Source organism: Drosophila kikkawai, chromosome 3R, assembly GCF_030179895.1.
Source record: "Drosophila kikkawai strain 14028-0561.14 chromosome 3R, DkikHiC1v2, whole genome shotgun sequence".
Classification (NCBI taxonomy): domain Eukaryota; kingdom Metazoa; phylum Arthropoda; class Insecta; order Diptera; family Drosophilidae; genus Drosophila; species Drosophila kikkawai.
Window position 1 is genome coordinate 7,732,934 of NC_091731.1, and position 496,587 is coordinate 8,229,520.

The following is a 496,587-nucleotide window of genomic DNA, read 5'->3' on the forward strand; positions in this document are numbered from 1 at the left end:
AGCTATGTCCGTCTGTCTGTCCATCTGTCCGTCCGTCTGTCCGTTTCTACCCAAACTAGACCCTCAGAGCACCCTCTTCTATATACTCTCACTGCTATATACATATTTCGGAACGGGCCGGCTGCCATACAAATGTTCGATAAATTTTTTAGAAAAAAATTATATCTTGGCTGTTTTTCAACATTTTTGCATAATTTTTGAGATATGGCCATTTTATATTATTTAGAATTTCGTTTTTAATGTTATGAAAATCGGACGACTATATCTTATAGCTGCCATAGGAACGATCGGAAAATTAATAGAAAAAAATTTAACCTTCGTTGTTTGTCAACGTTTTTCGTCTACTCTGAGATATAAGCTTATTTTATTATTTAAGAATTTTGTTACAAATTTCATAAAAATCGGACAACTATATCATATAACTGCCATTGGAGCGATCGGTAGATGTAGAGAAAATGTAAAACTGGGAATGTAAAACTGTAACTGTCAAACTTTAAACATAATAAGTATAGGTAAAATTTAATGAAACTCTGTTTTGTAAGTGTTTTCAGCATTTAAATCTATAATATAAACATCAAAACCAATCTGCAAGGGTATACAAACTTCGGCGTGCCTTCTTGTTCTTCCTTGGTTTCTTTTTCTCTGACGACGGCATGCTTAGGAGGTGCCTTATGACAAATTTCAGCTAAATAATGTAGCACAAATGCCTTTAAGGATTGTAATTTTGAATATCTATCGAATTACATTATAAGTTCCATTGTATTTATAGCAAGGAAAAACTATTCAAATTAAAAATAAAAATTATAAAAGAACCACATTAAACAGATAACAATATTATATTTAATACTGAATACATATGTACATATGTACATATGTACATGCATATTTTATGTATGTTGGTTCGTTTATTGTCCAGTACTTCGTCAGGCTTTAACAAATTCAAATTTACTAGCTCTAACATTGAGCCATTTTCAAATTTGTTCCACATAAATATTTTTCAAGAATGGAACAAGAGGAACTGCTGGCTAATTTAATCAATCACGTCAATCACAAGTCAAGCCATAATAAAGGTAATCTCATTGAGTTGCAGGAACCCGTTAATGCTTAGCCATCGCTCTAGCGGAATATTAAAAAGACGGGAGGGAATTGAGGGAAAGCCACAGTCCCCAATCCTATAAAAAGGGCCCACAACAAACGATAGCTACCAGTCTGCTTAAGGAAAAGCCCAGAATGGGACTCAGGAGCTGTTCGCACTTCGCCTCGCTGGTGATTCCACTCTGGGTGTTGGCTCTGTACTTCTTGTTCGTAGTGCCGGAAGCAGCACAAGCAACCAGTCTTGATATCGGAAAGGAAGAAAGGCGGGTGCAAGACCTGGAGTCAAAAATAGGGGCTGAAGCGGGACAGTCCGGCGGTAACATTGTGGGACTTTCGCTTTCCGGGCTCGGTAACTCACACAACAGAGTGGGCTTTGGAAACAGAGTGCCACTGTTTTCCCGTCCTCTGATACCTATCGAACTGGACCTGCTGCTGGACAATGATGACGATCGGACGAAAGCGAAGCGCTTCGATGACTACGGCCATATGAGGTTCGGCAAGCGCGGAGGTGACGACCAGTTTGATGACTACGGTCACATGCGATTCGGTCGGTAATTCAATTTAAACGATTTGGTGACGAGCGGCCAACCTGAGTGATGTGCTTTTGTAAATAGCTTTTATGCGAATATACCATAATTTAATGCTACAACCATAGAACATAATAAACTAGCGCATTTCAAACAGAGCCTTTTATTTAAAGCCTGTACTCCCTACCTATAAAGGGTGCGGTGTCTATTATGAATACCACGCAAATGATGTCACGATTTCTACCGTTAACTGGGAAAAACATTGGTCGGCCATAATTACCTTCCTTCAGGTGAAAATGCCGCGCATTCCTATTCCCTACAATATTAAATCCATAATATCACTTGGAAGTCATTCGTTAAGTTCATTAATAAATATGTTTATTTTGAATTCATGGAGGCCATTCTACCGCAGCCGTTTTAGCTTCCCAATTTATTTACTTTAAGTACTTCTTTGCAGCTGGTACCCTTAGTCACTTGGTACAATATTGTGTATCAGTATCCTTTATTCTGAAACACCATTCTTAAATGTAGAATATAAAATAAATAAATTCAAGTCGGCAGATCTACAATATTTATATTTTTCCTTGTGCAACACATTAGAATAAACAACGCGTAGGGAAATGTGATTTAATTTAATCTTTAAGCTAACATTTAAAACGTTTTGATTTTTTTACGTATTTTTAGTTAACTTTGAGTTTGTTTTTAAGTTAGTTTAGTTCTAATATATTTGTACCGTTAGTATATATTAAAATTTTAATATAGATGCTTCGGCCAGTTGTTTCAGTCAAGTGATGTGTAGTAATGATTAAAGATTTTTAAATTCATCCAGTCTTTGCGAAATTCCATAAGCGTTTAATGCGGTTGTAATCGACCTCCGCAGATGTTTAGTAGAAATAAAAGTTTTTTATTTCAACATTTTAGAACCTCGTCAAATACACAAAAAAAAATGGCGTAGGTTGAATAAACAATTTGTTTTTGTTGAGTTACCTATTGTCAATGCATTTTGTTGTTGGATTTTTGACTGTACGAAACTGCTGTGACAGTCAATTACAGTAACCCTTACGTTGACTTTGGGGACTGTAAATTACTGTCAGGTGCAGTAAAGATATTGTACGTTTTACGTATAAAGTTTTAGGTATTGTATGTATTCACGTTCCCGACATTTGTGTTTGAATTGGCTCAGTAGCCCAGCCGGTAAGCGGACGTTCTGTCGGATCTGAGACATTCGTTCAAATCCCGAGACAATTTATATACTAAGTTAACCAATTTTAATAACCATTTATAGATCTATAATTACTGATTTAAATGCGAAATTCTTTCACAACAAAGTTTAAGAAAAACCAAAACTTAATTTAATTAATTAAGTATTAACTAAGGTCGGTCTAGTAAGGATTACATTTTGGTTTAGTTTATTTTAAAAATAAATTCTTACAGTTTTTGTTCAATAAATCTGTAAAATACTGTATTTCTTACGTCCTTATACTGTACTTCACAGTAATATCAACCCAAGACTTTGTTTTGGGGCACTTTGACTGCAAAATGGTTTGGATTTACTGCTGGAACTGTTTCAGTGTATATTGGAGTATTCTTGGCTTGGTGTAAGTCGCCATGCGGGCTCGTTTGATAAGACTATTGCTCGGCATTCTGACGTATCAACTGCGAAGACCGCAGTACTGAATTTTGTTGAGAGATAACGAAATATATGGCATATTATTCCTATATTATTATTTATTATAACCCATTAATTTATAATACATTTTGCAAAAGCACACAAATTTAAGTCTTCAAGCAGACCGTAGAAATTAAAAGAATATAAATCAGTCGTTTATTATTCCTAGAAAGCACTCTTACTCAGCAAAAATTCATTTAAGAACGTATTTTAGTTTCGAAATTGAAATGCTTTTTGTAGCAGTTGTGGTTGTAAACCCGGAATGTAGACGCTAGTTTCCCATTTCAGTCATGAGAGGACGGTCGTACGTGCTGCTACTGCTGGGCGTTTTGGTATTGCCTGGAGCCCTCTGCGATGGGGAGGATCGGGAGTATGAAAGAGATTTAATGATGAAAAAACCGGTAGGCAATGTTTGGAGCGAACCAAAAGAAGTAGCGATCGGCGAGTCGTTCTTCATATACTGCAATACCACAAACTTTGAAATCCAGCCTGGAGATCTCACACTAAAATTAGACTCTGGCGACGTTGCCCACGACATGGTGCCTGTGAATAATTCTACAGTCAGGTATAGAGAGGAATTTTTAAGGAACGATATGAATAAGTGTTACACTTGCTTTTTGAAGGAAGCAAAAATCGAACGCCATTGTATCACTACTACGTTCCTAAACGTATCGAACTTTGAGTGCATGTTATTGGTCTTCTCAATGTCAATGTCATGTAAATTTTATATAACTGAGTTCGACATATCGGCCGAATACACCATTACCGATAGCGGTCAACAACCAGTCAAGTGCTGGCCATCACTTCGGGACCATAAATGGATGATGAAGTGTGAGATTGCAATTGATTATAAAAAGGAGACGTACGCCTTTACCCTTTTAAAGAAATTGAAAGCAAGGAAACTAATTCAGCACTTGCAATTAAGGCGACATGAAATAATGGAACCGGAGTGGGAATCCATGGGAAACCGGACTTGTTTGCCAGCCCCTAAGGTCTTTAAGACTAAAGAGTGCCGAATACATCTGGTGCCACAGTCGGCACAGATCGGTCGGCACGATTTAACGTTGATCGACGAGCCCGCATTGTCAGGCCAACTTTTTTGTTTCGATTCGCCACGTCATGCCCACCAAAAATTCGAAGTGCATCTGCGGTGCAGCCTAAGCAATCCACCAGGGGCCCAGTCGACAGAGTTTGTCCAGTACGACTATTTAACTCCACCAGCTAAGCCCGATCGTCCGCCGGAGCTACTGCCCAACGGGTTCTTTCACGACTTTGAAAATAAGAAGCTTTTCGTCTATTGGCGGCGTCTGGATGAACTGGAATTAAACGGACCTAACTTCACATACTCAGGACAGGCCAACAGCGCGTATGATATTCCTAACACGAGTTCCTTATAATTACAATCCCATCAGAGTATATTTTTATTAACTTTCAGCCAGCAGGCACATCTCCTGGACAACAACTCCGCTTATTTTGTTAACTGGGATCCAAAGCTACCAAACACCGTTTTCGTTTGGAGCGAAAATTCAAAGGGACAATCGGAATACACCAGTACCCTCAATATTCCAGTTCTGACCAATTCCTCATCTCATCAACCGCAGGAACTCTCGTACCAAGTCGATACATTTACCATCTTCTGGCAGCCACCAAAAAATCGGGACAACCTCATTGGGTACACCGTTTTTTGGTGTCCCATGTCCAATAAAAATCTTGAGTTTTGCGACGACCGCGAGCCTATTAAGTTCCAGACACTGAGAGGATCAACAGTTAATCAATTTAATTTTAATAGGACGATGATAATGTACCGCAAAGCAGTGGCGGCTAACTACAATGATAATCGGAGTGGTGGCATGCAGTGGATCGGTGTCGCGCCGTTTAGAAACAAGGAGCCTGAAAAAAAGGTTACAAATTGGTTTTTTATTATTTCCATTACAATGTGTTTTTTCTTTGGAATCCTTTCTGCTTTAGCCATCTTAAAGAAACGGCGAAACATTTCGTGAGTCGCAGCAGAACAATTCGTACACTCGGGAAAATAAATAAAAACATTCAAATGTTTAAAATTACAAAATCGTGACTACATGACATTTGTTTCAAGGCCATAATAAACATTATAATCGAACTCGTATCCTTAAGATCATAGTTGGAGGGTTAAATAATTAATTATTTTAATTATACGGAACTTACATATGTCCTAAGCAATAAAGGAGGCAATAAAACACGGAAGCTTTCGGAGTATGTTTATTGTAAGAAAAGTAAGTTGGTACTGAAAAGACATAACTTAAACCCAGCTTGGGAGAACGGATTGGACGTTCTATGGACTGTAGAGAAAGAGCGTTCGGGATATTTTGAGGCTATAAGCGGGATCACACTGCTTCTTGAAAATAAGCACCCCTTAGCGCAAACAATTTGGTTGTGTTAAAATTCCACAAAACATTATTCTTAAGCTTTCCACCATATAGAAATGCTGGAATCAAGTAATGTCAAATTTCATAAACTAACCTTTTACATATTATATTTATAGTTTACACTTACAGTGTTACATTCAGCTTAAAATTTATTCTACATACCAATCGTCTATTATTTACTCGTCCGATCTGGCCAGTTCCAAATAATGAGAATAGTTAGAAAACTATCTGCAAATTTTCAAAAAGATCCAAAACAGAGACTAAAAAACATTAAACGTCTTTTTTCAGATTTTAATTTTTACATTTTTAGAAAAAAAAAATATTTAACATATCGGAGTGAATCGAAAATTATTAAGATTAACATGAAATTATCTTCTATTTGAACCTAAATGATGTAAATAAAACTGAAAATTGCTATTTTTTAAGAGGGTGTGACGACAAATCAAATTTCCTGAAAATGGAATTTTTCTTCAAAACTGTATTAAATTTTGTTGTGATAATTTCTGTTGGGTTTTTAGGTTCAAATAGAAGAGAAACGTATAAGAAACACAACAAATTTCCATAGCCGGGAAACTAAAAGCTCGAGGCACTGCGCCAAATATTCTCTAGGTCCGACATTTTCAAACTTATTTTATATAACACTTATTGTTATTATCTCCGATTCTCTTTTTAACTATCTCCAAAAATTTACGATGATTGCTTGACTAAGTTGCCTAAGTTTTGACCGTTTACATATATGTACTATAACCCCCTTAAAGTAGTTTTCGTTGTATGTTCTGAACTTATCTTTGCCATTTTTTATCCGTTCAACCTCGTTATGATTTTTCAAAAAAAATTTTACTTATAATTCAAAAGTCTTTCAGCTTGCAATTGAATCACTAAGGACAAATTATAAAAACCTACCCTACCTAACTACCTAATAGAGACAGAAAAAAATTACATGGGCAATTTTCTGATATCGACCGCACTGATTTCGCGAAATGAGATGAAAAATTTTAAAGCGGTCAATTTTAATGTATTATGCATAGATTGATCTTAGTAATGTTTAACTTAAAAATATTAAGACTTTTTTTAAATTGAATTTTAATCCCTGTCGCATTTTTTCCACCGTACTTTTTATGTAGTTTTTATACTTTTTAAGTAAACTGGAAATAAAAATATTTATTTACAGGGTGACAATAAATAACCCGGACAAATTTTGAAGCAATCGATTATAAATGTGTTATGATGCAGCCCTTAAATAAATGCATTTATAGATAGCTTGTACTTTTCTGAAACAAATATATTTACATATTTGTGATTTCCATCAAGTGGATATTTGTTTCGGGATGTTTAACAATCGTTGTGCAATTTTAAAATGTTTCAATAAGGAAATCGCCAATGCGACATTGTTCGTTTGCTTGGCATACCAAAACAAACGGTCTCTGACGCTATCCGGCGGTTTAATGAGCTTGGTCATGAAGGTGACCGTCCCGGACGAGGCAGACCATGCACCGCTAAAACTTCCAGAATTCGCCAGATCGTGAAAAAGCGGATCACTCGGAATTGCAGAGTCTCGATCAGAAAAATAGCCCGTGAAATCGGAATGAATCGAGAAAGTGTATGGTTGATTGCAAAAAATGAACTTAATCTCAAGCCCTACAAGCTCCAAAAAGTGCACCTTCTTATGGATGACAATAAGCGCGTGAGACTTCAAAGATGCCGTCAGCTAAAGCGTCGAGCCGCAGGTCAAAAATGGGAGCGTATTCTCTTCACGGACGAGAAGATATTCACCATCCAACAGGCGCACAATCACCAAAATGACAGAACCTGGTCGGCTGAAGCTCCAGGTATCTCTGCAATAATCGAGCGCCGTCAATGTGAGCAGTCTTTAATGGTTTGGGGAGGAATATGCGCCACTTGCAAAACTCCCCTTGTTTTCATCGATCAAGGGGTCAAAATCAATCAGGAAGTGTACCGCCGGGACATTTTGGAAACTGTTGTGCTTCCTTGGGCCCAGCAGCACTTCGCTGATACGGAGTGGACGTTTCAACATGATTCAGCGCCAGCCCATAGAGCCAAATTGACTCAGGACTGGTGCAAAGCCAATTTTCCGGACTTTATCATATCCAGTGAATGGCAACCTTACTCGCCGGATCTTAATCCAATGAACTACAGTGTGTGGTCTATTTTGAAGTCCAGGGCATGTGCTAAATGCCACATAAGTTTGGTGGCGCTGAAGCAATCATTGCTCCAAGAATGGGATCGATTATCGGAAGAAGACCTGCGGCCCATTGCGCTAAATTTCCAGAAACGTTTAGGGCTCTGCATCGCAGCCCAATGATGCCACTTCGAAACCGGTTAAATATATGTTAACACAATACCTATTTAATAGTTGTGTATCTGAATTTCTTCTCAAATACAGTTCCTTAAAAAGTTATGATCAAAATTGTTTGTCCGGGTTATTTATTGTCACCCTGTATTTTTCAAGTGATGATAGAAAGCAAAACTAAAAACATAATGCCCCTGACTTAAAATATATTATTAAAACAAAACAGGCCCTTGTTTTTCTACCAAAATAATGAAAAATCAAATATTCCGAAATTTACTTTAGAATATGCTTAATTCTTTTAAATTTGGTCAATAGGAGCATATTTTAATGGAACTATGTTAAAGAAAATCATTTTAGAGCACTTTGAATTATTTGGTGGCGGTTGCTGTTTCTAGAAAGTGACGCATATATGTATATGTTAAAACGCCAAACTTTTGCTAGCTATAATAGGCTCCTACAGATAAATAAAATTGATTGATCGCTCCTATGCCAGCTACATAAACATATGATATAATACTTTAATCTTGATAAAATCTCAAGCATTATTTTTATAGTACATTTTACATTTTGCATTACATTTGCATTCTTTACAGTTTTACAATTTTCCTTTATATTTTATTTTAGAAATTCTATAATCGTCAAAATGGACTGAGTAGATAAAAATATTTGTAAAACCAAAAACAAAATACAATTTTGTTTTATTAATTTCCTGATCATTATGATCATATTATGATATAGATGTTCGATTTTTATAAAATTAATAATTGTTAAATGACTATACATTTAACAAAAAAGTTCATACGCTGGACTTCTGCAACATATATGTTACATTTGTGCTGACAGATCCAATGGGTATCGCTCAACAAGTTCCTAGCAATATTTGTCATTGTTTAGATGTGTCGCCTGATCGTAGCAACATTTGGTCTTCCATCTGTCTTTAAAAATTGAACTCTATCCATTCTTAATGAACCAATGCAAACTTCAAGGGCATCTCAAAGAAAAAATGCTCAAAATTATATCAAAATCTTCTAAACCGGAACGACTAAGAAGATAATAGAAATGTTAAAAAAGTCTTAAAAGTCTCAATTCTGTCATCTGATCCAACAGTAAAATACAAAGAAGTAGGTTTCACCCTCCCCCAAATAAATGTTGGCAACACGAATGATTAATCCAGACTGTTTAATAAGAGAGATCGTACTATTGACGTTGTTTTTTTTTAATACTCGATAGGTAGTTAGCTGTTCAGGGTCTTTATCGAACAATTTCACCACACCTAGTCGATACGCCGCTGGAAGCAGAAAATTATTTTCAGTAATCAAAGTTATTCCGGAGTGGTAACGTGTATTCGAAAAAGCACTGACTCAAATTAGTCAATAAACCCCACTTCAATTGATAAGATTTCAGTTGAATTGTTACAAATAAAAACATAAATGCGTATAAAATGTTAACAGCCAATCACTCAGTATGGCAATAAATTGGTTCAGATTGATCTGTCTACTTGGTGTCTTCTATAGTACTATCCACCATAACGACGCGAAAACGGTACTTATTCAAGAGCTAACTAAATGGACGTTGAGAAGTGAAAACTCCTGTAAGTGTCCCTAAAAAAATGTACATAAATAGGAATTTTCAATTTGATTTTGTTGATTCATCTTTGCCTCCAGAGCAGCGTCATCAGAAATATATATACAGAGTGAGTCGAGATAAGATAAGGGAATCTTTGTCTAATTCGACTTTGTGATAACGCTTGTATTTGGTCTAATTAATTGCCTATATATGTGTACTTCTGGCTTTAAACGATCTGATTTGAAACCTATTTATGTGCCTATTACTTTATCTTCCCGACTAACATCAGCACTGGAAACAAGCGTACCCCGAATGCCATCTGGAGTATATACGGCGCTTAAGGATTTCTATGGAGACTTGCTAGATCCCGGAAATGATGTAGCTCTTCGCTGGATAGCCAACCAGTCGTGGATATTCAGCACAAAATTTGACAGTGGGTATAAACAACACCGAACCACTTTACGTGATATTACTGACCCCAAAGTGCAGGTGCCGAAATGGGTCACGAAATGGTGAACCTGACACTCCACGGAATCGACACTGTATCCCAAGTGCGCGTCAACGGGCAACTACTTGGCGAGACTGACAACATGTTCGTCCGCTACTCGTTTGCCATCGGCCACCTGCTCTTACCTAGTCCAAATCAAAACATTTTGGAGGTTGAGATTTTATCGCCCATACAGGAGGCAAGTCGGCGCTTCCGAGAGCTAGAAAAAGAGGGAGTTTTTACGGGACCACCCAGCTGCCCAAGGGCACGTGGAGACGTCGAGTGCCATCGGAATTATCTACGCAAAATGCAAATGAGCTTTGGCGGCGAGTGGAACCCTGTAGCGCTCTCCTCGGGTATATGGAAGCCTGTTGCAGTCGAGTACTATACAGTGGCTGTGCTACGCGACGTCGATGTGGCCATCAAGAGGAACAAAACTTACTGGACGTTGGATTGCCGCGCCTTTCTTGATACTACTGCATCAAAGGATTTCTATGTGGACCTTAAGGCTTATGCCAGGTAAACTTAAATGGTTCACTTTTTTTATGAACAAAGTATTTTTTTATTTATTTTAGTGATCTGTTAGATAAACCATTTGTTTTGGAAAACCAACTTGTTTCGTTTACGTCTCCCGTGCTAGAGTTCCAAATATCTATACCAGAAGTACAAATATTCACCTCTTGTCGAAAATTCGGCTAATACGCACTTTCCCTAGGACCGAGTTACTATGTGGTGGCCCAACGGCTACGGCAAGCAGATGCTCTACCCAATACTTTTTAAAGTGAAATGCTACACCAGCGACGCTGTCCCCAACCTGAGCTCACGAACAGAGTCGCAGAAGATATTGAAGGTTGGGTTTCGCACCTTAGAGCTGGTAGAGAACACAGATCGTAAGTGACTAAATATGTTTTAATTAAAAGTCTTTAATGACTATAAGGCTCAAAGATGGCATTGGTATACTTGACACAATTGCACTCGCGTATTTTATTTTATTTATTTTTATATTTTTCTTTACTACACGTTCAATTAGAAAGTGGCAGGACATTCTTTTTCCGGGTGAACGGTCACCCGATCTTCACGAAAGGTGCGAATTACATACCTGCTCATACACTTCCGGAGTTGTCAGCAGAGACGGAGTCAGGTAACGGAGCATGTGAATAACAAGACAATTTGATAAATACTCCTCTGTTCTAGTCGAATATTTGCTGAAAGCTGCACACCAGGCCAACATGAACATGATTCGCGTTTGGGGAGGAGGTCTCTACGAGTCAGAGAATTTCTACAACTTGGCTGATTTCTACGGGCTGCTAGTGTGGCAAGACATGGCGTTTTCCCGAGCAGCATACCCCTTAGAAAAGGACTTCGTGGCCTCCGTCTGTCTGGAGACTGCGCAAAACGCTCAGCGTCTGTCATATCATCCAAGCCTCGCACTAATCGCGGCCAATAACGAGATTGAGCTTTTCCTTGTAACGAACAAATCAGACTTTGGGGAAGGCGCCAACCGCATTGAGAACGATTATAATGCGCTATTTGACACCATAATGGGGGAACTGAGCATCATATCTCGTAATGATTTCAGTCCTCGTCCTGGTCCAATGATTTCCACACCCTCGCTGGGGGTCGCACCATACGCTGATGATATGCCTACGAATCCTCAAGATCCAAACTATGGTGATGGTAAGTCTCATAGTGCGGTGCACTGCAAATTGTTCTAATTAACTAAGGTACATATAGGTATGTATATAGGGGAACAATGTCCATATAAATTAGCATTCTACAAGTATTTTAATATGACAGAAGGAAGCAATGCAAACCATATTTATTCTGAATAGGCAGACAAAAATAATCTCTGCGATGAGGATCATTGAAATTTTTGAATTGAATTATTCCTCTGCCAAGATTCCAGTTAAGTGAATACTGTGTAAACAGTTTTAGAAGTTAGCTTCCATTTTGGTTTTAAGTCACTTTATCGGGCCAGCAATCAGACGGTAATGTCTTTTAAGTTGGCTTGAATATTAACCAAACTCAATTATTACATTGCAGTGCATTTATGGGTAGACGACAAGGATGGTTTCAGCCCTGAGACTTATCCGCACGCTCGATTTGTTTCTGAATTTGGTTACGCAAGCCTTCCAATGCTCTCAACATGGCAGCGTGCGCTGGGAGGTGGTTCAAACGTCAGTAACGAGGAGATTGCTTCCCTCATCCGAAGCCGGCAGCATGACATAAAGGGATTCATTCCGATGCTTCAGCAAATCTCGTATCAACTGCCGTTCACTCCTCAGAACTGGGACGAGAACATTGAAAAGTTCATATATTTCAGCCAGGTGGCACAAGCCATGGCGACCAAGACAGCGATCGAACTGTTTCGCAGCCTACGCACTGGAAACCAGACAATGGGCGCCCTAATCTGGCAGCTTAACGACGTTTGGGTGGCTCCGACATGGTCGTGCATCGACTTTTACGGAAACTTTAAACTGATTTACTACTGGGCCAAGGAGTTTCTGGCCTCAAAATGCGTTATTGCCTTGTATGACGCTAGCTCAAATAACCTTAATATCACGCTAACCAGGGAGGATTATGCGGACCATTTGGACTCCCAGTTTTACAATGTACTGATAAACACCTACCTATGGACTGACCTGATTGCTAAGAAAACAATTGCCCGTGCTTTTGGTTTGGTAAGGACGGGAAAGCCCTTAAGCCTACGACTTTATTGACAGTATTTTAAATAATACCCAGGGATCAAATCAGCTTGAAGTGCGCCCCATACCTCTTGAACTGTTGCTGTACGAAAACCACTCAAAAGAGGAAATATTCTTAGAAATAGTTTTGGAGGATAAAGATAAGGAGACCGTGGCTAGAAACTATTACTATCCGGTGCCTATGAAAAATATCAGTGGAATAAAAGACCCGGAACTTACAGTAAGTATTCCACATTTTCTTCAGTATTGTCATCAAATACCTATTCAATACTTTTTCGAACAGGTGCAAGTCGCAGGTCAAGATTGCAACAACGCACAATCTCCGTATACCAACAGTTTCAGTTTGCTAGTCACTGTACGGTTTCCGGCTTTACTTGTATATCTTGAATTAGTACATCCGGATTACATCACAAAACGCCATACGTTTTCCATAAATGGCTTTACTCAGACGGAACCAAGAAAAACGGTCTACTTGCTGTTTGAAGATGACTCGGAATGCCTTACGCTAACTAGTGATGACATAAAGGTTCAAACTATCAACCAATATTTATTACAAAATAATTAATATTGTATTCAAATTTCAAAGTATTATATAATTTGAATGGCTCAAACAGCATTCTTATCCGAAGTTGCTTGCAGAATCACTGTCAACGATGTATCGATGTTTCAGATTCCTAGAACTACTATTATTATATTAAAAGGTTAAAACTAAAAAATTGTTGTTTCTCCACTTGATGAGAAATTAGCTAGTTAACCGGGAAATCAAATAAAAAAAAAACATTTTTGAACGATTTTATTACCTGGGAAGCTTTTTTAAACCTCTAACTACCGTCCAAGCAGAAGCATAACAAAAATTAAGCTTTCTTCGAAGTAAAAAAAAAACAAGAAAGGAAGCTAACTTCGGCACGCCGAATTTTGTATACCCTTGCAGATTGGTTTCGATGTTTATATTATAGATTTAAATGCTGAAAACACTCACAAAACAGAGTTTCATTACATTTTACCTATACTTATTATGTTTACAGTTTGACAGTTACAGTTTTACATTCCCAGTTTTACATTTTCTCTACACCTACCGATCGGTTTATATGGCAGCTATATAGTAGAGCTGGGAAAAAATCGATGTCAACATCGATTAAATCGATTCTTTCTTTTCGGTCGATGCATCGATTCGGTTTAGAAAGAATCGATTAATCGACAAGGTCCATGCTTTGCTCTTCTGTGCGTTTCAGCTAGCTCAACAGAAGCAGAGCGAGTATTTAGTAAGGCTGGATGTATTATAACCGATAAACGTGCGGCTTTAAAACCCAAAACTTTAAATAAGCTCGTTTTTGCCAACAAAAACCACTGGCTAGTCGAATTTTGATATTTTTATAATTTGAAAATATTTTTGGTTTTTTGTGATCTCATTTAATTTAATTTAATTTTTCTGGAAATATCCAGTAAATAATTGATTTTGATTTTTTGTTTTTATATTTATTTTGCTTCTTATTTTATGAACCTTTATTTTAAATATTTTTGTTTAAAATAAGTTACTATATTTAAAATAAAGGCTTTGAATAATTTTATTTAAAATAAAGAAACAAAATATTTTTATTAAAACAAAAAATCAATTAATCACTGGTTATGGCCAGAAAAATTAATTTGATTTATTATGAATACATTTTGGGTTTATTGTTTAAGAATGATTATGTAAATAAATTTAAGTTCTGGTTTTTTCTGAATTTATTTGAAGTAAAAAATAAAAAAGTTTTGTTTTCGATTTAATCGATTTAATCGATTTTATTTTCTAAAAAATCGAAAAAAATCGATTCGCTGAGAATCGATTTTTTCCCAGCTCTACTATATAGTTGTCCGATTTTTATAAAATTTATACCATAATTCTAGAATAATAAAAAAAGCGTATATCTCAGAGTAGATAAACATACGTTGAAAAAAAACGAAACTATAATTTTTTTTCCTATTTATTTCTCGACCGTTCCTATGGCAGCTATATCATATAGTCGTCCGATTTTCATAAAATTTTTACCAAAATTCTGAAATAATATAAAATGGCCATATCTAAAAAATGGTGCAAAAATGTTGAACAACAGCAAAGTTATAATTTTTTTTCTACAAATATATCGAACATTTGTATGGCAGCTATATGATATAGACGCCCGATCCGGCCCGTTCCGACATATATAGCAGTGAGAGCATATAGAAGACTATATGCAAAGTTTCATTCAGATAGCTTTAAAACTGAGGGACTAGTTTGCGTAGAAACAGACAGACAGACAGACAGACAGACAGACAGACGGACAGACGGACAGACGGACAGACGGACAGACAGACAGACGGACATGGCTAGATCGACTCGGCTGTTGATGCTGATCAAGAATATATATACTTTATAGGGTCGGAAACGTCTCATTCACTGCGTTGCAAACTTCTGACTGAAATTATAATACCCTACAAGGGTATAAAAATTTACAGGAGAATTAAAATACAAGAAAGGAAGCTAACTTCAGCACGCCGAAGTTTGTATACCCTTGCAGCTTGCAATTTGATCATTAAGAATCAATCCATTCTGGCCAAACTAATAAAAAATAGTATATATAAAAGTTGTATATTTATACATAGCATATAATATTAATAATAATAATAATAATTTAGTGGCTGATCAAGAATATATATACATACTTCATAGGGTCAGAAATGTCTCCTTCAGTGCGTTGCAAACTTCAGACAAAAATTGGAATGCCCTGCAAGGGTAAAATAAAACAATTTGAAAATAGTAAAAAAACGATAACTCAGAAATATAACAAAATGCTCACAGTACTTTCGTTTTAACTTTTTTAATTTTGTCAGTTTTTCTCTTATTTATATCCGCATCGTTACAATAGCAGATATTTATGTGACTCGTATAACCTTCCAATCTGGCCCGTTCTAATTTTTTATATATTAAGTGCAATAGAAACAAGCCAATCTAAAAACTTTTACTCATATAGCTCTAAAACTGAGATACTAGTTTGTGTTAAAAAAATAAAAGACTATTTTTTTTTTACATATTTAACATAAGTATAATTTTTATAACCTTACTGGGTAATATTATAGTCAGAGGTGTGGAAATTATGAAAGGAGTCTTTTCCGACCCTATAAAGTATACACTGATACAAAAAATCTCGAAAGGATATTTTCAGGTTTTATTCAAGAACGCCATATTCTTCAGAAAAGAGCTTAAATTAATACCAAATATTCTGAAAAGAATACCAGTAATCATAAAGCAATACCAAAAACTATTAATATCAAGAATTAAAAACCTTATTTTAAGATTTTTGTTATTTTTAATGTTACAAAAAAGTGTGGATACTATGTTGTCTCATTTTTTCTTACACGAATAAGAAAATCATATTGCCGACTCGCTCTTACGACCATTGTTTAAAATCTATTTTACTCTCAGAGAGGGAGATACATTTTTTTTTTTTTTTTGCTCTTTCCCGACATTAGAGTTTGATTTGCCTCAGTGCACTGAATAATATTACAAATATTCTTCAATAATGCTGATATGACACAGCCGCATTAATTAGAGACTTCATTAAAGATTTGACAGCGCTATAGCGTTTTACACAAGTGCGAGCAAGACGACTATATGGCGCTCTAATGCATTAGAATAATGCATTAGCTACTTCATTGGAGCGCTAATCGATAGATCTACATATTATATACTAGATACTCGATAACAAAATACGGGTTTAATGAAGAAAATTGTAATTGAAAAATGTATTAGCCAGCTCATTGACAGTATGGTCTCACAATGAGATATTTATTTTTATATAATTTCGCTGGTTTTTTTAACTGAAAAAATATTAGAAAATTAGGAAAAATAATATGTTTTGCGGTGGCAAGGTTCTTGCGCTGTAAATTTAATTTAAATTTTTTTTTTGGTAATAATTAAAAAAATTTTAAGCATCATAGGTTAAAAACATAAATTTAAAGGATTCTGCATTTATTTATGCAAGAATACTTCGACGAGGAATTCAGAAATTCATAGTAATACGCCGCGAATGGCGGCCGTTTTTTTGTTTACCTTTTACGGACGATGTGACCGTGGTCGTATTACCAAAATAATCCAAGCAAAATTCAAGCCAAATTACACAAAATTACACATATAGTGGTCTCTTTCAAGGTTCTAATGAAGTAGCTAATTAATGAAAACTGCATTAGTGTATCATATGGGCATAAGGAACAAAAATTTTAAAAGAAGACCAAAATATGCTTGAGCTACTTTCGTAATACTGGCATGACACTGCCGCATTAATTAGAGACTTCATTAAAGATTTGACAGCGCTATAGAGTTTTACACAAGTGCGAGCAAGACGACTATATGGCGCTCTAATGCATTAGAATAATGCATTAGCTACTTCATTGGCGCGATAATCGATAGATCTACATATTATATACTAGATACTCGATAACAAAATACGGGTTTAATGAAGAAAATTGTAATTGAAAAATGTATTAGCCAGTTCATTGACAGTATGGTCTCACAATGAGAATTTTATTTTTATATCATTTCGCTTGTTTTTTGAACTGAAAATATATTAGAAAATTGGCAAAAATAATATGTTTTGCGGTAGCAAGGTTCTTGCGCTGTAAAATTAATTAAAATTATTTTTTTTGTAATAATTTTAAAAAATTTAAGCATTATAGGTTAAAAACACAAATTTAAAGGATTCTGCAATTATTTATGCAAGAATACTTCGACGAGGAATTCAGAAATTCATAATAATACGTCGCGAATGGCGGCCGTTTTTTTTGTTTACCTTTTACCGTCGGTGTGACCGTAGTCGTATTACCAAAATAATCCAAGCAAAATCCAACCAAAATCCAACCAAAATGACAATATAGTTGACTCTTTCAAGGTTCTAATGAAGTAGCTAATTAATGAAAACTGCATTACAGTATCATACGGGCATAACCAAATGGTCACGATTTTATGACAAAAATTCTTGTTTTTTATATCAGTTTATATATTCTTGATCAGTATCAACAGACAAGTCGATCTAGCCTAAAAAAAACTTTGCTGGTTTTCAATACATCTACTTTGTGTAACGAGCAGTTCGGCTACGGAACAAGCTTATAGCTTTTAGATATGGCTGACGCCGAAGTTTGTATACCCTTGCAGTTTGCAATTGGAAAATTAAGAATCGATCTATTTTCATGTCAAATAAAAAGGAAAACTAACTGGAGATTTATAAAGTAAATTTATTTATACATAATTTGGATTTGATTCAATTTCAAAAAAAGTTTTTTTTAATCGTACAAAAAACTATATGTTATGTTTAAAATATCTTTTATAATATAAATTATAAATAAGCATATATGCTAAACAAAATCAAAGTAATAATAGCTTTCATGCATTAACCTTTAAAAAATATACTAATGTATAGTATTAAGTCTCAGTTTTAAATTCACAGCTTTACACTATTATTTACATATATTGTGGCTATATGATGTAGTCGTCCGATTTTCATAAAATTAAAAACAAAATTCTAAAAAAATAAAAAATCGCAAGGTACAGTGTTAAAAAAAAACAGAATTTTGGTCATAAATCATGATCATTCGGTTACGAAAGTAGCGCAAGCATATTAAGATCTTCTTTGGAGGTTTTTTGTTTTTATTGAAGAATTTCTTAATTCTTAATTCTTAATACCAAACATTATTATATTAAAAATTGTTGTGAAAGAATTTTTTTAAATCTGTAAATAAGATTTAATTATTTAATTTAATTATTATTATATAAAGCTCCTTCCAATTCTTTATCCCCTGTTGGGATTCGAACCATCCATGTCTCAAAATTCACAGACCGTCCGCTTACCAACTGGTCCACTGAGGCAAATCAAACTCTAACGTCGGGGACGCCATAGAAACGATCGGGAAATTAAAAGAAAACAAGAAAGGAAGCTATACCGTTGCAGATAGCTATCGGATCATTAAGAATCGAGCCTTTCTTGTTAAATAATTAAAAAACGAATAAAAGAAAATATATACAAGACTGTAGTTCATAATTTTATTAAAGCTCACGTACTACGAATTGCAATTAGAAATATATTGTTAGTTCTAATATGTTTGTAAAAATATGTGAACACATTCGACTTAGTTATTAAAAATGTATTTCCGACTCTTTAGGTATTGCGAAGTCGAGGCAATCTCTAGGGTTAAAAACAGCTGATGCACTGAGCGTAGCGTGACACTGAAATGAAATTTATTATCGGGTTTCATTCCAGCTCTCACTCTTCTCTGCCTCTCTCACATTCTCCCACTCTCACTTGGCGTGGGACGCCACGAACAATAATTCCCCAACAGAGATCGTCGCGTCGCATTTGCTATTTGCCGCTGTTTGTTTAGTCGTTGGAGGAACTCCTCGCCTAGTGTGACGCTCTGGTGTCCGATTATACATTTAGGCTGTTGAGTGGGGCCCACCGTCAACTTTAAAATAGCTTCAGTAAATTTGATTGACCACAAATATCCATATGACGGCTGGGGACAACTGCAGAGTGTTCGGAGGAGGCGCCTACTGCCCTCTTCTGGTTGGACTTCTGTGGGGATCCCTTGCTTGCAGCGTCCTAGGGGACGCGGTGGAAGTTATAGAGCTGGGAAACAATTGGATGATAACTAATCAAAACGGCTGTGAGTAATAGAATAACTAAAATCACTCTTAGCGGAACGCTTTTGGTCAGCATAATTGCCCGAAAATTGGTTGTCTAATCGTTCAACTGAGCGCACTAATACAGCCCGCAAGCCATAAATTAAATTATATGCGATTAGTAAAAAATACTATCAGCATTTTCAGCACTTTTAACTTTCGGTTTGTTTACTTAATATAAGGGGCTATCGGGGCGGATTTTATTGCGGACGAAGAGGACTGTTTCAATTATTATCTTTCTTCACAGCCCTGAGTAGAGACGACCAAACCCTTCCCTCCGGTATATATAGCGCCTTCGGACCCCAAGTTTTACACTCCTATAATGACATTGACCTGCGTTGGCTGGCCTACGACAATTGGACCTACTCGAATCGTTTTCAATGTAAGTTCGTTCCAATTTATTCTATTGAATTTACTTAGAAAATAAATCCAATTTTCAAGAACAATTATCAATCTTAAGATTAATGCATATTAGAATGAGTTTTAAGAAATACAAAAACTAAAAGCTATTAATTTCGATTTCAAGAACATATGTATGAATAAATATTTATAACCTTAAACCCAGCCTTATATAGTATACATTATATTTTTGATCTAGCCATTCCCATATGTAAGTCGAATAATGTTTCAATTTTAATTTAAAAAACCAATATTTTTACATACTAATAAATGTTATATACATATAATAAACTGATAGTTTTTTCTTTTGATCCAATATTCAAACCAAATAAACATAGGTAGTTTACCATTTTCGGGTGATTTTTCTTTAAAATATATTCGATTAAAAGCTGCCTTAAAATCTTAATCTTAAAAGTTAATATATTCCCTTAGAATGTCCAGTTCCAATTTCTGAGTTTTATATAGTACTACATGTAACCATTCGATCCATTCTGGTCAAATTAAAAGAAACAAAAAATAAAAGGGAATATATAAAATTTGTATATTTATGCATAGCGTTTAATAATTTGGGTTTTACAAAATTAAAGAAAGAAAGTTTAATCATTTAATAAAAAACAATATTTTAGATTATTAAAAAAATGACCATATCTTAAAAATTTTGAAAATATGTTAAACAAGAAAGGAAGCTAACTTCGGCACGCCGAAGTTTGTATACCCTTGCAGATATTATTTCATTACATTTTACCTATACTTATTACGTTTACAGTTTGACAGTTACAGTTTTACATTCACACATTTACATTTTCTCTACATCTACCGATCGCTCCTATGGCAGCTATATGATATAGTTGTCCGATTTTCATGAAATTTATACCAAAATTCTAGAATAATAAAATAAGCTTATATCTCAGAGTAGATGAAAATACGTTGAAAAACAACGATGTTATACTTTGTTTTCTATTAATTTCCCGATCGTTTCTATGGCAGCTATACGATATAGTCGTCCGATTTTCATAAAATTTTTACCAAAACTCAAAAATAATATAAAATGGCCATATTTAAAAAATGGTGCAAAAATTTAAAAAAACAGCAGAGTTATAATTTTTTTTCTAAAAATTTTTTGAACATTTGTATGGCAGCTATATGATATAGTCGTCCGATCCGGCCCGTTCCGACATATATAGCAGTGAGAGTATATAGAAGACTATATGCAAAGTTTCATTCAGATAGCTTTAAAACTGAGGGACTAGTTTGCGTAGAAACGGACAGACGGACGGACAGACGGACGGACAGACGGACAGACGGACATGGCTATATCGACTCGGCTGTTGATGCTGATCAAGAATATATATATTTTATAGGGTCGGAAACGTCTCCTTCACTGCGTTGCAAACTTCTGACTGAAATTATAATACCCTGCAAGGGTATAAAAATAGCCAAGATATAATTTTTTTTTTAATTTGTCGATCATTTGTATGGCAGCTATATGATATAGTACGATCCAGCCCTTTCTGACATACATACATATATAGCAATGAGAGTATTCAGAAGACTATATGGAAAGTTTTCTTCAGATAGCTTTAAAACTAAGGGACTAGTTTGCGTAGACACGGACTGACGAACATATCTAGATCGACTCGGCTTTTGATGCTGATCAGGAATATATATACTTTGTAGGGTCGGAAATCTTTCCTTCACTGGGTTGCAAACTTCTGACTGAAATTATAACACCCTTCAAGAGTATAAAATACCTTTTATTATGTCCATTAGTGTGTAGGTCGGTTTTTAGATCTCAAAAAAAAATATTCAGCAAAGTAATTTTAAGCTTTGCATATTTTTTTAAAAACTGCTTCTATATCTTGATATTAACCCTTCGAGACACTATAGGTCCTTGCTAACCTTTTGGTATATAACACATGATCCATCGAAAATCGATTTCTCGAGATTTTACCCACAAAAACTTTTTTTTATCATATATGTACATAAGCTCAAATAGTAAAAAAAAAGAAAGTTAGGTAAAATAAGTACATAAAAAATATAATGGAATCATGCTGTCAATGGTCGAATTTTATTTGTTCAATTTTAAATTTAATAAAAATAAAAGAGATACTCATATTAAAAGCACAAAAACAATATAAAAGAGACAAATAAATAAAACAATAAAGGAAGCTCTCTTCGGTATATGTATATGCATATATGTATATATAAATAATTAAAAACAAATTAATATAAACTATGAAAAATATTTACAGTTACAGTTCGCTGTTTTGTCTTCTTTATAATATAGAAATTTTTTATTATTTTAGAATTTTGGTTTGGTTTTTTTTAATGAAAATTGGACAACTATATCATGAAGCTGCCATAGATTAAAAAAAAAATTTTATTTTAATTAGCCACCAAATGTAGCAATTCTGGCTTGAGATCAGTTTTTTCACATGTACGGAAAAACGGACATGACTAAATTGACTAGCTAGGTGATGCTGATCAAGCATATATATATATACCGACCAATAAGGAATACCGGGTATAAAAACACGTTTTCGATGACTAAAAAAACGAGAGGAATTATTTTTTTAAGTAAATTAAAATTATATTTCTTCCGAAATACAAAACTACTTCTTTAAGAAGTAATATATATGTAAGTGATAATTGCACCTTCAACTCCAAAAACTTCTAAACAAAACAAAGCACGGTCATATTAGAATGGTATTAGGCGCCTAGCTAAAAAATGGCAAGCCTTTAAGTTAAGTAAGTTAAGTAGCATTGTTGTAGCAGCATGCCCAATTAGAAACTTATTAACAAATAAGATGTATTTTATGTTTCGTAAGCTAAACCAAGATACGAATGTCTAGTGTACTGACAGACGGTCAATGCAAAAGCACATCCTCTTAATATTATTTAATTTTACTCTGTACTTGTCCCGCAAAGTCGACGTCCATCACTACAAACGAGGACATATAAATCTAACGTTTCATGGCATTGACACGGTGTCGGAGATACGTCTGAATCATCAGCTCCTGGGCCGCACGGATAACATGTTCGTGCGCTACTCATATGACGTCAGCACTCTCCTACAGACAGAAAACTTGCTGGAGGTGGTGATTCTCTCGCCTGTATTGGCGGCCCTCTCAAGGGCCCAAGCTCTGGACAAGGATGGCAAGAGTGTGCCGCCGGAATGCCCTAACAAGCGCTATCACGGTGAGTGCCATATGAATATGTTGCGGAAGATGCAGGCGAGCTTCTCCTGGGACTGGGGTCCCGCAGTCCCCTCTGCTGGGATCTGGAAGAACGTAGAGCTTGAGATCTACGAGGTGGCCGTTATCCGCGACGTTGACGTGGACGTCAGGCGCAACGACTCGCACTGGAACATGCACATTCGCTGCTATCTAGACGCGGTGGGCAAGGAGAACTTCTACGGAAGACTTATTCTATATGCAGTGTAAGTGACCTTGATCTCGTTGGAGAAACTAGCTTACTGAGGGCCATTACGAGTTGCAGCGAGCTATTGGAGCGTCCGGTGGTGGTGGAGACTTATGTATCGAAATCGATTAGCTTCTTGGCGCCGGTAATTGAGTTCGATCAAGCTGTGCCCATTGTGAGTACCGGCTACTAATTGAGCGCTGATGGGTGTACGTGTGTTTTAAGTGCTACTTATGCTTCGCAGGAGAAAGTCGTGACCTGGTGGCCCAATGGCTACGGCGAGCAGAAACTTTATCCGCTTCATTTCACACTCAAGACCTGGATAGGCGCTGATGGACCCGAGATCCGCTCGAAGACCAAGTCTCACAAGTCTGTCGGCGTTGGTTTCCGCACTCTAGAATTGGTTGAGGTACCTGCCCCAGACGGTTTGGGAAATACCTTCCTTTTCCGTGTCAACGGCATCGAAATTTTTATGAAGGGAAGCAATTATATACCATCCGACATTCTGCCAGAATTACAGGGAAATGAACAAAGTAAGTCCCAAGTGATCATATATATGTTATTTAGTAATATTACCACAGATACATACATTGTCGATTTTTACAAATCAATTTAATAAAAGGCGTAAAAAGAATCTTTCACATCAATATCGGTTAAGTGTAAATATACATATCATGTACACGGTGGTCTTCTTTGTGGAATTCATTAGAATGAAAACCAAAACTGTTTACAAATTTGTATTAGGTGCTCCAAGTTATCTCAATTTATATTTTTTCCAAAGTTATACATATTTGAATTGATCACTCTTGCTTCAGTCTATTCCAGCAACATTTCTTTCTTTTGCGTTTTTCTCCTAGTTTTTTTTTTTTTGTATCGGTACGTAACAGAACACTTACTTGTTGACTTGAATTTCGCTGTAAAGTAGAAACTTGGGCTAAAAAGCTCCATATTTTGCTGAAATCAAATTTACAATAATATTAACAATCCGAAACCACTGAACCATATTTCATAAATTGACGGAGCACTACCAAGCTTACTTTAAGCAACTACTGAAAAATTTGAACTTGATTTCGCGTATTTATCATTATTATCTTGAGCAATTTATCACTAACTAACCCGAACTTATAAATGTACATTTTCGTTGTTATAAAGTTGGTCATTTACTAAGGTCGGCCAAGGAAGCCAACATGAACATGCTGAGAGTGTGGGGAGGAGGGGTCTACGAGTCGGACTACTTTTACCAGCTCGCCGACAGCCTCGGCATCCTTATCTGGCAGGATATGATGTTTGCATGCGCCATGTACCCGGTGAGCGACGACTTTCTGTCCTCAGTGCGTGAAGAAGTTCGTCAGAATGCCAAGCGTCTGTCGCATCACCCCAGCGTTGCCATTTTTGTGACCAACAACGAGAACGAAGCCGCGTTGGTACAGAATTGGTATGGAACGTTTAGTGATAGAGAACGATTCGAAAGCGAGTACCGAGAGCTTTACCTGGCCAATGTCATTCACGAACTGAAAATAGTTTCCCATGGCTCTCGGCCCCAGCCACTGGTTTCATCTCCGTCCAATGGAAAGGCGAGTGAGCAGGATAACTACATTTCTAGAGACCCACAGGACAACCACAACGGCGATGGTAATTTGCAGCACAAAAACCGGATTATCACTAAAATGGCTTGTTCCCCCAGTACACTTCTACGACTACTTAAAGGATGCTTGGAATCCAGAGATTTATCCACGCCCTCGGTTTGCTAGTGAATACGGTTTTCAGAGCTTTCCCGGAGCCTATGCCTGGCAGCGCAGCAAGAACGACGACGACGCCCTCCTTCCTCTCTTAAACCACCGGCAACACCATCCACTGGGAAATATTCCCGTGATTACTCTGGTCGAGAGACACCTTCCGCTTCCCATGCCAGAGGACGAGAACTATCCCAACGCCCTGATCTATTTTAGCCAAATTGCCCAGGCGATGGCTACCAAGACCGAAACGGAACTGTACCGAAGCCTTCGGGACACCCCACACAATACAATGGGCGCCCTTTACTGGCAACTAAATGATGTATGGGTGGCGCCATCTTGGTCCAGCATTGATGTCTACGGTAACTGGAAGGTGAGTCCCATAACAGATTAGTCAGTTATCTAGATTATAAAAACTGTTTCTCCTAGCTTCTTCAATACTGGGCCCGTGACTTCCTCGCCCCCATCGCTATCGTTGCCCTCTACGACCGGCCAACCAACTCGCTGAACATCTCACTGATTTGCGACCAGCTGCAGCCAAACACCCGCGGTTTGATGGTCACAGCCAATGTCCATCTCTGGTCCCAGCTGCTTCCGCGCAATTCAACCAGCTGGGTAGTTACCCTGCGGCCGAATGGTGTTCAGTACGACAAGGTCATTCCCATCACGGAACTGCTTAATGGGGATTTTACCATATACAACGCCTTTTTGGAGTTTCAGCTGCGCCGAGGCCAGGAGGTAATCTCCAGAACTTACTTCTTTCCCGCCAGCATTGCCGCAGCGATCGGCATTGAAGACCCCGGATTGGAGGTAAGTGCGATATTTCTTAGCAAAGCAGAGCTAATCACTATTCACTTCTGTAGTACGAGATCGCCTCCAGGACCTGTCTAACTACTGGCAACGTAATCCGGAATAGTATCAGCATCAGCATCCAGGTGAAGCGACCGGCAGTGTTCGTGTATCTGGAACTATTGAAACCATACCGCTACACTCTGTCCGAAAACGGATTCATGCAGACAACGCCGATGCACGTCGTCTATCTGACCTTCGACGCCACATCGTGCGCCCGATTGCTGCGCAAATCGGACCTTCGAGTGTTAACTGTAAATGATTTTATGAAATAGACTTCTGTACTTTCCTTGACAACTTTAATGCGAACTTCTATAAATAGCTTAACAAAAACAAACCAATAAATATATCAGTTAACCGTTTAGCACCCAATACCCGGAAAACCAGATACGCTGAAACACATCCACCATCCGCATCTATCTATCGAAGCTGGGCATTTGCACGCGAGGAGGCCTGTAGCCCTCGGGATATGGCACCAGCTGATTGTTTAAGACGCGTGCGTTGCGCCAGGTCTTCACTTTGTCCTCAGCGGTATCCGGCACGCGAACGCCTTCGATTACCGTCACGGCCGGTCCATCGACGACGCTGTGCGTGCTCTGACCAATGGGGTTGCGCTGGGGTCTTCCGTACCCGCCAAACGGGACTGACTGCCGATGGTCTGCGACTGAGGGCGTCTGTACGGCCGTGCTGGCCGCCACAACCACGGAGTGAGGCATGTAGGTCACGTACTTGGACTGTTGCGGCAGAGCCTTGTAGTTGTGCTTGGTGATTATATTCTGTGGCCGGTAATTCTGAGTGCCACTGCTGGCATAGGCGCGTGTCCCTCTGTCGCTCGTGAAGTACTCGTGGGCGTCGCTGGCTGCGTACTCCATGTCGCTCGGGAAGCTAACTGCAGATCCGGAAGCCAGGCCCGGCACCCCTGGCAAAGTATCCCCGAACTGCCACTGAGAATCCGGCGAAAACGAAAAGTTCTTCCGAGGGCTGTGCTGCGTAAACTGAGTGTATGTCGGCTGCCAGGACACTTCCGAAACGAGCTGCCGGCCCCGGCGGGAGCCGCCCTGCACCGCCTGATACTCTGCCACCTTACTCTGAGCCTTAGACAGCTGCAGCTGGATGAGCTTCGCCTGACGTTGCTCAGCATCCGCTTTGCGCTGCCGGTAAGATTCCATCTGCTGGCCCAGTTCGCTCTGCTTTAGCAACGCCGGGCTGTGCTCAAAGATCAGCTGGCGACCGCTGGCGTTGCTCTTGGGCGGAATGAGAGGCCGCTTGACATCTGAGCTGCGCACAAAGAAGGAACCAGCCGCCTCCTCGGCACGGGCCTTGCGGCTGTTTTTGCCGACTAGGATCTCCACGTCGTCGCCCTTGCTGGACTTGACGTTCACCACCCGCACCTTTGAGGGATCTAGATCGCGTCCGAATCGCAGTTCGGTCCGAATCAGGGCGGGCTTTCCGGTCGCTTTCGGCCGCCAGGCGTCGCCAGACTCGGACAGACAGTTAGCACAACATGCGATGAGCACGATCAGGACGTACCAGGTCAAGCAATTGGTCATCGCCATAGTTAATGGGCTGTGCGCGCTGAAAATGAAGAATAATTTAGTTAATTTTACTTTATTGACTTATAAGAAGTGGACTTAAAGTGGAAAATTAAAAATATTTTGTCCGTTTCTACTAGAAACTAATTAACATAAAACAAAAAAAGAAGAAGATCGTCGGCTAGGCGATTATTTGTCATATAAATATATATTTTAAATTCTTTACTTTATTTCTGGTCACGATGATAAGTTAATTTAATTAAAAGTTGGTTTTTATCTTTATTTTTATGTATTTGCTCAAATAAAAATAATTTGAAAACTGAAAAAAAAATTGTTTAATTGTGTCGGTATTTTTGTATATGGGCATTTCCAAAATGTCGCACGCGACAATCGTACGCATTCAAATCAAAAAAAGTACATTTCATTTTTTTATAAATGTTAACTTATCGCTCTTGCCTCGGACTATAATTGGTGCAAATGTTGATTTTGAGTGTTTGCTCAATTTTAAGAAAATTTTAAAAAACTTAAGGATTCGCACGCGACAAAAATAGAAGTCACTTTCGCGGCGAGCTTTTTATACCCTTGCAGGGTATTATAATTTCGGTCAGAAGTTTGCAACGCAGTGAAGGAGACGTTTCCGACCCTATAAAGTATATATATTCTTGATCAGCATCAACAGCCGAGTCGATCTAGCCATGTCCGTCTGTCCGTCCGTCTGTCCGTCCGTCTGTCCGTCCGTCTGTCCGTCCGTCTGTCCGTCCGTCTGTCCGTCCGTTTGTCCGTCCGTCTGTCCGTCTCTACGCAAACTAGTCCCTCAGTTTTAAAGTTATCTGAATGAAACTTTGCATGTAGTCTTTTATATACTCTCACTGCTATATATGTCGGAACGGGCCGGATCGGACGACTATATCATATAGCTGCCATACAAATGTTCGATACATTTTTAGAAAAAAAATTATAACTTGGCTGTTTTTCAATATTATTGCATCATTTTTGAGATAAAGCCATTTTATATTATTCCAGAATTTTGGTAAAAATTTTATGAAAATCGGACCACTATAGCTGCCATAGGAACGATCGGGAAATTAATCGAAAAAAAATTATAACTTCATTGTTTTTCAACGTATTTTAATCTACTTTGGTACATGAGCTTCTGGTATTATTTCAGAATTATATATATAATATAAATTTTATAAAAATCGGACGGCTATATCTTATAGCTGCCATAGGAACGATGGGGAAAGTAATAGAAAATATTATAACTTCGTTGTTTTTCAACGTATTTTCATCTACTTTGAGACTTGAGCTTTTAGTATTATTTCAGAATTTTGGTAACCATATTATGAAAATCGGACAACTATATCATATAGTTGCCATAAAAGCGATCCGTAGATGTAGAGAAAATGTAAAGCTGGGAATGTAAAACTGTAACTGTCAAACTGTAAACATAATAAGTATAGATAAAATGTTTTGAAACTCAGTTTAGTGTCTGTTTTTGCATTGTAATTTATAATATAAATAAGAAAACCAATCTGCAAGGGTATACAAACTTCGGCGTACCGAAGTTAGCTACCTTTCTTGTTATCATCATACTTTGCATATAATTTTTACTATTATAAGTAAATTGGAAGAGCATATATCCATTTTATTTCGACTTTTTGCATTCTTCTAGTGATGTTAGTAAACAACAGTCAAAGCATAATGCCTCGGTTTGGATGTAATTATCAAAAGAAAACAAACCCATTTTTATGATGTTTTTCATCAAAATAATGAAAAATCGTGTTTGCGCAAATATGCATTCCAATATTTCGAAGTTTGTTTTAGTAAAGTATAAAGCCCTTCAAATTTAATCAATTGGCCTTTTCCTAATGTTACTATGTTGGAAAAAAACATTTTAGAGAAGTTTAAGTTTTTTGGCCGCGGTGGACCTTTCTGTGGAATTGCCCATATTTAACCCTGAGTAGTTTTGGTTTGTCCTTGCATTTTCGCAAACGCAGCTCGACGCAGTCGATGAAAGTTAATTTTGATCCAGAAAAGATCCACGTAACTTATACACAGAAAAAATGGTAGAACGAAAAAATCAAGAATATTTTTCTTGATTTTTTCGATGTGGTGGATTAAAATTTTTAAGTACGATTCGGGGTTAGACAGTCGAGTTAATCCCGTTTCGGGATTAAATGACAAATTAAGCCTAAAAATTCTTGAATCAATCGCGTTTCGGGATTAAAATGACAAAATGAGCGTAAGAATTCTTGAATTAATCTCATTTTGGGATTATAGAGGCATAATAAGCCCAAACATTCTTGAATTAAGCCTAAATATTCTTAAAAATTTGGTGAGAGCAGCAAATCTATTTTTAGCTCAGAGAGAGAGATAACATTTTTGCTCTTTCCTTGAAACTGTATGTATTCGCGTTCCCGACATTAGCTTTTGATTTGACTCAGTGGCCCAGTTGGTAAGCGGACGGTCTGTGATTTCTGAGACATGGGTTCGAATCCCGACCGGGAACTAGGAAAAGTAAGTTTAAGTGGCTTTTAATAAGATTTATACATTAATATAATTAATTTAATAACCATTTGTAGCTTTATAATTACAGATTTAAATAAAAACTTCTCTTTCACTTCTCACTAAGAACTTTAGAGGGATTAAATCAAGGGTTTTTGGGATTAAAATAATTAAGAATTTCGGGGACTAAATCGGGAAAAAAAAATTTTTTTTTTTTTAATTAAATTTAAATTTAAATTTTTAAATTAAAATTTAAGAATGTTTGAGATTAAATTAAGAAAAATTGGGATTGAAATTTTTAAGGTTAGCGGGATTGAATCAAGAATTTTCGAGATTGAAAAAATTAAGTATGTTCGTTCTTATATTAAGAAAATCCGACCTTAGCTCGAAATCATGCCCACTTGGGATTGATTTTGGCGACTTTATCCCGGTATTTTTTTTCTGTGTAGACATAGTGTAGTCGGTGACTTTCATCGGCTTCAGAAGTTAAAGACTATTTTAGGCAGAAAAATGTGAAAAAATGGACACCTTGAAGGTTTCGATTTACCTGTTCAAGCCCAAACCAAAGTGTCCTTTTTTTAGGTTCATTAACAGTTTATGAATGTATCTATCATTTAAAGTAAGAACCATGACCATTGGTTTTATGGTTCTTGGGAAATATGGTATTTCCTGTAAGTCGACACATTTTACCCATTTTTTTTTTTGTATGATACAAAGAATGAAAGAAAGTTCAACTTTGAATGCTCATATCTTCTACAAAAAAAATTAAAAATTGAGAAATTTTCGAATAAGCATGCTTAAAATCGTTTTTGCCAATATGATTTTTTCGATTTTTGCAACGCTAATTGTTAGACAGGCGCTACTATGCGTCAATGAGACTATAACTAAAAAACTTTTCGTCCATTTTAATGCAAACCTAATACATGTACATATATATTAATCGTCGAATTTCAGATAATTTACAGCCCATGCATTCGTTGTTTGGATTTTGTGTTGGACGACAGTAACCAAAACGATGTTTGAAAATTTTGTACTGCGGAGTAACCCACTGGTGTGTAATACAAATAAGTTCATTTGGTCAGATACACCGACATTGCCCAAACAAATTTTTAAAATTCTGCCTATCAAGAATGAATTAGTCTCTGATATCAGATGTTTAATGCGAAAAGACGGAAATGGAATAGTCGGCTCCAGTTGGTGAATTGAACAATATAGTACATGTACATTTGAATATAATTTATGGAGATGCCCCCTTGTGTTTGAATTACCCTCGGGTGGCAGTAACTTATAAGACCCTTGTACCTACCGGAGTACTGGGTATAAAAATACCTCATCCTAGAAACCAAAGTTCCACAAGCTAAATTGTAGGAAGAAGTAACACAGTATATTAAAACCATATATTATCAAGTCAAAAGTCTCGAACTATAAAATTGTTGTAATTGCTTAGTTAGAGCCGATTAAAGAGGGATAGGGATAGAGGACGCGTACAATATCTATACAAAACTATATCCAATGGAACTAAGTTGCTACATTTCGATTTCCGACGATTTTTTAGAGTCGGAAACTCAGGTTTGTAATATGCACAAACACAACATAGCAAAACTGTGAATATTAACTGCGTTATCTTATTAGCTTTATTTGATATAAATATATATAGGTATTATATTTTCGTTATAGTACTGGCTTTGTGTCGTTGAAATGCCAATGGTAGCGTCAATGTCGACAACCGTAAAAAGTAGCCATAATTTCCTCATACCAAGGCGGTAAATGAAAGTTTAATTTTTTAATAGATGTTTCGCTTTCTGAGTTTGGTGCACCTAGCAAAAACACGCAAGTGCAATAAATGCTACACTGGAAGCAGTGAAGCAACCGTATTCTGCTCTTAAGCTGCCTGACAATAATTCAATTAAGAGCGGCATGAAAATCCGACAAGATATTAAGCCAGATTAAATTTGTAATTTGGTGCTTATTATCTCGCAAAAGATCAATTGTCTGAGCATTTCTTAACGGCATTCGGCTAAAGAGGGTTACATTTAGTGTCCGTTTCAGTCTGAAAATGATAGGAAAAACTCAAACTTCATTTTTTTTGTTTTCAACATAAACCGATGTTTCTATTCTGAGATATGAACTCTTTTAATTTTTTAAAATAATGGAATCTATTAAATAACTATAACATTCGGCACTCGCAATATACATAGATTCCAATAATTGTCAAGCATTCTTTAAACTTCAAATATTTACAATTTACAAATATTTACATTTATCTCATTCCGTTTGGAGGGGATTTGTTTAAAATAGAAATATTTAAAATATATTTTAAAGTTTATTACATTTGTTCATATATGTATGTATTTTTAAACATACCTACATATATGTCGGAGATTACCCTGAAATGTCAGTTGTAATTACTATTTGTAAGTCTCCAAGTGTATCGAATATGGAAATAAAGGAAGAGTAAAATAAGTAACAACGAGAGAATAGGAAGAGAACTTATTAAGAAAGAGCGTGGTGGGGAAAAAGAGAGTATTCCCTACCGAGTGTGGCGCAATGACGAGTAGAGAAGGACGAGAAAGTAGAGAAAGGGAAAAGTGCAAGTCAGTTCGAGCGAGACTGTGAAGGAAAGCGGACGAACTACTTAGTCATTGCGACTCACTGCGCTTAGAAAAGAAAAGGAAACTACCATGGCCGATAACATTGACCCCCCATCCCTGACATCAGAAGTGGGATCACCACCCCTACAAGACAACCCGGATAATGGCTGGCGCACACTTCTGGAAGCGCAAAGCAAAGTGATTGCAGAACTTTTGAAAGCTGCACAGTCCACGTCGACGCCTGGCGCACGTGCCTTTTCTGCAGTGCTACCATCTTTCGACCCTGAAGCTGCCGACGCAGACGCAGCAGCATGGTGCAAAACGGCGAACCTGATTTTATCTGAACATCCGCAAGAAGGTGCATCCTTGGTAATGACGCTCAGCAAGTCGCTTCACGGTAGCGCATCGCAGTGGCTGTCGCAAATTTGCTACCCTGGGATGAGCTGGACACAATTTAAGGAATTGTTCATGGAACGCTACGAAGGCAACGAGACGCCTGCAGCATTGTTGCTAGACATGCTGAAGGGAAGCCCAAATCCTGAAGAATGCCTCTCCGTGTACTCCAGCCGGTTGGTTACATCACTCTTGACCAAGTGGAAAGGAATGACGCACGAAGAAATTGCTGTATCGTTGGTCCTAGCTCATACATCCCAAATTGATTCCAGACTGCAGAGATTAGTGTTTACAACAAATCTAAAAACACGTGCGGAGCTACAACAACAACTGAAAGCTCATACGTTCGCAAAAAAATCTGAATACTCTGGAGTGGAGCAAGGCCCGGAAAAGAAGAGGTTCAAGACGCAAACGCCGATAAAATGCCATAGTTGTGGAAAACTTGGACACAAAGCAATGGAGTGCCGCAAGAGAAAAGCAGAGGAAAGAAATGAGACGAGAACAGCCCTTAGCAACAGCAGACAAGCCGTGAGATGTTATAGGTGTGGCAACATTGGTCACATTGCATCAGTGTGTACTAAGGGGACAGCAACAGCGAATATAAACATCGAGAAGAGAGTGGACATGTGTGCGGTACTTCAGCCTAAGGAAACTGCAATACAATCTGGTGAGCGGTTTCCATTTTTCTTCGATTCGGGTTCCGAATGCTCGTTGGTGAAAGAAAGCATCAGCGAGAACCTTGCCGGAAAGAGATTCCATAATCTGGTAGTGTTGAGAGGCATAGGTGACAATGTTGTCAAAAGCAATAAGCAAATTCTGTCCACCGTACAAATTTCAGGATTTAAATTTGAATTGTTGTTTCACGTAGTTGATGAAAATTGCCTTAAATATGACATGATATTTGGACAAGATATTTTTCAACGTGGTTTTGGAGTTACTTTACAAAGTAACAAATTCGATATTTATAGAACTCAAACTGTAAATAAATAAAACATAAATAAAACGGTTCAGAGACGATGTATCGCTTTAGTGAGAACGAGAAGCTAATAGTAAGGGAGAAAATTCAGCAAATGTTGGAAGCAAAATTAATAAGACCTAGTTGTTCTCCTTTCGCTTGCCCAATGTTAATGGTTACAAAAAAACTATAAATAAAAAAAAAAAAAAGGATGGTAGTGAGAGATTGTGCATTGATTATAAAGAACTACACACAAATACAGTATCTGATAGATGTCCCTTGCCATTGATTTCAGATTCGATAGAAAGAACTGCGTTTGTGACCACGGAGGGTCAATATGAATCTTTAGCAGTGCAGCTTGAACTGAAGAATGCGTCTCCTATATTTATGATGAAATTGTTAAAGCATTTGGGGTTTAGCATAATTGTTTGCGATGGTTTGCATGGATGACGTGTTGGTCATGGCAGGCTCGGAAGATTAGGCTTCCCGAGGACTGAAAATTGTATTATATGTTGACTGTACCAGGGTTTTCATTTAACGTTGCCAAATATGGGTTTCTCGAACCTACTACGCAGTGTCTGGGCTATGAGCTACGCGGTAGAGAAATCAGACCCAATTCCTAGAAAATTCTTACGTTAAAAATTTGTCCTTTCAATCGGTGTAATTAGGCGTAAGACCATTTATTGAATTGGCGTCTTATTTTTAAAAATTTTTGTCTCGATTTTCTCAAATTGGGAAACCGATTCATTAACTTCAAGTACTTTTACGTGAAATTACGATTTTCAGAAATTACAACGAACGTCTTTTAGTGCTATTACAAGTGAGCCTGTAATCGTTATTTAGTTGACAGGTGTAAGCTCTTGTGGATATGTTTCAATACTAATAATTAATTAATTAATGGAGACCCTTATGTTGGTGCAGTATATTGGTAGAACTATGTGTCTTGTGGAGTCCAAGTAGCTTTCATATGAATTGGAAACATTGGTTGGCGTACTATTATTCTAACATTTTTGGCATTATTTGCTCAGATGAGAGTTCGTAGTCTATACTGACTGCAAATGTAATCATTGCGGAAATAATTGAAATTAAGTGCATCATCGGTGGCCATACTTAAAATCGTATGATTTTAAAATATAGTATGTGGATTTATTTTTGTGTCCAGAATTCACGTGACTGATTTCAGGATTTATTGATATAGTTTATAAACAACTAAAGATAATTGAAATTAAATTGAGTTACAAAGAGGGGTTTTAAAAAAAAATACAGAGAGGTGTGAGGTAGTGTTGTCTGCCAGTAGTGTCCCTTAAATTTTGTTGGTTGATTATTAATCAAAGTTATAAATCCGTTATGTATTTGGGTTAAAAAAAAAAAAAAAAAAATAGACTCAGCAAGATTTATCAATGTTGTTGGAAATGACTAAGTTTAAAGATTGTTGAAAGTTGTATAATGTGTAAAGCTCTAAAGTAGTCATCTGGCTGGATACCAGGACCGCAGAGGTGATGGCAAGATGCTCTTGGCGGGGTGCAACTTGCGGCGAACTGCACAGTTAGTAGTGCAATCAATGCAAGTCCTTAAGAGATGCCAATCGGACCCATCCTCTGGGCTTGATACCACCACATGACAGAGAAAAGTATAGACAAAGAAAAGTTTAAAGTTGTGTTATGCTGAGCTGTCGGTAAAATGGTGCAAAAGGAAGAGCACTAAGATTAAAGGCAAGATGAATTTAAAATGGAAGAGCTGTTAAGAATGAGAAAGGAAAGAAAAAAAAAGGATAAAGGAATGAAGATGGAAAATTAAGATGAAGAACGGCACCAAACAGAGCTGGATCCGAAGAGGACCCTTTGTCATTATAGAAAAGCTTGATGGTGGCCGATATGTTTTGAGATATTTGTCGAGTAAGCGAAATTTTAAGTAGTTGCCTGCGATGCCTGTTGAGGTAGATGCAGATGAATGCGAGAGATCGCCGACTGAGGCACTCGTAGGTACCATAAAATCAAAGCAAGAGATCTGTATTTTAAGATGGTTGAGGTAGTGCCATACACAGGGACTAAATTTGAATGATTGTGTGAAGCGTCGCTAAGGTGCGGCAAGAGTCCGGTACTGTGGTATGTGTGTGTGGTAGCCAGACGATTGAACTTGAGCAGAAGAGAGCGTGCACTCTAATTGATGTGTTAAGGAATAGCCTGCTAAGTTAATGTCTGATGGATATCCAAACTGTTGGGTTTGTGCGGAAGAGAGCATGTACTCTATGGTCGTGAAAGATTATCCCGCCAAACTAACATTTGAAGACACTGGAAGTGTAAGCGAGAGATCGCCGATTGAGGCACTCGTTGGTGGAATATAAGGCTATGAGGGTCCAGAGAGACCGTGACGCAAAAGGTGCGTGTGAGCGTTGCAAAGTGTGCAGCAAGAGCCTGGCAAGAGTTTGGTACAGTGGTAGCCAGACGATTGAACTTGAGCGGAAGAGAGCGTGTACTCTAAACGGTGTGTTAAGGAATATCCTGCTAAGTTAATGTCTGATGGAATGCAAAATTGATATCCAAACTGTTGGGTTTGTGCGGAAGAGAGCGTGTACTCTATTGTCGTAAAAGATTATCCCGCCAAACCAACGTTTGAAGACACTAGCAGTGTAAGCTAATTGATATTGAAGAGTTATGTAGAGCAGTATGAGTAAAGAAGCTAAGTGATGATTATTGCGAAGTTATGGCAATGAAGGTTGAGGCCAATTTTATGTAGAACTAAGCAACACGAGGTCGTGTTATAGTCAGGAAGGCCGTGTCGGAGATTACCCTGAAATGTCAGTTGTAATTACTATTTGTAAGTCTCCAAGTGTATCGAATATGGAAATAAAGGAAGAGTAAAATAAGTAACAACGAGAGAATAGGAAGAGAACTTATTAAGAAAGAGCGTGGTGGGGAAAAAGAGAGTATTCCCTACCGAGTGTGGCGCAATGACGAGTAGAGAAGGACGAGAAAGTAGAGAAAGGGAAAAGTGCAAGTCAGTTCGAGCGAGACTGTGAAGGAAAGCGGACGAACTACTTAGTCATTGCGACTCACTGCGCTTAGAAAAGAAAAGGAAACTACCATGGCCGATAACATTGACCCCCCATCCCTGACATATATGTACATATAGTAAATGTAAGTATACAAGATCAGTGCAATAGCAATTAGTTTATGGGTAATATCTTGAGAAACAGGAGACATGAGTTGAATCTATTTTTAATTTATCGGGATTCTCGTGTACTTTAAAATGAAAAACAGGTCTTTATTGGATATACATACATATATAGCAACACGAATAGTATACGCGTATATCAAATTTTGAATGAATAAGGTTTTTATTGTTATTGTAGACCTTCAGCGCCTTTGGCCTAAATCACATCCCATCGCCCGCAGCAAATGATTAGAAACACATAAAAGAACTATAATCTTTAATTCAGTTCACTAAGTTCCTGAATCTTTGCTATTCCTTTTGACCATAATTATGCCATGGTCCCCAGTGCGCTGTTTTTAGTTAATTTTGTTTTATAATGTAACAAAAAAAGAGGCTGCGCATAATCATTTAATTAAAAAAAAAATTTTATTTTTGAAGTCGATTACACGAAAATGCACAGAGATATCCCGACAGGCTATGCATTTTTTAAGTTTTATAATTTTTTATAGGAGCTATCGTTATTTTTATGCCCGGTACCAACCGAGAACAAACACATGTATGTACATAAAGGCCAAGGAGGCATTTTCGACTCCATGAATTATATAATTTTTTAATAAGCATCACGAGAGGAATCTATTTAGCCATGTCATCTGTACTTCTGTCCAAGTGAAACAAAAGTTTTGCATTCCGAGTTTGGTGACAACAATTACATCGGTTGCATGCTGAATGTTTGTTTGAAAATCTTGCCATGTCCACGTCCGCCCTCACGAACCATGAAAGCCCGGATACGAGTTATTAAACAATAAAATTTCTGTGACATCATTTATTCTCGTTTTGTTAACATTTGTTACTAAATTCATTTTACCAATATTTCCTTGGATGTTGGGTATCTCACAACTATCAAACTTATCTGCAGCTTTTGTACTTCTTCTTTCTTGATTTGGCATAATGTCGAGTTTACGACTTGACGCCGATCTTCAAAAATATTGCATTTTCTAAATGTAATAAATAAAACACTTCTGCATTACACGACACGAAATTTTCGACCACATACATTACATTACTCTTGATTCACCAGTTTCAACTTTAGTTGATGGATGAAAATATATCAACTGATAAATCACTTTTCAAGGTTAGGTGCGGGCAAGTTATTACTCAACAGCCGTGGCCACAGTGAAAACAAGCCAATGCCCACTAATGAGTGAAAATTGGCCAACGAAATGGGAATAAGAAACAATTAAGTAAATTGTAAATTGCAATTTCAATGTAAATGCTCGCTGCAAAGTTCACGGCTCAGCCGGGTCTGTTATGGGGACTTCGACCGGGACAACCAATGGAGGTCTGGGTGACTAACCACTAGGTTGCTCGCCGACCCAAATCGCTCCGCTCCGATCCGGCAAGACTTTCACTTTTAACTCGACTCGGCCGACTGCTTCAAGTCGCGTCTGTTACCCGATGAGTTGGGTGTCCGAATCTTTTCCGGTGCACTGATATAAACAGATTTTTCTGAATTTAAGAATCACGAAAATTGGTACCATCTGATTTTTAAAAGTAGTCTTGATTTGTTTTGTGATTAATGCTATAAAATAATTTGAGATTTAGGGAGTTATACATCAAACAACTTTGGTCTCTTCAATTTCTGTGTTATACTATTAACCATACATTTTCAGATTGCAATACATCTTAAGTTAGAGTTTTGTTGTGTTGAATTAAAACTTAAAGATGTACTGATTAATGTAAAAAGGTCGCTACCAAACTAAGGTATATTATTTATATAGTACACATTATGCACATACATTTATATATCCTACTACTAGGAAACATTACGCAAAACACAGAAAAATGAAAATATGATTCCTCCCTTGGATATAAAATATAGTTTTGAGTCGATAATGTTTTATAGCTGCCAAAGTAATGGTTTGAATAAAGGGCAAAGTACAGGTGCACTTTCTTAGTTATCTTCCTTATTGTACAATAAAGGTTGCAACGCTATGAAGGACTAATGTTCAAGGCTATAAACTATCAGCATCAAAAGCCGTGCCGAGCGAGTCATGTCCGACTGTCCGTTTTAATGTTCTATAGTAGTATATAGAGTATATATTAATAGTAATTGTCAAACAATCTTCGAACTCCAAATATTTACAAGAATAAAATTATTCTCCATATAGAAATATTTAAGCTTTTTATTCCGCAAGTTTTACTTTATTAAGATGCAATATTTAAAGGTTCACGGAATGTCTTGTAGTGTAAGAGACTTGTATTTAAAATGGATGATCGGTACGAAACTGTTTCATCTATTGTTAACAACATTTTGGAAAACACATTTTTGCTAAAATCGAACTCAAAGCTTTGCTACACAATAAGGCGGGCATGGTAGCCGGGTACTTTAACCTGATATTACTTCCAAAACACTAGGAATTTTACCTTCAAATTAGAAGTGCATATTCTAATAATAATAACGAATGACTGAATGACGAAATATCGGTGATGGTTCAAAGAAATGTGGTCAAAGTATCACTTCTCACTACTATGCAATTTAAATCCTCTAGAAATCCCAATAGGTTTCAAAGAGTAAGTGAGACTCACTTTGTAAACATGAGAAAAAATAAGGTTACAACTCGATGTTCCACGTTGCTGATGATACATTTTGACAAATAACATCACAATTATGCACATATAATTACTAATATGTAACTACCAAATCACATAAGAAGACGTAAAACCAAGTGTTGTATAAGTGAGTTTATAATTTAAATAAAAACATATTCTGCCTAACAAATTTTCAAATTTCAGTCAACCAAAAACATTTAGAAATACAGTTTTTTAAAATAAAGTTCAAACATAATATTTTTTTAGCAATTAAAAACTCTGTACTTATAACTACATTTAATTGACAAAATATTTCCAAATTACTGTTTGTATGAAACAAAAAAAAGTGTGCAAGTTCTTTAAATTTTTGGGATTGTCTGGAAACCCCTTAAATGCTTCAAGATGACCTTTGTCCAAAATAGAAAAAGATGAAAGGAAAAAGGAAATAAGTGTTTGTAGTTTATGTCATTTTAGGTGTTTTGTTTGAAATTTAAATATTTAAAATAAAAAGTTTATTGCATTTGTTCTATGTCTCTATATACAGTAAATGTAAAACTATTAACTATTCTAGATATATACATAGCAATTAGTATACTAATTTTAATAGGTGATATCTAAAAAAATGGGAGACTAATGGTCTTAAAAATTTGTTATCGACCAGTAATTTCAAAAAAATTTAAATGAAAATTTTATTTTCAATGAAAAAAAAAAAATACGAATACCATTTAAATACTACATATACACTGTATATGCATATCTGTATTTCAGTGTAAAATTGTTATCCTAATTTTCGAACAATTCATAATAATTTATTGAAAATTCCGAAATACCCTAATCAAATATTTTTCATCATAAATCATTTGAGTATGTAAACGGCTATATTTTACCCTTCCCGAAAACTGGTCTATTGTCATGAAAATGTGTTGTGAAACCCAAAGCATTAGAAGTTTTTTTTAAATCTTAGTCAAGTTTATTTATCCTGTTTATATAAGTATATTTCTTCCGATATGTACATATATCTTTGTCTAGATATTTTGTGTCTGCATTAGGAGTAGCCAAATTTAAACAAAACCTTAATCTGTAAGCAACCAAAAAGAAGAGCTTTACAAAATATATTCTATGCTTGTTGCATACAATCTTGGTAATCTCTATGTTTTTATACTTTTGTCGTAGGTCTAAGATATTTATCAATTGGCGTTATGTTTCTACACCGACTCATCGATTATGGCACACAGTTCGGCGCGTCTGTCTTTTACGTCGTTACTTTTACGTCACATTCACGCGAGTCAGCGGTTTTTAGGCCCCTGACCGCCAGCAGCTGCATCAACAATGCGCACGCTTCAATGTCACGACGGATGGTCTGCCATCAGTTGCGTCTTTTCGGCAATTTCGGTCATTGGACATTACATCATCGCAATAGTGGGGCGATAACGATGGCGACGACTGATGTGGAGGGATGAACGAGCGGCATTTTTCGGTCAAAGCCCTTGTTATGGCTGCAAGTAGCATGTAACCGCGGCGATTTGAGATCTTTGTGTTGATATGCAACCAACAATTAGTTTTCTTAAGAGGAATTAAAATTAAATGACCGTGAGTCTTCGCTCCGGCGGATCTTCTGTCGCTAGCATTCGAATCGGCCATAGACTGGCGATGCACTTTCAATGAGGGCTTGCCATGTTGCAACCGAGGTGCCAGTCAGGTCCGGCGTAGAATCTATGATAACTCTGAACCGAACGCAGATCTCTCCGAACCGGCCAGGGAGTGGGCAGTGGGCATTAATGCTCAGCGTCAATCAAGGTGGACGTGCAATGCAACACTTCATGCATTGTAAGGAGATCAAAAAACCGAGGCTGACATTGATAGTCAGGCCGAAGCCGGGCAATTGAAGTCTTGCTGGCTTTGCTTATTGTAATCGGCAATTGTTAAAGTGGTGCAGTGGTTGTTGCCACCGCCATGCGCTGTATGCTAATGCGACGCCGCCTGACGTTGCTGTCGTCTCCGCTGCCGCCTCGCCGCTGTATTAATTTCACTTTTACTTTTTATGATTAACATTTCCCACCCAAAACTGGGAAACTTTACATGACTTTGGCCCGTTGTTCACTTATCCACATTCGTACTTTCTGCACAGCCTCGCGCAATGAAATGTGAAATCTCAAAGATCGTAAACTCTGAAGACACCACCGCCGTGAAGACCGCCACTCGCCGAGGTGCTCAGCGGGCCTTAGCATTCGAATTATGGTTTTTGTTTTGGTCTTCTGTGCCAGCATCTTTTAATTACACGTGTTAGTCACCGAACTCTGCCAGCTGGCCCTTCCCGCGGGCCTGGGTGTCGCAATTGAAAGTGAAACTCTTCTTGCTTTCAACTCTGAGTAAAGGGTCGTGGGCCTTACTGGCCCCTCTTCCTCTTTCCTTCACCGTCCCAACTTCCTCGTGCCTACCCCACGCACTGTCCAAAGTGTGAAACGCTGTCATCGTCTGCATGAGTGCGCTGTAAGAGAAGTGAGTGCCGACTTTCTCAAGTCTTGCGCTATCAAAGATGAGCTGAACTAGTTGCACTTGGGATAGGTCGGCAACTTTGACGGAACACAGGTTGGAGGCGATATTGCGAGACTTGTCCCAAGAAAAGCCATGATAAATGAGTCTTCCGGGGCTCTCCTTGAAAAGGCGTTCAAACAGTTTTTAGAGTTTGTACTTTACTTTCGCTTAGTTTGACTGGAATCGCCATTGGGCGTACTAAGGGTGCTAGCTATTCACAAGGTTCGATCCTAAGCCACTTTTGCCACTTTGCTGCTGCGACTTGAACTCACTTTTCCTTTCCAGATAGGTCGATATGAATATACAGGGCGTAGTCCAACGATCCTGCTGATCCGACGGTGGTGGATTAGATGTCGGCGACTTTGTTTGGGTACTTCTGCTTCCTCGCAATCGCGGCGACTCTACTGAAAGCTGTGACAGATCGCTGCGCGAACCGAAATCCAACTGACGGTGAATGAAAAACTTTTGCTTAAAAGTAAAAAAGCAGCCAGCTGGAAAACGGCAGAAAAAAGTAAAATTATTATGTATACATGTGTTTGGAGGCCGACGGCGCAGCAGACGAAGCGGCAGCAGCAGAGCGGAGGTAACGAACGCAACCAGCAATACTTCAGCTCCAGACGGCAGTCGCACTCAGTCGATGGCTGGGATAGCCAGAGACTCGGGGGAGCGGAGCGGGGCGCGGACAACGCGCCGCAGCAATGCCAAAGACAAAAAGAGGCAAAGCCAAATTGCTCTCAAAACAGCAACATTGGCTGAATCTGAGACAGAGACGCGGCGGTAAACAAAGCCGAAGCGAACTGAAAAAGAGGCATCGCAAATGAGCGGACAATTGCGCAATGTGCCGCTGGCGGCTCAGAGTCAACAATAAAAGCAGCAACTTGGAGCGCAGCTACAAAGCTTACACCTCCCCTACACCTTCGAGCGTTTCGTCATTACCTTGCCCAGGTCTTTTTTGGCGCTCTCTGAGCGTCTTGTCAATCAAACTAGGCATGTTCATTTCCGACTGTGGAATTAAGGGAACTCTACTTTGTGAGAGATGGGTGCTGGATTCTCGTTGGAAATTGTCTGCTGGGGTATGATAAGGATGGACGCTTACTAATCAAACAATGCATCCTGCTTGAATGTGTTGTTATTTAACAGAATTTGTCGGAAGTAATATTCGATCCCTTATAACCCAGTGGCAACAATAGCTGAAGTCGAGCACACTTGATCGTGTATATGTGTATAAACTAACTAAATCAATTTGCATAAAATTTATAGGCGGAAATTTGAAATAGTATAAAACAATTATATTATTATATCAGCGAAATTTGTATCTATGATAATATATGGGATATTTCCTTAAGGCTCTACTTCTAGCTTAAAATATAATAGCCTGAAATGGCATTCAAAATGTTACCTGTGTTTTTAGTTTCCGAGTTCTGGAAAGGTGTCACACTCAAAAGACTCTGATAAATCTGTCCTTGAACTTTCTGAATATGGCTAAGACTGAGTCAAAACTGTCCAACACATATTAAGAGCTTCAAGAAAGAGGCAGAATTTCTTTACAAACAATATTGCGCAGGGACTCAATAGTACAAAATCAGTTGAAATTGACAGTTAGTGCCGCGGAGTTCTGGCTCCCTCTTTAAAAGGTGGCTAAGGCTTTTAATTTTAGTCTCTCCTAATGGTCAAATATGTATCTCGGCAACGCTCGCTTTAAAGTAGCTGAGCATTTCATCTTAACTTTTTACCAAAACGTATATATACGAAACTAAATCATTCCCGTAAGTTAATCGTACATGTATCCGAGCTTTTTGCACACCACAACCATTAGGGGCGCATAGGTCAAAGGGTCGGCGTCGCCACTCCCTTGACGCTCGCTGGCAGCTTCAGATGAACGCCGCCGATAGCTGGCAGAAAGTTAATTGCCAAGTTCGGGCTGGTTAACGAAAGTGGCCTGGAGTACTTAAGCAAGTACACATATGTAGGTACAAAAGTAGGTGTGCTGAGATGTGCTACATCTTATTGCGTGGCAAGCTTTAGCCAGTATTATTGCCGATTTTGCTATTTTCTCGGGGCCCCGTACGTCGGGACTGACTGGTGGGGGTGAAATAAAAAGCTTTTTATTAACAGAAATTTCACTTTTTCACTTAAAGAGTAATAGAATGAAGAAATGAATGTGTGGACCGTGATGAAAAATATTAAGCGAGCGCGGGAAATATACCATTCAGTTGGAATAAAACCCGAAGTTACTCCTCGGAACCAGCTTATCATTGGGCAGATTCCCTTGCTTGTTTTCTGCTTTCAATTCCCGCTGGTCAAGCTCCACCTCCGAGTGCTGGGAATCATTCTGCAGATCGTCGTCGCGCACAAAGTACACTCCATTGGCTCCGAATCGGACGCAGTTCAATTTGTACTCAAAGAATTGGTTGACCAGCACCTTGAAAACCACCGAGAGGCATACTTGAACATTGCCCTCGCCAATAGTCCGGATTTCATAAAGCCGTAGACAACTGAACAGCGGTAAAGGCAGCAGCAGCGGGACGCAGTAATCAGGTGGATTGCGGGCCGAGAACCCGAGGTTTGCCACTGTGCGCTGGTTCAGCTGAACGCTGAGATGCAAGCCCACGTCCATCCGACTGTACTCCACGATGGCGCAAATCCGTTGGTTGAACACCTCTCCGAAGCCGAGTACTACGCCCAAGCAGCAGCGGCAGGCAAACTCTGCGCAGGAGCACGGCTGCCACAGCTGGGGCAACTCCACAATGTTGCCATTCACGGGTGGGCGCCTGCCGCTCCGCAAAAGAGCCGAGTAACGCAGTGGCTCCAGCGGTTGTCCACTGAAGGGGTTGTATATCAGGAGTCGGGGAACTCCTGGAGCTGCATCCGATGCCTTCGTGGGGGGCAATGGCACAGACTGAGGACTTGGGTAGTATAGCTGAGCGTTCGTATTAAATGGCCTTAGGGCTGCCAGCAGACATATTAGTCTGGGAAAGTCTCGCAGCTGCCGTCGCATGACTGCTCAAGTTAGTTTCAGGTCCAGTTGGTGTTCTGTTAATAAAGGCACGGGGATTCCCAGGTGCGTGTTCTCGGCCGCAATTGTGAAAACAGAGTGTCTATTTGCATCCAGCGGAACTTTTCCAAATGCTCTGTTTACTATCACCGACCAGCCAAATGGCTCGGAAAATGTTTATTGACTTACATTACCTAGTTTTAGCTGACTGCGGTAAATGCATACCTGAAAATTGTGTCAATGCTAGATCGGTGCTATCGATACAGGTGAGCAGTTTGGAGGAGCCTTCATTCGCTTTGCTAGCTAATAGACACCCAGATAAGCTAGAACATAATTTGCATATTCATACAGAGGAGCTTATTAGGAGGCAACGGAAATTTGCACGCTTGAACATTACTCACGTGGGGGGTTTGTTTGTGACGGAGGAGTACACTAAATATGGTACATACTTGCATATGTATGTACATTTGTATAAAGAGTATATACAAACAAAATACTTTGACATAATGTGGAAAAATACGCGAATGACAACACAAGGGGCAAAGACTTATCCAGCATTTTAAATATTGTATGCTGGTTGGAGCAAGTGTTGGCGAATTTTTTTAAAATGCTGATTTGGATAAATGGATGCAAAAGAGCTTAAAATTAAAAATATTAATAAAAAGATATTATTGGTTTTCGGTTTATTACTTATGCTAGTGATATTATTGGTTCACTACCAATTATGCAAAATTGTATATATCGTTTAAAATGTATAACATAACATTTCTTATTAAAACCTAGTACAGAAATTTGACGGGGGAAAAGCCTAAACTGGCAGTAAAGTAAAGAGTACCTTGAAAAGTATATTTTCATTAGGCTATACGTTTATTGCTTCCTCCCTCCATCACTGCATTATACCTACCGATATTATTCAGAAAAAAAACAGAAGTCAACCTTCCTAGTTCTTTGACACTGAGTTCACCCAACTAAGCAGAAATCAACACACAAATAAGGTAAGGTACACAGTCAAGGCCTACAATACACCTATAATCCGAGTACCGTATAAACAATATCATTAAAATTATATAAAGATATCATTAAAATTTAAAATTTTCAAAAAGGTGTTTAAATATTTATATGAAAACCTTTTTTTTTCAGCATTCAATAACACATTAACAAATCCTTAAAATATTCATGTTTTTCATGCCACAGCTTAGTTCGTGCGAGAGCTTTAGGTAAAAGTAAATAAATTGTGTTTCCTGACTAGCTGTTTTGGAATCTTAATACTCAGCTGTTGATGTTGATCAAAAATATATATATTTTAAGGATCATAAATGATTCCTTCACTGCGTAATTACTTTTAATCCGATGACATCGGCTTTAAAACAGGCAGCTTTTGTAGATATACTGGCAGAGAAAGAGTATAACTTATAACTTAAAACGATTATAGAGTCAGAGTATAACTTAAAGGGTCAAGTCAATTGATAGGCAGAAAGTGCACCTACATATGCAGCTGAAATGTGTCAGGAAATTACATGACTTTTTGTAATAGGTTATTTTCATAGCCTGCTGAACCCCATAAAGTCGATTTAGCTATGTATATACATATGTCCGTTTGTCCGTCCGTATGAAGAAAAAAATGAAGAAACTATATCTAGAGCTACCTAAAATAATTTAACTAGTTTTTGATAATATTACTATTAAACGTCACAAAAAAATGTTAGCAATCACATCACAAGAGAACGGCTGGGCCAATTTGGCTCAATTTTTTTTCAGTTGTTTGTAATTGCCAGAAGGTTATAGCATAAGAAAATTTTGGGAAAACCTTCTGGAAAAGTCCCAGCGGCTCAACAGATGTACACACTGTTGTATGTAAAATTCTGAAACACCCTACAGAGATCATAGCTGCGTTGAGATTGTGTATCAATGAAATCGGTAAAAAAAATATTGAAACAAATAAATCGAGTTAACGAAGCATTACCAAATTGAGCTTAAACAATTGGATATAATGCCTGCTGTTAGACGATCAAGACTTGGACTGCGTTCAAGCAATGCAATAAGTAGTCCGAATTTCCGTAATAGTCGGACGCAAGAGGAACGTACAGAAATAATTGAAAGAGAAGAACGGCCACCAGCGACAACGTTGACAAATTTCTTTTCGACATGCGAAAGCAATCCGTTCGCAAGGGCTTTTCTCTATTCTGAGATGCCACATGGAACACTGCATCGAAGAAGTTTCAAAGCCGGAAGAGAGGTGATGCTGTTGCTGGCATCGCTGATGTCTATTCGACTGATGCGCTCGGACGAATATAAACAGTTCATCTACGTCAAGACGAATGCTTCTATCATCGCTTGCTTTTGGTGAACATTAGAGGCCCTACATCCTTCGAGTCGCTGCGTATGTGGATGGTGCGCTGTGCGCCACTTTTCGGGAGGCTTGCCAACGTTTGAACTTGCTCGAAAAGATACTCATTTGGACTCAACGCTCCCCGATGCCACTGTTTCTGAGTCAATGAATCAAATCCATACATTATTCGCAATAATCATAGCTACGTGTCATCCGTCGAACCCGACCACATTGTGGGACAAATACAAGGATCAAATGGTGGACGATATTTTCAACAGAGTACGCAGGACAACTTCTAATGTGCATGCTCATTTGCGGCAGTCTACTATCGACATTATAAATTCCAGCGCCAAATCGTTCAGTGCACGATACTTTTATTCGCGAATTTCAATGGGAGCAAAACTACAATCAGGATAACCTGGCCGAAAGAGTTCGAACAAATGTGCGGCTGTTGAATGCCGAGCAGAAGAAAGTGTACGATTCGATAATGAAGGTTGTTGACGATGAAACGGGAGCCTTATACTTAATCGATGCTACTGGTGGGACAGGCAAGACATTTGTCATTTCGTTGATTCTGGTAACGATTCGATTAAGATCTCAAATTGCGTTGGCTGTTGCATAATCTGGCATTGCTGCCAGCTGAACAACGTGATTCAAGCGACGATCATCAAGGGCAAATTTAAAGGAGAGGAAGTTCTTATCCCACGAATTCCGATTATTACAACAGATCTTCCATTCCAATTCAAGAGGATTCAGCTCCCAGTTCGATTGGCATTTGCGATGACAATCAATAAATCGCAAGGGCAATCGTTGAAAGTCTGCGGGATAAATCTGGAATATCAATGTTTTTCACATGGGCAGTTATAGGTAGCCTTTTCGCTTGTGGGAAAGTCGTCATCATTATTTATTTTTGCACCGGAAACCAAAACAAATAATATTGTTTATCACATCGCTCTCCACCGATTTCGAGTCAAAAAAATTTCACAACAAATTTAAATTACCATTATTCTATTATTACTCTGGGGTTATATGAAGTCGTGAAATTGGGGCGAGACAAAGTTTGCCGGGTCCTCTAGTTTATTTATAAATCTTAACAAATCAAGTTTTTTTCATACCTCATAATATTTGTCTACATTTAAAAACTAAAAACAGCTTCACAAACTCTCCAATAAATAAAAAAAAACTATTTTATAAGTTCACAAATTTTGGCTGAACAAAATAATAGGTGTAGGACGATTAATTTTCAAATCATATCGATTTTTCAATAAATTTGGTCCTGTTTCAGTTTTATATCAATAACCGGTATATCCGCCATTATTTTTTAGGACTTTCTCCATTCGTCTTGGCATGGACAATATTAACTTGCGACAAGTTTCAACTGGGATGTTGTACCAAGTTTTTTGGGCAATATCCCAAAGTTAAGCGATATTTTGGCAAAAAGTCCTTCCAACTTCTCTTTTAAGTTCACCCCAGCGATTCTCAATGGGATCCGGGGGCCACTCAAAAACATCCACATTTTGCTCCCGGAACCAATCCTTTACAACTCGCAATGAGTGTTTCGGGTCATTATCCTGTGAACTTCCATAAAAGTGGCATATTATCCTCGGCATATGGTAGCATCACCGTCTCCAATAAGGTCTTATGATCTAATGCAAATTTTTTCCTCATCTGTAATTTTGCCGTCCGGCGCAAAGGAACCCTTTGGGCAATCCTACCTGGTAGGTTTGATGTTGCCAATCGTCGCCGGACGGTTCGTGAGGAAATAGTATTCCCAATTTCCTTTGCAATTGTCCTGGATGACATGCATGGATCGCGTTTAACCAATTGAACGATGCGATTATCGGTCGTTGATGACGATTTTCTGGGTTCTCCCCGAGTTTCTACTCTGTTTTCCGGCATTTCTAACAAAGTTTTGAGACCGTTTCATTAATGTGGCAATGCATTTGTAGGTTTTTCCTTCATCTCGAAGTCGTCGGACGAGTCTTCTTAATTTCTTAATATCTTACCTTTTGCAACTAAATTCTATTTTTAATTAATTACAAATAAATGTTGTGTGTCATACACCTACAGTGACCCCATCGCATAATCGGACAAGTACCTTCTTATTATAAATGTGCTCAAAAACTATCAAAAATGTTCGAAATGGATCGGTTCCTTCTGTTTTTATTCAAGATTAACATTCTTATTATCAAATAACATACAAAAAAATAACATATTTCCAGGAAAACTCTTAATTTATAAACTAAAACATAATTATTCCATTATTTGACGCTCAACGTATAATCGGACAAAGAAAAATATGAATGAAAAAAATCGGAAAAGGATACATTTAATATTTGGTTGCGAATCCTTTGTTCTCTAGAACAGCTTGCAAGCGCCTAGGAATGGATTTCACAAATTTTTGGCACACTTGCGGCTCAATGCAGTTCCATGCTTCCAACAAAGCTTCCTTGAAGCCATTTATAGTGTTAAATTTCTCCTGGTACACTCTTCTAGCCAATTCTTCCCAGAGATGTTCAATTACGTTAAGGTTGGGGCTTTGCGCTGGCGTTTCGACCACTTTGGGACAATTATTGATCAACCAAAGCTTTGCAACACCCGATGTGTGCTTAGGATCGTTGTCCCGGTAAAAAAGCAAAGTTTTTGCGATACCCAATTTATGAGCACTTTGCTTTACATTTTCTTTTAAAACATTTAGGTAACCAACTTATCCATAATGCCATCTATGAAATGCAATTGGCCCACTCCAGCACTGGACATGCAGCCCCAAAACCATCACAGAACCTCCTCCATGCTTTACTGTGGCTCTTGCGATTTTGGGTTCAAATTCGGTATTTGGTTTACGCCAAACAAACTTCTTTCCATCGGATCCATGTAAATTAAATTTATTCTCATCAGTAAATAGAACCTTTAATTAATTAATAAAAATCAACAACAACTTTTTCGGAGTTCATTAACTATTATATTACCGTCTTCCAAAAATCCTCTGTTTTCATCCAATATTCTTTTGCATATTTAATGCGTTTTTATACCCTTGCAGGGTATTATAATTTCAGTCAGAAGTTTGCAACGCAGTGAAGAAGACGTTTCCGACCCTATAAAGTATATATATTCTTGATCAGCATCAACAGCCGAGTCCAGCCATGTCCGTCTGTCCATCTATCCGTCTGTCTGTTTCTACGCAAACTAGTCCCTCAGTTTTAAAGCTATCTGAATGAAACTTTGCATATAGTCTTCTATATACCCTCACTGCTATATATGCCGGAACGGGCCGGATCGGACGACTATATCATATAGCTGCCATACAAATGTTCGATAAATTTTTAGAAAAAAAATTATAACTTTGCTGTTTTACAACATTTTTGCACCATTTTTCAAACATTGCCATTTTATATTGTTTCTGAATTTTGGTAAAAATTTTATGAAAATCGGACGACTATATGATATAGCTGCCATAGGAACGATCGGGAAATTAATAGGAAAAAAATTATAGCTTCGTTGTTTTTCAACCAATTTTTATCTACTCAAAGATATATGCTTTTTTTATTATTCTAGAATTTTGGTATAAATTTCATAAAAATCGGGCCATATAGCTGCCATAGAAGCGATCGGTTTATGTATAAAATATGTAAAGCTGGGAATGTAAAACTGCAACTGTCAAACTGTAAACATAATAAGTATAGGTAAAATGTAATGAAACTCTGTTTTCTTGTTTTCTTGTTTTGTTCTTGGGGCTAATAAAGGGCTTCTTCCTCGCAACTCGTCCGAAGTAATCAAATTTATGTAAAGTATTACGCACAGTATTGAGACACACATCTTTACCAGTTCGGTTTTGTAAAGAAATATTAAGTTCTTTAGCAGTTTTGAAGGGATCTTGTTTAATTTCTTTTAAAACCGACCGCTCTTCTCGGTCATTTAAGATTCTGTTTTGGCTTTCCCTGCTTTTATTGGCAAATCTAAATTCATCACGGAACCTCTTAATAATGTCGTGGACGGTAGATTTGCTTTTCCCAACTAATTCTGAGATTTCTCTTACTGTTTTTCCTTTAAAATTTAGCTTAACATCCAACTGTCGAAGTTCCATAGAGGATTACTTTCCATTTGGAGCCATTTTACACTTTTTAATAGCAAAATTATGTTTTTTGCTCCCAATCTCTATTATTAACCAAACGCAATGCAAAAAACACAAAGCTTGCAGCGAATTCCAGGTAAAATATCGATTTTTTGTGTTCATCTTGGGATTGTCCGATTATACGTTGAGCGTCAAATAATGGAATATTTATGTTTTAGTTCATAAATTAAGAGTTTTCCTGGAAATGTTATTTTTTTGTATATTATTGAATAACAAGAATGTTAATCTTGAATAAAAACAGAAGGAACCGATCCATTTCGTACGTTTTTGATAGTTTTTGAGCACATTTATAAAAAGTCACTGTATTTCATTGATCTATCTATCTCTATCTACTCTGAGATATGAGTTTTTGTTATTGTTACCGCCATAAAATAGATACCGAATCTTTAGCTGGGCGATAAAAGGTGTGACCATTGAGTTTCTAAGAATTGAAGGTATTTTTCCTGGAAATGTATCTGGCCACTTGAGAAAGCACCGGCCTGGGATAAAATACAAAGTTTTTTAAAGCTGCGCATTTTTTTGTAAAACTTAATGAAATAAATAAAGTGACTGCTATATAAATTTGTCGAACATCTAATAACTCTACGCCAATCATCCGTGCTCTCAACATTTCTTTAAAAAACTTTATAAACGCTAAAACTTAGCCGCAATTACAAGTGACGCCAACCAATTGTGAAATTCATTTTGAGACGCCCGCATACATACATATAAGCCAACATACATACCATATACGTGTATAAGGGCTAGGTAGATACATATGTATAGGAACTCGATGAAATAGATCACGCCAGGTACACACAGTAAAACGAACTACTGAAAATGGCTCCGGAAAGAGATATAACGCTATGCAAATCTTGCAATAAGAGCCGCCTAACAAATGGTGTCCAAAATTGGGTGCAGTGCGACGCTTGCAAGGAATGGTACCACTTCGCATGCGCTGGAGTAGACGACTCTATTGCACGTGTACGATGGACGTGCAACTTGTGCATACATGTCGACGGCTCTTCCTCAACATCGACGCGCGCCGCTATACAGCCAAACGAATCGGAAAACGCCGCACCAAACAAAGATGCCGCCATATTGTTAATGGAACCCAATTCGAATAAGCCGGCGGAGACATCATTTACTCAAACTTCAAACAACTTAATGATGGCGATGCTGGAAGAAACGCGTGAATCTGAAAGAAAATATATCGAGCAGAAATACGCAATACTGGCACAGCAGCAGGGGATGCAGGAAAGGCCCATCCAATTATTTGGACCAACTTCATCTCAACTAGCAGCAAGGCAAATTCTACCAGCGGACCTGCCGACTTTCAATGGCAACCCAGCAGACTGGCCAATCTTCATAAGCATGTACGAGAACAGCAGCTCGGTAGCCGGATTTTCGGACGCAGAAAATATGCTTCGGCTCCAGAAGTCTCTCAAAGGAAAGGCTTATGAATTGGTACGAGATAAGCTGTTACTGCCGGCACTGGTCCCAGAGGTAATCAACACCCTAAAAACCTTCTTTGGGCGACCGGAGCAGATCCTTGACCGTCTGATCGATAAAATTCGTAAAATAACTGTACACAAAGACAAACTAGAGTCCCTTATAGACTTTGCAATGGCGGTCCGCAACGCGTGCGCCACGATGGAGGCTTGCAACCTGTACGCACATCTTGACAACCCAATGCTTCTGCGTGAACTTGTTGACAAGTTGCCCACTCAACATAAATTAAGTTGGGCCTTGCATCCGCGCAGTCCTTCCATCCCTGTTGTTAAGTCATTTAGCGACTGGATATATCATCTAGCAGAAGCCGCCTCCACAGTCATGCCTGGACAAAACTCATGGAGCGTGAACACTCATACACAAGCATTTGCCGGAGAAAAGCACCAAGCAATGAGTGACTCCGAAGACGATCAGCAACAAGACGCCAAACCAAACCCCGCATGCGTCATGTGCAACTCTACCGAACATTACGCCGCCCAATGCGAGAAGTTTCTAAAATTGACAGTTCCGGAGAGACAGCGTAGAATCAGCGATGCCAAAGCTTGCTACAGATGCCTGAAGACTCACCGACGTAAATGCTTCTCCAAACGTGATTGCGGTGTTGATAATTGCCAATCGAAGCACCACCCTCTTCTCCATAGAGACGCACCTAGGCCCGAACTCGTCAGTGCTCATCATAAGGAAGCAGACTTCGAAGAACAATACTTTCGAATTTTGCCAGTGACTCTGTATGGAAACGGAGTAAGGATCAACACGTATGCGTTCCTGGATGAGGGCTCATCTGTGACATTAATCGACGAAGGAATTCTAAAACACCTCAAAGTTTGCACATCACCCGAACCACTCTGTTTGCAGTGGACCAGCAACACCACCCGTACAGAGGAAACGTCTTTCAAGGCCCGAATTCAAATATCGGAGATGGGGAGTGGAAGAAAATTGTGGCTTAACAACGTACACTCAGTCAAGCACCTCGCGCTACCAAAGCAAACTGTCGATGTAAATAAACTCGTCGGCAGATATAATCACTTACACGGATTGCCAATAAAATCATATTATAATGCTGAACCGATGCTACTAATTGGCGCTAACAACTGGACCTTGGCTGTTCCTCGCAAAATTCGTGAGGGAAGACGCAACGAGCCCATCGCCTCAAAGTGTACTCTCGGATGGAGTATTCAAGGCACAAGCAACGCCAACAGAAATTATTCCTTCCATCACTGCGTTTGCAACTGGAACGACATCGAAAAGGCAGTAAGAGAAAGCTTCAACGCAGATCCTATCGCACCGCGAGAGCTCTTCTCCAAAGACGACGAAAAGGCTAAAGGAATTCTGGAGGAAACATGCAAGAAAGTAAACGGTAGATATCAAATTGGCTTGCTCTGGCGAGACAAGAATTTAATTCTCCCAGAGAGCTACTCAACCGCACTTAAACGCCTCGAATGCCTAAGACAGAAAATTAACAAAAATCCAGAACTATTTGACCAAATTCAAAATCAGATTGACAACTTAGTCGTAAAAAACTACGCGATCGAACTGCAACCCGCAGATATAGCTGAGGACACAAACCGTGTATGGTACCTCCCTATATTTATCGCACTAAATCCAAACAAGCCAAATAAAATAAGACTAGTTTGGGACGCAGCTGCAAAGAGCCACGGCAAATCCCTCAATGACTTTATGCTAAATGGACCGGATTATTTAAACTCGCTAACCGAAGTCCTAATGGCATTCAGAGTGGGCCGTATAGGCGTGTGCGCGGACATCGCTGAGATGTTCCACCAAATTATCATCCAGCAGAGCGACATGCATGTTCAACGATTTTTGTGGCTTCATAAGAATAATAAAACTCCACGTATATTCGTCATGCGTGCAATGACATTTGGTATCTGCTGCGCGCCCTGCATTGCTCATTATGTACGTGACAAAAACGCGCAGGAGTTCAAAGATCAGTGTCCCCGAGCTTTCGAGTCTATAACAGAGGCTCATTATGTGGACGATCTCATAGACAGCTACACCGACGACTCTGAGGCGATCGCAGTAACCACAAAAGTCCGTGACATCCATGCTGAGGGAGGCTTCACTATTAGAAATTGGATCTCAAACTCTACCGCCATCCTAAAGCATTTTGGAGAGCGCCAAATAGACGAGCAGAACCCCAAAGAGCTTGGAGACCCCGAGAAGGTTCTCGGTATGTATTGGGAACCCTCGAACGACGTTTTTAAGTATACTTTCAGATTTGCGAGACTTAAAAGAGACGTACTAAACGGAGAAACTGTACCAACAAAACGTGAAGCCCTACAGGTTCTGATGTCCATTTTCGATCCTTTGGGCCTGCTATCATGTTACACAATCGGTCTTAAAATGCTACTGCAGAAAGTATGGCGTGCAGGCATAGACTGGGACGAGGAATTACCCGACACTTTACTCGGATCATGGCGACAATGGAAAACTGTCCTTCTTCAAGCTGCTAAATTGGAATTTCCTCGCTTCTACTCAACTCTGCTACCGAATGCTGACCAGATTGATTTGCACACATTTGTAGATGCGAGCGAGTACGCCTACGCAGCAGTTGCGTATCTTCGTATCAAGCAGGGAGACGATATCGACACAGTCCTAGTAGCAGCTAAATGTAAGGTTGCCCCGCTAAAGCCAGTTTCAATACCACGCATGGAACTCCTGGCAGCAGTAATGGGAGTGAACTTAGCCAAAAAAGTTATTAATATTAGAAGGCTCAACATTAACTCAAGCACATACTGGTCAGACTCAAAAACAGTACTGCAGTGGCTGGATATGGACCCTCGAAAATTTCAAGCCTTTGTCATGCATAGAGTTGGGGAGATAATAGATCACACAAGTCGAGCTCAATGGCGCTGGATTCCGACCAAGGAAAATGTTGCAGACTCAGCCACAAAGTTTATCAAATCTCCTAACGCTAATCGCTGGTTAAAAGGTCCCCAGTTCCTAGCCAAGCCAGAAAACGAATGGCCAGAACAAGACATTACTCTCGAAAGTGGCGAACCGACGGAGCTACGTAAGCATGTCTTCATTATAAACCAACTAAAGCATTTTGATTTTGCAGAGGAATACTTTTCTGACTGGAGACGCCTGTATAGAGCCGTGGCAACCTTTATGCTATACATTAAAAGAATACGCGCTAAATGTCTTGGAAATCCACTGCCAAAAACTTTAGACCCCGAAATCATAAGCAAAGCGAAGTCGTGGATATATAAACAGGCACAATCTAGGACATACTATGCCGAAATCACTGCTCTCAAAAATAACACGGCCGTGAACAAATCAAGTCCTTTGATTGCTCTGAATGTCTACTTGGATGAGGAAGGCGTGCTACGTGTTCAGGGAAGAAAATATAACATAAATCCTGACGATGCTGTCGTTCTGCCAAAGAGGTCTCGAATTGCATCTTTGATCACGAAAGATTTCCATGAAAAATCACATCACATAATGCACGAATCGACAATAAATATCATAAGAAACGACTTCTACATACCTCGTCTACGAGTGCTGTATAAAACAGTTCGGAAGGCCTGTCAAAAATGCAAAATCGCCACATCCAGGCCCGAAGTACCTCAAATGGCTGCAATACCAGCCGCACGACTAGCCTCCTTCGAGAGACCCTTTACATACACAGGAGTTGACTACTTTGGTCCCATACTAGTTAACGTCGGCAGACACAAGGAAAAACGATGGGGAGTCCTCTTTACATGCCTGACACTGAGAGCCGTACATATAGAAGTGGCCTATAAACTTGATGTAAGCTCGTGTATAATGTGTCTTCGAAATTTCATGACACGTCGCGGGACTCCAAAAGAAATCTTCTCCGACAACGGAACCAACTTTAAAGCAACTGAGAAGATGGTGAAAGAAGAACTCAAAAAGATTGACTTTGACGAAATCACTATAAAGTATGAGGCGATTAAATGGCACTTCAACCCACCAGCGGCACCGCATATGGGAGGTGCTTGGGAGCGACTCGTCAGATCAGTTAAGACTGTTTTGAAATCAATCTGCCCAACTAGTAACTTCAATGACGAGACCCTTCGAACAGCTCTTATGGAAGCAGAAAACGTCATCAATTCTAGACCACTAACCTTTGTCTCTTTAGATTCAGGCGACGACGAAGCGCTCACCCCAAATCATTTACTTCTGGGATCGACGAGCGGCTATAAGCGCATGGCAGACGACAACACCGATCTAAGGCTGCGTTGGCAACAGACTCAACTATTCGCGGACAAGTTCTGGAGCCGCTGGGTGAAGGAATTCACCCCAGACTTGACCAGACGTAGCAAGTGGTTCACCAAACGTCCCCCAATAGCTATCGGCGACATTGTTATAGTAGTCGACGATCAACTTCCAAGGAACATGTGGCCCAAAGGACGCATCACTGAAGTAGTGACGGCCAAAGATGGCCAAGTTCGACGAGCTACAATTTGGACTCCGAAAGGAATCATGGTCCGCCCAGTGGCCAAGATTGCTATCCTAGACGTCGGCCTAAAAGACGGTGAAGATCCGAAGGACGTTCACGGGGGGGGGAATGTTACCGCCATAAAATAGATACCGAATCTTTAGCTGGGCGATAAAAGGTGTGACCATTGAGTTTCTAAGAATTGAAGGTATTTTTCCTGGAAATGTATCTGGCCACTTGAGAAAGCACCGGCCTGGGATAAAATACAAAGTTTTTTAAAGCTGCGCATTTTTTTGTAAAACTTAATGAAATAAATAAAGTGACTGCTATATAAATTTGTCGAACATCTAATAACTCTACGCCAATCATCCGTGCTCTCAACAGTTATTATTTCACAATTTTGGTTTAAATTTTATGAAAATCGGACAACTATATCATATAGCTGCCATACAAGCGATCGGTAAATATAGAGAAAATATAAAGCTGGGAATGTAAAACTGTAACTGTCAAACTGTAAACATAATAAGTATATTGTTGGGAAATACCAGATAGTGATGGTATAAATTGCGATTAATTTGAAACGATATATACAAGTATTTAAGTGTGGCATCGTATGGCTAAAAATACATTTACACACTAAATGTATTTATGTTTTAAAAATGGTTAAATAATAAATAATAATTTTTGTTTGAAAATGAACTATTTACACAATAGCTATTTTAAAATTTTGCCTGTTATTTACATATGAAGAAAATAACTTCATAGATCCAGAGTAAATTTTCAGCACTGCACAACGTTTGTACGCATATAGCAATTTATCGATTTCGGCAACTGAAAACAGCTGTTCCCATACAATCTGCCTATATAATATTTTCAGTCATTTAGCGACCCCGAGCATGGTATAATTATATAAGGTAGTCCCGCGAGTCCAAATCGATCGGGTATAGGGGCTTACTTTGACAGCATACATTATACATTATTTTCTTGTACTCGTCAGACTGTTCCTGATTTTCCGATATTTTCCAACCGGCTTAAGAAACTAACAAGAAACATTAAACAGATCTATCAATTTTTGGGGCTATGCATTATATAGTCATCTTGCTCGCACTAGTGTAAAAACTATGGAACTTTCAAATCTTTAAAGCAATCTCAAATTAATGCGGTAGTATCATTAGTACTTTCATTAATGCGGCAGTTTTATAATACTATTAGCAGTTCCAGTCTTGCGACTGAGATTTGGTTGAAAATTTATTGCTGACTTTTTTGTGTCATTCCTTTTACGTCTGAAAATATCGGCTAACTATCGTAATACATCGCCGATACTGTCATTAATTCAGTCGTCAAGGGAATACCCAGAGCATAAATAAGATTATATATAAGGACATAAATTGCTTTCGAACTGGGTTTTATTTAAAACTTTTACACAAACTATTGGTATGACTGTAGTATATTCAAAAAATTCAGACGGTATAAAATGTATATTCCTTGGAGTCAGACGGTATATTTTATCGTTATCGAAGTACGTGGTCACACTAGTCTCAGCGCAGCTGAAATGTACAAGTTGTGTTAAAAAGCATCAAAAAATTCAAAACAGAGCAGTTCCTGGCAATTTGTACGGCACCACATTCTGTTTGCATCAGCGTTGGCCCCACTAGCAGAATGGGCGAGTTCTTTAAATCGCTCAATCTCAATTATTTCTCCTCAAGTGAGGGCAGCCCAGCTGCCAACGGGTCAGCAGGCGGTGGGGCAGGAGGAGGAGGAGGAGCCATCGGTGGCAGGCTGGACAACGACTACGTGGGACAGAGCCTGGAAGTTGGTGGTCATAAGCTCCGCACCAAGTGTGTCATCGCCGAAGGTAAACTGCTTGGTTAAAATCATGGGAATGCAGGTTCTCGGGCAGGCCAGCAGCGATTATAGCAAAAATCAATGGAAAAACAAATCAACATTTCTTGGAAAGAACGCATTCTGCGTTTTTTTTTTTAATTCATTGCCCAAGATGATGGGCAAGTGGGATAAAATGTGGGTTTTCTTTTTGTCACTGCAAATGGTTGTCACTTCCCTAACCACTACTTGCTTACATTTTCATGAGTCATGTGATCGCATTTTCTACTGGCACGTCCTTTTCTAAGAGTGACTGAAGCTGAATCAAAAAGACCATTTTGGGAAGACTGGTTAACTCCCCTCATTTGTTTGGACCCTCAGCGAAACACTCCACTGTGCTATGAATACTCATTAAAGCAGCCCCTTATCAGCGCCGCGTTATCAATTTCCTCTCCTTCTTCCATCCACCAGGCGGATACGCCTTTGTGTACGTTGCCCAAGATGTGCAAACTGGCACTGAGTACGCCCTCAAGCGTCTGATCGGCGCTGACCAGCAGGCTTGCAACGCCATCATTAATGAGATCGGAATACACAAGCAGCTTTCGGGCCACGGGAACATTGTTACTTTTGTGGGGTCCAGCTACACCGCCCCGTCGCCACAGCAGGGTGCCCAGTACCTCCTTCTTACGGAACTGTGTAAAGGTAAGCCGCAGGAAAGGGTAGCTGAAAATGTTTTAAAGTACATTTGAGCTACATTTATAGGCGGCTCCCTGATAGACTGCTTCAGTGCTGAAAACCCAGCCTTTGATCCGCCTTTGGTATTGAGAATATTCTACCAAATGGCGCGAGCTGTGGCCTACTTGCACGCTCAAGCTCCACCGATCGCCCATAGAGACATAAAGGTTCGTATTTCATCCACTTATTACCGGCGTAGTAAACCAAACTAATCCTTCTGATCGTTGTAGATTGAGAACTTCCTTATTGGAAACGATAATCAGATCAAATTATGTGACTTCGGCTCTGCTACCAAGGAGGTGCTCGCGCCGACATTCGAGTGGAGCGCGCATCAGCGGAACATGCTGGAGGACCAACTGAACACTGTAACGACGCCCATGTACAGGGCTCCGGAAATGCTAGACACCTGGTCGAACAACCCAATAGGCCCCAAAACTGACGTCTGGGCTCTGGGCTGCATCCTTTACTATCTCTGCTACCGCAGGCATCCTTTCGAAGATGGTGGGAAACTCCGCATCATTAACGCCAATTACATTATTCCACCTGACGCACGATATCAGTGCTTTCGCGAAATCATCACGGGTTGTTTTAAAGTGAATCCCGCCGATCGTTTGGACATTGCAATGGTGCTTGAGCGGCTCGCATCTATCGCTGAAACAAATAATTGGTCCCTTAAAGGAACTCTGAACTTAAAAGGCATTCCCATCGAGTCGTCTCCAGCTGAGAGTCCCGTTCGAAAGGCCGCCGTACAATCAGAATTTTATCCTGAGGCCTTCGCTGCCGCGCCCCAAATAGCGCCTACCTCTAGTTCAACGCCATCCTCCAGCAACGGACACGGTAGTTTACTGTCTTCTCTGCGTGGTGGTGCAGGAACGCTGTTTAAGAACATAAAAGACACTTCCACCAAAGTAATGCAAACTGTGCAACAATCGATCGCCCGCAATGATCTTGACATCAGCTACATTACCTCACGGATCCTGGTGATGCCATGCCCGTCCGACGGCTTTGAGTCCGCCTACAAGACCAACAACATTGACGACGTCCGCCTGTCTTTAGAGGGTCGCTTTTCCCCACAGAAGATAAGCATTTACAACTTTGGCCAGCGCTCAGTGCCACGATTGCCACCACCCGTGCGTACAGTTGAAGCGGGCTATGTGTTTGGTTGCCCGCAGGCTCACGCGCCAAATCTACAGGTATGAGAACAAGATTTTGGCCTTAAATAAATATTTATTATTAAGTCGTTACTTAAGTTTCATCATTATGAATTGTGTTCAGTATACTAAAAAACAGGGATCATACTTAGCTATGATTTTAGAAAACCATAGACCCAAACCTCGTCTGAAGAGTGCAAAGAAAACACAAAATATCATTCCGAAGTACTTTTTCAGACTACAAAATTGTGGCCAGTTCTTCAAAATTGCAGGTCCATTCTAAATACATATTAGCCAAATGTATAGTTAATAAGTAGGAATGCTACAGTGGGTGAGATCGACTGAGAGATACCATGGGTACCGGGTACCAGGCTGAATGAGGTTTCTCCGACCACAGGGAGAAAATGTTCCCCTTTCAGCTATTTTACAATGTCCGCCTTTCCGCGTAAACATTATCTCAGCTTTTAAGAACGATTCTTGACATAGTCTTATTTCTGTTCTCATTATATATTAAATACGTATTCTACATCATATAGATAGCTCTAACATATATAAAATATTCTGTTTCATATGCCAAATATAAAATATAAAAATTCTTTTAAAGTTAATTTTAATTTTAAAATGTTCAGCCCATTGCTTACTAAAACAACAGGGATGAGCTTTAGAACCTTTGTATTATGAACATTTTATTTTGATTTAAAATATTTTGTTACAGTGTTAAAAAAAATATATTAGAATTTTGGTCATAAAATCTTGAAAATCTGGTAACGAAAGTAGCGCAAGCATATTTTGGTCTTCTTTTAAGATTTTTGGTCTTTATTGAAGAATTGTTGTATCCTAACGCCAGATTCAAAAGTGTCATAAAATAAACCGAAACATACTTGATTTAATTTCTACTTTGGTTAAACAAAAACATTTTTTTTATTCCAATTCTAACGAGACCGGCCTTAGTTAATACTAAATATTCAATAAAAGACATTACTAAATCAAACATTATTCAATTAAAGATTGTTGTGAACGAATTAATATATAATTATAGAGCTACAAATGATTATTAACTCATTTAAATTAGTATATAGATCATCTTAAAAGCTACTTACATTTCTTGATCTCCGGCCGAGAATTCACAGCCGACCGCTTACCAACTGGTCCACTGAGGCAGATCAAACACTAACGTCAGGAACGTAAATACATACAATTCCAAGGAAAAAAGAAAAGACAAGATAAAAATAGAGTTTGAAATTTAACGAATGCATAAAATCTTAAAACATTATTTTTTTAACAAATTTAAGTTTCGGGGGCGGGTCTACCATTTGCCCATATGGCAATTCAAATTTACGCGTTCTGTTATAATAAGATCAAAGGAGGAGCTTATTGCAATCATATTATCCTGCTTTTTTCGTTAGGGCCTGTTTACCGTGTCAGCGGACATGTACAACTTCCTCACTGCCGACGCAAAATCGGTAGTCATCATCCAGACTGGAGACTCGGGTGGGTGCACTGCCGCCACTGTTGTAAGTGCACTGCTGATGTATGCAGACTTGCTTCAAGAGCCAGAAGACGCTGTTCAGGTTTTCGCCGTCAAGCGCCACACCATAAATATGCGGCCCTCCGAATTCCGTTACCTGTACTACTTCGGCGATATATTGCGACCCACTCCGCTCCTGCCGCACTACAAGAACACTAATCTGGTAGCACTAAGCTGTCAACCTGTGCCCAGGATGACAAAGGCTCGCGATGGCTGTCGTACCTACCTGGAGGTGTACTGTAATGAGAAGATGTTGCTCAGCACATTGCAAGACTACGAAAACTTGCGGTAATATCGGAACAAATTGTGTTTTATCTCTTTTTACCATGCCAACCGAACCTTGCAGCTTACACCAGGCCGGCCAGGGAAAACTAGTGCTACCTATTAACCTGACTGTGTGCGGGGACGTGACAATAGTATTATACCACGCCCGTAAGGGAATGGTCCGTCCACAGGGCCTGAAGATCTGTCAGTTCCAAATAAACACTGGATTTATTCCCGAGCCGGAAACGTTGATCACCTTCAACAGCAATGATCTCGACGACTTGCCGGATCCGGAGCAGGTGCCGTCCAACTTTTGTGTGTCGCTCTCGTTGGCCGTAACAGATTTGGAATCGCCTCCCAGCCACAAGCCACCATGGGTGCCAGCCAAGTCCAAGAGGTCGCCGAGCAATCTTTTTAGCTCGGACCTGGAATTCGCCGAAATGCTTGATAACTTCGGTAAGTGCCTCTTGGGTAGCCTCTGGACAACTTACTAATTGGTCTTTTTCCAGTAACAAAGCCAAGTACACGAACATCGCCCCCTCCTCCCATAAGGAAACCTGAGGGCGCCAGTTCTCTGCTCGTTTTGCCCGATGTCACAGAGACCTCCCATGATCCTCCGATGGCTACTCCCGAGCCCTCCCCACCCATTGATCTGCTCAATCTCAATCAGCAGCCCAGCGATGCACCAGCAGCGAACCCCCTAGGAAGCGCTATGCCCAGCACTGATGCCAGCTTTGACTTGTTAGGGGCCTTTGGCGACGATAACTCCACCGGTATAGGCTCGGCATCAATTCCAGATGTCCTTCCGGCAGCGCCCTTGCTGCCGCAGCATCAAGCAAAAATCAACTCTGACCTGTTTGACCTCTTCGGATCGGCAGATCACAGCGCTGCCACCAGCCTTAAGCCCACTCCTGGAGCACCTCTTCCACCATACGGGGGATCCTTGCCAAGTTTTGTACCGCAGCCAATGACCAGAAATGAATCTTCACCGATTCAACCACCCACGGCACCCGCCGATCCCTTTGCTGACATTGCGAATCTGGCCTCCGGACTTAACATAAACTTCCCCCGCAACACGCTAAGTGGAAAGTCCCAGCCTAGCAGTAGCCCCCAACAGACGCTGCATCCAAGTCCGACACACAGACCCTCCCATTCCACAACCCCGCTGCAGCAGCAAGCACAAGGTGCATTTATCAAAACCCCTCCACAACCACCGCAGGCGCAACCTGGCCAAGGCCGTCCAGACTACAGTAGGGCTCACTTCGATTCGCCGAAGCCTGCGCAGCCAGCGGGCTTCAGCGGAAACAAGAGCACCGACATATTCGCAGACATTCTAGGGCAACAAGGCTACTCTTTTGGCAGTAAAATGAACCAAGGTCCGCGGTCCATTAACGAAATGCGCAAGGAGGAGTTAGTCAAAGACATGGATCCAAAGAAAGTGCTCATTATGGAATGGGTAAGAAGTGCTAGTGCTCTGAAAAATGCATTGTCATTAAAATCTTTGCATTTTGCAGACCGACGGCAAAAAGAACAACATCCGGGCGCTTCTCTGCTCTATGCACACGGTGCTGTGGGATAATGCCAAGTGGCAGCGTTGTGAGATGTCCACCATGGTAACCCCAGCTGAGGTGAAGAAAGCTTATCGTCGTGCCTGCCTCGCCGTTCACCCAGACAAGGTTTGTGCAATGTCAAAGCTATTCGGTAATCGGTTTAACGTACTCCCTTCTCATAGCATAATGGAACCGAAAACGAGGAGATCGCCAAACTTATTTTCATGGAACTAAACAATGCCTGGACAGATTTCGAAAACGATGCCACGCAGCAAAACATGTTCAATGCGTAAAACGCGTCCCACTTCTATATTATAAATTATGGCAATTAGTTGTAATTACCAACTACTCGTAGTTAAAACTACTGTTATTCGAAAACCCAAGCCTTTGAAGTTAGAGTAATGGATTATGCCACTAAAGGAGTACACAGTTCGACCCTTTGAAATTCCGAGAATCCTAAGGACAACATACTTAATTTTGTACCTTCAAAGCCTATTTTATTTTTAGCACAAAATTGAAAGAGAAGATAGATCGCAATCCCCTCAGACATTCACAAATGTGTCACTGATCTGGGCTGATCGTGCAGTGTGACGACGCATCGCATAGGTTTACTATCTCACCTTCACTTATAGCCAATATGTGATTAGCTACATGTTAACTGAAACTATAGTTAAAAGTAAAATACAAGTTTATGTACGCAACTGTTCCGACTATACAGTGTAAAACATGTACTGTACATAATAGTATATAAATATCGGTTATTTATAAAAACGAAACTCCGTTAAAGTATTACCGATGGTCTTTATGTATAGAAATAAATTCTTTATATATGCCGCTGTTAGTGCCCCGTCTTCTTATTGTTCCTTCTTAGCGCGCTTGCCTGCCACGAAGACTTCCAGAATATTGCGATCGCTTCCAGTGTAGATGAACTTCTCCAATAGCTCGTCAACGTTCAATGGCCGCGCTGGCCTATCAACGACGCTTACATCAATCAGCAAGGCATCGAACTCCTTGCCCACGACAAAGTTTCCAGTCAGGTGGTCAAGAGAGAGCGCCTTGGCACCTCCCAAAGTCGCCAGGTAAAGAGCCTGCTTGTACTTTAGCTGAACGTAGGTGGGATCGGGAGTTTTAGCCTCCCCGGAACCGCGAATATTTTGCTTCTTGAAAAAGTCCAGGTGCTTTGAAACATCCAACGAACGCAGCAAGGCGTCCTGAATCGATACCGAGTTTCCACCCGACACGTCGGTGCCAAGGCCGACGGTCACGCCAGCATTAATCAGCCGCTGGACATCACAGAGACCCGAGCTCAGCATCGTGTTTGAAGCGGGACAATGTGCCACAGAGGTGCCACGAGTTTTCAGAAGTTCAACCTCATCATCCTCCAGATGCACGCCATGTGCCATCACCGTCTACAAGAAAATGAGACAACTAAGCGGGAAGCTTTGAAGGACAATGAAAGGCTCACCTTGTTGGTTAGCAATCCAGCTTCGTCATAGGCCCCAGCATAACTTGTCTTGAAGATGTCCTTTACGACCTCAATCTCGGCCAGATTCTCACTGATGTGGCTTTGTATATGAAGGTCGAATCGCTTCGCAATGTCGCCCAGCTCTTTAAGGAGTTCCTTGCTGCAACTGAGGGCGAACCTGGGCGTGATCGTGGGCAACACAAGCGGACTACCCAGCTTTTTTATCTCTTCCACAAAACTTATTGTCGCGCAGATTGAATGCTCCGTCTCCTCCCTAGCAAAACGACAAGTTGGACTTACTCCATTTTGGAGACATATTCGTCACCCTCAATACTCACACGTAGTAGTCGGGACTGTTGCAATTGGAACAGACCTTGCCGATTAGAGCCCGTTGGCCTTGACGAACTGCCTCCCTCGCCAATATCAGCGTCGATTCCAGATTGTTTGTTGCAAAATAGGAAGCCAGAGTGGTTCCACTGCGTAGCGTTGCTGACTAGGAGTATTACAATATCATCAATAAAAGTTCTGGATGGTCGACCGCAGTTTTGATTGCTCGGAAGACGATCACGGCGAGCGACGTGATGTGTACGTTCATATGTATATATGCACATACACATACATATGTGCATTTATATAGGCAGCTAAATTGATAAGAAATACGGGCCCCCTCCTAATTTCCGATTTCGGCTTAGTACTTACGACAACGTTCTCGTAGACCTGCTGGGCGTATTTCTGGTCGGAGAACTTTGCCTCCAGCGGGAATGTGTACGTGTTGAGCCAGTCCAGAAGTGGCATGTCGAGTCCCAGGCCGATTTGCGCATATTGGGGTGCATGTATATGACAGTCCACAAATCCTGGCATCAGAAACTGATAGTCGGAAAGGGTCACCTCGGTCAGATCCGTCTTCTTGCCCGGGTTTCTGGAAATCCACTCCTGATAGTCTTTACCAACACCAATGATCTGCGGGAAATATACATAAGTACTAGTCAATAATTTTCATATAGCTTTTCACGTGCGTACCTTTCCGCTGCTGTCCACCGCAAGGAACCCATTTTCGAAGGACTCGAACTCTCCAAAAGACTTTGTGTGAACAATCGTACCAAGGTAGGCAGTTGTCATGGCTGGAAAAGGTTCTACTTATCTGATCGTTTTCGGGCAGACTGGGATGATAATGAAGCTGCTCAACAAGTATTTAAATAGTCGCCAAGACACCCGCGTATCACTGGGAATGGCGAACATTTTTTAGTCAACGTACAAGATGACACTTTCTAGAAAATACACCGAAAATGTTGCTGTATGAATCATTAATTATAATTATATTTAGTCAAGTTTAACATTTTTATTGTTAAATAAAATGTATATATTTCCAACAACAAAACTAATTTATAAACATTTTGTTATTTATCATAGATGTGAAGAAGCATCGATTATAGCCGACATCGATGTTTTTTAGACGTTAACAAATAATCATCGATAAGCCGCCAAAGATGTTTTCAAAACATTCCACATTTCTTTTACTATTTGCTCTACAATGAAAATAAAACAATATTGCCATTGGATCATTATGAATCGATGGAACACATTTTAACATACAGATTCGAACACATTCGAAATTCTTTTGGTTGTAATTTCTATAGTTGTTGACCAATTTACCTGAAATAGTTTTTTTCAGGGTTTGCATTTACTACTCCATAGCAGCAAATCTCATAAAAATATTGCTATGCTTGCTACAGCTCTCACTTTGACGAGAGCCATAGCAGAAGAACGGCAAAGTCTGCTCGTAGTTTTGTCGTTTAAAAACTATAGCTCTCGTCAAAGTGAGATCGGTAGCAATAGCAAATCGAAATACTACGGGAGTAGCGTAGGTTTTCAAACGCTGGTTTATATTGCGTAGGTTGGTTCATGAAACAAGGATGAACCCAAATGAGTAGAAACATGTAAATTGTCACACGTTTTATTTACGTCAGAAGTATTTACACAGGGCAAATAATTAATGATTCTTGGAAAATTCTTTAATGATTGCTATGGTTTCCTTTTTCTGAATTTTAAAGAAGATTTCGGCTGCCTAATTAAAAAAAAAAAAGATTAAAATTCTGAACATTATCGAATTATTTGCTAAAGTTCGAAATAAACTCGTGAAAAAGGTTACGTTAATCCGGACGGCCCTCGTAGGCCACACATAGGCCAATATGGCCCAAAGCTATCCGGTGAAATTCCTAGATGGACCTAGAGACCAATTATGCTGGTTTCGAGATCCTTGAAGATCAAGGTGTTTTTCGCAAAGGCAAGGAGTTCGCTTGGCTTCCTCCTGGACTCATCTTTTAGCGATGCCAGATATAGAGATATACATACATACTATACGCTCATATCCCAAAAATGAAAACCGAAATTCTGAAATAATAAAAACTGAAGTATGTTGACAAACATCGAAGGTGTAATATTTTTTGTACAAATTTGTGGACCATTTCTATGGCAGCTATAAGATAAAGTAGTCCGATCCGGCCCGTTTCGTTCCGTATATATGTAGCAGTGAGAGTATTCAGAAGACTATATGCAAAGTTTCATTCGGATAGCTTTAAATCAGAGGGACTAGTTTGCGTAAAAGCGGTCATTTTAATTTTATGAAAATCGAACGACTATTGGAACGATCGGGAAAAATAATAGAAAATATAACTTCGTTGTTTTTCAACGTATTTTTCATCTACTTTGAGATATGAGCTTTTGGTATTATTTCAGAATTTTTGTATAAATTTTATAAAAATCTGACAACTATATCATATAGCTGCCATAGAAGCGATCGGTAAATGTAGAGAAAATTTAAAGCTAGGAATGTAAAACTGTAACTGTCAAACTGTAAACATGATAAGTATACAGGTAAAATGTTATGTTGTGTGTGTTTTCAGCATTTTATTTATGCTTTGTATAAATATACAACTTTTAAATATTGTGTTAGTACTAGCCTTTATTCGAGGCTGACCCGATGGGATCGGCGAAGGAGTACATATGCAGGTATGGCCACTGATTCCGCCATGTTCTTTCCTGCACTGGACTGGGCTCATAGAGCCCATATCCAATAATTCAAGTTCCTTGTGAAGATACTCCAGATTCCAGCTGGGAGCTGTCCAAGGGACAGGCTGTAAACGTTGACGTCTTCAGTTTAAATGGAGCCGGTTGTCAGCAATTTTTGACCGCATTTAATTGCTCTTATGAAATGCCCAAGAAAGTTTTAAGAAATAAATCAAATTCAATATAATAAATCTTTTAGCATCTGCAAGAGTTTTGCCTTCTCCGATCAGTTCTTAAAGCTTCATTTAAGGAAAAAACTCGAAATATTGAATAAATTAGGGGCTAAAGAGAGGATAAAAAATCGAAGTAGAAAAAAGGTAAGGTGAATCATTCAAAAAACAAGAAAGGAAAAACACCGAAATTGGTGTACCCTTGCAGTTTTCAATTGGATCATTAAGAATTGATCCAAAACTAACAGGTGATACATAAACGATATACATAAGTATATGCACATATACATAGTACATAATTATTTGATTTTGATTAAATATCAAAAAAAATTTTTTTAATCGTTTAAAAAACAATATTTGAGCTTTAAAAAATGTAATCTTATTTAAATTATAAATATTCTGAACAAAAGTAAAGTAATATCAACTTTATTTATATTTACCAATAAAAATATTTACAGTTTTTTCTCTGCATCTACCGACTATTCCCATGGTAACTAGTAGTCGTCAGATTTTCATAAAATTAAAACCGAAATTCTTAAGTAATATAAAATGGTATTGCCTCGGAGTAAATGAAAGTATTTTGAAAAGCAGAAGAGTTATTTATATATAGTTATATAGTTCCGATTTTCCAAATGAATCAAAATTTAAATGTCTCAGGGTAGATAAAAATGTGTTGAAAAAACAGCGAATTTATATTTTTTCTTTACCAATATTCCGATTGTTCTTATGATATAGTCGTCCGATCCGTCCCGTTCCACCGTATCCAGCAGTGAGAATAGTCAGTAAACTATCTGTAGTTTCACTCAGATAACTCCAAAACGGAGGGACTAGTTTACGTTTAGACGGGCATGGCTAGATCAACTCGGCTGTTGATGCCGATCAAGACTATATACTGACTGATATTATAATACCCTGTGATTTATATAAGATTGGTAATATTTTAGCCAAGTTTTTAGTGGGTGGTTTAAATTTTACCCAGTTACCCGCTGTAGTGAACGATGGTTTGGAATTGAAGGATAACTATATACTCTTGCAACTATTTATTCAAAATTATTTTCGCGCAACATTCCCTAACCATTTAATATACAATCATTTAATAGTAGTTTTGTCACAAAGATATATGCGAACATTTATTGATGTTTGATTGGTATTTATAAAAAATATTTTCGCACAGTTAAGAAGAACCTAATCTATTTCTTCACAGCCCCCATTCGGCTGGCGTCCTGGCTCGGATAGGGTATTTGACCAGGTGGCGGTGGAATCGAGTCTAGACTCACACCGGAGGTAGACGTGACTGTAGAGTTAGCGTTGCTGTAGGGTGCAGCGTAGGTGGGCTGGCCGTACATTTGGTATGCCGATGCCGGAACCAAGTTCGATGGTAGCTGGTGAAGTTTCATGCCGGCTGGCATGACGTTAATTTGCTCCTGGCGCAAATTAAAGTAATCGTTCGGCTTGGCGCTGGGTGGCGGAATGCCGGTCACATCGAAGCGTCTGTCTGTCTTAGCCGCTGTACCCTGTTTCGCCTGGGAATGCGCCCACTTAATGCTCACCTTGCGGCCGTGAATGACCAGCTTGTTAAAGGTGCGCTCAGCGGCCAGTTCTGCAGCGCCGCGTTTAGTGTACTGTACGAAAGCACACTGCTGGCGGGGCACTAGCGCAATGGAACGGATCTCTCCGAATTGGTAAAACTGGTCCCGTAGCTCCGGCTCCGTAATCTCCTCGGGAAGATTGCCAACATACAGTGTGGTGATATTGCGGTCCTCTGGAGGCTCAAGGGTAGGAAGAGAAGCCGCTCGCTTCATGATCTTCTCGGCCACTGGGTCATTGCGGCCATAGTAGCGGTCCTTGATATTCTGCTCACACAGAGGATCGTCGGGTTCGTTTGGCTTGTCATGGCGGTAGGGGCACTCCTCCCCGCGTTTGCACTCCCCCTTGACCCAGAAAGAGCAAATGTGCGGCCTGTTCCGCTTGTAGTAAGGAGCTGTACGTGCCAGCTTGGACAGCATTTCGTTTGCAGCCAGGGAGCGCCCGACTGCTCCGGCTGCCTCAGTGCCATCGCCATCCTGCAGCTGGGCGTCAATGTTCTGTATGTAGTACTCCTTGTTAACGTCACTTTGTGGCATGTTGTCTGCCACCTTCAGGGCCGCGTCGCGAACCTGGATGGGCAGGCCGTACTCAAGGTCCAAAAGACAAGTCTGGCAAACATTCTTAAGGCGCGCACATGTCTGGCAAATCTCAGTCTTTTTAAAGCGCATCCGTGCTCCTGGGCACCACCGAAATATTGTAAATGGGCGCGTGCAGATCTTACATTCCTTGCCAAATCGCTCCTTTATCATACGCACGTACGGATTGTCGCCAAGACAAGTCTGACATAGGATTGGAAACTCGGCATCCTCCCAATTCTGCCGATTGTAGGTGTTCGTGGTCTTGGACATAGACATGGCGATGCCTTTTATTTACTTTAAAAAGACTAAATTCCAAACTGTTTTTTTTTCTGCTGTCAATGGCGTTGATTAGAGATGGAAGAACAGCTGCTTTTTTCGATTACCTTCTGCGTGTAACTATCGATATTTTTCGCTCCAAAGGCCACGTTTCTACTTGAAACATTTTTAATTTCTGCATTCGTGCAAAATTATAGGATTTACACTCCCGGGCGAAACATTTTAGAGTTTAGCCACAGTTCTGCTAATTAAATTGCTCAACAAAAAACAATTTCTGGAATAATGTAATGTAATAAATGCCGAGATCACAAGATTGATCGTTTATATACTAGATAATTTACCATAGTGAAATTGACAGGAGTTTTGGGGCGCAGTTAGGAAAGTACGTCAGGGCCGGGAAAATAAGGAAGCCGTAGGGCATTAATTATACAATGGGATAGTTTCAGAGCTCGTTTATCTCTTGTCGGTCTGGCTAATATTCTGGGATTGACGACTAAAGTGGTGAAAATATGTCCGATAGTTAGCCGAAAAGGAAACGACCCAAAAAAGGGAGCCGCTAAATTTGTGAAACGACCATACTATGACAAGAACATAATGTATACTATTTCAATCTGTCATTATATATATCGCACTACAATTTGTATGGGAACAGTTGTCTTCAGTTGCCGATATATTCACAGGGAGTTCGAAATCGACGAATTGTCGGCTGTCGAAATAATATGACCGCATTTTTCCCTCCCAATAATGGCACAGAACTCGTTTTAAAAGCGGTCACACTTAATAGAAATAAATAAAGAATAAACTGTTTTTTATCGAGTATTTGCTTTTCCGGAATCACCGGCTCCCGTGGCCCACATCAAGATGCACCAGGCCTACAGTGTGCACTCCATCCTTAAGCAGGGCGTTCAGATAGAGTCCATAGCGGCGTATGGTAAGAGGGGCTGAGTTGAGGAATTACACGGCTGAATCACTCATCGGGCGGACTGCGTTCCAGGTAACCATGTCATCCTGGGCACCCGAAGTGGCCAGCTAATCATGTACTCGGTTGACGAAGTGGCTGGCGTGGACATGCGCATGTTCAACAAGAACTTCAGCCGGAAGCCCATCACCCAGATGGAGGTGACTGTCGAGGAGAATCTGCTCTTCGTGCTCACCGACAGCCTGGTGCAGGTTTGCGACATCAGTCGCATCGAGAGCAACTTCGCCTTTATGCACAGTGCCAAGGAGACAAAGGGCTGCACCCTCTTCGCCATGGATGTGGACTCGCAAAAGTCGACCACTGGCGAGGTTGCTACTTTTATTCGTGTGTGCTGCGCCATCAAGCGGCGTCTGGTGTTCTTCTTTTGGAAAAAGGACAAGCTGGACTCGCTGGAGCTGAGCATTGAGCTGAGCGATGTGCCCCGCTCCCTGTGCTGGGCAGGACATGCCGTCTGCGTAGGCTACAAAGACGAATATGTGGTGTACGACGTAAGCTATCAACCTTCAAAATGGTAGTCAGGTGTTCTCCATTTTCCGTTGTGCAGATATCCTGCAAGACCCCAAAGAAGCACGATCTCTTCCTCACTTCCTCGAGCATCAGCAGAGATCCGTGTATCTGCCTGATACGGAACAATATGCTTGGCATTTCCAAAGACAGCTACCTAGTGGTCGTCGATCCCAGCCAGTATAAAGATAACAAGGATGGCAGCGCCAGTTCCTTTGAGAATGTGCGACCGGGGGGCATGGAGAACAAGAATTCGCTCACTCCATTACTTTGGTCAAGTCCCCTGCTTGATCTGGGTAAAAATTCGAAGCTTCTGCCAGCATTTTATATTCATATTGGAATCAATTACAGTCTGGGATGATCCGTATGCCGTTGGTCGTGTCAACACTGCCATCGAGGTTCGCAGTCTCGTGGGCAAGGACACTTTGGTTCAAAGCATTCCCGAGCTGCAAAAGACGCGCTTCCTGGTGCACGCCGACAAGGGAACCATATTTGCCGCCGCCACCTCAGAGCTGTGGTGTCTCCGCCTGGTTGAAATCCCCACTCAGCGTCAACAGCTGCTGCAGCAAAAGAAATTTCAATTGGCCATTGAGCTGACAGTGAGTCCAGGTCGAAAAAATGTCCGAAAAACGTCTATTCTTTCAATCTTTTTAGCAAATCTCAGACGAGCCTGCGGAGGACCGGGCCCAGACTATTCAACAGATTCACATGCTTTACGCCAAAGAGCTCTTTACCAACAAGGAATTCTCGTCGGCCATGACAGAGTTCGAAAAGGCTGCCATCGATCCCTACGATGTTATCCGACTGTTTCCCAATTTGGTGCCCGAACCAAAGCCTGGCACGGAAGACATCGCCGTTCCATCAAGCACTCCGCCGCTGGAGGATGGCGATTTGGAGAACGCCTACTTGGCGCTAATCGAGTTCCTGGCTTTGGCCCGCCAACGGGAAGTGGTGAAACTACGCGACGCCAAGAGCAGTTCAAAGTCTCTGTTAGAAATAATCGATACCACGTTGCTCAAGTGTTACCTGCAGACGAACGATTCACTGGTGGCGCCACTCCTTCGCCTCAACCAGTGCCATTTGGAGGAATCGGAAAAGACACTGAAGAAGCACAACAAGATTTCTGAGCTGATCATTCTCTATCAAATGAAGGGCAAGCACAAGGATGCCCTTAAACTACTCCGAGAGCAGGCGGCCATTGAGGGATCGGTGCTGCAAGGACGAAAGCGAACGATCCGATATCTGCAGGAGCTCGGCGCCAATCACCTGCCACTCATTTTCGAGTTTGCCGACTGGGTGCTGCAGGAGCATCCCGAAGAGGGTCTTTGTATTTTCACCGACGAACTTCTAGATGACGAGGAGGAGGAGCAGTCCCTTCCGCCGGCCAAGGTCCTGGATTTTCTAATCAGCAAACACAAGTCACTAGTTATTCCGTACCTGGAACACCTTATTAACGAGCGACACAACACGACCACTCTGCTGCATAACGTGCTCCTTAAGCAGTACCGCGAACGGGTGCAATCCCTCCTGGCACAGCAGGACTCCTGTAGTGAGGAGGGCGAGCCGTCTGACCTAAAGACAACGCGTGCCAAGCTTTACAGAATGCTGGAGGAATCCAACTCTTATTCGCCAGATCGCATGCTAGAGGAATTCCCAACCAACATGCTGCTGGAGGAGCGCGCTCTCATCCTGGGTCGCCTGAAGAAGCACGATAAGGTGCTAGCCATCTATATACAAGTGCTGGGCGATGTGGCCAAAGCGACGGAATATGCAGAAGCCAACTGCAACGACGATGAGAACATATTCCACACGCTCATCAAGTGCATTCTAATTCCCCCCGCACAGCCGCTCTACGAGGGCGTAGCCTTGCATCCAGACTTTGTTCAGGTCAATCGGAAGGTGGCCCTGGACTTGCTGGAAGCATACGCTACCAAAATAGATCCCTTCGAGATTTTTGAGGTAATGCTTCACTCCACTTCTTATCTATCTGGTAATCATCAATTGCACCTCCCCATTTACGTGTAGCACCTTCCCGATGACATGCCCATGCCGCAGTTGGAGAAGTATCTGGATAAGTCGATACGTAAAAAGCTGGCCGACAAGCACCAGATGCAGATGATGTGCGGCCTGCTGGAGGCAGAAGCCAATCGGTTAGAGGTCGCGTTACAGGCACAGCGTAACATAAGCTTCGAATTAAACGAGTTCAGTGTGTGCCCCGAGTGTAAAAAGCGCTTTCCCAGCCAATCAGCCTTCGTGCGCTACCCGAATGGGCAGATAGTGCACCTTTCCTGCCACGATCGCAGTGCGAGGGCGGCGGCTCAGCAATGATCTGGATTACGCTTTATCTGATAGGTAATTGAAGTAAAAATACCAGAAGCCGACGTAACTGTGTACAACGCATGGATACAGTTAATAATTATTTGCAAGAAATAATAATATACACTATTCGATATAACGAAGAGAGATAATCTTGCTTTTTAGTTTCACATTTGCGAAAAGTGTTTTGATGAAAGGTTGATAGAGTCACAGATAAACCATATTTTACATATTTATTTTGGCGATATTTACAGAAAATGTTGGCTTTGCACTGGAATATTATCTTAAGCTTCTTCGCTGCCATCCATGAGGCTGTCGCCGTCAAGGGAATCGTTGCAAATGGATAGATCGGACTCCGACTGAGCCCGACTTATCGGCGGCATGGCGCCGGACAGCGACAGCGATTGCTTGCTGTCCTCGTTATCCTCCTCCTCTTGCAAGCTCCTCGGCGAGGCTGTACTGCCGGCTGTAAGATCCGCGGAAGCCGAGTGCGCCGCTGGATTCGTTGTACAGCCGGACACCTGATTTCCCAAGATCGCGGTACCTGGTAGCTGTGTTTGCCGAATTAACGCCAGTCGCTGCTGGGTGAGCTCCAGGTGGTGCTTGCGCCATTTGATCCGCCGGTTTTGGAACCACACCTTTACCTGGGCCTCCGTCAGCTTGAGTGTGTGCGCCAGATAGAGCCGCTCCGGCCCGACCATGTACTGCTGCCGCTCGAACTCCGCTTCCAGGCACTCGAGCTGCTCGGGTGTGAAAATAGTGCGGACACGCTTGTTCTTCAGTGCGCTTTTCTTATGGGAGTCTGCAATTATGGATTATAACATTGTAACAGTCAAGATATTGAAGTTGTTATATCCTGGAAAGGGGTACTATTATTATAGGTAGCAGTCGGCAATGCAGTAGGTGTGTCTGTTCTTTCTACTCAAAGTAGTCCTTCAATTGTACACCTATTTAAATGAAACGTTCCAGATTGTATTCTATTCCGGCCCTACTCAGACCCACGATATAATTATAGAAGGTAGTCCCGCCGGGGCCAAATGGTTCGGGTTTAGGGCTTATTATGACAGCTCATGCTTATTCATTGAGCCATTTCACTCAAATTTTCAACTTTATTTTCCCTACGGGACTACCTTGTATAATTGTATCATGATACAAATGTTCGAAAGCATTTATCGCATCAGTATTACATTGATTTTAGTTTTAAGAAAAAGGCTTGCAGATTCGGGTAGGGGTATTATAATCTCCAGTGCTACGCTAGTTTTTGTATGGTCTTGTTACAGTTCTCACTACTATATATGACGGATTGGAGGACTATGTGTGTATATCATAAAGCTGCCATAGGAACAATCGAAACATTTTGAGAAAAAAAAAAAACTCGCTGTCATAGACATAGCCATTTAGTATTATTTCAGAACTTCGTTTTGAATTTTATGAAAATCGGACGACTGTATCATTTAGTTACCATAGGATCAATACATTTAGGGAAAAGCTGTAAATATTTGTATTGGTAAATAAAAGGAAAGTTGATATTACAATGTTTTTTTATGGCATACATTTAATTTACATTAAATATTTCAAATTTGAAATATTGTTTTTAATTTGATTGAAAGATAATTTCTTTTAAATTGTACCAAAACAAAATTATTTTTTAATTAACGCACTTTTAAAAACAGAATTGAAATGTTATCAAAATATTGTTTATGCGGTACACGACTTTAAATATTTTTTGTACGTATTCGTTAACTAAATTTACTTAAATGTTAAAAATTAGGTAAATGTTGTCTGCAAACTTCCCCTCAATAAGTTTAATTTGGGTAATGGATGTTGGTGATATTCTATCTTACCCGACTTAAGCTTCTCCCTCTGAAAGCTGAGCGACGCCTGCTGCTGGGCGTGGTGTTGCTGGTGGAGCTGCTGCAGGCTCTGCAATGCGGAAGGAGCTGATCCTACAGCGGCAGCTACGGCAGCGAATCCCGCCTGCTGGGGATGCGAGTGCGAATGCTGTCCGGCATGCAGGTAGCGGCCACTGCCGGCGCTGTTATCACAATTAAAGTTGTTTATATTCTGGCCGCTGGTGTTATTGTGGTTGCTGCTGCTATTGTTGCCATTGTTGTTGTTGTCGTGAAGTGACAAATTGATGGCGTTGTTGTAGTCCTTGCGTTGGCTCTGCAGACCTAAAATGGCGGCAATAGTGAAGGACTTGCCCACGTCGAGGGAGGAATGCGCCGCTGCTGCCTCAATGAGCTGCGCGTGCGACGTCGCAGTGGCGGCCGCCGCCAACTGTTCCCGGTGGTTGATGTTGATGTTGCTAGTGTGGCTATTGTTGCTATTGCTGGTGTTGCTGTTGCTGCTGTGACTACTGCTGTTGCTTCCAGTCGTCGTCGGTGGGTGTGGATGGCTGTCCTGCTGCTGGACTTGCTGATGATGATGATGCTGCTGCAGATGATGTTGTTGCAAATTATGATGCTGCTGATGGTGCTCCATTTGGTATGAACTCTGACCCGCCGAAACTGCGGCTGCCGCCGCTGCAGCTGCTGCCAGCGCTGCTGTGGGCAGCGCATGGTGCGGTTGACCATGTGCAGGGATTCCCCCCACACCCACGCCCATCCCCCCGCCGCTGGCTTGCGTGTTATGCAATGCCAGGAAGTGCGACAAAGGATTTGCGTGATATTTGGAAGGATTCTGCAGCATGGTTAGGTATTTGACGCTGTCTCCAAGTCTGTCTTTGTCACCTCGGTTCGTGTCTTCCTGCAAATGGGAGAAATGCTTGGGTATTAATTGTTGCTTCGAGACTGCTTCGCTGCTGTTGGCAGACCAGGTGTCAACGACACCGAGATTAAATTCACACAATTAAGTGAAATGCGATCCGAAGACTGCGCTGGTGGTTGCTCTTCCATGAACCTCTCGGTCAGCAAAGTGGCCTGAGATAGGACAATGGATTACAGCAGGTTAAGGCCTGCCCCAAACTCTTGGTGCTTGCTTTCCCTAATACACGAAAAAGAAAACTGATTTAAAAAGTTAAACCTTTTTAACCGAAAATCTGAAGATAAAGTTTTTAAATGAAATTGAATTTAAAAGTGACAAGAGGCATACTTGGACTCTCGTTCTTGACTTATATTTATACTGTTTTTATACCCTTGCAGGGTATTATAATTTCAGTCAGAAGTTTGCAACGCAGTGAAGGAGACCTTTCCGACCCTATAAAGTATATATATTCTTGATCAGCATCAACAGCCGGGTCGATCCATGTCCTTCTGTCCGTCTGTCCGTTTCTACGCAAACTAGTCCCTCAGTTTTAAAACTATCTGAATGAAACTTTACATATAATCTTCTATATACATACTTTCACTGCTATATATGTTGGAACGGATCGAACGACTATATCATATAACTGCCATACAAATGTTCGATAAATTTAAAAAAAAAAATTATAACTTGGCTGATTTTCAATACTTTTGCACCATTTTTGAGATATGGCCAATTTATATTATTTCAGAATATTGGTTTTAATTTTATGAAAATCGAACGACTATATCTTATAGCTGCCATAGGAACGATCGGTAGATGCAGAGAAAATGAAATGCTGGGAATATAAAACTGTAACTGTCAAACTGTAAACATAATAAGTATAAAATGTAATGAAACTCTGTTTTGTGTGTGTTTTCAGCATTTAAATCTATAATATAAACATCAAAACCAATCTGCAAGGGTATACAAACTTCGGTGTGCCGAAGTTAGCTTCCTTTCTTGTTATTTTTTCAGATCAAAATCGAAAGAAAATAAGAGGTCTATTGAAGAGGCATACAACAGATTAAATTAGTTTAATGACACTATAGATGCAAGTAGTACATAAGCTTACAGCTTTGGAAAAACAGCATAATAGTTTTTCCAGCCTTTTGTATACTTTTTTGGTCCAGTGTACCCATCCATTTGCTTAATTGTATGCTCTACCAGTATCGCTCGCAGCTCCTAGTTGCACGTTGCACCCTCCTCTGTCTACGGCAATGCGATAGCCTAATTGAGACTTTGTCACAGTTAGCTGCTTCATTATTGTGCCCGTTGCAATTGCAGTTGTTGTTGCCCCCCAGGTGCGTGAAATCCCGACAATCGGCTCCCTGCTCGTCCCATTGTTTGTGCTGCTCACTAAACATGTGACTGTCTCAAGCTGCATTTAAGCAGACTTAACTTAATACATACATATCTGAAGCCGACATCGTATTCCAGCCAAATGAGCTTCATTAGGGAAATGCAAATTGGGGGTAACAGGTGCATTTCGCACTTGGAATTCCCAAAAACAATCCATTGCGGTAGGTGCCAAATATTTCCAGAATGGCATGATGCTTCTGAGGCTTTTACAATGTTATAAGTGGGTAATATGTAGCTAATTATCGTTGTCATAATTTGTATACCGTTGCAGGGTATTATAATTTAGTTAGAAGTTTGCAACGCAGTAGTGGAGTAATTTCCGACCCCAGGATGTACATAAATACATATGTATGTATGTCGGTATTTAAATATCGAATAACTTTATCATTAGTGAACCAATTAACTTGAGTATACCAGTGTAGAAAAGCTCACTTCAGCAGAATTTTAATCATGGATAGCTTTACTCCAAAAAACGCGCTGAAATAGTGACGCTTTACATTGAAAATAGTCGTTCAGTTGTGTTGACTCAAAAAACTTAAAAAAATGCTACTATGATCGGACCCATGTTTCCAAATTTTACACCTCCGGACTTCTTTTTGTGGGGATATTTGTAAAGCAAAGTTTACGCCAGCAAACCTCAAACCATTGACGAGATCATGGCTAATAATCGTGCAGAAATCATCGCAATACCACTTGAGATGCTAGAAAAATTAATAGAAGTGCAGCAAAAAGGGCACATTTTGTATGTCCTATAAATTCGGCCACTTGATTGATATTGTTTTCAAAACTAAGTCTGTAGAAATTCTAAAGAACCAAATTAAATAATCTTGAAAATCGGTTGTTGTATGTACATATGTACGTCTGTCCACTTCAATGCAAACTTGTTTCTCAGTTTTAGAATTTCCTGAATGCAAATTTTTCTTATTAGTATATATGTAAGTCCTGACGGGCCTAATCATAATATATCATACAGCTGTCATTAGAACAATTGGGAAATTAAAAGAAAAAAATATACAAACTATGCTGCTATATTTGCATAAAAACTGAAACTATAAATGCTCGGTAATTGTATAGATAATGAAAATGCGAAACTGTAAACATTAGGTGTATAGGTAAATATAATAATGGTGGGCAGAACTCCGTATAATAACACATATAAACCCTGAGGTATATTCAAAAATTTATTTTTAATTTTGCCACAACCTACTTACAATATCATTGATGCTATCGGTCAAATTATTTAAGAACCTAGGGTAATCAGCAAAAGTTGGAAGTTTTACACATGTATGTATACTTTTTTGATACATATATGTAAGTATGTACATATCGACGCATTTTCGCGAAAGTATCGTATGTCGCTTTTTTTCGAAATTGAGATTTTAATGCAAAATTGTTGGGCACCTAATGTCTCACTACCCTGTGAAATATTATAACTGAAACCCCTATAGTTCCGATAAAAATTAAGTTTCAATTTTGTCTTTTCTATAGTGCTTCCTAAGAGATTAAAGCACAAAAAAGCTTCTCCTGTAAAATGGGATTTTACGACATACGATACTTTCGCGAAAATGCGTCGATATGTCCTGGCTTTTTCGTTTGACTGAAATGAATAGATTCTCATTTGAATCATTCTAACACTGAATGAATTATACCTACTTTATTTGAGTAAATTTTTTAACTTTTTTCGTTTTTATTGGCATTCGTAATTGCATTCGTTTTTAGTATTATAACTATAGATCAACTACATAACAAAAACTGTAAAACACCTCTGGATAATGGTAATTAATGAACGGAAATAAAGAAAATGTGTTAACTCTTAAATAAACAAACTCGTATTTAAACGAAAAAGAAAACATTTTACCACGTTATAACTCATATATCAATAATATGCTTTATTTCACTGTACAGATACTTTACAATTTCAACCAGGGGACAATAATAATAGTTTTATTGTATTTCATTACAGGTCTTTTTTAATTTGCCGACGGTTCTTCGGAGTGGACTTAAAAAACACAACTTTGGTTCACTCTTCTTCCCACTCTCGGTGGCACCAACCTTATCTAGCAGCACAATTCTACGGGCATAGATATGTGTCCCACCTTTTTTCTTTTAAAGGTAATCCAAAAATATATTTCTTTTCACTTTTTGTCAGGATTTTAGCTTGCACTTTCGGCCAAAATGGTCGACCGTAAATTCAGCACTTCCGGCGGCTCGTCAAAAAGTGTTGCCTACAGTTCGGCTGTAGTGGAAATCACCGTGAAAATCGGAGCGGAGGGAAAATTGCCGCTGCCGGCGACGCATGCAAACGCGAACGTGTTGCAAACTCAACTGAACTCAAAAGTTCGTGGCCGTAAAATTTTTACAATATTGGCAGCAGCCGCCGCCGACTGCGACGCCAGCGTCGACAGCGCTGCATTGGGCTGAGAGTGAACGCGTGCGTATGTTTGTGTGTGCTTTGATTTTTCCCGCCGCTCATCCTTTTGCGATTTTTGGTCCCAACTGAAGAGCAGCAGTCAGAGGGCAAGGGCAGACTCACAGGACACAATTTCAGCGTCCACCTCATAGTCATCATCATCGGCATTCAGGAGCCACCACCAGGCAAGTTACATAAAATAAAATCAGCCACCAAGGCAAGTAAGCAAACAAACCACCACCCATTTCACCCACCTATCAGAGCAGCCTTTCTCCCCAGCCCAGCCCACACCCACATCGAGTGTATGAAAAGTTATTGAAATTATGAAATAAATGGATAATTGCCTGGCTGTCATACCGCATGGCTTCGAAAAAAAGGGGGCGGTGCCAAACAATATTGCGCTGCTGGCTGGAGTAATAATTATTTGTGATTAAGGGGAAAGGGATCTTTTCGGGCATTATTAATGAAGAAATAAGTTTCAATATGTACGAGAATGTTAAAAATTGGATATAATGAGTTGGAAAATGGAAAAGATCCGCTGGTAATCGGGTTATTCATCTTGTTTTTTCATATCCATAGGTTTCCTAAAATATGACTGTGTGGATTTCTTTGACTAATATCAATAAGAGCGATCATAAAATTTCTTTGGCAATAAATTAGTATTTAAAATATACGTTTTTGTTAAGCTTCCTAACAATAAATCTTTACTTCTTCATTTAACACGACTTTTACCTAGTATTAACTCTCAATTTTGTTTCCTGGCATTTTATAGTTATTGGGAAATTTTTCTTGAGTTCATTATTGAAATTTATTGTTGTAAATATCCCCTGTTTCGAGTGCTATCTTAACCGAAATCGGCTTAATAAGTTAGCAGTGTAAACTATTGCTGGCGTATTCAAACACCAACCAAGCCCAACTCCAATTAGCCAACCCCATGGTCAAACCACTAACCCAGACTCAAATTTAGCGTTTGATAAACTACACGGAATTCCAACGATCATTACGGGCCAACAGAAATAAAGGATGGCAGGAACAGAAGAAGAACGGGCCCCAATTAGCGGTCGTCAAAGTAAATCCAGGCAATAGAAACGCCAATCGAGGAAAATGCGCCCTCGAAAGAAACTACAGGAATGCTCTCAACACTGACCGTGCACGGAAAAAATATTTACTTTGTAAAAAAATTATAAAACATCTGAAAACTTTCAATCCGCTCTGTATCTTAATTAGAGTAAAATTTGGTTAGCTTATGAGCTAAGTATTATAATACTTAGCAGAAGATAGCTGCCTGATATACTCGTCTAATCACAAAATTATATTTATTTTGTACATAAATAATTACGTGTTGAGTGTCTAACTTAACTTAACAATGGACTTATGCGCCTCACATAATCAGCAATTATAACTTTAAATGAAAATCATGTATATATTATATTAAAATATATTAATATATAAAAAGCTAATACTAAATAATATCAATAATAGTAAAATAAATTGTGAGCCAATTGAAATAAATGTTTTACATTAAAAGTTATTTATTTTTTTGCACACATGTCATTTTTATATAATTTCAGAATTAATTAACTTGAGGTCCATCGAAGGTGGTTCTTGGTCAATAATGAACATTTATTTAAACCTGGGCGACATATGTAAGTTCGCTTTTATTAGGCCTCAAAAAGTGCCGAAACAAGGAGTTTATTATAATGCTTTGATCCCATTTTTCTCTAATTTGGTAGGTTATGGAATATTTCATATATTAGATGATATTTTGGTGTTTTTTTCTCGTACGCATTGAAACGCGACCTGAAACCGGCATACAAAATCGATATACATAAGTTTATATTAAAAGGTCGCCCTTCGTCGTTAGGTAACACCTGTTACAGATCTTAGAAACTATAATTTAAATTAAATGAAGTCGACTGTTCGTAAATTAAAAATAGCGTACATAATATATGATAATTTAAGTTAATCTGATTACAAAAATGAGAGGATTAAATAATTAAGTTGTCCCCTCCATTTTCGTCTTGCTCGCATACGAGCTCCAATTCGACACAGATGGTTAGTCGATTATCGAACCGGGGTTTATATCTTTATACATAATGCTCTGAATTTGTATTTTTGAGCACGTCTTAATCCTTTCAAAGAGTTTTGTAACTAATGTGTATCCAATTTTCTCTTCTGCGTCTTGCACCTGTTGAATTTGAAAAATGATTAATTATTTATTAAGCAATGGTGAAGGCCAAGATTCCTAACGTTTCGGTGGCTTAATAAGAATGTAAAGTATTAAAGTAACAGAACTATAAAAATAGTGTAAACATAAGGAATTTTCTCAATGTACGCGTTTCCCCCCGCAGAGGCTCCATTCGCCCACGAAAATCCCACGAGAGACAAATTCAAAAATCAAAGACAGGAATTTGCAGCCGAACGAGAGGAGGAAGAGGGGTCCGCGCGGAGACGGGCTTAGGCGAGAGGAGAGCAGATCCTTTCGGGGTGCTTCGGCGTCACGTTTGTCGTTTCAATCATCATTAGTGCTAATGTACCCACAAGAATTGGGTACACTTGCCGCTGGCGTCGACGTCGACATCGCTGTTGCTGTTGACGCCAACGCAATGGCGGCCGCAGCAGAGCGAGAGATGGCAAGGCAGAGCGAGCGAGTAAGAGAGATGGGGCCATGAAGGAAGCCAGCAAAAATCCCCTGCCTGCGTATACATGCTTTTTACATATGTGTATGTGTATGTATGTACATATTTTATTTTTCATTTATTTACCACAATTTTAATATTTTTTGCATAACGAGTTGAGCTGCAAATAATAAAAACAAAACACGGAAGCACCCACAGTCCAACACACATACATATGTACATACATTGTGATGTCGTACCGTGCGCATGCTCCCAAGTCAGTGGGGTGGGACATGGGGTGCGAGAGTAGAGAGTTGAAAGGCCCCTCTGCGGGCGACGCCATTGTTGCTGTGCCTGGCCTTTTGATAAACTTCGACGATGTTGTTGCTCTGCGGATGAGAGATAAAATGAGAGGCGAGGCTTCGGCGTAATGATGATGATGTCCCTTCTTGGCCTGGTGGGTCGGTGTGGGGACGGCGGCAGAGGATACAAGAGCGTTGCCATAACCATAACATTTATTTATTTTATTAAATAAAAAAACCAGCCCTCCACAAAAATTTTAATGTTGTCTAATAAATAAAACACAAACAAGCGGCGAAAAAACTTTTTTCATTATGAATTATTACGGCGAAAGTGGAGGGAGGCAGAAAAGGAGCGGGAAGTGAGGAGGAAGGAAAACTCGGCAAGCTGCCAAATGAAATTACCGTTGTTCCAGACACAGGGCTGCATTGCGGGTTCCATTACTGTCCATCTAGGAGTATTTTCAGATATGTTAACTAATAACAAAAAAAGACACTCGGGAATTCTAGCATGACAAAGATTTAAAATTTTTTGTATTATACCCTTGCAAAATTTTCCAACAGTCGAATCGATTTAGTCTTGTCCTTACCATTTATACGCAATCTAGTCTAGTTTTTTTTTCGCTATCTGAATAAATCAGGAAAGTATACTAAATAAATTATTGTTAAAGGCTATAAATAAATCGGTATATATTTGTTACTGTTTTACTATCCACTCAAATATTAACATTTTGATGTATATATAAATATTTTTCATTTTGCAGCAATTTTAAATTATATTTGAAGCAACTCAGTTTCGTTTCGTTAACTTTTTAAGAGGTTACGTCTAGTTCGGAGGCCTAAAAAAATAGGTTTAAAAATATTCCCCGAAAATGTTTGAACTAATAATGGCGACCGACTTTCTAAACACACTTTTGCGAAATAAAAAAATATAAAAGTGATTGATTTAATTTTAATTTTTAATCGTTCAATTTTATTTTCAATTGAGACTTGACTTTTGAAAGCTTGACACAAATAAAAAAATCGACAAAAAATAATAATAAGTTAACATTGTAGCTGAAGGACGGGTATGTTTTTCTTCATATTTATCTTACTTCATGTTATACTTCTCATTTAATGAAAATATTTTTAATATTATGGAGCCGTCCAACGTTGGGCCACACATACATAAGAACATACATATCGACATACAGGAGGAGTGCTAGCAGAAAGAGAGCGCTCGGCTGCCTCCTTCGCCTTATCCTAGCAGAGCTTAATTTTATTAGCCTTCCTCGGGGCCACCCCTTCACCACGCTTAAAATGGCGGCATTCATTTTCCGGGCAGAGCATCATCATGAGGTTTGCCCGTCCCTTTGCCCTAGCCACTGGCCTTGCTTACAGTAAAATGGACTCAAAAATGTAAGAGAAGCAAAACATTTGCGGCATGTTTTTAATAATGTTGTTTATAATGTTGATTTTTCCTCAATTTCCTGTTTTTTTTTTCGTGTTTCTCCATCCGCTCTCGTTTGTTTCTTTTTGATGTATTTTCACAGAATTTCTTTTATGGGTCGAAATAAACGAAATGTAATCTCCTTTTTATGGACATGCAGTGGGAAAAACTTTTTTCTGTTCAACGCCAATCGGATGTAGCTCTGTTGAATTTTGAAAACCTCTCGTATCGCTTATTCAAAGCCAATTCAAAAACTAATTACAAAATCAAAACTTATAATGGACGGCAAATTAGAAATTTTTCGATTGCCCTCAAAAGCAGGCAACAAACGGCGGGCACCGGCAAATCAGGTAAAAGGGGGCGCCATTTTGGGATTTTAATTAAATCCCGTTATTACGGTGGCTCTTTTGCCGCATTTGCTGCCACTTGGAGCACTTGAGTGTGCATGCAACTCGCTCTGGGCCATATTCAAAATGAGTTTTTGGTCCTGGTTTGGTTTGGTCCAGCTTTGGTTTTACCCAAAATCCGCCACTCGGCGCTGATAGCGAACCACTCGAAACAAATATTTTCGCTCCCTCGCGCATTATTCTCGGTACGCCGAAAAAAAATTTCATTTTTCTATTTAAATATTCATCTAGCTAGCAAAAATAATAATGCAAAACCTAAACACCGCTTTTTTGGCGGCTGTCATTCGTTTAATTGCAAATTTATTTGGTCCAAGTTTGAAGCGCTAATAACTGTGTTTTTAATTGCATATTGTTGGGCGAAAAGGTTGGATGAATGTTGGATTTTAATTAAAATCTGAGAACGGCCAACATGGCAATGCAAACCACTGCGGTATTATGAGTGCTTCATGGCTCATGTTCATATGCAATGAATTGTGATGTCACATAGCTCAGAGAAAAACATAAACAAATAGGTAAGCTACAATCAAGTGTGCTAAGCTGTGACATACCCGATATCATGATACAATTATACAAGATAGTCCCGTCGGAAAAATAAGCCCTAGTTTGGCTTATCAATGCGTGTGAGATAGGTATAGCCTTAAAGTTGGAGTGAAATGACTCAATGACGGGACTACCATGTATAATCTATCATGCCCGATATGATCAGGGCTCAGCTACACATTTGTCGTGGGAACACCGCAGAGTCATAAAAAAATAGACTGGTGAGAAGGATTCCTATATATCGGCGAAAAATTTTATCGGTATAAAACGATTTAAAAATGTTTAAGAAAACAACGGCTGGTAGACAGGTTAGTCAAAATAACCAAAACATCTATTGTTGGTTACATCTATTGTTGGTTACCCATGACCATTAACTATTTTGGAAATCTATACAAGAGTGATTGGATTTTCCAGCAGGACAACATTTTAATGCTTCAATAGTGCTTCACAAAGTGAAATGGGCCCATTTTCGATTAACCTGCAACTAAACTCAAAGAAGATCTCTTAGAAAAAATATAATAACATATATATTAAGGGTTATTAAATTATTTGCCAGTTGAATAGAATAAATTATCTCAGAAAGCTATTTAGCGAAGTAAAGGTTAAAGGACTCAATATGCTATGCATAAAGATTTACAATACAAATTATGGATATTGTAATATTTATATTTTTTTGTTTTTTAATGTGTTTGCATGACCCACATTAAAAAAACAAAAAATTAAAAATTTCAAAATATAAAAAAAAAAACAAAATATTAATTTTACAAAATCTTAAAGTTAAGTAAATATATCAATTTAGTTAAGGGGGACGGACATCTGAGTAACTGAAAAAAAACGGATTTTCTGGAATTTTTTGGCCAAATGAAAAAGCCAATCGAAAATTTGTAAAGTAGGTTTTATAATATTAGATGCGAAGTACGAAATAAATTTTTTTTTCGAATAAATCGAAAACAAAACGGCGGCTGTTCATCATTTCTTCGTAGGCCCTTTTTTGTTGAAGGGGGTCCGTGGCCGGACAGCTAACGTCCTTAATTTTTGATCTAGAGCAAAAAATCAAGTTTGGTTAGTTTCTATACATCAACAGCTATCGAAACACGTAGGATTTTTGCGATATGTTGTTTTTTTGCAAAATGGTGAGTGATTGAAAAAAGTTAAAATTTTCACGATTAAAAAACGTCACACAATTGTTGATAAAAAAGTAAGTAGTAAAGGTATTTTGAGTATACTGTCTAAATTTCAGATCGATCGGTTAAGATATGTTCGAGTAATTTTTCCGGCCGTCTCAAAAAAAGTGGTTTTGAGAAAAACGAAAAATGCCTAAAAAAATAAGAACATATTCTATATTTAAATTGTTATTTATATTCTATATTTAAATTAATAATTGACAATAATTTTGCTTTTCATACATACATGAATGTATGTATGTATCTATGTACACAGTACATCCATAAAATCAAACATACATATGAACATACATAAATAGATAGAAAATAACGGATATTGTTGCCAAATTTAAGCTCAAGTGGGCATGATTTCGGGACAATGCCGGAATTGCTTAATTGTAGTACGAACACACTTAATTCTTTTTAATCCCAAAAATTCTTGATTAAATCTCAAGTGGGCTTTAAAAAATTTATAAATATTTGTCTTATTCCTAAGTAGAGCGACTTTAAATTCGTTATACTATTAAATTAAGACTCTGTTTTTCCTAAACTTGTGAAAGATTTTTTTATCTGTAATTATAGAAGGTATACATTTTTATTAAATCACACTAAATTAGTAAACGATTCTTATTAAAACCAAATAACATTTCTTGAATACCGGCTAGGATTAATACCCATGTCTCAGAATTATCAGACCGTCCGCTTACCAACTGGGTCACTGAGGCGAATCTAACACTAATGTCGAGAACGTGAATACATACAATTTCAATGAGATAAAAATAATATGTATCTCTCTCTGATCTAAAAATATATATTTTAAGAACTTTCAGACTTGAATCAAGAATATTTGGGATTATTTTTCACCTTTTAAGAATTTTTTAAGCTTTAAGAATTTTCATACTTGAATCAAAAATATTTTGGATTATTTTGTCGCCTTTATCCTGAAACGGGATTAAATCGACAATTTAACCCCGAATCGTACTTAAAAATTTTAAGGCACCGCATCAATAAAATTAAGCCAAATAAGTTTGATTTTTTCAAGAAACTTGTATTAAACATCATTAAGAGTATGTGAATTCTTAAGCATAATTTTTGTATTATTTTGGAAGAATTCGCCATGGTTTCACGAAAAATTGACCATCAAAACAAGAAGAGAAAAAATTGAAACGAAGAAAATCCGGGAAAATTAATTAAAATCAGGAATTTAACCCAAACTTATTATTTTTATGGCGGATTGTCTTGATTTCATTATGCTTTGCCTTAAATTCATGGACGCTTTTTTAGTTCTAGAACAATTTTCTTAGTTTATGGGCGATCCTTCATAAATTTAGAAAACCGTTTTATGAGTTTACAAATTTCTAATTAAAATTCATGCGATTTTCTCTTAATCTTGAGGAAGCTTTCACCGGTTTTCCACTTACACCATGCCATGCTGGCAATTCCGTCACACTTTCCTGTACGTTTACCGCCATGTGATGGGATCCAGATGCCCGTATAAATAGGGGGAGCATAAAAGTCCACACCAACAAAGGACACGCACAATAACCGCCCAAGGAAGCATGGAAAAATCATCCCCTTCCGAGGGAGACTCGCGGCGTCCCTGTCTAACTTTCTGCCGGGAGTTCGGATTGCTCATAAAGCGTTGGAAATTATGGAAATTAATTGAAATTCCAAGGATGCCACTTGCTCTTTTGCCAAAACCAACAAATTACCATCATTATGTGTGTGCTCCTTCTCCCTCCCTCTTCCGTGCTCTTGTTCTCGATTACTCGCCGACTTCCGTTAAACTTCGCCAAAATCAAACGATGCTTAATTTCAGGCGCTGCGGTTGACCAACATGTGTGTGTGTGTTTGTGTGTGTGTGCATTTGCCTTGGTATTTAGTTAAGCTTATTAATTATCGCAACCGGTGTTTAATATGCACAATGAAAACAAAATGGAATATTATGCCAGCAGTTTTGATTGACTGCAAGCGCACTTTACTTTCCCATGGTTTAAACATACATATGTACATATACATATATGTATGTATGTATGCACATACATTTTCACAGCATCCCCATCCCCTCACCCCCACTACCCACACAACCACCCTCTCTCTCGTGCAGCAATCACAAAAAAAGTCGTATTAAAAATCATTCGCTTGTGAAGATCAAAAGCATTCTTTTTCACCGAAATGCCATGAAGAATGATGTTTCGTGGGAGTAGGAGTGAGATGGGTGGATGGATTTCCTGTAAGTGAGCCACTCTCTATCTCCGTTGTTGTTGCTGCCCCTGCTTCTCTCAAGTATTCAACCAAAAATGCATGGCAAACACACACACCACTGCACCTACATACAGTCTACCTACCTATGTATGTAGATATAAGGAGGGCGGGACGCGGAGAAGTAGAATGTACACAGAAACATATTTTATTTATTTTTATTTATGATTTTTCCAACGCTGAGAGCTAACACAATAATATCACATACATAAATACATATGTATGTTATGTACACTAAATACAATTTTTAGATAACCCTCTCTAAGCCAAATACTTATTTAATTAGTTTCAATCCCGGCAGTACCACCTGTTATCAGTGATTCATCAACCTCCAGATCGCTGTTGTTGATGAAACGTCCCTTGCAGTTTGCAATTGGATCATTAAGAATCGATCCACTCTGGTCAAATTAATAGAAACAAACAAAACAAAATATATAAAAGTTGGAAATTTATACATACAAACATATGTATGTATCTACATAGCATATATTAATTTGGTTTTGATAAAATTAAAAAAAAAAAAAAAAAATGTTTTAACTATATTTTAGATTTAAATATCTTAAATAATAAAGATTATAAATTTAAATGCTGAAAAACACACAAAACAAAGTTTCATAAAATAAAAACCAATATTTTGAAATAAAAAACGAACGATCGGTAGATGTAGGCAAAAATTTGAAGCTGCAGCTTTCATTCACATGTGAATGTAAATCTGTAAATGTTCGTATAATTGAAAGTTGATATTACATTGTCTGGTTCAGCATATATATTTATAATTTTAAATATATTAAATATTTCAAATTTGAAATATTGTATACGAAAAAGCCTAAAGCAATTTTTTAATGTTTTCTTTCACTTTTGTCAGCTACAATGTACCTCTTTCTCCTAGCCCCTTCAAAATGTCTTTATACCAGAAGCTTTTAAAGTTTTTGGTACAGTTACGTTTTATAATCATTTAATTGGTCTATTAACGTATAAATTAAAATGGACATATAAAAAGAGGTACATTTGTCTTTTATTTTGCTACATTAAGATGGCTTTTGTTTTTCATGTACGCAGTACATACATACATATATTCTTAAACAATAGGAAAAAGTTAATTTCCTGTATTTTTCTGAGTGTAAAGGAGAGACTATGTTTTCTTTTATGTGTGTGTGTGTGCCGGTTCGCTTATTTATTTATGGTTTTTTCGCATTCAGCCACCACCAACAACAAGGATTTCAGCCTTATCCTCATACATCTATAGACAGACACACGTATAAATATTGTGCGGCCCTGTGCACATTTATTAAATATTATTGCTCTTATTTTGCGCTTTACTTGACTTTTTTTTATTGCCCATCAATATGGCAAGTGGGCGGATAACGATGCTTTCTCCCTTTAGCTCTTTCCTGCTGTTGTGTGTACGTGTAATTGGTGCCTGATGCTGGTTTCTTGCTTGTTGTTATTGCTCTGGTTTTCGTGGTGGATGGGACTGCCCTTGTACGTTTATTAATTTTAATGGCTGCCACCAAATGAATAACGGTTAATCAATAAGTGCCACCATTTTGTCGAAATGAGAGCGAAGAAATAAAAACAAGTAACAGCTCGAAAAATGTTCACAGGCTGAAATCATTATAGTCTGAACTATAACTTATACATTTTTTGGATTATCCACTCCACTAAGCTCATATTTTTGCAAGTTTTTATAAATCAACAATAACTAAATCATTTGATATCTATCAGTGACATTTATTTTGTGAATCTAATTCTGTTTTACAAATTTCGTTATCTCTCTTCGTCTCTCTGTTTTTATGCATTGCTCTACCGCTGATTGCTGCGTTGACTAAGTGTTGTTGTTGGCTCAACTGCACCGCATACGTATTGCGCTTAGATTAAGGCAAATTTGATTCAATAATCCGAATTAAGGTATATATGTATGTATATTGCAAATATATTTTACAAGCCTTGTTGACTAATTTTTTACGAACAAAATGTTGGTATTTATTTAATTAACAAAAACGTTTAAAATAATAAGAAATACAACAAATGGTGCACAGCATTTTTTGAAATATGAAATATATGGAATTTTGTGCCCTGGTCCCGAATCCGTAAAAACTCATTTAAAGTTCTTCTGACGAAAATGATATGGGCATTTTCACAAAAGTGCCAAAAAGATTCAATTTCTCACAAATCTTTCTTTGTAATGTATTTACAGTATAATGTGTTCTAATTGATCAAATGTGACAGAATCTTCCATATTCTAAGACAGATATCGAAATCTTCGAATGCAATGTAGCGCAAACTCGATTTTTCATTATTTTAATGTAAAACATCATAATGCTTGATTTTTTGATAGTTACTTCTAAATCAGAGGAATTATGCATTCTCTTTTCCTTTCTAACATTACTCAGCGAATGCAAAGAACAAACCGAAAAGAAAAATGTTGATTTTTAATGTCGCTTCCTTCCATGTTCCATTGCGAATCTAGCTTATTAAACAAAAAAAAATGTCAAGTGATTTTTATAAAAACATAACATAACATATATAACAGTTTAAAATTAGTTACATTAAAATATACCTGCTGGATCCCCAGAAATTTGCGATTGAATTAGTCGACCTCAAAAACCACTTCCGGAATCACTTGAATAATTCAATTATCTTAAAAATGAAAATTATCAAAAAACCCATATTTGCGCAAATGAGAGATAATAAAAAGCTATGTACATTTACATAAAAAAATAGTTTTCGTTCTACATTTTTCTTAATTTTAATGCTTTTGAAAGTTCCGTGCGCGATTTTGGAAATGCTCGTATTTTATTTTCGAATTTATTTTTTTGGTAATCTTATTAGTGTACCCTTGCAGGGAATTCTAATTTTAGCCAGAAGCATCAACGCAGTGAAAGACTGGTTTTGAACCCTATAAAGAATATATATTTGTTTAGCACCAACAGCCGTTTAGCACAAACTAAACTCTCAGTTTAGCAACTATCTGAATGAAACTTTGTCTTCTCACTACTATCACTATCACGTCGAAACGGATCGAGGGAATATATTATGTAGCTGCCATCAGAACAATCTGAATATTTTATGAAAGGAGTTATAACTCCGCAGTTTTTCAAGTTATTTTCATCTTTTTAAAAACAAGGTCATTTTGGATTATTTCAGCATTTCTGTTTTCATTTTTTGAAAATCGGACAAATAAACCATATATGTATGTACATATGTATATATGTACATACAACAAAGAACATTAGATGTAGAGAAAAATGTAATGCTGTGAATGTAAAACTGGAAATGTAAATTATACTTTGTTTTGATTCAGCATATACATTTGTTATGTTTCGAACCTAAAATTTAATAATATATTTAGAAATAATGTTTTGAAATTTGATCAAAACCAAATACTGTTTTTAAAAAATTAATTTTTTTTTTTAAAAGGTAAAGACTTACTGCAACTTATTATGGAATATAAATGAATGTGAAATGAAAACAGTCTTATTATAGATTATAACCACTTAGTTTTGTTGTTTATATAACCGCCTGTTGTAAGATATCCAATTCATCATGGCATTTCGAGTGCAGATTTCTGCTTGAATTTACTAACGTAGCCGACTGACTGTCGCGTACTGTAAACCGCCCGAATATCTCGGCTATTTGTGTTAAACAAGAATATATACATATGTATATATATAATATAGGGTCTCCTTGAATGCGTTGCAAATTTCTTCCCGAAAGTTGGCTTCTATTTCTGTGTTTCTAACGAGTTAATCCTCAATTTTCTCTCCTTCATTATCTTAATTTTGATGTATTCCTTTTCATATTCATGCCAATATCAATATTCACCAAATACAGGTCCAACGATCGGCCATAAATCAGAAGGCAATTATTGCCATTTCCCATCCGCTTATTTAGCCGCAGCCTCGGAGTATCTGCACCTGCACCCGAAGCCGAACAATCGCATTTTCCACAGTTCCCATGGACTGTAATCGCATTTCGGCATTGTCGCAACTTGCGGCGCAAACAAACCACCCCGACGCTTTGGGTCCGGATTCTCCGGCTTAAACCCATCATCATCATCAAGTGGCGCAAATTACAGATCAAACATGCAGCCAGCGGAGGGTGGGATGAAAGGACGACAGGAGGAGGGTTCTCCTCGTTGTTTTGGGTGCCCATTTGTCAAGAAGGTTGACAACATTACCCTGGAAATTAAATAGCGTAATAAAAGGGTGACTTAATTTGTTTTTTTTTGGTCGGAGCGGCGGACGCCGCCACTTGCCGCACGGGAGGAGATGAGCTGTGAACACGTGTTTGCTTTCCAATAAAATATACTTCTCTATATATTTAAGCAGCGATGCCAGTCTTTTACAGTCTGCGTCCAGCCAGGATATTGAAATTTCTGGCATTGTCAACCCAGAGCGACAGTTAAAACGACAATTACAAGCATCTAATAACGGGAGAACGCGAGTTAGAGACTCGAAACCCGGAGACCAGAATCTAGAATCCGGCCGGGGAGCTTAGATTTAAGTAGCTGATAATTCCCAAGTTGACGCGTGACGGCCAAATCCCCGGTATTTTATTAACAATTCGAACAATAAAAGTCAGCATTTAATCACTGGCTAACAGATCTGAATCTTAAAAGGGTGAGCAATAAAATGTACTTGTAATGAAATGTCTATTAGGAGATTGCAAAATATTGTGAAAATTTTTAATTTGATATATGTAAACCAAGCAAGAAAGGAAGCTAATTTCGGAAAGTCGAGCTTATCTCCCTAAAATATCTGAGAGATTATCAAGTATATTTAATTTTTTCTTTTCTACTCTAAATCTTAATAATGCTTACATTTGTTAAGCCAATTCATTTACAAATTCACGATGGAATACATAACTGAGTGCTGAGGTATTTCAAAAATGTTGTAATTCACAAATTATTTAAAATTATCATAGAAATGTGTTGAAAAACAACAAAGCGGTGGTACTGCAAAAATTTGATAATAGGCACTTTGGTTATTACTCAATTAAGTTCTTTTATCTCTATATTTAGTCTTTCCTGTCAAACTGGAACGAAAAAAGTACATACTTTTTAAATCCTTTCTGGTTTTTAAAGAATGCGCGCCTAAGGTCTTCGGGATGGGCGCTGGGTATTCCACGAGTTAATCCTGTAGCTTTCTAATTTTTTGGTTATCGTATGAAATTGAATCTTGATCTTCTGGGAAGGATATCAGTTAAGCTGAATAAATGTTAGTTTTCAAATATTCAAACATCAAAGTATAACCTAACAAAGCCAGGTTAAAGGCTGCACTTTAGAAGGGTTAACTTTTGATGACGATATCGGACTCCGACCAGACCTAAAACTAAAGTACATTTCGTCCATATTATTAAAGTAGGAGCAGGAATTCTGATTTTGGAGTTCCCAGCGGAAATGCATTAAATCAGTGCAATATAACTTTTTATTTTACCACACATATAAGGTGCATCTATCTAATAGTCCTCGAAAAGCTGACAAAAATTGCAGCTTATAAATTTATCTGATTACGATACAATAATAATTTCGCTAACGTTCGAAAAGAAGATAAAATGGACCAATTTAAGAAATGTTCGTGGCACTTAGGAAACCCCGAAATTATCCGCAGTCGGAACGCCCTAAAATCCGCTCCGAAAAGTGTGCTCTTAATTCGCCCAAGATGCTCCCAACGAGCACACACTAATAAGTTAATCAAACTAATTGCTGTAGTTGGGAGGCAGACGGTAGAGACGGGCACTTGCCACAATCCGGGAAGCAAGGAGGAAAATATTTCTGTTGCCGGTTGGCGGCTATAAATTCCGTGCACGCCCCCCTCCACCACAACCCTTTCTACGACCGAGCACAAAGTATGCCGTAATCCATGAAAAGGGTTGATGCCTCCATTTCCCGTGTTTCTCATTGCCTGCTCTGGCATTCCGGAGAAGCTGCTACTGCTGCTGTGACATGAACATGTTAATTGCCCCCGCCACAGGAGGTTGCCAGGTTCAAATCCGATTCATGCGTTGGACAAAGTGAGACTTGTAACAATGTTCTTAAAAATTGACGCACGTTCCTCTTCATTCGCTTTTTAATTAAAAGTGCAAAACGAGTTGGGGAACGTTATGGTTATGACCATTGACCAATGGCCAGTTCAGCTTTGTTAAGCTTTCTAAATTGGCTAAAGAGCTCGGAGTCGAACTTTGTGCGGTACTGGCGGTGACTTGGCAACAATCGCCGCACGAATGCAAGGGGGATAGGAAATCAAACCTGGAAGGATGTGTGTTGTTACATACAAGAAGAGCCTTTATTCATTAGTCAACTTTTATCCAAAAGAGTGAAAAACTTAAGAGAATAAAAACAAACAGAAAGTGTCGTGGGGAACAAACTGATACAAGTGCATAATTCCATGCAACCCCAAATACAGAAGGATTTTTTTCTTACTTCTTACATACAAGCTTAAAATTAATTATCTTAATTTTATCGTTTATTACCAAAGACTGTTTTGGTTCTATGTTTTGTTAATGAAACAAATTTATAAATTAACACATGCCAATGGATTGACAATTGGTGCCTCAAAATTGTGGAATTGCAATTGAAATATGGTATGCTAGAAAAGATGTTACTCCTGCAATTTACACACATTCAAACAATTTTTAAATTAACCTTAAATTCAATGCGATTTCTGTGGCACTCCCGTATACTTTCAATACGGTCGGATATAGTTAGCGGTGTAAACTTAGCTTAATATTTACTTGTACCTTACCTATGAAAAACATAATTTTAAAAATAGCTTAGTTTTATTTTTTATGGCGGAGTATTTCTTATTACTTCATTGCCATAGTAGGCAGTCAGAGCCACCATACGCGTGTCCAGAAAATTGTGCTCCACCTCACACTGCTGTCCAGCTCCACTTAGGGCAACCACCTGGGTCATGTTGGAGTTACGGGGCAGAAAGAATCCAACGTTATCGGAAAGGAGACGGGCCCGTTTCATCAGTTCATTGGCGCCCACGGGCAGCAGGCTTCGCTCAATATCGAAGTTTGCCTGCTTTTGGTAACCGGGTCCACCCCATGGGGGGCTCAAGAAGACAACATTTGGGCGAATTCTGGAGCTAACTGCAAACTGCAGGAAGTCGGCATGGATGAATTCAATCTTATGGGCCACGCCATAAATGCCAGCATTGTGCTTTGCCATGGCCAACTTTTCTGCGTCGATGTCCACAGCAATGACGCGCCCACAGGTGTTGGCAAACTGAATGGCGTTGCCTCCGCACCCACAAAAAGCATCCACGATCAGATCGCAGGACAGCCGACGAGCCGTCTGCTTGGCAATCTTCTCGGGTGTCACCGAAAACCAGCTCTCACGGTCCAACCTTATGCCCTGGTCAAAGCGAGAGAACAAGGAAAAGCGCTTGAGCCAATACTTGACCATTTGGCCTTTCCCCTCGTTCTGCATAAAGTCCGGCATCATTTCGTTAGCCCAGATTTTCTTTTTCTTCGGCTTCTGCCTCTTTGAGACCAAGCCACTCTGAACTCCATGCAGCGCGAGGCTTTTATCACGTTCCATGATCAGAATTTCTTGACAGCAGTCACTGCAGTCGCTACTGGAAGATTCGTGTAATTTATTTCTCGGTTTGTGCTGCTTCGGATATTTTTGGGGGCCAAAATTGGTCGGCAATCCCAATACCTTTAATTGCTCGTATTCGTCTAAAACGAGATCGTCTTCAGTAGATGGCAGAAAAGGCTCGTCGTCACCGTCGACCTCTTGTTGTTTTTTCTGTTTACGCTTCTTGGACTTACTCACCCTTTCAGTGATGTTTAGATCGATAAAATCCTGTTCAACTTGCTCTAGGCTTGTCCCGAAGGACTTTACCAATTCGTTTTGGTAATTCTCGAACGCACAATTTAATATACGCCAGAACTTGGCACTTAATTCTGTAGTATGCTTTTCCCACAGTTCCTGCCAAAATGTTTGTTCCTCCGGCGTTACGACGTTGATAAGACTTTTGTATTCGGGGAAACGCTTGTGCCACTTCAGCTCGAGCAGATCGTGTCCCTCGCGCTGCCAAAAGTTTTGCCAGGCAGCCTGTAGAATTGCCTCCCAATCACAGCTGGTACAATCAGAATGGTCGCCAAAGAACTGGATAAATGAGTAGAACTGCGGGTTAGAACGCGACGTGGTCAGGTAGTGTATGTTCATCTCTCATGTACTAGACTCCTAATCTCCAGGCGGTGACTCAACAACTCATCCGTTGCATCGATCTTCTGAGCGAACCACACAGCGATTGCCGGCTTGTGGGTGAGTTTCAGGTCACTGAGAAGCTTTTGCTGAGCAAGTGAATCTTGGCCAAGGCTGGCTAACTGCTCGTGAATGCCCCGCGCGGTCAATGTGGGACTTTTGGGCCGCAAGACATTGCACAGAACCACTTCACCGCGTAAAATGCAGTAGCACCCGTTGCTCACTCGCTGCTTGGTGGCCTTGTCGTAGGTAAGGCCCAGCAGAAGCAGGGATAGCGCGCCCTCAGGCAGGCAGCAGTCCCTGAAAATTATGGATTGTAGTAGATAAAGGACATGATTAATGAGGACTTACTGTGGCAGGCTTCGCACACATACGTTCTCCAGCCGAAAGTGCTCCGCCACCCGCAGTCGACCAATTACTGAGCACTGGCCGTAATGCAGCTTTCGGTAGTCCGATTCCAGGACTAGTTCCTCTACCAGCAAAGTCTTGAAGTAATGACAGTATTCAGGGATATTTTGGGCACCGCCTGATTGCTCCTCGCTCATTACAAGATAGCAACAATCGAACGAATTTGCGGTAAATCAAAAGACGGAAATAGACATGCACAAAACACAGTGTGACCATCAATACAAAAAAAAAACCGGCAACAGCTGTACAAAATCGATGGTTCACCACCACCAATGGAAACGATAAATATTTTTCAGCGTTTATAGCCGAACATTCAGGGTATTCCCTTGACGACTGAATGGTTGCGTTCAGCAAAACAACATGATCACTGATAGATTTTTTTTTTTCTATCGCGTATGCTTACTGATCATGGTGCAAGATTTTACCCATCATGATCAGCAAAAAAGGAGCGTAAAAGTAGTATTAAAACAATAATGTACAGAAAATGTAATCTAGGCGTTCAGAGAGCAGGGTAAAAAATAAATACAAATTTTAAAAATGGGACAATTATATTGTATGTATTTGCAAGGAAGAGGGAGTGACCCGAGGGAAGTAGTAAACATATAAATAACGATGCCGCAGGCCATCAAGAATCAAATGGCTCATTTATCGCTTTTCCGATCTCGTAAATCTTGATGTATCCCTCAATACACAGTCTTCCACTCGCCGCATATGTGTGGAACGGTTGAAATTTAAGAAAAAAAATTAAACTCGTGTTCCCACAGAGCTGCGTTAAAGTGCATCCGCATCCAATAACAGCTGATCGATCAGCTGTTCGGATGCAGATGAACTTTGACGCAGCTCTGTGGGAACACGAGTTTCGCATCTGCGAAAAATCCCAACCGTTCCTCACAGATGCTCTGTGTGGGAAGACCGTATAATATACAGGCCTGCTCCGGTAATCGTAAAATTTTTTCGATTTCGTTTTGGGCGAAAACGAACCGTTTTCGTTTTTAGCTGCTCCGGTTTTCGGCAAATTTCTGCTATCGGATGTTTCGTTTTCTGATCGCTTCTCACTGCTCAAGCAGCTAACTTGTGTTGTTGGTAATAAGCAAACAACCTAAAGTACTGCCTATTCAGGCCTGCTCCGGTAATCGAAAACGGCAAGAATTTTTCGTTTTCGTTTTTGAAAACGAGAAATTGGTGCTCCGGTAATCGAAATCGAAAGATTTTTTCGATTTGAAAAACGGGCACCTTTTTCTGGCCGGAATGAAAAGTAAATGGCTTTTTCTATATGAAATCAGACCTTATTTACAAAAGGAAAAAAATAGTTTACTCAGTGGTCTATTGATGTTTATTCCACAACACCATAAGATCATTCTGGCAGGTAGTTATTTTATAAAAAATTTATTTCTGACCCCTCCTCAGATTTGACAACAAAATTTTTGCCATGTTCAACCAGTTTTCTCGTTTTGGCGATAGGTCGATAAGTTCACCGCAAAAAGTTATCGCCAAGGTTGCCATATTGTTGGTGGAACGAAACAGCCAGTTAAAAATACTTATAAAATATAAATGAATACATTAATAACTTTAAAGGACCGCCAAAATGGTTGTTTATAAATAATGCTATTTAATTGTATTACTTAAATGGTCCAAAATAACCGAATAATTACTTGAGACCACCGGAATTAAAACTGTGAAAAGTGTGGCAGCATCTTAGGTGCATGGATTTGCTTAATTCTACCATTTTTTGCCTTTTTCTGGCTTAGAAAAAGGGCAATTGTAAATATAATAGGCAGTACTTTACGTTGTTTGCTTATTACCAACAACACAAGTTAGCTGCTTGAGCAGTGAGAAACGATGAGAAAACGAAACATCCGATAGCAGAAATTTGCCGAAAACCGGAGCAGCTAAAAACGAAAACGGTTCGTTTTCGCCCAAAACGAAATCGAAAAAATTTTACGATTACCGGAGCAGGCCTGATTATATTTACAATTGCCCTTTTTCTAAGCCAGAAAAAGGCAAAAAATGGTAGAATTAAGCAAATCCAGGCACCTAAGATGCTGCCACACTTTTCACAGTTTTAATTCCGGTGGTCTCAAATAATTATTTGGTTAATTTGGACCATGTAAGTAATCACATTAAATAGTATTAATTATAAACAACCATTTTGGCGGTCCTTTAAAGTTATTAATGTATTCATTTATATTTTATAAGTATTTTTAACTGGCTGTTTCGTTCCACCAACAATATGGCAACCTTGGCGATAACTTTTTGCGGTGAACTTATCGACCTATCGCCAAAACGAGAAAACTGGTTGAACATGGCAAAAATTTTGTTGTCAAATCTGAGGAGGGGTCAGAAATAAATTTTTTATAAAATAACTACCTGCCAGAATGATCTTATGGTGTTGTGGAATAAACATCAATAGACCACTGAGTAAACTATTTTTTTCCTTTTGTAAATAAGGTCTGATTTCATATAGAAAAAGCCATTTACTTTTCATTCCGGCCAGAAAAAGGTGCCCGTTTTTCAAATCGAAAAAATCTTTCGATTTCGATTACCGGAGCACCAATTTCTCGTTTTCAAAAACGAAAACGAAAAAATCTTGCCGTTTTCGATTACCGGAGCAGGCCTGATAATAAACTTTTTAAATTTAAATGCTTAAAAACACACAAAACAAAGATTCGTTACATTTTACCGGTACTTATTATATTTAGAGTTTGACAGTACCTGTTTAACAATCGCAGATCGATTTTTATAAAATTAAAACTGAAATGAAAAGTGAGAGTATTTAAAAGACTATCCGCAAAATTTATTCGGATTCGGATTTCCCTGACCTGTTCTAGTGTTCACTTCGAAAAATTTTTACGGATTCGTATTTCCCTCTGTTAAGACTCTCTCTCAATCCACAAACTGAACGAAATTGTATGCGAAGGGAATTTTTTCTAAACCCTCGGCAACTCTACTTTCGAGCATTTTGCCACCAGAACAGCTGATTGCAATTACAAATATTTCAAAATGTTTATTTCCTGTCTTAATGCTTATTCCTTAGATTTTATTATTTAAATTAGTGCTTCATTACTATCTATGAGTTGGAGACTACAGCGGGCCAAAATTTGATCAGCCCCTTTTAGCAAATCTTAGACAAGGGAATCTCTTTTGTTGAAAGCAACCAGCTGATTTTGTTTGGGAATTTAAGGGAAATTAAAAAAAATTTCTTAAATCAACAAGGGAAATTCGCTTATGTTAAAGGGAAATCCGCAAATGTTATCAAATTCACTTCCGAGTGGAAACTAGAACAGGCCTGTATATGCAAAGTTTCATTCAGATAACTGTAAAACTGAGGGACTAGTTTGCGTTGAAACGGACAGACGGACATGGCTAGATCGACTCGGCTGTTGATGCTGACCAGGAATATGTGCGGTAGTTTACAGAATTAAGATTAGTGTGACCAATTAGGAAATATCAAAAATATATTTTTTAAAATATCGATAGTCGATATATCAGATTACAAAAATATCGATGTTCGATATATTGATATTTTCACATCCCTACTCCCCGCATTAGCTGGCTTCGGTCAAAAACCGGCATTGCACGTACATTTTTTAATTAAAACTTGATTTATTTTATTAAAAAAGGTTGCAATCATGTCGTTTATGAACCCCGTGGATATGGTGGATGAAGACGCAGCCGACCTGCAGTTCCCCAAAGGTAACAACCAACCCACAATTAACTGCTTTTCAAACATACAAGTGAAACTGCCTGAAGACTTTTGGCTTAGAGCGCACAATACAAGCGGCGCAGTCGCCTCCTCCACCAGATTACCACATTGAATTGCCTCTTTGCAGTTGAGCCTTTAGGTAAACAAGTCCAGCGATACGCACTTGCCCGCCAGGACGCCAAAACTAAGACTACCACGGTGGTATACAACGTACAGTCGTTGCACAAACAACTGGAACAGCTGGAGGAAATGGCGTGGAACACGAATAGTATAGTTCCGGTGCCAGGTCCCAACGATTTCGTCCGCTGTGCCGCATGCCGTTGCAACCTCTCTGAGCCCTACATAAAGTGCTCCGAGTGTCTGCACACATTGCTGTGCCTGCAGTGCTTCGCGCACGGCAGGGAGATATCGATGCATCGCAATAATCACGCATATATCATAGTCCGCGACAGCATTCAGGTGTTTGCCCAGGAGCCCCATTGGACGGCCCGAGACGAGCGCATCCTGCTGCAAACGTTGAGGGTCCAAGGCTACGCAAACTGGGAGGCGGTCTCGCATTCCCTCGACCAGCGACATGCGCCCCTAGAAGTGCGTCGCCACTACCACGACTGCTATTTTGGCGGAATCTTTGAGCGCCTGTTAAAGCTTCAGCACGCGAGGCACAGCTACACCCCTGAGCGAATGCCGTATGTGTTTAAGATGCGCAGTTTGGATCCTCCACGCCACGACGACATTGCCGCCATTCAGTTTAAGCTGAATGCCGGGTACCGCTGCGCACGTGGAGACTTCGATACGCCCTATGACGCCTCTGCCGAGAGCCTTCTCTCTATCATGGTAAATCAGCGGTCCTGCGAAGATGACCAAGAAGCGGAGGGGAACGAAGTGGAGCGGGAGATAACCGAGGAATTGCAGCTGGGACTGGTGCGGGCTTATAACAATAGATTAAGGTAATGAACTCGTTATTTCACTATAAAACTAAAATAATCGGGGGGAAAATGAACTATGAACTAATGTCCAACCATATCCCAACAGAGAGCGCCAACGTCGGTATAGGATCATGCGTCAGCACGGCTTAATCATGCCCAATCGAACGGTTAGCTGGATTTCCAAGTACATACACGCGTTCAGCAACGACACCACCTGCATGCGTTTCCTAGGATTCATGCAGATCTGCGAGCCCGTAGAATTTGACTTGCTGGTGGAGTCCCTACGGCACTATCGCGAACTCAAAACTCGCCTGTTTAATTTGTACGAATGGCGGCAGCAGGGCGTCAGTACTCTTGCCGGAGCGGCGCTCTTTAAACGCCTATGCAAGCAACGCCAGCAAGCTCAGCGGGATTACGTCCGCCAGAAGCATCAGACGGATGGCTTCGACTGGCAGCATTTGGTGCAGTACTACGAATACAATCGAAATGGGGAACCGTTACCACTCGGAATTAGCTCCAAACTGTATGCCTTGAGCTCCCGCCGCAAAGCCAGTCCCATTGAGATCGGAGGTATGTATACGACAAAGTATCCTAATTGAGACCTCTCTAAAGATGTTTTCCTTTTGTTTCTTCCCACAGATCTGCCCGGTTACTCAAAATTGAATGCTGGCGAGCGAAAGCTGTGCAGTGTGGCTCGTTTGGTGCCACAATCCTATCTGGACTACAAGAACCAACTGGTTTCGGAGCAGGCCAAGCTCGGTCATTTGCGGCTGGCCGATGCGCGGCGTCTAATTAAGATCGATGTGAACAAGACGAGACAGATTTATGATTTCCTGCTGGAAAACGGCCACATCAGCAGGCCGCAGTCCTTTGGCTAACCCTTAGTTTTTTCTTCCATGTTTCACTTGTAAATTTTTTGCCTACATTTCCACATCAATTTCCGCTAAAAAACACTTGTTCGCTTGTTGTCCTGTTTCAGAGTTCGAGACTGCCGAGACGCTGTTGATATCGGAGGTTCACATGTTGCTCGATCATCGGAAACGACAGAACGAGTCCGCTGACGAGGAGCAAGAGTTTTCAGAAGTCTTTATGAAAACCTACGCCTACACGGACAGCTTCCGAAAGTTTAAGAACAAGGAGACCATAATGTCTGTGCGCAGGTAGGTCCTATCCTGGAATTCATTTTAATTCCCATTCTGAACATCAATGTTTCTTCTTCAGCTTACTTATGCAAAAGAAGCTGCACAAATTCGAGCTTGCCGCCTTGGGTAATCTGTGTCCCGAAGCTCCGGAGGAGGCTAAGGCGTTGATTCCCTCGCTAGAGGGTCGTTTCGAGGACGAGGAGCTGCGCCAAATACTGGATGATATCGGCACTAAACGCAGTTTGCAATACTAAACACTATATATATTAGGAATACCGTGTTTTTGATAATGAATAAAATCGATTTAATGTTTACTAGTATGGATACGGATCAAGAATCTGTACGTATGTATGTAAGTATTTGCAAAGGGAGAACAAACTTTCGCTACTCCAAAGTTTAAATTTTGCTTTTGCGGAAATTCTATGTCTAGTATATTAATTACTTAGAGCTGTTTTGAATGAAAGGTTTGTACTGCTAAATTAAAGATCCAATAGTTTAAAATAATTAAAGCTTATATAGAAGACTATAAAATGTATATCCCTGTCATGCGACTCAGATTTTGATTGAACATTTAGCGGCTCACTATTTTGGGTCGTTCCCTGTGAGAGAGGTAGAGAAACATAGATGAAAACATCTATGCATAGATGTTTAAAGAAACATCCATATTGCTTTGTGACTTATCGATGATTTTGATACATCAATAAAATATATTTATAAGCTACATAAATATTTGTATTTAAAAGGTTTTAGATATTAACTGATGGTATAGGCAACCTCGTGGATGTAGGCTGTGGGGAACTTTCTAAAACGTAAGTAGTCATACATAAGTATGTATAAGTAATACAGATTACAACTTTTAGGCTCTTACCTCTTGCAAATTCTAGGAACTGGGGAAAGGTCCGAGTTACGGCAACGAAAAGAAAGCAGGAGATTTTGAACGTATGCTAGAATTTAAATTAGTTTCTGATGCTGTTATGAAAAAAACAATTTAATATTTCTTTAAGCAAAAAATAACGTCGACGATACATGGATGTTTCATAACCTCTATTTCCTATCGTACAGGGAACTTCCTGAATGTTAAAAATACGAGTCAATCTGACCCTTTTCTTTAATTTAGTTGAAGGCAAATTTCGTCGATTATAGTACTAGATTTAAAATTTTGCATTTAGGATCCTATAAAGCTTGTCATATACATCAAATTTGCGTAAGTTATGTTCCAATGTTATTTTCGGAGGTCAATGGAATACAAACTACAGTTTTCCGGGCAAATTTGTTTCATTCATCGCCAAAAACATCGATTAGGTACTTATCGATATTTTGCGCATTGTTGTCTCAAAAAATTGTAATAATAAACCCGAAATATGAACAAGGATAATTCCAGCATGAATATGGACCCAAAACTGGCTCTGCGCCTGCTAGCCGAAGGCGCCGTTTTGGCCGTCGCCGGCGTTCCTGAGGGCACCGAATTCGGCATCGATTTGTGCGCCTACACCATCGGTCCGGACTTTCGAGGCGTCAAGATGATACCGCCCGGCGTCCACTATGTGTGGTGTGCCTCCCGTGGTCCCTATGGCGATGCAGCTCCACGGGTAGGCTTCGTTCATTTCTTTCACGCCAATGAGATCGTGGTGCGCGAATGGGACAACGAATTAGAGGAGCTCCGACCCCGCAAGATCGCCGCGCCAGAGCTGGAGCGCGAGCGGATCCGCAAGAATCTAGCGCAGCTGGAGCGTGTGCTCGCACCCTACGATTACCGCTATGTGGCGCAGTGGAAGGAGCTAACGGGCAGCGTGACAGAGCCCTGCGTGGAGCGATGTAGACCCGCCGAGGGCATCATTCGCACCAATATCGAACTGCAGTCATGTCCAGATGCAGAACGTCCCCGAGGCGGAGCGGGTGCGAGCAGCACTGGAAGGCGGAACACGGCCGCTCGATTATTGCTGGACGAGAGCGAGCTCTTGCCGGATCTGAAGCCCGTAGAGGGAACTGCGCCCCGCTTCAGTGACTTGCCCCTACGTGTTCCACAAAACGCCCTACCCGCCGACGTTTCTCGCCACGCCATGGACTGCATAGCTGCGGTGGATGAGCTGCTCACCAGCTTCGACTCCGCCGACGGTCTGATAGAGGAACTGCAACTGGCCTATGCCTTTTTCCTGGTCGGCTACTCCGTGGAGTCGCTCGCTCATTGGCGCAAGCTCCTCGGTCTGCTTGCGCACTCTGAAACGGCGGTAAGCAGACACAAACTCACGTATATGAAGTACAGCGAAGTGTTGGCCCACCAACTGCCACACCTGCCCGAGGAGCTAATGGTGCCCGGTCCTCACAATAGCGTTTTCAAGGATGTTCGAGAATTGCTGGTGAATCTGCATTCGGGTGGCCTAAGCGTAAGCGCCGAACGGCTGACGAAGCGGCTGGAAAAGAAGCTGGGCTGGTATTTCGAGGGTCTGCTGGACGAGAATCCCGAAGATCAGCCCGTAATCATCGATCTGGAAGCGGACAGCTAGGGAATGTGCGCTGAGCCAATGCTAACTTGTAACTCGTATATATTTATACAATAATAAATTAGAGTGTAACTGAAACAGTTTCTTTTAGCGTAATGAGTGCTGGGTGCGCAGATAAGTCCAGAGATCCCTGGCCGTCCGGATGCTGACCATGAACTGACACAATTTAGTTTCGATTAGACAAAGAATCAAGAACTTGGCACGCTTGTCCTTAAGCAGAGACTACAAAGAGGAAACGAAGTAGTTGGGCACCATGAAGAGTATGTACATGGCTGCAACAGAGTGTATTCACTTACCTCCTCGTTGTTCTCTGGACCATTCTCCACCACCGACCAGAGTTCCTCGGACTCCAGATATGCCCGCACCGTCATCGACCAGGCCTTGTAGTTGTCCAAACCTTTAAGCTTCTCAATTTGCAGCTGCAGTGCCATTTCCGAGACTCTCGAGCAACGTTTTGCAACTAAACCCTGGTTCGGCTCTGCATTGCCTCTTACAATTTCTTTCTCGACTGATTTTCAAATATAGATATGTCTAAGCATTTGTGTAAGGCTTTTCATAGTGCGCATCTGCTTGGGGAAAGACAATAGACCGACCACTAGACCCACTTTTTGTGGTTGCTTCTGGCCAATGCGAAAGTGTGCTGGCAAAATGACATTGAGCTTAAGTGGACACCTTTAGTTGACGCAGAAGTGCCGTTAGTCGTGATTGTGGTTTCGCTCAGTATTTTGTATTGGTAACTATCAAAAGAAACTGCATTTATTTTTACCTTAAAGCACAGCATAGGGGTGCTGTTGCATTAAATACGTTAAATGGTGGTATTTACTTATTTTGGTTTCGAAATTGTTTTTTTTTTTCGTTGCATACTTTTTGAGAGATTTAACTAGGCAATAATTAAAGGACATTACTATCTTTTCTTGGAATTTATCCCATCAGTTCAGTCTCACTGAAATCAAAATCAATGTCTTGAAACGCAACTAAGTAATAAGCATTACTCCATAAATATATGTAAGTAGACATGTGCATAAAACGGGATTCACTGTTTGATGATCATATAAAAGAGATTATAAATTTATAACTATTATGAAATCAAATCAATGAAAGTATGCATAAAAGCCTTCTGTGATTCAGTTTTATTGTCCATTTATATATAGTAAACTAATCAGTGGAATTGAAGTATCTATGATTGAAAAGTGTATAAATTTCCCTCTATTCCATATCTTTCGCTATTTTTGGCTTCCCTCCTCTACCGACCCCACCCGAAACTCAATTAATAATAAATTGAGATTCCCAATTGTTTGTTTTTGTTTTTTATGATTTTTATTTGAAATGAATACGAATGTCAGTTTTTTGCTGCTGTTTCCTTTTTTTTTTTTTGTTTTTTGTATTGCTGTTGTTGTTCTGTTCAAGAATGTTGCGCGGTTGTCGTTGCGGTTATTGTTGCTGCTGCTGATTTATGCTTTATTAACTTTCAGCACGGGTCTCTTCAGCGCCTGCGAATTGTTCCTCGTCTGTCATCTTGTTTACTCGCCTCCTTTATCGAAAAGAGGAGCACACGAAGGCAGGATGTGTTAAAGAAACTCGTGCAGAAATGTTCCCTTTTTGTTGTCATTCGTTAACACGCTAAATGAAAGGTGTTCGTTCTGCTATTGGGGTATTTCGTCGGTTCTTAGACTTTAAGCTAAATTAAATATTTCTCGTCTGTGTTGCGCGCCTTCAGTTCAGTTTCTGTCATTGGTGGAAAATGGGGGGGGGGAGAGAATTTTCTGTTTTATATGCCGAATTGAGGACTTTTTAAATTCGGGGATTTTCGGGTTGAAAAATTTGAAATCTCTACAAATTACATAAGTGGTAGGCATAGAAAATATACAAGTATATATGTATACAATATATATAAATTTATATATATATGTACTGTTGATTTTTTTCTTTATCGTTTTCGTTTTTCTTGTATTTTAGCAACTACAAATACTTTTCTATTATTATTAATATGTTTCTCTTGTTGCGCAATGTTAAGAGATGATGTGAAAAAATGTTTGCGATTGCGAATGGAAAACGTAAAACGAAACTCACTTATCGAAAGACTACAAGTTAACGAAAATACCGTTCGATTTGAAATTTAATTATGTCAAAAGATAGATGTGTGCGATGAGAGCAAGGAGACGGTGAGATAAATAAAAGATCTCTCGTTTGTGTGTCCGGTAGCGTTGGCTTCGATGAGGGCAAGAATGTGAGTGAGTGTGTTTGTGTTAGTCTTTGAACAATACACTTACATACATACAAATTTAAGCTTAAGAATTCGTTTTGAATTGTCGCTTAACTAACATTCCCTTTTCTCACTTTAAATAGTTTTTGTTTAGCTTTATTTCGGCCTTTCATTCTGTTTGTTTATTTCGGTTCCTGGTTTACTCGTTTTTATTCGTATTAAATTTAAATGAATTGCTGTATTTTTCCTTCCATTTTCGACTTTACGCTTTTGTTACCTTTATTTTGCGCTTATTAATTTTGTTTTCGTTATGTTTTATTTCTTTGTTTTCGTTTTTTATTATTGGCTTAAAATTAAAGTTGTATTTTAAGTGTTGCTGTTGTGTGACTTTTTCTGTTATTAGTTTAAAAATGAATGCATGCCAACTGGATGAAAATTTGCATTTTACTCGTGATTGTTTCTCAATTGTTTTGTTTGTTTTGCTTTTTGTGGTTTAAATGAAATTTATTTGTTATTTGTTGTTTGCTTCTCATAATTAAATATAATATTTATTTAAATATAATATAATGCTTGATTTCTCGAATGCAAAATTTTTAATTGTAGTAGAGTTTTTTTCGCTGTGTTCTTCTGGCCTACGAAGACGGAGGAGACAATGAAACAGACATGCGACTACTTATTTTCTCGCAGTGATCTTCCTTATACTGTCGCAGCAACTGCCACGCCCACCAAAATGACGCCCCAATTTTCGAAACATTTGGTTTTTGTGGTTTTTTCTTTCTTTTTCTGTGAGTTTTTGTGCTGTTTCGTTTTCCACTCTTGTTTATTGTTAAATGTTGTTGAATAATTGTTGGCTGCTGTTGCTGTTTCTTGTTTGTGTTTGATGATCCTGCCGCGTCTGCTACTACTGTTGTCTTGTATTGATTGCGGATGATGATGCCGTGTTGGTTCCAGTTTTTTGTTGCTGTTGTTTTGCTGTCGTGTTGTTGTTGTATGCATATATATTATATGGTATTATATTTACTTTAGAAGGTATATAATGTGTTTTTTCAATGGAAGGGCGGGGGGTTACTTAAATTACGACACATCCTGATCCTCAACATCCTGAATTTCTGCTTTGGGCTCGCCATCACCTGCGTTGGGGTCTACTTCTTAGTATAATAGTAATCATTTAGAACTTAATAGATTTAGACTGTGTTATAGATAACTTACCTTCTGCCTGCATATCGGACGTCCATAATGTGAGATTGTCCCGCAGCAGCTGCATGATGAGTGTCGAGTCTTTGTAGCTCTCTTCGCTCAGCGTATCCAACTCTGCAATGGCATCGTCGAAAGCGGCTTTCGCCAATCGGCAAGCGCGATCCGGCGAGTTGAGGATCTCATAGTAGAACACCTGTACGGCAGAGATTTGGGCCAAAGATAAGAAAAAATCCAAATCTAAGTCAATCCCCACTCACCGAGAAGTTCAATGCCAATCCCAAGCGAATGGGGTGTGTTGGTGGCAGATCGTTCATGGCAATATCACTGGCCGCCTTGTAGGCAATCAGCGAATTCTCCGCCGCGTCCTTGCGATCCGAACCGGTGGCAAACTCGGCCAGATAGCGGTGATAGTCGCCCTTCATCTTATAGTAGAATACTTTGCTTTCGCCGGATGTGGCGCATGGAATGAGGTGCTTCTCCAGCACATTCAGTATATCCGAGCAGATGTCGCGCAGCTCCTTCTCCACTTGGCCTCGATAAGTTTTGATCATTTCCAGCTTCTCCTCGGCTCCCTTATTTTCCTCCTTCTGTTCAATTGAAGTTATAATGCGCCACGATGCGCGTCGTGCTCCAATCACATTCTTGTACGCCACCGACAGCAGGTTGCGCTCTTCGACAGTTAGCTCGACATCCATTGAGGCGACCTTCTTCATGGCCTCCACCATTTCTGCAGACGGCATACAGAAGAGTACGGAATAGGTAGTAAGTACAAATTTAGAATGTTAGTAAAAGCTATTAAACAAAAACGAATTGCTGACGCTTCCCAAGGAACAACGAAAAGATCTATTCCGCTAAAATGAATAATCAAATGTTATGCTCAGAAGTCCAAACGCTTTTTAGCGAACATTACAATATCTTTAAAAAAAATATACAATTTTTTATTTTACTGAATTAAAAAGACATAATTATATAGGCTGCAATTTAATTTTCAATTTATTTATTGGTAGATATAATTATGTACATTTAATCAATTTTTAGTAATTGTCGCCTGGATTACCCTCAGATCTAATTAAGGACTAGCCTTTGTATATTCCCATTTTCTTATCGGTGCGACACGCCCAATCCATGATAATATATGTGTATAATTCATGCAGCCGCCGCGTAACTTCTTCATATGGTCTGGGCGTTGCGTTTTATACGCCCGATTTAACCGATTCTGTCATTACGCCGCGGATACTCCCCCCACCGCCTACCACCCACACCCAACAACAATCAGCCGGTGCTCCGATAACGGTGCCCGGCAGTGTTGCACACATTTTTTATACTAACTGGCATCATCAGCCTAAAAAAGCGCGTCATGAATCACATGCACAGATGCAAAGCAACTACTTGGTGTGTACATTGTGTTGATAACAGACAATACACAACAAATCACAGCTAAACGAGAAAGGAAGTTAGGAAAGTAAAGGCCATTGGATCATTACGAATCGATTCATTTTGGTCCAACTAATAGAAATACTAACAGGAGACATATAAGACATGTATATGAATCAGGGATCGTAAAAAATGATTATTTGTATTTTTCAAATATAAAAATCAATTTATTTTTTCTATTTTCTTCACAAATAATCATTAGATTTGAGTAAAAATATACAATTTTCACATTTTTTTTACCTGTAAATTACGGATGATGGAAATATGGGAATAAGAAAGTTTGAAAAAAGCAATAAAATTTATGAATCTGAGGGCATTTTATTTAAGCAAAAAAAAAAAAATTATCATATATAATTTTTTATAATTTTTATTTTTATCAAAAATATTTTTATTTTAAATATTTTGTTGTACTCAAATCAGGCCAGGTCCTTACCCGTTCCGACATAAATAGTAGTGAGAATAGTCGGAAGACTATCTGCTGAGTTTTATTCAGATAGCTTCTAAACTGAGGGACTAGTTTGCGTTGAAACGGATATACGGGGACATGGCTAAACAGATATGTATACTTAATAGGGTCCGAAAAAGACTCCTTTACTGCGTTGCAAAGATCTGACTGTAATTATAATACCCTGCAAGGGTATACAAATATTGTAATTGCAGCGTTCCTCATAATTTTTGCAGGTTTCCATTTGGCTCGTCCGCTTGCTTGCTCGCAATTGAGCCCAGTCAGCTGCTGACGTATTTCGCGCACAAACACACTGTATAATCCTATATATGAGCATCAAAGCGTCATGATTCATTCGTGCGTATATTTTGGGGTTGAAATAACTAATATACTATAATTAATTAAATATATTCTGAACAAAAACAAATACCTTTCATTACATCTAATTTTATATACTATATTTACAGTTTTACAGTTACAGTCTTAGATTCACATCTAGATCGTCTCGGCTATTGATGCTGATCAAGAATATATATATTTTATAGGGTCGGGAATGACTACTTCACTGCGTTGCAAAACTTCTGACTAAAATCACTATACCCTGCAAGGGTATAAGAAAAAATAAGGGGGATCAGCAGAAGGCGAAGGATGTAAGTTGTTCAATGTGGGGATATTTTGAACCCCACCAAGAACCAGCTTTAAGTATAGGACGTGTTGCTTACAATTAGGTACTTCCACTACCAAATATAAGACATGCGCGCAAGTCGAATCTCCAAATATTATACCGAAAATCGATATGGCCACGACACAATATAACAAATCAACGAACTCGAGACGTTCAAACGGCTCGCAAAGCAGTGGTCAATAAATTCAAAGATGTAGTAATATTTTTATAGTAAATATTAAAAAATTGTCAGTATTTCAGACTCGATAGTAATGAATATTTATTTTCCAATAATAATAATTGTTAAATGGGTGCTAAGGTATTTATTTATTTTTCCGTAATTTTTTTTTTATTTTAACGGCTCAATATCTTAAGAATATTGTGTCTAAGTTTTACATCGATCATAGCTAAATCGACGAAGTTATGCAGAGTTGAACGAAGGTCGTTTGGTGATCAATGTAAGAGCATCAAAAAGTTTAAATCGTCCAAAATCGGGGTTTTGACTTCAGACTAATAAAAATGCAAGAAAGAAATGTAAAAATAAGAACGCCACGGTAGTACCTCGGGACACTTAACTAATGAATTATAGTTTTTTAATATCTGATCTATTTGTGGGCAGTTAGGATGTACCCCGAAAACCAACATTTTTTGAGGGGACTCGAGAGATTCTCTATTACTCGTAGAGCTGTCATTATTTTTTATACAAAAATTTAGAACAAATTGTTCAAATGTTGTGTTATTATATGGTTTTTTAATTCATTAAGTTAACTTTAGTTGTTTCGTCACAAAATTTTTATGAAAAGAGGGTAGTTTTGCACCAAAGTAAATATTTATTATAAATCCCTTTTAAGCATTAAGTCAATGCATATAAGGTGAAAAAACGTTATTGTGTCTTTTCTAATTAAAACTATTATTTCTATTAACAGTGATTTTGGCAGGTAGTTGCGTAAATATAGTTTCATAATATTCGGGCTTTCGCTCGAATAATTTGGAAAACAATATCTTTACTGATATTTCCCTGAAGATTGCTACAGAAGATTGATTGATAGAAGATTGAACCGCCAAAGCCTACCCAAACTACCCACAAAAAAAAAAAACAAACAAAAAAAGTCACGCAAGCTACAATAAAAGATTTAGGCGAAATAGGGACTAAAAGGTTATGAATGTAGCAAGAGTTGCACACTGCCTCCCCAATTCGTCGCCCACCCTTATCAAAACCGCTTGGGAGTGTGTGTATGGGTGTGTCTTGCGTTTGTATGCGTGACGTAAGGGCAGCACTGAAAAAACATGCGCACATACCGTTACAGTAGGAAAAATGTGTAATTATACAAAGGGAAAACTAACAACAGAGAATGGCCATTTAAATACGCCAGCAATTTGAATACAGAATAAGAGAAACAAACAAAACACACCTATCCTATCTATCGCCCCCAATTTTCCAGTGCTCATCTATCAACCTTATGTACGCTCTTTTTTTCGCATATTGACGACATTGACGGGAACGAACATCAACGGAAAAAAGCAGTGCACGACCTCGAAAAAAAATCTAGATAGAACGCGGCGAGTGAGAGGGAGAAAGAGACGCAGAGGAGGCGGAGGAGCAGTGCGGTGCGGGAGCAGCACCTGAGAAAGCACACTTAAAGGCTGACGTTAATGTGTATATAAAAGGGAGGGGGCTCTGACAGGGGGCGAGGCAAGTTCAGATTGGGGCGCAGACATAGCCGGCTGGCGGCATTAGCCTGCTAGTGTGTGCGTGTGCTCTCCCCCGATCACACTGGTATAGGTGCTCCAGCATTGAGCGCCGCAACAGTCCAAGTGCGACAAGGCCAACGCCAAGTGCTCCATGCATACACACATACACAGAGGCAACGCCAGGCAGGCGAAAATAAGAAGACAAACATGTGATACAGACACGAATATCCCAGTATGCGTCTGTGTGCGAGCCGTGGCTGCTAATAGTTGATTGACTTCTTTGCGGCTAGAACAGCAGCAAAAACGGCAACGTCGAAGAAGAGACGCCGCCCGTTAATGTTGTCAGTTTTGCAGACAATTATCCATAGTATTGTTGCAATTACAGCCGCCTAATATATGGCAAAAAAAGCACTCATTGTTTGTTAACTTTTCCAGGCACTGTGCCGCCGCGACGCCGACACTCTAGTTATCTCGTTTTAACGCATGCAGCGGCAATCAGAAATTGTTAAGCGCGCGCTTTTTGCAAACGCCGAAATTCGCTGCCAACCGTTGATCAGTTCCCCTTCCGGCTCTTTCCGCTTTGCATTTCGAGGCATTTTTTTAATTAATTGGAGTATTTTTAATTAAAAATAAGCAGCAACAATAAAAGCTCCCGGCGTACACTCATCCGCATACACACAGGCACACATACATACATGCGCGTGAGCATGAGTAATGCGAGAGCAACAGAATTTTTTTTTTTGCACTGACAGAGTTGCCAACTGGCTGGAGAGCCCAAAGTTAAGAAAAATATTAAAACTAGCCGCAACTAATTTGCATAAATAACCAATTACGAAAAAGCCAGAAAGAAAGAGGAGAGAGAACAGGGAGGCCGGCGACAACTCTGAGACACAATCGATTCATTCATCGATTTTTCGCAACGCCGTCGCCGCTGCTGCGCATGAAAAGCACATTTCGTCGGACAAAAAAGAAAGAAATAAAGGGGGGAAGGGTCACAGAGAGGGCGGCCTTACATTCCAACCCCATTGATTTTGGGTGTGGAGCTGCAGAATACCACAAACTTTAATATAGTTAATCCACAAAACTACGCCGATTCCTTCTAGAAATTTACGCCTTGACAACACCTAATAGAGGAAACGCTACAGCTACAAACAGCCCTTAGCAACATGGAGGAAAAGGAAAATGTTGGCCGCGCAGCCCTCGCTCGCAACGCTAAATACACAAAATTTTATTTTACCCCTGCCCCCGACCGGTAATACTATTCCAGAAAAAACTATTTGGCCCACCTTGCTGTAAATTATAATACGCAATTAGGTTTCTTTCTCTTTTCGCGAAAACCACGCGAATTTTTGCCGGTAAAAATCAGGTTTTACATTTTTTTCTTCTCTCTGTCCGCCACCGTCATCGTCTGTCTTCTGCCATTCGCTCTGCTTCTTCATCGCTCTGCTCTCGGCGTTCGTTTTCGCAGAAATACTACTCATCGACGGCGACGCTGCGTCGCTTCTACTTCTGCCGCTGCACCTACACAAGCAAATATTGAAAATTTCCATCTTTTTCTCAATTTTCCATTAGCGACTTTTCGTCGGCCATCAATTGGCGAAGTTTTGACGCAAAAGCAGACATTTTGGGGCGATTTTTTCAGCGACCACGCGACGACGCAACGGATCTGAGCGGACCCCTCCCCAAACGTTGGCGCTCCTCTGACGAAAAAATTTTCCCTACTCAATTTTCAACATTTTTTTTCGTCTACTCACCGTCGTACCGCTCGGCCTGTTCGGCCAACTTGGCCTTGTACACATTGTTCTCGCGCTCAGTCATTGTGTTGTTGAAGCCTTTTCGGTTAAATTAATCCACAGAAAAAATTATTTAAATGCTCCCGGTACGTGCGGCGTCGATTTTGCTTGCTGCTTCCTGCCTTTTGCCTTTGATTCGTCGCCTTCTTTTTCTCTACTTCTCCTAGAGCTGGGCAAAACCCGCCCGAAATTATCGATATATCGAGTATTTGGTTTAACCACTATCGTTTTTTGTTGTTTTAGTTTCGATAGCAAGCGAGTGCATTAAATTTTAATTTAAATTTAAAATTAAATGTATGCTGTTTACAAGCTTCAATACATACAACACAATACATTTCCAAGGGAAATTGTGAACATAAATTTGTATATCTTAAAGGCGTCTTACTATCCACTTTATCGTTAGCTATCAATTAATTTATAGGGCACTCTTAAATTTGTTTTCTTTATGGAATAATGGAATAGAAAAGTTTCAAAGTTACAGGTATTATTCATTAAATATCTTGTTATTTACCGCGTAAAAAAACTAAATTTCGATAATATCGACAATTTTTTTTTCCAGCATAGGCCGTTAAAGTGTGACCAGTTGCTGTGTAGAAGGAAATCCGCTCTTTCGAAAGAATTTTTTACATTAAGCCGGCGGGCACATTATCACCTATTTACATTTATTACTGAACTGCGGATTTTATTTTGAAAACTTTACTAACAAAAATATAGAGTAACACAGGGGAGCCTAGCACCTTATCGAGTTTATATTAGTGTGTATGTTGCGGTTATTAATGCTGCGGCCAAACCAAACGTCCACGTGATAAAAACTAAAAAAACACATAATGGAAAAAATGTTAGTAAAGTAAGGTGCCAGCTTAGTAGCAGGTGCCAAAATGAGTCTCAACCTGGGTGGATGGATCCACAGCTTCACTGTGGCGGACGCTCAGGAGCATAAGGGCGGCTACACCATCTACAAGATTACGTCGATTGTGAGTTTAATGGGAGATTTGAGGAAGTAGAACGGACTCACCTGCAAAGTCTTGGTCTTTCACAGGTTTTCCCGCGATCGGTGCCGCAAGCCCTTACCTGTCTGGTTGTGTGGAAGCGTTTCCACGACGTCAAGCGACTACACCGTGAGTTGAGCCGGCGACACAAGAGCCTCCAGTTGCCGGGTAAGTTGCCCGTTCCCACGGACAGCAGCTACTTTAAGCGCTTCGATGCAGTTGTGATTCAACGCCGCAAGGAGTATATACTGACGCTGCTCGACTTTGCCGCCCTGCATCCGGCGTTGTACAAGTGCGCCATTTTTACGCAGTTCTTCCAGGAGACGCCCTCTCCTAATGGCTCGCCGCTTAAGAAGCTTTATGTAGAACGATCCTTGCGGCTGGAGACGGCGGGCGCAGACAGCAGTTGCAGCGGAGGATTAGGCAGTAGTGTCGATTCTAGGAGTAGAGGGGGAGCAATTGCGGACATCTGCGATAAACTCGATTTGCCCTACGACCCACATGACGCAGGCGGCATTACGCCTCTGGATCCTCGCTGCGATAAGGAGCAGCCGTCGCCGGCCGACTACGGTGAGCCGGATGAAAAAGAAACTAAAACCGACGCGGAATCCAAGCTGGTTGAGGAGGCATCGACGAAGCGGGATTATTTACGTCTTCTCACGCCCATGGCCTCGATCGAAAGCGAAGACAGCGACTACATTTACGAGGCGGCTCTGGAATTTAGCCACGCCGTCCAAGCGGAGGTCAATTTAAACTACGTCGAAGCCTACGAGCGGTACAAACACGGCGTGGATCTCCTTCTCAAAGGGGCCAAACAGGATGCGAACGAGGAGCGAAGGTTTATTGCCAAAGCGAAGATAGCCAAATATTTAGCGCGGGCGGAAGAGATTCATGCCAACTTCCTAGGCAGCAACTGTCCCATAAAAAAGCTGGAGTTCCAGCTCTCGCTAGACATGACGGACGGCGAGAATGTGACTCAGCTGGAATGCCCTTGGAACCAATTGGCAAGATACAAGGTATTGCATATACTCGAGGAGCGCGTGATGCAGGTGCAGTGTGTGACGAAGCCACAGCAACCGGCAACCATTATGAAGGGCATCGAAAAGCCGGCCAGTAACTCGCTAACCCAGAGCATCTTTCTGCCCCAAGAAGTGCCTTATATGGTTAAACTGCTTGCGTATTTCCAGTCGGATCAGAAGATCTTTCTACTGCTAAGACAGGCAGAGGGCGGTAGGCTCTACGATTACCTGCAGAGCTACACGCCCACAAGCAGCAAATGTGTCGATTACGCGGAGCTCTTTCCGGCGGAGCAAGAGGAAAGGCAGGAACCCCTTACTGCGGAAAGCGATGTCAGCGATCTGGTGCGTAGCTCTCAGCAATTGCTCAAATCCGTCTCCAATACACTGAGCAACCTCCAAGCTGGCCTTGTCACGCATAGAAAACGGGGGGCGTACTTGGACGGTGTAGCCCGAAACAAGCCCATTCCGGAGCAGTGTCTACGACAATGGGCTTGCGAGCTTGCAATCGCTATCCACAGTTTGCATGGAAAAGGTGTAATACTGCGGGATCTGCACATGGCCAACATATTGCTGGGCGACAAGGGCCAACTGCTGCTCACATATTTCTATCAGAACGAGGGAATCAGCTCGGATGACAACTATGTGCACAAGGCTTTAAGTTTGGAGGCGTTAGCGAATCACTTCGTAGCCCCAGAGCGACCATTGACCTTTCGCTCCGACTGGTGGAGTTATGGCGTCGTGCTCTATCAACTCCTACTGGGGGTGGTGAGTGGATACGATTTTGAGGAGTCTTGAAGAATCTTGTTTTAATATATTATTTTATTTGTAGCCTTACAAGACGACACACCCCGGCCAACTAGAGCTCTATGGTTGTGTGCAGTATCCCACAGAACCTTTAGAGATATCCGATCATGCGACAGACCTGCTGGAACAGCTGCTGCAACTAACTCCTGAGTTGCGGTTGGATTACGAGCAAATACGAGAGCATCCCTTCTTTAAGGGCATAAATTGGCAACAGGTTGGGGAGGAGGGAACTAATCCTACGTAATGGCTTTTTCTTTGACTTGAGTTTTTTTGTTTTCAGAATGAATGCAGAATTACATACATCAATTGAGGACGATACACTATTATATTGTCCTTTCCAAAACAGAAAACCATTTTTTTCTGAGTTAATTTTCGAAATATTTAAAACAAGAATCTGAACTTTCTGTATTTTCTTAGATCACCCCGTATTTCATAGTTTTTGTGATAACAAAGTCGTCAAGGGAATTGTCCCAAGCGTAGCTGCTTTTTATGTTTGTTTTTATACCCTTGCAGGGTATTATAATTTCAGTCAGAAGTTTGCAACGCAGTGAAGGAGACATTTCCGACCCTATAAAGTATATATATTCTTGATCAGAATCAACAGACGAGTCGATCTGGCCATGTCCGTCTGTCCGTCTGTCCGTCTGTCCGTCCGTCTGTCCGTCCGTCTGTCCGTCCGTCTGTCCGTCCGTCTGTCCGTCCGTCTGTCCGTCCGTCTGTCCGTTTCTACGCAAACTAGTCCCTCTGTTTTAATGCTATTCGAATGAAACTTTGCATATAGTCTTCTATATACTCTCACTGCTATATATGTCGGAACGGGCCGGATCGGACGACTATATCATATAGCTGCCATACAAATGTTCGATAAATTTTTAGAAATTATAACTTGGCTGTTTTTCAACATTTTTGCACCATTTTATGGCATTTTTGTATTATTTCAGAATTTCGATAAAAATTTCATGAAAATCGGACGACTATATCATATAGCTGCCATAGGAACGATCGGGAAATTAATAGGAAAATAATTATAACTTTATTGTTTTTCAACGAATTTTAATCTACTCTGAGATATAAGCTTATTTTATTATTCTAGAATTTTGGTATAAATTTCATAAAAATCGGACAACTATATCATATACATAGCTGCCATAGAAGCGATCGGTAGATGTAGAGAAAATGTAAAGCTGGGAATGTAAAACTGTAACCGTCAAAATGTAAACATAATAAGTATAGGTAAAATGTAATGAAATAATATCTGCAAGGGTATACAAACTTCGGCGTGCCGAAGTTAGCTTCCTTTCTTGTTTTTTTTTTTGTTTTTGTTTTGTTTTGTATATTGTTTTGTTCATTACGCTCGATTGTTATTGGTAAAAAATACAATTTATTAGATGTCTATTATATACACTTCCAAAATGACCTAGAGAGTATTCATTGCTTAAAAATATAATTATAATTTTAAACTAGCTTTAAACGTAGGTAAACAAACACTTTCAATCCAATATACAAATGGTGGTGAGGATAAATTAGTTTGTAATATTTCTTTGTGAAGCCAAAGGGAGCTAAATATACAATGTAGAAAATAACCAATTTATTGTCTAAATACACAACAGTATATGGGAGGCTTAGATTAGCATTGGGTTAACTCTATAACTAAGTTTTTATTTGTGAACGGCGGAGGACCTTAGCTGGCAAGCCAGTACCTGATCGTCTCACCGATTAATAAGGCACATTTGGAATGCATTTTGGTGGCTTGGGCTCGCCCATTTGGCTGGTTGGGGAGCCCGTGAACCTTTTTAACTAATTTATACTTAGGCTGAAACAAAAACCTCGTTAAGTTTTGGCAAGACTTGTTGATTCTGTTGTTGTTGCAACATGCATAACTAAACCTAAAAGGAACCCATAACATTATGAAAGACTGTCTGTGGAACCGGACAATAAGAGAATCACCACAAATGCCGTTGAAGAGAGGGAATTCAGTCGAAGATGTAAGTAGTTGGCATTCCACGATTTGAACTAAAATCTGGATCAGATCCCACCTCCTCAATTTGGCAGATGATGTTATCTACAGAAATCAACAATAATATTTCTAAAGTATTTTGTAACCTCTCACTTTTTGAGTAGTATTGGTGGTGTAACCCCCTAATTCTTGGCGTATGACTATATTTCTGGAGCCGCCCAGATTTAGCCCTGGGAAATCCAGATTGAAATGCTGCACACTCCACGCTCCCGTTTAAAATGGCCTCCGGAAATGGCGGACGCCTGGCGTGGGGGGCGTGGCCCAGCGGCGATGAGGCTGGTGCTGCTGCTGGTGACGCCGGTGTGTGAGCATTTCCCTTAGTGCAAAAAAGGCGGCAGGACGTAGCTCTGTGCCTGTTGCTGCTCCTCGCTCTTGATCACAACCTGCAAGCCGCCGCTGTCGTTGTCATCACTGCTGGTTCCGCCTGCCCCGCTGCCGCCGCCTCCTGTCCCTCCCGCGGCAGCCGCCGAGGTCACATAGTGCTGCGGTTGGGCCTCTACCAGGTGACAGCTGGCTCCGGGACTCAGCTCCAGGCCCGCTCCGCTTTGGTGGCACTGCAGGTGGACGTACTTGGCTTCTTCGCCACTTAGATATTTACTGCCGTTAAGTTGCTGCTGAGCCTGCTGTTGATGCTGTTGGTGGGCATGGACGGTAACCAAAGTGCCATCGGGCAATTGCTGCTGCTGGGCGGTCTGTAGCTCGGCCGGCTGGTAGCTTCCGCCATTGGCCACCGCCTCCTCTGCATTGCCACCCACGGAACCGGAGGTGGCGCTCATCTCCATGCGTGTGGGACTGCCGTATTCATAGTGCCGCATCGGGAAAAGTTGGCTCTCGTGAACGTAGGCGCCATACTGGCCGGAGTAGGTGCCATACGGACTGGCCGCCGGCGAAAGCAGGCTGAACTGGGGAGTTAGCTCGTAAGGTGTCTGGTAACTGGTCCAGCTGTCCATGCTGCCCGGTGGCGTCACCGTTGTCGTCTGAGGATAGCTTGTGAACGGCGGCGCGAGCGTCCCGGGATTGAGTGTCGCCGTTGGCGGCGTGCTCGTCTTGATGTAGCCCGTTTTTCGTGGCGGCTCGTGCTTGCGCCACTTGGCCCTTCGATTCTGAAACCACACCTGTACACGGGACTCGCTTAGGTTCAGTTTGATGGCCAGTTCCTCGCGCGCGAACACATCCGGGTAGGGGGCACGTTCAAAGGCCCGTTCCAGTTCCTCCAACTGGTAAGCAGTAAATGTGGTTCTGAAATATAAAATTAAATAAAAAAACAAATATGATTAGCTAAAAGGTTTGGTTTTCCCACAAATGTATACCCTAGCAGAGTATTTAAATGTTGCAAATCTTATGGAAATCACAATTAAATATGTTGTAATAATTCGCAGAATATATGTTGTTAAAATTATTGAATGGTATTAAAGATGTCTCATTTCAATTGATTCATTTATTAATGCTGATTTTATTGTAAAATCAATATTAAGAGAAGCAAGGTGTCTTAATACGATTAAATCAACCCGATTATATCAAAATCATTCGCTAGTTTAACTAAAAATGAACAGTTCCTGCATTTGAAAATGTAATCTACAGAACATATTTATCAATAATGATCAACCCTCCAGATTGTGTGTCTTACACCAAGTGACTTTATCCATTTCCTTACTAGTAATTACTCATACGCCCCGTGGCTTCGTACCATAAATAAATGATATTATTGCCTTGGTGCACATAACTTCATTGATTTCCCGTCGTTAAATTAATTGGCAGTAAGAAGCCATTGCGATTGCTCACCTCGTTTTCTTCTTCTTGATGCCATTGGGATCGCCCTTCTTCTTGCCACCGCTGCCGTCTTTTTTGGGGGTAGCTGTCGTCACGCCGCCCGCTGTTCCAGCCGCCCCCTGGCCACCATTGGTGGGGGCCGAGGAGGTGCTGCCGCCATTAGGTGTCCCACCACCAACACCACCGTTGAGTACCGCCACTGAGCTGTCGGGAGGACTGACTCCAGCACCAACCACCGTCTCCATTTGTCCGCACATCTCGTCTTGCTTTTTGAGCTTGCCCGCCGTGGCTCCGCTGTTGATCATGACTGGCGAGGAGTCCTGCAGCAGGCCGTCGCTGCCATCCAGGTGATCCAAATGGTGCGGACTGCCACCGTACAGGTGCTGCAGTTGCTGCTGCTGCGGCTCATAGTGATCCTTGGGCGATGTAGAGTAATCCATCTTGCCATTCAGCGGATGGTAGTCCAGAATGCCTACCAGCTGCTGCTGCTGCTGGGTGGCTTGCTTGTGGAGCAGGATGCCATTGTGGCTGGGCGGTGGTGTAACTGCATAGTGCTGATGGTGGTGCGGCTGCTGGTGATTCTGGTGCTGCTCCACGAGCTTTTGTGAAGCCGTGATATACTCATACTTTTGGCTTGGCGAATAGCAGCCCATCTTGTTCACAAAGTCCAGCTTGGGCACGTAGCTGGGTGATCCTCCGCCACCCGTTCCTGCTGCTCCTCCTCCACCTCCATTTGGCAGGATTGTGTTGCAGTCCGGCAGTCGTTGCTGCTGCTGCGGGTGCTGTTGTTGCTGGCTGCATAGCTCGTGGACACTGCCCAACATAGCGGGATGCATGGACGTCGTCGTGGGCAGCAGTGGCTTGGCGCCCAAAGGATTCAACGGACCGCCGCCAAACTCCCCGAAGATGGGATCGTCGAAGCTATCGTGCTCCATTCTAGCTGTAGATGCACAATTTACACTAGCACCACGCACCGTACACAAATGTTAGCTTTGATTTGATTATAATTTTAATTAATTATTCGCTTTGCTTTCGCTTCACTTTGCAACTTTAAATGGTTTAGGTTTGTCTTCTCGTTTTTCAAATCAGTTAATTGTCTTTCACGAAAACATGTTCTCGTGCTGTTCTTGTTTTATTAATTAATTATTTTTTCGATTTTGGGATTTTCAATTTACACTTCTTGGCAACTTGCTGCTCTCCGTCCGAATCCCTGGGCTTAATTGACGCGGCAACTGGCGATGATTGCCCTTTTATACCGGCGCAGGCGGCAGCACAGCAGCAGCACCGGCAGCGACCAATCGCTGTCCACCAATGGCGGCTGTAGCAGTGGCGCAAGCGGGATGGCGCGTTGCCTCTAGCTGGATTGTGCGTTTCATGCTGGCGCGTGTGAATCGTTTGCCTCGCGGGATTTCGGGGTGTGGTTTCCCTCTGTTACCCTCACTGGGTCTAGCTGCCTGCCACCAGTTTCTGGTTACGTCCTCGGATCCGGAATGCTTGCTACCAGCAGAAGATTCCGCGTTTCTCTGGGAACGACTGAAGAAAGCGTCCGAGTTTAGGGTCCTGGGAGCACGTGCACGTCGTACAAGTTCACGGATTTTCAGAAGACGATTTTGAATAAGGTTTCTCTTGAGATTGATGCCCGTTATTAGTGCAGATTCGAGCAAAAATTATAAAAATTATTAAGTGTAAGACCCATTTATCATACCCTTTTAATGCGTATTATGCTTTTAGTCAGTTTGCAACGCAGTGAAGGAAACTTATGTTCAGGTAGGTACTTACATATGTATCGGAGGTCTGACTATCCTTTGCTATCATTTGATGTCTATCACGGGCCATGTCTTACCAATCAGAATCGAATGATTTTTGCCTGTACCATACATACATATATGTAGATTTTTAATGTTTAGCTTGCCAGTGGCCATGTGTATACAGTTTGCCTTGTCCAAAAGGAAATAGCCAGTCAGTGGCTATGTATCCCGATGTCTGGGAACCCATATTAAGCAAATAGAGAGCTAGTTAGCCATCTCTTGAAGAGACCTGCAGTTTATCGAGACAGCTTGGCTGTCATTATTAATATGTATTGATTTGTCTGGTCTTAATGGCAAATTCTTAAGGCAGGGAGTTACAGTATGTCGGGACAGATCGTACCAAAATATCTTGAAACTACCATACAAACAATTTTCGGGCAATTTTTTAGGGAAAAAGGTGTAGCCTCCCAGACACGTTTACAATAATCCAAATGGAAGGTTTAGTGCATAGGGAACGAGGTAAGCCCCAAGCCCCCAAAAGAGCAGAGGTCAAATTGTAGCCAACCAAATGTATTTATCTTTCGACCAAGGGCTTGTGTGAACAGGTTTTTGGGTACGTCATAAAAATATATAATATAAAATAAAAAAAGTAATCTATCAAAATTAATTTTCAAATTTAAAAATAAAAGGTATTTGTCAATTTTAAATTTGTCCCTTTGACAGCCCCAGTTTAAAATGTATCTCAATTTCACTTATATTTAAGCTCTGCTTCGTAAAGGGCTATACCGATCATGTTCACGGTATCATCGGCAAAAAACTCACCTACATCTTCACACATGTTGGGCTAACAATTATCCTTTGACTTTTTACCAACGCCCCGAGGAGTAATGTGGTTCCAACCCTCTGAATGGCTAGCTTGGCACGCTTGCGACCGTCTTCTGCCACTTCTGTCTGCTGTTCCCACAGCGCGTGTCACCCTCCCAAAGACTGGCTTGTTCCAGGAGATGCGTGTGACCTTTTGGCCAAATGCTGGTACTTTGATCGCTGCGAGCCCGAGACCTCGACTTAGTCGGGGTCTAAGTTATGCCTCAATTGGGTAAAGGCAACGATTTCATGGGACATTTGAATGGGGAGGTGGGTAGGATGCGAAATCATGTGGGTTAAGGAAGTCAAGGAACCCTCTTGGAAAAGGGAACAAATACACATTATATAGAATGTATATTTAGATATTGAGATTGGTGGATGTTGAAAGTTGCATTAATATTATTAATATAAAATTTCCTATTTATTTTCCGATTGTTCTTCTGACAGTGACAACAATACTATATCTTAATGTAATAATTAATAAACAAATAAAGTCGTTATTTAAAATCCATAAAAAATTACAATGTATAAAAAGCAGGGCACGTAATTATTATAAGTAAAAAAATAAAAATCAACGATTAATGATTACCTATCTATCGATTTTAATATATTTCACTTGCCATTAATAATTATAATTTTATATTTACTTCATCGCTCAAAGAATAATAATTATTATTTTGAGCGAAAAAAGTCCGATCAAAAAATAATGATCATTTTTTGAGCGATATTTTTTCGCTCAGAATTTCGCTCAATGTGCAATAACTTCTTTCTAAGAGTTTTCTTTGAACATTTTCTTACATGATTCTATGAATCAAAAACAGACGAACCCAAAAATCACATTTTTAAATTAAAAAAAAAAATGTATACTTTTTTTTTTTTTTAATTTATAGTTTTATAATAAACTTTTTTAAATTTTTTATTATAATTTCTTATGAAACAATTGAAAAATTTTTAGAAAAAAAAAATTATAACTTTGCTTATTTAAACTTATTTTCATCCTTTTTGAGATATTTTGTACTAGTTTAGAATTTGAGTTTTAATTTTACGAAAATCAGACGACTATATCATATAGTTGCAATAGGAACGATAAGGAAAATAATACAAAAAATGATAACTTCGCTGTTTTCAACCCATTTTCTTATTTGAGATACAGTTACAGTTTTACTTTCACCACTATACATCTGCCAATTGATCCTATGCTAACTATGTTCATATATGATATAGTTTATAGATATTCATAAAATTAAAAGCGAAATTCAGAAATAATACAAAATGACCAGTATTACTTCAGAACAGGATCGATCGGCAGTTATAGAGAAAAAAAGTAAAGCTTTGATTGCAAAACGGTTTTTGTAAATCTGTAAATATGAAAATATGGGCATTTCTATTCTGTCGAATTGTTCGTATTCAAAGTAAAAAAAATGTGTGTTACATTTTTCGATTTTTTTATATATGTTAACTTAAAGCTTTTGCCTGGGTCTATAATTGTTGCAAGTGTTTAATTTAAACATTCAAGAAATTTAAACGCAAATTTAGTAATTCGAACGTGACAGATACGGAATTCATTCGTTAATGTTAATTTCTTGTGCTTTTAATTTCAATCAGAAATATGACCAATAGAAATCGATATTTAATTAAGATAGTAAACAAAAAAAGAAGCTAACTTCGGCTAAGTGAAATATGTGTGTATGTATACCCTTGCAGTTTGCAATTGGATTTTACGAATCGATTCCTTTTGCAATCGGGATATATACAATACAATATATGCATATTTATACATAGCATATAAACTTGTTTTTATCAAATATAAAAATATGTTTTTAAATAGTATAGAATAGGTATACTTTAGATTTAAAATTTAAATAAGTACAAAACAAAACATTTTTCCTAAGATTACCGATCGTTCCTATTAAAAAGATGACAATTAGTTCATAAACAACGAAATTATAATTTTTTTCTTAAAATTTACCGATCGCACAGTAGCGCCTCTCGAACAATTAGCGTTGCAAAAATCAAAAAAGTCATGTTCGCAAAAACAATTTTAACCATACTTATTCGACAGAAAATTTCCCAAGCATTCAGAATCTGCAATAAAATCAATTTTAAGTTTTTTTTTGTAGAAGATATGAGCATTCAAAGTTGAACTTTCTTTTGTTTTTTGCATCATACCAAAAAAAATGGGTAAAATGGTAGACTTTCAGGTAATATTACACAAAAACCATAAAACCAATGGTCATGGTTTTTACTTTAAATTATAGATACATTCATAAACTGTTAATTAACCCAAAAAAACGGCACTTTGGTTTGGGCTTGTACAGGTAAATCGCTACCTGCCAGGTGTCCATTTTTTTCACCTTTTTCTGCCTAAAGTAGTCTATAACGTCTGAAGCCGATGAAAGCCATCGACTACACTATGTCTACAAGTTACGTGGATCTTTCCTGGACCAGAATTAACTTTCATCGGCTGCGTCGAGCTGCGTCTGCGAAAATGCAACTACATAAACCAAAGCTACTCATGGTGAAATATACCAAAATACCGACACAATTTCATACATTCCAAGAAATATATTAACTGTAGCGCGTGGCGGTTACACTGTGAAAAATTTCAGCTTTCAATTTATTTTTATTTGAGCAAATACATAAAAATAAACATAAAAAATTGAAAAAAAAATATTTTTAAAAAATTGTTTTCATTGAAAAAAAAAATTATTTTTTCACTTTGATACCTTTTAAAATGGCGTATTTGTGGGCGTGGTACTTTATGCTGTACATATATACATTTTACACCAATTACCTTTCCAATGCCGTTTAAATTATTCGATTATCTTATTTGGTTCAAAAGATATGCTTTTTGCAACGCTAAATGAGAAAAGGAGCTACTGTGGATCGTTTCTATTGCATCTATGTATTTGATATAGGCACCCGATCCGACCCGTTCCGGCTTATGTACATATACATATAGCAGTAAGAGTAGTCAAAACCAGGCACCGTAATCATTATAAGTTATATTATACAAATTAAATGGTAATGTTTATGTTTAAAATTTGTTATTTTATTTTTAAAGATAATCATTAGATATAAGTAAAAAAATAAAATATTTTCAATCAAAAAAAGGATTTGCTGAAATTGATGGCTATAGTGCAAAGCCAATTTCCTCGACCTCTAATATTATGGAGTATTGGGAGGAAAAGAAATTTCGGTACCCAAACCTCTACCATATCAGCTGGCCAAGGTGGTGCACTCGGTTCCTGCAACACAAGTGAGCTTTGAAAGGGCGTTTTCGGCTCTCAAAATGATGCTTACGGACCAAAGATGTAACATCGCGGACGAGTCATTAACAAAATTACTTTTTGTAAAACTGAATAATCATTAAACAAACATGTCAACAGAATTAGTTTTTTTTTTATACGTAGATGGAAACTTTTTGTTTTCGAATTGGCAAGGTACAGACGAAGATTTTTCAGAATTAGTAGTGTTTTCGGTTCGTTAATTATATATGTACTTTATAGGGTCGGAAATGTATCCTTTACTAAGTCGCAAACATCTGACTAAAATTATAATACCCTGCATGGGTATAAAAAAGACAATATAACGAAAAACATAAAACACTTTCTCTAAAAAAAACATGTACAACTTTTAAGAAAACTCTTGAGTTGGTAATCTTGAGTTTGTAATCTTTAAAAATTTGCTAGTAAAAACTAAAAAATCTCTTTACAGAAAAAAAACTTGTAATAAAGTATAGTAAACTATTTATAGAACAATAAAAAGCACTTAGATTAGAAACAATTAAAATATAAATATATAGTGTGCTTCAAACACCAAACCCGCATTGATCTTGACCTGTGGAAATGTCCGAGAAACTTCGGCTTCCCAGGAACCCACGAAGGATCAACAATTTTCCCATATTCACCGTAAGCGAATAGAAGAAAAAACCCATCGAATTCCAAGCGGAAACTACAGAAAAATCCCCCTCTCATACGCAGACAGGAGTACGGAACAATTCGATACTTTCCGGCTTTGCAGGTTCCGAAATGCGGGCAAACAGAATCGGAATCGAGAGTTCAACGGAATGGGCGCGGGACACGCGATCATCGCAGAGATGAAAACAAATAATACACATACACCCCATACTGTGGGTATTGGGTCGCAACCCAGAAGGAAGGGATGGTTATCTGAGGGCCAGGAGTCGAGGGTTGAGGTGCTAGGCCTCTCGTTGCGTGTGAATAATCAGACAATATTTTGCATTGGCGAAGGCGCCAATTATGTGGGCTAAGTATGGATAAAGCGGGGAAGAAATAGCAAGAAACAGTCTGGGAGATAGCATCTTGGGCCGGATCAAAAGTCAATTGCCACGATCCTTGAACTTAGGGAGGCATATTTTGATAAAGGTAATAAGGAGGGGATGAATTCGTAATGAGGTTGAAGATTAGTCATCTTAAGATATTGTATCAATAAAAGAGTTCTGAGCTGCGGGCAAGACTTGGGTGCAAATGGGGGCCAAAGAATTTATTGTACCAGATAGGTTTTCCAGATTTTTAAATTTCTTAAAAATGTGCTAAAACATTTTTTAACAACAAATGGCTGGTATCAATTAATTGTATCTTGTATATATTATAAAAAAGAATATTACAAATTCCCAAAAGGTATAAAACAAACATTTGGCCATGCCTACAAATCGCAACCATGGTATGTATATTTAAGGGGGGGGGTAAGGTATTTAATTTTTTTTTTCGTAAATTTTTTTTTATTTTTTATTTTGAAAGTTCAATATCTTAAGAACATTGTGACCAAGTTTTACATCGATCATAGTAAAATTGACGAAGTTATGCGGAGTTGAACGAAGGTCGGTTGGTGTTCAATGCATGAGAATCACAAAGTTTAAAGCGCTCTCCTGAAAAATGCCATTTTGAAAATCGGTGTACACGATAACTCAAAATCTACTAAACCAATCGGTTTGAAATTTGGAACATAACTTCTTTAGATAATTCTACAGGTATTCACGTCGAGCTTTTTTTAATTTTTAATTTTCTTATATTTTTTATTTAAGAAATTAACTTAATTTCTTAGTCAAAAATCGGGGTTTTGACTTCAAATTTTGATAAAAAATAGGGAAAAAATTTTAAAAATAAAAACGCTTCGTGAATACCTCGGGACACTTATCCTTTAACGAATGAGGTATAATTTTTGTAGATCGGATGATTCTGTGGACTGTTAGGATGTACACCGCAAACCAACTTTTTTTGGAGGCGACTCGGGAGATTCCCTATAACTCCTTTACCTCTAAATATTTTTCAATACAAAATTGATCAAAAACTGTCCAAATGTTGTGTTATTATATGGTGTTTAATTTGTTAAGCTAACTTCAGCCGTTTCGCCACAACATTTTATTGAAAAGTGGGCATTTTTGCACCGAATTAACCTTACCCCCCCCCCCCCTTAAGTGAATAACGGTGTAACGAATAATAAGCATATTAAACAGCGTCTACATTTGTCCTATTAGGGGGTTTAAGTTTTTCATAAAATCGATTCGGCAATGAAAATTATACACGTACGTGTATCTTTTAATTTTATTCAAAAAGCGGGGTATCGAATAGTCGGTCACACTGTAAATTTCATACTTGTTTACCCAAAAGTTTATTTTTCTAAACAAAGTTTGGTTTGAGTTCCTATTCATTTGTCTATTAAGTGGTTTTGATTCACTTTAATATTTATCATACTACTCACATAAAGAGGAAAGATATATTTATTTTTGTGTGTATTCATCTCATTGACTAATGTCAAAAACTACTTGGCCAATTTCAAAAATGTTTCACCATTGGAAATCTATATTTATCCTGAGTAACATAGGCATATGTATAGTGTGGCTATAATGATCCTTATTAAAATTTCAATAACTTCGTTTAAGGCGCCGTATCAAAATTTCTAAAACATGTCACTAATATGAAGCAAAGTTTCTAAATATTCCAAAAGTTACTCCCAAGCAAAGTTAGTAAAAATACTATGTATTGGAGAATCCACTTTTGAAAATTCGTCTCGCAAATCTGACAGCGTATGCGTCAAAATCGAAATGTCATATATTTTTAAAGTGAAAATAGCCGTAAATATGCATATTCTATTTCAAATCATTATGGATAGAGTCGCTTTAATGGATAATATATGGTACAGTTGTCGTTACCAGGCAAAGTTGAATATTTTGTTTGATTAAAATATACACATTTACTACATATGTACATATGTACAAGCAGACGGCCGGAAAGTCAGGCAAGATACACCGACTGGGGCAGACAGATACTCAAACCCATCAGCACCATCTTCATAATCATCATTGTTGTCGTCTCACCGATATGACAGCCCATCACGGGTAGGAGTCTCATCAGTAACATCACTAAAACACAGAGAAAATGGTTTTATTTTGTTTTATTAATAAAAGTACAATTTAAAAGCACTTGATATGTGTATGACTTGGGATCATATTTTTTTCGGACTCTATGTATGTATATAGAGTTTATGAGATGCAAGCTGCTTGGGTAAAACCTTTAACCTTTACAACATCAATAGGAAATACAAGATATTATTGGTCCTTATTATATTAAAGTCTTTTTAGGTAGAATTTAAATGCATTCTTTTGACATTAATAGCTTTCGATTGATTTATGTATAAGAACATACCTAAAAAAAAATTAAATGTAAATATTTAAGTAAATCAATCAATTATGGCTAAATTATATATGGAGGTAATGAATTTAACTATCGATAACATCAATCTGAAATATATACACAAATTGTATCTTATAACAACATACGATCGATAATGATCCGGCTTTCTTTCTGTGAAATTACAACAGCTAAATAAGCGACATTCCCTCATTGTCGCTGGCATCGGCATTATCACATATTACGGAGACCACGACGACTTTTGTTAAGCATTTCTATATAAATATGTATGTATATGTGTCAACGATTCCCTGCGCTATATATGTACATACATACATAAGTACCAGAATACGGTCCATTCGCACAACGAAATTCCAATATGGCGGGCTCAAGCTCAGCTCACACACACGCACGCACGACACGGACATGGACACCCGTGTCAGAGTCCAGAGCACGGCTCACCCATACAGACGCGTCCAATTAAGCTTCGTTAAGATCAATTTAAATCCCGCATAAAATATCAAATAGTTTTCGTATTTTAGTTCAACTTTTGCCTCGGCTGTCGCTATTCGTTCTCACTCTCTCAGCGTTCAGAAAAAAACAACAGAATAAAAGACGAAGAGGAAAACCTCGACACATGACTACACTGAGCAAATAATTGCAAAACTAACAAGGCGAAGTACTTAATTCGTAAGAAGCGTTGCTTACTTATCGGCAACTCCTTAAAGCTAACATATCGGTGACCTATTTTTTTACTTTAAGCTAGATTAATTATCATATTTAAGCGAACTTTTGAGTGTTCATCTTCTGGTTTCATGTGCATTTATTTCCAAGTGTACATTTCGAAATCTACTGCCCACGAGACAAAGTCTGCAAGCTGTAACCGTAAACGTTCCCGGACGCGGACTTTCCCCTAGCTATTCCACTGCCTGACCTGACGAAGATGTATAGTTTTTTCCCCATTTTCGTTAATTCTTCATGGCACTTGGGGACCGCACTCTCTAGTTACTGTGCTTGTTCTCTCGTCATCATCCGAACCCGCTTCTTCATGATATATCCCCACGTTGTAGGGACGGATGTGAGGCGTTCTGACATCTGACCCGGCAATGATCACAAACGTTGACTCAAATTGCTTTATGCACTTTTGCTTTTGGCTGCCTTATGAATTTGCCATAATTTACATGAGATTTTTTGGTCGTGACTGTACTTCTAGAGCGCATGAATGATTTAGAATTTAAAATAATATTTTGTTTTTATTTTTCTTTAAAACTTGATGATGGGCTGTATAGAATAATAAAAATAATCGTTTTAATTTTAAGAAACCTAACTGCTATAAAACCATTATACACATACAAAGGATTTTGAAAGCTTCATAGCAATTTAATATACATATAATAATTGTATATTTATAAATAGCATATAATAATTTGGTTTTGATAAAATTTAAAAAAAAGGTTTAATCGTATAATAAAACAACTATATTATGATTTAAATATTAAATATAATAAACTTTATAAATTTAAATGCTGAAAAACACACAAAACAACGTTTTATTACATTTTACCTATACAAACATATGTATGTATGTACATATTAGATTTACAGTTCGACAGTTACAGTTTACACTCGCAGCTTTACATTTTTCTGTACATCTACCGATCGTTTATATAGTAGCTATTTGAAAAACAGCCAAGTTAATTTTTTTTCTAAAAAGTTATCTATAATTTCATATAATATAATATAATATAGTGTATGATATAGTCGTCATATCCGGCAGTGAGTGTATTCAGAAGACTATATGCAAAGTTTCATTCAGATAGCTTTAAAACTGAGGAACTAGTTTGCGTTAACACGGAAAGGCTGCTAGAAGGACAGGCGGAATGCCGGACATTGCACTTTGTGGCATTTAATCATTTTTTAAAAGTTCTTTAATTAAAAAAAAAAATAGTGGGATTGTATTAACAAAACATCGAACTGTTATGCCTCATACATAAATGTTAATACTTAACAGCATATGTTAGCAACAGAGCTGTAAAGTCAGCTATTGCATTCGAAAGCACGTCTGTTAAGTTTGCAATTTTTACGAAGTGATCTTTGAAATTAAACTATTCGTGTAAGACACAATTTGCAAAGGAAAAAACTAATGGACACTGATTTTACAGGCTTTAACTATATGTTAAAAGTATTAATTGTTTAAATTGAGCGTGTTTATACTGACATTTTGTCATTTTATAAATGCACCTTAAGCTGAATTTTGAGAAACAAATTTCAACTTTGGGAAGAGTTTTAAAATAGAAGTTCGCATTAGTTTTCAATGCGTCCAAGTGTATGTTGTAGCGTTGTCAATTCTGAGCAAAAAGCAGTTAGTCTTATCGTGCACTTTTCCGCACTATTGGTGCAATTCGAATTTTTCTTAGATAACCTTACTGTTTTCAACGCCAATTTGGTGGCTGTTTGTATAGAAAAACACGGATTTCCGGTATTTTGGTTATTTTAGTTCTTAGGGAAAACGTTATCCGATTTAGTTCAAAATTGCTATATCGCATTAAAAGAGCAACAAATTTCAGCTTCTTAAATTTCATTAATTTATCTTAAGTTTTACCCGATCGTTTCTATGGGAGCTATAGGATATAGTTTCCTGATCCAAACGATTTTTATACTATATGTGCCTAGGGACAAATAATGATGATTGGTAAAGTTTCATGTCGATATCTACAAAACTGACCGAGTTATTAATTAATGCCACAAAAACTAGTCAAAAACCCCATAGTGCATTGCTAGATCGACGGGTCGCAAAGGTCTCCTTCACTGCGTTGCAAACTTCAGACTGAAATTATATTACCCTGCAAGGGTATAAAAACATATGTGAATTTAATTTATAATGTGCTGGCTTAGCTTTTCGTTCTTATTTATTACATGTTCGTTTTTTACTTTCATTTTTGTCTTAAAATTTTTGTACCAACAATATACTAATAAGAAATGTAAAGAGAGGTAAGCAAGGTAAGAGTCGTTTATTTTATTAGATTCGTGCACGTATTATTTTATATACCGTTCGCGAAGTGCATTAATGAAATGCAGTCGGTCTTAACGTTTGTAAATTAACTTTTAAATAGTCTGAAAAAGATATTTTGATCTCGCAATACTAATACTTATGTATGTATATGGACACAGTATCCATATTTCCACGGACTCAAAGAAAATGTTCAATGTTGCTTACGATGAAAATTACAACAACAAAATTGTCAGTTCGTAATTACTATATTATTTCCATGAAAAGAAAATATGTTCCTTATTATTTTTCATTGTACACAATTATAGGTATTGGAGTTATGTAATAAGATAAAATTAAAAATTATTCTAATAAAAAAAAACTATTTTATTGTGATTTGAGAGTTTTTCTTCTAAATTATTTTGCAAACTTTCCACAATTTTCAAGGTGAAGTCAAGCAAGACTTCCTTTTTATGTGCCGTTTGCGAAGAGGTGTTTCTTAAAAATAATTTCAAAGTCCGCAGTACTTTCTTTTTATAATGCAAATATTACTGGTAAAATGCATTAATCGTGAAAAAAAAACATTTAAAAATATGCTAGTCATATCTTTTTGCTCTTTATGTCGTATGAATGTGTACCGTTCGCCATCTTCAAAATGGCATTTTTTTTTTTTTAATTTTTCAAATAATGTTAAACTAAATTAGTGTAAAATCAATAGTAAAACTATTTAATTACATCATATTCATTTATTAGAATTTCACTTATTTAATATTATTTAACTTTGTTACCACCAGGTACCAGCTAAACCTAAATCGTTTTGGAAATTTCGAAATACAAATTGCCATTTCTGACTGCGACGAAAATTCTACACTCATAAAAATAATTTTCTAGATTTAAGAAAACTAAGAATATTTTTCTAAAATTAATATGTTGTTGAGCCGGCTTGAGGTCAGGGAGGGGGTGGAGTATCAACATAAATAAAAAGCTTTTATTCAGTTTGGTCCGATATATTTCGGTTGAACTAACGTCAACCGTCTTCAGGGCAAATTCTTTTACACGTCCGCTCTGTTCGACGTGGAGTTTTCTAAAATTAAGTTTCCATGAATTTAAGGCAGACACCTTTAAATAAAGGCAAGTCGCCATAAATACACTTTTTTAGGGTTAGTTTTTTTATGATTTTCTTCAATCAGTCGAACGGGCGACAATTTGACAGTCTTCGTTAATAACAACTATAATATCACAACAAAAACAAATTATTATTGTTTTTTAACTATTTTATTACAACAAAAATAATATTATTGGTTATTAACAAATGCTGTAGCAACAAAATAAATAACAATTTCCCTCAGTTAACCTCAATTCAAGAAAATTTTCTCCAAATGTAAGAAAATTGCACCCTGTACTTTACATTTATAATGCAGATAACCAAAGCAAAAGTTGCAGTTTATAGAATTTTAATAAATCGTTGAATTGGTTTTCAAAAATCTATGCAATATAAATTGCCCACCTTTGAATATATGTATATGTATTTATATCTTCCTTACTGCCAAATATTCATTCCATCCCCTACGCTCCCGCAAGGCCCTCAAGCAACACCCACAAATCCCCTAAAGAGCTTAATGCAATCAAGGGAAAGTGAGACAGGACGCCAATAAATTAAAGCCAATCACAATCGGACTGTTGTTATCGCATATCACAACAGAACGAAGATGTCATTCGCTTGGCCGCTTGGCTCTGGGTCTTGGGCCTGTCGATTCACAAAAAATCGCGACACTGTGCGCGCAGTAATTCAAATTAATTGCCGGCAATTGTGAGTTCTCTAAGACGAAGACGCCATTTAACGCAGCCAGCTGAGCTGCAGCTGATTCGTGGACAATTTGCGAATCTATGCAATTGTAATCGATGCTTTACTAAGAGATTTTCATGCTTTTGAATTTTTCGGAGCCACAAATCTGTGTGGTAGCAAGCTCACTGAGCAGACACTGTGAATGAATGAACACCAACACCTTAGGGCCAATATTTGATGTGATGTCAATAACTAAGGATGATGTCGTGCTTATCGTTTTTGTCTCTGCGCCGACCTAATTGTTTGTAATTAAAAAAAAAATTCTACAAGGTCGATTACAACAAGTCGGAGCGGTCGGTGGTAAATCCCTGGCTACGCTACCAATTTGTTTTAATATAAAATGCCGGCCGGCAATTTAATTTTCGTATCACATATATCGTATGTAGTATGTGGCGGCGTCTGAAAATTGATTCCTGCTCATTATTTCATTAAGAGTGTTCGCCAGTCGACGGGGAAAGAAAAGAGAGCGGGGGCGGCTCTGCGCCTATCAAATTGTCTCCCGTGCTCCGTGATTTTTCCAGTTGCAGTTCGATTTGATTTCATGAATGGCCGGAATTGTATCAATTGAATGTTTTGGTCTTGTTATTGCAGCCTTTTGATCGTCGATAATTAAGTTGGGGGTGTGTGGTGTCTCTGCTCGCGGGTAAATACATAGATTCGAATTATTGAAGCACCGCCTCTGCTTAATTAATAAATCAAATTGTCTGATGTTAAGGGGGATTCCAGTCTTTTAAGGACTGATGTCAAATCGATCATTTATTTTCACATTCAAGTTGGCCAGAAAGATCATTTTGCGGATACAATGTTTTGTATACTGAGAAGGTCTTTATTGGGCGAGCTAGTTTCTTTATCGGTAACCTTGTGCTACGCGATACATTGAGTATGTACATATACCAAATGGAATACATTTCTGTTATTATTATTTTTTACAAACTATGCCGAGACTTGTTCTTAATATGTATATATGTATTAAAATTTTTTAGAACGTGTCTAAAATTTCGACAGTATGTTTTGTAAAATCAAGAAGTTTTCACTGCGTTGTGATGTATAGATGTTAAACAAACGATTCTTCTCCGACATCGTCATTCAGTTGAATATAGACATATGTATTTGCAAAGAGCCAATTCAACGCAAGGGTGTGATTGCAAAACATCTAAAGCGTGTGATCATGTTTTGAAGAAAAAAATATGTTGTAAAAAGAATCGGCAAGACATCGAATAGAGAGTAGTTACCGCTAAATACCGGGTGTAGACAACAGTCGAAAAATAGATTCCACAAAGCGTACGCGCTGGAAGCTGTGAAAGAGGCATGGAAGGAACCCTCGGAGGGGATGCTACGGAGGGACCGCCATGACATGCGGGAAAGTTTAAATTGATCTTAACGAAGCTTAATTGATTGCGCTTGTGTGAGTTAATGCGTGTGAGCGCATTGGGTTTGTCTGCGAGAGAGTGGGAGAGAGCGCTGTACACTGGGCGAAACGTGGGATCTGCAAGTGCGTGCCTTACACGAAAGACGAAAAAAAAATTGAACCATAATTTGCAGTGTAAGCTGAAATATAAAAGGCACACTTTCCAATTGAAGGTTTTCGAATTCGAATAAGAAAACTATTTTAAAAATCCCAGGTCTCATTTAAAAATTACATTTTTTGGGTGGGATGGTTTATCGAAATTTAAATTTTTCTTAACTGACTATAAATTTAATCCATTAAAAATTAGCCACTTCTCTTTATTTTGTGTTTTTAATTTAAGTGCAAATTAAACATTGCAATATAAGTTTTACTACATACAGTTACACGTCTTACAGTTTTACGATAAATTTAATAAAAAATAAAATAATCGCAGAATCCAGTCAGTTTATAAATGAAAAACAATAAAGTGTGGAAAAGTAATAATGTTAGGAGATTTCGTTAACGACTGAATTAAACATTGCAATATAAGTTTTACTACATACAGTTACACGTCTTACAGTTTTACGATAAATTTAATAAAAAATAAAATAATCGCAGAATCCAGTCAGTTTATAAATGAAAAACAATAAAGTGTGGAAAAGTAATAATGTTAGGAGATTTCGTTAACGACTGAATTATTAAAAATTTCAGCGTTGTTTTCAACTTAACACAACCCGGACAACTACCACGATACATAGCCAATACTCTTAGTAATTCAGTCGTCAAAGAAATATTCTGATTAACTTTTTCTTTAAAAAATATGTATATCTCCGTCTTTAGGGGTTATACAACAAAAAATAATTCAAATTTAAATGTAAAACAAAAAAATAAAACCCTTAAAAATAAATTAAATATAAAGCGGTCTGTCTGTGGAAAGAAAGCAATTTTTAATATTAGAAGTTTTGTTTTTTTGGTTTTGAGGGTTTAAATATAATGACTTTTCTATTAGAGCATCTTGGTCAACCTAACCTTATTTAAAACAAAAATAAGGGAAAACATTCCTGAGTCCAGGATTTTAAATTTGATTACAATTAAAGTTAATTGAAAATTAATGATTTTTCAAATCAGTTTTTAACATCTAGAGCTGGAGGGATCCAATAGAAATTTTCTACATTTTTTCAATCATGTAAAATTGGTAATAACTCAAGTTCCGTAAATCTGTAAATCGAATGAAGGAGCAGACGAGAAGAAAATCTTGTTAAGATCGAGTATTTTATCAGTAAAAGTGGCAACACTTCTTTCAATACACATCAGAGCTTGAGTTTTGGTAATTAAGAAATGTTTATGCCCTGTACTTATTTATGACTTATGAGCAAGGTAAAAATAAAGTTATTTGTCAATTATTATTTTCTCATAACTCCTGTTATTATTACGATCCCTGTTTTAAGCCCCCTCCCTCTTGTTGCGCTATAGCGAATGTCCACAATAATACACAGTAAAGAATCCAAGTTTTTTTTTTGTTTATTTCAGATTATCAACGGGTTGCATTGTTTATACCACACACTGAGCGTAGATCAGTTAAATCTTTGGACACGCCAACTTAAGACGAAAGATTTGCTAAGGGAAGGGTTTGCCAATATACGACAGGCGCTAATGAAGTACACAATTCGGTTACGGGATTGGTGGTTGGTAGCGGCTGTTCCGAGCCCGCTTAGGCGTTGGCGAAATCAATGCCCTTCTGGATGTTCTTCTTCAGCTCAGGGATGGCTGCCTCCAGCAACTTCTTCTCATAATCGTTGAGCTTGGGTAGGCCCAGGTTTTCCTGCACTCCGTTCTTGCCCAGCACCAGGGGTGTGGAGAAGAAGGTGGCCTCCGTGACGGTGGACTGAACATAGGAGCACTCAATCACGTTCTTCTCGCCGTTGAGACCCTTAAGCAGAGAGCCGGCGAAGCGGGCGCCAGCATACGCCATGGATAGAGTGGCGGATCCAGCTCCGGCCTTGGCCTTCACCACCTCAGTGCCGGCCTCCTGAATCCGCACGGTCAGCTTCTCAATGGTGTCCTGGTTGCCCTTGAACTGGGGCTGGCTCTGCGACAGCACGGGCAGAATGGTCACACCCGAGTGGCCACCAATCACGGGAATTTGCACGCTCTGGGGATCCACTCCCAAGGCATGACCGATAAAGGCGCGGGCACGCACAACATCGAGGGTGGAGACACCGAAAAGACGCTTGGGATCGTAGACACCAGCCTGGAATCGTACACGAAATTCATAATATTTCCATTTCTAACAGTTGGTTTTTCATTCTTTACCTTCTTGAGGATCTCGGCAGCAATGGGCACGCAGGTGTTCACCGGATTGGTGATGATGGCCACCAGGGCCTTGGGGCAGTTCTTGGCAATGGAGTTGGAGATGTCCTTGATGATGCCGGCGTTCACATTGAACAGATCATCGCGGGTCATGCCGGGCTTACGGGGCACACCGGCGGGAATGACGACCACATCGGATCCTGCAAAAACATACGCGAAATATATTTGAGTTTTTATTCGGTGGCACTTTGATCTTTGCTCTGCGTCCAATCTCTGCACTGATAAGTAGTAGCCGCTTCTGATTACGTCGTTATAAATACCAATAGCTTTTCTTCGGTGGTAGCTCAGTCATATATGTACACATATAGTCTTAGGAGCTTATCTTATCACAGCATAAAACATTTTGCTTATGCAAATCACATGAATGTGAATTTAAGGGTTCAAAACTGTTTCTTACGTAGTGCCATTTGTTCTATTTTCCTGCATTGATATTCCGCCAAAGCTTAAGCTTTTTGTAATTGGAAATTTTATTTTATAAAGCGGTGCTTGGTGTTCCAAAGACATACAGAAATACAACAAAGCCTAGCCTTGTAGCTAGCTTTTAATGAATAAGAATATAACAACCACTAAAAATACTACTAGAAAATTCTTTATAATGCCTCTGAAATACTTGCTTTATAACTTGCCATTGAATTATTAATTTTATCTAGGAAGAATTCAAATCAGAAGAAAATGCTATAGTCGAGTGTACTTTGCTGGAGATACCTTGTTAGCAAGTCTTTAATTAAATTGTCAAAAAATGTTCATGTTTGAATGTATGTATGTATCTTTTTACTCTTTATTGTCAGATATTTTAGTCTCTAATCAGAGGTGTTAATAAAGACGCACGGACAGACGGACGTGGCGTTGTTGCCTCAGATACAAAATTATTAATTTTTCGAATAGGCTTAAGACAGCTTATGTGTTATGTGGCAGACACCTTTCGTTTTATAACTAATAAGGAAAAAATATTGCAGTACATTCGCATTATCAATTCATTTTTTTAAGTGTAATATCGGTGAAATTATCTCCCCTGTCGACCCCTCCCCCATTGCCAACTTTTCCACTGCACCCAATGTACATAACCTCACTCGCTTCGCTGGCCTCTGCCCTCTACTCACCCTTCAGGGAATCGCCCAGCTGGTCGGCACCAATGAATCCGGCGGTCTTGCTCTTGGTATCGATGTGCGACAGATCGGCGGCCACGCCGGGCGTATGTACAATATCGTATAGGGCCAGGTCGGTGACCAGGGGATTCTGCTTGAGAAGCAGCGACAGGGGCTGGCCGATGCCTCCAGCGGCTCCGCAGACGGTCACCTTGTAATTGTTCTGCAGCAGGGAACATGGGAAATAAAATCGTTATGGTATTATGCAGTTAGGTAATAAGCTAGCAGCGTCTTTTCTGGCAGCAGAGCAAGCAGCTCCCAGTAAAAGATGCAAGTTCCGCCTGTTACGTAAACAGTTGCAGTTGCCGATGTGGGGGGCCAATTCTGACCGGGTTTTCCTGCTTACCTGCTGGCTGATCGAGAAGTTGCGCACTCCCTGCAGGGCCAGTTGCTTCGTCACTTGCTTCAGCATTTTTGCAATTTATTTGGTACAAAAAGAGTGGGTTAAACAATTAAACAAGCGCCAGCCAAATCCCGCAATCCAATGAAGCAGATTTGCGAATCTCTTTTGTTGTTGTTCCTATTATCGCGGCGGGGGTGAACTTGGGACTGCCAACTGATACGAAAGCTTTTACTCGGACGCAAGCTTTTTAGTTTTCGAAATTTTCTCCAATGGATTGGTAGTAAGCGCAGCCAGCAAGAATGCATTTTCCGATATTATTAGTTTAATCTTAACGGATGTACAGTTTTACCGTTAAAACAGTATTATTATTTGAGAAGATTGCTCCCGCTCTCTACTATGGGACTGCCAACTGGTTGTGCGTCCAGCCATAAACTGCTTTGTCAAAACAAGAACTGCTTGCCGGCCGAGTAGTAACGGAACTAGTTCTCGCTCCCCAGCAAGCTGGCAGCCCCGCTGGGCCGCCGCGTCCGCATGGCAGTCCCGTTGGCAGTGCCGCAGTCTCAGTTTTTTTTTAATAAAGTGGGAGTGATATCGTTAGTTCTGGATTTCAGGCATGATATTCTGGCTGCAAACACTTAAGCCGACAAGCTTTCAATGTAAGTTTCTCCTTTATTTTTCGACATATGTATACATATTTAATCATCCGTTTTACGCTCACAGTTAATTTTCCCGCAAGATGTCATCTCTTCGGCTGAGCCAGCAGCAACGAGACCATTTGACCCTTCTCCAAAGACCTGCCAGCGATGTTGTGGAGCTGTGCAAGTTAGCCTTTGATTACTTAATAAATGGACCCAATCCCAGCCGCTACGAAACGATGGCAAAGAAGTACATTGAGTCCTGCAGCCCGGAGGCAGTGCAGCGGGCTGTAGAGGCGCTGATATCGCTGCTGATAAGCGTGACCACCCGGGTCAGTGTTAATACTTCCGCTCATATGCAGTCGGTCCTGCGTCAGACATTCCCCGAACTGTCCAGCGATGTGCTGGAGGTCCTCGAACAGTTCGTCACGAGCAAGCGGAACTTTGTGGAGGGATCGATTAAGTCGGCCAACATACGTGCCTATCGCCTGGTCAACTTGAACTGGCGGCTGGAGGTGCGCACTGCCTCGCGTAGTCTGCTGGATCAGTGCACCGTCTGCATCGTAATGAAGCTCTATCTGCACACCGAACCGAAGAACGAGAATAGAGAGCTGCTTTCGGTGGACTTGAGCGACCGCAGCGAACAGGAGCTGGCGACCATGGAGGAGGACGGGAGGAGGCATCGAAAGGATGTGATAGTGCAAACTGATGTCAGCAGCTTGGTGCACATGATCAAAACGCTGGAGGACGCGCTGGCAGAGTCAAAGACACGACGTGTCCGCAACATCGTTGATGCCATCCACTGATGTCTCCAGAAACCGCCTACTTGCTAAGCTACTTTAGTCTGGACCAATTTATTAAAACTAAAACTAACTATAAAAAGTGTTGCATGTAATGAAATCATTGCGAAGCTGCAAGAGCTTCGGCAGCGGCTGTCTTCAGCGCTACCTTCTTGCGCTGCCGGTTTTCCTTCTTTTCCTCGGGGGTCTTTCGCAGCGCCTTAACGCGTCGCGTCTGAATCGATCCTGTCTGCTGCTTGCCCAAATGGACGCGTCCCTTGGTATTGCCCAAGGCGTCTGTGCTGATGTTCTTCTTCTTACCGACCTTCAGTTGCTTGGGTTGCTTGCGCGCCTGCTTGTATAGATCCTCGCTGGCGATCTTTGTCCGCCTTATGGCAAAGTCAGCCGAGGGTCCGATCTCCTCCAACTCGATGCGGGGTGTCCGCTGTCCCGATTTCTTCAGCAGGATCCTATAGGAGCGCATCAGGATGTTCATGTCGTCGGTCACCGTGAAGCTGAGGACATGCTCGATTCCCTGGAGACGAATCGACTCCACCTTCTCCCGCTGAAATGTGTCGATGAAGAGGTTTCGAAGTCGTCGCAGTTCCTCAGTCTGTGACCACTGTGGTCCGTTGAACACCAGGCAGGGTTTCACGCAGGTGCCAATCTTCTCATTTTTGAACTCGGAAATGGCCTGATATCTCTTAATGCCCAACTCGAACATGTCCAGCACTTCATTCTCGAAAATCCTGCCTAAAATTATGTTGTCAGGACGCTTCTTCGATGTGGAACCAAAGGAAAACAGCGACGCATCGTTCTTCATTGTTAAACTATAGAGACAGAGAGCATTAAATCGAAATCAAGCAAGTTACAGCTTCCAAACCTACAACTCTAGGGAGGAAGGATCGTCAAAGGGTGTTATATCATTCTTGCGGTTCAGCACTTTCACAAGAGGCTTCTTAAGCGCTTGAAGGTCCTTCATACACAGCTTCACATTGCCGCCGCATTTCCGTCCGTCCAGAAAAAGCATTGTTCGGGCAGATTCAATCAACTGTGGCTCCCTGGCCAGCAGAACCTTCTTTCCCTTGCGGGTTTTTGGTTTCCTAGAAGCATAGTAGTATGTATTTAAGTGTGCATTTATGAATAGCTGATTAGTGTTTCTTACCTGATGCGTAAAAGCGACATGTTTCAATGCTTTATTTAATAAAAACAGAACAACTAATGTTAAATTGAAACGCACGTGTAAGCAGTGTAGCCAGAGGAAAATTTGGCTCTGTCCCTAAAAAATCCCAAAAAGATAAAAAAATTCCCCTTCAAAAATCTACATCTCATATTCAAGCCACACCTGATATTCGAACCACATCTAATACTACAACCTATGATCCCTGATGAATCCCCAGTGCTGCCCATGTTCTCGTTCATGAGCGAACAGTCCTGTTAAATTCAAATTTTAAACGCATTTACTAAAAAAACATTTTATGACTAAATTAAGCTCAGTTAAAATTATGTCTGTCTATTATAGCAGCTTACATTTTTTTTTTAATATAAGTAAGTATAGATTAAATTGCTACCACAGAAAACTCTTAATTGTGAACGGATTTTGTATTCCCCGTTAAGTATAAACCAAAATGAATTTTGCTTTATTTTTCTTTTTCTTTGGTCATTGCGCGGGAAACTGCAGGTGTGTCCAGCCTCTAGTGGCTTAAATTTATATATTAAATCAAATTTTACATTACCTAACACTATTTCTTATTGGCATAAATATTTCGATTTATCGATGTACCGTTCAGGCAGGTAAATATTTTATTTATTTTTTCATCATTTTATTTCATATGTCGGGGAGTTTGGAGCTTATCAAATGCGCCTGCTGATGGTTATGCTGCTGGCCGCCTTTCTGTATGCATTCACTTACTTTGGCCACATATTCCTGGTACTCGTTCCTGACGATTCAAAGCAATGATTAATAAATAAGAAATTTAGAACTCTCCGACTCGAGGAGCAATTTAAATGTATTGTAAAAATATACATAATATACGTCCGGTCTATTCGGAAAATAGCCAGTTATGTAAATATGAAATCCACGAACCGGAGTATTGTATTATTATTTAAAATAATTTATTTAGTCGGATCATCATTCAGCGGTCCATTCAGCAGGCATCATAATCAGGGGAGTGTCCGTGGCTTATCCTATTACCAAGCATCAGGAACTTAAGTTTTATATCCGTATTGCAGACACATTCCCCAGACCAGGTTTTTTCGTCTTATGTATAAACTTTGGTGGAACTTGTTTGATATTCATTTGTCTCTTCAAGTCGCTTCCCCTGGATTATAACTCTCTGCCTGCGTAATGCTATAAATTTGATTGCTATATCTTCTTTCATTTATACTAAGATTGGCACACCGATGTTTATATAGTATATAAATAAATTTCTATGGAAGCTATATGATATAGTCGTCCGATTGATGGAGGGTATATATTATATACTATATCATATAGCTCCATAGAAATTTATTTATTTTATTTATTCATTATTAAATATTATACATAAACGTATTTATAATATAATACTTAATTTAAAGATAGGGAGTAACTAGCTACTGTGGCCATCGACTCGACAATTGATATTTATATTTTCATGAATATTTCTGGTTTTAAACTTTGTAAGAGTGGGAATTATGTAGGGAAATAGATAGAGTTGTTTAAATTTGGTGTATAATTTTACATTTGCTTAGAAAAGATAATATTAAATTTGAATTAATGGTTGTTAGGTTAGCCAAAAGATTTGAGGGCGGTGTTGGACCGAAGAGTTTTGTTCTGATGTTATGAAAGTGTCCGCATTCATCTAGTATATGTTTGACTGATAGTTCGTTCCCGCAGTTAGGGCAGTTCACCTGCCTTTCGCCGTTGAGGATGTGCTTATGTGTGAGGTTTGTGTGTCCAGTATTTAATCGGGTAAGAATGGAGCATTCCCTTCTAGTGCACGATACTGGTAATTTGGTGACTTTTTTGTCGGGGTTAGACTTTTTATACCAGTGGTTAAAAGACGACCAGTCTTCCAATTCGATGTCTAGTAATATCTTTTTGATGTTATTCCAGATGTCCTGTTGTACTCCAGGTATGATTGTTAGGCACGGAGCCAGTCCAGCTAGCTTTGCTGCTTTGTCGGCGAACTCGTTTCCAGTTATTCCTATATGCGCCGGGACCCATAATAGTTTAATTTTGCTACGATTTTTGATGCACAGGTGACGAATTTCGCATAGAAGGTTGTTGTTGTTGTAGAAGTTTTGAACACCTTGCAGGGTGGACAGGCTATCACTGCAGATGATATATCTTCCTTTATGTTCGAGGGCGAATTTAATTGCTTTAATAATGGCTATTGCTTCTGCAGTAAACACCGAGAAGTGGTGGGGTAGCTGCCCCCATGAAACAGTTAATCCGCGTTCGTCCACAACTGCAAAGGATGTTGTGGCGTCAGATTTTGAGCCGTCTGTATAAAACCATTTCCGATCGGAGTACTTGTGCGTAACTTCTTCGAATAGCTGCTTAAATATTGTGATTGGAGTCCTAGATTTTTGAAAATCGTGGAGAGAGGTGTCAATTTCCGTGGAATGTAATTTCCAAAACGGAGACGGGATGACTTTATTCCAGCGGTAGGGTTTTTCTATGTGGTGTCTCTTCATAAAGTATATACACCTGCGTATCGCAGATTGGACTTTGAATTTCCTACGATGCTTTATGGCTACTTCGAGGTTCTTGAGAAGAATCGTGTTCGTCGAGCACATGAGTTTGGGTATTAGTTTGTAGGTGGTTTGCGAAACTCTGGTTTTAACATCTGGTAATCCTGCTTCGGCCAGGATGCATTTGGTTGGGGTCGTTGGGAAAGCACCAATGCTGCGCCTAACGCCGCGTGATAAGGAGGTACGATTTTCTTTAGATTGGATGGCGCGCACCAGCCATAGATAGGAAGGGCGTACTCGATTTTGGACAGGATCAAAGCTCGCGTCGCTTGTATTAGTGTAGTCGGGTGGATGAAAGAGCGCTTAGATGTTAAGAATTTAATAATGTTAAGTCTATTGTTTAAATTAATCCTAAGTTCGTTACAATGTTGTTTAAATGTGAGTCGTTTATCAATTGTCAGGCCAAGAATTTTAATGTAAGGAACGTTTTCTATATTTATGTTATTGTAAGATAATGTTGGATATGTACAGCGTTGTTTTTTACAAATATGAAAGAGTTTACATTTATTTACAGCAAGGGTCGCACCAGAAGTGTTCCCCCAAATTTGAATATCATTAAGGATTTTTTTCAACTGAATGTTTAATGTAGTAGTGTTTTTACATTTGCTATAGATTATGGCATCGTCTGCATAAATTGAAAATTTAATTTGTTTATATCTTAGAATAATGTTGTTTAAGGACTGGAAGGCGATCATGAACAATACCACAGAGAGGGGCGATCCTTGTGGGATGCCATTGTGGAGAGTATAGAATTTAGATAGAGTGTTGTTTACTCTTACTCGGATTGAACGGTTGATCATGAAAGCCTTCGCTAAGTTGAAGGTCTTTTGACCTACCCCCCACCGGGAAAGTTGATCCAATACTGTGTGCACCCCTATGCGATCGAAAGCCCTTTCAAAATCAGTTGCCAGTATGGTAACATGATTTTTGGTAGAAAGGGCATCCGATGCATAATGGTGGAGATGCAGGAGAGAATCAAGAGTGCTATGCTGTTGTTTAAAAGCTGTTTGGTGAGCTTCCATAGAAATGTTCAAAAAATTGTTAGAAAAAAATTATAACTTAGCTGTTTTTCAACAGTTTTGCATTATTTTTAGGATACGGTCATTTCTTTTTACTTCAGAATTTCGTTTTGAATTTTATGAAAATCGGACGACTATATCATATAGCTGCCATACAAATGTTCGATAAATTTTTAGAAAAAAAAACTATAACTTGGATGTTTTTCAACATTTTTGCACCATTTTTGAGATATGGCGATCTTTTATTATTTCAGATTTTCGATTTTAATTTTATGCAAATCGGATGACTATATCTTTTAGCTGTCATAGGAACGATCGGGAAATATAATAATATAAGAGCGTCTTCATCTGTTTTAATCGTCGTCGTTTTTAATCATCTTTTGTCGTCGTGGTTTTCCCTTTATTAGTTCGATTTCTTTAGGAATACAGTCACGGACAGAAGTCTACGTACGACCCATATTTTGCTTACCAGGCAAACACAATGATGTTTTTCGAAAAACTAATGATGCAGTCTTGTAACACACTTATATTTATTCGAATTAAGCAAAAAAAATGTTTCAACCAACTCCCTTCGAAATATTAAAAAAATACGAAAATTTACCCTTGACAAAAGTGTACGTACGACTCAACTTAACTCTACTTTTCTGCGAATTAACTTATTCTGAGAATCTAAAAAGAGCCGTTACTTGTTGGATAGGATTTGGCTTTGCTCTATTATTCGTTTTTAGTTGATTTGGAAGCTCTGATATAGTAGCAAGTCTATAAAAATGGCTCCTCGTAAAGAAATTTCACTCGAAGTACGAAAATTGGTAATAAAACACAGAGAACAGAAAAAAAGTCTGGCAGAAATTGGAAAACTATTAAACCTAAGGAAGTCTACAGTTCAATCTATAATAGAAAATTATAAAAACACCGGAAACTTGGAAAAAAAAACCTCGGAGTGGTCGTCCCAAAAAGCTGGATTGGAGAGATATCTCCTTTATTTTGAAGGAAGTGGGAAAAAATCCCATAATAAGTGCTCCAAAGTTGTCGGAAGACATTGAAATGAGGTCTAATAAAAACGGTACATCCAAGAACCATTCAAAGAACGCTAAATTATAACGGTTTACACAGCCGAATCCCAAGAAGCAAGCCGTTAATAAGCGAAAAAAACCGGAAGCTCCGCTTGGACTTTGCCTTAAAATAAAAATTTTTGGAAAACCGTTTTATTTACGAACGAATCTAAATTTAATATATTTGGAAGTTATGGCAGAGCGAAGATTTGGCGAAAGGTAAACACAGCGTTACATCCCAAACATCTGCTTCCAACGGTGAAACATGGCGGAGGCAATGTCATTGTTTGGGGCGCTGTAGCTGCTTCGGGAGTCGGAAATTTGATATTTATTCAAGGGAATATAAATCGGTATCAGTATAAGGATATATTGCAACAAAATCTGAAGGCTGTCGACGACAAATTAGAGCTTGGGCAAAGCTGGATATTCCAACAGGACAACGATCCGAAACATACCGCCCATATTGTGAGAGACTGGTTGCTGTATAATGCCCCACGACAGTTGAATACTCCACCACAGAGCCCGGATTTGAACATAATAGAGCATACTTGGGAGATCTTAGAAAGAAAAGTGAGAAAATTCGATATTATTATTACGAGTGCTCCAGTCCTAAAAGAAAAGCTTCAAGCTGCTTGGCAGGATATATCACCTGGGGAGCTACGAAACCTGGTGGAGTCAATGCCGTGGCGTCTTCAGGCTAGTGATGCAAGATCGACAAAAAACATCGATGTCGATGCCCGTCGATGTTTTCAAAATAGATGTATAACATAATATCGGTATAAAAAAACATCGAAAACATCGGAAAATAGCGCTAAAAATAACATCGATGTTCGATGTAGTAATTATATATATTGTTCTTATTTTTTAGATATGAAGTGATATAATTAAAATTTCATTTTATTTAAAATTTAAAAAATAGACAAAAAATATATAACAAATCTTTTATAGCAGTCTTTCAATTTGTAAGATGTTATCCATAGGCCCATGTTATCCATAGACTCATATATAAATATTAAATATTGTGGAATCAGAGACCGATGTTTCGTCAAACATCGATGCATCGGTTAACATCGATATCAACAAAAACATCGAAAAACATCGGAAAACATCGCAAAAAAAACATCGATGCTCGATGCACGTGAAGGTCCTACCAAATATTAATATAATATTTAATACAAGAAATGTTCCTTAATTTATGAAATACTTTAGTCGTACGTACACTTTTGTCAATGACAATTTTCTGTTTTTTTCCATATTTTCTTAAGGATACCTATGAAGTATAATTTTTGTTATTTGTTCCTAATAAATATAAGTGTGTTACAAGACTGCATCATTAGTTTTTCGAAAAACATCATTGTGTTTGCCTAGTAAGCAATATATGGGTCGTACGTAGACTTTTGTCCGTGACTGTATATTTACTTCTTAAGAAATGTATTTTGATTGTTATTTTGTCCGTCATTTAGTTGTATTAATGTTCGTTTAGGTGTTTTTTTTTTTTTTTTTTTTTTTTTTTTTTTTTTTTAATTTTTGACTTTTTACTTTAGTCCGTTCTTAAATTAATTGTATTTTTGTTCATTTTCAGGATAAGAATTCCTTTTTTGACAAACGCCATTCGACAGTCTATAGAGACTGGGGCTATAACGTTCTCAGGAAACTTAACTAACTTGGACAACAATATTATATATACAATTTATTGTCATGTCAATAGTTAATAGTAGTAGGTTTAAAAACCAGACTATGCCTAATAAGTGGCGTAAACTTGTACTTAAAAGTTACAAGCGGGCCATAAAGGAATGTAATTTCAAATTTTTAACTCCTGTTTCATCACCAAAGGATGAAATTAAAGAATGTGCCGATCTCTTTTTGCCGAATATAAAAGGCCACACTCTGGATTCTGAAGATTTAAATAATCTTTCCAGTAGTGCAGTTTCAATTTCCCCACCCAACCCGATAGACGAAAGCCTTATTGAAGCGAAATTAAAATGTCTTCGCAAGGCTTGTCGGGATGGTAATATATCTTTAAATATTAATGTAGAAATGATTGAATGCAGTCCTAATCGGGTTCGAGTAAAAGAGTCATGCCGATTATTATTTGCAAAGCTACAAATGCAGGGCTTTGAGGAAATAATTGAAAATTGCTGTTCAAAATTTTCCGAAAAACAAAGCATAGAGCATGTCTTAAGGGAGAATTTTTACTCCTTTAATAATGCATGCTCCATAAATTTTAAGTTGATACGAATTAATTAAAAATCGTTTGTAGCTTATGCCTACTGCACAGATCCGTCGTGTAATTTTTACTTGTTTAAAGGGTCTTATAATGGATTAGTTCAAGTTTTTTCAAATAAATTAAACTTGACTCACTCCATTAATTCAAAAAAGACTACACAGTGTAGGGCCATAAATCGGTTTCTTGCCAAGCAAGAAATTAAGGGCAACACTGCTTTCGAATTTAGAAATGAGATAATAAAGAAAGCCAGTAAAAATAGGGCATTAGTTGGCAATGACCAAATTAGTGATGCAAGTTCTACAAAAAACATCGATGTCGATGTTTTCAAAATAGACCATTGATGTATAACTTAACATCGGTACAAAAAAAACATCGAAAAATAACATCGATGTTCGATGCATCGATGAATTTTGTAATAAATTACAAAGGGCTTATTTCTATTATCTTATTTGTGAGTAAAAACTGCAAACAAGCTATCGTAGTAATTATATATATTGTTCTAATTTTTTATATATGAAATGACAATTAAAACTTATATCAATATTGATGCTTTCATAGGACTCTTTCATTTTGTTTGAAATTATTAAAAGGGCAAAAAAATATATAACAAATCTTTTATAGCAGTCTTTCAATTTGAAACAATAGTACAACAATAGATTGTAACAATAGATAACATAGTCCCATGTTATCCATAGACTCATAAATAAATATTAAATATTGTGGAATCAGAGACCGATGTTTCGTCAAACATCGATGCATCGGTTAACATCGATATCAACAAAAACATCGAAAAACATTGAAAAACATCGGAAAACATCGCTAAAAAAACATGTTTTCAGCATCACTAGACCAAATGATCATATTATAGAAGTTTAATTTCTGAAGAAAATGCAAAAGAGGACTTTAAAAAAGATCCCTTTAAGGATGCATTTGAAATGAGGTGCAACAATTTTGCCCATTATATTCAGCATCTTTCAACTAGGCTAGACGTGCATTTATGAAACCAAGGCCACAAAGATCTGTTCCTAAATCAAATTAAAAATAATACGTTGCACATAGATGCAACAGGATGTGTGATTCTGCATTGGCTGCACAATGAAGTTTATAGGCAAAAGAATTTATCTCTACTCATTCCAGAGCATCACATGGTGTATCCTGTGGCACATGCTAATTTGTCGAACCACACTGCCTATGATATTGGTCTCTTTCTATGCGACCTAAATAGGTTTTGTAAACAAAATAAATTCAGTATCCCAATATGCAAACGCATCATTACAGATGTCAGTTTTGCAATCATCCAAGCTGTTCTAAAGGAATTTAATGACTTGGATGTCGTATGCGTTCAGTTTTATACGAGCCATTATGCAAAAATAATAATTTCCAACATAGACAAAACTGTTGGATTGGCAAACGTTGCATTAAGGGATATTTTAAGAAATGCCCTAGGTCTGGCCTATAACATAATCACTGTCAGTGACTTAGAGAAGTGGTTCTTCAATGTGTTAATCATTCTTCTTTCTAAAGTCATAAACAGAAAGGTACACAATGTTATAAAAAATAAGCAGGGACTAAGACTTGGTAGATTCATTCGTAAAATGAATGACTTTTCAAACTCTGTTGTGCGGCAACTTGAACTTGCACATTCAGAATTTTCACGTTCCCCATTGACTCATGGTACTGTTACTAAAGCTAAACCAAAAAAGTTTACTTAAAAAAAAAAATGAGCTTACAGCCGATATGTTGTCAAATAAAAAATTGTCAACTGTTAAAGAGAGTTGGCAGAAAAAAGGCAACAAAGTACTCAAAATAGGGTTATACAAGGGTGATTTTTCAGGACTTAATACCGTCTGTGAATCGAATTTAAATAACACACAAGGAACAATTGATTCAAATTTAAATGCTTCGATACAATTAGAACATTCTTACTCTTGTATGGTTAACGCATTTAAAATGGAGGAGAACTTTAAAAATATTCTCAAAAAAGCATTTAAAGCCGGTGCGACCATGTTTGAGTCTGTACATATGTACGTTGAATTCAAATAAATTTGTATATCATCTTGAATTGGATGACATACTTACACTGCAGAACAAACAGTGGCTCTCTAACTTTGTATTAGATGCAGCTTTAACTGCTATAATATATATCCACGATGACGCTACATACGTTAATGTACCGTGTCAACTTGATGAGATTGGTTTTCAGAATGAGGATCTAATTAAAGAAGCTTATAAGTCAACTTGCCATTTAATTAGTCCTCACTGTTACCACAATCATTTTAGTATATGCTTTGTGGATACTTTTAAACAAGAGTTTATATTTGTAGATCCTTTCGGTCAAACACCAATGGCTGAAAAGTTTAAAATGTACTACAAAGATATTTTGGACCGTATAAGTAAAATGACTTATGACACGCAAGTGCGTGTCTATAAAGCACGATATTCAACAAAACGAGTATAATTGTGGCATTTTTGTACTGCAGTTCGCAAAACGTCACTTAGAGAATAACCCCATGACAAATTTGCAGCTAGCATATTTGTTTAGAAAGGAAATTTTTAGCCTATTAATTGGACTAGGTGCAACTAGCTAAAACTTGCTTGCATTGTTGCAAGCATATACTATTCGATACTCTTGTATCATGTAACACATGTGGGCGAACCATTTGTAGTCAATATTTTTCCAAAAATTATAAAAAAATTTATATATTGTGTGATGTGCATAGCAACCTAGAAAGTTAAAAAAAAAAAATAAATATACAACAAATAAACATTAATACTAGTAAAAAATTCAAAAACTAAAATAAAATTTTATTTTGAATTATGCTAGTAAAAATTCAAAAATAATATACACGTTAATACTAGTTCAAAAAGTAAAATAATAGTCAATTTCTATATATACTACTAGTAAAAATATATATACCAAATTAAATTAAATTTTAAATAAGTGGAGTAGGCCTACAGGGGATACCTCTTTAAAAAAAAACGCGCCAATCATTCTACCTCAATGGTGATGCGGAAATGAGTGGACACATTTCTTTTAATTAAAATTAAAATTTTATTGACGACGCTTTTTTCTTTTTATAGATTCTTATTTGGGGGCTACCCTCCATCATCTTTCAGCATCAAGCACGTTCTGCAAGCAGTTGGATCTCAGCAGGAACCCGTTCAGGTAGCTGCGGCTGATGGTGCTGCTCCTGCTCCTGCGGCTGATGCTGCTGCTGATGGTGCTGCTCCTGCTCCTGCGGCTGATGCTGCTGCTCCTGCGGCGCAGTATGGCCAAAAAGGCCCTTTGCAGATTTTTGCGCTCACCAGCGGACGTTTCTGGCCGCCTGGAACGCCAAGGAAAACCTTTGCTGTCGGTTCAGGCCGCCGACTCCGCGGCCACTGATCCCGCCACGTTCACCGTCGCCGCCACGTCCACCGTCTCTGCCACGTCCACCACGCTTGCCATATCCTCCACGTCCGCCACAAGACCCATCAATAAAGTAAACGTTTTTTACCATCTGCAATTTAAATCAAAAACATAATATGTAAGAAACGCATATATAATAAAGGAAAACAAGTGTCGACAGTGGTCAGTTAACAATGTACTTACGTTGTTTTATTTAAAGATGTATAAAAACTCTGCTTTTTTTCCTTCGCTTTTGGTCGCTTTCGCAGAATTAACAATTACAGGAAAAGCGGGCTTTTCGATAATTTGGTGCTGCCAGACTCTGATTAATCGATAGGGCGGGTTAATCGATATGGTATTAATCGATATGCAGCCAGTGTTTGTTAATAATGAAGTCGGAAAAGGAAAGTAGGAATTTCTCAAAATCTGTCGGTCAGATCGACCTAAGATTTTTATAAAAATTAAAGAATAGAATTCCCTTTCGTTTTAGATACCGTGCATATCTGCATATCCTCATTTAAGCTGAAAATATTTGGCTGAAAGTTAGCGTCGAAATTTTCGTATAGCGCATTCAGTTGGTTGGTGGGTTTCTTTGCTGGTACATATAAGTATATTGTCATATATATGTACCTACATTCATTATTATTAAATATAAATCATAAGTATATATGTATTTAAATAGAGCTTCCATCATAAGTAATCATAAGCTTTCCTACCTATTGTAAGCTTTATAAAAAACATAAGCTTGATCTGCGCTCAGTCTTAAACGGATCACGACTCAAGAACGACATACTACGAATGTATACTTTGAAAATAACTCTTTTTCTTAATAAATAAAGAACAAATAAATAAAAGTTTGAACTAAAGTTATTCTCCAAGGCGATAACTTAACTTGCGACGAGGATAATAACAATAAAAAGTTATTTTTGAGAAAGAAATAACATCACTGCACTAACCATCAAGTGCACGAGCGGCAAAGCAACGGGAACCGAAAAGAGAACTACAAGGGGTCTCAAGCAGAAGCGACAGTGGAAAATTACCGGCGATTACATCAGAGGTGCCTATCCCAAGGGCATACATAAGCAATAGGTCAAGAAAAGGTAAATTGTGCGACAAGTTTTTCTTTTGGAACAACAATTATTTTTTTTGGAACAACAAGTACAAAAAAAAAAGGATCCCAATTCAATTAACGCATTTAATTTAACATTGAACTGCTTAAAAAACGTACAAAATTTCGACGGTAGCGATCACAACCAACTGTCCGACTTTATTTCCCAAATCAACTCTATTGAACCAATGATTAATGGATTTGATGATAGCACACAAAAAATACTCTTCGGTTTTATACGAAATAAATGCACTGGGCTGACAAGACCAGTTATACATCGGTATGCGGTAGTCGAATCGTGGGATCAACTTAAAGAAATATTGATTAAAAATTTTGGCGAAAAGGAAAACAGCGACGCGTTAATGGACATGCTAAAACTATGTAGAGTTGATTCGACAAAATAAACGAAATAGCAAATCGTCTGTATAACCGCATTCTGAACAATAATGACACGACCTTTACCGTTTCCGAAATAAACCGAATATCTATGCGGGTGTTTAGGGATAACCTACCAGAACCTTCAAAAACCATGATCTTCGCAAGAGATCCGAAAACACTTGACGATGTTTATAAAATAATTGAAGAAGTACGACAACAAAACTATACAGTTTATGGGCCGATTCGTAAGACCAGAATAAATAAACCGAATTTCCGAACAAATTTCAGTGACGACACTCAGAACACAACTGAGCAAATCGCGACCGTCTCACAGAACGAGGAAGCCCATAAGCAAACTACCTTTAGGCCTGCCAACAAATATACTGAGGTGCACAGAAACCCAAACCGTAGAGGCCAAGACAACCATAGTTTTATTAAAGACAGTACATCTAGCACCAATACAAGAGTGTCAACAAACAGTACAATTAAAAGCACAGGGCAGAACAAGCAGCCCATAGAGTTAATGGACATAAATGAACTTAGGGTAAATTTTCGAATGGAAGGGTCAGACGACTACCCTATATAAAAATAAAAACAAAGATCCGAACGCTCCTATTTGTAATCGACACAGGTGCAGAGTTCAGCATTATTAACGAAAACGTATGTAACCCAAAATGGAAAACTGATGTTGAAATCGAAGTTAGGGCCCTAGGCAATAAAGTAAAAATAAAAAAGTTATGCAGATTTCCATGCTTTGAAGAGTTCCAGCAAGAAAATTATTGGTGCGAATTCTTAGAATATAATTTCCACAATGAATTCGACGGCTTAATCGGCGGAAACATCCTTAATGACCTCAACCACTAACCATACAACATATAGACTGGTCATTTCATACAACGAAAATGGACACAAAAATTTCTTAGCGTACGGTCCCATGTTAACTGTTTGCTGTTAGCGACAGACCGTCTGTTAGATTTGAGCTGTTAGCGACCCGTCCCATGTTAGCTGTCAGCTGTTAGCGTCAGGCCTTTACATGTATGCGTGTTCATGCATTCACGTACACGGGTGCATGTGTGCGACCATTTCGTTTCGGGCCAGCAAGAATATTTGGTCTTTTGCTACTTTTCGCGCTAGGTACCCTAACAATATGGGCATATTCGCTATTGGGTTAATGATACAAATAAGAATGTTATATGTTATAATATATTTCTTAATGTTTCAGCATTCATTTCATATATGTTTACAATTCAAATCAGTGGCAGCAGTGAAATGTGTTGCATATATGTACATATATATTCGAATAAATAAAAAATCCATCTACTGAGATAGGAACAGGGCATATTGCAGTCGGTGCTCGCGATCAGGGAACCGTGAAGATTTACAAAAACAACGACGCAGGTAGAAAGCACATCGCTGCAATCTCGAGTTTGCGACCCAAGCGACCGAACTCGCACATCGTACCAAAAACAAGAACAATTTTAAAGGGAACTGCGAGGCTGGCGTTGACTTCTGCACTAAAGAAAAAAGTTTGGATTTCTTTTGTAGTCGTTTTTCTTTGGTGGACTTAAGTTCACGCAAAAATGGCAGAAGTTATTGAAAGCTCCAATGAGATATTTCTTTTCAAAAATTAATAATTTGGATCTGATGCAGTGCAATCGATTTTGACGAATTAATAAACAAATATAAATTTTTGACCAATTAATAAACAAATATAATTAATTCTACTCAAAAAGTTTTTGTCAGTGTATTTCCTAGGCTCGCACATTCTGTGTGGCGCGTGGATACCCTGTTCCTATCTCAGTAGATGGATTTTTATTCATTCGAATACATATGCACATATATGCAACACATTTCACTGCTGCCACTGATTTGAATTGTAAACATATATGAAATGAATGCTGAAACATTAAGAAATATATTATAACATATAACATTCTTATTTGTATCATTAACCCAATAGCGAATATGCCCATATTGTTAGGGTACCTAGCGCGAAAAGTAGCAAAAGACCAAATATTCTTGCTGGCCCGAAACGAAATGGTCGCACACATGCACCCGTGTACGTGAATGCATGAACACGCATACATGTAAAGGCCTGACGCTAACAGCTGACAGCTAACATGGGACGGGTCGCTAACAGCTCAAATCTAACAGACGGTCTGTCGCTAACAGCAAACAGTTAACATGGGACCGTACGCTAAGAAATTTTTGTGTCCATTTTCGTTGTATGAAATGACCAGTCTATATGTTGTATGGTTAGTGCCTCAACGCAATTATAGATTATCCGAACTGAAACAACTGATAATTAATAATGTGCCGTTAGCATTCTATTTACAGGAAGACCCAAACAAATCATACAGTCCAGCAATGAATAGTACTTTTCAATGTAAAAATATTAATAAAAAGACAATCGGGTCACTGGAACAGCTATTATCACAATTCGATCATCTTTTCTATAGAGAAGGTCAAAATCTCAGCTTCACCAGTGAAATTAAACATACCATTAACACAAAAAATGATATCCCATGCTATTCAAAATCTTATAGATACCCAGAAATACACAAAGATGAGGTGAACAAGCAAATTGATGAAATGCTCAAACACGGCATAATCCGACACTCGAAGAGCCCATACAGCAGCCCGTTGTGGGTGGTCCAAAAAAAAATAGACTCATCAAATTTACAAAAGTGGCGACTAGTCGTTGATTACCGGAAACTCAACAAAGAGACCATAGAAGATAGGTTTCCTATACCAAACATCGACGAGATATTTGATAAGCTGGAAGGATGCAAGTTTTTTACAACCTTAGATCTTGCGAAAGGATTTTATCAAATCGAAATGAATCCCGCCGATATACACAAGACAGCTTTTTCGACCACAAATGGGCACTACGAATGCCTACGAATGCCGTTCGGCCTCAGAAACGCCCCATTCACTTTTCAGCGCCTAATGAATCATGTTCTTCGGCCACATATAGGTATCATATGCTTGGTGTATATGGACGATGTTCTAATTTTTTCAAAAAACCTAGAAAAACATATAGAGCACATTAGCACAATTTTTGACTGCTTTACAAAAGCAAACCTAAAACTCCAAATCGACAAATGCAAGTTTGCCAAAGAAGAGATAGAATTTTTAGGACACACAATCAATGCCGAAGGTTTGAAACCCAGCCAATTAAAAGTAGATGCTATAAATAGAATAAAACTGCCTACAAATCAAAAACAAATTAAAAGCTTTTTGGGCATGGCGGGATATTTACGACGCTATATAAAAGATTATGCTAAAATTGCACAGCCTCTTATTAAATATTTAAAGAAAAACGCTAAGGTAAATTCAAGCGACCACGATTATATAGAAGCTTTCAATAAACTAAAATTGATAATTACTAGCGACCCAATTGTTGTATACCCTGACTTTAAGAAGGAATTTACGCTCGTCACAGATGCAAGCAACCATGCCTTAGGGGCTGTACTAATGCAAAACGACAAAGTCATTTGCTATGCAAGCAGATCATTAAAAAGCAATGAATTAAACTATAGTACGATTGAAAAGGAACTCCTGGCAATCTATTGGGCTACAAACCACTTTAGATACTATTTATATGGAAGGAAATTCTTAATTAAAACTGACCATAAACCGTTGGTATGGCTTCACAACCTAAAAGAGCCTAATTTAAAACTACAGCGCTGGAAAATCCAACTTAATGCATTTGATTTCGATCTATCTTTTATTAAAGGAAAAGAAAATGCATTAGCAGACGGTCTCAGCAGGATTAGAGAATCAAATGCCGAACACGATGAAAACCGTTTAGACGAGGCAATTGATATTGACGTTTCAGATATATTTTTAATTGAAACCGGAAGAATCACCGCCCACGAAAATATGAAAGTCGACGGACAAGATCAAGATTTCTCAGAAGACTTAATTAATCTGTTTACTAGCGAATACGATCTAGAAACGATTCATAGTGCAGAGACTGACGATCGTAACTTTATTAAAATCACTGAGAAATGCTTAAATATTTTCAAGATACAAATAATTATAATAGCTGCAGAACACGAATCGCGAACCACAAAAATGTTGTACAAAAAGAAAGTAAGACACATTGTTAAATCGAACGGTGATCCAAGAAACGTATTAAAATTTATGCAAGAAATTATACCAGAAAAGGGAGTTGTCGCTATTTACTGTGAAGACCTTTCTTTATACCTAAAATTTCAAGAAAACTATAGACAATTTTTTTCTAATAACATAAATTTAAAAATAATAAAATCAACAACCTTATTAGAAGATATCACAGACAAAGAAAAAATTCTCAGAATTATCGAAAAAGAACATTTAAAAAATAATCATAGAGGCATACAAGAAACATTCTTAGAAATTAAGCAATCATACTACTACCCTAATTTGTTAAAAGAAATCCAAAAACACATTAATAATTGCACTGTATGTAATTTAGCAAAATTCTATCGTCATCCTGTAAAATATAACTTTTGTCTAACAGAAACGCCACAAAAACAAAATGAAATTATTCATATGGATATTTGGTATCCTCAAAGGAATATAATGTATCTCACTACGATCGATAAGTTAAGTAAATACGCTACTTGTCATTATTTAAAGGATAGATCATGGATATCGTTACTTAACGCAATAAAATGTAGAATACAATATTTAGGGAAACCAAATAAAATCGTCACAGACAATGAATTTAAAATATTAACTATTCAAGAATACCTAAAGGAAAACCAAATCGAAATTCATTTTACCACTCCATACAAAAAAACAGGGAATTCAGATATAGAAAGACTTCACCTTACGCTAAATGAACATATTAGACTCTTTAATGCTGATAACAATAACAAAGATTCTATCCAAGAAAAAGTTTTGAAAGCTATAATTTGTTACAATAACACTATACACAGTACCACTAATACTAGGCCAATTGACCTCTTAAATAATTTACTTTCTACCAGCGATATAGAAGAGTTAACTAATAAGCTGGCTAATAATAAAAGCTTAAATCATTCAAAACAGACCAATGAAAATAACCTTAATTTCAACAACGAATTTGTAAAAAATAATACTGTTGGTAAATCAAAGCCGAAATATAAACAAATCAACGATTATAGGCAAGACGGAAACTATCTCGTATCTAATAGCAACCCAAATAAAAAAATCTACAAAGACCAAGTAAAGAGAATATACAAATGTCAAAATTAGATATGTAAGCTCTTTTGTATTAACCTTTAAGTTATTTAAGAACTATATTCTTAAAACTTGCGCTGGGGGTGTCATATATACCTACATTCATTATTATTAAATATAAATCATAAGTATATATGTATTTAAATAGAGCTTCCATCATAAGTAATCATAAGCTTTCCTACCTATTGTAAGCTTTATAAAAAACATAAGCTTGATCTGCGCTCAGTCTTAAACGGATCACGACTCAAGAACGACATACTACGAATGTATACTTTGAAAATAACTCTTTTTCTTAAGGGGGGGGTAAGGTTAATTCGGTGAAAAAAAGGCCACTTTTTAAAAAATTATTGTGGCGGAACGGCTAAAGTTAGCTTAATGAATTAAATACCATATAATAACACAACATTTAAATAATTTTTGATAAATATTGTATTGAAAAATATTTTGAGGTAGAGAAGTTATAGGGAATCTCCCGAGTCGCCTCCAAAAAAAGTTGTTTTGCGGTGTACATCCTAACAGTCCACAGGATCATTCGATCTACAAAAATTAAACATCATTCGTTAAAGGATAAGTGTCCCGAGGTATTCACGAAGCGTTTTTATTTAAAAAATTTTTTCTCTATTTTTTATCAAAATTTGAAGTCAAAACCCCGATTTTTGACTAAAAAAAAAACGTTATTTCTTAATTTAAAAATATATAAAAATTAAAAATTAAAAAAAGGCCGACGTGAATACCTGAGGAATTAGTTAAAGAATGTGTGTGCCAAATTTCAAATCGATCGGTCCAGTAGTTTTTCTGTAATCTTGTACACCGATTTGAAAAATTGAATTTTTCAGGAGAGCGCTTTAAACTTTGTGATTCTCATGCATTTAACACCAACCGACCTTCGTTCAACTCTGCATAACTTCGTCAATTTTCCCATGATCGATGTAAAACTTGGACACAATATTCTTAAGATATTAGGCCTTAAAATTAAAAAATAAAAAAAAAATTAGGACAAAAAAAAATTAAATATCTTACCCCCCCCTTAATAAATAAAGAACAAATAAATAAAAGTTTGAACTAAAGTTATTCTCCAAGGCGATAACTTAACTATATAAATGAAAAATTGCCGTTTTCTCTTAATCGACTGAACCGATTTTGATGAAACAGCTATCAAAATGCTCAAAATGCCGATGTCTTTTATTGGGCAGTTACTTTATTCAATATTAAATTGCTTAAATGGCTAATTTTTTTAAATCTAGTATTTTTTTAACATGGTTCCGTTCCTTGGATCAGCAACTAGTCCTCTGCTCACAGTTCCCAGTTCACAGCTGGTTCCATTTTCATACTTCGCGCCTCTGTTATCAGCCCAACTACACCACCCACTGCTATTCGATTTTCTCGAAATCTGTCGGTTAAAATCCATTGAAATTTTCACTAAATATTTTTTAAACTTCTCCTAAAAAGCCCATATACCGTGCATGTTGGCATATCCTCTTAAACTGGAGTTATAAGACTTTAAAATTTTTCTGTCATATTTTGTATGGAGCCGACCCGAGGTTAGTTGACTGTTATGCGATTTTTTCAAAAACTGTCGGTCAAAAGGAAATGAAACTTTGCAGAGTAAAACTACAATAAATATCCTTTATCCTGGCATATTGGGTATTGCTGTATATCTTCTGTGAGCCGAGATATAAAGAAAACTGCGCATACCCGATTTTTCAAAGGCTTTAATAGACCCAAAGGTCAAATCCCCTCAAACCCAGTAAAAATCAATAGTAAATTTATTTTTTAGCAATTATAAACTTTATTTTGTTCAAATAAGTGCCTTATTAACGAAATAAATTTAAAATAAAAAATCCTATAGGAAAGAAAAAGGAAAGACGCACAATCTGTTGCAACAACATCGTACTTCCTCTAAAAGGCTCCATTACCCTTCTAGGAAGAGTAATTAGCTCTAATATGTCAGACAAGCTACATATTGTCAGCATCAGAGAAAGAACTGCAAGAAGTGGATGCCTTTTAGAGATGGCTACTAATATCAAGTCGGGGCTTAGACCTAGAATTGCTACCAACATTTTCAAATCCTTCATCAGATCGCAGCAGGAACACGCTATCACCAGCTTTGCAAATCTCAACATTGGCAATAACAAATCTCTAAATACTGCTCATGCCAACTGTTTGCGTAGGTGTGTCGGTGTTCCACCGCGTACATCGCCTTACCTCATATTTGCTCTTGCTGGAGTCTTACCTCCCAAGCACAGAGCCAAGGTACTCACGTTTAAAGAGCTGCTCAAGGTTAATCCTGCACTATATGACATGGTGTCGCGGTCTAAGGCAAAAACTGCGTACACTGCAGTCTTCAAGGAGTTTCAAGACATCTTTAAAGAGTACAGGGAAAATGTTAGACACAAAGTCAGTCCCATACTCACCATTGTCGACTCTGTTCTGAGGAGGAAAAAACTTGAGGTCTCGCATGAAGAATGCAACACCATTTACTTATCTAAGCTTGAAGCATGGATAGATGATGGGTGGAGCATTTTATCAACGGATGCGTCTATAACAAACGGTCTGACTGGTGAAGGGATACTTGAATACCCTAGCCTCTTGACTTTTCAATTCAAAATGAATAAGAATTTGTCTTCCATGTCTGCTGAACTTACGGGAATACTTTTAGCTGTTAAAATTGGTGCGAAAAAAAAGTTTGACTCAAATCTACGAAACCTTCTACGTACCTGATAGACGAAATACATAACAACATTGACAAGTCTAAATGTATTTCCTTTATGATCCACTGGATTCCAGGGCATAAAAACATATCGATAAATGAAAAGACTGATGCCATAGCCAAACAGGCTACGCGGCAAGGTAGGCTAATTAGCTCTAGCTGTAGTTTTGATGAAGCTGTCAGAAATGTGAAATACAGAGTTCAAATGGAGTGGCATAATGAATTTAATCTAATCTCTCAAAACAGAGGTTACTTTTTCGCTTCGATTTTCAATTAACTACCAGCCAAACCTTGGCACTGGGGCTTAGATTGGAGCGCTAAAAGAATCAAAGTAATAAACAGATTACCCACAGATAAGACTTATGACAATGTTTTCTTGTGCGCAATGAAGTCTCGGGATTCCCACACATGCGAAACCTGCAACACTTTAGATGATGCTGAACATCAAATCTTTTTCTGCCAAAGACACACTGACATCAGGAAAAAATATAAAATATTTAAGCGATTTCAAAATATAAGAAATTTACTCATCACCAAGGAACAAATCTTTTTCAGAGAACTTGCCAAGTTTATTGATGAAGCCAAATTAGTCATTAAAAAAAAAAAAAAAAAAAAAAAAATTAAAAATACAAATTGCACTCACGAGGGCTATCGGAAGTCGACTAGTGGATTGGACTTCTGCCCTTCCTGCCACTCTTCTTTTGATAGTGCCATCTGCACATATCGTATTTATTGACTAACCCTTTATGTTTATATAATTAAATACTTAATAAACTATTTATGTTAACTAATTTGTTGTTGAAAACATAATAAGTATAAAAAAATAGAGATCAAATACAAAAAAGGAAATGAAGAGGAAAGAATGACTTAAAACAGACAAAACAAAACAAGATCTGCATTAAAAAAAAAAAAAGAGGAAAAAGAAAGAAACGGACGGTGCTCCGAAGCAGTAGCCGCCGATGTGTGCGGCTGTCCACTTTGGCCCAAGGGCCGCCCGTCAAATAAGGAGAGGGCAACTACGACGTCTCCCACATTGCCCTTAATGGTTGTAACTTTTTTGTTTTTTTAACTGATTAACTGTACATATTTCACGACGAAATTTCGAATAATGGATCAAGCGCGAAAAAGCTAGCCCAATCTTTGAAAAAATCCAGAAAAGCCTATTTTTTGTGTTTAATTTGATTTCTTTTATTTTAATTTTTTTTTTTCCTATTAGGGGACGGGCACACTAAACCTCGCCAGGCCTTATATAAAGAGGGCTTGGGCCGTGGATAGTCGCCTGTTGTTCGACAGCGGTCGACGAGGTCAGTTTGATTTTTGTTTGCACCTCTTTGGGCATTCGTGCGAATTTATGTTGATCGTATTGGGGAAAAAAATGCATAGAAACCAGTGTTAGTTTAAATGTTAAAAATTTTAACACTATTATTCCACGCCACCAAGGAGGTTGAGAGATTGGCGCACTTTTTTTTTTATATGGTTTCCCCAGGAGGCCTAATCCACTTGTAATGTTAGTAAGCGAAATTAAACTTAAGATGTTAAAATAAGGATTTAAGGAAAATGTTCAGCTTCATATTAAAAACTAAATACTATCTAAAATTGTTACTAATAAATAGTTATGGTCATGGCAATCATAGTTTGCCAGTACGCCAATGAAGTGCAAACTTTGCACCTGCAAAGAGTTGCATGCTTTCTTTTTCTAAGAAGGCATCATCCATTCTTAGCCCTCCAGCCATTCTTCCACTTTTTCCCTATTTTTTCCCTTGTCGTTATTGAGAAAGACGGCCCCAAGGAAAGCGGATTCTGGACAAAGGCAAAAGAATCTATTGGCTATTGCAGCTATTGACTTGATTTCCTCTAAACACAAATCCCTAGTACTGTCATTGCAGTACGTCTTTGAATAATTCTGAATTAATGCTATCTCTTTTTATACGTTAACTTTGACGAAATTAAAAAACAAATACAAATTAATACGTTTTTATTGAGTGAGAGAGTTTTCAGATAAAAAATGGACGCTTTCCTAATGCCATCAGCACTTTCGTTTCTATTTACTATCCAAGTTTCTTGATCAGCTTGTTCCCTTTGGTAACCAGACTCCAATTCTCTTTGACAATTGTTAGGAACATGCAATTATAGGCAAAGTGTTTTCAATGTGGTTGTTCAAACCTTTTCCAATTCTTCAACCGACATGGAGGTTGTATCATTTTTATTTTTTTAAAACCTAAATGCAGAGTCTCCTAATATTAAAATAGGGACTTGGACTCCATTAATACATTTTGCATTTTCTTGTAAATTACTTGACTCCACCAATTTCCGTTTCAAACTGGAACTCTCAAATACGTTGGAATCGTGGCTTCGACAGCAGTTCCCCACACTTCCATACGAGAATCTGTAACTATTTAACATATGAATTTAATGGTGGAATTTCCTTCTGCACAAAGGGAAAACAACTGTTTAGTTCCAACCCTTGTAGTTCCTATAGTCCACTGCATCCCTAGCTCTCGACTTCATCTCGATATGACACCCATCTAGTTATAAATAAATAAATTAAATTATGAATATATTTGTACTATTAAACCCTTCCCCATTGCTCCCAAACATTGTGGAAACCAAATGTCTTCAAAACCTTTAACGGTTTCCGTAACTTTTTCTTGGGTGAGAAAATCTGGTGGTAAATACTCTCTAGTAAATGTTTTGATAACCTCTCTGCAAAACTCCAATGAGATCTGGCACACTATTGCTCTGGAGACGCCAAAAAGACTGGCTATAGTGTATACGGAATTACAATTTTTTTGTTTTTGGAAAAAGTAAAAGTTTTTCTTTCATATCTTGCCATTAACTATATTTTTGATTTCTCCCGTCTCGAACATTAATTGTTTTGCATTTTCTATTGTGTCGTTTAAGTTCAAAAAAATGTTTGACTTGAAATTGTATGGGCGTAAGAACTCCTTTATATTTCTTTTCAGAAAGAACGAGCTTATTTTGGAATAACATCGGAGATACTTTTTCGTGGATATCAAATTCTTTAGCATTACACCATACTTCCTTTCTTTTTAATTATTTTACTAATTTAAAAAATGAATTTATGTTTTTGAAGGGATCTTGTAAAAATAAACATATTTCTTTTAATTCCATACTGGCTTCTTTGTCATATTGAGAAAGGAGTGTCTCAATTCTTTTAGAAATAGGTTTACAAAAAGATTCTTTAAAATGGTTAGCAATCATTTGGACATCTTCCCTACAAAAATTCGGTTTTGAGTGCAAGCTACATAAAAACTTAAGAGAAATATTTTCATAATATTGATCATCAATACCATGTTTATCTTTTTCATCGTCAGTTTTTAGCGTACTTTCACTATTTTCATTTTCATACAGGGTTTTGGTTTGAAATGGGGTTTCATTATTCTAATTGGCAAGATTAGATACCATACATGATTTTAAGAAATTTTTTTAAATGATCTAAGCCTGTGTAATAATGACAACATTCAGAGCAAAAATATGTGTCATATGCACTTAAATTATGGCACTCTTTTAAATGTAAATAAAGACTACTTACATTATCGAACGATCGTTTACATTTAAAGCAAGAAGGCATTTTGAACACAAAGGATATTTAAACTTTAATTTAAGTCGCTTAGTAAACTCAATAAAATCGGTGATGACTTATCTAACGGCAAATTAATATTGTAAAAAAATTTTTGTATAAATGTCCAAAATTCAATACTCATGCCTGCTCCGGTAACCGAAAACGGCAAGATTTTTTCGTTTTCGTTTTTGAAAACGAGAAATCGGTCCTCCGGTAATCGAAAACGAAAGATTTTTTCGGTTTGAAAAACGGGCACCATTTTCTGGCCGGAATGAAAAGTAAATGGCTTTTTTATATGCAGGCCTGCTCCGGTAATCGTAAAATTTCGTTTTGGACGAAAACGAACCGTTTTCGTTTTTAGCTGCTCCGGTTTTCGGCAAATTTCTGCTATCGGAATGTTTCGTTTTCTCATTGTTTCTCACTGCTCAAGCAGCTAACTTGTGTTTTTGGTAATAAGCAAACAACTTAAAGTACTGCCTTTTATATTTACAATTGCCCTTTTTATAAGCCAGAAAAAGGCAAAAAAAATGCTAGAGTTAAGCAAATCAGACATCTAAGATGCTGCCACACTTTTCAGTTTTAATTCCGGTGGTCTCAAATAATTATTTAGTTAATTTGGACCATTTAAGTAATCATATTAAAAAGCATTATTTATAAACAACCATTTTGGCGGTCCTTTAAAGTTATTAATGTATTCATTTATATTTTATAAGTATTTTTAACTGGATGTTTCGTTCCACCAACAATATGGCAACCTTGGCGATAACTTTTTGCGGTGTACTTATCGACCTATCGTCAAAACGAGAAAACTGGTTGAACACGGCAAAAATTTTCTTGTCAAATCTGAGGAGGGGTCGGAAATAAATTTTTTATAAAATAACTACCTGCCAGAATGATCTTGTGGTGGTGTGGAATAAACATCAATAGACCACTGAGTAAACTATTTTTTTCCTTTTGTAAATAAGATCTGATTTCACATAAAAAAGGCATATACTTTTCATTCCGGCCAGAAAAAGGTGCCCGTTTTTCAAATCGAAAAAAATCTTTCGTTTTCGATTACCGGAGCACCAATTTCGCGTTTTCAAAAACGAAAACGAAAAAATCTTGCCGTTTTCGATTACCGGAGCAGGCCTGATTATTCCATTTCTACAAGACGTGCCATAATTTTTTCAATATATTTTTGTTTTTATTAAAATCAGGGTTAATTAATAAATATACATTTTAATTATATTTTTCGTTTCTGAAAAGATGTTTGCTTGTAATCAAACCCGTGGCCGTAAAGTGAAAGCACTAATTTAAAATTCGCGCCGATAGGTACTTAAGTCATCGATAGTTTTCCGGTGCAACTGAAAATGTACCATTCACTACGATGTTTTCCCAGTTCTAGTTGTCATTCGCCCCGCAAAATAAACCATTCGCCGCGAATATGTTACATATTCACACTTTCGTGCTCACATGTAAATAAACCTTTGGAAATGTTGTAATTATGCTGCGCAAGGGCCAAAATCAAGCGCACCTGTTGGCACGATGCCTGGGACAGATGGCGCGCAGTATGGCCACATCAAAAACAGGCACCGTCAATCAGGAAAAGGCTAAGCCAAAGCTACCGAAACCCGCTGCCGTAGAAATGCCGGTGGAAGAACCATTGAACGCTCATTATTTGTCCAAATCGTTGGGTGCGTTAATGTCAGCTTAAAATATTATTATTAAATATTAACCAAACTAAATATTAGGTAGCAACTACCGGGCGTGGGTCGCTGCCTTGGAGAAGCATCCCGAACTGAAGACGGTGAAACGCAAAGACCTGCTCAACTCGTATGAAACTTTAAAATCCCTGGCTTACACCGTGGAAGACATCATAACAAAGCCAATGATCATCTACTACGGAGCCGCCACGCTAGCTAATCGCCACAGTGTCCTAGAGGAGTGCGGCTTCCAGAATATTACCATCCCAACGCTGTCCAAATACGTCACGGTGGTGAACAAATCAATTGAAATCCTGAAGGCGCACTCCTACATCCCGTACGATGTAAAAGTGGCAGAACGCCTGGCCAATTACTTCACCGGCATCCACCTGCCGGTGGATATGAGGGATCTTGACAGCGAAAACCTCACGTTGAAGAGTCTGAGGCAATCTCTGCTGAACGCCTACCTACGCGAGCGGCTCCAGATGGACGACAGTGATCTGCAGAAGCTATGGCGCGTCTACTCCCGCATACGTCACAAGAGCTTTCGTGCCGTGCAGGACACCGTCGAGCTGCTAACCTCAGAGCTAAGGTTCACAGAAGAGCGGCTTAGAAAAAATAGTTTTCTGCTTTACTCGGACGCGGACAATATTCGTCGTATTCTGAAGGAGATCCCCACCATTGATTCGCAGAGTATACGCGATATTGGCTTTCGGCGGCCAAAAATTCTGATGTCCACATGCGATAGCTTAAGGCAGACTCTGCAGCATGTTCATGCATTTGGGATTAGCGAGGCTGCCGTGCTGCGTTGTCTGGAGGTGTTGACCCTGGGACCGGATACGGTGTTGGAGCGCCTAAGAGACCTGCAGGAAATCGAGGAGTTCCAAGTGCTGGGCACCAATCCGAGAGTGCTGCGCCTGGTACACTACCAAAATAAAGCGCGACTTCGTCTAGATTACCTTAGTCAGCTTAAGGTGCGCTGCGCTTCTCTGCACATCCTCTCCTGCGGCTCCGAAGCCTTTGCAAAGTGAGTATGTAAAATCGAATATTCCACGGAGACAAAAACCTAGTTTTTCCATCAAGATTTGCACGAGATGGCTCGGATCGCACCAAGGGTCGCGATATTGTTGTTTACTTGGGCAACATTCTATCTAAGGATGAGCAGGAGCTGCGCAACCTGCTCTCCCGCCATCCCAACTGGTGCCACACACCCTTGCTGCATGTTAAACAGTGCCTGGAGTTCTTGCGCAGCAAAAAGTTTAAACTGAAGGAAATATTTGCCAACATCCATCTGCTGCTGTATCCCATGTAAGAATTAGTGAAATTGCAACTAAGGGAATGCATAATTTCCAACTCCTTCCTATACAGAAAACGCATTGAGGAGAAGATGCATATACTTCAGGCCCCAGATGCTCAGGAGGAACTGCAGCTCCCCGTGTCGGACTTTTATGAGTTGAGCAATAACGAGATCCTGACCCTTGTTCTCTACCTTATCGAATCGGAGTTCCACTTCACTGGCGACGGCATCTGGACGGAACAGCATACACATCACGTGGAGAATTTTAACAATTTGCTGCCCGACTTTCCTGAGAGCCTCAACAAGGTTTACAAGTACGGCGTCAAGCCGGCCGAGAAGCTAGTCATGCAGCACTTGTAAGCCGAACAAAGGAATTGTAAATAAAAAGTTTTTTATTGGAATTAGCATCAAGAACGCACAAGTCCCTCATCACTTCTTAGGTTTCCTTATCATTACTTTTTGCCACCTCAAACTCCTGCTACTTGTTATCTGAAACCGCATCGTCAGATGCTGCTTTTCTCCAATCTACGTACAATTCATTGTCGTGAACAACTTTGATGGGCTTGTATTTAAGATTCACCTTGCCGGTTTTCTTCAAAACCTCCTGATAAGCGGCTGTCAGTGGCTGCTGCACTGCCTCCCTGTATACATAGTTTTCACCCTGGAAAAGAAAATACAGGGTAATGGCTGGCAACAGCAATGGCGCTAGAATCTTACCAAATCATAGGTGCGATCAGAGTCTAGATCACCATTATAGGCAACAAAGGGCACGTGGACGATGGGAGGGTCTCCCTTCAACCTTACCACCCACGACGCCTCGGGATGATCGTGCCATTCGGAGGTCAGATTGCAAAGCTTGTGACCTTCGGGCAAACAAAACTGCCTTGCCACCACGAAGGCCTCAATGCTGGAATTCCGCGACGCAGAAGGTTTGAACACGCACACATCCTGGAAGAAACGCTTTAGCTGGGTGTAAACGCGACTGATGTTATCCGCTCGATAGATCTTCGCCACGAAGGAGCCTCCCGTTTCCAGCACATAAGTGGCAATGCTCAAAGCGGAGAGGATCAGCTCACTTTGGACATAGCAATCGAATTCATGCATGCGGGTAGAATCCGGAGCTCCATCGCTGACCACTATCTGAGCCTTGTCTCCTCCAAAAAAATTGATGATGGCCTCCGCTGTCGATTTCTTACTTATGTCCGCCCGCAGCTGTGTAACGCCCTCTATAGGCGCCATGCCCTGCAAGTCAACTGCGATGATTTTCACCTTTTTCCGCTCACTCGGCCCAAGGGGTTCGTAGATGCGCTTGGCCAGAACCTGGGACCAGCTGCCGGGAGCAGCACACAGGTCAACGGCTCGTGTGAGACCTGAAATTGGAGAGGTAGTTAGGCTAAGAAACACAATGAGCACGCGGTCGGGGGTAAACAGCACCTTCTAAAAGGCGGAACGTCTCATCCGCCTGCAAAAGTTTGAAGGCACTCCGCGCCCGCCATCCCTGCTCCTTGGCCAACCTATAGAATATGTCACGTTTGTCCTTCGAAGTCCTTCCCATTGGAAAACCGTAGTTTGTTAATCAGCTGTAAATCCAAAACAATCCATTTAGAAGATATCCGAATTAATTAAGCTGGTTTCCCGCTAAATATGGCTACTTTTGTACAGTACACTTGTAATAGCCAATTCACATTATAGGGTCTTCCCACACAACATTAAAGCGCATTTAGCATCCGTTGAACAAATGCTCCATAAGGTTTTACCGTTCCGAATTTTCCCAAATGGCCCGTCGTTAGTTCAGCATTAAAATCTAACCACGGTTTGTTTGGCGATAGTTAGGCGATAGTTCTTCGGTGCAACTCTGATTCTTCTTCTTAATTTGACCATTCACCACGAAAATGTAAACAATTTGGCGAGGAACAAATGAGATATGTAATTTAAAACGTGGCGCCAAAGCTACAAGCGTGCCCAAAATAGTTCTTGGCGTTTTTTCTGTATATTCTTGCCCCAATATGTCCCCAATTGTTACTATTTAATATAAATCGCCTGCCTCTACCTTATATTAAAGATTTTGGATGCGTATACCACCTGTTAGAGAAAAATCATTAGAAAAACTAAAATTCCTTGTCATTTAATTCATTTAAATTTATTGCGGATAAATTCTGACGCAATCTGTGCCTTTTGCTGTTCTACAACAGCCAAAATAGTTGGTAAATGCTCCATTTCAAATTTGCAACTGCCAATTCGACAGCCTTTGTTTACGTTTTCATGAGCCACAGCTGATCGATCAGCTGTTCGGATGCTAAATGCGCTTTAATGTTGTGTGGGAACACGAGTTTCACATTTGTGAAAAATCCCAAACGTTCCTCACAAATGCGCTGTGTGGGAAGACAGTATTAGACCATATTTTCCGTATTTCCAACGTTCCTTCAAATATCCCTATAATGTTTATACAATCTTTTAAATCGGTTTAAAATTACGTTTTCTCTTATTTTTGTCAGCTTTTAGAATGAGTTAAGTTTTATCTCCAATAATAAAACAAAGAGAAAAATTCGCATTAAAAAGGCCCTCCGCTGCACTTCGTGATTCACGTGCGATAGTATTAAAGTGCAGCGAAGTGGACAACTGACATTAAAAATTCGATATATTCATCGATATACCAGTGTTACTTACATCTCTAGCCCGCAGGTTAGGAGGAATTCCTATTTGTTAAACGCAGCAAAATAGAGGTGGAGAAACATCGATGTTCGGGGACATCGATGTTTTCGATGTTTTTGGCGAAAAACATCGATGAAACATCGATGTTTTAAATAAAAACAAGAAAGGAAGCTAACTTCGGCACGAAGTTTGTATACCCTTGCAGATTGGTTTATATTATAGATTTAAATGCTGAAAACACTCACAAAACAAAGTTTCATTACATTTTATCTATACTTATTATGTTTACAGTTTGACAGTTACAGTTTTACATTACCAGCTTTACATATTTTATACATTTACCGATCGCTTCTATGGCAGCTATAAGATATAGTTGTCCGATTTTTATGAAATTTATACAAAAATTCTAGAATAATAAAAAAAAGCTTATATCTCAGAGTAAATAAAAATACGTTGAAAAACAACGAAGTTATAATTTTTTCTATTACTTTTCCTATCGTTCCTATGGCAGCTATAAGATATAGTCGTCCGATTTTCATAAAATTTAAACCAAAATTTTGAAATAATACCAAAAGCTCATGTGTCAAAGTAGATTAAAATACGTTGAAAAACAACGAAGTTATAATTTTTTCGATTAATTTCCCGATCGTTCCTATGGCAGCTATAAGATATAGTGGTCCGATTTTCATAAAATTTTTACCAAAATTCTGGAATAATATAAAATGGCTATATCTCAAAAATGATGGAATAATATCGAAAAACAGCCAAGTTATAATTTTTTTTCCAAAAATTTATCGAACATTTGTATGGCAGCTATATGATATAGTCGTCCGATCCGGCCCGTTCCGACATATGTAGCAGTGAGAGCATATAGAAGACTATATGCAAAGTTTCATTCAGATAGCTTTAAAACTGAGGGACTAGTTTGCGTAGAAACGGACAGACGGACGGACAGACGGACAGACGGACGGACAGACGGACAGACGGACAGACGGACATGGCTAGATCGACTCGGCTATTGATGCTGATCAAGAATATATATACTTTATAGGGTCGGAAACGTCTCCTTCACTGAGTTGCAAACTTCTGACTGAAATTATAATACCCTGCAAGGGTATAAAAATTAGCAGTTATATTAGTGTATATGAACTTTATTATAATTTGTAATATTAAAAAAATAAAAGACAAATTTTCAACAAAAATTCAATTTTTTTAATCACTTGTTAAATGAAAAAAACAAAAAACTAATTAAAATAAAACTTCATGATATTCATGTTCCACTTCTTTGGTATATAGTTTCTTTTTCTTAGTTTGTAAATAAAAACTAAAAACAAAAACAAATTTAATATCAATGTTTCAATATATACATGGTCCAAAGAAAATAATAGTTTTTTAGGATATTGCTATCCCGAACTCTAGTATATATATTTACATATTTTTCCATGTTTGTTTTTGTTTAAGGAAGAGGAGCCGCGTGCGAAGCTCACTTATAAGTTGTGAAGCTTTACTGAAAACTCTTTCAGATTCGTGCGAAGATGCGAGAACGCAGAAGTATTTTTTAGCAAACGTTTTAAAGGAGTCGCCATCTGTAGTAATCTAAAATATAATTAATACAATAAATAAATGAAAAAACATCGATGTTGCCCCGCTAAGCATCGATGTTTCCGATGTTTCGAAAACATCGATGTCATCGATGTTCGCATCGATGTTTCTCCACCTCTACAGCAAAACGAAGAAAAAAATTGCTGTTTTTGCTATGATAACAGGTCAACCGACACCCAGTTCTCCCGATTCGCCCACTCCACAAACAATAAGAAGGTAAAGGAAGACGAGGAGGAGCCCTAATTATGGCCCAATTAAAAAAGCTTTACATGAGCTCCAACATCGAAGACCTGGAGAAGATGACAATAATCCCCGATTTGCGCAACACGAGTATGAAAATGTAAGTTTAAATTCGCCGTTGAGTTTGCTTTGATTTCATCGTTGTTTTCGCAGCCTGCTCAACACCACTCGTAAGCTGTACGTGGCCGCCGAGGAGTACCGCTTGGATGGCGATGAGGAGCTGGCCTATATCACCTACATGAAGTACTTCAATATGCTAACCGCCATTCGCAAGAAATCGGACTACGCTATTCACAAGACGACTGTGCGCCAGATGCTGGGCGATACCGCGTCGAATCGCCGCATCATGGACTCGCTGGAGCTGATAAGCCAGTCCCTGTTGCTTCGCTATGAGCAGCTGCAATGCCCGGTGGCGGAACCAATTGCTTCAATCGTCGGCAATGGACAGGAGCCCAAAAGCTCGACAGGAGAACTGGCCACGAACTTCGCCCGATTGGGGCTAATTACATGCGAGGAGTTGTACCGACGCATGCAGGAAAAGTCCGTTCTGGTCATGGACTGTCGCTCCAGTGCGGACTATGAAGTGTCTCACCTCACCTACTTCTGTGCATTCAATGTACCTGAGGAGCTCATAACACCGGGGTGAGTAAATGAAAAACTCTTACTCACCACCGATTTTTCTCACTTACCTTTTCCACTTCCAGGATGTCGGCTGGCCGGTTGCAGGCTCGTCTAAGTAGCACCGGAAAGGCTGCCTGGGCTTCGCGCGCCGTCAAGGATTCTGTGGTTTTAATAGACTGGAACAGCAAGGATTCCCCACCAGCTGCAAATACAGCCATAGCCACGCTTCTGGACATCCTAAAGAATGTAATTATTAAAAAAATACTGAGCAACAAATCTTTAAAGCATCTTCGCATTGCAGTGGGATCCGGACGTGACCTACCGGGCTCCCATCCAGCTTGTTGAAGGCGGCTACGAGTTCTTCATCATGATGTACCCTACCCATTGCACAAATCCCAGTGTACAGGCGCCGCAGCAGAACAATAATGACATCGAAACCATCGATGACATTGAATACCCTTCGATTAACGACATCACCATGAAGGAGGACATCAGCGCGAAGGACTTTAAGCCTCGGCCAAATATTAACAGAGCCAGCAAGCCTACAGCCATGCGCACCTACGACCAGCAGGGGCTGAACAAGGCCAACGGAGCGCCAATGACGAAGCCCATTGCCGAGATCATGCGGGATCAGGAGGAATTCCTACAGCGGGCCGAGCAAAACGATGTTCAGCTGGAAAGTGCCTCGAAAATGTGGAAGCGACAGGCCATAGAGGGCGACGACCTAAATGCAGTCGAAAATCAGGAGCTTCGTTTCCGAATCCTCCAACTAGAAAGCAAAGCCCTCGACAATGTAAATAACCTAATTTCTTGTAATTATTTTTTAAACATTTATGCTTGTGCAATTATGACTTGTAGGTTATTGAGAACAACCGACTGCGGGACGAACTAGATCGGCTCAAGGAAGAGCAGCTAACGGCCAAGGAGGTAGAGGCCACGCGAAACATCGAGTCAAAGATCAAGGAGCGACAACGGCTGGACGACCAGCACGAGCAGGAGCGACTAGAGCGGGAGCGCCAGCTGGCTATTGCACGCGAAGCGAAAAAGGCGTATAAATCCCCAACGCCCGCAACCCGACCACCCCAGCATGATCTATTCGACAGCTTGGGGTCTGTGCCTAAGGTGTCCGGTGAAGATATGCCACCCATAGATCCGTCATACGAATCTAGTCGAGTGGAAAGGCCCACTTTCGATCGGGCTATGAAACCACAGCACAGAACGGAAGAGAGGCCAGTGCAGCGGGTCCGTGATTTCTCACCCGTTGCGGGTCACAATGTGGTGAGTGTGCAAGAGGGGATTACGGACTTGTTGGGGTTGTTGATTCACATTGTCCGCCTATAAATAGCCAAATCAATAGCCAAGGGCTCACGTTTCAAGAACACCCGTCCACCGGACGGCCTCTCAGCCTCAGTTTGAGTCTCAGTCACTCGCTGTCCGCACTCAAAGCATGTCCAAACCACAGAAACGTAGAATTCCTAAACTGTTGAGCAAAAGAAGCCGCAGCCGAAAGGATTTCGCGAATGCTTTGTGTGGCGGGAGTGAAATTCCAGCTGCCAGCAGCTCCACCCACCACTTACAGTATTTATAGCTCCATCCTCCCACTGCGACGAGTAAAGTTCTAAGAATACTTCATGCCTACTCTCAATAACAATTGCATTCTGCTCCATACTTTTGCAGGGACGCGGATTGACGGGCCTGAAGAACCTGGGCAACACCTGCTATATGAACAGCATTCTGCAGTGCTTGAGTAACACTGTCCAGCTGACTGAGTACTGCATATCGGACAAATACAAAGATTACATTAGCAGGAGCAACAGCAGGACCAACGGACACGTGATCGAGGAGGTGGCCGCACTTATCAAGGAGCTGTGGAACGGCCAGTATAAGTGTGTGGCCAGTCGCGACTTGAGGGTGGGTCCACTCGGACTTCAAGACATTTTTTCAATGCATTTTTAATGTTCTATTGCCGTGTTGTTGCTGTTATGTTTTCAGTACATTGTTGGCCAATATCAGCAGATCTTTCGCGGCTTTGATCAGCAGGACTCTCACGAATTCCTTACCATTCTGATGGACTGGCTTCACTCGGACCTGCAGACGCTGCGCGTGGCCCGGCAGCGGGAGACAATGAGCGCCTCGGAAAAAGCCTGGCTGGAGTTCACCAAGGCCAAGGAGAGCATGATATTGCACTTATTCTATGGCCAGATGAAGAGCACCGTTAAGTGCGTGGCCTGCCACAAGGAGTCGGCCACGTACGAGTGCTTCTCGAATCTCAGTTTGGAGCTGCCGCCCAATTCGAATGTTTGCCAGCTAAGCCAGTGCATGGATATGTACTTCAGCGGAGAGCGCATCCACGGCTGGAATTGCCCAAACTGCAAAACCAAAAGGGATGCCATAAAGAAGCTGGATATATCGAAGCTGCCGCCAGTGCTAGTGGTGCATTTAAAGCGGTGGGTCACCATCAACAAATGAATATACGAATGTGCTTTTACTTCTTTGATTCCCTTACAGTTTTTACGCGGACCCCAGCAATTCATGCGCCTACATAAAGAAGCAAAACTATTTGCGTTTTCCTTTGGAGAACCTGGAGATGAATCCTTACATTGCCCGGGCGGAGTCACGGGCAGGCACGCCCAAAACCTATCAGCTCTATGCCGTTTCAAATCACTATGGCTCCATGGAGGGTGGCCACTACACGGCTTTTTGCAAAAGCGCCAACTACGGCAAGTGGTTTAAATTCGACGACCAGATCGTTACAACGCTGGATACCTCGAATGTGGTCTCCAGCGCCGCCTACATTCTTTTTTACACTCGGCTGCCGCCAATGCAATTGTCATTATGAGCGCCGCTCCGTTCGATTTCTCCCCTTCCAATGTCGTCGCAGTCTTAAATTGTGTTTTGATTTACGATTCCATTATTCGTATAGCCTCTTGTCTAGTCGCCCCCGCCCACTGATCATTTACCAATTACGAATAACTGTTGCTTGTTTGTTTGTTGTTGCCGAAAGGATAGTGTTACGCAAGGGGGCGTATTGTTAGGGGGTGTGCGGAGCTGCATTCGCTAGAACCAAGGACTCCAAGGGTATTACGCGTACGTAATGGGAAATACACTTATGGGCGTGATTGTGTATTTATAGTTTATTGTATTTTGCAATAATATTTTTAAACCAAAAAATAAACGAAATTAAATTTCTTGTATATTAATTAATTAATGTGGCATAGCAGGGAATACTTTAACGTTTAATGAAGGTAGGAAAAAAATATTTGTTCGTCTATAATGGATATATATGTAATTATGTAAATCGGTGATGAAAATTACCTACCTTTTTTCCGCTGTCCGAACTTAAATTATAATTCCCTGGCAGACAATTGTTAAGTTGTACAACAACAACAAAGAACTAACACTCGGAGACGCACTTCGAAATTAAAAAAAATCAAATATTATAGACTTATTTATTAATTATCAAAAAACTCATTCAATGCAAAAGGTGATCGGTTTTTCCTCTTTCGTAAATTAACGAGGGCACATGGCATGGCGACCACCGTCCACGGACAGACTAACACCTGTGCTGAAGCTGGCTGCGTCGCTGGCAAGGAATGCGATGGCCGCCGCCACTTCCTTGACATCTCCAGGCCGACCCAAGGCATGGGTGATTTTACAGTGCTCAAGGAACTTGGCGTAAGTCTCCTCGTCCATGCCGCCGCGCTTATGAATGTCGGTGATTATTACACCGGGATTCACGGCATTTACACGAACTCCTTTCGAGGCCAACTCGAGGGCCACACAGGCCGTGAACTGATCAACGGCGGCCTTGGATACGTTGTAAGCCAAGACACCGGGAAAGGCCCTTAGTCCACACACACTCGACACGTTCACAATATTTCCCTTGCTCTTGATCAGCTCCGGAGTGGCCAGCATGGTGAGTTGGTACAGGGACCGCACATTGGTGTTCATTAGGCGATCAAACTGCTCCAGGCTGGTATTCTCAATAGAACCGGTCTCCAGGATTCCTGCATTATTGACCAGAACGTCGATGCGTCCGTACTTAGCTAGAGTGGCGGTCACTATCTGTTCCACCTCGGACTCCTTGGTCATGTCGGCCAGCAACTCCAAGGGCGCTGATCCACCGGCGGCTACAATTTTGTCAGCTGTTTCCTTCAAATTGCCGGCATTGCGACCCACTATTACCAGGAGGCCACCGAGGCCAGCCAAGTGGACAGCACAACCTGCTCCAATGCCGGAGCTGGCGCCGGTGACAATAATTACTTTGTCCTTGAAGGTTGACATTGAAATCTTACAAAACGAGGACTGGCAACTGGAGAGCTGGTAGTAAATCGATGCTGAATCAACCCTAACCCTGCTCCTGCAATAGCTTTTCGACGGAAAGCTCCTACGTCAGATCGTAAAAGCTTTAAAATGAATACATACATATTTTCGTATATGATCATTATGATTATGATCAACAAATCAGCTGTTACCATACACTTACTTATTTTGTTGATCTTCGCATGGTACAATTATACAAGGTAGTCCCGTCGAGTTCAACTCGTTCGGATTAGGGGCTTTTATGCTGACTGCTCGTACTTATTCGTTCACACACGCGCTATTGAGCTTTCTCTCACACTTACAGGCTATCCGTCTAACTAAACTTTAAAAGACCGAACTGGGTCTTATTTTTTGGACGGGACTACCTTAAAAATTTGCATCATGGATCTTAATACAGTGAAAGTGTGACCAGTTAGTGAGGGATGCGCGCTCCGCGAGGCGTTTTTTGGGATTTTGGCCGTTAGGGCATACTGACCGGCAGGTAGCGTCCACGTATTAGATTCATAATCAACTTAAAATCACGGGCCTTTAGCCGCCCCGGAAAATGCCAACTGTTTGAATCCCAATCAATCGAACCACGATGATTCTGCCGGAGCGCAGCCGCTTCGTGATCTATGCCTTGGGCATTTTCGTCTGCTATTTTCTGTACGGCATTGTGCAGGAGAAGCTAACGCGGGGGCGCTACGGAGAGGAAGTGCAAGCGGACGGATCCGTGGGCGAACGATTCACCTATGCCCTGGCTCTGGTGTGGGTGCAGTGCCTCTGCAACTATGTATTTGCCAAAGGTGAGGACAGTTTTCTTTCAAGTTCCTGCGAGAAAGCCCACGAACCTTGAGTCTTGCAGGCCTTCTGACCGTGCGACCGCAGAAAGAGGACACCACCCATGTTGGATCCTACGTGGCCTGCTCGCTCACATATCTGCTGGCCATGGTGTCCACTAACATGGCCATGCGCTGGGTGCCGTATCCCACGGCGGTGGTTGGTAAATCCGCCAAGCCAATTCCCGTCATGATCCTGGGCGTGCTCATTGGAAGAAAGTCGTACAGCTGGACGCGTTACGCCTGTGTACTCACCATCGTGCTGGGCGTTATCCTGTTCATGTACAAGGAAGGTAAGGTATCCAATTTGCCGGCAGAGACAACGATGCTGGGTGAGGTGCTGCTCTTCCTCAGTCTCTCCATGGATGGCTTAACCGGCGCTGTACAGGAGCGCATCCGAGCAGCAAGTGCGCCGTCGGGACAGCAAATGATGAAGGCCATGAATTTCTGGAGCACACTGATGCTGGGCGTTGCCATGGTTTTCACCGGTGAGGCGAAGGAGTTCCTTTATTTCACACTTCGCCATCCCGAGGCCTGGACCCATTTGTCGCTGATTTCTGTGTGCGGCGTCCTGGGACAGTTCTTCATCTTTCTGATGGTAGCCAGCTTTGGGCCGCTGGCCTGCTCCGTTGTCACAACCACGCGCAAATTCTTCACCGTCCTGTGCTCTGTGCTGCTCTTTGGTAACGTTTTGATTGCCCGCCAGTGGCTCGGAGCGGTCCTCGTTTTCGCCGCGTTATTCGTGGACATGTTATACGGAAAGCAAAAGCCGCCAGCTGCGCCGGCCAAGAAGCCCCCAGCCGAGGGTAGGGTGTCAGAGGAGATGAAGAAGCTGACTTCGTAGAATTTACTTATTGATGGCGTGGCCTGATGTACATATGAACATACATTACCACTTTTAGAGGAGACAATGGCTTTCGACTTTCTGTTAATCGTACAAAGGGTTTTCCTTAGCTATAGCGAACATATGACATTCGATTCTTGATCTGCAAAACCCAAAAATCATTGATTTAAGATAATTAAATTATTAAAGTGTACCAATTAGAAACGGAACAAAGTTTTGGCCGGATCACAAGATCCATTGAACACAGGCCTTATCTTAAAATATAATAAAGACAAATGCTTTTGCAGCCATTTTCTCATCCACGTTATTCGTTCATAGTTACTAAAATAAATAAATAGTTGAACGAACCATAAACCATGAAAAGGCAAAACTTTTTTATTTAATAAATCATTTGTAAATAATAACCATTGAAGTTTTATTAAATGACTCACATAACTTGGAACCGAAACTGGGCAAAATGACGGAGCTCCTTTCAGTGCCGAATTGTGCTGCAAGGGAGTAATGGCTTCATCAGTTGGCTTTCTAAAAATAGCTTTTATTGAGGAAACAGGACAACAGCCTTGAAAAATGTTACCTCTGACATATTCCCCCGAAAAATCAAATTTTTGTATAACAGAAAGACGATATATCGGCCCTTAAAATGAGCACGTTTTTAATTTCGAAAATTACATCAACTCTTCTTTCGAGGGTTTACGTAAACATTGGATGGATTTACAAAACATTTGATGGATTGGATCACTAGATATGTATATGTGTGTTTCACAATTTCTTGAAGGAGAGACTGTCCAGCAGTTAAGCAAGAAGGATGCATTTGGTATTATTCTTAACCAAATCATATTCTTTCCAAATCATCACTTTTTCTGCCCTGATAGTATCATCTCCAACATCAATAACGGAGGCGCTTTGTGGCCGCCTTCATCGCTGCAAGTTAACTTTCTCGGACGGCTCCAACAATGTTTTGGGCTGCGAGTAATTACTTCAGGACATAAATTCGCTGAAGACTGCTCCAGCTACAACAGGTGACATCAGGTTCAGCCGCCGGAATGTTCTGAAGCTGCTCCATTAGTATCAAAGATTTTGGACTTCAAGATTCGGCAGCCGCCGATGAAGAGGCTTTGGCTTGGCCACCGAAGAAACGGAACCACCGTTTAAATAGTTTGAAAATATTTGATTATTAGTTGATAATTGATTGGAACGCTTTAGTGGCCGGTAATCTGGTAATCTAAGGTCTACTACAAAAGCTTTTCACAGTTCCAATACTTCGATCAACAATTGATTTTTTTTTAATACCAATTTAATTAAAATCTGATATAAATATTTTAAGACCTTAATTTCATTAGGCTGTTGCGGCAGGTGTCAAAGTATAAAATACTACATGAAATGCAACAGGTTCATTTTCTTTCCAAATTACTTGCACTTGTTCCAATCTCCGCCTCAATTCGAAAATAGCGCAGAGCCTCTAAGGCAGCTGGGCACACTAAAACGCGCAAAGGCCGAAAAGTCTGGTAATACCGCGTGCTCGAGTTCCGGTACTGCCACACTTTTGAGTCTCAAGTTCTGGGACTGCCAGACTTTTCGGTCGCGAGAATATTGCTATCGAAATATCGCAGGCTTGGACAAAATATCGATATAGCCATTTGGAAGTCTTGACAACCCTAGGTTATTGCCCGTTGCAGATGCGGTCGAAATTTTCGGAGTGTTTTTTAAAATGAATAAATCAATTATTTTTCACGCGTATTATACAATAAATTAAAGTATCAAATCGGCAGGGGAAAGCTATAATCACCCGTGTTGCCTCTCGCAAGGAAAAGTTATAGCGCCGCGTAATTGGAAAAGTTCGACGAAAAGGATATGATATGCTCAGCAACCGCGGGAAAATGCAATAAAACTCGCGAGTGTCTTTAATAATGTGCTAAAATTGTGGTCGGTGTGATTGAAAAGAATCAAAATTCAAAGGCACAACAAAATATTCCTGCTCGTTTGCATAAATCAAATAAAATAAATTTTCCTATTGGGTGAGTCGCGTTATTGTTACTGCTGCTGCCAGCTGTTTGGCTGTGTGTATTTGCCCTGGTGACGTCCGCTCTCCTGCTGTGTGTGTGTGTGTGTGTGTTTGTGCATGAGTGTGTTTTTTTTAGTGCTTTGGCTTAATTTTAGCAACTAAATTCGATCGAAAGTGAGTGGTACCGAAAGAGACGCAAATAAAACAAAAGCCAACAGTGGGCAAGTAAGTGAAATATACTTATATGTATATGTATACTCATTTGTGCAATAACGGCAGATTGCAAGCGATGTAACAGTTTATAATTTGTTCACATGTTGTCAAGTCAAGAAACACAAAGTGAGAGATAAAGAGAGAAAGAGAAACACCCCCGCCTGCTCACATTCCTTTTTAGGGGTGGCTCTTTCGCATATGTACATACATATATACCGTTAGTAATTTGCCGGTTGTTGTCCTTCTTCTTCTTGGTCCAATAGAAAACCCCGTTTAAAAGAGAAGCCTGCAAAGTGCTGCTACTATCATCTCAAAAACCATTATGTAAAACTTGAAGGTTCGCCTTAATTTAATGACATACTCCCACTTATCAGTGTGGCGTCGGACGGAATAATTGTGGAAAAGTGATTTATGCTCGCGATTCGCTGTCCCTGTCCCTCTTTGGCAGATAGTGATACGGAGAGCCCCTTATCGCCCGCACAAGTTCAACAATAAAATAATGACTGCCCGGCAAAACAAAGAACGCATGCATAAATAATACATGCCGGGCCAGTGACACAAATGCACAAGAGTAATAAAAATACAGATGCGCCATTCACACTGATAATAACAGTCATACGACAACAGAACGAAGAACGAGAGATTTTCGCAAACACGTGAAAGAATAAGAAAGCTCGAAACATTTTGAAAGAATTAGTGTGTGAACGTTAAGATCATGTGTCTCGTATATGAAAAGAAAATAACATTTAAATCAGTATGATCGCGTCTAATTAGATGGCTTGAATTCATTTAAGCAACAGTTTCTAATCTATGCAAGTATGTACATATGTACATATCTTTGTATTACAATTAAAGCCTTTTTTAGGGCTTATCATCAGATATTCAAATGTATTAAATGAAATATAAATTAATTTTCGTGTGGTAATTATCAAACTGTGTGCATTAAAAACTAAATTTAATGCGTACATATGTACATATGTATGTACGTAACTGCAGGAGTACTTCAAGGGTTCCAGAAATGCATTTTTTACATTTCTTAGGGGGGCTTAAGGTATTTAATTTTGATTCATTTTTTAAATTTAATTAAATAAATCAATCTTTATCAAAGTCTTGCTTTAAAAAGTCTTTGCCAAAAAGCGCTCTTCTTTTTTTTTAAAGTCGGTGTACATGATAATTCAAAATCTACTATATGTATGTACATAACATCTTCAACTACATACATATGTACATAATTCTAAGGGAGCTTGTTGGTTTTTTTTTTAAATTTTTAAGTTAATTATTTAAATTAATTTTGTTTTAACAAAGTAACCCAATATGCTTTTTATGATTCTAAAAACGTATGTATGTACATACATATGTACATACATATAGTACATATGTATTCCTTGTGTGAAATAACTCCTTCACTGCGTTGCAAAATATTGATTTTTTTTTAACTATAGCACTGTGCAATTTGATTATTGAGAATCGATCCATTTCGGTAAAATAAAAAACGATATTTTAAGAAGACAGTATGTATGTGCATATGGGCATTTCCATAATGTCGCACGCGACATTCGTACGCATTCAAATCAAAAAAAAAGTATGGTACATTTAATTTTTTTTATTTTTATAAATGTTAACTTATAGCTCTTGCCTAGGACTATAATTGGTGCAAATGTTGATTTTGAGAGTTTGCTCAATTTTAAGAAAATTAAAAAAAACTGAAGGATTCGCACGCGACAAAAACAGAAGTCACTTTCGCGGCGAGCTGTTTAAACACTGATTTCAACGAAACGGCAGGGACTATTTTAATGAAACAAATTTTAAAATATGATGCAATAATGTGACTTTCATATGCTTTAATTTACAAGCAAAAATATAGCGTAGTTTATTTTTTATTTAATTTTAATCATATTCGCACGCGACATGTCGCACGCGACATATTTTTTCATCATACTTTGCATGTAATTTTTACTATTATAAGTAAATTGGAAGAGCATATATCTATTTTATTTCGACTTTTTGCATTCTTCTAGTGATGTTAGTAAACAACAGTCAAAGCATAATGCCTCGGTTTGGATGTAATTAACAAATGAAAACAGGTCCATTTTTATGATGTTTTTCATCAAAATAATGAAAAATCGTGTTTGTGCGAATATGCATTCGAATATTTCGTAATTTGTTTTAGAATATGATAAAGCCCTTCAAATTTAATCAATTGGCCTTTTCCTAATGTTACTATGTTGGAAAAAAAAAATTTTAGAGAAGTTTTAGTGTTTTGGCCGCGGTTGACCTTTCTGTGGAAATGCCCATATGTACATAACTGTGTACTATGTAGGAATGAACAGACGTAAGGACGAACAAACATATGGGCATGGCTGATCAAGATTTTCTTCTGCCTGTTTATGGGTACTAAGCTATAAACAACAACTTAATTTTGAATTTCCTTTGTTTTATAAATTAACTTAAAAACTGCAAACAATTGAATTGATTTTGACCATCTAAAGCTTTTTGACATTTTTGTAAATAAACTACATAAACCGAAAAAGTTGTGGCTAATAAAAATATTCTAAAAGAATCAAGCAGTCACTATTTATAAACTCTTCCCTTCCTCTATTTCATAATTCATTTGTCAAGTTCGTATGTGCCCGAATGTCTGCCTGGCAAACATCACTCAGAGCCCACCGCAATCCGCCCACCCAAGCCCATGATGTCATCTTTGTTGGGCCTTCGAGTCACATGTTTGGACATGAGCCCAAAAGAAAAGACAAATAACTAAAATATAAGAAATGTCCTTTGTATTGAGGAAAAGCGTCTGAAGATGCAAATTGCTAAAAATTCTTCAACAAGCAAATCCTAAATATTTTTGGAATGGGAAATTTCGATGAACTGGCAAACAGTACAAAAAATAAAGTTGTAAATCAAATGTTCATTATAACAACGGTTCTATAGCATATCTCAGTGAAAAGCTTTTTATCAAAAAAGTAGCTAATTTTAAAAACAGTTCTTTATTACAATCTATTAAGAATAGCATCTAATCTGTCTGTAAGAGAAAAATAAAGAGAATGTAAACAAAGGTGACGAGGAACAATTGAAATATGGAATTTAAAATGTGGCGCCAAAGTTGCAAGCATCCCCAGATAACTCGTTGGTTTTTTAATGTATATTCTTGCTCCAAAATGTCTCGAATTGCTACTATTTAACGCCTACTTCTACTTTATTGTATAACTTTTGGGAGCCTATAACCACCATACACACTCTCTTTGGGGCATTTGCTCTTGCTTAGAGAAAAATCATTAGAGAAACCTAAAATTACTCGTCATCTAATTCATTTTAATGTAGTGCGGATAAAATATGATGCAATCTGTGGTTTTGCTGTTGTTAAACAGCCTAAATAGTTGATAACTTTTCATTTTACTCCCACATCGGCCGTTCAGCCATCTTTGTTTACGTTTTAGAAGGGGCACAGCTGATCGATCAGCTGTAATCGGATGCCGATGCAGATGCAAGCTCTGGGGAACACGAGTTTCACATTTGTGAATTTGCCGATATTGTCAGTAATTTATTCATTCAGTCGTCAAGGAAATACCATGAATATCTGAAAAGTTTATTTCATATAACTGAGCAACTAGTTTTCCTTGAAAATGACCGACGGGCATGGCTTTTCCAATTGTTTACTTATAATTGGCTTACCCTATTTACTATAATAATATTTTTATACAAGACCAATCGAATCAATCTAGTCAATCGGCAAGATAGCTTCGCAATCTGGTGTCTTGGTTGTTCAATGCTGCTAAGGCGCTGGAAAAGAATTTAAGTTTTCGATTTTCGAGGCTACCCTCCATTTGCATTTCTTAATTTATTGCTTGAAAAGTGTAACCATTTATAGTTGCAAAATAATTTTTAGAACTTTATTTTCTGAGCTCGGAGTTGCAGATTATGTACTCCATGATCTTTTAAGGTTTGATTTTCCCCAGAATCCTTTCAATTTCCCGAAATGCTTTCATCTGTTTTTAATTAGCAAACTTGCTCCAGCCTCTTATTTCTTGCGAAGGCGGAAGAGGAATACGCTCACGTGTCTGGCAAACAGCTGACGACCAGAGCTTTCCCTTGCCTTGTGGCGTATACGCAATTTCTGGTTTGTTCTACAGTGTCTCTCCGTCTGTTTCTTCATGCCCCTTTTTCTCTTCGCTTGCTTTTATGAATTAAATATAAGGCGGCTCTCTCTGAGAGAGCCTTTGTGATTTTGAAAAGTAAATGAACCCCATTGCACTTGCAGTGCACATGGAATTCTCTCTCTCTCGCCATCTCTGCCACTTTGGGCGTTAATGTTTTGTTTGTTTTTTTTTTTTGGCTGCGTTTTGTTTTCGCTATCGGACTCGGTCTTTGATTCGGGTGTTCGTAAAATTCCTTTTTGGCAGTTGCATAAAACAAAAAAATACACTTTACCGCTCGGTCACTCTCACTCTCCCAATGGCAGTCGCCGCGCTCTTTGTTTTTATTATTTTATTTCAAGCTCTCTTTCAGTCCAAAAGTGATTGCTGTGCGTGCTGAATTAAATTTTTTTGTTTTTCTGTTCTTAGTATGTTTTGGTGTAAATATTAAATGGTCGGTCTTTAAAATATGTGCGGAGCATCGACTCGCAGAATAAATAAATAATATACAACTATTCGCCATATCCGACTGACCATCTGTACTGAATATATAAGCTAATATGGAATAAATACATGTTTACAATGTATGGCATTCGTATGTATGGTTGCGCGTGTTATGCAAACGTTTCGCGGGTCAGGCCGCTGAAAATCGTGGAAAATTCTTCTTGAAATTTCTATAGAGTGACGAACCTAAGAAAAACATACAATTTAAAAAATGCACGTAAAAATATATATTTAAGGCATACTAATAATAACTTGTAACGTCGTCGTTGGAAATTCTGCTAAATAGATGAGCATTAATCAAATAAAAATGTATGGATTGATTGTTTGCTTTTCGCTTTCTTTAAATAAATTACAGGAAAAGTATAGGGGAAAGAAACAACCAAAATGAATTGAGAAATTTCGAGGTAGTGACGTAAACGTGAATAGATATCTTCTAGATTTTGTTTAATTCGTTTAATAAAATAATTAAAATTGTTGTTTGCCCACCGAAAAGGTTTTTTCTTATATTAATGCCCGACATTAATTAAGCTTTTGTTTTATGACATATGTATATAGATTCCAATTTTGTCTTTGCCTTGCAATGTTTTGACGACAATAAAAATCCACAAAATGTTTTGACTTGTCTCTTTGATAACCGAAAACTGAGTCATTAATTTGGCGTCCCATGCTAAGAAATTTGTTTTTGGTGAACTCGTCACAACTACAATTATAAGAAGGAAAATAAAATACATTTAATTTGTGAGAAAAACAACCAACAAAAATATTGCACATACGCCGCGTTTGTCGCGTGTCCCGAGGACAGCTGTTTAATGTGCGAACCAGTGCTGTCTACAATAGGTTGTGGGCCAACCAAAATAGCTACAAAAAAGCTAGATTTCTTAATAAAAAATTATATGTACATATGTGTTTACAGTATTGGTATGGTATAACCTTAGAGCCCACACGGTACTTACATACATAGATACTTGGTAATTATTAAATCAAAGATATATTTATATTATTATTTATATATTTATAGCTTAATGCATTTTTAGTCCAAAATCTCGAACAAATGCAACGTCCAATTCAGTTAATTTTTTATGAAAATTATGATTGATAAAACGTTGAAAATAGCAAACAATTTTTTTAAGTAGCCCAAATAAAAACGCGAAATTTCCAGTTGCAGGCCTTGCAAATATCCTTATTTAACTAGGAAAGAACAAGAGAAGGGGAGTCTCCCCTTCGCTCTCTTTCTCTTTTAATAGGCTTTGGTGTTACATTCTCCAAATATTTTCGCATCATACCTCAAGAGATAGCGTACATCCTCTACTCAAAACTGACCGCTATTGATTTTGACCTGACATCAATACTTCTCTTCTACCTTATATTACAGTTTGCCTTGAAACGGGAGCAGAAGCAGCCAACGAAGCAGGAACAGGCGTCCGAGGATCAGAGGCAGCCACAGCATGCACAGCAGTGCTGGAGGTGCGACTGGGGGTGGGAACTATGAGGATGTGGCCGCCGCCCGCCGCGGCAGGTTCCGCATCACGTCCTCCACGCCACAGGGTCCGCCAGAAACAACACTCGGCCGCTTCCGCCTAATGCCGACATGTAAGTTGCCTAAGTTCTAATAATCAATTATTATTATCCCTTAGAAAGGATTCATGAAAATAGCCCTCGCCCGGTGACGCGTTTGCGTAGAAAGGATAGACAGAAAGATGGACATAGCTAATAAGGAAATGATAAATGTATACAGAGGTAGTCAAAAATATTTACGCAACGAGCTCTTAGGACCTCAAACTTTTTATACCCTATTATAATTTCAGTCAGAAATATGCAAGGCAGTAGAGGAGACTTTTCCGACCCTATAAAGTATATATATTCTTCATCAGCATCAACAGCCGAGTCGGTCTAGCCATGCAAACTTGTGCATCAGTTTTAAAGCTATCTGAATGAAACTTAGTAAATAGTCTTCTGAATTCTCTCACTGCTATATACATATGTCGGAACGGATAACTATATCATAAAGCTGCCATAGAAACCATCGGTAGATTTAAAGAAAATGTAAAGCTGGGGATGTAAAACTATAACTGCCAAACTGTAAACATAAAAAGTATAGGTAAAATGTAATGAAACTCTATTTTGTGTTCGGTTTTTAGCATTTAAATTTATAATATAAATATCAAGACCAAATTATTATACATATGCTATGTATAAATATACAACTATATATTTCCTTTTATTTTTTTCTATTAATTTAACTACAATGGCTCAATTCTTATGATCCAATGATGATCCAATTGCAAACTGAAAGGGTATATAAACCGATCTAAAGCTTCCTTTCTTGTTCTAGTGGTTATTCTTGTTGTTTTTGAGCCATTTTCCATCTTGCATAGCGTAGCTTGATCTATGCAGAAGCTACCAAAAGAGGAATGCGAAATAAAAGTAAAAATAATAGGTGAATGTTAAGTGTCGTATTTACACATAAATTGTTTTCATCCTAAGTAAGTAAGTATTATAGAAATCCATTTACTGGAATTGAGTTTATTAACCGTCATCTTTCGCATTCTTCTTCAGGTAGCCTCTGCTGCGCGATAAAAATTTAAAAAATTTAAAAAGATATATAAATAATATAGGAAAATTGATCAACAACAACAAGAGTAACAAGAAAAATAAGTTGGGATGTGCAAATAATTGGCATTTGTTTCAATACTTTTGACTACATCTGAATGTACATACATTATAAACATATGTCTCCTTCCACGCACTAAAAACTTATAACTAAAATCCTTATATCGTTTGCGCAAGTATATTAACAATAAATACTCGTTGTTATTCAATTCCTTATAATTTAGTTCATTTCAACTTTTAAAATTCTTCTTATCAGGGTGGTTTAGTAGTACAGAAAATTTAATTAGTTTCCTCGAGTACCTTCGATTAATTTCGAGGAAGCTATCTGCGAAATGCAAGTCAAATTATATTATATAAAATACGATAATAATGCAGATATTGGGAAAATATCTTTAATGATTTAGCTAATTAACAAAGCATTTAATGTGTGAATTGACATAGCAATAAAAAAGGTGTTAACAGTATGAAACAATCAAAGTTATATAGTAATTTGTGATTTTAATGTATAAGAAAGTCCATCGGGCCTTAAATTATAATAGGCCTATATCTAGAATAAGTTTTATCGTTATTATATGATATTATATTAAATCATCGCAAGTTACTTAATGTTTATTGAGATATAAGGCTATATAGTATTCACGATTGGCGCACTCAAACCTGTAGTTTTTGACTTGTTAACTGGCTAATTTGTGCTCTCCTATCCTATATTGCAGCTAATTACGGTGCCATTTCACCCATCCTGCAGCGAGGACGATTTGCCGTGATACCCGAAGAGCCGCAGGCCGGTTCCCCGGCGTTGGGCACCCCCCCTCCCGGTGGCCGAACTGCTCGTTCGCCCTCGCCCGAGTGGGACTTTGACATCGAGCAGGTGAGTGTGGTGGCCTAGTGGAGTTGATTTCCCCCCACTTTATCCTCGGCCCCAAATGCACTGCGCCATTTTTATTGATTTTACTAAAGCAGACTGAAGTTGCAAAAGAGTAGGGTTGGTGCGAATGGCACGCCAAGGCAACTGGCTCCGTTGATTTATAGGACATAGTTTTTGTTTTTTTTTTTTGGCTTTGTGTTAAAATTAGAGTCCTGCATTAATATACTTTGTATATAAACTAAATTTTTGGATTTTTTGGGCGATATGTATACATGTAAAGTTAAATTAATTGTAATGCAAAGGTTAATTAATTCTTTTAACTATTTACCAATAACAATTGGGTGGAATTTTCCGAATATTTCACAAAATCTAAATATGCTTAAAAAACAGTACATCTATAGCAAATTGTACCATTCGAATTCGCGCCCAAGCCGGCCTTATTGCGGAGATCTGGTACTTTTGGTCGCTCGGACCGAAAAGTCTGGCAACGCTAGTGTACGGTCTCCCAGCGTTGCCAGACTTTTCAGTCCGATCTAACAGGGCTGCCAGACTTCTCGGTCCGAGTGACCAGCGTTGCCAGACTCCCGTGAACGAGCGACCTAAAGTGCCAGATCGCCCGAGCTGAGGGTTTTCGCGTTCGAGTGTGCCCAGACGCCGCCAAAGCGCATTTTCCGGGACTGCGACAATTTTCGGTTTTTTTTTGCGTTTTCAGCGGAAAAAACTGCGGTCAAACTCAAGCTACCAACTGGAAAATCGCCTAGTTGGCGATTAAATACTTATAGAAACTAAAAAATATAAGAAAAATGTAAGGATTTAAAGAAAATTAAAGTTAATTTTTTAAAATTAAATTAAGTATTATTTCATTGACGATTTTCTCGAAATAAAGGGGAATAGCTAAAGCATTTGAAAAATATCTATTTAAATTTAGAGTGCGTCTAGAAAAACGTACTAATTTCTTTGAATTTTGTGTTTATTTAAATTTAAATAAAAATGCAAAAAATTAGTTTTTAATAATCAGTTTTTTTTTTAGCTATTTCCAATTGGAATTTGGCGTTTTCTAGCTGTTCTGTTTGGGTAATCTAGCTTGTTGCTCAGAAAAGTGACATCACTGCCTCTTTATAAAGTTACTTTATTGTTTTTGTCGATTTGTTGTTGCCGTACGTTCGTTTTTATTCGCTGTCAACGTTAAAAAATGATATTCGAATGTGAGTGGGGCAGAAAAGATAACTGATCGCGATCGCTGCGGACGTAAAACACCAAAAAAATTAATGAGAAAAATAGCGCTGGATAAATGTGTGTTAAACTAAATTTTTGATAATTTTAATTGTGCGCGAGTACTTCAGGAAATTGCAGCAACGACAGGCAGCAATATCGTAGCAACAACAAAGCAATATCTCCCGATAATACAACTAATCTTCGTTCTTGGAAGTGCGCAAGACTATTGAAAACCCTTCCCTGTTCTCCTCTGCGATTGATCAGCCCAGCAAATTCAGTTTTAATAGACCCAAACATTGTTAATTTCCTTTTCTTATAATTAACAAAAAATCAATAGTCTGCGATCAGCTGTTACGCACACAAGCATACGAGCACTCATGGCGTCGCCTGATGGGCGACAACAACAACGATTGGAAATTTTCCACGGACAAATACTTTTATGTGCTCCAGTTGCCCGTCTCGAAGTTGTTGTTCTTCTAAAATTTAAGAGTTTCTTAATAGAGAATTTAGTTCTAAAATCACAGCACACATCCTGCTCTTCATCTTTCACACGCCCGCTGTTCGATCAGTAATGGTGCGTGTTCCAATTGGAAAGTCGAGTCCAAAGACGCAGCGCCTTTGCTTTGTTTTAAATTATTAAAATCAATTCGGTTGCTTTGTTGTAGCGTGTTTTCTGATTTATTTGGTGTTAAACAAAATGGCTGATAATTAGCCGAGCGAGCGAACGGCCACCAGTGAAACGAGTGCTGAAATAATAATCTAATCTGAAAAGTCAACACCTTCGAAGTGTTTGAACATCCAGCGAAAATATGTAGTTATTATAATTTCGCCCTAATCTTTTATATAATGGGGCCGCCGACGCGCAACACAACTAATTTCTTCTTATTTACAATCATTTTTAGCACGGCCAAATGCCTAATCGCGAAATTGTTTACAAAAGTCAGCAGTGTCGACTGAAAACTGGAAGTTTTCGTTTTGTTTTCTGTCCGTTAGTGTGCATGTATGTGCCTGTGCCCAAGTGTTCGTGCGCGAGTGCCTGTGTTTGTGTGTGCGCTCATAGCACACGTTAAATTAATTTCCAACAAGAAAAGAACCGGCAATTGATTTGGCAATAACATCAAGTCGCTGATTAATACACACAAAAGGTTGGTGATCACTGCTTTCTCCCTCTGCCCCTTTGTTTAATTGCCAAGTTTGATTTATTTGCGTGCCTTCAGTTCTTTTGTGTTGATATGAGAACGCGAGACGTTTTGTTTTTCCCCTGCTTCCAGATTATGAGTTTTGTATTAGTGACTAAGTCGATCGGCAAGGGTGGGCGTGACATTTTGGGGAAAATACCCAGATAAGTTCTGAAATTTCGCCTTTATTCCAGGTTTAAATATGTTGAATTTGCATTAAAAAAATATTTTGAACTGTCATCTTGATTTCATTCTCTATGTACATATGTATGTACATACATACATAAATTTTTTAATGAATATTGGGTTGGGATAGACTGAACTAAAATACTACATTTTTATCTTAAAGCAAAACAATAATAAAGTACTAATATTAATGAGTAAAGTTCTTAAAATAGATTTATAGTATAGATTTTGAACAAGCGTTTCAGTGCCAAGTTACTACTCGTTAAAGTGAATGAGTTCTTCAGAGGAACACCGTGGAATACCCTTCCAGCGTTCACTAATATCTCTCGTCGCGTTACTGTGGGCAAGCAAGCACAGGTTAATTATTTCGATCGGGTTCCTAGAAATTCAGATGTTAAGAAGCTGAATATTTCGGACTTTGATCTGAACAATAAAAGTAGTTTGGTAGTAGAGTATATGGTAATATTGGCTGTTTGCATTCACAGTTGACCGATCGGCACGAGTTGTGTGCCAATTACCGTTAAACAGAAAGTTCAATTCCCATATACACATGGATATTTTTCAATAATATTTGCACAGTTATACGGGTATAAGAACAGGGGGGATCAATGGGCATATGCATATGTACATATATGTACATATATCGATATTTATATATTTATTGACACCGGTGGTACTAGGCATCAGCGGTTCTGTGGCTAGGCTTTAGTTCCCCTCCAAATGTGAAACTAAAACTGTCTGATTATCTTAGCAATTAGTTGGCCGTAGATTTAGAATCAGTGGCAAATATCATTCATAATTCATGGAGCAGAATACTTAGCCCAGCAATCACTGCAATTTTAAGCCAGTATCACTATTTTCGTAGCCCCACAATCTGATGTTCTGTGCTCTGGTGCTAGGGTTCTTTGCTTGCTTGAACCCCCTCCTGCTCTCCTGAGTTGAACGAACCTATTTCAATATCTTTCTGAAAGAGAAACCTGGACAAGACTGCTTGCTTACCACGAAAATCAATATTTTTGTATATACATGGTGTTGAAATTGCGGCACAGCGACCGCAAAATATTTACCATATCGCTCATGTCGCAAATTGCATTGAAGAGGATTAGGCCCGCCAATGTTAGTCTCACTGAATACATTATAGGGATGACGAATCATTGAAACCCGATATATCCATATTAATTACTTGATCCTAAGATAAGTTTTACCATATTTCCACAGAAAGGTCCATTAAGAAGTGTGCCATTTGATCAAATTTGAAAGAACTTGTCATCTTCTGAAACATATTTCGAAATATTCAAATGCAATATAGCACAAACTCATTTTTTCATTAATTTTTTGAATAGCTTCTAAGCCATAAGCACAATGCTTTGACTTTGGCGTTCTAAGATCATTCAGAGAATGTAAATAATAGGCAAAAAAGGAAATATGCAATTACCAAAAACGGTACAATTTTTGTTAGAAATAAGAATTTCTTCGCTATTTTATAAATGCCGTTGAAAAAACAAATTTGGTGAAATTATAATTTTATCTATGCTTACGACTGTGGAATGTTTACAGTAACATAAACTGAGGAAATATAGAAAAATAAAGGTAGATAAAAACCGAAATTATATTTTCGTGCTACATCTATATATATGTACATATATTTACAAAAAAAGAGAAGAAAAAAGCAGCTCGGCTCTCCGCATTTATTGATCACAATAGAAATATAACATTTTTAAAGCTTAAACTAAACCGACAAGGTGACCTGACTCCAAACGGTTTGGTTGAATCTCTCAATGGACTGCATCTGCTCATTGAGCTGGTGGAGCTGCTGAAGAATATTGTCGAACTTGGCCTCAAAATGCTGCACCACCGACTTGAGCTCCTGCCGCAGCTTTTCCACCTCGCCGGGCTCGGAGTTGGCCAGATTTTGGGTGGCTTCCACACTGGCCGAGATCTCGGAGGAGGAATAGCTCGAGTCCAGAGCCTCTTTTTCCGGCATTCGGTACATGCAGGCTATGCCGTGGATGTACTCTCCAGGAAAATCCGGATCCACGCTGTCCACCGTGAAGGTGATGCCGTTTGGACGGATGAGTACATCCATAAGGGTCCTCAGGTTGAAGCAGTTCCAGCTGTTGCCATGTATGTAGAAGTGAGTTAGCTGGGAAAGCGTGGCGAAGGCGGAAGGATTGATTTCCGTGAGATTGTTGCCCGAGATGTCGAGCTTTCGCAGATTGGGCATTCCCTCAATGGCCTCCAGAGGCAACTCGACCTGACCAGTATTTCGCAGCACCAGCGTCTCCAGGTGCGGAGTGTGCCAGCCGGCGGGTAACTGACCCAGATCCGGATTATCGGCTACGTCCAGATGCCGTAACCGGGGCACCCGGCTGAGCGAGGCCAGCTGGACCAGCGAGTTGTTGCGCAGCACAAGATGCTCCAGGGCCTCCGAGGCGGGGAAGTAAAGCTCTCGCACACGATTGTCGCTCAGATCAACATTCGTCACCGAGCCATACAAGTTGACACGGTCCAGTGAGCAGTTGCGGACGTCCAGGTTGCTGGCATTGAAGTTCAGTAGCAGCACGGCCAGCTGCGGGTTGTGGGACAGATCGATCGAGTAGATCTGCCGGTCCCGGCCTCGTAAGCGCGACCGGAAAGCATGCTCGCCCAATTCGCGGAGTTGGTTCCTGTGCAGTGAGACGGAGTGCAGAATCGGATTGTGGGCAAACAAGTCGCTGTCGACGGTAGCCAAAAAATTGTCAGCCAGGCCCACATGCCGCAGACTATTCAAATCACTGAAAACGCCTGGCGGTAGCGCCTCAAGTCGATTCTCCGTGAGGTCCAAGTGCTGCAGCTCCTTAAGGTTTTCAAAGGCTCCCTCCTGCAGCTGGCCGAGTCGGTTGCGGTTGAGGAATAGAAACTGCAGGTGGCCCGCTCCCCGGAATGTGCCGGCGGGCAGGTCCTCGATCTCGTTGTCGGTCAGCAGGAGTATCACCAACTTCTCAGCGCCCGTGGAGAAGTTCTCCCAGTACATGTACCGGATGCCGCAGCCCCTTATGTCCAGCTCGCTCACCTCCAGCGCGAAAAACAGCCGCAGCGGGAAATGAGTGAAGGTGCTGTTTTTGAAAATTAGTGTGCTGGCAGGCCACTCGTCGCCCACATCGTAGGTGGTGCCGTCTGGTGCAATTCGGACTGCCGTTTGAAGGTCGAACCTCGCCTTCTCGTCCTCTCCTTCGAAGTTAAAGCCACTGCAGCGGGTCACTTCGCCCTGGGTATGGCAGTGTCCCTCCAGACTTGACACCTGGACCGTGTGCCGATCCGCATCCTCATTCCCTTCGGCCACGGCAGCAGCGATGGCCGGCAACGAGATCACTAGACACATCCGGACGTACATTGAGCGTGCTCTGCGTTTCACGATCGACCTGCAACTGATTCCAAACGATGACCGTCAAACGCCTCTCCAGATAAGCCCCTCCTATAATGCTCGAACAATAATGATTGTTGTTGGCACGACCATCATCAGTTCTATATAATTTTCATTCTATTCATGGTGTTTTGATTTTGCGCAAAAAAGTGGTTCATATGTAACGAGCACAGTTCGTTTCAGTGCTTTATGTCAACGGAATTGAATTTAATAGGAATATAATTGGGCGCTATCGAATTTGAGGTGTTTATATGTATCATGCAAATACTGTCTAATAGCCTATCGTTTTTCTTAGTATTGTGCTATATTACATTTTTGTTGTATAGTAACTAAAATAGAATTCTCGAATAATTGTAAATTGTAATGAAATGGAACGCAAAAAATGTATTCTAATCGCTCTTTGTTACATATATTCTACCCTATGTGTATAAAATCGTAAACTTATTCCGAATACTGTCCCTAAATGAAGCAGTATAATCATATTTATTTCGCTGTCGTCATTATTTTGGCATATGTTGCCGGTTTCTCATTTATTGTTTATTATTTGGCACCGCTTCTATTATGAAGTTCCCGGTCCGTTGCCTCCATTCAGCAACTTGCTGCTGAACCCATGAAACTCGAACAAAACAATGTACGCCATATCTGCGGAGCTGTTGCACAAAGCCCCTGTCCTCTTATCATCGAGTGTTTACTTGGCGATTTGCTCACCGAAAGGTGGAAATCTTTTGGCTGCTGATAATGGACATGGGGCCAGACACTTGCCCAGTCCTAGTCGTTGGAATAAGTTTTTATACATGTACATTGGATCTCCCCCTAATTAATTCAAATACTGCTGTTCGAAAGTCTGCAATTTTCAATAAACAATTTGCTGATTGCAGAGCGAGTGAATCATGAAATATCAACCGAAGCGATTCACTTACACACAATATTTATTTTTTTGTGGCGAAGGGCATTTGAGTTTGTATTTATTATAAACAATCGTGTCGGCATGGGTTCAACAATTATTATCATGAATGTGTGGCACCTTTTGCGCATCTCTCTTACGTCAAATAAACACCGGAAAGCTTTACTAACTAGAATCCGAATTGGTGGCATATCAATGGAAAAATACATAAGGTTTAGCAATATATTATCGAGCGAGCTGGGGCTGGGAGCACGTTCAACCTGCTTTCAGTCGCTCAATTTGTTATTTACAGCTTAGCGGAGTGAAAACAAAAAAATTATAACAACCGCAAAGTCAAGTAAAGCTTTATTAATTTGTATGCAAACAAATTTATGTGCTTGTTGAAATTTATAAAATTGGTCTTCGCCGCGCTTTCGGTGGGACTTTCTTGGCTTAGTTCTGGACAAACAATTTGAATACTGAAAGGTAATTCCTCTCCACTCTAAACAAGGTACAATTGATCGAGCTATTTGCATTGAGCTAATTATGGGCCAATGGGTTTTAAATCATTAGCCCCGGATTGTTGTCGTTTGTTTGTGACATTTCTGCTATTATTATGGCTGGCTGCGAAGGCTCAATTGAAACGGCATGACTTCGTTTAGCGATAAATATTGTGGTCTGCGCGCCCCCCCTTTGTCCAATTCAATTTGCCGCAATTACTTTGCATACAAGTCAAGTCAATAAGAAAAAAGAGTGGGAATTACCAGAGTTTTCCCCGAGTCGCCAGCAGACTTTGTCCCCACGATCCTGCTCTGTATCCGAATCGAATTCCCCCCAAATAGTTATGCCAGCAAAGGGGTGAATAAAAACGCGAACGTTTAGCCGGCAATCGGTCACGTAAAATGTGCTTATATTGTATTGTGGGTGGTTTATATGGCGCCTTCGCTTTATGGCACTTGATTTATTTTATTAATTTTATTGGACAGTCGGACGCTAAGTGTTTGAGAGGTAGTCAGGGGTTCCAAAACCTTGCTACAAACAGCTCTATCGTGGATATGCCCGGCAAATAAGATAACGTCATTAGAGCTGACAGTTCCTGGGATGTTTTATAGCTATTTTCTAGTATAGTTGGGCATGTTTTAAAAATTAAAATATTGCGAAGAATTTATTGGGATAGTTAAGAGTTAACGACCACATTACAAACAGATGACTTTATTTTCCTTGATTTATTATGGGAGATGGTTTTCGGTTTTTGAAAATTGAATCTATTATAGATATACAAATCATTATAAAAGAGTGTTTTATATCATTATGGATATTGCTTTGAAAGAAATGGTAAATTAGTATGTTAACATGCAGACTATTTATATTAGTTACGAATTAAGAATGAAAAGGCTTTGACTGGTATTCTTTGTGGTACTTCAATGTTTTTAAGAACAAGAAAAAACGACTCAGTTCTTCCCTTAAATAAATGATAATCGTAAAACACCGGGCCAGACCCAGCGTAGCCCCCACTTAACAAACTTTAAATTGGTATGTACATATGTATGTACATGCCTACATACATCGCTGTAGAACGGTTCCTAGCATCAGCTGATAGGCTGATGTACTATTGGAAAAGTACCGTTATTTTACATACACTCAAGTCTTAAATGTTTGTTTTAAAGCAAACTTGTGTTTTTTTTATTATTTTTTCGGCTAAATAAGACAAATAAGAGATCATCGATTTATTGAATTAATTATCGATTATACTCGGCGACAAAAAATCCTTTCGATATATTTACTATATATTTCAGAATCATAAAAATGAATACAAACATATATATTTATATGAACAATAAATATATATATATTCATTTTTATGATTTTTTTCATCCCATAGTGCGATGTCGTAAGGTCTGGTCTAGAAGAGAGTCATGTCGAATGAATGAATGAGTGCTTAACGGTCGGCTATCGGGCGGCCCAAAATTGTCGCTCGGCAGAGCACAGAACCAAAACAATACCACAGCGCAGCAACGCTACGAAGCGAGTATTCATTGAGAGGAATCATAAATTTTTATGAGCCCCGAAAAGCGAGGCAGCGTGCGATCAAAATACAAGCAAATCGATACAAACCGACTCGAAAACCAGTTGTTCGATTTGTGTTTTGTTTTCGAAGGCTGTGTTCTGGTTTGGCATTAAAAAGCCGCCACAAAGCCAGCTCTGAGCTCAGTCTTCTTCTACCACAATGCTATCACTAAACTATCCGGACTATATTTTGCTCACGCTGATCGTCGGTGTCGCGATAACAAAGTCACAGCCGCTGGAAGAAGTGGCAGTAGGAAGCCTGGAATGTAAGGAAAATACTTGCATGAAACTGGATTATCCAAACCGCACTGAAGTCGCCTGCTTCAATGAGAATGTCACTGCGAATCTGATGAGCTACGAATCGCTGATTCTGCACAGTTCCCAGCTGGCTAACATGCCCAGAAAAATATTCCACCAGCTGCCTCAACTAGTGGAACTTTATGTCCTGGAGTGTGAAGTTCAGGGGATAGAGAGAGAATGCTTCGAAGGTTCCACAAACCTGAGAAAGTTGAATTTCGGAGGGAATTTCCTCAGAATCCTGGCAAGCAACACCTTCGAACTTGCCACTCAATTGGAGGAGCTCAACCTGTCCGACAATCAACTGGAGGAGCTTCCGCCAATGATATTCCTGCCACTTAAAAAGCTTCAGAAACTCAACCTGTCTAGCAATCGACTGAAAACTATTCCTCAGGGTATATTCTCCCAATTGGTTTTGCTTAGTTCTGTTATTCTGGACAGCAATCAGTTAACGCAACTGCCAGGCGACCTATTCAGAGATCAGCGAAGGAATCTGTCGGAATTCTCGGCTAAAAGCAATCTGCTAGAACGAGTTCCTTCGAACATATTCTTATCAGTTGAACACCTCCAACTCTCGTTTAATCCTCAACTCAGAAGGCTCCAATCCACAGCCAAAGTTTATGATCTCCACGCCACCAATTGTGGTCTGGAATCAGTGAAGCTAAAGGGACCTGTTGTCAGAGTCCAACTGGAGGATAACTTGAGTCTGAATGAGTTGAAAATATCGCAGCCTCAGGTCCTGGAACAGCTCTATCTGGCCAACACCAATCTGTCCAGACTCGACTTCCTGTCCAAGGCCAGTAACTTGGTTGACTTGGATGTGACTGGCATTGATAATCTTTCGGATCTGCCTCAGATTTCATCCGTCGCGGGTCTGGAGCGGCTGAGCTTTACCTATGATAACACAAGCTCGGATCACATGGACATGCTGCCCCAGCTGAAGGATCTTAAATACTTAGAGATAACCCACGACAAGGGCCGGGAGGTTTATATCAAGGATCTGGAAGATGATTTCTTTGTCGACGATGTTCAAATTCATTGCGATCAATTAGCGGATCTGTTGGAGTACGTGGAATTGCCCAAGGACACGATGATATTGGAAGATCGTATAGTAGGAGATAGTCGAGAGCCCCTCAGGTGTGGAGCGACATAATAAGAGCATTCTGAAATACTATAGAACGTTGTTTTCAAGCGGAAAATAAATTGTTTGTGAATGATAAGATTTGTTTTATACTTCTTTGGAATAGTCTGTATTAGTATGTAACTCTCACTGTGAACGGGCTTAAACATGGCGAGGATGACCAAGTTTACTGACAAAAGAAATCGGTCGGGTCTCGAATTATGTTATAAAATGGAGTCGAACTAAACCTCGAGTTAATCTAAAACTCTTCGCAATACGAAGTAGTAGGTCGCTTAAACTTTAAAAGTATTTTTGTTGGTTAGTATTATGCTAGAAAATTGAACCTTGAAGAGTTTTTTGTGTTAAGAAAACCTAACTAAGGATATGCTAATGGCTAATTATAAAATAATTGGTCCACATTCAGTTTCGCTTTCTTTAATCGTCATGATAAATACGCTGAGCTTTATTCATTTCTTAAAAGTTCTTATATATTATACTATGAAACAATTACAATACAATTACAGAACAATTAATCAATGCGTTCATTATTTTTAAGATTTCTTCACAAGAAAAATTCTCAATTTGCGTTTACAAATCGCTTTTGATTTCTGTGCCTCAACAATTGTTTCGTCAGTCGATCGAAAACTTCGTTTGCTGGGCTAGCATACGATTTCACTGATCTCCGCTGATCGGTGTCAGTGGAGCGCACAGATCTTCTCAATTGGGGATCAGCGATCATCGATTAGCAATCGCTCCATCGGCCACCGACCAGTTTGCCAGACCTTTGACAATGTTGGACTTTTGTTTGTCTCATTTTATTAGCGCAAGTTGGACTACACAGGTGCACGTGCCTATGTCTACGGATAGTGCTAGTGATGATAGAAAACCTCCTGGTCATTTCAAGAGCTAGTAGCGCTCCGGCTCTCGCTTCTCCAACCTGAGGCTGGGCAGGTTGGTGCCCGGAATCAAGTTATTGGCCCCTGGATTCGTTGGTATACTGGTTGGCGCAGTTTTGGGGTTGGCTTCAGAGGCCGACTCCTTCGTTTTATTCACATCCTCCACCTTGTTGTTCTCCTTGATGATTTTGGGCGGCATCGTTATGTCTAAACTGTCCGAGTTTTGGTAGAAAAGATAGCAAGCGGACATCAGGCCCACCAGTGACAAGGTGACCAGGGACCAACGCAGACCAGAGTTAACCTTTAGGCCTCTGAAATTTGACATTTATACTTATGTTTTTACCACAGACTTCTGTCTTGAAAAATACTTCAATGTACTCACAAAAAGAGCGTGTACTTGACCAGGTTAGTATAGGTCTTGTTGAGTTGGACACCCTCCTCCACCCAAAACAGGGGCAACACAAGCTTTGGTAGATTCTTAAGGGGTTCAATGCCCTCCACTGGCTCCATGTCCAGGCTGAATTGCAGGCGCTTCGCGGCCTGGAAGGGAGTTCCTGACATCTGCAAAAGTCTCGAATTATGTAGTATAATTTATCTACAAGTATTATCAGCCAGAACTGACCAGTTCAAAGTCAATGTAGACCGCGTGGTCCTTCTCATTAGGATTAAGACCATCGACAGCGGCCAGCAACTTGGGATCGGCTAGGTAGAAGTGCGGCATGGAGGCAAGTAAAGGACCGCCCACACAGGCGGCCAGGTTCATGGTTCCCTTCGGAGGGCACGTGTCCAGGTCCTCGGGGTCATCGCAGAAACAATGCAGTTTTTCGTCCGACCGTATATCACCCATGTCCAGGGTGTACCTTAGGGAAGGCATTCCATGATACGAGGACTTTCGCTGGTAATAAGCACCCAGGGACCGGCACAAGTCCGGGGTAAAGGCCCATAGACCGTCTTCCTTTTTCAAGCCGGGCGCGAAGACCGTAGAGTCGGTGCCCACGAAAGTGTTGCACTCGCCATCCGGCCAAATATCCTGTTCCGGCTCGTTGGCGAATTTCACCACCTTTCCTAGCTTCTTGTTGTTCTTCACCCCGCGGCACACTGTAAATCGGCCAGCATCCGAATGGTTGGCCTACAATAAATGGATAAGGTACAGAAAATATTATTATGGTATAATAATAGGTCGTCTTGCGACCCACCTGTCCCATGAAGGAGAGCAAAAAGTGTGTCTGGTTCACTTGTTTGGCCTGCTTAACTTCGCCTGTGTAAAAAACCGTGCAGACTGCCTTAGCTGCAAAGTCATCCGGGGAGCAGTCCACGTCGATTCCCCGGAAGAAGATATCCATGAATTTTCCCTTAAAAAAGGCCTTGGCATCCGGAAAGACTAAACCCAACCCCCTAGATACCAGCTCCATCATAGCAGCCTTTTCTCTTTGAACCGTGATGCCGGCAGGCTGCAATATGACAAGGGATTAAAAATTATAAATCTCTCGAGATTTTTTTTTTCGCATTTGTGTTGCTTCTGTTTTTGGCTGGGAATGCGATTTGCATAATTCACATGGGCAACAATGGGACACGTGGTCATAAGCGGTCGCCTTAAGTGCAGCGGATAATTGCTATATTAATTTGCTGACGCAATCGTTAATGTTCATTGGTATTATTTTAAAAACTAGCTAAACTTTAAGGATGAATTCGTACGAATTGGCAGAAGATATATATTTTCCTATAATGATAAATACCTTACCATCAGTACGGGATGTGGCACAATGATCTCCTCTTCACCCGTGAGTGGAAGTGAATCCTTCTGGTTGAATATGAAGGTATTTCGCATGTTGAAGCTGACTGTGTCCTCCACCACATCGTCCTCCAAGTCGTACTTGTCTTTCCACTCACTTACAAAATGCAAAAAGAGAGAAATATTTTAAATCATCCTCATATGAGGTGTCCTCCATTGAAACCCACTCGAACACAAATGGACCCACTTCCTGTAGTCGCGGCTTGCCACCTTCGGCGACCTCGTCCGGATTGGTAACATTGAAAACATAGATGTAGAAGTGCAGGGGAAAGGGGGTGTTTGACCATAGTTCTCGAACGTCAGATCCCGGCTTCAGGGTGACTTGCTATCGAGAGGAGAAACCCTGTTAGACGAGTCCTAGCTTATCCGCGAACGATCTTCGCCGAACCTTGGAGATCATTAGCTTAAGGATTTTGGGAAAGAGAACCCAGCCGTAGATAATGGCGAACACGAAGATGCCCGCCGAGGCAATGAGGAGCTTCATCCGGTGAACTTGCATCTTCGATGGATTCCTGCTGTGCCTGTTCTCCTCCTTGGAGCTGAAGACCTGAGGCTTTCGCAGTCACGACGCAACTGAATCGTCTCGACTGCGAAGTCCGGATTACCTCCCATTCGAGCGCGTACGTGCGAATATTTTTCGCAATCTGTGAGGGCCCAAGTCAGCGGGGGAGGTGGCAGCGGGATTGCGAAACAATCGGAGAACACGGCATTACTTATAAAATCAATAATTGCATGTATTTGTGTTTTATAAATTTTTTTCACTCTACGCTCTACGCAGATTGGGCTATAGTCGCTGCAGTAGTATACACGAATGCGGTTTAACTGGCTTTTGTTCTAAAAACCGAATGCCATTTGATCATTAATTGTTCACATATCCCGAAATCGGAAACCAGTTATCCGATCTCAGAAGACTATTTGGATCCATAAATGTGTCATAAAATCATCGCAATAAGTATAATTTTCAGTTTTATCCCAATAGAGATAGGTCAACCCAATATCTCCTTAAAAAATGCTGTGATCGTGGACCTTCTTAGCGATAAACCTTGGCAACTAAATGTCAATATGCTGCATTCATTCGCTGTAGGAGAATCTATTATCTCCTACTTAAGTGCTTTCCACTTAAAACTTAGTAGGAGGAAACTATTTCTTCAAATGTCCTAAGCAACACCCGGCCTATATTCAATTGTAAGCTTTGGGGTCATGGGCCATGGTCTTGGTTCCCCTGTGTATCCCCATTGAATTCCTTCTCCTCTCTATTCAACGTAAATGCTTTTTCCTTGGAACTTCTTAAGGAAAAACATATTTCTGTAACTGCAAAAATGGTAAATTTCATTAGCGACACCTGGCCAATATTCCATTGTTAGTTCTTCCGACCTTTGCTTGGTCGCCTTATTTCCGCAATTATCGCAATTACCCTGCCACTCTTAAGGGGAACCAAGGCAAGTGTTGATGGAAAATTAGGGAAGATAATACGACAAATGGCATTTCCATAGGGCTAACAAAAATCGAACCATTTAGAAAAGCTAATATATCGTTTGTTTTGCATACTTTCACGCCATTACCCTTATAATCATTATATGAAGCAAAAAGTTCCTTTTATTTTTATTTTTACCAACACATTAGTAATTACAGAGTTGACGTACATGTGTGCGTTTGTGAAGGGTACTCCATTTTTAATAGACAGCAGAAAAGTAAATACTGTGGTAATTGCTACTGAGCGATGAAATACCACTGCTTCCATTGATTAAAGCTAAGTATATAGATCATTTCGGGTTGGATGCTCTGCTGCCACCTTGACCGGCTCGGCTCCACTCCGCCTGGCTACGCCCCCTTCTGGGAAGTGAGTCTCCGGTCTGTTGACATAGACAGAAATCGAAACTGAAACGGAACGCAAAACATAATTCACGACAATGCCAGAAACACAGAAAACAACTTAGACAATGGGCAAGACTCAGACACGTGACTCTGGTTTCGCGAACTTGAGATTGGGACAGAGCCGCTAGAACCCACGTAGACGTAGCCCCTCTGGAGTGACACAGAAAAACGAGTCGCTGAAAAGCGTAAATTGAATTGCGCTTGACAGCAGCTGACGATCGAGAAGATCAATTTTCGGCTGCAGTTTACCATAACAACAAACCTCCGCCAAAAGCCCGCGCCTTCTTCGATATTTCGCTGACCATATGGAAATCGAGCGCAAAACGCCAGCGAAGCCAACGATTTGATTACGCTCGAGCTGGAGGCGCTGATTAATCGAGAGCGAACGAGGAAATTTTCAATTCCGATCGCAGCCAGTTATTGCAACCCGTATCAATTACGCAATTCCGGTGCTTGGGATTGGAATTCAGTTGATTTTTTTATTTGTGGGTCTTTAGTTTTCGGATTGCGGGAAACATTATTAGCAAAGTAAGTAATTTGGGTTTTCAGAAAAATGGTATTGTATTAGTAGTTTTTTGTATAAGGAAATACATACATAGCAATAGTAGTTATAATATATTTTTTTTAACCCAGCTTCCGAAGGTAATTTCGTTTCGGATTACGGGGTTAAATTTATAATTCCAATTTATTTCATATAAATTAAGGGGGTTACTGTTATCATTTATAGTTTGATTGATTGTATGTATATCTTGCTAAAAACTTCTTATCTTACAAAGAACTTACCACATAGAGTATTGATGGAGAATTTGGTATCTCAATGGAGAGGCAATCGAATCGATTTTTATATGTAGTATGTATGTAGAAATCTTCATTCATAACAAAGCATTTCTTTTATCCCATATTTCATCCTCTTAAATTTGATTGATATATGAAAATATGCTTTCTAAAAGACAATTTCTTACTTGAATTATATTTGTCTTCATCGGTCAGTTGCATAGACCATGTAATTGATTATGTCTTTATCATACAAGATCCTAATGTCGGAACGTAATGCAGCGTTACGTTTCAACTTTAAATTGCTTGTCTATTCTATATTGTCATAACTGACGTCGTTGCTTGATTAATAATGTTATTAAATTGTCAAGCGGTACGGCAAAAGTGGTTCTCAGGGAGAACTGGAATTATTGCTGAATACAACTTTAATCATTAATAATAAAGAATAATTTAATCTTCACAATAATGCCATTCGCCATTTCTTAACAGGGTTTTCACTGATTTTAGTTGGGAACTTGAGTTTAGTCTGGAACTTAATAAAGTTTATGGATTACAACAAATTACTTATTCTCGATTTTTTCAACGAGCTTAAACATTTTTCGTGGATCTAAGTAATATATATACCTCAAATTAATATTTTTAAAACTCAAAATTCATTTATCTGGTATAATTTAGTTTTTTAAAATTTATTTGTTGTTCGTTTTTAGCTTTATATGTAGTCAAGTTCGCCCGCATGCCGTCTTCTATTATTTTTTATGTGTCGTTCAATATTTACTAGAATCAACAGCCGAGTTGATCTAGACAGGTCAGTTATTCAGTTTTAGAGCTGTCGAATGAAACCTTGCAGATAGGGAGACGAGACTCATGCAGATAAGGTCCTTATTGGACTACCATATCTTTTGGCCTTCATAAAAATGATTGGACATAAAAAAGTTGTATATGTTTCTTCTTTTTCAAGATTTTCCACGAATATTCATTCTTCTTCCAGACTCGAAGTCAATCCGACTTCGACTTTTAAAGGCGCAAATTTTGCCAAAAATAACAACAAGAACTTTTCAAAAGCCATGGCCCGCAGGATATGACAATTTTTAATGATTTCCCACAAGGTCCAAGGAAAAAATTGGCACTGAAAAATATTTCTCATTCATGTTTGTTTTAATAATTTAGTTTCCTAGTTTATTGTATGTAAACTTCGGCTGGCCAAAGTTTGCTTTTTTCATGTTTTGAAGTTATTCCGTAACAAGAAAGGAAGCTAACTTCGGCACGCCGAAGTTTGTATACCCTTGCAGATTGGTTTTGATGTTTATATTATAGACTTAAATGCTGAAAACACTCACAAAACAGAGTTTCATTACATTTTACCTATACTTATTATGTTTACAGTTTGACAGTTACAGTTTTACATTCCCAGCTTTATATATTTTATACATTTACCGATCGCTTCTATGGCAGCTATAAGATATAGTTGTCTGATTTTTATGAAATTTATACCAAAATTCTAGAATAATAAAAAAAGCTTATATCTCAGGGTAGATCAAAATACGTTGAAAAACAACGAAGATATAATTTTATTTGTATTAATTTCCCGATCGTTCCTATGGCAGCTATATCATATAGTCGTCCGATTTTCATCAAATTTTTACCAAAATTCTGAAATAATATAAAATGGCCATATTTAAATATATAAAATTATGCAAAAATGTTTAAAAACAGCAAAGTTATAATTATTTTTCTATAAATTTATCGAACTTTTGTATGGCAGCTATGTACATATATGATATAGTCGTCCGATCCGGCCCGTTCCGACATATATAGCAGTGAGAGTATATAGAAGACTATATGCAAAGTTTCATTCAGATAGCTTTAAAACTGAGGGACTAGTTTGCGTAAAAACAGACAGACGGACAGACGGACAGATGGACAGACGGACATGGCTAGATCGACTCGGCTGTTGATGCTGATCAAGAATATATATACTTTATAGGGTCGGAAACGTCTCCTTCACTGCGTTGCAAACTTCTGACTGAAATTATAATACCCTGCAAGGGTATAATAAAATACCGCCTACACAAGTAGGTTATTACTCAGCCAGCCGGCAACTTGAAAGGGGAGCAGTGTTACAATTAGCAGTCCAGTGAGGAATTCTACTGTCCTCCGCCCACTCGAGCCCTCTGGCATTGCTGTGCTAATTTCCCAACTCACTTGCGACGGGTTCAGTCCTTATCGTAAATAAGGAATGTCTTCAACCTTGCGGAGCTCGCTTTCCAAAAGCCCAATACCCTCGGTGTTCTCTCCAGTGTCTACGCTGGGAATATCAATTTGCTCTGGCTGACAGCGATTAATGAATTGGCCCGAAGTCAATGAAAAGCGAGTGACACTTGCACTATCAGCCATCAGCGGCCTGTCAAGGGAGTGAATCATCGGTGAGAGTTGTAGAATCACGTGAATATTGATTGCATAAGCCCCAGAGACGAAAGACTCGGTGTCGATCATATACAAACGCTTGGGGGAAGTGGAAGTGCCTTGAGCAGCTGGCAATCCTTCATCATTTAACAGCAATTATATCCCAATCATTCTGTAGCATTCTGCTCAAATATTCATATGTTTGTTTGTGCATCAACTTGATATCAAGTGCCAAAGTCACCAAATCAAATCCATTAGCATATTTATATGTATTTTCTTTGGTACCGCGTACTCTCAGCGACACTTAGGGGTAGTATGAACCAACGACTTAAAGAGGGCTAAAGGGATATACAGTCTTGGGAGTCATTCGAATGGTATCAGGAGAGTCTAAAAACTAACAAACTCATCAATTGGCGAGACCTTTTTGATTATAAACAAGGTTTCCCAAAAAACCAATTCAATAAAAAAGTATTTATAATTACTTTTAATAAGTTGTTTGAAGGTATATTCCATAACTGTCTTTACGTCTTATACATTATTACTGAACTCATTGCAAATGCAGCTTCGGTTAATTTATTGCCCAGTCGCCTTCTCCCAACAGCGTGCCGCCTTATGCCAGAAAAACTGGGTGACCCCTTAGCCAGAAACTGCACCCCGCAGCAAAGCTGCAATTTTATTTAATTCGCTTCTCGTGCGACACTTCGTAAGCCCAAATGAAACAGAAAATTGTTTGAATGCCATTTTGGTTTTGTTGTGTGTGCTTTTAATTATTCCCGTCGCTGCTGCTGACGTCGCTATGTGAGTCTGATATTTAGCTGGCGATATTTTTGCTCTGGCTTCACTTTGCACAAGCAGGCGTTGCTTCGGCAGTGCGGTTTCTTCAATTAAACAATAATTTCGATTACGTGACGAGAGTTCAATGTTTGAATACGACTTTGCAACGTGTAAGGCGGCAGTGCAGCCGTAGAAAATTTAAATGGAAGCCGAGGATATTGTGTAGAGTGTCGTTCAATGGCAGCTTTTCCTTAAAGTTTATACAAGGGTCGATGGGGAAAATGTATCAACATTCGGAAATATATCTATTTATTCTATTTTTTTTATAAACACAATTTATTGATGTGTAACATTGTTTTCGGTCACTTTATATTAGCAACATGTACAATTCTGCAGGGCAGAGTTCAATGTTATACTTGTAATGTGATTAGTCGGAAATATTGAAGCTCGAAAGCTCTCATTCTGGAAAAGTCTCAAAGCAAAAGTGTATTGACAAAGGAAAACCCCTACGGGAAACCTACTTACTAACTAGCATAGGTGTGCTTTTCCCCTTGACGAGCCGCAAGTCACACCAGACGCCAGAGAGTCTGGCAAAGTAAACCGCAGAGCAAAGATACGCGGAAACGACGGACAGATATATGTACATACGAACAGACGCAGGCAGAAACGGCAGGCGGTTCGAGAGGCAGCCGCAGTTTTAATTAATAGATACAGTTTAGACGGGCCGATCAGCTGACTGCAATTGATTCGTGACAGTGGCCAGAGTTATGCAATTAAATTTAGGGGGAGAGCCCGGGCCGTGTAATTGCATACAGGCATTGCCTTGTATCAATCGGATGCAGTGCACTTAGGCACTGAATCAGCGGGCGGCACCAGGGGGCTGCGATTAGTGTGAAGTCTGTAGCTAAGCGAAATTCCCCCGAAGCGAGCAAGTATCTCAGGGTCGTCGGACAGATGCGGCAGCCCTAGGGCTGAGTCACTTTCTCCGCCGGCCACGTGCGTCATCCGCAGAATGCGCGCTGACATTAGCATATGTTGGATACCAGATACATTCGTAGTTAATTGCCTCTAATTGCGGTGGGTAATCTATCAGATGCGTACGCCATATGCTCGATTACCCAACTTGCGGTCTGGCTTGTTCGTGGGTTGGGCTTTTGAATCGACACCAACGTTTGCCACTTGTTGCTCCCAGTGGGAGTGCCTATTATTATTGTGGTTACCTCACGGCAATAGGTTTAAGGGTTTTGATTTATAGTCTTGTTCCCTTGGGCAAATTCGTATTTTGTAAATATAAATAAATATAGAAAACTAAAATCATCTTGAGGCAGATTTTGTTTATTTTATTTTATAAAAGGTCGAGAAATATGGTTGTGTTTGTGTTTCGAGGGCTACATTCTTCTCGCTCTCTCACTAATTTCATAATTTTCTTGGTGCAAACTCTCTTTGAAGACCCGTCTCTTGCATAAGTATGTAGATGTTGGTTCAGTTTTCTTAGCAAAATGTTATATTTCTTATTAAGGGTCGATGCATAACAGATGCACTGAGACTTCAGCTATAAAATATTAATCCTTAGTAACTTTCCAAGCCATTTCACGGTACTCTAGCGTAATTTACCTGGCCGTTGTTTCTTATTATATTTCACATTTAAGTTTATTTTCGGTCAATTTCTGCTGTGTCATCAGCTGCCATATGTCGGACACCTCTTCTCAGCTTGGAACAGCTTCGGTTGCTACCTCTGTTTTTCCATTTGTTTCTTTTCGCGTTCGACTTTTGATTTTTTCCCCGCCGATGAAGACGCGTAAATGATGAAATTAGCCTTTGTTGTTCTTGGTTTCTACCTGGCGGGAGAATGGGGGAAAATCGGACGACCTTCACCTCTGGAAGATTGGTGGCCGACGTGTTGGCCTGAATTAAAGCAGGGAAAAGTACGTCAGACAGCTCATATCAACACACAGGGACTGATCGAAGGCGCTCTTGCTGCGTATCCTGACCGGGCGAAATGATACCAAACACTCTTCTTTTTTAGATTCCCGGAGAAGGCGGCATATCAATGTCGTACAAAAGAAAATATTTCGCATAGCGCAGAGAAGCAATCCATCGAGACTCACAGAGCTACGCCACCTGTTCCCCAGCAGCCAGCCAAAGATATAACCAGATCACAAATGGACACACACTGTGACTTCATCGAGGAGCATGTGAAGCAGCAGCCGCTGGGCATCCGCGAGGAGGCGAACCAGGATGCCAAGGAGGAGCAGGCCCACCTGCCGGAAGGGCTGCCGCCATCGGGCAATCCCTACCAGCAGTTCGCCAGCGAGGACAGTTTTGAGTGCGCCTTCGAGTCCACCATGGACGACCTGGAGCAGGGTACTCTTGATGGCTATGAATCGGACTCTGAGGCGAGTGCCAACGAGCAGATCACGGACTCGGCCTCCTCTGGAAGTCTGGGCCAAGTGCAGACTCGCGGCCTGCCAGGACCACTCCACGGGCAGCACATTGACCAGGAAATGCTGAAGTGCCTGCCCCGATCCAACTCCTTCGACTTTCACAGCAGCAGTGGCAGCAGCAGCGATGACGAGGACTATCCGGACGATGATGACGACCACGAAGAGGTACAGCACAGCCTGGGACTCACGCTTAGCGGCAAGTTCGCCAAGGCCGATATCTATTCGGGGCACCAGAGACCTGGCTACCTGTTGGCTCCCTTCATCGAGCGCCGCCGCTTGTCGCAGTGTAAGGAGGAGGACGACGAGGATGGCGAGCTCGACAAAACCCAGGCATCAGGAGGGTCGTCTGCTGGAGCCGGAGAAGCCACGAAAGCGGAGAGAGCTTCGAAGGCCCCGCCGCGGCCACCTACCCCGCAGGATGAAGCCTCCAAGGAGAAGTTTAAGGACCTGGAGCGACTGAGGCAGCAGTTTATGCACAAAATCGACCGGATCAACACGCGGAACATTGAGGAGAGCAAGGCGCCACCGCCACCACCTCCGCCGCCGCCTCCGATCCCGGCAACAATTCTACCAAAGGCCCTCAAAGCGTTACTACACACCCAGGAACCGCCAGCTCCTCCAGTCCCGGTTAATCCGCCAGCGCAAACCCCACCCCCTATTAAGGAGGTCATGATTGTGGCCAAGGAAATCCCCACGACTCCTCCGGTTGCCAGTGAGCCCATATCTCCGTTACCTTTGCCCTCTGAACCGCCGCTGATAATCAAGGGCAAGTTCAAGGTGACCCTGGCCCAGGAAACACCCGAGCTGCGGGTTGAAGCTCAAAAACTGAGCCAACTGAAGGCCAGTTCCAATGCGCACACCATCAGCTTTCCCTCCAGCTTCGGCGGCTACTCCTCTGTGCAGGGCCTGTTCTCGCAGCGATACGGATCCAATCGCTTTCCGGCCGCCGCCCCGCACCTGTCCAAGCAGTTCTTTGAGCCGTCGCTGGTGGAGATTCGCACGCCAGCCCAGAGCAACGTGGCCTTGAACACCACCGGGCTGGTACTGGGAAGCAATACCAATCACCAAAGCCTCAATTGTGATACGAATAGTTTAGCTAGCAAGCAGCGAACTCCCAGCGAACGGGAGCTGGACGAGATCTGGATACGGCGCCAGGATGGAACGCTTGACACTGCCTCCTTGGCGGCAGCTCCCCCGTTTCTGCAGCAGCAGCAGCAGCAGAGGCCCGTGTCCTTGGGCGGGGCATCGACCATGCCCCGTTTGCTGAGAAACGAGAGCGGTGCCTCCACCACGAGTCCATCTCGCCAGCTGACCAACTCGGGATCCGTCTCGGTTTCGGTGTCGGACGATGTAAGTAGTGGTTGGGGCGTTCTTTATTGTAAAGTGAAGTAGAGATTGATCATCGACCTGGTGCTTTTTATGGTAAGGTATAAAATAGGCGCAGGAGGACATTGTAAAAGAATGCGATGGAAACATGACTACATTCAGTAGTATAAATAAGTGCGCTGCTGCATTACTCGCCTGCCATTGATCCTTTTAATGTTAGTCCCAGATTTGATCAAAAAAGGTTAATTTAAGATAAACTGACGTCACAACAAATCAGTTTATATCTATAGTGCTATAATGCCTTATTTTCCTGTTCAGTTCGAAATAGAACTGATAGGGAGTCCGGGCCCATGTTAACGTAAGCTCTCTCATTGACACTATAGACATCCAAATTTAATTTGTAGTCTTAGTTGCCCACAAGATTTGAACAATTCATCTTAAGTACCATATATAAAAAGGAAGTTTTTTCGAAGTTACAATCCAATAATAATAAAAATCTTCAAGTAGTTTTACAGTAATACATTTTAATACAGAACTTATAACAAAAGTGATTTAAAGTATAATATAATCAACAAAAAATACGTTTAATAGTAGCTCTGGGGAAAAATAATTTACAAATAATTTAACAAGTTTCGGTACCTTTCGATTGGTATCCAGCTTTTTTAGGAGCGGGCGATCGGAAGCTGATTTTCAATTCTGCGTGTATAAAGTAGTTGCTATGCCCACACCCTCGGTGCTCATCGTCACTACATCGCTGAATTTTTCAATTAGTGGAATCCCAAAGTTTTTCCAATTTTTCCTTAGAGTTTACTTTTCCATGGATCTGTTATTTATTGGTCAAATTTTCATTTCAAATTTATTTCAACAAACTTATCTAATAATAAACCAAAGCAAACAAACATAAACAAATTCTCATCGGTGACTTTCGTCTAAGCCTAATTGAGGCTAAAAAGGGCTTTGTGTAATTTTTATATTCACAGAATTGACTGACGTCACTTGAGCTATGTGCGCTTTTCATTATGAAGTCATTTAGCGAGTCGTAGTCGCGGAGAAAGACTTGAAGCATGAAAAAGGGAAAAGGCGCCGCAGAGTCGTCAGATGATGTCATAAGAACTACTGCCAGTGGAGTTCTCTTAATTCTGAAAATGTATTTTAAGATTTATAGTTCCCTTTCGATATTGAATTGAATTGAAGAATCGAATATTAAATAGTTCTGGGGATTGATCTACATGGTTAATAACCTAAGTGAGATCCAGATAATAGTCCAGCTAATAGATTCCGTCCAGAGTGGCTTAGCCACGAGATTAGTATGTTTTCCGACGAGCTGCAGATCTGTGGCATGTTTACATTTGGCTTATTCAATATTAATAATTTGCCAGTGCCGATGCCTCTACGATACTCATAAAGTTGTCTATTTATAGTTCGTGGAGTGAAAGGGTTGCAGAAGAGGCATACGAAATATTTCAACTTTTGCTATTGTGCTTCCTTTTCGGCCTTTTTGAGTTTATTTGTCTGACCGAAAGGTAAACACGACACGGGGAAAATCTGCTTTCTGGGGCTTGTTTTATCGTGCCTCACAAATATGTATGCCGAGCTATATATAGTCGGATATTTTCTGTATATCTGTTCGCGGTGAGTTGGGGAGGCAGGACGCACTCCAGCTCTCTCGCTTATCATGACACAATTTGTCAACAGTTTCGGCCCGGAATCCGCCGATTCTTATTTGTTTTGACGGAACGCGGACGTATCGCGTACATGTATAAAATTTCCATATAGGCAGCCGCCGTGTATTTACCAGGTCTTGGCAAACAATGACGTCAATTTTGAGCCGGCTCTCGCCGCTCCCATCTGAACCCAGAACCAGAGCTGAGAGAAAGGGAGGTCTCCCCGTGTCTAAAGCGGTTTATAGCTGTCCAAATATTGAGTTAGACTCTAGAGAACAGCTGATATCGAAACCCCTCCTAAATCGCCTTGCCCTGAATCACACAGCAGTACATAAAGTGGGTATATATTCCCGATTCGCACCAAAGATGGAGAGCTTCTGGTTTATATGTTAGCCCACCTCGTTTCCCCCGATCCGATCATAATTCGGGGCGGCTTTTGTGTGTTAGCTCATCGAAGCCGTCTGCGACCCTCGGGGCACGTGACTCGGCACTTTGGTAATGAAACCGTCGGCCGTTAAAAAAAAAAGCAAAGCAAAAAATACAAATAAAAAGGGCAACACATACAGCTTTTCAGCTTCGATCGCTGTGCGGTTTTTGCTAAAAATAATTCAAACACACAGGTGTCTGCATTCCCCGCTCTTGTCGGCTCTTCCCCTCTCAAAAATAGCTTGAATCTCAGGTGTAGGCTGGGGGGCCTCTGATGATTGTGAAAGTTGTTAGGCAATGCAGGAAATGGGCAATTAAAATATTTTGGAATTGTCATCATCCAAACTACTACCTTTTGCAAAAAATAATTTCAACTATTCAATTTGTTCATTTCAAATTGACTTTTGATCTTAATAAGTCGATTTTATGATTGATGAAGGGTGGAAACCGGCCCTTAGAATGTAAAGACTGTTACAAATAAAACTAAGTATCTCGTTTAATGACATCCACTCACAACTAAATTTCTTGAAATAGTTAAAAGTAGACAATAAACTTAAAGGTCATTAATCAAAATTTGTTTCTCATTAGCATCACAGGTGATGTGTGAGAGAGGATTATTTCAAAGAGTTTTCGTTCACATTGAATAGCGCTTGTGTGCATAAAGACCGCTCAAATTGGTTCCTTGGCAAACAGTCAGCTAGTCGCTTGGCCCACATTCACTTGCAATTTTGCGTAATCATAAATTAATTGATTAAACTCGGTCGAAGGCGCCGCAGGATGGCATCAGGATGGGTCTTCCTCTCCCCCCTTTGCCGCCTTGGCCCAATTAAACGGACGCATCGGGTGTCGTCTGCTCCTTCAATTGTGGGTTACTACGGGTTGCGCCACTGTGTATTTGTGGCGAATAAATTGTATTTGTAGACAATTCGGCATAATTGCAGCAGCTGGCAAAGGGCGACTAACAAGTGTGAGAGGTAAAAGGATATGGGGATAATGGATAGTGGATGGTGGGTAATGGTTATCGGTCGGCCCAACCGCCTAGCGTTCGGCGTTCAGTTTGCCTTGGCCAGTGTCGCCAGAAACATGCAAAGTAGTCACCCAGTCGAAAGCCAACTACTAGATGCCAACTCGAATCCCTCCGACGCGCCAAATCCGACACAAACTAATTCCCACAAACGTCATGTTCGCTTCCAGGAGCAGGATGGCAGTATCGGGGGACCCAACCGGCTGCCAGGATCCCGGCCGTCCAGCGCCCCAGCAGAGCCCAATGCCAAGGCGGCCAAGAAGGCCTACAAGAAGATGGAGAAGGAGCAACGGTAAGTTTCGCAGTTTTATTTAAAGCCCCCGGAGGCTTAAATGGTTCAATCAAAAATATATATTAAACAGTAGTGCCTCAGGAATCACTGTTGATTTTACTCCAAAATTATAAAATTGAAATAATTGAAAAAATATCTAGTAAGGTATCAGATAAGCCAATATAAAGCAAAATTAAAATCTGAAGCTGTTTATTATAATCTTAATAATTAGCTTCTTCTAAATTACCAAGAAAAGTTCTGCTCTTCAATTTATTTATCAAAAGGAGAAAAATAATAAAAATAATCTGTATACTGACAATGAAATTTACGAGTAACCCCTCCTTTGGTTCAGACTCTTCTGACATTAAAGTTTTTTAAATCACCTTTAGCTATATCTTGAGTTGTAGCAAAACGTTACACAGGTTCAGTGTGTTTTTAATGTTACATTCAAACGAATCTTGCCTAATAGCTCGTTTTATTTATGCCCACAGTCGCCAGGAGAAGGAGCAGTCGCGACGGGAGAAGGAGGCCCGCAAGCTGGAGCGCGAGACGGCGCGACGGATCGAGCGCGAGGCCGCCAAGCTGGAGAAGATCAACAGGCACAGCGAAAAGATCTCACGCAGCACCGAGCGCATGGCTATGGCCGGCCACGGATCGCGCTCCGGCTCGCTCGAGCGGCGGCGGAGCGGCGAGGATTCGCCGGTGCTCAACCAGTCGACGGTGCACGGCATTGCGTCTCCAAATCGACGACCCACGATTTTCGACGTGTTCAGGCCGCGTGCGAAATCGGATGCCAAGCGACAGAAGGAGAAGCATCTGCTGGATCCCTCCTCCGCCGACAGCAGCGCCACCAGTAGCACGTATTCCGTGTCCGGTGGCACAGCGCCCGCCTCGAGTACTGGAGCACCCGGAGGCGGAGCGACAGCCGGAGCGAGTGCAGCAGCGGGTGGAGGAGCCGGAGCCGGTGGCCTTATGAACTCCATGAAGGTGGCCATGCAGAACTTTGGCCATCGCCAGCACCCCGCAGTGACGATAACGAACGCCGACGGCACAGTCTCCGCTAAGAGCAAATACAAAGACGGCAGCGCCCATCCGCATCAAGGCAGCGACGCGCAGGTAAGTGCTCCTTGGGCTTGCTCCTAGTGCATTCGGAAGTAATTCTAACTGACACCTTTATTTCCTTGACAGTATTACCACACGGTGACGGCGGTGCGACCCAACGCCTCCCAGCGCTCGCCCATGACCAAGGTGATGGATCTGTTCCGACATCGCTCCAACTCGGCGGTCAGCGAAGCCGACAAACGCAAAGCGGTAAGTTTCAACTGTGGTTTTTAATTGGAGCTGTACATCAGATGTGTGATAGGGAAATTTGTTTTATTTACAATAATTTATGATTCATAAAAGTATTTAGAATTTATATTGGAATATTTCCCCCTTTCATAGTCTGTTATTATAATTTTAATCAAACCTTTTAAGCACAGATGTTCGTTTTCCACCTTAAAATGTGTAAATGTTCTTGATCATCCTCCTCATCCTCATATCTCATCCTTGCCTGGCTGTGACCAGTTAGAATACCCACTAACATTCTGCAATCCTTCCGTGGAAGATGCAGCACGTAGTGGGCGAGTTTCTCGTTGCGCTCTTTGCACATGATTTTTGATATTCTGCAGGTTGTGGAATTACTCCTCGACCTGCTTTAGCTCACTTTGGAGCGTTCTTAGGGAGACACAAACGTTTTCTGCTCTTTTACTCGCCAGTCCGACGCCTTCCTTTGCAAGTTCGTCCCCGGTTTCGTTACCGTCTATGCCTTGGTGGCTGGGAACCCAGTAGATCCTCACTGAGTGACTCCCTGGTTGCCAGTACATTTTTTGAACTGGCCGCACTCACGCTTCGTTTAGATCAGCTGCAGAATGCGATACCGAAAACTTCATTTTCATTTTTATAATTATGTATATAATTATATAATTATAAATTTCTTTAAAATGTTATTTTAAAAATACTAACCAGCGTATTTTTGTTTACTGCTTGGCGGGCAGAGGACCCGCATTGTGCGGAAGGAAGGCCGCTCAGTCAGTCCGCTCGTTCCTCCCTCTCTCCAGCGACCTGAGGGATTTCATCAGCTTGGCTGACATTTATCTTTAAAGCTCGGCAGTCATGGCTCTGTCGGGTTCTCCTCGTAGACCTCACAGTCGACGTTGGGATGGCGCTCCGCACTAGGCTGCGTGATCACCGGGGTTCCTCTCGGAAACAGCGCCTGTATTATGACATCCAGGCCTTCCGGGTCCGAAGGAGCCGTGCTGCCTGCTTTCAGCCCTTTGACCACCATTCTGTAGGCACCGCCCCAGGGGTCGTTTTCCGCCTCGTCGCAGACATTCTTTCATCGCCTCCCTTATGGCCAATTTTAGAGCCTTCCTAGCCGATTTGTAGGCTTCGCTGCACTTAACGAGCCGAGAGAAGCCGCGTGCCCGGGTCATTTGCCTCCGAGCATGAAGGCACTTGAACCAGAGCCTTTGGTTCCCCCGACATGTCCCTCTCTGCCGCATGCTCTGTTGCGATCTGGTTTGCAGTCTCGTTCGCGGCAGCGTGCGAGTGTCGTCCTCCGGCGCACCCACTGAGCATAGGATCGCCTCGTGGTCGCTCCTGCGATGAAGCAGTTTGCAAGCAGTATTCGAATAAATCGAACTGCTTGCTTAATATGCTTGTGGGCTGCTTACTTCGAACTGCTTGCTTGAATTCTTCACTCCAATTGCTTGGCCTAACTGCTTGCGAACTGCTTACTTTACACTGGGAAAATAAATATTTTTTGTCTTACCTGGAAACTATTTTTTTTTTTAATTATGAATATATAGTACTATATATATATAGTATACTATAAACAAAACCAAAATAACTCTAGGAAGCCATATTTTGCATAAACTTGCAAGTTCATATGCCCTTATAGTTGCAATTGGAATTAATTCTATTTCCAAAATCACGCACGGAACATTCGTAAGAATTTAAATTAAGAAATCTGTAGAAGGGAAACGATTTTGAAAAAGGGCTGAACATACAAAGATTGATTTTGGGTAGTTTTTACATTTTTAAATTATTGCAAAATTCAAGTGACATAACAATGTTTTTTGAGGTCGACCAATCCAGTGGCAATATTTTGGTTCACTGATGCCTCTTAAAAATGATTATCATTTATCCATTTAAACATTTCTTAATAATAACTGTATTACAAAAAAAAAAAATAGTTTTGTGTAAAACTTTAATTTTTGTCAAACTTTATTTAATACTTTTCTCTTGTTGGAGCTCTCTGGGTTAGTTTCACTGGGTTTTTTTCTCTCTAAGGTAGTTTCACAAGGTTGTTTTTATATGTCTTCTCTCTAGGTAGTAGAGGTGGAGAACTATCGATGGCACTATCGACACTATCGATGGTTTGGTTTTGTGTTCTTTAATTAATGTCTTTACGTCTTTTAGTTTCTAAATGGTAGAATAGCATTTTTTTATACACTGTTTACCTTCTTGTTTAGCCTTTGATAATTATGGTCAATACCTATTTTACTTCTTTTTAAATTAATATTTTATTTAGATTATTTTATATAATTCGAAATATAAATTAAATATTTTTTGCTTTAGTTACGACAGACCTTGGGTGAAGGCGGTCTGATTTAAACAAATAAAGCCTTATGCGACTTGATGACAAAAACAAAGGCAAGCAGCTGGCTTGTGTGTACAGCTGTTTCTGGAATTGCCATTGTCGTCATCAGTACCAGGTTTTTTACCAACCTCAACATAAACCGAAGGTACTATTATTCAATTGGCAGGAAATCAGTAGCAGTATAAAGTCCGTCGATACTGAGGGCCCCGAGTGATTATAATTTTATATTTGCATCTTTTGATACAGGATACTTCCTATCCAACTTACCAATTATCCATTACTTATAATGATAATAACTTATTAAAAGTCATTCAGGTCCTAAATAAGGCTAATCACTGTTCATTAGATTGATTGCTTGGGGAGATTAAACAAATTACAGACTAATCGTCAATCCCCTGAATGCCAGGCAGTCTCGAAAAGTCCACTTGAGCCTTATCGGCAACTGAGGCGTCATTATTAATAATCATCCATCTATAAATAATTATGCGCAATTGCTGATTTCGAAGCGTTTGATGGGCTTCGATTTTATTGATAAGCGCGCTTTTGTGTGTTATTTATCGCTTATCAGTCGCCGAAAAGCAGCAACAAGCCAGACGCGTGCAAAGAGCTTTTAAAAACAAAATATATCATAATGTAGAAATAGAAAATGAGTACACAAAGAAAACAAATCCTTGAGAGCGGGAAAAGCTTCGACAACAGGTGATCGCAGCAACAGCTGTTCGCGATCCGCTCTCTTTCGAAGCTTGCTCTGTCGTCGACTTTCTTCGATTCGCTCAGTTTTATTTATTTTTTTTACTGCGGAAAAGTCGCACACAAACAAAGACGGACGTAGGAATATTACGTATACGCCAGCGCCGTGCTCTCCGCCGTCAATTTGCTGCCGTTTCGCCCGCCGTTTTCTTCTTTCTCACGCTTCGCTCCGTGTGTTGATATTTTCAATTGCAATTCCAATTGGACGGGCCAAGCGGCGAATAGTGCGCGTTTTTTCTCCTCCGCCGGTATTGCCTCAGATATTAAGACAATATGTAAATCTCTGCTGCTGGAAATCGTCTTTGTTCTTAAGCCACAGAAGTGCCCATCCCGAATGTGTGTGTGAACAATTACTTATGACCAAAAAAGACTTTCAACTGCCTAAAACGATATAAAGTTGGTGTCTCAAGGACTCTTTCGAAATATTTTATGACAAGAAAGTCCCTACTAATGCGCCTATAATTAGAAGAAAAATATGTAAAATGATTTTAAATGTGGACAATGTAGTGAATTTTGTCTTATAAAACGTATAAAAGTGAAATCGAATGACTTTGAACGTGAACATGAAATTTGGAATTTAAATATCAGTTAAAAATGAATTTAATATTTCTTACCAAATCAAATCAATTAATCAAACAATAAAATCAACTACATTTCAGGAAAATCTTAAAAATGTACAAAGGCATAACCATAAAATAAACAAAATTATCTATTTCTGGCGCAAATAGGACCATTTCAAGTATAAGAAAATTAGCAACAAATTGTATATTTTGGTAGCCATTTAGGTTCTAAAGTGCCGCAGCAATTAATTTCATTTAAAACACTCAAAATGTTCTCTCTTTCCGCTTGGCTTTTCCTCCTTCCTCTTTCTTGGCGGACATATTTTGTTTTTAATTTTCAAGTTCAGTGACAAACTCAAGCGGCACGTTCGTTCAGCGTTTCATAATAATTATCTCTATGAAATTCTATTTATTTAATTAAAAGCAATACCCAGAGCATGGAAATGAGCTAGAGTGCGACAGGAAAGGCAAAAATAAAAATAAATAAACCAAACAAAATAAATTACCCACATGTGATCCGCATTTATGCGTGTGTTGCTATTGTTATATTATCGTATTCATACATTTTTGCCAAGTAATAGATGAGGTTTTCGCTGGCTTTGCCGTTAGCAAAGCCTCTAAGCCAATTCTTTAGTCGCTAATTTGTCAAGTGTCTAGTTCTTGGAGAGTGAGGGAAGCGAGCATGTGCCTAAAAGCTAAGAGGGTGTACAATTTCTTCTGGCAAGAATGACAATTTGCCAAACTTCACCAACAGCTTGTTGGCTTGTTGTTGTCACGACAACACTGGAAATTTATTGGTAGAACCTTAAAAAATGCTATCTGCATTTGAACTATTTATTCCATTGTAGAGAATATGAAATCCGTCTCAATAGTTTGATATTTTCTCAGAGGAGCAGCAGCTGCTACTCATTCCGAGAATTAGGCATGGTTTTTTCAGTTATTTTTTGGTCATTACTGCTTCTGACTGTTGACTGGATGTTTTATGGCCTTTCAATGGATGATATCACGCGGCCTGGGCCCTTTTTGCCACGATTACTTAACCTTCGGTGGAGATAAGCGCGAAATTGTTATGGAAACCCATGGAAAAACAAAAAGTTTATCAGTATTAACAATAAAACCCACTGAAAGGCAGATTCTCACTTGGGAATAGCAAAAATTAATTTAGAATATACAACGGAAGACACCAGATAAGATAAATGCAAGTAAGAGCGTTTAAATTAAATGGAGTCCCTGCTTTTTGGTGGCAGATAGCTCGGGTGTCTGCCCAGAGTGTATATATATTTGAAATTGAATTTGAAAAGAAGCCCGATCGATACCTAGTCTGAAAGCTCTAGAGCCATATCAGACCGATCGGAATCTGGATTCCCTAAATGGGAAATACCCACTTGGGATTTGTTCAGATCTGTTTTTATGGCTGTTCGAGGAAGTGAAAAGAAAGTGAAATATCTCAGGCATAAATTCGTCTTGTTCTGTTTTGTTCCCGCTTATTTAATTATTTCTATTTCTGTTTTTGTGTTATTCTTGTTAATCAATCACTTGTCAAAAGCTAAACTTTGCTGGCATTCTCTCTCACTCTGCGCACTAGCGTTTCGCTTATTGTTTTGTATTTATTTTAATTTTTTTCTCACTTGCTTAGAGGTCGACCACTTGACAAGCTTTTTGGGTTCATGAGGAGGAAGTTTGTTTAAGGCTCGGAGAGCCTGGATTTCGAATGTGTAAAAATATATGTTATTCGAGTTATATATATATAGAGTTTGTTTGCTATTATCTTTTAAAGTAGTTCTAGCCAAAACAAATCTAGGCAGAAGTTTAAAGCTTAAGTTTAATTGGAAAACCCAAAAGCAAAATACTTTTTTTTTAAATAAGAAACAGTCGATTTAACCAAGTCCGTTTGTACGTATAAAACAAAAAAGATATTAAAGATCAAAAGAGCTATAAACTTATAACTAAGCTATAAGCTTGCGTTTCGGTTAGGACAAAAATACATGTAGTAATGACTTTTTAAGAAATGTAGTATAACCATGGAAAACATAAAACATACATATTTCGGCTTTTGTGGAGAATGATCACGCTACGATTTTGCATAAGCAGAGTCCTGCGTCCTGTAGACTTGAAGGCTAGCCCCGTAACTGTGGATACTCAAAACCAGATAAAGATGTGTGTGAAAAGGAGACATCATAATCGCATTCTATTCTTCAGTCCTTCATATTTTGAACTTGTTTTATTTAAAACGCAAAGCTACCACGTATCTCACAGTCAAGCACCTTTAATTGAAGCTTTCATAATTGTTATCTTCCAGGTTTGGTTCGATCTTTTGAACTAAACGACATCGAAAGTATTAAATGGGTTCGATTAAGTTCCTTGACTTACTGTTCACTGCCTGAGTAGTTAAAATACGATTTTCTATTACCAGTATTTTGTTCCCTCCGTTACTTTGTGTTACTTTGTGGAATTTACTAAATGTTCGCCAGCGAGAGCTTACATAAATGGGCTTCGCTTTCCTCTCTCGTTTATTGCAGAATCTTTTACGCGCTTGGTCACATGCCAATTGGCAATTAACATGCCTCTGTTAGCGCTCTGTTAATTGAAAGCCTCTGAAATTCGACGTTCTTGAAACGATTTTCGACCTTCGATCTGGCAGAATTCCAACTAGACGCGCATTGCCAAATGGAACTATAACTGAACATAAAAAGTTTTTCTTCTTTTTTTTTCGTAAGCTTTTCCGGATACTTTCTTCCCTTTTCTGTTTTTTTTTTTTTTTTTTTTTTTTTTTCCTCAAATATTACATTTGTTGGGTGTTTGCCTTTGCTCGAGCAGCTAATTAACGTTAATGACTGTTCCATTCTGTTTGCGTTTTGTTGTTGTCTGGTGCTCTCGGAGTCTGTGTGTTTTTCCCCCAGCTGTCTTTTATTTATTTATTACATTTTTCTGCTCATATTTGAACAACTTATATTACGGGGAAAGAAAGCTAACAGAACAACAAACCATTAGCATTTCCAAATCTAAAATGCTTCCCTAAAGGCCTAAAAATAATTGTCTGATATTTACATGTATAAATCGTTGCTAATATATAGAACAACGTGTGACTGGGTAAACAAAAACTGGGAAAGAGCAAAAACAAAAAAAAAAACAAAATTTGGGCAAAGCAATAACTTGCAGCCGTATCATGTATACGCCCTGCGGTCCGTATGACGAAATTGGGGAAAATTATCAAGTCTTTGGGACTTTTGACAGGTTGTGTTTAGTTTGCAAATTAACTAAGATTATTGGTTAGTATATCTTCAGGCTTTATAAATTTGCTTGGGCTGTGATAGGCACATTTTAGTCTTTTGTTTACTTGCGCAGGAAACATAGGTATAAATACGTGTTATCCGGTGATATACATATCTGTTTCCCTATGTCGGTATGTGGTTTTGGATGTCGACAATTTTAAAGCTGCATATGGTAGGTAGCAATCTTTAAATCTCTGTGAGCTTCCTTTATGGAATGTCATTGATACACTCGCAGCATTCAAACGTTTCCTGGTCGAGGTAAATCCCTTCTTCAGATTCAATTGCTTGTCACTCAATAAAATCGCCACTTTTTTTTTATTAATTGTGTCTTCATCGCTGAGTATGTGCACCTTCAATCAAAGTTTTTGTCAATTTCAATTGGACAACACACGAAAGCATTCAATCACAATCAACGAAAAACACGCCTTCCCTTTGAATCCAATGAACTTTTTTGCTGCGTTCAATCAACTCTAATGCGTCATCAGCTTCTTGCTCTTCTGTTGAGCGTGTTTTGTTCCTCTTATTTCATTAAAAGAAGGGTTCAAGCGAGGGATTAATTTGTGGGTGACGATGGGGAAAGAGGATAAAAACGCAGCCGATAGGATAATAATTTTTGTTCCATATTCGGGCAGCAGGGCGCAGCGATTTCTTGTGATGTTGTCATTATTTCATTTATTTTTCCATTTTCGCAAAGCCGAAAAATAAATAAAAAGTTAAGAGGGAAATTCTTGCCTGTCGGATAATTAAAAAATATACATACACTTATGCGCTCCCTCTGAAAATGTAAGAACAATTTGCATAAATTATACCACGAAGTGGGTAACACAGTGTATTTATAATTTTTAAGAAAAAAGTCAATGGATAAATACTATTTATTATAAATAGGACCTCGGGCGCCACCTGGCGCTGAACAGCAAAAGCTCGCGCAACAAGCAGTTGACAGCCAAGCAGTGCGCCACTAGGGAAGCGGTGGTTTCTTGCATTACACTTATTTTATACCCTTGCAGGATATAGCTAGACATGTCCGTCTGTCCGTTTCTACGCAAACTAGTCCCTCAGTTTTAAAGCTATCGGAATAAAACTTTGCACATAGTCTTATGGATACTCTCACTGCTATATATGTACGTCGGAACGGGCCGGATCGTACTACTACATCATATAGCTACTATGGAAAGATCGGTAGATGCCGATGTCGAAATTAAATAAAATTCCCACAAAAGTGAATGTAAAGAAATATGACACACTTGAGGTGATACTTAGTTTAAAAAAAACTGTGCTAACGATATATTAAACGTGTGTCCAAAATGTCGGCTGTGAAAAGATGGATTTACAGACACACTCACTCAAGCAGCTCGGCCGCGCCCCCTGGGCCACCGCCCGTTTCGCCCACCACAAAAACGCGACGCGGGCGCAGTCACTCCCTCGATGTGCAATCCCTGCCTGGAATTCGAGCTATGATGACCAACAATGTAAGGTTTTAATGCAAAATAAGCTCTTATTATGTAGTCTATAAAATATTTTATTTACTTGCGAAATACTGACTAAAAATTTATAGTCGTTTAAAGATGTACTCATAATTAAAGTAATTTGCCCTTTTAAGCAATAACAATGAAATATTGTATCTTCAGCCTGAGATACATACTTAATAGCGGTTCTTCTGTGAAATAGACCACAAGAGATCATCATAGAATTTAAAAATTGTTCATAGTTAGGAGAATCGGCTTTTTTAAAGTAGCTTTGTATTTAGACGTCTCTTACTCATGAATATTTAAAAGTAATGACTGAATGACTCTTATCACATCTGATGTTTAATTTCTTTATATTACTTTTTAATATTTTACTATTTAATATTTTATATGATTTTAATTACTTTTTATTTATTTATTTTTAGCGTGCGGCGGCGCATCAACAACAGTTGGCTGTTCAAAGTAAGTACAATCTTAGTGAAATAATATTTTTAGAAAACTATTAGATATAACTGCAAGTACCAGGCTAAACTATTTACACAAACCATCGGGGAATTTAATTAAAATATTCACAGCACATCGTCAAAGTCAATCCAACCTTGACTTTGAAATCGAAGCTACATTCGTAAAAAAACAAACAAACAAGAAAAAAAAACTCCGAAAACTGAAAACAAACAAATAAAATCGCGGCAAATAAAAAATCATCAGCGGCGCCTTAAGTGGAGTTTTCGGTGAGCGAAGAAGAAAGAGAGCTTCGCATAGATAAACAGAAACAAAGTGTTTTACATATGTAAATTCCAGTGTAAATTATTTATTTGCCTGCTGACCGGTGGAATCGATTTGAAACCGCAGCCAGCAAGATCCGACGTAGAAGACCGCTCAAAATACACGCAATATAAATAAACAAGACCCAAAACATCCATTAATTCTATTGCGCGGGTGTGGGATCTGTGGAATATTTTTCTGTTGTTCGTTCATTGATGGTTCGAGTGGAAACATCCCGACACATCGGTGGCATTATTCAATTAAAATTAGTTTTAATTCGATTAAAAACTTTATTATCGAAATTATCTGGCTAAACATAAATTTTTTTTTGCTTAGAAAAAGCAATTTATGTCGATATACAATATTGTATGTACAGCTGTGTTCACGGAAATAGCAGTGCCCAACGACCTGCACGTTTAAGATCGGAAAATCCTGTTACAAACACTATTTTCATAAATTTTTTTTTCATAATAGCTTAGTATATTTAATTATTAACAATACCACAATCATTTAATTTAGGTAACATAAACCCTTTAGAAGATATAGCTAATAACAACAAAAAAGGTCTATATTATGCCTATCATTGAAATAGCAGTGAAAAACTAAAATTCTTCATAAATTTAAAAATATCGTATAAGAAACCTATTTCTTCTTAAATTCTAATTGACTATGATCTAATATTTTGTTAAATAGCATTTAGAAGCTATCATAGCCTCATACCTGGGTGGCAAGGAGTCCACCAAGTCTTAGCAACGCTTGAGGGGAATATGGCCTCATTCCTCCTGCACAAATTGCCAAAGCTGCGGCTTAGAAGTCGGAAACTTCTTTAATACGTAGCCCTTGATGTCCCCCATAAGTTTTCGATCGGAATAATATCCGGGGACTGTGCAGGCCATGGCAGTGCATCCACTCTTTCATTAAGAACCCACCCCTTGGCCACCTTGCTGGTATGATTAGGGTCACTGTCCTGCTGAAATGTCCAAATTAATGGCATATTTTCATCAGGATACGGCTGCAAGACAGTTTTTAATATTTCGACATAAACATAATGGTCTTTGATCCCACCGATCATATATACGGGACCTACAACGTTGTATGAAAAGTATACCCATACCATAATTTTTAGGCCACCGTGTTTTACTGTCTTCAGCGTATGGTTTGGGGGGTACTATCTATTTGGAGGTCTTGTTTTGTCCTATTCCACCAAATAAAACCAGTTTGGAGTCATTTGTCCAAAGTATATTACGCCATTTGAATACTGGCAGTTCAAGTGGCTATTGGCGAACTCGGGATCTTGCCTTGATATGCCTTTAACCAAGCAGTGACATTTTCCATGGACTTCGCGAATCTAAAATTTATTCAATAAGTCCCCGGCGAATGGTCCCATGACTGATTCCCATGCCAATTCCCGCTCACATATCCCTAGAGGATGCAAAAGGACGAGCTTTGCTGAAGCGAAGTACGCGTCGAGCCTGTATAATTGTGGTTTTGCGAATCGTACCTCGGTTTTTTTGGGTTCGGTTCATATTTTATGACTTATAAACTATTTTAAAAGAACAATTTGAAAGATTTAGAGACTCTTTACATGTTTTGCTCTTCTTTCTAGGCTAAGTAATCTGATACCTTTCTATCATGGAGCAGTGAGGTCCTGCGCCCACTAAAATAATTTTTTTTGCGTTGTAAAGGTGTATTATAGTATAAACTATAATAACGACCTTAATTAAAGTCATTTTTTACAAAATTAAAAGAAATTTCGGCACTTTTTGCGAAAGAAAATTAAAAACTGCTATTTCAGTGATCGGCCAAAACGAGCTGCATATGTGAAAAAATATCAATAAAACATAAAAATAGAGCAAATCTAACGGAATTTTTTCTCGATTCTTATCTTTATGTTCCATTTTACAAAAACAATGTGCAATAGATCAGCTTGCAAAAAGGAATATGTACAAAAAAACATTTTGAAGTTGTTCCTCTGTCGCACTGCTATTTCAGTGAACACAGCTGTACATAAATACATATGTTAATAGATTTATATGATAATCAAATCGATGGTGATTTTTAATGACTTAACAGTTTCCTTATTCATTAGATTTTATGAAGAATTTTTGGAATGCTATTCTTTTTCAAATCCTAATATGAAGTATAAAGATCACAGATTGTTTAACCAGAATATTTTACAAATTCATTTTATTACCTTAAGCTTTGACACGCTACTACAAATTGTTATTAGATAAGAGAAGAGTAGAAAAGTGATTTTTCAGCCAATCTGAATAGTACCAATAAAAAAAACCTTAAGCTAGGCAAATATATTGTTGCATACTTTTAGGAGCTCTAAGAATTCATTTTAAATCTCCTTTCGTTTATCTGGAAATATTTTGTATGTAATCACACTTCTTAATTTAGAGGCATTCTTAGTTACTATTTTAGTAGTTTCGATCTAATAATAGAATAAAAGATATAAGAATGCGCTGACGCAGCACAAACCGACAACAGAACAACATCAACAAATAAGAACTATAATAAGCATATAAACAACATAAAAACAACAAAAATAACAACTATAAACGACATAAAAAGCCGAAATAAAAATTAAGAGGCTCTCTCGCTGCGAGCTTTACCCCAGTGACGCGTGTATTTGTGAGTGTGCAGTGAGTGCGTGCGAGGGAGCAAGAATGAGTTGCAAACCAACTGTTGCTGCTGCTCCCTGGAAGATTACCCTTTGCCTGACCTTGAAAATTTTGGTGAGTGAGTACAGGCTGCACTTTTGCTTTCAAGCTGCAGTTTCAATGTCAATCAAAAGTAAGAACGAAGAAACAGGCTCTCTGACTCTGTCTACCTCTATCTCTCTTTCACTAACTCTTTCTGGCTCTCATTCCCTACTCCTCTCTCGTTCAACGATGCACTTTTATAATCCTTGCAGAGTATTATAATTTTAGTCAGAAGTTTGCAACGCAGTGAAGAAATCATTTCCATAGGGTCGGAAAAGTATACATACATATGTACATATGTATGAACATATGGTATGTATGTATACTATGTTCTTGATAAAGCCTAGTACTCTGACGAGAAAAATCCGCTGTATAAATTTAGACAGCGGCCAAACTCCATATAAAAAAAACGGTGTCGAAAAAAAAAGAAGAAGAACTTTTAGACACGTCGTTTTTTTCGGTACTCTGACGACGAAAATGAAGCCTGCGAAAATTGAATGGCGTTGCCAGATCAAGATAGTAAACAGCTGATAACGCGCTGTCTAAATAATTCATTTGATTTATTTAGACACCCCTAATGGAGGGAAAGTTTAAGGAAAAAGGTGGCATTGATAGGGGCTGTCAAGGGGAAGCCCATAATATGGAATTTAACCCACAAAGGATATTTTAATGCCATATTTAATAATATTTTTAATATTTTTTTTTGAATATTTGTTTACAAACAGCTGTCCAGTGTGACCAAGGAAAATCCTTAAACGCCATAAAAAGTACATTTTCATGGAATTTCCTGCATTTTTTTGGTCACACTAGCTCGGTAGCGAAATAAACAGCGATTCCGCTGTCTAATTTAGACAGCGGGTTTTTCTCGTCAGAGTACTAGGCTTAAGCATCAACACCCAAGTCGATCTAGACATAAAGTCCTCTGACTATTCTCAGTGCTACATACATATGTAGAAAAAAATAATTTTGCTGTTTTTTAACATATTTTAATTTTTTCGAGATATGGTAATTTTTTTTATTATTTCAGAATTTTAATTTTATGAAAATCGAACGACTATTCATGTAGCTGCCATTTGTAGAAACGATCGTAAAACTGTAAATATAATAGCTATAGGTAAATGTAATTATTCGTGATAATACTTTGTTTTTTTCCTCATTTATAATGTTTATTATATTAGATATTTCTAATCTAATATATACATAGTTGTTTTAAACGATTACACTTTATTTTATAATTTTATCAAAATAAAATTTGTACATTCTATGTGCAAATATGTATTTACTTTTATTTTTTTTTCTATTAATTTGCCCAGAATGGATCGATTCTTAATGATCCAATTGCAAATTGCAGGTGTATACAAACTTCGGCGTGCCGAAGTAAGCTTCCTTTCCTGTTGTATTTTGTTTTTGTGCCACGCCGTTTATTTATTTTTTTATTCTTTCCTTTATTATGTATTTTGCTTTACCCCTTTTACTGCTTCGTATCAAGTTCCCCCGGCTTATGACGTAACACAATTGAATCACACAAGAGAGCAAGAGAGCTTTGGGGAAGGGGTGGAAATTGTTGGATGCCGGGCCTTAGAAAGTACATTATAGCGATTTTTTGCAACCCACAAACAAATCTCAAGCGGCATTGATTTTGAAGGCAGTCCACACACAATATGTGTGGGTTTTATTAGTGTATTTTGTCGCCTGCATGTGTGTACATACATATGTATGTACTTTGTGTTATATTTAAGTGTGTTTTTATTTGTTATTGCTGTTATCTCGCTGTTAAGTACAGGAACGAGCTTCATTTATTTCTTAAGCCAAACAACATAAAAACGGCGTAGAACTGGAGCAGACGCGATGGCTGCAGAGCGGAAGAACGAGACAGACGATGGGTTTAAAACAGAAAGTGAGGGAGCATACAGCACAACCCCATTCTAAGGGCGAAATATTTGGACTATTGTTTTGGTATCTCTGTCTCCCCCTCTATTTCTCTCTCTTTTTTTGCCTACGTGCGTTATGGCACACACATCAAGAATCAACAAAAAGAGCATTAGAATCGGTGGAACGAAGAAAACGAACAAAAAGAGGAAAACAAAACAATAACAGCAATATAAATGCCCATGTAACACAACAACAAAACAAAAGCAGTACAGTGAATACATTTTAAATGAAACGTTTAAAAAACGGTAGCAAAAAGGGGCCGCCACCGATTTCAATGTAGGAAAGGTCAGCAATTGACACTGAGGAACAGCAACTTCCAAATACAAATTCGATTAATAAAGCTTTCTAAAAACAAGTAAAAAAGCTACAGTCGAATGTGTCGGACTGTAAAAGCCCCAGTATCCAAAGAATTGTGGCTAAACTAAATAGAAATATCGGAATAGAAACCTCAGTTTGTCTAATTTGTACAAAATTTATCTGGGCGAAAAGCAAAAGCAAATGTCAAAAAATTAAGATTAATGTTGATAATTGCTAGGTAGATACATAGGTAATACATAATAATGTAAGTAATGTAATTTATGTATATAAATGGTGCCAACAGATGTAGCACTAGCTTTTATAGTCTTTGAGATCTGATCTACATATGTATTACCTATGTAAACTAAAGTTTAGTCCTTACGAAATCATTAAATCTTTTTTTTACAGACATACAGACTTAATAGGTTGGTGATAATAATCAAGAATATCTATGTACATATGATTAATATGTAACATATATATAACATAATATATAAGATTAAATATTTTTAAAAGTATAAATATGGTAATATGTTAGGTTTTTTTCAACCTTGGTCTGTATAATCATCCAATTTTTAAAGATCTACGGAGCCTGACGCACTTTGATCGAAGGCTCCCGAATGTGAATGTTCGATGCAATAAGATGTATGTATGGGTAAATTGAGTTACCGAGGTAGGACTGTGATTCCAAATTCCGTTGTTAGGCAATCATAAGGGCCGGCGGAGACCCGGAGAGAGTTCCAGACATGAAGAGAAAAACAGAAAGTGGTTCGGAATTAAGTGAGATCAGTCCCTTGCCGTCAGCTGACGTCGTGCCACGCCCTGAAAATTAAACGCCCTACCCCTAGTCTGGCCCTAATCAACTTGGGCAACTCGGCGGTTATCTATCCACGGCCTTTTGCCTGTTTATGTATTCCGACTCCTCCGCGTTTGCTTTGCTCGCTTGATTTTCTGTTGTGCTCACCTTTTTCTCGCGTTACACAGTATCGAGTGTGTATTGGTATATAAATGTACAAAACAGAGAGGAGCAAAATCTCACGCACACCCTCAAGCAACCTTGCCGGTTTGCCACACATATAAATACATATGTATATACATAGATAAGTAAATAAATAGGTATGCACATACAGCAGCGGTTAAGATATTAGGATGTCAGTCTTCTTATTCTTATTGGGAGTAAATTAAAATGTTTTAATTTCTAAACATTAGAAAAATTAATATTTTACTTTTACATTAAATATATAAATGGATGTATGCCTATGTATTTATATTAATTTTTAAACTGAAATATCGACAAAATAATATCCACAAAATGTCTTTCTTAAATATTAAGAGTCCCCAGTATTTTGAAAATAAGTAAAAATTTTATCATTACTACAATTTTAACCGCAACTGTATATCCGTATATAGATACAGGCGATCTGAGCCACATGGGCGAATGCGGAGCGCAGTCAGTTCGAATCCAATTGCCGGCTGAGTCGGATGCTCAGTCCTCGTCGCTGCCAGCGTCGCTCCACGTGATTTTTCGACTTTTGTGACTTGTGACTGGTGAATTTTCGACTTGTGCAGTTGGGCACTAATTAATTAATTAATCCGCGCACCCCGAGAGTGAAATACTTTAACACTTGGCTGAGGTTGTTTTTCTGAAGAGAAATAAAATAATTTATCTTTAAGAAACAGCAATTGTTGAAATATCCGAAAACATAATTAGTTGCAAACAAAGAAGAAAACTGGATTTCGGCAGCACACAAATATTTACGCTTTTCGTTTGAGCTATCCAACTATAAATATGCATGAGCGGGCAACTTATGGTCAAAATCAAACAATAAAATCACAAATGTGCGTGGATAAAACATCTCGGTTCTAGATTTTATTTTAACAAGAGGAGAGAAATCTGACACAAGAACTATGAAATAATGAGGTTGTCATTTAAAGCAAGTGAAACACGTTAAATCGGCTGTAACAAAATTAAGACTAAGCACAATGCACGGATAAACAAGTTGACAAGCCGTCTCCCGCTAATTAACCAGTAAATTCACAAAAATTACAAAATGAAACCTTCGCACACCAACAAACAAAAACAGAAGAGATGCGAGGAAACATTTGCATACGTTAACATTTTAATTTAAACAACAAAACCCAAGGACGTGTAATTGCCATAAAAATTAAACAGAGAACAAAATTATATTCAACCTCTTAAGCAAGTCGAAAAATAGCCGCCTGGCATGTGACTGCGCACCTTAAAAATAAAATACCTCAGAATTTCGTAAAAACAAGTGGGTGAGAAAAGAGGGTATTCGTGCATAGAAACTTTACAAAGACACCAAATTTTCATTTAGGCTTCAGGCTTTACCATCCTCAATGGCTGGTAAATGAATTAATTTTTACATTTTAACTAAAAGGAAGCTTATCTTACCTAATATTTAATAATTATTGTGAGAAACTGTTTTTATACCGGCGAATTAGTCTGTCTTCCCCAAAATTATTTTAAATTTACAATTTTGTTTTGTTGCCTCGCCGCATTCTTCTGTGATTCCCTTCCCTTTTGCTAAACTGTATTTAAATAACAGAAATAGAGGGAATGATGAGATTTGATTTATAGCCGAGAGGCGCCAATCGGCTGCTGTTTTTGATGATGCTGCTGTGACGTAAGCAGAACTAAATGTCCGAGGATGATACTTGATGAGCCGAAACAGAAACACACCGTTTGTGACAGTGTATACATATATCTGTGCGGTGGTTGCGCTGCGGGTTTGTTTTGCATAATAAACCATAATTAAGATTGGATAAAGTCAAATGATCTGGAAAACGGGCTCTGCAGGTGTTCTTTTTGGCAGTTATTTCTGGCTGGCTTATAAATAAACGTCAATATTCTTTTTACGGCCAAAACGAATGGAAATGCAAGGCCCGGGTTATGGTCGTACATATTTTTATTTCTGGAGCGATTCCAATGGTGATTCGTCCCGATAAGCACTAACCACATACATACATACATATGTAATATGTACGTAGTTGTGATGAGATGAGATAACCCCGCTTGAAGCGCTCCATAATAATGTCTCAATGGCGGCGGATCTACAATTGAAATCCACTTGGAATAGGTCAGTTTCAGATTCAGTTTCTTTCGACCCCGAATTATAAGGCGTAAACATAGAGCTGTTTGCTGCGATATTATACATACATACAAACATATGTATGTACATTCGTCTGGCCAAGTGGTAAACAAAACTGAGTATTGTTTAAAAAAAACGTACCCTATGAAACACTAAATAAAATCGGTTTTCGCAGCTTATCCAATCAAAATTTTAGGTAAGGCAGCAAAGTGTATTGCAAGTGCTTTCAGAGACTCTTTCGTATGTCTCTCTTTTTAATACCTTCATAAATGAAAGATGTACATATAATTTCGGCTAGCCGGCTCAAGATACGAGGAACGTAAACAACAGCATGTGGCAAGCCACTCTTCTCCCTCGGGTTTCTTGATTTCGGAATTCTGGAAAATAGGGGAGAACGTCGTCGGTCGAACAGCGAAGAAATGAAAAAGCGGCAATGAAGAAATTGCGCAGCAAAAATGTTCTCGCTGCGCTTTATTTCCGTTTATTTTTTTCCTTTTTTATTTTTGGCCAACAACCACTTGAGCGAAAGAGAACGACATTTCGCACTCTCCGATTTTTTGTTCTCTGATTTTTGCGTGCGGCGCAAAAGCCACCAAACAAGACAAGCCTTCGTGGGCTTACTTGGAAAATTACATACATACACTGCGTTTCACTTGAATAGCACAATTTTTTATGCAATTTCAAATCTTAAAATCTTTTAACCAAAAAGAAAACTCGCTGATGTTTAGGTTTCTATTTATAGTGTAATCAATTTTAAATATAAAAAAAGTAACAAAACTTAAATTAAATTAACAATTAATAAATGTTAACAAAAAAAACATAAAAACTTAAAAAATAGCACAACAATTTTGTTTCACATGAATAGAACATTTTTGTTTTAAAGTATATTTAACGAACTTAAATATTAGGAAATGTGTTTTTTAATTCAATAGTGATTATTAATACATATATATTTGTTAATTTAGTAATGGGTTGAGCCTCCTTTATTCAATAAAACCTCGTAGATCCTGTTGGGCATCGAAACATATAGACTTATAATGTAGTCTAAGGATATTGTAGCCCAGGCCCTCTGAATGGCGTCAATTAGTTCTTCTTTTGTTAAAAATTGTTTGCCAGACTCATAAACCTTTCTGGCCAGCCATCCCCAAACATTTTCAATTATATTCAGATCCGGCGAGTATGGTGGCCAGTTCAGAGTTTCAACATTTTTATATTTTAAAAAAGATTTTACAACACCTGCAGTATGTATTGGCGCATTGTCGTGCTGGAATGTCCAAGGCAAATTATTGAAAAAATTTTCCAATGGTGGAAAAGCGTTTTCAAGGACGTTTAGATACGCTTTTGCGTTCATGTTTGAGGATAAGAATTGGAGCTCACAAGTCCCATAGTAAGATATGGCTCCCCAAACCATAACTCCGCCTACTCGACTATGTAAACGCTCCAATTGATGCGTCTCTTTCCTGAGATCGTGAAAATAATAATTGTAGCCATCTGGCCCCTCCAAATTGAACTTTTTTTCATCAGAAAACACTACGCGCTTCCACTCGTTACACCATGACATATTGACGCGGCAAAAGGTCAACCGTGCTTCCTTTCGTTTGGGGTTAAGCGGTGGTTTTTTTTAAGTTTCAAACGTTTTAGATGTTTAGCTTTCGAAATAACTCGCCAAACAGTAGTTTTGCTCGCGTCAACACCCTCTTTTCCCTTATTTTGCTCACACAGTCATGGGAATTTAAGGCTTCCCGCAGAATCGCACGCTTATCTGTGTCGCTAAGAACACAACTTTTGCGACCTTTCATATTTTTTCCATAGTTTTGTTTGTTCTTTATAAAATTATATACGACTTTTCTGCTTCTTCCAATTTTTTTTCGCTATATTAGCTACAGAAAGGTCACAATCAATATAGCTTTGTATTTGGATCTGTTCTTTGTGACTTAGTGACGTTCCAAGACCCATAATTGTACAAAATGATTAAACTATGTTTAACATTCATAAATTAATCAAAAAAAGTTTTTGATTCAATCTCCTTGGCTGCTGAAATGACACGTAATCTAAAATGTGCTATTCAAGTGAAACAAAAAAGGTGCAAATTATTGAAGCAATTTGAAAAGAAAATTACGGTACATTTAAACGGTACATTTTCAGACTTCCAATTTTTGTTGGAAGAGAGTATATAATATGACGAAAATAAAACAGCAACAATTATTGCATTAGATCAAGCAGTTGCTGAGAGATGAACAAGTAATTATGAAAATTTTTGTGTGCTATTCAAGTGAAACGGAGTGTATGTATGTACATATATCGTTTTTATCTTTCTATACATACATACATTCATACATAGGTTGTAATTAGTTTCATTTCCTACTATCGATCTGAAAATCATAGCAGTTAGGTGTTGTCATTGCCAAATCTGCGAGCAGTAAAAGATTTATAATTTACATATATGATATATACATATGTACATATGTATGTGTGTAATTCCAGGCCTATATTTCGGCATTCATAAGTATATATGTATGTATGTATGTATGTACATATGTCCCGGTCAGAGGTAAGGATATGGCTTTTAATTACAGAAATGTGATATTTTTTGGAAATAAATAAATAAATAAACAAAAACAAATGTATATATGTATGTTACATACTATGAATGTATGTTTACAGTTTGACAGTTACAGTTTTACATTCCCAGCTTTACATTTTCTCTACAACTAAAATCATAAAATTAAAACCGAAAAACTGTAATAATATAAATTGGCCATATCTCAAAATGTGTGGGGCAAAAATGTAAAAAAAAACAGCCAAGTTATAATTTGTTTTCTAAAAATGTATCGAACATTTGTATGGCAGCTATATGATATAGTCGTCCGATCCGGATCGTTCCGACATATATATGTACATAGCAGTGAGATTATATAGAAGACTATATGCAAAGTTTCATTCAGAAACTTTGGGACTAGTTTGCGTAGAAACGGACAGACGGATATGGCTAGATCGACTCGGCTGTTGATGCTGATCAAGAATATATGTATATACTTTATAGGGTCGGAAAGGTCTCCTTCACTGCGTTTCAAACTTCTGACTAAAATTATTATACCCTGCAAGGGTATAAAAATATACAGAATTTTATAATTTTCGTGTGCTTATAATGCAACAAAGATAACTAACCGCCTAATGGCTATTATCAAAACAAATACATGTATTCATAACCTGTTTCAGTCACAAACTAAAAACAAGCTTCAAACGGAAGTCCCTTCTTTGTCTTCTATTGACACTAGTTCAGTGAACTTCTAGAAAGTTCAGATTGAAGACAGTACACAAAATTTCTTTGTGCAACGTGGAAGCATCTAGCAGATAAAGATGTATCTCTTCAATTTTGACGTGTATGTTCTCTAGGCGCATTTTATGCAAAATAATCTCTAAGTTTTCGGACAGACCGGACAACTTTATTATAATTAAAATAAAATGTTAAATATTCATTTTTATAATTTTATCACAATGTGGTAGTAAATGTGTAGAAACCGAAATTATTTTGTTGTTATGCATTTACTTTAAACCCTAAGATATAATTTTTTATACAATTTTAATGATATAATACAAACTAAAAGGGTATACAAACATCGAAGTCCCGAATGCAGCTTCCATTATTGTTTTTTTTTTTTTATGCTTTTGTGGGGTCGCTCGTCTGAGAATTGGGTCAAGACGAGGAACTTACTTTAAACGGCAATTAAATTTCTGTTTCGATCTGTTGCTGTTTTTTCGAGCTGTTCAATTATAACTCCAGCCCGCAACAACATAAATATTTCATATTCTCTGTCTGTTGCCTGATGATTTTTGTTATCGTTATTGTTGTTCATGCTGTGTTGCCTTAATTACAACACGTTGCGATTGCTGTTGTTGCCGCATATATTTTATAGTGCACTTAGCATACAGGGTATCCCAGAATGGAATATTATGACTGACACTGAACTTGAAATAGCTGCATTATTTATTCGGTATACCGATCATTATAAGAACAAGATATAATTGTAAGCTATCTATTAACGGTTGTCAAGCCATTATTCTTATGTTACCACATAATTGTATGTAAGTTCACATAAATTCGTGCAATTTGGGCTTGGTCTTCTTAATGGTTTAAACCGCGCTCATATATCAAGATTAGTCTGACTGAGTATTCTTGGTAATTGGAGGACATTTTTCTCGGTTAATTGCCGGTTTAGGTTGGTCAACTACTTAATGAGATCCCCAGGCGGTCTCTTCTTTGTCTTAGCCGTCGTTGCTGGGAAACGCGCGACAACCTCTGCCACGTCAGCACCAGCTCCAGACCACGCCCTTGCTTCCACACGCACACATGACGACGATTGTCCTTGGACTGTTTTTATGTCACTTAATCCTGTTTCCTACGGAGAATGAAGAAAACTGCTGAGCTTTATGCCAGCAAACAGCCACATTATCAACCAAACGAGCTAAATGTGCGTCTCATGATACGTTGGCCTTAAAGGACAGCTTTAAGTAACATTGTTTAAGGGAACTTTTCAACAAGACGTTAATAATGTATGCGTTCTAAATATACAATACTTTTATAGTGAGAACTAAACTTTGAATCTTGTATAAAACCGAAGACTGTCTAAAAAGTTTCATTCAGATCATTCAAAAACTTAGGAAACATTTTTTATTAAAATGAAGGATTATTTTTCTCAGATTTTTATGAAATTAAAACCGGATCTCCGAAATAAAAAAAAAATCATATCTCGAGCGTTCCTGTGACAGCTTATTATAATAATAACACCCATTTCTCCTTATATGTAATACCTGTAGAAGAAAGAAAACTATTATTTTATCCAGTGTTCACCAGATATATAGAAAAATGAGAAAAGGACACGGCTAGATTGACCTGACTGTTGAGGCTGGTTCAGAATTGTGACCGAAAGTAACTCCCTAATTGTGTTGCACAGATTTGGTTAAAGCTATGATACCTTCTGGAAGGGTCTAAATATAATTTAATATATATATTCGAATTCGATAATTGAAACAAATGTAAGTCTTTTAAACGTGACTTTTCTCATTTTTTTGCGTCGTTTCTTTGTTTGTGCCAGTTGCTAATTTTAAATACAAAGTTTTCAATACAATTTACGGGTTTTAGCACGCAGCTCTTTATTGTGATTTATTTGGGGTATATATAGAATCGAATACAGATGTGCGATGGTGGTTATATGGTATATATGTATATAAATCAAATAAGAGAGTTGCTAAAAGTCAAGCACACCCACTTACTTTAAAAGCCGATAATTAGCATGCACAATTGGCTGTCCCCACGAATTCTGCCCTCTGTTTAATTTCCCGATCCTATATGCATCAGTGTTGAGCTCACCAGTCATGGGTCCAGGATGAGGTGACAAATCAAACATTTTGATTGCCGTAGAAATACATCAATTGGTCAACAGCAAATGCTCAAATTCGCGTCGCACTTGAGTGTGTAAACAACTTGCAGTAATGAATCTTGTGCACACAGTGTGCGGAATATAGTTTATATTTACCCCGTGCACACACTCTGAATATATTTACCCGCATATTGCCACTATATCCACTATATAGAAATCGTACGTTCGCAGTGCAGCCAAGACATTGCTTTGCTTCACTCGTTGATAACAAAACAAGAATAACAAATGTTTGTTCATCGTTTGCACTGCTATTTATGCGCACACTCGACTAGATATATACATATGTATATATATACATATATAGTGTGTACTACGACTTACAGTATATGTATATCGCAGTGTACTTTCATATAGTCAACAAATTAATTCGCTGTAAGATCTGTGTAGAACCTGTGTGAAATTAATAATGTTTTTCTGCCCGGGGGGTTTTGAGGGCTGGCAGGACGGTCGATATTTGTTAATATTAGCTTGCTGCGTTATTTTTTGATTTCACACCCGGAAGTTGTAAAAATGTCTGTTATTTTATGCTAGGAGAACTATTTAAAACTTAAGGAATACTTACAATATACTGCAAATCGAAAGGAATATATGTATATGTGATATTACGCAATCCACAGTAAAGTTTATGCTTTCTTTATTCTCATTTAAAATGCGTGCGTTAAAGGCATCTTTCCGGCCGTAGGGCATGCTTTTCTTTCATTACGCATGACATTAACATTTTCATTTTTCATTCCTTTTCTCGACAACTGTCTCGTATTATATTGTTCCTGTGCCATTGTCCTTTGTTGGGAGAACGGAAAAATGCAGCGTATTATATCTAGAATCTGGCTTTTTACGCCTTCTGCACTCTTAATTTCGCATCTTGGCCAGAAGCCAAAAGCCAAGTTCAATAACTGCCGCCAACACACACCCATAGTAGGCTCGTAAAAGCTAATTAGCACCACCAAACAACCTGCCAAAATACGATCCCGAGACTCGTGCTTGCTCATTTGCATGATTTTCCCTACCCAAATGCCGATTTTCGTTGACGTCAGCGCGGAGGAACTAATAAATAACACATTCTCAAGGACGGAGGGGGGAGGTTCAAGGGCATCAGGGGGAAACTTGAAAGATAAAAACCTTTGGGCTTGGCAAAGTCAGCTTAGGGGGGTCTTTTTATACCCTTGCAGGGTATTATAATTTCAGTCAGAAGTTTGCAACGCAGTGAAGGAGACGTTTCCGACCCTATAAAGTATATATATTCTTGATCAGCATCAACAGCCGAGTCGATATAGCCATGTCCGTCTGTCCGTCTGTCCGTCTGTCCGTCTGTCTGTCTGTCTGTCTGTCTGTTTCTACGCAAACTAGTCCCTCACTTTTAAAGCTATCTGAATAAAACTTTGCATATAGTCTTCTATATGCTCTCACTGCTATATATGTCGGATCGGGCCGGATCGGACGACTATATCATATAGCTGCCATACAAATGTTCGATATATTTTTAGAAAAAAAATTATAACTTTGCTGTTTTTCAACATTTTTGCACCATTTTTTAGATATTGCCATTTTATATTATTTCAGAATTTTGGTAAAAATTTTATGAAAATCGGACGACTATATGATATAGCTGCCATAGGAACGATCGAGAAATAAATAGGAAAAAAATTATAGCTTCGTTGTTTTTCAACGTATGTTTATCTACTCTGAGATATAAGCTTTTTTTATTATTCTAGAATTTTGGTATAAATTTCATAAAAATCGGACCACTATATCTTATAGCTGCCATAGAAGCGATCGGTAAATGTATAAAATATATAAAGTTGGGAATGTAAAACTGTAACTGTCAAACTGTAAACATAATAAGTATAGGTAAAATGTAATGAAACTCTGTTTTGTGAGCGTTTTCAGCATTTAAATCTATAATATAAACATCTAAACCAATCTGCAAGGGTATACAAACTTCGGCGAAGTTAGCTTCCTTTCTTGTTTTTTTTGCATTTATTCATAGCTTGGGATGGTCTGTAAATGTCCCCAAAAGGATCTTTAGAAATTCGAAATACTTTAGAAGACACAGCCTTTTTTGTGAAGGTCTTCGCAAAATGAGCTTTTTTCAAACTTCAAACGCGTTTATCTCGAAACCACGTTTTTCGAACTGGCGGCCATGATATCTCCAGTTCAACTGAACCGATTTTCATGAAACAAAGTGGAATCGACGCAGAATTGTCACCATTCTCGGGTGACGGAAAATATAAAAAAAATTTTTTTTTTTTATTTTGTTTTTTACACTAAACTACAAAAAAAAAGCCCGAAATCGAAATTTTTTTTGAATGGCCGCCATTTTGTTTAAAAAAATTAAAAAAAAAATCTGTTCCGTCACCCGAAAATGACATCTATTCTGATTATAACCCCGTTTTTTTTTTCATTTCGGACGCTCTGGAAACCCTGAATCGCCGCCAGGACGACACCTTTTTTTTCCACCACCAAGTTTGAAGTCTCATAACTCTTTGAACAACCCTCGTATCGAGGCAAAAACAATTTTTTTTATTTACTTTGAACATTTTTTAATACAATAAATAAAAAAAGTTTTCAATTATTCTTTGCGTTTTCAAATAAGAATTTTTTTAAAAAGGGTCCAAAAAACGGTGTTTGAATGAGAAGACCCCCTTAATCATTGCATCAGAAAAAAATAGCCACACTTATATACAGCTGTGTTCACTGAAATAGCAGTGCGACAGAGGAACAACTTCAAAACGTTTTTTTGTACATATTCCTTTTTGCAAGCTGATCTATTGCACATTGTTTTTGTAAAATGGAACATAAAGATAAGAATTTGCTCTATTTTTATGTTTTATTGATACTTTTTCACATATGCAGCTCGTTTTGGCCGATCACTGAAATAGCAGTTTTTAATTTTCTTTCGCAAAAAGTGACGAAATTTCTTTTAATTTTGTAAAAAATGAGTTTAATTACGGTCGTTATTATAGTTTATACTATAATACACCTTTACAACGCAAAAAAAATTATTTTAGTGGGCGCAGGACCTCACTGCTCCATGAGAGAAAGGTATCAGATTACTTAGCCTAGAAAGAAGGGCAAAACATGTAAAGAGTCTCCAAATCTTTCAAATTGTTCTTTTAAAATAGTTTATAAGTCATGAAATATGAACCGAACCCAAAAAAACCGAGGTACGATTCGCAAAACCACAATTGTACAGGCTCGACGCGTACTTCGCTTCAGCAAAGCTCGTCCTTTTGCGTCCTCTAGGGATATATGAGCGGGAATTGGCATGGGAATCAGTCATGGGACCATTCGCCGGGGACTTATTGAATAAATTTTAGATTCGCGAAGTCCATGGAAAATGTCACTGCTTGGTTAAAGGCATATCAAGGCCAGCTCCGAGTTCGCCAATAGCCACTTGAACTGCCAGTATTCAAATGGCGTAATATCCTTTGGACAAATGACTCCAAACTGGTTTTATTTGGTGGAATAGGACAAGACAAGACCTCCAAATAGATAGTACCCCCCAAACCATACGCTGAAGACAGTAAAACACGGTGGCCTAAAAATCATGGTATGGGTATACTTTTTATACAACGTTATAGGTTCCGTATATATGATCTGCGGGATCAAAGACCATTATGTTTATGTCTAAATATTAAAAACTGTCTTGCAGCCGTATCCTGAGGAAAATATGCCATTAATTCGGACATTTCAGCAGTACAGTGACCCTAATCATACCAGCAAGGTAGCCAAGGAGTGGGTTCTTAATGGAAAAGTGGATGCAATACCATGGCCTGCACAGTCCCCGGATATTATTCCGATCGAAAACTTATGGGGGACATCAAGGGCTACGTATTAAAGAAGTTTTCGACTTCTAAGATGCAGCTTTGGCAATTTGTGCAGGAGGAATGAGGCCATATTCCCCTCAAGCGTTGCTAAGACTTGGTGGACTCCATGTCACCCAGGTATGAGGCTATAATAGCTTCTAAAGGCAATTTAACAAAATATTAGATCATAGTCAATTAGAATTTAAGAAGAAATAGGTTTCTTAAACGATATTTTTAAATTTATAAAGAATTTTAGTTTTTCACTGCTATTTCAATGATCGGCATAATATAGACCTTTTTTGTTGTTATTAGCTATATCTTCTAAAAGGTTTATGTTACCTAAATTAAATGATTGTGGTATTGTTAATAATTAAATACACTAAGCCCTTATGAAAAAAATTTTATGAAAATAGTGTTTATAACAGTATTTTCCAATCTTAAACGTGCAGGTCGTGGGGCACTGCTATTTCAGTGAACACAGCTGTATATTTGAATATAGAAAACATTTTGTCCTTTTTTTTCCGCAAGAACTTCATTATATTTTAGAGCTTATCACATGGTGCAAGTAATAACAGCAGTTATGTAACTTCAGATAGCAGAACATTATTTCGTTACGGCAATGGGCGTGAATCTCATTTGTTATGGTTCCTCAAAAGCCCAGAAAATTCATTCGGAGATAACGACATAATATCTCGTATATATACACATATCTATCGGACGGCACTGTCGTTCAATGCCAGCGACAGGTTAAAGATCAGCTGAATATATAGATTCAATTGCTCGGAAAACCCAAGCCGAGCCCCCGCCGTTGGCCCCTTTCCACTTTCCATTTGTCGAGGGGGCTACTACTTCACCCGATCGGTTATGCAAAGAACTGCAAATGTGAATCAGATGTCCGACTCCATTAGAAGGGTAAACAGAAAGGGAACTAGCTGGAAAACAACAGAAAACAACAGCGCGGTATGCACTTATTAATTAAATTCAAGTCAGCGTGAGGGTCCACTGCGAGAAAAGGCTGATGCAACAATTTGGATCATTACATGATTTTTTAGGGTTAGGCTTTTTTATGAAGATTTTATATCTATAAGCAAGTTTATGCCAAAAACAAAATGATTTTTTAAACACGAGCAGAAGGCTTCAGTATAAAGCTGTTGTTTTTACATAGCCATTGTATTTATGATTACCCGATTGTTGAACGAGCTCACTTTTCAACCGTTGTACAGCAAGACCCGTTGAGAAATCGAATGGCTCATGTGAGCGGGAACTTTTATATAAATAAACAATCAGAGTTATCGATATAGTTACATTTCCATTTATGAGATTTAATGGAAAAAATATAAAATTAAAATTATAATAATTTAAAAATGGTTTTTCTCCGCGTGTGCTAATGTGTGTTCTCTTGTGTGTGAACTGCACTTGTTGCTGCGAGGAAATCTTGACTCGAGCTGCCGGCTCATTTCATTTGCAAATTTTACCGGCTGCGAGCAAATACGAGCCACTGGGGAAGCTCCGCGTGCACACCGATCCACGTGTATATATACACCGTTATATAAGACAAACACGTGAGTCGAGTCAACGTTGAATTGCCACCGAAAGTCGAGTCAGTCGTAGAGGGCGTCAAAGGTCTTTCTGCGCGGCCAGGCCTCTTTTGATTTTCAATTTTCGCATACTTTACTTTTTCCTTGATATATTCTGTGAAATGAATGAGTCACGCCGAAAGCAGATCACAAACTGCGGTGTTTGATTTTAAATTACGCACAAGTCGGGTCTATTGATTAATTGTAGTTTGGAAAAAAATGAGTCATTAAAGCACTAAGGCGTTCTTCTTCGTTTAAAGTAAGTGGCACTACAAATGGTTTTAATAAAGTATATATGGGGATGACACAAAAACATGAAATTGAAATTGATTTAAGGTATGCGGAATGAAATACGAACACGTCTTGTAAAACAAATAACAAATTTATTTCAAGTCTGACCAACTTACAATTTATAAATGTTTTTTTTAGACATTAAGTTATTTTATAAAATATATTTATGGTTAGGGATTAACTCAAATGGTCAAGAGCCTCCAGTGTTGTTTTGCCATAATGAGCAGTCGCCAAATAGGACCAAAACACTACATGATATTTAGCAATACATATTTTAAGGGCCGGAAGACATTTGTCCTTATAATTCTGCACGTTCAGGGCTAATTCTCGTGCCTTCAATAACACAGGATCGCTGATTCCACGCTCAAAAACTTTTTTTTTGTTTAATTTGAAATTTTCTGATGATTGAGTATTAGGGAGCGCGTGCGGCCGAAGTTTGAAAGTCTCTCTCTTTACGAACAGTTTTTTTAAGAACATTTTGTCACTCTTTCCATTTTTTTACCACTCTTAGCATCCAAAATAACTTTATATAATATAAATGTTCTTTTGATTCCCATAGACGACAAGTAATGAAATAAGTACATGGCTCTGTGTTCCGATCACTTGTTGCTCACCCGCCTGTCAACAAGATGTAAACTTAAACATTCGAACTAAGTGCGTTGCCAAAATTGCATTAGGCGACACAAGAGTAGCGTGTGACTGAAGGACATTTTAATTTCTCTGCCGTGCAATGCAGCGGAAAATTCCCGAACCCCAAGGTTCTGTGCGTCTGATTCCTAAGCACAAAACTAATTAACGTACAAAGTTTGGTAGACGTGCGGGAGCAAGTGACTGCGCTTCCGGTTGCGGTCGTCTACGTATGTATGCATATACATATCTATACTCAAGTGTTGTACGTACATTTGAATTTGTTTAATTGCACGACTCTAATGATGCGGAAACAGCAAAAAAAATTACACAAAAAGAAAATACGCGAAATATGTGGATAAGGGGGGTAAACAATGCGCGCCGCCCACAATTACAACTTGGACGAAACACTTGCATCAGATCATTCGCGCAAGTATTCTCCAAGTGCGAATTAGTGACAGTTTTATGGGTTTGTTCTTGAATAGAGAGGCTCGGGAAAAGCGCAAGAACACCTGCCCCTGTCATGGGTTTATAGTCAAGTCGAGTTCAAGGTCGTGACCCGTGTGTGTGAGTATACCGGTCAAGGATATATTTGTGTTCCAAAGAAAGTAATGTTGCAGGGTTTAGTGACTAGCTGCGTGCCACAATTTCATTAATTTTCAACATGTAAATTGACACTAGTCAAACTGAAAGGCATCGATTATGCATTAAAATTCTCAGACACTGTTATAACAGTTTGGGCCTAATGCTGAAGTCTTTGGAATATCAAATTGTTGGAATCATCAACAATTTTCATTACATTTTAGATCGATTAATTAATTGTTTCAAAATTTTAGGGATAGTATTTTTCCCAAAAGGCAACTGCTATTTTTATTTGAAAATCTACTATTTAGCTAAATATCGTTTAAGAATTAAAAAGGTAAAAATTCTGCTTCCGAATGTGTTCGACTATGCTAGAGTTCAGTGTAAAGTTAATATTCTAAGCCACAAGCCACAAAAGGATATTCGTCATAAAGAATTTACTTGCTACCAAAATAATAAACAGTATGATTTACTAAATCTTTTCCATATTCGGCTGATCTAGAAACGCTAGCGAAATGATACTTATTCCGAAATGAACATTCGAAGATAAAGAACGTTGCCCTTACAACTGTTATATAATTGCTGGCATTTTGAACCCCACGCCCAAATACTTAAATTGGTGGGCAAGTTCAAATATTTGCCCTTAAATACCCCCGGTTAACGAGCGAATCTCCTATTCTGAGCTGAATCATCGGCTTATTTGATTTCTGTAGAAAAAAGCTATAAACAAAAGTCAGCACAAAAGCAAGCAAGTGTTGAAGCCAAAAGCGAAATTTTAGGAGCTCACAAAAATGCTAAAACAGAAACAAAAAAGAAGCGACTGAAAACCGTACACCTTGGCATATCCGTCAGAACGCTGCCTGGCCGCATGACCAGTGAATGATGATGGCGGTAATTGGGGGGATATTGCGATATTTATTTACACACATATCCAATATCCAATCACGTTCAAGGTAAATGATGAGCAAATTTCGCAAAGTGCAGCATAAAAAAAAAATAAAAACAATAATAAAAATTAAGCGACAGCACACAGGGAAAAACAAGCAGAACTGTTTACAGTTACTCATGGGCTGCTAAAGCTAAATTAAGCACCTTTTTCGGGCTTTATTTATTGTGTGACGGCCAAGCTGCCATGTCAATCAAAATAATTTTTGCGATAGGCCCCAGGCAAGCAAACAACCTGGGGTTCTTATCACACCAAAAATTATTTACCCGTAGAGTAGTACGTAGTACGAGTATGTATTTGCTTATCGACAGGGCTCTTGTCTAGTGGGGGTCTGCCTGCTGCTGATAATTTGGCATTTAAAAATTCTGCACTCGGTAATCAAAGTTCTTTTGCGTACACACTTGACCCAAATGCGCAATTCTCGTCGAGCGTCAGCCTTTTGGAGCCTACTGTAGAGTACACAGGAGCACGAGAGGACTATATAGTATAAAATACTCTTATGTGCCGTCTGTTTCCCTATATACTTTCACTTTCCTTACACGCATGCGTCACAAAAACTGGGGGCACACAACATTTGGGAAGTTTGAGAGGAAGTTGACCCTCACGCAACGTTTTTTTCCTTCCCTTCTATATGCATCGCATCACGTTTCAAATACTGCATACTCGGAGGCGTATTTTAATCCTTTTCACTGCAAATGACGCTTCCAAGTGGAATCATTCACACATGCTGCCCAAGAGAATTCTTTCTTTTTTACGCTGATTTATGGCCGATTTTTGTGTGTGCCCTTGAGATGCCCCCGACTAATTCGAATAGCTTTTATGATGCCCTCTTCGCTAATGGATTCCCCATACTTAAATGGCGGCAACTGCACTACCACCGAGTGGGGGAAATGGTTCAATTCAATTCATTGCGAGTTCCAATGCTTTCACTTTCTCTTTTGCATTTACATATATACTTGGGGGGGTTTCAAGGACGTCCCAGCAGCAGCACCACGCCGTACTGTTAATCTTAACAGAGCGCTGTTAGCAAGCCAAAATCGGTTTTTTTCGTATCTCTTTCTCGTTGGCACTTGTTTACGCTTTAGCAGCGTCGCACAGTAGCACCTCTCGAACAAAAGCCGTCGCATAAATAGGAAAATTCCGACAAAGAATTTTCCAAGGATTCTGAATCTGTAATCTTCTGAAGCAGGGCATAGCTGCGTGTATCTTTCCTGAATCGACTCATCGACTGCGTCCAGCTGCGACTCTGGATATGCGATGCAAAAAACTAAAACAACTCGGGGTAAAATATATCAGAATCTACCAAAAACTGGAATCTAAAAACTAAAACTGCACATGAGGGCTTATTCAACATGTTGGCTGCATCATCTGACCCGTTTATTGCATCTCCGCGGCATGTAAAGCCACGAAAAGATATTAAACCAAATTATTATAGTCCAGAAATGCTTAGTTTATTAGAAATTCCTTAAATATAAACTTATTTTTAGTAAGAAGTAGTCAACATGAACCAAAAATAAAGACAAAAATAAAAACTAAAACCAAATAAACAAAAATAAAGCAACAAATAATACTTTTGTTTTAAAAAATTTTTTAATTGGAAAAATAATTTTTATTCTTGGTACCCTATAAATACCCGAAAAGTGGGCGTGGCACAATATGCAGTACATATATTAATTTTACAAGAATTACCTGTAAAATGCCGTTTAAATTGTTCGATTATGTTATTTGGTTCAAAAGTTTCGGTTTTTGCAACGCAAAATGAGGAAAGGGGTTACTGTGCGTCGCTGATATCGGGGCAGCACGTGCAACGCTTGTTCTTTTCATTCTCATTCTTTCGGCGAACTTTTAGCCGAGCGGTTGTGTGCGTAAGCGCGGGCAAGTGTGAGTGCGTGGGCGGCCGGCCGCACCAAACACATACATTTCGCATTATTTATACAAATTTGATTGCGGTATATAAGACGACGGGACAAAAAGGGGGTGGCGGCTGTGGGCGGCTGACGGCAACTTAACCTCAATTGAACCAAGCGCTCTCTGTTCTACGGCTGTCATGTACATAAATTGCATTAAATTTGATACAAATTGTGAAATATTCCCTGAAAGCCTCTTAAAAAGTTAATCAATATTCGGCTCTGCTCGGCCTTTCTATTCTGTATCTCTCCCATTTTTTCTTTATCAATGTGTCGTATTCGTCTTTCTTCGTTTGAAATCGCTCGGTGTTGTTATTTGTTGTTGCGCTGATAGTAAAAATAGAACTTAACTTTATTTTTCTTCGCTTTGCTTTGGCCGCCTGCTCCTCTTCCAGCCCCTTCTCCAACTTCTTTGCGTTCTCCTCGTTCTTCTTCGTTTGCCGTTTGTTTTTACACAGTCATAAAGATAAAGGCCGTTTATTTAAATCAAGCGTACGTTTGCCCGCAAGTGTGTGCGTTTGTGTGAGCGATTTATAAAAGCTGCCTCCTCTGACGAACAGATGCGCTACATTCACTTATTGCATTATAAAATAATTTAATTACTCAACCCCTCGTTGGGTGACACCGAGAGAACAGCAGCGCGTCTAGAAAAGAGCAGCAGATATTACAGAGATCAAAAACGGTATTAAGCCAGCCAGGCGACAAATGTTTCATGCATACAAATGTACATTGCATCCTGGATATTTATTCTGCTTTATATTCTTATAGTTCTTAGTTTATACTCTTATAGGTTCTCAAGATATTCTTATAAGATCTGTTCTAGTGTGGGATGGCATAATGGCATTGAACTCGGCATTTTTTGTCGCCTGGGTCGCTGTCCCCGCCTAGAAGCAACCCTGAACTCAGTGCAGGTTGCATTGCGTCTCTAGCCAACGCAAGTGTAGTGAACGCTTTCTGTGGCAATCGTGACGATCGATCATGTTTTTTTTTCTTACTATGGAATCTTGCAACCGCAACGTTAAGTCAATAGGACAGATAATTAAGTGAATTTAATGCCAATAACGCTATGCGCGTTGACTCCTCAGCTATTGTTGTTAATTTTGTTGTGGGTGATAAACCTGCTCAAGTTCATCATAATATTCGTTGCTGCTGCAAAAGTGTATTTTTTATTAATTGCTGTCAAAGTACAATAACATGAAAAGACAACAAGTGCTTAAAAATGTTGAAAATAAATAAACGCATCGTGGCAAACAAAAAACAATAACAAAAACAAGCAAGAACAAATAAAATGCAGCAGCTTTGACTTAATTTCAGTGCGTTCAACCTAGGAGCGAGCAAGATCGAGAGCTTTTCGCTGCTCGGTCTCTCTTCCTTTTGCCAAGTGCTTAGTGGGCGAAAAAGAGTACAAGAGAGTGATGTGATGTGATTTTTATTTACAGTTGAAGGATTATGTGACTTTAACAAGGCTAGACAGAGACGGCGACACCTGATCGCAGTGTTTTTATTTTTTAACTAAATTGACGAGAGCGACAGCTGTTAAGGCAACAATAGCATACACTGTTTACACTGTGTTGCAAAAGTGTAACAAAAAATATACATAACTATAATATTTAACGACGATATAATTAACAAAGCAAATCAAAGAAAAGGAGACAAAGAGGGAGGACCATGCATGGAATTACGCACCTGTACCGCCAGCACGCGGTGGAAAAACAGCTGAGCAGCGGCGAAAGCTGGTCTCGTCACATTTATCCCGGCTATGGAAGCAGTGCCGATGCCTCATCGCAGGGCAGTCGCCTTTACAGCGTTGACTCCTCCAGCAGTTCCAGTTCTAACTCCAACAACTCGGGTGGCGGAGCTGGTGGAACTGCAGCGGGTGAAGGCATGGGCGGTGTCACTGGCAGCGCCTACGCCCAGTGGCAGAGCGAACGTCACTCGCAGCCACAGGCGGTGCCCGATGCCCACAAGTCCCTGGCCAACCATAACCACTACCGCAACTCGCCGACGCATCACGCCCATCACCAGCTCCAGAACCAGCAGCACGCCACCAGTGGCAGCCTGAAGCGGACACCCTCCTCGAAGCGCAGCTTTTTGGAAAGATCTCAGAGTCCGGCAATCTATGGCGTAAGTTGGCTTTTGCAGGCCAAGGACAAGGACTGAATCCTCAGTTCCAAGACTTAGCTAATCCTCATTACATTTTCATCTTGCAGAGCATGCGTCGTAGTGCGGGTCCAGATTTTGGTTCTCCGCCACCTACAGCCCCAGTCGGAGGAGGCGGCTATTTTCCCCACGATCTCGACGATATCTACGAGAGCCAGGCGGACCACCAGTATTTCACTCACACAGGGGCCAGCGGCCAGCCGCAGCGGCCCACCGCCATTTCGATTTTTCACCGCGTGACCGCAGCGCACAACTCGCTGGACGACTACAGTTTTGGCGGGGACTCCTCCCGCCAGTCGATGAATAGCACGGACAGCGGCACGGGCAGCGGACCCTTCCAGCGCCATCGCTTCGACAACTCGTCTTTTGCCAAGAGCCTCAGCGTCGACGAGCCGGAGCAACAGCATTCGCCGCACAAAGAGGGCCACGGAAAGCATGGCAAGCACCATCATCATCATCACCATCACCACCATCACTCTATACAGGAGATGCTCAAGCACTTCGGCAAGAAGATCCACGTTTGGCCCAGGAAGCACCACGACGCCCAGAGTGTCTGTACCTCGCCGCAAAACGATCCGCAAGAGAATTTTCGAACAAGGTCCAAGAGCTTGGACGTGAATACGCTTAGTCGTCCAAATCGCATTTTGGACGACTGCGGAGCCACTTATAAGATCTACGATCGAATAGTCAAAGAAGGTAAAGGGTTTTTGGGTGTGACCGTACGAAGAGTTTGTGGTACTTGCAGTTCTTTTAGGTGGTTTACTTTTATACTCTTATGCTCTGCCCTGATATACCTACTTATTGGACTAATTCGAATGTTATTTCCTTTAAGGTGCTCATATGCGTCGGGCATCCGCGGATTTGGAGAAACGACGTGCTTCAGTTGGAGCGGCTGGTCGCGGGCTGCGAGGAGATGGAACGCTTGATCCACATCATGCAGCCATCCTCTTCAGAGACTCCAGAGGGGTAAGTTTTTACTTAATGAATCGAAAATATCTGAGGTATCAGAATCAGGAAATTATGGTTTTATATGTCAACGTCTCAAAATAGGTTTTTGAATAGTTGAGTAGTGGATTGTAGCTATTCTAGGTATTATGAAAGATTTTATCTACCTTCCATTTTATAGTTTCTTTTCCTTATCTCATTGAAAGGGCAATCTCGACGCATGCTGATTCAAAGCTATTAATAGCATCATATCTGTATTACCATGTATTTATAGTTTTTTTTATTGATTTCTGTGTTTTGTTTTAATCATCACATAATACCTTTCCAGATTTACCCGAAGGAAATACTTTCCCATATTTTGCGATTTAAGGGTACAGCTCGTCTAATCTTAGATTCAAATAAAAAGTTATCGATTCGGACACTTGTTGCATACTTTTGTGAAATATGTGATACGTAAATATACATTTTACGTGTAGAATGTTTATTTACATACGTTTCACATATTTCACAAATTCTATGGGAACATTACGTATACATAATGTGTGAATGATAGCTTCTGATAAGAATTTCCAACAGTGATGTAAGATTTTTACAAAATTCAACCGATATTGGTGAAATACCAGAATGGAATCATCAATAATTCACTCGCAAAAAACAAAAAGTCATGATGATACCATTTTCTAGAGGCTGTGGATTTTACCCTTACCTTTTTCCTATTTTTACCGTTGGTTAATTTAGTTAGAACGCACCCATGTAAAGACCCCAAGGTCGCATAATGGAGCAATAGTGTTATTGTTTATTTCGCACTCCACAACATTGTCAGCAGATGGAAACCGGTTTATATTGATGAAATAGAGTCACGTGACAAGTATTATATTTTAGATGGCCTAAGTTCTAAAACTCTTTGCTGTATATCTAAATATCTATTAACCCTTTACTCTGACATCAGCGTGTCTGGGTTTTCTTTTTTCTATCCGCTCTGTTGTTATTGGTATGTGCCCGCTAATGATGATGATTAATTAGCAGTGTCAACAGTTCTCGCTCACTGTGCCTCTTTTACTCTCTCTCCTTGGGCAGGGCCACAATCTTTCTGCACAGTTTGTTTTAGTTATCAACAACAAAAAACAGTACATGTATACAAAAAGCTCTCTTTTCATTTGGAGCGTACTTCGGCCTGAGCCACTTGACTTCGATTGAGTGGGGATCTCATTGAGTGGATTGCTCATCTTCGTCTCCTCTTCCGCCTGCAGTGGCCTTCTTGCCTAAGTAGGTGCAGTTGGCGATCCTCTCGCTCAGCCCACTCTTAACATATGATGTGGGAGACCCACACAGTGGACAGTTCGTTCGTTTGCTTTAACGATTAAGTTGAAAGGGAAATAAACGATCGCCATGCTGGTAGATTTCAGCATACACACTCTTCTTCAGGGCAGCTGGGTATAGAGGATCACTCGTTCAACTTGGTCACTTCCTTCCGCTCGAGTGCAGAAGCCCTACAAGGAGAGGCGGGTAAAAGATAAGACAAGGCAAACAAGAAGTAAACCGTTCGTCGCAGTAGAAACACATTTTAATGCACTGAGAAAACCTAAAGAATTTATATATTTACCTTTTACGAGGCTGACGAATAGCTGTATCGAATTCTAAATATCTCACTTCAAAAAAACTATAAATGCAAGAAATTTTACAAAAGAGAAATTAAAGCCTTGTTCATGTAAAAAAATTATATGAACTTTAAGCTAGTTTTATATATTTTTTTGGTTTATTGAATTAAAAATTAAAAAGAGTTGTATGCCAGCATTAGTCTTTGTACACTGCAGAGTGTTTTGGCTTCGTTACGTTTACATTGCAGCTTGTGTTCTTTTTGTGTTCTTGTTGTTTGCTCAAGCTTTTGTACTCACGCGCTCATCTAGGCAACACAGTGGGTACCGTATCACAAAAGTGGGGATTCGGTACATTTGATTATAACATTCAATGGATTCTTATATTATCTGGACATATAATACATATACAAAAAGTACTATATCTTATTGTTTCGATAATATTATTACGAAATAAATCAAAATAATAGGTTAGGTTAGGTTAAAGCAAACTTAAGTAAAACCAAAAAAATGTTGGTACCTTTTTAAACTTATTTAACAGAAAAAAAAAACAAGAAAGGAAGCTAACTTCGGCACGCCGAAGTTTGTATACCCTTGCAGATATTATTTCATTGCATTTTACCTATACTTACTATGTTGAGAGTTTGACAGTTACAGTTTTACATTCCCAGTTTTACATTTTCCCTATACCTACCGATCGGTTTATATGGCAGCTATATGATATAGTTGTCCGATTTTCATAAAATTTATACAAAAATTCTGAACTAATAAAATAAGCTTATATCTCAGAGTAGATAAAAATAGTTTGAAAAACAACGAAGTTATAATTTTTTTTCTATTAATTTCCTGATCGTTCCTATGGCAGCTATATGATATAGTCGTCCGATTTTCATAAAATTTTTACCAAAATTCAAAAATAATAAAAAAAGGGTCATATGTAAAAAATAGTGCACATATGTTGAAAAACAGCTAAGTTATAATTTTTTTTCTAAAAATTTATCGAACATTTGTATGGCAGCTATATGATATAGTCGTCCGATCCGGCCCGTTCCGACATATATAGCAGTGAGAGCATATAGAAGACTATATGCAAAGTTTCATTCAGATAGCTTTTAAACTGAGGGACTAGTTTGCGTAGAAACAGACAGACAGACAGACGGACAGACGGACAGACGGACAGACGGACAGACGGACAGACGGACATGGCTAGATCGACTCGGCTGTTGATGCTGATCAAGAATATATATACTTTATAGGGTCGGAAACGTCTCCTTCACTGCGTTGCAAACTTCTGACTGAAATTATAATACCCTGCAAGGGTATAAAGATTCCCCCATTAAAATTGTGACTAGATCCTTACTTTTAGGGTGTATTACCCCACTGTGGTACATTACCCCACAGCCAGCTCCTACTCTTTCCCTCTCTCTGTATTTTTCTCTCGCCTCTGCCGCTCTCTGTTGGTGGGACTCTCATGTGTGGGGCTGCGTTGGGTCTCGCGAAACTTTTAACCAGTTTAAGTTTACATTCGGGTGATCGCAGACGTGCCCTGGTGAAAAAATCGGAACCATCGGCAAACACAAAGCGCAGCGGAAACGAAGAAAAGAACAGTGGAACGGAACGGAGCCTGGGAGGCAGTGGAGTAAAGTCGTGTCGTCATTGTTGATAGATCCGTACGACTGTGTATAGGTGCCTCTGTGTTGATGTATCGCCGCCGCTATTCCGCCTTTGAGTCGAGCACTCCCCGCGTGGGCGTGCTACCCTCTCCACCGCCGACAGCTATATCTGCAGCAACAGCAACAAAGCCATCCAAATTAAGCGTGCGCTTCGACCCAAATTTACCCAAAGATAATGACAGCAACAACAACCTGAACAGCACTGAAAATGCAAATGCGAATTCGAGTTCGAAAGGCGGACGCAAGGCCCGATCGCTGAGTAACTCGCCGCTGTATGAGCGCAAGAAGCGTTACGGCCATCTGCCGTCGCTCATCTCATCGCAAAACGGACCGACGGCCAGCGCCAACTATCAGCTGTTAAACAGTGCAAATCTTCGCGATTTCGTTGACGGGCAACGCCACTCACAGCACGTAAGCCGGCGCGATGACACCCCGGGCCATATTAGCCATAGCAACGGCGACGTTAGCAATATTGGCCATAACAACATACCAACAAAAACCAAAAGTAAGCCTCTGAAAGATGGCAACAAGTTGAAGGCAACCTTAACGGCGGCCATGTCGTCATCGCTGCTGCGACGCAAGGCACATACCAATCACAGTCAACAGCAGCAACAACAACTTCAGCAACAGCAGCAACTACATCAACAAATGCAACAGTATAAGCAACCGGGGAACAGCAGTCACACAATTGGCAATACTGCCCGCCATTCGCTGGGTCATTCACCTTCTGCCGCCGCCTCAGCCGCCTCCGCCGCTGCTGCAGTGCAGCAGACACTCGTCTATGAGCGACGGCGTGTGAGCAGCGCACACTCCTCACCCCGCCGTACCCAGTCCCCAGTGCATCAGTGCCTACTGATGCGACGGCGCAGCGATTACAGCGTAGAGCAGATCGAGCAGTGGAAACGTCATCAGCAAATGCTGCCTCGATCCGGACGCAAGATCAGTGTGAGTTTTGGTTCGGAGACCACTGAAGACAAAGGAAAACCACAATGAGACTGCGAAGAGTAGAGTCACGACTAGTGCCATGGTGGAGTTTTGATCAACGCATTATTTTTTCCTCGCCTCTCGTTTAGATGAGAGTGCACAGCAATTTATATTTAGTCCAAGTGGGGGATCAATATCTTTCTGAAACTAAGTACATAGGGTGGTATTGCTAGATTACCTAGATATTATTACACAGGAACACAAAATTAAACTTTGTGAAATTTCCACGAACCATTTCTAGTTTTCCATGATATTTGGGTGCTCCTGAGCAAAAGTCCCATACAAAATTATTTTCCATCACCTACAGGTTCCTCGGTATACCTAAGAATACAAAAAACCGATGTTTGCCGACATTTTGAATTACGTGGCCTATATAATTGGACTTACCTTTATTATTTTCGGTAGGACCTACTCTCAATACATCACGGCACTACTAAAAAATAGTCCCAATCGTGGACCATTCCCCATGTCTTTGGAATTCGACGCCAAAGTTGAAACTCCCAAAATTTTCAGCATTTCTGTGATGAAAAAATAGTTCTGAGAATTAAATCTTATATGGAACTAATTTTAAATATTCATTGAATCTATTGTTCATTGTATTCTTTAATTTCGGTTTAAAGCGTTTTCATGAGGACATTTTATTGGGTTTATTAAACGAATAAAACCGCTTTTTTGGTTTGATTATCTACTCCTATTTTCTGTCAAAATTCAAATAAGTCAAGGCAACCTATAGAATGCGAGTAAATATGTATCTTTTTATATATAATATAAATTTAGATTTATATTAAATAAAAAGGTCTTCGCTGGCTACTAAGCTGTCTTAAAAATGTTATGTTCGGAAGACCTTTTTATTTAATATAAATCTAAATTTATATTATATATAAAAAGATACATATTTACTCGCATTCTATAGGTTGCCTTGACTTATTTGAATTTTGACAGAAAATAGGAGTAGATAATCAAACCAAAAAAGCGGTTTTATTCGTTTAATAAACCCAATAAAATGTCCTCATGAAAACGCTTTAAACCGAAATTAAAGAATACAATGAACAATAGATTCAATGAATAGTTAAAATTAGTTCCATATAAGATTTAATTCTCAGAATTATTTTTTCATCACAGAAATGCTGAAAATTTTGGGAGTTTCAACTTTGGCGTCGAATTCCAAAGACATGGGGAATGGTCCACGATTGGGACTATTTTTTAGTAGTGCCGTGATGTATTGAGAGTAGGTCCTACCGAAAATAATAAAGGTAAGTCCAATTATATAGGCCACGTAATTCAAAATGTCGGCAAACATCGGTTTTTTGTATTCTTAGGTATACCGCGGAACCTGTAGGTGATGGAAAATAATTTTGTATGGGACTTTTACTTAGGAGCACCCAAATATCATGGAAAACTTGAAATGGTTCGTGGAAATTTTTGGCTGTGTACCTGTGTTATTAGTTGGATTGGAAGTTAGCTTATTTATTATTTTATCCTATAAGAGTTCAAAACTAAGAGCTCACAAAAATTGTTGTTGTTCTAACAGCTTAGGTTTGTTTAGCGTTAATAACAAAACGTTATTAACGCTTTGGTTAAAGTGACAATCAGAAAAATCACAATGACAAGATATTAAAACTAAACTAAAACTATTAAACTAAACTGAATTTAGTATAAACAAATAGATTTGCAAAAAGACACATTTAAAAATAGAGCCATTTCATTACAATCATACATGAAAGAAGAACTTTGATTTACTTAAATCTTTTTAAATTGTACATTAAGAATTTTTCCCACTGTGCAGACTTTTCTTGACCCCATTAGCTTCTTGATGCCGCAGCGGGAGGCGTCAAGGCGGGGATCGTGAGCGCCAATACAAACGTTTAGGCTAAACCAAAATTGGCTTGTGTACTGAACACTTGTATGTGAGCGTAATTTTTCAATTGCCGTGTGTGATATGGGGCCCCCTCCCAGATTCCCTCGTTTCTCACTAATGTGTCATAATTCCACAATTGCACATTTCAATGTTAATTCAACCCAACTCGAGCGAATGAACGAAATAGTATTTCATTGGAGTCGCCAGAATGGTTTTGTTTTCCTTCGGTTTTATCTGTGATTTCACTTGCTGATTAACAGATAACACGTATGAGAACTATATCAGCGCAATTAAAACTATTATTTACGAACAGTTCCCCCATTGTTTACTGTAGCTATCGTATTATTCTCTTCACCTTCTGCGTTTTCCGCTCAAAAAGATCCTATAATAGTGACCCATATAGAAAATTTTGAATATAAGTGGGCAGCGCGGATGAATACACTTAGCAGCAATTATAATAAAAAGGTGTAAACTATTCTCCAACTAAAATAAGCTGCGCAACACTGTACGTATGTACATTTTTATGACTTATTTCGCTCGCTTATTTTGTTTTGTTAATGATAGCTTACCGCGCTTATGTAACTAACAGTTATTAATAAGGGCTTGTATAGGTGAGGTACGAGTTTAAAAATAAATTTTATTTCTTCTGCGACGATGTTTCAAATTGTCTTTCTCTTTTCTTACCATATGGTAACATTTTGTGAATGAATTACAATTTTATATTAACATATTTTTCTTTTATTTCAGTTACCTGTCGCTGATCCGTTCCTAGAGAAAGTAAATCTATCTGATTTGGGTAAGTTTTCAAACCACCCTCTCAAATGGCGTGCATTTCCACCGTACCCCTTCCCCCTAAGAATATAGAAAAATGTTTAATTTAAATAAATTAGCAAACACACTTGGCATTCGATCAAGAGTCGGCCTCTGATGCCGTTCTGTGGGCACACGACGCTATCGCCAGAACTAATAACAGAAAAACCTGCCAGGGGTATACATATATAGATCGAAGAAGAAGCACACCCATGGAATCGAAGGCATAATTCACGGGGATTATGGCAGGAGGAGGATTTAAGAACAGGAATGGTCCATCCACTTGTTGGCGTGGGCAGTCCAAAATGCGACTTAGAGCATAATCGTTTTGGGCGGTAGATACATACATATGTAGATACATAGTTATCTATATATTCTTTTCTATATCTTTGCTCAGATTGGTAGAGGGAAGATCTTAACGTGGGCTGACCGAACACACCCCCAAGTTTTTATTTGGCTTTTCCGATTTTTCAGATCGGTAGCAATGCTAATTATAAGTTCCAAGTACGCCGGAGATCGCTCGGGGAAAAGAGACGTGAACGTGGTAAATGTGGACAAGCGGATCGAAAGAGCAGGGGGGAGAGGAGAAAAATAGTGCATGTAATTTGTTAGCCATTTCAGACGTTTCATGATCCTCATTAACGTCAATTCCCAACCGATCCGATCCAAACCGTTCTCCCACCAAAGATTATATTCAATTTATAGAATGTAGTGTGCTCTGTGAGAAATTTTCGGATTCGTTTCAGAGATTTCTGCTCTGCTCGGGTGTTTTTCCCAATTTGTATTTTGTTCTATCTGCGAGTATCTTTTGTTTGTTTTTGCGCTTTTTCCTGACGAAAAACTTTTCCGACCCAAGAGCGCGATCGCAAGGGAGAGGGAGAAGAGAACATCAGCACACAGACTGCAGATCAGTTTATGATAAAATTTCGAATCGTTTAGAACGTCGCCAACGAAAGACGGGCAGACGACGAAAATTTCGACGATTTTCCGTGTGTTTTACGGTTTTTCTGTGGAATTATTATTGGCAGCGGAGAAACTTGCCCGCGTTCTCGCACTCTATATGTGTCGCCTAGTCGTCTATATGTGCCGAAGTTCTTGAGTGATTATGCATATTACTTACAAAAGCCAGACAATTGAATTGACCAACTGCCAGGCAGGCGAAGTCGGTTCCTCCTCGAAGGTCTTCTTCGCCTGATTTGGCTCTTAGTCATTTGTCAGGAATTTTCGAATAGCGCCGCGACGCCAAAAGCAACTGAACCGAGACATTGCCTCCTCTCACCTACCTCCTAGTACCTAGTACTTCGCACCCAATGCCACGCACTGTGGAAATGGGTTTGCAATTGTTTTGATCCCTCACAATCACACATATAGCCACAAAGAAATAGAATAATCAACAAAAGCCGACAACACCAAGAAGCATTTCAATTAAATCGTGTAGCCCGTGGCCTGCTGTCAAAAGAATCGCAAAACGTAGTGTTTGAAACAATAACCCATATATACATATGTATGTATATACATACATATATTTATATATAATCCTCTGTATGCAGGCTAATATTTATATACGAATGAAAACCAATCAATACAGAGAGAGAAGGAGAAAGAAAGCGAAGGAATTAACTCTTTATCACTGTTTTCTTAGGCATTCAAGCCCATGCACTTGTTTCCATTTATTAAACAATATTTGAATGTTTACACAGCTTCGGCGGAAATCATATTGCCATTTGCTTTTGGCAGCATATATTTTAAAATTTATTTTATGGTCTTTATTACGTATGTTTACTGCCACCGCTTTCTGTCTGCCGGGTTTCAGTTTCATTTTATACCCAGAATGGATCGATTGTAAATAATATAATGGCCAACTGTAAGGGTATTTAAACTTAGGCGTGTCCAAGGAATGTTGTAAATTTCGATATATATTAGGGATCGTAAGTGTTATAATTTTTACAAAAAAAAAAAAATAATAATAATAATAAAAAATGATTTTTTTTTGTATTTTTCAACTTTTTCTGAAAAATTATTATTTATTTTTTTTTATATATATATAAAAGTTAAATAATAACTGTGATTTTTATTTAAAAAAATTATAATTGAAAATAAAAATTATTTTCCAATTTTTACTTCAAAAATTTTAGAATAATAGTTATTTGTCAATTTTTCTTTTAAAAATTAAAAAAAAAATTGAATCATAATGATTGAGAAAATATATATATAAGGACAGACGAGAATGTCTAGATCGAATTGGCTGTAGATGCTAACCACTATCATTTGCTGAGTTGCAAATATCTGAACAAAATTACAATACTTTCTGTATGAAACCCGCTCTACAAAGAAATAAATCGAAAATATTCTGTTAGCTATAAATAATTTGAAAACGTACAAAAAATGATTTCCAAATGCATTTTTCCCATAGTAAGAAAGCGAATAAAACGTCATAGACATTCGAAATTTTAGTGTTGACCGGTTCGCATTGGTTAATTAATTTCTTGGCACAACTGTCCGTCTCAATATCTGTTGTGTCCGTAAAATGCTGAAAGCGGTCGGTGTGTTGTGTTTGGCTTTCAATTATCAGGCCTCTGACAAGCCAGATCTACTACAATCCATATCATTATATATTTTGTTGTGTGTGGTATTTAATTTTTGATTAACACCTTTTGGACCCGCCTCAATATTTATTTGTTTACATACTGTGCACAGAACCATCTAAATTTTGCCCACCCTCCTCTCTCGGGCTTTCCTATAGTCTCGATGAGAATTGAAACTCAAATAATATTTATTGTTGAACAATTCGGTGAAGCTATTCTGGTGTGTTTGGCGTGCTTGTGGCTGCTTCTGTCGAATTGTCGTACGCTAAATTTATTTTAATTAAAAATGTCTTAATTTAATTTTTCGAAACGAGCGCGCCCAGAAATGTATGGCATTTAATTGCTTGGTAACCCAGTCGATCCACATCGGTGAATATTGTTGTGTCTCTGGGTTCAGTTGCGATCTACATGTGTACATTGTTTCTTCGACCCAACTAGACGCAGTGAGAAGCGCGTAGAGAGGCGCAAGTCTGTCAGCATACTGTTAGTGGCCTGTTAGCTATTTAGTTGCCCAATAGGAGGAGCAAACCAATTAGCAACAAATCGAGTCTCCCAGTTAATTGCTAGCGCTCACAGACCTCAGGCAACACAAGATCAGATCGGTTAGGATCAGATTAGCGTAATGAGACATTGAGGATCCGACGCAGGGCAGCTAAACACGAGTGAAACGCCAGCACTCCGAGAAGCCAGAACGCATGTTACAGTTGCACTTCTATTCGAATCATGCGGGTCGCCTGGTGCTCGGCGGTGGCAGCGGTCGCCCGGCCGACGTCCTTTGTTACCCTTTGGAGAGCATCAAAGAGTTCGAGCAGATCTCTGAGGCCTGGAAGCGTCTGCTAGCCGAGCTGCTCAAGAAAGGTGCCCACTACAGACTCCCCATAATTTGCATTTGAACCACAAAATATCTCTATGACTTGGGCATTGATTATCCCTCACATATCTCTGTTATCCTTTTTTTGCAGAGGAGGACGACTCACAGATCTTCGTGAAGTTCTTTCGCTTTCACAAGTGCTATGATCTGATACCCACCTCCGCCAAATTGGTTGTCTTTGACACGCAGCTGCTCGTAAAGAAGGCCTTCTACGCACTGGTCTACAACGGCGTGCGTGCAGCACCGCTCTGGAATTCAGAAAAGCAGCAGTTTGTGGGCATGCTGACCATCACGGACTTTATCAAGATCCTGCAAATGTATTACAAGTCGCCCAACGCGTCCATGGAGCAGCTGGAGGAGCACAAACTGGACACGTGGCGAAGTGAGTAGTCTATTCGGTAATCCTCTCTAGAACGAAACTGACTGAATTGCCTCCAGGTGTACTGCACAACCAGGTGATGCCATTGGTTAGCATCGGGCCGGATGCCTCCCTCTACGATGCCATCAAAATTCTCATCCACAGCCGCATTCATCGCCTGCCCGTCATCGACCCGGCAACCGGCAATGTCCTCTACATCTTGACACATAAACGCATTCTGAGGTTCCTCTTCCTATACGTAAGTCCTGGCCCCGTTTTTCCCGCCGCTCTACCAGAATATTAAAAGGTCGTTTCCCGTTCAGATTAATGAATTACCAAAGCCCGCTTACATGCAAAGGAGTTTGCGCGAACTGAAGATTGGCACCTACAATAACATCGAGACCGCCGACGAGACGACGAGCATTATCACGGCGCTTAAGAAGTTTGTGGAACGACGCGTCTCGGCGCTACCGCTAGTGGATGCCGAAGGACGGCTTGTCGATATCTATGCAAAGTTTGATGTGATTGTAAGTAGACCACGAAAATTAGTTCGCAAATTCTAATTTTGTGTTAATACATCTTATGTGTTCTCCTGCCATTAGAATCTCGCCGCTGAGAAAACCTACAACGATCTCGATGTGTCCCTGCGCAAGGCCAATGAGCACCGCAACGAATGGTTCGAGGGTGTGCAGAAGTGCAATCTGGATGAGTCGCTTTATACGATCATGGAGCGAATCGTTCGCGCAGAGGTTCATCGCTTGGTGGTGGTCGACGAGCAGCGCAAGGTCATCGGCATCATTTCGCTGTCGGACATCTTGCTCTATCTGGTGCTGAGGCCCAGCGGCGAAGGCGTCGGCGGCTCGGAGAGCTCTTTACGGGCCTCCGATCCCGTTCTCCTGCGCAAGGTGGCCGAAGTGGAGATACCAGCCACAGCGACAACGACAACGCCCCCGCCTCGCAGTCCGTCAGCCGGATCCGGCAATCGCAGCCTGATCGAAGACATACCCGAGGAGGAGCCGACGGCGCCAACGTCCAAGAGCAACGACGCTGACAGTGATAACAACAAGTCCGCCAGTGAGGATAAGGCCAACAACAATCGGCATGAGACGCCGACGGAAGCAACAGCTAATGGTGATAGCGGCAACAGCCCCGTGGAAGTGTCCTTCGCCGATGAGGCGCACGAAGATGATGAAGCCGCCGACCATATCGCGCGCAGCAATTGTGATGATGACCAGGAGGATGAAGAAGAGGTGCTGGCGGAGATAGAGCACAAAAAGGCAACCGCCGCGGCGAGAGTCCCCGAAGAGGACGAGGATGGCCTAAGCAGCGCCGTCTCCACCGCCTCCGCCTTGGGGCAGTCTCTAGCGACGCCCGCGTCGCGAGAGATGGCGCTGGTTAGTGAATAAAGCATTAACTTAAACACAAGCTAAACAGATTCAGCTGCAGCAAGGAAAACAGAAACAGAAACACTAAAGGAAACGGAAACAAATGCTAAAACAATAACTAAGAGAACCCAAAACAACAATAATGATAAAGCAGAGAAAATTATATTTGAATATTACTAGTTGTTAAGGATATATTATTATTACAATTATGAAATATTATGTATTTTACAACAACCAACTAAACGCAAAACAAAAACAAACGCTGTTAACAAAATGTTTATATATACACAACACACACACACAAGAAACCGAAAACAAAACAAATTACATTAGAGTGTCTTTAAATTTTAAACGATGTAATTGATTATTATTATATGATAGTACAGTAAAAGTGAGACATTGCGTTTTATTCAATTTTTTTTCTGGGATTATTATTATTGCATTAAATAGAAAACCCTACCCTATTTAATTTTCCAAATGCAGATTGTTCGTTTTCATTTCCTTTATTGGAATCTTATTAACAACACGTCGTGTTGGGAATTATTTAAATTTTAAAACGTTTTTGTTAAAGGAGGCTTTTAGGTAACCTACTCCTTGCTTTGTGGGAGCATGCTTCTGGGTGGGGTGAAACCAAAAACGGATTTTATCAGTAAACTTTAACGGTATTTGTAGCAAAACATGATTTCAAGAATATAGTGTGTAGAATATCATGAATCGCTTCACTTCGAATGAACGCGCTGAAATAGTGGCTTTACATTGAAAATAGTCGTTCAGTTGTGTTGACTCAAAAAACTCAAAAGAGGCTACATTGATCGGCCATCCAGATCTCCAGATTTCACACCTCAGGACTTCTTTTTGTGGGAATATTTGTAAGGCAAGTTTACGCCAGCAAGCCTCAAACCATTAACGAGCTCATGAAAAATATTCGTGCAATAAATATTGCTATACCACCTGAGATGCTAGAAAAAGTGATGGAAATGCAGCAAAAGGGGCACATATTGTGTATCTTATAAAGGCGGCCACTTGATTGATATTGTTTGCAAAAATTAGTCTGAAGAAATTCTAAAGAACCAAATTAAATAAAAATATCTCATACTTGAAAATATGTTGTTTATTTTCAAAGATATTCAATGTTTACATTCCGACATAAAAGATGGCGCACCCTGTATAAAATCGTTCTATCACCTAAAAATATATTTGATCTGCATTTAAATTTGACGAAATATAAATCTCTTAGCGGACAATTGAATAATTAAATGAGTATTTGTTTTAACTGATTTTTTTGTGGATATCACTGTTTTCGGTGTTCATAATATGACCCTACTATGATCAAATGATTTGATTTGATTCAAATCCCAACCCATATTATTTAAAAATATAAATAATTTCTTGTTGATCTTACTCTTAAAATGAATATTTTATTTTTATGCGATTATTACTCGATTTGAAAATGTACGAAATAGTAGAACATTTGACACAATAAAAGTTAAATCTTGTACTTTGCATATTACAGGAGTATGTATTAACCTTTTATTACATTAAAACAACTCTCTTTTTAAAATTCTTTTTGCGCTTATCCTTATTGTTTAATTTGTAGGTTCAAGAAATTCATATTTGAAATAAATCGTTAATCATGAATTAAGAAAACTTCGGTCGATGTGGCCGACTATGAGATGCCCGGTGCCCAAGGCATTGTGATTCGAATTAAAGGCAACAATTATGTATGAATATAAATTAGTGATAGAAGTTTGGGCCTAATTGGTTCACTTTGCAAAACGTAGTTACAAAAAAAAAACATAAATCTGCAGGAGGTGATGGTGCAAGAGAGTAAAGTTCTTTCAAATTGTTTAAACTTCGTAATTAATTGGGGTTAGGAAATGTGTCAGGCTTACAATCTCCACAAATTTGTAGGGAACACGAAGCAATACCCATTAAAAATGTTCAGGGTTAAATAAGCAAAGTTTTCGAAATGAATCCTTATCAGTTGTAACGGCAACAATTTGAACTGGCGCCAAATACCGATTCAAGTTCTATGTGACTGCCAACTCAGCTGTAGCTGTGTTTGCGCGCCTTTGCGAATGTCTGCTTTACACGTGCAATTGGAAATATTGTTTTTCTTTTGTTTGTGCCCCATAAACAACGAGTGTGCAGTGCATCTCGGCCAGAATGAACCACTTTGAGATCCGGGAGATACCCGGCAAGGGTCGTGCCATGATCGCCACCAAAAACTTTGCGTCCGATGAGGTGATTTTTGAGGAGGAGCCGTTTGTGTCAAAACAGTTCTCGTGGAACGTGGCCTACGGCTATGCCGCCTGCGACCATTGCATGAGACCGCTAGAAACGGTGCTGGAGAATGTGCGTCGCCTAGCCAGCGACCCCAAGGTGGAGGTCCCTCTGCTGGAACACGACCCCACTGCCGCTTGGGTGGGCCAGTTCACCCAGTGCCCCCGCTGCAAAGTGCACTACTGCTCTGAAGACTGCCGCATGGAGGCCTACAAGCGGTACCATCGCGAGGCCTGTATGGGGGCATTCCGCTCTGATGACACGCATCCCATCAACGTGCTCAACGAGACGTGGAAGAAGATGCATTACCCGCCGGAAACGGGCAGCATTATGTTGATCGTGCGCCTGATGGCCCTGTACAAGCAGAGTCCAAAAAAGGAGGAGTTTCTCGAGCAGCTCCAATCCTTTCAAGCATTGATAGTCAATCGCGAGCAGAAGATCTATCACAAGATGCTGGGCGAGAATTTTGAGCAGCAGATGGAGCAGCTCTATAGAGCGTTCTGCAACGCCTTCGCTGGAGAGGAGTTTTCCTTGGTATTCATTCAAATTTAAACAATAACCTTAAAACATTCCTAAAAATGTCCCTTGACTCGTCAGTTCACAACTCCCGATGCCTTCAAAACTCTAATGGGAATTATGGGCACCAATAGCCAGGGAATTGCGACCAGCGTGCTATCACAGTGGGTAACCAAGGTCTCCGAACTGCCGCTGCCGGATGCTGACAAGGCGCAGCTAGACACGGTCATCGATGGACTATACGCCAAGGTGGGAGAATGTAAGTACTAGTAACTTGTTGCGAAAGTGCTCTGCGTAATATTTCCGTTGCCCCTATGTTTAGTTGCTGGCGAATTTCTGAACAACGAAGGCTCCGGACTGTACCTGCTCCAGAGCAAGATCAATCACAGCTGCGTGCCGAATGCCTGCTCCACATTTCCGTACTCAAACGACATTGTGGTGATGAAGACGTTGGTCCCTATCCAGGAGGGCGACGAAATCTGTATCTCCTACCTCGACGAGTGTATGCTAGAGCGGAGCCGTCACTCGAGACACAAGGTCCTGCGCGAAAACTACATATTCGTCTGCCAGTGTCCAAAGTGCCGTGCCCAAGCCTCTGATCCCGATGTGACCAGCGACGAAAGCGAGGACGATGACGAAATGGATGACTACGAAGAAGATGACGACATGAACTAAAATAATTTGCATACCATGTTACTTTCCTTTTTTATTATCATAAAGCGTACCAGAGGATTTGCGTACATATTTAAACTAAGATCACGGATGGCAACTCAATTCAGATCGGAGTCCTCAACATCGTAAATAGTAGATTATTATAGTATATTTTTCAGGATATGCTCCCGAATTCCTGAAAAGACCATCCTAATGTACACACGTACATACATGTGTAAAGTTCACCCTATTCTTTCCTGGAAATTGACGTTATACAACACTAGGCCATCAACAAGCTTTTTTGTAGCGCGATCTCTTGTATTTCAACTGGTTTTGCAAAGTGCGTAGAAAATCGAGCAAATACATATTTGTGTAGTTTTATCCCGGAAGCAGCGAAATATGCCACACCGACTCTCTCTTACCTCATCCGTCCTATCGATCCTGCACAGCGCCTGCGGCTTGTACTTTTACATGAACGAAACTGAGCGCAGGTGCTTTATTCAGGAGGCACCAGATTACACTTTCGTGACTGGTAAGTGCTCGCAACCGACAGAGACCACCACTAACTTCGCACTTTTGCCGGCACAAAGTGAACTACAAAGCAGAAGTGAGGGACCCCCAGCTCTCCAACGGTTTTATGTCCTTGTCCTCCGGCATTGGAATCCATTGGGAGGTGCGGGATAGCGACAAGAAGGTTGTCCTCTCACGCACTTACAACTCGGAGAGTCGCTTTTCATTTACGACTCACTGGCCCGGTGACCACTCCATTTGCCTGCAGTCGAACAGCTCCGCCTTGTTCGAAGGCTCCCTGTTGCGCGTTCATTTGGATATTCGAGCGGGCAAGCCCACCGTGGACTGTGAGAGTGTGACACAGAAGGAGAAGCTGGATCAAATGCAGCTAAAAATTCGGCAACTTCAGAATCAGGCCGAGAAAATCCTCAGAGACCAGAACTACCACCGCTTCCTCGCCGCGCGAATGAATCCATCTACTCTAGGATGGTCTGGTGGTCTATACTCCAGGTCTTAGTCCTCGTTTTCGTCTTTGCACACATTATCCATAATTTAAATAAGCTGTCGTTCTTGCACAAAGCCTTTTGCAGGGTCCTCTGTGAGGAGACATTGGCCAGAGTAAGTGGAGGTGTTTGGTGAGTCGACTAATTGCATCCTTGAATCCAATTAGTTCAAGACGGCAGAGGCTTACAACGCACTTATGGAACTTATTGGAACCGAAGGACAGGGGCTTTCCAACAAGGCCATCTCGCAATGGATAACGCAGTTTTCGGATCAGGAACCAACAAATGAGAATGAGCATATGAATATCAATGAAATGCTTCTAAACCGAGTGAATGAATGTAAGTGAATGCAATCCGTCAGCCAAACTGGTTGCTAAGCATCCTCTTCCCACACAGTTGTTGAAAAGTTCCTGAGAAAGGATTCACAGGCAACAGCAAGAAGTCCCCACTACTACGCTTCCAATGTTAATTTGATGAACCTCCTGGCCAGCACAAATAGGGATCGCAGTGGCCACTTGACCGGCAACACCTTCTTGCTCGTCTGCGAATGCGAAGATTGCAAAGCCAAAGACTCAACGCAGAGTGGGGACCCAGAAAAATCATAAACTCGACTTTCGACGTCTGTCATGTACATTTTTTCGTTTTGTTCTTGTTATTCTATCAACAGGTCGCCCCTAAATATAAAGTAAATATATAAATGGCTAACAAATCTCAGGAGCTACCTTCGGCACCGCCGGCGATTACGGGCGTCAGATTAATTAGGTTATTGCTGCTCTCGGCCAGTTCGGCGATGGAGACGCGGCCGCGCTGCTTAATGAACTTTGCCACCGCGGCCAGTTCCTCCTCTGAAACGTAGATAAACTTGCCGCGATCGTCGATGACACCAGTGATGGTGCCATCAGCCTGCAGCTCCTGGATGCGGTCAATGGCCTGCTGCGTCTTCAGCTTGAAGGAGACTGCCAGGTCCTCTAGAAGGACCACCTTGTTGTTTTTGAGATACTGGATAAAGTCGGCAAGGAGGTTGTCCTTCTCGTCGACGTCGCCCTCCTCAAAGCCCTCTTCTTCAACGCTGAAGGCTGCCTTCATCTTCAGGTACTCCTCGTGCTCCTTTCGCTCACGCTCCTCCTTGGCAAGGCGCTCGGCCTCTATGCGCTTTCGCTCCACCTCCGCCTCGAGATCCTCCTGCTGCTTTCGCTCAGCGTCGTCCTTGGCCTCCTTCGCCTTGCGCTGCTCGCGATCATGTAGCTCCTGCTCCCGCTGCAACCGCTTCTGCTCCTTGGCCTCCATCTTGGCCCGCTTCTTGGCGCCCATTTTCTCATCCAGCACAGCTCCCTGCGGCACGCGCGCTCCATCGGCCTCGGCGTCAGCCTCATTCTCGTTATCCGAGTCTGCATGAGCTGCCTGGGCCGCAGCTCCAGGTGCCGGAGCAGCTGCCGCGGGGGCGTTCTGGCGCAGTCGATTGCGCTGGTTCCTGGCTATTTGGGCACGTCGCGGAACACCCTCCTGTGCACGTTGTGGGACGCCACGTTGTGGGGCGGCTACCCCTGGCTTAGTTTCTATTTGGGGTGAATGGTTAGTCGGATCTCAGAGAAACAATGACATTTCTTTTACCAGCAGCTGCGCCGGCATTTTTCTTTTGGAGGAGGTACAGAGTGATTATCACGACTAGCAGGGCCGTGGCGATCCCCACGAGAATGATCAGGTCCATTATCTCCTAAAAGCACGGATTGCACCCGATGTTTTGGCAAAAATGTTTTGTAAACGTCAACAAAAGTGACACAGCTGCACAGCTGTTGCGACGGCGTTGCCAGGCCAAAGAAATATCGGGCATTCAAACTAGAGAAGATTGCGTGAGGATAAATATCGAAACTGTATGTGGATTACTCACACTTCGGATCATGATACAATTATCATGCTTCGGTTGAAATTTGAACTTTCAAAACTAATTTAAATGTATAAATGTGCTAAGCTGGAGCTGTAATTCATTGTTTTCAGTGCATTCGTATAGGCCGTGAAAAGTCGTAGCCAAATCTTGTCACGCTACCATCTCTATATGCCAAACACTAAATTCGATCTGGCACTTTTCATATGACGTGTCGGCGAGCCTAACTTTGTTAAACTACCATTTGGAAAAGTCACAGCAAATAGCCGAAAATGCGCCATCAGTTCATCTGCCTGGTCCTGGTCATGTGCGCCTTGCACAGCGCCTGCGGCCTGTACTTCCACATATCGGAGACGGAGCGCAAGTGCTTCATCGAGGAGGTTCCCGACGAGACGACGGTGATAGGTAAGCCGCCGCGTACAGAGTGGATTGCCAACTCGAATGGCCAGCTCCGCAACTAATCGGTATTTCTTCTGTTCTCTACAGTGAACTACAAGGTGGAGCTGTACGATCCGCGCTCCAACGGATTCATGCCCTCGTCCCCCGGCATAGGAATGCATGTGGAGGTGCGAGACAGCGATGACAAGATAGTGCTGTCCCGAGTGTACAGCTCCCAGGGCCGCATCTCGTTTACCTCGCACACACCCGGAGAGCACGTCATCTGCATGTACTCCAATAGCACCGCCTGGTTCAGCGGCGCTCAGCTGCGCGTTCATTTGGACATACAGGTGGGCGAGCACGCCATCGACTATGCCAATGTGGCTCAGAAGGAAAAGCTGACGGAGCTGCAACTGCGCATCCGGCAGCTTCTCGACCAGGTAGACCAGATCACCAAGGAGCAGAACTACCAGCGTTATCGCGAGGAGCGCTTCCGCCACACCAGCGAAAGCACCAACTCCCGGGTTCTCTGGTGGTCGCTGGCTCAGACTGTCGTGCTGGTCTGCATGGGTTTCTGGCAGATGCGCCACCTGAAGAGCTTCTTCGAGGCCAAGAAGCTGGTGTGATGTGGTCTGCTTCTCAGCTGCCGCACTGTTCTGTGTTTTTCTCCCCATTTGGCTTCCCCTGGTGAACGTGTGGCAAGAACTGCGAAATTCATCGAAGGATCGATCATCAACAACCAGCCACAAGCCTCGACTCCAAGCACTTCTAGTTTTAATTTCTTGTGCGTAATTTAATAAAAATCAATTGTACAAAAACGGACGACGGTGACTTGGTCCACCCCATCGCCGCAGTCAGCTGAGCCGGGTCCCGTGACTATGTTTGCCTCGCTGAGCTTGTCTTGGGCTTATCAGCAGCCTCCAGACAGATAACCTGTGGCGTCGGCGTTAACTCCCTAGTTTCAAGCTCCGCGCTGTCTGCATTGCGACTGCAACGAACTGCTCCAACTGCCCTTTATCTCGTTCGTCGCTAGTAGCTCGTGGACCGTACTGCTAGGTGGTCGTCAGTCACGGCACAAATCCAACGTCAAACAATAAAGCGCGTTGTGGCGGCAGCCAAATCGACCCACAAAAGCCGCAACTCTGTAACCTGATCCGGACCGAAGCGCTTGTAAGTCAACAGCCCAGGCCTCCTCTCGCTCTCCGATTCAGTTCGTCAACGTCGGACTAGGTGCACGGCTGTGGAAATGTTTCGCGCTACGGAAATCGGCAGCGAAGAAAGTGAGTCTGAGGGCAGATAAGATAAGATCTCCTAGGTAATCCTCCCCCAACCTTCTGTCCATTACATGTGCGCTTATATATAGCCCTGCCCGCTTTGGCGGAATTAACCCAGGGCGAGGGACGGGATCTGGAGTGGGTCAGTTGGAGGGGTGAACAACGAACCCTGCTGAAGAGGCCTCAACGCAGCTCGCTGCCCAATTATGGCTTTGCTCCTCCGCCTATCCGCCTGGAGTACAGATATCCCCGCGCTGTCTTCTTCGTTCTGGCCACCAAGTTTTTTGAGGCTTTTGCTGCCAATGGCATACGCAGTAAGTGTAACAGCCTTAGTACAATTCTTCGGCTTTGTCTCCTCGACGAAAATTCCAAATCCGGCTTATCAGCGCCAGAAACGCAAACACAGGGCGTCTTATTGTGACAGTCAAAAAGTCTGAGATGCACTTTATTAAAGAAATATTTAAGTTGCAAGACATGGAATTGTTCATAACATTATTTTGTATTTGGTAACTCATTATATTATATATTTGTACAAGTATAAAATGGTAACTCTCAAGATACAGCAACCGCGGCCAAAATTTAAAACTCTAAAATCTTTGTTTTTAATATAGTCATATTAAGAAGTGTTGCAATAGATCCACATCGACAAAATCTAGCATATTCTAAAACATATTTAAAAATATTCAGAATTCGAGAAAATGGGATTCTTCATTCTTTTGGTGAAAAATATCATAAATAGGTCTTGTTTTGTTTTGATAAAAACTTTTAAGACAGCGACTTTATGCTTTGCCTTTGGCTTTCTAACATCACTCTAAGAAAGCAAGAGTAGAAATAAAATTGTTCTGTTTTATCTAAATAGTAAAAAAACAACATAAAAGGTCGGTGGTAAAAATGTCGCGTGCGAAAGGGATTAGAAAACTACTCTATATCTTAGTCAGTCCAAATACATAATAATAATATATGCTTAAAACATTCAAAATCAAAACATTAAAATCTTTCATAACGTTTCGCTAAAAACTTGTTTTTGAAGAAGTGAATTCTGTACGGTCACTTGGGAATCACTTACATTTTTGTAATTATCTTGAAATTACAGAGCTATAAGTTTCAAATTTTGTAAAATTAAAATAAAGTCTTGGCCCATGTTTTTTTCAGTTTGAATGAACCAAACATACAGTTTGTCAAGAAATTCTTTGCAAAACGAAAAATTCCCATAAAATTCTGGGTTTAACTGAAAGTTTCTTAACGAACGCAAGAAATTTTTCAACATTTTTTTTTTATAATATGTTAAGGATTAGTTAACATGCAAAACTGGAATATTTCAACTTACAAAATAATACAACTTAAAAAAAATAAGCATTGCAATTATTCAGTTGTCAAATAATTGTTTGCAAATTGCAAACCCTTCGCGGGTTTATACTACTAACTATATTACATATTTTGTTAACATTCGGTATGGAGGCCTTTTGCATCCATTACAGCAAATGTCCCACTTTCAAGGAATTTAAAATTTTGTTGTATTCAAAATCAAATAAAAATAGATTTTAAAGAGGTAAGATATTTATTAAATGTATTTTTTTAAGCATTATTTATAAATTTACCAATTGTTTTTTTTAACATTAATCAATTAGAAATATTTATTTTCAAATTTTAACTCCCATGTTTTATTATATGACTCCGATATAGTAGTTTCCTTCCGCATCTCGCTCTCGCTGCTCATCGTCCCAACGTGGACCGGCGTCCACAGTGATAATTGATTATTTATTTTTATTGTATTATAATATTTTCGCATAATATGACACAGTCTCGATTGCAGCGGCGACCTTCGTTTCATTGCCAAGAAATCGAGATTGATGGCAGCCCGGCGGCTAACCGATTAAGAAATATTTAATTCAATTTCAGCAATACTCGCCCTCTATCTGCGCGACGATCTCAACTTCACGGAGAGCTTCTCCACGGTGGTGCTGCACATCTTCAACTTTTTTGGTCAGTTCTGCCCCATCATTGGCGCGATCCTGGCGGACAGCTACATGGGCAATGTGCGCACAATATCGGCCTTTAGTTTTCTATACGCCTTCGGATGGCTCCTGCTCACTTTGACTTCCCTGCCCAACATGACAGTTTCCTTGGTGTGAGTTATACATTGATGTACATTTCTTTCGTAACATGTGTGTATCCTTTATGTTAGCCTGCTGGTGTCGATCGCCCTGCTTTTCATAGCCGTTGGTAATGGATCCATTCGCGCCTGCATCACCTCGTTGGGAGCTCTGCAGTTTAAGCTACCTGAGCAGGGTACTTCTCTTTCCGAGTATTTCTCTTTCTACTATTTCGTTTACTACTTCGGCATCTTCCTGAGCAAGATAATTCCGCCGCTGGTGCGGGCCAACACGCAGTGCTTCAACAAGACGGAGTGCTACCCAGCCGTATTCGGCACCCTGGGCAGTGCCTTTCTAATGGCCTGGTGTGAGTATCCATTGGTTAATGCACTTTGAATTAAAACCCATCGGTGATGTCAGTTATCTTTCTGGTCGGAAAGTGTTTCTACAAGGCCGAGAAGCTGGCCGAAGACAACATACTCTTTAAGTTCTGTGGCTGTATAAAAACGGGTCTGGTGGAGAAGTGGCGGCGTCGCAGGTCCCCGAAGCGGTCCAGCTACTGGCTCCACAACGCGGTTGGAGCCTATGACGAGAGTTTCGTCAATGATGTATCGCGGGTTTTGAGGGTAAGTTGAGATTCCCTCAGATCTGCTTTCATTAACAAGTGTCACAATCTTCTCCAGATTTCGAAGCTGTTTATCCCGCTGCCCTTTTATTTTGCCCTGCTGGCGCAGCAGGACTCCAGCTGGACCTTCCAAGCCACCCAAATGAACACCACAGTATTGGGCGTGACCATCCAACCGGATCAGGCCAAGGCCGTCGGGCCCATCTTCCTCTTCATGCTCATACCCCTGTGGCAGTACATAACGGTTCCTTTGCTGCGCCGCTACCTAAACTGGGAGCTGCAGCCACTCCACAGTGTGACCGTGGGCGGGATTTTTTCTGCAGGCGCTTTCTTTTGCGCGGGCGCTGTGCAAGAACGCATTATGGTGAGAAATCAACTGTTTCCAGGTCCCTTGCCATTCATCTAGTACATTTTTGTAGAATTCGCCCGTCCAAACGGTCAGCATAGCCTGGCAGTTGCCACAGTTTCTGCTCCTCATGATGGGCGAACTGCTGCTCTCGATTCCGGGCTTACAGTTCGCCTTCACCCAAGCCCCAACAACCATGAAATCTGTGGTTACGGCTGCCTGGTTCCTAAACAATGCCTTCGGGAATTTAGTAGTAGTTCTGGTCACGGAGCTGGCCCTGCTCAGCTCCCAAGTGGCAGAGTACTTCTTCTATGCGGTGGTCATGCTGGTATGCATCATCATATTCGCCCTGTTGGCGTTTGATTATACCCTGCAGGAACGGAAGGGAGGCCTTTATGTTCGGGGCTTGGACAGCGATCCGGAGGATCGGGATGTGCCCAGCACGAGTCGCAGTGACAGCATTTAATCTAGGTGGCTACATTGTCATCACTGGTAATTTATTGAGACACGCACACATGCACACACGCATTAAACTAAAAATAAATATTTAAACACCAAGTTAAGTTAACTGGGTCAGTCAATGATTTTAAACATGTACTGCAGCTCTAGGTGGCAATCATCTGGCAAATCGGTGCAGTGGACAGCGTTCTGCACCTTCGATTTACCGAACTTGGCGCGCAGCGTGTGCGGGCGCAGCAGCTTGGCGATCTCCGGGTCCATCGGGCCACAGAAGTTGCGAAACTCTTTGTGCGCTTGCTTGTCGGGATCCGCGCACGCGATCTCCAGGCACATGCATACCCCGCTGGCCAGCTGCGCCACCATGGGTATGTACTCGGGCAGCACACCGCGGTACACCTCGTAGAACTCCTCGCAGTTAATGCGCGCCATCAGGATCATGCGCATGGCCGTCACCCGGAAGCCGTTGGCCAGAATCTCCGAAACGATGTCGCCCAGCAGACCGTCCTTGATGCTGTGCGGCTTGATGATGGCTAGCGTGGTGTTCTGGAACAGGCACTCCTTGATGATTCTGTGGCTCGACTCGAAGAAGAACCGCAGGTCCATCACCACGTCGTTATCGCTGTCGGAGTAGTAAAACCCGTGGCGGATCTCCTCGCACTCGCAGAGCTCCTCCAGGCCGGGCGGCAGCTTCACAGTGGCCTCCACCTCGGTGCTTTTGTAATTGGCGCAGGCCTTCATGGTCTCGACCACGTTGTCTCCTATTAACTCCAGGCTAATAGCCGGACCAGCCAGCACTTCGTTCATCAGGACACTGGGGTTGGATCGAAGAGTAAATTTAAACCATTCGTGCGCTGTGCTACTCACGAGCTGGAGACGTTTGTCTTGTCCTTGCCGGATAGGAACTGAGTGGCCATCTTGGGTGTGAGATCTACCATCAAGCCTTGGTTTATGTTTATCTTGTTGTCGATCAGCGTCTTTAGAAACTTGCCGAGATGCTTCGTCCACATGCTGTTTTTCAGAAGAACGAAGCCCCTGCAAGGAAATAGGGAGGCAATTATGGGCAAGGCAACGAGGTGGCTGGCGAACCATAGTACCTACTTTTTGCGATATTTGGCAAGGTTGGTTCGCGTAATATCGTCCGCATAATCCACAATGTCGAACTGGCGGCCAAACACATTAATCTTGGATCCGACAAAAAAGTCGCGCTGCGTCAGCTCTGGAATCTTGGTGCGACGCAAGAAGGTTCGCTTGTTGCGCTGGTCAAACTGGCAAGGGATAACGTGTTAGTGGGAGGCTTCTGCGGGCTACTCTGGCCAAGATGACTTACCACCTCGACCGCTTTGTCGGCCACATAGTAAGTGATCAGGAAGGTGCGGATTATGCCTGCTTCCGCGTGGTACCACTCCGCCAAGAAGGCTAGACGACGTTCGTTCGCCGGAATCGCAGCTGGTTTCATCTCGATGCTTGGGCTCTGCTGGCTTTCCGTTCGGTGACTTGACACCGGACTCTAGATTTTCCGAATGGAAACACTTTGACTGCTTCCTACTTTTAAGTGTGCTTCTTCTTCCCCGCGTTTCCACAGCAACAGTGCTGCCAACGCAACCAAACAAGCAATTGTGCGCAAAATTCAAAACTATGTTTTTATTTTTTTATGCTTTCAAAACGCGCGACTTTTCAAAAAATTATTGTGGCGAAACGGCTAAAGTTAACTTAATGAATTAAATACCATATAATAACACAACATTTGAACAATTTTTGATAAATGTTGTATTCCAAACTATTTAGAGGTAGAGAAGTTATATGGAATCTCCCGAGTCGCCTCCAAAAAAAAGTTGGTTAACTGTCCACAAAATCATTCGATCTAGAAAAAGTATACCTCATTCGTTAAAGGATATTTGTCCCGAGGAATTCACAAAGCGTTTTTATTTTTAAAATTTTGTCCCGATTTTTTATCAAAATTTGTAGTCAAAACCCCGATTTTTGACTAAAAAATTAAGTTAATTTGTTAATTTAAAAATATAATAAAATTAAAAATTAAAAAAAGTTCGACGTGAGTATCTGTAGAATTACCTAAAGAACTTATGTTCCAAATTTCAAACTGATTGGTTCAGTAGATTTTGAGTTATCGTGTACACCGATTTTCAAAATGGCATTTTTTAGAAGAGCGCTTTAAACTTTGTGATTCTCATGCATTGAACACCAAACTACCTTCGTTCAACTCTGCACAACTTTGTCAATATCCCTATTATCGATGTAAAACTTGGATACAATATTCTTAAGATATTGAGCCTTTAAAATAAAAAATAAAAACAAATTTAAGAAAAAAAAAATTAAAACCTTACCCCCCCTAAAAAATTAAAAACACAGCCTCGAAAGGAGCACAGAACGACAATCTTCTCTTTTAAAGCGAATCATTGGTCGGTTAGAGTGAATGGTTTATTTTCGATAGCTCAAAAACGGATCTTTTGCAAGCCTTTTATGATTTCTTAGGCTAGAAAATGATATACCATATTTGTTACCAAGCTTTCATGGTCGGGATAAGAGTGTTTCGAGTCAAGGTGTTTTCAGTTATTGTCGGAAGGACTCCTACCTTTATTAGCCCAATATTGCGATTAATCATTTGTACTAGGCTATTACCACAGATATAAAGACAAATGTATGTTATTTAGGGGAACGAGTAATTGAGCAAATTGAGTGAACCTAATATGGAATTTAACTTTGAAAACTCGATCCATTTGAAGCTGTATTTTATACCCTCGCAGGGTATTATAATTTCAGTCAGAAGTTTGCAACGCTATGAATGATTTCCGACCCTATAAATTATATATATTCCTGATCAGCATCAACAGCCGGGTCGATCCATGTCCTTCTGTCCACCTGTCCGTTTTTACGCAAACTAGTCCCTCAGTTTTAAGGCTTCTGAATGAAACTTTGCGTATAATCTTCTATATACTCTCACTGCTATATATGTCGGAACGGATTGGATGACTATATCATATAGCAGCCATAAAATTTATAACTTGGTTGTTTTTCAACATTTTTGAGATATGGCCATTTATATCATTTCAGATTTTCGGTTTTAATTTTGTGAAAATCGGACGACTTTATCATATAGCTGCCATATAAACAGATCGGTAGATGTTGAGAAAATGTAAAGCTGGGAATGCAAAACTGTAACTGTCAAACTGTAAACATAAGTATAGGTAAAATGTAATGATCTGCAAGGGTATACAAACTTCGTCGTGCCGAAGTAAGCTTCCTTTCTTGTTTTACGCTGTAATAGGAAAAAATAATAGAAAAAAGAAAGAAAAAATTGTATATCTAAAATAGAACCATCGGAAATGAAATGATAAATGATTGTTATTTTTCAACTAGTTTGTACGATTCTAAAATATTCTACATTTTATGAAATCGAATAACTCTGTATGAATACAAATATACATATCGGTCTCACAAACATTACTAGCCGGAAGTCAGCTTCCTTTCTTGTTAAAAATGTAGGTCACTTTTGGGTTTTTAGTTTTGTTTTATTGAAATTTCCTTTATTTACAGGAAACAAAAATAATAAATTGCAATCAGATTTTGCAATGAATTGGTTGTAGCTTTCCTCCGGTTGTTAATTTCTAGCGTAAACTTATGTGTTTCCCTTGTCGGCGCTAATTCATCTTGTTCCTTGTGTTATTTCTTGTTAACATTGCTCCCCTGAATACGTATATTCATCTAAATTAAATGTGGTTTTCTTTTCGATTGGAATAGTGTATTATGTACGCATGCGTGTGCGGATGTTTTGATGGGCGATGTGGCTGGGTGATTTTTTCTTGAGAGTGCGTGGGAGAAGGAGTGATTGTGTTCGTGTTGACTTAATGGTACAAGCGCCTCGGCCAACGCTACGACTACGCCAAAGTGCTAAACACCGTTTAAGCAGCTGGCTTCTTCTTGTCGCCCTCGCCGCCCTCCTCCTCGTCCTCGTCATTCTGCGATAGGCTGGGGATGTTGTCATCCGAATCCTCTTCCTCGTCGTCGACATTGAAGTCGTCGAACTTGTTGTTCCAGTCGCCGCCAGGGCTGTTCAGGAAATTGCCAAACATGCCGTTGTCCTTGGCATCACCACCTGCGGAACAAAGCAACACCCGAAGTTGGTTCATTCAATAGTAAAAGCGGCGACTCCCAAACTCACCCTCCTCATCGTCGGATTCATCGCGCCACTTGGCAAAGTTGGCTTTCAGGAAATGCAATTTGGTCTTATCCGTGGTCAGGGAGGACCAGTAGGGGCCAGTCGCCTTCTTGGGTATTGTGAATTCTAGGCATCGGCCAATATTCTTGCTGGTCACCTTCTCGGGATCCACCTCATGCAGAAAGTTTAGTGTGACCTCGTACTTCTTCGACGCATCCAGCACATTGACGCCCTTGAAGGTGAAGCTGTTTTCCGTTACTCTGCGAGGCACAGTTCGGATTAATGGATTAGCGGTTCAGTTCGGAATCAAAAGCAATTACCAGCTGCACTTACTTGTGTTCGATGTCCTTGCACTCCACATCAATAATGACGTAGACCAAGTCATTGCGCTGAGCCCAGGAAACTGGAGGCGGAATTGAGCTGAAACGAGTGCATCATTAGGTAAACACAAACAGACTACCACTCGAGGTGTAGGGTGCTGTCCGGCTGGTAGGGTGTGCGGTTGTTATGGCAGCCCGCGCCGAATTTTCTGGAAGCCCGCTTGACAGGCCAAGACCTATGCAAATGCCGATGGCTACCATTTGCATATATGTACGATTCGACCGGCCGAAAGTCCATGCCGAAAATCCATCAAGCCAGACATAACCTCAAATGCTGCTTCCCCGATTTGGCCCACAATTATCGCAATGCAGATGCGCACGGGACACGCCCACCACCAACGCACCGCCACGACCCTCGTCGGCCATGCGGAGCTCCTTCAGCACGGAACGGATCTTTCGTAGCCAGCGCTCAGCTAGGCAGTCGAAAATGGACGCCGCTGCCACCGCCAGAAAGCACGCGATGCACAGAGAAGCCACAAAAAGAAGTCCCGGTCAGAGCCGGGAATGGGGCCGGACCAGCAGACTTTACTTACCCTGCTGCCGACATTATGTTGCTACTTGCGAAACGCTGCTTAACAGTTTACGGAGCCGGGGCACTACTGACTGACAGCCTGTTTTCGTTACAAAAAAGGCAAATCGGCTGAATAAAAATTGTCATGCACAAAAACTGAGCAGAGTGTGGCCGTTTTTAATTTTCTGGAGATTCCACAAAGTTCAACCAAAGGGCCTAAGAAATTCGCACGATTCCGACCCGACGTTAACTGGTCACACAGCGTTTTGATTAATAGTAATTTTTTGCAACTGGAATATAAATTGACGTTTTTTTACGCTTTGTATGCTAATCAACTTTCCGCAATAACTCAGACTCTGAACAGCCGCATCTGGGATGATGATGTGATTTTAGCGAGTATTAACATGGTTCCGATGTCCGGTGGGGCAACTGCACACGACTGGTTCTAGCTAGTTCCGAACATTTCGCCATCCCTAAAGCACAGTACAGAAGGAAAAAAACTGTTTATTTTGAAGTTTGAGCCTTTTTCAGGATTTTCAGAAGGAAAATGATGCGGTCATATTTTCTTGATAACGGTCTCTTTTTGAAACACAACCCCGCCAGCCTTTTATGACATTTCTGAATAAATTTAGCAGGATAATCCCTTGACGACGCCGATGTAAACTTTGATTTATACAAACTCTTTAAGCAAACTATCTTTTCTGTCCATATTTTCAGCTACCTCAGAGGCGCTAAAAGTCTGATTAAAATGAGCATAAAAATGCCCTCGGTTTCTGATCGAAAATGATTTTACCTTCCGTAGAAAATGGTATGCTAGACGACACACTTATACAAGGATTTCGGTCACCTATTTATTTTAATAACCCTGCAGTACCATTCATCAATAATTCATCAACGTTTTATCAATAGCCGAAGGGGTGTTGTTGATGATTCATCGATGAATGGCCATACAAATTACTGATGAATTTAACATGGGCATGTCATAGGCTTTCATCAATAACAATTCATCAACAATTAATGATCATTTCATCGATGAATTGTAGATGAATTACTGATGAAAGGCTGATGAAATGTTGAAGTTGATTGTATTTTAAAATAAGTTTAATTTCACAAAATTTGACATTTATAGCTCTTGAATTATTAACAATTCCCTTAATTGTAAATCATGCTGTCAGAAATATAAAAGAAAGTTACTCAAAGCATCCAATTAAGGTTTCTGAACTGTGGCAGTTGTTTTCAACTGATAAAAGCTTATTTTCTCCAAAATTATGTATACAAATTGTGGGATTTCGTGCTGAGGGGCTCTGATGCAATTTTATCAAACTAAAATAATATTTAATATGTTTGTCCATTTAAAGTTTTTTTTTGTTTTTATAAATCAAAAATATTCAAAAAATGTTAACTTTACGTTACATAAGTCTGGATTAAAAATAATTAGGCACTTCTATTATTTTTAAAACCACTGTGAATAATTTCTTAAAGGAAAATGCGCGAAATTCTGGGCAACACTCGATTCGTTGAGAGCTTGTCTGTGGAGTTCCTTAGACCGTTGTCTTGGCAACTCGTTGCGTATTCTGGCTGTTTGTTCAATTCAGCATTTAGCTTATTACAATTGACAGAGGCGAGAAGTCGTGTTGTGCAACGCAGACCAGATTCCAAAAACGCAGTAAATCTCCAATGATTTTTGATTAAGTTGCCCAGAGAGTGTGTGCCCCTGCTTGTGGAAAGAACTTTGCTTTTTGCATAGAGTTTTGGCCAAGATGTTCGTGCAGAAAAAGAAGCTGGTGGAGCATGTTTTGGCAATGCGCGGCGATGGGGGCAGTAGTGATGAGGAGGAGGAGGAGGAGGACCAGGGCGACATCCTGCAGGTGCCTGCAATTTGGAGAGAACGCACTAATTACTAACTAGCCGTATCGAGTGTACTGCAAAGTAACCGTTGTCGAATGTTGCCTTAGAAAGTTGCGTAATGCATATTGCCCTAGATACCAAAAGCCCCTTTGATCGATTACGTAATCGCAATCCCAGCCAGTTGCAATTCCCAAACTTGCGCGTGTAAATTGCTGCTGCTATTTGAGGCCCCGTAATATCCATCTAATATCTGTACACGTGTTTTCATTTCGTTTTAGCTGAGTAACTAACTCCTAACTACTTAACCACCTAATCGCAACTGTACAGAACATCACTCCCGTTGCTGCAACCCAAACCTAGTAATCTATTACAAATCACTCCTATTATACTGTATAGCGTTCGAAGAAGTATCGCACTTTTGATTTTTGTACTACCTTATGTATCCGTTGTCACGCTATATGAGTACGAATTGTTGTAGTTTTTTGAACGTAGTTTGTAGACGTGGACATCTATTAATTAGTTGCCACGCATTTTTTACTGATTTCCCAAGACGTATTCTATTTTTGAAACTAACGAATTTTTGGTCTCTTCCATTTTTGAATTTTGAATAAAACAAAAAATTAATTTGGTTTACAACTTGAAATCGTTTTTAATATAAAAAAAAAAAAAAACAAAACCACTGGCGCACCACAAAATTTTGATCCCTAATTATTTTCTGGAATACCAACGGTCTTACGCATGTCGGGCCCGTAATTCCGATAAAAAATAACATCAACTTTCGAACCGAAATCGGAATCGGAATTAAAATGGACCCCGACGAAGCGCAGCGCCGGCGGGAAGAATGCGAGCGCAAGGCACGTCGTGGGGAGATGGATCCCCGGCTGGAGTTCACCTTCCAGCTGCTGATCGACGCGACCCAGCTGCCCAGGCATCAGCTCATGGACTACATATTCGAAGGGGACATGGTAGCCTATTAGCTCGCCCATTCCGTGGACACTAATAATTCTGCCCGTGTATTGCGTCTAGCTCGATGAGATCAATCAGCTCTTCCTGCCCAACATGAAGAACAAGCTGCTGTGGTTCTATCAGGAGGTGGATGAGCCGGAACCGACACCAGTGCCGGATCCAAATAAGCCGGGGCCGTCGAGAACTGGCATGGCTTCAAGTAGCTCCAAGACGCCGCAGGGTAAGATGAAATGCATTAAATATAGGTTATACACACTCAGGAAGAAATCGAGAAGCTGTTGCAATTTATTGGAAAATAAAATCACAGGATTGTAATAAACAAAGCCGATATTTATAAATAATTAAATACTATTACATTATACTTAATGTAGTGCAATGATTAGTTAAATAAGGTTATGGCTCTCCAGGTGGTGCCTCTCCGAGTGGCATGCCTCCACCGAAGCACAAGAAGTTGTTCCTGACCGACGGTTGGACCTGCGCCTTCACCGGCGTTTGTATTTACATATTTCGGGTGAACACGTCCAAGCAGCTGCCCGAGGAGGGCTTCCAGAAGGACCTGTAAGTCCGTCTCGATCGTCACGAGTCTAATCTCATGTTTGATGGAACCTACAGGTATTGTGGCGTCATCGACGCCAAGAATATTGGCCTGGTCACCTCCATCGAGCGCATCGTTGAGTTTGTGTTCATGCAGGCCTTGGCCTTTCCCAGTCTGGAGGGCGACGAGGAGGACGTGAGCTGTGGGCTTATTAAGGGTCAGCTCCTGCCCGGATTGCGGTCCTTCTGCAGCGCCCTGCGCGTGTGTGAGCAGGTGTGCGATCATCATAACGTCTTCGCCGACGGTTGCGACATGTTTGAGAAAATCGATCAGGTGGAGGAGGTGAAAGATATGTCCAAGAACCAGGAATTCTGCGCGCAGCTTGAGGAGCGAGTCAGCAACTGGACGAAGGGCATATTCAAAATCCTCGGTGAGAGCGAACAGTTGCGGAAGGAGAACGACCATAGCGGGCCGCAGGACGAGCTGGAGTACTGGAAGAAGCGCGGCGCTCAGTTCTCCCAGCTTCTGGCTCATCTGCAGGACAAGGAGGTGCAGTTTACGCTGCACTGCCTCTTCCTAGCGGGTTCCCGCATCATAAAGCAGTGGAAGGAGACCGATCGTAAGATCACATTTTGCTATAACGAGGCGCGCGACAACTCAAAGTTCATCCAGGCCATGGAGACGTGCTGCCATTCCTTGTACTTGGACGACCCCGTCAGCATGAAGGAGTCTATTCTGAGCCTGCTGCAAACTGTTCGTTTGATATACAGCGTTTCGCAGTTCTACAACACATCGGAAAGGACATCCGCTCTAATGGTCAAGGTGGGCCAGACACACTAACTACAAATCGAAAAGCTACTTTACTTTATTCCAACAATCGGTGAATGTGTGAGAATAGACTTTTTTAAACACTAAATGGAAACTTTAGCATCATCAATGCATTCCTTTTCCCTCCTTGATTGTTTTCCTTGAATTCAGTCGTTTAAACCACTTTACTTCTCTCAACCTATTCTCACCTCTGTGACCTGCAGTTCATGTAAATAAACGGCGCGTGGTCTGAGTCCCTGAAACTTGGGTTACTATTGAAAGGTTTCTATTTTCCATCTCAATAGTGGTTTGACCCTTAAGACAGTAACCCGGCGCGTTTGCTGTTTTTAATGGTTTACTTTCTTTTTTCTGCATAGATGTCACTAAAATAACAATTCTTACAATTTATTTACGTTTTTGCATCTGACTAATATTATCAGATAACCAACCAAATGATTGAAACCTGCAAGTCGTACATCACCTGCCGATGCAAGGAGACTATTTGGTCACAGGATCGCAGCCTGATCCGAACCAAGCTGAGCAACTGCATTAAGTTGAATCACATATACCACGAGACCTACTACACAGTCAGGGAGCAGCCATTTCTGCCCAATCAGACGCCTTTTGGGTTTTCAGAAAACTTTGTTTTTGGTAAGATAAAATATTCTCTCAAGTCAGTTTGTAAAACGTTCTCTCCTCAAGGAAAATTCGACACGTTCTGTGAGCGGCTCTCTAAGATTATTAGTATGTTCAACCTGATCGATGACTACAACCACTTGTTCGAGCGCCGCCTGGAAGGCCTCTTGCTAGGGGAAGCCTTGGAGGACGCCTCCAATCACTTTGAGGAGGCCAAGAAGGAGGTGACTTCGCGGAAATATGATTACTTGGATCACCGCAACTCGGACTTCAACGTGGACTTCGAGCGATTTATCCACAAGACGAACTCACTGAAGGACACCATCGCCACGCTGATCGAGACGGACTTTGACACTGTGTGGGAGACGCCGCAGTGCATCCGCTTCCTGGTGCGCTTTGAGAAGGTCAGCGAGAAAATTCCGCTGACCAAGATGGACGAGAAGTACACTCGGATCCTGCGCTATGTAGAGAAGGAGGTAGATCGCATCCTGAAGACCTTTCGGAAGCAACGCGACGATCCACCGCTGGCGAGGAATTTCCCACCAATCGCCGGTCGAATCCACTGGTGCCGCGCCCTTAGCCTGCACATCACTGAGCTGATGGACGCGGTAATGGACCACGGCGTATTGAGCAACCTGCCCATGGCCAAGGATCTTGATGTACGCTACCACAACGTGCAGGGCGTGCTGCAGGAGTACGAGGACGAGATCGTCTCTATCTGGCTGGACCAGGATGTGAGTGTGGCCGACGCCTGCCTTCTGCAGCCCCTGCTCAGCCTCCAGGGCGATAAGTTACTGGTCAATCTGCATCCCACCATACCGCTTCTTATCCGGGAAGCAAAGATGCTGGCCAAGCTGGACATCGAGCTGCCCATCGTGGCCGCCACGCTAATGAGTCGCCAGCAGTACTTTATCACCATCCAGGACTCGCTGAACGTGAGTGACCTACCAGCACCTGCCCGCTAATAATGCTCTAATCCAATCCCCTGCTGCTGCTGTTCAGTGTCTCATCAAAATGTTTCTGTCCACTGTGCGAGCCGTAAAGCTGGAGGTGCGTCCTCTGTTCCTGCCGCAGCTTGTGCGTCTTACGGCGATGCTAAAGCCAGGATTACACACCATCAACGTGAGTCGTGCGGTAACCTATTATTTATTTAATTACCTGTATCCAATTAACTCACAATGGTTCTTAGTGGACGAACCAAAACTGGACAGAGTTCTATGAGCGCTGCAAGCAGGCCATTGAGAATTTCGAAGTCCTTGTGGCGCGTGTCCATGACATCTACTCCAATCGCATACTCCATGTGCTCATGTGGATGCAGGACGTCTCCTTGCAGATTTTACCAGCAGGTGAGTGGCTTTAACTTCCCTAAATTATTCCCGTCTCGTCTAATTGTCTGGCTGGCGGAACTTTTCACATTTGTTTTCTGGGCAGACGATGAAATCTGGACGGTTGATGAGTTTCTGGAGCGGAGCGAGGAGGCCTGCCGGTGAGTCTGACTGTGACATGTGTTCACAGAATTCATTAAACTCTGTGCTTCCTCAGAGTTTCTAGGGAGGGGACTCTTTTCAACTGTCTGGCCTAGACTTTTCTTTCTTTATGCTACTTTTAATTTACTGCGTTTATCAATTAAAATGTGCGTGTTCTTTCTGAGCTTTTTATCTGTTTAAAAGCGTGTGTAATTCGGTTCAAATGCTAATGTCTTCGGTTTATGTATATGTAGAAAAGCGGCCATCGAGCTAAACAGGAAGAGCCAAATGGTTTCCGAGGCGGTCGAGGAGGTCCTGAGCTTGGTGGACAAGGCTACGGCAGCCTTTAAGGAGATAGCCGGCGATGATGTTATTACCCTATTTGATGGTAAGCTTTTGGAATGCAAGGAATGAAGTAATTTAGTGGCACCCATTGAGCAGCAACTGCCACCCCGAAAGGAGACAGCACCGCATCTGGGGGACGCAAGCCAGAGGATGGAGGCGGAGGAGCTGCTGCTCCCACGACCAGTGGTGGTGGCAGTGGCCAGCAGCAGGACTGGAGCATCCTGTGGTCCTGCTTCGAGAACCCGCTGTCCCTTTTGTCGACCACAGAGAGTCTACCCAAGGGCATGCAGGTAAGTCAAATAAAACCTAATGCAAATAAAAACGGATAGGTTGTGACTCACATGAGTGCTGACAAATTAATTAGGAATACCGTTGGCACTTAAGAATTTGAGAATATTAGCTTGCACGCAGGTAAACTTTGTTTCAAAGTTTGGCCATGTCAGCTACCACCTACACAATTCTTATCAAACGCTTTAAAAGTTGTCGACCTAAACGTTTCCGGAAAGTAAGGATAAAATGTTCGAAATCCTTGTTGTATAATCTTTCCATTTCCGGCATGATTTTTATTTTTCGGAGTTTTATGATATTTACCATTAATAATGATTAATATTAAAAAAAAATAAAATCAAATATAATCAATATTAAAAAAAAATAATAATAAATAAAACTCATCTTTCAACTACAATTGTAAAAGAGGTTTTACACTTCTTCGCCAAGTCCTTATAGAGGACGTCCGAAAGTTCAATTATATATTATGGGTGAGAGTATTCAGAGGTCTATATGCAAAGTTTCATTCAGTTAGCTTTAAAACTGGGGGACTAGTTTGCGTAGAAACGGACAGACGGACGGACAGACGGACATGGCTAGATCGACTCGGCTATTGATGCTGATCAAGAATATATATGTTATGTATACTTTATAGAGGCGGAAATGACTCCTTTACTGCCATGCAAACTATCTAACTCATATTATAATCAGGAATCGCAAACAATAGTTAAGACTAATATAAAATTTGAATATTAACTACCAGAAAGCACTACATTAAATGAAAGGTATTGAAGCGTAGATTAATTATATATGCCAATCTCTTAAATAGGCTGCACACTTTAAAAGTTATTGAAGTTTCACTTTTATTTTTAATTTTTAAATAAAAGTTTTTCGTCAAATATTTAAGTTTGAAAAAGGTATTTTTCACTTTTTACTTTAATAATAACTCTTACTTGCGATCTTCCATATTTTCATATGCTCTTCATATAGTCTGAGAACCTTCTTTCTGGCTGTTGCCTCAAAGTTATAATACCCATGTACCTTTTGGATTCAGGGTATAATTTGAGATAAAAGAAATGCTCCCGTTTGCTGATTGGTCAATTTTCGATTAACTGACATTACATATGTGTCATTTCAGGATATGGTGTGCAATGCGGTGGTGGAGATGCGGCGCTATTACAGCCGCAAGGTGATTGATGTACTAATCAAGGTGATCCGGGCCGCTCTGGACACACTCCGCCGTCGGTTTATCGCCGACGAGAACGAGGCGGTGTTGAAGAAACCGATATTTGCGCTGAACGCGCAGCTGCAGATTCCCCATGTGGTGATCAAGCCGAATCTGGACGAGCTGCAGGACATTTTGGTGACGGCGGGCAAGAACATCACGGGCATTGCGAAGGGCGTGGCGCAGTGGAGCAGCGGCAAAGATCCGCCGGTGCGTACAGCCCCACTGAATAGCTTCGCAATGTTCTCCAAAATCTTGTCTTACCAACCGCAGCAAGTTTCGATGACGGTGACGCAGCCGCGCGTCGGACGCAACCACAACGAGGCGGCCGGCGGCGGCAAAAGCCGGCGGCGCAAGATCTACTGCCTAGCCTCCGAGGAGCGTCCGCAGATGCCGCACATGCTCAAGAGCTTCTACTCGGCCATTATGGACAACAAGGAGGTGGCAAAGGCGGTCAACCAGCTGTCCAGCTGCACCAAGAACGTCAAGCCCGAGATCCAGACCTACATCAAGCGCTGGAAGCCCTATCACTTTCTCTGGAAAAACGACCGAACCACGCGCCAACTCATGGAGTTCGGTTTGCAGGAGTTCGAGACGACGCTGCGCTGCCTGTCCGATCTGGACGCCAATTTGCTGGTGGAACCGGACATGGAGGTGTTCGGTCAGTGCGTGGCGGTGTACAATGAAAGGCTCAAGTATGGTTTGGCCATTGAGATCAAGTGTAAGTAGTTGTCATGAGGTGCTCCGAGGATAATTTAAAAGCTCCTCAGACCTTCATGAATGAGCTCTACATATGTACATATAGTAAATATTCATTTTTGTCATTGTACAATTGTTTTTTACAGTTGTTTTGTTTTTATCTCTAAAATTTGTTGAACATTTAAGAATGTCTTAAGCTTAGGCGAGTGCTTGTGCAGCAGGCTTCTCCTGTCTATATTTCTTTCTTTTTTGGTTTTCTCTAATTGTGACAACAGAACTCATACTGTTTTCAGTATTTAACTGGAAATGTTGACCACATTTTTAACTAATCATTATATAGGTCTATATTTATTGAGTCTTGAAAAAACCCTTTTACAGTGAAACGGTACAATATCCATAGGTATTTTTGGGAAAACTTTTTCAAACAAAAGGTATAATAATGGGGACAATAACTAAACTTGAAAAGAATTCAATTTAAGGCTAACTTGGGAATATTTATTATTTGCTCCTGATTCATAATTAAAGGTTAATAAATTTCAGAATAAGTAGAGTTCATTAAGTGGCTAAAACAAACGGTATGGCCAAGTTTTTGAGCCTATTTTATTGGGCCCACAACTTCCAATTCCGGCGGCTCGAATTAATCAGCCATAAATTTCAACACCCTCGCGAATTCTTTTGTTTGGCCGAATAGAGGAAGCTATGGAAATTGATTGGACTCCAATTAGGCAATCTAATTTACCTAACCGAATTAACTGTGCGCAGGGCAGGCATCGGCATCCCAAAAATAAATTCCCCCAAACACTACTTACTTATTAGCCCGGCGACGCCGCTGGATGAGGCCACGGGTGGACGCGAATTAGCCCTTGGCCGCCTGGCTTTGATTAATGACATCGATATCATTGAGTCCACAAATGGTGGAGGGTGGCTAGAATAAACGCTTTACACCGCTTCTATTTCCAGCTTGTAACCACAAAATCGGTCAGGCCATGAAGAAGAAGTACAAGAAGGAAATGGACTACGTTTATGCGGTAATCAACGAGATGGACCGAAAACTGGACAGGCCCATCCGTGACCTGGACGACGTTCGAATGATTATGGAGACCTTGGGTAAGATACGGGAGCAGGAGGTGGACATGGAGCTGCGCATAGATCCCATCGAGGTGAGGTTGAGCACTGAATGAAATCAAATTAATCATCAAATAATAATTGATTTATAGAAAATAAGAGGGCATGTCTGCAGATAAATTCTTTATTGAACATAAACAGTTTCTTAAATATTTGTTGTCTGCAGATGCTTTAAGTTTACCAAAACTAAGTTCCATCCACAAAGCCCTTTTTAGGCAATATGGTCAGTTTTTCCAAAAAAGCTAAGCCAATACACTCCGTTTTAACTTCCACAGGAAGCCTTTAATGTCCTGACCCGCTACGAGGTGCAGGTCGAGCGGGAACAATTCGATCTGGTGGACAATTTGAGGGCCACTTTTCAGAATCTCTTGGCCGGAGCGCTGCAGGCGCAAGTCAAGTTGCTGGAGATGCAACCCGCCTTCCAGGACGACCTGAAAACAAATCTGGACAACTTTAAACAGGACAAGATCTCATACGTGACGGAGTATCGCACGGCAGGTCCGATGCAGGCAGGGCTCACACCTCGAGAAGCCTCCGACAGGCTGATTCTGTTCCAAAATCGCTTCGAGGGCATGTGGCGACGCCTACAGACGTACCAGAGCGGCGAGGAACTCTTCGGTCTGCCCCAGACGGACTACCCAGAGCTCGGCCAGATCCGCAAGGAGCTTAACTTGCTGCAGAAGCTGTACAAGTTATACAACGACGTCATCGACCGAGTGAGCAGCTACTACGATATTCCATGGAACGAGGTGGACATCGAGGAGATCAACAACGAGTTGATGGAGTTCCAGAACCGATGCCGCAAGTTGCCCAAGGGCCTCAAGGAGTGGCCGGCGTTTCACGCTCTGAAGAAGACCATTGACGACTTCAACGACATGTGTCCGCTACTGGAGTTGATGGCGAATAAAGCCATGAAGCCACGCCACTGGCAACGGATCATGGATGTTACTCGCTACATCTTCGAGTTCGACTCGGAGGGTTTCTCGCTCAAGAACATATTGGAGGCGCCGCTGCTGAAGCACAAAGAGGACATCGAGGACATCTGCATCAGTGCGATGAAGGAGAAGGATATCGAGGCGAAGCTAAAGCAGGTGACTAACGAGTGGTCCGTGCACGAGCTCCAGTTCATGAGCTTCAACAATCGCGGCGAGCTGCTGCTGCGCGGCGACACCACGGCGGAAACGATCGGTCAGCTGGAGGATAGCCTTATGGTGCTGGGCTCCCTGCTGTCCAACCGCTACAACGCCCCCTTCCGGAAGCAGATCCAGCAGTGGGTCTACGACCTTTCTAATTCAAACGAGATCCTGGAGCGCTGGCTCCTTGTGCAGAACATGTGGGTCTATCTGGAGGCTGTGTTTGTGGGTGGCGATATTGCGAAGCAACTGCCTAAGGAGGCGAAAAGGTTTTCGAAGATTGACAAGTCCTGGCAGAAGATCATGCAGCGGGCCCACGAGACCCCCGGTGTCGTGGCCTGCTGCGTCGGTGACGATCTGCTCAAACAGCTGCTGCCTCACCTGCAGGAGCAGCTGGAAATATGTCAGAAATCCTTGAGTGGGTACTTGGAGCGCAAGCGCATGATGTTCCCACGCTTCTTCTTTGTGTCAGATCCTGCCCTGCTAGAGATACTGGGGCAGGCTTCCGATTCGCACACCATACAAAACCACCTTCTCAACATCTTCGACAACACAAAGTGCGTCAAGTTCCACGACGTAGAGTACAACAAGATGATGGCTATCATCAGCAGCGAGGGCGAGATGATCCAGCTGGATCGGGCCATTCGAGCGGAGGGCTCCGTGGAGACCTGGCTAACACAACTCCTTGTCACGGCCCAGGCCTCGCTGCACTCGATCATCCGCACCGCCTATGCGACCATCAACGATCCCAATTTCACGCTGCTCAGTTTTCTGGAGAAGGCTCCGGCCCAGATCGGCCTCCTCGGAATCCAAATGGTGTGGACCCGCGACGCGGAGATGGCCCTAATGAGAGGCCGGGAAAGAAAGGTCATGATGGAGACCAACAACAAGTTCCTCGAGATGCTAAACACCCTGATCGACCAGACCACCCGCAACCTGTCCAAGCGGGAGCGCACCAACTTCGAGACCCTAATCACCATCCATGTGCATCAGCGCGATATCTTCGATATTTTGGTGGGTAATCCTTAACCAGCTGGTCATGTGATGCTCTGACCCATTGAAGTTCGTGGTTTCTAATCCTTTCTCTCGTTCAATTACTTCTTAGTGTCGCATGAACATCAAATCGCCCAATGACTTTGAGTGGCTCAAGCAATGCCGCTTTTATTTCAAGGAAGACCTGGACAAGACCTGGATTTCGGTGACCGATGTCACCTTTACCTATCAGAACGAGTATCTTGGATGCACAGACCGCTTGGTTATCACCCCGCTGACGGATCGGTAAAAAAGAATTAATTATGTTAATTTATTCGAAGCGATTGTTCACTGGCTATGTAATTGGTTTTGATGGCTATTCGATTGGTTTTACATCACAAAATTTCCCAAGGTCAATTCCATCAATTATACAACAAGTTTGATTCTCCAAGTTTGGAACATTCCTGCCCAAGGACTTAACTCGATAAATTCTCATTGTCTTGCCACATAAATGCGAACTCCTTGACGCAATAACAATGACGAGTAATTATAAACGCTTCCGTTTAATTTGTATTCCCTGCTTTATTCCCGCATCGCCGTTCGCTCTTTCCCAATGATAAACTTTCGCATACCACAGATGCCTCAGTGGCAACCCGCCTGCACGTGCTCCGCACATTCCCCGCGGCGGTACCCACCTTGGAATTCCGCTTCGTAAGCAAACAAACTGTTGGCAGCACTTAAAGATGCTTTAAGTCGATGTCGGAGGCGGAGACAGCCGCAGCTCGGCAGCTCCGCGGAATCCCATTCAGCTCCAGGACGAACTATGTCTGCGGACATCGGAGCGACGCGACGTTGACATGCCCGTAAAGATAAATTTCACTTAGCGGAGCATAAATAAAGTTTTGACAGCAGCCAGTTGGCCCAGAAGCTGGGAGGCTGGCGGAGTGCTGCTGCGTTCCTAGGGGCATCTCCGGCAGCTTTGCATTCGTTTGTTGATCTCTCTTAGATTTCCCACTCGTCGCGACGTCAGGGACTATTACCATTGGCTTTTGATATTTTAAAGAGCCTTCTTTCCGGGCACGACCACGTTTAACAAGCTGTGGCAGGCCCATCTGTCGGAGTACATTGACTGCTACACCGTCTCTGAACTCGTTCGCTTACAGGTGCTACATAACTCTGGCCCAGGCCCTCACTCTGTCCATGGGCGGCGCTCCGTGCGGACCAGCCGGCACGGGCAAGACGGAGACCGTTAAGGATATGGGCAAAACACTGGCCAAGTATGTCGTGGTATTTAACTGCTCCGATCAAATGGACTACAGGTAAGAGCCATTTTGGTTTAACAATCCCATTTAATTTCAGGCATCGCAAGCTCCTGTTTTGTGTTTAAGCAGAATAACTCGGCGCTTTCTTCCCCAGAATTTAAGTATTTTCCGTTTATGCAATCCATTCGACTTTTTAGAGGACTGGGCCGCATCTACAAGGGCCTGGCCCAGTCGGGCAGCTGGGGTTGCTTTGACGAGTTTAATCGCATCGAGCTTCCCGTCCTATCGGTGGCCGCCCAACAAGTGGCCGTTGTCCTGACTGCCAAAAAGGAGAAGCGGAAGACATTCCTCTTCACCGATGGCGATACCATCGAAATGAACCCAGAGTTTGGCATTTTCATCACTATGGTAATGTGAATGCTCAGTTATTACTTATGATTTATCACAGTTAAATGTCGTTTTTAATATAAACGTAGCTGCATCCGCACCCATAAAAGGCATCTGAATGTATTGTAATTTTTGCTTACACATAACTTAAATTTCTGGAAGCAAACATATGTAGCTGGCGGCAGCTCCTTGGTTAAATAATTACAGACTCTTCAATTTATTACTATGAAGAAACAGAGTTAACGAACCTAGTGGGTTCCACCCTCTACTCTTCTTCGTTCTAGGGAATACGGAAGCGTGCTTCAAAGGAGTTGCCTTGTTTTGAGGAACAAGTTATTTTGGAAATGTCGCATCAAGTTTTCACAATTTTTATGTATTTGCCTGTTAAATGAACAAAAACATTTGTTTTAAAGGGCAATGTAATATTCGCTGTAAAATCGATCAGCACCCACTTACATTTTTTGGGGAAAATGGAAGTGACGGGCGCTTTACGCACATAATAATTCAACGTTATTAGTCATGTACAATTTTTCTCAACCGAAGCCGTAATAAAATTTACTGTGTCGCCGCCCCGGCACATACGACACTTTGCGTGGAGCCTAAAAGCAGCCGAAAACCAATAACCGGGTCGAGGTGGTGTTGCCGGAGGAGGAAAAGGAGGGGCCAGGCCCAAAGAAGTGGAGTCCCGAGCCTGTATTTACATTTTAGCGGCCACATGACTCGATTAATGTGGCTGGCTGCCACATGGGAGGCCGGATAACTCCATCCGGCTGTGGGGAATTCGCCTTAAAGAGCAACTTTAAGTCTCCACACAAAAAGTGGCGGCTGCTGACTGAAAGTTTCCGTAGTTTAATTACAAGCGACGGCAACTATGATCGCGTAATGCGATTAGCATTAACACGGCGACGCGGAGCCTGCCTTTGTCTCATCCTGGCTATAATGGCGGATGTCAATCAACGCCCTCAGGCGACGCCACCCAATCCAATCCGGAGCATGATCCTTTGAAGGCTTTGGCTCAATTTTAATTTGCACATGAGTTATTACGCTCATTTATATAACATTTTTAGCCGGAGCATTTAAATTTAATGAGCCATTATGTCACAACAGGCCCAAATTGGGTCGCACACGATTACGGACATAGACAAATGGACGCTGGCTGCGAACTCGAACGAGTTTAATGGGAAAACCCTTTGTTGTGGTTATCCGAATCCGACGGAGCCGACAGGGTGACGGAGCTTGTTTAATACGAATGGCGGCACTCGGGATGTGCCTATCTTTGGAAGAGGTCAATATTTGTAGCCAGAAGGATTAAAATCAAATATGTCGTGTCGCCCGAAAACTATTTTTAGCCAATTGAGCAACAAGTTGAGTTCCCAAAATGTCTTGCATTTCCCTTTTTACCTCCTCGCCGCTTCATGCTTATTGGCAGTACAATGTTTATTTGAATTCGAGTAGGATTAGCATTAAATAACGGAGTGAGAAGGCTAACGCTGACTTTTATTTTAAATGCAATAACAGATCACTGTTATCTAGCAAGCCACTGGTAGGCTTTTCGATTTGATAAAGTCCTTCAACTGAACTCAAACCGGCCCTAGTATATGCCATACTGGATAATTGGCTTATCGTTTTTGTTTATGAAAAAGCACGTTTTAAGCGTTTCATTTACTTTATTCAAAATATTTTAAATCAAATAACAAAGTAACATTAAAAATACCATTTTCCTACCTCAATATATAGAATCCGGGATATGCCGGGCGCAAGGAGTTGCCGGAAAATTTAAAGATTCAGTTCCGAACTGTTGCCATGATGGTACCGGATAGGCAGATCATCATAAGGGTCAAGCTGGCCAGCTGCGGATTCCTGGAAAACATAACACTGGCCCGGAAATTCTACACGCTCTACAAACTGTGCGAGGAGCAACTGACCAAGCAGGTACACTACGACTTCGGGCTGAGGAACATACTCTCAGTGCTGCGAACGCTGGGAGCTGCCAAGCGCAGGAACTCAAAGGATACCGAGAGCACGATTGTGATGCGGGTCCTGCGCGACATGAATCTCTCTAAGCTGATCGACGACGATGAACCACTCTTCATGTCACTGGTATCGGATTTGTTTCCCAATCAGGTAAGCCGTGAAGTTCGCTCCCAGCATTCTTATTTATTACTCTGCAATCCCTCCACGGGATAGACTCTTGAGAAGACCAATTACCCGGAACTCGAGGCTGCCATTCTTCAGCAAACGGAGGAGGCCAGCCTCGTCTATCATCCTCCCTGGGTCCTGAAGCTCATCCAGCTGTACGAGACCCAAAATGTGCGACACGGGATTATGACCCTGGGGCCGAGTGGAGCTGGCAAGACCACCTGCATCCACACACTGATGAAGGCCATGACCCAGATGGGTGACAACCACCGGGAGATGCGGATGAACCCCAAGGCGATTACGGCTGCCCAAATGTTTGGACGGCTCGACGTGGCCACTAATGATTGGACGGATGGAATCTTCTCGGCCCTGTGGCGCAAGACCCTGAAGCTGAAGGCCGGAGAGCACGTCTGGTTGGTTCTGGACGGCCCAGTGGACAGTATTTGGATAGAGAATCTCAACTCGGTGTTGGACGACAACAAGACCCTAACACTGGCCAATGGCGATCGCCTGACCATGGCGCCAACCGTCAAAATCATATTCGAGCCGCACAACATTGACAATGCCTCGCCCGCTACGGTTTCCCGCAACGGAATGGTCTACATGAGCTCATCCGGACTGGACTCCCGACCAAGTATGTGATTTGAGGCTTCTACCGAGATTACTAAGTCTCTACACCCGTACATATGTGTTCCTTTTTCCTGCGCAGTTGTCCAGGCCTGGCTAAAGAACCGCGCTCCCGGAGAGAAGTCCACCTTTTCAGACCTATTCGATCAGACCTTTGTCGAGGTCTACAACTGGGGAGTGCAGATGGTGAAACTGCAGATGCCGGTGTTACAGTGCAATATCGTCCAACAAATGTTGTTTATCTTGGAGGGCCTGATTCCCGTCAAGAAGGAGGACGAGCAGGCCGTCAGTCTATCGAGCAAGGAGAGCCACGATGGTGAGTGCAGTGCTAACTAACTAATCTAATTGATCAATTCCCAAACCCATAAGCGGCGGTTCGCCTAAATTGAACATTGAACAAACCCGAAATCCCTGCAAAAACCAAAATGATTGCCACTTTTCAGCGAATAAACGTTTAGAGCATCAAAAGCAAATCGAAGAGGCGCGACGGCAATCGATTGGCAGTCAGATTGTCGGTAAAGTATACCCGTATCCATACGTTGCGTAATTAGCGAAACCCAAAATTAACCGTAGAGCTAATGCTTCTGTGTGTGTCGACTGACATCTGTAATCCGTCGGTTGGGATCCTAACTGGCGACCTCCGCTCCGTTTGCTTCCCAATCGGCTGAACTTATCTTCCTTCCGTAGTTGTGATTCTGTGTTCGTCCCGTCTTGATTGTATATGTATTAACCCCATAGTTGTGTGTCTCGTCCTATCATTTTGATTTTCCATTTGTGACAATACTAATCAAAAGTAGTGGTGTCACGGAGGTCTCCATTTGGTCAACATTTCAGAGAAGTACCGAAAATGTAATTATTAATCACTGCTTGTCGGATAGTTTTGAAATTAATTTTACCGATTTGGCTGGGTTGTAGGTGGCAAAAGAGAACGTACTCTCTATCCAAACGAAACGAATTCGTGCTTTAAAAATGAAATTATTTACTAAATTGAATTATATGTTATCCATTGAACGGCCGTTGATGGAGTGACATTCTTTGAAATTTCTGAGTGATTCTCGTTTAAGGGGAATACGTTTCGTATGGTTCACAAGCCATTTTCATTTATTTCCATTAAGATTTGTTTAGTTATACTTATTATTTTGGGAAATCGTAGCTTTCCGTTGGAATCGTAGCACCAGCCAGAGACCCCTGTGACACTCCTGAATGTGGCTTTTGTACAAAGTTATGTGCCCTAGAAGTAATACAGTTTTTCATTCGTTGCTCCCGACAGAGGAACTACCTCCAGAGAACGCCGTTGAGGAGAAGGAGGACACCTGCACACCGGAACACTTGCACCGCTTGTACATCTTTGCGCTCGCCTGGGGACTGGGCGGTTACCTCTCCACTAGCGACCGCGTCCGAATGAATCTATTTGTGAAGGAATCGTTCCCGGAACTGGACTACCCGAAGGGTAGTGCCCACGAGAACACAATATTTGACTTCTTCGTTTCTCCAGCGGGCGTGTGGCAGTCGTGGAAGACGCTCGTCACCCCCTATATGTATCCGGAGCTTTCCACACCAGACTACCTGAGCATTCTGGTGCCCATCGTGGATAATGTGCGCATCGACTACCTGATCGGCACCATAGCCAATCAGGAGCGCGCCGTGATGGTGATTGGCGAGCAGGGCACGGGCAAGACGGTGATCATGAAGAACTTCATGAAGAAGATGAACGTTGAAACGTACATGGGCCGATCATTCAATTTCTCGTCGGCCACCAGTCCATACCAGTTTCAGCGCACAATTGAGAGTTACGTGGAGAAACGCGTTGGCGTCACCTTCGGGCCACCCGGTGGCCGGAAATTGATCGTCTTCATTGACGATATCAATTTGCCCGAGATCAATGAGTGGGGCGACCAGATCACCAACGAAATTGTGCGCCAGTCCATGGACATGAAGGGCTTCTATAGCCTGGAGAAGCCAGGCGACTTCACCACCATCGTGGATGTGCAGTATGTGGCGGCCATGGGCCTGCCCGGCGGCGGCCGCAACGATATACCGTCCCGTTTGAAGCGCCAGTTTTGCGTGTTCAACTGCAACATCCCCGACAACGACTCCATCGATAAGATCTTCCGCGTTATCGGCGAGGGTCACTACAATGCCAAGCGCGGCTTCGTGCCCGAGATCCGCAGCCTGGTCAAGAAGCTGATCGTCGTCACCCGCCATCTGTGGCAGCGCACGCGCGAGAAACTGCTGCCCACGCCAGCCAAATTCCACTACGTTTTCAGTCTGCGCGACTTATCGCGCATCTGGCAGGGCATGGTAGGCACCTTATCCACGGTGATCACCTCCGAAAGCGTCCTCATGGCGCTGTGGAAGCACGAGTGCACGCGAGTATTTGCCGATCGCTTCACCACGTTCCAGGACAAGGAGTGGTTCGGCTCAGAGCTGGCATGTCTCGTGCGCGAGGAGCTGGGCGATGCCCACTCCCAGATGATCCTGCCCAATCCGGTGTTCGTCGACTTTATGCGCGACGCCCCCGAGCCAACCGGCGAGGAGGGCGAGGACACCGATATGGAGCTACCCAAGGTTTACGAACCGGTAAACTCACACGAAGTGCTCCGAGAGCGTCTCGTCATGTTTCTTGCCCAGTTCAACGAAATGGTGCGAGGGTCGGGAATGGATTTGGTGTTCTTCCCGGATGCAATGCTGCATCTGGTGAAGATCTCCCGCATCATTCGGCATCCGAGGGGATCGGTCATGCTTGTCGGGGTCGGCGGTTCTGGAAAACAGTCGCTAACGAAATTGGCATCGTTCATAGCTGGCTACAAGACATTCCAAATTGCGTTGACGCGTTCGTACAACGTGGCCAATTTTCTGGAGGATCTAAAGCTGCTCTACCGTACCTGCGGCGTTCAGGGCAAGGGCACGACCTTTCTCTTCACCGACATGGATATCAAGGAGGAAGGTTTCCTCGAGTATCTGAACAACATACTCTCGAGCGGCGTCATATCGAATCTATTCTCGCGCGATGAGCAGGCCGAAATCGTGCAGGAACTGACGCCGGTCATGAAACGCGAGAATCAACGCAAAACAGCGACCCCGGAAAGTGTGATGGACTTCTTTTTGGCGCGCACCTGCACCAATCTGCATGTGGCCTTCTGCTTCTCGCCCGTGGGCGAGACGTTTCGGTCGCGAGTGCAGCGCTTTCCCGCCTTGGTCTCCGGCTGCACCATTGACTGGCTGCATCCGTGGCCCAAGGATGCTTTAGTCTCGGTTGCCCGACACTTTCTGAGTCACTTCGAAATCGAGTGCACCCCGGCCGTTAAGGAGGAGCTGGTCAACGCTCTCGGCTCCATCCAGGACATTGTCGCGGAAACGTCGCAGGAATACTTCCAGCGCTTCCGGCGCGCAACGCACGTGACACCCAAATCTTATCTGAACTTCATTGCCGGCTACAAAAACATCTACCAAATGAAGCAGCAAGAGCTGCGTGATGGTGTGGAGAAGATGGATACGGGCCTGGAGAAACTGAAAGAGGCCTCCGCCTCGGTTGAGATCCTCAAGAAGGACCTGGTGGTCATGGAGGAAGAGCTAGTCGAAGCCTCGAAGAACGCGGAGTCAGTGCTAGTGGAGGTGACGGAGCGTGCGATGCAAGCGGAGATCGTCAAGAACCAGGTGCTCATCGTTAAGGACAAGGCCGAGGCTCTCGTCGCCTGCATCGCCCAAGAAAAGGCCTTGGCCGAGGAAAAGCTTGAGGCGGCCAAGCCGGCCCTTGAGGAAGCCGAGAATGCCCTCAACACGATCAAGCCGGCGCATATCGCCACTGTGCGAAAGCTGGGCCGTCCGCCGCACCTCATCATGCGCATCATGGACTGCGTTCTGATCCTGTTCAAACGCAAGCTACATCCATGCATTCCCGACTCGGGCACGCCGTGTCCGAAGCCCTCCTGGCAGGAGTCCCTAAAGGTGGGTTACACTCCCATTGGTTGCACACATTGTGAACAGGACTCTATTAAATGTTCAAATGGGTATTTACCAGGGAAAGGGCACTGCACTGCTTGCCATCCCTTAACGCTCGTCCTCATATATGCCTTTTTCAGAATTATAGATGATTTGTTTTTATGCAAGAGAAGTCCTAAACTTGCGCAATATTTTCTCATTTCAAATTAATTTTGCTGTGTTAAATGTTTTTCAATATTTGTAAGTATATAACCGTTCAAATGTTGATGTCCGAGCGACCAGCATACATAGCCTGCTGTACTGTCTTGTAAAACAAACCAAATTATTAATTTAACGGAATAGACAACGAGTTTGAAAAATCGCTCATACAAATATTTAATTCACATCCTTAGTGCTAACTTTTTGTTTGCCATTCTTGAACTTCTCGGGCAATGGATAGTCGGTGCACTCGACTATTTTAATCATATTAGTTTTCCCTTTAAACTTCCTGCCAGATGATGGCTAGTGCCACGTTCCTGCTGCAGCTGCAAAACTATCCGAAGGATACAATCAACGACGAGATGATCGATTTGCTTCAGCCATATTTCCGGATGGAGGACTACAACATGGACATGGCGAGACGTGTTTGCGGCGATGTCGCCGGCCTGCTGTCTTGGACCAAGGCCATGTCCTTCTTTCACAGTGTCAACAAGGAGGTGCTGCCCTTAAAGGCAAACCTCACTCTGCAGGAAGCACGCCTGAAGGTAAGAGCCGTGGGGGATGAAAGTACGTTAAAATAAAATAAATATTTACTTGCGCATATATAAAAAGTTACAAAACCCATTTAAAATTATGTATGACACGTTTGCGGAATAAACACATGATTGTTTACAAAAAATGCACGCCTTAGTTTAAGTTAAATGCAATCACTACCAGTTGTCTGCGAGTTATGATGGATGATTCAAGCTGCTGCCTGTTGGCTCGTCAATCAAATGTATTCCCCACAGCCAAGTGGTATTATTTTAAATTGCTTTTAAATTATTGTTATAAAGTGAATGATATTTTAATTATGAGAAATATTACTGTTAACTGGATGACGTGTGCACATTATAATTGGATACAAACGATTGGATACTCTAGAAAAGAATCTCTCAGGCGAAATCATCCACTGAAATGTTTTTCCTCACCGCGATTCATTGTCATAAATATAACTATGTATGTTTAACTTACTCGATACTTTGTGCCAAATCCCCCATGCCACGACACCAGCTCGCCATGGACGATTTGGCCGGTGCCGAGGAGCAGTTGCGGGAGCGCGAAGATGCCCTCCAGGCTGTCAAGGATCAGTACGACAAGGCTGTGGGCGAGAAACAGCGGTTGACGGATGCAGCCAATGTCTGCCTACGGAAGATGACGGCAGCCACGGCCCTGATCAACGGTCTGTCGGATGAGAAGACGCGCTGGACGAACCAGAGCAAGGAGTTTAAGATACAGCTGGGCAAGCTGGTGGGCGACGTTCTGTTGGCCACCGGATTCCTGTCCTACTGTGGCCCCTACAACCAGGAATTCCGGGCCAATCTCATCAAGACCTGGATGGGCATCCTGAAGCAGAAGAACATACCCTTCACCACTGGTCTGAACATCATCAACATGCTGGTGGACTCGTCCACGGTGTCCGAGTGGACGCTGCAGGGACTTCCGAACGACGAGCTGTCGGTGCAGAACGCCTTGATAGCCACCAAGTCCAGCAGCTACCCGCTGCTGGTGGACCCGCAAACGCAGGGCAAGATCTGGATCAAGTGCAAGGAAGACCGCAACGAACTGCAGATCACCTCGCTGAACCACAAGTACTTCCGCACACACTTAGAGGACTCCCTTTCGCTCGGCAGGCCGCTACTGATCGAGGATGTGGGCATCGACCTGGATCCGGTTATTGACAATGTTCTGGAGAAAAACTTCATCAAGTCGGGCAGCATTGAGAAGGTGCTGGTGGGCGACAAGGAGTGCGACGTGATGCCGGGCTTCATGCTCTACATCACCACGAAACTGCCGAATCCAGCCTTCAGTCCGGAGGTCAGTGCCAAGACCTCGATCATTGACTTCACAGTCACCATGCGCGGGCTGGAGGACCAGCTCCTGGGTCGCGTCATTCTCATGGAGAAGTCCGACCTGGAGGCCGAGCGAGTGGCGCTCTTCGAGACCGTCATGCAGAACCAGCGGAACATGAAAGAGCTGGAGGCGAACCTGCTCCTCCGGCTTAGCTCGTCCCAGGGATCCCTCGTGGACGACGAGGCCCTGATTGAGGTGCTACGTGTCACCAAAACCACGGCCGAGGAAGTCAACCAGAAACTGAAGATCTCCGAGGTCACGGAGCGCAAGATAATGAAGGCGCGCGAGGAGTTTCGGGCGGTGGCCAAGCGTGGATCAATCCTCTACTTTCTTATTGTGGAGATGAGCAATGTAAACGCCATGTACCAGAACTCACTGAAGCAGTTCCTGGTCATCTTCAATCACTCCATCACCAAGTCGGCCAAGTCCAGTGTCACCGAGGAGCGAATAAACATTATTCTGCGGTACCTCACCTACGAGGTTTACAAGTTCACCAATCGCAGCCTGTACGAGCGCCACAAGCAGCTCTTCACCTTGATGCTAGCCATTAAGATCGACTACCACAACGGAAACATCAGCCACGAGGAGTTCCTCACCTTCATCAAGGGCGGCGCCTCGTTAGACCTAAACGCCGTCACGCCGAAGCCCTTCCGCTGGATCCTGGACATCACATGGCTGAATCTGGTTGAGATTAGCAAGCTGGAAACCTTCTCGACGGTTCTACAGGTGATTGAGCTGAACGAGCGCGACTGGCGCTCCTGGTATGAGTGCGAGAAGCCGGAGAACGAGGAGATTCCTTGCGGCTACAATTCTGTCCTGGACAGTTTCCGTAAGCTGTTGCTCATCAGGTCCTGGTGCCCTGATCGCACTATCTCCCAGGCGAAGAAGTATATAGAAGGTGAGAATGTTATGGTACCTTTGTCTTGATATCCATTCCATAACCCATTTCTGTCTTAAGAATCCCTGGGAAGCGAGTACAGTGAAATGCAAATACTTGATCTCGAAGAAATGTGGTAAGTAATATAACTTTAACATTTGCAAATGTAAGTATTATAAGTATGACAGTGCCCCTACTATAATGAAACTTAAATTGTTTTACAGGAAATAATTATAAAATTGTTGTTTGCAGCGACCTTTATATATTCCATATTGTCAAAAGTCAACCTTTTTTAATGAAGAACAAAGAATTAATTATAGTTATTTCAGCGAAAGGGCACATTTTGCTTTCAAAATCTGAAGCTTTGTAATTATTTCCAGGCTGGAGTCGGAACCGCGCACTCCGTTTGTCTGCCTCCTGTCCATTGGATCGGATCCAACCACCCAAATAGGAGCTCTGGCCAAACAGAAGAGCATAAGTGAGTGTTCCACGGAGCGCTAAAATGCATCATATCACTAATTCAATCGTCTTCATCCACATACACACCCACGTCCTCATCTACTCAGTCCTCAAGGCGGTGTCGATGGGCCAGGGGCAGGAGTACCATGCACGAAAGATGATTATGGAGTCGATGGCGGGCGGCGGATGGGTGTTGCTACAGAACGTGCATCTATCGCTGCCCTTCTGCTCTGAGATTATTGACATGCTGGTGGAGAGCGAGCACATAGACGAGTCATTCCGGATGTGGGTGACGACGGAGCCGCACAACGAGTTCCCCATCGGGCTGCTTCAGATGGCGCTCAAGTTCACTAATGAACCTCCACAGGGGATACGTGCCAGTCTGAAGCGCAGCTACCAGGTGCGCAAATAAGTCAGCCTTGCAGGCGGAGCATGCTTAATAATTAATTTTCAATCTTTTGCACGGGCCCAGTCGTTCACCCAGGACTTCCTTGACTACACCTCGGCCTCCCAGTGGCCCCCGCTGCTCTACACAGTGGCCTTCCTGCACACCATCGTCCAGGAGCGGCGCAAGTTCGGCCCGCTCGGCTGGAACATCCCCTACGAGTTCAACCAGGCGGATTTCGCCGCCAGCGTCCAGTTCATCCAGAACCATCTTGACGAAATGGATCCCAAGAAGGGCGTCTCTTGGCAAACGCTCGTCTACATGATTGGCGAGGTGCAGTACGGCGGCCGGGTGACGGATGACTTCGACAAGCGCCTCCTGACCACTTTCACCTCGGTGTGGTTTTGCGAGCAGCTCCTCTCGAACGCGTTCGAGTTCTACAAGGGCTACAAGGTGCCTACGACCAAGTCCCTCCAAGGCTTTATCGACTACATCAACAGCTTGCCGGCCTACGACACCCCGGAGGTGTTCGGCCTGCATTCCAATGCCGACATCACGTACCAAATCAATTCGGCCAAAGGTGAGTGAGTGCAGGCCTGGTTCCGGACGCCTGATTCCCCAATCGACCACCACGCAGAATCCCTTATTTATAGTTTAATGGCGCTGATGGACACGCAGCGAGAGCGAGAGCAGGTCATAAATTATCAATGTGCCCGATTTAAGTAAAGCCCTATTGCATAATCAATGCCGGCATGCTGCCCCCTTGAATGTGTGTGAAATCAATAAACCGAATATTTTCGTGGTCTTTTTTTGCCGCCGCGTGCTCGGTTATGAACCCTGTTTTGCGGTCCCATCCAATCGGCAACCCACCTGAGCATTACCATATTCAATGACCCCCAATAATCCTTGATTGTTTATTTCTGATTTTACACCGCCAGGCATCCTCGACACCATCCTCAGCGTGCAGCCCAAGGAAGGCGGCGGCGGGGGCGGCGAAACCCGGGAGAGCATCGTCTACCAGCTGGCGGACGACATGCTGCGCAAGCTGCCCGCCCAATACAACGCCTACGAGGTGCGAGAGAATCTCAACCGGATGGGCATCCTCCTGCCCATGAATATCTTTCTCAGGTGAGTACCCCTGCCCATAGGGCAGCATAGGCAACTGGCGACGGGGCGACTGTTGTAATGATGTAATTGCAGGCAGGAAATAGATCGCATGCAACGGGTCATCAAGCGCGTCCACACTTGCCTCTGTGACCTCAAGCTGGCCATCGACGGCACCATCGTGATGAGTCCGGCGCTGAAGGAGTCACTGGACGCGATGTACGATGCCCGCATTCCCGAGACCTGGATGAAGGTTAGTGCTCCAGATATTTATATTTATTCACAGCGTCCACGTCAAAATTCCAGAGCACCTTTTAAAGGGAGGGCGAAATATTCGCCGACATTAAATATGGAAATTGTACAATTGATTTCTGCCAGGAGAAAATATATTTTTTTTGGGGGCCTTTCATGTTCGGGTATTTGTTAATTATGCGTGAAAGCGTTTGGGGCAGCAAAGCTAGAACCCACAAACAATAATAGAAAATACGCTGAATACTGCCCACAAGGACACAAAAATGTTGAACATAAAACTTTAACCTCAGACCTCTTTGATACGAGTCTCTTCACAGAAATATTCTTCTCTTAAAACTACTTCACGAACAATTACAATGCTTAAAGTGTAAACATATAGTCTTTATCAGCATTAGCCATGTCGATTTAGTCATGTCGGTCTGCCTGTATGTAAGAGACTTACCCAGATCTACCCAAATCGGTGACAGCAATCTTAAGGATTTCGTATATTATAATAATATAATATTATATAAGTGAGGCCAAAAGCCCCAAATCGCTAATCAAAAAAAGTGGATTATTCATATTCAGAATGTTTTTGAATGACAGAATGCTTTTAAAGCGCTCTAGGGCCTGCCATTACTCTCAAACTTTATTGATTAAGGGGGTTTCATTCATTTCAGTTGTGGAATTTTATATATAATATAACATACAAATATATATATACAAATATAGGTATGTATTTATCTAGAAACCACGTATATCCCACTGATCAAGAAGATTTCTTCTTTACTTTATAAATTACAATATAGTTACAAAAAAAGGTTTTATGCCGTCAGCGCTCTACAGAAAAAATTTCAAAAAAGGGTCCAAATCGCACACGTTGCAAGAGTTAGTAAGGGCATAAAAGGTATAAAAGGGGATATTTAAATAACAACTGTCATATTATACAAAACAATTAAAACATTTTTTTTTTAATTTGTTTAAAAATATATACTGATGTTCGAGTTATAAAGAGTCTCCCCCCTAGTCCTCAAAAATATTTAATTATTTCAAATATTAAGTCAAATGAAATGTTATGAAAGTTGCCATATCCTTCTGTCCAACATATATGGACATTTCCAGAAAATGTCTAAAAATTAAAAGTCTAAAAATGTATCTTCTTATAATAATATGTAAGTTTAAAGAATACTATTAATTAACGGCATATATTTGTTTTCGTTTTGAAATGTTTGATTCGAAACTCGCGACTCGTGCTGCCTTTGCCTTTCGTTCTTATTTATTTCATATTCGTTATTGGCTTACAGTTTTGCATTTAGCATTTGTGTATTTAGCATTTTTGTATCAAAAATAAACTAATAAAAAATAGAAAGACAGATAAGCAAGCCGTTGATTAACTATTAATTTTTAAGCTTCTTGGACTTACATTTTCTCTGTACCATTTGCGATTCCAAAACTTATCTTATTGTCATTACCCGAAATGAAGTAGGTCTAAACTTCTAAAAATGTATTTTTAAATACAATCTGTTGTTTCTAATTAAAAGAAAAGAAAAGAAAAAAGGAAAGGAAGCTAACTTCGGCACGCCGAAGTTTGTATACCCTTGCAGATTGGTTTTCATATTTATATTATAAATTATAATGCCGAAAACAGACACTAAACAGAGTTTCATAAGATTTTACCTATACTTATTACGTTTACAGTTTGACAGTTACAGTTATACATTCCCAGCTTTAAATTTTCTCTACATCTACGGATCGCTTCTATGGCAGCTATATGATATAGTTGTCCGATTTTCGGCGTGCCGAAGTTAGCTTCCTTTCTTGTTTTTAAATAATTTTAAAACGACAAGTCCGCAATACTTTTTTTTTTTATAATGCAATTAGTACAAGTAACAATTTCCATCCTGGAAATGCCCATATATTTCTAATTTATGTAGGAATTTAATATTCAATACAATGATTTTATTTGTGGGATTTGGTTTAAACATAAGTGCTTAGATTAATTTTACAATGTTCTTTTCTTTTAGTTTGCACGAGCTCTTATTTCACGACCTCCTATTTTTCTCTCTCGACGATCTAGTGATGACAAAACATGGCATCTTCCATTTTCTTAATTCTGCTTATTCTAACTATCGAGAATTACTTCAATATCGTCCTGACCTCGCGTTGCCAGATAGCTTAAACCGCTTCGAGTGTGCCGCGAGGGAAACCCGCCTGTTTCAAATCCTACATTCGGCCCTCCTGACTGTTCATTCGCCTCGAATGGACCTGACCATGGCTTCATAAATTCAGAAACTGTTGATGTTTTAAACGGACCCTCTGTATCTCCAATGCGTTCTACCTCATATCTTCCATGCTCCTTTACAGCAACTATCTTGTATGGCCCTAAGAATTTTCCCTTAAGCTTTAATCCGACTCCGTACTGGGTTCTCTTTATCGCCACTAGGTCATTGATTTTGTAAACTCGTTCTTGTTTTCTTTTTGAATCAAACGATTTCTTGTTTTCCTCCTGTACCGCCTTTATGTTGTCTCTTGCCGTTTGACGATACTTCTCCCTTTCTTCATCCAGCTCTTTCACTATGAGCTCCTGCATTAAATCTCTCAGTTCGGCGAAATCAGTCAGTCGCATCTCCACTCCTGTTAAAAGCTTGAACGGCGTGATCTTTGTGCTTCTCGGCTCAGTGCTATTGATAATCTGCTGAACTCTTCCAACGTATTTATACCATGCAAACGGGCTTTCATAGCTCAGCTTTGCCAGCATTGGTACAACGATCTTGTGGATCCTTTCGACTTGGCCATTCCCGCGCGGTACGCCTGTCGCTATAAGCAGATGCTGAATGTTGTTCGACTCGCAATACTCCTTGAACGCTAGAGAGGTAAAAGCTGTGCCTCTGTCGCTTACTATGCGAAACGGGTTACCAAAGTGTGCAGCTTGTTTTTCCAGGCAAGTTAAGACTTCTTCGACACCAGTGCTACGAGTTGGGTAGAGCCACACATACTTAGAAAAGCCATCAACTACGACAAGGATATGATTGTAGCGTTTGGTCGTCATCTCCATTGGCCCGACGTGATCGATGTGGTATGTGACAAATGGTAGCTCACCTTTGTCAATGGGAGTTAAAAACCCTTCCCTTTTTCCTGCTTTGGCATTTACGATTATGCATCTGATGCAATTTTCGACTATTCGCTCTGCCTTCTCTTTTAACTTGGGAATGAAGTAAGACTTTTCGATGAGATCCTGTGTCTTTTTAGTTGAGAAATGTCCTTGATTATGCGCGTTTTGGATTATTTCATTTTCCATGGCCGAAGGTACAACAAGTAGTTCGCGATTTGGGTCTTTGAAAAGAACGTCGTTTTGAATGTAGAAATCCTGGTAAGAATCCTTTTCCACAAGGCTCCTAACTGCTTGAGTCCACTCATCTTTAACTTGAGCTTCTTTTAGACGATGTGTTGCAGAGTCTGATAAGAAATAACACGAAGCTCGGCTCAGAGCATCAGCATGTTTCATTTGCGTCCCTGAACGATGCTCAATCTTGTAGTTGAAATCCTGCAAATACAACGCCCACCGTGCGACACGAAGAGGAACTTCCTTCTTGTTCATTGTCATCTTGAATGCGTTACAGTCCGTAACAATTGTGAACTTTATGCCCAAAACATAAACACGCCACTTGACTAGAGCTCCAATAATAGCCAACACCTCCAGCTCGTACGAATCGTATTTTTCTTCAAATGGTGAAGTTTTGCGGCTCATGTATTGAACTGGGTGAAAGGAACTGTCTTCTGGATCTTTCTGCAATAAAACAGCGCCGAAACCGTGCTTAGAAGCATCTGTGTGAATTTCTGTTTGTAAATTTGGATTGTACAGCTTCAGGACTGGTTCACTGATGAGAGCAGTCTTCAGCTTTTCAAACGCCAATCGTTGTTTCTCCCCGAATTCATACTTAAAATCACCTCTCAGCAAATCCGACAAGGGCCTGGCAATGGAAGCGTATCCGTTAATGAATTTTCGAAAATAGGACGTCAGTCCTAGGAATCTCTGAATACCTTTCTTGTCTCGCGGTTCGGGAAATTCTTTCACAGCTTGTATTTTCTCAGGACCTGGAGTGATAGTTCCACTCTGAATGATGTAGCCTAAAAACTGTACTCTGTTGCTCAGTATTTGACATTTACTCCAGTTGATACGCAAACCGTTTCTAGAAGCGACCTCTAACACATCTTTCAACTTAGCAAGTCCTTCTTTAATATCCTGGCTGGGAATAATTACGTCGTCCATGTAAACAACGACAACATTGGTAGCAATGAGCTCTCTTAGAACTGCCATGATAAATCTGGTGAAAACCGCAGGCGAATTCGATATGCCAAACGGAACATAAAGGAATTCGAACTGTCCTGACTGAGTTACAAATGAGGTATACTTTCGAGAACCTGGTTCAATGGGAACGTGGAAGAAACCGTTGGTTAGATCCAAAGTGGTGAATATTTTGGATCCTTGCAGCTTGTCCAGAACGGTCTCCATATGAGCCATAGGGAAATTGTCTCGTATAATCTTTTCGTTTAGCTTCCGATAGTCACAACATAGACGCTTCTTTCCGTTTTTCTTGGATACCAAAACTACTGGCGACGCATATTCCGAGGTACTCGGTTGGATTATCTTCTCTGAAAGCCACTCCTTAACTTGATCGTCCACTGTTTTCTGGTCACAGACAGGTAAGCGCCGTGGATGCTGATAAACAGGTATCTCGTCCTTCAGAATGATTTTCATTTGTACTGGTGCGTCTACATTGCGTTCGGCTACGTACTCCTCAATCAAATTCTTGACCTCGACCACGTGAGATTGATCTAAATGCGACAAATCAACTTGACCTGAAACTGCCACCTGTTCTGCACACATGCCCCTAAACTCTTGTAAAAACTCGGTATCTATGTTGCTCTGCTCTTCATCGATACTTCTGGATGCGTTTCGACGCAAAAACTCGGTGCCTTCTTTAGTAACTTTCATGTCCACAATGTCAAGAATAGTTCTGCCCAAAATTGCGTCAAAACCCATGTCTTCTTCCGGAACTACGTGGAACTCTACTTCCATTTCGATATTGTCTATTTCAACTGGTAGGATTATACTTCCAAACGTCAATACCTGACTCTCGCCTATTCCAGTCAAGCATTTCTCTCTTCCAGTGAGAAGTTTGCTGCCTATCTTGAGGAAAATGTTCCTGCGCATCAAGCATAGATCTGCACCTGTGTCGACGAGTCCTTTAAATTGAACAACGGGATGCTTTACAACTTTTAGTTCAAGGCCGGAAGCTGTAAACTCGCTTTTTGGTTTCGTGGCTGCGCTCTCCAAGTGAATAGCATTAGTGTTACTCTCTTGCTTTACCTCGAGTTCGGCCTTGCACTGTGCAGCACGATGACCTGGCTGTCCGCAACGATAGCAATTGAAATTGTCCTTCTTCTTGCAATCCCTTTTTAAGTGGGACGGATCTCCGCACTTAAAGCATTTTCGCACAAATTCAGGTTTCGAAACAAAACCTTTCGATCCTTCCGTCTCAGCTGTACGCTGCTCATTCTTGAATGATCCCTTGAAAGTGCCACGGACTTTCTTGTAGACTTCGATCTGCTCCTTCAGATCCCTTATAGTTTTGGCCTGGTATAACATGATCTTGTTTGCCTTCGCATCTGGCACTCCCTTCACGAAGTATTCGATTAAACTCTCTTCGTCTAAATTGACTGGCTTAGCAATTTCCATCAACGCATACAAATATTCCTGAAGAGTTTCTCCTTTTGCTTGCACCCGCTGACCTAGCTTGCGATGCACCTCAGCCGACGATATTTTAACTGCAAATTCCCTGCGCAAAGCTGTTTTGAGAGAATCCCAATTGCGAATATTAACCTGACTGCGAATGAACGATTTAGCAGCTCCACTGAGCAACTGCTTAGAGTAAATAAATAGTTGAAGCTGATTCCACTCAACGGTTAAAGCACATTCTTCTAACTCTTGAATCCAATGGTCAACATCTGGGCTACCTGTTCCTGCAAAAGTTGTTACACTGCCTTCTACATCTTTAAGAGTGAACATAGAACGGCTTTTCGGCATTTCCGGCATTGTACGATCGAGAGCGGTAGCTACAGATTCGATTTCTGAATCGCTGTTTTCATCCTCATCACGAATATTAAAGTGAGCAAGAAGCCTATCCTGTAAATCGCGCTTTCTACCGGTTGTGACTAAATTCAACTCTCCTAGCTTCGCGCGCAAATCTTCGCATCTCATAACCATTATTTCTTCGAGCTGCATTTTGAAATGTTTACAATAATTGATATTAGCTTAACAATAACAATATGTTTTTTCAAGATTTTAAGAATTTCTTACGTTTCAGTTGTTCTTACGTTCAGTTCTGTTCAAATTTTATACATACAGTCTGCTTAACACTGCTTCTCAGCCACTTCCAATTAGATCTTCTTAGCCTTAACGTTTTGCACCTCTTTCGATGCACTGCTTTCGAGACTGCTTGACCGCCTGTCTCGCCTTCCACCAGTTACTTGCCAACTGCTTGAACGCCAAATCTGCTTGCTCCAGTTAGCGTCACTTTTTGTGCTTGTCGCTGCTTGTCCGCCTGTGCCCTTCCGCGATGATCTGCCTGCTCCAGATTCACCTCCGTTGTCTCTGCTTGTCCGCCTGTGCTCTTCCACGATGATCTGCCTGCTCCAGATTCACCTCCGTTGTCTCTGCTTGTCCAGTCCCTGCCTCACGCACCTGACTTGCTCCGCTCGCCTCTGCCTTACGCTGCTCCCAACGCCTTCCACAGATCAGCCTTTGCAAACTTCAGTTTTCCGTGACCGGCCCGATCTCAGACTGCCGCTCTGACGATAATTGACGCACTGCCTCTGGACTTCAGCCGCTACTTCCACATGCGTCTCCTTTGCGTGTCTTCTAGCTCGTCTCAAAAGCGCTCACACATTGACAATGTTGCTCTCCAGCGTTGCCTCGTTTCACAAACTGCCTCGTTTCAGTTGCAATTTCACCACACTTCGCAATTTTTGTTCATCTGTAGTTGTGTGTGAAAACGCACTTCAGCACTCTCCAATTGTCTGGCACTTGATGTTTGGGTTAAATCCCGGTTGAGCCCCCAAATTGTAGGAATTTAATATTCAATACAATGATTTTATTTGTGGGATTTGGTTTAAACATAAGTGCTTAGATTAATTTTACAATGTTCTTTTCTTTTAGTTTGCACGAGCTCTTATTTCACGACCTCCTATTTTTCTCTCTCGACGATCTAGTGATGACAAAACATGGCATCTTCCATTTTCTTAATTCTGCTTATTCTAACTATCGAGAATTACTTCAATATCGTCCTGACCTCGCGTTGCCAGATAGCTTAAACCGCTTCGAGTGTGCCGCGAGGGAAACCCGCCTGTTTCAAATCCTACATTTATATTTCAACCCTGAGATATACCTATTTTATCTGATTTTTTAAATATTGTTTTTAATTGATCAAATTCAAATTTTTATATCATGTTATCCTGCTAGTTTTTCTTTTCAACTGAAAAACTTCGGCTAGCCGAAATTAAGCTTCCTGTCTGGTTCAGGTGTGTTTTTGATGTCCAAAATAAAACGGCTTCCCAAGGGTTAACAACCCATTAGACAAAAGAACGCTTTTTGGAAGACTGTGCTTCGACTACGGAGAAGACGCCCTTCTATGTGATGCACAAACTCTTCCACGAAACCATAACACGTCCCTCATCCTTCAGAGCCCGTGTCAATTTCCGAGGACCAAGACTTACTTATCTTACTGTCCAAAAATTGCGTTTAGTCATTCTAGCCGTGCAATATTAAATTGTTTGCTTGTTTCTGAATCTGGCCAACACGATAATGTCATGTCAACGTCACTTGCAGATATCCTGGGAGTCCACCACTTTGGGCTTCTGGTACACCGAGTTACTGGAGCGGAACGGCCAGTTCCGTACCTGGATATCCACGGATCGCCCCAAGGTGAGTGGACACTGAGCATTGTGCAGCTTTCTAATGTAAATTATGATTAACTAGGTGTTCTGGATGACGGGCTTCTTTAATCCCCAAGGCTTCCTAACAGCCATGCGACAGGTAAGAAGCTGCAGCTCCTGGGTGTGGGCACAAACATTGGTCCTGTTGCGATTTGCACTTACGGGCTACGGTGCCTGGTTGTTTAATAAGAAAAACAGGATGTGAATACAAATCGCCGCTTAGCCGGGAATCGATATTCTTTTGTCAAACATACATCCTTCGGAAGAGTACCTTCTGTATGCCATTAAAACCTCTATTCCTGATTGACGTATCTGATTCGCTCCACATTAAAGGTTCGGTTTTCTTCTTTACATGTCTGCGGCGACACACTTGAATCCGCTGTCTCCTAGGAGGTGACGCGAGCCCACAAAGGCTGGGCATTGGACTCGGTGGTGCTCCAGAATCAAATAACGCGCTACAACCGTGAGGACATCAGCGAGTACCCCACTGAGGGTGTGTATGTGCACGGCCTCTTCCTCGAGGGTGAGTTTCCTGCCTTTCCCCTGTACTTACTTGAGGCGCCTTCAATTGATGCCTACCTGCCTTAATTTTTCAGGGGCCTCGCTGGATCGCCGCAGCGGCCGGCTGATTGAATCCAAGATGAAGGTGCTCTACGAGCAGATGCCCGTCATCTATATATATGCGATAAACACGACGGCCGGCAAGGATCCCAAGCTGTACGAGTGCCCCATCTACCGCAAGCCCCAGCGCACCGACCTCAAGTACGTGGGCTCGATTGATTTCGAGACCGAGTTCAATCCCAAGCACTGGACCCTGCGCGGCGTGGCCCTGCTCTGTGACATCAAGTGAACGAACCCCATGTCCCAGTCCCAGTCCGTCTTGGTCCCGCTCCTGTCCCGGTCACTTTTTGCGTCCGTGCCATTGTTTGCCATCATGTCAACGGCTGTACGTGAGTGGGGCTCCTAATGGCGCTGTGATAATTATCTTTTTTGTTTTTCGGTGGGCGGACGTTAAAGTTTCGTGTAATCCGGCGCAAATACAACGTTATTAATTAAGCCCTCGGGCGAGGCAAACTGTTTGCACTCGGGAGCACAGAGCACCGCCAGCACAATTATTAGCTGTTATCCATTTTTACAAATCCGTCCAAGGAGGGGTCCAAAAGCGCACAATATCCGTAGAGAGTTGCAATATGTGTGTGAGTAGCGATTCAATAAAGAGCTTCGAGCATGTGAACTTATCTGAAATGCCCAATATAATCCCAGTTGGAGACCAGCAGATATATATTTTTTGGTACCCTGTAAGGGAAACGAGAAACGTCACTCCCTGCCTGTTGCAGACGTCTAAACAAAGACCCAGGTAAGCAGGATTGTCCCAAGTATTGATTAAAGGTGGCTTCGGAGACCCTTGTATTTATCGAATCTCCCGTTTCGACCGGACCCTCTGCCATCATAAATATGAATACAATTCCCACAGAATTGAGTCCCGAGGAAAGTTAATTAAGCGGACGGCTTTGTAATTGAATGTCATGTCAATGCCTCATGATTTTTATTTTCGATTTTGTTTGTTTGTTTTTTAAGAAGTATATATTCGTACATACATACATATAATTTTTTGTATAATATATAATTTGTTCGTTTGATTTTTCTTTTTGGAATTTCATTAGCTTCGATTGGATTTTATTTACATACACATAGAAATTAATTGTTTGTATTAAATTTAGCAATGTACAGAACGTAACTTTTAAATGTTTAATTAACTTGCTTGGTAAATTCCTTGTCCATTTACACAACACGTGGCGTATTCATGTATCGAAGTATTTATTAGCTTGCTTGTACTGGGTAGTAAGTAGGGATAAAATCGTAATTCGTATATGATTTAGAACCATTTGTCTCCTAAGTATCTCCTAAGACTTGAACCCCTTGCTTTCCTTTGACGACATAAACTCAATAGTGACCGACTGTGGATTAAACTGGCACCGCAAATAAAACAGAGGAGCTGTGCATACCAACTCCGCATTATGCTAATTCTATTTGAGCATTTGTGTTGCGTAATTAAAAGCAGTGAAAGAGAGGTAGAAAAGAACCTATTTCCGCCCGCGGACAAAGTAAACCAAATATGAAAACGCCTTCGACAGGACAATACTGCATAACGAACGCCAGTCGTTTAAATAATTACCCAAATTACACATAGATCACTATCAAATACGCATGCACTTAGGTGCATATCCTTCGCGCCTCGGTCGCTGTAAGTAAGTGCCAGCAGGAACAATGCTTTTTAGAAGGGTGTGTTGTGAATCGGGGGGCTTGTTTTCAACAGTATCTGTGAGAGAGGTAGCATAAATCGTTACATACACCGTTGGTTATTTTCGATAAAATATAGAATTCAAATGCGAATACATCTAGCAACGTAGCAACGTGGGAGTAAGTTCGTCATCGAGGGAGTATGTGCACACACAACACTGCCTGCCGCCTGCCATTAGGAACCGTCAATTTGCAATTAGCTGTCTAATACATACCACTAGCTGTCGGCCTCAGTATCTGTGTCTGTATCTGTTAATGTATCTGTATCTGCATCTGTGTATCCTTACTCGCAGCTCGATCCCGCTCAATTAGTTAACATTATGCTGGCCCCTGTGAAAGCGATAGGGAAAGGTCCAGGGCAGGCGGTCGTTTGCATTGACCGCACCGACAGCTCCACGGCCGCGTCCACGACCACTTCCAGCTGCCTCCTCGTTGGCCCAGTTGGACCCGAACCCCCCTAGTCCCGCCTCGGAGTCGGTGTCGTTGTCGTTATCGTCGTCATCCTGTTCCTCGTCTCCCGCATATCTCGCCGAGGTTTTACTAGCTTCGTTCTCGTGTTCTTGGCTCGTTTCGTTAGCAGCTTCATTTCCGTTGGTCCGATGCCTGGATGCCAGTCCCATTCCGACCACGTCCAGAGATTTCTTCGCATAGCTGAGCAACTGCTTCTGTCCTGGTAGGGACTGGGTCCGTGTTGAGTCGGCAAACTGTGACGGAGACTGCGGCCATACGTAATTCCACAGTTGGCTGGGGAAATGCTGCCAGGGCAAGAGCAGCTGTTGTCGACTCAACTGGTGCTGCTGTGGCGGCTCCTGCTCCTGCTCCTGCTGATGCAGCTCCTTCGGCTCCCCCCACTCCAGGTCGCGCTCCAGCTCCAGTTCCCGCTCGGATGGCCACTGCTGGCGATAGCGGCTGCTTACCTTGGGACCTGGGCGCAGGAGCACTCGCTTGCCCACGTTCTTGAGGATGGCGCGGTTGAGTTCGACCTGTGTGAGTGCAAGAGAAGCAATATGGGGTCACAACAAATTCTGTATAAAATGGGCGACAAAGTGCTGCTATCAACCCTCTTCCCATTCCCACACCCACACCGATTTCCACTCCGAGCCCCCTGCTATTCCCATTTCCATTCCCAAAAGGATCTCCCTTAACAGAGGACCAGCCAAACGAGATTGGCGCACACATATATTGGTCGACCACACTCCAAATGTGATTAAGGTTGCAATTTGATTCGCAATTCACGGGCCATTTTATTTAATTACTTGAGAGTCGGTCCTTAGCACACTTATTCTTCAACACCTTTGCTCTGAACCTCGAATGTCCTGTTTAAAGCTACCAGTTGAGTTTATTTTGGTTTTGATTGACCGGCAACCCATCTTCAGGACTCTCAAGGGGTTCTTTGTTTGCATTCCTAGATGGATATTCGTGGATTTCAGTGCTGGAGCTCAAGTTAGCGATTCGAGTGGCTTTGCAGTGTTTAATTATTTGATCGCATGAATCCAATTAATTCCTTAAAAGGCTTTAATTTTCTCTATAATTTAATGAGACTGGTGCCTGGAAATGTATTTAATTAGGGCTGACATTGGGTTCAGTTCCGTTCAGCTAATTCAGAATATAAGGTAAACGTTTCTATTTTTACTCGTGCCTGCTTATCGTTCACTGCATTATTCAGACCTCGTCGATGTGTGCTCCTTTAAGGCGGACAATGCCAATCCAAATTTCCCTTCTGGCAGTAAATCTCCCTGCAGGATTCTTAAAGCATGTGCGGCGGGGGGAGGAGAATATCATACCTGTGTTCGGTCCTCATCTTTCACCAATTCAAATTGCTTTTGGGATGCATGGATTAATTTATAAAACCCTTTGACAAATCAATATTGTTATCTCGGCGTGTGTGAATGGGCTCGGCAGTGTGTGCTCATCCATCGCCACCGCATCGACCCTCTTTAACGGAAATTCAACGTGGGGCCAAAAGGTGAGGCTAGGCGGCTATCAAGGCAAATTGTTCGAATTCCTCGCATTAAAACGTTTGATTTTTTCTTATGTTTTTTTTTTCCTTTTTTTGTCTTTTGTATTCCGTTCCGCCTTGGGGCTCGGAGCGCTTGGTAACCAAATAAACTCGCTTTGTTGCCGAGCCAAAATATTTGTGTTACACATACGCAACGTTGGTTTTGTTTTGGGCGCTGCATATATATTCTGGGCGAAGTGCTTAAGCCCTGTTTGGGCTCCATCTTGGGATTTGATCTTGTTTACCTTGCCGGAGCGACTATGTGGGCTCCTCAATCCCTACTGGCGGCGGCGGCGGCGGCCTCCTCGCCCTGATAGTCCATGGAATATTTATGGAACTGGCGCTTGCCAGCCCGGCGAGGAGGAATTAAAAAACTTTGTGCAGCTGCGCGTTCTTTATGGCTTTTTGAAAGTATTTCTCATTAGACATTCTAGTTTTGATTAGCCGCTTCATTTTCATTTGCGCATCGTTTCCCGCCGAATTACTCACTCCTCGCCTTTCAGCAGAATTGTTTTCCGTTTGTCTTGCGGCCAAAGTTTTCCTTTCCTTACCTTTTATTAAAAATACGCGCAAAGTGGTCAGCAAGGCCCCTTCTATTGCTCTATTGCAGCCATCACCTTGGGCGCACACCCTTCCCCACACCCTACTTCCTACACACCCCTTGTACTCACCTGGCGGGAGTTCTCCTTCATTTGCCTGCGTGCGATTTCCAGAAGCAGCCGCTGACGCAGCACATCCAGGGGATTGACAATGGACAGCGACGGCTTGTTCCGCTTGGCGGCGAGCAGAAAGTCATCCTGGACGGGGAGAATATGTACAGACATTTACATTTACTGCCAACTTCTTGGCGCATCACATAATAAAATCGTGGCCAGGTAATGCAAAAAGTTTTAGGTCCTATTTTCAAAAACAGTTTTGCGCACCGAGTTGTTTTTCTTGGGCGTTGATGGGAAATAAAACCTCCGACGGATTATTAGCATCGAGGGCGGTCGGGTAAGGGCAATCTTGAGGGCAACCCTATAAACAGGCTTACATCACCCCTTGTTTTTCCCACATTGGGAAATAATCGTTCAAAATCAATCTTGGAATCTTATCGCAGTTATTGTTCTACGTTTTTTCCGCGATGAACAATCGGACTTTTTGGCGATAACAGCCCTTCGCGCAGATAAAATGGAAAATTTCAAAAAATTTTGTGAGTCACAGCTGAAAAGCAGTTGAGAGGTAGGAGCTGTTGACGAGACCAGAAAACACCTGATACTCTAATTTAATAATGGGGCATGACAACGCCGACTGCAATTTCTTTTCGCGATTTCAGGGAACTGTTTCTGGATCGTAAAGATAATCGCTCAAATCTAACCTGAGCTCAGTCCAGGTTTATGATATTTTCCAGGGAAGAGTTCAGCTCTCCAGCTAATTCTCGGAAGCTGAGTTAAGCCCACTCGTAGAATTTGCATATCTAAGTTCGGGCGGGCGGCCGGCGTAAACAACCGATCCAGAAATCATGCTCAGATAAATATGATAATTACGATTTTTGTTTGTCTGGCTATCAGACATGCTAGCGATTAGATAGGGACGCCAATGTGTGGTCGCGGCGTCTGGCAGTGAGTGGACCCTCTGGTTATCGGAGCTCTATAAAAGCAATGCTCCCACCTAGTGGCTGGTAGTACACTCGAAACACTTGCGAAATGAAGGTTCTAACGCTCCTTGTATTGACGGCCCTTGTGGCGGTGGCCGTGGGCCGGCCGAACGGCGGTTGGTTCGGAAACTTTGGCGGAAACTGGATCAGGCGATTCGGTTGGGGCTCGGATGACACGGAGGCGGTTAAGGCAGGCTCCGGCCACTGGAATGCTGGTCACGGTAACAGCCAGGGTCAATGGAATGGCAATGGTCATGGTCAGGGTCAGTGGAACGGAGGAAATAACCATGGACACGGGCAGGGCAACGGTCATGGAAACAACCATGGCCATGGACATGGCCACGGACACGGCGGTCATCGCCCGCCGCCGCCACCACCCCCACCAACGGAGGAGAACATTGCTTCCACCACGGAAGTGACTAATCCCGCCGAGGAATCCACACTGGCCCCCGAAACTCCAGAGGACTCTACTACTCAGGCCCCGGAAGAAGTCACCACAGACTCAGAGGACGGCAGCGGATCTTCAGAAGATACCACACGGTCCCCCGAAGATCCGGAAGAGTCCACCACACTAAACCCCGAAACATCGGAGGCTCCAGAAGAAAACACCACGGAACCCGAAGAAGGTAGCGGTTCAGCTGAAGAGACCACTTTGGCCCCTGAAGAGCCCGAGGACTCCACGACTCAGGCTCCCGAAGAGCCCGAGGACTCCACGACTCAGGCTCCCGAAGAGCCCGAGGACTCCACGACTCAGGCTCCCGAAGAGCCCGAGGACTCCACAACCCAGGCTCCCGAAGAGCCTGAGGATTCAACGACCCAGGCTCCCGAACAGTCAACCACCGATGTTCCTGAAGAGACCACCATCGACGCCATTGTCTAGGATCTTGGTCTTACTACAAAGCTAGGATTCCTCAAGAGCTTCGGACTTGCGCTATAAAAATTGTTGAACAAAATAATTAAGATATTGCGACTCAGCGTTTTTGAGGATGTTTTTCAACAAGTTTTATAGCGCGGAACGGATCAAATATTAAACTATTGTAACTAAATTATTCTCGGTGCTTCGGCCAAAAATCACATGTTAGCTATTTATAGGACTAATTTGGTACCTCATTTAAGGAACGTTAAGTGAACTTGTCACGTACTCGTCATTTAGTTTTATAGTTTCCATAATCTAAGCAATTAAAAGAGCCCAAAACTACTCAGCAATGAATGTCTTTATTTCTTCGACTTCTGATGAAAATGTAAAACATCGGCACTCATTAAACACTTGTCGCGCAATTGAACTTTCGCTTTCGTGGCCATGACAATGTATTGTTAGTTTTGTGTTTCTATCTCGGTGATAAACTGATTGATTGACGCACATAGATACATACATACATCAATCAATGAGTTGCTACTTGACTGATTAGTTGGCAAATCGACCCTTATCGGAGCATACATATGTACCCTGCATGTCGTCTCGTGCTCACTATGCGTCATTTTGGGCGATGCAAATGGAAAGTTTCATAATTGACTTTAATCAATGCCCGAAAACTGGCGGTCTAATAACCAGTGGTCATTGGGAGTAATGAAATAATTAACTGAAAATGTATATACAGATAACAGGTATAAGTACTTGAGCTAAGACAACCGTTTGGAAACAAAAAACCTTACGATTGCAGATAAATGTCACGGTGACCACCTCCAACTCCCAAAATGTCACCTATAACTTAACTAGTTTCTAATTCTGGTAGATGGTAGATCCAAAGTGATGATTGTACAATTACAATTGGATTAAAAACACTTGAGTTTTTAGGCGGCAGTCTTACAACCTCCTTGTAAGTAAATTTTTTTTCAAAATTTCGGAGTGCACGTATTTTGTAAAATAATATAACTATATTGAGCTTTATAACTGTGCCAACAATTTAGTTCGTCACTGTATGTATATCTCTTGCTCATATCATTTGGCAGGGACTGTAAAATGATGTACTTAAATCGTACAATTTACAAACAAACATGCGCGGCATTTAAATTGCGCAGGACAAAGAATCGACTTTACCGAATTCAAACAACTTCTCAAAAAAGCAGAAGTGAAAGTTTTGATTGTGGACAACAACGGGAGTTGGCCAACACAAATAGAATGTTTCTCTTGTTGTGTGTTTTCGTTCAGCTAATGAGGCCCGTGCAAAATCCTTGACGAAAATTTCCATTTGTTTTGAAAGCATTGGACATGAAGTAATGGTGTTGCCATGTTCGTGTGTGTTAGCGCAATTGATTTTATGGCCAGATTGCCGATTAATTTTTGTTGGTCCGAACCAGTTTCACATTGCGGCATTTGTCACGGATGAAGCACTCATGGCCCAGATAAGATTAAGCTAGAAGTGAGATTCAAAGTGTTAAGTGGATTCGCGGAAATGAAGGAACGAGATTTCCAACTCCCATAAAGGATTCCTTGGGCAAGGGCACTTCAGATTATCACACAAAAATGCCAAAACTTAGCTGGTAAATTATAACCATCGAAATGTATAGATTATTTGATCAGTATTCTCCAAGGTAATTCCACCAATTTGTAAACTGTTAATTATGTAGTCTATTAAAGCCGAGAACTCCTGAGAGCAGAGCTCTCTTACACCTTTTTCCGCCAAGCAATTCGCAAAGGACATGTCCGCTGACATTTTGCTTCCTCGGCAAGGCTTAATGCCTCGACCAATGCGTCAATTTATGAACAGAAAGCATGACGTCTGTCAAAGGAGCTGCGAAAACGGTTGTTCGTGGAATGCAGACCCAATAATTGAGTGTGCATTCGGAAAACATTCGCAGAGAGCCGCAAAAACTGCTGTCGGTCACAAAGCGGAGAAGGGACAGAAGGAATATGTATATTCGTTCGAAGCGCACCTGTATATTCCGTGCATCTGTGTAGTCCAGAGGATATCCGTTTGTGCGGCCGCTTCCGCCGGCTTCCGCTCCTGCGCCTGGTCCTGGGCCTGGTCCTGCTCCTCCTCGCTGCGCCGTGCAGACGAGCCTCGTGGCACACAGTAAAGTTAATAACACCGGACAAAACCACGCTGTGGCTTTCATCATTCTGCAAAAAACGGCGAAAAAAGGTCAGAAACGCATGAGTGTGTGCGCAATTTACAAATTTGGATGTAATGCAAATTGTTTGGCTTAAAAAATCGTATGTTATTCTTCACAATTTATCGCAAACATCGAATATAAATATTGATACAAGACCTTTGCCAACAAAATAGGTGGCTAAGCTCCTGAGGGAGCAATGCAATTAATTTATGCAGAGGAGATACTCGTTAACATTTAATATCCCTACATAATCACACGTATGCGGAATGAATCGGAAAATGCACTGCCTTATTTCGACTTCTGCTGGTCATATTTATGACTGTTGGCCAAGTCCTACTCGGTGCAGGGTAGCTATGTATCTAATATGCGCACAATTTTTCAGCACGATGCTGTGGTCATTTGCATGGAAAATTAAGCTTATATGTGCGGCTATTATTTCTAGAACATTTTCGACCATTGCCGCTCGCAAACTTTGACCTCTCGCCGGTGCTCCCACTGGAATGGAATGAAAAAATAAATTGCTGACAGCTAACCTGTGAAAAATGTGCAATATTCTGACAACAAGAAGTGCTCCTCATAATTTATGGGTCACGTAAATATGTGGTACTTCTGAAACCTAGTTTTTATGTACACGCTGAATGTATATGCATATCAATCTCACGTCCCTGTGGACTTTTCAATCGGCTTGCCAGGGGAGTTGAGTGTAAATGTACCCCAGACTCTGGCCAAGTTTGGAAGAGGAAATGAGGTTCTCAAATTTGAAGCAACGACGTCTATGTGCCATCTGCAGTACCTTTCCTGTTGCCAAATTAAAGGTGTTGCTGGGGCACTGGATTTCCAAAATAGACTGCTGTGCTTGCAGAAAATCGTGTTCTCGTAAATACATTCATTTATCTAGGGGACGGCTTTGGCTGACAAGACCACCTAAGACCTCCTGAATATATACACACGGCAATAAAAGTGTGTGCCGTATTAAAAATGAGGCATCACCAGGTAGCTAACCTAAACATATACTTGTAATTGATTTTAAAATATTTCCCTCTTTCGTGTTACTTACCCTCTTATATGTATGTATGTATATTGAGCGATTTAAAGAATATTTAGTGTTTGACTTGGTACAAAATAAAAAGTATCTTTTCACACAAAGTGCACGTTCTCAAATTAAGTTAATTTAAAACAGCACATACTTAAAACAACTCAACTTTTTCAAATGTTCGTAACCTAAACTTTGAAACTTTCTTGCCCATTGTTCCATGTAACTAGATTCTGTTGCAAAATTTCTTCCTTTCATTGAATACATTGTTTTACAAACGTCTTCATCAAGGCAAACTGTTGGAAAACAACTAACTTTTGACACAGGCGGATTTAACTAACAATTTAAATTACATTAGAACCTTTAAAACCATCATTTCATTTTATGTTTATCCAACACAAAGCAACACAGAATGTGTGACCTTTTTCAGGAATTCAACATCTGAATTTTTGTGGTTCCTCAAAGCAGGGCAAACGGCGGAATTTTGAATCCTGATTTCGACTAGCCCCCTCCTGCAGAATGCACCCCACTTCTCGCATCTCCTGTCTCATAGCTCTTTTGTTCTGCGCTGGGGGACAGGATTGGATCCCACCTGTCAGCCGGAGCATTAGACATCATCGTGTAAGTAAGTGCTAATGGCAGCAGCATTAGTCCTCCCGGCAATCACATGTCATATAGATGCCACTTGCTGAACGAGGATTTACGATTTGCGAATTGCGAGTCCGGAGTCCGGGCCAAATTCAAGTGCTCCGTGGGCGGACGCACTTTTGGCCCACTGATGGGTTTTATTATTGATTTCCCCTACATATAAAATAGATCGCAAATAAGCGAGCGGCTGAATGCGGGTGAAATGTGAAAGTTTCCGCGCCCATGCTGGAGTTGCAGCGGAAATTGCACCGCAATTGAATTTGGGATTCTCGAGCGATTTTCTGCCTAATGGAGGGGAATTCCTTCGCTTTTGCCTTCTCCATCGGCATTGCGCTCGCCTTCGCCGAGGATTGAAGTTTCCGAGAAGAGGCGGTGAATGTAATGAATGAATTCTAACATTTGAAGTTGAACAAATATTGATTTTGTGGAAGTAATATGGAATTCAGGGCAATAAAACTGCCCTGCCCCACTGAGGATTGGCCACCGCCGCGCCGCCTGACAGCCATTGTCATATATCTCAGAAACGGAAATCGTGATTGCCCGGGGCTACTTGCCAGCACGTCCCTCCAGTTTAATCGGGAGAAAACGAGGAAATGAAAATGCCTTATCTATGCCAACTTGAGCTATTTGCATACGCATGCAAATACGAGCGAGCAGCATGTGAACATCGCATCGGCATAGGGGACAAGTTTTGCCAGCTTTAAAGGCCGTAAATCCTTAAGTCCCTAAATCCGATTTGATTATGGCCATAAAAGAAAGCGCCAGAGGAAGGTCAATTCTGAGAGCCATCAATCGGGGGTAAGGCGAGGCGTGGGGAAAATACCAAGGTGTGATTGCCGACGCTGCCAACAAGAGCGCCAACGCTCGCTAAGCCTGTTTGCTGTCTATTAAATGACGGGATGTGTTGTTACCTGAAACCGCCGGCAACAGTGCCTTAGCCGTCTAAAAAGAAACTCACACACACACACACACAAATGTATACAGAACGGAAAACTAATTAGCTTAAACGTTTTTTAAGCAATCAATCAACGTTCGCCCCATTTGGGTACAAAACTTGCACAACTTTTCCGTCGTCGAGGTGCTCTGGCTGAAATCTGATATGGTTCGGCGCTTTCCCTCGGAAAAAACGTTTAAGCCACAATCTCGAAAGCATATAAACAGCGACGTCTCCTTATTCCCGTTGTTCGAATAATATCACATAAAAAGAAATCACCTTGTCAGTGGTAATTGTCCCTAATTTCGGTGTGGATGGATCTGCGACGCGCGACGGATACGGATTGATTTATGATGATCGAGATACTTCGCGTATGCTAAACTCAGCAGCTATTAGTGACCTCTATTAATCTTTCGCTTTTCCAATTTATTTTATGTATTCACGCACCGCGCCGAAAACTGGAAACGGGATCCTGAAACTCAAACTGAAACTGTTGCTGCTGGAGAGGCTGGTTTTGCTGGTGTTTCTGGGATTCCTGGTGGTGCCAGCATCGAACCTCGAACGCAACAGGCTGACGACGAACGGAGGACTCACGGAGTCAAGCGATTACGCCGTGTTTTTATATTAAGCCCCACGAGCGCCACCCGAAGTGCTGCATCCGAGGAGTCACGACAGCGTCGTCGATGAGGAAGGAACCGAGTCCGAAGAGTTATGAATGAAAACGTGCGAGTGCGGCATGTTGCCAGGATGGTGATGGGGTGGGTGCCGAGGCGTAATCAGAGGCGGACACGGGGCCAGGAGGCTGAGAGGGTTAGACCCCTCTAATAAATCACCAAGGTGTGCGCCAACGTATTAAGGAATTGACGGATTCACGGTGGGGAGCTGCTCGAGTTCAGGTGTTGCGTGCAACATGTTGCCGGCGGGTCGACATCGTCATCGCTGTAATTATCGAACTCAATTAATATTTAATGAGTTTTATTTGCACATTAATTGTTCGATTTAAAGCCAGACAGCGCATACATATTCTGTGGCGGTTGACGAGGATCCGGTGCACGAGCAGAAGCACTCAATGTCATGTCAATGGTGCTAACGTGGCCCGACGTGAGTGAAATTGCTCGCCATAAATCCTTCACACGTCCTACGTCCATGGCACAAGATGAGTTAAGGACCCGACATATTAATCTAAGCCGTTCGTATTACCTTTTTTATATATTTACAATATATACACTCCTATAATGGCGGATACGATTTTTAACCGTTTCACTCCCTTTGACATAAACAATTCAGGACAATTTTCTAAAAATCTTTTAAGGAGATACCAAAGTTGGGTGGAAGAGGCCAAATCGACTCAGGTGATGAACGTGATCAACAAAATACTTACACTACTGGCCGAAATAATAAGTACATGCGTATGTGGTTTGTTTCAAGTCCTATAAAATTTGTTTGATAAACTTAAGAAAAAAACCCACTTTATTTTTAGTTTCCGTACTTATCCCAGAATATAATAATAACTGCCTAAAGGATTTTACATTTCAAATTTAGAGACAGGGGTCAATTTTATCCAAAAAGCATGAAAATGGGTTGGGCAAAATAATAAGTACACCCATTCTTCTAAGCCTAGAACTCGGAACGTATTAGATATTTTGCACTTCTTTTTTCTTATAAGTAAACTTAGATTAGTATCCAATAAAACCACATTCGTTTTAGGTAACTTTCGCTATTATTTTTGGCATTCTAGCAAGAAGTCTGTTGCAAGTCACTACTAGAAACTCAGACCATGTTTCTTCAGCAAATCTTCACAAATCTTCAAAATTTTTAAATGTATTGGTTACAATACGACGTTTTAAGTTTCCCCATAAATTTTTGATTAGGTATGAGTTCGGAAACTGACTTTTCCAACCCATGACGGTTACTTTTTTGTCCCTAAACCAGGCCATGATGACTTTTAAGGTTTACTTTGGATCGTTATCTCGTTGAAAAATCTATCGGAAGGGCATGTTTCTCTAAGCATATGGTTAGAAGATGCCAGTTAAAAAAGTTTTATTTTCGAATTCGGTCGTAATACCATTTATGAGATGTATTTGCACAACGCCATGCCAGGAAAAACAGCCCCTGACCTTTATGCATCTGTCTCCGGGCTTAACTTTTTTTTTCGCGTTTCAAAGCTCAATTTTTTGACTTTGGTTTGACGTACAAAACGTCTAGAATCGTTTTCAAAAAGAAATATTTTTGTTTCATTGCCCCAAAGTATTTTGTTTCCACCTCCGGTTCAGACCATACCAAAAAAATGTTGCAAAGCTTTTGCTTCATCTGAAAAAATTTTCCTTGAAGTAATAGAACCTTTTAGGGTATACGTCCTTGTAATCCTGTCTCATGCAGTCTACGACAAACTGTTCGAGCTCAAATTTAAATGTCAATTTTCGCCTTGGATGACCAAACAGGTCTTTTTTGGCAAGAGAGAGGTAACTGTTATGAGATGGTCAAGTCAGTCTCCTGTCATAAACCTAAACTAAACATTGTGGGGAAACTTAAAACGTCGAATTGTAACCAAAACAATTTAAAATGTTGAAGATTTGTGAAGATTTGCTAAAGAAACCTGGTCTCAGCTTCTAGTACTGACTTGCCACAGACTTCCTGCTAGAATGCCAAAAAAATAGCGAAAGTTACCTAAAACGAATGTGGTTTTATTGGATACTAATCTAAATTTACTTATAAGAAAAAAGAAGTGCAAAATATCTAATACGTTCCGAGTTCTAGGCTTAGAAGAATGGGTGTACTTATTATTTTGGCCAACCCATTTTCATGCTTTTTGATAAAATTGACCCCTGTCTCTAAATTTGAAATGTAAAATCCTTTAGGCAGTTATTTTTATTATCTGGAATAAGAACGGAAACTAAAAATTAAGTGGGTTTTTTCCTTAAGTTTATCAAACCAATTTTATAGGACTTGAAACAAACCACATACGCATGTACTTATTATTTCGGCCAGTAGTGTATATACACTGTATGGAATCGTTTTTTCTGCCTGTTACATGTTGGTAGTTATTTATAATACCCTTGCACCCGGTGGGTGGGTATGGAGGATATGTTAAATAGCGAACCTGTTGTGCTTTTTAACTAAGATTGATTACAATAGACAAGCTTTTTTTATCTGCAATTTGTGCATTCTAAATTGCTTTGGGAGCCACAACCAGATTCCGCTCTGAAACAATCAGAGGCAACAGTGTTGCCATCTATCCAAAGTGTCCTTCGCCCTTCGGGATGATGATGCTCGCCCACTTTGACACACTTTTTAATTGCTTTCAACACGTGTCTTCGAGTATTTATGTACTTGTAGGTGCATGTGTCGGCTTGTAATTAAGCACGTAGGCAAACGCCTCCGTTTCCTGCCCAGCAGGATGCTTTATAGCTGATTGAATCCTGTCAAAATGCCACTCCCACCGCTCGATTTTATAGAACACTCCAGCTCCATTGAGCGTGAGAGGCAAATTCATTAATTAACTTTTAATTTTCAGCAAATTCCTTTGTAAAACGTGTAATAGTCAAAGTTAGCGGAAAAATCGCTGTGCCATAATAAAACTATTTAGTAAATGGGTTAAAGGCACACTTTGTCAGAAAATGTACAAGTATATTCTTTTTTTTTCAAACCTGGTTGAAATTTACTTAAATAAAAGTAAAGTCCCCTCACTGCCCAATGAGGCGGCAATACCAAGTACTTACAATAAATCCAGTTAATACGACTGGGCCACTTGCGACAGACGCTTCGGACTCATTAATATGTTTATCACCGAGCTACAGAGTTCAATCCCACTCAAGAACCCACCCAAGGCGCCGCGCCCGCCGTTGACGCCCAGAAAGCCTTTTGTCTGATTTGCGTAATAAGTCAATGACTCAACGGAGCGTCTCTTGACACCCCTTTTTCTAATAGCCCACCGACGATTGACGCTCGGTAAAAGGCATTTAATGAGGAGCAAAAAAGGCAGCCGGCTCATTTCATCCTATTATCCTTGTTATGGCCAGCCAACCGCTGGTTCCATCCATTATACACGTTTATGCGATTGTGTGAGTGTCAGGGAACTTGGTGTATCGGTCAAGTTAAGTCATTAATGATTAGGAACATCTTAGTGCCAGCACACTTCATTGTGGATATTATTAAAGCGGGGTAACATGCCAGCATTTAATTAAGGCGGCTCTCGCTCCTTGTGTTTTTTAACCACAATATTTGGCTTCCATTCGAGCCTCTCTTTGAAATGTTAGTTTCATTGCAGTCAAAATGAGCGGATTATTCTTAGAAGCCTTTCAATTAAATCAAGTTACGGGCCATTTAAGCAAAGCCAAGAAGAATCAAGCCGTGGAAGTTAGTCAAAAAGTTTGCGGAATATATATTTCAGCTAATCCCAGAAAAGTTTCGCCAAACTTGTCCGTCTTTGATGTAGATTTTATTGCAACCAAAACGTATTAAATTCCTAAGATAAGCAGTTTGGAATGTTGTATCTCGGGAAACACATCTGATGTTTAATTTTGTTTGTCTTGTAAAGCGATATACATATATTAAGTAGGAAATCAAGTTAATCAAATTTCCTTGCAATGTTCATTGTTGTGATTATATTACATAAATACTCCAAACGAACCTTAGTTTTCAGACATTGGAAAACAATAAAACTATTTTCGCTCAATTTAAATGTCTAAAGTGTAGATTTACGTTTTTCCTTTTTTTTTTAGAGATACATTTTATTTTATAAGATACATTTATAAATTAAAAACTAAAGTTAAGGCAAAAACATCAGCTCTTTGAATAATATATATATTTATTTTTACGGTAAACAACATGTTGCAACAATAAGCTATATAACTAATGTATTTACGTGTGTATATGTATAAATTGAAATTAATATGTAGTGTATTTGTGTACATATCCCGTGGATATGTTTTTGTGGTAAGTTAATTTTTAGCAGATGTATTATTTTTCATTGAACAACGCTTCCCTATCCCTATATTTATAATCTTATAGTTTAAGTTAAATATTGATTATTTATTTATAGTTATCTATAAACTAGAATGTCATTTAGAGCGATGTCGTTTAGCTTTTGAATAACCGAAGAAGTCGCAAGTATTTCGGTTTAGATTACCCTAATTACAAACAAATATTTTTGTTGGTTTTGCAGTGAATTCTTATTTATTGAAGATTGTAATAAGGTTATGCTTTTAAGGGGGGATATACAAGTAAACCAAAATTTGTTGGGCAAATTTTTTTTTTTGTTTAAAAAATAGTTTATTATTTAAAGAATATAGTGTGTAAGTTTCATTATCGAATTCCAACTCTAAGTGCCTCAAATCAAGTATGCACGCAAGGTATACAAGTGTTAACGTGGGCGCATCAAAAACTTTAAACGTCTTTTTCTCAGCTTCTAATTTTTGCATTTCTACCTATGCTATGGACACGATTCACAAAAAACTATGTAACATATCGGAGTGAATCAAAAATTATTATGATCAGCATGAAATTATCTTCTATTTGAACCTACATGGTTGTTATAAAACTGAGTATTACTATTTCTTAAGAGGGTGGGAAGTGAAAACGGATTACCTGAAAATGGCATTTTTTCCTTCAAATCAAAATTTATTTTTTTTTGTCTTGATTTCTTTTTGGTTTTTTAGGTTCAAATAGAAGGTTCAGGTGTAATGAATACAAAAAAATTTAGTTTACGGATTTCGGACAGGAATTACGAGCTCTATCGTGTCCATAGCACGGCAACTCAAAACTCGAGGCGCTACGGCATATGTTCCATAAGTCCGCCATTTTGTAAAATATTGTTTATAACTAAATTGTTTTATCATCTCTGATTATACTTTTAACTATATACAAAGTTTCACAACGATTGCTTGACTATTTCATATAAAAAAAAATTCACGCAAAATGGGCAAATTTTGACCGCTTACATGTATATCCCCCCTTAAGGGAGGACATCTGAGTAACTTTTTTTAAAAATCGAAAAAAAAATTTTTTTGCTTAAAAAGTTCTTTAGGGTCTTAAAAATAACATACCAAAAGATAGAGTCCGGCAAATGAGTCTAAGTGTCGAAATTTTCCATTCTTCGGCGATGCCTCTCATGTAAATATATACGATTTTAAAACTTTAAACGCGTTTTTCTCAAAAACACTTTTTTTGAGTTGGCCGGAAACCTAACTCGAACAAATCTCAACCGATCGATCTGAAATTTTGACAGTATATCCAAAATACCGCTATCGACACACGTAGGATTTTTTCGATATTTTGATTTTTTGCAAAATGGTGAGTGATTCAAAAATTTTTTTCAATTTTCATGAGAAAAAAACGTCACAAAATGGTTGATAAAAAAAATAAGCAAAAATAAAAAAAAAATCCTACGTGTGTCGATAGCGGTTGAGATATAGAATCTAACAAAATTTGATTTTTTGTTCTAGATCAAAAATTAAGGACGTTAGGTTTCCGGCCATGGACCCCTTTCAAAAAAATAGGGCCTACGAAGAAATGCTGCACAGCCGCCATTTTGTTTTCGATTTATTCCAAAAAAATGTATTTTGTACTTCACATATAACATTATCAAACCTACTTTACAATTTCTCGATTGGCTGTTTCATTTGGCCAACAAAAATTCTAGAAAATGGGCTTTTTTTTTTGCCAGTTACTCAGATGCCCCCCCTTAAGATTCAAAGAGCGCTTAAAAACCATTCGATTAATGTTTCTAGTGCCAAGAACTTGGCATTACAAACACACAGCACCCTTATGTTTTCTTTAATGACGAGGCCTATAACCAATTGATGGTCCGTTTACAAAAAGGTCTTTGAATGAAAGTATAACAATTTAAAATGAAAGGCTCCCTAATTCGATAATTTTACTAATTAACATTTTTGGGCCTGCTAAACTACACCATAAATCAGCATTTTAAATTAAAAAAATACATTTCAGCTGCAATTAGTATTGGTTGCTTCCTATTAAGTCTTTCAATAATTCAAATTTGGCATAAACAATCATCAAAAATCCTTTTATTCTGATTTATTTGGACACATCAAGTTGTTATTAATGCTCAATATCTTAAATATATAGTGTCCAAGTTTTACATCGATCAAAGGAAAATGTATTTCGTCAATGGGTTTTTGAAAACATTTATTTTAATCATCCATCATACAAAGTTTAAAGCGCTCTCATGAGAAGTGTCACTAAAAGTGGACTAACATAACCATAGAATATAACTTTTTTAACTAATTATAATTCTTATTGCTCCAAATTTCATAAAGCCCAATGTAAATAACTTGCGACTGTTTCTTTATAACTACTTTAAGAATTTGCAGAATTTGCTTTTGTTTTTGAATATTTGAAACGAAACTCCGTTTGCGAGCTTACATACATACATAAGTGCAGGCTCTGTATTATCCCGACTTTTTTGAGGTATACGAACACTTGTCCATTTTGTTGGAGGGAAGTTCGAATATAAAGATAGGTTCCAATCCGATTATTTATACGATGGCGTAATGTCTCATGAGCGTTCACCAGAAAACACTTGATCACTGATTATTGATCCATCACTGATCAGTTCTTCTGCTTTAAATAAGAGATATACAGTATATTCCCTATACGACGAATGACCCAAATTTATTGTACATATATGTATTTCCCGCTTATCAATTCTTGGTGTCCAAATTTTCTCGCCCAACTAAAGGACAGACAGAGATGACTAGATTGATTTGTCTATAATTCTAATCACGAATATATGTATGTATGGGCAGTTCTATGATTCTATTCAAACTAAGAAAAACATGTGCCACGACTTTATTTTAATTTTACAGAATTTGAAACTAACTCTTGGTTAGCACTATAATTGATGCTACTATCGATTTTGGTTAATTGCTCGTTTTCAAATTAATTACTAAAATGTAATGCATTCGCACGTTACCCGACCGAAATCACTTCAAAAACTCAGTATAAGCACTGATTTCAGCGAAACGCAATGAAAGATTTCAATGGAATAAATTTTAATGTATTATGCGTACATCTTAATAATTTATTTGATTATACTTAAAAATATTAAGTAGCTTATTTTAAATTGAATTTTAATCACCGTACTTTTTATGGTGTTTTTTTTACTTTTTAGGTAAATTAGAAGAACATACATATTTATATGTATACTTTTTTCGACTCTAGCATTCTTCGAGTGTTGTCAGAAAGCAAAAGTCAAAGTCTCTGTTTTATAAGTTGTTATCCAAACAAAGTATGCATTTTTTATGTTTAAAATATGCTAAACTCTTTCAAATTTGAACAATTGGTGCATTTCTTAATGCAATTATGTTAAACAAAATCATTTTAGAGAACTTTGAATTATTTGGCCGTGATTGCTGTTTCTGGAGAGTTACCCATATGTAGAAATATACGTATATTTTACGTTCGAAATAACTCCTGCATTGCAAACGTATAAATTGCAGCACAGCGCACTGCATTCGTGATTAATTATTCAAAGTTTCAAACAAATTACTTTGTTCTTTTGATTATTTTAATCGATGTTTCAGCCAATACATCCATCCATTATATGAAAAAAATATATTATAATTTTGTTTTAATTTTCTATAAATTCTATAATTTATTATTTAATGTATTCAGTTATTTCTCTATCTGACAAGACTTTTGTTTCTCTTCTGCAGGAAAATGGTAAGCACTTTTCGACGCTAACTTTTAATTAATTATTACAACTCTCACAGAGGATGAACCAACATGCACGGTATATCAAACGAAAGGGAAAATTAATTAGGATTTTATGTATTAATTTTAACAAGATCCTAACGACAGATTTTAAGAAATTCACGTGTTTCAATTGGTGAGAAACATGGGTTGTGTGACGTCACACGTTTGGCGATCGGTGGTTTACTTTGCTTACATAAAAGTAAATAAATGAAAAATTGACATTTTCTCCGGAACGACTTAACGGAATTTGATAAAACACCTACCAAATTGCTTAGAATGACAATGTCGTTTATTGGGCATTCATAATTAACACAATTGTTCAAATTGTCAATGGAAATATTTTTTGGCGGGGATTAATCGATTTATTAAAAGTTAGTTCGGTTCTGTGGCGCGCTGAACCACTGGCTCACGACCGGTTCCAGTTCCGGAGTTCGCGCCTTCCTAACAGCCATTTTGAATGGAAAACTGTAAAGCGATTTTCTCAAAATCTGTCGTTTTGTTTTTAATAAAATTTTCACCAAATATTCTATTTTCGCTCCCCAATATGCCCATATACCAGTTATAGTGGTACATCCTCTGAGAGCTAAGCTTGGCGACCTTAAACTTTTGCTGCCGGTTTTTGTATGGAGGGGAACCATAGGTTTGGCCACTGTTGAGCGATTTGCTCAAAAACTGTCGTTAGGATTTTAATGAAACTTTCTGGGATTATACTTGAATATGTGCCCCAAAACCTGGCTTACCGTGCTTAGCGGTACATCCTCTGTGGGGGTGCAAAATCTTAAAAAAGGTGCGGACACGATTTTTCCAATGGAAAATTTAGGTACCAGCGTTGCTCAAAACTGCCCAAACCCAAAATAAATCAATAGTAAATTTCATTCTCAACATGTAGGTACTTTATTTTGTTCGAATTAGTGCCTTAATAACGAAATAATTAAAAAATAAAAAACCTCCTCCGTGTTCCATTTCCCACCGTTCCATTTCGACGCTAACTCACCGACGCTAATTTGACGGATATAAAACTAAATATGGCGGTACGTCAAATAATCGAATAGAACATCGATATGTCAATCGATATTCACAAGGTATCGATATCTCGACATATACAAGTACAGTATTGAGAGAAAAAAATTTGCGAAAAATAAAGTTAAGAAGTTCGTAAAAAGATACGATTTTGTAGTAAAACTGGCATTAAGCTCCACGTGTGTTGTTGCAGCCGAATCGGAAAGCGAGCGTTGCACTTTCAATAAAAAGCCTCGTTGGTACTAAGCCGCGACTATCTGTGCGCGGTGCGTGTATTTTTTTGGTTGCGATGCTATTTTGCCACCAATTGTTATTACGTGACCTCAAGAACGCCGCACATTCCTGGTAACTCCTCTTCGTTCTTCCATGCAGCTCGGAGAATCCGATATACCGTAGGCGAACAACAGTGATTTTAAGTGGCCGCCATGCCATTGGCATTTCATGTGCTCGAGTGCGACGCTAAAATCGAATTACACGGAAGTAAGGGCCATCGCCTGAGATGTTAACGGGCTTGCCGGCGGCGGGAATCAGCGAGTGCATAAATTAGGAAACCTAAGGGCAGCCAAGGTAGCCATGTCGGGCGGACGCGACAGCAGCGCCAGCAACTCCGCCTCGGCTGGAACGAGTGCCCCAGCTTCGTCTTCGGCCACCGCCACCTCGCCCGCGTCCGCGCAACGGCAACGGGGTCGTCCTGCTAAGCGGGCCACCTGTACATGGTGCGGCGAGGGCAAGCTGCCGCTGCAGTACGTCCTACCCACGCAGACCGGCAAGAAGGAGTTCTGCTCAGAGACCTGCATCGCCGAGTTCCGCAAGGCGTACAGCAAGGGGGCGTGCACGCAATGCGACAACGTGATTCGCGACGGGGCGCCCAACAAGGAGTTCTGCTCGATCATGTGCATGAACAAGCACCAAAAGAAGAATTCCTCCACTAGGCACAGTGGCGGCTCGGCAACCGGCAAAGGACTGCCGGAAAACGAGCGCAAGCTACTAGCTAGCGGAGCACCCGCCCCCACAGGTCCCTTCCAATACGAGAGCTTTCACGTTTTTGACTGGGATGCCTACCTGGAGGTCAGCTAACTAACAACTTTTTCCATAACCATGTTCACATTGAATAATTTATGCTCTTTCCGTCATTATAGGAAACGGGTAGCGAAGCTGCTCCAGCAGAATGTTTCAAACAAGCTCAGAATCCTCCCAACAATGACTTTAAAATCGGCATGAAGCTGGAGGCCCTGGATCCGCGCAACGTCACTTCTACCTGCATCGCCACAGTGGTTGGTGTGCTGGGCTCCCGACTGCGACTGCGCTTGGACGGAAGTGACTCGCAAAACGACTTCTGGCGGCTGGTGGACTCCACAGAAATCCATGCGATTGGCCACTGCGAGAAGAACGGTGGCATGTTGCAGCCGCCACTAGGATTCCGCATGAACGCCTCCAGCTGGCCCGGCTACCTATGCAAGATTCTTAATAATGCCATGGTAGCGCCGGAAGAGATCTTTCAGCCAGAGCCGCTGTCGCCGGAGGAGAACCTGTTCAAGGTGGGTCAGAAGCTAGAAGCTGTCGACAAGAAGAATCCGCAGCTCATCTGCTGTGCCACCGTGGACGCCATTAAGGACGACCAGATCCACGTAACCTTCGACGGGTGGCGAGGTGCCTTCGACTATTGGTGCAACTACCGGTCGCGAGATATTTTTCCAGCCGGCTGGTGTGCGCGTAGTTGCCACCCAATGCAGCCACCGGGGCACAAGTCGCGCATGGAATCCAGTAACAGCAAGCAGCGGTGCACGCGCCCGCGCTACACCTTGGTAGCCGAATCCGAGGCCATGGTACCCGCCTCTCCCGCCACGGCCCACTTCCATCCGAACTGCAAGGGCGGTCCGTTTATCAACAATTCCAAACTACCATGCATGGTAACTGGACCAACGTACCAAACGCTGGCCAAGCTCTGCCTCCAGGAGGTTCTGGCCGCCAGCACGGATACCCAGCAGCTATCCAAGCTGCTATTTGCCTTGGAAGGAGACGTTCACATTGTGACCGCAGCTGGAAAGAATTTTACAGTGAGTATTATGAGGCTCAGCTGCGAAAAACCAGTCTTATACAGACTTATTTTTTATTTGCGCTTTAAAGGTTAAAATACCATCGCCGTTGCGCATGAAGGATGACGAGAGCCTGGCCCAGTTCATCGAGACATTGTGTACTACATGCCGGGCATGTGCGAATCTCATCTCGCTTGTCCACGAGACGGAGGAGTGCAAGAAATGCGCCAACAGCCGCAAGCGACAGCTGACCCAATCGGCAACTCCGCCTTCTTCGCCAGTGCTCGCCGACAAACGAAATCGTCAGTCCAATTCGGCAACAACTCCGCCCTCAGAGAAGACGATTGTCAAGGTAGAAGCAGGCATCAAGTCGCCTGAGGAGAGTAAGACCAAGGCATCGACGAACAATGGCAAGGATGCAGCAAACCACCAGAACAGTCATAGTTTCAACAACAACAACAGTATGAACAGTAGCAACAAGACCAGCGGCAAGGTGGTTATAAAGACCGAACCAAACGGAGTAACAACTGTCCCATCGTCCTCCACGACGCAGGCTCTGCGCAAAGTGCGCTTCCAACACCACGGGAACAGCAATAGTATTGTGGCCAATGGAACTGCAGACGTTAGCCAGACTCCGGTGGTTGCCACCAGCCATTGCAGCACCTCGTCTACTTCCTCCAGTTCAAGCCTGGCAGGGGGAACGGCCAATACCAGCACGATTGGGAAATACCTAGCACCACTGGTAGCGGAAGTGCATCCAGAGCAGGTCAATATAAAGTCCTCAAGCAACAGTTACTACAAGAGCCCGACGACGCTTTCGTCGAGTGCCTCGTTGCCGACCTCTGTGTCCACGCCATTTACGGGCTGCCAGTCAGCCTCGTCCACTGCACTGGCTGCAGGAGGAGTGACTGCGGCGAAGGCGGCTACCGCGCCGGCCGGCGCATCTGCTGCTGCTTCCACGAGCTATACAGCGATCACCTCACCTCTGAGCACACCCACACCGGCATCGGCGAACTCGCAAATGCGGGCGCAGCCTATCGACTGGTCCATCGAAGAAGTTATCCAGTACATAGAGAGCAACGACAACTCCCTCGCAGTGCACGGTGATCTCTTCAGAAAACATGTGAGTGATCACGAGATCTTAAGAAGACCTAAAGCTTATTGTATCTTAATTATTTGCAGGAAATCGATGGTAAAGCTTTATTACTACTAAATTCAGAGATGATGATGAAGTACATGGGCCTGAAGCTGGGACCAGCCTTAAAAATCTGCAATTTAGTCAATAAGGTTAACGGTCGTCGAAATAATCTGGCGCTTTAAACGGTACCCCAAGTTGCAAGCATTGGACTTGTCTTACATAGAAGTTGTTAACAAATTAGTACCTCTCCCTTACGTGAAAGCAAACATAAAACATGAATGAATCGTATTCATATAAATATGTTGCGTTTGCCATTCAAGATGAATACGAAAAGAACACTCAGCCCTTTTTATTATATTGATAATATGTATGAAACAGACGCGCAAAACGAAAAATCAACGTAAATTCATGAGCCACACCCCCATTTAAGACGGTCATAACAAAATTATAGACAGCCACGAAGCCGGTTTTCAAAGAAGCGTTAATATATTTTCTTTCTCATTTTTTGTGTCGGATTAAAATCGCCTTAGAAGTAGGTACCTAATACGCGTATGAATTTTACTTTACCTTTTAAGAAAAGCCCCTTTCCATTATAATTTCTACGAATTTAGTGGAGACTCTAAGCTAAAAATTAATTTCCACGTTACCCAGTTAAAAAGTATACGTACATTTATTACTCGATTTTCGGGCCCGAATCATGTATTACTAAGGAGGTATAAGACATTCGCATGGGAATTTATTATCTCTTTTGAAAACCGGAGCTTGGCTACCAAAATACAATGCACATACATGATATTTATTACACACAAACACGCCCATTTAGGCACAAAACCTAACCAACGCAAAACAAATGATATTTAACACTAGAATGTAGACGACAAGTAGCAAACAAAACAAATATACATATAGAGTAAATGTACATATTTTACATATAATTTTGTAATTATGTATCTATTTCGTTTTCTAACTATAATAACCATATTTAAAACTGGCCGAATGTATCATTTTGCAACTAAGTTACGCAAATGGAGTATAATTTGTTAGTCTTTAGTTAAATAAACGCATCAGACTTAAGTAACTTCGAAACATAAGAAACGCTTCCTTTCAAAGTTTTGCAATATATGTATGCGATATAAAGAGTAACATTCGATCGTGTATAACTACTGCGTTAAGTCTCATTACGTTTACCAACAACCACTTACAAATACAAGACACGAATAGAGCAAACTGTATATACCATTGCGTAATAAATACATTACGATTTGTTCTATTTTCAACCGTAATCAAAGTACCAAGGCTTCTTGACGAGTGTTTAAGGCTTTTATGCTTTTTAAGGGCTTGAGATCGGCAAGCATCTAGTGAAGTCAAAGTAACCATTTTGTAATCATAAGCAATTAAGAGGCGATTATCCTATTGTCATATTTATTGTTTAACAACAAAGTTACACACAAAATGTCTTGCAGTTGTGGTCAATCGGAAAAGTGTTTCTGAACCCAGCGCGGCAAGGCAAACGCAGCGGAATGCACTTCGGATGAGTAGTACTTCAAGTCTATGGCATCGATCTGCTGCTTCTCCAGCTTGGGACTAGCAAAGTTTTGATTTTTGTTTAAAGAGCCCATAACGAAGCCGATGTGGCCGCAGGGATACGATGGAACGGAGGTGACCGCATAGGCCACTTTCGCAAAGTGCTCCTTGCAACCCGACATTGTCTTCTTTATGTAGTCCAGGTCCAACCAGAAACTACCGCCTTGAGAGCAGACAATTCCATCGTCTTTAAGGGCGTGCTTCATCAGCTCGTAGTAGCTCTCTTGAAACAAACTCACAGCCGGTCCGATCGGATCCGAACTGTCGGTAATGATGACATCGAATTCGTTTTTGTGTTTCTTCATGTAATCAAAGCCGTCGCCGATTGTCAGCCTCATCTTTTCGCTTTGGAATCCGCACGCCATCGCCGGTAAATATTTCTTCGAGAGCTCTACAACGCGGTCATCGATCTCCACCTGATGCACTTCCTCAACCAGCGGGTGTTTTACCACCTCGCGGGCCACACCGCCATCGCCGCCGCCGACGATCAGCACCTTCTTCGGGTTTGGATGGGCGCAGAGTGGCAGGAAGGATATCATCTCCTGGTATGAGAATTCGTCCCTGGCCGTGCACTGTATAATTCCATCCAAAATCAAGCACCGGCCGTAAGTTTCCCTAAAAAACAGGAAACGAAAAGATTTGTATATGAGCTTTGAAACCTGAAACATGAGGCCTAACTGGCTATCATTTTTTCTTTGTCTTTGGCCTTAGATGACTCCCCGATAAGGGCTGTTGGCGTGCAGATTACAAGTCGGAGTCAAATTAGTATTTGTGATGGAAAAGTTTTGCCTCCGAAAACTTGGAAATTTATTTTTCGTCTGCGACTAAATATTCGTAAAATGTGCAATATAAAATAAGGTTTAAATCAAAATAAATTCGGAAGATCTTAGCAGTGGAGGCCGGCTTTTGGTCACTTAATCTACACATTCTCACACAAATATGCCTACCCTCTTGGTGTTTCAGATGTAAACAAATCTATAAATGTGTACACAAGTATTTGTTTACTTGTTTTTACAGACTTACGTTTCGACAATTTGGATGTCCTGGAACTTGGAACGTTCTTTGTGGATTACTTCCTTGACCTTCAGGGAAAAGGACTGTCCGGGCCACAGCTCGGCCTGGAGTTCGCTGAACCATCCGTTAGTTAAGGAATCCATTTGATTAGTGCGGCACCTCAAATCGACACGTGGGCGTAAATCAAACGTACCGTTTATTCGACCAAGCTAGGTCTTAAAAAATACCTTAAGAGCTAAAGCGTAAAAATACCAAACAAAAACATTTAATTTGACGAGTTTGAGCTCGGTTTAGCTCTTGACCTGGGGCGCCAACGATATCAAAATCCATTTGGGAGCGATGCAAGGAGGCTTAGGGCCGGTATTTACCCGTACCGCTAAAATTTTGCGGCCTGATAAAGTCGCGTTACTGCGAGAGGAAAAACAAAAACACTCCATATCCGGTCAGAGGTAAGGGTATGCTTTTATAATGGCAGATATTTGCTATTTGGTAATAATAATAAACCTAAAACCTGATCTAAATTTTTTTTAGCGAAAAGCCAGTGTGGCTACAGTTTGTACAAATCAACATTTTGTACTTCCATATTTACTTTTAATCAATATTTAGAATCCTACGAGAATAATAACTTAAAGCCAGTTACTTAAATTATCATTGCTATCTAAAACTTCAACTAGAAAGAAAGCTAAGGTTGTATACCCTTACAGTCCGTAGAATCGGACATGGCTATATTGAGTCGGCTGCTGATGCTGATCAAGAATAGATACCTTGGACCATTCCGTTGCAAACTTTTGACCAAAATTATAAAACTCTGCAAGGGTATAAAAATAATATTATTGATTTAAATGGTGCCGCGCAAATGCGGTCGCACCGATGATGCCGAAATACTCGAAACAGTCACTCTAATTCCAGCTCAAGCTATCGATATACCAGGGCCAGTGTATCGAAAGCATCCCTGAACGGAGCGAAAAAATACGTTGCCGCACCCAATTGGTCCACATCCAGCCAATAAAAACGTTCCAGCAACGCAAAGCGTCACATTAGCCATCTCCCTCCGACACACGCGAGTTAAATGCAATAAATAAACAGCACCTTTCTTTGCCGGCATTTAGCATTTTACTTTAACCCAAGTCAAGCAGCCTGAAAAGTTGGTTAGAGCCGTCAATCCAGAAAAGTAAGTGGGATCGTTCGCATCATGTGGTGTTCAAGTGCTATTTTATTGCTGGCGACAGTCGGCTTTATTAATGCCAACGTATACCTGGAGGAGAACTTCGACAATGGTACGTAAAGCCGTCAATTTTTGGGTGTTTCCTTGCGGCATGTGGTTTTCAATGGACTTTCCAATACACAGCTAACTGGGACGACGCGTGGATTCAGAGCAAACATCCTGGCAAGGAGTTCGGAAAGTTCGTCCTCACCCCCGGTACCTTCTACAACGACGCGGAGACCGATAAGGGTATGTGTCACACTTTCCTGTCCAATTTTTCCTGCACATTTTCTATACCTACATACATGTATATGTAGTTCTTTATATGTGTAGATAAGAAACCACTACGTGTACATTTTATGTGGATAACCTTTACCATACCATTCCGGTTTCTTTATTAGGCATCCAGACCTCCCAGGACGCCCGCTTCTACGCCGTTTCCCGCAAGTTCGAAGGGTTCTCAAACGAGGACAAACCCCTCGTGGTGCAGTTCTCCGTGAAGCATGAGCAGAACATCGACTGCGGCGGTGGCTATGTCAAGCTCTTCGACTGCTCTCTGGACCAGACAGACATGCACGGCGAGTCGCCGTACGAGATCATGTTCGGCCCCGACATCTGCGGACCTGGTACCAAGAAGGTCCACGTCATATTCAGCTACAAGGGCAAGAACCACTTGATTAGCAAAGACATCCGCTGCAAAGATGACGTGTACACTCATTTCTACACGCTGATTGTGCGTCCGGACAACACATACGAGGTGCTCATCGACAACGAGAAGGTGGAATCGGGCAACTTGGAGGACGACTGGGACTTCCTTGCCCCCAAGAAGATCAAGGACCCCAATGCCAAGAAGCCCGAGGACTGGGATGATAGGGTGAGCATTTTTACCCCGTTTTCAGAAGTTGAGTTTGCGGTTTTGGTGGGAAAACAAGAATCTAAAGAATATACTGAGGTTATAATTTCTCTTTGCCGGCTTAAGCGCATTTGGACTTTGGTACAAATACAAAAACCGGTTTATCTCGCGGCCGATACCACTACCTTCAACATCACCTTTCCCATTTGTTTGATATTTATGCAGAAATCTAAATTGAACGCAAACGTTTTAATATTTACATACGTGGCGATGTGGGATTGAAAGCTGTTTGTTTTGTTTTTTTTTTTGCCCGATGCACTCCATATATTTATTTGTATTAATTGTTTATCATGTTTTATAGGCCACCATTCCCGATCCCGATGACAAAAAGCCAGAGGATTGGGAGAAGCCCGAGCACATCCCCGACCCTGATGCCACCAAGCCCGAAGATTGGGACGATGAGATGGACGGCGAGTGGGAGCCACCGATGATTGACAATCCCGAGTACAAGGGCGAGTGGCAGCCGAAACAGCTGGACAACCCCAACTATAAGGGCGCCTGGGAGCATCCCGAAATCGCCAACCCCGAATATGTGCCCGACGACAAGCTGTACCTGCGCAAGGAAATCTGCACCCTGGGCTTCGACCTGTGGCAGGTTAAGTCTGGCACCATCTTCGACAATGTCCTGATTACTGACGACGTTGAGCTGGCGGCCAAGGCGGTGGCTGATGTGAAGACCACTCAAGCCGGCGAGAAGAAGATGAAGGAGGCTCAGGATGAGGTGCAACGTAAGAAGGACGAGGAGGAGGCGAAAAAATCATCCGATAAGGATGACGAGGACGAAGACGATGATGATGAGGAGAAGGATGAATCTAAGCAAGACAAAGAAAGCGACCACGACGAATTGTAAGAGGCGTTTTAGAAAAAGTGCGTCAAAAAATATTCGGTATTTTTTGTGAGTTAGTAGCTGCTTCGCTTTTGTAAGCCAACTGAATCCACAATTACAATTTGTAAGACTTATAATTTATAAACATACATCCTGGCGTTTTATTTTAGGACTCTACAGAAAAGTCACATTTTCGAGTATGGGAAATTCGGCGATTTTGTTATATAATTTAATATGTATGCAAATATGTTATATGCTCCCAATATGGGCTAATGATCTGCACTACACTTTGGGTTAACGTAAATGTGTATGGTTTTTGTTTCTGCTGAGAAAACCGAAATCGAAAATGTAAGTTGTCAAAAAAAAAAAAATGGGTCAGTGTTTATTTTTACTATCTTAATAGATATGATATGACGCTAAAGCACTAACTGGCTTTTATGTATTTTATGGTCGACAATGGAACCCAGAGATGTGAATGTCTAAAAGGCTTTCCCGCAATTTATATTTGGCTAAGACATGTAAATATGTACATACATACATGGTTACCGAAATATTGCCACTATTACCCTGACTATACTGGTATGTACATTTGTACTTCCACTCCTATATAAGTTATACCATTACCATTATAAATTAAAGCATTTAATGGATTTGTGTGTTTTGCAGCGGAAAAAGATTTTTTTAAGTGTGGCCGCTCTTTTTTCTAGTTCTTCGGCATTTTTGTAAGGAAAATGATGTGGTCTTACTTTGTTGATAACCGCCTACATTTGAAAACGAGACACGTTCTCTTTTTCTGCTTTGTTATACCCTTGCAGGGTATTATAATTTCAGTCAGAAGTTTGCAACGCAGTGAAGGAGACATTTCCGACCACTTTATAGGGTATATATTCTTGATGAGGAGTCGAGCCGAGTCGATCTAGCCATGTCCGCCCGTCCGTCTGTTCGTCTGTCCGTTTCTACGCAAACTAGTCCCTCAGTCTTAAAGCTATCTGAATGAAACTTCGTATATAGTCTTCTGAACACTCTCACTGCTATATATGTCGGGACAGGCCGGATCGGACGACTATATAAAATAGCTGCCATAAAAATGATCGTCAAAATTTTAGAACAAAAAATGATAACTTTCTTGTTTTTCAACATACATATCTTCATCATTTTTTAGATATGGACATTTTTTATTATTTTAAAATTATGAAAATCGGCTTTATCTTATAGCTGCCATAGGAACGATCGGAAGGAAGTTAATAGGAAAAATTATAACTTTGTTGTTTTTCTACATATTTTCATCATTTTTAAGACCGCCCATTGGACAACTATATCATATATGTACATATGTAGCTACCATAGAAACGATCGGTAGATGTACAGAAAAATGAAAAGGTGAGAGTGTAAAACTGTAACTGTCAAACTGTAAATAAAATAAATATAGATAAAATGTAATTTGTTTTGTGCGTGTTTTCAGCATTTAAATTTATAATGTTTATTAAATTAGATATTTAAATCTAAAATAAAGTTTTTTTATACGATTCAACCTTCGTTTTTTTTAATTTTATCAAAACCAAATTATAAAAATAAAATAAAATATAATAATACAAACTTCGGCGCGCCGAAGTTAGGTCACGGATTAAGTTGGAGCAACCAGAAACCAATGGCAGCCAACATGACCCACAACCTGCTTGCAAATGAATATAATTTCCCAATTCCCAAACTATTGTATTCGCTTATAGCTATTAGATTATCTTTATCTCCTCTTCTAAATTCTTGAATTCGCCTTTTCCAAACAATATTGTACATGGCAAGATCCATATTTTGAAATATGTACATATGTACATATCTGTTTCACACATATCAAGTTTATTTCAAAATTGTACCACGCCAATGTACGCCCTTCTCGAAAATCATGAAAAATACTAAATAATAATTTTTATTTTCTAGTTAAAATATTTCTCAAATTCGGTCGTAATATCTCACGTTCACGTTCACGTGAAGCGGGAAAGCAAAACTTATAGGCTTTCTGCTTAAATACTTGTATCAAAGAGAATTTATTATCCTGTATTACAATTCGATTTTGAATTATCGCATATCAACAATCTTAGGGGGAATGGTAAGTGTAAGAGTAAACTAGGAATTTTGGGCGTTGTAAGTTTGTTTTGCAGTATTCTCTTATTCCTTGATCAGCTCGTTGACAGCGTTGACGATGTGGCGGGCTGAGATGCCAAACATGTCGATGAGCACGGATGGGGGGCCGGACCGCGGCACAGTGGGCACGTAAAGATGTTTCACAACAAAGTTGCGTTCGCCAGCCAGGGCGCTCAGCACAGCCTCGCCCAGACCACCTTGCCTGTAAGGGAGGAAGAGAATAATGATTAGCAGGATCCATCGATTGAAGACTTATTTATTTAGCACTTACTGGTAGTGATCCTCCACGACGACAACACGACCTCCGCACTGCTTGCCATGCTCGATAATAAGTCCGGCATCCAGGGGCTTGATAGTGAAGGGATCGATCACGCGGACGGTGATGCAACTCTTCTCCAGCTGGTCGGCAGCAGCCAGGCACTCGTACAATGTTATCCCAGCACCTATTAGAAGAACCTCGTCGGAGCTCTTTTGACGCACCACCTTGCCGCGGCCGATGGTAAACGGCTCCTCGTTGTCGTAGATCACGGCTGTGTTGGGACGCGAGGTCCGGATGAAGCACACACCCTTGGTGTTGGCGGCCAACTCCACTGCACGTTCGGTGCTCACCGCGTCTGACGGATAGAAGATGGTGCTGCCCGGAATAGTGCGGAACATGGCAATGTCTTCGAGTCCCATTTGGGAGGGACCATCCTCGCCAATGCTGCAGCCGCAATGAGAGCCCACAAAGTTCACATTCGTCTGCGAGATAGCGCCCATGCGGATCTGGTCAAAGGCACGCGTGAAGAATGTGGCAAAGGTGGAGACAAAGGCCACGGTTCGGCGACGACAGGCGGCACCAACAGCAACGCCAACAAGATTCTGCTCGGCAATAAAGCACTCGATGTAGCGCTCTGGGAAGAGGTTCTTCAGCTTATCGGAGTACGTAGAGTTCTTAGTGTCGCCATCCAGAGCAATCACACGGTCGTTATTCTTGCCGATCTTGGCCAGAGCTGTGCCGTAGGCCAGCCTGGTGGCTATCGAATCTCCCAGCTTATAGGAGGGCGGCGAGCTCAGCTTCACATTGGAGATGTCCACCTCCGGAGCAGCACCAGACTTGCTCACCGGCTTGGGCGTCAATTTTACCTTATCGTTGACGATGAGACCCTCCAGATGCTTGATCACCTGAGCGGCCTTGTCTCCCAGCGGTTTTCCGTGCCAGTTGTCTGCATCCTCGATGTTGGGGAAGTCCTTGCCCTTAAACGTCTTGGCAATGATGGCGGTGGGTTTGCTCTTGGTGATTCCTGCGCAGTGGAAGGCCTTGCACAGCTCCTCGACATCGTGTCCATCGACGACCACGGCATTAAACCCGAAGGCCTCAAGGCGATCCCTGTACACATCTAACTTATGCTGCAGGGAAGTGGCCTCCGACTGACCGAGACGGTTGACGTCGAAGATAACGCACAGGTTGTCCAGTTTATAATGGCCCGCAAAGTGCAGGGATTCCCAGACGGAACCCTCGGCCGACTCACCATCGCCGACGACCACATAGGTGCGATAGTCGGCCTTGTCATAGTTCTTGCCCACATAGGCCATTCCAGCGCCAACGGCTACACCCTGTCCCAGGGACCCAGTGCCCACATCGATGAAGTTCAGACGCGGGGTCGGGTGCCCCTCCAGATCGCTGTCGATCTTGCGCAAGTTGTTCAAGTCCTCGATCGGGAAGAGACCCGCCTCGGCCCAAGCAGCATACAGAATGGGAGCGGCGTGTCCCTTGGACAGGATAAAGCGATCGCTGGAAGGATCACGCGGATGCTTTACGTTCAGGCGCAGCTGCTGGAAGAACAACACGGACATGATCTCGGCCAGCGAGGCGCATGATGTGGGGTGACTGTTGGGAAAGAAGAGAGAAATAACATTTAGAATGTAAGAATATCGCTTTTTTTCTAGGTGAAGGCGAACGTTTTTCGCATTAGAAGTCGACCTTCTCGACGAAGGCTAAAGTACAAAAGGAAAATATATGTAACTATAAATTTAAACTATAAATTTAAACCTTTTAAATAGATTTTTATTAAATATATACCGAAATAATTTGTAAATAATATAAGAATCTTGAGTTTTAGCAATAAGCCTAAATGCAAAGAAGAATGTCTGGAATATCAACATTCTGTTTAATTTCTGTAAATAAGATTCGCTGTCAAGTCTGAGTTCCCATGCGATCAGATTCCGACCGATGAGGTAAATAGCAAGGGGAAAACGTCTGAGCATTGCAGATCTGGCAAAACTCCAACCGCAAGAATAACACCCCACACTCCAAAGCGTAAGGGGGCTCGTCTTACGCCAAGGCATAAACATATAAATAAACCTTGTCGTATACTAATACTTGCTTACACGTTCAATATATGTACATATACGTACAAACGTATGGTGTGACTTGTCTATATGTACCGCAATTCCACACCGGTTTCTAGACCTTGAACTTTCAGGCTCCCAAAAAGAAACCTAAACAAATGTCTCAAAAACCAGACTTGAGTTACACGATCTGTTTGCATGTAATAATACATACATAAACACACACATATGTACATACATATGTATTTATGACGGATCGCACGTTTTTCTATAATCTAGGAGACAGTTTCCAAGTGCGTCCCCAAAACCAAGAACAAATGAAGGTGATCCTTGGTGTCAGAGTGACCCGCCACGACTCGCTTTATTTTATCAATTTTTCGTGATTTCAGATTATCATGCGGGAAACACTCAGTCGAACTGGTCACCTCTATTGGCGTCTAATCGTGCATATCGTTTAGTGAGTAACCAAACGCCGCTTATCTCGCAGGGGTCACATTTAGAGCAAACTAAAACTTATCTCGAAAAAAAAGGAAGACTAATGGAAGCGATAAAAATGTTTCCCTTATCAGCAGCGTCCTCTCTCTTTGAAGTATTTAACCAACAATCTAGGGCCGTCTAATATGGGCTTTACTATAATTACACAAAAAGCGATACAGTCGTAAATCTGAAATGTAGGGGATCAACCCATTAATATTCCCCATTCCTTTCATTCCCATCCCAAGCCGTGGTTTCCAACACTTGCGCTGCCACCAGTTGATACGCTTGTACATATATATGTATGTATGTATTTTATGTATATATATGTATGTATGTACATACATATCTCTCACGCAATAATGTCTGGCGTCGGCTTTTCGAAGCCACGCACAAAACAAAACGAAATTAGAGAAAAAGCAAAAACTTCCAAGGTCACCTAAGGTCAAAAAAATATAAATTTTATAATTAAGGTGAATGCTGCTTATCAGCGGGCACACAGACAAGGGAAAAAATTCGCGAAATAACCGCTGGAAAACACGTGGCTTGGCAACAAAAATGTATTGCCGAAGTAAAGGGGGAGTAAAGTGAAGTTTAAAATATAACTAAGCACTGATTTTAAATAAAATCTAATGGCAAACCAATTGAGACATTCAAAACCCCTCTTAAACAATGTCTCATTCCACCTGTGGGCTGGAGGGGTCACCTTTGCAGCAACAAGTGCAAGGTGCACAACTTTTGGATTTGCAACTCACAAACACAGACACACACACTAGAATATGAACACAGGCTTATACATACATATGTAATTTAATGCATCTTACCCCGATTTCGAAGCTTGGGTGGCGTTGATGGAGTGGATGCGCAATTTCTGTGCAATGTCCTTAAGATCCTGAACGGTCTTAGCTTCGGGCTTGTGGTACGACATCTTGTGGATGTTTATTGATGACTTTCCGTAAGCTTTTGGGATTGGTGATACAACAAAAACTGCTCTTGAACCTTTCAAAGCAGTTGACCAAAGAGTAGTAACGCGTCTATTTTTGCAGACGACAGACAAGAAAAAGAGTCGTAGTTAGGAGCTGGAAACTGACGTCAGACCGCTGCAGCCGGCTTCTGTGAACGAATTGCTCTCGTCGCGGCTGCCTCGGTCCCTTTTACGTTGTAGGGGCGACTTGAAACCATATGTACATATGAATGTACGAACTCGCTGCTGGAAAAAAGCTCTGGAGTTAGGGTTGACAAATCTTTAAAAAAAAGTAAAGCCAAAAACTTTTTAATAACTATGTATGTATCTATGTATGTATCTATGTATGTATCTATGTATGTAAATATGTATAAAGCTAAAAAAAAAGGAAGCCGAGATAAAAATACCCTTGCAGTATGAAATTAATTTAAAATTTGATTATTTTAATGAAACATTAATTTAAAGTAGATTTTAAGAAGTATCTTTTAATTTTTTAATCCAATCCTATCAGAAGGATATAGTCATTAAAATATTAAATATTTTTATTCTTAAAAATTTCCTATCGTTCTTTTGGCATACATATGTACATACATATATGTATATGTATACAATAGAGAGATTAGTTTTTCTGCAAAGTTTCATTCAGACAGCTCAAAAACTGAGGGACTAGTTGGCGTAGAAACGGAAAGACGGACGGACAGTCGGACATGGCTAAATCGACTCGGCTGTTGATCCTGATGAAGAATATATGTATATATTTTATTGGTGCAAAGGTATAAAAATACAGTTATGATAAAATTGAATAAAAATAGTTTTTTATAAGATAATATCGACTGTATTTACAAATATTGTACTATTTTTTCATGTTTATCGACAACCCTACAGAAAGACAAGCTTTTCTCGTCTGGGCTGAAACTAGAACGAGATACAATCAGTGATGTCATTTCTTTCTGGGTAGAAAAAGCTGAATCAACAACAAAGTTTGTATTCCCTTTCACTTTGTAATTTAATCATTAATAATCGATCAATTTTCGTCAAATAAATTGAAAAAGAAACAGAAACATACATATAAAGCATACAAAAATTTGATTTTGAAAAAAACATAAACATAAAACATTTTATCAATGATGTCTTATTACCATTGAAATATCTCGATATCTTTTTTAGAATATGATAAAATTTGATTAATCGGAGCATTTATTAATGTAAATTTGTACATATGTAATTTTACAAACTTTTAATTTTTCTCGCCGAGGTTGATCTTTCTGGAGAGCTCGTGCTTTCCGCTATTTTAAATTTTTAAAAACACACTTTTATAAAAAAAAGCCAAATCTAACGGGAAGAGCGAAAATGGCATCACTGACAGTCTCTTCGTATGTGTCTCTTCTCTACCGGTTTCCCTCCCGCGTCACTTGCAAACGAAACTGACAATGGTCGCCCAACTCTTAAGACCTTCGATAGCTCAGTTGGTAGAGCGGTGGACTGTAGTTGTTGGAAATAATTGCGATAGAAATCCATAGGTCGCTGGTTCAAATCCGGCTCGAAGGATGTTTTTTTTATTAATATTTTTTTGTTTTTTTTGTTTTTATTTTGCTTTTAACAAAAATATATAGAACTATACAAAAAAATTGGTCTTATGGCGGGCTCCTGCGGTAGAACCCGAATTTTCACCGTGGAACCAATGATTCTGCCTTGCTTGCCGGCTGGTCTAGTGGCTAAGGCATCCGACTGTCAAACTGGGTAGCATGAGTTCAAATCCTGGTCAGACGTTAGATTTTCTTCTTTTTTTTAAACCCTTGCAGGGTATTAAAATTTTAGTCAGAAGTTTGCAATCCAGTGAAGGATACATTTCCGACCCTTTAAAGTATATGTACATATTCTTGATCAGCAGCCGAGTCGATCTAGACATGCATGTCTGTCTTTCCGTATATTATATTATATTTGCTTATGTATATCTTAAAAATGAAAATATGTTGAAAAACAGCGAAGTTATACTTATATTTTTAAAAATTTGTCGATCTTTTGTATGGCAGCTATATGATATAGTCGGTAGATTCGGCCCGTTAGGGGCCGATTTTCAAAATGGCACTTTTCGGGAGAGCGCCGTAAACTTTTTGATACTCATACATATGTACATTTAACACCAGCCGGCTGTATAACTTCGTCAATTTTGCTATGATCGAAGTAAAACTTGGACGCAATATACTAAAGATATTGAGCCATTACATATTTCAAATTACATATTTCTCTTTGAGAAGTTTGTCATGTAATAAATTAAATTAATAAAAAAAAACCAATTAAACTCTCATCAATATTTACCGGAAAATATTACCTTTCTATGCACGGATAAGAACGCTTCACCTAATGTCGTTAAAACGAGCAATCGCAGTCAACTCAGTGTCGTGAAAAATTACCTATTTATTAGACCGATATTGTTCGAAAGTCTCAAGAAACGGCTAAAAATAGAGTAACACCTTACGCTCTCTCTTTCAATCTTTGACTCCCTCTCTCTCTCTCTCTCGGGAGGCAAATTGACAATGGTGAACGATTCGACAGACCTTCGATAGCTCAGTTGGTAGAGCGGTGGACTGTAGTTGTTGGGAAGAATTGCGATAGAAATCCATAGGTCGCTGGTTCAAATCCGGCTCGAAGGATTTTTTTTGCTATCTATATACATACATTTGTACATATATGAAAATTTTTTTATTGGGTTTTAATATTTGTTTCTATAAAGAAAATGGATTGTTTTAAATGTATGTTTCCTAATTAAAAAAAAAATTCTTTCATAAAAGTTTTGTAAACATATTATAAAGGGTATGCACTTTTTATATTTGGAAAATATATTTATAAATGTCTTTTAATTTTTCTTTAAATGAAATGATGATGTCAAGTCTAATGTAAATACAGAATGCTGGTCAACTAAATTTATGGTCGTATTACGTAACTAAATTGACTTTCAGTAAATACAATTTATCAACTACAGTAGTTGGAAAGAATTGCAATAGAAATTCCTAGGTCCGCTGGTTTAAATCCAACTCGAAGGTTTTTTTTTCATAAATTTTTTTTTTCTTACCTTCTGACTATATTTTTCTCTTCTTTCTTTTAATTCAAATAAGAAAGAAATAAATTAAATAAGTAATAAGTATTGCAACAAAATTAAAAGAACGTCAACGATTTCATGTAGTTTTAAAATGACTGAGGCTGCAAATTGTAGATTTTGATATTAATGACACCTAACTAAAAGCCTTACTTGGTTCCATCTAGATCGAAAAGTAAAATATGTCTAAGAATAAATCGGAGTAGAGATATATAAACAGTTTTTATTTAATAATTTAGCGTGTTCTTTTATTCATTTTATGCGCACAAGTCGTTTTACTTGTCACAAATACAAATAAATACATATATTTTGTCAAGATCAAATATCTTGTCAATATCAATTTTTGCCTCAGTTGCATTTGCCCGTCCTCAAAATTGAACTAATACATAAATTAGTTAGCAAAATAGTCAACATTAACAATAGTTTCAAATATACAATTCTTGCCCTCAACTACCGTCCATCTATTAAATTCCAACTTGATGCATCGTTTTCTACGTTAAATACGAATTTATAAAAATAGGCATATTATATATTTATGTACTTATGTCTTGCTATTCGGTAATTAGTTCTAAACAACAATATGCTTTGTGCACACATTTCGTCAAAGTTCAGTAAAAGCTGCTGCGAGTGCACAGATTTTTAGAGTTGGCAGCACGTTGATCGCTCAGCTACATATATCGTAATATTTATTTATAGTATTGTATTTTACAAGCAGAGGTTCAAATAAATTACAAAATAATGGCATCAACAACATAAAAAACAATTCTCACAAGGAATTTAAAAAAAAAGTTAATTCGGTCCACTATTATCGCACAATATATGTATATTACAATTGAAGAAATTAAATATCACTAGCTTAAAAGCGTTTGAAACGTGTAAAAGTAAAGGCAAATAAATTATAATACAAAAAGGATGAGTTGTCGTTGATTTGCTTGGGCTCAGTCTAGGGCGATACCCTGTATCCACGCGCTAAGATCGCTGCCGTCCGACTCCATTATAATCTCATCCGGTTCTTCGCTGGCCAGCAAATGCTGCGCTGCCGTCCGGCCGCTCAGGTAAGCGCCGTGCACGGTGGAGTAAAAACTGGAATGCGTGTGCTCTCCGGCGAATACGATGGCGGGCTAAACGGAAAACAAATGGGATATAGGATATTTATAAGGGATTCAATGATCGGGGCTCACCTTTGTGGCCTGAGGCGTGGAATACAGGGGCTGAGCCAGATTCTCAATGTCCTCCTGGGTGGCTCCCACAGGTATTGAGGTGTAGGCTCCGCCCGTAAAGTCTTGGGACTTCCAACTAGTGCTAAAATGAAAAGAATTTGTTTAAAAACGGATTTTAATTATGATAGGACTATGTAATGTTTACATTAAGGATTCAAAGTATTTCTTACCACAAACATTGCTTTGGCTTGGGAACGTACGGATCCTGTAGAAAATTTCGCAAGATCTCCGTACACTTCTCCGCCACCACCTCATGTGACAGCTTCTCCATGTACTCCGCCTCCCGTCCGGAGACCCAAGCCAGGAGAAGCGTATCTGTTATCTTGGCGAACGAGTAGATCTTCTTGAACCAGTTCTTGCTAAGGTATGCCTCGCTGGCTAGCTCCTCCTCGCTGCTGTTCATGTCGCGCTTGTCGTCGTCCCACAACAACATAATTTCTGATACATCGGCACTGAGAAACGGCCGCTCATACTCCAGAAAGATCTTGTCGACGGTGCCGAACATGAGATTCTCAATGGACTCCTGCTTGTATTGCGGTAACTCCGGATCAAACAGAGAGCGGTGTGTGGACTTCAGGACGCCGAGCGGAATGGTGCATATCACGTGTGTGGCGTGAAACACCCGGCCGTCCTCACAGTCGACGCGCACATTGCCAGCTGGATAATCACAATTGCTACTGGAGTTGGACTCCACGGATTCGCCGCGAAGTCCACCGGTGGGAACTTCGGTCACCGTCCGCTCCGAGTCGTCGGAGTGTTCATCTTCCGAGTGCTCGTCGACTGTCTCCAGACCTGTAAATGTCTTTTTCCGCTTCCAGTGTATCTTCTTTACCGGACATTTAGTTACGATAGATTGCTTGGGTATCTGGGCGCCCAGAGGTCTCAGGATGGAGCTATATCCGGAGGGCAGCACAATGTTGCCTCCCTGCAGCTCCGTGTAGCTGCCTGCGAAGGTAGGACATTTTTATATTCCGTACAATATACATATATGAAATCCTAGAAATGTCTTACCCAACTCGAGGAGATCCACCTCGTCCATGTTGTTGCAGCCGGTAATGCAAGTCTCGCGCTTGAGCAAGCAGTTAAATATGGACTGCTTCAGGCGCTTCTCTTTGGGATCCTGCACGGCGCTCAGAAAGATTTCTATCTCATAGTTTATGTGCTCACCCACGCTGTGAATGTCTGGCGGGGGGCTGTACTGGCAGAGGAAATACTCGTCGCAGCGTCTCAAGAAACAGACGTACGCCTCGTAGATCTCCTGCAGCACACTGAACGGCACCTGGTGCCCATCCTCCGTTGTAGCCACTACTTTGTGAGGCTTGGGAACGTTGACAACACTGACCAGACCATGTTGCACGGCTAGCTCAAAGATAGGATTACCCAAGACGCCGTGTATCCAATTGGCTCCCAGCTCAATCTAAGACATAAATATGAGACATTGGAATCAGCAATAAAATTAAATTCATTTTGCAAAGCTTTGGTATAATAAAAATAGATAATTGCCATCAACTCGCCGGTTACACACTGATAAGAACTGACCTACATGATTAGATAAGATATATAAAATAATAATTTAAATTTAAATTATCATAATTTAGTTTGAAGAAAATGTTCGTGTGAAGATTAAATGTTCGAATTAACAGATAAAGCAGGTATAAAAGCCTTGCAAATACACAATTACATAGTACAATAGTGACTGCAGCAAATTAGACCTGTTATGTAGGATTTTCATGCCAAATAATTAGGGCTACGTGATCGTGGGCCCGCAGTCCCGTGCCTTTTGGGGGCATTGCACCAGAAACGTCACCATTAGTTTAATTGAGAAAGTCATATCTTATCTTAAAATGCTTGACCAAAGAAAGTTGTATAACAAAATAGGTTTAAAATGTGCCTTACGGGAATAGTTTACTAAAATAATAAAAAACGGCAGTGGGAATGGGAATGTACAAAATTATGTAAATTGTTTGAAAATCCATTTTTAGACTATGAAACAGCAACAATAGCAAAACAGGAACAGAAAGGCTACATCTCCTATATAAAAATAGCATTAATTGAAAAGCACCAACAGCTGACCGACTGCGCAGTGCTTGGAAAAATCTATAATCAACGGCGGGCAGGCGAGGAAAATGTTACAGCATGGCCTCCGTTTTTCTTTCGAGCCACGAGTTCTATACCGTCGTCCTATTTAGTTTGTAATGGGGCTTACATAACGTCTTGTCGTACCTTTTGATTGTTGCTGATCGGTATGGACACAATCCGTCCGCCCACCCGACCTCGTGCCTCCAAGATGAGGAAATCGTCGCAGCCGTTCTGCAGGAGATGATTCGCGGCGGATAAGCCGGCCATGCCGGCTCCAATGATCACAATCTTCACGGTGGAACTGTTAGGGAGTGGGTCACCGGCCCCGCCGTTACCGATGGCGCCACCGCTGACCCCGCTGGTCGCTCCAGTGGCCGGAATATCCGACAATCCCTCCTCCGTGGGCGATGGCGCGGGTGTGGTGGGCTCCTCCTTGTCACCCATTGCTACACAACTCTCCTTATGTGCATATGCGAGTTAGTTTTTGGATGCCTTCTGTTTATTTTTGTTTTCGGTGTTAAAGCTTTTCACGCCTCATTTTCGTACACTTTTCTCTGAGTCGAGACTGTTTTGACGTTTTGACAGCCGTCCTGCCAATTGGAGAAGGGAAACGCGAACAGCTGATCGAATGGGGCAGCTTTGGTTATCTTTTTGGTAAAACGCATAGTTTGGTACACAAGTTTAAAATAGTTAACAATTTTTTAAAATTGTTAAAAAAAGTTTTTATATTAAGTTTTAGTCAACGTTTAATATCAGCTGATGTCTACAGGGCTGCCGGAGTTTGTGGAGTAGAAGTAAATAGACAGCTCTGGCAACGTTGGTCGTCGGAGCATGAGCGACCAAAAGTACCAGATCGTCGATGGCAAAGGGGGCAAGAATTTCTGCATATAATCTGGCAGCACGGGCGCCAGGAAGGTGTTTCAGTGTGACCAATCGTTGCGGAAGAGAAATATCCATTTGGGTCTCTTTCAGCGATTTGGATGGAAAAGCAGGCAGACCAACTACACTACACACTTTTGTGTAAATAATTAATACCCATTTCGCGATCCGTTAATACGACAAATGTAAACAACGAGATATGTGATTGGCAAGTGCACCTGCAAAAAAAGATAAACTCGCACTATGGCCGACGCCTACTGTCTCACGAATTTTATTGATTTTTCGCTGTCGCTGTCGCTGCCACTGAAGCATCACAACCGTATCAAGGTGAGCAATCTCACCTGAAATCCGATAGCAGACCGTTCATTAGTAACCACCCCCCTCCGCAGTACACCTGCTTCGACATATCCGACAGCTACATCATCTTTGGAGCCTCTTCCGGATCGCTTTACCTGTTCAATCGCACCGGAAAGTTCCTGCATTTGATCCCGAACAAGCACGGAGCCATTACTAGTCTCAGTATCTCAGCGAATAGCAAATATGTGGCATTTTCAACCCAGCGCTCTCTGATCTGCGTCTACGCAGTGAACCTGTCCGCCCAGGCCACGCCGCAGGTGATTTTTACACATTTGGACCAGACGGTGCAGGTGAGCTGCATCCAATGGACGCAGGACGAGAAGCAGTTCTACTATGGCGACTCCCGCGGACAAGTCAGCCTCGTACTGCTTTCCTCGTTCATCGGCCACAGCCTGCTGCTCAACATGACCGTGCATCCGCTGCTCTACCTGGATTCTCCCATTGTCCAGATAGACGACTTTGAGTCGCTGCTGCTGGTGTCCAACTGCACCAAGTGCATTCTGTGCAATACAGAGTACGAGGAGTATAAGCAGGTGACTTCTGTCGTCCTTATGAATCTTGTAAGCTTATTCTCAATAACATAGATAATAATTATTCGTTTTAACGTTCTCAGATTGGGAACCGTCCTCGTGATGGCGCATTTGGTGCCTGCTTCTTCGTCTCACCGCAGGAATCACTTCAGCCCTCTCGCATCTACTGCGCCCGTCCCGGAAGCCGAGTGTGGGAGGTAGACTTTGAAGGTGAGGTGCTGCAGACACACCAGTTTAAGAGCGCTTTGGCCACCGCACCAGCGAGGATTCAGCGACCGGGGAGCGGCACGGACGAGCTGGACGCCAACGCCGAGCTGCTGGATTATCAGCCGCAGAACCTTCAGTTCGCCAAGGTTCAACGGTTGGGCGAGGATTTTCTCTTGGCTTTCACGGAACTCGGATTGTATGTGTTCGATGTGCGACGATCAGCGGTGGTGTTGTGGTGCAATCAGTTCGAAAGGATTGCGGATTGCCGGTCGTCCGGCTTGGAGATATTTGTGTTTACCCAGTCAGGCGCCCTGTACAGTGTCCAGCTGCAGACACTTCAATCGCACGCCGTTTCCCTGATTCAGCAATCAAAACTGCTTCCGTGCGCAAACTTACTCCGCCAGCATGTGCGTTATTTTGCGGACAAGGCACGCGAGGACTACGAGCTGAAGCAGCTAAATGCACTGAAGCAGCTACTCATTGAGAGACAGGAATACGAGCTGCTGAACGATATATCCGTGATATTTGACGCCATAACCCAGTGCACGGGCAGTGCATTGGACACTCACAGTTCCGGAGGCAGTTCCGCCACCACAGAGCGCAGCTTGAGCGGCAGTGCAGTGAAACCGACCCCTAAGGGAGTCTACGTACTGGAAAATGCATTTTGTGACAATTTGAAGCAGCCTCCCAAGTCTGGGCAGTTCAAGGATGCCCTTCTGACAGTCACGGGGAAATTTGGCAAGAACATCATCAAATACAAGTTCAATATTTTCGCCGAGGAGCAGCAACAGTTGGTGAGAGAACTAATCCCAGACAGCGAGCGTTCGCTTCCCTTTAAGGACATCAAAGCGCGTTATGAATCGGGAGCTGAAGATCTGGAGGAGGAGGAGATTGTCAGACGGTGCAGAAGACCGGCTCCCCAAGCCCCTCACATCAGTCCCGAGGAGAAGACCCTGTACAATCTCTACCTGATCGCCAAAAGCGCAAAATTCAGTCGTACACAGTGCGTCGACCGATACAGGGCTGTGTTCGATGAGTATGCAGCGGGGGAATTGGTGGCTCTGCTGGAGAAACTGAAGAATATGATGGTGGAGCACGGCGATACTCCGGAGCAAGCAGAACGAAACTGCTACGAGATGTATTTCGACTATCTGGACCACGAGCTGATATGGGAAGTAGATGATGCAACCCGGGACCACATTGCTGCAGGTTTCGTGTTGGTCAACGCTCCAGGGAACGCTGAGATCGTTAGGTGTGAGCACTGCTCCTTCCCACTTCGATTTGACACTTCCTGTCAGTATCATGAGCTTGGAGCGGTGCTCCTCCGATATTTCTGGTCCCGCGGAGAGCAGCTCAAATGCTTCGACGTGGTTCAAGCTGTTCCGGCTCTCCTGGACGTCTTAGCTAAATTCTATTTAGCCGAACAGAATCTAACCAAAGTAGTGGCCATCGTCCTGAACTACGGCCTGCCCGAGCTTTTAGCCGATGTGGGCAAGCAACTAAGCGTCGGGGCATGGGCTCGCTGCTTTGAGCAATTCGTGGAACTGCAACGCGGACGGCTAGTGTGCGCCAATTGCGAATGCGTCTCCGGCGTGGAGCAGGAGCCACTGGGTCGCCACTTCTTCTACAGCTGGAACTGCTTCCTTAACATCGCGTTGGACCACATGGCTGCCGGGGATACGCTTGCTTTGATCTTCAAGTGGAGCTCTTACATTCCGAACGACGCCATTGACCGGGAGTTTTATTCCCGCTGCCTGCTCAAGGGCTAGAAGATGGAGCTACGTTACACATACATACAAATGTATACAATACTACAATAGCCATATTTATTGTTTCCACTATGTAATCTCAAGCTAAGGCCAATACCAAAAGCATTTATTCTATATGGACATGTACACACCCACGATATGTATATTCTAATTAGACGAGTGCATGAATATAAACGAGAGTTCGAGATATTCTTTGTGTGTATATTTATGGGGAAAATTTAATTCATTTTTCAAAACTTTTAAAAATTAAAACGAGAAAAAAACGCAAAAAGCCAGCGACGCTTTATATCACAAATATGGGGAAAGCCATTGTCGCTTGAAAAATCAACTACACCTCAGCATACACAAAAACTTTTGGCCCAAATCGATACAAAATTTCAACTGCCCAGCCTTATTTCTCTTCCAGTATCCAAGTCTACAAGCGAGGAGCGATTGACGACTCAAAAAAGCAATAGCCCGCAAAATTAACACAACAATCTGGCAGCTACGAACCAACCGAATTTTAACTATAGCGTCTGCGATACCTCTGCAAAGTCAACGCGATCAGTATTTGTTTTCAAGGTTACTAGTATATATTTCCCTCTTTTTTTAGATAAACTGGGTATTCCTGAATTACTAAAAATATCGGGGATGTTTCGCGATAGCCGTTATTTTCAACTGAAAACATCTGTTCCCATGCTAACTGCTTAAAATATCTATTAACGATCGCGATACTTTGCCGATTTTATCAGTAATTCAATCGTCAAGAGAATACCCACCCTTTAGTAATTTTCTTTAAATTACTCATGGACTTGTGATGGAGAAACCTCGATGTAATAAGGAATTTAAATTATTTAAAAACATAATTTTTCAGCCATAAAAAAGCGCGTCGTGACGTTGCCAGACTGTGCGAGTATATTGCCTCCATCATTCACACTCCAAGTCATTGTACAGGCTTAAAATTCTCGATTTGAATGTATTGCTCTTGGTGGCGTCCAATCTGATGAGTTTTTTAGCAAAAACCTTTATAGCCTTTAAAAAAGTCCTTTCGAAATGATGCTGCCACATTTTTCAAAAATATTTTTCTCTTAAAAACATCGATATATTCATATACATTTCTCCCATCCCCAATTTTTAGACACGCGTCTGAAAGCGAAGAAAAAACGTGAAATCGTCGGAAAAGCAGAATTTTCCAAGCCCAGCAGAGTTGCAAAGTGCTTGTAATTGTCGTGGCACAAGCAGGCCGATACGGAAACGTCTCAGTTTCAAGCCGAACAAAGGAACTCTGTGCGAGAGTAGGAGAAAAGAGAAAGAAAGAAATCGAAAAAGTACAGAACCCAGACATCGTTCCAAATTTTACACGAGAACGCAGTAGCTTGTGGAACGTAAGAAGTAGTAGTCGGAAAAACTAAGAAAAATCGTATAGACACAAAGTGCAACACAAACACAACGATCATATACATTTTTTTGTCGGAAATTGCAAGTGTGCACCCCAAAAAACGCAGCGTAACCTTTGCAAAATTTTCCTAAACGGAAAGCAAGAAAAAAAAAGCAACTGATTGGAGGATAATATGAGTAATGCTATTAACCAAAATGGCACAGGTCTAGAGCAGCAAGTAAGTAAAGTGAGAGGGGTGGAAATATACTACACATGAAAAAAAGTAATGTTCAACTATATGTATATCTGAGTGAGTGTGTGTGTGTGTGATGCGGCTAGTGGACAATGTTCGGCTAAAAATTTATTGATTTCATAACACTAATGTCTCGTATCGCTCTTTTACAACAGTGAATCAAGTACATGATAGGAATTGCTTGCAAGTGTGTGTGGCCCAAGTTCTTCTGCTTCGTCATTCCAATTTGTAATTTCTTTTGTATAATTTTTGCTCGCTTGCCTCCAAATTTGACATATGTACATATGCATATATGAAAGTTTCCACTCGCCATCAATGTGTGTTAAATGTGTGAGCAGTGCCGCTGTTCTAAGGCTGAGTATGTGTGTGTGTGTGTGTGTGTGTGTGTGTGCGTCTGGTCACACTTCTCTCCTGCTCTCCCGCTTGCGCGCACATGTGGAAGCTGAGTGTCGTAAATAGGGTTGCAAGGGGTTCAAAATGTTTGTTTTATTCAATTTTTGAATTATTTGTATTATTTGTTGTCAGAAAAACCTTAACAACTAACTTAACGAAATTTAAAATTGACAACAGTTATAAAACGTGCAGCGTTTTTGACCAAGATCTATGTCTGAACATAAGTTCCACGACCGGGCTTACTGTTCTACCACCACAGCTGAGATTAATTTTTCTATGTGGTGGTGATCCGCTCCTCTGTTTTTGTTTTTGTTGTGTTGCTAGGCGGCCTCTCTTTGTGTAACAACCAGCCTGTAAGTGAGAGTGAGATAAGTGGGATGGCATCGAGGGAAAGAAAGAGAGAGCGGCTCGTTGCTGACGAAAAGAATATGTACGAAAATCAAAATCTAAGCTTTAAACTAGTTGCGCCTCTCTCTCTCTCTTTTTACATATATGTCTGTACATAATGTGGCGGAGATTTTCGCTTATGCATACATATACATACATATGAATGTATACACGTTGCGCTAGAAAGAACAAGAAGTGAAATAACACATGTTGCTAAGCGGGAACAGAAAACTTGGAGGTTTTGGAGAACATTTCCAATGGAAAACGGAGTTGCAATCTATTGAACTTGATCTTGAATATATTGTAGTTGTAAAGCGGGGAAAAATAGTACCATCAGACATTTTGTGAACTAGAGCTGGGAAACCATCGATAATGACACCATTCGATATTTAAGCAAGTCTATCCACAAATGAAATTGTGTTACCATTGCTAAACATACGCTAAAACTCTGTAGTTGTGGCGAAGGCACACTCTTTATTCTGAGATTCAGTTAATATTTTTCCAATATTGCTTTAAAAATTTAAAATTTTCTCATAAGTGCCAGGTAACATTTCTCTAATATTCAAATTCAAATCGTAACATTTAAATGTTTAAAATCGGCCGATCCAGTTTGCCAGAATCTGGTTGAGCATGGCACCTTTTTTCAGTGCAGTACTTCAGCATCCTGTATCTAAGAAAATTTCCATTATTTCAACTTAACAAAAAAAAAAAAAAAAAAAAAAAAAAAAAAAAAAAAACTTAAAAAATAAATACTGCTTTTCTTATGCGCTCTTCATTCTGGTAAGGGTGAACCTTTTGGAAACTAGGAAACACTAATAAAAAGAAAGAAAAAGACGCCAAGCTGAATAAAATAGTTTTTTAAAAAACTTGTTCATGTCTTAAGGTGGGCGATTTGTTGTCGAACTCCAAGCTTTACATTCGGTGTTTTAATGCAGAATATAACTTACGCTCTTCTTTAAATCTTTCAGGTTGCTGGTCTGGACTTGAATGGCGGCTCGGCTAACTATAGCGGCCCCATAACAAGCAAGACTTCCACTAACTCTGTCACCGGTGGTGTGTATGTGCCCCCGCATCTTCGTGGTGGTGGTGGCAACAACAACGCAGCGGACGCAGAGAACCAGGGCCAAGGACAAGGTCAGGGCCTCGACTCGAGAGCCGCGAATCCGCGCCAGGACAGCAGGGATCCGCAGCAGCCTCGCGGCGGAGGCGAATACCGCAGGGGCGGCGGCGGCAATCGCGGCTTCAATCGCCAGAGCGGTGACTACGGCAGCTTTGGTAGCGGAGGAGGCGGACGACGTGGAGGTGGTCGCTACGAGGATAACTACAACGGTAGGTTCAAAATACAAGCAAGTTAACATTTGTTCGCGCTTATTTAATCTTAACTCAAACACCTAATCTTAAACGATCTGCTTTTAATGCAATTCATTAAGACTTAATTTGTCGTTGCCACTTAATTTAAACGGAGTTCAGATATCGCCCACCATAAATGACTCAACTCAACTCCTTTCAGAGGGATTCCTTTTACAAACAAAAAAAAAAAAAAAGTATGAAGTATTTTATAGTAGTATAGTATGCCAGATAAATATCCATGGCAACCTTGCTCAGAACCACAAACTGACGCCTTTTTGGAATTGCCTGAATGTGGGGCAAGCGCGTGCCATAAACCGCATTTATTTAATTGTTTGTTTATAAGCAAAAATATAAATTAGTAATATGCAGTATCAATTTCGGCAGTCTCAAGCCCTTTTTAACTTCGCTTTTGTCATTTATATAAATTTTACTTTTACAATTTGAATACTAAATACAATTTGAATACTATTCTAAAGTACTCTGACGACGAAAATGATACCTGCGAAAATTGAATGGCGTTGCTAGATCAAGAGAGTAAACAGCTGATATCGTGCTATAACAATAATTCATTTGATTTATTTATACACCCCTAATGGAGGGAAAGTTGAAGGAAAAAAGTTGATCGTAGGTCTGTTGGTGTTCAATGTATGAGAATCACAAAGTTTAAAGCGCTCTCCTGAAAAATGCCATTTTGAAAATCGGTGTACACGATAACTCATAATCTACTGAACCAATTGGTTTGAAATTAGGAACAAAACTTCTTTAGATAAATCTACAGGTACTCACGTCGAGCTTTTTTTAATTTTTAATTTTATAATATTTTTTTTTTAACAAATTAACTAATTTTTTGAGTCAAAAATCGGTGTTTTGACTTCAAATTTTGATAAAAATGGGGAAAAAATTTTAAAAATAAAAACGCTTCGACAAAAACGCTCGGGACACTTATCCTTTAACGAATGAGGCATACTTTTTGTAGATCGGATGATTCTGTGGACAGTTAGGATGTACACCGCAAACCAACTTTTTTTGGAAGCGACTCGGGAGATTCCCTATAACTCCTCTACTTCTAAATATTTTTCAGTACAAAATTTATCAAAAACTATTTAAATGTTGTGTTATTATATGGTATTTAATTCATTAACGTAATTTTAGCCGTTTTGCCACAATAATTTGTTGAAAAGTGGCCCGTATTGCACCGAATTAACCTTTGATTTTTAATAACAATATATACACCTGTGTTCACTGAAATAGCAGTGCCCCACGACCTGCACGTTTAAGATTGGAAAATACTATTACAAACACTATTTTCATAAAATTTTTTTTCATAGAGGCTTAGTGTATTTAATTATTAACAATACCACAATCATTTAATTTAGGTAACAGAAACCTTATAGAAGATGTAGCTAATAACAACAAAAAAGGTCTATATTATGCCGATCATTGAAATAGCAGTGAAAAACTAAAACTCTTCATAAATTTAAAAATATCGTATAAGAAACCTATTTCTTCTTAAATTCTAATTGACTATGATCTAATATTTTGTTAATTAGCATTTAGAAGCTATCATAGCCTCATACCTGGGTGGCATGGAGTCCACCAAGTCTTAGCAACGCTTGAGGGGAATATGGCCTCATTTCTCTTGCACAAATTGCCAAAGCTGCGGCTTAGAAGTCGGAAACTTCTTTAATACGTAGCCCTTGATGTCCCCCATAAGTTTTCGATCGGATTTATATCCGGGGACTGTGCAGGCCATGGCATTGCATCCACTTTTTCATTAAGAACCCACTCCTTGGCCACCTTGATGGTATGATTAGGGTCACTGTACTGCTGAAATGTCCAAATTAATGGCATATTTTCCTCAGGATACAGCTGCAAGACAGTTTTTAATATTTGGATATAAACATAATGGTCTTTGATCCCACAGATCATATATACGGGACCTACAACGTTGTATGAAAAGTATACCCAAACCATGATTTTTAGGCCACCATGTTTTACTGTCTTCAGCGTATGGTTTGGAGGATACTATCTATTTGGAGGTCGACGGACATATTGGCTTGTCCTATTCCACCAAATAAAACCAGTTTGGAGTCATTTGTCCAAAGGATATTACGCCATTTGAATAGTGGCAGTTCAAGTGGCTATTGGCGAACTCGGATCTGGCCTTGATATGCCTTTAACCAAGCAGTGACATTTTTCATGGACTTCGCGAGTCTAAAATTTATTCAATAAGTCCCCGGCGAATGGTCCCATGACTGATTCCCATGCCAATTCCTGCTCATATATCCCTAGAGGATGCAAAAGGACGAGCTTTGCTGAAGCGAAGTTCGCGTCGAGCCTGTACAATTGTGGTTTTGCGAACGTACCTCGTTTTTTTTTGGGTTCGGTTAATATTTTATGATTTATAAACTATTCTAAAATAACAATTTGAAAGATTTGGAGTCTCTTTACATGTTTTGCCCTTCTTTCTAGGCTAAGTAATCTGATACCTTTCTCTCATGGAGCAGTGAGGTCCTGCGCCCACAAAAATATTTTTTTTTGCGTTGTAAAGGTGTATTATAGTATAAACTATAATAACGACCGTAATTAAACTCATTTTTTACAAAATTAAAAGAAATTTCGGCACTTTTTGCGAAAGAAAAACAAATACTGCTATTTCAGTGATCGGCTAAAAAGAGCTGCATATGTGAAAAAATATCAATAAAACATAAAAATAGAGCAAATCTAACGGAATTTTTTCTCGATTCTTATCTTTAGGTTCCATTTTACAAAAACAATGTGCAATAGATCAGCTTGCAAAAAGGAATATGTACAAAAAAACGTTTTGAAGTTGTTCCTCTGTCGCACTGCTATTTCAGTGAACACAGCTGTATTTATTTTTAATTTGATCCATACAAGAGAATTGTTTTTTTTTTTGCAGTGTGTTTTATTTTCAATAGCACACTTTTAAGTGAAAGTCCCTCTAGTCCAAGAATTTTAAAAGAATTTTTTTGTCGCTTAGCGTTTCTGGAATTTTACTTACCTTCTCATCTAAATCTTTTGAAGGTGGTGAATTCGACTCTCGGCGCGGCGGTGACTGGAATCGCAGCGGAGGTGGTGGAGGTCGCGGCTTTGGTCGTGGACCCTCATATCGCGGCGGAGGTGGTGGAAGCGGAAACGCTCTCGACGAGCAGACTGGTGAGGACGGCCAGCAGCAGCAACCGCAGCAGCCGCGCAATGATCGCTGGCAGGAGCCAGAGCGCTCTGCCGGGTTCGATGGCGGGGAGGGAGGACCACCCGGCGGCGGTGGCGGCAACAGAAGCTACAACAACCGGGGAGAGCGCGGAGGCGGCGGCTACAATAGCCGGTGGAAGGAGGGCGGCGGAGGCAACGTCGACTACACAAAGTTGGGAGCTCGGGACGAGCGCCTGGAACAGGAGCTGTTCGGCGTGGGCAACACGGGAATCAATTTTGACAAATACGAGGATATACCCGTGGAGGCGACGGGTCAGAATGTACCCCCGAACATCACATCGTTCGATGATGTGCAGCTGACGGAGATCATCCGCAACAACGTGAACCTAGCACGTTATGACAAACCGACACCGGTGCAGAAGCACGCTATCCCGATCATAATCAGCGGCCGAGACTTGATGGCTTGCGCTCAAACTGGATCTGGCAAGACGGCCGCCTTTCTGGTGCCGATTCTTAACCAGATGTACGAGCACGGACACTCGGCTCCGCCGCAGAGCAACAGGCAGTACAGCCGGCGCAAGCAGTATCCGTTGGGTCTGGTGCTGGCGCCAACCCGCGAGCTGGCCACCCAGATCTTTGAGGAGGCCAAGAAGTTCGCCTACCGTTCCCGGATGCGCCCTGCGGTGCTGTACGGAGGCAACAATACCAGCGAGCAGATGCGCGAACTGGACCGCGGCTGCCACTTGATTGTAGCTACACCTGGTCGCCTGGAAGATATGATCACGCGTGGCAAGGTGGGGCTGGAGAACATCCGGTTCCTAGTTCTCGACGAGGCGGATCGCATGTTGGACATGGGCTTTGAGCCACAGATCCGTCGCATTGTCGAGCAGCTGAACATGCCGCCCACGGGGCAACGCCAGACGCTTATGTTCTCGGCCACATTCCCTAAGCAGATCCAGGAACTGGCCAGCGATTTTCTCAGCAACTACATCTTCTTGGCTGTGGGTCGTGTGGGCTCCACCTCCGAAAACATTACGCAGACGATTCTGTGGGTCTACGAGCAGGACAAGCGCTCCTATTTGCTGGATTTGCTCTCGTCCATCCGCGATGGCCCCGAATACTGTAAGGACAACCTGACTTTGATCTTTGTTGAGACGAAGAAGGGTGCCGACTCGCTGGAGGAGTTCCTGTACCAGTGCAACCATCCGGTGACCAGCATTCACGGCGATCGCACCCAGAAAGAGCGGGAAGAGGCCCTACGCTGCTTCCGATCCGGCGACTGCCCCATCCTGGTGGCTACCGCTGTGGCCGCCCGTGGCCTGGACATTCCGCATGTGAAGCATGTCATAAACTTTGACCTGCCGTCGGATGTGGAGGAGTACGTCCACCGGATCGGTCGTACTGGTCGTATGGGTAACCTCGGAGTTGCCACATCATTTTTCAATGAGAAAAACCGCAACATTTGTTCCGATTTGCTGGAGTTGTTGATTGAGACAAAGCAAGAGATTCCAAACTTCATGGAGGACATGAGCTCGGATCGCGGCCACAGCGGTGTCAAGCGGCGCGGAGGTGGCGGAGGACGGTACGGCGGCGGCTTTGGCTCAAGGGATTACCGTCAGAGTTCCGGCGGCGGTGTAGGTGGGGGCGGTGGACGTAGCAGCGGACCGCCTCGGAGCGGTGGATCTGGAGCCGGCGGTGGAGGGAACTACCGCAGCAATGGCAACTCGTATGGTAAGTGGGACCAGCCAAAGTTCCATGCTTAAATATAGATAATAAAACGATTTGTTTTCCACAGGCGGAAACTCTGGAGGCGGCGGATTCTATGGCGGCGGTGGAGGTGGCGGATCCTACGGTGGCTCTTATGGTGGCGGTGCCTCGCACTCGAGCAACGGACCCGATTGGTGGGGTCAATGAGCAAGGCCCCAGCCTCAGCTTCAGGCGAACTTCCTGGGCCATCAGCATCAGCACCAGCAGCAGCATCAGCAGTCGTCGCCCCGTAGTCACTTTCGCAACTAACACTAACTGGAGAATACAAAGTCGATAAGAACTATATTTGTATATCCACACGCACGTGTATACAATATATAGGAACAGCAAATGTGAAGGAGAAACTGTCTGTACGCAGCGCAACACAAAACAAAACACGAAAAATATACAAAAGCTAAAACAACAGAAACAGAGTCGGGCACCCTCCACCTCCACCCCTTACCAATAATTTACTCTCACAACCTTTAAGCCCAGGAGCGAGCATTCATAATAAATTGTGCAAATCCAACGCGAAAGTATATTACATTCATGAATAGGCAGCCCAAAAACAAGACTCCGGTCCGCACTCCCCATCCCCATCATCGGTCTATATTATGGAATCAAGAGTATATATCGATGGATATGCATACATACATATTACAAATATGATAAACACAACCACAGAAATATTAAGAATATTTAAGCAACAGATACAATTTGAATTTTTGTCCATAAGTTGTAACACTTCTCTCAAACATTTTCTTGAAATTCTTTAATACAAACAAATATATAGACTACTATATACTGTGTCGATATCAGATCAAGATGATGAAAGCGCAAACCTTGAACTTCAATTGATGATTTTAAACGACAAGAAACCATAAAATAGTAATAAATATATATATAATAAAATATATAAATCGAGATATATAATGTACTATATGAAGCGAGAAACCAACACAAAACAAAAAATATTAAAAAACGAAGTTTGCTAAACTTAAATCTAAAAATTTAGCAAATGAAAAAGAGATCTGGTTTGATTTTCATTCATAGTAATAAGTTTTATGGTTTATGGGCAGAGTTTTAAATGCATGTACGGGCTTTGGTTTCTGAGCTTTCGTCGATCCACTGAGGGGACTATCTTCATTTTGTGTTGATGGATTCTACTTCTTCTAAGCAATGAATTATAATTGTTCTATGCTTGGAATTAAATTGAAAAAAAGCGCAAACAGAAGCCTCAATAACTAATAAGAATAAATAAATAAAGGAACGTCGACCGTTATGCGAAGGCCGACAGGCTTTACAGAGCATGTGAACGGGTCATCCGAAGACAATAAAATTACTAAGATGAGTAATGCGATACGACTTTTTTGCTTCAGGCGCTCCAAAGCCACTAAGAGGGCGGTCTGGAGCCAGCCTCTTGTAAGCATACAGCCCATTTTATTTTTAGATTTTTACGCTCTCAACTTTGTGAGATTGTCGCAGCCAACTTAAAAAATTTTCGCGTACTGCAAGCTGAATGTATGGCCGTTACTCATCTTAGTTGTTCTATTGTCTTTGGTTCACCTCTGACTCTTTGCCCAAAGGATCTCTATGTCCTAAGGTATTATTTGGTGAGAGTTAAAACAGATCAACTGCTAGTACAGAGTTACCCCTAGACGACGAATTGCGTGGGTTAGTGACCCCTCAGAAGCTCCACTGCGAGAGCTTTGTCACCCAGATTCTGGTCTCCAAAGCTTTAACTGTGCACTTTTTAGCAATCAGCCCAATTGAACGTGCAAACTGAGGACACAAGCAAATTGGAGTGCAGCAAACATCAAAGAGGAAGTGATGACGATCGTGGCTGCCGGGCCTGCCTTCCTCTTTCTAATTAGATTAGATTAGACAAACCTGATTAGTTTGCTCTGGCGTTTTCTGGAGGACAGGGGGAGCAGGCCAACAAGTCGATTCTTTTATTTGCGTTTGCCCTGCCAGTTAAATTTATTTGAAGAGCAAAGCTCGGAGCTGTTCGACCGGTGGGTTGATTCCCGTGGGGCCACACCCGTTTTGTTTATTTCGGAGATCGGCAGCCAATTTTTGGTGCATACTGTGAATGCGAATAAGTGTGTTTATTTCGTAGAGTTCGCTAAAATAACCGGACATGCAGAAGCCACGGCATCATGGATTTTGCTGGATGTTGCTCCTCCTTGGTTCTCTAATCGCGACAATTATATTGGCCTTTAGCTACTGGATGTTTTTGCCTGGCGAGGTGCACTTTTGGTCAATAATATCGAGGAATTACAGTGGTTCAGATATCATAAAGTTCTCTATGCCACCAGCTTCAGTGCCTGAGGAACTTAAGCTGAGGCAACGTCCCCCGTTCGTGTACCAGATACTACATTAATAGAGTCGCAGAATATCGTGTATACGCTATGTAATCTTATGCTAGTTTAACAATAAATGTACAGAGAAAATGGTTGTCATCGCAAGGCTTTTGGTTCAGACGTCCGACTTTTGGTTGAGAGCAGCATAGCCCACAGGGATCTCCTTCATTTCGGTTTGCAGGCAGAGGAACTCGCCGCCTATGCACATTATCGTGCCGGTAATGACGTTGAGCAGCCACCAGGACGCGTTGGCGGGAAACGAGCGGTTGTACCACCAGCATATGACCAAGTGCAGGATGTGGAAGGTGCAGCTTCATAAGCCGGAGACAGGGAAAATTATATTATTAGAAGAGTATGATGCAATTAAATACAAAACAAGAACGAAAGTTGATACTTCCCGACCGGATAGTTTCTATGACAACTTTAGGACAAAGAGAGATTTCGATTCAATGATCATTATTACATTGATATATGACAGTTTTGTATATAATAAAAGGATCCGACTTTGATAAAATTTACGTCGAGAAAATGGAGGCTCTATTACATAGTCATACTTTGACGAATGAAAATAAAGAAAACCGAGTTTAGATAAAAAATATGTTGAACAACAATGAAGCTAAAAAGACTATGTGGAGAGGCAGACTAGTTTGAGTAAACAGACAGTCGGACGGCCGGACAATGTACCTTTACAGATGTAGGAAATTTGTTTTTAGGCTCGGAAATTCCTTTTACTGCGTGCCTAAGTTCTGCCCAGGATTATAACACCCTTGGAATAGAAAAATAAAAATACATATGTATTTATCTGAGTAGCACACCTAAAGTCGAGACAGAGCTTGGCCCGCCTAACGATGCACCACAAAGCCGTGGAGGCCAGGAACGCATTCAGCACAAAGGCGCAGATGACGAGTCGTCCGCCAAGGTCGTATATGTGTATCTCCTGGAAGGACAAACAGAATATTAAAGGGCTGCAGAGATAGTAGATTGCAACGCCAGTATATGTACATGGTACTCGAATAAGTGATCCAGACTGTAGTTGTCCCCGGAGAACTTGTTGGCCACGAACACCAGTAGACCCAGAGTGAAGTACACGCAGAACTGCATCGACAGGATCTGCGAAATCAGGAGCGTGGGATCCCATTGCGTATTGCGAAACGTGCCGCCCTTCATGGCCTTATTTTACTCAAATGCGACCATAACAAATGAATTGACTCAACAACTAGAGACGGCACAATGCAGTGTTATCGATAAGCCAGGCGGCTGGTTTCTCTTTCCCAGTTAGATGACAATTTCATGCTAGTAGGCTTTCACATAACATGATAATATTCTTTTTCTAAATTATACCTAATGTAAAGAAATAGTTGCCATAGTATACTTTTGTATCTTTTATAGAAATCCACACCCGCTTACGCACGCAGTTGTTGTCGATAGGCACCGATAAACATGGACCAGGATCACTTAAATAATGCAGCGAGGAAAACATGGAAATTTGTGAGTAAAGTACTTCTTATTTTTGAGCGCCTTTTGTAGTCATCATTCCGGCAGGGTCGCCTGCGTTCGCTGTTCATCGTTACGGCCGGAGCAACTGCCGTAGTGGCTGGCCTGACCGCGTACAAGAAACAGGAGCAGATGTTCCGAACGTTTGTGATGCCAGTCGTTCGGCTGCTGCCGGCGGAAACCAGTCACCATCTGGCCGTGCTTGCCTGCAAGTACCGCATGTGTCCGGTGTCCCAATACCAAGACGACATAAACCTGCACACACCATTCTTTGGCAGGTTGCTTAGCAACCCGATCGGCATTGCCGCCGGCTTTGACAAGAATGCGGAGGCCGTGAGCGGACTGCGCGACTTGGGCTTCGGCTTCATCGAGGTCGGTACCGTCACACCGGTCGCCCAGGAAGGCAACCCCAAACCTAGGGTCTTTCGTCTATCCAACGATCGAGCCATTATCAACCGGTACGGGTTTAACAGCGAGGGCCACCAGGCGGTGCTCCAGCGGTTGCGCCTGCTCCGCAGCAGGGAGGACTTCAATGGCGTAGTGGGGGTCAATCTGGGTCGGAACAAGTCCACCATGAGCCCCATCGCCGACTATGTGCAAGGCGTGCGGGTGTTCGGCCCCGTAGCAGATTACCTCGTTATTAATGTGAGCAGTCCCAACACCAAAGGTCTGCGCGACATGCAGAATAAGGACAAGCTGGCGGAGCTGTTAGAGCAGGTGAACAATGCGCGGTCGGGTCTGGACACAAACAAAAAAGTGCCAATCTTCTTGAAACTCTCGCCCGACCTGTCTCTGGACGACATGAAGGACATCGTCTGGGTGATCAAGCGCAAGCAGAGCCCCGTGGATGGCCTGATAGTGTCCAACACGACGGTGTCTCGAAAGAACGTTGAATCCAACGAACTGGCTTCGCAGGAGGGAGGCTTGAGCGGGCCACCGCTCAAAGCCCGTTCAACGGAGATGATCGCCCAGATGTACGAGCTTACCGGCGGCAAGATTCCCATCATTGGGGTCGGCGGTGTCGCTTCCGGTTATGATGCATATGAGAAAATCGAGGCGGGAGCCTCGTACGTCCAGGTTTACACGGCTCTTGTGTACGAGGGTCCGAATCTCGTCGCCGACATAAAGGCGGAGCTTTCGTCGCTGATCACCCAGCTTGGGCATACTAGCGTTCAGGACGTGGTAGGCACCAACTCCAAGTTCTACTTGCCCAAGAAATGAGACAACTGCCCTGTGCGTAGCCCCAAATTTGAAGGGATGTTTTCATTCTTTACGTTTGTGTACAACTAAGCTATCTCCAATTCTCCAATCGCCTGGCTTTAAAATAAATCTAATTCATGTATCCTAAGCAGTTTCATTTGCTCTCTGGACGGTGAGGACGCGACCCTCCAAGAAGTGGGTGTTCTGGTTGCTGGCGCTGTTGAAGGCATCCCGCTGGCTGAAGACCACAAAGCCATAGTGCTTGGACAGACCCAGTTGCCGGTCAAAGACTACCTCCGCGTTGGCGACGTGCCCATAGCGAGAGAAGTACGTCCGCAGCTCCTTGCTGCTAATTGTCCACGGCAAGTTTCCCACGAATAACTTGTAGCTGCTGCGAACGAATCCACTGGACATGATGAAGAGGATGAAGTAAGAATCTGCAGGGTGCACTGACGGAAAGGTGACTTCAAGCAATCGTGACGTCACAGAATTTAAAAATGAGTAACAAATTAAGTTTTTTGATGAGGATTTTAAAAGTCAGATAATGTTGAAATGAAATCGCTTTAAACGAATACTTGGAAATATTCTGAGGCTATTGTTGACATTAGATTTAAATCTAAACTTTAGTATATACTAAATTTTTTAAAGTACACAGTTAAAAATTTTTGTTGTATTATTTTTAATTATTTGGCATTCCGAACTGGCTAATATAGTTAAATATTCAATCCGGATATTCCCTTGACGACTGATTGAAAATATTGGCAACTGAAATCAGCTGTTCCCACACAAACTGATGAAAATATCGCTTAATTGCCGATATTTCAGTAATAAAGTCAATCGTCTTATTTACTTTTATTGTTCGTTCCTCCTTCATCTATCTTTTAAATATTATAATTATTATTTGATATTGTTAAACAATACATTTACTTAATGACAATTAAATTATGACAAATCAATTTATAAAAATGTACAAAATTATCAAATGCTGGTCGTATAAGCTACAGTTGGTATTTAAAAACGACAGAAAACGGAAAATGTTATATTTGGTATAATTCTGTGGGAAAATTGATCGACTAGGCTGGTCATACTGTTTTGTTTCCGCTATTTATGTAAATGTTTAGCAAAATTGCGAAAAAAGTGCATAAATGTGCGCTTTCCCAGTGAAAAAGTAGTTGCGTTGCATCCAGCGGAAAGCCTAGTGTCGTCGGCAATCGACCGATCGAATTGGCGGACCAAACGCAGCCACAGGCAACGTGTTGTATTCGGGGCGCGGCGCCTGCTGAAAACTGCGGACGGACACGGAACAGACATCCTTTGGACGAGAACACATCCACACACAGCTACAGCGACATCGATACTTTCTGGCAGTGACCCCGCACCCCACACAATGGCCGAGCGACCGAAAAATTTGTTCGCAAGTGAGTATATTGAAACCTTTGGTTTTCAACGCAGCCGCCCACACGCAGTCAGGCAGGCAGGAGGTACACATACTCGCCACCAATAAACAGTGACGCATAGCTGGCGCAGCGCAGTGATAAGCCACAATCAAGACCAGTATCTCATCGACTCTTTCAGCCGGACCCAGTCGCTCTCGCGATCCCCCGGATCAGCTTAGCCTGAACAACCTCAGCATCCGCCATCCGCCTTCGTCCACCTCGTCGACCTCGTCGGGCTCCACATCCTCGGGCTCAAGTTCCTCATCGCAGCACAACAATATGTCCCGCTGCTTTGGCGCCCAGCAACCGCTGCAGCCGCCGCCGCCGGTGACTGCAGCTCCACTGGCTTCGAGCAGCAACAGCAATAACAGCTCGGCGGCTGATCGTCATCGCGAGCGGATACGCCAGCAAGCCTGCGGTAAGCTACAGTTCGGCGAGGGCCCGGTCAACACGCATCATTTCACTTCGGATGATCTCGACGACGAGGGCGAAATCGGTCGCGGGGCCTTCGGGGCTGTCAACAAAATGATATTTAAGAAACTTGACAAGGTGATGGCGGTCAAGCGCATTCGCTCCACCGTAGACGAAAAGGAGCAGAAGCAGCTGCTCATGGATCTCGAAGTGGTCATGAAGTCCAATGAGTGCATCTATATAGTTCAGTTCTATGGGGCGCTCTTTAAGGAGGGCGATTGCTGGATCTGCATGGAGCTCATGGACACATCGCTGGACAAGTTCTACAAGTACATATACGAGAAGCAGCAGCGCCACATACCCGAGTCCATTCTGGCCAAAATCACGGTGGCAACAGTGAATGCCCTCAACTATCTGAAAGAGGAGCTGAAGATCATTCATCGGGATGTAAAGCCAAGCAACATCTTGCTACACCGTCGGGGAGACATTAAGCTATGTGATTTCGGTATTTCGGGTCAACTGGTTGATTCGATCGCCAAAACTAAGGACGCGGGATGCAGGCCCTACATGGCGGTAATAAGAAGCTGACTTTTAAATTCTATTTGTTTCATTGCCATATACATTTCCTGCAGCCGGAACGCATCGATCCAGAGCGGGCCAAGGGCTATGATGTGCGCAGCGATGTTTGGTCCTTGGGCATCACTTTGATGGAGGTCGCGACAGGCACATTCCCGTATCGTAAATGGGACTCTGTATTCGAGCAGTTGTGCCAGGTAAGGACTTAAGCTTATAACCTAAATTGAATTCCATATTCGATGTAAAAACACATACATAGCTTCCGTAGCTTCCTAAAGACAGCAAGTAACGCGTAACTTGATGTTTATAAAGTGGATCAGTTATGCCATTTTATCTTAGGATACGCATTTCCTGTCCTGTCTGTTTCCTGCCTGGTAAAAGCATTTATTATCCCTTTTATAGGTATAATTGCAAGGCCATGAATATTTATTTTGATTCTTTTTTTTTATGTGATGAGAACACACAGAATACATTTTTTAATTGATATAATTTTACCTAATTTAGCATATTGTAAAGCAGATAACGAAATATTCGAATGCAAAGAAGAGCAAACGCCATAAGCAAGAATCGAAGCTAACTTCGGCATGGCGAAGTTTTTATACCCTTGCAGTATTCAATTAGATCGTAATTATATATTTTTAATTTTACAGGCTTACATTTACAGTTTTACATTAACAGCTTTACATTTTTCTCTACATCTGCCGATCATTCTATGGCAGCTTTATGATATAATCGTCCGATCTTCATAGAAATAGAACCGAAATAATAAAAAAATTACCATATCTCAAAGAAGATGAAAATTTGATCAAAAGCAACGAGTTTATATTTTTCTTTTTCTTAAAATTTGTTGATTATTTCTATCGCAGCTATATAATATAGTCATCCGATCAGGATGGTTCCGACATACATACATATACATATATCAGTGAGAGTAGTCAGAAGACTATAAGCAAAGTTTAATGTACTAGATAGCTTCAAAACTGAGGGACTAGCTTGGGTTGCAAACTTCTAAATAAAATTATAACACACTGCAAGGGTATAACAATGTGAGTCACTGAAAAAAATCAAAAAATTGTTGGAGGTTCACAGAAATTTGCAATTAAATTGGTCGATCTCTGAAACCACTCTCGTTGTATGTTCCGTGCGAATCACTTGAATTTTGCAAATATCTTAAACATAAAAATTACCTAAAATCAATCATTCAACCAATAAAAGAGCTAATAAAAACTTTTTGTCAGAAAAAATTTTTTTTTTCAGTTTTTCTCTTTTTAATGTGTACGAATCGTCCCATGCGCGATTTTGTATCCACATGTAGATAATCAAAGGACTCTTGATATTATATTTTAAAATGTGTACCTATTGCCTTTGTCTTTCCCACAGGTTGTTCAAGGCGAACCTCCGCGACTATTGACCTCTTACAATGGCATGGAGTTCTCCAAAGAGTTTGTCGACTTTGTAAACACTTGGTGAGCATTTACAGTTACATAAATTTGTCCATATAATTGTGTTATATACCCTCTACAGCCTGATTAAAAAGGAGAGCGATCGACCGAAATACAGCCGGCTGCTTGAGATGCCCTTCATCCGGCGCGGTGAGACAAGTCATACCGACGTGGCCGTGTATGTGGCCGATATACTAGAGTCCATGGAAAAAGACGGGATCACACAGTTCACTGCAAACCAACAGGCGGAGAGTTAATCACCTTACGATACAAGGAAGCAAGTCATATTTTAACTATGAATCAGTAAAAAGCGAACTAAGTCGAAGCAAAGGGAGGAGAAAATTAAAATTGTTGTATAATTTGTAGCATTTTGTAGAAAACATAGCGCGTATTTTGTTAAACAGAAATACAAAACTAAGCGAAAAGTATGTATGATGATAGAAGGCAAAATGTGTGTAAAGTTAAAATACCCACAAATGTCCTTTGTAATTGAATTCTTTTTGTATGTGCGGCTTTGTGCGCATAGTTTGTGTTATGAATAAATTTCCATTTGTATTTGTTTGTAGAAGACAGAGAGCGGTGGAGTGCAGTCAACGACAAGTAGCTTCACCGCCGCCCGCTAACGGTTTTTTTGTTCAGCCAAAACGAGCATTTTATAATATCTATTGATGATTCCCGACCAATTGGCGATGCATTTTGCGTAAAAATAGCAGCCACAGGCAAAACTTAAGCAATATTTTTAACAAACAGTTCAAGGTTAACTACCAATGCAAACTAACAACAACATTGACACGAGTTTGCGTAGTGTGGGAATTACTTGAACAAAGTACATTAAAATACATTATTTATTGAAAAGATTTTTGTAATCCTATTAGATTTTTGAATTTGCATACAAAAATGATTGTGAAAAGCTTTAAATAATTGCCAAGCGGCTGAGATGTTTAAATTGTAGTAGAAATTAGAGGTTTACGCCGATGGTTAAAGGCATCGGCGGCGGCGTAGAGGTCAAAATGACTCGGCGGCGGCGGCGTAGTAGTCAGAAAGAACCGGCGGCGGCGGCGCGTCAAATAAGGCAAAAAGGCCATTTTAATGAGTTATTTATTTTTTTTAAAGTTTTATAAAGAACAATGACACTGAAGGCCGCGCTGAAGCTGCGCCGATGCCGCACCAGCGGCGCGCCGCGGCGCGCCGTTATTTTCATAATTTGGCGGCGGCGCGTCAAATAAGGCAAAAATCGGCGGCGGCGGCGGCGTGGCGCGGCGGCGTATATGTCTAGTAGAAATTATTGCAGACGAAATGCAAATTAATCCCTTTATAAGTATATGAAATAATTAACCACAAACACATTCATACACTTTCTACATACACACCCACACATTTACACACGTTTTTATGCGTAGTAGTTAGTCGTAAGCGGAGCAAAAATATTTAGCAAAAAGTTACAGCTACAAAAAAAAAAAAACAAAAAAAAAAACATGTGAAAACTGAAAAATAAAAACAAAATAAATGTATTGTGCCTAAGTATAAACCGAAATGTTAGAAGAAACTCAACCAGAGAGAACTAAAACTTAAATTTAATCAAAACGCATCAGTCATTTATAATCCTTAGCCAAGCTTTTACACTCCAAGCTTACGTATAGCCGTACCGCCACTCCCCCCCAGCACAAATACACAACCAAACAATGGCACCGTCTCTGCTCCCGTCTAAAAAAAGTAGCTTACAAACAATTAAAAAGACCATGCAAATGTTTTTTGATTAACATTTTTACGCAAGCGCCAATGTGAAAGCAAAGTTTATTTTGTATACAGATATACATGCATTATACACATATATATTTGCACGGGTTGCATATAGAGTAAGCGAAGCAACCAGAGCCTGCAGCCATAATCTTTTATTTTCAAACTTTGTTTCGCAAAATAAAGTCCTACAGCATTTGAAGCGAAATAAATATACACATATAAAAGTAAATATATTTTTACTAATCAAGAAAACATTCTAGTTGCAATTGGGTCGATTCCCGTACGCCCATTGCCGATGTGTATAGAATTGTGAATGGAATACGAGTTTAGGTGTGAAGGGGGATGTGTTAGCCTTAAGTATGAGGCACAGAACTAAATTCGATACCATCTTAACACACAATTTTATCGATGACTATGATCTTGGCTTAGTTAACAACATTCCATATAGCAAATCGGGTTCGGAGAAGTCGAATCCACGTTCCGAAACAATAGTATCAGCCTGTGGAATGTAACCCCATAATAACCAGGTGGCAAGTCACTTTTAATAAAACTAAACGTAGACTTATCCATATTATAGAAGTCAAGTGTAATGCCTGGAATAATGCAATCGCGAGTCGTCAATATTTTTGACAATAAAAAAGGTCTATAACTTATTTGTAAAGTAAGAGAACACGGCTAGGCATACAGATTGTGTATATACATTATTTTAGATATACTAAGGACATGTGACTGGCAAATATTTATATACTATTCTATGAGCTATGTATCTGCAAGTCAAACACTGTACTATAAAGTACTGTGTCTATGAGTCCCAAAACAATCCCCAAAGAAATTGAACACCAACTACCCCAAAGATCGGCTTCCATTGATCCAAAGGCCCTTTAGCCATAACCTTAAACTTATAATTAAAGCTAACCAATAACAAAACTGGAAACGCAACGTCCACAACAATATTAATACTTGCAAACTTTTAACCCTAGCTTACACTTAAGAGAGTGCAACACTTTTCTAAAGTTTTGGCGATAGTCCAATGATCGGGATGCTCAGTTTCTAGTATATAAAAAACCCCTTGGAGAATACGGAGAGAGACGCTCACTTAATCCGTAGCGCACTAAGTTTTACTAACTAATTAGCCTATGAATAACCAAGCCGGCTTGTGTCGCCATCTCAACAAATCTAAAACAAGACAAGGAAACACACTAAACACCACAAGAAAATTATTCAATCATGGAAAATACTGAAAAACATAAAAGAAGAAGAACATTAAAAGGCAAACACCACAAAAGAAAAACTAATTTGTAAAAATATTAATAGCGAATAAAAATTATAATTTAAAAACTCTATTATTGCTAATAGCATTGATAATGGGATTCTGATTGGGCATTGGCGCGCTCATGACCATACGCCTACTCATCTGACGCTTCCTTCCGTTGACACAACACCTAACCAATTACTAAATCCAAGAACATTCTGGCGGCAAAGTGGTGTTGCTCTACTAATACCGGGTATGTGGATTCTTTAAATTAATGATTAATGATTTAAAAGTTCGTTTACCTTCCTGATTGTGGTACAATTAAGTCGTAACTACTCCATTTTTAGGACAATAAAGTCTCAACATTTGCTTTGTACTTCCTTTATAAAGCATTCTTAAAGACTATATGAATACGTCCTTTATTTTGTATGCCAGAGTAATAGCTAGTTTGAAATCTGCGCGTCACTGGACAACGTGTTGAAATTTAAATTGAAGGCGCTTCGCACTGTCGACCAACATTTACTGTAGTTTACATAATTTTACAGCACTCGAATTAAAAGCATTTATTGGTCAGAGTATTTCGAAATCACTTCTATGCTAGCGGGTTTCTGGCAAGACTTGGGCTGGTTGCTGCATATTGACTGGCATAATTTTGAGGGGCACGTGAATCGCATGAAAATAGCCACTTAAATTAGAGTCCCCCACAACGTGGTGGGACATGGAAAGCGCCATATTAAACCGCAAATGCGTAATCCATAAGATGGGCATCAACACGCAAACATACATATATACACAGATACAAACCCCTTTTTTTTATTCCGAATGCAAACATCAGGAAAAACTCGGGAAATCGGCAGTCTCTCGCGTTCAGCCGATCTAAAAAGTTAGATTGACTGCTAAAAGTAATTCAGTAAATTCGTAAAAATCGTTCTGTTACGTTGGAATTTTTCGGTGTCCACTGACGCATATAGAAAACTGAATGAAGCTTTGAGACGATCAGAGTTGCCTCAGTCTGCCTTCGAACGTCGCTCGTGTAGGAATTCAAGTTTGGGCAGCGGATTGGGGCTTCCCAGTTCAACGCCATGCTGTCCTGCATAATCCTAATCAGCTGGCTGCTGCTGGTGTGGTTTTACTTCCTGTGGAGTCGCCGAAGATACTATATTGCCGCTTGGCAGTTGAGAGGACCCGTTGGATGGCCGTTAATTGGCATGGGATTACAGATGATGAATCCGGCGAGTAAGCGTTAGGAGATATCACTTGGCCAGCTGTCGACTGAACTCCTTGCAGCCTTTTTACAGTACATGGATGGTTTGTCGCGGCAGTTTAAGGCTCCGTTTATATCGTGGATGGGAACCGACTGCTTCCTGTACATCAACGATCCAAGCACCGTAGAGCAAATCTTTAATTCGACGCACTGCACCAATAAGGGCGACTTATATCGATTCATTAGCTCGGCCATTGGTGACGGACTATTCACGTCCAGTTGGCCTCGTTGGCACAAGCACCGTCGCCTCATTAATCCAGCCTTCGGTCGCCAAATCCTCAGCAACTTTCTGCCCATCTTCAATGCCGAAGCGGAGGTCCTGCTGCAGAAGCTGGACCTAGAGGGTGTGCAGCATGGAAAGAGGCTGGAGATCTATCAAATTCTCAAGAAAATCGTCTTGGAAGCGGCTTGCCGTGAGTTCGTTTTTGGATTCTCGATTTATTAACTGCTCAACACTTGCAGAGACAACCATGGGCAGGAAAATGAATTTTCAGCACGATGGTTCTGTCGCTATTTTTGAAGCTTACAACGGGTAAGTAAAAGTTTTATGGTGAGAGGTTATGTAAAGTTACATTTTTAGTGTCTCTATTACTTTACTTAAATAAATAGTATTATGTATTGTCTTAGAGTCAAAACCGTTTCCGTAATTGCAAAGCTACTCTGTTAAATGTCTTTTGTTCCTTTTACACTGCTATATATTTTAACGATCACGGGGTATGTTTCATATTTTTACACACAAAATAAATGAGGTTATTATAAAAATATGACCCATACATCTTCCAGTACGTATTCTTTTCAAGCTTCCATTTAAATAAGGCATCGGAATTTTGTTGCACATTTTGTTAAATAAAAAAAATAAACAACAACCATAATGCCTTTGTAAATCAGTATAGATGCAGTATTCAGCATCGATTATTATTCAACTTAGCTGACTCAGATCCTTGTAATATAGCAATGTCCATAATGTATTCTCGGCATCTTTGACTCGGACTAATGGTGAACAAATATAAGTATATCAACATTGTTGTTAAGTAAAGGATAAAGAACACAATTTTCGATATATTTTTTACAGAATAAAGATAGTTTTTGTTTAAAAACGTATTATTTAAAAATGAATAATGCTTTTAAAATATATTAGTAAGCTTTCGGCTGTCTTTTTATGGTTACTAAGACAAAAAAAGTATTCTATTTAGATAACTGGAACTGGAACTAGAATGTATAGATTGTATATTGATTGATCTTATTTTCAAGCCTTACTGAAGTGTGTGTTAAACGGATGCTGTCGCCCTGGCTCTATCCGGGGCTCATCTACCGACGATCGCGGCTTTATGGCCAACAGAAAAAGGTGGTTGGCATACTTTTTGGATTTATAGAACAGGTAAGATTTTCGTTCAGTCTCTGGTACTATTACTCGTAAATCTCCTACCGCAGCTTCTCGAGCCGATTGTCTCGGTGGTGACCTCTGATGCGAGCGCAGAACAGCAGAATCCGGAGATGAGGGCCAAGTCCAAAGCTATTTTTATCGAACAGGTGCGGGAGCATGTGGAGCGCGGGCAATTGAGTTGGCAGGACGTGAGAGACGAGGCCAATGTGACAATAGCAGCGGTAAGTAGGCAAGCCATAGTCATTCTCAGCAGTCTTGGATGACAGCTGCAACCAAATGGCCACAATTACAGTTTAATAATCGGCAGGTATCGTCAATATATCTTCTTCCCCTCAGACTTTCGAAACCACATCGACGGCTTTATACTTTACGATTCTCTGTTTGGCCATGCACCCGTACTACCAGGAGAAGCTCCACGAGGAGTTGGTCAGGGAGCTGCCGCCCACTGGCGACGTTTCCCTGGAGCAGCTGCAACGACTCGACTACACGGAAATGGTGATCAACGAGGCCATGCGGCTGTTTGCTCCCGTACCGATGGTCCTGCGATCGGCGGAACAGGATTTGCAATTGCGGCGGGACGACGGCGACTTTCTAATCCCTCGAGGCACTCAGATCGGGATCGATATCTACAATATGCAGCGCGACGAGCGGGTGTGGGGTCCTCTTGCCCGAACCTACAATCCGGAGGCGCATTTCGGAAAGGACGCGCCACTGAGGCACGCCTTCGCCTTTGTCCCGTTCACCAAGGGATTGCGCATGTGCATTGGCTACCGATATGCCCAGATCCTGATGAAACTGCTGTTGGCCAGGATATTTTACAGCTATCGCATTAGCACAGAGGCACGGTTGGACGAGCTTTTGGTGAAGGGCAATATCTCCCTTAAGCTCCAAGAGTATCCCCTATGTCTAGTGAACCGAAGATAATTGAGGAGCTGGAGGGCCCCCAACTTGTTGCTGTAATATTTCAATTAAAAGTGCCATTTTTGTTGCATTTTCCGTGCGTCGGAAATTGAGTTTTCTTCACTTTTGCTTTTGGCTCCTTTAACGAACCGCTTCGGCTGGCGCAAATTGCTAGCTTGCAAATGGCTATAATGGATTTCAGCTTTCACTTGTTCTTCCCTATCCTGCCCACAGGTCAGCAGCACACGATGCGTATGTATAAGTAACGTTATTAATTAAATTCCTTTAAATTTCGTTTTGCTGGAGAACTAGGTGGGTGTGGCTATATCTGGTGAAAGTTCTAATCTCCAATGTTGTCGGAAATTTTTGTAAATTGCAAGATATTGACTTCGGCATTGGGAGGAAAAATTGTGGAGGCATATTCAAAAGAAATAATACTGCAGATTTCTAGCAATATAGTACGGAAGGGGAAACCAATTACCGTCTTTGTATGACCAACAAACTAAATGAATAATGTGCCTAGACTTTATTTTAATTTTTCAAAATTTGAAACTTTTAGCACTATAATTGATGTTAAGATTAATTTTAGCCAATGGTTCGTCTTCACTGATTTAAGCGAAACGTGATGCAAGATTTTAATGCAATTAATTTCACGTATTATGTATATGTACATTAGTCTTAATGATGTAGGTTTGACTTATAACTATATTTAGTAGGTTTTTTGTAATTGACTTTTAATTCCTTTGCACGCGACATTTCTTTTTAGGTCATTTAATTTTAGAAAAATCGGACGACTATATCATAGTCATATCATAGCTACCATAGAAACAATCGGTAGATGTACAGAAAAATGTAAAGCTGCGAGTGTAAAACTGTAACTGTTAAACAACTAAGCTATACTCTTTTATCTATTAATTTCCCGATAGTTCCTTTTGGCAGCTATAAGATATAGTCGTCCGATTTTCATAAAATTAAAACCGAAATTCTGAAATAATACAAAATGGCCATGTCTCAAAAATGATGCAAAAATGTTAAAAAACAGCAAAGTTTTAATTTTTTTCTAAAAATTTATCGAACATTTGTATGGCAGCTATATGATATATATATAGCAGTGAGAGTATATAGAAGACTAATGCAAAGTTTCATTCAGATAGCTTTAAAACTGAGGGACTCGTTTACGTAGAAACGAACAGACGGACGGACAGACGGACATGGCTAGATCGACTCGGCTGTTGACGCTGATCAAGAATATACATATATACTTTATAGGGTCAGAAATGTCTCCTTCACTGCGTTGCAAACTTCTGACTGAAATTATAATATCCTGCAAGGGTATAATAAGTATAGGTAACATGTAATGAAACTTGGTTTTGTGTGTTTTTTAGCCTTTAAATTTTTAATGTTATTTTATTAAATATTTAAATATAAAATATATATTTTTTTATGCGATTAAAGTTGGGTTTTTTTTTATCAAAACCAAATTATTATTATATATGCTATGTTTTCTCCTTCCTTGTTTTAAATCCTTCACTACTGAAATTTGTCCTGACTTCTATTTAAAGCCAATGGAAAATGAGATTTGAATTTCCCCAAAAAACACTAATTGGCTTAAGCTTAAATAAAATCTACCCACAGAGGCAAAAAATTGTTGTATTTCAATTAGGGAATTTTTTCAACATGTGAATTTTTTTATGTAGCCAAAACAGAAAGTTAACTGAGTTCCATTATTAGAAGAATTTTTGTTTACATTTAGTTTTTTTGTGAAATGCTTCACTACTGAAAGTTGTTCTGACTTCTATCAAAATAATAAGAAATGAGATTCGAATTTTTACAAAAAAAAAAAAAAAAAACACCCATTGCTTTAAGCTTTAATAAAATCTATCCACAGAGGAAACAAATTTGTGTATTTTAATCAGGGAAATTTTTCAACAGGTGAAGGTTTTACATATATAGCCAAAACAGATGGGCTACTGAGTGAACGGATTTCACTCTCAAGAGATAAATTGTCCTTTCCTTTAATAATTTTATATTTTTGTTCATCTGAGTTTGAATTCTTAGAAAGTAGTTTATTTTCGTCTGGTGGTATCATTTTGATTTCACAGGGTGCACCCCAGCTTGTTGTTGCTTTTTGTTGTGTTTTGTATTTGCTGTGTCACTCGATTTTATAATTGGTTTATGTCACAAAGTTTGTTGAACTTGTAGATGATATTTAATCACTGTAGTTGCAAGGATTTATACACAATGGTCTGGAGTGAGAATGGTTTTCTTATAATATTATAAAATAAATAAATAAATTAACTTATTAAGTTTTTACTTATTTTTATTAAATTTAAGTTAAGGCTTACAAAGGAGCGAAAATGGCATTACTGACCGTCTCTTCGCATGTGTCTCTTCTCTAATGGTTTCCCTCCCTCGTCACTTACGAACGAAACTGACAATGGTCGCTCGGCTCATAACACCTTCGATAGCTCAGTTGGTAGAGCGGTGGACTGTAGAATGTGAGCTTTATATAGAAATCCATAGGTCGCTGGTTCAAATCCGGCTCGAAGGATTTTTTTCAATTTTTTTTTAATGAATATTATTTTACTTTTTTTGGTTTGGTTAAACAGTTTGTATTTTGCTTTTAGATAAAGAGTATAGAACTATACAGAGGGGACATCTCATACAAATATATGTGTCGCATAGCGGGTTCCAGTGGTTGAACCCACATTTTCAACGTGGAACCCGCAATGCTCGATTCTAGTTCGAATCTGGGCACCCAAGGCCTGCTTGCCGGCTGGTCTAATGGCTAAGGCATCGGTCTGCCAAACTGAGATACGTGGGTTCAAATCCTGGTTAGTCGTTAGATTTTCTTCTTTTTATTTTGTTTTTTTTTCCTTAGTCTTCTAAAACTCTCACTGCCGTATATGTTAGAACGGGCCGGATCTGACGACTATATCGTTTAGCTGCCATACAAATAATCGAAAAAAAAATTATTACTTGGCTGTTTTTTAACATATTTTTATAATTTTTGAGATATTCCTATTTTTATTATTTCATAGGAACGATCGGGAAATTAATAGAAAAAACAAGAAAGGAAGCTAACTTCGGCACGCCGAGGTTTGTATACCCTTGCAGATTGGTTTTCATATTTATATTATAAATTATAATGCCGAAAACAGACACTAAACTGAGTTACATACCATTTTACATATACTTATTATGTTTACAGTTTGACAGTTACAGTTATACATTCCCAGCTTTACATTTTCTCTACATCTACGGATCGCTTCTATGGCTGCTATATGATATAGTTGTCCGACTTTCATAAAATGTATACCAAAATTCTATATAAGTTTGTATACCCTTGCAGATTGGTTTCGATGTTTATATTATAGATTTAAATGGTGAAAACACTCACAAAACAGAGTTTCATTACATTCTACCTATACTTATTATGTTTACAGTTTGACAGTTACAGTTTTACATTCCCAGTTTTACATTTTCTCTACATCTACCGATCGGTTTATATAGCAGCTATATGATATAGTTGTCCGAATTTATACCATAATTCTAGAATAATAAAAAAAGCTTATATCTCAGAGTAGATAAACATACGTTGAAAAACAACGAAACTATAATTTTCTTTCCTATTTATTTCTCGACCGTTCCTATGGCAGTTATATCATATAGTCGTCCGATTTTCATAAAATTTTTACCAAAATTCTGGAATAATATAAAAAGGCTATATCTCAAAAATAATGGAATAATATTGAAAAACAGCCAAGTTAAAATTTTTTTTCTAAAAATTTATCGAACATTTGTATGGCAGCTATATGATATAGTCGTCCGATCCGGCCCGTTCCGACATATATAGCAGTGAGAGTATATAGAAGACTATATGCAAAGTTTCATTCAGATAGCTTTAAAACTGAGGGACTAGTTTGCGTAGAAACGGACAGACGGACGGACAGACGGACGGACAGACGGACAGACGGACATGGCTAGATCGACTCGGCTGTTGATGCTGATCAAGAATATATATACTTTATAGGGTCGGAAACGTCTCCTTCACTGCGTTGCAAACTTCTGACTGAAATTATAATACCCTGCAAAGGTAAAAAAAAAATAATAACTTCGTGGTTTTTAAACGTATTTTCATCTACTCTGAGATATGAGTTTTTTTAATGTTTCAGAATTTTGGTATACATTTTATGAAAATCGGACAACTACATATACATATCATATAGCTGCCATAGAAACAATCGTTAGATGTAGAGAAAATGTAAAGCTGGGAATGTAAAACTGTAACTATCAAACACATAATATTTATAATATAAACATCAAACAAAATTATGATATTCTATGTATAAATATACAACTATAATATATTCTCTTTTATTTTTTTTCAAAATGAATCTATTCTTAATGATCCAATTGCAAGCTGCAAGGGTATACAAACTTCGGCGTGCCGAATGTAACCCCTTTCTTGTTTTGTATGAGATGTGTGCTCTATATAGTTCAGGGGTGCCCAAACGTTGCTTATGGCAGAGCAACGCACCAATACATATAAATGAAAACACAAATACATTTACGCAAAAGTTTTTTTTTACTTCAAATTTCTGCACTGAAAAAAATGAAAGTAAATTCAAATTAAGATATCGGAAGTAATAAAAATACATGAAAATACATTTTAACAATGTATTGGGGCTCACCATAGCAATTTTTACAAAATAAAAAATTAGATTCTGCAATATCAAACATCTTGCCCGCAACGCAAAATACAACTGATTTTTCGCGATGTACTTTTTTCGGCGATCCAACAACAATTTACATTCGGACAAGCGAGTTAACGGTGAAGCCTATGAAAGTGTTGTTGCCGAGATCAACGAAGACGTGGAGAATGAAGAGAATACGCAAAATTGTTTGTGTAATCTCCTTTGCTTATGGAGTGAGCCGTGCATGCATACGGCGATTGCTCTGCCTATGCTAAAGAGCAATTACAAAAACAATGCGAGCACAAAGAGCTATGGGCTGGGCATGACTGATATAGTTAATACTCTTTGTTAAAATGTAATGATTATTATACTAGATATTTCAAATCTAAAATATAGTGTTTTTTTATACGATTAAAATTTTCTTCTTATTTTTAATTTTGTCAAAACCAAATTTTTATATACATATATGTATATGTAGCAGTGAGAGTATATATAAGACTATATGCAAAGCTTCATTCAGATAGCTTTTAAACTTTGTTTGCGTAGAAACGGACAGGTGGAACAGACGGACATAGCTACATCGACTTGGCTGTTGATGTTGATCAAAAATATGTATACTTTATATATGTTGATGATGTTAAAACGAGCAATCGCAGCCAACCCAGTGTCATGAAGAAGTACCTATTTATTTGACCGATATTGTTCGTAAATATATGTGAAGAGAGTGAAAGTCTCAATAAACGGCTAAAAATAGGGCTCTCTTCAGTCTTTGACTCCCTCTCTCTCTCTTGGACCGCAAAATGACAATGGTGAATGATTCGACAGACCTTCGATAGCTCAGTTGGTAGAGCGGTGGACTGTAGTTGTTGGGATGAATTGCGATAGAAATCCATAGGTCGCTGGTTCAAATCCGGCTCGAAGGATGTTATTTTTGTATATTATTTTAGATTTTTTGTTTGGTTAAACGTGGATTTTGCTCAACAGTTTTATTTTGCTTTTAACACATGCAATGCAAAGTTGTGTTCCCATTAGTTAAGGGGGATAAGCTTACCTCGGTGCGAAACTGCGCACTTAAAAAAAATTGTGGCAAAGCCGCTTAAGTTAGCATAATGAATTAAATACCATTTAATAACATAACATTTAAACAATTTTTTTTACATTTTAGTTTTAAAAAAATATTTAGAGGTCTAGGAGTAATGGTTAATTGGTTTTCGGTGTACATGCTAACTGTCAACAATATCATTCGATATAAAAAACTAAAATGCATTAGTTAAAGGATAAATGTCCCGAGGTACTCACGTGGCATTTCCATTTTTATACCCTTGCAGGGTATAATAATTTCAATCAGAAGTGTGCAACGCAGTGAAGGAGACCTTTCCGACCCTATAAATTATACATATATAATCTTGATCAGCATCAACATCCGAGTCGATCTAGCCATGTCCGTCCGTTCGTCTGTCCGTTTCTACGCAAACTAGTCCCTCAGTTTAAAAGCTATCTGAATAAAACTTTGCACAGTTTTCCATATACTTTCACTGCTATATATGTCAGAACGGACCGGATCGGACGACTTTATCATATAGCTGCCATACAAATGTTCGATAAATTTTTAGAAAAAAAAAAATTATAACTTGGCTGGTTTTCAACACTTTTGCATAATTTTTGAGAAATGGCCATTTAATATTATTTCAGAATTTAATTTTATGAAAATCGGACAACTATATCTTATAGATGCCATAGGAACGATCGGGAAATTAATAGGAAAAAAGTATAATTTCGTTGTTTTTCAACGTATTTTCATCTACTTTGAGATATGAGCTATTTTTAATATTACACAATTTTGGTATAAATTTTATGAAAATCTGACAACTATATCATATAGCTGCCATAGAAGCGGTAGATGTAGAGAAAATGTAAAGCTCGGAATGTATAACTGTAACTGTAAATATAATAAGTATAGGTAAAATGTAATGAAACTCTGTTTTGTGTGTGTTTTCAGCATTTAAATATAAATATAATATAAATATGAAAACCAAATTATTATATGCTATGTATCAATATACAACTTTAATATATGTTCTTTTATTTTTTTTTTTTCAATTATTGAATCAAAATGGCTTGATTCTTAATGATCCAAATATTAAAAAAATAAAAACGCAATATTCTTAAGATATTGAGCCTTTAAAATAAATCATAAACTCCTGAAAATCTTTATCCCTTCCATAATCTCCAGCTAAAAGCTACACATAAAAAAAATTCTTAAAGCCACAGACAAGATCCTTTCCCTATACAAAAACAACACTACTCCGCCTATAACCTACCACCAACTGTTCCACTCTATTAAAAACTCCCTAATAGGGTCTTCCCACACAACATTAAAGCGCATTTAGCATCCGTTGAACAAATGCTCCATAAGGTTTTGCCGTTCCGAATTTTTCCAAATGGGCCGGCGTGTGGGAAGACCCTATAATAGGGTCTTCCCACACACCGTCAAAGCGCATCTGGCATCCGTTGAACAAACGGTCCATAAGGTTTTGCCGTTCCGAATTTTCTCAATTGGCCCTGCATCAAAGCGCATCTAAATGTAACGACCGTTTGTTTGGCGATAGTTAGGCGATAGTTTTTCGGTGCAACTCTGAAAATTTGACCAACACTACGAAAGTGTATACACACTTGGCGAGAAACAAATGAGATTTGGAATTTAAAATGTGGCGCCAAAGCTACAAGCATGCCCAAAATAGTTGTTGGCGTTTTTTCTGTATATTCTTGCCCCAATATGTCCCCAATTGTTACTATTTAATATAAACCACCTGCCTCTACCTTATTTTGAAGATTTTGGATGCCTATACCACCTATAGACACACTTCGGAGAATTTGCTCTTTGTTAGAGAAAAATCATTAGAAAAACTAAAATTCCTTGTCATTTAATTCATTTAAATTTAGTGCGGATAAATTCTGACGCAATCTGTGCCTTTTCCTGTTGTACAACAGCCAAAATAGTTGGTAAATGCTCCATTTCAAATTTGCAACTGCCAATTCGACAGTCTTTGTTTACGTTTTCATGAGCCCACAGCTGATCGATCAGCTGTTCGGATGCCAGATGCACTTTGACGCTCTGTGGGAACACGAGTTTCGCATCTGCGAAAAATCCCAAACGTTCCTCACAGATGCGCTGTGTGGGAAGACAGTATAAAGCCAACGACAGTCAGAAAGTCGGCTGTTGTAGCCAAAAAGCACGTGGTTGAAAATAGCTATTTTTATTCAGTTACGTTGAAAGAGCGGAATTTTAATCCCACTTTTTAATTAAAGTTTTAATGGAGACCTATCGAACTGGTAAATTTTATGTTGTGTGTACTAATATATTGATCTGTGCGTGTCTAACTAATATATTGCGATTTTTCTAAGTGTTCCTCTAAGGAAATTTTTCGAAAAAAAAAAAATTTAACTTTAAAGAGACCTATAAAAAATATATGTCTTTGTATTGCTGTACGTCCGATATATTTTGTAGAGGCATTTATTTTAAATAAATGACAATTTGTCTCAATGTGCACAAATCCGCACAATCTGCGTAATTTAAATTTTTTGGAGGTATCTTCGGTCTGTCAAACGCTGAGCTGTATGAAGAATGGCGAAAGGCGCCGGACAAATTTAACCATGAAAAAACAATTCTTGTTTTTTTTCAAGTTAATTACATTAAAATATTACTGTGTCAAATCATTTAACCTATTTAAAAGGCAAAAGAAAATTTGTTCGCATTAATGTAAGTGAAGAATGGAAGTTATTCGCGAATTTGAAGGCCATGACCTCTTTTATGAAGAAATGTGAAAATCACGTGTTTAATTTTATATCTGACGAAGAGCTTAAAAATGAAGACAATGTGTGTTTTGTTATTATGTTTATAAAATATATTGTTAGCTATAAAAGAAAAAATCACCTTATACACCTTAGTGCAGTGTAATCAATAATACTGACATAATCAAATCTGGACTCCTTCCCCAGTACTCCTCCGTCCTCTCTAGTGAATTGATAGCGATTCATTAAGCTGTCAAAATATGCTGAGGATCACCTGGCAAATATACTATCTGCTCCGACTCCCTACCCTCCATTAAAGTCATTACAAACACAAACAACTACTCCTACTACCGCAATACAATAAGATCCCTTAAGGGCTATAGCCATTGCAATGACAAACAGATCTTACTAAACACCCCAACAAACTTCTCTTTTTAATCCACAAACCTCAGCAAACAACAACAAATAATAATTATTATTATTATAATTAATACAAACGCCTATTACATGAATAGTTCCCTAAAAAGCATCTGCCCTTTTGCAAACCCAATATATCTCCTAGCGAATCAAACAGCAGCAAAGTCTAACAAAATCATCTTCTTTCTACACACAACCAATCTTATACAAAAAGTTAATTTATAACTTTAACAGGTATCATAAATACCTCAACAATTTGTTAATACACAGTCGAGCGGTAGGCCACGGCAGCCAATGCTCAGTAATATAAGTTAACTTTTAGTTTGAACCATGGGTTAGCGTTATATAACTAATAAATAAATAAGTAAAAATAAAAAATTTATGAAAAAAATGAAAAACCTTAACCCCAAGCAGATTACATATTTCTCTTTGCGAACTTCGTCATGTATTAAAATTAAATTAATAAAACGACCAATTAAACTCTTATCAATATTTCCCGAAAAAAAATTAGCTTTTTATGTGATAATTAAACATTTTAAGCAGGGATAAGAACGCGTCACCTAATGTCGTTAAAACGAGCAATCGCAGTCAACCCAGTGTCATGAAGAATTACCTATTTATTTGACCGATATTGTTCGTAAATATATGTGAAGAGAGTGAAAGTCTCAATAAACGGCTAAAAATAGAGTAACACCTTACGCTCTCTCCTCATTCAGTCTTTGACTCCCCCTCTCTCTCTCTCTCTCTCTCTCTCTCTCTTGGGAGGCAAATTGACAATGGCGAACGATTTGACAGACCTTCGATAGCTCAGTTGGTAGAGCGGTGGACTGTAGTTGTTGGGAAGAATTGCGATAGAAATCCATAGGTCGCTGGTTCAAATCCGGCTCGAAGGATTCTTTTTTCTGTCTGTATATGTATATATGAGAATTTTATTTTGTGGTTTTAATATTTCTTGCTATACAAAAAATGAATCGTTTTAAATGTATGTTTCCCAATTTAAAAACTATTTCTTTCATTAAAATTTTTGTATTTTGTAAATCTATTATATAAAAATAAGTCGAGTTTTCTGCGGGGATCAAATACCTCCAGAACGCACGAACCGATTTCCACGGTTTTGCATTCGTTGGAAAGGTCTCGGAATTTGTGATTTTTTGCAGTAACGAAAATTCAGGAAAAATTGCAACAGAAAGCGGGAAAATCATTTTTGTATAAAGCGCCAACACTGACACATAGCATGCCATAATTCTCTACTCAATTTATTTTATGACAAATCGAAATTGTGTTCAATTTTGAGTAAAATAAGTTATTCGTTTCATATCAGTGCAATTGGAAACCAGCATTTTTATTTAGGGTGGTAAGTTGAACTGTGTAAATTATGTGGATTATAGGTTAAATTAACCGCTCTGCCTATAGTCGAAAATGCCTATAGCACGACGTGTGAACATCGGTCTCCGCACAAGGCATGCAATCCAGCAACAAGTGTATTCACAGAACTTAAGCGAGGAGAGACGAAATGTAGTAAGGGAAAATGCCCGATTGAGACAACGCGTGGGCACACGAAGATCAACTGGTGTGCAGCATCTAAGCGGAACCCAACCAGCGTGGCAGGCTCCTAACAGCAGCCTTCCTCGACATAGCCATCGACCTCAGGACAAATTTCAAGAATCCTGAGATAGAGTGCTAGAAAATATTCGTTATCCGAAGGTGTCGCGGGTGAGACCGTGCCCCCGGTGTTGCCCATATCCGTTTTGCCCACTGGAGGGTACCAACAGTTGTCCTCTCAGAGCCCTAGTTCCCTACCAGGGTGTCAGGCCCGGACTACCAGCCGAAATTGGTAAGGCGGATAATCAGCTTACCTTGAAAAAAACCCTTATGGCAATACCACCAACGAGACAGTTTCATCTTTCCTCCATTGTCGGAACTTCCTATTTATTGAAACCATCTTTCCGCTATTCAGTTGGTCTCTAAAAAACTTTCGGATAGGGACCACTTAGTAGTTCTTGGTGATTTTAACATCCCAGGGGCTATTTGGTCCCTAGATAATTCCATTAACCACAATACATCACAAAAAATGTGGTTTACCAAAGAACACTTCAATTAAACGGATAATTTGCCGAAGGTGGCGTAACGGAGTTCGCCTGGCTTACTAGTATATTTATAAATATCTTTTAATTTTTCATTACATTCGATGATGTCAAGTCTAATGTAAATACAGAATGCTGGTCAACTGAATTTATGGTCGTATTAAATAACTTAATCATTGACTTTCAGCAAATACAATTTATCAACACTTTGCCAAGGTAATAATTCTATTTTCCGCCCACCTTCCCAGCCCTTGGTTCTTTTCCTCAACTTCGTACGCCTCAAACGTCAAACGAATAGATTGCTGTCTGGGCGGCCAGCCTCCAGCTACCATTTCACTTCAAGCTCCGCTGCCTGCAACGAAATATGCATAATTCAATAGCAGAAGCTGCGTCCTTGTGGACGTTAGTCTTGCAGAATAAGGAGGGAAATCCCCGGGACGAAGCTGCAAAGTATGCAATAAGCGATTGCGACTCGTTAACGTTTCAAAATACAGCAAGTTGAGGCGAGGTCGGTAGTTATACATATACACAGCTGTAGTCAAATAAATAGTAATTATAAGATTGACAGTAATAAAAATATGTAGATGGTTTTCAAATTCCCCAAATAGTTTTTCATATCTTTAAATTTTCATTTTCGATCATTATCACCAGGCGATTACTACATTTATTTGGACTTCCACAAGTATTTTAAAAACTTTGAATTTTCAAGTCGAGTAATCAATTTTAGGTTCTTCAAAAAACGTTTTTTTTTGGCTGCGAAAATTTTTATGAAATACATGAAACTTTGGGTACTACGTACTTCATAAAGATGATTTGAAAAAAAAAGACAATAAAAGAGTAAATATTCTGCAAATTTACAATATCTTATATTACTATTAACTTAAACTCAGCTGTGCATATTTTGTATTCGGAAAGACTTGCGATGTGGAGGGTTGTGTAATCACAACATTAATCTAATACGCGTGTTTAGTGCGGCCTGGCGGGCATCCAACTTAATAATAGCTTTCCCAGCGCCTTGCAGTAAGTAATTAAATCATTTACAACAAATCAAACTGACGTTGAAGAGGAGAAGCGTGAAGCTCGCAGCTCAGAGCTTCTCCTTAAGCAAATAGTCGCCAGGGCCCACGGTCTGGCTTATTATTAATGAGAAAAACTTTTGCAAGTTTTCAATTAGTTATGCGTCCCCTCCGGCAAATGCCTCCCTTCATCCGCCGTTCGCAATCCTCCAACCGCCATTCGCCGCCAGTCTTGGAGAATAATCAAGACAAACGCTGGCTCATAATAAAATATTTAGTTGGATTTCCTTGGCCAGTCGCCTTAATTGACTAGCCACCAGTTATTAGTATAACAAGCCAGGACGTTGGCTTTATTTAACTCGGATTCGGATATGGACTCGGATGATTAGGGGAAGTCCCTTGGATGGGCTGAGCTTGGGCTTGGTCTAATCCGACCCGACAGCCTGCATAATGTGATTAATTGAATTGAAGGGCAAGGAGGTGGTCGGATACCAAGACTGGCCACAGCATGGGTCCTCTCACCATCTCACCATCTCCGGCTCACCTGCTCACCTACTGAGTCACCTGTTGGCTACTCGTGCTTGCAGTCAAGGTCTCCGCTTTCCGCGCCAGCTGAATCTCTCAGTCGCAGACCGCTGGCTTTTGTTCGCCTGCATACCAAATCCGATTTTAATGAGCGCGCACATTTCGAACCCTAATTGGGTGCCACCTCAACGAGGAATATAAATCGTGATTCCACTTTAGTGGGATTAACCCTATTGCTGTATTAGAGGGATATATTGCAGCGGTAAATATAATGATTCCATTCTCTTTGTGTTATTTGAGACATAATTGCCGAGTTAAACTGCCTTGAATCAAGGTTTCTTTTGTGTAATCTTTAGATGCCAAAGCCAAAGGATTTTTTGCGTCAATCCATTGCCATCCATTTGAGCTCGCTCTTCGACAGCTCCAACCTCTAACGTCTAACCGAAGTTTCTCGGATTCCCGCCGTACCACAAATCAGGTAAAACACTTCCTCGAGCTTCGACAATGCAGCGACTTGTGGTGGTGTGTGCTTGGACAGGTTTTTGTTTGTCTTAATTACAGTATAACATTTGTGAAGGCACCCGCAGGAGCATGTAGGCTGCTGGGCCAATAAACCAAACCCAACTCTAAGCCAGGACTGGGGCCGGGGTTCCCCCGGAAAACCGCATTAACAAGCAGCTGCTGTTGCCGCTGCAGATCCTAGCTGTAATTAAGTTTACTCCCGTTTTACGAGACACGCGCAAATCCCGGCCACATTTACTGGAACAACGAACCACAAGGCCAGGCTACTGCGACGGGGCCTCATCAATGTGTTAATGCTAATTGTTATTGTAGTTCGGGAAGGGGCGTGCAAAAGCTGAAAGTGCCTCCTTCGCTTACCTCAAATTGAATTAGCCTCATATGTGGCCTGTCAGTTGAGACAGTTAGCAACTTCCCAACTCAATTTGGCAGGTCGGAAAGTTTAGTTTGCAGTTGCCCAAATAAAAAAGGAGCCGCATGCCGTCGGACAGCTTACTCTACTTGGGACACTTTGATCGGGCGGAAAGGCGGCACAACTATTTGTGGGGGGCAAACGAACGACGCCAAACGAAATCACAGCCAAAAATATTTAACAAAATTTCATTAGAAACTTTTCTGGCAGGCAGCGCAAAATTGCCGAACAAAGTGGAGCAAATTCTAGCCTTCCAGGGATGTCAGCCGTTGGAGCTCGGGAGAAGTGGGTGAACACTTGCGCTACGGCACTTTGGGCACATCATATCCTAACCCCACCTTAAGTTTACAGAATCCAAAATATTTTTGCCCTCCTCCGGAGACAAACTTATTGCCGCTTAGTCCTCTGACAGCCAAGTTAAACAAACCTTAGAGAATATTGTTACATAAAAATAATATTGTATCATATTATTATTAAATATTATAGTGCATATTAAGTATAACAGTGGTATTTTATCTGCATCATTTTAAACATCTTTAGATGTATTTCTGTTCTAATTTATAATTCCTGTTTAATCTGAAGTTAAAGTTATATAGATATATCATAAATTAGGAGAAGCTCTTTCCATATTCAAGGTGAAGTCACTTTGATCTTTCGTCTGCTGTCAAAATTATTACAAAAAATAGAAAAAAATAATTTATCAAACTATATTTGTCTTAAAATGATATCTTAAACTTAAAACTTAACATTAAAGTTTCTGTACATAATTTATAAACATTTTTTAAGGAGTAAAGGGGCCCACCGACTAATAAGATCCATCTGCCTCGCACCAAAGAAAGTTTTTGCTTATTGTTTGACAAATTGTTTCCTGCAGCGGCCGAAGAAATAAAGGGCAACACTCGAATGGACTGAAAGGATCGGTGGTTGGGTGGAAAGGCAACAGACGCAGGACCTGGCCATCAATGTGTAATGAATTTGGACGGGGGACTCGAAGCGAGAGCAAAGTTTAAAGCGCGAACAAGGGGGGCAAAAACAATGACAGACGTTGCCAGCAGCCAGTGCTGTTCCGATCCTGTTCCTGTTTCCCCTTTCTCATCTGACATTTCACATTTCCATTTCATTGTCAAACACCCTTACCAAGCCTGTTACTGGGGTAGCCAGACCTGTTGAAACAGTCTCAAACATCTAGTTTTTGTAAAATAAGTGCAAACAATATTATAAAATTAAATAAATCTTATCAATCAAGGGATACAAAGGTAATAAGGATAAGGATAATAAATCTGCTATAAATAACTCCTTTGGGATATAGAGCGTATGCCTATGAATAGTAACTTCCATGCGGATAAAAATGTGCTTTGCGTTTGATATTTACGAAACGAGTCGAATATTTTACTGAAAACTCGCATTTTACCTCTTGTAACTGTAAATTCTGTAAGAAATATCCTTCAGCAGCGTATGCCAGACGTCGGCTATAAAGCCAAGGCCTCTTCCTTGTTCACTGTCAGTTGGGAAACTTTTTGCCGCTCGCTGTTTACCGTCACCCTGCGGCTGCAGTGGCGCATAAATTAGCAAACATGGCGAGCGGAGCGCGCTACTCCCCGGAACTTTGGCAGGATGGCTTGGTACCGCCTCCCTTTCCCTGTCCTGGTCCACTTAACCCCCGAACGGCCAACTGATTGACTCAGCTCCCCCTCCCCCGGTGTTTCGCTGGCCCCGCTTTGATGGCTGCTGCAAATTAGCGATGTTCAGGTGGTCTCTGGGTTTGCTGCCCCTGCCATCGCACATTTGAAATGGGAGCTTTTGGCCAGTGCCGAAAAATTGGCCAGCGCAATTAATTAAAAACTTTTTTGCAAATGCAATAGGTCGGCGCTGGTGGGTCCAAATGAAACGGTTTGGCCATAGCCGGCAAAAGCTCGAAAAATATTATTCCAGGTGCCGGGAATTTATTTTATTTGTACCACCTCTCACTGCAACGCTTAATTAAAAACTGCGCATACGCCAGGTGCTGCCAAAGAACAATGCATATGAGTTCATCTTTAGTTATTTTTATTTCATCACCGGATTACGGAAATGCATAAATAATGAATGGCTATTAAATTGCGGGTCGGCTGGGCAAGCGGGAATTTTCGGTTGCAGCACTAGTTTAATCCATTTTTAACACACAACAATTGAAGAGGCTTTTTAAATGAATTCATAATTTGCCAGGGATTATTTTACTTTACACGAGTTTTTTTTTGTATTAAGATTGGTTTTTATTTAAATGAATGATGAAATAGTGAAAGGCTTAAAAAGAAACGTCATCAGTTAGTCAGTAAAAGTTCTTTGGGAGTTTCGTTCTGTTTTCTTTATACATGTATACATTAGTAGAATTTCAATTTCGATAAAAATAAACTCGGTTTTTGTGGGATTTGAGGAATTCCACTCTTTTCATAAAGCACACGCCACGTGGGACAGCAATTAAAGTAGCAATATAGACCAACAAATGCTGAACATCTTAAATACATTTTTCGTCTATGCGTGATATTTTATCTTCCTACCGATCTCTCCCTGCTCTGGGCCGTAATTTTCATCAAAATTATGCAGATTAAATGTGGCAGCCAAGTTTGTTTAGCCAGGCAAGCGACATTAAACTCGCATAAGGCGCATCAGCAGAGACAACAAAGATGTCTAAATAATAAAGGCAACCTGAGCTGTTTGGGTACGGCGCACAAGTTGATTGAATAAATCACAGCAGGTAAATTTCACTTGAAACAGCTCTCGACATGCGTGCGAACTGGATGACAGACTGAAAAGCGGCATCCAGAGCCGCCAAACTTTAACAAACAGAGGAAAAAATCACGACGCATTTCTGAATTTATGAACTTGCATAATATTTTTAAGACATTATTAAAGAGCATTGTGAAAGGAAACAACAAAAATATTGAAAGGTGCAACTCACTCTGTAAACTTTTAACCGTTTTATAGACAGTGTATTGGAAATCGATATTGCGCTCATTGTAGCCCCTTTGGGACAAAACTTTCTCAATTCAAGGACTCCTCAGCTTGTCCTGCGGTTTCTCAGTGCACGTACATACGTAACGAAACCGACTGACACGAAAAATGTATTGCCCAGGACTGCTCTCCTGCGGATGAGGAGGCGGTGGTGGTGGACGGGTGCGCTGTAAAGTTTTGCCATTTACAGCCCGGCAACAATTTGGCCAAGTAGCTGCCAAGCTCCAGAGATAACTCAGACATAAGACCGCGGGAGCTGGGAGCTGGGCATTTCATGGGCCATTATGCCAACAGTGTGTAACAATTTCGGGAAATAAAAGGAAGCCCGCAGGGAATCGAATTAGTTTGCATTTATATTTGATGTTCGGCCAGCAGAAGCACACATTTTCGCGTTGACGGCTCACCGGGAACCTCGGCGGTCCTTTAAATATTTTGTACAATTAATTGCATGTCGCTGGGGGCTAATTAAACGGCTCCAAGCCAGAACTAATTTACATGATCGCGAGTCGCGACACGCAAACATATGGCCGGAGCCGGGTATTCCGCATGGAGAACTTTCCCACCTGCAAGGTGTGCGAAGTTCACTCGGCAATTAGCATTTTCTATGACCAATTTCATCGGTGTCGAATGCCACGTCACTGTCAGGGCTCTGAGGCACCCCCTTTGCAAACGCCCACATTCACATTCAATAACTGCAAAATGCGAGGCAATTACCTCTGAGGATATTTCTGTCTCTAATTGCTCATGTACGTGGGTCGAAGGTCAACGTTGACGTACAAGTCCGCCCATTCACCCTGTCCTCAATGAGAAATCGCACAATGACAGCCATCTGAGAACTTGGCAGGAAGTAACAATGGATTTAAATTGTGGTCTTGGGTGCTAATTTTAATCCCAAAAGAACATTGGCAAGGTTGTTTAATTAATAAATCTTAAGTAGCAAGTTCTAGAGAGATATTTTACTTGACTTTAGATCGAATTATTGTCGATGTATTGATGTTTATGGCGCAGCAAAAGCTTTAGAAAATGAGATATCAGAGAGTTTATCCTCAAAATTAATATTTTGGATTTTATTAAAATACTGCATTGCGGCCCAGCCAGAAGTTGTTCCATTTCCATACAAGGCAGTTTTTGGTGTGTGCAACCTTCGGGCCAGTCGGAATAAAGTTTCGTCAAAACAGGACATGTAGTTTCTGATTGTAGATATTTACTGATACCGAGCAAACTTTTATTTCTCAACAGGAATTATAATCTCATGATATACTTTTTCTCTTAAAACCGAATACCTCGTACTCGTGCCTGCATGTATGTATGTATGTGGTAGCGATGTCTGTAATTATTATTCCCTTGAAATATTTTTAAACCGGGTACTAAGATAGTTTTTGTATGTTTGGGATTTATCTGTATTGCTCTGCGAAACAAAATCTTCACATTAAGTCGTCATTTTGTTGAACATACAGCTGAGGAGTATGCTTCTCATTGTCGTGTCCACCGCCTTCGATTCCAGTTACGGCCTTGAGCTACATAATTGTAAGGTCTAATGCAAGTTGAGTACATTTCGTGTAAAACTAAAGTTCTGTATTTTCAAATATTTGCCAACTTCTTCGACCGTTGGTAATTTGGAAAGTCAATTAGGCATTTAGACAGTTAATTAGAAGACACGCCCAACCAGACACCTTACCTGAAAAAGGGGAAGACTTTTAAAAACTCATTAATGCATAAATTTAGGGGCGCTTAAATAGCAGTGCGCAGAGGCCGGAGCAGCCCATAAGCCGTTCGATTCCGGATTAGAATCCCGGAGCCCAGTCTATGGCCAGCCTTCAGTTCCACGGCAACGTCGATGCGGACATCAGATACGATGTTTCCTTGGATCCGGGAAGGGACCCCGACCTGTTCCGCCTGCTGGCGGGCCTGCAGCTGGCCATGGGAATGGTCCCGTCGCCCAGACTGCCCAAGTGGTGGCCACACAGGCTGAGATCTGGCGGGAGGCTGTTGGCCTGGGTCTACTGCTCGATGGTGATATTCACATCACTGCACCTGGGCGTGCTGTTTACCAAAACGACGCTGGACGTCCTGCCGACTGGAGAGCTGCAGGGCATAACCGACGCCTTGACCATGACAATCATCTACTTCTTCACCGGCTACGGTACCATCTACTGGTGCATCCGGTCGAAGCGCCTGCTGGCCTACATGGAGCACATCAATCGGAAGTACCGACACCATTCCTTGGCCGGCGTTACCTTTGTGAGCAGCCATGCCGCCTTCCGGAAGTCCAGAACCTTCACAACCGTGTGGATAATAGCCTGCCTGCTGGGTGTCATCTCCTGGGGCGTCTCGCCCCTTATGCTGGGCATTCGCACGCTGCCGCTGCTTTGTTGGTATCCCTTCGACGCCATGGCCCCCGTCACCTACACGGCGGTGTACGCCACCCAACTCTTCGGCCAGATTCTGGTGGGCGTCACTTTCGGCTTTGGGGGATCGCTATTCGTGACCCTGAGCCTGCTGCTTCTTGGGCAGTTCGATGTGCTCTATTGCAGTCTGAAGAACCTGGATGCCCATGCCAGGCTACTGTCCGGAGAGTCTGTAACGGATCTCAGGTAAGAAGTTTTCTGTGGGCTCAAGTGAGTTCTATATTCTAGCAGATATACAAGCGATACTTCAGTTTGCTCCAAAGGGAGCTGTTGCTGGAAGACTCTACCCGGGAGCTAAACCAGTATGCCGTTCTGAAGGAGCACCCAACCGACTTGACGAAACTTTGTGCAGGACGTCTCAATCCCGGCCAGGGTGATACATACCACAGTGCCTTGGTGGAGTGCGTGCGTCTGCACCGCTTTATCCTCCACTGCTCCATCGAGCTGGAGGAACTGTTCAGCCCGTACTGCCTAGTCAAGTCCCTCCAAATCACCTTCCAGCTCTGCCTGCTGGTCTTCGTGGGCGTGTCCGGGACGCGCGAGGTGCTGCGTATCGTCAACCAGCTGCAATATCTGGGGCTGACCCTCTTCGAGCTGCTGATGTTCACCTACTGCGGTGAGTTGCTGAGCCGACACAGCGTCCGGTCCGGGGACGCCTTTTGGAGGGGCGGCTGGTGGAAGCACGCCCACCACATGCGACAGGACATCCTCATTTTCCTGGTCAATAGTCGCCGGGCCGTCCATGTCACTGCGGGAAAGTTTTATGTGATGGACGTGAATCGGCTGAGATCGGTAAGAAACAAAAAAACACAAAGGTGATATTTAGAAAGATTTAAAATTAAATCTCTACAGGTGATTACACAGGCCTTTAGCTTCTTGACTTTGCTGCAAAAACTGGCGGCCAAGAAGACCGACACGGATCTTTAAGCTGGAACCCCATTCGTTCACATTGTCTGTTGGTATTTATTCTGCACATTAAAAACAAGTCGAGTAAAATGCAAATAATATTTGCGTTTCCGCGTCTTATTGTTTGCTTAACATTTAACAATCTACAGCACCGGGGGAAGATGACGAGGGCCTGGCCCAGCTCACCAGCCAGCCGAAAAGGCGGCTCTAAGTCCCATGTCTCTCTTGCCTTTGGCGTGTCACTGATAAACCGCCCTTTTTCCAGGAAAGGGGGAAGTTTCCGTCTTAAATATGTATGTTGGTAGGCATTTTACAAGGCACCAATTGGATGTCCTACACCCTGACTACATTCTGCACTATGTAATAATAAAATAAATCATAACCCTCTAAATTTAAGTAATGACAGCATAAATACATTTTTTTATTTAAATTACTCATTTTTCTTAATGAAAAATTAAAAATGTCCGTCGTTAATGACAGCAACAAGTCTGCATAAAATACCAGCTGAATTATATAGAAAAGGGTCCAAAGGCGCTTCCTTTGGCATGGGTTAAGCTAATGTACCCCTCAAAAGTGGAATCGCTGCGATGTCCTCGCATATCTGTTGAGCAAAGTTCTCAGATTGTGAAAGAAGCCTAAAAGTCGCCTTTAATTTTGCGATTGCACGTTGTACACACGAACTTATGGCAAAGTTTTCAACTCATTTGCGCTTTGCATTTCTCATTGTGTCACAGACACAAATACCTACACCCCCGATCCACTCGCGGCCACATGAGGGGAAAAGTTTTCCTTCTTGCCTGGGTGACTTGCCATAACTTTGGGCCTGGGATCTGGAATGGGAGGGAGGGCCAAGGGATAGGTCTACCCATTTCCTTATTGCAACGTGTGTATTTATAGGGACTCATTTGTTTCATTTTTTGCCGCCTACTTTGGGCGCTTGGGTGATTACCTTTTTGTTCCTTTGTATTGTTGTGCTTTTTGTGCTTTCGCTCGGCTCGGTTTCGTTGCGGAAATGCCTTTCACTTTTTCCACTTCCGCTTCCACGTCCCTCTAAGGCTAACTGCCTTTATGCGTGTCTGCCGGAGCCAGCAGGATATTTATATAACATCATATTTGATAAGCGCAGTGCTCAGTTGAGCTTTGCTCCTGTCGACAAATGTCCTGGTCATATTTCTCCAGCAGATTTCAGTCGCTCGCATGGCACCGACCTACAGCTTTGCAGAGCCTGGCCAGGCAAGGGCTTCGGAGCACATTGCCAGCCAAAGTGGTCAGCTATCACGGGATTAGCATTTGAATTGCGAAAATAATGCATTCAGAGACCACTGCATGTGCAAAGAACCACAAACGGAGACCTTAGCTGGGACAATGATCGAATTAATCAAGTCCTCCACAGCTATTGCAAATATTTGTCTGAGTTCATAACTGTATTTATTCATCAATTTAACCGGTAACTGAGCGGTGCCTCCAAATGAAATTGAAAAATAGTTCCTCTGCAAGCTATATGATGAATTCCTCCTATTCGGCTCTTTCCGACTAGCATATATACTACTACTACTATCTTCAAAGATTAATTTAAATAGCTCCAAATCTGAGGGGCCAATTTGTCATAAAATTTTAAAGTTGAAGGTGTCGACTCTTTTAACTTACCTCTTTAATAGTGGTTTTTATTTGGTTTTAAAGTTTTTAAATGTAACTCTAAATAAATTACTAACTTAAAGCAGTAAAATGCAGCAAGGTTCAGTATTTACCGATTTTAACAAGAGCGGACCAATTATTCATCTGAGCTGAACTCCTGATAATGAATCTTGTGTGTTCTAATAAAAAAGCCTGCATAAAAATTATTGATAACATTAACATGGGCATGTGCTAGGCATTTATCAGTGACAAATTCATCATCAGTTAATGACTTTTTCATCAACGATTCATAATCAAGTAATCATCTTTTGAAACCCATTTTAGATACAATTCATACCCTGTTCATCTCCATTTCATCAACAATTAAGACAACAACATTTTGTTTTTGATTAGTTATGTTATGATAAACACTCACGCGATAATTAGAATTTGCTTAAATAGTTTATAGTTTGAAACGTCAATGGGCCACGATGACATGTTACATTTGGTACTGCACGGAATAAATAGCGTTATAAGTATTAAACAATAACACTCCATTTACAAACAAATTGTTATACGCTATCAATAAATATATGTGTTACATATAGTTTTTCTTTACATTTGATCAAAATGAATCGATTCTTGATGATCCAATTGCAAACTGCAAGGGTATACAAACATCGGCGAGCCGAAATTAGCTTCCTTTTTTATTTTTTTATAGTGCTAATTAAATTTTCAACCCGACCTCCAACCGACGGAATTAAAGTTGGGAGTATAAATGAAAACGAAATTTCCTCTCAGTTCCGTCCATCGTGTCCAGTTCCTGAGCCGTTCTCGGTCCCATTCCCATTCCCTTCGTGTTCTGTCAGCGCCCTGGCAGTGGGCAAACGAGAACTGTGTAGAGTGCCCGCATAGCATTGACAGGATCTAGCCGCAGGCATTGCTGTCAATATCCCTTCAAATACTCCCACCGCCTATCGACGGCCAACTTTGAAGTAGTCTCTGAAATTAAATTAACACAAAGGCATGCCGTGTCAACTTTTTCAGTAGTCAGCTGGCGGTATTTTAATTGAAAGCAATCAATATGAGGCCCCGACAGCGGCATGTCACCTCGCACTGCCGAAAAGCCGAAGAAAATATGGGGAGCTGTCGGGTCTCGAAGGAATTTATAATTGTTGAATAGCGGTACACTGATTTGACATCTGTGAAAATGTTCAGGCTTTTTCGCTACAATTAACAAAAACTTAAACTAAAATGTATATATCATTAAATATAGATACTCATTGTCGGAAATAAACCAGACAAAAGGCTCTAGCCTAATATTAGCTTCGATGTTAAATAGAAAAAGAGGCTGGATAGACAAGCCAGTTTTAACCCCACATCAGAGAATTTTCATCAGAGGCAGTACAAATTCCATTCATCTATCCAATGTATCTGTGATCAAATGAACTCAGATTCAATTCACACTCCTGAAAGGGCCAGACACCTGTCGAAAAGATGTTTTGTCATCCACTCGGTGGGCGGTAATCTAATCAGGACACCCGCCCCCAGCTGGGGTGATGTCAAAGAGCCTGGCCATTGTTGGGTAATTTTATTATTACTCCATATTACATTTGCATGTTGTTCCCATCATCTAGGCGAGTAATGGAATGTGCTTCTGAATTTCAAACATAATTGCCTTTGTATTGTGCAACATGTCGCATACGCAATGTCGGTCTCCAAACAAAAAGGTAAATATGGTTTGGTGAGTGTGCGTACATTTCCTCATGCACACACACGCACGGCTGTGTGCTTGTGTGTGGATTTTGGCTTTGTCGGGTTGTCACATAAATTGCATGTGATTCAGTCAACGGGCTTCGGCCTGCGGTCTGCACAAAGGAGCGCCCCATCATATGTTCACACAGGGACACAGGCAACGCAAAGCCGCATATAATTTGCCATTAGCAAAGCCACCTGGGTGGTGAGTAGAAATCCTTGATAATGGTTTCATCGTTACCTGCTCGCCTCGGCCTGTCAGAAGCATTCAAATGCAGGCATTCAATAAGCCGCCAGCAGGATTTCTCCTTCCGAGTTGCGTATCCCCAGTGATCGTATAACCAACCGTCTTAATAAATATTAGGCCCGGAAATTGAGACACCTTCTGGGCGTTTAAAATAAACCGAAATTGCAAGAAGGACATTAATAACGGATCTATGTACTTCTAAGAGGGGCTGTCCATATTATACGTAATGACTTAATGATTTTAAGTCCTTTGCACTCCTCTGGACCGTATCCTTTGTGATAATTTCAATAACCTTTACCACTTGATATCTCTTCTAAGGAATCAAACAACCATAACGTCATTTACTTCCCATCCAAAACTAATAATAATCCTGTATATTCTCTGATGTGCCATGACTTTATTTTGATTTGAAACTTATAGGTCTTGGTTAAAACCAATATATAAATTATATTCATATTGCTCCAAGTGATTATACGAGGCCCCTAAACTCAAAGTACTTTATATTGAAGACAGTCGTTAAATCAAAAATATATACATATGTATTTATTTTATTGTCTTGCGTAATTGAGTAGAAAATGGCAACGGGAATGGTGCTGATGGCCTTTCAACCTGCTCATATTCCAATACCCTTTGGCAACGACTTGGTATTCGATTCTGGTGAGCCATCAAGCCACTATCGTCTGAGGGCCTTTTGGACGAAAGCGAGAGTGGATGGGTGGGATTTGTGGTGCAAAGCGGCTTTAAAATGTTGCAAAATTGCATGGCACTTTGAGAAAAGGCAGGGAAATGCGATTCAGCCTTTTGTGCTGATGCAAAAAGCCAATCGCAATGACCATGAAGTGCGCAACAAGCGACAGGGAACAGCATCTGGGCCATAAATCAATGCAATCAATGCCCACAGTTTTCATGGCAGGTGGCTCGGTGTCCCACTTCCCATTTCCCAGAATACACCAACACACAGACACTCGATTGTGTGTCCATTTGGTAAAAAGCCAAGGACAAATGGGAATCTGCAGCCACTGAGCCTTTCATACCCTGCAATTGAATAGAGACTACAATATGCTAGCAGCCGAACATAAGGACTGCGGAATCCTATTACACAATCAGCCCTCGCATTCAGAATAAGTGGTCTGCATGCTGAGCTTTAGCTGCGGCTACTGGGAAGGGGATCTAGTTTATGTAAAGTAGTCTTGGTATTTGGTATTATCCCTTTAGCCATTTATACGTAAAGAATTGAGAGAGATAAAAATAATACTTATCTCTCACTAAAAATCCAGTAATAAAAATTAAACAATCTTTTGTAAACTTTCCTGGTTCTTAGTGAGGAAAAATTGTAATTGTAAAGCTCTGATTTTGTTTACTTTTCGCCTTTGAACCTGTGCATTTATTTTCGTGTTGAACTTAAGAGTACACTTGAGGATGTGCTTTATTCGGGAACAAAAATATTTGACGTTTACTGCGGCTTCGCTTTCTTCCTTTGTCGGGCCGCTGATATGCACGGCCAATAAACAAACAAATGTGAATGGGTTTTACCCGTACATTTAAGAGCGCTGCCTCACGTCGTTTTCCCCGTTTCTACCAAAAGCCGCTGGTGCATTCGTCGAAAACCGGAAATATTTACAAACAAAAAACAAGGACCTCTATCACGCACACACACACACACACGCGCAGATTAAAAGCGCCTGAAAGTGCACTAGAGTTGCTGGAATACTTCCCCTTTTTCAAGTTTGCGGCGTTGTCGCTTCGCACAAAAACCGTTTATTACAGTAACTTTTTTCTGAAGTGGGGAGGACTTTTTGCCCAGACGAAAGAGGCACAGAGTGGCTCGGCCGAGAGCCTAGGGCCGAGATAGGAGGGCAAAGGGAATCCATTAAACGGCCTCCACGCTGGCTCCGCGCTACTTTACGAGCCCTTAAAGCTGAAAATAAAATTAAGAGGCGCTGAGTAGTCTCAATTTTGGCTTTGCTCATTTTTTACGGGTTTTTGTTTTGCCCCCTTTTTTGTAGATTTTTTTCTGGCAACTTTGTCGGGGATTTCCTTGGCGCATTCTCAGAGATTTTTGCGGCCTTTTGAAGCAAGCATCAAATTTGTGCGGCATTAGTGTGCATTAATTTGTCAAGTGCCCGGGGATAATTATCATTTAACTGGCGACGCTAATGCAGCAGCTTGGAACTTTGACGCTCGACTCTCGGGGTCGCCCACACTGCAGTTGAGGCCATCGTTTCGCCCACTTGTGAGGATTGAGCATTTTCTAAAAGGAATTTTATTTGTGCTTTGGAGATTCTTGTTTATAGCACCCACAATTTAACTTGTATTATTGTCATTATTATTGTTATTATTATTCTTCGAAATATAAAATAATAATAGTTTGTAAGAATTGTTTGTTTCAATCTGTTGAGGGTGTCTAGTTTACCTGTAACATAACTATTTACCGTTCTCGTGTTGCAGCAAGCCGTCACTGCGACCCGTTGTGGAGTACGTTTAATGTATACAATATCCCCTCTTTTTTGCGAATTCAAATTTCTTTCAGCGCGGCTCGAACGATGTTTAATTGATTGTAATTCCCATGGAAATCGATTCGTGGCTTGCATGTGAATACTGCTATGTAGCTTCATGTTTTCGTTTCATCGGTGGAAACTCGGACTTCCTTTGAGGTGTTTTTCACGCCTCCATCGGCGGAATACGATTGCAATCAGCGAAAGCTACGCCAGAAAACCCAATAAAACTCATCTGGGAAGTGATGTAATGCACATTTAATACAAATAAATATAATCAGAAAACACTTGTACAAATCAAAGTACATTATAGCTAATATGTTTCACATATATCATTATCTACGGTTCAGTGTCTTTGACTTAGGTTAGGAAGGACTCGCTATGGCTACCATAAAATACATACAGATACGTTTACTTATATGGGGATATGTCCTTTCGGGCTATTCGCTTCCTCTGTGTGCCTAACTGTCACGGCGAAAGCGATTTTGATTAGTTCGGCTTTTTAGGGCTAAGACATCCACGTAAAACACACAAGCAACTCGGTTTCGGCTGGATTTCAAAATCCTTTTAACAATTTGAAGGTTTAACATCAGAGGAAAACACTAAGCTTAGCCCGGTAGAAATGCCCCTGCCGTACTCTACTTGGGTGTAAGTATTTTGTTTGGTGTGTGTTTATACTGGTAATGGTGGTTATAACACTGATAAATATGTTCCATCTGTCGCCAAAATCACATCCAGACCTGCTACATTCGTTACAATCTAATCTAATCAGGGCGCGGCATGAAAGGCTCCGCCTTGACGTTAATCTTACACCTAATGCAGACACATGTAGTATTAATAGTACACAACGTGATTGCCCCAGGGGTGTTATTGTTGCGGGTTGAAGTATTTACAAGATTATCTTATTGCATAGATCAGTTTACGGCTGGCGAGTGCATCTGCGAAGTGCCACTCGTTACAACTAGGACTACTGGTAAAAGCGTTTTGTCACAATGCTCCCCTTCTTGATTTATTGTTACTTCATAAACCAATGATGAATCTACAATTTACAGAGTCTTAATAGGTAGCACTCAGGACATCCAACTCAAGGTTTGTTTCTAGTTCCTGTGAGCTTGTTTTAAATTCGTTTTCGACTTATAGTAGTCACTGTGAAGTTGATTGCAGTTTCGTATAAGTGGATGCAATGTCTTGGGCATTGAGTATTTTATTCATTATCTCTCACATTTTTGGATCCCTTTCTGAGGGGAATGTGAAATATTCGGATAGAAGGCGACAACTATTTAAAAAGGAAAAGAAAGAAGCTAAATAATAATATTTCGTTGGTATAAATCAAGGATCGGCACCAACACATACAATTCAGAATTGCATTTTTGTGTACAAAGTATAGGCGATATTCGGTGTACATTTGGGGCAGAGGCCGGGTAGAGAAATTTGAGACCGTGAAAACCACTGGTCTAAGCTGATTTCGAGAAAATTGAAGTATTGCTGACAAATTAAAAATATGTTAAGAAAATATTTTAGCATGCAGTATAAGGGATCTATTTAATTTTTATAAATGGTTTTAAAACTCTTTACATCTGTTTTAATACTACTATTTAAAATGCTCTCAAAGAATACTTTCCTAGGGTATTCGGACTGCTTTAGTGGATTTCCCCTACTCCCTTTTACACCCTCCTTCCTCCGAAAAGAGCATATGTTGCCGAGTCAGCAGAAGGAGCAACGACAGAGGAACCGGATGTGGGGCCCAGCACTCGGCTGTCTTTGACGGCCTTTGTTGTTTGCCCGGCGGCCTGCCATTAAAGTTCAATGAAGTTCCCCGAGTGCGACACTTTGCGACCTAGCCGCGACCTGCCTCTGCCAGGGATTCAATGAAGTGGAAAAAATATTTCCGCCGGCGATAAAATTGCTATAAATTTTCAAGTGCCACGGGGGCTTTGGCTTCGGCCTCGCCTTCTCGTGTCTGTTTTTCAGCATTTTTCAGCCGCCGCCTGCTGGGGCTAAGTTTGAGGCGCTAAAAATTTGTCAGCAAAAATGGTACGAGTTTTGTCGGCTGTTTGTGAGGTGTCATCGAGACTGGCTTTTTGTGTGGCTGCCACTAATGGCGTCATTACCTATCATTTGGGCCCCGGCCGCCTTCAGACCCGTCCCGCAAGCCAGGGGCTCTAAACTTGGCAGCGCACATTGAAAACTTTCATCCGGCTTTCGTTATTACAGTTGTTGTAACGGCTCTTGGTTGTTGTTTGATGTCTTTTAAGCAGCTGCGCCGCCTTCTCTTCCTAGGGCCGCTGGGCACTTGCCTCTGGCTACTGGCTACTGGGTACAGGATTCTTGGCTGAATCCACATCCTGACCGCCTCGAGGGGCCGTCAAATTCTTACGTGACCAGCTGAAATTTTTCATTTTCCCACAGAAATAAAACAAAATGAATGAACTTTTCAAATAAAAATAGCAATCTGCGGGGCAGAGGGCAGCCGCAACCACACGAACAAACAACAAAAGTCACAAATTGCCGTGGATTTGTGTACGTGTCGGTTCCTTTAATGGGTCCCGGCTTGCTTTGTGCAGTTGCGGCTAGAGAGTTCCCCCATAAATTTAATGCATAATTGCCAAATTCCAAACCAAATAGAGTTTATCGATTGGAATTTTCACTGCGACATTTTCAGGGTTTTAGGAAACGCAGAAAATATGAAGTAATTTGTTGAATGGGACAAAGGACTCGCGGAAAATCTTCTAAAAGAGACTATTAAACAACGAATAGGAACAGAAATAAATCGGTAATTCTTAGCAATAAAAAGCTAGAAAGCTTTAAGTCATTAAAACTACTATTACCGACTGAACAATAACCATTTATACCGTATATCCGGTTTCTGTAAACTGCACTTCGACGTCAAAGCTATGTGAATTTGAGTTTTACGTGTACATTCTTTGGAGAGTACATTTTCCGTGAATTTGAATTTGTGTTATTGCAGTAAGGTATCCATCGTAATTCTCGGGGGAACAGCAAGTGGAGAAACTAATGCTCAATTCTAGAGCCTTGAAAATCCTGTGGGTTCCACTCCTGGGCTATGTCCTTTCAATAGCATGCAAATTGAATTTGAAATTAATTAGAGGCACATAAGCGCTTAAGCCCCACGGGCTTTCGGCCACACTTGGTCGGCGGGAGTGAGTGCATAGCGGTGTGCCATCCCCAGAGGTTGCGTATACGACACGTTGGTCGGTGCATTTATCTGTCGTTCGCCACTGCCACGCTTCTCTTGAGGACCCCTCGTCCTGTAGCGGGGGATGTCCTTGAGCGCGGCTGGACCGGGAGGGTGGATTCCTGGAAGTCCACGCTGGGGCACTTGTGCGGATTGGCCTTGAGCTTACCGGGCTTCACGGGTGTCTGCTATCTGCTGGGGCGCCAGGCACTCGTGCTGGAATAGCGGCACAGCAGGACCTTCTTGAAGGCCTGCCGGAATACCTTGTTGAATATGGTGTAAAAGATGGGGTTGACCATGGAGCTTGCGTACCCCAGCCAGGTGACCACGTCGAAGACCCAGTGGCTGATCCGCTCCTCGCACTCCGCACACACCGTGGGCAGGAGGTTCAGGACGAAGAAAGGCGACCACAGGATCACAAAGGTGAAGAAAACCACGCCTAGGACCTTGGTTGCCTTTTGCTCCAGCCGTATGATCCTGCCGTGACGCGATGAGTTTCTCGAGATCACGCTGGAGTTCCTCGAGTGATGAGATCGCACGGTTTGTTGTCTCTGCAGCATGCACGGCGATGAGGTGGTTGTCCTGGTCTTGCCGCCACCGCCACACTCCCCGCCTCCCTGATAGTTCATATTCTGGTGGCTCCTCAGTGTGGCCGATCTCCGCAGCGGTGTAGATGAAGTGGAGGCGGTGGCCGTTTTGGTAGGGGTCAAAAGCAGGGAGGTGCGCACTCCACCGAAGCTACTGCCGCGCCTCCGATGGCGACTGGCATCCCAGGTGACCACCGAGGCGGTCTTCGAGATACTCAGCTTTCTCCGGCCAGGACACGGAGTTCCGGGCGCGGCCAGGTAACCACTGCTGTCGCTCTGAACTGTCAGAGAGCTGCCCTGTTGGTTGGCTGAGTGAGGACTGAGGGTGGAGCCTCCGGTCGATGGAGGGGCTCCGCCTGCAGAGCCCGCCGATCCGCCGCCCGCTATTCCTGCACTCACACTAGAGGTCAGAGCCTTTTTGCTCCCACCACCACTGCGCAGTAGTAGCTCCATTTCGCTGGGCGAACTACTTACAGCCGTGGTCGTGGTGGTGGTGGTGGTCACTCGGAACGCGGATGAAATGATCTTCACCTCGGCGGTCTTTACGCAGTTCTGCAGCGGCCTGTCTCCGAAATAGGGACATGTGCAAACGGAGGGAAGTTGCAGGTACTCCGACGGGTGATCCTGGCTATTTGCGTGGCACTGTTTGGGGTTCTGGGGCGGATCTAGCTCGGTGTCCGAGTGACACCCCTTGGCTATTGCCGTGGCCTTTAGTCCGTTTCGGTCCTCCTCTTCCACCTCGTCTTCGTGGTCGTTGTGGTCGTCGTCGTCAAGGCTCTCCTCGACCGTTGTGTGTCGTGGGTAGAGTGCATTCTTGGGCAGGCTGTTGTGGCGCTTGTGACGACGCAGGGTGGATGTTGGAGTGTCCAGATCGTCGTCAGCGTCCTCGTGACCGGAGCGTCGATCGCGTCCAGAAACCGCTGACGAAGCTCTCCGGCGCATTTTGTAGGCTCTGAGTCGCTGGGAGAGCTGTGAGAGAGTCCTGGAAGTTCAGGAGATAAAAAAAAATAATTAGAAAGCCATTACACTTGAGATTTTAAAAAATGTTTTTTAAGTGGATACAAATGTGATTGAGGTACCCATTGTAACAAAGTACTGAGCACCTCACTGGATCGTTATTTGGTATGTATTCCGGATTTTTAAACTAGACCACTGACTGGAAATTAAAGACAAAGTGACTAATAATTAAGAGCCTTGGATAACTTCGCCTACAGTAAGATGTTAGAATTACGCCAATTAGTTTAGCAGAATTTCGAAGCTTAACAATTCCTCTAATTGAGCGATAGTCATTTGGCGCTATTGGGCATATGCCTGAAAGAAACCGCAGTTTCGCTTTAAAAGCTTTTCCCGAGTCAAATTTAATTTTCTAACTTACCTCGAAGCAATATGTGCCCCGAGGACACCTTGTGGCTTTATTAATAAAAGTATATAAAATATGACTACGTTATACCCCGCTGATTTATTGATTTAGTGCCCATCGCTGCCCCGTTTTCTTTCGCCTGGCGCTGTAAATTTTTAATTAAAATTGCGCAGCCGATTGGCAAACTCTATTCCAAAGCGGGGAAGTGCCTAAAACAATGTGAACAACAGTGAACACCCGGTAGTAGCGGACAATTCAGCAGTAGCCATAGCCAGCACGCTCTGTGGTCAGCTCGTCTCTTTAATTCGCCCTCCCTTAAAAGTAGGCAGCACTTTTGTGTTTGCTTTTTGCGGCTTACCGCCGCGCAGCGTTTTTCTTCAGACTTTTTCCCCGGTTATGTTCTTCTGTTATCCTTGGTGCACTGTGAGAAAACAGACTGAACATTTAAATGATTCAGCGATGTCAGCACATGTTTATCAATGCAGTGAAGGGAATATGATTTAAATGATATAAGACCTGTCTCAGTTTAAAAGATAATGAATAGAAACGTCACGTAACAAATTCCTAGGTATAAACACGAAGACAGTTTAACAGTTTACTGTTTTTACAGTTTAAAAGTCTACCAGTTTAACAGTTTTTCAGTTTAACAGTTTTTCAGTTTAACAGTTAGACAGTTTAACGGTTTAACAGTCTAACGGTTTAACAGTTAAACAGTATAACAGTTTACCGGCTTAACAGTTTAACCGTTTAATGGCTTAACGGTTTAACAGTTTACAGTTTACAATTTACAATTGAACAGTTGAACAGTTGAACAGTTTAACAGTTTTACAGTTTTACAGTTTAACAGTTTAACAGTTTAACAGTTTAACAGTTTAACAGTTTAACAGTTTAACAGTTTAACAGTTTAACAGTATAACAGTTTAACGGCTTAACAGTTTAACAGTTTACAGTTTACAGTTTACAGTTTACAATTTACAGTTTACAGTTTACAGTTTACAGTTTACAGTTTAACAGTTTAACTGTTTAACAGTTTAACAGTTTAACAGTTTAACAGTTTAACAGTTTAACAGTTTAACAGTTTAACAGTTTAACAGTTTAACAGTTTAACAGTTTAACAGCTTAACAGCTAAACGGTTTAACAGGTTAACGGTTTAACAGCTTAACTGTTTAACAGTTAAACGGTTTATCAGTTTAACAACTAGACAGTTTAAAACTTGACTGTTGAGTTAACATTTTTGGAATATAACATACGAGTTTCGATAATTTGTAATGTATTAAACATTTAAAATTGGCTCTCTTAAATCATAGATACAAGTATTCAAAGCAATCTATAAAATTCCCTACGACAAAAATATATATTTCCTTAATTTTCTCTCTCTGCAGGGAGCTGCTTCCCTTCCTCACCTCATTTTGCATTCATTTTAATAAAACGCATAAATTTCAGAGTTGCTTTTGCGGTTTCTGTCCTGCCTGCCCGTTTGCTTTGCATGCAAATGCGCTCCAACTTTATTTGGCCAAGCGAAGGACGAAGAGAGGGCAGAGTAGGGATGTGGATGGGGGCTTGGTTAGCTGCTAATGAAGGCATCAGGTTAAGCGGACAGGAGGGCAAGTCGCAGGCCAGGCGTCGCGACGCTGGATAAGGATGTCAGCTCATTATGCATCCTCCGCGTTTTGATTTGTTTGCACGAGACGTGTGCATAAATTGAGATGCGTTGGAACAGGACTAAGCCGTGGGGACCCAGGGGCGATCGGAGGCTGTGTGTTTGGGCCCAACTTCTCATTATGCAAGTGAAACAAAGCCGAGCTGACGCCGAGTTTGCTATTGTTTCGCCCACAAAGGAATTAAACAGCTGCCGAGCTCATCAAGACGTCGCTTTAGGCTCGCTGGCAGATTCCTACCAAGCTGGAGAGAAGATGAAGGCGAAGCAGGGTCCGAAGACACCTTCCAGCAAGTCAATTGCGATGTCGTTCTTATTTACCACAATATAATGATATTTCTATAATATAAAAAATAACTGGGCCTTTTGAATTTGGAGTGAATAAGGGATCTCTTCGGCTCTGCCAGGTTAAATTAAATTAAATGATTGTTCCCAAAATATGTTTTCAGTGTATGTGAACCAAGTCGCAGAATTAGACTACGGCCCAAACAACATTTGTCAACTTCCAGAGAAGCGTGAGACGACAAATTGTCAAACAATTAAAAGGCACTCCACTCGACTTGGAGCTCGTCCTTTTCCCGCGGCTTTTGTCCTTTTTTGCATTGCATTCAGAGGAGCGTGATTCAGTGCGAGGAAAAAAGGCAAGCCGAAATCCATTTTATTGATTGTGCAAACTCGTTCAACTGTCAAACAATGTGGCAGATATGAAGGCACAATGCCCCATATCGCAGCCAGTTCGATGAAAAGCGCCCAGTCAGAATGATATATGATATAAGCGCATATATAAATGCCGAAAAGAGCGAAAATGAACGGGATACGTTTTTGTGCATTTCGCCAGCTCAGCTGCCACTTTTGGGGCTTTAAACGCAAACGTGAAAATTTCAGTATTTAAAGATTTATTTATTTATTTATTTAATGCTAATTATTAGTTATAAACTAATAGTTAACAAAAGATTAATGAGCAATGGCTACCAAGGCCTTCCGCTCTATAGTGTATTAACAAAGATATGTGTGTGGAATATGTTATAATTAAATTTTATGTATGAGATTCGTTTTGTGTAGAAAGTATATGATTTTATTAGAGTTTGCTGCTGTTGGATTCGCAAGGAGATGGATTGGGTTATCATTGGAAAAGCAAATTTTTCTAACATGTGAAAGTGATTCATTACTAAGTTGCTTGCAGTTCACGAATAATAAGTGAAATTTTAGAGCTTATGTGTGACATTTTAGTTACCAGAAATATGTATAGCTTAAGCCACTATTGCTCGTTAATGTGATTTCCACCTGATTGGCCATGAACACGACCGCCCCGACTCCCATACCGCCCTTCAATTTTTTTTATTACATTCTCGGAAAAAATGAAAATGTTCTTCTCCTATGATTCCAATTTTTTAATTGAATTTCTGGGCGCATCTCTTATCCCGACATAAGCCAGTCGGCTGAAATTAGAAAATTAATGAAAAACACATTTAAGCAAAAGGCCTCGGAGCAGTCGTGGCCGACGCAGAAATCACTTGAGCGGCTCGAATGCCAAATAAAATGGCAGTGCGCCTCCCCAAATAAAGAGCTTTGCAGCGCCCAAAAAAGGGAAACGAAAACGTACAAAAAAATTAATTATTACGAAAAATTTCACAAGTCGAAAGCGGAAGGACAATAAAAGGCAGTGCCGCAAAAAGGGGCGCACTGAAAATAAACGGAAAAAGCGAAAATAAACGAGTCACAAAAAGCGGACTCGAGGTGAGTGGCTGGGCTGCCTTGGCTTTTGGTGTGGTCAGCACACTTGGCCCGAAACTGCCGCCAAAAACCCAAACTGGGACTGGGAATGGGATTCTAAATAGGGCCGAGACTGCGACATCAAAAGGGCCAACGAGTGACTGGAAAGAATCACTTGGACAAAACGGTTTGCCGGCCGCAGATGTTTGTCCTTTTGACAGGTGAGCCAGCAGCCCAGGAAACTTTTCCAAAGTTCTTTCCCAGGATTTCTATCAACAAACGTCTGAATTGTCTGACCTGCCTTCTTGGAGGGGCAAGGTAAAATATTACGCTAAATTGAAACGTACTGTTGAAGAATTTTAATTATCTGTAATGTTATTCCTTACTATACGAATTCTGAGTGCGCCTAAAATGGAAACAATTTCATTAGTCATTTACACCTTTTGTGCAAAAGTAGGTGGTTGCCTTCGGCATGTTTTCCCTTTTTTATGAAATTTAAGTGATTTTTCTTTTCTTTTTTTAAAATTTATTAACTGAAATGATTCTAATACATGGCGCCGACTTTTCTGTTAATTTTTACGACTCTTTGTTTTTCAGAAAGGAGAAAACAAATCAAATTCTTTGCCAACTATACCGATCAGCTCTTCATCGATTGATTGTGCAGTTCGCCTTTTGTTTGTTAAGAGGTCCTTTGACTGCTCGATATATAATACAACGGTTCATCAGATATCGTCATAATTATATTTCATAATGTGTATCTGAAGGGTTTCAATAAGAACATAATTATGTCTATTTGTTTGACATCATTAGAAAGGCATTCCCACTGCTGTTAAAGAGGATATATTCATTCTAAAAAAGCGAAATATCCTAGCATGACACACTGACAAATAATCTTCGGATTGAAATAAAAAAGGGGTTACATTGAACCATCCCTATTTTGAAAATTAAAATATAATAACCTTTTAAGTTTAAAAGTTTAATATGTTGATAGCTCTTACATTCTTGTACTTATAAATAGGTGTTACTCAAATCCCATCTGTAATATGAACCCCTATCATGCGCAATATTGCTGGCTACTCACCCATCGCTCTGCTCTCCGCCCAGGCGACTGCTGGCCAACGAGTTCCGGGTGCTCTCCCGCTCAATGCCCAGAGTGGTGGTGGACAGTCCCATGACTGCGGCTCCATGGCGACCCTTGGGCGAGATGGCGGTGACCTGCTGCTGATGGTAGGACTCCCTGCTCCCCGGCGGATGGAGCTGCTGGTGTTGCAGGGGCGGATGGTGGGGGGCGTAACGCTGCGGGCTGCAGGGGAATTGCAGGTGATTGGATAGTGAAAACTCGGACTTGGTGGGCGATCCAGTCGTTGAGGAGGAAGCCACCGATTCCAGGCCGCGGGACAGCTTCAGCATCTCGGCTCCAAACTGATGGAGAGCCGTCATCGTCGTGGGCGTCGGCTCCTTTATGCTGCGGGCGTGAATAGAATGTATCACATAGTATGGAGCCACTTAGAGCAATGACTCTTACCTGGAGTCCGGTAGCCACAGCTCGTGGTTGTCCAGTGTGCTGAGGTCTGTGTCTGTGGAGTTTGCGGAGTGGGCGTGTAGCACGGAGGAGGCGTGGCCCGGGCCCGGCTTTAAGAGTCGTCGCCAGGTGCATCTCCGTTCTGTGAAGAAGCAAAAGCCCGGGAAATCGGGTAAGTGGATGTCAAATTGCAGACAGTTTAAGGGCGCGCTACTAATCTAACTAATAGGTTCTGGGGAAAATTATATAGCAATTTGAATACTCTTTCAATGCACTTTGGACATTTAGCCTTTGTTTGCATTTTTGAATACATATACAACTTTCTTAGTAAAATAGATATCAACACGATATCTTTATATCCCCAGGTGGCTTCTGAATCGAAAGATCAAACCCCTATATCCTTTAATTTTCTATAAGCAAAGCAGTATAAGAAATTTGGTAAAAATTGCATTACAATTTAATTTCAAAAATTGTTGTCATCTTTCATTTCATTATCTATAAAATTAAATTTAGCAAAAAGTGGCTGAACTTTCGAAACTAATAACTCTACAACATGGACAATGAAAGCAATTCGAAAAAATTACTTGCTATATTTACAATTCATTGACAATTAGCGCACAAAATAAACAACAGCTCAAAGTAGAAAACTGAAAAAAATATATCCTGTTTAAATTTTATTGTATGTCGTTGAAGAGATATTCAGGCCTGTTGCAATTTCCACTTGGATTTCGGATTTGATTCAAAGAATTTTTCTTAATTCTCCAATAAATTCGGGCGGGAGAAAATGTTGACAATTGAGGGCAAATGTTTCTAGGATCATTCATCCTGCTGTCTGCTACATACATATATGAATTCATTTTCGGTTGGCTCTAAGCTATAATACGGCTATATACCGCGTCTACAAACGTGCCAACCCGTTGATTCAAACAAGATTACAAAAATCTTATGAAAACTATCTCTGGATATACATACATATATTTAATCATAGTTTTCCTAAACTTAAAATAAAATTAATTGGCCTAACCCTCTTCATACCTCGAGTGGTAGCCAACTAATTGGGCCTTAAATGTATGGGACTTTTCCTCTCTGTGCAGACAGCTAAAGGGGCAGTCTGCGAAATCCAGCTACGTGACTGGCCCAAATGCGTACGCTTTACAGCAGAGATTTGGCTTAAAATAACTGCCCAATTCCCTCCCCATTGGCGCGGGCACACACTGCAAATCGTAGCTCCACTCGAACGAATCGGGGACATCGCTCCCAACCGAGCCCCGCCTGGCCGCGTAAAACGCTCGCTTGGATCGCTAGAGTGCCCTGGAGTGCAAGGGATTTCAACTGCAGTCGGCAGTCCATTAAATATTCCAAGTCTACATTGACTTTCAGCAGCCAGAAAATAACTGCCAGTTCCTCGGGCACCCGTCAATCGGATGAGAATTAGGAATGGAACCGAGCTTGTTTAACGGGACAGTGGCTGCCACTTAGCCACGCTTGAAGTGAATGGAACCTAGTTGCCATTGTTAGTCTTTTCGTGGAAATGAAAGAAAAATAATGGTGTTCGTGGTGATAACCGCAAAAAAAAAAAAAAAAACACAATTGCTACCAAAATTTTTTACGTGAGATTACAGCAATTGGAAGATATCTACACTTCCCCGTGGCTAATTTTGAACTGATTCATCCAAAACGTACCTTAAATTCTGTTATGTTTCATGAATAACAAAATATGTACTGTGATAGGTTTGGGGGCTTTGGTTTTTTAAACCTCCGAGGCAATTCAGCCCACATGAAAAACGTTGTACATAAGCACCATCGAAAGTTTAATCTTGAAACTTGGGAATGAAAACTAGTTGAGCACTGCAGAAGGCTCCTGCGGCATTACAAGCCATTTACGATGGGGCTTTCAATGCGGAGCAACGTGGAAATTAGCTATCTACACATATGGGCTGGATTTTCCTCCCATTTTAAGGGCGTGAGCGAGGGGGACGTGTAGTGTTTACCCAGTTCAATGCCGATTCTGTGTGCATTGCTGTGGCTCGGTCGCACTTTGGGCCTCCGATACTAGGCAAAGTATCCGGCACATGTCCCTGCATTGTTTGTCTAGGCCACCCCTTCCCCCTTCACCGTTTCGACATTTCCACCCCCGGTTTCCCTACTTCGTCTCGAGTGATGTGCAATGTTGTAAGCACAAAAAGTGCAATGTGAAACGAAATGCAAATTTTAGGCCAACTGAAAATCATATTAGACTACGGAGCTGTCCTTACCCAAGGCCGGTGCCTGGCCCAGCCAGCCGCTGGCCCATCCGGGAGTGGCGGCTGCCGTCTGCTGGCCGCCACCCAAGTTTTGGCGCTGCCGGGCCAGGAGGCGCACGGTGAGGCAGTACGTCAGCAGCATCACGCCCAGCGGAATATAGAAGCACACAATGGAGCCGACCAGCTTGTACACCGGATCCGGTATCTGGCAGGTACCATTCACCAGTACGGAGGCGTGATTCTGGAATCGAATGGAAAGCAGATATCAGAGGAGCACTGTTGATAAACACCATTATACTGGGTAAGAAACATGCAATTAGGCTAAGTACACGTCACATTCCCTGCTAATTTAGTAGGTTCCTTTGATGTTCTACTTATATAATAGATGAATTTGTGTCTTCAAAACAGTTACTCACCTTCGAGTACATCAGGCTCAGGGGCAGGCTCATGGCGATGCTCAGGAGCCACACGAACACGATTTTGAGGGTGACCCGCCGCCTGGTCTTGTTCCGGCCAAATCTCATCGGGTAGCGCAGCGATAAATAACGGTCCACGGAGATTGTGCACAGGTGCATGATGCTGGCCGTGCAGAAGAGAACGTCCAGGCAGATCCAGGTCAGGCAGTGCTCCGAGCCCAGCGGAAAGTATCCTGCGGAAGAGGCAATGAGGAGCGGAGAGGTCAATCCGGGGCTTTGTTCTGCTTTGAGCCAGTATATATTCCCCGTCCGACTTATGACTGTATTAAGTGTCTGCAATATATTTCCACCTATGTGTACACCCGATTTACGATTGCCTGGCAACAATGCAATGCAGGTCCAACTGTCGTCCTGCCATTTTTGTTTAATACTGCTTCGCTTTTTTGCCCCGGGAACCTGTCCCCCTTCAGTCGTAAGCTGGCAAATGATATTACCCGGCCCTCCCGAGGGGTCTTGTGCAACATACGACGAGTGGCCCATACATATGCGAGCAGCTCTAGTGCCGGAGCTGTGGCCATCGTTTCGCACAGCTGTTGGACGTCATAACTCAGTGCGGAGGTCCTCCTACGTTTTCCCATAAACGTACAATTGTATGTGCACAGCGACAAAAGCAGTGTGGCCAGCACACTCCTTAAAATAGCAGCAGCCGCACCCGGCGAGCCGATCTAGACAGGTTCATCTGTCGTCTATCTGAATCATAAAGCCATAAGCACATATGTACAAACAATTTAATAATTAATCGAATCGGAAATATAAAACGCTCTCTTGTATGATTAATATTTGTTTTCTGTGTGAAAATGGGTTTGGCCCTGGAATATTGAGTGACTGATACTTGTGTTTGCTCTGTTGTGGCGTGTGCCCTGAGATTTGGGCGCGGGATTTGTGTCCGAAATCTGGTCAAACATGAATCCGAATTGCCGCTGGGAAAACGGAATCTTTTGAGGAAAAGCAAACGGAGCTAAGTTCGTTTCGGATATGGATCAATAAAATTGTAGAGGGAAGATTCACATGGATTTGGTCGAACATTAAAAGCTTTTGCGTATCATTTATGAGATCTATGAAAGTCCTTTACCATGTCTAAAAGATTTTTTGTGACATATCGAGACTTGTTTTGAAATACACATAAATTTGAAAATTTATTCCAGTTGTACGACCTTAAAAAAGCTAAAGCTTCGAGCTTGGACAAATTGACTTAATAACGAGCCCATTTAAGCCCATTTTCCAGTATCCCAGGCCGTATCTGTTGCATGCTGTCCCACCTTTTCCCCCTTATTTTACCAGTGACCGACCATAAGGTCTTGTTTATGGCCGGGTAATATTTTCCCATCCCAATTGGGCGCCCATCAAGCGCTCAAACTGCAATAATGCCCGGGTCCAGAGCTGAGTCGGGGTCGAAACGAGAACGAAAACGTTACAAATGACACGGCCATTGGGTCTGGCTGAAAACAGGCCCGTCCCAGACCATTTGGGGCGTAAGCAAAGTGTCAATAAGATCAATTTGGGCAGCAGACGGTAGACGGGCTCGAACCTTTAAAATGGCGAAATTTGTTTAAGCCGAGAGCCGAGCTGAACTGAAACTTGAAGGCGGCAAGTTAAATTGAAAAAAAGCACTGGCTCTGGTCATCCACAAGGGGTGAGGAATGGGAAATCGTTGCTTTTCCACGAAAGCGGCAAACGGATCCTGAGATTGGGGTCTGTCTGCCCCATCCATTGCCGGATTGCTCGGCAGAACCTCAGGTCCCTTAGTTTTCTTTGAGGCGCAGGACAAAGCTTTTATTTGTGTTTTTGTCTTGTTTTTTCTGTTGGTTCTTTGGGGCTGCCTTTCTTACGGAAACATTTCAACTTACAAATGCGAAACAAATTTCAAACAAAAGCGCAAAACTTTGCCGCTTTCCGGTTCCAGCGCCGAAGTCAGGGTAAATACATTTTTAGCAGATTTTCTTTGTGTGGATTTCGTTTTGCATGCCGGGGGTTAAAATGGGGCGCGAGGGCCCGTCATAAAACTAAACTGAAACACAAATAGCCGAGGAAGCTGATGACGAGCAAAGTTGGCATGAAAATGACTTGGTAAATGAGTTGAAACTTATTTAATTTGTTGTAACTTTAAGTGGGTATAAAGCGGACAGCGCGCGAAATAGAAATGGGCGATGGACGATGGACGATGAACGACGGGACGGTCGTCTCTTCTGTCCGGCTAATGATCCGGTTGCTTGCCAAATCGACTGAATGCGAAAACAGTGCCTACCAAGTGGTAGATGTATGTATATATGTATATAGACACAGATACATTGTGGCCGTGACAACATAAGCCATTGTGTGCGAGAGCAGCCATAACAAATATTTGAGCATTTTCCGCGTTGCTGAACTGAGGCAAACAATTCCCGTTGAGCGGACCAAATCCGGATGGAAAATGCGGAAAAATCGGGTGAAAACATGATTTATGAATAGGCCACTGCATGTGTGTGTTTCCCAAATATATGTGTTTATGGCACGGTAACAAATTCTTGGTTTAAACATTTTATTTTAGTATTCCTTGAATTTATTTCGCGTATTTCGATTTTAGCTTAATCCGATAATCGACTAATAAATTGTTATATTAAATAAACTGTCAATGAATACAAAGTATTTAGGAATCTTATTTCATTTATATGTGTATATATTCAGAAATCTGATCGAATAAATTCGAACGAATCACGAGGAGCTAGTGGGGCTATCAACCCCTATACCATCACCAATAGCTTCTATACAACTGATTGACTTTCTTTTCTCGTTTGGGCCAGTGCATGCGAGGATACATTCGTATGTACGTAGATACGGGTTAGATCCTTTGTTGGACTTTTCTGCTGTGGTTTCTGTAACGGCATTGATTTCAATTTTAGTTTCAGCTCCCTCCAGCAGCTCAGCAACCCTCAACATTAAATTCGGGGCACAGCATCCCGTCATCAATTAGATACAGCGCTTCTCAAAATTGTTTGCCCAGCTAACGAAGTTAATAGGAAGGGAATGACTGTCCGAAAAGGGTTTGTGTTGCTTTTTCTTCGGTTAACCCGAATGCACTAAGTGGATTTGTAGATTGGCAAGAGTGGAAAATGGATAAAGTGGTGGCACCAGGGAGTTATGACGTCACAATTCCTACATATAAATCTTACCGTATTGTACATACATATATTTAGCAGGATCAATGTTTTCCTTAAATAAAAAAATCATTCACTTGAAAAAGCCGCATAAAAAACGAATTTTAACAATTTTTCGCTCAAAGTGCAATATCTTCTTTCTTTCTTTCGAAAACAGCGAAAACAGCCGAAACCAAAAAACACATTTTTAAATTAAAAATAAAAAGATTTAGAAATACATTTTTCCGTATATTTATTATTATTAATTCAATTTTTTCGGTCATAATATCGCTCATAGTGCGATATCTTATTTCTAAGAAATTTCTTCGAAATGATTATATGAACCCAATAAAACGCACGTTGAGCGATATTTTAAACGAAAATAATAAAAAGACTTATTTTTTGAGCGATTACAAAAACTATTAAAATCAATAGATAATCAGTATAGATAGATATTTACTTTTTCCTTTATTATGATTACGGTTCCTGATAAGTATGTGATGTAATATATTACATACAATACAATACTTGAAAACGTTCAATGAATATTCGCCTTATTCACTCATTCTTTAAAATGTTGCATATTAAAAAGCGCAAATAGGAATTTTTCTCCAAATTTATATAAAATCCAGAAATAGCTTATGCTAAAACCCCTTTCCCACCTGTAAATAATAATATTAAATTTCATGAAAGTGTTTACAATTTCCTCGGTCTCGTAACAGTTTAAATTCAATTCTCGGAACCCGATTTTAAATTTTTCGGCAAATATGCAAACAGAATAAACATCAACATAAATCCTGAACCAATCAAAATATAAAATATCAAATACCTGACGACAAATAAAACTCGCGCACACTTGGGCAAACACACGTGCCACAACTGGGGCAATACAGACAACAAAAAAAAAACAGCAACAAAAAACACATCCTAAATGATTTGTGTCAATAAAAAAGGCGAGGGATAATAAAATGCAAATATACATATACATATATGTACGTACATACATATATACATAGGAGAGCAGTAAAAATCATCCAGGCAGCGCTTGAAAATTGCTGTGATTATAAAATAAGCCAACGCAACTCGTTGCTGTTTATTGTTGCTGTTCTTGCTACTGTCACGCGCACTTGACGCGGAGCAACCAACAACAATAACAATTTCAATAACAAATCACAGAAATATGAGCGCAACCAAGGAGTCGGGGCCAAGCCGTGAATTTCACTTCGTTTCTTCCCCTTTATTTGATTATTTTATTTCGCCTTTGGCAGATGACATCGACTTATACTCACAATAGCGACAACTCGGTTGCAAACGAGCCAGCATCTAGCAGTGGTAAGAAAGGACATTGTAGTATATTCTTACTTAAATATTATTGGTAAGAGTGCTGTGTCCTTCTTCGAAAGTGATCAATTAGCTGACTTGTTGTCTATTATAATGCACATGAATGTATCAGAGCATGTTCACTATATATAAATTGTCATTTTGATATTGGTACCCTTGAAGGTGGTATGAAAGAGACCATAAATGGTAGTTCCCCAGGATGTAGGGATTTGACCAGCTACTAACCAGTGGCAAATTCTGAACGAAAGATATATTCCAGTGAAATTATTATTATATTCCGAGCCATCTCCGACAACTTAACATACATATATGTATGTAGTTATATCCGGCCTCCCCAGGCGAGTCGATTTAACTATTTCAATGAATCGCAGTGACTATAAGAGCTACGAAATTTTGTGGGAACCTCTTACCTTCTAGACACTAATCACGTTTGCTTTAAAAATACCAGTTAAATTACTCATCTCTCTCGTACTTGCACTCACCCAAATTTAACTAATCCCGAAGTGGAATTTCTTACTTGTTTATTTTATAATATATACATACATATATGCATATGAGAATACTTAGTATTTAATAATAACTATAATAAATAATAAAATAAAATAAACTTTTATTTTCCGATCATTTTTATGACTTATAGTGGTTCGATCCGAACAATTCCAGAATGCAATAAAAGAGAGGAAAATTAAAATGAATTTCGTTTAGACTGTCTTAAATCTGAGAGAAATTCGTAACTAACATGACTAGATCGACTCGACTGTTGAGGCTGAATATGCGTTGCAAGCTTCTGGCTTAAATTAAAAAGTCTGCTTGGGTAAGGATCCAAAGATCTTTATGTTTAACAACGATTAAAATTTCCCTTTCGACAACACTGAGGCTGAGTTTATCCTCGTTGAAAAGCAACGCATGCCTCGCACTGAGGCTAAAATGTCAGACAACAAGTCGGCTTTATAGGCGCCTGCCAATTAAATTGTCCTTGGTTTGAGATGCCGAGTGATCAATCACTGCGATGTGAGTGTGTGGCATGTCCTCAGGACCTTCTTAAATTTGCTCTTTAATTGGCCGGTTTCAGGACACCTTTCCCACCTCCTCCTGTTTTATGGCTCATCACGTCACTTCATAATGTGGGTGTGTATGTGGGCGCAGTGATTGGGGGGGCGTGGTAGCACCCGCGGCGCTTGTTGACACGTTGTCACCTCGCCTGTCATCCGAATTTATGGGTAGCATCCGCCGGCGAGGAGATGCTGCTGACTGGGAGTCGGTCCGCCGGGAATCTCTGCTTGCCTCCTTTTATTTTTATTTCGCAGTATTTCGCTGACTGACAACAGTTTTCGGCTTTTAGCTCCGTCCGCATGCAAACACATATCATTTTCATTTGCATTTCGCGCGTCCCGTTGACACATTTGCATGGTCATGCATATGTTTATTCATACAGATGGATATATAGTATGCATGTATGTGGCTCATAGAGTACAAAAAATATCCTCGCATGCGACCCTCGACCCTTGCGAGATGTGGTTTTGCTGTATAGTTTCAGCACAGGGTACCTGGAGATCTGATCGAACGCTATTTCGTCTGCCAAATGCTTTCGATATTTTAATGATATCTCTGAAGCCCCAAAACCTCAGGCCTACAAGGTATTTATTTTTCCTGATTAATCATATGAGCACCTACTACTGTTTTGCAATTGATATTGCTTTAAGGAATACAACGAAGTCGACTAATCCCGAAATATGAATCGTTGTTTGCTGATGCTAGTTGTTTCCGCTGGCTGTAACCGATGTTGCCAACTTTTGTTGTTGTGGGCATTGTTCCCTTTTTTTGTGTTGTTGGTACTTGTTGTGGTTAAATATTTGTGTTGTCAGCCACGCAAAAACATTATCGCCACGCAAAAAAATCCGCAATGGGATTAAAGTCGTACTTTAATCAAAATGTTTCTGCGGTTGCCTACCCGAGAGACATGTACATGTTCATGAAAGACACGGAAAAAGCGAGATTTATCATATCCATAAATAATGGTCATCGATGTTGCTTCGGTAATAATATTACAGTTTCTGGTTTGCTTTATGGAATATAAAACAAAAGTATCTTTTCAAGTGGTAAGGCCGCTCGCTTGCTTCAGTCATCCAATAAATTACAAATTATAAAATCAGAACTGCGACTGTGCTTCTTTGCTGAAAATAAGGCAATTCTTTTCTGCTCTCTTAACGGGTTACTCTTTCTTGTTAAAAGTAAAGCTGTTCGCAGAAACTGCTGGTCAGGGAAGCTATTAACATGCATATGATAGACACTTCCGCACAACCGGCTGGCCAGGTCACTTGGGCGAGGAACAAGGAACTCCTGGCGGAACATGCGGTGACTACGTGATGCCAAACAAAAAGCAAATACAAAGTGAATAACCTACCACGACGAAAAGAAAAGAAAAGAAAAGTGAGTGGGGAAGTCGTTGATGTGGTCTATGGCAAGTTGGCCCTAACTGCTGCTTGACGGGTTCATCATCAGTCGGGTCGAGTAAATAACCGTAGGGCAGAAATCTGCCTGCCATGCATAAAGTAAACTATTTAATGGCCTTTCGATTCCCATCGATGTGCCATAAACGCATTTGCCCCGATTGCCCACAAGCCTTAGCCAGCGGATCTCGAACGGAAATCGAAAGCTGTTCACTGAATCGAGGTTACCGCAGGGACGCGGAATGGGTATGGGGGTCGGGGGCATTCGCTGGCTGGGCGGTCGATTAGGGGTGGCCTGGCTCACGACCTTCTTATCAGCGTCGGAGAAATCATTTTCATTTTCCTTACGCAATTTGCCCGACAGGAGGCATCTTCATTTTCAGTCTTACCCTGCCGGCGCGGCGGGCCCTTGTCGGCATGTCGCCTCCTGTGACTTTTGATTTTTCGTTTCAAGTTCCCAGGGATCCTTCAGAGGAGGTGGCGTCTGGCAATAATGCAAATGGCTTTAGCTTCCGTGTGACCCACAAGCTCGCTTCCCTACCTGCCGGCCAGGTGGAAGCTCCTTTCGATTCCATGCCTTTGTTAGGACATTTTGTAGTGTCCCTGGCACTTCTATTTTCCGTGAGGCAAGTACTTCCCGAATTTCCTTTGATGTCTGCCAAACTGGCAGTCAGCCGAGATTCGGGAGGCGCACAGAACAAAAGGCAAGGAAAAAGGAAAGAGCTTTGCATCTAACTCATTTGCCAAGGTTTGTTTTGTGATTGCATCGGCATTTGCATTTTAAATGCTCCAACTGATTTATATCCGCTTGCCTTAGTTATTAATTCCAGATTTCTTTATATAATGTAATCAACATCAATGTCAAATATACATATCTTATTTTTTTTAAACTTGTCTTGGCTTCGAGCTTCCCATTTACTTAAAATATAACAACGAATGTGAAGTCAAGCTAAAAGCAATGCATCCTTTAAAGTCCTTTGCTGTAGTAAGTTGACTAAAGTCCTGCTGCTAATTTACATTTTTATAGTTATTGATCGGTGCTTAAAGAAAATGGAAGAGATAGAGTGGAAAACTTTCTTAATAGACTTTTAAATAACCAGAGAGCTTCGTGTTGTGCCATAGAAACTTTCAAGAGTTTCATTATTCTGCAAAAATAAAGTATAATAAGAAATGTGTATTCCACTACACAGCCACATTAACTGCTTATCAAAATTTCCACTGCAACGGCAACTTTGTCCCTTCTTCCCATATCTCATGATGAAGCCAGTGTTTATCCATACGTTCAAGAAAACTCGGCGCAGACTTCAACTTTACCCAGCCCAACTAAGCAAACCTTCAGCACTTTTCCTTTTCCCAGAGCTCGCGCCATTGACAGCTGCCAGCTTAGCAGGGTCGGAAACGGCGAACAGAAACTACGGAAAATTTTCATATATTTATATATATACATATATGAGCAGGAGTTCGAGTCCTTTTCGGTCCACTTTCCATGTCTGCCTCCCAAAGCAAATATGTGTGCATAAATTGTTGTTTGTCCTGGAATATCGCATGTGACGAGGAGCACAGTCAGATAAAGAAAGGACACCAAATTTAATTAAATATCTAGCCTATTTCCAATAAATATATTTTATTGAGGAAATGCCCACATTGAAAACTGGCAAAAGAATAGTCAATAGTTTTTAATTTTTATCCTATATATACATGTTTCGTTTTTGGGCCCAGGATGCACCCACTGCTCCGATACCTTAATCCAACCACCACAATAACCTCTATTACAAATTTCCGAGCTTCTGCTATTGTGTTTTGTTGTTATTCGCTTTATTAACAATGTCTTCGCTAGTTTATTATTAGAACAAATATAAATGTTTATGCTAAGTCAAAATAAACTTTTGAGAGCGCTTATATTTTTAAACTTAATCGGTATATTAACGTGGGTATAATTATTATGCTTCAACAGAATTAACAGGTTGCCTTGTCGTTCCTACACTTTTCATACCCTTGCAGGGTTATATAGTTTTAGCCAGACGTTTGCAGAGTAGTAAAAGAGCCATTTCCGACCCTAAAAAGTATGTATATTCTGGTTTAGTATTAACAACCGAGTCGATCTAGCCCTGTCCGTCAGCCTGTTGCTACGCATAAAAGTCTCTTAGTTTTGAATCTATCTAAATGATACTTTGCAGTTAGTCTTCTTTGTAATTAATTAACTAATTTATTTATTAGTAATTCATAGTGCGACAAGGTTAAAACTTATATTTATTGCACGAAGGATATGTATTATATATATATATATGTATAAATGTTGAGGCAAACTGCAAGGGTATACAAACTTCGGCGTGCCAAATTTAGCTTCCTTTGTTTTTATGTGAATATTTAAACGGCTTTATTTTTGTATTGTTTACGCTTCGCTTAACGTGTAAAGAAGGGACTGTCTGTGGGTCGCTTCCTTCCGGCTTTCATTTTCGCCGCAACTTTTGCTGCCGCTATTGACAGTGCTCTAATGTGGCACATAAAGTGGCGTCTGCTTCGATTTGCCGACTTTTCCGATTTTCCGCCTTGCGAGGCATTCAGCATCGGCATTTGGCATCGTCATTAAGTTGAACGCTCTATTCCTCGCATTCATTAAACTCCTAACTCGCTCTGGAAGCTTACGTAAATTGCTTCGCTTCCTGTGCGTCATTACACGACGCTTTAACGTTTCATTATACTCATTGTTTGTCTATTACGAGGGTTTTTCTTACGGACTTTGCCTCGTTTTCTCGTTTTCTCGCTTTTCTCTTACTTTCCCTGCCGCAGCTTGCTTACTTTCGTCCATGTTCGTGATGGCGTGTGTTTTCGTTTTCCTGCTCGGGAAAAACTTTTCAAATAGATTACAAAGCACTTGTAATACCTTTGTTTCCCCTTCTGCTGCAAAGTTATTGCAACTGCGCTTAAATATTCCGACCGAAGGAGCCAACCCATTGATGAGGCCATTCAGCATTCGATTTTCAGGGGCAATAGCAACCTCAGTAATTTGGCCAAAGAAAACTTATTATTGTAAGTACTATAAGTAAGGAAAACAGTGCAATTGAAAAGTTCGCAATAGGAAGCAAAACCAGTCAGCTTTTGGTTTCTACTTTCTCTTAAGTATTGCATAAATAGCATTGCTTGTATCAGCAGGAGTTATATCCACACTAAAATTGTGCGAATCGAAAAGGAATATTTTAGGTTACATATTCTATAAATAAAATTGCACAGCAGTGAACTGTTTTCCTCTATTATGTAGGTAAGTAACCGATAACGAAAAACATAGACGTTTTTATTTGTGGTACCTACTCTTACATTTTGGTTCTTTGACCTGGATTGATGCATTGGTACTTCGAGCCGGCTGAATATTTCGATGCGGCTGAATATTTTGGTCAATCTATCCTTTGCGCTTTTCTTCAGTTTCCCTTGTGGTAAGAGATTGAAAATTACAGGCCAGCTTATGAAAGCTAATTTAAAATTGTAATGTAACGCCAACGGGTTAGTTTCTGTCCCTAAGAACTTCCTAAAACAATGCTTGTTTATTTAGCCGATTTCTTCAATATTAATCTGTTCAATATAATTAATATCATGGCTGATTTTATCTTACTAAAAAATTCAACTGGCAAAATTTTATCAGTATGATAAACAACAGTTTACCTCAAAGAAAAAAGTGAACCGCATATCTTCCCTTAATGTTACAGAGAACGAATAACCAATAAATATTAATTTAGCTTTGCTTTTCCTTGTGCACTTAAGACTCAAACTGTTTTCAGTCAAGTGCAAGTCAAGTTCACTCTCGCGGACTAAAACTTTCCACGGCATTTACCAAAAAGAAAATGAGAAAGTTCTGAAAGGAAACGGAAGAATGTCTTTAAAACATTAAAATAAAATCCAAGCTTTAAGGTGGGGAATGAGTTCGTTTTGTTCAGGGTCGCCAAACTGTTCTCAATCAAATTATGACGAAACTTCGGCAAAACAAGACCCAAAACAATAAGGTAGAAATGGGGATCCCATATCACTTTCAAGGTCATTAGCCATGCAATCAATAGCGGCTGCCGACAGTTTATTTAGTATACGTATTTCCTCACCAATTTGTTGAGACAACCGGAACATCAGGAGATATTACAAACTTTTCTCCTTGCGGATATAAAGGGTCCGTCTCGTTTGGGCCCAAAACACACACGCAAGCCACGGGTAAGTGCGCCGGGGCGTCCTTTCTGGGCATAATAAAATAAAATTACAAGATGTCGACGCTGGGCGAATTTAGCATGTGAGGAGCATGTGAGTTATGCGAGGCAAGGGTCTGGCCCTCAGATATTTCATCTTTATGGTTTTGTTTTTCTCGGCCGCACACGACATATTTTCGAGACATTTATGCGACAACCGCATACGACACTGATAAGGACGAGTATTTCAGCGGCAGATGTGTCCCGAACACAGCTTAATTCGCATTTTTCCTCTGCGACTCTTGTCTCTGCGGGTTAATCAAATAAACTGAAAATCTGGCTAGTTTACTTTGTAAGGACTTTTAGGAGCCCTGAACTCAAGAGCCAACGTTAGTTCGTCAGACTTCTCCGAGACCCCATCAAAGTTTCAACAGCGGTAAAAAAAAAGCCTAGTCGAGACTCAGGAAGTCAAGCCACACCCAATGAAAGCCCGAAAGAGCCGGAAATCTGTATGGGGAACAGTTTCGTTTCGTTTATTCGGACAACTGGACAACCGCAGAGTCGTTTCAATGGGCACTCATCGCCGGCCGGAAAAGCCAAGCCGCAAAATGCTTTTGAGCTATTTTAGAGGCTTTTGTGGCCGAGATTTTGCGAAAGTGCAACTGGCAAAAGCCAGTGCAATGCACAATTTAATATACTTTCGCCTGCGTCGCTTCCAGGACAGAGCCAAAGTTTTCGCATAATTTTCACAATGAACATGGACGCACACATGAGTTCCCCCAATGTATACCAGTGAACTTTCCCACAATAAGAAAAGTCAGAGGGAGTTGCGTGGAAGAGCCGAAAACATCCTTTCAACTTTTTGCAACTGTTTTGGGCAAGGCCCTGGATTTGACTCGGATATAATAGCCTGTCTAAGACCGGCAGACGCCTTCTCAAATGGTAAAAATAGTCTCGTAAAATTTCTGGGCGAAGTAGCAAAAGTTTGTCGTTCAATGTCAATTATATTGAGATTTATGCATAATTCGAATTGACTTTGCTGCGGAACGCCGAGCTCTGCAAATTTGAATTGGCATTATAAATTCAAAGGCATAGGACTAAAAATACAATCACTCGACTGGGCGGAGTAATACTGGCCGACTCGCCTAATGCCCCGTCTATATTTACCTCTGCGTGATGGTAATGGCATCCTTTATGGTTATTAATTTGGTTGTGGAAAACCTAAAGTTGTCGCACTACAATATCCTTTTTAAATAAATTTCCCAGAATTATCTGACACGTGTCTACTTCAATATTTGCCCAAGCAGCAGCAAGTGTTGGGCAACATTCCCTGTTTCCAGTTTTGAACAAAATTTGAATTTGAAAGGGACACACACTCCACGTGCTACGTGCTGACGTGGTCAGTTAGAGCAGAAATATTAAATGAAAATTACATTTTATGTGCCAGGCAGAAGCCACTCCAATGACCACAACACGGAGCGTTTTGCTTGGATACCAACGTATCTGCCTCGGCTAGCATCGGCATGTGTTGATATTTGTGTAACAGTTTTAATGAAAGCGAAAAATGGCCAGGGAAAAATCAACAATATGCCGAAAGAAATGTTGATAAGACAGATGTGTGAAGGAGGGGGCAGCTGCACGATACGGTCGGTGTGGATTTAATTAAATGAAACTCTCAGTTCCTTCTGCAATCAAATTTTCAGGGTCCGAAGCATCAACGCATATGGAAATGTACATAATATACACGAAATGCATCTTCTTCCTGTGACTTTTGGTCTTGTTACTGTTTGCAACCGAAACCTCCGGTTCCATTGACAGGGGATTATGTCGGAGCTGCAGGACAGGATAAAGTTTCAAATTGAATTTACTTGGGTGTCATGTCGCTTTCAAGCAGATATTTTTGTTAATGTATGGTCGTAAAATCCACATAGGGATGTATGTTTCTATACCGTTGATATCCTCTCAAGCTCCGAATGAAACACTTTATCTAATAAAAATTTTCCCTCGAATTAGATATACGTACACCTTAAGTAAGGTAATTTTGATTTCACCGGTTCGATAGAATTGCAGACCGCCAGTGTAAATAAACTTTCGCTTTCCGAAGTAAGCTTCCTTTTTTCTTGTCCATATCACATTTAAAACTTCAAAGCTTTAACCGCTTTTTACCTTGAAACTAGAAAAATGTCTTACATTTAAAATGTTCCCCAGACAAATTGGAATAGCAACGCCTCTACGGGCTTAGTTTGGGTTTTTGAGCTATTCGTTGCCCCCTGCAGTATATTTTTAACTTGCTCTGAACTATTTAAAAACTTTTTGCAAATATTTTCCCACTTGGGCACATCAAAAGAAGAGCCCACTTCCGTTGACAGGATATTAAATGATGGCCGTCGGCAGTCGAGGACACCATTAAGGGGAATAAAGCGGGCTCAGAATGCGTAGGAGCATTTTTTGCGTGAGCGGAGCGCCGCGGCGTATCGAAGAAGATGCAAATGATTCCATCGGGATGAGATACTGGGAGGTGGCTTTGGCAATTTAACGCCACTAATCGAGTGACATGATGGCAATAATTCCAATTTGGGCCCGTCACGTCGCGTGGCGTTCGCGACCGCTAAATGCGAGTACGGACTATATAGGGCGATGTCTCGAATTATTCGAGGCGAAGCCGGAACGTGCCTGGCATTTTATTCGAGCTTAATGTTATAATTTTTGGTTGCCTGGTTGTCTATAATTATTTATCACTCACGTGCCGAACCCAACAGCAGGAGCACCTCTGGGCAGCCAAGCAGCAGGAGATTCTTGCGCCGCATTACGCATACGCCGCGTTGTCAAAGGGCAAGCACGTGTTGCCGCCTGAATTGGGCCTTTCTGAGCTTAAGTGCGCTGAGCTATGAATGTTCGGATACACTCAGAAAATATTACCAGCAATCGGGACTTTGATTATGACTCATTTCAGTGTGGGTGAAAAGGCTGCCCATATGACGATATGCGTAACGCCAGGCTTTTCCGCAGTGCAGGTGTAAGTTGGCGGCAAGGTCGCCTCGCTAGTTGACAGTCAACCTGAAGTGGGCGGTGGGAGGAAACTTGTCACGCAAATGCGTTGCTGTTTGTCTGCGGACACTCGGCCTGGAACCCCCATAGCGGCCCAGAGTCCTTTGCCTAGGAACCCTCGAAACTTGGGACGGGAAAAAGCAGATACAAATGCGATATGATGTTTCATTCGAATTTGTCCGGCGTGGGCGGTGACCAAAAATGAAATATGACTTGACAATTCCGCACTGCCCCCCAGAATCCAGTCCGAAAGTTGGGCGATGCCACGGCTCGTTAATCAAATCCCGAAAAGGATAGCCGAAACTTGATGCAAACTCGGACGCGCGCTGTCAGTGTCAAAGCCTGATAAATGAAGTGGCCACTGACGGTACGATGAGCTGGAAAACAGGGAAAAGCAGATGGATTTTCCTGGACCAGATGCAGATGCACCTCATGCGACCTTTATGACCTTCTAATTAAATAAATTCTCGAAATTCCTTCAGTGAAAGCGTTCGTTCATTCATGACTCCCCTTGAATGCTTTAAGCGCGCCGCAGAATAAGCATGCGACAAAAGGATGTCGCCTTTCACGTAGCTTCGCCATGAAAAGCTGAAAAGGCATGGGGAAAGCCACTGCAGTTGGTTGACTTGCGGCAATTTTCGCACTCTTTTCGCAACGTCAGCGAGGCGGGTGGCACATAAATTACACGCCACTTACTTTACGCTTTGCAAATGAACCTGTGGCCACTTAAAGTGCAACAAGGCTCTCCCACAATGCGACTTCGGGTCGTTGAAATTAAATATTAAGCCCACTAAGAGGGGGTGGCAATGAAAAATGCATTTGTTAATCCATTAGCATTGCCATTTGCTGGAAAGTATAAAAAAATGCATGAAAGGAAGCTATATTCGGGATGCCGAAGATTGTATACCCTACCAGTTTGCAATTTGATTATTACAGATCGATCTATTTTGGTCAAAATAAAGTTAAAGATGGCTAATTTCTTAAGGATATACACGATCAATATATTTATATACATACATGAAAATATGATTTGAAAAAGTACGGAGTTAGGTTCTATAGAAGTAATACAATACTTTCCTATTCCTATTTATTGTTTTATCCCTTCTTTATATAGTCGTTCGATTTTTAATAAACTAAAAGCCAAATTTTAGAATGATAAAGAAAGGCATGAGTTGAGTTTTTCCATTATAGTCCTGATCGCAAACGCTAAATAAAATTGTCGTGCAATCTAACCAGTTCCGGCATATGTAAAACCTCAAATTAAAGGTCTGACGGAAATAGCCAGTCTCTAAATGATTCTAAATATATATATCATACATAATGGTGCTGGAGCCGCTTCCTTATTTTCGTTGCAAACTCCTGGTCAAAATTATGATACCCAGCAATAAAACAGGAGAAAACTATACGCTCCAGTGCACTGGCTGCAGTGGCTGTCTTTCTTCCGCGCCGCCAGCCGCAGGAGGGGGCGTCATCCTCCTCCGGCCTTTCTGCCGGCGCATGCAAACAATCGATGAATGAGTAATTGCACAGTCCTTGCAGTGGGCCACAATTCATTTTCCATTCCGCATTCTTCCCCAAACACACGCCATATGAAGCCACGACAATAGCCACCTGGCAGGCAATTTAAAAAAGTGCATTCGAAACTTCCGCCTTAACCTCTGACCAGATGCTCTTCACTCGCGATACTTTTGGTCTCAGAAAACCAGGAGAACCCCTGAATCTTAATGAGCTCAGAGATGAACTCTGCGGAAATTTAAAATAAACCACACTTACCTTTCTGCTCGTAATTTAATACATATTTATAATGCGAAAGCAAAGTCTCGGAACGAATATGCCACCGTGCCAGCTCCTTGGCCTCGAAAATGTACGGAAGTGTGTCCTTTTGGTTAGTTGTGCCGTGGCCCCGACCTGCGTCTGACGTTGGAGGGGCGGTGGCCCCGTTCCAAAGCGAGACTCGAGGCGACCGCCACAAAGGCAAATACGTGCTCCTCGTCCTGGTGCATATAGTATGTCTGTTCCCATCGCACATCCGCCCTCCGTCTTAGCCCAGCACCGGGCTAACCTCAATTGTTTTGGCATTGACTTCAAGGCGGTCCGGTGAGAGAGGCTCTTAGTCTTGGTCGTGGTCTTGGTCTTGGTCTTGGTCTCGGTCTCTTTATGGTCCTATTTCCACCTCGACTTGTCTCACCGCATTTGCTTACTGTTTGTGTTTATTTTTCACTCTGCACTGTCTGCCAGGTAGTTATCCCTTGGCTCTTTGTCAGTTGGCCTGAGCCTCACCCCACTGGCTCGCCCCGAACGCCAGTTGCAATTTAGACAAGTTATCGATTCAAGTCAAATATTATTAGAGTAATGGCTTTTAGGTTAGCATTTTTCCACTATATATTCTGTCCCATTGCGAGTGCCCCCTGGCATGTGTTCCCTGCCCTTACGCCGCGCCGCTTGTTCAATTAATCATGGAAAGTGCAATTTTACAATTGTTCGCCGTCTGCAATGGTGGCTGTGTAGATGTTTTGCTGTGAGTGGATCTTGTAGCTGTGTTTTTTATTTTCAGAAATGGCTGCGGTTAATAACTATATTGATATTTAATGTAAAAAACAAGTGGTTAATTGAGAGATTGCTGGTGGAAAATTAATATAAAATGGAACCTATAAACAATCAGGTAACTACTTTGCTTAGACTTTAAGTTGCAGGTGGTATTTGATTTGCTACTTCAGACTCAACGGGTTGTAAAACTTAGTGCCTAAGAGCTTCATAAAAAATTTATTTAAATTAATTTGACTTATCCACGTATTTTAAGTAACAAACTCAGAAGTACACAGGGCACTCGGTTGCTTAAATTACTTTGCATTTGCGCTTCCATGAACCCAATTCCGCAGTGCGAGGAATTGGCTTTAAATCATCGAAACAAATGGGGCGAGCTGAGTAGCGCCTAATGGACTCAACAAAAGTTTTATCCCCGCACAAGTCGGTCGGGTCGGGTCGCTCGTCAATCGGTATAATCAATTTTCGAGTCCGGCCTGTCCAGGAAGAGATTTGCATATATGCATGCACGCGGTCCCCTCGAACTCCGCCCTGGGTCGCGCTCAAGTTCGCATTAAAGCACCGTACTGTTGTGCGCAGCAACTACGGAAGTAGTAAACGCACGGAATAAAAAATGTAATGGCTCCGCAACCCGTGCAGTCAATTGTGCCCTTTTCAGGGACCCGCCAACCTCCTCCTTGCGAGAAGCGGCCCGCCGAACCGACTTCCGCTTGATTTACAGCTACATTTGTAAGTAGACACAAAACACTTAACAGCTAAAAGGGACTTTGCATAAGTAATGAGCAGCGGCGAGCCTCGGCTGCCTCGGCGCAGCGCTCCTCGCATGCATATACGGCGGCGCCTTAAAACATCCCGCCGCACCAGGACCAACTCTGGGACAGACTGGCACTGAAACTAAAACTAAAGCGACTCCAGCGACTCTGGTGTGCAGAGGGGCGAGAGATCCCCTGACTTTTCACACATAGCTGCACACACACGCACGGGGCACTAAAAGGATACTGATGTACTGAGAAAAATTGTCATCAGGCTTTGTCCAAAGCGGCTCCAATAGATTGGAAATTCTGTAGCCCGCTGCATTTATTAAGGAACAGTGCTAGCATCTCGTTAAATATACAATGCAGTATGCCAGAGTTGTCATCCGTACCCGGATGATAAGGTTTATAAACCCTTCTAAATTGTTTCTTAAACTTCAATTATTTCTTCGAGTGCATGATACAAGCAGACAGCGTGTGAGTTTGACTCCTCTGCATGACAACTTGATGGATGTGCGGGCGTGAAACAGCTGCTCTAGCGGATCCTCTCCATCATCCCCGTCACCAGCATATTCGCATCCCCATCCCCATCGGCATCCCCATCCACACCCTCCTTTGGCAGAGCTCTTGACTCCGGCTGACCGCAAAAACAAAACAAATTCCGCACTGATTGCCAAAAGGGTTCGTCGGCCACGCCCCAATTCACCTACGTGGCACTCCATAACGGTGCTTTAAACACAACCGAGGCCAACTTCATTACGTCCGATCCGATCCAGATCCGGAGTCGGCACAGTCCTAGGAAAAGAAGCGTGGGCGTGAGCGTGGCCTTCTTTTGGGAGCTGACCAAAAATTAATTGGCTGCTCTGAGCCGGCCGACAGCTGCCATTTTGTGCCTGCCATTTTCTATGCGTAGACATGTCAATTCCCCACACCGAAAGCATCGCCCCCTAGTCCTGCTCCTGCTCCTGCTCATTGGAAAGCAGTGCCTCCAGGTAGCTTAAAGATTTATGATAAAGCCAACTAGCGGCGGCAATGGGAAAGAGGAGCAGCTGGCGGACTGGGTGGACTGGCGGTCGGGGCGGAAAAGTTTAGCCAAGTTCGGCCTTAACTTTGGCATTGGCTCATTGCGGCTCGTTTATCTATGAAATGAAAGAATCTGATTGCCAAACGAAGCGTTCCCAGTTGGGCTTTCCACTCGGATATCGCAATGTTTGCTTAAAGGTTCCTCCAAATTGTGCAGCTTGCTGAATATTAAAATATCAAATACAACCAGAAATTGATTGTATTTTATTGATGACAGTCTGTGAATTGATTTTACGCAGCCCATTTAAATATCTTCTTTGGTCAGCGTTTCTCTAAATAAATTTGAGTTTCCACGCAGCCTGATATGTTTAATTTTTGCAATGTTTGTTTTATTTAAAATATTTTTTGCTGGAGAGAAGCTCAAAGGAAAGTTTATATACCGAAAAAAAGAATAAAAACTAAATTAACTTGTTGCAGCTGTTTTCCTCTTTAAGGTCTGTATTAAAAACGATGCTTAGTTATTTTTAAAAATTTATGAAAACAACTATTCACCGCATTCATACCGAGTGTCACTATCCGCTTCGAAACCTTTTTTCAGCCAGCGGATTCCATGGAAACAGCATATTTTGTTGGGTCTTAAAAATTCAGTCCAGCTGGTTGGGGGAAACCCATAGGTTCGCTGAAAAAGTGAATCCCTGCCACTCTTCCACTCGGCTGTGTAGATTTGTGCGTGTCGCAGCTTATGCTCTGGCTTAAGCGCTTAAAATGCTTTTTGACAACGCCAACAACAACTTTGGCAGCGACAGTAGAATGATAAATTCGTTCCCTGCCCATTGTTTCTGGCTGATTTTACCCGGGTAAGCCACGCGCCGTCTAGAATCCCCAGAATTTGTGGGCCCATTTTCCATTTTCCATCTCAGCACCGCCCCCACTTTTTTGCAATGTAAGATATCTGTGTAAAATTTCATTGCCTATTTTGTTTTGCTCTTATTTTTTGACGCGGGCAATGTAAATCGCAGCTTCACCAATTTGCGCTCAATTAATTTTGGCTGCCTTCCTTCTCTTGGTTTTTTTCCGCTTGGCCTTCCTTTCCTTCTTTTTTTCAAATTGCGGCTGTCCTCTTATTTATCAGTTGACGTCCCCAGTATAATTTATTAAGTTGCAAACATTTTGCGAGCTTTTCGCATTTACTCAAATATTCACAGCCATCGATGGTGTGCTGTAATTTCATTTTCTGCCTTTTGATGGCAATACAGAAATTGCGTTTACCGTTATTAATTAACTGGCATTTCATGCAGATTTTAAATTGAAATCAATTATGCATTAATTACATTGTAATTAAGCAATCATAATTCACGCATTTACATCACAGCTGCAGTAGGCGAAGAGGACTCAGTGCCCATTACGTCATACCGCCTCTAATTAAATTGGTCATGTGGTCAGTTATCGAGTGATCAAATGGGCGGGGACGAGGACCGCTAAATGCATTACAAGCCAACTGACAACTTTAAAGAGTTTTATGGCTATAAAATACTTTTTTAAATACTTTATCCATAAGCTATTACCTTAACTTAGTCTATGCAAAAAGAATTAGTATGCTTTTTAATCCTTGATTGTTTTGTGAAATGGTTTATTTTTGGGAATAAAGTGAACCTATTCTTTGAACCTTTTTCGAATATACCAAACTCTCTAAACACAGCTAGGCCTGTAATAATTCACTACTTAAGTGTAGTGGATTTTTTAAACAAAAAGTTGTAGCTCGATTCAAAGTTTTGTATTTGCGTCTTCAAAAACATCTTATTTTAATCTTAGTTGGTATTTCATTTCATGGCGCATAATACGAGACGCTAGGTCTTGTCTAACCAAAGTTTTCAGTAAAAAATAAATACTGGGTCTTATTAAAAATATGACAAGTATGTAGCTAACTTTGGAACGCCGAAGCTGGACATACAAGCTTTGTAGTTTGCAATTGGATCATAATACATAATTATACATTAAATATAATAATTTGGTTTTGATAAAATTTAAAATAAAAAAACTTTAATAGTATACAAAACTATATTTTAGATTTAAATACATAATATAATAAACATTATATATTTAAATGCTAAAAAAAACAAAACAAAGTCCCATTACATTTTACATATACTTGTTATCTTTAAAGTTTGACAGTTACAATTTTACACTCACAACTTTACATTTTTCTGTACATCTACCGATCGTTTCTATGGCAGCTATAAGATATAGTTATCCGGCTTGTTCCGACATCTTATATATATGTACATAGTAGTAAAAACAGAAGACTATCTGCGAAGTTTCACTCAAAAAGCTTTAAATCTGAGGGACTATATTGCGTAATAACAGACAGACGGACATGGCTAGATCGGCACGGCTGTTAATGCTGAACAAATTTACAATGTATAGGTATTATACATACTTCATAGGGCCAGAAATGACTCCTTTACTGCGTTGCAATCTCCTGACTAAAACTTTAATAGCCAGCAAAAGTAGAAAGATCTGAATATTTTTAATTTTCCCAGACTTGTGGCAGCTTTCCCTGTGCAATTAATGTACTGCAAGGCCATATCTTATCCAGTTACTTTTGACGGGCCTGTAATGACAAAAGGAGGCCCTTCCTTGGCGTTGTTAGAGCCCAATCCTTGCGATCTAATGCTGCATGATGGCGGCAGATTCAGGCTTCCGTTGGTGAAGCTGCGTCGAGGGCTTTTGACAGCAGGTAAATCCCGATTTCGTCCTTTTTTGCTTTTAGTTGCCAACGCGTGTCTGGGCCGCTGCCAGCCTGCAATATTTTTCACACTTGATATAACAAGCAGCCATTTTGTTGGCACTGCAGTCCCTTTCCCCCGTTTTCCCCGTTTCCCTTCCCCATCTGCATTGCTCACTTTGCCAGTCGCAAAGGATTCGCCAGGATTGCTCCAGGTGACTGTGCGTGTGTCATGTGTGTTTTTCTGTTTGTGTTTGTGTTTGTAATGGCTCCCAAAGCGCACAAACAAAACTGTCACCACTGCAGCAGCTGGTGGTGACTAAAGAGGGGTGCTGGGGATAGGGGACTTCCCCGGAAGGACTTAGATGCAGTCGGATAAAATCAGTTCTACAACCAGAATTGATTTTTTAAAAACTGATGGCAAAGGCAAAGACCTTCACGAAGAAGATCTTAAGCTTACTAAAAAGTCTATTTTCTTTTTGATAGTATTGCTTATTTAATTTAAGCTTTAATTTACAAAAACAGTCATTTTCTCCCTAAAAACCAAGTAAGCGACGGTACAGAGTTCAGTGACAGTGACAGAGATTCATTTCGTTATCCTTAAACGAAGAATTCGCAAATGTAATTTAGGTATTCCGCTTTCTAGCAGTGTAGTTGGCTTGGAATAAAAATCTGCTGGCAGATGTCTGCAGAAGAAGGCAGCGCGGAGCAAGCTTCCAGCGAAATTTGCTAGTGCTCGTTTGCCGCCTCTAATGCAATTTTTATGCTGCCCTCGCTCCACTGCTCGGCAAAGCTGCTGCAGTGCTTCCGTAGCCATCCGTTGCCATTGTTTTGCAGCTTGTCTCCGGCAGCGCCTCGACCAGGCCAAGCAAACAAAGCCAGCAAATGCAACAAAGGCGGCGCACTTATTAAATTGTCTGACTGCCCCCTCGATGCCATTTTTCTATCTGGCTTTGATCGAAATATCTGAGCCACATAATGCAATCACCAGCAGCTTCATTAAGTGCAACTCGTGCCAACCCGTGTTGGCCGGATCTCAGCAAGGACCTGCGCCGGATGTCCAGGCTCACGTTACGTGGCTGCTCTGGCATCGATTCTTATAGCCTTTCTCGAGGCGACATTTTTAAAATTGATCGAGCCCTGAACTTACAGCAACTTATTTTTGTAAAGAGTTCATATTTTTAAAATTAAAATTCAATTCAAACTTAAAATAAACGTATATTCTTCTTCTTTCACCAAAATGGGTTCATTGAATGCCAAAGGAAATATCAGGAAATTATTACGGAAAAATATGTATAAGTTGTAGTTCTTCAATATTAAACAAAATCACCTCTAGCACAAACTAAGTAGCTGAAATATAAGATGAAGACCGTGGCACTTTCAATTCAACAAACTCCACCATTTTGAGACGATTAAAAGTAACATAATTTTAAAAATTTTTAAGGCTTGATACTTTGCAGCTTTGTTACGAAAACGAATTTATTTAAATTATTTGAGTATCGGACAAAGGTGACTGAAGAGTTGAACCGAAGCACATTTAAAAACCGAATACAAGATCGGTAAAATTAAATCTCCGATTGAAAATAAAACAATTTTTGCACTTTCAATTCCATTTCTTCTCAATTAAGTTATTGAAAAAGTCTAAATAGCAGGATCTACAAAAACCTTTTGATCAACAGGAATGGTTCAGAACGAACTATCGAAGTAGATTTATAATTATCCGCATCTATAATGTTATAATCATATCCATGGAAGGTGTTATAATTTTAGACAGAAGTTTTCAACGTAGCGAGGTGTAATATACGACTGTGTAATGTTGATCATTATCAAAAGTCGAGGGAATTTGTCAATTACCATCTTTAATTTCAGAATTTATGTTTTAAACTTATGAAAATCTGATGTTTATATATAAACATTCACTTAGCGTCGAATGCAAATGCATGGGTATACAGCATTCCTAGATTTCTTGTTTTTACTATTATTATTTGTTAATTTAAATTAATTTTTCTTTCCCAAACGACTATTTTAAACTATTTTCCAATTAGTAATACAAACTATCTTTTTGAAGATTGCTTTTACTGGAATATTTTTCTGTAGAATTGAAGAATAATGAATGGCAGGAAAAATAGCTTTGCCTAGAGGTGAATGGGGAACAATGGACTCACCTTTGACCAGAGTAAGGATGCCCAGCGGCATGACCAGAACGGCGACCATCAGATCGGTAATGGCCAGCGACATAAGGAAGTAGTTCGTCACATTCTGTAGCCGGCGTTCCCAGGCGATGGCCAGGCAGACAAGGATGTTCCCGGCGGCCGTGCCCAGGACCAGGACGAGGGCTAACAATGCCCAGTAGTTGTTTGCGTCAAAGGGCACGTCCGCGACAGTGGGCCAAACGGTGGTATTGGCGCGGCTGACGTTCCACCTCCCAGCCAGATGGGGATTATGCTGATGGCTTCCGTTGCCGATGGGCAATACGCCCTCCGTCTCCTCCTCCTCGGCTGTCCAGAGCTCCAGCTGCTCGGCGCTGCTCCAGTCCCCGGCGCCGAATCCGACGCTGTCGTTGTAGGAACCTAGCGAGGCATACACATCCTCTTCCATTCCGCGTTATTATTCCTATTGTGCGCTCTACTCGGATTCGTGCTGCTGCTGCAAAATCCGCATGCTAATTAGCCGACGCATATGCAACAGAAAAATAGAAAACGTCAATGGCAATCGGCAATCGCAAAGCCCTTGCGCGGCAATTCGAATTGCAAATGTAAAATGGCGGAAACGGCAGCACCGGAAATAAGCGGAAGAGCAAGGCGGCTCACGGCACTAGGACAACGGCAGTGGCGAGGGCGACCAAACGGATATTGGTGGCAAACATTTTATGGCACCAAATTGCCGGAAGTTTGTGCTGCAATGAAGAAACACAGAGAACGGGGAAATTAAAGAAAACTGTTTAAGCAAGCAGAAGACTAAGGACTTTGCATACTTATTGCTATAAACTAATTTGAAACTAGTTTAGTACAAAATTATATTAACATGATTTATTTTGTACTTTATTTGAAGCCTTTTATAATATTTTTCATTGCTATATTGTATATTGCTATATGTATATTGTCATTACTTGTCATTCAATTGTTTGTCTTTAACCAGCACTTAGCCCCTGCTTACTATTCAAATTCTTAAATTTACTTTCAATTGCTGGGAACATGAGGTCAATTAAACTCAATTGCCAATAGGAGATACTGCTACAGGCATCGCCCAAGTCGAAGGACATCATTAAAACACATAAGCTAGTTTATAAATTCCAAATAATTGCCCTTCGTCGGGTTTGGTTTTGCCCCAATTGGCTTTAAGTCTCGATAATTCATAGCAGAACGCCGTGAGTAATAATTAATGGGCCCCATAAATTATCCCCGCCCACAGCCACCACAGTCCCCCTTTGTTTACCCTATTTACCGTTCTCAGTTCAGGCGATTGGACGACATAATTGCATTTGATTTGCAGGAATCAAGGGCGAACGCAGGGCGAAGGGCATTTGAATAATCGAAATCGATATTGATAAGCAACAATAGCAGAAATCAAATCAATTCTCCGTATGCGTATGTCACAAACACGGATAATTAATTGAGACATATTTCACGGAACAGACAGCGGCCGAGAATTCCGGCACCGAATTCGAATTCAAAGGCCCCAGCCAACCGCAGGCGGAGACCGCAGGCGTCGGTGGACTGTTTGTGGGCCCCAAACAGCACTGAAATGAAATTTATTTCCAAAACAAAGGAATAACACAATTCCCCAGCCGCAGAAGCATAACTAAGAGTGGTCAGGTCGTCCTACCGAGAGCAGCGACAGGAGTGGGCTATTTTAGAAGCGGTTCTGCGGTCGGCCAGACAAACAAGTGAGAAGACACACTGGGAGAAAAGCCAGGAGCGGAATTTATAATAACTTTTGATTACCCTATGAGAGTCTCTCGGCCTACGCATTGTTTAGACAACCTTTTCTTCCACTGCAGGCACAGCAGCAGGCACGACATCGCAAAACAGTACACAACAATCGAAGGATCGAAGGAACGGCCGGCTGAGTGGAGCAAATCGAGCAACTTTGGGAAAGGACCTCAACTTGACAACACCTTGTTGACTCCCAAGTAGTGGCTATGGCAGGGGAACGGGCAGCTGGTGGCTGGTAGGTGGGAACTGGGCACTGTCTGCACGTTCTGTCAAATGCTCAAGTGTCAATGTTGTTGTTAATTAATTTCCCGACTGACTGAGTGATGCATGCCACCGATAAGTGGGACTGGCTCCCACTTGGAGCTGACCCTTGCCGAGACCATTCGGCCCAGCCGCCTTGATAAACTGTTTGTTTGCCCTGTGCTGTTGGCCAACTTGTAGTCACAGCCGGCTAATGACAGGCGAGCGGCCACTTCAACTGTACGACGAGGACTCGTACGGGGCCAAAAGGTCGGTGCGGTGCGTGTCAAGTGGGCCGGGCCGGCCAGCCTGTGTGTGTGTGTGTGTTTGTTTGTTTGTCCGAGTCAAGTGTTTAAATTTCCAACTGCCACATTTATATTTATAGATTAGTTGAAAAACAGACAGCACTATCGGTCTTCTTGTTTGGGGATACAACGTCACAAATTTATGGATAACACGATTTTTATGATACACTTAAAATGTTAAATTCGAACAAGCCCTATTATGTAAAAAGTGGTTTATACTATATAAATAGTGCAGCAGTAAGATCGCACTTTGTTTGGTTCTCCTCGACCCTGCTATCGGTACCGGAAATTAAATAATTTTTAATTTCTATTATTTATTTTTGTATCATTAACTTTTACCAATTTCCGCAGGCCTACAGAGTATGTAAGCGTCCTCACGTAGGCCTGGAATTTCGCCTGACAGGCAAAAAATAGCATGTCAGCACATTACGAAAAAACCCAACGAAGTCGGGCCCTGAAACCCATAATTATTATTTTGTGCCCTCCCCTTGGACATGAATTGCACAAAGGCCATATTTCCGCGGCGAAGGGGAACGGCTTCGCTCGAGTCCGGGCTGACGCCCGTATCGAATGTAGAGCGGAGCACCATTAGTCATATTAATCCCGGCGGAGTCATTAAGTCGTAAAACAGCGAAAGGTAGCCAAAACACCGAAAATGTCCGTACCAAACCCAAAGCCGAGCCAAGGCTACCCCTGTTTGTCTGTCACTTCATCGAAATGTGTACATAAACCGACGACGAAGACGCTTATGTGGGTCAATTTCGCCTGTTTGCCGCCCTGGTCAAGTCAATAAATAAGGAAATGGCACGAGTTTAAGGTGTTTTGGCGTGTATTTAATTTGTTCATCGTGCAGGAAGTATTTCAAGAGGGCTTCGGGCGATGCTTTTACTTTTGTAATTTAAGATACAAGTGAGGCGAATATCACTGACACATTTAGAGGCGAATCTTTAAAGCTAAGAAAATAGTAAGTATAAGAATTCAAGCATAAAATAGCTACAATACTTGTAGTTCCTTAAAGTAAATTTAGGTTTAAGGTTTGTTATAATTTAGAAAAACTATTAAACTATTTAACTCGGTGGTTCTTCTTATTGTCCCTTGGTAGCACAAATACTATTTCTTCTGAATATTTAATAATCGTGCTCGAATTATTTAAATTCTCTTTAAACCAAGCAATATTTTGCGGGAACTGTCGGCTTGGCCGCTTGTCTGCTCGGCTTCAAGGCAAATCAAGTTCACCTCCCGCAAATCCGATCAGGATTTCAGCTCAATTCGACTTCCCTGAGTGCCATTCCTCTGCTAGTGGCACTGCCCCTGGGGATAAGTGCAACTAATCGCATGCTCATTGCTCATCCGCCGCGTGTCCCTCGGCACATTGCTTATCTGCAGTGAATCGGTCGGGTTTTCGCTGCGCACACACCGCATCACGCATACGCCACGTCAGCCGCTCTGCGAATGTGCCCTGCCTATGGGGCGAAAACAAAAAACAATCCTCAATCCACGGCACCGCAAACACTGCGCAAATATTTACTTTAAAATATCTTTCACATGTCAGCGACAAGCGGCCACCGGGGAAAACGGTGAACGTGGAACAGAACACCGTCGGAAAGGGAAAACTCGGGAAAAAGGAAATCGGATTCAGGTGCGGCGCTCGGTATTTTTTCGTATATATCTACATTTTGTTTTCATTGGCCATGGCAGCTTAAGCACGCAATTTGATTTAATTTCTGTTCGTTTTATATATTTATGATTTTTCGCAACGATCAAAGCGAAGCGAAACCCACAACATGGTCTGAAAACCATTGAAATTTTAATTTTCAGCCACGGCACGAATAAAGGTGAACAGGAGCGATGCCATCTGCTCCCTTCAACTGAATGCGTCGAGATTCAATTGCAGACTCGCCGCCAGTCGCATTCTAATGAATTTCGTGCGTAACCTGTAAGTTAATTAAACATACCGGCAAGTTAGCTGTGAACACATTTTCCCAGTTTGGACGACAAGCGGCTTAAGACGATATTGAGCCGTGCCTCAAGGAACCTCAAATACTCTCACCACGAAAAGCCAGCAATTCCGCGAACTCCAGCCATCCATCTAGCTCAGCTCTTACCCGTACCCTCTTACTTTCCGGCCGGAAAAATGGAAAAATATGCATGCATGTCGGCTACTTTTGGGAGCTGATGTAATGCGTAATATTCTGTTAACTAGACTTTTCCGGCTTGCCAGAACAATTTTACTCCGTCAACTCGCGGCCGCACCCACGACGGCAAGACAGTCGACGAGGAGCAGCCATCGCGACGATTAATCACAGTTGCCGCTGTTTGGAACAGTTTCGTGCTCGTCCGCTTTCGCTGGGCGAAGGAGCAGGAACTTAAAATGTACTTACAGGACTACGACTATTTTGACTGTGGGACGCAATTATACGCTGAACGCCTCACAAGATAAGTCTACTTAGATGTCTGTAATTTTTATGGAAATAATTATTTCCCCAAATAAACGCAACTAAATTCAGCCTTCCAGGAACTATATGTTTCCGCTCATTAGGCATTCTGTCTGACATAAATCAGGCAGGAGTACCTCGACTTTCCCTGGAATTGCTAGACCTTTCATATGCTTTCCGTGCAGAACATTTTAGTTTCTGGCCGAGCACCAGTATCCCTTGATATTTCCATTTATAGACACAGTATATATTGCGGCGTGCCATTAATCACACACAGCCGCCCCAACCCGCATCCTTTCACGACTTCCTGGGCGTGCCGGTAGCCCGACTATAGTTGTCGCAGCAAGTTGACACTTAAAATGTTAGCTAAATTTACACATGCACTCAGCTCGGCAGTCAACAAACGCCGTGAAGCAGAGGGGGAAGATGTCAAACAATGCTCTCGAAGCGGCTCAAGGATTCCCCCAGTCATCGCGGGTTGCGACTTGGCGGATTGGCGGGCTGGCGGGGTGGCTAGATGGCCTATGGCCATGGGCGGTGACAGATGGGAGGCGGCAGCTCTAACACTTATCGTTCATTATTATCTATCGCCAAAGCACCGCCTCCTCCTATCCCGACATGCTCCCTCGAGCCCTTCCCTCGCCCACATGGCGGCACACACTTAATTGATTTCTTTACTGCTCCTCGCTATTCCTGCCGCGGCGAAAAGAATCCTTCGCATAAAAACTTTCCCAGGGCAACGATACGTGCATCTTGTACACAGAGAACAAATTTTTAATTTTTGGAAAACTTAAAGGAATATAATTTTATATAATAACATTTTAATTTGAAATATACTTTTGGGTATATTAATTTCCCTACAATAAACTAACGAATTTAATTATCGATTTGCTCAATATACTTTTCACCGTGTCCTTGTTATGGTTTGAGGCGCAGTCCGCCGTGAAATCCCCTCATGGGGTGAGCTCGACCCTTAAGCTCGACTATAGAACAGGGCTATAAATTAAATTCTTATGCGAGAGGGCTGGCAATTAAGGCACGAATGTGTGACAAAGACCGAGGCGCAGGATGTGAAGTGGGTCCGAGGACGAGATGGCGAGGTGGCAGGTCTTGTGGTTCCGCTGACAATTTCATTAGCTTGTCAGGCACAAGTTTCCACTGGGCTCATGCCCGAGCAGCATTAGTCGCCGATGCAATTAGTAAGCAAGCTCAACTAATTAAGCAACGCCCAGATCCAGCTCATCGGAGATCCTTTAACACACAGCTCTTTTCTGACTGCAATAGAGTGTCTTATTTATCCATCAAATATTTTAAAATTCTCGTAAACGTAACACAGAATTCAATTTAAAAATCAACAAAGCCAAAATCCCTGTGGTTTCCTATAATCATAATTTCAATATCAAATAAAGTACCAATTATCCTTTCAATTTATACTCTTAATCAGCGTCGCCCGACTTACCGCACTAGAATTCCCAACGTGGTCTAGCTGCAAGCCACTCTGAATATGGAAGTCGGTGAGGTACTATTGCCAGAGTCAACTATGACTGACAACTACTTGTCTAACCGTTGCAGGAAAGGATAATCTTTTTCTGTGTGCCGTAAAAACCCGATTTAAACAGCTGGAAAACAACGAGGCCGAGCCGCATCTCTATTCTCCCTAGGCATCCCTTTTAATTGTTTGCACGAAGGAGGGCGCACTGCTTCAAAGGCTCGCCCCGACGACTCCCCCACATGAGTTATGTAAGCTCATTTAACGGCCGCCTAATTGCGAGGCAATTACACGGGAAATTGACAATGGCAAAACAATTAGAAGGACACTGGGACTCTGGGCGTAATGGGGCGTGGCTGAGACAGGCGCCCACACATACACACACCCCCCGAATCAGGCTCAGACGAATAAGGATTTCGCCTTTCGCGGAGATGGGAGTCAAGGCCAAAGAAGGAAGACGTCCTGCGAAAATCAAATAAATTATGGCCAGCACAAAGCAACAACAGCCATCGTCGAATGTGGCGGAAAGTCTGAAAGAAGCGTAGAGACAAAGCATAGGAAACCCAAATCAAATTGAGATTTATGAGCCCACTGGTGTGTGTCTAGGTCAGCCCAAGTCCTTGTCGCCCTTTCGCGCTGTTTGCCTCGCAGCAGTCACTATTAGGCCGGACGGACATCTGGCTTCAATTTTTCATGTTGTGTCTTCCATTATTATTTGGCAGGCTGGTCAGGCTTCACACCTGCCGGCAAGGCCAATGCGAAAGGAAAAACACTAAAAGCCCGGGCCAGGGAAGGAAGAATGCAAACAAACGGAAAGGAAAGTTTTCATTGTCGAACGGGGCCAGGCAAAACACAATATCAGCACATATAATTTATTATATCGATTTGGTCAGTGACAAAACAAGAAAAATTGCAGGAAATAGGGCTCAAATGTTAGCGGCATACGCTACTCTACTAAAACTACTACTATATTTTGAATGGAAATTAGATAAGAAGAAAGCCATTCTATGTGGAGCTACATTTACAGATACAAATATATTTAATAATATTTTTTAGACCTGTTCCACGCTCTCTGTCAAGTTTTGTCGATAAAGTCGCACCTAGTCAAAATTTGTATGCTATCGTGTCAATGAGAGTGGGATCATTGACGCAGACCCAGACTCCCCTAGAAAAGATTACTATCTCGAAGAAAGAACAACTGATTTCGCATAGTCAAATCAAGAAGGAAACGAGATCTACGGCTGTTTTCAGTATTTTCGATAACCAAAGCAAACCTTGCGCCTTTCAGCACAATTATTTTCTCCACAAGACTACTCAGTAATTAGCAACACAGTTAAAAGCACTGTGATCTTTACGTTCAGATACATTTTAAAAGGCAAAAAAATCGATTTGTTTTACTATAATCTTATCTGGTGACTATTACCAGATATCAGGATCTTTGCCACTTTGAATAAAAGCCGGGACATGGTAATATTACTTGCGACTCTTTAAAATTTAACTTGATCCTATTTTTGGATAATTCAATGGGTAAAATATTCACTGACCAAAAACATAGTATGATTTATAGGCGAGCTGATGGACTCCTCTCCGTTGTGATGTAAGCAATCAGCAGCAGGAAATGAATAAGCGATCCAATAGCTGACCGCATTTCCCAATTTTCCTCATTACGCTTCTGGACACGAATGTCGTAGCAAATTTTGATGGCATATTTACCTATTTGCGTGCATCAATTATTTATATAACTCCGCTTGGGGCGACGCGTCGCCGCCTCGCTGAACCCAACACACCACACCAACACCAGCACTCCCGTCGGCTTCGATTTGTGTCATATATTGGCAGCTGTGGGCGCGCAGGAATCGGGGAGCAATAAAAATAAGCGGCCATAAAATTCAATTATGGCCACAACAAGTGCAGACATCGAGGAAACACAATCACAAACACCAAACCCAAACAGCAGCAGCAGCAAACCGCAGTGAGGAGCCGACAATGTGTGCTCCCAGGCAATCATGCAATCAATTGTGCATGCATCCATGAGTTGCAGCCCGGGCATCGGAGGCGGAATTGGTACCCACAGACATGGATCGGAGTGGGAAGGGGAATAGGAACCGGGAGAAGTCAAATGAGTGCCCTGGTTTCCCACTGAAATATCCTGTGTAAATAATATAGAAACCCATTCGCTCGAAATAGTTACAATTTGGTTACTTATCATAAAGCTCTACCGTCTTCTCACAGATGTTACAGAAAAGAGTATTGATGATGGAGTGTCCTCGGGCAAACTGCCGAATACTGTAGTCTACTTAGAAGGGTATGAATTAGGTAAAGAGCTTCAGACCAATTGGAATTTCAGACTAGAGAGATTATATGACTAGTAATTATATATCCCCAATATGTTTCAGATATTTAAGTTTGGGTACAATTGAAAAGAATTTTGTTCAGTAGCTGGAACTGCTGATGCTGATTTTGTAAAGTGGAAAAATAGAGCTTACATGCAACTCCCTTGCATCTTTTAAAATTCACAAGAATGCAGGTGAACAGTACTTACCAAGCACTCATGTATGTGCATATGTATGTACACTCAGGCATGGCAACTTTTGGAGTCATAAGTTTGGGACTGAAGCGAATCAATGTGCAAAAACGCATCACGTTTGCTTAGTTCCCCATGAAGAATTTATTTTATGCATACTTGACACAAATTGTTATGTGCTTTGACACATTTAAGAGTTCAGATTGGGTTTCATGAGCAAACTACATACAAGCCAATCGAGTAAAAAGTCATTGATGAAATAATAATAGTATATTTTGTTTGAACCCTGTATGCTTAATTATAAACAAAGCTAGAGGATTAGTAAATAATAATAAATAAACTAATTGTAGTATATATAGGAACGTTTAAAAAATAATTTGCTCATTTTCGTCAAAAATTTAAAGTGTACATGTATGTATGTACAATTTAAATCTTTCATGAAGAATGCTCAAATATTAATCAATATGCTGAAGTTAACTTAAAGCGGCTCCAGGAACCATATAAATCGATTTAAATATATGTTTCCCAAGACGTCACTTGCAAAACAACCCTAATTGACTCTAATAACTATGGTACGTTTAAAAACTTTCTAACCAAGTCAGGAAGGCTTGCATGTGCCATCTAACCCCCGCTCTCCGAAACAACACTCAGCCCTTCAAGTTTAAAATGAAATCAAATATTCATTGGCAAATATAATTGTCCAGTCCTGTGTTTGGCTTGACTTGGCCTTTAATTAAGTTGCTAGCTCCGCAAATAGCTGGCAGTCGGTGTTCGGCACTCGACAACGGCATTCGCATGCATGTTGTAAACGCCCTCCGAGTGATTTCCCGTGGTCACGGCCCTGGCAGAGATACACACATATAAATGAGAGGCCATAAAACCAACGATAAAAGTACAAATGATAATAATAGCCCATATATATATAGATATATAGATATATGTATGTCCGTGGCTAACAATAAAGACCAATGGCAACAATGGCAGCAAATATTGATAAGTGCAATTTGAAATATTTGCACGGCGTTTAGAGGCAAACATTGTAAATTGCATTTGGATAAGCTGGTAGCCGGATATAAATCAATATATACATATGTAGAGCTGACTGAGAGCCTTTAAGAGCCTTGTGGGTATTTAAAATTGTTTAACTTAAAAGAGTTAAAAATAGGAGGCGAACACTTTGAAAATCATGGACTTATCATCTACTTATTAGCATGATAATCTAATGAACCAGTTATGAAATGAACAGTTAATAGCTAACTTCTAAAATTGTATAATATTCATGCAGGTTCGGATACTGACTCATCATTGAGAGGGGCGGACAGAGTCAATCTCAAGTTGTAAATCAATACGGATTCACGACCTCTTGGGCACAAATCAAGGAGCACCTGATACATTTTCAGATCCCCTTGTTACTTTTCGGTATCTAGAACTATTTCTCAATAGGTTCCATGGTCTTCTTGAGGAAAGGTCCCTGCTTTCTTTTTGAGTGCCCGTTGCATAGCCACAGGAGAAACATTGAGTTCTTAGTCATCAATTATATAGAGTGTGCAATGGCCCAAATTTGTATTTACAGCCTTTTCCGAAAGTGATGAATTTTATTTGGTACATACATATGTATGTATTAAGCTCCTACGATAAACTACTTTAAGCTAACTTTCAATTCGCCGTGTAGTCGGTAATTGCTTATTTATCAGCAGCAACGGCCAAGTCGATCTAGAAAACCTCTCTCTCTTATTTGTAGAACTATCTAAATATTACAAATATAAATAAAACGACTAAGTCATTTGGCTGATGTGGAAAATAAGAAGGTAATGCGTGAAATAACACATATCACATTTGCGACTATAAGAAGGGCTTAAATTTTATCATTATCTAGAAAAATCAGCACAAGCTGTGTGTTCTATACATCTCTCCTGTAAGTTTGCAGGGTATTCTAATTTTACCCAGAAGATGCAACCCAGTGAAGCGGTCATGTTCTCGTTTTCTTTCGAATTTGACCGAAAGGGATCGATTTTTAATTATCAAACTGAAAACTGCAAGGTTATGTAAACGATTTAGCTTCCTTCTTATTTATTTATTTATTCTTAATAAACCAAAATGAACTATTCATTTCTAGGCTTCTTCAGTCGATTTGCACACTTACGCTAATTAGTTTTTTAATGGTTTTAAGTGGGCTTAGCACTAGGCCATCTTATGGGTTATTGTCTGACAGCAACACTTTATGGCTTTTTAATGAGCCCAAAATGTGCGGGCCATAAATCAAAGCCCCAGAGAAGGGAGCGGAGATAGTCCATTGCCGAAAAACACACATGCAGACCAAGTATCGCATTATTGGGAAAAGCTTATCGGAAACTCGCATCGCTAGCATTGATGGCGGCGGAGCTGTCTCCCGCTTAATGCCATTAAATCCTATCAATTTTCCTCGCCCGGCAAGAAATTTAAATATTTATGCTGTGGCTTAAGCCGGCAACAATAACACAGCAAAGGAAAGGTTCAAAAATTTCCAATAAAAAAGAATGCCAGAGTCGGGGTCGAGCAGGAGGTTGCCTAAGCAAATTGAACCCAAGAGCGTCCAGGCACTTAATTGAACCTATCAATATGCTAATATATGTCCGTATATATGCCTCATAAAATACCCATGTGTTTATTTGGCAGCTCCCTGTTCCTTTTCCATATGCTCTTATCAGGGCGGTCAACAAAAAAGATACCTAGTGTGGAAGAGAAACCCTTTTTTGCACTGCTCGTTACCGTTGGTCCCTCTCCTTTTCTACCGAATTAAATTTCATTTATTTGAGTCGTCTTAGAAACTACAAAATTTGTTTATATTAGTTTGGAATTTCGACCGGCTGCTCCCTATTTCAAATGACCACGTTTTTACTTTATAAGAGGGTATACGTGCATGTCAAGGAGAAGATAAATAAACTTTGCAGTAATCAAGTAAACAGGTTTTAATTTTTATATGAGTGTCAAAGACACTCTTTATTAAACAACTCAATTTGTGTTAATATTGTTAGGCAACTACTCAATCTTCATAAACAAGGATTTGCATTTAAATTTTTATGTGCAGCTTACATGTGGCAAGGTAATATTATTAAGGAAAGATATTAAGGAAAGATAATCAATTGTTGATCGAAGTGTTGTTGATTATCATGATATCTAAAAGCAGTATCCTACTGAAATACCTCCGCCATTTGGGGAGGTGCTTAATTTTATTTTTTATTATTCTTTCTTACGTGTACCAGTTTCTAATTTGCTCCATAAATGTTTCGCAAAACTAAAATTGTTTTTATACAAAGTATTAAAGCCGCTTTTATGATAATTTAAATATTTTTAAACTAATCAATTCTGCACTGACTGAAATAAGTTTATTGTTCCCACATGGAAAAAAATGCAAAGAGTAAATTTATAGAAATAAACTGATGAAAAAGTATTCAAATTGTGAAGTCAACTTTACCTCATTTTAGTGATTCGTTACTGAGTAAATTTTTGTGGAAATTAGTTACTCCTTGCGTCCAATCGTGAGAGACCCAAGTATTATTAATAAATATTCAAAGCGAATGGGCCTATCGAGGACTGGGCTCGGCTCACTTATAGCATATTAAAGTAGCTATGGGAACACCCCAAAAAATAACTCTCTTAATTAACTGCTGTCACATATATTGCATATCACTGGGATTTCTAGCCAACATCGCTCCACCTGCAAGGCATCGCATTCCGCGCCTGCTTCGTTTTTTACGTTCATAAATTTTGCAGTGTCTGCGGCATGTCAGGGGCTTTTCTCCGCGCTTTTCCGCCTCTCCCCCAGCCGCCATTCGCCGAGGAGTGCGTGATGGTGACGGCAGCCAGCCGAAAACGAGAAAAATCTGTCAACGGCACTTTTCACTTTCGCTTTGGCTCTCCCCCTCTTGGCCACGATGCCACCACTCACGGCAGCATGTTGTGCTGTTTTATGCCACTAAATATGCCAAAGCGCGCGTAAATTGATTTAAACACGGCGACAAGGACGAGGCGGTATCTCCGAGGATGCTTATGTGGGTCCGGGTACATCGGAGCACGGTCGTGCTGGATACGGGTGGTGAGCACTTTGAGTTCCCCATTACCAGACTGTGGGCTGGGGAGGAGTGCAGATCCTCTATTTAGTTGAAGCCCGCCCCTCTGTGCCTTGCTAATCATTGGCTGTGCTCCTCCCCTTGTCTGTCAAGCTGCTTTACTGCTAAGATATTTTCATGAGGGATATCAACGGATTCCAAAACAAAAGCAACGGCATTTCAGGATGTTTCCCATTTTTTTATCATAAAGTAAACAGTGAGGATTTCTCATTTTTCCTGTAGCACGATAGCATCGATAAATGGAAATATAAATGATGTTTATAACATTTTCAAGCTGCTTTTAGTGAAGCAAGGCCATTACCAGAGTTAAAAAAGAAAGTTATTCGTCAAACTAAGATGAATTTTGGCCTACTATATTTGTTTCTGTTATCCTTGAATTAGCCATTATATTTCAAAATGTATTCATAGAAAGATAGGCAGCTAACTTCGGAAAGCCCAAGTTTCTTACCCTTGCAAATAACTTTTTTGTAGAGTTTCAAATCCAAATATCTTTGAAAACGAAACTGAAACTAAAAGTGTCTAATTCTGACAATTAATTATGAAGTCGGAGAGGACTCCTTCTGTCTGCTATATACACTACTGGCCGAAATAATAAGTACATGCGTATGTGGTTTGTTTCAAGTCCTATAAAATTTGTTTAATAAACTTAAGAAAAAAACCCACTTTATTTTTAGTTTCCGTACTTATTCCAGATAATAAAAATAACTGCCTAAAGGATTTTACTTTTCAAATTTAGAGACAGGGGTCAATTTTATCCAAAAAGCCTGAAAATGAGTTGGCCAAAATAATAAGTACACCCATTCTTCTAAGCCTAGAACTCGGAACGTATTAGATATTTTGCACTTCTTTTTTCTTATTAGTTAACTTAGATTAGTATCCAATAGAACCACACTCGTTTTAGGTAACTTTCGCTATTATTTTTGGCATTCTAGCAAGAAGTCTGTTGCAAGTCACTACTAGAAACTCAGACCATGTTTCTTCAGCAAATCTTCACAAATCTTCAAAATTTTTAAATGTATTGGTTACAATACGACGTTTTAAGTTTCCCCATAAATTTTTGATTAGGTATGAGTTCGGAAACTGACTTTTCCAACCCATGACGGTTACTTTTTTGTCCCTAAACCAGGCCATGATGACTTTTAAGGTTTACTTTGGATCGTTATCTCGTTGGAAAATCTATCGGAAGGGCATGTTTCCCTAAGCATATGGTTAGAAGATGCCAGTTAAAAAAGTTTTATTTTCGAATAAGGTCGTAATACCATTTATGAGATGTATTTGCACAACGCCATGCCAGGAAAAACAGCCCCTGACCTTTATGCATCTGTCTCCGGGCTTAACTTTTTTTTTCGCGTTTCAAAGCTCAATTTTTTGACTTTGGTTTGACGTACAAACCGTCTAGAATCGTTTTCAAAAAGAAATATTTTTGTTTCATTGCCCCAAAGTATTTTGTTTCCACCTCCGGTTCAGACCATACCAAAAAAATATTGCAAAGCTTTTGCTTCATCTGAAAAAATTTTCCTTGAAGTAATAGAACCTTTTGGGGTATACGTCCTTGTAATCCTGTCTCATGCAGTCTACGACAAACTGTTCGAGCTCAAATTTAAATGTCAATTTCGCCGGAAATGGCCTTGGATGACCAAACAGGTCCTTTTTGGCAAGAGAGAGGTAACTGTTATGAGATGGTCAAGTCAGTCTCATATCATAAACCTAAACTAAACATTGTGGGGAAACTTCAAACGTCGAATTGTAACCAAAACATTTTAAAATGTTGAAGATTTGTGAAGATTTGCTGAAGAAACCTGGTCTCAGCTTCTAGTACTGACTTGCCACAGACTTCCTGCTAGAATGCCAAAAATAATAGCGAAAGTTACCTAAAACGAGTGTGGTTCTATTGGATACTAATCTAAGTTTACTTGTAAGAAGAAAGAAGTGAAAAATATCTAATACGTTCCGAGTTCTAGACTTAGAAGAATGGGTGTACTTATTATTTCGGCCAGCCCATTTTCATGCTTTTTGGATAAAATTGACCCCTGTCTCTAAATTTGAAATGTAAAATCCTTTAGGCAGTTATTTTTATTATCTAGAATAAGTACGGAAACTAAAAATAAAGTGGGTTTTTTCCTTAAGTTTATTAAACAAATTTTATAGGACTTGAAACAAACCACATACGCATGTACTTATTATTTCGGCCAGTAGTGTACATTCCGGTTGATATGAAGTTATAATACTCTTGTACTATACTATTTCATACCATGGAAAATTCGAGAAAAATCTCTATTATACACCAGTAAAAATTTTTACTTTTAATTAATCAAAATCAGCCGACTGTCTTTTAACTTATTAAGTTATGGTTGGATTGAACTTAAAATTACAAGGGTATACAAGTTTTGGCTTTTCAAAGAAAAGTATACAAAAATGCTACATTTTTGTAAATCAAAATCAACCTAATCGCATAAAACTAATGTGCACCTATAAATAAAAATGTTAATTTTAGTATTACTTTTAAGACAATATTTATAGACCAGCATTTTAATAATTTGGGCAGACAACCAGCGAAACTTGTAAGCAGCACTCATGTGGTGTAAGTTTTGTTTATCTGCGAGGGCAATCATACATGGACGTAGGCCCATTTGTCCTAACGTGTCTCGTTAGCCAAATGACTAAGCAATGAATCGAACATTGACATATATTCGGGCAAACAACAATATTGTCTCTCGGCACCTACCTCAATCGTCCATAAACACTCGTTATTCCAGTTGCCGGTTGCCATAATCCTATCGTCATGTGCGTCCGTAACTGGCCTTAATCAACACCAGGCCAACGTCAAACAATATTTTAATCAGCCAGGCCCTGCTGGCCATAAATCTCAAACAAAAATAATAGGGGACGAAAAAGCGTTTCTACACTATGAACAAAATGTGAGAAAGCCTAGTTTGAGTATAAAAGTCAGAGCACTGAATAATTCTTCTCCAAAAATGATTGCTCTAAATCCTAAACCAAAGAACACAACTAAAACTTAAAAGTGCTATTGTGAAACAAGATGCATTTCCAACTGAGCCTCTTAAATATCTAATTATCTACAAATGCGGATTTTCCCTGTGCAGATACAACGATCAAAATCTATTTTTGAGTAGTAACTTATAATGGGGAATTTTCCGCCCATGAAGACGGTGTACTAAAAAAGGCTTGGATTTTAATGGAAGAGCGGGATCCTACATACGTCACTGCCGCCCTGGCCCCATTGAGTGATTACGCCGCTGAAAAGACGGCTTGGACATTTGATTATTATTATTAACACGTGACTGAAATGGGGCCAATTCAAGCGAAAATTTAATTAAAAATTTCACCCTTAATAACTAGTAAAAGGGAGCAAGAGAGAAAAAACTGAATGCTGGAGGAAAAGTAGGGGAACAAACAAGAAAAAAATAAACGTGACGTGAAGCGCTGATGGCTTACGATTTTCCTGCCCACCACGGACATTGTCCGGATGACATTGCCCGTTTTGGTTACGCCTGTAAATTGTTCGATGGTCTTTTGCCCGCTTTTCCCGTGGCAGCCACGTTTTATGAGCCTTTTTTAATTGTCCGCCACGCACTCCGACGACCTCGTCTTCGTTCACGTCTTTGTCCTCGTCCGCGTCCTTATCGCCGGGTAATGGATAATCCCGGACCCAGAATGAGAGCTCATTGGCCACCGCTTGAGGAATGATGCTGCAGTTTCATTGATGGCCTTCGCCGGACCATTAATTGTTTAATTTATTAAGCCCCAAACGAGTTTTATGAAGCTCAAGTCATATAATTTAATCAACTGGGCGGTAGTTTTCCCAGGATACGTACATATATGTATATGTATGTAAGCAGATTGGTGATCGGTGTTCTTGGACGACCGACCGACTTGGACCCCACGCTCTCCAAGAACTTTAATATTATTGAAATTCCGGAAATACAACCGAAATTAGAACAAAACTTTTAACTCAATTACAAAGTCATTGAAACACGAATGGCAGGCAAGCACAAGCAAAGCGAAATGGAAAGAAAATAGGGAGAAAGAGGCGCCCGCAGCGGGAAAGTAGAAAATGTAAAAGTGCGGGAAAAACCCGAATTGCATTTGAGGGCCCCGTCCCGCCTCCAACGCCATTCCGCCCGCCACCCTGCGGTTTTTCAACGAGTTTCGGCACATAAAAGGAAGAAATTGCTTTGCCTGTCGCTCGAGAAAGTGAATTTCCTGCATTTCCACTGGCCGCTCTTTCCACCACTATTATTGTTATTTCGGGGCTTTCGGTGTTTGCAGCTTTTAATGGTCCCAAAAATATATTGCGAGTTGTTGTTGTTTTCGCGACTCTCCCTGTTGACATGGCACGGCATTTGGCGCTTAAGGATGCAATCTGACTTGTTGGCGTGGCTTCTTATTATTATTGAGCCTCGCCAGGGCCTTTCGGCTTCGGTTTGTGCACACATCCAGTCGAAGTAAGCCAAACGGAATAATTGCGCCACAATTGCCAAAAAATAAACTGATGGCTTTGTCGAACAAGAAATAAATCTGTACAATATCCTTTTTTGAAAATGACTAAAATAGAAAAAACTTCTTCTGGATTTGAAGCCAAGCATGTAAACGAAACGGGAGTTTGTTCCAAAAGCACATGAAGATCTTGTCAGAGTCAAGTAGAAGTCTTGGAGACACAATTGTTAACATATAGTATGGTTTCCCTCGTTCGGAAGACTTGTGCATATATTCTAATATTAAACTAGTATTAATAGGGTAACTATATGCAAAGGTAAGTAAGTTTTGTAGACAGCTCCCAATTTTGTTGTTTCAGAGTTGAGACGTCGTGACAATCAGAAAGTTATATTTTTAGGGATTCCGTTTTCTAACAAGAACTTATTACACTTACATATGTACATATATAGTGGCTCCAGCAATTAAAATTCCCAAGAACAAACAATTGAAACTGTTATTAATAATACTTTGATTGGCAAGAAATGGATTAAACATCAAAGCGCTGGACTTTTACGTCACGGACTAGCCATAAACTCACTTTCGTCAATTCGTATGCCTTGGAATGGGAGAATATAAAATGTCCTGCCACTTTCCTACATTTAAAATTGATATATTCAATTAAAAATTAATGTCTCGCACAAACAATCGCACTCAGTTTCACCGTAAGTTCATGTCCGGGGATAGTTAGGCATGGGATCCGGAAAAATAACTCAATATGGCGTATACGCCCCGTTAGACACTGGTAACACTTCAATTTTTGGGTAAATTCCTTTTTATGGTTTCAAACACTTTTCCCAGCCGCTGCTCTTATTCGAAATCGTCACTTGTTGGGCGCGCTCCGTTTCGCTGTGGAATTCACCGTATTACCGCGGACGTGCGACGCCGTACAGGAACTGAACTGTGCGGCTGTGTTGGCCAAACTGTTGCGACTGTGGACACAAGCACGACACAGAACCGGAGGCCCGAGGAGCAGCCGAGGACGACCGACGACGATGGGTATTTCCAGTTGCAGCGGCGGCGCCACTTCCAGGGAGCAGGTGGCAGTGGGCGTCGGGTGTTGTGAGCGGCCCTCGCCTTATCAATAGCACCAGCTGCTGTGATAGGGCTCTAACAGCTGATACCTCGAGGAGCCAGTTCCACCCCACCCCTGAGCTTCGCCAACTGACAGCTGGCTGGAGTCCTTGGTCATGTGGCATTTGTTTTAAATGTGTATATTTTCATCATTGATACTGACCGCCAAATCATCCTTTTGGGGACTCGGGCTTAATTATTTTCCCACAACATATTAATTATATATTGTAATAATATAAATTAATTATATTCTTTATTAAAATAATAATTAAATATTTTACATATATTTATTTCATATTTTGTAAAGGGATCTAATAAAACAAAAAAATCAACCGAATAAGGATGATTCTGGAGGCACATTGACTCTCAAACCGCTGTCATTCCAGTACCACTCTTCCCCTCCGGCAGGTCTCTGCACATGCGCATATTTCCCCAGCTGGAAGCCGGGAAAACTATCTGTTGCTCCTGGCCGAGGGTTGTGGACCAGATGGATCACCCACTGCCCACTGGAGCTGGGATTGGTAGTGGTCTTGGGCCGGCGGGTAAACAATTTGCATGCAGCCTTTTTGGCACAGGTTCGTGTGCATCTTACATGCGAAATCACTCTGGATGGACGAACACCTGGTGGCCGAGGCCTCTGTCCAACGGCCGTGGTCGCCATCAAAGGCGATTTCTGGTGCTGCTGAACTTGCATTTTCGATGGCGGAGGCCTGCATTGAGTGCTTTTTATGGACGCCCCACCACTTTGCCGGCCTTTTCGTGGGGCTAAATTGAAGGTGTGTGTTTGTGTTTCGTGTCATCGATTGCCGCCCCAGCAGCCAGGCTGCCTAATGCTCCGTTTATGGAGGACATGAAACAGGAAACAGAAGTGCTGTCATGCATAACCACTCAACTGCATCGGTGCATTTCCGCTGCGCAATCAACTTACAAATATTTGCTATTTCATCTCGCCGCAAATTCCACAAAAAACTCCAAGCGGGTCACGTCAAAATTCTGTTGAATTTTATTTACAACTTTATTCGATTTCAATTTTCGAATCTCCCAACTTATCTATTTAAATATCGTTTGCATCAGAATTTCAGCTGACGGTTCCATTTTTCACATGAATCTCCATCGATAATAGTAATTGAATGAAATACTCGTGCTATAAAACTATACCAATGTGATTAGCATGTCAACTTAAAATAACCGTAAACAAGAAAGGAAGCTAACTTCGGCACGCCGAAGTTTGTATACCCTTGCAGATATTATTTCATTACATTTTACCTATACTTATTATGTTTACAGTTTGACAGTTACAGTTTTGCATTCCCAGCTTTACATTTTGTATAAATCTACCGATCGGTTTATATGGCAGCTATATGATATAGTTGTCCGATTTTTATGAAATTTATACCAAAATTCTAGAACAATAAAAAAAGCCTATATCTCAGAGTAGATACAAATACGTTGAAAAACAACGAAGCTATAATTTTTTTCCTATTAATTTCCCGATCGTTCCTATGGCAGCTATATCATATAGTCGTCCGATTTTCATAAAATTTTTACCAAAATTCAGAAATAATATAAAATGGCCATATCTAAAAAATGGTGCAAAAATATTGAAAAACAGCAAAGGTATAATTTTTTTTCTAAAAATTTATCGGACATTTGTATGGCAGCTATATGATATAGTCGTCCGATCCGGCCCGTTCCGACATATATAGCAGTGAGAGTATATAGAAGACCATATGCAAAGTTTCATTCAGATAGCTTTTAAACTGAGGGACTAGTTTGCGTAGAAACGGACAGGTGGACAGACGGACAGACGGACAGACGGACAGACGGACAGACGGACAGACGGACAGACGGACAGACGGACAGACGGACAGACGGACATGGCTAGATCGACTCGGCTGTTGATGCTGATCAAGAATATATATACTTTATAGGGTCGGAAACGTCTCCTTCACTGCGTTGCAAACTTCTGACTGAAATTATAATACCCTGCAAGGGTATAAAAAACACATTAAATTGACAATTTATTTGTACTTATGTATAAAAGTTCTATATAAATGCAAAAAGCTTAAGCTATACAGAGAAATTATTGTAAGGAATTGATGACACTACAAGAGCGTCGCAAAGGAATTGAAGGATCGTAATTTATGACATATGAGTTATGTATGAATTAAGTACTCCCTGAATTGGTTATTTATCCCTCTCCGTGCTCTACAGACGATTATCTGGCTTTCCGAATTATAAGAATATCCCGAACTTGCCTGCGGTGAGCCTTACGGTCCAGTGATGATTCTCTTCCTCTCCCATATTTTTATTTAAACCTATTTTGGCTGAAGAGAGTCACATAACCCTATCTTTTTTGTACTATTTGTTTGGTGGCAAATTAAGAATACTTACGACCTCCAAATTACCGGTCAGTTGTTCAGTTGCGACAGATGAACCGGCCTAAATAGTATTCGATCTATTTGTGCATACTAAAGACGTCACATAAGAAACTTTTAAATTCCAATGCGCCTCCACTTATTAAGCCTGTTTTAAACATACAAACCTTCCGCTTAAGTTATTTACATACAAATCCGTATGCAGAGGTAGTTGTTTCAGAACTCAAACGAATACGATTTAAATTCTTTTTTATACCCTTGCAGGGTATTATAATTTCAGTCAGAAGTTTGCAACGCAGTGAAGGAGACGTTTCCGACCCTATAAAGTATATATATTCTTGATCAGCATCAACAGCCGAGTCGATCTAGCCATGTCCGTCTGTCCGTCTGTCCGTCTGTCCGTTTCTACGCAAACTAGTCCCTCAGTTTTAAAGCTATCTGAATGAAACTTTGCATATAGTCTTCTATATGCTCTCACTGCTATATATGTCGGAACGGGCCGGATCGGACGACTATATCATATAGCTGCCATACAAATGTTCGATAAATTTTTAGAAAAAAAATTATAACTTACCTGTTTTCCAACATATGTGCACTATTTTTTACATATGACCATTTTATATTATTTCTGAATTTTGGTAAAAATTTTATGAAAATCGGACGACTATATCATAGCTGCCATAGGAACGAGCAGGAAATTAATAGAAAAAAAATTATAACTTCGTTGTTTTTCAAACTATTTTTATCTACTCTGAGATATAAGCTTATTTTATTAGTTCAGAATTTTGGTATAAATTTTATGAAAATTGGACAACTATATCATATAGCTGCCATATAAACCGATCGGTAGGTGTAGGGAAAATGTAAAACTGGGAATGTAAAACTGTAACTGTCAAACTCTCAACATAATAAGTATAGGTAGAATGCAATGAAATAATATCTGCAAGGGTATACAAACTTCGGCGTGCCGAAGTTAGCTTCCTTTCTTGTTATGTTTAAAATATAATTAAATTGAAAGAGAACATTGCTGTTTTGCCACATCTCCATTTAAAGGGCTAAGGTGTTACAATAATGTACCGCACCTTTAAGACATTGTCGAACAACGACCCTAACTGTTATAAACTCTTCAAAATAATTGACATTGTCTTTATGACAACGGCACAAAGACACATGAATACATTTAAATTCCGTCCCTGGGGCGGGACTGTTTATTTGGGGGATGAACGCACAGGAACTGCCCCAAGCAAACCACAAATGAGAAGCGTCTTTTGGTCAGCCAAAGTGAAATCAAACCCTTTTCAATGCAAAATGAGAACTAATTTAAATAACTTACTGGCGCCGAGCCGGGCAGCAGCAACATCAAGGGCAAAAAGCAGCATTAATTAAAATGAATGCCGGATCAAAAAGCCATACATAAAGCGGACTGGACCAGTAGAGGAGCCTGCGCTAATCAGATGAAGTAGCTCTCGGTTCCATGTCCTCCTAAACACCATTACCCACAGCTCCGCGGCTGCTCGACTGCCCAAAAAGAGAACCCCCACTGCACGTCTAATGCAATATTAATTTGGTGCACTGCAACTACAATTTTCAAAAAAGTCTCTTCGAAAGGAACGCGATTTATTTTTTTTTGTATACCTTAGCCCAGAGTTCTGGATAATTTCGCCCAGTCTACACACACTGCCTGGGCGAACCGCCCCTGGTGGATTCAAAAACTTGATTGCAGGTTCGAGGATATTCGCATGAGGGGGACAATGCTTTAATCAACCGCAAATGCAATGTGTACTGCAGCTGTTAATGAGCTTTTGTGTGTGAGCGTGAAGTGAAAATGTCACACGTAGTAAGCTTATGCGGTCGATCCCGCAAAGGCAGCTCCTGTGGCCGAAACTAAACCAAAATATAGATTAAATATGCAGCTGGATCGATTAGAGCACATCGGACAGAAGTCATTAGAATAATTGTATACCTAATTATCAGTGACAACTTAATGATACACATTTATTAAGAGGTAGAACTGACATTTTTCCACTTTGTTCTTTTTGATTGCATGCTGAACAAAATAGTAACCATTAGCAACAATTAAGCAATTAAATATATATATTCAATATGTTCCCATTTCTAAATACTCAGCAACGAAGCCACCATAAGACCCCTTTTGGATAGTAACTACTAGTGTGACTATGTCTATGTCAAGCATAGCAATACAATATATTCTGAAGCAATTCTCCTAGGTCAGAATTTAAATTAAATGAATGAATGAATGAAAAAAGATAAATATATTTATACATATATATATATAGGTACCTTATTCAGATGTACATGTCTGACCCACAGCAAAATTAAATTTTGACATGGGTCTATTTATTTGGCAGTCACATGAGAAAGAAAACAACAAAAAAAGAAAATTTTGTGACTCTTGGCCCTAATGCAGATGCATGAGAGCCGAGCCGAGTCGAGTCGACTCGAGCAATGCCAGGGTTGTTGGCCACCTCCAAAATGGATTTGTTGACACCCCCCGGAACACACGCACAGAACCTTTTAAATATGCATGAGCACCTTTTGCCGTTTGTCCTGGCGAATACTTGATAACAGAAATCTCGTTTCAACGCCACAAAAAACAATAGCAGGAGCAAGATGAATGGCGTTGGTGTGTATATGTAGGTAGACTCGAGTTCTAATAGGCGTTTATACTTTCAAGCATTTTATATAAATCTAAATCTAGAATACTCAGATACCACATTCAGAACTAAAATCCCGGAACAAGATGATTATGTTCGGATACATCCGGCCCCCAAGACGCCCTCTGTTTTAACACGAACGGATCCAAATTTGAAAATCAAGTCGAAAGAGGCCAACGTGCTTGCTAAATACTGTAGCATATTGTAGCAATCACAAAAATAACACAATTCCAATCATAAATGAAACAAAATAACTTTAAGTAGAATTTACATTTTGGCAACCACTTTTCATCTAACTTCGGTACGTACCTAATTTGCTCTATATATACTATAAAAATAAATAATGAAAACATTTATTACCTATATATATTATCAATTACCTATACATATAATATTTACAGTTTTGCATTTTCATCTACATACATTTGCCGATCGTTTCTATGGCGCAGCTATGTATATGATATAATAATCCAATTCCAATATATGTACACCAACATTTTGAATTAGAATACAACATTTGACTTATAAACGAATGAGAATAGCAAAAAACGAACTGCAGGAGTTTCATTTAGAGCTAAAAGACCAGTATGCGTAGAAACGATCAGATTGAACAGACAGACGGACATGGCTAGATCGGCTCGGCTTTTGATACTAATCAAGCATATGTTGTATGTACATATGTTGAATGATCCAATTTTACAGGAGAAGCTTTTTTTTTATTTAATCTCTTAGGAAGCACTATAGAAAAGACAAAATGGAAACTTAATTTTTATCGAAATTATAGGGTTTTCAGTTATAATATTTCACATGGTAGTAAGACATTAGGTGCCTAACAATTTTGCATTAAAATCTCAATTTCGAAAAAATAGCGACATACGATAATTTCGCGGAAATGCGTCGATATGTATATACTTGACTCTCGACTAAAATTATAATAACCTCCAATGGTTTTTTATTTGCTTAAAAATCATCTAGCAAATATTATAAATATACTGGTCTACTTAGTCTTCTGATAGCCAGTCGTCTTTGTAATTGGCTGACAATAGCACAAATGGGAAACGGTTGCAAGTTATGCGTGGTGTTGCCGTTGGCATGCCTACTGGGCTCATGTCACCGACTTTTGTCAAACAAATTGAAATTGAATGGGAAAAGGAGCAACTGGTCGTTTCTGTGCTAACCAGCAGGCAAAAGCTGTCCTGCTTTCGGATATTCTTTACCCATGTTGTTTGGTTAAATCCTGGAACATTCAAGGGGCAGTTCGATACTATTACACTACAGAAGGTACCCCGCTGATTTGCATGAATGAGCAGAAGTTGCAATTGACTTAATCCCATATGCATAATTCTTAATATAAAAGGTACAATAAATTTAATATTTCTTTCTCTTTGTAAACAACAACATTTTAAAACTGTAAACTTATGCTTGCATAGAATGCACATTTTTAATCTTACATTTCCAAGGATACCTATCCGTGATAAGGTGACTAAAATAATTCATTTCTTCGAAAAGTTTCCAGAAGGGACATTAAAGTACATACATATATCCCTGATTCATCCGGGACTTGCCATCGAGAGTGGGTCGTGCGATGATCAAAGGCTTGACACACTCCTGTAATGAATGTCAGATGGTGTTGTGTTAATTTTAAATGCTGTTTCCGAGCCGCGAGAGGAGATGCAGGCCCACCTGCCGGGAAAGTTTCTTTTGTTGATTTAATTTTCTCTCTTTAGAATTTATGTTTGTGTTCCCGCTGTGTGTGTGTGTTTATTTTTTAAGCTGTTAAAAAAATGTCACACAAAGAAAACGTGCAAAATGTTGGCAAAGTTGCATGCAGTGTGTTGAGCCGGAGAGAGGTCCTGGTGACATCCTAGTCGCGTTTTTGTTTGTTGTAGCTGCTTTTGCTTTTACGCCTGTTTGCCATTTCGCTTTTGAAGTCTCCAATGACACACACCCACATCACGGCCAGCCCAACACGAGTAATTCAAAGAAAATGGAAATTAAATCAACTTGAAATGCTGAGCAGCTTAGACAGGATGCCAGGACCAACTAGGATGCAAACATATATACATATGTATGTGTATCCACAGTATGAACGCAGGACAAACACAGCGTAGGTGTGCTACACCTGTCCAGAGAATAGAAAAGAAGATAATAGCACAGATTCGTTGAATTCGGTAGGGAGATGCAAGGACCTAACTTAAAGTCCCAGAAAAAGTTGAAGACCATCTTATAATGGGTAAAAAAGAGAAATAGTAATATATATAGCAAGGGTTTCCTTGATTACATATGTATGTACATATATCCATACTTACTTCTTGAAAATATCTCTAAGCATTTACAATTGATTTCAGCGAGGGAAAAGAAAAGGCATTATTCTTTTCTTTTAGTTCGCTGAAATTATTTGTTGTTTTGTTTATCCGAAAACAGAGAGAAATGTTCAATATTGACAATATGGGCTCGAGGAAACCACATTTTTTTATACCTATTGCAGGGTGTTATAATTTCAGTCAGATGTTTGCAACGCAGTGAAGGGACATTTCTGGCCCTATAAAGTATATATTCTTGATCTTAACCGAGTTGATCTAGCCATGTCCGGCTGTCCGTCCGTTTCTATAGTTAATACTCTTACTGCTATATATGGCCGGATCTAATTGCAAACGGCAAGGGTATACAAAGTTCTTCATGCCGAAGTTAGCTTCCTTTCTTGTTTTTAAATCAACTCTGCCAAACAGCGGACTTCTGAGGAAGAGTGTACTCGCAAGACGACAATTATATGTTGTACAATCGTCAAACAACAATTTAAGAAATAGTGCATACTTTTTCGGCACAGGTACAATTTCTTTTGTTCGTTCTTCGGGGCTTAGACTGGGACCCACATCGCCACCTTCCTCCGTATGCCGACAGACTACGTCTTCTGGACCTGCTTTCTCTTAAGGATCGTCGGACCTGCCATGGCGGGATGTTCCTTTGTAAACTAATAAATGGATATATTTTTTCCAGTAATCTTCTTAATCAAATACGTTTCCCAGTTCCTTCTAGGCCATCACGTTACTTTCGGCCTATAGCTTTGGATATTTGTAAAACTAATTTCGAGGCACACGATCCTTTTCGCGTTTTATGTTCGCATTATATTTTGAAATGTCATTAGACTTTAACAAAAATAATATTTTAAGACACCTATCCTTGCCTCTTACCACCTGATGTGAGTCGGAGCATATCATTAAAAACACTCCTTATCCGGTCCGAGGTAAGGATATGGATTTAAAATGGCAGACATTTGCTATTCTTAAAAAAATAAATTAATAAAAATAATCTTATGGTGGCGTGGAAGAGCAAAAGAAAAGGGTCCAACATTTGAGCTCTTGGGACCAACAAATTAAAATTCCTTGAGCTAAACAAACTTTTGTTTTTTAATATACAATTTATAGCATATCAAAAGCTAATTTATTGATGCATCCCCTAATTTAAAAAAAATATTGATTGATTGATTGATGTAAAATACTACGTGAAAGTAACTCATTGCTCAAGTAATCCGTAAATGAGTCACATTTTAAGATCATAAATGAGAAGTTATATTTATTTAAGAGTTGTTTTAAAAAACGAGTGACCTAAAGAAAATTAAATAAACATTGAAAATAAAGTAAATACTATGTAAGATTATATAAAATAATAAATAAATTAGCTACTAGTCATGTATATTGATTTCACCAATGGATAATAACCTGTAATAATTTTAGATTTTTTTTAATGAAGTTGTTGTTTAAACTAAGACGATAGATAAAAGTACAAAGAATCATGGAAGGAGCTTTGGAGGAATGTACGAAGGAACAATATAACAATAATTCCCTTAACGAGAGCTATATGCATAATACTAAATGGCCTGGCTCTTAGTGTTGCCAGTGCTTTTGCTTTTGCCGTTGTGGTTACCATTTGACTTTCTGCTAGGATGGCTGGTGGTGCTATTGCTGGGCTGCTCGTTCTCCTTCTCGCGTAGCCGCTCGCGACTCTGGCGCTCCAAGTGCTGGTTCATGGTCGCCTCGATCTTGGCCAGAGACAGATCGTACTCGTTCTTTATGCGCTCATACTCGCGCTTCATGTGCGCTTCCTTGTCTTCGGCGTAGAGCTTGTAGTTGTGAGCGGTACGCTTGGCGCTTTGGTAACGCTGCTGGGCGGCTTTCATCGCCTCCTCGTGGGTGGTGCGCAGCGATTCCAGCTGCTGGCGCCAGTGGTTCTCCACCTGGTCGACGCTCTTTCGTTGCTCCTCCCACTGGGCCATCACTGCCTTCATGGACTGTCGCTCGGATTCGATGCTGGCTTGGTGTTCGTTGAATTCGCGAACTATTTTCGCAATGCGTTCGTTTTTCGCATGCAGTTCCTGGCGGCACTTTTCCATTATTACTTTCTGCTTATCATCCTTGGCAATAAGCAGCTCCTGGATGTTCTCGCGCTCGGCCAATATGGTTTGTTTCAGAAGATCCACTTCAGTTTGGCGCTGCTGCAGCTCAGTGCACACAGCTTGGTACTCGCGCTGAAGGCACTGATTGCGCTCCTCCAATTGTTGCAGCCGACCGGTGAACTTCTTTAGCTCAGCAGCAAACAGTTTCGCCATCTCATCGCGCACGCGCTGCTCTATGCGCCTTATTCGCTCCTGGGTAAGCTCTGGTGGAGAGCCGGAAGTCGGAGGCGAGTCTGAAGCCGGCTTGGGACTAGAGTGGGTCCTCTGCTGCAGACACTCCTCCTGCTGGGCAATGTAGGCCTCAAACTGCTTAACCTTCTCCTTTAGGTCATTAATGAGTCCCTCCTGCTTCACCGACTGTTCAACTTTCGCCTGCATCTCGCTCTGCAGAGCCTTGGCCTGTTCCACTTCCTGCTCCAATTCCTTAAGTTCCTTGGCCTGCATTGAGTTGACATTTTGGAGCTTCAACATACGGATTTCAGCCTGAAAGTCACGAAGTAAAATATTAAAGCGTATATTAAACCCAGCTCCCGTTGGTTACCTTTGTGATTTCTGCCAGACTTTCTAGGCATTTGCTGCAATTGCCGGAGTTCTCCTTGTTGGCGGCCTCTTCGCGCTTGTCCCGCTCGCTTTTCTGGCGCAGCGCCTGGATATCTCGCTCGTGGCCGAGTTTCGCCGTTTCTAAAAGCTTACTCAGCTCCTGAGACTTGAGCTCCGCCAGCTGTAAATTGCGTTGGGCAGTGGCAAGTTTCTGACGATGCTCCTGCAGCTCCTTAAGCGTGTCAACTTCCCTTAGCTTCCTTAATTCGTAGTCCAGCGACTCCTTGTCAGTGGCGATGTCGGTATACAGTTTCTTGAGCCGCTCCACCTCACTCTGGGCATCCTTCAATAAAATTTTGTGGCGCTCCAATTCCAGACGCACATCGTCAGCGATGGGTCGTGCTCTCAGCTGCATATTATCCGTCGTCAGCTCTTCGTTGTTCCTCTGGAGGCTCTCACACTGCTGCTTCAGTTGATCCATATCCCTCTCCATGGTCTTGAGTTGCTCATCAACTTGCTGGCATTCCTTCTTAAGAGAATCCCTCTCCATCATCAGGTCGTCCAGCTGGCTCTGCACCCTGGAGTCCTGCTGGGATCGGTGCTGCTGCTCCTCCAGCTCCTGCTGCATGACCTTAACTTTGTTATCTAGACGCATTTTTTCCTCCTTCAAGGTAGCAAGTTGGACTAGTGACTTATTTTCCTGTTCGCGGTGCAGGCGCAGCTCTTGGTTGCGCTCCTCCAGCTGCTTCTCCAACCGACGCACCTCCTCCCGCTTGCTTTTGAGATTGCCCAGCGCCCGGTACAGCTCTTGTTTAATGTGGTTGACCCTGTCCACGGGGTTCAGGGGCGTGCTGCCAATAAGCCGGGACCCACCCACCTGACTGAGCCTTCCCGTTGGCGACTCGTCGGCGTGATGCTGCTGCAAAAGGGTGTCCATTAAGTCCAGCTCCGCCGTAGTTCCGGTAACCCGCTCGTTGAGTACAGCGATCGTTTGCTCCAGCTCCACGATGCGAGCCTTCTGCTCAGCAATGCATCGCTGCTGACGTTGGACCTCCGCCTCCAGGTCAGCCCTGCTGTTCACTTGTTTGCAACGCATTTGGGCCACATCCAGAGCCTGGTTCAGCTCATTTATCTTGGCCGCCTTGTCGGCCAACATGGTTTCATGGCCCGATTGCAGGGCATTATAGCGCGAATGCATCTGCTCGAGATCCATCTTCTTGCGATCGAGCTGATCAGTCAGTTGACTGAGCTGTTGCTGCAGGAGCTCGCACTGAGCGCGGTGCGCATCCTCCATTTGGCGGACCCGCAACTCGGCGTTGCGCTCCTCGCGCTTGTGCGTCTCCCGCTGCACCATGTCATATTTGCACTGTACATCCGACAGCATCGTTCTAGTGATCTCCAACTGGCCTACCAGCCGCGTGTTGTCCTCTTCTAGTTGCTTCTTCTCGGCGCGCAACTTCTCAAGGCCACTCTCCTGGTTGGAACACCGCTCCTTGGTCTCTACGAGCAGCTCGTGAGTGTTCTGCTTCTCGCGCAGAGCGCGGTCCAGTTCCGCCTTCATAATGGTCAGTCGCTTCTGGAACTCATCAAGTTGCTTGTGCGCAGAGGTGGCCATTTGATTGACGTTTTCCAACTCTTTGGTCTTGGATTCTACCATCATCTTCATGCGGTGCATCTCGTTTGCATGATGCTGCTGCTGCTGCTGCTGGTTCTTCTGGAGCACTGGCGCGTGTGAGTGCGGCGAATAGTTGTTCAGAGCAGCCAGCGGCTGACGGGGCGGCGGCAATTCGGAGTGGGAATTCGTCGTCGAGTCGATTGTGTTCTCCTCATCATCCAGGTCGTCGAAGGCGTTCTCCAGCAGGTGCCCCAGCTGAGGTAGAAATGATCGTAGCAGTGACATTATTCGCCAGGATTTCACAGATTAGCCCTGCACACCAGTAGTATTCACTCACCTCCTCATCGCGTCGCTTCTGATCCTGTAGCGCCTCTTCCTCCTCCTGGCGATCCAGCGTGGAGTTTACGTTGAGGGTGTCGGCGCCCTGAAACAGACTCATGCCGGGCGTATTCATAGCGCTACAAAAAGCGACGCGGGAAGTTCGTTTTCCTTCAAATCAATTTGAATTTACTTCCCGGCGCAGGCGCTGATTTTTATAGCTTCTTCTTGCTGCTTGGTGTACAGCGATGCCAATTTAGCTATTTCCCTAGCTATATATAGCTATTTTCCAATTGAAATCAGCGTTAAAAACATCTAGGGTATTCCCTTGAATTAGTGAAAATATCGGCTACTGAAAGCATCTGTTCCCATACACACGGCTTAAACGGCTTATTTTCAGGCATTTAGCGACTCCGAAAGGAGCCTAAAGTTTTCGTATAAATCAAAGTTGTGGACAGCTAAATAAAGGACTAGTAGTTTAAGACAGGAACCGTAATCATTATAAGTTTTATTTTAAAAATCAAGTAATTATGATTCACATTGATTTGTATTTTTTTGATCATCAATAAACAATTAAAGGAATAAAAAATTAAAATTGAGTAATATTAAAAAAATCAATGATAATTATTATTTTTGATAAAAATCAATAATAATTATTATTTTTGATAAAAATAAAAATAAAAAATAATCATTATTATTTAGTTAACAGATGAGTTATTTTGAGTCCAAAAAGAAAAGAAAACTTAAAAATAATAACTATATTTATGAAAGTCAAAAAAAATTTTTTAATTTTTATTTTTTTAATCACAAATACTTATTACTTATTATTATTATTATTTTTTTGCTCAAAATTTTTTTTATTAATTTAAATCATTTTTATTAAAAATTAAAATAGTCATTGATTTATATAGAATATTACTCAATTTTAATCATTATTATTGATGATTATTAATTAAATTCGAAATATAAAAGTCATACCGGAAATGGATATATTAACCAAATAGGATTCCCAGGATACTAATTAAATTATTAATTAATTTAAATGAATAAAACTCTTAAACTACAATAAATTAATCTACTTTTTCATTACTAGAAGTTATAATTAATATTAACTATTGTTTTATTTATTTAATAATTTTATTGCTGATTTGTAACGGTACATCAATTTTTTATTACGTTTTTTGTTCGAATTTTGTAATGGCGTTTTATTAAAACATAACATCAATACCTATAATTGTTGTACAAATAAAAATAATGAGGAACACTTGTTTTTTCTTTTTAAGGAAAATATATTACAGTTACAAATTGAAAAAAAAAAAATTAATATGCCGAATTTTATCATAAGCAACATTGTAAATTTTTTTTGGATACTGTTTCCAATATTAGTATAGGAAATTATATTATGGCAAATAATTTTGTCGTTATACCAAAAGCACAAATAATTTTTTTCTATTGATTAGAAATAATAGAAACAAAGGTACAAAAAAGTAGTAAGCGCAATAAACTAAAACATTAATAGGTATTTAACGGCTTGCTTATTTCTCTTTCTATGCTTTTATTAGTTTACTGTTAATAGAAGAATCTTAAGAATAAAAATGTAAAAAACAAACGAATATGTAATAAATAAGAACGAAAAGCACAGTCAGCATTTATGGTCGCGACCAGCGGAAAAATGTAACCTGTGAGTTTCGGATCAAATATTTTAAAACAAAAATATGCTGAAAATTAATATTATTTAAATTAAAATGATATTACTAACAATATAATATTAAATCAGCACATGCTTTTAGACTTTGCCAATATATCAATCTTTTAAACATATCGCTCCGTTCCAAAGTTATTAAAATTTAACTTTTATTTTCAGTTTTTAAAATAAGTTTACAAATAACTTTTATTTTCCAATTTGTAAAATAAACATTGGAAAATAACTTTTATATTCAATTATATTTTATTAAAAAATACAATCTTAATTGTTATATAAAATTTTATTTTTAGGGAAGAGTGGGGATAGGTGAACAACTTTTTTTTTATTAACATTATTGTGTCTGAACAATTCGACGTAAGGGTCTGCTGTATATAGAAATCTAAAAGAACCCACATTCCTTGGAATATTAAGTATTATGCAAAAATAGTATCTTTTGTTTTGTAAAGTTTATTTGCTTTCCAAATTTAGTGTAGTGGTTCATCTATCCTAGTGGTTCACCTATCCCCACTCTCCCCTATATTATACTAGAGCACGAAGCCCGGTATTCTGTCGGGGCCCGGTGAATATTCTGGTGTTACACGTTGAATATTCCGACATACTTTGATACATTCCGTGATATGGCGTTTTTATATTTTATGGTTTCAGCATTATAGTGTTAATTTGTCATGTAATTTGGTTGTGACAAATTACAAAAATACAAAAGTTTACAAACTTCGGCTTACCAACGTTTGCTTCCCTCCGTGTCCTTTGTTATAATCTGCTATAGAAAATAAAACCATAAGTTTATTTTTCAATTTTTTTCATTTTTTATTCATTTTATACAGACTGTCCATTCATAAACGCACTTATATTGGGACATTTATCTAATTTCTCGGCATCTATTTGGAAAACCTTGGACAAACGTTTCCAACTTTGCGCATCAAAGTAGTAGAAGGTGCCGCGCTCTTTTGTACCATTTTTTTCATATTGATTAATGCCAGGAATTCGAGTTATCCATATTTTCTCCTCCACATGATACCGCCACTCGCGACTATGCCTGCAATTTAGGGAATTTAGTTCTGAAGTTCCGATGAATCCTTTTGTAGAAGTGTACTTACAATTCAGCGGCTGCCATTAATTGCATGATATCGCCGATGTTCGTGTAGAAAAGGAAAAAGAGCAGATCTTCTTGCAGCTTTTTCAGTACAGGCGCAGTAAGTTTGTCTCTTATCGCAAAGTTAATAAGATATTCGGGTGGCACGTTGAACTCAACGTCTTGTGCTCTACAACAAAAAAAAAAGTCATCAAATTTAAATATATGCCTAATATCGGTTAAAAACAAAATTTGACTAGATTTCATACAGTATAATAATTCAAGTGGCTCATTAGTTGGTATTATACCCTTGCAGGGTATTATAATTTCAGTCAGTTCAGTATTCTTGATCAGCATCAACAGCCGAGTCGATCTAGCCATGTCCGTCTGTCCACCTACGCAAACTAGTCCCTCAGTTTTACAGCTATCTGAATAAATATTTCCATATAGTCTTTTGAATACTCTCACTGCTTTTTTAGAAAACAAAATTTAACTTGGCTGTTTTTCAAAACATTTTAATCATTTTTGAGATATGGCCATTTTATATTATTTTAGAATTTCGATTTCAGTTTTATAAAAATCGGACGGCTATATTATATAGGTGGCATAGGATCGAGAAATTAATAGAAAACATATTATAACTTCTAGGTTTTTCAACGTATTTTCATCTACTTTGAGATATAAGCTTTTTTTATTATTTCAGAAATTCAGTTTTAGTTTTTTTAACTATTATCATCAGCATGAAATTATCTTCTATTTCAACATAAATAATAAAAATTAGTATAAAATAAGCCCTTGATAACACACAGATTGACAGATTAAACTTTTTCAAAATATGTTTACTCTTAAGAACCTTAAGCAATTGGCCTACCTGCAGGGCTGTTCCACGAACGGTCCAGCGAATGTTGTATGCAAGCTTTCTTGCGAGTTCAGATTCAGGCCCAAGCCTGTGAGATCCGTGCCCAGTGACAGCGTCACCAGATTGGGATCCGTTTCCGCAGCCCGAATGAACGTCAGCAGGCCCACCATGCCGAACTGGTTGTTCACCATGGTCGCTGGTATGTTTGTGACCTTCCCTAAAATGTACAAAAAGGAAAGTAAGTAAGGGAACATAGTAAATATATATGGGTATATTCCATCCACATTTAGGTTAAGTCACTGAGACCCATATATCACGAGAAAAGGTGCACATGGTTTGAACAATATCAATAGACAAATGAATTATTCAGTGGATTTCAAAATATCTACATCTTCCCGTTGGAGTTGTTTAGTTGACTGATTTAAATTTAAAACTAAGCTTGAGATGTAAAACAAAATGTATTCGCCTATTGCCGTTCAAATTGTTCAAGAGATCTTTATAACCTTATAAACCTATCCGAGTAATGCGAATAAACTGACCCTGTTTGGCTTTTAGAAGAGTAATAGCCAGAAATCTAAGTTACGTGAGACTTTTAGAGCAGATAAGAGCCCTTATTCTCCAGAAGACGCTATACATTTTGGGAATTTTAAGGTTATTAAATATTTCATTTAAAAATATTTCATTGTAAAAAAAAAATTAGTTTGAAGCAATTCGAGTTTTAATACAGCATTTTTTGAGTAGTTTTAAATATTTGGATTTTAGAGAACCACTGTATTTTTTAAGATACCGTAAATTTATTTTCTTATATATAAAACCATGGTTTCAAAATACCCCTGGGAATGTGACAAACCAGAAATATTAAATAACGCTGGCGTTGAAGTCTTGATAGGACGTTAACACTGCTGAATCGAAGCTTATCGGCACAATACTCACCATCTGGCGAAGTTTGCACGCCGCTCTTCACAAGTTTATCGTTGCTGGAATTATCGTTCAGATGCTCGCAGCCCGACCCGCTGCCGCTGCCGGTGGTACCGGCGCTGCCACTGCCCAGGCCGCCGCCCACGCCCATCATGGCATTGCTGTTGGGCACACTGTTAACGCTACCGACTCCGCCGCCGCCAGTGCTGCTGCCGCCAAGGCCCACATGCGATCCACTGACGACACCGCTGGCTGCATTGCCGCCACTGCCACTAACTCCTCCAGCGCCTCCGCTACTCCCTCCAGCGCCGCCACCGACGACCAAGCCGCCTCCAAGACCACTGCCAACGGCACCGAGACCATTGCCGCCTACAACGCCGACACTGGTGCCGCTGCTACCGCCGCTCGTCAATCCACTGACCACAATCGAATTCATCGCCTTTTCCGTGCCATCCAAGTGATTCTCTGTTGTGGCACCGACGCCACCGCCGCTGCCGCTCCCTACCGCGTTCGTTGTGCCGTCCGAGTTTTGGGTGCCCGGTAACGCAGGGAAGTCCTCATTTGACATCGTGAACTCCGATTGCTCTGACGTCGGCTGCTTAACCATGCCAACTGCAAGTAAGGAGAGTAAAAAGGGGCAGAACGTCAAGTCAAAATGAAGCGAAGGAAACGCGTCGAAGCTAAGAAAATGCAAATACAATTGGTAAGGCAATGCCAAAGGAGCTTTAATCTACTTATTTGCAAATAATTTATTTACTAAATATGTACATATGTGTATATTAGTTTTCTCCAAATCTCGCAGCAAATAAAAACGGTATTCATGTTAGTGGGCTGTAATTTACTTTCATCAGTTTAAACTTACAATTTATTTAAATAAATAAGCATGTGGAAAAACTGTGTGCCAACTCATTGTTCAGGATGAAGGCACTATAACAAAACATTAAAGATCGCATGAAGTGCGGTAGGATACCATTATTTAAAATTTGGCATCTTCGCCCGAATGGTCACAAAGACCGAAAAGTAAAACACTCATACTCATCTTACTGTTTGTGTATATAAAGAAATTTCAAATCAATATACAAATTTTCTTAAATTGTCCTAAATTCCGTTCTACTTTAAAATTCAAATTTATATTCAATCGCGTACAAAACTTTAAATTTTAGCGCTCTCTCTAGCAAATCTCTTTATTGCAACATATTAAATAGAAAATGTTTTTTAAGGAAAAATTAAGTTATTTATACAAAACCGTCAGGTAAAAAATATATAATAAAAACATAACTCTAATGTCGAATACAACCTTAATGCGCATTCAAAAAAACAAAAAAAAACATGGCAAGACATTATTTTTTTGACAAAAGGCGTTTGGCACACGAATTCACAACTTAAATGACCCAAAACCACAATGGAAATTAGTAACAAAATAAGAAAGTAACAAACGTTTAGACAGAATCTAGGGATTAGTGCTTAAACGTAATCATAGTTGTAAACGGAAATAAATAAAAAGAAGTGGATTTTTGATTTGAACTCACAAGAGGTAAAGAAATTACCATAGGGTTTGCTGCCCGGCGGCTGAAGCGGATTTGATTGGGGCAGTGTCTGGTCGTTCTGGCCGCGCGCATTCGTCAGCGATGGAAACTCCGTGGGATCCAGCAGGGCTGGCGTGGAAGCATCGCCTCCACCGCCACCGCCGAACACGTGAAAGTTATTTAAAGGACCGCCACCGCCGCCGCCCGTTCCGTAGCCGCCGCGACCCGTTTGCATGAAGTTCCCCATGTTCGACTGTAAAGCGAATATGCAATTAGTTGGAGAAATGCTATTGTATTCAGAGGACTCACCATAGGTCCACTGCCCAATCCCTGCATGGCACGCCGTTCCACAAACTGCCGCTGCCCGAATAGGTTGGCATTCCGGTTGCCGCTCGAGATGGCGGGTCCGCCGACCGAAAGCTGCGCATTCCGGTTCGGCGACAGTTGCGGCTGCTGCTGTTGCTGTTGTTGCTGCTGCTGCTGTGGCGCCTGTCCGTAGTTCGCCGCTCCTGGATAAGAGTTGACAAAATCTGCGCACGGCGTTGTGTAAGTATAATGCTTTATCACAGCCAATGATAAACATTTAGCTTACCGGTTTGGAACATTCCTGACGTGGGCGTTACATGGCCAGCCAGGGAGCTACCACCGAATCCGCCGGTTGTTCGTCCAGCTAACGCCGCGTTCGCTATACTTCTCGGGGGTTGTTGGAAATTTAAATTCGCCATAATCTGCAAAGGAAATTGGGAGTGATTATGTATCTGAATCAATAATTTACCGAATAAAGTATTGTTGTTTTGTTCGTAGGAATTACTAATCATATTAGTTTGTGTAAGCTAAGAGAACATCCTTGACTCATCGGCATCTGTGTCTTAATGCGTAGCCCATAAACAAGAGCAATGGTTATGTGTGACTAAGAGAAGGGGGCTCACACTCATAGTGATAACAAATCCGACTCCCCGCAGATAATTGTCGCCCAGCACACACTAAATGCGATCATATGCGTGCAAAGAAAATAAACAAACAAAAAGTCGAGCCCTAGAAAGGCAACGTCTGTATATAAATAAATAAATAATAATAGATATAAATAAATCTAGGTATTTTGCGTAATTTGCATGGTCATGTAAAAAAGGGTTTCCAATAGAGCTGGTAAACAAATATTGACTTCGCTTTGCAGCACTGTTTGATGCTGCTTAATGGCCGCCGCATCAGCTGTCGATTGGCGAATTCGCCCAGAAAACAAAGGAGGAGAAAGAGAATGGCGAGGATGATGAGAAAAAGAACAAGGAGTAGGAGGAGAAGCTGAAGTAAATGCAGAAAGGCTACGGCAATTATTGCCGTTCCTATTTGGCGTGGGCAACACACATGCACAGCGGCCTCTGTGTATGGTGTGGAGACGGAAGACAATGGTAATGGTGTGGGTGAAAAAACCAGAATGGCTGAGCAGGAAGAGGCAAAAGAGAGAAAGAAAAGGATACGCCGCACTTGTCTCACGATCAACTATGCAGGTAGTGGTATCAAACAGTGGCAGCAAACTGCCAAAAAGAAATGTAAACCGAATTCGTTACAGATTTATTTACTTTAAAGGGGCATTAAGTAAATAAATTGTTTTTGTTGAGTTTCGCACTTTAATTAACAAAACTCTATCGTGTCACTCTCTTAATTACAAACATAATGTACATAAATATGCACACATAAAATCAATTGTAATGGAGGTCGAATTAAGAAATAAGCTAATAACAAAAAAAGGAATTTTCCTACATGTACATACATTTTGAACTATCTTAAACCAAATGAAAACCATTTATTGTTAAGATATGCTTTAGAATATTCCTTATCAACCGTAGTATTTCGTTCGGTGTCAAAAAAAAGCTTTTACGGACAAAATGCATTCAGATTACCGATTAGAAACTAAAAGATAAGGCTATTTTCGATGTTTATAAGAACAATTAAATCAGATGGCGTAGAAAACTAAACATAATATTTATACCTAATTTAAATACTAACATGTGTAATGAATTTTACATGTTATAGTTAATAACATTAACGGCAACTACAATGTATACATATGTTTTATTCAATGCTCGACCAAAATGCCTTAATAGAACACACGGAATAAAGAAGTTTCCAAAGCTGAAACTACAAATGTTTAAGGAATAAAATTCTATGTGATTATATATTTGACTTCAGATTCCATAAATATTTAAATGCTATAACATCAATTAAAGCGGATGCCATTGTACCTCCTCCCGCACATAAACACTGGCACAGGACTTTGGTAGTCTGTCATTGCTTTGCTTGTGTGGGTGGGAGCATTGCCCCTCTACTGCCGTTGACGCGAGAACAGGTACAATCTCTCGAGAAACGAAACACTTGTGTGATGCCTGTGTGTGCTTGGGCTGCCTAAGAAGACATGCAATTTGGGGGGAAAATTTATCTTCATATTTTACCAAATATTGCTTTTTTACCTGCCCTGCGCATGTAACTTTATCAGCTGACCCGGCGGTCGCTTTGCAACACTGGTGTAAGCGCTTACAACAAACACTCGGGGATAGGAAACTTTCGGGGGCCAATAAGGTTACCAATTAACAATCAAACAGCAACCATGATCGAAAGCAAAGCGTGGCGACTTACCTAAATTAACGTTAGATGATACTGCCGCTTCTTGCACTTCCACTGTTAACGCTCGCTTTCCACTCTGTCCAGCAACAACAACATACACTGATCGGATCGTTCTCACCGCATTTAACATTCCAAAGCGGCCGGCGGGACGTGGACGTGGTAGTCGTCGTCGTCCTAGCGCCGTATCCGTGGCGTCAAAGGATTTGCAAAGGATGCCTGCTAAATCCAATGGGGCAGCCTGAGGTTAGCGTTAGCTCTCACTCGCACACACAATCACTCACTGACTGGAAAAAGGGAGGATGGATGGATGGAGCACAAGGCTAGGGAGCCGAAGTCGGAGCGGGAACGGAAGCCGGAGCGGGAGCGAGGTTAGTTAGTACTTTTCCGCGCCGTGTCGTCCCTGAATAAATGGCATATATACCGCTGTATGGGTGTACGTGTATATGCCTCGTCTGTATGCAGCGTGGTCCGTGAGAGAGAGAGAGAAAGAGAGAGAACGAACGCGAGAGAGGGAGTAGAGTACCGAAGGATGTTGATGCCTGGCGGAGGCGAAAAGTTTTTCGTATCCCTTTTTGCTTCCTCGTTCGCTTCGATTGCACTTTGTTGTAGATGCCGCACTTTTGCAAAAGTCTCGCCAGTACACTGTTTTTGATAGTGTTTCCTTTTTGTATTTTATTTGTAAGTAAATAATTGCTCGCTATTGCGCTGTTGTCTCTGCTTCTTTCTTCACTGCTGCACAAGCACTGTGTCTGTGACCCTGTGTGTGAGTTTACGTGTGTGTGTCTCTGTCTTTGTTTTCTCAGTTCATTGAAATTTCACCCGAACTAGCGAATTGGGCAAAATTCGCTGCCCGATTTACTTGTCTTTTACGTCACCAACACTCAAATGCACGCGTGCTTGGTGGAGCCGCGACTTTAAGATCCACTATGGAGGGGCAATGGGCAATTTTTTAGCGCCCGAAATGGCTTTAAATTGTACACAAAAATGTTCCGCAAAAAAACTTTGTGGCTGTCACGAATACAAACACACAGGAATTAGGGATGTAAAATTCGGTTATCGATGCAGTGCAACTATCGATAGTCTTCCAGTTTTTCTACAGCTTGTTTTTGCAGGAATTGAATCCTGTTTGTCCTCAATTTTATTAAGTTTTACACTGTCCTCCAGTTTTTGTTGTACTAGATACAAGTTGTTTAGATTTTCTCTCAAACAAATGAGTTGTTTACATTATATCGATTGCAGGCACCTATCTGCCTGCTTGCACGTTGCAGACCGCCCTAATGGTATCGCCTATCGATTGGCTTGCAAGTGCGAAGACCTCCTAAACTCAATTATATTTCCCGGCCGCGTATTTTCATTTGCTATTTTTTAACGCTTTATCGACATTATGGGTGACCAGAACTCAGACGATGAAAGTGGTGAGTGGCTGGCAATTTCTGTGACCCAAACAGGGTTAAGTAAGGTGGTCTTTTCAGGTTCCTCCGGCTCAAGTCGCAGTGGCAGTCGCAGCGTCACGCCGCAAGGAGGCAGTGCACCCGGGTAGGTTTGTGATATTTAAGCGGCACAGAATGTTTATGACACGATGAAATACGTTTACCAGATCCCCTCGCAGTGGCAGTGACCGGTCCCGCTCTGCTTCGAGATCCTCGAGATCTCGATCTGGTTCTGGATCTCCGCGAAGTGCCCGTTCCGGATCCGCTCAAAGTCGCCGCTCAGGGTCAAGGCAGAGCCAGCGATCGCCATCTGTTCATAGCCAAAAATCAGGATCACCACACAGTCAAAGATCCGGATCTGCTCGTAGTCGGAGATCAGGATCCCACCAAAGCAGAAGGTCAGACGCCTCCCCAAAAAGTCATAAGTCGGGTTCACCGCAAAGTCGTAGGTCAGAGTCCCCCCAGAGCCGCAGATCAGGATCCCCCCAAAGCCGTCGGTCAGGATCTCCCCATAGCCAGAGATCGGGCTCCGCTCACAGTCGTCGATCCGATTTAGCTCGAAGCGCTAGATCCCGATCCCACTCACGCAGTGGTACCCCTAAGGGCAGCGGTAATGAGGAGTCGCGCTCAAACTCGCCGAACCTGCAGATCGATGATGAACGTGCCCACTCGAAAAGCAAGAGCAAGAGTAGGAGTCGCAGCAGAAGCAGGAGCGGCAGTCGCAACTCTAGGTATAGCTCCAAGACGGGCACGCCATCCCCGAACCGGAGTCGCAGTCGCAGTGGATCCGGTTCAGGGAGCGACATGGGGGTTCCCAAGAAAAAGGTGCGCCGCACAAGCGGATCTGATCAGGAGAAGCGCAAGAGCGGCAGCGATAGCGACATGGAGGAATCGCCCGTCAAGAAATCGCGGCTGATTGACTCAGACAGCGAGAGCGAGAAGGAGGAGGTGAGTTCAAAGTTGGACAATTTTTGTTTTGTAACACTCGGCTAAACTAAACACCTCACTTCCAATCATGTAGGCGAAAAAGGTGGCTCCAGCGGCGGCTGACATCTTCGGAGACGCAGATGACATCAGTGATGATGACGATGCAGTTGGCCCGGCCACCAGTAAATCCCCGGCACGTTCCAAGAGTCGCAGTAGGAGCAGGTCCCGCTCACGCAGCCATTCTATGAGCCGGTCGCGTTCTCGCTCCCGCTCGCGATCCCGTGATCGTGCCGAGTCCCAGGTGGTACCGCCGCCCCCCAAAGAAGATGAACCGGAACCGTTGCCAGAGACACGAATCGATGTGGAGATACCGCGCATCTCGGCGGACCTTGGGAAAGAACAACACTTTATCAAGCTGCCGAACTTCTTGTCTGTGGTCACACATCCCTTCGATCCCGAGACGTACGAGGATGAGATCGATGAAGAGGAGACAATGGATGAGGAGGGACGGCAACGCATTAAGCTCAAGGTCAGCAACACGATCCGCTGGCGTGAGTTCATGGACAACAAGGGCAACATGGTGCGCGAGTCAAACGCCAGATATGTGCGCTGGTCGGACGGCAGCATGTCCCTTCACCTGGGCAACGAGATATTCGATGCCTATCGGCAGCCGCTGCTGGGTGACCACAACCATCTGTTCATCCGCCAGGGAACAGGTCTGCAGGGCCAGTCGGTGTTCAGGACCAAGCTCACCTTCCGGCCCCATTCGACGGAGTCTTTCACGCACAAGAAGATGACCATGTCGCTGGCCGATCGCTCCAGCAAGACCAGTGGCATCAAGATCCTCACCCAGGTGGGCAAGGACCCCACCACAGACAGGCCCACGCAGCTTAAAGAGGAAGAGGCCAAGCTGAGGCAGGCCATGCGCAACCAGCACAAGGCTCAGCCCAAGAAGAAGAAGGCGGGTGCTGGCGAGCCACTCCTGGGTGGTGGTGGCAACTCGTCCTATCAGCACGACGATGGCAGCGACGATGAGAACGCCATTAGCCTGAGCGCCATTAAGAACAGATACAAGAAGGGCTCATCTAGCGGCGGCACCCAAGCGGAAGTAAAAGCATCTACCATCTACTCCTCCGATGAAGACGAGGGCTCCGACTTTGAAGGGCGACGCAACAAGAAAGTGGACAAGGCCAAGGCAAGCAAGGCGCTGCGCGATTCGGACAGCGAATCGGATGCTGGCAGCGCCAAGAGCGGCAAGAGTGGCAAAGATGATAGCAGTGCTGGCGGCAGCGACCAGGAAGGCAGCCACAAGAGCGCGGGCAGCAGCAAGTCGGGCAGTGGCAGTGGCAGCGGCTCCGGCAGCGGATCGGGTAGCGACAACGATGATTAACTTCTTTTTCTATAACTTATACAACATATGTGTTTCTTAAGACAGCCAATAAATACTTACTTTCTTATGTATTAAGGAAATATTCATGAGAACAGCATAGTTTTATTCCAAACTGTAAAACACCTGTCATTTCTTGTAATTTTAATTGTAAGTTAACCCTCATTTTACCATGTTTATTATTTAGCCGAAAGGCAAAATATGTATACGGGCATTTCTACAGATGGTTCCACGGCGGCCAAAACCTTAAAAGTTGAATTAATTAGTGCAAACTCGATTTTTCATTATTTTAAGAAGATAAAAAGGAGATATTTTGTTTTGATAATAACTTCAAAACCAGAGGTACTGGATAATGGAAAGAATCAAAAATAAAAACAGAAGGAAATTTAAATTTTGATTTGCAAGTCTTTTTTTTTTTTTGTCCCGTGCGAATCTATTTAAAATAAAATTTACAAAAATTGGAAGTCATTTTTAAAAAATCACTCAAACATTTTTAAGAGCCATCAGTGCACTAACGTTTAAAATTAGTTGCATTAAAACATTGCTTCTGGATTCGCAGAAATTGGCGATTGAATTGGTTGACCTCAAAAACCATTTCCGTTTGTCCCGTGCGAATCACTTAAATTTGGCAATTATCTTAAAAATGAATAATTACCCAACACAAATCTTTGGACCAATGAGAGAGCTAATAATTTATTAGTAATAAAGAACTACAGTGGCTCACATCTTATTTCAACCAGACCCAAATCAAAAAAGCCTGTAAAATATGAAAAAAGTAATTTTGTTGGTATTTGTTCTGACCACCTTTATTGTCCACAACCAGTCCTTTTGGCATCGAATCCACCAACTTTGAAGTGGTTTCTGAGGCTATTTTAGCCCACTCTTCGGGCAACGCCACTTACAGGTTCTTTTTGTTGGATATTTTCCGTGTTTGGATGTTTTTATCCAAAATTCCCCACAAATTGTTAATTACATTCACGTGGGGCGACTGTACTGGAGACTGCGTAACGTGCGGGCAGGATCAATAAAGCCAATCTTGCACAATGCCTGACTTATAATTTGTGTCATTGTCCTGAAAGGAAATCTTCACAAATTTGAAGTAGGTACAGCATATCTTAAGACACCTATCCTTGCCTCTGCCCATCTGTGACCATGTGAGTCGAAGCATATCGTTTAAAAACACTCCTTATCCGGTTAGAGGTAAGTATATGGCTTTACAATGGCTGATATTTGCTATTGTATAATAATAAATATAAAAAATAAATTAAACAAGAAAGGAAGCTAACTTCGGCACGTCGAAGTTTGTATACCCTTGCAGATTGCAATTGGATCATTAAGAATGGAGCCATTCTGGTTAGAAAAAAATAAAAGAAGAAAAGAAAGAAAACAAAACAGAGCTTCATAACATTTTACCTATACTTATTATTTTACAGTTTTACATTCCCAGCTTTAAATTTTTTCTACTTTTACCGATCGCTTTTATGGCAGCTATATGATATAGTTGTCCGATTTTCATAAAATTTATACCAAAATTCTGAAATAATAACAAAAGCTCATATCGCAGAGTAGATGAAAATACGTTGAAAAACAACGAATGTATAATTTTTTCTCTTAACTTCCCGATCCATGGGAACGGCAGCTATAAGATATAGTTGTCCGATTTTCATAAAATTAAAAACGAAAATCTGAAATAATATCAGGTTGTTTGGTAATGACATACCCGTTTCTTTATTGATTTTTGACGACGATTTTAACATAGTTAACATTGTCCGATTTAAGTGCTTTATGTACCGTTGTCTTCGATGATTTTCTGCCATTTTGATGGTAACTTGTATATGCCTCTCCTAAATAAGTCCATGTCCCTACTGGCAAAAAACTCAGCGATTCGATTTTCACAATCCATCCTTGAACTCAATTTTTGTCCATCGAACCAATTTTGCATGGCCAAAAACATATGGTAATCGCTTGGGGCAATGTCCGGACTATAAGGTGGATGCATTAACACTTCCCAACCAAGCTCCCGTAGCTTGTGACGCGTCGAGTTTATTACGGTGACACAAAGATTCGCAGATTGATACACGGTCGAAAAGGTTTTTTTTGGGATAACTCATGAGGCACCCTTACATCGAGCTTTATTGTTAAATTTTTCGACTTTAAATGCCTATGGACTGTTTCCGTGCTTAGTTGCAGCTCCTCTGCAATGTTCTAATAGTCACATGACGATCTCGATCCACTATTTCCATGATTTTATCCGTATCAACGGTCACTGGTCGTCAGGAAAGCTTGGGTGTTTCGGTATCAAAATTGCCTCTTCGGAATCGCCTAAACCACTGTTCGGCGATTTGAATCGAAAGTTTGTTATCTCCCAAGACAGCAATAATCTGTCGGCGAGATTCCGCAGAAGTTTTTCCCTGTGCGAAATAAATTTTCAAAATTGCCCGAATTTCTGCGTTTGTGAACTCCATTTCAATTGATTGTAACTTTTCAACGTGGATGCTCATGTAAACAATCTATATATATATCATTTTAAAGGTGTTACCAATACCTTTCAAACGATATACAACATTGCCATGTACGATTATATTTGACTTTATAAGCGAAGTGCGAAATTTGAATGTAAAAACCGGTATGTCATTACCAAACAACCTAGTATAAATTGGCCATATCTCAATAATTATGCAAAAGTTTTGAAAAACAGCCAAGTTATATTTTTTTTTTCATAAAAAAGTATCGAACATTTGTATGGCCCGTTCCGACATATGTATATAGCAGTGAGAGTATTCAGAAGACTATATGCAAAGTTTCATTCAGATATTTTAAAACTGAGGGACTAGTTTGCTTAGAAACGGACAGACGGACATGGCTAGATCGACTCGGCTGTTAATGCTGATCAAGAATATATATACTTTATAGGGTCGGAAAGGTCTCCTTCACTGCGTTGCAAACTTCTGACTGCATTTATAATACCCTGCAAGGGTATAAAAATATTAAAAATACGGGAAGTTAATAAATATGAACTGAGAAACCCCCCCCCCCCCCTTTGGTTCATGTTTTGGCTTTTAATGTTTTTAATTTGGTCTGGATGAAATAAGATTGAGCCACTGTTAAGCCTTTCAGCAGAAATAAGAAACGTTTCCTTTTGACCCTTTTTATACCCTTGCAGGGTATTATAATTTCAGTCAGAAGTTTGCAACGCAGTGAAGGAGACGTTTCCGACCCTATAAAGTATATATATTCTTGATCAGCATTAACAGCCGA

General features: G+C 40.6%; 60 protein-coding genes, 2 long non-coding RNA genes, 5 other non-coding genes and 1 pseudogene across 104 annotated transcripts; 39 read left to right on the forward strand and 29 right to left on the reverse strand.

Annotated features, from left to right (window-relative positions):
• Positions 1-1,218: 1,218 nt before the first annotated feature.
• Positions 1,219-1,776, forward strand: Dsk (Drosulfakinin). The gene has a single exon (XM_017164912.1). The coding sequence runs from the start codon at positions 1,231-1,233 to the stop codon at positions 1,648-1,650; it is 420 nt and encodes a 139-aa protein (XP_017020401.1). The 5' UTR covers positions 1,219-1,230; the 3' UTR covers positions 1,651-1,776.
• A 1,778-nt stretch (positions 1,777-3,554) lies between these two features.
• On the forward strand, positions 3,555-5,387 carry LOC108073289 (cytokine receptor-like). 2 transcript variants are annotated; one of them, XM_070287186.1, is made up of 3 exons: positions 3,555-4,657; positions 4,727-5,192; positions 5,260-5,387. In XM_070287186.1, the coding sequence occupies exons 1-3, from the start codon at positions 3,582-3,584 to the stop codon at positions 5,266-5,268; spliced, it is 1,551 nt and encodes a 516-aa protein (XP_070143287.1). In that variant the 5' UTR covers positions 3,555-3,581; the 3' UTR covers positions 5,269-5,387. The 2 variants fall into 2 exon arrangements, with proteins under 2 accessions (XP_070143287.1, XP_017020332.2); XM_017164843.3 differs by having other exon boundaries at positions 4,727-5,291.
• Positions 5,388-5,494: 107 nt separating this feature from the next.
• On the forward strand, positions 5,495-13,561 carry LOC108073295 (beta-mannosidase-like). 3 transcript variants are annotated; one of them, XM_017164851.3, is made up of 11 exons: positions 9,493-9,598; positions 9,672-9,700; positions 9,863-10,006; positions 10,063-10,579; positions 10,636-10,723; positions 10,776-10,950; positions 11,091-11,201; positions 11,255-11,737; positions 12,104-12,741; positions 12,803-12,985; positions 13,049-13,561. In XM_017164851.3, exons 3-11 carry the CDS (start codon positions 9,886-9,888, stop codon positions 13,328-13,330), a joined length of 2,598 nt encoding a protein of 865 aa, XP_017020340.1. In that variant the 5' UTR covers positions 9,493-9,598; positions 9,672-9,700; positions 9,863-9,885; the 3' UTR covers positions 13,331-13,561. The 3 variants fall into 3 exon arrangements, with proteins under 3 accessions (XP_070143286.1, XP_017020339.1, XP_017020340.1); XM_070287185.1 differs by lacking the exons at positions 9,493-9,598; positions 9,672-9,700 and adding an exon at positions 5,495-5,543; XM_017164850.3 differs by lacking the exon at positions 9,672-9,700 and having other exon boundaries at positions 9,345-9,598.
• Positions 13,562-19,168: 5,607 nt separating this feature from the next.
• LOC108073462 (beta-mannosidase) lies at positions 19,169-26,168 on the forward strand. Of its 2 annotated transcripts, none has more exons than XM_017165098.3 (9): positions 19,169-19,437; positions 19,701-19,835; positions 22,781-23,291; positions 23,351-23,447; positions 23,517-23,805; positions 24,425-24,904; positions 24,957-25,378; positions 25,435-25,815; positions 25,869-26,168. In XM_017165098.3, exons 1-9 carry the CDS (start codon positions 19,281-19,283, stop codon positions 26,127-26,129), a joined length of 2,733 nt encoding a protein of 910 aa, XP_017020587.1. In that variant the 5' UTR covers positions 19,169-19,280; the 3' UTR covers positions 26,130-26,168. The 2 variants fall into 2 exon arrangements, with proteins under 2 accessions (XP_017020587.1, XP_070143218.1); XM_070287117.1 differs by having other exon boundaries at positions 23,520-23,805.
• Positions 26,169-26,254: 86 nt separating this feature from the next.
• Positions 26,255-42,532, reverse strand: LOC108073463 (uncharacterized). The gene is made up of 2 exons (XM_017165099.3): positions 42,380-42,532; positions 26,255-27,429 (listed from the first exon to the last, which is right to left on the reverse strand). The coding sequence occupies exon 2, from the start codon at positions 27,408-27,410 to the stop codon at positions 26,271-26,273; it is 1,140 nt and encodes a 379-aa protein (XP_017020588.1). The 5' UTR covers positions 27,411-27,429; positions 42,380-42,532; the 3' UTR covers positions 26,255-26,270.
• Positions 42,533-44,201: 1,669 nt separating this feature from the next.
• On the reverse strand, positions 44,202-45,172 carry LOC108073290 (uncharacterized). Its single transcript, XM_017164845.2, has one exon. It carries the CDS (start codon positions 45,103-45,105, stop codon positions 44,317-44,319), a length of 789 nt encoding a protein of 262 aa, XP_017020334.1. The 5' UTR covers positions 45,106-45,172; the 3' UTR covers positions 44,202-44,316.
• A 7,210-nt stretch (positions 45,173-52,382) lies between these two features.
• Positions 52,383-55,317, forward strand: LOC121502069 (uncharacterized). The gene is made up of 3 exons (XM_070286224.1): positions 52,383-54,404; positions 54,552-55,242; positions 55,289-55,317. Exons 1-3 carry the CDS (start codon positions 52,383-52,385, stop codon positions 55,315-55,317), a joined length of 2,742 nt encoding a protein of 913 aa, XP_070142325.1.
• A 71-nt stretch (positions 55,318-55,388) lies between these two features.
• On the forward strand, positions 55,389-57,798 carry LOC138928980 (uncharacterized). The gene is made up of 2 exons (XM_070287371.1): positions 55,389-56,085; positions 56,134-57,798. The coding sequence occupies exons 1-2, from the start codon at positions 55,416-55,418 to the stop codon at positions 57,624-57,626; spliced, it is 2,163 nt and encodes a 720-aa protein (XP_070143472.1). The 5' UTR covers positions 55,389-55,415; the 3' UTR covers positions 57,627-57,798.
• Positions 57,799-58,822: 1,024 nt separating this feature from the next.
• aux (cyclin-G-associated kinase) lies at positions 58,823-65,367 on the forward strand. The gene is made up of 9 exons (XM_017178904.3): positions 58,823-59,332; positions 59,770-60,000; positions 60,061-60,200; positions 60,264-61,226; positions 62,591-63,000; positions 63,059-63,432; positions 63,486-64,432; positions 64,491-64,652; positions 64,709-65,367. The coding sequence occupies exons 1-9, from the start codon at positions 59,137-59,139 to the stop codon at positions 64,817-64,819; spliced, it is 3,534 nt and encodes a 1,177-aa protein (XP_017034393.1). The 5' UTR covers positions 58,823-59,136; the 3' UTR covers positions 64,820-65,367.
• On the reverse strand, positions 65,308-67,264 carry DhpD (guanine deaminase). Its single transcript, XM_017178905.3, has 5 exons — positions 67,012-67,264; positions 66,691-66,951; positions 66,330-66,484; positions 65,992-66,265; positions 65,308-65,935 (listed from the first exon to the last, which is right to left on the reverse strand). Exons 1-5 carry the CDS (start codon positions 67,108-67,110, stop codon positions 65,381-65,383), a joined length of 1,344 nt encoding a protein of 447 aa, XP_017034394.1. The 5' UTR covers positions 67,111-67,264; the 3' UTR covers positions 65,308-65,380.
• Positions 67,265-70,319: 3,055 nt separating this feature from the next.
• On the reverse strand, positions 70,320-71,794 carry LOC108083223 (pre-mRNA-splicing factor RBM22). The gene is made up of 2 exons (XM_017178935.2): positions 71,776-71,794; positions 70,320-71,721 (listed from the first exon to the last, which is right to left on the reverse strand). Exon 2 carries the CDS (start codon positions 71,666-71,668, stop codon positions 70,418-70,420), a length of 1,251 nt encoding a protein of 416 aa, XP_017034424.1. The 5' UTR covers positions 71,669-71,721; positions 71,776-71,794; the 3' UTR covers positions 70,320-70,417.
• Positions 71,795-72,437: 643 nt separating this feature from the next.
• Positions 72,438-75,847, forward strand: Vps39 (vacuolar protein sorting 39). 2 transcript variants are annotated; one of them, XM_017178912.3, is made up of 7 exons: positions 72,438-72,599; positions 72,663-73,135; positions 73,192-73,447; positions 73,503-73,750; positions 73,806-75,110; positions 75,177-75,503; positions 75,722-75,847. In XM_017178912.3, the coding sequence occupies exons 1-6, from the start codon at positions 72,530-72,532 to the stop codon at positions 75,477-75,479; spliced, it is 2,655 nt and encodes an 884-aa protein (XP_017034401.1). In that variant the 5' UTR covers positions 72,438-72,529; the 3' UTR covers positions 75,480-75,503; positions 75,722-75,847. The 2 variants fall into 2 exon arrangements, with proteins under 2 accessions (XP_017034401.1, XP_017034400.1); XM_017178911.3 differs by lacking the exon at positions 75,722-75,847 and having other exon boundaries at positions 72,493-72,599; positions 75,177-75,616.
• LOC108083208 (homeobox protein Hox-A5) lies at positions 75,682-80,166 on the reverse strand. Of its 3 annotated transcripts, none has more exons than XM_070286677.1 (3): positions 80,046-80,166; positions 77,312-78,215; positions 75,682-76,269 (listed from the first exon to the last, which is right to left on the reverse strand). In XM_070286677.1, exons 2-3 carry the CDS (start codon positions 78,156-78,158, stop codon positions 75,752-75,754), a joined length of 1,365 nt encoding a protein of 454 aa, XP_070142778.1. In that variant the 5' UTR covers positions 78,159-78,215; positions 80,046-80,166; the 3' UTR covers positions 75,682-75,751. The 3 variants fall into 3 exon arrangements, with proteins under 3 accessions (XP_070142778.1, XP_017034406.1, XP_017034403.1); XM_017178917.3 differs by having other exon boundaries at positions 80,028-80,160; XM_017178914.2 differs by lacking the exon at positions 80,046-80,166 and adding an exon at positions 78,492-78,587.
• Positions 80,167-97,023: 16,857 nt separating this feature from the next.
• Tgs1 (Trimethylguanosine synthase 1) lies at positions 97,024-98,923 on the reverse strand. The gene has a single exon (XM_017178923.3). The coding sequence runs from the start codon at positions 98,921-98,923 to the stop codon at positions 97,529-97,531; it is 1,395 nt and encodes a 464-aa protein (XP_017034412.1). The 3' UTR covers positions 97,024-97,528.
• moi (modigliani) lies at positions 98,920-99,591 on the reverse strand. The gene is made up of 2 exons (XM_017178924.3): positions 99,314-99,591; positions 98,920-99,262 (listed from the first exon to the last, which is right to left on the reverse strand). The coding sequence occupies exons 1-2, from the start codon at positions 99,505-99,507 to the stop codon at positions 98,920-98,922; spliced, it is 537 nt and encodes a 178-aa protein (XP_017034413.1). The 5' UTR covers positions 99,508-99,591.
• Positions 99,592-102,888: 3,297 nt separating this feature from the next.
• On the forward strand, positions 102,889-105,461 carry LOC108083222 (DNA-directed RNA polymerase II subunit Rpb4). Of its 2 annotated transcripts, XM_017178933.2 has the most exons (5): positions 102,889-103,063; positions 103,201-104,020; positions 104,106-104,569; positions 104,639-104,906; positions 104,979-105,112. In XM_017178933.2, exons 1-4 carry the CDS (start codon positions 103,000-103,002, stop codon positions 104,875-104,877), a joined length of 1,587 nt encoding a protein of 528 aa, XP_017034422.1. In that variant the 5' UTR covers positions 102,889-102,999; the 3' UTR covers positions 104,878-104,906; positions 104,979-105,112. The 2 variants fall into 2 exon arrangements, with proteins under 2 accessions (XP_017034422.1, XP_017034423.1); XM_017178934.3 differs by lacking the exons at positions 103,201-104,020; positions 104,106-104,569; positions 104,639-104,906 and adding an exon at positions 105,221-105,461 and having other exon boundaries at positions 102,899-103,063; positions 104,979-105,159.
• A 948-nt stretch (positions 105,462-106,409) lies between these two features.
• On the forward strand, positions 106,410-107,645 carry LOC108083189 (protein AAR2 homolog). The gene has a single exon (XM_017178890.3). The coding sequence runs from the start codon at positions 106,503-106,505 to the stop codon at positions 107,643-107,645; it is 1,143 nt and encodes a 380-aa protein (XP_017034379.1). The 5' UTR covers positions 106,410-106,502.
• Positions 107,646-107,666: 21 nt separating this feature from the next.
• On the reverse strand, positions 107,667-108,073 carry LOC108083190 (uncharacterized). The gene is made up of 2 exons (XM_017178892.3): positions 107,939-108,073; positions 107,667-107,864 (listed from the first exon to the last, which is right to left on the reverse strand). Exons 1-2 carry the CDS (start codon positions 108,071-108,073, stop codon positions 107,730-107,732), a joined length of 270 nt encoding a protein of 89 aa, XP_017034381.1. The 3' UTR covers positions 107,667-107,729.
• A 2,525-nt stretch (positions 108,074-110,598) lies between these two features.
• On the reverse strand, positions 110,599-117,227 carry 14-3-3epsilon (tyrosine 3-monooxygenase/tryptophan 5-monooxygenase activation protein epsilon). 4 transcript variants are annotated; one of them, XM_017178889.3, is made up of 4 exons: positions 117,032-117,227; positions 111,300-111,769; positions 111,055-111,235; positions 110,599-110,975 (listed from the first exon to the last, which is right to left on the reverse strand). In XM_017178889.3, exons 1-4 carry the CDS (start codon positions 117,093-117,095, stop codon positions 110,920-110,922), a joined length of 771 nt encoding a protein of 256 aa, XP_017034378.1. In that variant the 5' UTR covers positions 117,096-117,227; the 3' UTR covers positions 110,599-110,919. The 4 variants fall into 4 exon arrangements, with proteins under 4 accessions (XP_017034378.1, XP_017034377.1, XP_017034376.1 ...); XM_017178888.3 differs by having other exon boundaries at positions 110,599-110,987; XM_017178887.3 differs by having other exon boundaries at positions 110,599-110,990; positions 117,032-117,226.
• A 491-nt stretch (positions 117,228-117,718) lies between these two features.
• LOC108083186 (ribosomal protein S6 kinase-like 1) lies at positions 117,719-121,465 on the forward strand. Of its 2 annotated transcripts, XM_017178885.3 has the most exons (4): positions 117,720-118,044; positions 118,110-119,843; positions 119,908-120,096; positions 120,163-121,465. In XM_017178885.3, exons 1-4 carry the CDS (start codon positions 117,949-117,951, stop codon positions 120,190-120,192), a joined length of 2,049 nt encoding a protein of 682 aa, XP_017034374.1. In that variant the 5' UTR covers positions 117,720-117,948; the 3' UTR covers positions 120,193-121,465. The 2 variants fall into 2 exon arrangements, with proteins under 2 accessions (XP_017034373.1, XP_017034374.1); XM_017178884.3 differs by having other exon boundaries at positions 117,719-118,044; positions 119,908-121,465.
• Positions 121,435-124,868, reverse strand: repo (reversed polarity). Its single transcript, XM_017178919.3, has 2 exons — positions 123,682-124,868; positions 121,435-123,138 (listed from the first exon to the last, which is right to left on the reverse strand). The coding sequence occupies exons 1-2, from the start codon at positions 124,602-124,604 to the stop codon at positions 122,217-122,219; spliced, it is 1,845 nt and encodes a 614-aa protein (XP_017034408.1). The 5' UTR covers positions 124,605-124,868; the 3' UTR covers positions 121,435-122,216.
• Positions 124,869-140,659: 15,791 nt separating this feature from the next.
• Positions 140,660-143,191, reverse strand: Mdh2 (malate dehydrogenase 2). Its single transcript, XM_017178936.3, has 4 exons — positions 143,018-143,191; positions 142,627-142,834; positions 141,470-141,666; positions 140,660-141,407 (listed from the first exon to the last, which is right to left on the reverse strand). The coding sequence occupies exons 1-4, from the start codon at positions 143,081-143,083 to the stop codon at positions 140,868-140,870; spliced, it is 1,011 nt and encodes a 336-aa protein (XP_017034425.1). The 5' UTR covers positions 143,084-143,191; the 3' UTR covers positions 140,660-140,867.
• A 322-nt stretch (positions 143,192-143,513) lies between these two features.
• On the forward strand, positions 143,514-144,531 carry LOC108083219 (COMM domain-containing protein 2). The gene is made up of 2 exons (XM_017178929.2): positions 143,514-143,670; positions 143,735-144,531. Exon 2 carries the CDS (start codon positions 143,751-143,753, stop codon positions 144,453-144,455), a length of 705 nt encoding a protein of 234 aa, XP_017034418.1. The 5' UTR covers positions 143,514-143,670; positions 143,735-143,750; the 3' UTR covers positions 144,456-144,531.
• Non3 (Ribosome production factor 2-like protein Non3) lies at positions 144,485-145,715 on the reverse strand. The gene is made up of 3 exons (XM_017178928.3): positions 145,594-145,715; positions 145,316-145,531; positions 144,485-145,258 (listed from the first exon to the last, which is right to left on the reverse strand). The coding sequence occupies exons 1-3, from the start codon at positions 145,611-145,613 to the stop codon at positions 144,550-144,552; spliced, it is 945 nt and encodes a 314-aa protein (XP_017034417.1). The 5' UTR covers positions 145,614-145,715; the 3' UTR covers positions 144,485-144,549.
• A 24,511-nt stretch (positions 145,716-170,226) lies between these two features.
• mTerf5 (mitochondrial transcription termination factor 5) lies at positions 170,227-172,238 on the forward strand. Its single transcript, XM_017178920.3, has 4 exons — positions 170,227-170,518; positions 170,576-171,554; positions 171,611-171,835; positions 171,896-172,238. Exons 1-4 carry the CDS (start codon positions 170,329-170,331, stop codon positions 172,182-172,184), a joined length of 1,683 nt encoding a protein of 560 aa, XP_017034409.1. The 5' UTR covers positions 170,227-170,328; the 3' UTR covers positions 172,185-172,238.
• On the reverse strand, positions 172,199-173,449 carry Trm7-34 (tRNA methyltransferase 7-34). Its single transcript, XM_017178921.3, has 3 exons — positions 173,259-173,449; positions 172,542-173,194; positions 172,199-172,485 (listed from the first exon to the last, which is right to left on the reverse strand). Exons 1-3 carry the CDS (start codon positions 173,377-173,379, stop codon positions 172,303-172,305), a joined length of 957 nt encoding a protein of 318 aa, XP_017034410.1. The 5' UTR covers positions 173,380-173,449; the 3' UTR covers positions 172,199-172,302.
• Positions 173,450-176,182: 2,733 nt separating this feature from the next.
• Usp8 (Ubiquitin specific protease 8) lies at positions 176,183-180,133 on the forward strand. 2 transcript variants are annotated; one of them, XM_017178908.3, is made up of 8 exons: positions 176,183-176,418; positions 176,472-176,960; positions 177,023-177,185; positions 177,241-177,732; positions 177,798-178,217; positions 178,617-178,850; positions 178,932-179,386; positions 179,448-180,133. In XM_017178908.3, the coding sequence occupies exons 1-8, from the start codon at positions 176,324-176,326 to the stop codon at positions 179,776-179,778; spliced, it is 2,679 nt and encodes an 892-aa protein (XP_017034397.1). In that variant the 5' UTR covers positions 176,183-176,323; the 3' UTR covers positions 179,779-180,133. The 2 variants fall into 2 exon arrangements, with proteins under 2 accessions (XP_017034397.1, XP_017034398.1); XM_017178909.2 differs by lacking the exons at positions 176,183-176,418; positions 176,472-176,960; positions 177,023-177,185; positions 177,241-177,732; positions 177,798-178,217 and adding an exon at positions 178,356-178,549.
• Positions 180,134-180,374: 241 nt separating this feature from the next.
• Positions 180,375-181,315, reverse strand: LOC108083205 (3-oxoacyl-[acyl-carrier-protein] reductase-like). The gene has a single exon (XM_017178910.3). It carries the CDS (start codon positions 181,221-181,223, stop codon positions 180,450-180,452), a length of 774 nt encoding a protein of 257 aa, XP_017034399.1. The 5' UTR covers positions 181,224-181,315; the 3' UTR covers positions 180,375-180,449.
• A 411-nt stretch (positions 181,316-181,726) lies between these two features.
• On the forward strand, positions 181,727-183,328 carry meigo (Solute carrier family 35 member B1 homolog meigo). The gene is made up of 2 exons (XM_017178937.3): positions 181,727-182,047; positions 182,107-183,328. Exons 1-2 carry the CDS (start codon positions 181,843-181,845, stop codon positions 182,922-182,924), a joined length of 1,023 nt encoding a protein of 340 aa, XP_017034426.1. The 5' UTR covers positions 181,727-181,842; the 3' UTR covers positions 182,925-183,328.
• A 1,253-nt stretch (positions 183,329-184,581) lies between these two features.
• SNF4Agamma (SNF4/AMP-activated protein kinase gamma subunit) lies at positions 184,582-268,574 on the forward strand. Of its 10 annotated transcripts, XM_017178866.3 has the most exons (13): positions 184,582-184,939; positions 191,152-191,369; positions 193,103-193,257; positions 219,172-219,293; positions 219,764-220,388; positions 220,461-220,583; positions 229,389-229,425; positions 255,948-256,081; positions 262,918-262,966; positions 266,528-266,818; positions 266,875-267,053; positions 267,118-267,321; positions 267,397-268,574. In XM_017178866.3, the coding sequence occupies exons 2-13, from the start codon at positions 191,225-191,227 to the stop codon at positions 268,198-268,200; spliced, it is 2,868 nt and encodes a 955-aa protein (XP_017034355.3). In that variant the 5' UTR covers positions 184,582-184,939; positions 191,152-191,224; the 3' UTR covers positions 268,201-268,574. The 10 variants fall into 10 exon arrangements, 9 of the variants coding, with proteins under 9 accessions (XP_017034355.3, XP_017034354.1, XP_070143296.1 ...); XM_017178865.3 differs by lacking the exons at positions 184,582-184,939; positions 191,152-191,369; positions 193,103-193,257 and adding an exon at positions 214,150-215,911; XM_017178872.3 differs by lacking the exons at positions 184,582-184,939; positions 191,152-191,369; positions 193,103-193,257; ... (1 more) ...; positions 219,764-220,388; positions 220,461-220,583 and adding an exon at positions 228,744-228,966.
• Positions 197,508-199,306, reverse strand: cDIP (Common Dpr-interacting protein). Its single transcript, XM_017178874.2, has one exon. It carries the CDS (start codon positions 199,204-199,206, stop codon positions 197,563-197,565), a length of 1,644 nt encoding a protein of 547 aa, XP_017034363.1. The 5' UTR covers positions 199,207-199,306; the 3' UTR covers positions 197,508-197,562.
• On the forward strand, positions 202,347-203,636 carry LOC108083171 (carboxypeptidase N subunit 2). Its single transcript, XM_017178858.2, has one exon. It carries the CDS (start codon positions 202,347-202,349, stop codon positions 203,634-203,636), a length of 1,290 nt encoding a protein of 429 aa, XP_017034347.1.
• Positions 204,045-206,868, reverse strand: Snmp1 (Sensory neuron membrane protein 1). The gene is made up of 7 exons (XM_017178873.3): positions 206,680-206,868; positions 206,459-206,616; positions 206,241-206,388; positions 205,696-205,950; positions 205,122-205,628; positions 204,882-205,060; positions 204,045-204,810 (listed from the first exon to the last, which is right to left on the reverse strand). Exons 1-7 carry the CDS (start codon positions 206,788-206,790, stop codon positions 204,510-204,512), a joined length of 1,659 nt encoding a protein of 552 aa, XP_017034362.1. The 5' UTR covers positions 206,791-206,868; the 3' UTR covers positions 204,045-204,509.
• A 1,675-nt stretch (positions 268,575-270,249) lies between the features above and the next one.
• Positions 270,250-271,732, forward strand: Smyd5 (SET and MYND domain containing, class 5). The gene is made up of 3 exons (XM_017178894.2): positions 270,250-270,996; positions 271,060-271,237; positions 271,301-271,732. The coding sequence occupies exons 1-3, from the start codon at positions 270,346-270,348 to the stop codon at positions 271,651-271,653; spliced, it is 1,182 nt and encodes a 393-aa protein (XP_017034383.1). The 5' UTR covers positions 270,250-270,345; the 3' UTR covers positions 271,654-271,732.
• A 95-nt stretch (positions 271,733-271,827) lies between these two features.
• LOC108083194 (transmembrane emp24 domain-containing protein eca-like) lies at positions 271,828-273,247 on the forward strand (annotated as a pseudogene).
• A 24-nt stretch (positions 273,248-273,271) lies between these two features.
• On the reverse strand, positions 273,272-274,459 carry Ddrgk1 (DDRGK domain containing 1). Its single transcript, XM_017178899.3, has 2 exons — positions 274,254-274,459; positions 273,272-274,198 (listed from the first exon to the last, which is right to left on the reverse strand). The coding sequence occupies exons 1-2, from the start codon at positions 274,348-274,350 to the stop codon at positions 273,354-273,356; spliced, it is 942 nt and encodes a 313-aa protein (XP_017034388.1). The 5' UTR covers positions 274,351-274,459; the 3' UTR covers positions 273,272-273,353.
• A 243-nt stretch (positions 274,460-274,702) lies between these two features.
• Positions 274,703-275,724, forward strand: LOC108083197 (transmembrane p24 trafficking protein eclair). The gene is made up of 2 exons (XM_017178900.2): positions 274,703-274,929; positions 275,011-275,724. The coding sequence occupies exons 1-2, from the start codon at positions 274,797-274,799 to the stop codon at positions 275,526-275,528; spliced, it is 651 nt and encodes a 216-aa protein (XP_017034389.1). The 5' UTR covers positions 274,703-274,796; the 3' UTR covers positions 275,529-275,724.
• A 147-nt stretch (positions 275,725-275,871) lies between these two features.
• Positions 275,872-279,808, forward strand: LOC108083191 (peptide transporter family 1). Of its 2 annotated transcripts, XM_017178893.3 has the most exons (7): positions 275,872-276,182; positions 276,266-276,490; positions 278,076-278,304; positions 278,362-278,636; positions 278,690-278,895; positions 278,953-279,258; positions 279,314-279,808. In XM_017178893.3, exons 1-7 carry the CDS (start codon positions 276,149-276,151, stop codon positions 279,704-279,706), a joined length of 1,668 nt encoding a protein of 555 aa, XP_017034382.1. In that variant the 5' UTR covers positions 275,872-276,148; the 3' UTR covers positions 279,707-279,808. The 2 variants fall into 2 exon arrangements, with proteins under 2 accessions (XP_017034382.1, XP_070143615.1); XM_070287514.1 differs by lacking the exons at positions 275,872-276,182; positions 276,266-276,490 and adding an exon at positions 277,306-277,424.
• On the reverse strand, positions 279,717-281,246 carry nmdyn-D7 (nucleoside diphosphate kinase homolog 7). Its single transcript, XM_017178895.3, has 4 exons — positions 281,027-281,246; positions 280,798-280,964; positions 280,564-280,731; positions 279,717-280,510 (listed from the first exon to the last, which is right to left on the reverse strand). Exons 1-4 carry the CDS (start codon positions 281,153-281,155, stop codon positions 279,814-279,816), a joined length of 1,161 nt encoding a protein of 386 aa, XP_017034384.1. The 5' UTR covers positions 281,156-281,246; the 3' UTR covers positions 279,717-279,813.
• Positions 281,247-283,205: 1,959 nt separating this feature from the next.
• p23 lies at positions 283,206-284,946 on the reverse strand. Its single transcript, XM_017178938.3, has 4 exons — positions 284,787-284,946; positions 284,207-284,293; positions 283,877-284,133; positions 283,206-283,810 (listed from the first exon to the last, which is right to left on the reverse strand). The coding sequence occupies exons 1-4, from the start codon at positions 284,798-284,800 to the stop codon at positions 283,617-283,619; spliced, it is 552 nt and encodes a 183-aa protein (XP_017034427.1). The 5' UTR covers positions 284,801-284,946; the 3' UTR covers positions 283,206-283,616.
• Positions 284,947-286,323: 1,377 nt separating this feature from the next.
• Positions 286,324-319,421, forward strand: Dhc1 (Dynein heavy chain 1). 2 transcript variants are annotated; one of them, XM_017178859.2, is made up of 36 exons: positions 286,324-286,632; positions 287,440-287,577; positions 287,639-287,798; positions 287,986-288,136; positions 288,191-288,935; positions 289,361-289,571; positions 289,623-290,491; positions 290,559-290,678; positions 290,746-290,902; positions 290,988-291,042; positions 291,277-291,410; positions 291,464-291,657; positions 292,773-293,069; positions 293,133-293,580; positions 294,519-294,718; positions 294,959-296,830; positions 296,922-297,094; positions 297,952-298,107; positions 298,248-298,458; positions 300,175-300,561; positions 300,625-301,210; positions 301,286-301,519; positions 301,647-301,718; positions 302,474-305,151; positions 305,640-305,888; positions 306,394-308,131; positions 308,192-308,246; positions 308,491-308,588; positions 308,677-308,969; positions 309,042-309,534; positions 309,893-310,082; positions 310,155-310,311; positions 318,178-318,273; positions 318,328-318,384; positions 318,675-318,807; positions 318,881-319,421. In XM_017178859.2, exons 1-36 carry the CDS (start codon positions 286,525-286,527, stop codon positions 319,132-319,134), a joined length of 14,169 nt encoding a protein of 4,722 aa, XP_017034348.1. In that variant the 5' UTR covers positions 286,324-286,524; the 3' UTR covers positions 319,135-319,421. The 2 variants fall into 2 exon arrangements, with proteins under 2 accessions (XP_017034348.1, XP_017034349.1); XM_017178860.2 differs by lacking the exon at positions 301,647-301,718.
• A 380-nt stretch (positions 319,422-319,801) lies between these two features.
• Dh44 (diuretic hormone 44) lies at positions 319,802-330,459 on the reverse strand. Its single transcript, XM_017178930.3, has 4 exons — positions 330,169-330,459; positions 327,095-327,281; positions 323,256-323,381; positions 319,802-321,568 (listed from the first exon to the last, which is right to left on the reverse strand). Exons 2-4 carry the CDS (start codon positions 327,278-327,280, stop codon positions 320,894-320,896), a joined length of 987 nt encoding a protein of 328 aa, XP_017034419.1. The 5' UTR covers position 327,281; positions 330,169-330,459; the 3' UTR covers positions 319,802-320,893.
• Positions 324,261-325,426, forward strand: Fst (Frost). Its single transcript, XM_017178931.2, has one exon. It carries the CDS (start codon positions 324,270-324,272, stop codon positions 325,098-325,100), a length of 831 nt encoding a protein of 276 aa, XP_017034420.1. The 5' UTR covers positions 324,261-324,269; the 3' UTR covers positions 325,101-325,426.
• A 9,237-nt stretch (positions 330,460-339,696) lies between the features above and the next one.
• Positions 339,697-344,094, forward strand: Scm (Polycomb protein Scm). Of its 2 annotated transcripts, XM_070286519.1 has the most exons (5): positions 339,697-339,890; positions 339,997-340,692; positions 340,764-341,681; positions 341,752-342,783; positions 342,843-344,094. In XM_070286519.1, exons 2-5 carry the CDS (start codon positions 340,198-340,200, stop codon positions 342,978-342,980), a joined length of 2,583 nt encoding a protein of 860 aa, XP_070142620.1. In that variant the 5' UTR covers positions 339,697-339,890; positions 339,997-340,197; the 3' UTR covers positions 342,981-344,094. The 2 variants fall into 2 exon arrangements, with proteins under 2 accessions (XP_070142620.1, XP_017034395.1); XM_017178906.3 differs by having other exon boundaries at positions 339,697-340,692.
• A 98-nt stretch (positions 344,095-344,192) lies between these two features.
• SpdS (Spermidine Synthase) lies at positions 344,193-345,570 on the reverse strand. Its single transcript, XM_017178907.3, has 2 exons — positions 345,406-345,570; positions 344,193-344,997 (listed from the first exon to the last, which is right to left on the reverse strand). Exons 1-2 carry the CDS (start codon positions 345,537-345,539, stop codon positions 344,268-344,270), a joined length of 864 nt encoding a protein of 287 aa, XP_017034396.1. The 5' UTR covers positions 345,540-345,570; the 3' UTR covers positions 344,193-344,267.
• A 942-nt stretch (positions 345,571-346,512) lies between these two features.
• On the forward strand, positions 346,513-348,488 carry Calr (calreticulin). Its single transcript, XM_017178918.3, has 4 exons — positions 346,513-346,673; positions 346,745-346,849; positions 347,002-347,474; positions 347,815-348,488. Exons 1-4 carry the CDS (start codon positions 346,589-346,591, stop codon positions 348,361-348,363), a joined length of 1,212 nt encoding a protein of 403 aa, XP_017034407.1. The 5' UTR covers positions 346,513-346,588; the 3' UTR covers positions 348,364-348,488.
• Positions 348,489-350,362: 1,874 nt separating this feature from the next.
• Positions 350,363-357,469, reverse strand: LOC108083198 (transketolase-like protein 2). 3 transcript variants are annotated; one of them, XM_070286310.1, is made up of 4 exons: positions 357,321-357,469; positions 354,108-354,493; positions 350,750-352,348; positions 350,363-350,680 (listed from the first exon to the last, which is right to left on the reverse strand). In XM_070286310.1, exons 2-4 carry the CDS (start codon positions 354,209-354,211, stop codon positions 350,503-350,505), a joined length of 1,881 nt encoding a protein of 626 aa, XP_070142411.1. In that variant the 5' UTR covers positions 354,212-354,493; positions 357,321-357,469; the 3' UTR covers positions 350,363-350,502. The 3 variants fall into 3 exon arrangements, with proteins under 3 accessions (XP_070142411.1, XP_070142412.1, XP_017034390.1); XM_070286311.1 differs by having other exon boundaries at positions 354,108-354,490; positions 357,321-357,467; XM_017178901.3 differs by lacking the exon at positions 357,321-357,469 and having other exon boundaries at positions 354,108-354,502.
• TRNAY-GUA (transfer RNA tyrosine (anticodon GUA)) lies at positions 355,699-355,795 on the forward strand. The gene is made up of 2 exons: positions 355,699-355,735; positions 355,760-355,795. It is a non-coding gene; the product is annotated as a tRNA-Tyr (tRNA).
• TRNAY-GUA (transfer RNA tyrosine (anticodon GUA)) lies at positions 356,805-356,901 on the forward strand. Its single transcript has 2 exons — positions 356,805-356,841; positions 356,866-356,901. It is a non-coding gene; the product is annotated as a tRNA-Tyr (tRNA).
• Positions 357,470-358,147: 678 nt separating the features above from the next.
• On the reverse strand, positions 358,148-361,348 carry LOC108083199 (peroxisomal N(1)-acetyl-spermine/spermidine oxidase). The gene is made up of 5 exons (XM_017178902.2): positions 360,788-361,348; positions 359,576-359,981; positions 358,735-359,509; positions 358,526-358,646; positions 358,148-358,465 (listed from the first exon to the last, which is right to left on the reverse strand). Exons 1-5 carry the CDS (start codon positions 361,085-361,087, stop codon positions 358,283-358,285), a joined length of 1,785 nt encoding a protein of 594 aa, XP_017034391.1. The 5' UTR covers positions 361,088-361,348; the 3' UTR covers positions 358,148-358,282.
• A 238-nt stretch (positions 361,349-361,586) lies between these two features.
• p (WD40 repeat domain-containing protein pink) lies at positions 361,587-364,574 on the forward strand. The gene is made up of 3 exons (XM_017178875.3): positions 361,587-361,849; positions 361,912-362,412; positions 362,493-364,574. Exons 1-3 carry the CDS (start codon positions 361,766-361,768, stop codon positions 364,383-364,385), a joined length of 2,478 nt encoding a protein of 825 aa, XP_017034364.1. The 5' UTR covers positions 361,587-361,765; the 3' UTR covers positions 364,386-364,574.
• A 112-nt stretch (positions 364,575-364,686) lies between these two features.
• bel (ATP-dependent RNA helicase bel) lies at positions 364,687-374,075 on the forward strand. Its single transcript, XM_017178876.3, has 5 exons — positions 364,687-364,946; positions 365,503-365,980; positions 367,744-368,104; positions 371,171-373,030; positions 373,095-374,075. The coding sequence occupies exons 2-5, from the start codon at positions 365,936-365,938 to the stop codon at positions 373,211-373,213; spliced, it is 2,385 nt and encodes a 794-aa protein (XP_017034365.1). The 5' UTR covers positions 364,687-364,946; positions 365,503-365,935; the 3' UTR covers positions 373,214-374,075.
• Positions 374,076-374,810: 735 nt separating this feature from the next.
• Positions 374,811-375,513, forward strand: LOC108083185 (uncharacterized). Its single transcript, XM_070287405.1, has one exon. The coding sequence runs from the start codon at positions 375,186-375,188 to the stop codon at positions 375,426-375,428; it is 243 nt and encodes an 80-aa protein (XP_070143506.1). The 5' UTR covers positions 374,811-375,185; the 3' UTR covers positions 375,429-375,513.
• On the reverse strand, positions 375,429-376,630 carry Sys1 (Sys1 golgi trafficking protein). The gene is made up of 3 exons (XM_017178881.3): positions 376,411-376,630; positions 376,224-376,345; positions 375,429-375,719 (listed from the first exon to the last, which is right to left on the reverse strand). Exons 1-3 carry the CDS (start codon positions 376,573-376,575, stop codon positions 375,524-375,526), a joined length of 483 nt encoding a protein of 160 aa, XP_017034370.1. The 5' UTR covers positions 376,576-376,630; the 3' UTR covers positions 375,429-375,523.
• Positions 376,631-376,685: 55 nt separating this feature from the next.
• Positions 376,686-378,244, forward strand: Dhod (dihydroorotate dehydrogenase 2). Of its 2 annotated transcripts, XM_017178880.2 has the most exons (3): positions 376,686-376,704; positions 376,798-376,896; positions 376,951-378,244. In XM_017178880.2, exons 2-3 carry the CDS (start codon positions 376,849-376,851, stop codon positions 378,121-378,123), a joined length of 1,221 nt encoding a protein of 406 aa, XP_017034369.1. In that variant the 5' UTR covers positions 376,686-376,704; positions 376,798-376,848; the 3' UTR covers positions 378,124-378,244. The 2 variants fall into 2 exon arrangements, with proteins under 2 accessions (XP_017034369.1, XP_017034366.1); XM_017178877.1 differs by lacking the exon at positions 376,686-376,704 and having other exon boundaries at positions 376,711-376,896.
• Positions 378,137-378,840, reverse strand: SLIRP2 (SRA stem-loop interacting RNA binding protein 2). The gene has a single exon (XM_017178882.3). The coding sequence runs from the start codon at positions 378,514-378,516 to the stop codon at positions 378,247-378,249; it is 270 nt and encodes an 89-aa protein (XP_017034371.1). The 5' UTR covers positions 378,517-378,840; the 3' UTR covers positions 378,137-378,246.
• Positions 378,841-379,156: 316 nt separating this feature from the next.
• On the forward strand, positions 379,157-382,522 carry Mkk4 (MAP kinase kinase 4). The gene is made up of 5 exons (XM_017178925.3): positions 379,157-379,520; positions 379,678-380,522; positions 380,582-380,722; positions 381,906-381,991; positions 382,050-382,522. Exons 1-5 carry the CDS (start codon positions 379,490-379,492, stop codon positions 382,222-382,224), a joined length of 1,278 nt encoding a protein of 425 aa, XP_017034414.1. The 5' UTR covers positions 379,157-379,489; the 3' UTR covers positions 382,225-382,522.
• Positions 382,523-385,740: 3,218 nt separating this feature from the next.
• LOC138928993 (uncharacterized) lies at positions 385,741-386,035 on the reverse strand. Its single transcript, XR_011445422.1, has 2 exons — positions 385,897-386,035; positions 385,741-385,835 (listed from the first exon to the last, which is right to left on the reverse strand). It is a non-coding gene; the product is annotated as an uncharacterized lncRNA (long non-coding RNA).
• On the forward strand, positions 385,800-388,626 carry Cyp313b1 (Cytochrome P450 313b1). Its single transcript, XM_017178926.3, has 6 exons — positions 385,800-386,195; positions 386,247-386,636; positions 386,686-386,755; positions 387,475-387,601; positions 387,655-387,828; positions 387,944-388,626. The coding sequence occupies exons 1-6, from the start codon at positions 386,042-386,044 to the stop codon at positions 388,529-388,531; spliced, it is 1,503 nt and encodes a 500-aa protein (XP_017034415.1). The 5' UTR covers positions 385,800-386,041; the 3' UTR covers positions 388,532-388,626.
• Positions 388,627-390,965: 2,339 nt separating this feature from the next.
• Positions 390,966-391,058, forward strand: TRNAY-GUA (transfer RNA tyrosine (anticodon GUA)). The gene is made up of 2 exons: positions 390,966-391,002; positions 391,023-391,058. It is a non-coding gene; the product is annotated as a tRNA-Tyr (tRNA).
• Positions 391,059-394,030: 2,972 nt separating this feature from the next.
• TRNAY-GUA (transfer RNA tyrosine (anticodon GUA)) lies at positions 394,031-394,127 on the forward strand. The gene is made up of 2 exons: positions 394,031-394,067; positions 394,092-394,127. It is a non-coding gene; the product is annotated as a tRNA-Tyr (tRNA).
• Positions 394,128-396,341: 2,214 nt separating this feature from the next.
• On the forward strand, positions 396,342-408,642 carry Or85e (Odorant receptor 85e). Of its 3 annotated transcripts, none has more exons than XM_070286826.1 (5): positions 396,344-396,537; positions 406,686-407,554; positions 407,620-408,160; positions 408,221-408,327; positions 408,424-408,642. In XM_070286826.1, the coding sequence occupies exons 2-4, from the start codon at positions 406,767-406,769 to the stop codon at positions 408,293-408,295; spliced, it is 1,404 nt and encodes a 467-aa protein (XP_070142927.1). In that variant the 5' UTR covers positions 396,344-396,537; positions 406,686-406,766; the 3' UTR covers positions 408,296-408,327; positions 408,424-408,642. The 3 variants fall into 3 exon arrangements, with proteins under 3 accessions (XP_041633440.1, XP_070142927.1, XP_070142928.1); XM_070286827.1 differs by having other exon boundaries at positions 408,221-408,323; positions 408,424-408,641; XM_041777506.2 differs by having other exon boundaries at positions 396,342-396,537; positions 408,221-408,642.
• On the forward strand, positions 398,210-398,306 carry TRNAY-GUA (transfer RNA tyrosine (anticodon GUA)). Its single transcript has 2 exons — positions 398,210-398,246; positions 398,271-398,306. It is a non-coding gene; the product is annotated as a tRNA-Tyr (tRNA).
• Positions 408,643-414,766: 6,124 nt separating the features above from the next.
• Positions 414,767-466,260, reverse strand: 5-HT2B (5-hydroxytryptamine receptor 2B). Of its 4 annotated transcripts, XM_070287228.1 has the most exons (8): positions 466,065-466,260; positions 450,468-451,198; positions 427,081-427,313; positions 426,677-426,905; positions 424,425-424,563; positions 423,981-424,364; positions 418,643-419,150; positions 414,767-415,661 (listed from the first exon to the last, which is right to left on the reverse strand). In XM_070287228.1, the coding sequence occupies exons 2-8, from the start codon at positions 450,898-450,900 to the stop codon at positions 415,590-415,592; spliced, it is 1,998 nt and encodes a 665-aa protein (XP_070143329.1). In that variant the 5' UTR covers positions 450,901-451,198; positions 466,065-466,260; the 3' UTR covers positions 414,767-415,589. The 4 variants fall into 4 exon arrangements, with proteins under 4 accessions (XP_070143329.1, XP_070143326.1, XP_070143327.1 ...); XM_070287225.1 differs by lacking the exon at positions 414,767-415,661 and having other exon boundaries at positions 416,841-419,150; positions 466,065-466,258; XM_070287226.1 differs by lacking the exons at positions 414,767-415,661; positions 450,468-451,198; positions 466,065-466,260 and adding an exon at positions 439,378-439,510 and having other exon boundaries at positions 416,841-419,150.
• LOC138928808 (uncharacterized) lies at positions 456,548-458,873 on the forward strand. Of its 2 annotated transcripts, none has more exons than XR_011445206.1 (3): positions 456,548-456,731; positions 456,790-458,173; positions 458,262-458,873. It is a non-coding gene; the product is annotated as an uncharacterized lncRNA (long non-coding RNA). The 2 variants fall into 2 exon arrangements; XR_011445207.1 differs by having other exon boundaries at positions 456,548-456,727.
• An 11,425-nt stretch (positions 466,261-477,685) lies between the features above and the next one.
• Positions 477,686-481,107, reverse strand: asl (chromosome segregation ATPase asterless). Its single transcript, XM_041777605.2, has 3 exons — positions 480,906-481,107; positions 478,955-480,823; positions 477,686-478,896 (listed from the first exon to the last, which is right to left on the reverse strand). Exons 1-3 carry the CDS (start codon positions 481,020-481,022, stop codon positions 477,829-477,831), a joined length of 3,054 nt encoding a protein of 1,017 aa, XP_041633539.1. The 5' UTR covers positions 481,023-481,107; the 3' UTR covers positions 477,686-477,828.
• Positions 481,108-483,379: 2,272 nt separating this feature from the next.
• Positions 483,380-490,614, reverse strand: Rga (CCR4-NOT transcription complex subunit regena). 4 transcript variants are annotated; one of them, XM_041777603.2, is made up of 9 exons: positions 489,867-490,614; positions 489,598-489,801; positions 487,559-487,694; positions 487,276-487,496; positions 486,970-487,219; positions 485,456-486,052; positions 484,535-484,739; positions 483,689-483,853; positions 483,380-483,627 (listed from the first exon to the last, which is right to left on the reverse strand). In XM_041777603.2, the coding sequence occupies exons 3-9, from the start codon at positions 487,689-487,691 to the stop codon at positions 483,408-483,410; spliced, it is 1,791 nt and encodes a 596-aa protein (XP_041633537.1). In that variant the 5' UTR covers positions 487,692-487,694; positions 489,598-489,801; positions 489,867-490,614; the 3' UTR covers positions 483,380-483,407. The 4 variants fall into 4 exon arrangements, with proteins under 4 accessions (XP_041633537.1, XP_070142532.1, XP_041633538.1 ...); XM_070286431.1 differs by having other exon boundaries at positions 489,598-489,804; XM_041777604.2 differs by having other exon boundaries at positions 486,988-487,219; positions 489,598-490,614.
• Positions 490,615-490,852: 238 nt separating this feature from the next.
• Atu (Another transcription unit) lies at positions 490,853-493,726 on the forward strand. The gene is made up of 4 exons (XM_041774347.2): positions 490,853-491,000; positions 491,058-491,121; positions 491,183-491,963; positions 492,037-493,726. The coding sequence occupies exons 1-4, from the start codon at positions 490,970-490,972 to the stop codon at positions 493,330-493,332; spliced, it is 2,172 nt and encodes a 723-aa protein (XP_041630281.1). The 5' UTR covers positions 490,853-490,969; the 3' UTR covers positions 493,333-493,726.
• Positions 493,727-496,587: the final 2,861 nt, after the last annotated feature.

Bases quoted from the DNA above. Each gene is read 5' to 3' on its own strand.
- Dsk (XM_017164912.1), top strand. From the start codon at position 1,231: ATGGGACTCAGGAGCTGTTCGCACTTCGCCTCGCTGGTGATTCCACTC.
- LOC108073289 (XM_017164843.3), top strand. From the start codon at position 3,582: ATGAGAGGACGGTCGTACGTGCTGCTACTGCTGGGCGTTTTGGTATTG. The intron at 4,658-4,726 runs GTATGATATTCC...ATTAACTTTCAG, and splicing joins TCAGGACAGGCCAACAGCGC to CCAGCAGGCACATCTCCTGG.
- LOC108073295 (XM_017164850.3), top strand. From the start codon at position 9,472: ATGGCAATAAATTGGTTCAGATTGATCTGTCTACTTGGTGTCTTCTAT. The intron at 10,724-10,775 runs GTACAAATATTC...CACTTTCCCTAG, and splicing joins TCCAAATATCTATACCAGAA to GACCGAGTTACTATGTGGTG. The intron at 11,202-11,254 runs GTAACGGAGCAT...CCTCTGTTCTAG, and splicing joins GTCAGCAGAGACGGAGTCAG to TCGAATATTTGCTGAAAGCT.
- LOC108073462 (XM_017165098.3), top strand. From the start codon at position 19,281: ATGACGGCTGGGGACAACTGCAGAGTGTTCGGAGGAGGCGCCTACTGC. The intron at 19,438-19,700 runs GTGAGTAATAGA...CTTTCTTCACAG, and splicing joins GATAACTAATCAAAACGGCT to CCCTGAGTAGAGACGACCAA. The intron at 19,836-22,780 runs GTAAGTTCGTTC...TGTCCCGCAAAG, and splicing joins CTACTCGAATCGTTTTCAAT to TCGACGTCCATCACTACAAA.
- LOC108073463 (XM_017165099.3), bottom strand. From the start codon at position 27,410: ATGGCGATGACCAATTGCTTGACCTGGTACGTCCTGATCGTGCTCATC.
- LOC108073290 (XM_017164845.2), bottom strand. From the start codon at position 45,105: ATGCGACGGCAGCTGCGAGACTTTCCCAGACTAATATGTCTGCTGGCA.
- LOC121502069 (XM_070286224.1), top strand. From the start codon at position 52,383: ATGGCTCCGGAAAGAGATATAACGCTATGCAAATCTTGCAATAAGAGC. The intron at 54,405-54,551 runs GTAAACGGTAGA...ATTCAAAATCAG, and splicing joins TGGAGGAAACATGCAAGAAA to ATTGACAACTTAGTCGTAAA. The intron at 55,243-55,288 runs GTATGTATTGGG...GTATACTTTCAG, and splicing joins AGACCCCGAGAAGGTTCTCG to ATTTGCGAGACTTAAAAGAG.
- LOC138928980 (XM_070287371.1), top strand. From the start codon at position 55,416: ATGCTACTGCAGAAAGTATGGCGTGCAGGCATAGACTGGGACGAGGAA. The intron at 56,086-56,133 runs GTAAGCATGTCT...TTGATTTTGCAG, and splicing joins TGGCGAACCGACGGAGCTAC to AGGAATACTTTTCTGACTGG.
- aux (XM_017178904.3), top strand. From the start codon at position 59,137: ATGGGCGAGTTCTTTAAATCGCTCAATCTCAATTATTTCTCCTCAAGT. The intron at 63,001-63,058 runs GTAATATCGGAA...CGAACCTTGCAG, and splicing joins CAAGACTACGAAAACTTGCG to CTTACACCAGGCCGGCCAGG. The intron at 64,653-64,708 runs GTTTGTGCAATG...CCCTTCTCATAG, and splicing joins TCGCCGTTCACCCAGACAAG to CATAATGGAACCGAAAACGA.
- DhpD (XM_017178905.3), bottom strand. From the start codon at position 67,110: ATGACAACTGCCTACCTTGGTACGATTGTTCACACAAAGTCTTTTGGA. The intron at 66,952-67,011 runs GTACGCACGTGA...TATTTCCCGCAG, and splicing joins CGGTGGACAGCAGCGGAAAG to ATCATTGGTGTTGGTAAAGA. The intron at 65,936-65,991 runs GTGAGCCTTTCA...ATTTTCTTGTAG, and splicing joins CTGGATTGCTAACCAACAAG to ACGGTGATGGCACATGGCGT.
- LOC108083223 (XM_017178935.2), bottom strand. From the start codon at position 71,668: ATGTCTATGTCCAAGACCACGAACACCTACAATCGGCAGAATTGGGAG.
- Vps39 (XM_017178912.3), top strand. From the start codon at position 72,530: ATGCACCAGGCCTACAGTGTGCACTCCATCCTTAAGCAGGGCGTTCAG. The intron at 73,448-73,502 runs GTAAAAATTCGA...AATCAATTACAG, and splicing joins AAGTCCCCTGCTTGATCTGG to TCTGGGATGATCCGTATGCC. The intron at 75,111-75,176 runs GTAATGCTTCAC...ATTTACGTGTAG, and splicing joins ATCCCTTCGAGATTTTTGAG to CACCTTCCCGATGACATGCC.
- LOC108083208 (XM_070286677.1), bottom strand. From the start codon at position 78,158: ATGCTGCAGAATCCTTCCAAATATCACGCAAATCCTTTGTCGCACTTC. The intron at 76,270-77,311 runs GTAAGATAGAAT...CCATAATTGCAG, and splicing joins GAGGGAGAAGCTTAAGTCGG to ACTCCCATAAGAAAAGCGCA.
- Tgs1 (XM_017178923.3), bottom strand. From the start codon at position 98,923: ATGAACATACACTACCTGACCACGTCGCGTTCTAACCCGCAGTTCTAC.
- moi (XM_017178924.3), bottom strand. From the start codon at position 99,507: ATGAGCGAGGAGCAATCAGGCGGTGCCCAAAATATCCCTGAATACTGT. The intron at 99,263-99,313 runs GTAAGTCCTCAT...CATAATTTTCAG, and splicing joins TGTGTGCGAAGCCTGCCACA to GGACTGCTGCCTGCCTGAGG.
- LOC108083222 (XM_017178933.2), top strand. From the start codon at position 103,000: ATGTCGTTTATGAACCCCGTGGATATGGTGGATGAAGACGCAGCCGAC. The intron at 103,064-103,200 runs GTAACAACCAAC...GCCTCTTTGCAG, and splicing joins CGACCTGCAGTTCCCCAAAG to TTGAGCCTTTAGGTAAACAA. The intron at 104,570-104,638 runs GTATGTATACGA...TTCTTCCCACAG, and splicing joins CAGTCCCATTGAGATCGGAG to ATCTGCCCGGTTACTCAAAA.
- LOC108083189 (XM_017178890.3), top strand. From the start codon at position 106,503: ATGAACAAGGATAATTCCAGCATGAATATGGACCCAAAACTGGCTCTG.
- LOC108083190 (XM_017178892.3), bottom strand. From the start codon at position 108,073: ATGGCACTGCAGCTGCAAATTGAGAAGCTTAAAGGTTTGGACAACTAC. The intron at 107,865-107,938 runs GTAAGTGAATAC...TCCTCTTTGTAG, and splicing joins GTCCAGAGAACAACGAGGAG to TCTCTGCTTAAGGACAAGCG.
- 14-3-3epsilon (XM_017178886.3), bottom strand. From the start codon at position 117,095: ATGACTGAGCGCGAGAACAATGTGTACAAGGCCAAGTTGGCCGAACAG. The intron at 111,770-117,031 runs GTGAGTAGACGA...TGCCGTCTGCAG, and splicing joins ACAGGCCGAGCGGTACGACG to AAATGGTGGAGGCCATGAAG. The intron at 111,236-111,299 runs GTGAGTGGGGAT...TCTGCCGTACAG, and splicing joins GATTGGCATTGAACTTCTCG to GTGTTCTACTATGAGATCCT.
- LOC108083186 (XM_017178884.3), top strand. From the start codon at position 117,949: ATGAGTCTCAACCTGGGTGGATGGATCCACAGCTTCACTGTGGCGGAC. The intron at 118,045-118,109 runs GTGAGTTTAATG...GGTCTTTCACAG, and splicing joins TCTACAAGATTACGTCGATT to GTTTTCCCGCGATCGGTGCC. The intron at 119,844-119,907 runs GTGAGTGGATAC...TTTTATTTGTAG, and splicing joins ATCAACTCCTACTGGGGGTG to CCTTACAAGACGACACACCC.
- repo (XM_017178919.3), bottom strand. From the start codon at position 124,604: ATGGAGCACGATAGCTTCGACGATCCCATCTTCGGGGAGTTTGGCGGC. The intron at 123,139-123,681 runs GTGAGCAATCGC...TTTATATTTCAG, and splicing joins ATCAAGAAGAAGAAAACGAG to AACCACATTTACTGCTTACC.
- Mdh2 (XM_017178936.3), bottom strand. From the start codon at position 143,083: ATGCTGAAGCAAGTGACGAAGCAACTGGCCCTGCAGGGAGTGCGCAAC. The intron at 142,835-143,017 runs GTAAGCAGGAAA...TCCCTGCTGCAG, and splicing joins ACTTCTCGATCAGCCAGCAG to AACAATTACAAGGTGACCGT. The intron at 141,667-142,626 runs GTGAGTAGAGGG...ATGTTTTTGCAG, and splicing joins GCTGGGCGATTCCCTGAAGG to GATCCGATGTGGTCGTCATT.
- LOC108083219 (XM_017178929.2), top strand. From the start codon at position 143,751: ATGTCATCTCTTCGGCTGAGCCAGCAGCAACGAGACCATTTGACCCTT.
- Non3 (XM_017178928.3), bottom strand. From the start codon at position 145,613: ATGTCGCTTTTACGCATCAG. The intron at 145,532-145,593 runs GTAAGAAACACT...CTATGCTTCTAG, and splicing joins ATGTCGCTTTTACGCATCAG to GAAACCAAAAACCCGCAAGG. The intron at 145,259-145,315 runs GTAGGTTTGGAA...CTGTCTCTATAG, and splicing joins GATCCTTCCTCCCTAGAGTT to TTTAACAATGAAGAACGATG.
- mTerf5 (XM_017178920.3), top strand. From the start codon at position 170,329: ATGCTGCGCAAGGGCCAAAATCAAGCGCACCTGTTGGCACGATGCCTG. The intron at 170,519-170,575 runs GTGCGTTAATGT...ACTAAATATTAG, and splicing joins TTATTTGTCCAAATCGTTGG to GTAGCAACTACCGGGCGTGG. The intron at 171,836-171,895 runs GTAAGAATTAGT...CTTCCTATACAG, and splicing joins CATCTGCTGCTGTATCCCAT to AAAACGCATTGAGGAGAAGA.
- Trm7-34 (XM_017178921.3), bottom strand. From the start codon at position 173,379: ATGGGAAGGACTTCGAAGGACAAACGTGACATATTCTATAGGTTGGCC. The intron at 173,195-173,258 runs GTGCTGTTTACC...CTCCAATTTCAG, and splicing joins GACGTTCCGCCTTTTAGAAG to GTCTCACACGAGCCGTTGAC. The intron at 172,486-172,541 runs GTAAGATTCTAG...TTTCTTTTCCAG, and splicing joins CTGATCGCACCTATGATTTG to GGTGAAAACTATGTATACAG.
- Usp8 (XM_017178908.3), top strand. From the start codon at position 176,324: ATGGCCCAATTAAAAAAGCTTTACATGAGCTCCAACATCGAAGACCTG. The intron at 176,419-176,471 runs GTAAGTTTAAAT...TTGTTTTCGCAG, and splicing joins CGCAACACGAGTATGAAAAT to CCTGCTCAACACCACTCGTA. The intron at 177,186-177,240 runs GTAATTATTAAA...TTCGCATTGCAG, and splicing joins TTCTGGACATCCTAAAGAAT to TGGGATCCGGACGTGACCTA.
- LOC108083205 (XM_017178910.3), bottom strand. From the start codon at position 181,223: ATGTCAACCTTCAAGGACAAAGTAATTATTGTCACCGGCGCCAGCTCC.
- meigo (XM_017178937.3), top strand. From the start codon at position 181,843: ATGATTCTGCCGGAGCGCAGCCGCTTCGTGATCTATGCCTTGGGCATT. The intron at 182,048-182,106 runs GTGAGGACAGTT...TGAGTCTTGCAG, and splicing joins CAACTATGTATTTGCCAAAG to GCCTTCTGACCGTGCGACCG.
- cDIP (XM_017178874.2), bottom strand. From the start codon at position 199,206: ATGTACGTCCGGATGTGTCTAGTGATCTCGTTGCCGGCCATCGCTGCT.
- LOC108083171 (XM_017178858.2), top strand. From the start codon at position 202,347: ATGCTATCACTAAACTATCCGGACTATATTTTGCTCACGCTGATCGTC.
- Snmp1 (XM_017178873.3), bottom strand. From the start codon at position 206,790: ATGCAAGTTCACCGGATGAAGCTCCTCATTGCCTCGGCGGGCATCTTC. The intron at 206,617-206,679 runs GTTCGGCGAAGA...TCCTCTCGATAG, and splicing joins TTAAGCTAATGATCTCCAAG to CAAGTCACCCTGAAGCCGGG. The intron at 205,061-205,121 runs GTCAGTTCTGGC...AGACTTTTGCAG, and splicing joins TCTACATTGACTTTGAACTG to ATGTCAGGAACTCCCTTCCA.
- SNF4Agamma (XM_017178865.3), top strand. From the start codon at position 214,280: ATGGACACACACTGTGACTTCATCGAGGAGCATGTGAAGCAGCAGCCG. The intron at 215,912-219,171 runs GTAAGTAGTGGT...GTTCGCTTCCAG, and splicing joins CGGTTTCGGTGTCGGACGAT to GAGCAGGATGGCAGTATCGG. The intron at 267,322-267,396 runs GTAAGTAGACCA...TCCTGCCATTAG, and splicing joins ATGCAAAGTTTGATGTGATT to AATCTCGCCGCTGAGAAAAC.
- Smyd5 (XM_017178894.2), top strand. From the start codon at position 270,346: ATGAACCACTTTGAGATCCGGGAGATACCCGGCAAGGGTCGTGCCATG. The intron at 270,997-271,059 runs GTATTCATTCAA...TTGACTCGTCAG, and splicing joins CTGGAGAGGAGTTTTCCTTG to TTCACAACTCCCGATGCCTT. The intron at 271,238-271,300 runs GTAAGTACTAGT...CCCTATGTTTAG, and splicing joins ATACGCCAAGGTGGGAGAAT to TTGCTGGCGAATTTCTGAAC.
- Ddrgk1 (XM_017178899.3), bottom strand. From the start codon at position 274,350: ATGGACCTGATCATTCTCGTGGGGATCGCCACGGCCCTGCTAGTCGTG. The intron at 274,199-274,253 runs GTAAAAGAAATG...CACCCCAAATAG, and splicing joins AAATGCCGGCGCAGCTGCTG to AAACTAAGCCAGGGGTAGCC.
- LOC108083197 (XM_017178900.2), top strand. From the start codon at position 274,797: ATGCGCCATCAGTTCATCTGCCTGGTCCTGGTCATGTGCGCCTTGCAC. The intron at 274,930-275,010 runs GTAAGCCGCCGC...TGTTCTCTACAG, and splicing joins CGACGAGACGACGGTGATAG to TGAACTACAAGGTGGAGCTG.
- LOC108083191 (XM_017178893.3), top strand. From the start codon at position 276,149: ATGTTTCGCGCTACGGAAATCGGCAGCGAAGAAA. The intron at 276,183-276,265 runs GTGAGTCTGAGG...GCTTATATATAG, and splicing joins GGAAATCGGCAGCGAAGAAA to CCCTGCCCGCTTTGGCGGAA. The intron at 279,259-279,313 runs GTGAGAAATCAA...ACATTTTTGTAG, and splicing joins CTGTGCAAGAACGCATTATG to AATTCGCCCGTCCAAACGGT.
- nmdyn-D7 (XM_017178895.3), bottom strand. From the start codon at position 281,155: ATGAAACCAGCTGCGATTCCGGCGAACGAACGTCGTCTAGCCTTCTTG. The intron at 280,965-281,026 runs GTAAGTCATCTT...ATCCCTTGCCAG, and splicing joins CCGACAAAGCGGTCGAGGTG to TTTGACCAGCGCAACAAGCG. The intron at 280,511-280,563 runs GTGAGTAGCACA...ATCCAACCCCAG, and splicing joins AAGACAAACGTCTCCAGCTC to TGTCCTGATGAACGAAGTGC.
- p23 (XM_017178938.3), bottom strand. The intron at 284,134-284,206 runs GTAAGTGCAGCT...TGTGCCTCGCAG, and splicing joins TGCAAGGACATCGAACACAA to AGTAACGGAAAACAGCTTCA. The intron at 283,811-283,876 runs GTGAGTTTGGGA...TTTGTTCCGCAG, and splicing joins TGAATCCGACGATGAGGAGG to GTGGTGATGCCAAGGACAAC.
- Dhc1 (XM_017178859.2), top strand. From the start codon at position 286,525: ATGTTCGTGCAGAAAAAGAAGCTGGTGGAGCATGTTTTGGCAATGCGC. The intron at 297,095-297,951 runs GTAAAAAAGAAT...GTTCGCTTACAG, and splicing joins ATCACCCCGCTGACGGATCG to GTGCTACATAACTCTGGCCC. The intron at 308,247-308,490 runs GTAAGTAATATA...AATTATTTCCAG, and splicing joins CTTGATCTCGAAGAAATGTG to GCTGGAGTCGGAACCGCGCA.
- Fst (XM_017178931.2), top strand. From the start codon at position 324,270: ATGAAGGTTCTAACGCTCCTTGTATTGACGGCCCTTGTGGCGGTGGCC.
- Dh44 (XM_017178930.3), bottom strand. From the start codon at position 327,280: ATGATGAAAGCCACAGCGTGGTTTTGTCCGGTGTTATTAACTTTACTG. The intron at 323,382-327,094 runs GTGCGCTTCGAA...CTCCCCGTCCAG, and splicing joins CAGATGCACGGAATATACAG to GATGACTTTCTGCTCGCCGC. The intron at 321,569-323,255 runs GTGAGTACAAGG...GCACTCACACAG, and splicing joins TGAAGGAGAACTCCCGCCAG to GTCGAACTCAACCGCGCCAT.
- Scm (XM_017178906.3), top strand. From the start codon at position 340,198: ATGTCGGGCGGACGCGACAGCAGCGCCAGCAACTCCGCCTCGGCTGGA. The intron at 341,682-341,751 runs GTGAGTATTATG...TGCGCTTTAAAG, and splicing joins CAGCTGGAAAGAATTTTACA to GTTAAAATACCATCGCCGTT. The intron at 342,784-342,842 runs GTGAGTGATCAC...AATTATTTGCAG, and splicing joins GTGATCTCTTCAGAAAACAT to GAAATCGATGGTAAAGCTTT.
- SpdS (XM_017178907.3), bottom strand. From the start codon at position 345,539: ATGGATTCCTTAACTAACGGATGGTTCAGCGAACTCCAGGCCGAGCTG. The intron at 344,998-345,405 runs GTAAGTCTGTAA...CCTGTTTTTTAG, and splicing joins GACATCCAAATTGTCGAAAC to GGAAACTTACGGCCGGTGCT.
- Calr (XM_017178918.3), top strand. From the start codon at position 346,589: ATGTGGTGTTCAAGTGCTATTTTATTGCTGGCGACAGTCGGCTTTATT. The intron at 346,850-347,001 runs GTATGTGTCACA...TTTCTTTATTAG, and splicing joins CGACGCGGAGACCGATAAGG to GCATCCAGACCTCCCAGGAC. The intron at 347,475-347,814 runs GTGAGCATTTTT...CATGTTTTATAG, and splicing joins CCGAGGACTGGGATGATAGG to GCCACCATTCCCGATCCCGA.
- LOC108083198 (XM_070286310.1), bottom strand. From the start codon at position 354,211: ATGTCGTACCACAAGCCCGAAGCTAAGACCGTTCAGGATCTTAAGGAC. The intron at 352,349-354,107 runs GTAAGATGCATT...CTTTCCCAACAG, and splicing joins ACCCAAGCTTCGAAATCGGG to TCACCCCACATCATGCGCCT. The intron at 350,681-350,749 runs GTAAGTGCTAAA...CCTCCCTTACAG, and splicing joins GTCGTGGAGGATCACTACCA to GCAAGGTGGTCTGGGCGAGG.
- LOC108083199 (XM_017178902.2), bottom strand. From the start codon at position 361,087: ATGGGTGACAAGGAGGAGCCCACCACACCCGCGCCATCGCCCACGGAG. The intron at 359,982-360,787 runs GTACGACAAGAC...TTTATGTCTTAG, and splicing joins CGATCAGCAACAATCAAAAG to ATTGAGCTGGGAGCCAATTG. The intron at 358,647-358,734 runs GTAAGAAATACT...TTTTCATTTTAG, and splicing joins AAGCCAAAGCAATGTTTGTG to CACTAGTTGGAAGTCCCAAG.
- p (XM_017178875.3), top strand. From the start codon at position 361,766: ATGGCCGACGCCTACTGTCTCACGAATTTTATTGATTTTTCGCTGTCG. The intron at 361,850-361,911 runs GTGAGCAATCTC...CCCCCTCCGCAG, and splicing joins AGCATCACAACCGTATCAAG to TACACCTGCTTCGACATATC. The intron at 362,413-362,492 runs GTGACTTCTGTC...TAACGTTCTCAG, and splicing joins AGTACGAGGAGTATAAGCAG to ATTGGGAACCGTCCTCGTGA.
- bel (XM_017178876.3), top strand. From the start codon at position 365,936: ATGAGTAATGCTATTAACCAAAATGGCACAGGTCTAGAGCAGCAA. The intron at 365,981-367,743 runs GTAAGTAAAGTG...TAAATCTTTCAG, and splicing joins GCACAGGTCTAGAGCAGCAA to GTTGCTGGTCTGGACTTGAA. The intron at 368,105-371,170 runs GTAGGTTCAAAA...AATCTTTTGAAG, and splicing joins CTACGAGGATAACTACAACG to GTGGTGAATTCGACTCTCGG.
- LOC108083185 (XM_070287405.1), top strand. From the start codon at position 375,186: ATGCAGAAGCCACGGCATCATGGATTTTGCTGGATGTTGCTCCTCCTT.
- Sys1 (XM_017178881.3), bottom strand. From the start codon at position 376,575: ATGAAGGGCGGCACGTTTCGCAATACGCAATGGGATCCCACGCTCCTG. The intron at 376,346-376,410 runs GTACATATACTG...TTGTCCTTCCAG, and splicing joins ATCACTTATTCGAGTACCAT to GAGATACACATATACGACCT. The intron at 375,720-376,223 runs GTGTGCTACTCA...CGGCTTATGAAG, and splicing joins AAGCTCTGTCTCGACTTTAG to CTGCACCTTCCACATCCTGC.
- Dhod (XM_017178880.2), top strand. From the start codon at position 376,849: ATGGACCAGGATCACTTAAATAATGCAGCGAGGAAAACATGGAAATTT. The intron at 376,897-376,950 runs GTGAGTAAAGTA...TCATTCCGGCAG, and splicing joins CGAGGAAAACATGGAAATTT to GGTCGCCTGCGTTCGCTGTT.
- SLIRP2 (XM_017178882.3), bottom strand. From the start codon at position 378,516: ATGTCCAGTGGATTCGTTCGCAGCAGCTACAAGTTATTCGTGGGAAAC.
- Mkk4 (XM_017178925.3), top strand. From the start codon at position 379,490: ATGGCCGAGCGACCGAAAAATTTGTTCGCAA. The intron at 380,523-380,581 runs GTAATAAGAAGC...CATTTCCTGCAG, and splicing joins GATGCAGGCCCTACATGGCG to CCGGAACGCATCGATCCAGA. The intron at 380,723-381,905 runs GTAAGGACTTAA...TCTTTCCCACAG, and splicing joins TATTCGAGCAGTTGTGCCAG to GTTGTTCAAGGCGAACCTCC.
- Cyp313b1 (XM_017178926.3), top strand. From the start codon at position 386,042: ATGCTGTCCTGCATAATCCTAATCAGCTGGCTGCTGCTGGTGTGGTTT. The intron at 386,196-386,246 runs GTAAGCGTTAGG...AACTCCTTGCAG, and splicing joins ACAGATGATGAATCCGGCGA to CCTTTTTACAGTACATGGAT. The intron at 386,756-387,474 runs GTAAGTAAAAGT...CTTATTTTCAAG, and splicing joins ATTTTTGAAGCTTACAACGG to CCTTACTGAAGTGTGTGTTA.
- Or85e (XM_041777506.2), top strand. From the start codon at position 406,767: ATGGCCAGCCTTCAGTTCCACGGCAACGTCGATGCGGACATCAGATAC. The intron at 407,555-407,619 runs GTAAGAAGTTTT...GCGATACTTCAG, and splicing joins GAGTCTGTAACGGATCTCAG to TTTGCTCCAAAGGGAGCTGT. The intron at 408,161-408,220 runs GTAAGAAACAAA...AAATCTCTACAG, and splicing joins ACGTGAATCGGCTGAGATCG to GTGATTACACAGGCCTTTAG.
- 5-HT2B (XM_070287225.1), bottom strand. From the start codon at position 450,900: ATGGAAGAGGATGTGTATGCCTCGCTAGGTTCCTACAACGACAGCGTC. The intron at 426,906-427,080 runs GTGAGTAACTGT...ATTCGATTCCAG, and splicing joins TGAGCCTGATGTACTCGAAG to AATCACGCCTCCGTACTGGT. The intron at 424,564-426,676 runs GTAAGGACAGCT...GCTTCTTCACAG, and splicing joins GGGCCAGGCACCGGCCTTGG to AACGGAGATGCACCTGGCGA.
- asl (XM_041777605.2), bottom strand. From the start codon at position 481,022: ATGAATACGCCCGGCATGAGTCTGTTTCAGGGCGCCGACACCCTCAAC. The intron at 480,824-480,905 runs GTGAGTGAATAC...TTTCTACCTCAG, and splicing joins AGAAGCGACGCGATGAGGAG to CTGGGGCACCTGCTGGAGAA. The intron at 478,897-478,954 runs GTAACCAACGGG...CGTGACTTTCAG, and splicing joins GTCTGGCAGAAATCACAAAG to GCTGAAATCCGTATGTTGAA.
- Rga (XM_041777603.2), bottom strand. From the start codon at position 487,691: ATGGCGAATTTAAATTTCCAACAACCCCCGAGAAGTATAGCGAACGCG. The intron at 486,053-486,969 runs GTGAGTTCAAAT...CCTTACTTGCAG, and splicing joins TGGTAATTTCTTTACCTCTT to TTGGCATGGTTAAGCAGCCG. The intron at 484,740-485,455 runs GTGAGTATTGTG...TGTACATTTTAG, and splicing joins CGTGCAAACTTCGCCAGATG to GGAAGGTCACAAACATACCA.
- Atu (XM_041774347.2), top strand. From the start codon at position 490,970: ATGGGTGACCAGAACTCAGACGATGAAAGTG. The intron at 491,122-491,182 runs GTAGGTTTGTGA...TACGTTTACCAG, and splicing joins CAAGGAGGCAGTGCACCCGG to ATCCCCTCGCAGTGGCAGTG. The intron at 491,964-492,036 runs GTGAGTTCAAAG...CCAATCATGTAG, and splicing joins GCGAGAGCGAGAAGGAGGAG to GCGAAAAAGGTGGCTCCAGC.